This window comes from Aricia agestis, chromosome 4 (genome assembly GCF_905147365.1).
Source record: "Aricia agestis chromosome 4, ilAriAges1.1, whole genome shotgun sequence".
Taxonomy (NCBI): Eukaryota; Metazoa; Arthropoda; class Insecta; order Lepidoptera; family Lycaenidae; genus Aricia; species Aricia agestis.
The window spans coordinates 12,256,444-12,755,886 of record NC_056409.1 but is presented as its reverse complement, the minus strand read 5'-3'; the positions used below and the strand labels follow the sequence as shown (position 1 = coordinate 12,755,886).

At 36.7% G+C, this 499,443-nt stretch overlaps 19 protein-coding genes and 1 long non-coding RNA gene across 32 annotated transcripts; 10 read left to right on the top strand and 10 right to left on the bottom strand.

Annotated features, from left to right (window-relative positions):
- Positions 1 to 6,830: 6,830 nt before the first annotated feature.
- Positions 6,831 to 19,080, bottom strand: LOC121725897 (protein O-mannosyl-transferase 2). The gene is made up of 16 exons (XM_042113065.1): positions 18,913 to 19,080; positions 18,715 to 18,795; positions 18,097 to 18,181; positions 17,184 to 17,288; positions 16,978 to 17,086; positions 15,763 to 15,851; positions 13,398 to 13,586; positions 13,135 to 13,241; positions 12,517 to 12,709; positions 12,072 to 12,272; positions 11,159 to 11,269; positions 10,650 to 10,779; positions 10,350 to 10,498; positions 8,447 to 8,606; positions 7,743 to 7,877; positions 6,831 to 7,090 (listed from the first exon to the last, which is right to left on the bottom strand). Exons 1-16 carry the CDS (start codon positions 18,942 to 18,944, stop codon positions 6,873 to 6,875), a joined length of 2,094 nt encoding a protein of 697 aa, XP_041968999.1. The 5' UTR covers positions 18,945 to 19,080; the 3' UTR covers positions 6,831 to 6,872.
- A 3,943-nt stretch (positions 19,081 to 23,023) lies between these two features.
- On the top strand, positions 23,024 to 34,950 carry LOC121725893. 2 transcript variants are annotated; one of them, XM_042113060.1, is made up of 9 exons: positions 23,024 to 23,551; positions 23,792 to 24,049; positions 24,213 to 24,410; positions 24,504 to 27,285; positions 27,595 to 29,874; positions 29,955 to 30,078; positions 31,980 to 32,158; positions 32,933 to 33,049; positions 33,984 to 34,950. In XM_042113060.1, exons 1-9 carry the CDS (start codon positions 23,375 to 23,377, stop codon positions 34,127 to 34,129), a joined length of 6,261 nt encoding a protein of 2,086 aa, XP_041968994.1. In that variant the 5' UTR covers positions 23,024 to 23,374; the 3' UTR covers positions 34,130 to 34,950. The 2 variants fall into 2 exon arrangements, with proteins under 2 accessions (XP_041968994.1, XP_041968993.1); XM_042113059.1 differs by having other exon boundaries at positions 23,025 to 23,551; positions 24,504 to 29,874.
- A 16,260-nt stretch (positions 34,951 to 51,210) lies between these two features.
- Positions 51,211 to 110,255, top strand: LOC121725906. The gene is made up of 9 exons (XM_042113081.1): positions 51,211 to 51,402; positions 53,183 to 53,249; positions 69,876 to 69,923; positions 83,491 to 83,564; positions 90,899 to 91,104; positions 98,508 to 98,535; positions 101,332 to 101,416; positions 107,465 to 107,641; positions 109,207 to 110,255. Exons 2-9 carry the CDS (start codon positions 53,213 to 53,215, stop codon positions 109,416 to 109,418), a joined length of 867 nt encoding a protein of 288 aa, XP_041969015.1. The 5' UTR covers positions 51,211 to 51,402; positions 53,183 to 53,212; the 3' UTR covers positions 109,419 to 110,255.
- A 4,970-nt stretch (positions 110,256 to 115,225) lies between these two features.
- Positions 115,226 to 144,525, top strand: LOC121725900 (zinc finger C2HC domain-containing protein 1C-like). Of its 4 annotated transcripts, XR_006035459.1 has the most exons (11): positions 115,226 to 115,567; positions 134,211 to 134,396; positions 134,586 to 135,032; positions 135,951 to 136,034; positions 137,569 to 137,795; positions 138,533 to 138,629; positions 139,828 to 139,884; positions 141,295 to 141,465; positions 142,064 to 142,226; positions 143,366 to 143,598; positions 144,144 to 144,525. XR_006035459.1 is itself a non-coding variant. In XM_042113071.1 (10 exons), exons 1-10 carry the CDS (start codon positions 115,517 to 115,519, stop codon positions 143,530 to 143,532), a joined length of 1,650 nt encoding a protein of 549 aa, XP_041969005.1. In that variant the 5' UTR covers positions 115,226 to 115,516; the 3' UTR covers positions 143,533 to 144,088. The 4 variants fall into 4 exon arrangements, 3 of the variants coding, with proteins under 3 accessions (XP_041969005.1, XP_041969007.1, XP_041969006.1); XM_042113071.1 differs by lacking the exon at positions 144,144 to 144,525 and having other exon boundaries at positions 143,366 to 144,088; XM_042113073.1 differs by lacking the exons at positions 139,828 to 139,884; positions 144,144 to 144,525 and having other exon boundaries at positions 143,366 to 144,088.
- Positions 138,067 to 161,462, bottom strand: LOC121725909. Its single transcript, XM_042113085.1, has 4 exons — positions 160,295 to 161,462; positions 149,810 to 149,819; positions 139,270 to 139,275; positions 138,067 to 138,084 (listed from the first exon to the last, which is right to left on the bottom strand). Exon 1 carries the CDS (start codon positions 160,952 to 160,954, stop codon positions 160,316 to 160,318), a length of 639 nt encoding a protein of 212 aa, XP_041969019.1. The 5' UTR covers positions 160,955 to 161,462; the 3' UTR covers positions 138,067 to 138,084; positions 139,270 to 139,275; positions 149,810 to 149,819; positions 160,295 to 160,315.
- Positions 145,445 to 162,020, bottom strand: LOC121725898 (maltase A2). 2 transcript variants are annotated; one of them, XM_042113067.1, is made up of 12 exons: positions 161,686 to 162,020; positions 156,588 to 156,775; positions 155,140 to 155,315; positions 153,635 to 153,838; positions 152,683 to 152,836; positions 152,014 to 152,183; positions 151,127 to 151,299; positions 150,417 to 150,583; positions 149,263 to 149,382; positions 148,355 to 148,476; positions 147,514 to 147,654; positions 145,445 to 145,670 (listed from the first exon to the last, which is right to left on the bottom strand). In XM_042113067.1, the coding sequence occupies exons 1-12, from the start codon at positions 161,786 to 161,788 to the stop codon at positions 145,571 to 145,573; spliced, it is 1,818 nt and encodes a 605-aa protein (XP_041969001.1). In that variant the 5' UTR covers positions 161,789 to 162,020; the 3' UTR covers positions 145,445 to 145,570. The 2 variants fall into 2 exon arrangements, with proteins under 2 accessions (XP_041969001.1, XP_041969002.1); XM_042113068.1 differs by lacking the exon at positions 161,686 to 162,020 and adding an exon at positions 157,123 to 157,186.
- An 8,967-nt stretch (positions 162,021 to 170,987) lies between these two features.
- On the top strand, positions 170,988 to 171,529 carry LOC121725912. The gene is made up of 3 exons (XR_006035460.1): positions 170,988 to 171,052; positions 171,218 to 171,387; positions 171,500 to 171,529. It is a non-coding gene; the product is annotated as an uncharacterized LOC121725912 (long non-coding RNA).
- Positions 171,530 to 172,273: 744 nt separating this feature from the next.
- On the top strand, positions 172,274 to 174,092 carry LOC121725907 (UPF0692 protein CG33108). The gene is made up of 2 exons (XM_042113082.1): positions 172,274 to 172,894; positions 173,725 to 174,092. The coding sequence occupies exons 1-2, from the start codon at positions 172,392 to 172,394 to the stop codon at positions 174,047 to 174,049; spliced, it is 828 nt and encodes a 275-aa protein (XP_041969016.1). The 5' UTR covers positions 172,274 to 172,391; the 3' UTR covers positions 174,050 to 174,092.
- Positions 174,093 to 177,096: 3,004 nt separating this feature from the next.
- On the bottom strand, positions 177,097 to 289,033 carry LOC121725894 (phosphofurin acidic cluster sorting protein 1). Of its 3 annotated transcripts, XM_042113061.1 has the most exons (19): positions 288,656 to 289,033; positions 203,116 to 203,343; positions 200,287 to 200,380; positions 199,234 to 199,393; positions 197,951 to 198,090; positions 195,958 to 196,107; positions 193,735 to 193,854; positions 193,093 to 193,246; positions 191,201 to 191,275; positions 189,388 to 189,506; positions 188,852 to 189,010; positions 188,457 to 188,653; positions 182,567 to 182,703; positions 181,108 to 181,252; positions 180,673 to 180,787; positions 180,220 to 180,375; positions 179,541 to 179,676; positions 179,147 to 179,269; positions 177,097 to 178,833 (listed from the first exon to the last, which is right to left on the bottom strand). In XM_042113061.1, the coding sequence occupies exons 1-19, from the start codon at positions 288,763 to 288,765 to the stop codon at positions 178,709 to 178,711; spliced, it is 2,643 nt and encodes an 880-aa protein (XP_041968995.1). In that variant the 5' UTR covers positions 288,766 to 289,033; the 3' UTR covers positions 177,097 to 178,708. The 3 variants fall into 3 exon arrangements, with proteins under 3 accessions (XP_041968995.1, XP_041968996.1, XP_041968997.1); XM_042113062.1 differs by lacking the exon at positions 191,201 to 191,275; XM_042113063.1 differs by lacking the exon at positions 195,958 to 196,107.
- LOC121726660 (NADH-quinone oxidoreductase subunit B 2-like) lies at positions 205,162 to 216,578 on the top strand. Its single transcript, XM_042114111.1, has 5 exons — positions 205,162 to 205,202; positions 205,314 to 205,494; positions 207,135 to 207,262; positions 208,495 to 208,720; positions 216,440 to 216,578. The coding sequence occupies exons 1-5, from the start codon at positions 205,162 to 205,164 to the stop codon at positions 216,554 to 216,556; spliced, it is 693 nt and encodes a 230-aa protein (XP_041970045.1). The 3' UTR covers positions 216,557 to 216,578.
- An 11,882-nt stretch (positions 289,034 to 300,915) lies between the features above and the next one.
- On the top strand, positions 300,916 to 313,314 carry LOC121725905. The gene is made up of 3 exons (XM_042113080.1): positions 300,916 to 302,039; positions 312,718 to 312,720; positions 313,301 to 313,314. The coding sequence occupies exon 1, from the start codon at positions 300,977 to 300,979 to the stop codon at positions 302,012 to 302,014; it is 1,038 nt and encodes a 345-aa protein (XP_041969014.1). The 5' UTR covers positions 300,916 to 300,976; the 3' UTR covers positions 302,015 to 302,039; positions 312,718 to 312,720; positions 313,301 to 313,314.
- LOC121725908 (probable maleylacetoacetate isomerase 2) lies at positions 302,813 to 305,307 on the bottom strand. 2 transcript variants are annotated; one of them, XM_042113083.1, is made up of 5 exons: positions 304,863 to 305,017; positions 304,340 to 304,517; positions 303,666 to 303,784; positions 303,333 to 303,544; positions 302,813 to 303,117 (listed from the first exon to the last, which is right to left on the bottom strand). In XM_042113083.1, exons 1-5 carry the CDS (start codon positions 304,884 to 304,886, stop codon positions 302,991 to 302,993), a joined length of 660 nt encoding a protein of 219 aa, XP_041969017.1. In that variant the 5' UTR covers positions 304,887 to 305,017; the 3' UTR covers positions 302,813 to 302,990. The 2 variants fall into 2 exon arrangements, with proteins under 2 accessions (XP_041969017.1, XP_041969018.1); XM_042113084.1 differs by lacking the exon at positions 304,863 to 305,017 and adding an exon at positions 305,116 to 305,307 and having other exon boundaries at positions 302,814 to 303,117.
- On the top strand, positions 310,239 to 315,948 carry LOC121726092. Its single transcript, XM_042113319.1, has 3 exons — positions 310,239 to 310,293; positions 310,443 to 312,171; positions 315,859 to 315,948. Exons 2-3 carry the CDS (start codon positions 310,516 to 310,518, stop codon positions 315,946 to 315,948), a joined length of 1,746 nt encoding a protein of 581 aa, XP_041969253.1. The 5' UTR covers positions 310,239 to 310,293; positions 310,443 to 310,515.
- A 9,387-nt stretch (positions 315,949 to 325,335) lies between these two features.
- Positions 325,336 to 344,635, bottom strand: LOC121725899 (uncharacterized protein CG45076-like). 2 transcript variants are annotated; one of them, XM_042113069.1, is made up of 11 exons: positions 344,458 to 344,635; positions 342,397 to 342,480; positions 335,373 to 335,567; positions 334,470 to 334,582; positions 333,533 to 333,672; positions 333,213 to 333,374; positions 331,487 to 331,688; positions 331,290 to 331,335; positions 326,279 to 326,749; positions 326,040 to 326,152; positions 325,336 to 325,868 (listed from the first exon to the last, which is right to left on the bottom strand). In XM_042113069.1, exons 1-11 carry the CDS (start codon positions 344,524 to 344,526, stop codon positions 325,721 to 325,723), a joined length of 1,743 nt encoding a protein of 580 aa, XP_041969003.1. In that variant the 5' UTR covers positions 344,527 to 344,635; the 3' UTR covers positions 325,336 to 325,720. The 2 variants fall into 2 exon arrangements, with proteins under 2 accessions (XP_041969003.1, XP_041969004.1); XM_042113070.1 differs by lacking the exon at positions 342,397 to 342,480 and having other exon boundaries at positions 344,458 to 344,633.
- Positions 344,636 to 347,202: 2,567 nt separating this feature from the next.
- On the bottom strand, positions 347,203 to 362,903 carry LOC121725903 (nucleolysin TIAR). The gene is made up of 4 exons (XM_042113077.1): positions 361,851 to 362,903; positions 360,611 to 360,706; positions 354,344 to 354,431; positions 347,203 to 348,112 (listed from the first exon to the last, which is right to left on the bottom strand). The coding sequence occupies exons 1-4, from the start codon at positions 362,712 to 362,714 to the stop codon at positions 347,985 to 347,987; spliced, it is 1,176 nt and encodes a 391-aa protein (XP_041969011.1). The 5' UTR covers positions 362,715 to 362,903; the 3' UTR covers positions 347,203 to 347,984.
- Positions 362,904 to 365,874: 2,971 nt separating this feature from the next.
- On the top strand, positions 365,875 to 369,498 carry LOC121725904 (zinc transporter 7). The gene is made up of 3 exons (XM_042113079.1): positions 365,875 to 366,323; positions 366,488 to 366,705; positions 368,829 to 369,498. Exons 1-3 carry the CDS (start codon positions 366,134 to 366,136, stop codon positions 369,459 to 369,461), a joined length of 1,041 nt encoding a protein of 346 aa, XP_041969013.1. The 5' UTR covers positions 365,875 to 366,133; the 3' UTR covers positions 369,462 to 369,498.
- Positions 369,499 to 375,041: 5,543 nt separating this feature from the next.
- LOC121725910 (transmembrane emp24 domain-containing protein bai) lies at positions 375,042 to 378,487 on the bottom strand. 2 transcript variants are annotated; one of them, XM_042113086.1, is made up of 6 exons: positions 378,167 to 378,487; positions 377,834 to 377,954; positions 377,651 to 377,721; positions 376,737 to 376,745; positions 375,890 to 376,016; positions 375,042 to 375,702 (listed from the first exon to the last, which is right to left on the bottom strand). In XM_042113086.1, exons 1-6 carry the CDS (start codon positions 378,341 to 378,343, stop codon positions 375,581 to 375,583), a joined length of 627 nt encoding a protein of 208 aa, XP_041969020.1. In that variant the 5' UTR covers positions 378,344 to 378,487; the 3' UTR covers positions 375,042 to 375,580. The 2 variants fall into 2 exon arrangements, with proteins under 2 accessions (XP_041969020.1, XP_041969021.1); XM_042113087.1 differs by lacking the exon at positions 376,737 to 376,745 and having other exon boundaries at positions 378,167 to 378,486.
- Positions 378,488 to 381,549: 3,062 nt separating this feature from the next.
- On the top strand, positions 381,550 to 431,600 carry LOC121725901 (steroid hormone receptor ERR1-like). Of its 3 annotated transcripts, XM_042113076.1 has the most exons (9): positions 381,550 to 381,762; positions 382,489 to 382,561; positions 423,853 to 423,981; positions 426,326 to 426,568; positions 426,850 to 427,068; positions 427,330 to 427,515; positions 428,782 to 428,940; positions 429,537 to 429,709; positions 431,323 to 431,600. In XM_042113076.1, the coding sequence occupies exons 3-9, from the start codon at positions 423,862 to 423,864 to the stop codon at positions 431,483 to 431,485; spliced, it is 1,263 nt and encodes a 420-aa protein (XP_041969010.1). In that variant the 5' UTR covers positions 381,550 to 381,762; positions 382,489 to 382,561; positions 423,853 to 423,861; the 3' UTR covers positions 431,486 to 431,600. The 3 variants fall into 3 exon arrangements, with proteins under 3 accessions (XP_041969010.1, XP_041969009.1, XP_041969008.1); XM_042113075.1 differs by lacking the exons at positions 381,550 to 381,762; positions 382,489 to 382,561 and adding an exon at positions 394,817 to 394,947; XM_042113074.1 differs by lacking the exons at positions 381,550 to 381,762; positions 382,489 to 382,561 and adding an exon at positions 404,797 to 404,868.
- A 4,574-nt stretch (positions 431,601 to 436,174) lies between these two features.
- Positions 436,175 to 449,476, bottom strand: LOC121725896 (probable cleavage and polyadenylation specificity factor subunit 2). The gene is made up of 13 exons (XM_042113064.1): positions 449,139 to 449,476; positions 448,691 to 448,956; positions 448,221 to 448,466; positions 447,879 to 448,066; positions 447,430 to 447,653; positions 447,134 to 447,283; positions 446,622 to 446,820; positions 445,663 to 445,753; positions 444,433 to 444,619; positions 443,484 to 443,574; positions 442,873 to 442,987; positions 439,456 to 439,640; positions 436,175 to 436,340 (listed from the first exon to the last, which is right to left on the bottom strand). Exons 1-13 carry the CDS (start codon positions 449,285 to 449,287, stop codon positions 436,248 to 436,250), a joined length of 2,184 nt encoding a protein of 727 aa, XP_041968998.1. The 5' UTR covers positions 449,288 to 449,476; the 3' UTR covers positions 436,175 to 436,247.
- Positions 449,477 to 459,546: 10,070 nt separating this feature from the next.
- Positions 459,547 to 461,249, bottom strand: LOC121726346. The gene has a single exon (XM_042113665.1). It carries the CDS (start codon positions 461,188 to 461,190, stop codon positions 459,643 to 459,645), a length of 1,548 nt encoding a protein of 515 aa, XP_041969599.1. The 5' UTR covers positions 461,191 to 461,249; the 3' UTR covers positions 459,547 to 459,642.
- Between the last annotated feature and the right edge of the window lie 38,194 nt (positions 461,250 to 499,443).

Below are 499,443 nucleotides of genomic sequence, written 5' to 3'. Positions count from 1 at the left end.
GATTGAAAAGTAGACACACATTTTCGTTTGGAATGATTTTTCAATCGTCGGATATGTTATGACATGAGGTTCTTAAAGGGGTAAATAGTATACACAACACATTATAAAGTTACTTATTTATTACTCAGGTAAAATCTATCTGGTAAATTAGCCTTTACATTGAAAGTAAACGTTGAAAGTAAACAACACACATAGTATAATATTATATTTTATTCTTAAACTAACTGTTGCCCGCGACTTCGTCCGCGTCAGCATAATGTGATAAAAAAAAGAAAATGAAAAAAGAGACAAATTTTCCCCTTCCTTACCCAAATAGTAAAAATGGGATCTTGTTAAATAGTTGATCTGACCAGTTTTCATGAACCTAAAGTTGTAGAAAAAACGCCAATACTATGTATAGAAAATCTTAAGGATAACGAATAACGGGCGTCCAAATTTTTCTGATCAGAAATTTCGGATAATGTGCGGCCGGGCTTAAGGTGATAAATATAAAGGTAAGTAAATGATTTTTATTTTAGTTTTATGTTATTGTAAAATATCTTATATCGATAAGCATATCGATAAATTTGATTCAAGCACTAGCGTATATGTAAAAAATTTTTCTTCAAAATTTGTGTAATATAAGAACAATAGTACCGTTAGTTACGCAAAATATGGAAGTAAAAGGGAGGATTAACAATATTTTATTTGAAATAGAGAACTAAAGACAGAATATTAGCAAAAATAAACACATCGTAGCAATTGGGACATAAAGATTACCTGTGAAATGTATATTTTTCAGGATTATTCTTATGATTGACACTGCAATCCCTTACAGCACAAGTCACCATTTTTAAATATAATAATATTTATTAAAAATAACAAACAAATTGAACAATATATTGGAAATACTGAAAGGGCATAAAAACGATTGACGACTTTTGACGACCTGTCAAATAAAAGTGGTTACAATTTTCATTACACTGCCTCTCTCTTTTCATCTTGTTATATTTCCATAAAGAATTTTCTTCTCTCTCGCACTCTTTGTTGGTCTTTAGCATTATAGGTTTATGATATCTAGTAACGTAACCAAAAAATATCGTTATGAAAATACCGGTAAATATAACGATATTTTCTGGTATCAGGTATGCGGTATGCGTCGTGCACCAAATCTCACTCGCAGCCCAACTTCCGACTTCCGAGCACCAGTTTTTATATGAGTGGGAGAGCCATGCTTCGGCACGAATGGGCCGGCTCGACCGGAGAAATACCACGTTCTCATAGAAAACCGGCGTGAAACAGCGCTTGCGCTGTGTTTTACCGAGTGAGTGAGTTTACCGGAGGCATAATCCCCTCCCCTATTCCCTACCCTCCCCTATTGGTAATAGGCTATTCCCTCTTAAAAGGCCGGAAACGCACCTGCAGCTCTTCTGATGCTGCGAGTGTCCATGGGTGACGGAAGTTGCTTTCCATCAGGTGACCCGTTTGCTCGTTCTCCCCTTATTTTCATTAAAAAAAAACTTTGACTTAACAAGTCAAGATGGTGCTGCAATTTGTTTAGTCACTGAATGCAGAAAATTATGCAAGGTACCTATGTCCGTATTTATTTACTTGTTTTAATTGTGGCGAATGCGGGGGATTGGCAAAATATGGATAATTATTATTTGTATGTCTTAGTATTTATTACTAGAATTCTAAGTTTAATAAATATATATTTTGTAGACTGTAGTTAAAAATATCAACAAATTTAAAAAAGGAAGCACAAAATTATATGATAGTATTTACAAAATATGTAGGTATTATAACACGGAGAATATTTTAAGGAGCGTAGCCCGTCGGATCAGAGGCGCTTTGCACACGATGGGGCGGGGCGGACCGGTCAATTTCACCGCGAACGATAGCACAAAGGGAATCCTACAATATGTATTACCAACGCACACCAAGAGCAAAAAGACCGCTCCGCAGGTCCCCGGCGGGCTCTGGCGGCGCGGCATGTCCGTGGATCACATAAACCAGTTTACATGCAAAAACGCAGACGGCGCGGCGGCGCGAGGCGGCAGCTAGCTCTATTCTCTCTATCTCCACTAGAACGAACGTCCTGAACTGACTGCCTCCACTCGTCGTGTGCTTTGTGTACCACCTCGCCCCGTCGTCTGCAAAACAACAGAGTCCGTCCGGCAGCCAGCGCACGGCGCACGTGCTGACAATACAATAATTTACTATACAAACCATAAATTAGTAATATTTGAACAAAGATACTGATCACTGAACTACTGAGTGTCACCAGACACGTCTAGTAAATATAATTTTGTGCATACTGCATACTAAATTGACTGATTAAATTAAGTACTTATTTTACAAAAGGTAACGTTATCAAAGAACATATATTTACCGTTATGAATCCTATTTACCGTTATAACATTTACCGGTATTAATTCCAATTTTTACCGTTATTTCTAGTATCGGGTAAATTTTCATACCGTTATCTATGCCCTTGAAGCAATAACGTTATGAAAAAATACCGGTATTTGAAGCCCTGAGATGCGAGCGGTATTGCTTCTGAAATCTGTGGTCCACTCCATAGATTAAGTATTATAGTATAGATGTAGTCTTAGCCCGTCATCGCGTGGCCATTTTGTGCTTATTTTCATACAAGTAGTGTGCGTTTATTTTCTTGAATATTTATATTTGTCGATTATTTCGAAGCACATTATAATACAGGAAAGAAAGTCAATTAGTTCATGATATCGATTAACTAAAGTTCAAGTGATGAGAATCCGTAAACACACGTAAAAAGCTATGCAATTTTTATAGCCAAATTATTAATTGATGTGACATTTTTAGCACTAATGCCTTATGTAGTACGAATAAAGGATTATATATATACACCGAAGGCTCTCTCCAGTCTATAGTACCTCAATGGTCCACTCTCTGCGCCACAGATTAAAGGCTCCCACAGACAGACGCGAACATTGAGAGAGCCTTATATCGGTGTAAAAAGCGTGTAATGTTATGTCCTACTTACTAGGACATAACAAAGGAGTCTGTCTGCATATTTCATGTAATAAAAGTGTTAATAAAGGTTTTTAGTGAACATTTAATGCTAGATATTGTGGAGTTTTGTGGTTCCGCTAAATAATAAACCATAAGATTGGTCAAAGAATGCCTCAAACACGTGGATTTAACATTAAATACGTAAGTTTTGAACAACGTTTTTTAGGCTTTTCAATCGGTATTTTTGTAAGCTAAAAAGATTAAGTTTGTTAATCCCTTATTCGTGCTATATAAGGCATTGGTGCTAAAAATGTCACATCAATTAATAATTTGGCTATAAAAATTGCATAGCTTTTTACGTGTGTTTACGGATTCTCATCACTTGAAATATAGTTAATCGATATCATGAACTAATTGACTTTCTTTCCTGTATCATAATGTGCTTCGAAATAATCGACAAATAGAAATATTCAAGAAAACAAACGCACATTACTTGTATGAAAATAAGCACAAAATGGCCACGGGATGACGGGCTAAGACTACATCTATAATAATACTTTATCTATGGACGCGAAATATCGCGTAACGCGCGATATATCGCGCGAATCCTTGCACACAGAGCTGCGATCTCGGCTGCGATTTCTTTTTTTTTATTATGGCACTTCGGCTTAGACATTGACCTCCATTAAACAAGTACTTTGGACTTATATAGGTACCCTTTGAAATGACAGCTATTTTTGTGCCTATTTGAAACGGAATCAGCGCCCCCAATGCGGGGGAAGAGAACTAAATCTGACGTGAAAATGACGTTTGCAAGTCGCCATATTGGCGCTGATAGCCGTAGTGGGAGTACTTGCAAGTTGCAACTAATACTAGTTTCTACAACCAATAGCGATTATGCGGCCATTTGCAAGTTACGTCAGATTTAGTTCTCTTCCCCCGCATTGGGGGCGCTGATTCCGCGTTAAATAGGCACAAAAAACAGTTGGGTATCATAAGTCCAGCGTACCTACTTGTATAATTTTACAAAAACTACATGTAGGCTGCAGCTACGAAAACTGTACAGTAGCTCTACCATGAGTTTAAAGCTACAGGTAGTATTTAACGATACTCGATAACGACTACTTAAATTTTTAGTATGGAAAATTTTACAGCGCCACTAGCGGTCACTTGTGGAACTAAAACCGCCACCATGAGTTTACAATAAATACGTAGGTATCAAATAAAAACTCGCTAGCGACTATAGTTTTAAGCAGTTTCTCATACACAAGGTGGTACCCTACTGATCTCCATTATACACTTGTATAATGGAGGTCAGTGTGGTACCCAATGATATTCTACTTATACAGATATGTTACGTCTATACTATTTTCCGGCTTAAATCTCTTCCCAACAATTTTCAAATTCAAAATTGCAGACATTGACAAATTTGACAGATAAGTAAAACAAAAGATACGAAACACCGTTTACATAAAAGAGACAGTTCTATTTTTAAATGTCGAATCGTATCGCTGTCTCTTTCTTCGCCTGAGCTATGACGAAAATTCGATTTTTTGCAGATTGTTCGAAAAAATAACTGAAAATGTAAATAATCGAGGTATTTATTGCAATCAAGACATGTGGTAAGAGATTCCATGTGTTTCGTTTAATTTCGAGTCATAATTGGTAGATACATTTTTGAAACACGCACGACGTCATTTTCAATTTATTTAGGTAAGACAAGACGCGGCACGTTCGTGACTACGCTCGATGCAGACTAAACAACAGACGGCCCAATTGGGCCGTATTTGAAGCTTCACAACGCGCGCGGTAGTAACATATCTGGTTTGAGTATTTCATCATTGGCGGTACCCAGATGTCTACAAAGGTTATTACGAAAACTGTTACGTAGCGCGTAGTAGTCAACGAAAACTACCCTACACTCTACAGTTATTTACGGAAACTCTCATTTCTAAATGTCGCTACGAAAACTGTTGTAGTTGTCCACGAAAACTGTAAAGTTGTGTTCAAAAACAAAAAAGTGGCATTTTAGATTTCTGTAGATCGCAGTCGCATACTGCAAAGGTCGAAATGGTAATATTATACATAGAAAATCGGCGAAGTGCGAGTCAAAACAGCGCACTAAAGGTTCCGTACCATTAAAGAGCAAAATAGGGCGAAAGTTGAATTTTTTTTATGTGAGCCCCCTTAAAATTTAAATATTAATTTAATTTTCGTTCTTAACATGCAGCCTGAAGACTGACAGACGGACAGACAGCGAAGTCTTAGTAATCGGTTCCCGTTTTTACCCTTTACGGAACTCAGTAAAAATGAAACTAAATTTTATAAACTTTACAAAATATATTTCAGTAATTACATAGAAAATTCATAATTAAAAAAAAAATAGGACGGAATGGCGTAGTAATTGCGTTCAGTCATTTGATTTAACATTAATTAGAAATTAAACCAGGGGTTCCCAAACTGTACACTTTGTGTGTGTGTTCCCAAACTGTGGAAACGCAAGAGGGGCGCCGTGAGTCAATCCTCCATCATTATCCATATAACATAATTATTCCATAACCACAAATATTATAAAATAAAATTATTATAATATTATGATTTATGAATAATACAATACAAAGCAGGCAGATGATTGTCAAAATATTTGTTTATTATTTACTTGCTTAACCTAACTATAATCACTAACGGTGTTTGTATGTATTAGTGATGTAACGAATGTTGGATTTTTCACATTCGCGAATGCGAATGCGATTGCGAATATTTATCTTCAACATTCGCGAATGCGAATGCGAATATTTTAAAATTTAAAAAAAAAGCGCTCGTAAAATGTTCGACAGGTTTGACGTTTCGTGTCGGCCACGTTTAAATTGAACATAGCAGAACCGATATTGCTTATAGTCTGTCAAGAAAGTGAAGAAATTAAAAAGTGGCAACATCGTAGTGTCACCCCTTTTTTCTTAGATTGATTTGAAATTGAATGAATTTAGTCACAGAAAGTTCATTCTAAAAGTTTTATTTTGTTTTGAGGTTAGTTTTATGTTTTATGTTTCTAGTAATTGTTTAGATTTTTAGTAAATAGAAATTATAAACTTTATTTAAAAATGATAGTAAAATAATAATATACTACTAAATGAATGCAAACCTTACATAGTATACCAACAAGGCTGATTAATGTTAGATTTGATAAGATCTCTGAAGTTATTTTTTCATAAATGACTAATGAGGCTTTAATTATGAATGTAGAAGTATGATTTAATAAAAAAAATCTAAGTGTTATCTATTGTATTATTATATTATTTCAAATGCATGCATATAATAATTTCCTTTTTGATTATTAAAACATTCGCTAAATATTCGCATAATTTTTGCGAATGCGAATGCGAATATTGAAAAATACGCGGATATTCGCGAATGCGAATATCCGTTACATCACTAGTATGTATGTATCTTTTTGTAATAGGTCTAGGTAGAGAAGGGCGCCGCGCCGTGACAAAATATTGACTTGTAAGTGCGCCACAGGCTGAAAAAGATTGGGAACCCCTGAGTTAAACAGTAATAGATACATAGCACAGGTCATTAAATACATAGAAATTTCTAAAATTATTTAACGTAACTTCTTACTTTTTACTTAGCGCACGAATTCTTTGTCTTTACGCATTCGTTAAAAGTATGTCTTTGCGCAAGTGAAATGGCGAAAAAGCTTATTAGGCTTTTTTCTCAATTTTAAAATTTTTCATAATTAGCTTTTCAATAAATAGACGAGTAACTAGCAAAATTAACATTATTAAACTATTTAAGATACTTAATTTACTTTATATAATAATTTGTATTGTATATATAAATTCTGATTTTATATACTTACTTTACATAATATGATAATAAATTATTATTAATAATAATTAAAATTCCCAAGTGTCTAACCACTTCAGGCCAGTCATGGTAGAGTTGGGTTCACTGGCTAGCGGCCCGCTCATACCGTACGCGAGAGGCGAGAACAGATAGAAACTATACACACTAGTGGAAATTATAATTCCCATGAAGCAATGGTATACTGTTCTGCCCAGCTCGGGGCTCAGGTAGCTCTGGACACTCTTCAGCAGGTACACGGTCAATATACCTGAAATGTTTAATTCGTTTCAGGAAAAAAGATTAGATAATTTAATCGAATTTACAAAAAAAAAATGAACTAAGAATTTGAAAAAAAATATTGAAATTTATAAGTTGTAAGTAAGTGACTAGTGAGCTGATGATGGATTATGACTAATACACTCTCAATCATATCAGCTACAAAACAAAAAAATTAAAATAAAATTACAGTTACACATGCTCAAAAATAGCATGTTTATTAGCATGCTATAACTCGATACATTTGCTTCTATTAAGAATGCTTATTATAGTGCTCCAGCGAAAAACTGATCGATACTAATTACTACTAGCATGGTGCCTAAACTACGCCCCCCGCGTCGCAGGTAGCATGCTCGAAAATCGCACGCCTGTTGATTTTTGAGCTTGCTCCGAATAAGCATGCTTATTTTGAGCAATGGATGGACACAAATGCTCGTAATCAGCATTTACTCGGTTTAAGCATGCTTTCGTGCTTAAAATAAGCATGTGTAACTGTACCTTAAACGGTTAAGCCGTTTGGCTAAACTTTATTACTCTCTAATCAATAATGTAAAATGATGCCCAAATTTTCATATTGATATATAAAAGTATTGTGATATTTTGCACCACGACACGGATACTATAATATCATCATAGTTACTCACCAGTGAGAATAGTGCTGAATATGAGTGCCGGGAAGTAGTGGTGGAAGTATAGCACACGGCCCATCGCCCAGAAAGGCACGTAGTGCAGCGCCCAGCCCGCCGCCGCCCACGCGCTCGCTCGCAGACTCTCACTATCTGCATAATGCATACATTATTTAATGTATTGTATATGTATTTGAGTAGAAAAAATTTAACTTTACTCTATAACCTACATATCCTGATAGATAAAACTCGTACTTTAATTTTGCCAAATTTTCAGCTAATTTGCTTGAACTAAATGTGGGCTAATCGAAGCTGGAATAAACAATAAAAACCTTTTATATCTTACCAGATCCATGTTAGTTTTTATTGATATTGGTTCTAAATTTTCAACTGATACGTGGGAGAGCCATGCTTCGGCACGAATGGGCCGTCTCGACCGGAGAAATACCACGTTCTCACAGAAAACCGGCGTGAAACAGCGCTTGCGCTGTGTTTCGCCGAGTGAGTGAGTTTACCGGAGGCCCAATCCCCTACCCTATTCCCTTCCCTGTCCTCCCCTATTCCCTCTTAAAAGGCCGGCAACGTACTTGCAGCTCTTCTGATGCTGCGAGTGTCCATGATGGGCGACGGATGTTGCTTTCCATCAGGTGACCCGTTTGCTCGTTTGCCCCCTTATTTCATAAAAAAAAAAACTAGTAAAAAGTCATTGAACTTTCATTTACCATTTTGCAATACTACACCAAAAGCCTTCGCTCGCTTTTCTCTTATTGAATTTATGACGAACACGACAATGAATATGACGAGGAAGAGGAGATTGGTCCACCACACTACTGGATTGCCCAGCAGATAGATTCTGTGAGCACTCCCCGAAAAGAATTGTCCCTGCAAGGAAATGAACAAAATTATATTCAGAATAATTGTGTCTAACCTATGGCTACACGTGGGAGAGCCATGCTTCGGCATGAATGGGCCGGCTCGACCGGAGAAATACCACGTTCTCACAGAAAACCGGCGTGAAACAGCGCTTGCACTGTGTTTCGCCGAGTGAGTGAGTTTACCGGAGGCCCAATCCCCTACCCTTTTCCCTTCCCTACCCTCCCCTATTCCCTGCCCATTCCTACCCTCCCCTATTACCCTATTTCCTCTTAAAAGGCCGGCAACGCACTTGCAGCTCTTCTGATGCTGCGAGTGTCCATGGGCGACGGAAGTTGCTTTCCATCAGGTGACCCGTTTGCTCGTTTGCCCCCTTATTTCATTTTAAAAAAATGGCCTATGGGCTACATAGGTCAGACACAATTTTCATATCTCTCGGCATACGTGAAAGGGGTAGGCGTAGTAAGCGCTTTGGTCTCTTTGGTGGGATAAGGAATGGGCGGGACCGGTGCGCGCACGACGTCCCAATGTTGGTAGATCAGATTTCTGACAGGTCTGCCAATAAAGACCCGTCTCCCAGATGGCCGATTTACCGCCGCGGTCAAACAGTGACATGTGCTAAAACAAAGTTCTAAGTTTGTCTAGTATGACCGCTAGACAAACTTAGAACTTTTACAAAGCCAACGTCTCGCATTAATATTCCTATGTAAGGCATATAGAACGGTCAATACTGAAGCACTTCCTGTCCTTTCGGGTGTTTTGCCTGTAGACTTAGGAATACAGCACCGAGCTGCTTTATATTACAAAAATAAAAAAATTACGACCCCAGATTTCTTAAGCATGAAAGGACAGAAATAAAGTAAATAGATTATTTGAAGCGCTAGACGTTACACTACAAAATCTTATATCCGAGTGGCAGGATCGGTGGGATAACTAAATCAAAAGTCGCCACCTGTACAATTTCTTTCCTTCGGTTCACGACTCGCTATGCATTGGATAGAAATAGATCACTGTGTTGCAAAATTCCTAACTGGTAACGGCAATTTTAAAGCTAAACTTCATGGATTCAAGTTGGTTCCATCTCCTACTCTTTGCGAGAGCTCGACCGAAGGCAGCCCGCAAGAACAAACTGCTCATCACATACTCTGGGAGTGCGATCTCTGGCATGAGGAAAGAACCGATTTTTTAGAAAGCCTCCAATGTGTTTCTAGGGTCGTAAATTATGATATTATGATCTCGTAGGCAGCGCAAAGAATTTCCGTGCTTTCAAACATTTTTGTCATAAATACTATTGAAAACAATCGAACACAAGTTTGCCATTATAAATAAATGTAATTTCTATGAAGTAGGCATATTATAATTAAATTTTTTACTCGTGGTGCTTTTCCCTTTGTTCGGACATTAATTTCATTACAATTTGGCTGTCTCCCGCTTTGCTTGGGAAGGGAAATTGGATATCTCCTACTCCTCCTACCTTTCTTTTGATTAATTTCGTTGCGTGTCCCAAGACAGATTTAGCTTGTCCCTCAGGCATCCCTGAGATCATATTAAAGGGTTTTCGTGGTTGGTTACCACTGTTGATCCTGGCGACATAGAAGTTGCGGTGGTGGGGAATGTGTGGTGGCCGGTGGGCCTTTTGCCCAATTAAAAAAGTAAGTTATTGTACGCGTCGTTTTTTTATATTAATTAAATTCACCATATGAAATTCCACAAAGTGCTTCCGCAAATATTTTCTTCAACTCAGCCACTTACTCTGTAATTGATGGGCCACTGCCACGGTTGCGACGTCACTTCACCCTCTTTCGGTTTGAGGCCGGCGTTACCTTGGAACATCACTGCGTGCGACTCTATAAAGCGCTCTATAAAACCAGACGCGTAAGCCTCGAAACTCACTTTTGGCACTGAAAAAATATAATTACCACCAGGCTACACTTTAAATGTCATCATAATAAATAATTTGATTAATCGAAAATATACCACTACAATATCTTTTACAAAAACACGCAACATTTCAAAGTTTCGATTTCTAAACAGAAAGTGCCAATAACTTACACTGGTCAAAAATATTATCCTCCACATTCCATAGCGCATTTTTGTCTCGCAAATTAGGATTACAAGCAACTTCTTGTTGCTCGTAGCCCCACTTGGGTAGCTGTTTACCTGTGGTAGTCAGCACACATGCCTATAACATGAAAGCCAGTTTTGAGTACCATAATAAATTATACATTAAAAGCCTTAATAATAAAATTATGTGTCTTTCGCAAGAATGTTTTCTCCTTTTGTAACTCCCTTGACAGACAATAACATTTATAAGCATTTTTTTTTTATAAAATAAGCATGAGTAATGCTAAGTACTCACATACGGTTTTGCTCGATAGTTTTACTCCAAATCGTGTAATAATTACTGTTTGGACTACAAAACTAACAGCTCGAAGGCTCGCATCGAGCCGGCTCGATGGAATTAAATATGTTTATCAATTTAGAGTAAAACTATCGAGCAATGGTGAATATTTCTGGCTGCTCAAAATTGGAAAGCCATTCACTAAATACTTTTTACTTACTTGTAAATAATGCATAAACATCAGCCGACTTCGAACAGTTTGTAAGTCGTCACCATCTTTTGATCCCGATATAACAACCTTCCAAACGTCATTCGCGTCACCGATACCTTCCTAAAATAAAATAAAAAATAAAAAACATGTTAACTATGAACTTAAACAAAGTGTTTAAAGTAATGTAATATGTATGTTTCATGCTTGGTTTTTAACTTATATAGTGTTCAAGTTTGAGCTTTCTAGTCCCGGATCAGTAGCTCTACCATGAGTTTAAAGCTATAGTTTTTATCGATACTCGATATCGACTACGTAAATATTTAGTATGGCAAATTTTACAAAGCCTCTAGCGGAACTAAAATCGCCATACTAAATATTTACGTAGTCGGTATCGAGTATCGATAAATACTATAGCTTTAAACTCATGGTAGAGCTACTGTACACAAGAACACTCTTGTGTTTCGAGTTCACACTTGGGCACTTTCTTTACAGTTTACTATCATAATCGAACGGGGTAGATGAGGATGACCAACACGACCAACACGACGGGCGAGAGATATTTCTTTTTTATTTTTACCAGTAATCCGCCGTCTGCGGATTACTGGTCAAAACTTTGCGTCGGTAAGCTCGACGTGTTAAAATTAAACACTCTAATGCTAAGTACTCACATGAGGTTTTGCTCGATAGTTTTACTCCAAATCGAGTAATAATTACTGTGTGGACCGCAAAACTCACAGCTCAAAGAGTCGCATCGAGCCGGCTCGATGGAATGAAGTATATCGATTTAGAATAAAACTATCGAGCAATGCTGAATGTGTGGACGAAATCCCGTGCCGCGGGTTTTGCTCGACGTTATTGCTCGATCGACCAAAACCGTATGTGAGTACTTAGCAATACAACGATATTTGTAAAACAAACGAACCTCCCCGTATCCGGTGACTTGCATGAACTTGTGCGTGAGCGGCGCGCGCTCGCGGTGCGAGTGCAGGTTGCGGCCGGTGGCGGCGTGCGTGAGTCGTACGAGGTCACCGCTGCGCACGCGCACCACGCCCGACACAGACTCGCGGTCGAACGGCTTGATAATCCATCGGTTGTTGTCGTCTTTGTGCGTGTACGTCGTTATCTGCGTGTAAAATACCCTTAAATGTTTTTACGGCATTTTGATGAATATAACAAATGAAGTCATAGATGAAACGTTTTCAATACGATGTTTTTCTTTGATTAGAAACGGGCAATTGAACGGACTAATGGTGATAATATGTATATAGAGCTATAACTCCATATTAAAAAAATATAAACAAAACAAAGCACAAACAATAATATATTATATTATTCATATAATCCTTATCATAAGAAGTATAAATTACCTGTTGTTGTTTAGCGCCGAAACCGGCCGGATACAAGTGTTGATGTGAATGCAAGTAGCCCCCGCCCGTGCGGTGGTTTTTCAGGGTGATTACAGCTCCGTAGGCGACGTATCTCGGGGCGCTAGCGTTGTGCAGACTGTTGCCCTCCAAACGAGCTTGAAAACCGGAGGAATAAAATCCGTCGCCATTACCACTGAAAAAAAACTTGCGTCATTAGTTTAAAAAATAAAATTTAAAAGTGTTTAAATTCTGACCTACTTTTTAGTTTGAATTTGGAACTTCAATCGCTGAACATCCCGTAAGGTTCACGCCTGAATGTGTTTTTATTTGTTTTTATTTTACAGAGGCTTTTAACATTCAGTGTTAATATCAGCCTCATAGGTGAACACAGTATTCCCTACACAAGGGACAGATCCTGATCCAAATAACTATATAATTTTATTGCCTCTGGTGACAACGGCTCCGAAAGTGCACTGTTGATCCGTCTCGCCTTAGAGCCTTGCTCTTAGCTCTGCAGTCCGACCACACTTCAGCAAAACATGATACAGGTCTTCGCCCTTCGGGCTTCTCGCAATATCGCAATTATGAATGTTTTTACAAACATTTTGTAGAACTAACCTTTTGCTTAACACCGTCAGATGAATCCAAAAGAAGAAAATGTATAACAACGACGGCCAAATAATGAGGGTGATTGTTCTTCCGATTAAATGTTTTACTGTTAAGCTCTGTAAATAATATCATAATTACGTTATTAAACATGTACCTACGTAGTATACATAGTTCTTACAAATAGCATTTCATCCTTCCTTGCTTAGCTGTAAATATTGTATGATTCAGTAGCCCAGCTACAGTTAATGCCAACATTACAAAATAGAACTTACGACTGGCTTGCTGAGATCTCCAAGTACATTCCACAGGTCGGCTATTGTTCGCAGACCGACAAACAAAACAACAAACAATCCTACAAACTTCACCGACATTGTGCAAGCGAGTGCCGATCCCAGCCAAAACTGCCAAGCTAGCATTCTGGTACTAAATGGTGCTAAACCATCTTCAGTTAGTGATTTCACCTGGGAAAATAGATATATTTTAAAATAGACACCAACCGCTTGTCAACGTAAAGTGTTCTGTAGTGGACATTTAAGGCTCATTAAAGTTTTCACCAATAATAATAATTTATATCATTTAGCCCTCAACTTCAAGGCAGACTAAGGTAACAAATAGGTGATGGTGAAAAAATTTTTGTCTTATGAGATACATGACCCTAAAAGACCACTAGAGATACATGACCCTAAAAGACCACTAGAGAACCCTTCATGTAACGGAGTAACAGTTATTTTAAAAACTTGTCTGTTTTTAGAGACACAACCAATGATGAAAAACTCAAAGCAGATATTATGTTACTACCGCGCGCGTTGTGAAGATTCAAATACGGCCGAATTGGGCCGTCTGTTATTTAGTCTGCATCGAGCGCAGTCACGAACGCGCCGCGTATTGTCTTACCTAAATAAATTGAAAATGACGTCGTGCGTGTTTCGAAAATGTACCAATTATGACTCGAAAGTAAACAAAACACATGGAATCTCTTACCACATATATTGATTGATATAAATACCTCGATTATTTACATTTTAAATTATTTTTTCGAACAATCTGGAAAAAATCTCATCATAGCTCAGGCGAAGAAAGAGACAGCGATACGATTCGACGTTTAAAAATAGAACTGTCTCTTTTATGTAAATGGTTTTACGTATCTTTTGTTTCACTTATCTGTCAAATTTGTCAATGTTTGCAATTTTGAATTTGAAAATTGTTCGGAAGAGATTTAAGCCGGAAAATAGTATGGACGTAACATATCTGTATAAGTAGAATATCATTGGACACAACTAAAATTGTTATCATGGTATCAGTATGCTCCTTGTTTCTGTCTGTATGGCCCAAATTATATTATTGTGATGTCACACCTTGGTCCCAGCAGAAAATCAGTGCAGCAACCCGCTGCTAATGCTGAGCTGGGGGCTATTATTACTTACAGTTACAATGATTTTGTCCTTGTCTAATACGTTAGGAAAATGGCATGATAGATAATAACAAAACAGTATGTAATAAGTAACTATATGACTGTAATATAAGGCATGCTGCGTGGATCTGTTTATTATTAGGGGTAAAAGGGATATGGTTATGAATATATGTATACTAGATGTCCCGCGCGGCTTCGCCCGCGTTAATTAAGAATTTTACAGAAACCGTACATTTTCCCATAAAAAAATAGCTATACTCCCTTCACGTGGTCTAATCTATATTTCTGTGCCAAATATTGCCATAAAAATTGTTCCAGTAGTTCGTGAGATAAACCCTTTCTAATATTCTCCCCGTTTTTCCCACATTTTCCTGAGTTTCTTTGGTCGTATTAGTCTTATAAGCGTGATAATATATGTATAGCCTTACTCGATAAATGAGCTACCTAACACTAAAATAAGTTTTTAAATCGGATCTGTAGTTCCTGAGATTAGCGCGTTCAAGGAAACATACTCTTCAGGTTTATAATATCAAGTGTAGATTTTTTAAAATTATCGCTTGACAAACTCGAGTCTCGATCTAAAAGACTAGGAAAAGTACCAATAACAATAATCATGGGACGATGCATGGTATAATATGGTAGTGATGATGATCAATGTAATTTGCATAGTAGCATATGCTTTCCTTTCTTAAAACAAAGCCGAAACTCCCAAACTTGTATTTATAAAGAATCAGGAGATCTCTCAGCACCTTCCAAACCACGGTATACCAGGTATACCTCGGTGCAAAATCTTACTTGTCGGTAGCATATGCTTAGAATACTTCTCACGAAACCGAAGTCACCACATGTTTCCCTATAAATTTTGAGGAGTTCCATCGATTACTAATGGATCCTTTATTAGATCACCACTTTTGTGAATATAATAGCAAATTGGGATGATACCCCTATATACCAAAAGAAAAATTTTTAAAATCGGTTAACAAATGGCGGAGTAATCGTCGAACATAAAAAAACGAACATAAGACCTCCCCAATTTTAAAAGTCGGTTAAAATTGTAGCCTATGTGTTATTCTGATGTATAAGCTATATTATTGTAAAGTTTCATTAAAATCCGTTCAGTAGTTTTTGCGTGACAGAGTAACAAACATCCATACATCCAAACAAACTTTCGCCTTTATTATTTTATTTTAATTAATATTAGTAGGATTAGTAGGATTTTTTATTACCTTAAATGCGCCATAAATAGAGCAACTCATAAAGAATAGAAGAATAGGATCCAGCAAAATATACCTATTCAATGTCAAGAATCCAACATCTGAAAATAAAATCATCTGTTAGCGACTACACCACATTCCACTATATATTTAAAAATAATCGGCCAAGTGCGAGTCGAACCCGCGCACGAAGGGTTCCGTAACGTTAAAGAGCAAAAACAGGCCAAAAATTGTGTTTTTTGTATGGGAGCCCCCTTAAATTTTTATTTTATATAAATATTATTATTAAAGTAATTAAAGTATACATACCTATAATTAAGGCCATTGTAAAAAATTCAAGTGCCTACCTGTTGCCATTATTGATATCGAGCACAAAAGGTAAAAAAAATCACGTTTGTTGTATGGAAGCCCCTCATAAATATTAATATTATTTTGTTTTTATTATTTGCTGTTATAGCGGCAACAGATATACAAAAATTTAAGAAGACTAGCTATAGCGGTTCTTGAGATGCAGTCTGGAGACAGACAGACAGACGGACGGACGGACGCACAGACGGACGGACGGACAGACAGACAGATGGACAGACGGATAGACGGACGGACAGACAGATGGACAGACAAAGAAGTCTTATTAACCCATTTACCGCCACCATACCCAATGGGGTCCCGTTTTTAACCTTTGGGTACGGAACCCTAAAAACCAGCAGGAACTGTATATGCAATAGGTAACAGACAGACACACACTTTTCCATTGTATGTACGAGGAGTCATGGTGACGTCATATCAACATTTTTTGGGTGGTGGACACAGAACAGCCCATACACAGCATGATCTTTGTCGGACAAGTAGACAACAATTATTAAATTAAGTAATTTTACCAAACAAATTTCAAAAATTTTACTTGTAAGTATGTACGAAGCATTCGAAAACGCAGCAGCGCCGAAACTTCTCACATAGAAATGTTTGTCGGATTCATCGTAAAAAAGGCACTCATAAAGTTTTAAATTTGTATGTATCAAAAAAATTTTAGTTCCTTGTACTAGGGACTAAGATAGAAATTAAAAATCTGTCAAATACCCTCTAAACTATGTAATATTAATAAAAATATATTCAAAACTCCTTAATACTGTTGCATGCTAGGGTCTGAAGGATTTGGAGAGAAAGACCTGCTGACGCTTTTGAAGTTCGTAACAGTACAAACAGCGCATAAATAAACAAATGACTTACCACATAACAGCAATAAGGTGCCAATAAGAGTGGAGTCCAAACATTTTGTCATTTCCCATATTGTGAGAAAAGTAAGTGGTATTATTAGTGCACCCAGACTGGTACAAAACTAAAATTGTTTAGTTATTAAATCAAATTATTTATATAATTGTACTTATAATAACATATTCTATTTATTACTCAAAAAATATTAAAGAAAGACTAACCATTCTCATCCCTTCGTACCTCGCACCATCATATTTATCACCAGGTTTATCAAAAGCAAAAGTTCCATCATAGCCAGTCAGTTTGCCTGATAAAGCGATAAGCATCTGAAAGAATGTTAAATTTAATAATATTCATAATAATCATTACGAGGGCATAATATTCAAAGGCTTATTATTATATCTTAATCATTGAATTTGTACATTTTTGACAAACACATAATATTATGGATTTTTTTGTATATTCAATTATTATTTAATCAAGTTTCTATTGTAAAACTATAGCATCTGCACCAGTATACAAAATGTAGATCTCTTTATTATAGTAGGGGAGGGGCAGGTGCTAATTGTGTAGTATCTCGAGCGCCATGGAAACCTAGTAGGTTTTTTACATTAGGTAAAACAGATAAAAAAAGAAATAAGGGCATTTTTTATTTTAGCGGTGGGTTCAGAAACTGCAGCCATTTTAAAGTTTTGAATAGAAAATTCTATTCAGAAAATTGCATATTTAGGTAAATTATAAATATATTTTAGACAATAAGGACTAAATCATTACGTTTAGTGCAAAATAAAATATCTGCGAAGCTTAGTTAGGAAAATATGAAGCTTTTTTTTATATTTTAAAATGTCCCTACAGGCTTACCTAACATTTGAATCGTCAGTGCTTTATATGGAAGCTTCTTTGGGGTATAATAAACATCCCCTATCTTAATCTGACAAATTCGATGACATTTCAATGTTCAAAAAAAAAAAATTAACCCACCACGTGAGAAATCTGATTTCTATACGATGATAACTAGTCACATGTCAGAAGCCTATACAAGCTTAATCTGACACGCTCGAGCTTATCCCGGAATCCCCTCTTCCCCCCCCAACTATTAGTAAAATATTTATTATTTAATCATTTTAAACTAACTTTACCAAGTGGAGGATGCACATCAAAGAAAAATGTTCGATTTATGTACCAACTAGCCATTTTACCAAAGTGTGTTTCATCCCAGCTGTAAAAAAAGAGAAACATTTAATGATATTAAAGCTGATCCATCATTTTGGAAATTGATTCTTAGGCAGTTAACGGACCTATGTAGTTGGTCAGCTTATGTCAATTCAACGTTAGCTGTGGTCTGTCCCACAGTCAAAGTATTAAGTAAGGAGTTGGAGTTACAAAGCTCCATGTTCCGGATATAGTTCTTGCTATCTACGAGTGCGCGACACTATACACACATGCATGGCTCGCTCGCTACTGACTGCTCTGTCAGGTACGCACACTAACGAAAATGTCAATATTACAAACAACTACAAATAAAGGCTACGCGCACTCGTAGATTGCAAGAACTACAAATGTAATATATTATTAAATTATTGAATGTATTCGAAAATATAGCTAAAAAATAGCCAACATTGAATCGATTGATTGAATGTATTTGGAAATAACCCACATTTACTCAATTACTGACTATCCAGTTTTAAAAGGAAATAATTGTAGCGAACACAATGTCTAGGTTTTCAGTATATTATAATGGTATTTACTTACCAGACATGATCTGGTTCCAGTACTTTGTAGAATCGGGTCACAAATGTTGCTCCACATATAAGACCAAAAGTAATCCACCAGCTGAAACATTATTTTCCCCAAAACATGAGAGTTATTTATTCACACGTTAATCAAATTTTTACATTTCTAAAATGTTTGTAACACCCAAAAAAAAATAAAAATAAAAAATTATATTACATTTTGCACTCAGAGCCATTGGAAGACTTCATAATTTAGGTATCACTAAAACCGTTAGGCGTTAATATATTTATGCACGTTTGTAGAGAAACATTATCTGTTCTATATATTTTATTGTAACGTATTATTAAAAAAACTAAAATAATATAAAAAAATAAAAACTCAAACAAAACTTTGATTTCAAATTTTCAAGCATTGAGGACACTTGAGGAAAATAATACGCAGTGTTGCAGAAATGACATTTATGAAATCGGTGTTGCTACCAACTAAAAATCGGGAGAAATAGGGAGATTGCTACTAACTAAAAAGCGGGAGAAATAGGGAGATTGCTGCCTAAATAAATCAAATTAAAACACGTGTTAAAGTTATTAATCATTAGCCTATTGTCTAAGCTGCAAGAAGGAGATTTATCTCCTTCTTGCAGTTTTTGTTCCGAACGTACCACTACTAGTGGTTGGAAAATCACTGTCTGGGTCTGAACTAGACATTTGATTTGCGTTAATACAATATGAGAAGTTGCGTATCGGACGAATGATTATTGATTAGAAAATGAAAAATTTAAAATTTGAAACCTGTCGCATTCATATCGACGTATTTCAAAAATATATTCCCCTACAATAATATTCAACTTTAGTGAGTATGAATTACAGCCTAAATTTAATGCCTTGCCCCTTGGGGAATAACCATTAATGTACAGTTGTATTGCCATGTAACATGTTAAATTTGGTGTTACAAACTACAAAATGAGTATAAATTAAGTTTAATGTTCTAAAATTGAGTAAATCGGGAGATTATACCCTAAAATCGTTTTATCGGTATTTGTTTGCCAAAATCGGGAGATCTACCGATAAATCGGTAACTTCTACAACACTGATAATACGGGGCAATAATTTCCACAGATTACTAGTATATTATAACTGTAGATAATTTCAACTGTCAACTGATTTCAACCAAACTTCAACTTTCAAGTTTCAATGTCACAGTTCACAGATTATGTAAGTATATATGCTGTCAGTAATCAGTTGTCAACTTCTAAAATCTGTGGTTGTCAAACATACAGTTCGACCATCGACAAGGCTCGTGGGCCGTGGCAAGAAAAGGAACTAAACCATTGAGATCGGTACATAGATCGGTACGATACTTAATTTGTAAGAATAGTAATATTTCATATTATTATATTGTAGTATAAAAGCTAAACATTTGCATGCCCAGTTGGGCAAATGTGATGATACCATTGTGAAATCTACTAACATCTTCAAGTACTAACTCACATTTTGCAAATAAAGAAATTGAATTGAATTGAATGAGGCATTTTTTTATTTTTTTTATTTGATTGTCAAACAGTTTCCATTTTAGTAACAAGATGGCGTATGGGTAGACAACTATCGGTAATACCAGGCAATACCATCAATAATTGCTACAAAAGTGGGCAAAAGAATGTAAAACTTGATACATTTCAATTTGAAAATGACACGATGATATTCCAATGAATAGGATTATAAAGTTATTATAACGATGTTTTAGTTAAAACTCATGGAAGGAATGGCCCTATTTATTGATATTCACACCAAATGTCACACCAAATGTCACAGGAAAAAACATTTTGGTTTTGACAACATCCTACCTGCACTTTTGCACGATAACGGATATTTAATGGCTAATATTTTACCAATAATGAACATCGAAAACCCAAATAACTCAATTTGGGAAAAAATAATAAAAACCACACCAACAATAAAAAGTAGAAGAAGTTTCAAAGTAACATGGCCGCCAAAACTCTTTCAGTTGTCAGTTTTCAGTTTGACAAAAATGTTTGGGAAAAATAAATACACTATGGGGATTTTTTGTGGTTAGCACTTCTAAAAAACACAACAAACAATTAATGAAACGAACGTGCTTTTCATTCGATTAACATCCTGGCAAATATGCAAGAATTCAGAGCCATTAAAAAAAAGTCTAGCTAGTCTATGACTGATTCTGTCTTGTCTGTGACTGTCTGTCTCTGGCTGGGTTTGTTGTTTGTTTTAGTTTGTTTGGTCGAGTGCGTAAAAGGCCTGACAGACGTACGAACTTAAATCACGCGGGTTTTAAGTTCGTGAACTTACTCGGCTCGCGTCGTTGGTGAGTGGTGACCCGTGACTATAGATGTGAAGCCGGTTGCTAACATTACTAGCCAAGCGGCGAATAACGGCTTTTTTGGCTTATTATCATTATTAGCGATAAATAGCGGCTGGTAACGGCTTGTTACATTTCATTGATATAGATTGATGTTCGTATGTAAATCAGAAGAAAAACCATGAAAATAATTTCATGGTTTTTCTTCTGATTTACATACAGTAGGATAGACATAAACGGTGACATATTTTGAATCTGTGTTAAAGTGTTAATAGTACTATTTAAAATAATATATATTTAAATAAATAGTAAGTAAGTATATTTATTTTTATTATTATTAATATTTTAATTATTTTAATTTTTAAATTATTTTTTAATGAAGTATTTAATTATTTTTAAATTTTTATTACTTTTTTATTTTTAATTTTTTAAATTTTAATTATTTTTATTTTTAATTTTTTAATTATTTTAATTAATTTTACATAAAAAGTATTTTAATTATTATCAATATTAATTAAATAATATATTTAAATAAATAGTGTATTTTAAATAATAATTTAACAATAAAAGCATTGAAAATAGTTTTATTCTTCGATGCTCAAGTCAGGTAACAAGCGGCTGTTTACCCGGTAACAAGCTGCTGTTTATTCGTTTCTAGCGGCTGCTATCGGTTACTACCCGCTTACAAGCCGCTGGTTTACAACTATACCCGTGACACACGAGAATCGCTCACACTGGATTACCATGCCCCCAGGCTCGCGGCTTGCGGCTCACGGCTCTTTGCTGACACACAGGCGATTAAGATCGTCGAGCCATAAATCCACATACTTACTCGCACGTCTGTCACCCCCTTAAAAAATGTCTCTTTGGTCGAGCAAGCGACTCTATGTAATTGTGTATCTGTTTAACTGTCGAGTGATCGAAACTACTAAATCGAATAAAAGTAGTTTCAATTTTATATTCGTTTTTTTTTCTGTAACAAAGCGATTGGGGATTTTTTTTGAAAACGTATCATTTTGGTGAAATATAAAAATCAGTTTGGTGGAAATCGTAAAATTGCATCTGGCAACCCTGGTAAGTACAAAATGGCCACGTGATGACGGGCTAAGGGGGATATTAGACATATATATTGGATCCGAAATCATTGAGTCACAGAGTCAATGATATTGGATAATGTAATATAGACATATGATTCATTTCTTCTTTGATCATAGATTTTTGACATTTGTTGAGAGATTGGATCCAATACGGTCATAGAAATAGGTGTTGCCAGTTATTTAATATAAAAAAGAGTTTTTAATTTCTTGTTCGTTAATATGTTTCAAATAATGTAATGTAATTATTTTTCTAATTATATACTTGGATAATCTTGCTGAAATAACAAAAAACAAGCCATATTAAAAATGACGATGTCTTTTGACAAATCGAATTCTCTGAGATCTAGTAACCCTGACGTCAATACCTGTCAGCGTTAGCGCTTTCCATTGGCTATTGAAACCACATATGAAATAGGATCAATGAAATATGATAATGTAATATGCAGATATGATCAAATGATCATATACAATGAGTTTCTAAAATACTAGAGTAGCAATGTCTTACAAAAGATTCTCAGAAATGCGTAACCACTTTTTTGTTCAAAAGACAATGTCAAGTCATATATTCGTTATGTCATTATGTATGTGAGATATGTCTGCAGGCATCTTCGAAGTGGCAACGCGTTGCTACCGTAAACTTCCAATCTAGTTACGTTAGTAACATAGAATATCATTGATCATATATATTGGATCCTAAATATGATCATAGAAATGATCATATATAAATGATAATGTAATACCCCCCTAAGATTACATCTATACCATAATACTTTATCTATGAACTAAACGCTTGTAGAGACAAATCACAAAACTGACAAATGTCAAAAGTGAATTAATTAAAATGCCCCGACTAAATTGTCAAACACAAGAAAATAATAAATATATATACTAGTAATCTGTGATTATAAAACAGCAAACAGCCACAGACACAGACTGTGATTTAGGTTTTTGTAGTTAAAATATTTTCATTCAATAAGACGCTAATCACTAATGAACACTAGAAATCATGTCCATAAAATTTTGTGATGTTGTGAACTGCTGATCATAAATATTGGAGGAAATAAAAGACAACAAACACAGGTTGTTATTAAATCCTTGGCTGTTGAATCACGAATTACTCGCATCATTCGCGCCTGTGAAATGTGACGTAGTTTTAATACAGCTGCTAATAAAGTGAAACGAACTTGCTTACTGCTCAGTGTTACTCAATAATCTCAGAAATGATCACATCTTGAAAGAACAAAATAAACATGAGTCAATTATTTAATTTATCGTTCCTTATTATTTGCCTTTTACCTTTTTGCTTGGGACAAAGTTCGCTCGAGAAAAAGGAGAAGATTTTAGGAGATTTTGTTCATTTTTTGAATAATTTACCTGATAGCGTATATACATATGATGATGCAGTTGTTATAAAATCTCAAAGTCTGGTATGTATTTTAATGTTTTATACTGTTCTTAATGTGTTACAAAGGTTATCATTTGTGAGACCCTTGTCATTTAATGTAAGTTCTATAATACTATTATCAATGTTATTTACAACAAACATGTATTTAATCCCTCGATCGTAGATTCTTGGAAATCAATTGTTTACGCGGTTGAATTCCACCGCTTGGGAGTTGAAGCATTAATGTAAAAAGACTTACTTATTTATAAGACTTCTTTTTTAGGAGGATGAAAGTAATACCTTTAACATAGAAATAAGGATAAAGGCTACAGATTTACATAATTTGGACAATTCAAGATATCTTAAATGCTTTGCTACTGTAAAAGATTTAGAATCAAGTACAATAGAAGTCCAAAGCCATGAATGTCATTTGGAAGATGTTACACCAACTAGTGCAGTTGAAGCCGTGACCAGCAGAACTAATTACAACACTGAAAATGGACCAGTTAATCTTGAAAATGAAATAGAGCTTAATACAGGGGTACGTAAAAATGTGATTTTTACCTCAGTGACCATAATTGAACAAGAAACATTATACAGCTAAATTTTTTTTGTTTAACTCAAAAAAAAAAAAATTTTTTTCTTTGTCTATATAGAATCTCATTTTTCCAATTGTCTTATCTTTTATTTCATTTCCGGTTTAGACTACATCTGGCGAACAATTTATAGCGGTTCCTAGCCGACAACCTGGCATACTTTGTGTAGGGTGTTCTAGTCATGTAAACCCTGAAGCTCCTGGAGTCAATGATTTGGCCAATCTAGCTCTGAAACACATAGACAGACATGATCCTACTGCTAAGCATTCAATTAATGCCATTATAGATGTGGAGAGACAAGTTCAGGTGAGCTAATTTTCCTAATTATTATATATTTTATAAAAATAACAAAGACTAATATTTTTAGGACCTCGTATCAATATTAATTTATTTTTACAGATTGTAAATGGTGTTAGATATACTTTAACACTGGCTATAGATTATGATAACTGCTCTTTGAGTGACAGTGAAAGTTGCATAGAACAGAAAACCTGTAAAGTTTCTATACTAGAAAAAAGTTGGATAAAAAACCCAGATGGTTCCAAATATAGGGCTTTTATTTCAAATAACTGCACACAAGAGTGGCTTTTTGGAGATAATGGGGAAGTTCTTCTGGATGATGAGCATGACAACAGCGACAAAGACTTACCAGATAACTTTAATAACTCTTCTAATAAACCTACTGCTAATGAGTCAGGAGATGAACTCATAAAACCTATTCATACAACCAACATACAGACACAACCCCATCAAGAAAAACCTTTCACTGATGAAGATCTGAAAAATCTAGAGGAACAAATAATACCAAATAACCAATTTCATCAACTTTTCGAAAACCAAGAAGTAAATAAAGACCAAAATGTACCTCATCATCAGACTACTTATGAAAAATCTAAAACAGTACCAAATATAGCAGAAAATTCTAAAGAAAGTGAATATGTTGATAAGCCTAGTGGTTCTAATAATGGTAATGGTATTACAAGTGAAAGGAAAAAAGCGATTGAGGATTTAATTAATTTTTTTGATTCTGCCAGTTTAGATAATATTGCTGTTTCCAGAATAAGAAGAAGTTACAGTAAAGATCTCAAAGCAGTTTCTACAGCACAAAAAATCCACAAAATAACGAAAAACCTAGAAAATGCAAAATTTGTTTATAGTATGGCACAATTAATGGTGGAATACTTGAATGAGCAAATTTCAGAAAAACATAAGATATTTCTTTTAGATGTACTAACCGCAGAAGAAGAATATGAAATAAAACATCGGTATCTTTATTTAAAGATTCGTGTTGCTATGCCATGTCATTATTTCAAAAGTTGCAAAAAAAAAGAAAACCAAGTGACGTGTAGTGGAGTGATTGTAACTATTAATGGAGAAGCTCCACATGTGCGCAATGCAGTCTGTAATAATAATATAAAGAAAAAAGGTAAAACAAAAGATGTGGTAAATGTATATTCAGATGACCCTGTATTATTAAATATTGTTAAAGATTCTGTAAAAAAAATCGAATCTGAATCATCATCTCTAAATAGTTTAAAGGTAACAGATATAAGCAAAACAGAAATTAAAAAAATTAAAGGAGTAGGGACTGAGATACATATTGTTTTATCTTTGGCTTATACAAATTGTGACAAGCATACTGCATATTCTAGAAGAGGGACTTGTACAATTTTATATAGTAAAGGATCAAAGGTATGTGATGTACACATTCTGAAAGATTTATCTTATGAACAGAAGCAAATGAATTATGATTGCACAGACATACCACTTGATACTAGTTTTTCTAGTTTACATGATGATGACTTGAGTAGCTTGCACGTCAAAGAATTAGCCCACAAATCTTTAAATAAATATTTACAGTCAGTGGGAAATACTCAAACCCATCTGATTTTAAGTATCGAAAAAGCGACCAAGCAGATTGTTGCGGGATTGAAAAGAACAATAGATTTTACAGCCTCGCGCGAAGGCCAACCTACAGACTTAATACGTTGTCACTCTGACATATGGGAACGACCGTGGCTAAATAAAGAAGATATAACCGTAACTTGTAATATAGAACTGGAAGAGTCAAGAGTACGGAGAGGAATCCCGGGTGGTATAAGTGATGATGATCCAAATAGTCCACGCGTTAAAGAATTAGCCCACAAGTCTTTAAATAAATATTTACAATCTGTGGGCAATACTCAAAATCATCTTATTTTAAAAATCGAAAAATCAACCAAGCAGGTTGTTGCGGGTACGAAAAGAACAATAGATTTTACAGCCTCGCCCGAAAGCCAACCAACAGACGTAATACGTTGTCACTCTGACATATGGGAACAACCGTGGCTAAATAAAGAAGATATAACCGTAACTTGCAACATACAACCGGAAGAGTCAAGAGTACGGAGAGGAATCCCGGGTGGTATAAGTGATGATGATCCCAATAGTCCACGCGTTAAAGAATTAGCCCACAAATCTTTAAATAAATATTTACAATCTGTAGGCAATACTCAAAATCATCTTATTTTAAAAATCGAAAAAGCAACCAAGCAGGTTGTTGCGGGTACGAAAAGAACAATAGATTTTACAGCCTCGCCCGAAAGCCAACCAACAGACGTAATACGTTGTCACTCTGACATATGGGAACGACCGTGGCTAAATGAAGAAGATATAACCGTAACTTGTAATATAGAATCTAAAAAGTCAAAAGCACGGATAGGAATCACGGGTGGTGTAAGTGACGATGATCCTAATAGTCCACACGTTAAAGAATTAGCCTACAAGTCTTTATATAAATATTTACTATCAGTAGGCAATACTCAAAATCATGTAATTTTAAAAATCGAAAAAGCAACTAAGCAGGTTGTTGCGGGAGCGAAAAGAACAATAGATTTTACAGCCTCGCCCGAAAGCCAACCAACAGACGTAATACGTTGTCACTCTGACATATGGGAACAACCGTGGCTAAATAAAGAAGATATAACCGTAACTTGCAACATACAACCGGAAGAGTCAAGAGTACGGAGAGGAATCACGGGTGGTGAAAGTGATGATGATCCTAATAGTCCACACGTTAAAGAATTAGCCTACAAGTCTTTAAATAAATATTTACAATCTGTGGGCAATACTCAAAATCATCTTATTTTAAAAATCGAAAAAGCAACCAAGCAGGTTGTTGCGGGTACGAAAAGAACAATAGATTTTACAGCCTCGCCCGAAAGCCAACCAACAGACGTAATACGTTGTCACTCTGACATATGGGAACGACCGTGGCTAAATAAAGAAGATATAACCGTAACTTGCAACATACAACCGGAAGAGTCAAGAGTACGGAGAGGAATCCCGGGTGGTATAAGTGATGATGATCCCAATAGTCCACGCGTTAAAGAATTAGCCCACAAATCTTTAAATAAATATTTACAATCTGTGGGCAATACTCAAAATCATCTTATTTTAAAAATCGAAAAATCAACCAAGCAAGTTGTTGCGGGATTGAAAAGAATAATAGATTTTACAGCCTCGCCCGAAAGCCAACCAACAGACGTAATACGTTGTCACTCTGATATATGGGAACGAGCGTGGCTAAATGAAGAAGATATAACCGTAACTTGTAACATAGAATCTAAAAAGTCAAGAGTACGGAGAGGAATCACGGGTGGTGAAAGTGATGATGATCCTAATAGTCCACACGTTAAAGAATTAGCCTACAAGTCTTTAAATAAATATTTACAATCTGTGGGCAATACTCAAAATCATCTTATTTTAAAAATCGAAAAATCAACCAAGCAGGTTGTTGCGGGATTGAAAAGAATAATAGATTTTACAGCCTCGCCCGAAAGCCAACCAATTGACATTATACGTTGTCACTCTGTCATATGGGAACGAGCGTGGCTAAACGAAGAAGATATAAACGTAACTTGTAGCATACAACCTAAAGAGTCAAGATTACGAAGAGGAATCCCGGGTGGTGTAAATGATGATGATCCTAATAGTCCACACGTTTTTTCGTTCAATGTTTTGCAGAGGAACAAAAGGCAAATTGAGAAAGATGATGACTATATTGACGAGGACACTAAGTACTACTATGCAGATAGAGCTATTCAGTATTTGAATGATAAATCGGATACTCATAATTTACAAAAGCTTATAAGCATTCAAGCATTCCAAACAAGTATTAACATGGGCACCAATACTGTCAGAATGTATATTGAAACTGCTTATACATATTGCTTACGAAACAAAGATGAAAATAACCTCGATGTTTGTGAAGAGTTCGCTGGCATGTATCACAGACTTTGTTATGCCCGATTGTGGCCATCTCCAGACGATGAACTCGTTGTTCAAAGTATTTCAGTTGTTTGCGACGATGAGAAAGAATTTAAAGATGTTACTGGTCTATCGATTGCAGCTCTTATTACAACATCTCTCAAGGAACTCGAGTCATCGCCCGAAGTAAAATACAAAATAGTACATTTAGGTGAACCTCATTTAGTGGCTTCACTTGATTCCCGTGTTCCTATTAAACTAAACTTCATAGCCGCACCTACAAACTGTTCAAAATCTATAAGCGATTATCACGAATATCGTTATAAATGCTTTATTGACGAAAGTAGAACTCCAAAACCTTGCATTTCACGGATCTGGATGTCACCAAATACAAAAAAAATTAAGAAACTAAGTGTAAAGTGTAGTGCTGAGGAGTTGCCGCGTAGAAAGCGCTTTATAGACCTGGAAACTCAACATTTATCAGAAGACGAAAATACTATAAAGAAATTAGTCGAAGATTCTATTAACAAAATAGAGGCGACATCATTAAATAGATATAAACAAAGATTGATACAAATTAACAGCTACAATACCAAAATAACTAGTGCCAAGATAACTACGATCGACTTCGATGTAGGTTTTACATCTTGCTTTAAATATGAATGGGTTGATGATACAACGAAATGTGACTTTTTTATTCATATTCCAAAAAGACATTGCATTTCATATATAACAGAAAGATTATGGGTCGATAACGGTAAACAGATCGACGTCAGTTGCGAAGATGACGATTCCTCGATAAATCCTAAAATTGATTTAGAAGGTAGCGAAAATGCTAAACAAATGGCAAACGAGGCATTAAAACACATAGAAGCTAAATATCCTCATCCAAAAAGGCAAAAAGTGGTAAGAATATATTCGTTAGAAAAGCAGGAAGTGGCGGGCTTACATTATAGAATGAAATTGGAAGTCGGCCCAACTAATTGCTCAGCTTTGAGTGTAACAAACGATTGTAATCTGGTCAATAATTCTGCTACGAACAAATTTTGTCGTGTGAATGTTTGGATACGCCCGTGGACCGAGCATCCCCCCATCATTAGGGTTTCATGTGATGATCAAGACGATGGAAATGGAGAATTGTATCATAATATTCAAGCTCAGCATCTCTTCTCAGAATTCCTTAAAACGTATACACCGAGTTACATCGATGACCACCAAGAAATGGTGAAAAGGTTCGAGATATTCAAAGCAAATGTAAGAAAAATACACGAATTCAATGTTCACGAGCAAGGGACTGCGAGGTATGGCGTTACGAGATTCGCCGATTTAACTTACGTAGAGTTTAAGGAGAAACATTTAGGCTTAAAACCGGGTCTTAAAAATTCAAATAATATTCCAATGAGACAAGCTGACATTCCTCAAATAACCGTGCCCGATTCATTCGATTGGAGGCATTACAACGCTGTTACCGAAGTGAAGAATCAAGGTTCATGCGGCAGCTGTTGGGCATTTAGCGTTACAGGTAAGGTTTTCACACATGCACACTCGATAGTAAGCACTTTTTGAGTATAATATTATTATATTGAATTTTGTTTTTTTAAGGAAACATCGAAGGTCAATGGAAGATTCGTTCTGGTAATCTCGTCTCATTATCCGAACAGGAATTGGTGGATTGTGACAAATTAGACGATGGCTGCAATGGTGGACTCCCTGATAACGCTTATCGGTAGGTAAAAACTTTATAACGCCGTTCGCAGCCGACGCGTGGCATTTGAATGTGATGCATCGCAATTCGCAACATAATAAAAGCTTGACCAGGTACTTAACTGTCAATCACTTTCCGTAATTGACGGCGTCGTGTCGCTGCAGTTTGCAAACGGCTTTAACTAGGCGTATCTAGACTGCCTAGCTAGACTCCTTTGTATTGACGTTTCGTGTCGCGTAGCTCTACGAAAAATAATTGATCCTGAAATATCGTGTGAGAACCTCAACAGCAAAAATATTCACTTATTGTTATACTATAAACCTCTACAGAATATACCGAGGGACCTAGTAAATAGTTTATATAACTTGAGCGATACGTCATCCGTACCAAAGTCAGCTATGATATCATAATATCTAGATAAAGATCAACTGCTGGAAGAAACAAGCATTAGTTTCACTCATAGTAGGTTATTGAATATATCACAGAAACTAAGGAGCTTTCGAATTTTCCAACAGCTAAATCCGTAGTTTTAGTTGTTGGAAAATCCATGCATTTATTTATTGGAAAACAATAGATATACATCTTAAATTGTTAAAGATTGTAAAACACTCGACAATCGATTCCTTAGTACGTTTTACACTATAACTTACAACAATGTTTTAGTCGTAACTCGTAACATTATTGAGCGTCATGTATGCTTGCTTGAGACAATATCTTGAATACTAATCTTAAACCTGTAGCTAAATATGAGTCATTCACTAATGACTACTGTTTTAGGTTCCGTACATTTGGTATCGCAGACTTCTGCGTTGCAATTCGCATTGCGTCTATGCGTTTTGCGTGCTTACTTGTTACGTGCTAATTGCAATTATTGTGTAACGTTTGTAGTAAACAGAAATTACTAATTATAGCCTTATGAAACCATTATTTATATTTTATCGTTTAAAAATGCATCTGTCCTATAAATTACGCATTTAACCTAAATCTAAATAGATTATAGAGTAGGTATAGACCAGTGGTTCCCAACCTGGGGGTAATTACCCCCTTTTAATTAAAATAGCTATCCTAAAGGAGTAATAGAGGTGGTACCTAAAATAGATAAATTGGTAGAAAAAAATTACGCGGGTAACACCGCGGGGCACAGCTAGTACGTCGTAAACCTTAATTTAAGTAATTATTAAATCAACTGAAATATAAAAATAAATCAAAACCCTTTTAATTTCATAAAAATAAACCTTATTGCTGCTGCGGAACCCTTCTTGGGCGAGTCCAACTCGCACTTGGCCGATTTTTTTTCATTCGAATAGTTTTACTATAATATTATTAATTGTTTATTTATAAGTCCATAATATTTTGTTTAATTTTATTATTCTAATAAACTTTATCACATATTGTGTAAAAGTGTTGTGTTTTTAATAAAACTTTATTAGATACAAGTCCAAACAACTTTTGATCAGCTAATTAAGTGTTATGGTCACACATAATATTATTATAACCTCTACTATCTATATCAACGCATAACATTTAATAACAAATTGTTGTCCATCCTTGAACCGTAATTAGCATTTAGCTTATTTCTACTACGTAATAAATCAAAATATATTCACGAATTGGCGCAATTTTATAACTTAAATTAAAAAAAAATGTTTTATAGAAGCAAATTAAAAATTGTTTTATATATTTTTAAGCGATAAAATATAAATTAGGGTAGCATACAGTGTATATTTTATCCATACGTATGGTGTTTGCTTAAATTCTTTATATTATTTTTAACAAAAATGCCTTACAAGTTACAACATTTCAGTTATCATCTCGTCCAATATTAAATAGAGAATTTCTTTTGTCAACATCAACATGCGTATTGTCAATAATTGTGTTTTTTTTTCTAGCACGGGTATTGTTATAATTATTGTTATTTACAGGGCAATAGAGCAGCTGGGCGGGCTGGAGGTCGAGACCGACTACCCGTACGAGGGCGCGGACGACAAGTGCAGCTTCAACAAGACGCTCGCCAGGGTTCAGATCACCGGGGCCGTCAATATCACGTCCAACGAGACTGATATGGCCAAGTGGCTAGTCAAGAACGGCCCGATATCTATCGGTCAGTACTTATGTAGTGTAGGGCTGCCACCTTCGAAATAATATAAAATTCAAGTAGTTAAAATAATTAATGACTTGTATTTTATTTAAATTTAATTTTACTTTTAAGATCTAACGTTAGGCCCAACTCTAAAACACGGGCGGATGCGGGCGCGGGCGAACGCGTCGGAAGACCGCCGTGGGCCACGAATCCGCGAGCGGGCACCCGTCGCGTGCGCCAATCTCATCTAGCGCTGCTAGTATTATTTTGATTTCGATCGTGTACAGTTGTGTCGAGTAGATTACCATGGATTATTTACTAATTTATTATTTGGCAAAAATACGTCAACGGAAACAAAGTCGACTGCGAAAAGCGTGCGCCCGTGCCGTCCGCCGCGCGTGTGACAGTCCGTCGCCCGCGTACGCGCTCTATCGCAAGCGCCTGCGCTGCCCATATTATTTTTCACTATACACACGCGAGCGTGCGCCCGCGCGAGTTTTAGCGTTAGGTCTTAGCGTGCGCCCACACGGGCGGATGCGGGCGCGGGCGCACGCGTCGGAATACCGCCGCGAGCCACGAATCCGCGAGCGGGCACCCGTTGCGTGCGCGCGACGTCCAATAAACGCTCGCCGCGCTAGCCATTGACCAATGACCGCACGGTAAAGTTTCCGAATCCGTATTGATCGGGAATCGTGAGTCGCCTTGCAGAAATATCGAAACCTCGAAATACTATAAGCGATATCAATAACATCTCTGCTAGTACATCAACTGTTATCGTGATTTACTGTGTTGCAGGTATTAACGCGAACGCCATGCAGTTTTACGTGGGTGGCATATCGCACCCGTGGCGCGTGCTGTGCGACCCCACCAACCTCGACCACGGCGTCCTCATTGTTGGATACGGCGCGAAAGGTAATTTCCTCACCTTCTTGAAAATACCTTCTAGCACGACTTTGGCTGACCCTACATTGGGCTCATCTTGGCCGTATCAGCGACGCGTTGCACACACGTGCAGTTCTCTCGCTCACATGCCCGACGAACAAGCACGTCTTATGTGGGGGGACGTCTATTGTAGAATTACTGAAAAAAATGTTTTTTGGCGAGACCGCACTAAGCGACACTACGGCGCTGCGTAGTGACGCGACTCTTTAAGTTCCATAGTATTGACGTTTTGTGCCGCTCCGTTGGTTTTTCGGTAAAAAATTGTAGGGGTGTTAATTAAAGCGGTATCCCATTCATTTGGCACCGATTGTTACAAACTGTTGGCATTAAACTGGTACATCCATTAAAAAGTTAAACTTATTAAAATACTAGATAACGACCGCAACTCCGTTGGGCCAAATTTCGTATATCGCACGGAAACCGCATAATTTTCCGGGATAAAAAGTATCCTACGTCCTTTCCCGGGACTCAAAGTATCTTCATATCACAACAAAATCCGCTCAGCGGTTTGGGCGCGAAGTGGTAACAGAGAGATATTAGTATGGATTTTACTAAAATCATATATACTGCTGTACGGGTCAACGCCCGTACAGCGTGTGTTGCCTTATTACCTACTATGCAACTTAGGTAATAATGCAACTCTGCGTCTTTGATTAATTATTACTTTCGAAAAATGTAATAAAGTTCAGTTCACGTCGCGACATCTCACCGAGTGCATAGCTCGATCTCATATTCCGTTCACGACGATATCTCACCGAGCGCGTGACTCGATCTCATATCCCATTTTAGTTATAGTAATAGATCTATGCAATACAGGAATATTCTTTCTTGATCTCTTGTTTATCTATCCCAACCCCGAACAACTGCTAACACGCAAAATCTCACGAATTGTTTTATTTTTCAGACTATCCGCTGTTCCATAGACACATGCCGTACTGGATAGTGAAGAACTCGTGGGGGCCGAGCTGGGGCGAGCAGGGCTACTACCGCGTCTACCGCGGGGACGGCACCTGCGGCGTCAACAAGATGGCGAGCAGCGCTGTCGTTTGAACGTCTTACGTACCATCGAGGAATTTGATTCCTAGGCAGGTGACGTCATTTGGTCGAATCATGTCAATTCAATATTAGTCATGAGCTGTCAGCTGGGTTAAACATAACGCTGCCAAATTACGTAAGTCCGCCATCTGCCTACGAATCAACTTCTCTGATAGTAGGTACTTTAATGTCCAATTTTCGAAATGACAGGAGTTTGTCTATTCTCTAGCGCTATCGATTAGTTGACGTCAAAAATGTACCAATCGGCAAAGACATTGAATACATAAAGGTACAATTCCGTGCATCGCGATCGATCGCGGCCGCGCGCGGCCTACGACTGTCGTCGGCCATGCGCGTCTGTCGCGGGCCTCGGAAGCGGTGCCATACATTTTTATACACTGACTATTGTCGCGACAGGCCGACGACAGTCGTAGCCCGCGCGCGGTCGTGATCGATCGCGATGCACGGACTTGTACCTTAAACTATTGTCGAAAAACGTCAGAAAAACTGGGTACTACTTGTTGGTTATTACACTTATTACAATCAAAATTCGAATACCGTATCGGTAGATGAGCTTTGCGTTTGTGCAAGTGTACAGTTGCTATTTCGTCTATGATAGGGACTTAAGTGAGGCCATATTGTTTTGTTGAATTGTTGTCACAATGTCGGAGACGTTTTACATGTAATGATCAGCCCCGCGGTTTTTTTGATGGAACGATAGATTTTTTTGTCTTTTCGCGTCAACGATAGTTACGGTACGTCGGATTGTCCCACGCACTTTACTGTTTGCACCGATGCAATGCTCAGCTTGGGCGTCATGGAATTTCAATCAAAATGATATTAAACTGTACCATAACAATAATAATTACGACATTAATTTCCGTGGTCACGGATCACGGTCAGTTTTATTTGTAACGGTAGGTTGTAAAAGCACTAAATAGGTATAAATTTACCATGCAAGTAATCTTACCGTGTCTAAAATCTATATACTTTTAATAAATGCATAACATTGTCACATATTTTGCTACGTTTAATAAGTAATACCTAATCGCTTAATTAAACTACCTAGGTGTAATAATTTCTGAATTTCCAAGTTACTCTTTTATCTTATGAGATTATGTTTAACATTTATAAGGTTCGGTGTTAAGATGAATTTAAAATATATTGGGTATTTGTGATCTAATGCTTGTGTATAGATGTTTATGGAAAAATATTTTTTATATTCGAAATTATTTTGGTGAGAAAGCGAGAAAGCGTTGAACTGAGAGTCACTTTATAATAATATTGTGTTGATTTTTTATAAAACTTCTATGCAAAAGTAGTAGTCACATGCCCAAAGTAGATATCATTTAATCTAACAAAACTATATAATATAAGATTTTATGAATATTATTATAATCACAAACCGATTCCATTTAGGTATAAGAATACTTATGCTACCAGTGAAAATTAATATTATACAATATTTAATTTTATAAACTTTAGTAAGTAAGTATAAAAAAGCTTTCATTTTTTATCGTCATCCAGATATTATATTATCTAATATAATAGAACCATGTGCCTTTCTCAATGTTTTTAGCGTTCATTATAGTGGGGAGTATGCTTAATTTTTTATGGACGTTTCGAAAAGAGTTATCTTTATCAAAATACAATCATCACAAAATATGATAGATTAAGGTCGATATATCGATTTCTAATGTCTTCTAATGCTTCTCTGTATTGTTCCTTTTGTTGAGGCATCGTTAATTTGATAATTTTTGGGAAAATATTTTAAAGGACTGATTTAGTAACATAACTAAAAAGTACTCATCGTATTTGAGGTGAATCTCAGCCAAAGAAATGGGTCGACAAAGGCATTTTAATTACATTTTCTTTATCACTGTAAAATGTTAATACATAGGTATATAATATAATTTATAAGTTTGTAAAATCTGAGATGTAGAATTATAGATATTTTTATATCATTCTGAATTTTATATTGCGTATGGGATTATCATATTATTATGTGATTAAGTAGTCTTATTTTTTTTACTTACCTTATTATCTTTGTTCTATGAAAATAAAATTTATTTTAACCCAAAATATTTCTTATTTAAGTGTGTTCCTAATTTCTACTGCAATATACTATACAAATTATAATTTTTCAATAATTACTTGTAAGTAATAAAAAAACGGCCAAGTGCGAGTCGGACTCGCGCAGGAAGGGTTCCGTACCGATACAGATCAAAAATAGGCTGAAAATTGTGTTTTTTGTATGGGAGCCCCCCTTAAATTTCTATTTTATTTTAATATTACTAGCTATTTGACCGAGCTTTGCTCGGTATCCGATAAAACACGATTAAAATGACATTTTCTAAAAATAATTCCTAGCTAGATCGATTTATCGCCCCCGAAACCCCCCATATACTAAATTTCATGAAAATCGTTGGAGCTGAATCCGAGATTCCATTTATATATATTATATATACAAGAATTGCTCGTTTAAAGATATAAGATCATTAAATACATATAACAAAAGAATGTGTGAAAAATTCAAATGCTATCTCTTGCCATTATAGATAGACAGCGAAAAAGGCCGAAAAAATATCGTTTGTTGTATGGGAGCTCCCCTTAAATATTAATTTTATGTTGTTTTCAGTATTTCTTGTTATAGCGGCAACAGATATGCACAATCGTCAATCTGTGAAAATTTCAGAAGTCTAGCTATAGCGGTTCTTGAGATACAGCCTGGAGACAGACAGACAACGAAGTCTTAGTAATAGGGTCCCGTTTTTACCCTTTGGGTACGGAACACTAAAAACAACAAATGATTAATTCGTAAATATGATGATTTTTAGGGTTCCATAGTCAAAAAGGAACCCTTAGCTATAGTTTCGGTCTGTTCGTCCATCTGTCTGTCCGTCTGTCCGTCCGTCCGTCTGTCTTTCCGCGGTTTTTCTCAGAGACTATAGGACCTACAAAGCTGTAATTTGGCATGAATGCACACATTAATGATGCCGATTGCCGACAAAATACATTCCCTACACATCAAGCGTTACAAGGGATATACGCTATATACGGATAATAAGAAAATAAACGACATAGGCTATTTGTATAAGTACAAAAAATAGTCAAGCAAGAAAACCTACTTTTGACTAGCTGTTAAAAAGAAATGAAGGCCCCTGATATGAGTGATAACGTTATCGTCAAGTGCTGGCGGAAGCATTGCTATGAGAAGCATTCAGACTTGCAAGACGCCTCTTTCTCTCTTAGCACCCATCCCCATATGCCGTATAGTTTTGCTGTTATGACGACTGCCACAACTGTACCCTGGCACAACCGTAGTCCACTACCCAGTCTCCCCTATTTGTGTATTATTTTAAAATGATTTTAAATGTTAACTGTACGGTAACTTTTTAATTGCCAATATTATAAATACACGTCATGTGACATGACTTCAGAAAGGAAGCTATGAAGCACACTACACACAATGGAGTGCAATATAATAAATATTTCAATGATATCACAAACGTGACTTCATACTCTCTGTATTCATGTTATATAACTCAATAGGGTGAGCGGGGTAGTGGTAATTCAATAGACTACCTAGACCAGTCACTCCCAAACTGCTCCAGGTGGACCCCCAGGGTTTCCCAGGGACCTGAGGTCCATTATAGGAGGTCTATTATAGGAGTCTCGACTCTCGACAGGGGTCTAACGTTGGGCGTCCATAAGCGCAAGGAATAATACATAAAAATTTATTTTGTTGCTTAAAGCCAAAATTATCTTCTATCAATATAGATTATAGGCAGATAATAATAATATTATTTTAAGAAGCGACTGTTACTAACAGCTATTTAATCTTAAATCTATATTAAAATATATCTAAGTACTATTAATTTAGCGGCAGCCCCGTCCACCGGCTCCAGCAAAAAATGTAAAGTCCATACCTTAATATCATAAAAATATTATAAAATAATGCTAAAGTGTGTCTGTCTGTCTGTTACCTCTTCACGCCCAAACCGCTGAACCGATTTTGCTGAGGTATGGAGATACTTTTAGTCCCGGGAAAGGACATAGGATACCTTTTATCCTGGAAAAATGTACGGTTCCCGCTCGATAAACGAGTTTTGGCGCAACAGACTTGCGGGCATCATCTAGTGGTCTATAAAACAAAAGAGTTTGGGAACCCATGACCTAGACGGAGAACGGTTCAGCATCTAGGTACAATGCGCCGTACCTAGACTATATCTTTAGGTACGAGGCCGCGAAACTAGGACGTCGATGCACTGAAACGGGGTTAGACTGCATAGTATATTATAGCCATAATGTAAACTAAGTTAGAATGTACCTACTTTTCTACTCTATGAAGTCTTACGTAGGTGGAGCCACATACTTAGGCCCAATTTCGCCAGTCTGGGTTAAAGTCTAGTTATCATTGGCTAGGCTGGCTAGGCTAAATGCCTAGTTATCATTTTACTTCAGTTTTGAGTTTGATTTACCTACTCAGATTGGCGCAAGTGGTACTTAGAAAGTAGTACATTTTTCGTGGTAGAGCCATGCTTCGGCACGAACTCATACGGCTCGACTGGAGAAATACCACGGGCTCACAGAGAAAACCGGCGTGAAACAGCGCTTGCGCTGTGTTTTGCCGAGTGAGTGAGTTTACCGGAGGCCCAATTCCCTACCCTTCCCGCTGCCTTTCAAACTAGGACAAAGCCGGGGAAATTCGGACGGATGACAGAATATATAATTGAATGTAATGTCTAATGACCTACGCCTACAGGAGTAGTTTTAAGGTTTCCGTTCCCCGCTGCCTTTCAAACTAGGACAAATCCGGGGAAATTCGGATGGGTGACAAACATAATTTAATGTAATGTCTAATGACCTACGCCTTAGGGAATGCAATCCCGATCCCGCGGGATCCCGATCTCGCGAGATCTCGTGTAATTTTTCGGGATCAATCCGGACGCATCATACGACGAGATGAGAGATCCCGTTCGAGATTGACGGAATGGGGATTGTCCATTTTTTTTTAAATTTTGCTCATTACAAAAACATTTCGAGGAATAAGGTCAGTGATCGTTTTTCTGTATATAAACGAAAAAAATACCCATTAGTTACTTATATTTTTGAACAAATATGTTTAACCTTTGTTTGACCTTCAATGGCGTTAAATTAGCAATAAATTCGACCAACATTACGTTTCGAACTTTTTTTAAGCTTCTCGTATCAGCTTTCACATAATGAGAACTTGCATTTGACGAAACAGCCATTATAAATAAGATTGAAAGGAAATTTAAAACATATGCAGAGGTCAATTGGCGGCCGATGATGACGTCAGAGCGAAACTTTAAAAATTTATTGAGAAAAAACTAGCCAATGAATTTCAAAATTATTTAATTTATATTCTTAAAATACCCTATTTTAACGAAAAAAAATATAAAAAGTACATGTGATTTTTTTTGGACAATGCCCATTGGGCGGCAGTGGGTGCAAGCGGCGCGTAAAGAGAATACATATTATAATCACTACGAGGCAGTCATATTTTGTTTGTTTAGGTTCGTCATTGTTTTAATTGTGCAGTTGTAGTGATTATTTTTTCTTAAATTACGCATTTTTTATTTTTTATGTGAGTTAAACAAAACGCAATCTGTGAAAATTTCAGATGTCTAGCTATAGCGGTTCTTGAGATACAGCCTGGAGACAGACAGACGGACAGACAGACTTAGTAATATGGTCCCGTTTTACCTTTTGGGTACGGAACCCTAAAAACGTATAAAACCGTATTCGGCGAAGTATAAAGAAACTTTTCTTTCAAATTCCTTTAAACATAATAGCTGAGATGATGTTGTTAGTAGTGTTAAACACGTTATAAATGTCCTGTCATTGACCAATCAAAAATTAGCGGTAGGTACCTACTACGGAACTCTATAATGCGCGTGGCCCGACATGCACTTGGCCGGTTTCCTATTTTTATTAGGGTTCCGTAGTCAATAGTTTCAGTCTGTCCGTCCGTCTGTCTGTCCGTCTATCCGTCTGTCCGTCCGTCCGTCTGTCTGTCTGCGGTAATTTGCTCAGAGAATATAAGGCCTACAAAGCTGTAATTAGGCATTAATGCACATCTTCATGATGCCGACACAATAGTATATTAAATAAATAATAAATTTGACTCCCCTACACGTCAATGCGGGGGTGATTTTTTTCGCGTCCACTCCACCGTGTGCGGTGTCGTTGAATAGGTTTTTTAAAAATATTATCAGTATTCAAAGATCATTTTCTGATTTAGGGATCCATTAGTGAAATATGAAATTTTAAAGTGGAAAAAATCGTTAGAGTCCAGTGTCCCCCTTCTACCAACTAAACGGTTGCTTTTGGAAATGTGAAAAAGTTCACGGGAGTAGGAAATATACTGAATTGAAAAGGAAAACTATCACGGCTAAGAAGACTTCATAAGTTTCTGACTAATAGTCGATCAACTAAAAACAAATGTATTCGGCGAATTATAAAAGAACTTTTCGTTCAAATTTCTTTGAATGGAACTGAGATGATGTTGTTAGTAGTGTAAAACACGTTATAAATGTACATTCATTAACTATACAAAAATTATCAAGAAATAGCGGTACTACGGGACCCTATTTTTTATATAGATGTTACGAGTAGGTATATAGATAAATTAACGTAAGAATTAGTATCCACTATCCATATTGTACTTTCCTCTAGGCTCTATGCACGGGTATAGTTTCCCAATCACGATCAAAGCTTTTCTTACTCTGACAGGGTCATTAGTCTTCTTATTATAAAACTTTTTCGATAAATGATGGGTCCCTTAATATGGTGAGACAAAATGGAGTGGCGGATCGTAAATCAATCGTGGAATGCAAGCGATTCGGTGGCGGGGCGATGCATACCCGGCCCACGTAAACCGGGTCACGGTGCGACCGGGTCACGCGGTCAAAGCGCAGCCCGGTTACCCGGTCGGGAAGACACACCCGCTTTATGTAAGCCATAACAAACTATTACGAGTACAAATCATTAATCATCCTTTGATTATGCTCGATGGGGACACTGATAGGCGGTAGCCGGCGGAGTTAGTCGCTGCGCTGAAAGTCGCGGATTGGAGTTTTGCCAAACACTGGTCGGAGTATCAAAAAAATGTTTTGTTATTGCTATTGTATTGTTTTAATTAACAATGTCTTACTTTTATTTTAGATTAACTAGTAACTGCGTTAAAAACTCTTCGTTAATTTTACTTCTATTAGACCATACTATATAATATTATAGTTAAGTAGTCAGAAAAGGTGAGTTTAGCTAGATATGACTATTGAAGCTGGTATGCTATTGCAACATTTAGCCCGGCCGCACATTATCCCAATTTCTGATCAGAAAAATTCGGACACCCCGCCCGAGGCCGCCCCGCTCATACATTTCGACACGTCAAAATTCTGATAGTATGCGAGGTCTACAACAAAATGTATGATCAGATCAGAGTGCTTTCCGGCGGGCGTCCGAATTTTTTTTGACGAAATTTGACGTGGAAGTGCTATGCTTCGGCAGGATGGGCCTTCTCAACCGGAGAAATACCACGGGCTCACAGAAAATCTGCGTAAAACAGCGCTTGCTCTGTGTTTCATAAAAAAAAATGTGCGGCCGGGCTTATTATAATATCAGCATTATGAATTAGGCTGTAGTTTAAAGTCTGATATCTAAGTTCACCCCTGAAATTCCAGAAACTGCGTAGTTATTAATTAATAGGCACTTAGTACATAGGAATGTTTGAATTTCTAGATACTTTACAATTACATAGTTTAAGCCACAATGGTTCGGGTTATATTAAACTACCAATTCAGGAAAATAGCTTAATTTTACTGTTCTAGCTTTAACGACAAGATATAAATATTACATAAGAAATAAATATTTTAAATGAATAAAGTAAACAAAGAGCGAAGTCAACGGTCGCATAAAGTGTTTAGGAGGGCAGTCAAGTTACAATACCTCACACTATTGGCTGCGCATCAGAGATGTGGAGTCAGCACTCGGATCGGGCGGTTCGGGCCGCCTGCTGTAGCCGGTGTCAACGTCCGGTTACCAGGCAAAGGTTTCTAGGTTATTGGGACGCAAACTAAGTGATTGATTTTTCACGTGATAGATATAATTTATTACTAGATGACTGTAAAATCTCTTGCACCAGCACGTGTTCGCTACGTGTGCGGAAAAGCAATCATGCGAGGTCGGTTTTTGCAGTAGAATCAATTCGGGGAGTACGGAACGGGCTATTTGTTTTTTGAAATGAACTTTTCCGTATCGCTTAATTAAACTGAAACGAATTTTTGAGGTTTGTTAATTGAAAGCGAGCTTTAGGCGTGAAAGCTTTTACGGAACTGACGTGCCCGCGAGTAGTACTCGTAAAAAGATAGACGCGGATTTTGATATAACTGAAAAGCTATATCCACACTGTGCCTTTTTAGAGTCAACAAGGAACCCCTATAGTTTCGGTCTGTCCGTCCGTCTGTCCGTCTGTCTGTCCGTCTGTCTGTCTGTCTGTCTGCCCGCGGTTTTGCTCAGAGACTATAGCACCTACAAAACTGTAATTTGGCATGAATGCACATATTAATGATGCCGACAAAATGGTACATCTATATTTTTTATGACACCTTCCCTACACATCAAGCGGGGATAAATTTTTTTTCGCATCCACCCCATGGTATGGGGTGTCGTTGGATAGGTATTTTAAAAATATTACGAGTATTCATAGACATCATTTTCCGATTTAGGGATCCGTTTGTGAAATATTAAGTTTAAAAGTGAAAAAAATCGTTAGAGTCCAGTGTCCCCTCTTCTACCAGCTAAACGGTTAAAATTTAAAAAATCACGAGAATAGCAAATATGCTGAATTTAAAAGGAAAACTATCACGGCTAAGAAGACTTCATAAGTTATTGAGTAATAGTCGATCAACTTAAAAAAATGTATTCGGCGAAGTATAAAGGAACTTTTCGTTCAAATTCCTTTGAAAGTAACTGAGATGATATTGTTAGTAGTGTAAAGCACGTTATAAATGTACATTCATTGACCATACAAAAATTAAAAAAAAACTAGGGGAACTATTGAACCCTATATTGCGCGTGGCCCGACACGCACTTGGCTGTCTTTTTCTTATTTTGTTCATCAAGGGCATGCGTTATAGCACAGTCAACAGCGCACGTGAGGCATGCCCGCGACGGATGTGCTCTGACCGTATCCAAAACTTTCACTTGGTTCTTTTTTTTCTGGAATTTATTATGACCAAATAGGTCGCACATATTCCACCCAGTAAAATGTTCTCGTCGCACATTTATATTCTATACTAATCTATACTAATATTATAAAGCGGAAGAGTTTGTTTGTTTGTTTGTTTGAACGCGCTAATCTCAGGAACTGCTAAAAAATTCTTTCAGTTTTAGATTTTCAGCCCATTTATCGAGGAAGGGTATATGCTATTTTATCACGCTATGACTAATAAGAGCGAAGAAATAGAGGAAAATATGGAAAAAGCGGGGGAAATTATTTGAAATTATAATATCAGGGGCTTATCTCACGAATTACTGAAGCAATTTTTCTGTTATTTGGCAAAGATAAGAAGTAGACCGCGTGAAGGATCATAGGCCGTACTCGTATTGTTTGTGGAGTAATTTGTCTGTAAAATATCTAATTTACGCGGGCGAAGCCGCGCGGAACGTCTAGTGTTACAATAATCTGACAGACACTGCAACTGAACAAAAATTACAATGTTGGCGTCTTCGTCATCTTCTTTCATTCAACTTTCGTTTTGGCGCATTCAATAATTGAATGTGTCAAAAAACGCAAAGCCAACATTGTCAATTTTGTTCAGTTGCATCGTCTGTCAACATAGAGCGCTTACAGACGAATGCCACGTGTCAGACGACGGCACGTGTCGGCGGCAGTCGACGGCAGTCGGCGGCACGTGTCGGCCGCCGCCAGTAATTTCGGCCAGTAGTAATTTTTTTTACACGTTACCATTTTATTTTACTTTTTAAATAATTTTCGATTATTGAAAAAAAATAGATCCTAATTTCTTCTCGTTTTTCACGAAGCGTGTCTTAAATTAAAACTTTGCCACTATACTTTTCGAATATACTAATTATATGTAAACGCTTTGAAAAATTTTCCGCCATTTTTAACCGACATCCAAAAAGGAGGAAGTTATATGTTCGGCTGTGGATATATATATTTTTATGTATGTTCAACGATTACTCCGCCGTTTGTGAACCGATTTTCACAATTTTTCTTTTGTTCTATACTATAAATGTTGTCTCAAAACCTACATAATATGGTAGGGTGTACGCAACTATTAAATTTCAAGGTGGTCACAATTTGTTTCGGTCGCTTTTTTTGGAAATATTTCACTTCCTATGGGTTTTTTGCTATTTGTATTTATTATAAATGATCAAACGAACTTACCAAGTGAAGTTCGATCATTATTATATGAGTCGCTTCATTCGAAGATATATAATTAACCAGTAGTACCTTTGTATATCTGCTTGGCATACGCGTTTTTTTAAAGATTTATGTAGGTAAGTTGAAAAATTACACGCTCACTCGATCACACGGCGTTCCGACGTGCCTCATTATGTTTAGAGAGAAGTAATGCAAAAATCTTTCTTTCTTTCTTTGGGTACTGCAGCAAACATAGTTTCGTGCAGACTGGGTGGGAGGGAGATTATATCTTCGAATGAAGCGACTCATATAATAATGATCGAACTTCACTTGGTAAGTTCGTTTGATCATTTATTATATTTCTTCGCTTCATTCTTCGATATATAATTAACCAGTAGATTTTCAGAGTAACGAAAGAAAGATTTTTTTTTTTACGAAAAACAATATTTATTATCAATAGTAATCATTATATTCGAGAAAAAATTTAATAATAATAATAGGCAGTAGAAACGAAACGTAAGAAACCTCTATGGTTTGTGATTCAAATGATAACACACTGGGATCATGGTGATTATACATAATATTATAATATAACTGATTCAGCGAAACTTTGTTCGTCGATAAAATGATGGCTAAGGAAAATATCGAAAATATTGTAGTCGCTAGTCCTGCCTGTCGACTGTCGTCTTACTAATCGTGTCCAGTTTCAGTCCCCGTGTCGACGCTCGTGTCGGCGCTCATGTCGATGCTCGTGTCGATGCTCGTATCGACGCTCGTGTCAACGCTGCCCCGCTCTCGCACAGCACCTGCTTTATCCAGCGACTAACCGACTGGGAGTTGGCTGTTCTATGCGGAGCGTTAAACGTTAGCAATAATAACCCGTACTGTACCATTATCCTATTTAATATAATCTTGAATAACCATCGCACGGCGTAATAACTTAAATATAACTTGAAACTTTTTTAATAAAAAGGAATTACATAATTTAATAACATCACCGATCCGATCACGCCCGGGAGTTGATGTCTTTGTAATATGATTTTCGATACCGATATTTAAAACCGTATTTTTTTATTATGCCGAGTTTTATTAGGCAGAAAGTTTTAAGTCAGTGAGTAATGACCCGTATTCAGTAGGTACAGAGTGCCAGAAAAAAAAACCAAATAATTTGTAAGTGGATCGCGGGTACTATACGCCTTAAGTATGTATTTATTATACAAGTATTTTTACCGGAAAGCTTATTTCGAAAGACGCTTCAGTCTTCACACATTCATCTGAGCCAATGTAACCAACCAATAATGTCAACATTGTTCATAAACAATGACAGTGCACAGGCTGTAGAAGATATTATAGCCATTGTCAAATTGTTTGGCTAAGGTTCCGATGGAGCGGACGAAGATCTCTGTAATAAGTCTATTAACTAATAAGATTGAACAGAGTATAAATATCTAAAATCTAATTCAAAGTAAAGTATTTTAGAATAAATTTTAAGGTTACTGCTTTAACTGGTTCCGGCTCTGAGGTCGTCGATAATGTATGCATATAATGTAATGCATATTAATATGATTGAAAGTCGAGAATATTGTGTTCTCGGTTCACCAGGCTAAATGTTTTAACAATTATTCAAGAATAAGTGTGATTCTGTTATCGTATTTATCATTGCATATTTTATTTAGTATTAAATATTTTAATCGCTGAAAACCAGTTGCATTCCGCGGCGGGAGTCAGAAATCAGGATATGAAGGTGTCAAAACACCTATCAGTTGAGTTAGCTCACGAATAGTACACTGATTTAACTGTTCTATATTATTCCGTTTTTAATAGGCATATACTATTACATAATATATCTAATATATAAAATTCTCGTGTCACGGTGTGCGTATTTGAACTCCTCTGAAACGGCTCGACCGATTTTCGTAAATCTTAGCGAGCTAGGGTTGAGAATCAGACAACATCTACTCTTTTATCTTTATAAGTGTATTCATTTGTTGAATAAATAATAGTAAATTATTACAACTCGAAACTGCCGGCGACCATTGTTTGTGCGACGGGATAGCAATCATGGACTTTGCCATGGTGACATACTTATTTAGCCACTTCAATAAAATAATAATAAGTATTATGAGCGAAATACTTTAAATGGCAAAACAACGTTTGCCGGGACAGCTAGTATATATATTTATAATCGTCAAGACTTAAATATTTACAATATACTTGTTGTGGATTTAATACAACCATGGCACTATTTACAATAAAACGTTAACAAAAAAAAAAGGGCGCCTGAGGCTGAAGAATTCTCGCCTAGAACATTGTCAATATTGTTTAAGCGTGGTAAGTCTAGTAGTGATAAAGCCTACGCCTGGTCTAGTTTCCTTCTTTATATTTTTTGTGAAAAAAAAATTTGCGCATCTGATAGTCTGTAGTCTGTACGTTAAGACTTAAGGCTCATAATCAGTAAATTAAAATCTTTCGATCGACTAGTGAGTTACTAGGAAGGAACCAAGAAGTAGGCTCTTAAATCTATTTGATAGATATCCACTTTTGGGTATTGGCTTGAAAGCCTTAAAAGTTAATTTTCCAAATTAACATGTCATTTCGAAATAAACTAACGAAGTGGTTTCAAATTTAAAATAATTCAAAAATTGTAAATTTAAAATATAATACAATATTTTCCGCCGCTTTGTTTGGGGGAAAGAAAATCTTTGAAATAAGGTAACCTTCGGTGAGGGTACACGAAGATATAGTTTTAAATTCTAATAATTTATTCATGTCAAGATGTATAATATATTAAGCTAGTGGTCCCCAACCCTTTTTGCGAGCCGCAATCATTTTTGGTCTTGGTGTCGCGGGTCGCAACAAACATTTTTAGGTTTAAAAAATAACGACTTACAAGTGAAAAAGACTTTCACGTTGACTGTATAATATTTTGCCCGTGGGCGTGAATTTCAAATTCTAATAGGCTACAAATAAAGTCTCGGTGGCCCGCATGCGGCCCGCGGGCCGCGGGTTGCGGGTAGCTGTGTAAAGCCCACAATAATTATAATAGTAATATATAATTATAAAATATCTATAAAAATAGCTGTCAGCACTACTGCTGCGGTGTTGAGCGTTTAGTCGCCTCCATCACTCTTCGAACTCGAAGGAAGTTGATTGTAGCGGTACAGTACTAGCGGCGCCAGCCGACGGTTATCGCCCCCCCCCCTTCCTTTGACGGGTAGCGGGAAGGGTTTTTCAGAGCCCAAAAGGTACCCGATTGATTGGCATGTACTAATTTGTCTCTGAGAACAAATACTGGAATTATCCAGTGAAACAATAATAATCTCGGTCTGATATTGAGACAAGATTTATCGAGTCTGAGTGTTTTAGGTTTGCGTTACAAAGTTATACTGATAATATTGTATTATCTGATAAGTTTGATAATAATTTATATCGAGATAAGCCGGATACTGTTGATAAGTCTGATAATATCGAGACTTTGTCAGGTGAAATCTATAATGATAATAATCGATCGAAATGGAATCGATCTACAATACTTATTATCAGGAATGTTTTATAAGCAGTAGCTTATTTTAATCGTTTTTAGGGTCATTTAAAACAATAATCTGGCGAATCCAAAGAGGGTTCACCTAACGTCAGTATGAGAACCCTGGATCTATCCGGATCTGGACCGGTTCTATCGGTGCAGGTACTCGGGAAAGCTTCGGGTTCATTCGAAACCTGATTGTTCCATACCTATATCTGTCACTTTTAGTAAGGGACTAAATTAAATATTGGGGTAGCTCGTTATAATCGACTTATATGTCGATAAAATATGTTACGAAAAATATTGAGGGTAGTAACTATCTCGTTACGTAGATATTATTAAGTAAGTTTCGTTATACACTCGCGGTGTATCTCGAGTCCCAAAATTGATGCAAGATTTATTTAATAATAAAAATTATATACCGGCAGACATAGTAAATTATAATCGTAGTTCTATATTTAGAACAAAAGGATCGCGCGGGACGCGCATTGGTTGTTAACTGATGAGACTCGCAGTCAATCTAGTTATTAACTCGAAATAGCTGTTCTCTATAAACCGGCAAAGATAATATTAATATTATAATAATAATTATTATGTTTTTCTATTTATAGAACAAAGAGCGCGGAAAAACGCGCGGTAGTTGCTAATTTCTATTTTTAAACATTGTCGGAGACTCGTAGTCAATCCATACATTATGTTGATTTAAAAAATATCAATATATTTTAAATTTAAATAGTAATTAACTAGCAGTTAATCCCCTCAAACCAGCCAACACATTATACTTCTATTTTTAGATAAATCATCGTCAGAGACACGCGGTCAATTCCGATGCATAAGGATTGTGTTTAGAGACTCGCAGTCAATCCACACATTATGGCGGTTTATAAAATAACTCCCTGTTAACCCCCAAACCAGCCAACGTATAGTTCTATTTATAGAACAGATAAAACATCGTCAGCGACTCGCAGTCAATTCCGATGCATATAAATTGTGTTTAGAGACTCGCGGTCAATCCACACATTATGGCGGTTTATAAAATAACTTAATATAATTAAACACTTGCAGTAATTAACTTACAACTATTTCCCTCAATCGGACAAACATAATATAATTCTATTTTTAGAATAGGTAAAACATAGTCAGAGATCCGCAATGAATTCCGATGCATATAAAATAATAATATAGATTGTGTAAAAGGACTCGCGGTCCAAACACACTGTACTTATTGACTCACAGTCGCAGTACATGCCGGTTAATTAAATAATTGCAGTAATCACCTGCAGTTGTTTCCCCCAATCCGGCAAACATATACTTCTATAATTCTATTTATAGAACAAATAAAGCATACATAATATTATAGATTGTGTATTTTAAAGACTCGTAGTCCCATCACATTGTACGTTTATTAACTCGTGGTCGCAGTACAAGCCGGTTAGTATTGAATATAATTCTCGTCTCTCGTCTAGGCCTCGGTAGTGCCTGCCGTTTATTTAAGTATTTAATAGTACTTACATGTATTTTCTTGTTACACGATAAAATAACATTGACTTTAGTTACTTACAAGACTGACTCAATTATCTTAATAATAATAACCAGCTGCGCTTTGGCATGGTTACTAAGTATACGTGTTCGCGTTGCCTCGCGTTAACAAAGAATGAGGCACGTCGGAAGGCCGTGTGATCGAGTGAGCGTGTAATTTTTCAACTTACCTACATAAATCTTTAAAAAAACGCGTATGCCAAGCAGATATACAAAGGTACTACTGGTTAATTATATATCGAAGAATGAAGCGAAGAAATATAATCAATATTGTAGAATACAAAATTCTCAACAACTTTTGTCTAAAAATTTTTCTATACGGTGAACCGTTTTCTTGATAGAGGGCGGAGAGCGCGCGGTCACAGTATCACGCGCCATTCACAATGTGTCCCGACATCGGTGTCCGATCCTTTAATGCCGTGATATATGACATATTTCATCGACAAATTGGCTCTCAAATTTTTTCTCTCTCTCACAGTTGTAAAATGGCAGCCACTTTAGTTTTTCTCGGTCTTTCACACTAATCTGACCAATACTTCTCATGTACTATCAGAGAAGTTGATTCCTAGGCAGATGGCTGATCTTAGTAATTTGGTCGCGTTACGTCAAACCCATCCGACCGATCACAGCTAACATTGAATTGACATAAGCCGACCAACTGACGTAGGTCCGTCAACTGCCTAGGAATCAATTTCCTCGATGGTACAAATATCCCATGAAGATGAAAAAGGTCTTATTTAATAGCTAAACTTATGGAATACGTTTACACAGCAATATGTTATTAATTTCGTGGAATGAAACATAGAAAAACCAAAATTTAAGGAAAAAATGTTGTGTATTTTGTAATTAAGGCTTTTTGTAAAAAATAAAGCGCATTGAACTGGGTATTTTTAGGGTTCCGTAGTCAACAAGGAATTATAAGTAAAAACCACTTTTTTTAATTCAAAGTCCCTACATCAAAATATATTGTGAAACATTTTTAAAATATTTTACTTTTATTTTAAGAACTCTGTTCTTGATCAAAATAAATACATAAATATAATATTATGAAGATAATAATATTATCATATCGCTGGATTAGTATGAAATTTCGGTGGTTAAACTTATCACATCGGTGCACAGAAATAAAAATCGGTGCCGGTTTATCATATCGGTGGAAACCAGACTGAATTTTCTCCTTAGTATTAAATTATACGTTAATGATATTAAATTTGTCAACATTTCGTGTCCTAAAGAATACATAAAAGCTGAAAAATATATAAAATATTATGAATAAAAAAAAGTTCACCGATATAATAAAAATAAGGGCATTTATTGAAATTCGCCGAAATACATCTTTACAAATAAGAGCTGACTGCAAACTTTGTTTTGAAACGTATGTCGTAAACTGATAGTAAGTATGTCGTAATTTGACTGACTATTTTTACCAACTTAAATAGTTGAATGAATTTAGTCCACATTCTTGAACGGTACATATAGTTATGAGGCGTTCCTGCCCTATCCTGACAGTTCTGTCCTCTATCCTCTGAGGACCTAGGTCGTCGATTCCGTCCGACAGGCTCCGAATCAAAGCGAGGTTTCTCGTCCGTTCAGTCATCAGTTGCCAGCGAGCCGCCGCACGGGACGGTCGTTCGGAGAACCCGTCTGCCGTTATCCACACATGTGATAAACTTTTTAACATAAATAGTGCCGATTCAACTGTAATCCGTCGACGTAGTATCATGTTTATAAACTAATTTTTATACGGAACACTGTAATGTCAATTTAAAATGGATGCTAGTGTTTGTAATATGAGAAACTAAGCTAACGCAGGTTAGTAAGTAGGTACACTTTACGTCAATGTGCTTAAGTGCTATGTTTGATTTTATTTTTCTGATAAGTTATTTGAAAGGTTTATTTCTATTTCATTTCATGTAAACCACATAATATAGATTCTGTTACGATAAACAGTGGATACAGGTAAAACATTCCGGCAAAGAAAAAAATTGAGTAGTAATAGTAATTGAAGTCTTACATTATATCGGATGCACAGAGAAACTATTGAAATTAAAAAAAAATGTTTTGGTTGCAAATTTAAGTAAATATAGTTTTTAAAATATAGAAGCTTTGAAGTTTTTGGTTATACAAATAATTTTGGAATAAAAAATTAGATTTAAGTTTTTTTTACTTTTTATACGACTAATTATTTTTTTAATAATTTGAGGTCTAAAAATATTCAAATAATAAATACTTATTACTATCAGCAACCATGGACACTGCTTTTGTCGCTTACATTAATTGTATACAAATATTATTAATTTATTACTTGCGTATCATTATAACAATGTGTTCTATTAGTTATATAATTATAAATAACAAGACTCTCCTAGTGATACCTACCTAAGCCCCGGAAAAAATTGGCAGGAAGGTTTAATTGCAACCAGTATTTCATATCTAGGGGGAAAACTTAAATCATCACAATATAATCATCGATTGTTAATCACAAGAAACACTCGGCTACATTTTAATCATTACTAGAGTAGTTATTTCACGAAGACTGACAGGAAATATATCACTTTATGTCGAAATCTTCACTAAGGAACACCCTAAGTAACCATTTTATGTTCCTGGCCGTAAGAGTTATCCAGGTAAAATTTAATTAAAAAATTAAAAGAAACATTCATACATAGTCATACCGAAACGTAGAACAAAGGTACGGTAAGGTAATTAGTCTAAGAAAATTAGTTTCAAAATCGTCGATCAGACCAAATAATTCATGTAGTTGAAAGTTGGTACAGTTATTCCTAAAGGTGTCCATGAATATACTAAAAGTCCCCGAGGAGGGAAAGGTCTCTTTTTCAAGGTTTTTTCTTGTGACTCTAAAATTATTTATAATATCTCTTTAGTGACTTATACATTAATTATATATATATTTTTACTATAAAATATTACGTCTAAACATTGTTACTGTACGATCATTACTTTAGGAAATACAGAGTATTAAAAGGGTACGCTCACACTGTTTTTCCATACAAACATATTCCCCAATTTACTCCCTGGACAATGAGTCTAGACAATTTAGTTTTTAAACAATATTGGGATCTGTTAAAGCTATGCATCTATGTTCGTTTTTTTTCTAAATTTAGAATTAATAAAAAAATACAACCCTTCGAAAATCGCAAAAAAAAGGGACCTTTCCCCCTCCCCCACCGCCAGCTCGTGTCCCTCCCTCGGGGACTTTTAGTGTATTCATCTGGACACCTTTAGGAACAATTGTACCAACTTTCAAAACTACATGAACTATTTGGTCTGAATTCCTTAATTTTCCCAGGCTAAATATATTATAACCAGAGTTTCGCTGACGTAGCCGCAAGAACCTTACGTGATGATGGATAGTTGAAGTCCCGCGCCCGCCAACATGTCAGCGACAGATAGACAGTCGGAATACAGTCATTATTAATAACATAAAGCGTAGCACGCCCCGCTACGACCCTACGAAAATGCTACGCGCTACGAAAATGCTACGCGCTACGAAAGTCCTACGCGCTCCTCTACGAAACTATCCTTTGAATTGTATACTTTCAAAGACATTCACGAGATGTGTTCTTTTCAGGCCCCCAGCGAGCTCCAATTACTCTACATAATGTTCTCCTTTTGCTGGCGCTACAAAGATGAACACGGTAAGAAAACTCACCCACACAAATATATAAAATCTTTACTCTGTTTCCATTAAATGTTACTGAATCACAGACACGTATAATATAATTAATGCAACCTTATTATATTAAAATAATGACACAACCTACATTCTACAACTTAAGCAAACATAAACAAACTATAAGTTGTTTAGGACATTACATAAATATTACGGCAGTTTAACATCTAACGGTCAGTTCAGACCGCAACGCGACGCGTAGATGCATTTCTAAATTTGTGTGGATTTGACAGATTCGCAAGACGTCTGACGCAATTGAAATCTGTCAAATCCATACACATTTAGAAATGCATCTACGCATCCGCGTCGCGTTGCGGTCTGAATCAACCCTTAAGATGCAAAACCGGTGACCACAGCTCAGATTAAGACGACCGACCATCCCTGGTCTTTCTCGGGCCCTATAATTTTTGACGAGTAGACAGGAGAATATCATTTCAATGATTTAAACAGAAAACGAGCTTAAAATCGCCCTAATCTATGCAAATCACGGCTTTTATAAAAATATTGGAAATCAGTTAGGCTCGGGGCTGGCAATTTAAAATAATAAGCCGTTAAGGGCTGTCGATTGTGACACGGGTCTAAGTAGCCGGGTGTCAGGTTCCACCGCGGAGCGTGACGCCGCTTCCAGTCGCCTATTTATTACGATACACGAGACAAGACAAACTTTCTGTCGATCGAACCGAAATCGGATAGACTTCAGTTTATTAAAACGTAGACATGTGATGAATTGCACCGCTGATGCCCGTTCTAGCTAAAGTAATGACTAATGAGAAATATACCAATGCTGCCGGCAACATGATAAATATTTTGACGTATGATGTACTAGAGCAAATATACTTTACGTTATATTATGTGTCTTAAGGTAATTTTTTACCAATTTTGTATTAGCCGATAAATTTAAAATAAGCTTCAAATCTAAAATATTATTTAAAATATGTTAAAATATCACACATGTATACCGGAACACTGTGTGCATAAAAAACTATAACTTCACACCCGTACTAACACGTATTAACACAAAAGCACTTTATAAAACTAAGAACAAGTGAATCTAGTTTGAGAAAGTGTATTATGCGGCGCGTTCCCCGCGGTGGGTCAGGGGCCCTCAAGCACTCTTCAGCACTCTCCAGCCCCCTCTAGCCCCGTCCAGCCCCCTCTAACCCCTTCCAACACCCTCTAGCCTCATCTACCAGCTCCGAGGTCAAAAGAGACACTGGACGTGACAAAACTTTATTAACTATTTATGAACTTTATTTTTACCAACTTTTCCGCCGCGCGTTGGTGTTTTCTGCGTTCAGTGTGTTTAAATTTCGATAAACATACCTACATAAATACTTATACTTTACATAACTTTTAACGTCCACGGCAATAACAGATTAAATAATTATACACTTTCGTCATCAGGTGCAAGGAAAGTATATAATTATTTAATTGAAGATGAATTTCCACCAAGAAGTGACAGTACATTCAATATCATAATAACAGATTACATTCAAATGGATTTGGTAAGCGGTATATTTTTTCCGTAAAAACTGAATTTTAAACTAAATTTAAGTGGTAACATCTGTATGTAGAGGTGGTTATCGCAGTAAGCGGCCCAAATATTAAATTTATAGGTCACAGCTATAAATGACATTTTATGACTCATCACGGATCACCCTTCAGCAACTTATTGATACAGTAACGGTCCAGTTAAACTTAAAATTAGGAGCTGTAAAAGTAATCACAGGCTGTCACTGTCACTACTTGGAAGAACGAAAAGGACGCCATGTTTGGTACTACTAATTATATATATTCTGTGGCCATGTGAAAGAAGCGCTATTAAGTAACGTTTCAGTATTCTGCCCTAAGTACGAGAGAACGGCGCGCCATTATTTTCGCTTTAACGCCGCCTGCACACCATCAGCTGTCATTATCGAAGATATGATCAATTAGTGAAGTAAATAGCCTAAAGGTTTCCCTTAATACATCTCGGTACGACTATATATAGGATTTTTATATTTAATACTGGAAGTAGTTGGGGTCAGTATATAAGATTTTTATATTTAACTAGCGACCCGCCCCGGCGTCGCACGGGTATAAAATATATAGTTACTGAAAAAATGATTAAAATTGATAGCCTATGATCCTTCACGTGGTCTTCTTCTTATCTGTGCCAAATAACATGAAACATTAGCAGACAATTTTCAATTTACGATATTTTATATTTTTTCAAAATTTTCGTTTAGTCAGTCAGAATTGTTAGATTCCTTTCAATTTGAAAGGGATTTAACAAAAGAGTTGTTAAATTCTTTTCAATTATTTGAAAAAAAAACGGTCAGTTTCTGTGCAACAATGTCACATGACTCCGATAATTTTCTCAGTTTAATTTATAGCTCTCCTTTTTAATGCTGATGGCTTAACGGCACCGTCCTGTCCTTCGTGAGCTCCGGACGATGAGATTTTAATTTCTCTTGTTATATTTTGAATAATAAATTAGGTAGGAAGTAGCTGCCATATTGTTTAATAGCAGATTCAAATGTTTAATGGTGATATAAGAATTAACACGTCTACGACTAAAAATAATACAATTCAAATAGCTTCGTTTCATATCCTACTATATCCTACTATCCTACTAATATTATAAAGGCGAAAGTTTGTTTGGATGTATGGATGTATAGATGTATGGATGTGTGGATGTATGGATGTTTGTTACTCTTTCACGCAAAAACTACTGAACGGATTTTAATGAAACTTTACAATAATACAGCTTATACATCAGAATAACACATAGGCTACAAATTTCACCGACTTTCAAAATGGGGGAGGTGTTATGTTCGTTTTCTTATGTTCAACGATTACTCCGCCGTTTGTTAACCGATTTTCAATTTTTTTCTTTTGGTATGTAGGGTATCATCCCAATTTAGTATTATATTCACAAAAGTGGTGATCTGATGAAGGATCCATAAGTAATCGCGGGAACACCTTAAAATTTATGGGGAAACATTTGGTGACTTCGGTTTCGTGAGAAGTATTCTAAGCATATGCTACAAACAAGTAAGATTTTGCACCAAGGTATAACTGGTATACCGTGGTTCGGAAGGTGCTGAGAGAACTCCTGATTCTTTATAGATACAAGTTTGGGAGTTTCAGCGTTGTTTTAAGAACGGAAAGCATATGCTACTATGAAAATTACATTCATCATCATCATCATCACTACCATAATTTTATACCATGCATCGTCCCATGATTATGAGCCTTTTCATAGTCTTTTAGATCGAGGCTCGAGTTTGTCAAGCGATAATTTAAAAAAATCTATACCTACTTATTATTATAAACCTGAAGAGTATGTTTGCTTGAATGCGCTAATCTCAGGAACTACAGGTCCGATTTAAAAACTTATTTAAGTAAGGCTATAGGCTATATTATATTATATTATCACGCTAAGACTAATACGACCGAAGAAACTCAGGAAAATGTGGTAAAAACGGGAAAAATATTAGAAAGGGTTTATCTCACGAACTACTGGAGCAATTTTATAGCAATATTTGGCACTTATATAGAGTAGACCATGTGAAAGGAGTATTTATAGCTATTTTTATTCGAAAATGTACGGTTTCTGTGAAATTCCTAATTTACGCGGGCGAAGCCGCGCGGGACATCTAGTAATATTATAAAGGTGTAAAAATGTATGGATGTATGGATGTTTGTTACTCTTTCACGCAAAAACTACTAAACGAATTTTAATGAAACTTTACAATAATATAGCTTATACATCAGAATAACATATAAGCTACAATTTTAACCGACTTTCAAACTGGGGGAGGTGTTAGGTTCGTTTTTTTATGTTTAACGATTACTCCGCCGTTTGTTAACCGATTTTCAAAATGTTTCTTTTGGTATATAGGGGTATCATCCCAATTTGGTTTTATATTCACAAAAGTGGTGATCTGATGAAGGATCCATAAGTAATCCAGGGAACTCCTCAAAATATGTGGTTACTTCGGTTTCGTAAATTAGGAACCTTCCGAACCACGGTATATCAATTACCAGGTATATTATGCTAACAACAAGTAAGATTTTGTACCGAGGTATACCTGGTAATTGGTATACCGTGGTTCGGAAGGTTCCTAATTTACACGGGCGAAGCCGCGCGGGACATCTAGTAATATATAATATCTAGTTACGCATACTGCACTTATGCAAAGTTACAGCTATGAGAGTTATTCCTATTGCTCCAATACGATACCGGCCAAAAACCAATAACACATTCCCATATATCGTCATTATTTTATTTATCCGTGCACAAAAACATATCTATACTGTTTATTATTTAATTCTTATGAATTAAATAATAAACATTTATCGCAGCCGCCTTTCGACTTTTCGGGATTTGAGGTTTATTGTTAATATCCTCGTAAAATATATTATTTACGTCCCCGACGTCTCGGAAACAACTCCTATGGAATGATCCCCTCGTAATATTCTACCCGATTCTATAATATTAATGGAATAGATATCTTTATCGATAGTTATTATCTATCGATATCTATTCGAATAACATCATAGAATCGTAGTTAGTTTCAAGTTTAATTAAAACGATAGAGTTGTCTGGATATCGATTCGGAAATTAACATTATTAGAGTATTAAAATATTAACCGGTAATGCAAAAAATAAACTTGAAATGTTGAGTGAAAACTTTGTAAATGACTATTAAAATATGTACCTATTACCTAATAGGTAATAACTTAGATTGGATATCTTGTAATTTTTTTTTTATTCCTCTTAGCACATTGGGGTTTTACAGAGAATAAAAAATGTATTATTTTCACAGTCTCGATTCTGTTTTATTCATTGCTTGTTTCAAACGACGCGGTGCTCACAATTTCTTAAGCTAAAAGGAAATGTTCATGAAGCTGGGAGATAAAGTGATCAACGTGATAAAGAGAGCTAGGGGAGACGGCTCTTATCGATCGAGCTTAGTTTTATGAATGCCTTTCATTCAGCTAAACAACTTTTTCTAAATTTTATTTTTAGGATAATATATTTCGTATTCTTAAGGACGCCTACAAAAATTATACACTCCATGAACTTAATAGAAAACGTTACACGATATATTTAGGCAAATATACAAAAATGTCTCATCTTTTCTACTTTGAATAACATCTAAATTCTAATGTAAGTTAATGTGATAAAAAATCTATCATTTAATTTCAATACCAGAGGAGGTTTAGTTTATGTTAAAATATTCGAGACGTGCTCAGTCCTCGTACGTTTTTAAATTTTTTTGACACAGTTATTAATCCATATAACCTACATAATAACTGATAATTATTGATTTATTGTATTATTTCCAATTATTTATGTTTGTATGTATTTATAATGATTTGTATATATTCTTTAGTATGTATGTATTTGTAATATACTTATATATTGAAAGAAATTACTTTTAGCTCTCTATGTAGTCACCTACCATCTATTACTACTGTTACTATATTATAGTTAATATGTAGGTTGTTTGTTGTAGCGATAAGACCGCCTTTTGTACTTTTTACTCAATAGTTCTAAGTTATGTATGTCATGGTTGTTTTGGTGCAATAAAGGATTTTCATTCATCTTCATTCATTCGAGAATATTATACATTTTTGTTTTGGTAACTAAATATTTTAAACCCAATTCTAATCAAATAATGTCAGATATCACTTTAGGGCTGATTTCACTACAGAAATTGAACGCTTTCAGTGTAAACTTAACTGGTTTAACGTAAGTATAAACGTGTTTGTAACACCAAATTGAATTTATTTTATGTGTGATGGTAAAGATAATTGTATTAATATAATAATAAGTTATATTTCTAGGAAACTACATCTTGAAAACTTACGGTTACCGCAATATCTTTCAAAATAAACTCTGTTATAAGAAAGATGATGCAGGCATGAACGGAGTTAGCCCAGAATTTAATAATAGTATTTTTCTACGTGTCCGTGCTTATACTGGTATGAGTTTATTTTTTGGTTGAATGGAGGTACTATCTAATATATGTATAAAATAGTCGTGTCACAGTGTTTGTGCGCGATCTCCTCCAAAACGGCTCAACCGATTTTAATAACATTTTGTATGTACCATCAAGGAAATTGATTCCTAGGCAGTTAACGGACCTACGTCATTTGGTCGGCGTCAATGTTAGCTGTGATCGGTCAGATAGGTTTGACGTTACGCGAACAAATTACTTAGGTCCGCCATGCCTAGGAATCAACTTCTCTAATAGTACATTCGTTGGGCATGAGGACAACGTTTGCCGGGTCAGCTAGTCGAAGAATAAATAATTCTGATTAGACTAGAATACATATTACTTGGAACTTGTTACTTATTAATTCATAAACATACCCCCCGACTTACAAAAGTATTTCCACACTGGATAAGTATACAAGGTTCCCTTGTCTTTGTCTATCACATTGGAGAAGCCACATGGACAGCGGGCCTTGAATAAGTTACGCTGTGAAAATATAATTTGTAAAGGGGCTGGCAGATAGTCTTTTCTTTTGTGAATGCTTATAACTTGTAGTGTAGCAAATGCACGTATAATATCTTACCCTTATTCAGTTGGAACACTGTAGTCCCAAGTTGTTATCGCGATACAAAAGTTGTATGTACAACTTGTATACCGACGCCGATTAGCGCGACTTCGGAAGAAACGAACTATCTACATGAGACTTCGCTGATACTTTGTTTCTGCCGATACTACTTAGGAAATAACAAAACAAGTTTTCAAAGGAACGTTTGTTAGTCCAGTGTCAGATAAAGAATCTGTTACGTCAAAAGTTACGCAACTTTATATCGAGACAGTATTTTGGGATAGTTTTCGCTTACACAATACAAAATTGTTTTAGCTATTATCAAAACAGCTGTTGTTTTTAGGGTTCCGTACCTCAAAAGGAAAAAACGGAACCCTTATAGGATCACTTTGTTGTCCGTCTGTCCGTCCGTCCGTCTGTCAAGACCCTTTTTCTCAGGAACGCGTGGAGGTATGAAGCTGAAATTTATATCAATTACTCAGGTCTACTGTCCCTTGAAGCTGTGAAAAAATCAAACTTCTAAGCCAACGCAATCAAAAGATACAGCCGTTTATGCCGCAAATTTTCGACACTTGCAAGGGAATCAAAACCTACAGGGTGCTTCCCGTGAACTCAGAATCTTGAAATTTGGTACGAAGCAACGTCTTATAGCATAGATAAAGGAAAAATTACGAAAACCATAAATTTTTAGTTACATCACATAATATATTTTTTTTTAATAATTTTAAACTTACTACCCATTTCCTCATAAACGCGTAGAGGTATTAAATTGAAATTCATACCAAATACTCAGGTCTATAATACCTTTAAGCTGTCGGAACCCTCGGTGCGCGAGTCCGACTCGCACTTGGCCGGTTTTTTTTTGATGTTTTCTAGGTTTGAGCGTAAAAAAATCTAAAATCTTGGTGAGCTTTCTTTATTGTTTGTGTTACGTAGTGAGCTTTAATTTCATTAAATCTTGTTACGGTTCAGCCAGCACAAACTGATAAAGAAATTGCACAAACTTTCATGTTCTCGGCTATAAAATCTGAATTACGAAATCATAAATTTCTCCGTCTCAGTTACCACTAACACTTTACTATGAATTCTTTTCGATCTAGACTGAACATTTAAAATGAAAGGGGTTTTTGTTTTCTTTGTTATGCTCTGTTGTAGTATGTGTCTCGCCTTCCTCTTATAATATAAGGTTGGATAAGTAATTATTAAGTTAGTTAATAAACATCTTTCGCCGCTACAACTCATCTTTTAATTGGTCTCCCAAGCCTGCATTGCATGGCGACGCTGCCAGGTTACAAGTAAAGCAAAACTTTGAGATATTTCACATTTCATTGTTACAACTTACTTATAGTGAAAAAAAGTATAAAAAATATGTGTTAACGTTTATGCTATTTTGCTTTAACCCAATAAGTTTTTTTTTAATTATTGCAATGCAAAGCTATCAGTTAAATTTGTACAAACCTTTTAATGAAATAAACTACAGCTAATCAGCAAAGTGCACTAACTCTTGTGGTCATTTCAGTTACAAAACAAGAAATAACATATTTAATAGACTGTAGATTCCTATTCAGTAATCAGTAATCGGTATAGCTATGAACTGGATTTCTAAAGTGAAAATTCTTTAGCAGCATTGTGTACTTTTTAGGTCGGGTTGTTTATCCTAAACTCGCACAGTTTAGCATGAAATAAGGAAGAGTAGACTACCGGCACGGTGTAAAATGTGCCGGCCGTTACGTTTGCTCATCAGACATTATATTATTTTGATTTATTAAGTATTTAAAACACCATTAAATCTAATTTGTTTTCAAGCAAAACACATAGTTGAATATAAAAATTATAATTAAACACAGATTGTGTTTTATGCAACGTGCCTATACTCAACTTTTTATACCTCAGAAGTTTCGAATAAGATTTGAAGTCTTCTGAGTGTAGTGGGTCCACGGAGCTCCTCTTTTTGAGTCAATACGTATTACCATAAAACCAATATCAGTGGCAACTGTCTGATCCCGACCTGAGGCGCTGCCGTCAGAAAAACATTTTTCTTCTGCTATCTCCTAAATTAAAAAAGTGCTTCTTTGAATTCATTTAGGAAAATTATTAAACTTTTATAATGAAAAATTCATATATAAATGCCTTTATTATTATTGTTAAAAGACTACCCACGTAAGAGTAAGTATTAGCTAATCATACCTAATCAATTCAAGTGAATCACTAAGTCCTTTCCATACGACGTATTTTTCCTCACTGACGACGCGCGTTTCTGATGCGCTCGTCTTCTGCCTGTTTTCATCGTGTTTTGGAAGATATAAAGTTTAAAATGTGTCGGCTTCCTTCCGTTTCCTGAGCGTTCAACTTGCGTTTGTATCGATACAAATGAGCGTAAAAAAACGTCGTGTGTGTCGCCCTAAAATCCCGCAAACGGGAAAAATTACGCAAGATTCGAAGATTCAAGTCACAAATTCGTACGTCTCTTATTTTGGGTTTTCGTTTCGTAGTGTGTTATGCACCGACATACTCGCGGCTGAACTGACGTCGGGTCAAGGTCGTGATGCATTGTTACAAGCTAGTACAAGCCAGCACACAAAATGTGATGCGCGATAACGGAAACTGTTCCGTGTAAGGCCGTCCGTCCACCGCCACCGTCACCGGGACGTCTCCGACAAAAATTCAAATAAAATGCTACTTTATGACCTAGGCTATAGGTTTCATTTTCTACCGATATTAGTTTAGCGATGCTGCTTTGTAGTGGGCGTAGAGAAAAATAGCCAAAGTCATAAAGTGGCCTGTAGTTAAATTTTTGTCGGTGACGTCCCGGTGACGGTGGTGGTATACAAACGGCTTAAATCGATAAGTTCAGGTTAGACAATAGAGCGGGTTCAACTCCATCTTGTGTAAAATGAAATTGTTTCATGCATTTTGCACTATATATGCGTGAAGTCACAGAATACATATTCAAGTAAAGTTGCAAATATTAAATTGATATGCCTTACATCATTAAAGGCCTATTTTACCACTTTCTGATAAAGTGCCGAATAGGCTATTCACAACTTTATGACAGATTCTCCATACTTGATCTGTCAAGTTAATTGGTGGATAGCCTATTCGTCACCTATCAGGAAGTGGTGAAATAGGCCCTTAGTATGCCAAATGTTGCCCGCAACTTTGTTGCGCAGTTTACGTACTGTTTTATGTGATTGACTGTCTGATGACTACTACTGTCTAGTACGTCTACCTTACGTTAGGGTACTTGGACTTCGGCTATGATACTTTGTAAAGAGTGGACACTTCTGTTTTGCTTTTTGTTGAACTCAATAACTCAAGAACATAATAAAGAAATAGATGCAGGAAAACGCAACTAGTTATTTAATAGTAACACATACAACTGAAATATCATCGTTTTTGTTTAAATATTGTATAATATGTATTCAATTGCTATACTGTCTTTATTTTCACAAACATTATATCAACCTTTTATAAAATAAAAAATGTAGTAAGCTCAAAAGCGATGACTTCTCCGATATACGTGCCTGGATTCAGGGTGAAGTCAGCTCAAATCACTTAAATATAATATTAACTATATACGTGAGCCAAAAACTTTGTATCCCTTTTGACGAAAAATGGGGAAACGTAGGTGAATGAAATTTTGCACAGTTATAGTTTATATGGCGAAGGAGTGCATCGAGCTAAAATTATTTTGAAATTATGCTTTTATCATAAATTTTTTAACAAATAAAACATTACACACACTACAACACACACACTTAGGAAAATGACAGATTTTTGAGTGACAAGCCTATACCACAGTATAGCAATATAGGGATATGCATAAACTTATAATATACATAAGTTTATGGGGATATGTCATATTGATACGAGTATACTGTGCCTATACATACGAGTTATACTCTAGGTTGAAGTCTGTTGACAACAAGTTAACAAATTCAAAATGTATTATAGTTTTTTTTATTGAATCATTAGACAATGCACGGCCAGTCTGAGATCAGCTGAGTTCCAGAGACAAGAGTTGAAAAAAATATGATAGTCAATATTTTTTTTACAAAATATAGGTCTAATGTCGTTGAAACTAAGGTCGAATTTCGAACATTGGGCGATCTCTAGCATAAAGTTAATATACCTACCTAGCGGAATAGAGAAACAAAGGCCTGAGCAAGAGAGATGTCACTATCAGCAACACTGCGTGGTAAAAAGAGACGTGTGATACATGACAGCAGCCCTCTTTTTTGACGTCCAGTCGGCACGTGCCGCACGTTGACAATTTTTCTCATAGAATTCATGTTCAATCATGCTTGTGTAAGTGTATACGTGCACATATTTTTCACACAGATGAAAACCAATTTTGGTTACGTTTGACAGCTCGAGATTGTTGCTCTATTCCGCTAGGTATATTAAGTTTATGATCTCTAGTAATATTGAATTTCGGCGAAAGAATTAAATTGTTAAAACGTCGCGCGTCGGATAAACGTGAAATGCATCCTTTTACGTCTGAAACAATTCGTCCGCCGCAATCGATTCCCTAATGGATTACAAGCGGTTACATATCCATTTTCATTTCCACGTATCAACAATTTCAAACAGAAGGGGTTGCGCGTCAAGACTGAAACGTTTTGTGATTTCCGTCTGTGGAAAATGTAAAGCTAGCGAGCACTCGACTGAATATTTGAATGGAATTAATTAGAAGTTGTTTTAAGAGTTCGTTCGTTTTGCCTCATCGGTATATCGTGAGTGTTCTCGGTTCGCTCGGGTACTTATCATAACGTGATTATCTTTTTCTTATAATTCAGATCTCACTCGTAATGAGATTCAAAGCAGATGAGTGGACCGGAATAAATATGAGCTTAAATAAATCACCATGAAGTGAAGCGTCTTAAAAGGTACCGTATTAAACTTCTAATTCTGCAATAAACGTTTTTGTAATAACGTGTACCTAAGTAAATAGGCATGATGACTATTTTTTTTTCTTATCGGTAATTGAAAGACACTTAAAAAATAGAAACATCGTTGAAAGAATGACTCTGATAGCTTAAAAATTCACCAAGATATGACAATTCAAATATCTCATAAAAAAGACGTGCCCGAAACGCTCCATACAAAGTGCTACGATAGTATGACGTCAGTCTTTCGTAGTTTGTACGCATCGGGAGACAACTTTGTTCGACAGGTATATTAAATATTGCGTTTATGAAAGTGGTTTCATAACAAAAGTTGCTTTTAATTCCATAATTTATCGAAAGAAATTTAATTGAAAAAAAAAATCGACTTGAATATCCAACTTTGAAGGAGCATAACAAAAAAAATACAAATGCTATCAAGCTGAAATTTTGGGAACACTTATGTTTTACCGTAATTTCTTTATTTTATTAACAAAATTCGCTAATCTTTGACCTTGTCATCATCCCTATTCTCTCGAAGAAAAGTGAAATCATTTTATGTACAAAATGTTTCGAGTTTCATTAGTTCACCGTGTCGCAAATTGGACACGTCTGGAGTGAGTTTAGAGTTTATAATCAGATATAATCAAGAAATTAGAGCGAGCGTGTATCGCAAACTCGATCAAGGAAACGGGGTGCGAGTCGAGAAAGGAATAAATGTTACCGAGTTAGTTGAAGGCTAAACGCCGTGCGCCGTATTCAATAGGTCCTAACTATGCCCTGAACCGCCTTGAACTCTCACGTTCCACCAGTAAAGGTATTCTCCTGATCGTCATTTGTACGGTTCCGTACCCCGTAGTTACAGCTTGGAATCCTTAAAGTTTGTCTGTCCGCACTATGTTCTTAACTTACCTTATACACGTTTCTAGACAAGAAACTTGGCATTTAAGTAACTGTGGCATTTTCTATCCTCGACAAAAAGCTTTTTTTGGTGATCTGCGAGATATTTTGTTTTACATTAATACTAGCTATTTGACCGAGCTTTGCTTGGTATTCGATAATACCGAGCAAAGCTCATACACGAAACACGAATATAATGACATTTTCTAAAAATGATTCCTAGCTAGATGGATTTATCGCCCCCGAAACCCCCTATATACTAAATTTCATGAAAATTGTTGGAGCCGATTCCGAGATTCCAGTTATATATATTATACAAGAATTGCTCGTTTAAGATATAGGATTTCACTGATAAAATGCCGCCTACCTTCTCAAATGGACTTCCTTGAAAACTTTGTATAAATAACAAAAATCAGGGAACGTTTCATAAGAAACGTTCACTGATTTTTGTCCTGTTTACTGTGTATAGTAAGAATTTACCTATTAAGGTAAGTACTCACTACTCCGAATATTATAGGAACTGCGCGCATTAATAGTCAGACTGCGCATCTACTTATTGACGCGGACGGCATTCTACAATAATATGGCTCCAAAACTTTAAATAGAAAATATTAAAAGCTTTTACAAGAAAAAGAGTCATTTTAATCGACTATCTCTCGGAACATACTACAAAAATATTATTATGACGATATTATACAATAATGCTGCTAAACAGACTATATATTATCGTAGTATCATACTAATTAAACATATAGTCTGTTTAGCAGCAGCTCCTAGGCAATCAGTATATTAGGTTGAGCTGTTGTATTAAAGCTGTTCGCGTGGGCGGGCGTCAAAGGCGCTCATGTGGTCAATCAACATGTAGATGAGTCAGCGCGGCGTGGCCGGCGATCACGTACAAAACGGATTAGGTTTTTGGACACCTGATCAATCACAGTTATTTCCTCCGGGATCATTTCGCCCCCGAATATAGAACAGTGACATTATTAATCTGTGACAGCGCCCCATTTTCCACGTCGACGGCCATTCGACGGCCGATATGTTGCAAAATTATTTAAAAAGCTGCGACTTTGTTGTACTTAAATCGATCAATTCAACAACTTTAAATCACAAAAATTTTCGTAATATGGTATAATATTAAGTAGAATTTTAACTTTTAGACGTGCTAATCCTTTGTTAATAGAAATTGCACCACGCTCTCGCTAATTTGCTGTCTTGTCTTTGTATGAAATGTTGGAAAATTCAATTGACTGATATAATAAAAAATAGCCATTACAATGAGGATTGTCATAAGCGTTGTAGGTAAATATTTTATACGTCAATAAAGATGTTGAAGATTGAGGGTACCTAATTACAATAGCTTCAATACATAACACATATTACATAACGTCGTGATGGTATCTTGTATAGTTTTAGTTTCTGTTAATTTCCTCGTTCTTTAATTAGTTATCTTGTTGCAATGTATGCTATCTTGAGTCTTGTGAGATAATCCATAGTGAATCTAATAAGAACTCAGTTTGAACTTCCTTGATGATGCAACTAATACCGCTGTATCATTAAAACGTATAATTAGATCTTCTTGATTCCGTCTTTATATCAAACTAGATTAACCTATAGATATTATAGCAATAGAGATATTATTGATACCTTTAAATTGTTGAATATTAAAAATACTACTGATCTCTGGGGCATGTCTACAAAAATTATTAAATCGATAATTGACATCATAGCTCCTCATCTGGCAATAATTTTCAATGACTGCATTAAGAGTGGTGTTTTTCCCGACTTAATGAAGCACAGTAAGGTCGTACCTTTATTTAAAGCGGGAATTAAATCAGATCCGACTAATTACCGGCCTATCTCGATTTTACCGACTCTTAGTAAAATATTTGAAAAAATAATTTTACAGCAATTACTGTTACATTTTAATTTAAATAATTTATTACACAATAACCAATACGGTTTTCCTAAGGGTCGATCCACAAGGGATGCTGGTATAGGACTTCTTTGCAGTATTTTTGAGGCTTGGGAAGAGTCGCAGGATGCCTTAGGTGTGTTTTGCGATCTCTCCAAAGCCTTCGATTGTGTTGAGCATGCTACATTGATCAGGAAACTGCGCCACTACGGCATAAAGGACTCTGCTCTCAGCCTTTTGACTTCTTACCTCAAAAATAGGACTCAAAGGGTTGAAGTTAATAGTAAAAGATCCAATGGGACCAAAATAGAATTAGGTGTACCACAGGGATCCATTTTAGGACCATTTCTTTTTCTCATCTACATTAATGACTTACCTTTTGCTGATGACACTTCACTTATTTTTAAAGTGAAGCGACGGCAGTCAAATTACGACGAGGTAAATAGTGCTCTCTCAAAAATAGTACATTGGTTTAATGTTAATAACTTACTTTTAAACTCTAAGAAAACCAAATGTTTAAAATTTACTTTGCCCAATGTTAGGCAAGTTCAAACCAATTTACTATTAAATGATGAGAAAATGAATTTGGTGGACTCCACTATATTCTTAGGCATTACATTAGACAGTAAATTACAGTGGGGTCCTCATATTGCTAATCTTGCAGGTAAGCTCAGTTCTGCAGCATATGCAGTCAGAAAAATTAGGGAAATTTCTGATGAAGACACGGCAAGACTAGTTTATTTTAGTTATTTTCACAGTAGAATGTCTTATGGTATCCTTTTATGGGGAAACGCTGCCGACATCAATACAATTTTTGTGCTGCAGAAGCAAGCTATACGCTCAATTTATAAAATGTCAGCTTTTGAATCTCTGAGAGAAAAGTTTAAAGAAATTGGTATTCTAACTGTTGCTTCTCAATACATTTTGGATAATGTATTGTATGTTGGAAAGAATTTATCTAAATTTAAAACTAAAAGTGATAGTCACGGTAGAAACACTAAAAATAGGCACAAGCTGGAAATACCAGTGATCAGACTTAGCAAAATAAGTAAATCTTTTAAAGGTCAATGTGTACGCCTTTACAATAAAATCCCGGAAAACGTTCAAAATCTATCAATTAATAAATTTAAAAAAGTAATTAAAGAACGTTTGTGTGCCAAAGCCTACTATACGGTCAACGATTTCCTAAACGATAGCACATCTTGGGAGTAGGATGGCTGCTTGCAAGGCTGCTTCTATATTTATTATATGTGACTTACAATTGTGTATTCATATTGTATAGATTAAGTTATTTACATTGTAAATTTTATTTTTTTAAAAGACAAATTTTCCACTTTTTTACTAAAAAGTGGCCCCGTGCGAGTTTCTTACGCCGGTTCTTCTCGCCGGGTTAGTTCCCGAACCGGTGGTAGGCAACATGTAGTTCAACATTCTGAAAATATTTGATTCAAATTTATTCAGAAATAAAACAATTTTTATTTTATTTTTATTTTATTCTTTATATCAAACTAGATGATCCAGCAACCCCGTTGCGCTAAAATTCATTTATCGGTGAACAATTCTCCGGGATAAAAAAATTCGGGACTCAAAGTATCTCCTTAGCAAAATCGGTTCAGGTGTTTGGGCGTGAACAGGTAACAGACAGACAGTCAAAAGATAGGCAGACACACTTTCGCATTTATAATATTATCTAGTATGTGCGACTTACGAGTTACGAGTATACAGTATAACTACGCACATAATATATTAAAATGTGCGTAGTCTAATGTGTTTTTGTTATTATACTCGTATATGAGACATTGCATCGACTTCGTAAGTTCCTGATTCCGTTGTTATTTTCCTGTTTGTTCAGATATGGATGAACAATATTGGTATCGTATTTTATAGTTTATTTGTTGTTTTTAAAGGAACTGTTATCTTATCCAACAAGGACTTCTGTTGTGGGACTTATATTCGGATTCAGAGAGTTCTTCGCTCGTTATTTTCCACCTTTTTGGTAAAAAAATAAATATTTTTCATTTCATTTCATTTCGTTATTCTTGTGTAAAAAAATAATCTCCTAATGTACATATAATTCTACTTTTTATTCTATAATGTAAGCGTCTACTTTGCCTAATATTAGCCAAATTTGCGGAATCGTGGGCTGTGACTAATAAAGGATCTATTCTCACTACATCTAAAACAGCCAGAAAAAACAATTTTTAAGAGAAGGAATAGGAGGAGTAGAGAATTAGTTTCTTATATCGGCTTAATATAGGATTTTTATACGGTTACCACAACGTTTCCTCTAATTGATTTTAAGAATTATGTAATAAATTAATTTCTGTTGTTTCAGAACATACGGGCACACAGGTCAAGGGTGGATACATGCTGCGGTACAAACGTAAGTAATACACCCTTATACTATAGTAGTCACTGGCCATAACCACAGATGTACAAAAGTGCACTTCTAAAAAAGTTACAGAGTGACTAAAATAAACTACATAGAACCGACAGTAAGTAAAGCTGTAAAATTTTATTATAATTATTTTTTAAACAAAAGTTTCCTAATAGTTTCGTTCACCAATTAGTATATGTCACTACAAAGACAGCAAAGTTTTCATTTGAGCCTTTGAGCTGTGGCGTAAGACGTAAATTGTACCACACGTGCCTCTTTCAGAAACTAAACCTCGGCTCACTTGAATACATTATCACTTATGGGACTTCCAAATGCGTAGGGACTTTTCGTAATAAAATTTGCTTTTTTAGCATTATATTACAATATTTAGGAACCCCAGGTGCTTTTAAAGAACCCTTTTATATTTCTATTTAGTCTCGGCATGACTTAACATATTTCGACCTCTCGCTACGATTTTCTCCAGATTTTTTGTAGTTTCATAAAGAAGAGCTTGTCTAATTTGAAATGACGCGCCCCATAACTTCAAAGTTTATATAAATGAAAAATTTTGTGCTATGAATACGACAGTATATATTAAGTCTATGTATGAATACGAGGGAGGGGTACGTCATTTTAAGTCAGACAAGTAGATTTTTTAATTTTTAATACAGTCAGTTACGAGTACGGAAACGTGATAACTGATAAATAATAATCCGTTTCAGGCCGCAAGTTGTGTTCGTTTTATATTTCGATGTTGTTTTCGATAGAGGAAAAAAAACTGAAATTTAGTACAACAAATTCAAGATTTTAATTGATTAAATCAATAATCTTTACAGCCGAAACAATCACAGCGAGTCCGTAGATTTCGAAACAATAGGTGAAACCGTTGCGTTGATTGAGATAATAATATATTATAATATTAACGAACCCGTTGTAGAGGGTCGAGGTTCACGTAAACGTTACGTAAAGTATATATTTCAAGGGTAAGACGTGAGTATTATGATATTATATAATAATCCTTAAAGACGGGCTCATTGTATATCAGTAGGCCGGTCTCGGCTAGTCTGAATATTTTAAAGGTTTTCTTTAGACTATAAAATCCAGTCAACTTCATACTGCGAGGAATAATAAGTATAGTAGGTGAAGTAATATCCATACTTCCACAATTATATTATAACTGCGAAAATGTTTCTGGGCCTGTAGACAAGTGGCAAATCGCTAACGCTAACGCTAGCGCTACAAAATGTATGCGATTTGACATAAGTCATCGCTTCGCTAGCGAATACTAATGTCAAATCCATACATTTTGTAGCGTTAGCGTTAGCGTTTTGCCACTTGTCTACGGGGGCTGTTTTCCGATTACATCACGCTGTAGCCGCTAAACGAGAATGAATTTAAAACAAGTTTAATTCCAATTTCGTCAGAAACAACTCGGAATTTTTAAAATTCACGCGCGATTAAGTAGAAATTTTCTTACTCAACTATTTTGTAAAACTATCCGACACCCCCGACATTACAAACATAAAGAATCAGACTTTCGGGACCTGAACCTGGGGACCTAAACTCAAAGCGTAAAATACTTCTTAAAGGTCAACGGGAGGCTGTGTGATTTTGTAATGAATGATTCAACGACATAAGAAGTCTATGAAATCACCGTATGTCTATAATATTTTGTAACCATTGAAAAATAAAAGTAAAGTGCTTTGTTATTTTAATTTACTATAATATAGTGAAGAAAACAATTTAATTATTCTATTATCTGCAACACAAAAGCGCTCTTGCTTTTCTCTCCACTTATATCGTAGTCAAGTCATTGCCATTGCACAATGTGTACCTATTGTAAAATTTTAAATCCAATATTTTATATTGATTTAACAATGAATCTGAGAATATGAACTAAATACTATTTAAATCGAGAGATGATTACATGTAATATCCAAATGTAGTCATCGGGTAAATCCAATAAACACAAAATCCCCTCCGAAAAGCGTTTATATTATACTTAATATATTACTGTAACTGGTTTTTGATTGTTGTATATAAAGGGTCCTTTTGCCTTACTCGTAAAGCTCTGCCAGTTATCAGCATCCGTCGCTTCGGAGGCTATGATTTAGGGTCGTCGATATAAACGAGATAGACGAATCTAATATATTTTTGTCGTTCAAACAGGATGATTGAGCGGGTGTGTATTTGCCGTCGATGATATTTGCACGTAAAGCCTCTTTCGTATTAATAATGTTAATTAGTCGTTTATTTGCGAGCCTAGACAAATACTACTAAAATTCTAAATATTCTAAAACAAATTGAAAACTGGCCAACGATTTATGGAATCGAAATTGTATGTCGAAACCTACCTAGTTGGCAAACCTACGCCATTTGGCCGGGTTGTGTAAATTCAATGTTATAGTTTGTGCGTTTTAAGATGATATGGGTGACACATTATAATTGGCAATAGTAGGGAAGTTACCTAAGAAAATTAATCGATAATTTAAAAATATCGAATCGCTTCGTAAAGGAATTGCAATCGAAATTATCGATTTCGTACTGACGTTTCAGAGTGGCGCCGGCGATTTAAAATGGCCGCCCTTTTTATCGATTTGATTTCGATTCAACAGTGTCAATCTCTATTGGCATAAGTTCCATTTCATGCATCTGACATTTTTCAAATATTTTCGTAACAATCATTTTCACAGTTAAAATTTATAATTTTATATTAATAAGTTAGCATTTAGCAACTTTTCATTTTTATTCATTGACAATTATAGGAAACATTTGTTTTTGTAGATGGAATATAATTTATTACATTTATATTTTTTTTGTTTTCTTGTAAAAAAAACCCGTAGCAAGGAATATGAGAAGTGTCACCCATATCATCTTAAAACGCACAAACTATAGCTGTGACCTGTCAGCTGGGTATGAGTGGTATGACATAGTGATACTAAATTACGTAACACCGCCATCAGCACGAAATATCGATGCTGGGATTGGAATATAATGTGTACTTGTATTCAATGGGAGTGCTGAGCCGGCTCGGCCTGATCGAGTACAATATTATACGTATTCTATAATCCGTTTGTGTAGTACTTTTGTGCGATTTACTATAACGAGTCTGCGACCGAGCGCCCGTAGTTTTACTAAATAACTTTGCGTTTTCTATTTAGTAAATCTTTATGTTATTTTTATGCCGCATAAAGCAATGTTTTACGTTCGCTACATCAGCAGTAAAAATAACTGAGAATATAAACTTCTTTTTTATACACGCATTCGATTTTGCTGTTGCTTTGTGTTTACAGATTATGTATATTGTACGTACTAACGTATTACTGTCGTTTATTGTGCCAATTTAACTTCGGTTACTAAATACAAAGAGGTTGCCGTATCATCTATTTCCATGTATACCTACCATATGAGTAGACTTTGTCTATGAAACTTAAGTTTTATGGTGCTCCCACACTGCCGTTAGAAAATGTTTGTAAACATTTTCTAACAAAAAACATTTACTAACAAATGTTGTCAATTGTTACAGTTTGTTAGGAACTTTTACATGTAATAAGTGCTCCTACACTAAATAGAAAATGTTTACTAACATTTTATAACATTTAAATCTGGTATCACCGCATTTATGAGCAGTATAGGGTTGGGGATGATACTCTAGTGCGAAGGAGTCACAATAGATCCTCATGGGTCGCAGTGACGTCAGGGCTACAGTGACCTGCCTTCTTTAAAAAAAAAAAAAAAAAAATCACCGCATTTAAAATATGTTACAGCTGCGTAAGAAGGGAGATGTGATGTAAGACATCAGATTACAGATATAGTGTGTACAATTAAAAATTAAAATATTAAATGTTATGTACAGCAAAATTAATAATTTATAATACAGAAATAATAATATATATAATAAACACTAAGATTACTAAGTTATATTAGTTTATATTTAATAAGGGTATTAATATATTACTAGAGATCGCCCAATGGTCGAAATTCGACCTTAGTTTCAACGACATTAGGACTACTACCTATATTTTGTAAAAAAATATTGACTATCATATTTTTTTCAACTCTTGTCTCTGGGACTCAGCTGATCTCAGACTGGCCATGTAAGCATTGTCTAATAGTATCTCAGATTCAATAAAAAAAAATCCATTTTCAATTTGTCACCTTGTTGTCAACAGACTTCAACCATAAATAAAAGAGTATAATTCGTATGTATAGGCTTGTCACTCACAAATCTGTCATTTTTCTTCGTGTGTGTGTTGTAATGTGTGTAATGTTTTATTTGATAAAACAATGTATGATAAAAGCATAATTTCAAAATAATATTAGCTCGATGCACTCCTTCACCATATAAACTATAACTGTGCAAAATTTCATTCACATACGTTTCCCCATTTTTCGTCAAAAGGGATACAAAGTTTTTGGCTCACGTATTAATAGCAGCGTTTTACCCTGAAATAAAACGCTTATTAAATACTTACCTTATTTGAAGCATAATAATTGAGATAGGCACTTCCGTTTCCGCAGATTTTACCTCCTTTTCTTTCCTGAATGTTGGTAGCTCTGTCAACCTTGGCGCCATCATCGAGCAGGTAGAGGGAGAATTCCCGCTCGACTATGATCATTGAGTCGAAATTACACCAGGCAGAAATAAAAAGTTATGCTTCAAATAAGGTAAGTATTTAATAAGCGTTTTATTTCAGGGTAAAACGCTGCTATTAAACACTTGACCGTTATTGAAGCATAATAATTGAGACGTGTTTGTTATCGCCTGGTGATGATGTACGCCAATGTGACAAAATAAAAGTAAGACGCCAATGTGAAAAGAAAATATAACATTATAAAATAAAAATAGTAATTCCTTGTGGGAATACTTCAAAAACTTTATAAATGAATATATAGGTGATATAAGAGTGATGGAATAGAAAATCCAGTGTTCAAACACTTTTTTACACAATTATTACACCAAAAACTGATTGACAAATCAAAAATACAACTTGTTAAAGCTTTGATAAGGACATAATGAAATCAACTAAAGGAACATAAACGTTAAAAAAATATACCACTACAAAATATACCATACATAAACATAAGGTTAAAAATAAAGGTTAAAAAAAAAAACAAAATAATTCCTTAAATCGTTAGAATTAGATGAAAGTACTAGTTTTTTGTACCGATTTTCAATAACGGCCCCAAAAGTATTTCATGAATGGATACATTGTCTATCCAACTTTCAGCCATAGCTGAGCGGACGTTACCTGGTGGTGCAGTTGTCTCAGACAAGTTAGTTTTGATACCGCCAGCTAAAGGCGGCAGATGGTTTTCCTCGCAAACTCGTAAATTAATTGCACATTTAGCTTCGCTAATCGCTACGCCTGCGATGAAAAAAGTGATTACAGCATTGAAGCCAGTAAACAGCAAGGTTGCTTATTACTGGGATTGCTTAAAATCTTCCAGCTAGATTGCCTAGAATCAGAACTGTTCGTTTTAGTTATGACTAAATAAATTAATCACATTAAAGAATTTTAAACCACTGTATTCTTACAGTGTGTAAGATCATGGACACGTCTGCCTGACTAAAACAAAAGCAAAATATCTATATGTCTAGAAAATACAAATAAATTACTTGCGTCAACTGGCGTCAACAGTAACTTCAATAAGTTTTTAATTTATGTTGTACAAGCTTTTTCAATGCAATAGATTTTAACATGTTTTACCAAACCGTAAGAACTTAAAGGGCCAGAAATCTTTGTATCAGACATGGAAGATATTATCTACTTATGTAAGAAAATAGTGTTATAACAGAGCTTAATCTATTAAAAATAGATAAGCTATGAATTTTGCAAGGACTGTGGCCGTCGGCTTGTGAGTATCATAGCATCACATCTGTGAAACTTAAACCAGGATAACCATCTATACCAGGCAACTTTATAAGTTTTGAGAGTAGACGGTCGCCATGATAATAACAATAATTTTATATGGTTATCATCTCAGCCTCAGAAATTTTACAATTTTACGACCACCTGCACATTTATATACTTCCAGGGTCATTTCCTGATCTTTGGAAGAGGGACCCCCGTTGAAATGTCGATTGTGCATTTCTCCAGATCGCGAATCGTATACGGTGCTGCTATTGCACTCGACTTGAGATCTGCCCGCCAAAATACTCGTTCCCAGCGTGAAACCACTAGGAGATAAATTCTTTGAGCCTGATTTAGGTGAGCCAGGACTTTGGGTATTAATTAAACACCTAGGCTAGGGGGTACTCCTGAGAAAAGGCATCCTGATATAAACCTGCTTGAGAGTTACATAATTAGTCAGTACATGAGCTTCAGCGGAAGCAAATAGATCGGTCACACAAGTAAGCCGCATTTTCTGATCTTCTCCGTCCAAGAAGTTAACAGATTTGGGAATGATCCAATAACTCGAAAAATCTGAATGGTTATGTCCATCAGGGCATCTGACCTGGTGCGACCTTCGTCCCAAATATAGGTTATAGCTGTTCGATTGTCGCTCTGCCAAAGAACTGTCGAGCGAGCGAGAATCTGGTGCTGACCTCGGAGAAGCAGAGCGCTAGAAGCTCTTTCTGATTGTAATGCATGAAATTTTCTTATGCTGACCATGTCCCCGTTGAAGAAAGGTGGTCGAGTTGAGCACCCCAAGCTAGGTTCGATGCATCTGTTGCCAAGCAGTGCGATGGTGGGCTCCAATGAATGGAAGTTGATAATGATGACTTTGCAACCACCACCGAAGATCGTCGCTAAACGTAACGCTTGTCTCGGTAGAGAGCAGCGATTCGGAAATGCGGACTTATCCAAGTCTATGATAAGAGACAAGACAGCTCGGTAATGTAGCCTTCGGTACTATGAAACTGGCGAAGTTCAGGAGACCGAGGATGCTCTGCAAGGTCTTTAAATCTACCAGACTCTTTGTCAGGACTCAGGACTGGTAAAATCTTTTGATGAATTTTAGACATTTTCTGGCCTGGAAGTAGCTTTTTGTTTTCAAACGTGTTCCAACGAACACCTAGAAATACCAGGTCTTGTATTGTAAACTTTATTGTAAACTTTAATTACGCCTCAGCGTAAGTAAAGTTTCTGAAGCAAAATCTGGACATGCTTCTGTAGGATGATTTTGTTTTAATAAGCAATAAGATAATCGTCCTAATAAACGATGATACGCAGAACTTGCTCTCTGAGGGTTTGTTTAACCCAATTGGTCAGAGAAGCAGGTGACCGGACAGTAAGCAAGTATTTTGCAGCAACTGTCCCTTGTAGGAGCCGTCAGTGCGATGGAGCGACTGCCAGGTAAAATAAGCTTGTGACAGGTATATTTTGCAAAGCCAATCGTTGGGTTGCAAAACAAAACTGTCATTAGTTGAACATTTATGAGCCCGAATGGCTGAGTCAAAACATAATCGAATAGAGTGGAAAGATTGAAAATAGGACGGCAGGACCCGTTGACCTTAGGGACCAGAAACATTGTCGAAATAAAACTTAGCAAGGGGCTGGCAAATTCTAATACACACTGGAATATCATTTGTCGAATTTGGAGATACATATCCTCCGACTCTGTGGTAGAAAAATTATTTTGGTTTAATTTTGGAATGAACCGAGGTGGTTTCTCCATGAAGGGTATGCGGTACACTTTTAGAATCTTTATAATAATAACCTGGAGCATCTAGGCGCTGCCAACGAGAAACGGCGGTAAAACTTCAAAGTTTGACCCGCTCTGAAATTTTGATTGTCAGTACTTATGTTTTTTGGCATTCCCGAGATCCAAAAGAGATGCGGCACGTTCACGGGTACTTTTACCGTGGAAGTTCCCTCAGTTGTCCAATCGAGCCCCTCTCGAGTGAAAGGAACTTCGCGCATTGCCAGGCATTGACCGTGGTTCAAAATTATTTCTTTGTCCCTGTGGGGAACGATTGTAAGAACAGCCTTGCGCAGGCTGGTGATCATGGGAAATGTGCGAGCTAGCACAACATCCATGAGACATACCCTGCGCGGGTATATAACTCTTAGTCTGCCCCTGCGGGGGTAGGCTGAGCTCTTGAGTGAAAAGAACTTCGTACATTGCTAGGCATTGACCGTGGTTCAAAATTAATTGTTTGTCCCTGCGGGGGACGATTGTAAGAACAGCCTTGCGCAGACTGGTGAGCATGGGAAATGTTCGAGCTAGCACAACATCCATGAGACATACCCTGCGCGGATATATAACTCTTAGCCTGCCCCTGCGGGGGGCGGCGAGTCAAACTGTTGCTCCAGAACCCGCTTGCGCAGCGGCAGCAACATTATTCTGACTATTCGCAACAAAGGTTTTGCGAGCTCCCTCAGTCTTTTCGAGTAGTGACACCAGCAACTGGGAATTAACTTAGATAAAATAATTGCAAGAACTGGGTCGTAAACGAAATTGATAATTGCATTGCATCTCATTTGAAAACCTCAGCTCTATCTCAAAGCTCAGCTCATACCACAAATTAATTGAAGTAACTCTGACGTTGTGATACAAATCCTTAACGGTTTCATTTAACCTTCAGGGGTCAAGCTTGAAGCGTGTGACCATTGTAACAATTTCTTAAGAGCAGATTTCAATGCTCCGCGCTGCATAAGTACGCAATATAATAATGCCGCCTATGATTTGTGCACGTGAAATTGTTTTTTTTTTTAATATTTAACTTATCATTGACCTCTAAATCCACAAAAACTAGTATATGATTATAAGATTCTTGAACTTCAGAATAACGAACTTCTGACCATTCGTTAGTATGTTGAATATTTATTTAATATAGCCAAAACCCCCAAAAGAGAAGTTTTCGTAACGGACGTTTCTTTAAGTTTTGTTTCAATTACAAAAACAAGATTCGGTTATAAAGAATTGCTAACAGTCGTTTCATTTTCATTTGATTTGCTATACAATTCCCGACTGACATTATCGTCGATGCAACTGCATGACCTTGAAAAATAGATCGGTTTTCGTAAAAATAATTAACCTTTTTGTTAAGTTCATTAACCTCTTGAGTTAATTTAGCTAAAGGGTGGTCATAGCGCTGTCTGTATTTACTCCCCCCTTTTTTGTGGCGGCGGCGCCGCCTCGATTTACGTTTGCTGTGTGAAGTAAACTAGATGACCTTGGACGAGAACAAGGCCTTTTTTTTTATTAACCACATTAGTGGGTAGTTTCAAATCTAACGTTAGCTGGTGTCACTACCGAATCATTAACAAATTCAGATTCGTTATTCATTATTATTAGCTACCTTAACCTAGGAAAGAACACAAACACAAGAACTTAACTAGAAAATTAATATTTAAAAATTTAAATGTAGTATTTAAATTTATATTCGTTATAAAAGTAACGATACGAACGATAAAATAGTTATTAATATGAAATGTTCATCTTTTCTTAAGAAAAAATGTATAAAATATAACTTACGTGAATTACCAAAACACTCGAAAAACGGTAAAACACAACACTGAAATTATTTCACTTTTTACTTAAATTATATAACTAGGAGTTATATAATAAGGAGGTATAATACGTAATGACTTCTGAGCACGACTGTGCGGTGCGGAAAACAAAACGCCAATGATCATAGTCGAGCGGGAATTCTCCCTCTCTACCTGCTCGATGATGGCGCCAAGGTTGACAGAGCTACCAACATTCAGGAAAGAAATGGAGGTAAAATCTGCGGAAACGGAAGTGCCTATCTCAATTATTATGCTTCAAATAACAGTCAAGTGTTTAATATATAGATATTGAGATTCATGAAGATAATGCTCAAGCGTTTTTTGAACGAACGTTGATGTTTAAAAAACACAGCTTTTCGGTGTTGTCATAATCAGTTTTTGCGTTACTCAGAAGCAAAAAATATACTTAATTGAATCTGTTATTTCATATCACCAAAGAGAATATAATCACTACGTTTTACATATCACTTTGAACCGACAGACTCAATAACTGACACAGTTCGTGTTCTGTGAGCTGCCTCGGCACGTTTGTGACTCGCGTGTCTCGCGTGTCTCCTACAACACACGAATATTGAAAATTCTAGTTCAATATTTGTCAACACCACAAACTTTTAAAATATCTAAGTGGTTGAATATTCCCCGTTTCACTTTTATAAAACGAATCTAGTTTAAATGGCTTTATCTTAACGTGTTTTTATAGAAAAATGCAATAAATACGCCTAAAATAGGCTCTTTAACCTAAAAAGTATTTTTAATAAAAATGCTCATTCTTAAAGTTCTTAAGGCTAGGTTATTCCAAATTCACGTTTCTAGAATGAGTAATTTTTAAAGAAAGCGTTATTTAAAAAAAACCTGAAAAATATATACATCTTTTAACTAGTGACTTTTATGGTTAGAAACACAATACAGATAATTTTACTCGATAAAAAAAATTCCGAAACAACCTCGATTTTAAAAACATTTTGAGTTTTATAGGACTTACAGGGACTCAATCAAAAAATAATTTGGATAGTTCGATTACTATTAAAATTTTACAGGGAAATGTACGGATACATGTTTAGTTATACTATTTTTTCATCATCATCATATCAGCCTATAGTCGTCCACTGCTGGACATAGGCCTCTCTCAATGAACGCCAAGATGACCGATGTCCTGCTACTCGCATCCAACATGGGCCTGCAACTAAGCGGAGATCGTCGTCCCACCTAGTTGGAGGTCGACCTACACCCCGATTTTTTATCCAAGTAAAAAGGTTTTTTTCTCCTATTTCGCCCCATCATGGACGCGGCGAGCGTCGTAACCGCCACTGTACAAGGCGCGCTGATATGAATGTTATTTTAATGTCATTTACGTCGATATTCGCACTGACAGACATCGACCTGCTCATTTAGGAATAACCTCCCCTTAAAGTTCAACTCTTAAATAAACTCATTAAATTATTATATTAGTGATCGGAAAGTGAAAATACAAAATACATAGGTATCTTATTACTCTTTAAAGTTGTTTTAGCAGTATACGGGACGTACTTAAGCCTTAAACTACCTAAAAATGTGCCATATCGTGGGTTTCAGATTGTACTTGAAGTAATCAACCTAACTGTTACTCCACTACTTGAGACGAGTTTAATATAATCCGTCATCAAAAAGCCATTCCTCTTTACTGAGTTTCTCGGGATCAGGGCTCGTTATTATCCGTGACGTCGGCCATTTTTCCCCGGCTCTGATGACGTCATAGCCCCACGAAAGGCTTATGGAGATAATTCATATTGCTCTGATCCTCGCTTACATATTAAATTCGTTGTGTTACTGCCTCCTTACAGCGCTGTACGCGGTATGGGCAATTTAAATGTACGATCTCCTTATATTAGTCGTAAAAACCAGCCAGACAGATAATTTCCAAATTGTTTTTGTACAGGTATCTCTATATTAATAATCGGCCAAGTGCGAGTTGGAGTACCATTACAGAGCAAAATAAACAGACGAACATAATATAACCTCCTCCTTTTTGGAAGTCGGTTAAATAGGTAAAAATGTTTTTTTATGGGGTTTTTTAATTATTTATTTTATTTAAATTTTATTATAAATTTTTAAAGTATAAATACAACTGAGTATTTTGTCAAGATTTGAAGTGCCTGCCTATAGCTTATATTGATATAGTGCAAAAAAATTACGTTTGTTGTATGGAAGCCCCCCTTAAATATTTAATTTAGTATTTGTTGTTATAGCGGCAATAGATATACACAATCTGTGAAAATTTCAGAAATCTAGCTATAGCGGTTCTTGAGATACAGCCTCGAGACAGACAGGCGGACAGACGAACATCGAAGTCTTAGTAATAGGTTCCCGTTTTTACCCTTTGGGTACGGAACCCTGAAAATGATTATAATCGTGATGACAAACGTTGTGATTTGTTTCAACGTGAATCACAATAGTGACAACAATAATAATTAATTCTTGAAAAAAAAGTCATTGTTGTTAAAAATATTTTTAAACAATAAAAAGTACATAAAGTGTACAAATGTATTTAAGTCTTCTGTAATGTATTCTTTGTTGTGGTCGCTAATGACCCTGATGTTAAAGCGACCTTAAATAAATAAATTAAAAAAAAAAAAAAAAAATTAATGTGTTGCTTGTTATACAACTTTGGTACTTAACAATAAAGTTATACGGCTTTTCAATAAGCGCAGACTAAAGTAATCGTCAAGATTTTACGACTGAAAGTAATGTCGACTGATTAAAATGTTACAAAATAATGAAAAACACAAACAGAAAGGTCATACATATTGAGATGTAAGATTAAAATAAATAATTAGAAGTTTTTTGCGCTGAAAGTGAAGAAGCCTTTCGAGTGCGTTCATGACCGCGCTTATGGCTTCGTAGTCCTTACACAATGATTATAAAAAAACACTATTGTATGGAATGTGATAACTGATAACCCTTTAAATGGTTATTTTAATTTGTTTCATATATTTTTTTATATCATGACGACAACATAAATTTACCATCTGTGGCAACTGTCTAGGTATCACGTTTAAGGCACAACCTGTTGACAGACAGATGGACAGAAATAAGAGTGAGTAATAGCGCCTACAATTCTTACAGCGGCGAAATCTTAGAAATACCTATTAACTTAAAAATAATTTCATTGGCAAAGTAACTCAAAAATAAATGAAGAGCAAAACATCAGTACATGATACCTGACAACATGATGTAAATTATTGTAAAGCGTAGTAGTACTACGCCGTAGCGCGTAGCCGGCTGTAGAGTGTAGACGGCCTACGCAGTACGCACGTCCTTCACCATTTTAGTTTTAACCCATCAATCCTCAAGCGCCAGCCGGCTTCATTTAAAAATATAAAAAAATAAATTGAAAATAGTATAATCATTTGCAATGATAATATCGATCCGATATAAGGGCGTCACCAAGGGGAGGCAGGGGGGCCTTGACATCAAATATAAAGTTCTATACATTGATATTGATAATTAATATTAGAACGGTTCTTATAACAATCTTCATCGAGGCAAAGACTTCCAAAGTGTAGCGCTTCATGCTCTCGACTGTACCAGGCGTTCGTATTTTTTATCCTTCATAATATCGCCCCATTGCCCCCCTTAGTCATAATCCAGCGATGCCCTTGATCTGATATTTACTTCCCAAACACGGCAGGGTTTTAAGGTATTTTGGCAGTCTATACATCTATGTTTATTGAACCCTTCTAATAAAAAATGTTTCACAGCGAACATTTTGTACAATTATTTGTCGTTGCCCGTCAACTACTGTGACTTTTCTCACCTATCAGCCAAAGACAGAAAATATTATATAAGTTAAGCTGGTTTTAGACTACACCATAGTAATATAATAGCATACTATACTTAGTATATAGCTCACAGCACAAGAATATCGCGCACTATACATTGTTATGGACACGTTCACACTACTGTACTATAACATATTATTGGCCTGCTATACGTTATGTATGGTGCGCGATATTCTTGTGCTACATTACTATTTGCTATTATATTATAACGCAGTCTGAAACCAGCTTTAATCTTATTCCTTTATTAGTTAATAATTAGGGTATTGTTTAACTTTATATTATTGGTATCTCCAGGGAAATGCTTATGGAGTTCCTGGTCTGAGGAGTGGGTGGTGCTTTACGACGACTCAACGATGGCGTGGTTTAAGGTGAGTCACTATTAAAATACATTTTGACTTACAGTTAACACTATCATTTTCACTTGAATCAGCTTGAATCAACTTGAATCGCTAAAGTGCCGTCTTTGCGCAAAAGAACCCCTTTATCTATTCACAGTTTGTTTCTTTGTTCGTGTATATCGAATAGATTCCGAGTTTAATTTGGTACATATTATACAATACTAGCGACCCGCCCCGGCGTCGCAGGGCTATTAAATATATAGCCACTGAAAAAATGATTACAATTGATAGCCTATGATCCTTCACGTGGTCTACTTCTTATCTGTGCCAAATTACATAAAAATTGCTCCAGTAGTTCGCGAGATAAGCCCTTTTGAAATAATTTCCCCTGTTTTTTCCACATTCTCCTATTAGTCTTAGCGTGATAAATGCCTTCCTCAATAAATGGGCTATCTAACACTGAAAGAATTTTTCAAATCGGACCAGTAGTTCCTGAGATTAGCGTGTTCAAGTTAGCCCTTCCAAATAATTTTCCCGGTTTTTTACATATTTTCCTCTATTTCTTCGCCCCTGTTAGTCTTAGCGTAATAAAATATAGCCCATAACCTTCCTCGATAAATGGGCTACCAACACTGAAAGAATCACCAAAATCCGTTGCGTAGTTTTAAAGATTAAAGGGAACAAAGGGACATGAGGGAAAAAAAGCGACTTTGTTTTATGATAATGTGTATAGATATAGATAACACTGGGTTTGACATACACTTTTTACTATACTCATTATATAAAAGTGTAAGGTCACAACTCACAATGGGAGTTTTCTGCGTTCGAAATCGCTAGAAAAGTTCACTTGCTTCAATTTGTCTCGATTGATTGTGAGTTGTGACGTGTCACGTGGTAAAGTACATTATAGCACTTAGCGGGTAGTGACTTTAATAGTTCTAACACTTACGAGCTCTCGTAGTGACAATGAGCACAATGGCTCGCAGGAGAGGTTTATGATCGCCGCCCACGACCATTATCTAAGCGCTGCTTCGGTTATTTCATGGCAAAGTTACAACAAAACTATTTTAACACTAGACAATGCCCGCATCTCCGTTGCACCAAAATTGGGTTATCGCGCGAGGACGGTACATTTTTTCGGAATGAAAAGTATCCCATGTCCTTTCTTGGAATTCAAAGTATCTCCACACCAAATTTCAGCAAAATCGTTTAGCGGTTTGGGCGTGAAGAGGTAACGGACAGGCAGACACACTTTCGCATTTATACTAATGTTATTTTGACATAACTTTCTAACGTAAACATTTTATTGTGACGGTTTAATTTTGGATATTCTTTTAATAGCAAAAAATGTTATGTGCCCTTAAATTAACGCACCTCTACTGTGCTTAATGAAGTGTTGAAGATAGCAAGCTGCTTTATTTCATGCTTGTTTTACCATCACATATAACGATGAAAATACAAAAGAAAATATAGTTCGAGTACATAAATAATATTCGTATCTATTAATTGTTGTTCCCGGAATAAAATAGTGACACAATTGGCCCGATCCTCGCGAGCCGTCACCGAGTGGCGACGACGATATTGCCCAAATATCGGAAACACATAAACGATACAAATGAAATAAGCTTCCGCCCAAATTAAATGCATGTACATAATTTATAAAAGTATAGCCCAATATACTTTCACTCGAATAATATGCTTTTTCATCTTTTGCGTTTTCGTATTTTAGTTTTAGAATATGCTTCGTATTGTATCTGTAACAATTTAAAATTACGATCATTCAGTAATAATTCTGAATTAGGAGTTTCCTTAATCATTACCAAACTAAACGTAGCGACCTGTTAAAAGGAAGAATTGAGTGTGTCCTAAATTAAACTGTGTATCTGCAATTTAGCTTGAAATTGTTTTTAGTACATAAATTAAAAAAAAAACGAAATAGTGCAATTAAAGGTGAGAGGTTACAAACATAATAATTTCAAAAGAATTACATTAATTTATTTTGTAACTACGAGTATGTGTATCCTCCTAGTGTTCCTACTAAATCCTCCTCTACCACTTCTATTACATAAAAAACAAAAGTGAAACTTTACAATATATAAAGCGTTATCTATGAAGGTTATTGAGCAGAGAGCCTAGACATGCGGGAAGCGATTATCGTAAACGCCAACGCCAACACCACAAAATGTATGGGATTTGACATTAGTATTCGCTAGCAAATCGATGACTCGCATCGCATACAATTTGTTAGCGTTTACGATAATCGCTTGCCGCTTGTCTAGTAGGGCTGAGCTGTCGCAGTGCGTGCCGCCGCTCCGCCCTCATCTCCGCTCACAAGACCGACTGAACCGTGAAACTTCGATATTGCAATATTACTTCCACCGCGCATCAAACACACTCTATCACTTGTGAACTAGCTTTTGCCGACTTCGTCCCACAAATATATGAGATAGAAAAACAACCTGGGTTAAAGATGAAGCAGACCCGAAGAGTTAAAGCCGGAGAAAATATTATTTTAGAATTTTCCTACTAAAAGCATAAATCTTCAAAATACAAACATCATCTCGGTTAAAACGTGTTTTTGTGCTTTACTGCGTTTTAATGTAAAATTATTATCAAGCACTGTTATTTAAACAGAAAAACCATTGAGTCGAATACAAAATTAATTGGAAATGGACACAAGGCTGACGAGAGCGTGGCAAACGTCGAGTTTAGAAGTGCAGAGCTTTCGCGTACATGCCATTTAACTAAAACTAAAGTGCCGACTGCCGAGCGATCGAAATTGAACTGTAATTGTGGCTTACTGAGAAACTAAAGGAGGAAGGATAGTTTATGTGGCGAATGGGGAAATATTGTCGTAAATCTATGTACCTAGTTAAATAATAAAAAATAATTTTCAATTTTGTTAGTCTCGCTAAAATCGAGAGCGACTAAACCGATACGGCTAATTACTTATTACAGTATTAAATATTCTTGGAAGTCTAGGAAAGGTTTATGTTAGGAGGAAAGTAATAGGAAGTTCACCGTGTCAATCTAGTAATGAAATATTTTTACTTGATGGTGAGCCCCATGAAAACATGAATTTTATTATTTTGCAGATAAAAAAATCACACAGTGGAACATGGAAATATTCTAGATGGGAAAAATCGCAAAATAAACATAAAAAGGTTTTTGAAATCCAATTTTAGGAACTTTTTTATGTTCAAATTGTGCATTAGACCGAGAGACTGTGTTATGCTAAGTACTCACATACGGTTTTGCTCGATCGAGCAATAACGTCGAGCAAAACCCGCGGTCGGGATTTCGTCCACACATTCAGCATTGCTCGATAGTTTTATTCTAAATCGATACATTTAATTCCATCAAGCTGGCTCGATAGTTTTACTCCAAATCGAGTAATAATTACTGTGTGGACCGCAAAACTCACAGCTCGAAGGCTCGCATCTAGCCAGCTTGAAGGCTCGCATCGATCACTCGATCGAGCAAAATCGTATGTGAGTACTTAGCATTAGGGGTTTCAAAAATATTGTTTATTTTACGTTTTTAAATAAAATTTGTTCAGCGCGCGTTAAGGTACCTATTACAATGGGCCTTTCAAAGCGAAGTATCTTTTCTTTTTCTTTCAGCAAACAGAATTTGGCCATCGGTACCTAGGTACCCTGGTTTCAGCTGAAACCAATTCAACCTTTGTCATCCAGCGTGGTGCTTTCAGTCGATAGAATATTGAACTCCTAGCAATATTCAGTCTGTGCGTTTTATAGAACTTTTAAACACTTCTAAGTTCTAATCCCTAATAAGATAAACTTTCGATACACTTTACACATAGTAATTTAGGTAAGGCTCGACGCAGACGGGACAAATTACAAAGGGCATACGTACAATATTATATTTAGTATAATATAGGCATTTATTTTATTTTTGTTTTAGTAAGAAGTAAAAGATTTGGTGATACAAAACGATGAAGGTAGAAGTACCAATTTTTATAGTTAAATTCTAGTCATGTCAATGTCAGTTTCGTTTGAACCAAAAAAGGCTATGTACTATCAGAGAAGTTGATTCCTATGCAAATCGGGGACCTAAGTAGTTTGGTTGCGTTACGTCAAACCCAGCTGACAGATCACAATTAACATTGAATTGACATATTCGACCAAATAACGTTGGTCTGTCAATTGCATAGGAATCAACTTCCTCGATGGTACAATTTAGTACACTATCATCATACTAGCGCATTGTTGTGAAGGATAATTTACAATGAAATTATCTAATGGTACAAAAGATTAATGTTTTTAATTTTTTTGTATTAATATTTACTATACGATAGAATCTCGATGAAAAGAATGAATTACTTAGGAGCTTAATACAACGGGCAGCCTTTTCTATAAAATATAAAAGCCTGTAAAAAGACGGTTGGTTTTGACACGAGGAGGAACGAGGGCATTATACACAACACAAACAAAATATTATTCGACATTCGTATTCAACGTGCCTCGGCCTACAGTCGCACAATGACTGTTTCGGTTGACAATGTACGAATAACGGAGGACGGCCGCGGTGGAGTTACATTATGTAAACGGTTTATCAGTCATCAGTCGTGCGAATACTTAGGGCCTGTTTCACCACTTTCTGATAAAGTGCCGAATAGGCTATTAACAACTTTTTTGACAGATTCTCCATACATGATCTGTCGAGTTAATTGGTGGATAGCCTATTCGTCACTTATCAGGAAGTGGTGAAACAGGCCCTTAGTATTCACTTCCCAAATTTGTACATGTAATAGTATCATTATGATCTATCATAATATTATGTCATATCACTGTGTGATCATATATCACTAATAATATATATCTGCTATAGTAGCTTCAGAAAACTCGACGTACACAAAGCGGGCAGCAAACTTTAAATGTTAAATCGTTCTGAAATAAAAGCTAGCAATTTTTATCCAACAAAAAAGGTATGCTTAATTTTGCTTAAACAACGATTCTTCTGGAATATAACTTGACCTCATTTGAGCAGCAGTCAGCGCCACGCAATTATTTTCTATGAAATTGTTTGATATTTGTTTATTGAGTGAGTATTCTAAATGAATTTATTAGTTTTCCATCGAGTGAGGTTTGAATTGATTTCCAATAACGGTCGATCCGTCTATTCACGACGAACAGTAACGGGCGACGTTTGAGGGGAGTTTGGCAAGATTATTGCGACAAAAGTTATAATAACTTCCAAAGTTGGGGAACAAGTTACAAGGACTCGGCGGTAAATGTATGGTGACAATAACATATAAATGGCGGCTTTTTGTGGATAGTTTATCTAATGGCACATAAAGTTACTAGAATTACATTATAGATCAATAATAGGTACTAACATGATGAAGGACCAAAATGTAGCACCAACACAGATGTAGCACCAAATGCGAACATCAAATTTATATTTTTGTTTCTGAGGGACGACTAAAATATTTCAAAGCGTAAATCAATAAAACTTTCATGTTTCTTATAACTGATACTCATAATCAATTTTATGAAGTCAAGACAAATTCAAGATATTATGCGAATATCTTAAATTTGGTCGATCGATCGAATTAAGTTACTCCTTCACCATATGGTGAAGGAGTGCATCGATCTAATATTATTAACTAAACTAGACATGACGAAGACGAGATAGATAAACTACATGTGTAAAATTTCAAACACCTACGTTTCCGCATTTTCCGTCAAAAGGGATCCAAAGTTTTTCGTTCGCGTATTAATATATAGATATAATTTCTATGTTGTTTCATTTAATACACCTCCTTCTGATACTTAGACCAATCAACAATCTATACAGAATCACTTTGAAGGAGACGCTTATCCTGTTATCTGAAGATATCTTCGCCGTAGATTTTTATTAAGGGTTGAGTTACAAAGAAAACTTGAAGCGTAATTTATAGGTTAAGAGAATAAGTTGTTAAACTTTGCAAATAATAAAGAAAACGCATTTATTTTATATCTGCATCTCGAAACCATTTTATATCACTATCAAGATTATTGTTAGCTAAGTTAAAAGTGACGAATCGTTAGTCGCAATCGCGCATCGTCACATATTATAATAACTAAATAACATGATCTATTTTTTAAGAAAAGAGTGAAGTAATTATTAATTACTGTTATGGTATGCGTAAATCATATAAGGACCCATTAAAGCAACATATCAAAGTTAAATTGCCCCGAGCTAAGTATTCTGAGCTCATGTTTACTGAATCTCCAGATACCCGCAAGTTCCTGTACTTTACCATAATTTCACGCTGATTAGGAAACGACTTAATCCCTACCAAGTTGAAGGTCAAAGCTATATTGGGTGGCGACTGTATCTTTAAACTCGAGGCACGTAGGCTTTATTTAGGCTACAAACGGCTAGTGTCGTCGGCGTAGTCGGAAAGTTTTCCAATTAGTACGGCGCAGGAAGACGCCGCGATAATGAAGCTTTTACGTGCGTCACCGAATTGTTTCGACACGACTTTAAATAAATTGGTGTTTGAGGATAAAATTATTTTCATGTCAATTTTCTAGAGTATAGGACCTTAGGTCTGGCAGGATCTGATGGCAATTTTTGACAGCAGATTAAAAAAAATATCCTTGATCATTGGATAAATTATTTGCATGTTTTTAACACACAGAATCAGTCGCTAAAAGAAAAAAAACGGTCAAAGGTATTGCTAGAGTCAATTTATTTTCTCACTTTTTGCCATCAGATTCTGGTAGACCTATAGCAGCTTTTACGGAGTAAATATTATATAAAGATTAAGAGATAATAACGAGTCGATTGATTGCGGAGATCAAAATGTTTTCGAGATATTTGAAAGTACGCCGTATAGATAATATTTTAATGTAAGCATCCTCCATTGATACGATAATTCTCAGTTAAATAAAAGGATTTAATTTCGCCCGATTAAACTCAGAACACGTGTACAATACACTGGCTTGTTTAATCCGATATAAACGTTTCGCTTTACAACACGATCACGATTAAAATAAAAAGAATTGATTAGTTGAGTTTGGCTTTATGTTTGGTAAATAAATTGATTCTGTTTACGGCACAACTTTCTTATGACTTTCGGAAGTTGTCGTTATTCATATTTTGTCATGTCTATAGCAAAAGGATGTTCCCTAAAGGAGACCTATAATACAAGGAGTCATTCAGACTCCTTGGAGAACGCCTCGCGTTGGCGCGGGATCTTGTTTTTTTTAATTCTTAATTTTAAGTTCTCTCATCTCTGACATAACAATAAATAAAACGCGATCGTTACGTTTTCCAAAACGCGTACAATTGTCGTATTGAAGCCCTTGCGATACCGGAATCCCATGGTATTTTGACCAACACGTGTGTTACAGGACGCATCCGGTAAGTGTATGGCGACGCAGAAGCACCTGGTGAAGGAGTGTCCGGAGATGCTGGCGATCTCGACGTGGACGGTGCAGGTGCCGTGGCGGCCGCGACTGCCGCGCGGGGCGCGCGTCTCGCAGCTCATGGCGCTGGGCTCCCGCCAGAAACCCTCTGACGTCATCTGGATGCTGGCGAAGTCCGATGAGGAAATGAGGTAGCTAATGAGGATGTTTGATATTCTATTTGCCACCAGGTACCGCTTGTAGCCTTAGTGTCTGTCGTGTCAAATAGGCATATTATCGTGACACATGACAGCTTTTTTAACGGGCAAGAGGCCCACCACACATTCCCACCACTGCAACTCCTGTGTCGCCAGGATCAACAGTGGTAACCAACCACGAAAACCCTTTGATATGATCTCAGGGATGCCCGAGGGACAAGCTAAATCTGTCTTGGGACCCGCAACGAAATTAATCAGAAGAAATGTAGGAGGAGTAGGAGATACCAATTTCCCTCCCCAAGCAAAGCGGGAGACAGCCAAATTGTAATGACATTGATGTCCGAACAAAGGGGGAAGCACCACGGGAAAAAAATTTGGTTATACTTAATACAATATGCCTACTTCATAAAAAAAAATAATGACATTTATTTATAATGGCAAACTTGTGTTCGGTTGTTTCCAATAGTATTTATGACATGACAGCTTTATCTATATATATATAAAACTCAAAGGTGACTGACTGACTGATTGACATAGTGATCTATCAACCGGTTATTCTCGCCGGGTTAGTTCCCGAACCGGTGGTTGGCATCTGTGTAGCCCCGACGTTCAGAGAATATTTGAAAAAATGTATTCTGAATAAAAAATTTTGAGTTTGAGTTTCAACGCACAGCCCAAACCACTGGACGGATCGGGCTGAAATTTGGCATGCAGGTAAATGTTATGACGTAGGCATCCGCTAAAAAAGGATTTTGATGAATTCCAACCCCAAAGGGTTCAAATAGGGGATGAAAGTTTGTATATAATAATTAATTTAATAAAGAGGACGAACGGTTGGATAACCGTTCGTCCTCTCACTAATAAAAACACCCCTCTTTGTTGTAGGGCGTTAAAACTTCTACACTATGCTTGAAGATTTTAAAATTACATGGTCCTTGTCTAATGCGGTAGAAAAATATCTTGACAGACAAAGAAACTAAATATTACAGTGTGGATCTTTACATTAGTAAGCGAAATGTTATTGTATTAAATTATGAAAATCAAAAATACAATCTTACATAAATATAAAATGCGAGTATCTTGGTGTGTATTTTCTCATTGTTTGTTTTAATTACATGACCATTGAGAAAATATTGAATTGTTTGGGTACCAGATTAATTTCTCGGGGGTTTTCGCTGAATTTCTTGTTACTTTCCCACCCTACTGGCTATCTTTTGACAAACTTGTGGACATTTAGGGTACGAACCCAACAAATACTGTAATTGAAATATTGTGATTTTTAAGATGCCTAACGCCTAAGTTCGGATTCCGAGAACTGAGTTTCACAAGTTAATTTCGAAACAATCAAAATTATATGTTATGAATGTTTATTTTGTCATGTCGTCATATTTACAATATCATTAAAGTATAATAAGAAATATTATTGAGGCGTCTTTACCGGGACTCTCGGTTTGAAGAGCTTCACTCGAAACATATTCTGAAAGGAAAAATGCCTCGTTATTCGTGTCAAGAAAATGTAACCGGAGTCGGAATAAAACTTACACAAACCTTTACAGTCTCACCGTTCCTTCTGCGTGTAGCTATTGAATTATTTATAGCGTGGCGGCCGTTTTGTTTAATATTTAATAGGCTTGTAAAATGTCGGTTTGCTGGAAACACGCATCGCGTCTGTAAATCCGATGTTTTCGCACTGCGGGTGCTCGCAAAGTATACTTTTAACAAGATCATTAATTTTGCTACATCATCCTCCCGAACAAAAGACACGATAGTTATCCGCTAACGAACGGGGCGAGTCTCTTTAGACTATAGAGCATTCCAGTAGTAATTAATGATAATAAATAAAAAGAAAATTGTACTAAAAATGTATATTTTGTAAAAGAACATTCATCAAAGAAAGGTCTTGTTAAATGTTGTAATATTTAATAACTAGATGACGCCCGCAACTCTGTTACGCCAAAACTCGTTTATCGCGCGGCAACCGTACATTTTTTCGGGATAAAAAGTATCCTATGTCCTTTCTCGGGACTCGAAGTATCTCCATGCCAAATTTCAGCAAAATCGGTTCAGCGGTTTGGGCGTGTAGAGATAAGAGGTAACAGACAGACAGACAGACACACTTCCGCATTTATAATATTAGTATCGAAGTATGGATGTACTCAAATATAAGCCGCAACATTTATTAGTTATATTTCTTCTCAATAACATACCAAGAACTATAAAAGCAGATCAAATAGTCAAAAGATACTTTTGTGTTATAGATTTCCAAGTTATTATTTCGTTCAAGTTATTTACGAGGCGAGAGCCCATGTGTATTGGCTCCATTTCAAGCGAGTTACCAACGGTTCAGTCTCAGCTTTGGGCTCTCGAATGTTTCTTTGTTGTTTTATTTATGAATAGACCCTGTACGAGACTAGACACGCCCGACACCACTTTTTATCTCGCTCGCATAAAATTTTCTATCACAAGTCTCTTTTTATTCGTACATTTAATATTTTATTGCTACAATAAAAGAGATTATTGGGGACACTTATTTTTATGAAAACAAGAATTTGCTGAGATAGATACTGTGTATTTATGTTTATTCTATTTATGACTCGCTCGGATTTAATGAAAATCATATTTACACTAATGAGAGATGCTTATGTAACTAGATGACGCGTATCGTACGAAGAGGTAACAGACAGACAGACAGACACACTTTCGCATTTATAATATTAGTATGGATTGAAGTATGCTCATATTTTCACTATGTCACAGTATTAAATAAACTTGCTTCTGTTGTAACTCAATATTTTTTGTTTTTTTAGCAACCAAAACATTTCAGAATATGGAAACATTCTGTACAATATCAGAAATGAAACAAAAAAGAAAAAACGTAAAAGAGATTACAATAATTCATATGAAGCACCTATTTTATCTTGATTTTTAGTTAGTATATAATTATTATAGCGGTCTTATATCTATTTCAATTGAGCAAAGTGGTTTGTATATTATAATCTAACGTTCCACAAGATTACAAAACCCTTTTTCGCTTACTTGAAAGTCGCTCTTATAGCTAAAACATTTTTATTTGTATTTTACGAGTCCTGACTTCTGGAATTATTTTATATTAAAATTGTTATCGTATAAAAGGCACGCAAAGACATACACATATCATAACAATGTGTGACTGTTTGTTTGTTAGTTACTGCGCTCAAAACACTGAACCGATTTGGATGTCGGAGTTACTCCGAGGTCCGAAAGCGACACAGGGTGTAAAAAAACTAAGTGAAAATACTTTAGGGTGTGTTTGTGTCCCTTACATAGAGTTCGCTGCGAAAGTAGCATCGATAAAAGGAATAAAAAAAATCTTGTATGGGAAAATAACGTTTTTTTTTTTAATGAAATAAACGAATAAATAGGGTAAACGAGCAAACGGGTCACCTGATGGAAAGCAACTTCCGTCGCCCATGGACACTCGCAGCATCAGAAGAGCTGCAGGTGCGTTGCCGGCCTTTTAAGAGGGAATAGGTTAATAGGTAAGGGGAGGGTAGGGATGGGAAGGGAAGGGAATAGGGGAGGGTAGGGAAGGGAATAGGGTAGGGGATTGGGCCTCCGGTAAACTCACTCACTCGGCGAAACACAGCGCAAGCGCTGTTTCACGCCGGTTTTCTGTGAGGACGTGGTATTTCTCCGGTCGAGCCGGCCCATTCGTGCCGAAGCATGGCTCTCCCACGTCAAAGATGCTTGGGTAGTTGTCCAAATCTCAAAATAAAGTTTGCTCTTTCAGCGCAGCTGCCAGCTCCTTTCACAATGAACTGTATACAAGGAACATAATATGTATATACAATTGTATATACATATTATGTTCCTTGTATACAGTTCATTGTATAATTATTGTATAATTATACACCCTATAGCAAAATTCGGAAGTAGAATTTTACCCCGGGCCGCACTACCAAATTTTATGTATACTCGTAGTGCGCACCAAATAAGTCTGCGCACAGTCAAAATCGGATACTAATTTTTTCTATTAGAACTAAAGTATTATCACTTAGTTTTGTAACACCCGGCCCGTATATTATAATCATTTTTATTGCATAAAAAAGTAAATTTTACACTGGGACAAGTCTTTGTGTCTTTTAGGAAATATCTATTAAAAACTAGCTGTCCCGGTGAACTTCGTGTCACTTTAAAACCTTCCCTGGACTTCTACGAATATTTTAAGACTACAATCAGACCAATCGGTTCAGCGGTTTTCGAGTTTTAGCGCGACTAACACATTTGAAAATCCATTTTTATATATAAGATTAATTAAGAATAAGTAAGTATTACAGCAAGTTTAAAATTTTCAAAATTAAAACTTATTTAGTTATTAGGTAAAGGAACTCAATAAACCGAGTGCCCAAGTATCAGGATAAACTAATTAATTAAATAAATAAAGCAATAAAAATTCTTAGAAAAATTGACTTTAGTTATGTACTTAAAATATTGCGTTAAAATGTTATGTAATAAAGCGCCATAGCATCGCGTAGCACCGTAGCGGCGTAGCATCTATTACAACGCAGATAACAATATTAGCCCTAGAAAAATATTTTCTACGTTATTATAAGGCCGCTACGGTGCTACGCGATGCTACGCTGCCCTATTACATAACAATATTTTAACGCAATATACATAACTAAAGTCAAGTTCCTAAGAATTTTCATTACTATTTTACTTTATTTATTAAATTTTAATTAATTACTTTACGATCCCGAGAACGAGATTATTTTGGGCCGATAAAATGTATTTGTATGGCATAGGCTACAAGGTTTATTCTTGCTCTATGCCACTACAAAGCAGCGGCGGGCGGCGGCATGGGTCGCTAGGCCAATGGCGGTAGAAAATGAACTCACGGTCGTCACCAGAGCGCAGTGGTGAATACACGGCCATAGTAAATGTATTTATCGCTAAATCGGCACCGTCATCTCGTTCTCAGTGACGTCCCGGTGACGGCGGCGGTGGAGTTGCGACCAAAGGGCCAGGCCACAACACTGCGTTGCGACGTCGCATTGTATAAATCTACGATGTCGCAGAACGCATCGTGGAAATTTGCGACGTGACAGCGAGATTTCCGATGACATTTTTGCGTTGTGACAACGCATCGCATTTCTGTGCGATGTTGTTTTTGCGATACGACGCCGTAACGCAGTGTTGTGGCCTGGCCCTAAGGGTTAAATCAGACCGCAACGTGACGCTGTGGTGACGCGTAGATGCATTTCTAAAGTATGGAATTGACCTATTTGCAAGACGTCTCACGCAATTGAGTACAAATTTAGAAATGCATTTACGCGTCGCGTTGCGGTCTGATTGACCCGGCTGTTTATTAAATTTAATATTACAGTACCATCACCGCCAAATAACAAGCGGGAGACTGACGTCGACAAATCGCCGTAATGAAATGGCAACCTTCGATAGGCTTAAAGTTTCGCCCTTAGCTACCGAGGCTTTACGCGATACTGTCAGATTATTTACAATGATTGGGTAACGGGATCAGGCGAACACGACACTATTGTTCGGCGAAGTTACGTTCGTTATTAGTTATTACCGACAGCTTCTACCGCGGCTCCAACGAGACAACACTCTCCGTAAATGCTTTGGACTAATAATTAATTTTGCGATTTCCATTCCAACATGTTCTATTTGAGATTATTATTTAATGTGATCACATATTTATCAGCAAGCACGCGCCGTACGCGCAGTATTTTATAATTCGTTGTATGAAATGATGTGAAACCTCGCACATCCGTCCGCACCGTACGCACCGCATTTCGTGAACGGCGCGTACGGAGTGCGATCTGCTATATTAAAGAGTCTGTTTTTGTTGTAAAACTGCGTATCCATTTGAGGCAGACTCAGGGCGAGGCAGCCGTTCGACCCAAGGCCGCACAAGTAGAGACGCTACCTGAGGCAGCGTCTCCACTTCCTCTCCGCTACCTCGGTTTGCTTCAAGTCGAGGCTGCTCGGCCTGAGGCTACTCTAATGGATACGCAACCTAAGCGCAAAAAAAAAATGGAAGTGTATAACACTTGATATTATTTTATTCATTTTGGTATATAATGTAATGTCTTAGAGAACATTATCATTATACTTAATTTATTAAGAAACACCATATTGTAGCGTCGGCCTACGAGTGCTAGTAAGAGTGGTGCACTATAGAATAATCCATTATAGCTTAATTTAAAATGTTCATACTTTAGTCGAGCGTAAGTGAACATTTTCTCAGCCGAGCGAGCGTAAAGTTGGTATATTGTTCAGCTTCAACGTTAAGGGTCCTTAAATCTAAGAGCTTTTAAATCTTAAGAGTGTTTTAACGTAAAAGCGTAGGAATCAAATAGTTAAGTTTTAAACACAGGACTGTGTCACGGTTTACTTTTCCGATGTTTTGATTTTGGACTATATTCCAGCAGCTGTCGTGGTTACTACAGCCATGATACTTCTGTAAAGTAATATGAGCGTCCCTGGAGATACTTATACTTACCGAGTCCACAATTGAAGTAACTTAGAACGCCTTACGAACAAGGATATTTGCACAGCAAATAACTATACAAGAGTTGTCTATCTTCGTTTGTCATTTCACAAACAAATTTCAGACACAGATAAACTGTGGGTCTTTTCCGAAATGACCTGGCCCTCCAATAATTAAATATTAAGCACTGCGTAAATATTTTTACACAAGTGAAATAACTAGGACTTAACACAATACGAGTACACGAAATATTTCTATACAAGGTGTAACAAAACTAAGTGATAATATTTTAGGGGTAGTATGGGTTTTGCATAGTTCACTGTGAAAGAAGCGGCGCTAAAAGAGCAACATTTTTTTTGTGATTTGAACAGAAGCGCTCGAGCGTCATGAATTTTTCCATACAAAAGTAAAAAAAAGTTACTCTTTTAGCGCTGCTACTTTCACAGTGAACTGTGTATAGGGGACCCATTCACATCCTAAAGTATCATCACTTGATTTTGTTACACCATGTATAATAAGTAGCGAACATTTTTGCAATATGGAAGCCTCAGGAGCGCTCTGGAATAATTTTAAAGCCGCTGATGAATGAGGCGGTTTGGAAGCTCTCTGGATGCAATAAATAAGGAAAAACGAATAATTCTAACATCGCTGTCAGTTGCGTCCTCAATTTTTTTTCGAGGGTATATGGGTTTAACCAATCCATACCCTGTATGGGTATGGATTGGTTAAAAACGTTCTCGATCACTATTTAATGATAATCTAGTACGATCTGGGAAATTTATAGTTTAACGCTACTTGCCACTGGGAAATGTATGTCTTTACCACACTATATCAAACTGCTAACATTTTTGTCACTTTCTTGTTCCACAATCTACATTAATTATTATCTTCTTCTATGCTTGCTAAGGGAGTGGATGTCGGCTATATCTAAAACGGTAAGTTATCTTAAATAATTTATTAAAATTATTTATTTATTTATCTCGGACATCGTAGGCCCATTAATTAAAGCTAAAATACATAATTGAAGACGTGAGTGGAAGAATCGAACAAGTAACATTTCGTAACATACGGACAATATCTAATTTTTTCCTCAATTATTTAAATAAAACTTGTAAATTATCTACTTCATAACCTAGCTAATATATCTGGCTACTGGCATAGTTTTTCTATTTCAAATAATTTTTCCAGTCCTAAAGCCTCCATTTAAACAAAAAAACGGAAAGTTTTTTTTTATGTTACTTACCTTATTCCTCCACTCACGTCTTGAATTAATTAATTACTTAAAAACTACAATTAATAAAATACTCTGTTGTTTGTGTGGTACGAGAATGTGCCAAGATTTCGTTGCGTCGTATGTTAATATGATCAATTAATAGTATCTAAAGCCGTAAAATAATTAAAAGACTGCAGTGCTGCCACTTTTCAATTGCAGAACTTCAGACTGAGCTGAAAGTCTTGGCCCCACGCCAATACTTCTTTGGCTTTATAACTCTGACTGAAATCATGGCTTTCCGAAAGTAACACAATCTATACATATAATAAAACTGTAGAAATGACAATTCTGTACATTAAAGATATCCAAAAAATAATAAGCGGGGGCTGTTACTACATCGCTATAGAAGCCAAAACTGTGGTTAGTTTTTTGTCTGTCTGTCTGTCTGTCTGTCTTGTCTGTCTGTATGTATGTTTGTTCCAGCATCACACGAAAACTACTGATCCGATTTGAATGCGGTTTTCGCAGATATATTTGTCTTCTCTCAACTTAACATCTGGTGTACAAAAATTTTTCCCCCCACCTCTCCAAGGGGTCAAAAGAGGGGGTAAGATTTTGTACCAAACTTTTTTCTTTAACACGAAAACTACTGATCCGATTTGAATACGGTTTGCGCAGATATATTTATCTTCTTCCAACTTAACATCTGGTGTATAAATTTTCCCCCCTCACCCCTCTAAGGGGACCAAAGAGGGGGTCAAATTTTGTATCAAACTATTTTCTTCAATGGACTAACTTCATATTATTAACTGTATTTTTCAATTTAACATCTGGTGTATTATGCATAAAATTTTTCCCCCACTCCTTTAAGGGGGCCCAAGAGGAGGTCAGATATTGTATCAAACTTTTTTTAACATGAAAACTACTGATCCGATTTGAATATGGTTTTCGCAGATATATTTGTCTTCTTCCAACTTCATATCTGGTGTATAAAATTTTTCCCCCCCCAACCCTCAAAGGGGATCAAAGAGGGGGCAGATTTTGTATCAAACTTTTTTCTTGAATAAACTTACATCATCATATTAAAAATTTTCCCCTCACCCCTCTAAGGGGACAAGAGAAGGGGCAAGATTTTGTATAAAACTTTTTTCTTTAACACGAAAACTACTGATCCGATTTGAATACGGTTTTTGCATATATATATTATGCCTTATTCAAACTTAGCATCTGCGCCGCCCCAATGAACCCCCCCCCCCCTCCTGGTAATGTTGCCAAGCAAAAATATGTTGCGTCGTTAGTGTTGAGTTAATTCTTATTCCTTAGAAACAAACTAAATTATTAATTAATAGTGAAACATACAGATTTCGAGTGTCATTTGATAAATATGACTTTGCCTGGATATGGACAGACGGACAGGCTGATATTATATCTTTGTAATCGGGTTCCGTTTTTTACCATTTGAGTAAGGGTCCATAAAAAGGAGAGAATTATCCATTTCCGTTATTATACTATGGTAACGCCTACGGGAAACAGCTATCCATACTAATATTATAAATGCGAAAGTGTATTTGTTTGTTTGTTTGTTTGTCTTTTCTTCGCAGCCTAACGAAGCAACCAATTGACTTGATTTTTGGCATCGACTTAGTTGAAAGGATAGAGAGTAACATAGGCTACTTTTGGTCTTGGAAAAACATCATGTTTCTAAAGGAGATTTGCAAGAATATTCGTATTGTACACGATTTTCGAATTCCACGCGAGCGAAGCCGCGGGCAAAAGCTAGTCATATTAAATTATACTACATAGTATTATAGTAGTGTAAATATGAAAACAGTAATTACAAACGAGGAACCCAACTTAAGATTTCAATTTAAATGAACCGTTTTATGTTGGTCTATGATGGTGATCATGAATGCCACCATGACGCCACACACCATGATGCCACATTGAACGCAAGCTGTCTACAACATGCACGATCGATCACGTATAATTAAAAAAGAACATGTAAGGGACATACACGCTCGTATTATAATATTAATATCGTATTTATTGAAGACGTTAGTGGAAGAAGCAGTTATGTCAAGAAATTGCCGTTTTGGCATAAATGGAAATGGAGGCTTACGGGCTGGAAAACGATTTGAAATCAAAGAACCAGATGTATTAGCTAGAAAACAAATTTTACAAGGTTTGTCAAAATTTTAAGGGAAAAAATTAGTAATTGTCCTAATGTTAAAAAATTTTACTTATCTGGTTCTTCCACACACATTTTTAATTGTCCAAATTGGGTCAACGTGGAGATATATAAAAAATGACGACCATAGAAATCGATTCATAGGCCGATAACTACGTAATCTGAACCCAGCCGATAGAGCAAAACTAACATTGACATAGAGAAAATAAATTTTACAAGGTTTGTCAAAATTTTAAGGGAAAAAATGATATAGGTCCGTCATCTACCTGTGCAATTTCTATGATGCTACAAGTAGATATCAAAGTTGATGATGATGATCCTCGGTTCCAGCTTCCGCCGCCCCCCCACATCGAGCTGGTGATCAAGAGGCCGTACCTCAGAACTGCCTTCCAGCGACCGCTTGTTAAAGTACGACGTGAGTATTCTGTTACTTAACCCACCAATCCCCAAGCGGCACCCGGCTGTATAACAATTGAAAATCTATTATGTCTGCGATTCCCACCATCGAGGTAATTCAAACATAACAGTGTTCCTTTCGGTTGACTTCTTTAAGAGATTAGAGAAGAGGTTAAATTACTTATGTAGCAATATTTTCAATAACCTTTATAGTTGTATTGTATTGTACCTATACTTCAAACGGAGAATAGAGGTACAAAACTGCAAATAAAAATTTGTATGAAACTGTGTGCATCGTTATTTTGATTATACCTTTCACTGCAGTATGCGGTAGAAGTGGTAGAACCTACTTAGTTTACAGTAATTTTTTTCCGTAGGTTCAATTCAACAAAATACATCGCTAGAGCTATTAATATTACTTAATGACCTTTTTTTTTATGAAATAAGGGAGCAAACGAGCAAACGGGTCACCTGATGGAAAGCAACTTCCGTCGCCCATGGACACTCGCAGCATCAGAAGAGCTGCAGGTGCGTTGCCGGCCTTTTAAGATGGAATAGGGTAATAGGGGAGTTTGGGGAAGGGAAGGGAATAGGGGAGGGTAGGGAAGGGAATAGGGTAGGGGATTGGGCCTCCGGTAAACTCACTCACTCGGCGAAACACAGCGCAAGCGCTGTTTCACGGCTTTCTGTGAGAACGTGGTATTTCTCCGGTCGAGCCGGCCCATTCGTGCCGAAGCATGGCTCTCCCACGTATAAAAATACTTCCGTATCAACTTACCATTATTATTTATATTACGTACGTATCTTGAACTATCTTCATTAGATAATTCACTCGACATCATTACATAAGAAATCACCTTCCAGGCTATAAATTTTATCGTCGAGATATATATTTTATTAGTCGTCGGATTTACCACCTTGCTGAATAACCTATTAACATTTTCGTGAGTTTCATCACAGTTTCATTAACTTGAATCGCACTTAGATAATTATGACTTATTTATGTTTTGCTTTCATTTTTATAACTTTAGTACTAATAAACATTACGTTTCCAAAATACGCATTAAATCTATGACACAAAATATGATAGATTTATGCGCTTAGTCAGCGGAAACAACTCCTTTTCTTAGTCGTACTTAATACAGACATTTGAATATTATAAGCAAGTAGGATACGAAGAAACTCTTACATAATATTATAATAGATCTAAGTTCTAATATATATGTATGTACTAGGTACATAATATCGAGCAAGTGTAAAGTTGTTATTCTAAAAGCTCCTACATGTACAGACTCCGGGGTAAAACGGATTAGAAACAAATTAAAACTAAACCAACGCCCGCCTCGACCCGACCGCCCCGACCGCCTGCCAACTTGTGATGGAACGTTCTTCCGTCGGGGATATGATCTAATTCAAAGCCTTTGTTTTTTTTATTCATAGTTTTGTTATGATTACTAATGGAGGTTTATTTCATTCATTCAACGGAGTAATTTGATAAAAAAAGACCAAGAGCGAAATATTCTCCCTTCGTAAATGTACGTACCCATTAAAACTCTATTAAAAAAAACGTTTCAGCTGAAAAAAGGAGTATTTAAATATTTAAAACATATTAAAAACGGACTCGAACAGGCAAATGAAACTTTGACGATACAAAGCCGACCCAAACGCTCCCAGAGGGTGTCGGGTCACGAGCTAGGTGTAATGCAAAAACCGTGTCGCCTGAGAGCATCCTAACTAAATATCTATATATACTCTGGGAATTATTTACTCCCAGCATACAGGGTTAAGAAACTCCTCCCGTTTGCTGTGACAATCGTTATTATCTAACGAGTTTATAGTACAATGGAGCGTTAAAATCTGCTTTTTGCCGCCCTTAAAGGCCTACTGTGCAAGAAGTTGGGTTTAATGAACGGGCGTAAGTACTTTAATATACTCGCTTGTGAAATAACCACTCAAGTAAGCCTTTAACCTAACTAAAACGTCGACATAAAAATAGTCAGCTCCACGAAATTCATATATCGCTAGCATTATTTATGAGCACTTCCGTTTAGAGCAGGCAGTAAATCTCACATAATCTGCGTAACATATGTAAATAAATATGATATGTATGTTAGACCTTGAGAATAAACCTATAAGGATCGTTACGATGAATTGTATGTTATTCAGATTTTTAATTAGCTTATGTGCTTATTTAGCGCATATTGCTTACTGTACGGAAGAACTTATTTCCACGACGAGTTACCACTATAGTGGTAACTCGTCGTGGTATATATGTGTCCCTGAACTCCTGACCGATTTCGGCCTCGGCGACTTGACTTCACACTATACTATGTATTGCGGCGACGACGACGAAGGTATTTTATCCTCGCAGAAAACGTACGTGCACACACAGTACACGTTAGGATACCGTTTTCGTAATTGTAAGTGATTTTTGAAGGTGGTTTATTCTTAAGTTGGTCTATTTTTATGTCAAGATCGCGCCTTCTTTTTTCTTCAAATGAGTGGACTTTTTCACTTATAAGTTTCCGCCATTGTGCCCTATTTGATGCCAGTTCTTCCCATCGAGAGTGGTTCACTTCGCAACGCTTCATATGCCTTTTCTGAACATCTTTAAATCTGAGGAATTGTCCACCTGAACAACGTTTGCCTTCCACGAGTTCAGAATAGAGCATGCGTTTCGCATCGGACATCCTGGAAACGTGGCCGCACCAGCGTAGCTGACGTCGCATTAGGTAGGCTTCCATGCCGCAGATGTTAGCACGTCGTAGCACATCGGTGTTCCGGAGACGGTCAGTCCACTTGATGTTTTGTATATCATATAACAATACAGTAAATTACTTCCAACTTGGGATCTATAGTATAATATATTATGTATCTACCACACTAGCTGTGCCCCGAGGTGTTACCTGGGGTTTTTAGTGAAAGCATAAAAAGCGTTTAAAAAGATTTTTTTTAATGAAATAAGGGGGCAAACGAGCAAATAGGTCACCAGTGGAAAGCCACTTCCGTCGCCCATGGACACTCGCACAATCAGAAGAGCTGCAAGTGCGTTGCCGGCCTTTTAAGAGGGAACAGGGTAATAGGGGAGGGTAAGGAAAGGAAGGGAAGGGAATAGAGGAGGGTAAACAAGGGAAGGGAAGGGAATAGGGGAGGGTAGGGAAGGGAATAGGGTAGGGGATTGGGCCTGCGGTAAACTCACTCACTCGGCGAAACATAGCGCAAGCGCTGTTTCACGCCGGTTTCTGTGAGAACGTGGTATTTCTCCGGTCGAGCCGGCCCATTCATGCCGAAGCATGGCTCTCCCACGTATAAATTTTTCGTGGATTCATTTTTATTACCGTCACAATACACTGACCTACTTGTAATCAATAGTTAGATGTTGTCAGTAGCGTAGTCACTTATCACCCGCTTTGGCTCGGAGCTCTAATATGCAAATGCAGTGCCTCCGATAATAACGTGTATGATACACATCGCGCGGCTCGTGTTGGACTATTGTTCCCGCAGATAGTCTGTGTTCTGACGATGAAATCATCATCAAACTCATATCGCATATTTAATGCAACTAATTAAAAACTTAGTTCATTCCTCGTTTGATCAAGTCAGTTTCTTGTCAAACTACAAATTGGTGTTTTTATAAAATGTGAAATGAATGTATGTAACGTCTTCTGTTTAACGTATCTTATATCTTTAAACGAGCAATTCTTGTATATATATATATAAAATTGGAATCTCGGAATCGGCTCCAACGATAGTTAGGAATCATTTTTAGAAAATGTCATTTTATTCGTGTTTTATCGAATACCGCAAATATTAATAGCAAAGCTCGGTCATATAGCTAGTAATACGTTAAACTAAACAGAAATTATGTTACCGTTAATGTGCGTAAACCAGTTAGACTGCAGATTAATAAGGTATTCTGCAGATTATCTGGATCAGTCAGTTAAAGTGCAAAAAGTTTATTCTATTCTCATTAAATTACATAAAACAGGTTCTTGTTTGAATAAAACATGTTATTTAGTTGTAGAGAATTATTTAATATAATTATTTGGAGATAAGCAAAGGAATATTTAATTAAATTTTATGTAAAATGCTACTCCACTAATAAAATATAACAGATCGTATCAACTAGGAAAAAACCAATCAAAACAAAAACGGTCTTAGGTTGACAAGCTTAAGTCACAGAACTTTTACGAAGGAAGAGAATGCAAACTAACTAGGTAAAGTGCAAAAATAATTTCTTTTGTAATTTAAAAATTTCACACTTTAACGGATGGTATCAGGGAATCTGCAGTTTACCTAGGTAATGTGCTCATTAACGTATTTTGCATTCTAACTGTAACATATACATAGTATGATGTATATTCATGTTTGGACTGGACATAATATTCTGTGGACTGGATCAAACAAGAAGCGAAGCTGCATTTAATGTACCACTAAAATAGAAGAGTCGCAGTAATACCGATATTAACTATTATGAGTCTTAAAATATGTTATATCAAATATTTACTCAATACTGTGAAGTTTTAGTCAAAAATGTTATGTAATGTAGTGTTTTATACAGGGCGTAACAAAAATAAGTGATAATACTTTAGGGTGTGTACGTGTTCCTTGTAGAGAGTTCACTGTGAAAGTAGCAGCGCTGAAAGACCACATTTTTTTTTCACCTCGTGACGCTCGGGCCTTTGCCCATACAAAAGTGAAAATAAATTTTCGTCTTTCAGCGCTGCTACTTTCACAGTGAACTCTCTACAAGGAAAACGTACATATTATAACTTATTTTTGTTACACACTGTATATATTTCGATTTTTGTCTTATTACAAAATATGTGTACTTATTACATAGCATTTTTAATTTTAAGCTATTTCATATCTTTTATCGCGGGCTTTGAGCGCGACGACCAAATGAAGAAATTCTGTAACGAAAATTATAAACCTAACACCCCCCACGCCGACCGCCTGTCGCGTGCGACAAATCGTGCATCGTCTAACATCGTCTCAGTTCGGCAGACTTCGGCACGGTGTTTGTGCGTGCAACTAGGCGTATGCAAATTATAATTGCATAAGTTGATAAAACCGCTTTACCGCGGTAGTCCCCAAGTGCCACACGTATTTTTAATTTGAATACGTAGGAGGCGTAAGTTATTGGCATAATATAAGTACGTGCGAAATATAATCATCTGTTTCTGTCATTAAAACAAATTACAGTCGATTTACGTCTCCCGCCGGGGCCATCTCATTCATCTGATTCACGCTAATTGTGTATTATCTTCATAATTTTTCACCATTTTCCCGTAAAATTGGCTTTTATCTTTTATGTAACGTTGGAAATAAATTTACACGACAATTTATTCGCGTAGGTAACGTGGAAATGTATCGTAAAGCAAAGTATTAGGTAGCGAATGGCAATATACTACGTTATCGGACTTTAAGCTGCCACTCAATACAGCTAATCTACCCTAATTTATTACTGACTAAATCCCTATCATTTCAAAACGCGACAATTTAATTAATTCACTTATCCGCTCAAAAATATAAGCCGATCTGTAAACTGATTGAAAACATGACATCAATTTAATTTAGGTATCGTTCATTTTCAATGATCGAAGTTCGAAACAATCACTCGTGCTGTTTTAAATTATTTCTCGACGTGTTGATATAAGTAACATTTAAATTATTGATATAATATCGTAACTAAAACTAAAAATTATAGAAAACAAGGCAACAATAATGGCAGGATCAAACAACGAAACGTTATTTCTTAACGTTTCCTACTACAAAATGGTAATCTCATGAAATGTTTTAGTGAGTACTGACTGGTTTAAACATGAAACGAGGCTATAATCATGTTGAATTAGAAAATATGATATTCTTTATAAGAATAGTGAAATCGGAGCACTAGAGTTAACTGGAAATAAAATGAAGCTTCAAAAAACGACAAAACACTTCGAGAAAAGCTAGACCGCGCGTATTGCCCTTGCGCTTCGCTTGGCTCGTCTTGGCGGGGCACCGTGCCACCAGATAGGTACTACGAAACGCTAAAACGACCCTTCAAATTGTAACATTTCAGCGCCATCGTCGCCCAAGTCGTACGGTCGGAGCCGCAACACGGTGGCGGCGCTGGAGGGGCGCGGGCTGGTGGCCGTCATCAAGCGGCAGGTGCCCCTCGCGGGGAAACTCGTGCACGAGCTGGCCTGGGGACAGGGCTGGGGCTGGGTCACTCTACCCAATGGCGTGTGGAGCGGACGTAAGTGATGCCATTATTATGATTCCACTAATTGATGCCTGCAACTCCGTTGCGCCAAATCAGTTTATCGAGTGGGAACCGTACATTTTCTGAGAAAAAAAGTATTCTGTGTCCTTTCTCAGGACTCAAAGTAGCTCCATACCAAATTTCAGCAAAATTGGTTCAGTGGTTTGGGCGTGAAGAGGTAAGGGACAGACAGACACACTTTTGCATTTATAATATTATATTATAGTATGGACACGGAATACATACTAGTACAAGATATGGATTACAGCGAAAGTTGCTAATGCTTTGATTATCTGTTGTTGTGTAGAAGTTGACAATGTACACAAATTAAATGTTACACAAAATAAAGGCCTGTCTTTACGTAGAGCCATGATATAACCATTGCCACCATTATTGCAAAGATTTCTGGTCTCTATATGCACATTTTACAACTAATGTCAATCTTGGGAAATCATAGACGAATATTATGCCGTCTGGTCCAGTCAAATTAGGCTTAAATTAGGTAGGAACCTCGGAATTCGAGATACCCAGCTGTAAGTCTGTAAATATTTGTATATTGGCACCCTAAATGTTGTCTCAAAACCTACATATGGTAGGGTGTGCGCAACTATCACATTTCAAGGACATGGTTAGGGCATGATTTGCATCCCAGGTGTGGGATTGGGCAATGCGAAACGATTCTCTGCAGCCTATATTCAGGACTTTTGTTTTCCTTAAATTTTGAATTTTCTATGTTTAATTCCACGAAATTCATAACGTATTGCCTGTGTAAGCGTAGTCCATAAGTTTAGCTATTAAATAAGACCTTTTTTATATTCATAGGATATTTACATGAGAAGTATTGGTCAGATTAGTGTGAAAGCAAGGGGAAAAACTAAAATGGCTGCCATTTTACAACCGTGAGAGAGAGAAAAAATTTGAGACCCAATTTATTGACGAAATATACCATACATCACGAAATTAAAAGATTGGATACTGGTGTCGCGACACATTGAATATGGCGCGTTTTCGACCGATGGTGGCACCGATTAACCTGAAGTGTTACTTTGACCGCGCGCTCTCCGCCCTCTTTATCGGAAACGGTTCACCGTATAAAAATTTTTTTTGAACAGAAGTTGTAGAGAATTTTGTATTCTACATTATGGTGATAAATAGAAATAGCAAAAAACCCATAGGAAATGAAATTTAAAATTTTACAAAAAACAGTGGTAAAACCGATTTTTGTGACCTTCTGACCTTGAAATTTAATAGTTGCGCACATCCTACCATAATAAGTAGGTTTTGAGACAACATTTAGGGTGCCAATATACAAATATTTACAGACTCATAGCTGGGTATCTCGAATTCCGAGGTGAACTTACTATACTAATTGGACTAGTCTACATGTTCTTAATTGCTTGTATCGGTCCATCATTGAACGCAGAAAGGCCGCAAAAAGGTCAATATCGAAGAACAAAATATGATGGGCGACTCAGTTTTGCTGACCGTGCGCGTCATTTTAATTTATTATTAATACTGAAAATTAAGTTGATAATATACTGCGGCTAACTTCATTCCAGGCCTCGTCTGGTCGCACGAGGGCGGCGACTTCACGCTGCACGCGATGCCCATCATCCACCACACCAACGTGTACCAGGCGTGCTACATGCTGGACGGTGTCACGCCGTACGAGCTGTCCGCGTACGAGCTCGGCCCCACGGAGTACGACGACAGTGCGACTACCACAGACGACTGGGACGTCGGCGTCGACTGCGGGGACTTCATGATGTAAAGACGGTTAGGGCCTGTGGTTAGTCCGGTTTTAGTAACCTATCTGATGACTAATGACTTGTTTAGATTGTCTGGTGTAAAACTGTCCGAGAAAAGGGCAGGGCATACAAACGAAAAGAACAGAACAAAGGTTTGTGTACGAATAAAATGTTAATTTCTCAGATAGGTTATTAAAACTGTTTGTAATGACTAATGAGTGATAATATTATTTTCATTTCGGAACAAATTGTTTATTAAACACGTTCGGAGTTATTCAATATCTACGTGGTGAAGGTGTTTGAATTATAATAATTAGAAAGAAGATAATATAATATTTCTAATAAAGTGGTGCCAGAGGTCAGAACGAAGAGTCCTACAGGCATAGAAAAAATCATTTCGCCACTGATAAAGAAGAGAGATAATTTATGTGAATTGTTACAATTTGTTTGTCCGTGTAAATGTAAAAGTTGCTCAAAGGTTTGCTCTTGTGCTGGTCACGATGAACGCAAGTGAGGTTAATGTGCCAAATTGAATATGATATGAGCGTCTTATGAATTTTATATTTAAATATGTAAGAACGAGGACTCTGGTTCTTAAAGTTTTCGGTTTATTCGATAGGTGCATGCTCTATAGTCGTAACTGTGTAAACTGTGTTCTAGAAAATTGTGAGTAGACAAAAATAGAATCTCGTATACTATACGGCCTATAACGTTCAATAAATTAGACCTAGAACTCCTAAGCACATAGCCAACCATCCGAACTCATTCCTGAATCCTTGCGTTCTGATATTGTTCGATATAAACGTAGCGACGCGTATATATATTGAAATTTTAAATATATATAAAGTGTATTAAATTTAACAATATTGTAATATACCCGTTTTATATTTTTATAAGTTTTCGTAATGAGATCCTTTTTATTGTTTTAAATTTTGCAAATACGTGTAAGTGTTTAACTTTTTGAAATTTTTACGTCATAAATGCAGGGTAAACGTACTGCTGATATGGGATTCTCGTAATCTACACAATAATGTTCGCACAAAATGGAAAATCAAATATATTTTGTTGTATAAATTAGTCGTAAGAGGAACCATCGCTTTGTCCCCAGTAACACCAATAACGTCGTAACGCCATTTTACGTACGCCGCGGTTAGCGTACACTAGGTGTAAGTTGGATGTTAGTAGCCACTAGCATAGTACCTACTGGTCGGTAGAGTAACCCCCTCGCCCACTGGTTACGTTGAGTTGCGTCCCCCAACATTATGGTACGGGAGCCCTAGAAATTTGTTCTAGGGCTCCCTGACTATTAGTAAAATTATGTTTTTTTTTTTAATTGTACAATGTAATGATTGCCGATATTAATAACAAGATGACGCCCGCAACTCCGTTGCGCCAAAATTAGTTTATCGCGCGAGAACCGTACATTTTTCCGGGATGAAAAGTATCCTATGTCCTTTCCCGGGACTCAAGGTACCTCCATACCAAATTTCAGCAAAATCGGTTCAGCGGTTTGGGCGTGAAAAGGTAACAGACAGACAGACACACTTTCGCATTTATAATATTAGTATGGATTCTCTTTTATTAGAGCTTGGCTTTACACAGGTCCAATAGCTAGCCAGCCACAGTATTACAATATCTTTATATATAAAACTCAAAGGTGACTGACTGACATGGTGATCTATCAACGCACAGCCCAAACCACTGGACGGATCGGGCTGAAATTTTGCATGCAGGTAGATGTTATGACGTAGGCATCCGCTAAGAAAGGATTTTGATAAATTCCAACCCCAAGGGGTTAAAATAGGGGATGAAAGTTTGTATATAATAATGCTTCTTAACGCGAGCGAAGCCGCGGGCAAAAGCTCGTTCCATATAAATTTTGTATCTAATATTGTGGCTTGGCTATTCTAGCCAAATTAAACCTTAATAATATTTTTTTCACACTTTTCCAGTTTAGCTGCTAATAATAATCGTTTAAAACACAACTTCGAAGTAAAAGTGACTCAGGGGTTTTTGATCAATTCAATGTGTCAGTGAGGCGTTAGTTAATTAAATTGATATTATATAGATGCTATAATTCTTCCGACCTACCCAAAGACTGCCTAAAGTTATACCTTATTGTGTTGTGTAATGTCCTAGAGGATGTGAACACCCTTGCCTGCAAAGTTGCATTTTCAAGATGGAATCTTTGTTAAAATATAATTAATCTAGTTTCTGAAATTAATTAGTTGTTGCTTTAAAGTCTAATTAGTAGCAATCTTTACATTAATTTCTTAAATAACCTGTAATGATTAAATTTCTTTATAAATTACACACAGAACACGAGTGACTTTGAATTTATCGAGCTTTCAAATGTTTTTTCTGTATGAATCGAAAAAGTACAGATTTTAATCTTGAAAATGCTAACTGTAGATATGGTAGAATGTGTCTTTATGGATCCATGCAGTCGCGTTAACGTTTTAATGATATTAGTGAGCATAAAGGCTGCGCAAACGAGTGACTTTTTAGCACATAATATGCTAACTGACAAGTAACAGCTGCACCTCAGAGACATTTAATGATAACTTTAATGAGAATTAAACTTCCATTTAATGAAAAGTTTGACAGATAATGTATGGGGCTCATGTCAAAATTTTCATTTAAGGTAAAAGCACTAATGGCAGACGCTTTAAGGAGACATGGAACATTTGAATGTTGTAAAATATATATTTATTAAAATAAAGGATTGATAACTTCTTCCATGTCTTCAGTAACTCTTACAAAATAAAACTATTATGATTATTCACTGACAAATCAATTAAAAAATATATTATTGGTCTTTTTGTAAACTTAGTCATAACAACTAATAGATGACAGAGTCTTTATTTGCCTTTTTTCAAAAGGTTTCATTTACTTCATCATAGTAACTACATGCATATGAAATATTATCCACGTTGTCTCCAGATTCTTCCATGCTAAAACTATCTTTCCTTTTATTTTTATTTTTCATATATTTTTTCCCATCAAATTTATTTTCAGTCTTTAGTCCCCGTGCTTCTCTTGCAAGAGGCTTTTTTCTTCTTTCTTTTCTCAGCTCTCCTTTTTCTTCTTTTTACTGCTAAAAAACTAAAGCAATCTATTTTTAGATCAGACAAGGTCTAATATGTCAATTTTTAGGTACAGTAGTTCTAATTTGTTAGCTTGTTAATAGAATTATATTTTCAGAGAATATTGATGATATTTGCAGTAGAATACACTACAAAATAACTTTAGTATGTATTGCAAAATGTTGATATGAGTTCCACGTCATCTATTAGGTTTTTTACATTTTCAAGAACTAATAGTAGACATCCTTTATATTGTTAGAGAAAATGAATAAAAAAACATAAATAAACATTAATTAGTGTATACAACATGACCATTAATCCAATGAAATCAATAGAAATTACAAAAAATCTAATTCACGCCTTCCTTAACCTATTTGCTAAGAAACTGCCGAGCGCGTGTTGACGTGGTCATATTATTTACGAAAACTGATCCCATTTTAAAATTTTGTTCCCGAAGGCGTCCCTAATATATTTTTTCACGTCAACAGATAGCTTGAGAAGCTTATAAAATTTATAGTGTTGCGAAAAATTAGACTAATTCTTATTCTTATGGTATTTTTGTTGTAAGTGTCATCTATTAGTTCCGAGTCTACCATTAGTGCTTTTACCTTAATTACAGTCAGATACGTAATCAATATTCGTCTCTGAGTGCGGCAGTAAGTCTATTTAGGCTGTCCTAAGTAAAGGGTATCAAAATAAGAGAAACTACTTATTTAGACTTGTAATGACGCGATGTAGTAATGTGCAAATTATAAGAGGACTAAATGCATTTAATTATAATATAAATGTGCGTATTATCCAAATTAAATCACGTATCCTGTAGAATTGTTGACAGCATTTCACCAAATCTATAAAGTCGGAGGACAAAAGTCACTCGTCTGCGCAGGCTCCAACTGATGTCGATTATTAATAATGACGTACATGTTGTAGTGTGTATGTGATGTATGATCAGAACAGGAAAATTCTAAAATCTGTGGATGATAATATATACTGTAACATTGGCACCTGAAAGTGCAAAATTACCTAACGACAATATACGCTGTGTCCATCAAACCTCTATCAACTGTCTTAGGCACGGCACATAGAAATTTTTGCACTCGACATTAAAATTGACAGAGATTTTGTTTAAATATAATTATGGATTTTTAAAAATAGATAAAATGGTCCTGAACTCAAACATTTATGGTAACGACAAGGTGTAACTTAAATTCACTAAGCAAAATTTACGATTTAAGTCATTGATTCAAGTAAGTATTTTTACTTATAAAATTGTATACATTATTTGTATACATGTCCCAAAAAATTGTCGAATGCAAAATTAGCTAGCCCATGCCATAAAATAAACATGAAATATTTTAAATAGGTATATTATAGTCTGACCTTTAATGATTTATAGCTACATTTGTATTTTATTAAATTATTTTTGCAATATGTTTACAAATTGCAAATGAAATGGCCAGAATGTAAAATTGTTTGACGCTGGTTTCGTCAATACGCCAAAAATATTTTTATAATACCACCTTGCAAATTATTTTTAAAACCTTTGCCAAATATTGTATGCGCTGTTCTGTTTTAATTTCTAATATTCTATAAAGATAATATATTACATGAACATGTTAATATTTTTATAATTAAGTATAATAAAATAATAATAAAGTAGAATTTTAAAGCACACATCACACAACTTTTAAACAATTATGAACTCCTTAGTCCTTACATTATTAACGTATTAATCGGTAGTTACTTTTACCTTTCTACTACTATCAGCTGTAGATCTAGTTGCTAGATAGTATAACAATCTGACGAAACTTTCTTGCATTTTTGTTTTTGGATTATAGAACATTTTTAGTGTCGCTAACCAATAATGTTAATCGCTCATTAATTTTAATTTCATTAACAATTTTATTTAAATAATGCGAACTTATATTATTAAAAATTAAACAAAACCTTCCTTGGGATTCAAATTCAATCCAGTACTTACACAAATATTATAAAATACGTTTCTTCTAATATTTTATGGCTTCCTTTAACCTTTTTAAACGAATGTTTGGACTTTGGATATTGATGGAATTATTCTGTTCAAAACTGCCTCACGAAAAATTATACTATAATATATTGTGTGAATGTTTAACAATATTACTTAGTATAAGTATGCGTAGGTGTGCGTAGATAGGTTGTCGTCGTGTGTACGTACGTATGCGTACAGAAAATAGACATGTTCACTTAAATAAAATGAATGTTTGTATGTAACTTTTTTAAAATAAAATCCATTGCAGGATACATGTTGTTTCATTGATGAGGGAGAAAAAGCAAGAGATTATTTTTTGTTTAATTTTTTAAAATCTAGCTTCGTTTGGTAGGTTAAGCGTACCGGCAGACGGCAGTGTATATAGTGGCAGTGGTTTGATGATATTATTCATATAATATCATAATATTCTTTGCCTCCTGGCTCCTAGTAATGCATCTGAAATGACTGTTCTCAGTTTTCCTGTGTCACAACTCACAGCTTTTAAGGTTGCAAGTAGTGAATAGAAAACCGCATGGGACGGTAGGACCTTCTCCACTTATTTTCTCTGCATCATTTCTTCACGCATCAAAAAGAAATCAAAGCCTTTATTAACTGTACACTCCTCCACAACTTTTAGCTTTGTAGTTAAGCACTATAAAGACTAATATGGTGTGAGCCATTTAGGTCTGAGCTTAGTCAGGGCTAAGTAATGCTGCCCCACCACGCCATCTGTCGGTGCACGCGTCAGTCCATGATACCCTCCGCAGCGCCTGACGACCGCGGTCGCTCACTTGTTTAATCGGTACGGCTCGGTCCAAACTTTCGCACGACAGCTCAACTTTTTCAACTCGAGCAGACGTCTTCGAAACATAAAAAAATAAATTGTCAATATTGTCAGTGTGCACAGAAAAATGTTAAATCGATCGTAATTTTTATTTGTTTACATGGGTAATTTATAAAATAATAAAATATAAAAGATTTGTCTTCCATTGAGTGATAGTAAGATAAACGGTGTGATTACATCGATATGGAGAAAACTGGAGGATCCCGGCTGCTGCAAATGCAGGCGACTATGCAGGTAGGTTAACTATTAAACTACCTTAATGTCCTTAAGCCTTAATTTAAGCTTTATCTTTTACCCTAACCAAACAAACCGTATCTTAAATCCTAGCCATAATATTAGTGTCATCTTTTCATATTTTTGCCTTTTTAATTTAAATTCTGAAGGGAAGTAAAGTAGCTTCGCCAGACGCTGCGCAAAATTACTGTAATCGTTGCAAAACTACCGCTATTTACATAGCCTAACTGCACTGTACCTGTTGTTAATTCACAGTTATCCAAACATTCATTGCCCAAATGTTAACATTGCAAAAGTATTGTTCAGCGAGCGGCAACAATTACAGAAATCACGAGCAATGTGCGTCAACAATTTTATTCCGATGTTATGATGATATTGTTGAGCACATCCGCTATACTGATTGTTTTGGTCAGTCCTCGACCACTTGCGAATTTTGTAATACCTTACTGCCTTACCATATATAGGTAACTTCTAAAGTATTTACCAACCTTTTTTGTCTGACATATTCGATATTCCAAATCATATTATGTGCTACGTGCTACGAATAATAAAAACTAAGGAAGATTAGCTTTGTCCACACTGTGCCTTTTTCTGTTCGTTAAGGGCATGCGTTATAGCGCAGTCAACAGCGAACGTGAGGCATGCCCGTGACGCATGCCCTCTGACCGTATCCAAAACTTCAAAAATGACAATATTGGCGTTGGGTTCCTTGACGCATTCAATCATTGAATGAAACTCAATATATTTTTAGGTGTAATCAGTAAACATAGGTACATAATTATTACCATTTACCAGTTGCGAAGCAAAATTCATTCGTACTTATGAGTGCTATCTATTAATATTAAATTTCCAATGTATGACTTTTCCTTGAGCAGAATTTTCCTCATTTTATGCTATTTAAGTAAAATAAATATATACCATAAGTTATTATAATAAAGGGAATAAAGGTTTCACAAGGTTCTTTCCTCGAATCAGCATTGACCAAAATTCTAAAATAAAAAAAATAAAAACCCATAGATTTTGATGTTTTGAATTTGTCTTATAATATGAACCTGTTTTCTTTTTAACCTTTTTTATTCTGCAGGTATTAAAATGATAAAAAAATAGAATCACATCACGATAATGTTCACAGTAGATTTCATGGCTGTATCCTGATAAAAATTAGATCTATGACTTTGTTTTTGTATCACATAACTATAATATTCTGTAGTTCTTTAAAACTAATAAACACCAAATAAATTTTAGTAATGCTTCAAAGCAGCAAAACAATCATTGCTTATCTTTCGTTAAAACTCGTCATAATTTCGAGAAAAATACGCAAACATCAGCGACATTCAAACTTTTTGCAAACCCCACATTGCGAATCGCGATGATTCACTAACGGCCTTTTTAACAAATTCTCTCTCACTCAACGGCTTACGTAACGTCGTCTTCTTCGCACCCGCGGTCTTCCCGAATGCTGGAACGAGACGTGTGTCTCTGCTGCTGTGAACCTTGACCTCGACCGATACGACCGTTACTACACCCAGTCAATGGAACCGTACTTGTTTTACGTCTGTAACGTAAAGTTTCACCGAACTCAATTAGTCCCTCTTTATGCAGCTTTTTCTACAATAATTATTTTTACAAGTAACATAGCTCCCAGCGAATCTTCAATCGCGCACCATGAAACATTTCCTTGGCCCGCTTATAATTTACTTAGAAGAAAACGTAATTCCTATTTAGAAGACGTAAAAGACCAAATGTGTAAGTACCTATGCGTCACACATAAGTACATAACTAGCTATTTGACCAAGCTTTGTTCGGTATTCGATAAAACACGAATAAAATGACATTTTCTAAAAATGATTCCTAGCTAGATCGACTTATCGCTCCCGAAACCCCCTATATACTAAACTTCATGAAAATCGTTGGAGCCGATTCCGAGATTCCAATTATATATTATATAATATATACAAGAATTGCTCGTTTAAAGATATAAGATATGATACATGATACTCTTTAAGTTGGTAGTCGACACCAGTCACCAACGTTTTCAAATTGGTACACAATACAGTAGCAAACAGCACCAATTATTATATTGTCAAGAGTACGTCATTAAATTTAAACAGATGCAATGGGAGATGACAAGTTTTTCTGAAAATAATAACGAGGCTACCTTATGAAGTTATGACCATAATCATCATTAACGTCATAATGATGAGTTAATTAGGTATATGCGGTAATTCTCGCAAGTAAATAAGTACTTTTAAATAAACATTGCCATTTCGATGAGGCTTCACAATGCAGTCTTGATAACACTCGAATATGGTGTTCTCATAAATTAATGCGAAATGCCGCGCCAGGTATTTCGAAAGCGCTCTGATTAAAAACTCAAAACTCGAAGATCTGTTCAAAACAAAGTATCAAGATGACCATCCATCCATATTCCATACTATAATAAATGCGAAAGTGTGTCTGTCTGTCTGTAACCTCTTCACGCCCATATATACCACTGAATCGATTTAGCTGAGGTATAGACATTGGAGATACTTTGAGTCCCGGTATTGGACATGATAGGATACTTTTCATCCCGGACAAATGTAAGGTTCCCGCGCGGTACACAAACTATGGCGCAACAAAGTTTTGGGCACCAACTAGTTTATTAAAAGTCAGTAATTTGAAGGTCTTAATTATTACGAGAATTGGTGTTCTGATGAATGTTCATAAAAATGCGGAGTGGCGCAGTGTTGTACAGCGATCTAATCGCAGAGGGACGTGTGTCATCACTTGTCCTACATTACCTACAGTTAACACGATCAATACGTACTGAAGCTATTTAGGTCACAAGTGTTCAGGCCCAAGTTATAACTTTTATCATGTTGGTGTACAAAAAGCTTTCACTGATAAAGGAGTGCTATCTGCTATACTATCTACTGATAAGGACTCGCTATCTGAGGAAATTCCACAAATACAGAACACACGACTCTTACGGCCACACTCTGAGACATTTAATTAATGATCATTGATCACTCTACTTTAGTAAGTATAATGAAGTTATGAATTATGAATTTATGATAAAAAAATTAATAACATTCCGTCAAACTCTTGTTTAAATTAAATTAAGGGATCATCATAATATTATGTATCAGATTGCGGCTGTTGTAATAAGTAGTGATTACTTATTATAATCAAAGGAAAATCTAAAATTGCCGCACCTATGCAAAAGGCCCTAACCTACAATTCCGCGAAATGTCAGACATTCCCTTCCCCGATTGTCATGTGTGTAACACACTTCAATATTGCGCTTCATGCACTGCGCACACGCATGTGTCACAACGTGTTATTTTGTACTGTGCTGAACTTTTAAGGGTCGAGTCGTGTCGTAATGTGCAAGTATCAAGTATGATTTACACTCAACGACCTCATTTAAGTTATCGCGAGATACACCTTTATGACAATAGAGATAAAAACAAAAATTTTGAAAATCGGTTCACAAACGGCGGAGTAGTGGTCGAACATACAAAAATAAAAAATAAAAAAAAATATCCACAGCCGAATATATAACCTCCTCGTTTTTTGGAAGTCGGTTAAAAATTAATTTAATAAACGTTTTATCAGCTTATTGTATTTTTTTTTATGAAATGGCAATTTTTTTTATGATTTTTTTTATGAAATGGGGCAAACGAGCAAACGGGTCACCTGATGGAAAGCAACTTCCGTTGCCCATGGCCACTCGCAGCATCAGAAGAGCTGCAAGTGCGTTGCCGGCCTGAGGGAATAGGGTAATAGGGGAGGGTAGGGAAGGGAAGGGAATAGGGGAGGGTAGGGAAAGGAATAGGGTAGGGGATTGGGCCTCCGGTAAACTAACTCACTCGGCGAAACACAGCGTAAGCGCTGTTTCACACCGGCTTTCTGTAAGAACATGGTATTTCTCCGGTCGAGCCGGCCCATTCGTGCCGAAGCATGGCTCTCCCACGTATTGTACAAATATTCTTCTATCTCATCAGTTATTAATACTTAATATATTTTCAATATTTGTACGCCCCTCTTAATGATGTTGCTTCTAGTTTAATGTGTGTTACTACATCTTATATTAGGTAAATAGCCCTCGAAAGGCTATGCAAGCTTAGTAAAAAAAAACTTTGTTATGATTGAAAAGTACAAATTGTATTCGATCGTCAATTATACTGTGGCGTCGCGTCGCGTCGCAGTCTATAAATCGACGGGTGCAAAGTAAAAAGAGTCATCTACAAAACAGCAACTTTTCAGGAGAGCGCATAATAGGAAAAAATGCTCCCATTTTGTCAATTTCCGATCAAATTTATTGAAATTTTCATCATTGTTTCATTATTTATTAATGAATCCACATGTATATTTAATTTCTTCTAATTATGTTTAATTTACGAGATATTGTAGTTGTCTGCATCTACATTGCGCTTGAAAATATGACAACTGAGTTAACTACCACTTGGTCGTTTCTACGTGGGAATTAAAAATTATATTTATTAAAGTATTTTTACCGATTACTAGTACGATTATCAGTAACTACGTAAAGTGTAACACTTTATATTATTATTAAAAGTAAGTTATATTATTAAAATATGTAGTTAAACGTTTTACATCTTAAACACACCGAGTTCAGAACATAATTGCGTAGATATCTTTTTCTACGTTGTCGATTCGGTGCAAGGTACACGATTTAGAAGGAAGTTAAAATATGAAATACTAGCTTTTGCTCGCGGCTTCGCTCGCGTGGAATTTGAAAATCGCGTAAATTGCAAATATTCCCGTAAGCTCCCTTAGAAACATGATGTTTTTCCAAGACCAAAAGTAGCCTATGTTACTTTTCATCCTTTCAATTAAGTTTATGCCAAAAAACAATACGATTTGTTTCTTCGTTAGAGCGTGAAGGAAGGACAAACAAACAAATAAATAAATAAACATACTTTCCCATTTATAATATTAGTATGGATATACTTAGGAATCATTCATTTACTTTCGTAAAAATCGTATTTTCTCACAACAAAAATGAAATTCTGTGTCAATACTTTAATTATTTTAAACTAATTTAAAAATTATTCAGTATCATTATCAGTACAGGAACTATGTTGTAAATTATTATAATTTAGGCAGAGGCTTATTAAGTCTTTGTACTTGGCACTTGTAAGCATGATGGGTTCATTATAACATCATAAGCATCGCCGGACGTTTTACACCATCGGAGGGGTGCATACGATTCTTCAGAACACAAAATGAAATTTTATTTCAACGATTTCTCGATTGCTTCTCGTGATCACAGAGATCCCAAAACCGGTCAAAGATAAGTTAATAGAAAAACTTCGCGAGAACTTGCAAATGCCGGGATATGATGTTACGCAGGTTGCAATTTACCATTTCTGGACTGATGTAATTGTTTACCTAAATTTTGTCGTAATTTACGTCTCGTATCAATACACGTGTCTTTATTTCTCAATCGCCTTTTCTTTAGATCAATATTTAACTGACGTCTTTTTCTACCGTTTAACGAGGAAGGCGTAGAACATTCACTTGATGCCTCCACTGCCGAAGAAGCATCAATGGTGTTGTCTATAGAAGATTTAAAGTTTGAGAGGGACAATATACTCGATGGCCTGTTTGAGTTAATAAACTCAAGCAGGTCATAGATTATATGAGATCAAAGTATCTGTTTAATAAAAAAGAATATATAATATTTTGATCTAATACTGATAATGGACGCGGCGGACTTGAAGTGATGAACTGTATTCTGAGGGTGTTGGCGTATTTGTTAATTTGCTGAGATCGACAAATTTTCAAAATCATTTTATATTTCAGACTGAGAGTGAACTGGTGTGACTGGCCTAGAGTATTCAGATCATGGGGACTTATCTTACAAAGTTAACTTATATTCATTTGTCTTCATCGGTGACACATCAAGGTTTTCTATAAGATGTTCAATAATTTCATCGGGCAACACAGTATTTTGCTCGATAAATCTATCACTTATGTTCCGGAAACTTTCAACTTCTTTAAAAAGTCGTTTTGGACTTTCTGAACATGAAAAAACAGTAAAAAATAACAGTAACAAATTAGAAGTCAATTAATATAGCTAACAATAAGAATTAACATAAATAGGTACTCATAAACATAATAAACAATACTAATTTGCAAAAGTAAATTGAGACATCTAAATCACAATCGCAACGTAGAAAAAGCTATATGGCAGATAGCCGCTTATGCCGCATAACATGACCCCCGCGCGTCCCGCGTATAGACGACCAGCGGTAGTTATCCGCATCTACATCGTGCAATTTCACAAAACAAGAGTAGATGTCTTCTTTTACGTGACAAAAGTACCAAAAATAAGGTGATATTTGAATTTTTGTTTTTGGTATGTTGTAGAACATGATATTTTAAGCTAGTTTCTACAAAAAAACGAAAAACTCAAAATTGCAGATGACTTTTTTTACTTTGCACCCGTCGAAATATTGAATGAAATTATACTCTGAATAATTAATCAATTGAATTCACAAAAATACAACAGTTATTTAAAGCTTGCTGCTTTTTGTTTGAAATACCCTCTTAAAAATTAAAGTAACAAGATTCATAGCTTTATAATACAGTTCCGCGGCTCCACCCACGTCACGAGCAAAGTCTAGTTATCACTGTAATCCACGGAAATAGTTAAAATGAGTCTATAGATGATCTTCGTTCCGAGCATAAAATACTACTATGCGGATTTTGATCAAAACCCGTTCAGTAATTTTTGCGTACAGAAAAACAAACATGTTTTTCTCCTTTATATGTGACTAGGTAACTTAGTCACATTATTGTAGACTTATTCGATTCTCTTCCCTTATAAGAATGATTTACCATCTGTTCATTCCTTTCGCGAATTGACATCACGCTCAATATATTTCACTCCTACGCTTCACCTATATCCAGGAACTAACATCAATGTCATCTTGTCACAACATATCAATAGCCTATTTAGCAGACTGCCTATTCTGTGATCTATATTGAGATAAGAGTCAATCAACTAGAGATTTATTTATGACATCTATCATTATACTGTGTTTATGATAGCTATCCATGTCTGAAAAAGTGTTGTCGTGGGTGCGTCCATTAGAATTTTGATTTGGTGAAGTGTGGTTTTTTTGTCAAGGCACCGGAGGTACTAAATCGGAACCGAGAAGGAAAATAGCGCTTAATGTTAAAATTTAGATACTGCAATATTTAAAAACAAAAATTTTTATTAGGTTTGCAAAGAAGGCATAAGTCGTTTACATGTTTTATAAGGGAAGTTTAATAATAATGAAATTATTTTTGAGCAAGTCAACTAAGAATTTTTGAGTGACCTAATTGTGGATCGGTGATGAAAAGAAGATAAAAATTACCTTCTTGTTAACCTTGTTTTCATTAGAAGTGTTGTTCCTAAATCTCTACAATTTTGAAACAACAATATTATGGTAACAAAACAATAACAGCCAGAAACTACACGAGTCCATTTATCAATACAATGAGGAAGATCATAAACAAATTACTAATTATCTATTAGAGTCCATAAACATTTATATTCTAGTAGGTGTGTTGATAGTAGAGCTATTCTCGGGGGCATGCAGGTTTGTATCGGGCCGTCCGCGCTCGTGCCCGGTGCCTCGCAACTACTCGCAAGTCGTAGCTAATTGAGGAATGCAGTAATGGACACTTGAACGAGGAGCTTGCACTGCTCCAATTGAGAATGGAAGTGCAGACTAATATTGCAAAGTGACCGACCTATCTGTGTTTCTGTCTATTTTTCGTCTGTCTGTACTCTGTAATGAACCTTTAGATATATATTATTACTTATATGTATACTATAGTATATGTATACTTTGAGTCTCAAGAAAGGATATAAGACCTTATTAAGAAAAACCGCAACAAATGAACTTCTGCGCTAATAAAAAGGAGGCAATACGTACCTAATATGGAAACTATTATCTGCTGATGTTGAAATTTTTATATAATGTTAATTGCTCATGAGACATTTAAGACACTCTAACATCGATGTGAACATAATACATACTTATATCAAAAGTTTAAAACTTTGTAAGATAAATTATTACTTACAACTTTACAAGTGCTGATGCAAAAGGGCTTATTATATGGACGCTGTTAAGTATTGGTCATAGTAACCCACAAAAAATTACGTATTGAGTTTAAATGCAGTTATGTTCTTTAGATTTAATTAAAAAAATGTGAGTTAGGACACTAATGCTTAACAGCGACCATATTTACTAATAGTACATAATTGATTACATGTTAATGAACTTTCTCATGGCAACTCCCGAGTCGCGAGCGATGCTCTCCCGATAAGGGTAAACGTTACTATTGTGTAGCTTTCCGACCAAATGTTAATTGCTCTTGACGGTACAAAATACTTGGGCATAAAACCTTATCGATTATTATTATTATAAGTACTGTTTATAATCAAAATAATGAGGCACAGAATTCATACTTTATTGAAGTTTTGTGCCTCGATTCGCCGTTTGGACTTTGGACCTTATAACAAATTAAAAAATAATGTCAATAAGCCCAAAGTTAGGTAGCGCGATAAACATCGCGCCTAAGTCTGTCGAAGTGAAACGATGGTAGAAGCTATAGAATATAGATGCACGGCTTTTAACGCCGCACCTAGCTGTGCCGGTCGGAGTGGGGGGTTGTTAGGTTTATATTCGTTACGGAATTTCTTGATTCGGTCGCCGCGCTCAAAGCCCGCGATAAAAGCTATGCAATAGCTTAAAATATAGCTCAAAAGGCCACCGTCAGCTATGAGCTAACCCATTAGTCACAAGTCACTAGGCAATAAACTTTCACCAAGGTGAAGACAGCAAAATGTACTTAAACTTTTTAGTTTGAAGAGCAGCTTTCATTTTTAAGATTTTGACATGCATTCCGAAAAACATGTTAATGCGTTTATGTCTTTTGTTCGCGTATACATCAACAAAATTTGCAATGGGTTTTTAATATTGCAAGTTTTGTGTTGAGGTTTTTAGATGCTTTATTTTTCATGTCCTTGCGATTTATGAAATTGTTGTTATTTTTAGGGTTCCGTAGTCAACAAGGAACCCTTATAGTTTCGGTCTGTCCGTCTGTCCGTCTGTATGTCTGTCCGTCTGTCTGTCTGTCTGTCTGTCTGTCCGTCTGTCCGTCTGTCCGTCTGTCCGTCTGTCCGTCTGTCCATCTGTCCGTCTGTCCATCTGTCCGTCCGTCTGTCCGTCTGTCCGTCCGTCTGTCTGTCTGTCTGTCTGTCTGTCTGTCTGTCTGTCTATCCGCGGTTTTGCTCAGAGACTATAGGACCTATAAAGCTGTAATTTGTCATGAATGCACATTGCACATATTAATGATGCCGACAAAATGATACATGAAATCTTAAAAAAATATTTTCTTGGTACCTTCTCTACACATCGAGCTGTGATGAATTTTTTTTCGCGTCCACCTCGTGTGGGGTGTCGTTGGATAAGTTTTTTAAAAATATTACGAGTATTCATAGATCATTTTCCGATTTAAGGATACGTTTGTGAAATATTAAGTTTTAAAGTGGAAAAACATCGTTAGAGTCTAGTGTCCCCCCTTCTACCAGCTAAGAAGACTTCATAAGTAATTGAGTAATAGTCGATCAACTAAAAAAATATTTTTAGTTGATCGACTAAATTTACTACTAGGAACTTTTCGTTCAAATTACTTTGAAAGTAACTGAGATGATGTTATTAGTAGAGTAAAACACGTTATAAATGTACATTCATTGACCATATAAAAATTTTACAAAACTAGCGGTACTAAGGAACCCTATATTTCGTGTGGCCCGACATGCACTTGGCCGTTTTTTTATATTCTAACGAAAAGTCAAAAAATATGATAAGCAAAGTAAAAATTACGTATTTAAATGTATTAAGTAACCTTAACCTTATTTTGGGAAAACTCAGGATTTAGATTTTGTCACATATTTAATGGCGCTTTAAAACACATATAGAGCAATCAAACAATGCATCATATCCCACGCCACTGAATAATTCAACAAGGACAGCGCCTTATGCCGCCGTCCATAATGGGGCCGGTTCTCAAAATTCATTTACGGAGGTGTCGTAGGCAGGGCGAGCGCTGTGCCCTCGAAAAGATTTGCTTTTGTGAATTCTCCTTTATCCTTATAATTTTTTATGGTGTCTTCGTTTTCTGGGGTAATAGCTCGTTTGACAAAAGCTTTTTAGCTTACGTAAAAATTTGCATAGGCTAAACATTTAAGTAGATCTAGAAAAATTAAATTTTGCACACATGTCCACGTTTTACCCAGACCAACCGCAGCAAAAAACTGGTTATACTACAGAGACAATTTTAAAAGTATTAAACAACTGAACTTAATCATTATGTTTATAAAGCACCAATTGAAACATAAATAAACTCATTAGAGTGCTACTGACCCTGTCACGACTCACGAAACGAAAGTGATCTAATATAATGTCTCCCAATAAGGAGGCAAAATGAGTCAGAGGCTCATGGTACCGTTCAAGTGGTGAGCGCCGAGGTCTACGAACTGTTTATACTGACGAATTTATTACAAAACGATTTACGTATATAAAATTTTAACGAGACTGTGCGCTATTAATTCAATTCATATACTAATATTATTATAAACCTAAAAGTGTGTGTGTCTGTCTATATTTCCTCTTAACTCTCTGTCTACCTCTGAACCGGTTTTGCTAAACCTTATTATAAATATACTTAAGTCCCGTGAAAGGAACTTTTTTTATGAAATAAGGGGGCAAACGAGCAAACGGGTCACCTGATGGAAAGCAACTTCCGTCACCCATGGACACTCGCAGAATCAAAAGAGCTGTAGGTGCGTTACCAACCATTTGAGAGGGAATAGGGTAATAGGGGAGGGTACGGAAGGAAATAGGGGAGGGTAGGGAAGGGAAAAGGGTAGGGGATTGGGCCTCATGTAAACTCACTCACTCGGCGAAACACAGCGCAAGCGCTGTTTCACGCTGGCTTTCTGTGAGCCCGTGGTATATCTCCGGTCGAGCCGGCCCATTCGTGCCGAAGCATGGCTCTCCCACGTCAAAACCTAGAATATATACAGATTATCCCGGAAAAAGTACACGGAGTTAGGGGCGTTATCTAGTATTGAATACCTCAGTCTAAGCTTCTTCTTCACCTAGCTTCCTTTCTATTATAACGAAACGGAGATAGTGAAAGCTGTTGCAGTACCTGCTTCTATAAAGACATGCAATTATCGAAAATGCACTTTCTAAATTTGTGTATGGAGGATGTGCTTAATCGATTAGTTCCTGCTTGGTCACATATGAACTTATTAAGATATTATATAGCTTCATGAAAAACTGTTATATTAACTTTTCTGTGTTTTTGTGATATTGTTCCTAACCTAACGGTGCACCGCGCCTATTGTTCTAAGAAAGTTGCATTAAAATGCAAAGCTGGGAGGGTCAAGTTGAGTCTAGGGTCACGTCACGCGGGGGGTTGACGTGACATTGACGGCACGTCCGGTTGCCAGGCAACCCGTAAACAAACAAAACCTTCCAAGTCCGCAACCCGCGCCGCCGACACTTTCCAATCGCACCTTGTCGACTCCGCGTCGAACTTCCGGAAAAGTTTGTGACTTTGAAATTGTCTAGAAGTTTATTTATTACAACTTGCATAAGATTTGCACATCGATTGTAAATATTAATGTAAACTATTGCGTTGAATTCAAAGAGCAATTAATAGAAACTTAACAAAAGGTCGAGCAAAAAAGAACTAAGTGACTAGAATCCTTGACTAACTGGGAACCATGGACGGGCTCAGCAAGTCGCGGTCTTTCGACCAGGACATCTGGTGGCGGACGGTGGCGACGCGGCCGCGCCCCGTCAGCCTGTCCTCAGACCTCAACTCAGACCACGACCCCTTCGAGATCAGAAACGGCTGGCTCACCCTACAGCATCCTCAGGTGTGTAAATAGGTTTTATTGGAAAAGCTTTAGTAGGAAAGGATTGTGGTAGTAATTCATTATTTACTTGATGACGCCCGCAACTCTATTATTTAGGTATCGCGCAGGAACCGTACATTTTTCCGGTTAAAAAAGTGTTTTATGTCCTTTCCCGGGACTCAAAGTATCTGCATTATGCATACAGAATTTCAGCAAAATCGGTTTTGTGGTTTGGACGTGAAGAAAACAGACAGATAGACAGACTGAAACACTTTCGCATCTGTTGCCGATGGCTTCTTCAGTTCTCGGAATTGTAGCCATAAAAATAAAGAATAAATAACTGTAGGTTGGATGAATGATAGGCCGATGATTGGATACTAACTTTAATTTAATTACCACGATAGAGAATTTATCGATTGGTAAAAAGTAAAAACAGACACTATTTTCGCTAGCCGTCCTTCAACCGAACCTTTTTACTTGATTGCTTTTGCTTGTTTTCGTTAAAATCCGTCGATTATGTAAGTAAAATTTTATTTGCGGAAACCGTCAGAATGTCCGGATATAATTAATTTATCTATACTAATATTATAAATGCGAAAGTATCTCTGTCTGTCTGTCTGTCTGTCTGTCTGTCTCGCTTTCACGCCAAAACTACTGAACCGATTGGAATGAAATTTTGTACACAGTTATTCTAGAGTCTGAGAAAGGACATAGGCTACATTTTGATGTGGGAAAATATCATATTTCCATGAAAATATCGATGAAAATTAATTCGCATTGCGCGTGGCCAGCGCTCATCCCGGGGGTCCTGGGTTCGAGTCCCGCAGGCGGAACAAAAAGTTTTCAATGTTCCTGGGTCTTGGATGTGTATTAAAATAATATTTCAAAAATCTTAAATATATTTTATGTATAATATTATAAAAAATCCAGTAATATATCGATGCAATGAACATTTTAGTTCTAATACGATTCAACAGATGGCGTTTTATTTTTTAACTTCATTGTAACATAGAACTAATCTTACTTATTAGTTATTATGTTTTTGTTTATAGTTTTTAATACGTTAGAATATTATGTTTAATAATATTATCACTTGGTATAATAATAATCAATCTATCTTATCTTATAGAACTCCTACTGCATTTCTAAGGAGTTCGAGTGTACCGTGTTGGCCTATATTCCATCCAGAAAATATATCAATGCAATCAACATTTTAATTCTAATATATGAAAACAGATGGCGTTTTATTTTTTACTTCATTATTGTAACAGAACTAATCATACCTACTTTATTATATATTATTGTTTTTATTCATAACTAGCTGTTGCCCGCGACTTCGTCCGCGTGGACTTTAGTTTATAGCGCGCGGTGTCAACAAAATTTGTGTCAAATTTAAAAACTTTAAAACCCTGGTAAGTGGTACCCCTCTTAGGGCCGCGCTACACCGGAATAGCAGCGCTGAAAGTGCTCGCCTCGCCGCTGCCATTCCGGTGTAGCGCGGCCCTTAATTAATCAAAATACCCAAAAACAGCTGTGCAGTGTGCACATAATCTATACTAATATTATAAATGCGAAAGTATCTCTGTCTGTCTGTCTGTCTGTCAGTCTCGCTTTCACGCCAAACGCCAAAACTACCGAACCGATTGTAATGAAATTTTGTATACAGATAGTCTAAAGCCTGAGAAAGGACATAGGCTACTTTTTTACTGGAAAAAAGGGTTGTAAGGGTCGTAAATTTGTTCAAAAAATTCATAATAGATGGCGCCGTGCGTCTTCTACATCGCGCTGACGCTTGCTCAAAAGTCTTTCTATAAGAGGTGGTATCATCTTTCATCTAGGTTTCGATTTTTTTCGATTGTTGATCTATTCTACGGTAGGTATTAAATAACTCAGTACTTTATCTGTGCAGGCAGTGACGTAACCTTAAGACCAAATTTCACCAACGACTGTTAAAGTTAATGCTCGAATTAGTATCACGTTAGCTGTTTCGTTTTTCATATGAATGAAAGAGAAGACAGGACATTTTAACAAGCTGTTAACACTAATAGACGTTGGTGAAATTGGGGCTAAACCTATCAATGATAAATAGTTTATGGGTAAAGTTTTGTAATTGGGGGGCTAAATAAGCTTTAAAAGTTGGCATAAAATATAAAGTTTAATATAAAAAAATGAAGTACTTATTGTGTGCACACTGCACAGCTGTATTGATTTAAGGGGTACCAGGGTTTTTTTATAAAAGCTTTTGACACCAATTTTGTTGACATCGCGCGCTATAAACTGAAGTCCACGCGGACGAAGTCGCGGGCAACAGCTAGTGTTAAATAAGTAGATAAGTATAATTATCTCAAGTAAAAGTGAAATATGACGAGTGGTGGTACCGGAAGCACTCACACTTACACGTTACATACTTTAATATTATGTGTAATTGTGTAGGTACCTACCTACTTCCACCATGAAAATATTATATTATTCATCAATCATCATATTAAAAATATTCATTATTTCAATACAGTTTATTAACTTTCCTTATTACAGAAGGCCGGTCGTAGACTTTGGACTAAGATATTTTCATTAATTCGTAACACAAAGTTAAAACGAACAAGTTCAAGTACTCGATGCCACGAGACTAGTCAAACATTTCATATGAAGTCTTGTGACTCGTGGTTTGACAATAGAAATCTGCGACTTAGCCGCATTGGCTCTCTCGCTAAGTTTAATATGCATAATAGACGTACTTAAATGCTGAAACAGGAAAAAGGTGTTTCCGCGCGGCTTGCGATTCGCGATCTCAAGTATGGAGAAGTCGACCTCCTTGTGCATTCGCGCTGAGGCTCACAATAACAAACATCGCCTGATTCACCGGCCGTAGGTTGGAACTTGGATTACATCACATGAAGTTCGCACGCGGCCTTATGACTCACTACCATACATGGCGAATACAAACCAGTTTGCAGGACCTTTATATAATCGCTGGCACAAAACACTCGCCCACCCCTCTGATTTTAATCTATAAATAATAACGTGTAAATAGGACAGTCGCAGGTATTAATAATGAGTGTTCGAGCCAATGCTTCTTATTGTAACCAATTTCGTCCATAAAAATATTTTTTATTAGGTCAGATTCTGGTTGGTGGTTACAGCATCGGGTAAAGTTTAAATGCCATTCTCCCTTTTAAAATTAAAGTTATTTTAAAAGGCGGAATAAATTTAGTTTGTTATTATTTTTAGCAATATTCCGCTAAATTTTGCTTTATTTCGCGGAATATTGCTAAAAATAATAACAAACTAAATTTAAACTATGGATTTCCGCAAAGTAACGCCTAATTCCATTAACTATTTAAAGGCGGAATATACAATTAATATCTGCGAAATCTGCATCAGCATTTTTTTAGTAAGTACTGAAAATAATTATTTTCGTCGTAATTACGAATATTTTATTTAACTGCGTAGCGTCAAATCTTACTGCATGAACTATAAATATTGTAATTTTACTGCTTTGATATTATGCACGAGGCTAGGTTCCTATCTTAGTTCTTACTATAATATTACAAGCAGAGCATCTCTAGATATAACAATTTAGTCGAAGCATTCGCGGAACTATGTAAACATAATATAAGACAATACATACATAGCCGTCTGTGTATGTGTGACTCATCGTCTGTCATCGACCTTTATAATCTTGATAGCTAATAGCCAATCCGTATTATATATTTATGTACGGCACTGTCGTCTGTCGATCGAGATAGATATTTACTTTGACTCAACTCTTATTTCTCTAGTCGTACCTCACTAATGCCCAATTTTTTTAGGATTTTATCTATTCAACGGCGTTGTTGTTTGGTTGATATTGTGTTGTCGTTAGTCAATCAAAAGCGCTAGGTACTAGATAGACAAACTTCAGTCAAGAAAACCTAGGGAACTTATATGGCATAATTATATCTATGCTCATTATACTTGACCAGTTTATCTTGTATACAACATTTATAAACAACAACACATACCTACCAATGTCTTGCTAACATCATAACTATTACTTATATTGTGTAAATACGTACTTACAATTTACATATTGGGAAAAATACATAGGTAGAGTGCGATCCATATCGATTTTACGACCAAACCAATATGTGAAGTAAAATAATAAAGTAATCGAACGAAGACATAATTTATGTCCGTGATAGCCTTGCGGTGTTACAGTCTATTCAATATTTATACAAGCTAAACTTATTTTCATTGATCTGACGCCTACACAGCCATTATCGCAAACAATTTTGTCATCGCTACCTTTCGCTACATAAATAGTGCAAGTTTATGTTACTTGTTATATATAATTTGGCATCCATTACACGCTCATGCAAGCGACAGTCAATTCCGTCAATCATGAATTATGTTTGACTGATGGTGACTGATGGACTGACGAATGGTATTAGACGGTCACTCAATTCTCTTCAGTTTTATGTCAGTCAAAGTCAAAATTTTCAAAGGTATACGTTTCTGATTTATTTCCTATTTTGTCAGATGTGACAACACTCACTCAAAATTCGTGACTGATGGTTGCATGAAGCAAAAATCAAAATATCCAGATTTTTGTCAATCAACTTCATGCAACCGTCTGTCACGCTCTTACATGGTAGGTTATCCATCAGTTACAGCCACGACTGTGGTAAAACTGACAGCGAGTATGTAATGGATGCCTAAGGTAGCGAAGCTAGGCATTAAAAAATGTTATTATATAGATTAAATTGCATTTTTATTACTCTGCCAACTAAGTTCGTTCTATAAGTAATTAGACAATTTCTTTTTTATTAATTTATCTTTTTTATTAATTTATCTTTTTTATTATTATTAAGAATTTAAAATAGATACCTGTTAAAAACAAGCGGATATGGCCGCCCTTGCCTGCGTTTGCAGTCTATTAAAATACGAAGTAACGTCCATAAATCTAGCAAAATGTAGAGTCGTCACTAGTCGATATTTTGCTACATCTAAGGACTAAAGTTAATTTTTTATTTAAAAAGAGTAAACAATACCTTATGCAAAATACTTGTTAATGAAGGGTTTAATTAGCAATATGTAGGCAGGATCGCGCTAGGCCGTGAACTCGTGCGTAGGACTATACGGCGCAATCGTGACTCGCATAGCTCGTGTGCGCGAGTCCTTGCCATGCACCCGCTAATTAGGTAAGTACTGCGACACGAGCGAGGAGGATAATCGCAAAGCGATATGATCTTCTAAACCAGTGGATTGAGATTTGAGTCTTCCTTTGCCGGTTTGCAGTATAATGAAAAACCGCCTGAAACTAGTCTTGTTTGTTGGTCGTAGCACCAAACAGAACTACCAAAAAGAATGCGAACTCTTCACGTAAGCCGACAAGTGATAGACAAAATATATCGGCGATTACGAATATTCGCGTCAAATATGCATACTGCAGATACTAACATAGATACGCAACTATAGTACTAACCAGTACATAGCCATAGCAATCATGTTATTCCGTTATTCGTCATAATGTCATAGTAAAGTTTGGCCACGGTATATTTTCTGAATCATAATAAATGATAATATACTCTACATCTTCAACGTGACGTAGAGGTCAGAGGAAGCGGCTGCCAAATTTCGGCCTTCTGGGGCTCAGGGTTGGGCGATGAGTCACGCAATAATGAATGATTCAATATTTTTTGCTAATGTAAATGATAACAATAACCAAGCCTCACTTGCACGCAAAATGACGTAATAATTATGAGAGTAGTAGTACCTAGTAGCATAAAGTGGATTTATGCGATTGGTGCTCAACAATCATCATCGGTTGTCTATGGGCTCTATGGCAACCATTCCGGTCCCTGGGCATATCCTTTATAGGGATTCTGCGAGCGATAGTTACATAAATATTTTTTTAAATGTCCCCAGACACCAGCATAGATGAATATCCACTAGTTGCTCAGTTGTGGCACAAATATTCTCTTTTATTTTGGAGTACCGTCAAAAATTTTGCTTTTCAAAAGGGGTTCGCCACCATAACAGTTTGAAGACAGCTTGTCTATGGAATTGATAGTGGACGTTTGAGAAAGTGGCGAATAACGACAGAAAATAAGTAGTACAACCTAAGCTACCACATGAAGTAAAATCTTCTGATGCATACACTGACCCTTTAGCACTTATTTAATTGTTGTCATTGATCTTGTGAATAGTAAAATAGCTCTAAACGAAGTGAGAAACGTGATTTGACCTTCTAGTCAGTAAGACAATCTGCCGGAAGCGGTGAACCGACTCCAAACAATGCCGATCGTCGATCAATTGAGGAGTGACAGGTTGTAGTTTGTGAAGCAGTGAGCCGTAGCGCGTGCTGCCTCATACTGTAAGTGTGTAGGCGCGCGTCTTAAAGATCACAACATTATACAATACTGTATACTATACCTACCATATTTTATTACTAGTTATGGCATAATCACATTAAAATGTTTTTATTCAGATTTCAGGAAGGATTTCAGAATGAATTTTGTCCTTACGAAATGTTTTTGGACGTCACGTCAACATGATGAGAACCAGCGTAAGAAACTTAACTTTTTGCTGTAATAGGTTCTGTACCCAATCTCTATCTATCTATATCTAATCTCGAAATGTCAGATAAGTAGTTCCAAAAACTGATACTTCGAGATTCACTACTATCAAAGGCGGTAACATCCTCTATATTGCCCATTCCAGGCGCGGTTCCACCAGAAGCAGTTTCAAGAGCGCGAGCAAAAGATAGCGTCGCTGTACGAGGCGCAGCAGGCGCGTGCGCTGGACCGCGTGCGACAGTCGCCCGGCAGCGTCAGCGTCAGTCCGCCAGCACTCGCTGCCGTCGCCACCGCACCCTCCGCCCCCCTCGTCGCGCACCAGCCGGGGAAGGTAATATTATTGCCAGCCAACGCAAATAATTGGATCTACTTAGAACACCTTAAGGATTAGACCCTAGCTAGATTCAGCTTGGCTATACGAGTACTATGTATGTTTCTCCCATTATTTTCACTTTCTTAATATCAAAAGTATTATACAGAACATCAAGTAAAGAACTCAACGATATCGTATATTGTTCAGGTACGTCAAATGTTCGAAGATCGCAGAACGAAAGCGGGAATAGACAAAAGTTACCCGCTCCAGCCAATACACAACACAGCTGAGAGGACACAGAAGAAGGAGTTGTCCAACGGATACAGTAATGAGAGAATACAACAGAAGAAAGAATTATCCAATGGATACAGCAACACAGAGAGGATACAACTGAAAAAAGAGTTGTCCAATGGATTCAGCAATACAGAAAGAATACAACAGAAGAAGGAGTTGTCCAATGGATATGGCACTGAGAGAATGCATCAGAAGAAAGAACTGTCCAATGGATATATCAACACAGAGAGAATGCAACAGAGGAAGGAGTTATCAAATGGATACAGCAGTACCGTTACTAGAACTGCTGAAAGGAAAGTTTCAAAGACGAACTCTGTTACCTCCAATGTTGTTAAGAAGCATAGTGTCAGACAAACGAAGGTAAGAGATGGATTTAAATTTTTTATTTTATTTTTATTTTATTTATTTAGAAAACTTACAGCTCTATTTAACAGGATAACTTACTATTCTAAAAAACTGCAAGCCAATAATAAGTTTCCACTAACACAATATCTAAAGTACTTATGAAATATACTATAAATAGTAATATAATAACCTTTAAGAAATATACTTAACTACTATTATAATTAAATACTACTTTTCTAAGACAAATCTTCTTAAAACTAGCCACCAATGGCATGTATCATTGATAGCTAGTTTTAGAAAACTTATGCTGATTGGAAATAATTAGTGTTAAAGTTGAATTATTTTAAGATAATACTTTAAAACAGTTTCAGATAAATCAAAACAATACCTATATAAGTATGTTTTTTAAGTTGCGACTTTCACCATGCAAGTCTAGGCTAAATAACAAATTAAAATAATACTACATTAAGTATACTAAAAGTTTATAATTAAATTTAATTTTACTTAATAATTTTAAGTAATAGTTTTAACAGTCTAACATTACTGCAATTTATTATAAGCTTTATAACAAATTATAATACCATCACACTATTAAACCGTATATATTTAAATGTTTAAACGAGCAATTATTGTATACATATACATTATACATACACATACATTCACATACACATATATATACGCATATACACATAAATACATACATACATACACACACATATACATACATATTTATATTATATATCATAGGATATATAATATAAATATGTATGTAAATGTGTACTATATGTGTATGTATTATATATCATAGCTTTTGTTTTATGATCAACTTTTCGATATTATAACACTTTGAATACGTCAAGTCAAACTAAATATTTGGACTTGTTTCTAGATTTAGTACATAATAATTACACAAAAAATTGCCTGTTTCAGGTTGGCAGAGTAGACAACATAGTAAACGGCTCAGGCGATGTTAATCACAATCACATGCCAGACATTAAATCTATAAAAAAGACTGTAAGTAATGCTTCCATTGTCCTACATAATGTAAATATTAGGTAGGGGAAAAAGTTTATTCGCATTTTATATAAAAATTCAAAAGGTTTTTTATAAAGCTTATTTACAATTAAGTAACTAAAGTATGTAGGTGCCTTTTTTCTTCGATAACTTTTTGCCATCTTGTTGATAGGGACATGATCCCATTGGTTTAAAAATGTTGGGGCTTCTGATGAAATACTGCGACAAGTGGTTTTGGCAGTCCTCTTGTGTTGTCAACCAGCTGACACTGGTTAAAGAGCTGCTGAGTGGTTAAAGATGTGTGAGGTCTAACGTTATCATGGTGAAAAACCACACCCCTTCTGTTGATTAATTCCGGCCGCTTTCTCTCAACTTCTTGCTTTAATCTCATCAGTTGTTTGCAGTACAGTTCAGAATCGATGGTCCTGCCTGGCGGTAACAGCTCATAATGAATAATGCCCTTCCAATCCAACCACACACACAGCATCACCTTGTTGCGAGTTAGCCTGGGTTTCGCCACAGTCTGTGAAGGCCTGACCGGCCTTTGACCACGATCTTTTTCGCACGTTCTTGTCGTACGTGATCCACTTTTCATCACCAGTTATCAGCTTCTTAAAAAACGGCGACCAGAGCGATGTGCATCTTTGATATCAAAATTTCCGGATTGAAAACGCTTAAACCAAATTTGCGCTACTCTCACAGATACTGCATTAGGTCCATAAACATCACAAATTTTTCGCGGCTTCTTTTGCATTTTTACCTTTTTTGTAATAAAATTTTAAAATGTATCGAATTTTCTTCATTAGAATCACTCATTTGAGCAATAAGGAAAACAAATGAAAATGTCACATTTACCAAATTTGAATTTGGAATTGTCTTAGTGTAAAATTAAAACTTTTAAATGATACCAAAATCAGCCAGATACAATTAGTATTTAGTATAGCCCAAGAGATTTTATGACAAACTTTCATACATTACTATAATGCGAAAAGACTTATTATTATTATTATTTTTTTTTTATTATAAAATTGGGGCCGTCTATAGACTGTTCGTCCATATCCTTTTTTTGTTATTTTATTATTTAGATTTTTCGCACCAAGGATAATTGAAATAATATTATGAATTTTAATTAATTGTGGTCCATCACGCCATGGACACTTTTTTTTTTTTTTTTTTTTTTTATATATATATATAAGTATATGTGTATATGTATATTTAATAGAATAGAGTATAATATGTTATACATATAATAAATAAATATATACATTTATTGTTTTATAAATTGCATAATAATAATATTAATGTTTTGAACGGTGAGGTCCCAGTCGGTGTGGCGGCCAGTATATCCGACATTTTCCGATTTCCTTAGATTTTATGCTGCTCCACCCTTTGCCTTTAGATGTTGTGACATTGGCTTGGTGGAGAGGGGTCACTCAAGCTGGGTGGAGTTTCTAGGTTGAAAAGACTTATTCCCCGACCTATTAAATCAACCTCTTGTGAAATACGCGCTTCATAAAAATCTTTTTAATTACAGTCTCAAAGCAATGGTGAATTGAATAATTCTGAAAGAGCCCAATTGGCGATTGACGAAACTGACAAAGTGGAGAACAATTATTTAATAGAGGACGAGACATTCCCTGAAGCTTTGGCGCCGGCGCCCACGCCGCGAGATGACTCGGCGGAGAAAAGACAACCGGAACCAAAACAACCAGAACCAAAGCAACTGCAAGCAAAACAACCCGAAGCGAGCCCACAGAGAAAGTAAGTCAACCCCACTTTAATATAAGCAACCAACTTACTTTAACTACAACTGTAACTTTAACTATAACTTAACTATAATGCAAAATGTCAAATCTTTGGTTAAAGTCAATAACGGACGCCATATTTAACGATAACCTTAACTAACGCTGTCATCATACAAAAACGCAATTTTTGACAGTTCTCCTTTACCAGCAGCAGCGTCCCCCGCCCACGTTCATTTAAAGCCTTGTCGGACCAACTGTCATCTGTCAAATTCTGTGGTCAAAGTTAAGGTTAAAGTTAAAGTTAGCTTTAACTATAACCATAACTGTAACTATCTATATATTAATACGTAAGCGAAAAACTTTGTATCCCTTTTGACGAAAAATGCGGAAACGTAGGTGAATGAAATTTTGCACAGTTATAGCTTATATGGTGAAGGAGTGCATCGAGCTGAGTCCTTGAGACAAGAGTTGAAAAAAATGTGATAAAGTTAATTTTTTTTACAAAATATAGGTAGTAGTCCTTGAAACTAAGTTCTAATTTCGACCATTGGGCGATCTCTAGTAAGTTATAACCACGCCTCTGGTGGAACCCACCCTTAATCATGTATTTTAGTATAGTCAGGTACAGAAATGGGTCTTTATTCTTAATAATCTGATGCTGTTTTAGTTCAAGATTTAGGAATAGGAGTCTGTCTTATACTCTATACCGAATACCGACCTCTGCAGATTACAGCTATATCTTTATTATTTCAGGAGTCCTCCGCCACGACAGTCAAAAAGTCCAGTAAAGGTGAAACCTCCAGTCCCGTCAGCTCCATCGCCTCGCCCGAGAACAGTCGCTGAGAAAAAGGTGAGTTCACTACTTAAGACATATTTGGTCCTTCACAAATCGCAGGTGCTGTAGACAATCAACAAGGCAGGTCATCTTGGATCTACCTTTTTTTATACTTGCCCAGGGTGAAGATAGAAGATAAGAGTAGGATCAGAATTCAGGATGCGATAAAATCATATATCGCATCCTGCAATCCTTCTCCTTAATCAATCCTTAGTCCGACACATAATATATTATTATGTATTACATTCGAAGACCTCTGTGGCTCAGTTGGTGGGCTGTTGGTAGCTCAAGCCGGGGGTCGCCGGTTTGAATCCCGCCGACGCGACGGAACAAAAAGTTTTTCAAAGTTCCTGGGTTTTTTTTTTATGAAATAAGGGGGCAAACGAGCAAACGGGTCACCTGATGGAAAGCAACTTCCGTCCCCCATGGACACTCGCAGCATCAGAAGAGCTGCAGGTGCGTTGCCGGCCCTTTAAGAGGGAACAGGGTAATAGGGGAGGGTACGGAAGGGAAGGGAATAGGGGAGGTTAGGGAAGGGAATAGGGTAAGGGATTGGGCCTCCGGTAAACTCACTCACTCAGCGAAACAAAGCGCAAGCGCTGTTTCACGCCGGTTTTCTGGGAGAACGTGGTATTTCTCCGGTCGAGCCGGCCCATTCGTGCCGAAGCATGGCTCTCCCACGTATAAAAATTTCCTGGGTCATGGATATGTATTAAATGTGTGTATCATATAATAAAAATCTTAAATATACCTATGTATAGTATAAAAAGTATTAAATATATTTCCGTTGTCTGGTACCCGTAACACAAGTCCTTCAGGTACTTAGCACGGGGACAGACTGACGTGGTGTGAAGCATCCATAAATATTATTACCTATGTGTCAAAGCGACCCAGTCAAGTATGGACAATACGTCATTAAAAAATATGTAATGATGACGTATTGACAATACTTGACTTCAATATACCTATTTACTTATCTACTTACTTATTTTTATCTATTGTATCAATGAAAAGGGTGGAGTACCTTTTGAAAATAGAATAGAAAATCCAGTAAAACGTGATCGTCGAAATGGATTTTGATACTTAGTTGTTGAGTGACAACTGCAAACAACGCGCAACGTCATGCATATTGTTTACAAATTACAACATCCTTTTTATTAAATAGTTGTGTCATAAAATATATTATGTTAAATTGGCAAGTTTAATTTATTAGCCGGTGAGCAGCCGGCCCCGGACTACTGTCACTAGCATGCAGCGGACTACCAAGCCTGTGAGTTTATAGTCATCATCAGGCCAGCAGCCTTACTACATAGTTCATTGTTTTCAGGCTTTTCATGCTTGTCTATTGTCGAAGAAGCGCAAGGCAACGCAAATTCAGTCCTACATAAGCATTTACAAAAGACAATTTACTTATCTACTACTTATTAATTAATTAATACAATAATTATTTTTTATCAAAGCTATTTACATTTTTATAAATGGAGAACAGCCTAAGCCGATTACCAAATTCATAAAGCTAAGTATTTACTTTTAAATATCATCGCCAGACGACAAAAACAAATCTGTTAATATGGACTAGGTACAGTCCTTTCGCAGAATAGAGAAAAATTTGCCCATTGACCTTATATTAGGCTCTATCTGTCTCTTTTAAACGTGCGGCTAGTGGCTACATTGGTATTCAGCTCTTCAGCTTGTGTGCGTGAAAGGGACAAACAGCGATAGGTCAATGGACAAATTTTCCTGTGTCCTACAACTGCACTTTGAAATAATACTTACCTAACATTTAGCTAACATTAAATGCCTACCTACTTTATTATTTAGAAATAAATAAACCTTATGATACCATAGTGATTTGAGATTCCGTAAATTAACTTTTTTAATATTTAGACATAATAATAATATATTATAGTGAGTCACGTGGCAAAGCGCGCCACCCCGGCAAGTGCGCCGTATGCTGGTGGAAAATGTTCAATCAGCAGTATGGAGTAGCTATATGGCGCACTTGCCGGGGTGGCGCGCTTTGCCACTCTCGCTATACTTCATTATTTTTATGTCACGTAAAGTGCCTTTTATAAAAAAAATTGAACTTCTAATTTTTCATATCATTTTTCTATTTTCTGCTCTATGTTTTATTTTATTATATTTTTCAATTTTCAGGTAGTCAAAAAGACTCGAAGCGCGGTAAAACAATATTCTTATGGTGTAGCTTACTGAGCTTGTTCCGACATAGTTTACCAACTCTTGCCTATTTTGTCCAAAATTAATTACTTACTTATTTTTAATTCGCAAGGCCGCAAGCAAAAATCCTAAATTATGTAAGCAACAAAAACTTAACACAACTCTTTTGCAGTTAAGAAACTGTCTAGACGGGCTCGCGAGACCCGAGTTGCCTAACTCACTGACAAAAAACCATAAGCATACTATTTCCTACTCCCTTAACAGATCAATCTGACTCATCAGCTGACTCGATTATAATCAATAATCGTGTCTACGGTGGCATTGTTAACGTTGCTGAATAGTCTCGAGCAGGTACCCAACTACGCACTGACAACAAAATCCCTATGCATATTATCCCCTTACTCCCCTAACAGATGGTGCAATGAAGCTGATACGATTAAAGTCAATTTGATCGTGTCTACGAGGTCTTGACGTTTATATCACATAGTATTTGATATTTCAGAGCGGCTCATCGCTGGGCGCGGCGCGGCGCGGCGGCAGCGCGGACGGCGAGGGCTGCGCCGTGTGCGGCCGGCGCTTCGCCCCCGACCGCCTCGCCAAGCACCAGGAGATCTGCAAGAAGACCAGCACCAAGAAGAGGAAACCGTTCGACGTGCTCAAACATCGCCTCGCTGTAAGATCAATAATATTCAAACCCTTTTAGGGAGATCGCAGATGTCACACTTTTTGTGTGATCGAGTCTGTCTCTATTTATATTGTATTATCTATGAAGTCTGCGGCTTACATACAGTCTACATGGCCGCGCCATGCCGACTTTATGTGCGCCCCAGACTCGATCACACAAAAGGTGTGCCGTCTGCGATCTCCCTTATTAAGATTTACGCAGCTTTTATCAAGGTCTGCTGTCTTTGCCGGCCATGTTAGAAACGTTATGTGAAAGACATAGATAGCAGATCTAAAATAAGTTTCATACTGCGTAAGAAATATATTAGGAACGGGCTAAGACGATAGCTTTTTTCGACGTTTCTTCTAGAACTTTTTTTAATAACAAGTTACTTTAAATATGAAAATCTTTCTTTTCTTTTTCAATTTGCGGCATTCAGGGTACCGATGCCGAGAGTTACAAGGCAAGCAGATATTCCTCAAGCACGTGTGTGAATTGATTGTGTTGAGCACTTTTCTTATGATACCTTTTATATAAGCACCGTTCTTGCGATACGATTACCTTAAAAACCAACATTGTCTCAAGTTAACCATGGTTTATTCCTTAGGGTACCGAGGCTGAGCCGTTCATCCCCAAGCTTCGCAAGAGCACTGCGGCGAGCGCGGCCAAGACGCAGGCGCCGGCGAACAGCAGCTGGCGGCAGAAGCACGAGGAGTTCATACAGGCCATCCGCGCCGCTAAGCAGGTGCAGGCGCATCTTAATGCCGGCGGTCAGTATTCTAATATTATTATACTTACACTTTATTCTTAAGCTAGATCCATATAAAACAAGGTGTAACAAAATAACCGGGTCAGGATGGGAACCTGCCCGGCTTAGCTAGTCCCGGCGCCGAGGGGAACGCTTCAGTTTGCCTAAGCGTTCCCTAACTTTGGTGGAAGTCCGGTCCCTAAGGGTCTATACGGACGGACCGCATTTCAACTGCAATCCAACCACAAATTGCAGTTCAAGTGCAGTTTGAATGCAGTTGATACGACTGCAATACGACTGCAATAGAACTGCGAACCAAACAGGTGCCTTACTCCCGAAACTGATATCGATTTCGGTTTTCGATTTCAACGGTTTTTGACATTTTTTAGACATATTTTAGATGTCTAAAGTGTCAAAAAACCGTTGAAATCGAAAATCGAAATCGATATCAGTTTCGGGAGTAAGGCACCAGTTCACACGACTGCACGCCGACTGCAACTGAACTGCAATCCGACTGCGCGTTTGGTTTGCAGTTCTATTGCAGTCGTGTCAACTGCATTCAAACTGCACTTGAACTGCAATTTGCAGTTGCATTGCAGTTGAAATGCGGTCCGTCTGTGTAGACCCTAAGGTAGACCGGCCGGCCGTGGAGGGAGTCCTGTGTTAGACAGATCCAGGACATCCCTCCGTATACGGCTGAAGGCAAACCGCAGGTAGTTTTAGTGGGTAAGAGTATACCCTACATACCCCCGGGGTTCTTCAGCTAATAACTGAGGCACATCCCCAATCCGGGGCACTCATTATGGGTTTCCCCTGCGCACTAAAAAAAAAAAAAGGTGTTACAAAAGAAAGTGATAATAATTTAGGGTGCTTATATGGTGTTCCTTTTATAGATTTAATTGTGAAAGTAGCAGCGCTGAAAGAGCAATAAATTGTTGTGATTTGTATGTGTGCAAGCACGTGTGTGTAGCGTCATGAATTTTTCCATACAAGTTTAAAACAGTTTCAAAAATCAGCGCTGCTACTTTCACAGTGAACTCCCACACCCTAAAAATTAAAATATTCACATTTTGTTATGTTATATGGCAGACTTGTGTCCGAAATGTCGCGCTGCCTGTTCCAAATAATATTTATCTAAAAATGCCTCTGATCTATAAACAGGTAAACTGAGCGATCTGCCCCCTCCGCCGCCGTCGCAGAACCCCGACTACGTGCAATGCCCGCACTGCAGCCGCCGCTTCAACCAGGGCGCTGCCGAGCGACACATACCCAAGTGCGCCAACTTCCAGTTCAACAAGCCCAAGAAACCGCCAACCAAGCGCAGGTAACCGCCGCCCTAGGGTATATGAAGACAATAAGTGTAGAACCGTGGCCAAATGTTAGACGATTTGTATGTACCATCGAAGAAATTGATTCATAGGCAGTTAACGGACCTATGTCATTTGGTTAAGTTATGTCAATTCAATATAAGTCGTGATCTAACGGCTGGGAATGCGGGCTCCACACTCGCGGCGCGAATTGCGGCCGCGATTCACGGATGCAACGCGCCGTGAACACGACGCGAATGGGCCATATTACACGCATCAATATTATCAAGATTCTGTGATAAAATTGATCTTGTAATAGGCCGAATCGCAGTATCGCAGTAGTACTTGTGACTCGCGTGATACTAGAATCATGATAATATTGATGCGTGTAATACCTGCCAATAAATACGGCCCTATACACTCGCAATTGAGTAAAATGAACATTGAAGTCACTGTGGCTGCTGTTCTGACATTGTGTGCGACAGCGAATAAAGGCGAGTGTGGATGATATTCGCGTTCACGGTCTTCGCGGGCTTTCGCGCCGCGAGTGTGGAACTCTCTTTAGACGTAACGCGACCAAATTACGTAGGTCCGCCATCTGCCTATGAATCAACTTGTCTCATAGTACATTATTTTGTAACTACAAAGAATGGTAAATTAAATGACCTTTGTTTAGGAAGATCTCAGCATTTAAGATCTCTCGGCCTTAAGACGCTTCAAAAATTACGCAACTAAACGTTAGAAGTAGAGGATAGTGGATACAATTAATATATTGTAATAATCCTTACAGAAATGTGTTTCGCGTCTTTGGCAGTTTAGTTAAAAAAATACAAAGTTCAATTTGCCACATATTTCCTAATCCATTTCGGCACTTATTTTTAACACAAATCCCGTTCTTTGACCGCACTAGTTATTACTTTGAAATATCCAGGTACTTTAATTTGCTTGGTTACTCTAGTCGAGATTGCGTGCGTGTTATACGTAAAATTTCTTTTGACCTTCTTTTACAAAACTGAGACCCCAATTTCACCAACAACTGTTAAAGATAATGCTCGAATTAGTATCACGATGCCTCTTTCGTTTCCCTTATGAATGAAAGAGAAGACATGACATTTTAACAAGCTGTTAACACTAACAGACGTTGGTGAAATTGGGGCTAAGTCTTAATTCTTATACTGATTTCACTTACAAATGTTTTAAAAGTCTATTTATTTGTTCAAAATTAACTCTATTCCTAAGTCTAGTACATACTTTAAAACTTATTTTCATTTGATCCAGACTTTAAATTCCTATTTTTACAACTTTCATCCTAAAATCAGAGCAGAGGGAGTTTCGAATTCATTTAAGTATTTTCTTCACCTACTTACAGACGTTTTCTAAAACCTACGATGACTTAGCCTATGCTGATAGCATAGGCTATATATATATATATATATATATATATATATATATATATATATATATATATATATATATATATATATATATATATATATATATATATATATATATATATATATATATATATATATATATATATATATATATATATATATATATATATATATATATATATATATATATATATAATATATATATATATATATATATATATATCTTTGTAATATTTTAACTTTACTACTTAGGTACAAGCAGTGCCACGAAAGTATAAACTAAATAAATTACGACTCCTGTAGACTTATATTAATATTAATTGTGTAGCGCTATACATTGTACGCAGATACCAATTTTATGACAATCATTCAATTTTGTACAACTACTTAAATGCTTTTTGAAAATGTTAACTTTGCAACTTTTTAACTATGTTAACTGAATTTTATAAATAAAATATATAAATAACTGATATTATTATTTCTTGTTTCATTTTCCCTTGGAATCATCTAGAATCATGAATAAATAAATAAAATACTAGTTTAATGCTTCAAACAAATTAATTTATTCTGATAATCATCACACATGAAATGCAAAAAAATCAAACCACAGAATACAATGTGGCGTAAAAGCAAAAACTTGTTGGTGCAGCGTGAGCTCGCTGCTCTTATGTTTCCACCGCAGACTTGTACTTGTAGGAGAACACAACGGAACTCTTCGAGGGCACCAACACGTCGTCTATCGGCACTGTCGTAGTGCTGGTGTAACTGAAAACATACAATGTTTATTTGTAAAAGAAAGATTTTGACTGTATTAGGTTTATGAATCTAATAATGCTCCATTAGTAATTACTTTATTCTAAAGACCGGTTGCAAAGAGCGTAGAGTTTCGTACATTGTCCAGTCGCTAGTTGTCTCTTTTGCCCACGTCCTCGTCAAATTTTTTTTTATTTTTTTTCTAAGATTCATAATTTCGAAAAATAAAACTATCGAGTCAAAATAAGTGAATCGTGTTTTCGGTTAGCCAAATATCAGATAAATATACAATGATTAAGTAAATCTCAATTTCATTTGAGTCAATCGTCTTCCGGAATCGTAATACTTATTAGAAAACCTACGAATAATAAAAACTAAGGAAACGTAACTCCCATACTTCAACCGTTTTAAATTTGGTTCCTTTTCGAACACTAAAATATGACAATTCATATTTTCGTCAAGGTCGTATCCCAGGTAACGTATCATAATATTGCGCGCCGGACGAGAGCCTGCGCGGTTATTGTCATTGTCATAGTTATAAACAAAGCTGTTGATAATAATTGTCAAAAGTGGATAGTATTATGCAGTATACACCAAGCACATCTACTATCATGAAGAAACGAGCACATAATTATTATTTTAAAATCAAACATTTTCGTCTGATACTTAAGACATTGATAATAATTATAACATACAATATGTAATAATTATAAACAAACCTTGTACGACTCGGGCGAATCTAAAACTGTCCGAGCACCTAGAGAAGACGTTTTCAGATTACAAAAATCTATGTGCTAAATTATTACAGAATTGAAATTAAAAACTTACGTAAAATTTGTACTTATAACTCACTATTAATATAATATTTTAATAACAGTTAGCTGTTTTTTATTTTTGTTCATTTACAATATTAAAGGAAATACTTTGTTTTTGTCGATTGAACGTAATTTATTAGTTACATCATGTTCTTTTTTGTTTTGTTGTAAAAAAATCCGTAGCAAGAAATATGAGAATACCCATATCTTATAATGCATTTAGTATAATGTCAGCCAGACCCTAAAATTTCGTTTATGATTAAATTGTTACATCTTGCATAACACTGTCCATGGCGACTTTGTAAAAATTTTGTAATTATATTATTTTTTGATTATTGCACTTTTAGAATAACACGTAAATTTAATAAGACAAACACAAAGATACCAGCTTAATTTTATGCAAATACCCTAGCATCCAACTTAAATAAACCATATTTTTTGGGTCGACAAAAATACAAGAAATTTAAGCATAGTTTTAAACAATTCACTTACAGATGAAAGGTTATTCCTGTATTAAAAGTCGTATCTGTATGACTTCTACACCATTTCACGGGGCATTTAGGCATTTTAACAACAAAAATATTGTAAAAAGCTACGTAAAAAGTAAGTAAACAAACCTATGTAAACAAATTGTAAAATGAGTTTGACAAAATTGTCATGTCAACCTGGTTGAATGTCACTCGAGTGTACATACACGAAAAATGTGTACCGAACACATGCATAAATATGCATGTATTCGGGTCACATTTTGTAGCCTTTTGGTGCACTTTTTTTGACGGAGTTACTCTTCCTTAGTTTTTATTATTCGTAGTAGAAAACCCAGCAAAATTTGACAGCCCGCTCTTAAAAATGCAAATATTTTCTGAATACGAATAATTGGGCAAATAACTTGGGCATGAATATTATATATAATCTGCCAGTGCAAAAGGGACACAGAAAAATGGATTAGTTATAAAATTAGACGTGATCCGCGACCGGACTGAAGTAGGTAAGTCAAGGTCTGCTCGAGACAAAAAGTATCAACTTCTCAAGTTACTTACTTGGTGTTCTGTTTGACGGCGGCGCTCATGTAGTGCACGTTGAGCGCGGGCGGCAGCATGTTGAGCACGGTGAGGTTGGCGCGCGCCGCCGCCGGCCCCGGGTTGTACACGCCAAGGTACGACAGGTGGTTCTCCATCCATCTGTATAACATTTTATTGTGTTTTCAATACATACATGGAAAATAGATGGAGTTAATTTGGAAACCGAACAATCTTCTACAATGGGGATTGTCCATTTTTTTTTAATTTTGCTCATTACAAAAACATTTCGAGGAATAAGGTCAGTGATCGTTTTTCTGTATATAAAAGAAAAAAATACCCATTAGTTAGTTATATTTTTTAACAAATATGTTTAACCTTAGTTTGACCTTCAATGGCGTTAAATTAGCTATAAATTCGACCAACATTATGTTTCGAACTTTTGGTAAGCTTCTCGTATCAGCTTTCACATAATGAGAACTTGCATTTGACGAACCAGCCATTATAAATAAGATTGAAAGGAAATTTAAAACATTACAGAGGTCAATTAGCCGCCGATGATGACGTCAGAGCGAAACTTTAAAAATTTATTGAGAAAAAACTAGCCAATGAATTTCAAAATTATTTAATTTATATTCTTAAAATACCCTATTTTAACGAAAAAAAATATAAAAAGTACATGTGATTTTTTTTGGACAATGCCCATTAGCAAAATTGTAGAAGATTGTTCGGAATAAAGAGAATGTAGGGGTAAGCCGCGTTGTTTCAAACGCAGCCGAAAGATCACGACTTACGTTGAGTTAACATAACCTGAACAAATAACGTAGGCTGCCAATGAATGAATTTCTTCGATGGTGCATACCTGGCGCAAGCAAGCAGCTGTGGCGCGTCGGGCGTGGTCGCGCTGACGGCGGCAACCTCGGACCGCCCGTGCGCGATCACGTTGTCCGCACGCAGCAACGACGCGTGATCGAAGCTCGTGCTCTGTGATGACGTAATATTGTGTCGGTTGGTGCAAACAACTTATGCTTATGGGGTTTGAACATACAACTATAATACAAAATCATTACGTATCAAGGACGATCAAAATCTGGTCATAAACTCGCTAGTACGCTTGACGTACACTACGAATTAGGCTCCCACACAACTGCGAATTCGTGCGAATTCGCATCGCAATGTAATTTTTATAATGAACGAGCTTTTGCCCCCGGTTTCGCTCGCATTAAGAAATATTACTATATACATCACTTTCATCCCCTATTTTAACCCCATGGGGTTCGAATTTATCAAAATCCTTTCTTAGCGGATGCCTACGTCATAACATCTACCTGCATGCAAATTTCAGCCCGATGCGTCCAGTGGTTTGGGCTGTGCTTTGATAGATCACCATGTCAGTCAGTCACCTTTGAGTTTTATATATATAGATTCGCAGTTTTGTGTGGGAGCCATTAAAGTTTGTAAAAAAGAAAATAAGTTTTATCACCAATAAAACTTGGAATCTCAACAGAATCAAAACTTACAACAGAACCGGTGAAACAAACTTTAGAATGCTGTTTATTAACATTTTCTTAACAATCGCTGTGTAGCAACTAGCAACTGTTAAATAGATTATTAATCGTGAGCGGGCACTATTTATTCGATGATGATTCGAGTTCTAACAAAAATGACGGTATGGCGCTTTAGTTTTAGCGGAGAATATTGTGAATGTGTTAATAAAACTTGCTACATGACGGATATTCGGCTTTTAATTAGCTATCACAATGAACTTACGGCGTCTGTGGTATTGTCCCTCACGGGCAGCTGACGCGGCGCTAGCACAGGCGCGGCCGGCAGCACCATCGCGAACACGGCTAGCTCGGAGTCGTCCTCGCTGTCCGCGCCATCAACCAACTGTCACATAAAACTTAGTAATAAGTGCCTGTAGGAGTCTTTCTAGTCACTCACTACTAAGTCTCCGGGTTGCAATAATAAAACAAATAACTGATATTAAACTTGGCCTTTTATTATCCCGAAACTAACACTCGTACATACTGACAAGGCCTCACGCATCCCGACCCGTCTTCTCTATATGTTAGATACATCGCCTTATATCACCTATCGCCTACCAGACACAAAACTGCTGACACTCGCACATTCACACATACCCATGTACATACATGTACATACATACAAGGTGTTATTTGGCATGTTGGGACCATTCCCTACATGCCAAATAAAACGTTGTCCCTGTCGCTGTGTTAAGCTATCGCATAGCTTATATCGCGGGCTTTGAGCGCGGCGACCGAATCAAGAAATTCCGGAACGAAACAAAATCTGACAACCCACTCCGACCAGCGGCATTGCCGCACCTCTGTGCCGATCGGTGCGGCAATGCCAGACGGCACGGTGTTTGGCGTACGACTACGACTTGGCAAATTATAATTGCATAAGTTAATAAAAATGCTATGCAATAGCTTTACCGCGGCAGTCCCCGAGTGCCACACGTTTTGCCACATTTTTAATTATATTAGATTACGACGTTCGATACTGCGTTTAATCAAGCAATAGAGTTCAGCCAGATGGGTAGTTGATTTTTAAAGAAAGTTATTAAGTACTTACTTGAAGTTTAAACGAATTTTAACTATTGATAAAATCTAATTTAAATTGACAAGCAATGAAATTGAATCAATTTATGGTCAATTAATACGTGTTATCCATAAGGTGGGTACTGACCAAAGTTAACTTATTGCAAAGCGAGCATTCGTACTCGCTGTGTGATATAAATGTACCCGTAGTACCCGTACTGACTGCACGAATGCTCACTGTGTACAATTTTACATTACACCTCATAACGTTGGCCAGTAGTCAGTATCCACCTTTAGGGGGTTCTACGATTCAATCCACCGTTAACTTTTAAACGGTCTTGTAAGACGTGTGAAACGTACCTGTATAAGCGGCCAGCGCTTGACGCGTGCGCTGATGTCACTCGCGGCGGTGGGGGCGGCGACGCTGACGGGGCGCGCGCTCGGCGGCCGCAGGTAGCTCGTGTTGCGGTCCAGCAGGTACAGCTCCGTGCGAGTCTCGTCCTCCAATATGGTGAACACTTTCTCGCCTGTAAATTATTATCGCGTGAATACAGAAAATCCATTGAATGAATTGAGTGGGGTTCCACTTACAAGACTTAATTTGGTTAGTCCAAACCACGAGGCGAGTCACTTTCAATATGATGTTTCTACATTACATTTGCGTTTTCCATAATTAATTCATCTAGATCAGCCCTTGTCTACGGCAAGTGGCAAAACGCTTACGCTAACATTAACGCTAGCGCTACAAAATATATGGATTTCACATTAGTATTCGCTAGCGAAGCGATGACTAATGTCAAATCAATACATTTTGTAGCGCTATCGTTAGCGTTAGCGTTAGCGTTTTGCCACTTGTCTACGGGGACTGGGATGGAAAACCTTTTCAAATTAACGCGCTATTTTTATATAGAAATATTTAGCGAGATCGCAGACCACATTTTGCATTTTACTTTCAATTTTTTTATCAGTAACATACTCAAATTTTATGCCAACTGGTGGCACGCGTGCCATTGTTCGCCATTCTTGATGTAGACGATAGATTCTAGAATTCAACATGACAATGAAGTTACCAGCTTGTGCTCTGTGCGCCCAGTGCGCCAGCAGCGCGTCGAGCTCGGGGCGGTCGGCGGTGCGGCGGTGCTGCCAGTACTGGTACTGCGTGTGGTCCGCGCCGCTCGCGCCGCTGTCGCGCACCTCCTCCGCCAGGGACGCGTCCACCAGCAGCGAGCGAGCGTTACGCAACCTAGTATAACAATACGCATTTATGAGTAAGGGCTCCCACACATAACTGCAAATTCGTGCGAATTCGCATCATAATGTTATTACCCAACTGCCAGGAAGGGTTATTTTCATTATGAGTTTTGTCGCACGTATTTGCGATGCGATGCGAATTCGCAGTTTTTGTGGGAGCCCTAAGCCCACAAAAAACGAAGTTACGAACGCATTCTTGTGCTATAAATAATCTAAATTCTAAAGAACAAGACTAATAAGTAAATACCTGATGTTTTGAGAATTAGCACACAATTGCGTTCAAATAATGATGAGTGTTAGCAAATCATCTCACAATAATAAAAGATCACATATTTTTGAAAACTGTTATTTTGTATCAAGTATGGTTTTGTGGTTAATAGCTCGACAAAATAAGAATTACAATAAAGATTTAGGATAGTCGCACAGAATTTACATCTACTTTTTACTTAGTTCTAACAAGATATCGAATCATGCTACAAATTCGAGTCAATATAACTGTTTATTCTCAATATTCATTTGACAGTTTGAGATTGATAGCTTTTAATATTATAAGCTATATAATTAAATTCAATTAAGTTAAAATAGACATTATAGCAAGAATTTAAGCTATCTGTTTCTGAACGAAAAGTTACACTCATGTTGAACAGGAAAATCAAGTAACCTTTAAAAAGTAACTTATAAAAACAAATAAAACAGAAGGCATTACCTAATACCATCAGCGCCAGCGTCCATCCAGGCCTTGATGACGGCGTCGAATTTCTCCACCACTTTAGCATTATGGAAGTTGAGGTCGGGCTGGCTGTCGGCGAACTGGTGCAGGTAGTACTCCCGCCTAGACTCGCTCCACGTCCACGCTGGCTCGTTCATAGTTGATACCTGTGATAGCACATCATATTGAGACTATTCTGTAGCTGACACTGTAGTTAGTTTTGTAGTGGGTGTGTAAACTGTAAAGAATGTATCATCGAGGAAATTGAGTCCTTAGCAGTTGACGGACGTAGGTCTTGTGGTCGGCTTATGTCAATTTAATTTAATTTAGGTTTAACTTAACGCGACCAAATTACTAAGATCCGCCATCTGCCTAGGAATCAATTTCTCTGATAATTACAGTAAAACTATTTACACAAACTATAAACTTATGAAAATATTCAATTTTCAAAATATTTTCCCACGTGCCCCAGTCTATGTTAAAGTTTAATATGGACTTAATATCATGACATCACTTTGTGTATTGATGAAAGAAAAGGCACGATATTTTGAAAGATTCGTAAGTTGTTGAAATGTCAGATTAGCTCAAGTGGTCCATTGGTGCCAATTAAAAAGTACTAGACTAGCTCAAGTGCTTCTTATTGTATTATTCTTTTGAAGTACTTACCCATTCATTAGGCGGTTTCTGTTTAGTGGAATCTGACTCATAATCCTTGCCCTTGGCCCAAGTGAAGGTGTCGTATTCCGCAGAACGGTTCTCGCTCAGTTCGAACCACTTGTGTGTCTTAGGCACATAGTTGGCTACGAGATCCACGATAACCCTAAAATAAAAAAATTTATAAGTACCTTTTAAATGTTTTTAAAAATGGAATAACGTCTGATATGGTGATATTTAAGCATTTTTGTGATCTTTTTAAGTGTTTCAAAGCTAAATCGGGATTTAATGCTTAATTACAATAATCCTGTCATCATAAATAAGTCATAAAGCTTATCTAATGGAGGGGTAAAGTTCTTGGAGATAATGCAATGCTTGAAATTGCTCGAGTGTTATTAGCAAATACTCACATAATTAAATAATACAACTTACATAAATAGCAATTAGAAACTAGGAAGTAAATACTCAATAATATTGACTCTAAAGAATTTACGTAATTATGATCATATTATAGAGATAAATGTTGTGATTTAGTAAATGGATTATGGATTATAGACAATATGAACTATTATAAGAAAATAGTTATACAGTCTAAATAAGATCACGTAGTGACTAAACTTTGGTCTATCATGGCGTAAAAAACCAAAAAATAATAATAATATGTGAAACGTTAACCTTTTAAATCAAAAATGTATGGGATTTGGGTTTTGACATTACGCGTCGCTGAGTGACCGTGGAGCTTGATCCCATACATGATTTCTATCTTCGCTATTTTGAATTTATTACAATTAAGTAATTAATGTTCCACTCTGAGTGCGGCAGTTAGACACATTTAATTATGATTAACCTTCAATTTAATGAAGAGTTTGACAGAAAATTCATGGGGCTTACCGCTTATGTCAAAATTTTCATTTAATTACATTTAACTAATTAATGTTGGTATGGCGGTAAGACCTATACTTACTTGATGCCATGACTTTGCGCTTTGACCAGGAACTCCTTGAACTGTGCGATGCAGCCTGGCTTCTCTTCCAACACCTCATAGGCGTCCTTGCACACGTACGTGAATATACCCGCGATGTTTGCCTCCTTCATCTCGGGCAACTTAGCTTCGATCTCGCTGTAGCTCTCCGCCGATGACATGTCCACGTGGGGTCCCTTCTCGTACCTGAGAAGTTAATTAAAGAGTTTAGAAAGATGGATAACGAGATAAGTATAGTGAAAAGAGTAGACGGATAAATTGCAGAAAACCGATATTAAAAGTTCATATTTTTTTTTTATGAAATAAGGGGGCAAACGAGCAAACGGGTCACCTGATGGAAAGCAACTTCCGTCGCCCATGGACACTCGCAGCATCAGAAGAGCTGCAAGTGCGTTGCCGGCCTTTTAAGAGGGAATAGGGTAATAGGGGAGGGTAGGGAAGGGAAGGGAAGGGAATAGGGTAGGGGATTGGGCCTCCGGTTAACTCACTCACTCGGCGAAACACAGCGCAAGCGCTGTTTCACGCTGGTTTTCTGTGAGAACGTGGTATTTCTCCGGTCGAGCCGGCCCTTTCGTGCCGAAGCATGGCTCTCCCACGTATAAAATACAGATGTGTTTCTGGTACAAATCCCAAAAAAATATATATTTTGTCATTATAAAAGACTATGATTTTAGGTTTACATCTTACAATCTTTTTATATCAAAAAAGGTAGATCTACCTATTTTGATTTAAAAAGAGAACTGGTGGTATTCTTGAATTACACTTTTTGAACGTCGGAAAAAAAACGCCGAAACTACGATGCCTACCACCGGTTCGTTCGTTGCTTTATATTACATAATACATTCATAGTCATTTTTTTAAAACCTTAGGGCGTTCGCTGCGTTAAGGATAATTTGGCTGTAGCGATATCGATTTTTCTCAGCAATGACTAAAGCTAAGAAACTAAAGTTCATTGTTAGTATTCATCATGTATTTGTCTTTAAATTACCAATAATCAATCAAAAAGACCTCTGTAAAAAAAGGGATTCCTATTTTGCCAACAGAGGAGAGTGATTTAAGCTTCCAAAATGTGTACTATCAGAGAAGTTGATTTCTAGGCGGTAGGCCTATAGTCTGTGAAAAAAGTGAAGAAATTAAAAAGTGGCAACATCGTAGTGTCATTCTTTTCAAATCAATCTAAAAAAAAGGGATGACACTACAATGTTGCCACTTTTTAATTTCTTCACTTTTTTGACATCTGCATAGGAATCAACTTCTCTGATGGTACATATATTGGTTCAAGCATACACTTTAATTTGCCCATAGCTTATATGAAATGTTTTTATGGTTTTTAAATTACGCGACAAAAATCTTTTTGTCACTTACGCCCTTTCCATTTTTTGCTATTCCATTGCTTACGCAGCGAACGCCCTTAGAAGTGAACGTTATAATGTTTTATTTAATTTCTATCCAATTTTGCAATGCATCTATTTGAATTATCTACTGACCAAGTCTTAGGAGCGGGCAGGGCGCACTTGGGCGCCTGGACGATGATAGCGATAGCAGCTGCGAGCATGGCCAGCCACAGCACCCAGAACAGCACGAACATGGCCCAGCGGAGCCCCACCCAGAACGGGTCCTCCGCGTACTTCATCAGCTCCTCCTTCGTCAGACCCGTGAATTGCTACAAGATACACATTATAATTGAACTTTTTTCTATGAAAAGTGAATCGGGAGCTAAACCATATTGCATCAAAACAAAATTGCTTTGATGATATTGATATATTTTGCTGACATGTTTATCGTGTTTACTTCTACTAGTGCCTAAATTACTTTAGATTTTAATTATTGAGTAATGACCCAATGAGTAGCGAGGTGTCAACAGATTCGTAGATAATAATGATTAAGAGGCGGGGTGCCATCGAAATTCTCATACATATACGTAATTCCAAAATCATTTTCTCATACGTAAATATTTAACATGTTTGAGTTATTTTTCAGCTTAAAATAGTAATTACGTAGGTTCCTGCACAAAAATTTACTACAAAATATTTAAATACTTACATACTAGAAAGTATTTTTTAGAGTGGCCGTGTGGCTGCAGGTACAGTAGTCAAGTTACAGTTTCTAACTCAATATTATAAAACGCGGGTCCTCCAACTTCCTCATTCACAAGGCACGCAAGTAAAGATTCCAAAAATAAAAAAAAAATTGCAAACCAACAAGATCATTATATTAACTTCAATCCTGGATACTATATTATAAATGCGAAAGTGTGTCTGTCTGTCTGTTAACTCTTCACACTCAAACCGCTGAACCGATTTTGCTGAAATTTGCTATGGAAATACTTTGAGTCCCGGGAAAGGGCATAGGATACTTTTTATCCCGGAAAAATGTACGGTTCCCGCGCGATAACCGAATTGTGGCGCAATGGAGTTGCGGGCGTCATTTAGTTTTAATATAAATAATAGTGAAAAGACGCCTAATCAACTTTCTCGACAGCTCATAAGTCATATCGAAAAGTACGCATCACGTTGCGTCATCCAGTCCGTCGTGCTCTCTTTTGCCTCAACGAGCGGCGGACGGACAGGAAACATTCCATTACCCCATTACCCATTGATAACGACGCTTTTGTACCTCACTAATATACTATTAACTAAACGATCACATTCTTGACTTTGTGATGTTTCTGTAGGTAGGATATCATAGTTGCTAACGAAGATAAAGTAGGTAATCCTTTTGTCGACTCAGGAATCTTTAAAGAAGCCTTAGAACCAGCTAGCTTTTTAGATCTATATTTGACCTAATTGTGCCTTTACTTTAACACCTTGCCTACATTTAAAAAATACAGACAGGAAGCATGGGAGACAAAAAGACAGTTACACTTTTGAACATTTCATAATACTTACTAGAATAGTTATGATGGATGTATATTATACATATTTTGTAAAGTTACCTTCTTGTTAGCGTCGAGCTCAATCTTTGCGTCGCCATTCCTGTGGTCACCGACGACATACTTGGCGTCCGCCATGTCCACTCTTATGATCTTGGCCTCCTCCTCCTTATCCAGAAGTTTCTCCTCGGCCCCGTCAGCAGACACCTTCTCCTTGGACTTGTGGATACTGGCCTTTGATGACCGGAAGTCTAAAAAAAATGTTAAAAAATACTCTAGAATGATTGTTAGACTTTTAAAAAAATTAAAAAAGTTTAGAATGACTGGTTATTTTTTTTTTATTATCGAGCATGTGTAAGATCTACTTGATAAAGCTGAGAGTTAAGACTAACAAATTCCACTTCGACCTGAATCGATAATTGCTTGCATAGATAAAATTATAAACGAAAATGCTGACTATCTTATTGTGAAAATGCACTTTCGACACGTTCATACATAGGAAATATTTAGTTGTTATTCACACTTACAGAGAAAATAAGTTACTGATTTTAAAAATATGCAGTCAGTAAAGCCATGTCAGCATTTTCAACTAACTTACACAAGTAAAGGGTTCAGCTGTCGTGTCCGGTTGGCCGTGTGGTCGGAGATGTACTAACCACTAAGTTGAACCTATGGTTAAAATTGCGTGCCATTGAACTTCGACGAAAAGATTTAAGAGATTGCATGCGAGTTGCGATCGTCAAGTGCAAGCGTAGCAAGGGTACGTATAACATTCGTTCCGTACATTTTAAACATGATTCCATATTTAATATAGATATTCTACCTAATTATATACTATAAATATGTACTAATATATTATACTAACATTATAACGCTGACGTGTTTCAAGTTTCAACGTGCCAATCTCACGAACTATTAGAGCGAATTTTTGTAGACTTAGGGCTAGCATTAAAAAAAATTTTTTTGGGACGTAAGAATATCGATAATGATTAAAAGTTCCTATGAACAGTTTGTGCGTATTATTAAACTGCACTTATGTACATAAGTCAAAACAACTAGGTACTATACTCCACTCGGGCTAACATTTCATTGTCAATCGCGGTTTATATAGAAAATGACAAGTTTTTGACAGGGAGTCAATGACCGCTAGCGACAAGTTAGCCCGAGTGGAGTATAGTACCTTTAATTTTTTATATAACGTAGTGTCTACAATTTACCCAAGCATCTAATATAAAACCACGATAAACAATATCTGACACTTCATTGTCAATCGCGGTTTATATGGAAAATGACAAGTTTTTGACAGGGAGTCAATGACCGCTAGCGACAAGTTAGTCCGAGTGGAGTACAGTACCTTTAATTTTTTATATAACGTAGTGTCTACAATTTACCCAAGCATCTCTAAAGAAGCCCATAAAGATGGCAAGAGGTACATGGTGACCAATAGCGATGGGAGTTGGTCTGCACGAGCCTGACAAACTGCATTCCGATATGCTATGGAAAAAATTATCACAGCCATTCCACGTCGAAAACGACGCCGCGCCAGACACTGATTTCGTACAAAAAGATAAGTTGCAACTTGCGTATACTTCGTGTACAAAGTGTAGTTTGAAACACGGGTGGTAAGATTAAGTTACAATATGTACTTACTTAGTTTTTTTAAGGTTCGTGAGTTTAATTGGACAGATATTATGTGATACCGCACTCTTCAGGGAATCAGGCGACGGCGATTGTATTCAATCAGGCGATATGCTGGCTCGTTTTTGTTCCTATTCTTGTAATACTTAGACATGAAGAAAAAATGCTATATAAAAGGTTTTATGAGTTTATAATTAAGGGTCAAGGGTTAGAACTTAGAATTAACATAGACCCAATTACGTCTGACTAAGCCGAAAGGGAAAGGGTTGCGATTTTGGCTTCTTGAACATAATAGAAAATGTTTGTCCTTACCTTTCAAATTGTAAATTAACTATTTATTTAGCTATGAACGAATTAAAAAAAATTTAACAGCACAGGCAACCCGTTACCCGAATGAAGTAAACCGCTAGATGTGCCGAGCTAAGTCTCTCTTGTGGGAAATATTTCAAACTGAGTACATAATTAAATAAACAAAACGCCTCCAAGCTAATTTAATTATTGTATCATGTATGTAGTGTTTACAATCACTGCATATGTGTCTATAAATAATATCGATACATGCGTGATATAGAATATTATCATAAATGTGGGACTGTCTGTTATCATTAGCAGGAGTCAAGGATGATGAAAAATACTCTCGAGGAGTAAGGAGATTTAGCCTCAGACCCCTTTTTTAACCCATTTACAAAAAGAAGGAGGTTATATTATGTTCGTCTGTTTATTATCATGTCCATTCTTTTTAAATGTATTAAAAATGATAACGCCTAAAATACTTTCATTTAGTTAGCATTCGCACAATTCGAATTGTTCAAAAAGTGCTTGAACACTTCGTTTGATCTATTTTGTGCTATACAGAACCGGCCTAGTGTGTGTTAAAATAGAACTTGCTGGTTTTTTATCCCAGTATTTTCAAATACCTTAACACAGGACTGTTATAGGCTATGGGTAATATAATATAATAACATAAACATCGATATGTGTATCTCAACTTCACATCTCTAGATAAATACATATTGAAAACTAAGGTCTGCTAATAGTTTAACGTCACGATTCATTACCATGTTGATAATACATATAAAACAGTTTATATTTAGTTAGTGTACATACTTTCCATTAATTAACAAAGAAACGTGTTTTCGGAATTTTTAAGAGTGTAGTTACTGATTATAATATGACCACAGAATTGATATATGACTAATGGTTGTCATGTCTTAATTGATGATAATTTTCTTTTGCTTGAATTTCATTTTTCTGGTAATATTTAGTCTAGTGTTTTTTTTTTTCTACTTATTTTGAGTTGGTTTATGATATTATAAGAATTTTACTCAGCAATTGCTCAGTAAAATTCTTATAAGAGTAATTTTATAATAATTATAATGCAAAGCAAATGGAAATAATAACGTAGATTTATTATTTTATCTTGTAGTGGAAGAGTAACAAATGAGTTCTTTCTCGTAAATTAACGCTTTGCGATCAAAGGATTAAAGAGGTTTTGCAGATATGACATAATTTAAAGTAACTGTATTGCAGACAGACAAGGGCACTAGCTGCCAATGAAAAAGATGAAGGTTGGTGATTGCATTTTATCAATCGTTGAGATCAAGCGTTGAGACTTGAGAGCATTAATACTGGACAAGTAGGTAACGCATATTATGTTACAATTTTATTTTAAAAATTTTATAATTTTATAATTCTGAGAATACTAAAATCTTTCTTTAATTATATCTACCTCTTGTTACTTTGTGTAGAAGGCAGATAATAAATTTAAACAATTGGTGAAGGTTACCATTAGCATCTATAAATGAGAGACATATTTCTTTACAAAATCATTTTTATTCCTAAGGTTCTTACTGTATACTATTTTTTTAATTATTTATTTCAAGTTTATGGGAATAAGTCACAAAAGCAGAATTACATCAATGTAGCATCAATCATTAAATTATAAAGATTGGAGTGTGTTTACTGGCATTTTGCTGTAATTATTGTATTATTATGTTACAGGTTTACCTAGTTTTTATATAAGTAATTGTATAAGACATTTTAAATTTTTGAAGTACATTTATCAGATGTACTTCAAAAATTAAAAATTTCTTATACCTACCTAAATAAACACCCAAATTAATATAAACTATTTAGTCAAATTCTTTTGAAGATTAACAATTTGTGTTTGTATGACTTAGTCTACTTAAAAAATGTTCAAATAGTCTGTTTCTTTCTCTTTGTATACTATTAGATTCTTCTACAATATTAATCAGTCTATCTAATTTTTCCTCCACAACTTTTTGACGATCTCTCATTTCTAATGTTACTTTTCTAAATTCAGCGTTCCTTTTCCTCATTAATCTTTTATGAACTTCTTCATTTTGAACTGTACTTGACGATTGTCCTGCTTCAGGGTTATCTTCTATGTTTGATGTGGTGCCAATATTCAGTAAGGCTTTTGTAATTATATCGGTGGTGCCATCTTTTAATTTTTGTTGTATTTCTGGTTGGTATTCACCGTCGACGCTGTATATTTCCTCAAATAACTCAAAGAATGGCCATTTAATCCATGTGGCACCACTTTGAACTTTCTTCTTCAGCAGTCGTATGTATGTAAGTTTCAGATTTCGAAACTTTTTGTCACAACTATCAGGGCATTTACCAATTGCATTTGAAATATCAATCCAAACATTCTTTTTCTTTATCTTAGGATTTCTAAATTTATCTATATTCTGTAAGTACATGGATAGCATGGCCATTGTGCTTTCATGATCCCAGTGATCATCATCAGGGTCTTCAGGGTTTTCCATTGCATTGCTTGGTTAAACAGAAGTTATGACTTAACACCCTTCTTTAATGCTTGCTCTTTAATTATTAGGTACTTATATAAAATCTTTATTCAAGACTTCAAGTGAGTTGATCAATTTATCCAGTACCAGGTATTCTCTTAGTTTGATCATCTTCTTACATTGTAGAGTTTTCACAAAACAGTAGGTAGGTAATAACCAATAAAAATTTATGACGTTTTTAGGTAGGTAGGTAATTAAAATAATGTAAGAAAGACTATTCTTACATCATTCAGCAAAGTAACGACAAAATGGCGCTGTATAAATGCGCTTTACGTCCAATGAAAGCGCTTTAAAAATCCGACCAAAGCAAAAAGGACATTCCATGATGTCAAACGTTTACGCCGTTCGTCAAATCTTTCTCGCTCGCACATATTATAATGTGTGAGGAGGCAAAGGATAGATAATCATGAATTAGCCTGTCAAAAACGCGTTTTACAACTCAGCAGAACCCTATATTTTTTTGTAGTATTTTAAGTAGCAATTTTTATCCTACGAATAACTTTTAATTCACTTATTTCAGAATCCCACTTGGTTAAAAAAATGTTTTCAATATTCAATAAAAACCGTAATACTAGATAAGAATTTGTTTTTACAAATATCTATGGCAAATGTTTAATTGTAGTCTTTATTTATCTTATAAAGTTGTGATTTTTGCAAGTACTGAATTTAATTAAAATGACATAAATAAATACCTGTATCAGACTCCGGTATTGGTTTGTAGCTAGAGACAGTGTGGTCATCTTCTTTGATTTGTCCACCATCAATATTAAGATGGTTTTTCCTGGAATCAGCCATATTATCTAGCTTTATCCTACTTCCGTCGTCTTCAGAATAATAGGTATGCTTCGTCCTTCAGTAATTAAATATTTTACCACTAAACTTTTACAATCAGCTGTTGCGAATGCAATAACCTAAAACCTATTATCACATTCACCTAACTTTTGACAATGAACACAGATTAATTTAAGTAACAACTAGCAAGCTACAATGAACCAAAAAGTGAGGTCGCGGACCAAGTCCCCGGCCCATTGGCTTTTAAAACAGTGTTGCCAGACGGCCAACTCGGTTTCTCCCCAAGTGTTCCCCGAAATCCCCCCAAAATTCTGGATTTCAAGAAAAATCCCCCCACAAATTATAAAAGAAATTTTTTGTTCATTATGAATGGGAATTTCACAAATGGATACGATGAATGTACACTATTTCGGCAATAGCGTCCAATCTTTACAGAATCAGCATCTTCGCGAACTCCTTGATCATTTTTATGGTTCCGTAAGTCGTAACCTAAAAACGGGACCATAGTACTTAGATTTCGCCGTCTGTTCCCAGATTTTTTCCTCCAAAAATCCCCCCAAAAAATTGTTCCCCCCAATTTTCCCCCCATCACCTAAAAAAAACCCCAAATTTGGGGGGATTCCCCCCAATCTGGCATCACTGTTTTAAAAGCCCCGGCCCCGGTACCCCGCACGGCGCTCCCTTCCTATAATCCTAGCAGTGGATAGGCGAATAGTAAAACTGAATGGCTACAATTCAAAATTCAATGACCTATTTTAATTAAAACATCACAGTTATTGGTTCTTAAAACAAAATGAAGCTTAAAACATCACAGTTATTGGTTCTTAAAACAAAATGAAGCTTCGCCATTGGCCACTACTCACTCTAATTAAAAATAGTATTCAGACACGATACAGAGGATCGGGATGGCGGGGCCCGGGGGAGGGGAAAATAATCAATGGACATTTTTTTATTATAATAAATACGAAGACAAAATATCAAATTTGTTTCGAATATAATAATTAATAACATTAATGTTACATTTTTAATTAATAGAGTTAAAACGTTTTATTCGTTTATGGAAGTAAGTACATTGTAGAGCTCCTAGTCCTAGGCAGTATTAAGAGGATACACCAGGGGCTAGAGAAATGAAAAAAAAGTACGTGTAATATCTATAGCTGTCTCCCTTACCTCAAGCCTATACCGCAGAACGCGATAGAGACAACTGCAAAAAAAAATCAACGATTCGTTGTCCCCTGATTCCTTCTCCAAAACTTAACCGATTTAAGTAATTTTTTCATTAAAGATTAAAAAAAGGCTTGAGCTGTGTTCCTATGTTTTGCTTTTTTTTGTATAATCTGGCCAAATCTGTTTTCTGGACGTTTGAACACAACGGAAAATCTGGCCATTTTTTTGGGTTTTTGAACGTTCATATCTTATTTAATAATTAAATTATGAAAAAAAGAAAACATAGGGACATTGTATTAGTGGCCGTAGATATTCAGGAAAAAAATTATAACTCTACTAGCATTATCCAGAGAGGAAACAGGGGACAACGTTTGTATGGAAAAAAGGACGGTGTGGACTCCTCTTAATTAATCAGGGCTTCATAACGTTATCGATTAACAGAAAAAATAACGTTACGTACTATTATAATGGTTAATGGGGCATATTACACCCATCAATATTATCATGATTCTAGTATCACGCGTATCACAAGTATTGAAGCGGCCTATTATACGGTCAATATTATCGCCGTCAGTAGGTAGGTACACAATTGAAATCGCTAGAGGAAGGTCGTCTCGTACAAAATTTTTTTTTATGAGAGAAAAGCAGCATGCAAAACAAGACAGATTATTGTTTATTATTATTATCTATCTAATCTATCTTATATTATTATTAAACATTTTTCAGATTCTATGTAGATGGGTATGTTTTTACAAAAAAATAAACTCCTTGTGCTCATCAGGTTCTAATTGTTATAAGAATTCCTTATCTAATTATTATACGTACTTACGTATATTACCTATCAAAATTATATTAAATCTACGAATTCTGTATACAGCATGACTGGTGAGACATGTGATCAATACTTAGGGATAGTTTCGGTACTCGATACTCATTATAATTATGTAATAAAATTAGGTACTTAATTTTTTACCAAATTTCCCTTCAAATAAATGAATCATGGACACTTAGTAAATTACTATGCTGCCGGCGTGGCGACACGCGCCTCGTGCCTTGTGCTACCCCTCCCGCGCGCGGTGTCCATGCGTTGAGTAAATAATTATTTAACTTTAAGCTACATTTACTCAGTGATCAATTGATATTATTTTTTTTATATAGGTATACTTTTTTTTTCAACTAATATAATAGTTATCTAATGCGTAAAGCTGATTCTCCTGATTGTGAAATGTGTGGAAAGCCAGAAGATGTGCAACACATTTTGATGTGTTGCACATCTTCCGATACACTCATAAAAGAAATGAGTTATTTAACTTAATTAAAGTACCTCTAATGAATATGGGTATATTTATATTGTCTGAACCGGATTCTGATTATGCAAAATTATTGTACACCTTTATTATAAGAAGTTAGTGTTAAGTTGATTTATAAACAAGATGGGATTGACATAGCCACTATGTGTGCTAAAATCCCTCAATAAAAAGAGATTTAAAAAAAAACTAATATAATAGTCAAATATGACGTCCTCGAGTATTGAACATGTCTCACCAGTCATCCTGTATAATTTATGTAAAGGCTAAAAAACATATGCTATATTTGGAAGTGAATACTAAGCACATATTAAATATGAGATCGCATAATCTGTGGAAGCCACGCTCCCCAGTATCGCGTGGATTGCAAGAATTTTTAAAATCTCTGTGATATTATCATGATTTTTTATTGACATGATTCTATTACCCCATCAATATTACCACGAAATCGTGATAATATTGATGCGTGTAATATGCCCCTATGGTAGCCAGTATTAAGCATCCAGATATTGTTATTTTTTTAACGATATCTAGTAAGGGCGAAGCCAAACGAGCGTAATTTGTAAGTTGTGAGTCGCAGAATTTCGGTTCGGCAGAATTCTGCTGCATTCAGTTTTATAAAAAAGTCCTGTTTGATTCACACGAGTGTAATTTTGTGAGTCATGATTTATATGAAAAGATATTTACGCGGCAGAAATTCTGCGACTCACAACTAACAAATTACGCACGTTTGGATTCACCCTAACAAAATTTAAACATAGTTATAAAAATAATGTTATTATCAACGATAAGTATATCGTTATTTTCTGGTATGCGACGTTGCCAGTTCGATGCGACACATTTCGATAATGTTCATACTGGAATTCTGTGGGTAACATTTAGATAATATTATAGGTCTGAAAATAACGTATATGATATTTTTATCGTTTTTTTTCGGTATGCGACGTTGTCAGTTCGACGCGACACCATCCGTTCATGTTCGTAGATGTACGAAATCTTTCATTCGCAGCCCAACTTCCGACTTCCGAGCACCAGAGTTATTTCAAGAGATTTGTGCTTACCTACTTTTTAAGGTTCCGTAGTCAACAAGGAACTTATAGTTTCGGTCTGTTGGTCCATCTGGCTGTCTGTCTGTCCGTCTGTCTGTCCGCGGTTTTGCTCAGAGACTATAGGGCCTATAAAGCCGTAATTAGGCATGAATGCACATTATTAATAATGCCGACAAAATGGTATATAAAATCTTAAAAATATAAATTTTTTGGTACCTTCCCTATTTTACAATTCAAGCCAGGATAAAATTTTTTGCGTCCACCCCACCATTGTCGTTGGATAGATTTTTAGGGTTCTATACCCAAAGGGTAAAAACGGAACCCTAACGACAGACAGACGGGCAGACATCAAAGTCTCAGTAGAGTCTTTGATGTCTGTCCATCCATCTGTCTGTCTGTCTGTCTGTCTGTCTGTCTCCAGACTGTAGGTATCTCAAGAACTGTTAGAGCTAAACTTCTAATATTTTCCCAGATTGTGTATTTCAGTTACCGCTATAACAACAAAATATACTAAAACAAATTAAAGTTCATATTTAAAAATATTAAAATTGTTTAAGTACAGAAATAATCTCTATTAGGCTGTTTGGTGACTTTCGACGTGATGATGCATGGTGTGATGGGTGGTGTGATGGTAGTGATGATGATGATGATGAAAATAATTTACATAGTAGTATAATATGCTTTCGGTTTTTAAAACAACGCCGGAACCCCCAAACTTTTATCTATAAGGAATCAGATTTCTCTTAGTATCTTTGGAACCATAGCATACCTTGGTGCAAAATCTTACTTATTGGTAGCATATGCTTAGGATACTTCTCTTTAAATCAAAATTCTCACATTAACATGGAAATGTAAAAAAATATATCCAATGATTATGGATATTTTTGAAGGACATTTCGTACCGACTAATGTAGCACTTTGAAACATATACCAAATGAAAGGGAAAAATCTCTAGACCATGGCTATGGAGGGTACATTAAGGAGAACTATCTTATATGGGGGATATTTGAAAAAGTGTCCAGCTGTACGCAGTTAACAGTTGAAAAATCCTCTAAGAGTGGCACTAGCTGCAGCAAAGGGTATGGAATGAATGTTGGTGTTGGTGACAAAATATAAATTGAAGTATATTAAAATATAACCTAAAATAGCTGACACCTATCCATCTACACTCCATAACCATGGCCCATGGGAGAAAAAAGTTAACGAGGGTAGAAGGTAATAAAAAAATAAAAATAAAAAATAACCTGCATTATTGATTAAATTTGTAGTGTTGCTGGTAAGGAATAATTTCTCAAAAGTAATCGTATATGGTAAACTTGAGGAAAGTATCGTGTTTTAGTAAATTGTTTAATACTTTAAAGAAATGTATGAGAAAACAATAGAACCTTAAAAATCTAACCTTTCCTGGATTTTATAGTATATAATAACTTTGGAGAAATTATTTTTAATTAGCAATACTAGCGAATAGTGCAATAATACAGACTGTTTTATTTTTTCAAAAAAGAAAAAAAATCATTCTGTATTGTAACATTTACCGTTATTAATATTAACTTTTAGGCTGGCCGCACACAGCCGGAATGTCTCTCTGACTTAATAATCGGAAATTCATAATCTGAATTTCGGCACCTTGCCTCACACTTATCTTGAAAATTGAGATTGATCAGTAGTCTCGTGATTCCCGATACATATAAACGTTTATGGAAGAAGAATCGCATTGATTTTTACTCTATATAATAATAAAAAAGAAATGCAAACGCAAATACTGGGTTTATCCTTTAACCTCTCGAATACCGGGATGTCAAAATTCTATCGAGCCTCCAATACTGAGTTCTGTGTCCCATATACAAGCGGGCGGCTATTGGGCGTTTTTCAACGCTTATTAAAATTTAAGGTTAAATTTTCCGTGTCAGACATCACACCAACCAACAGGTCGCAAGTCGCAACACGTCCAAAGATTAGCCGCTTGCAGTTTCAACTGAAATAATTCATAATCTGATTCAGTATGTGTGTGTCGCTCTATTAAAATGTATGGGAATACGCGCGTTATGAAATCATAATCTTAAATATTCCGATCCGGAATTCAGAACGCTCGTCAGTATCATTCTTACAGATCGATCTGAGAAATTCATAATCTGAAATAATCAAAATGTGTGTGGAGCATACTGATACTATATGGCATTCCGGGCTTTCTGAATTAATAATATGAATTCAGATTAACATTCCGGCTGTGTGAGGCCGGCCTTAAAGTTATTTACTAGTATCGGGTAAATTTTCATACCGTTATTGACAGCTCTTTCTTTGAGTAGCAGTAACGTTACGAAAAAATAACGATATTTAAAGCCCTGATAATGATTGTTCCAAGCACAGAATACAATCATGGTTCCAAGATAGTTTCGCCATTTGCCAGGCAAAATTTGGTCTGTACTCTTCGATCACTAATATACAAGATACAGAAAATCTGTCGCCGAATAAAGTTTAAAAAAGTATACATTTATCTAAAATCAACCTTAATAATAGTTATTAAAGATCTTTTTATTATTTATATATATATAGATTATATATATATATATATATATATATATATATATATATATATATATATATATATATATATATATATATATATATATATATATATATATATATATATATATATATATATATATATATATATATATATATATATATATATATATATATATATATATATATATATATATATATATATACTAGCTGTTGCCCGCGACTTCGTCCGCGTGGACTTCAGTTTATAGCGCGCGATGTCAACAAAATTGGTGTCAAAAGCTTTTATAAAAAAACCCTGGTACCCCTTAAATCAATACAGCTGTGCAGTGTGCACACAATAAGTATTTCATTTTTTTATATTAAACTTTATATTTTATGCCAAATTTTAAAGCTTATTTAGCCCTCCAATTACACAACTTTACCCATAAACTATTTATCATTGATAGATTTAAGGTTACGTCACTGCACAGATAAAGTACTGAGTTATTTAATACCGTAGAATAGATATAACAATCGAAAAAAATCGAAACTTAAATGTAAGATGATACCACGTCTTATAGAAAGACTTTTGAGCAAGCGTCAGCGCGATGTAGAAGACGCACGGCGCCATCTATTATGAATTGTTGGAACTAACTTAATTTGAACAAATTTACGCATTTTCACCCCCTTACAACCCTTTTTTTCAGTAAAAAAGTAGCCTATGTCCTTTCTCAGGCTTTAGACTATCTGTATACAAAATTTCATTACAATCGGTTCGGAAGTTTTGGCGTTTGGCGTGAAAGCGAGACTGACAGACAGACAGACAGACAGAGATACTTTTGGCGTTTGGCGTGAAAGCGAGACTGACAGACAGACAGACAGACAGAGATACTTTCGCATTTATAATATTAGTATAGATTATGTGCACACTGCATAGCTGTTTTTGGGTATTTTGATTAATTAAGGGCCGCGCTACACCGGAAGCACTTACCAGGGTTTTAAAAAGTTTTTAAATTTGACACAAATTTTGTTGACACCGCGCGCTATAAACTAAAGTCCTAGTTATGAATAAAAACAATATGATATAGTAAAGTAGGTATGATTAGTTCTGTTACAATAATAAAGTAAAAATTAAAACGCCATCTGTTTTCATATATTAGAATTAAAATGTCTCCTCGGCATCGTAAATTGTAATTAATCAAAGTGAGAAAATTTCCCGCTCATTTAGCAGTAAAGTGTCACTATCACAAAAAAGAACACATTACTTGGAATGTCACTATCACAAAGGATCACCAAAGTAAAGAAAGTTCTCGCGCACGTAGCCACAAAGATAGATATAACGATAATATAATTTTTTCCGTGCTCTGAAATGCGACAGGATGGAATGACATATCAGTTGGTTGTCAAATCTAATGTCAAATACATATTGAGATTGCGTTCAGAATTTAACTTAAGATTTATAATTTAATTTGTCTTTATTATTATTGATTTATCTTTCGATTTCTATATAGTCTTATTAAAAAAATAATCGGACAGAGTAACAACTTAAGTTAGCTAAAATAAAAAAATAATCGGACAGAGTAACAACTGAAGTTAGCTAAAATTGTGTTTATTTATGTACTATGTATTTTGAGACTATGCAATTTTGTCGCGTTCGCGATTCACTTTCACTTTTGTTGAGTTTCAGAACGCGATATTAGGTCCTCCAACGCGCACGCGAATTTGAACTTTATGCAGCGGTAATAAATTACAAATTGACTCTCCATTTTATTTAGAAAACGTTTGTATGGGAAATAGAAAAATGCTGTTTTGAGGATTTTCCCGGCAATTATTCGAATTTTTCTCACCTTTTAAACCTTCCCTAGACCTCCACGAATAATTCAAGACCAAGATAAGATAAATCCGTTCAGCCGTTCTCGAGTTTTAGCGAGACTAACGAACAGCAATTGATTTTTATATATATACTAGATGTCCCGCGCGGCTTCGCCCGCGTAAATTAGGAATTTTACAGAAATCGTACATTTTCCCATAAAAAATATTTTCCCCGTTTTTCCCGCATTTTCCTGAGTTTCTTCGGTCGTATTAGTCTTAGCGAGATAATATATTATATAATATAGCCTATAGTCTTACTCGATAAATGATCAATCTAACACTGAGATAAGTTTTTAAATCGGACCTGTAGTTCCTGAGATTGACGCGTTCAAGCAACATACTCTTCAATGTTATTATATTAGGTAGGTATAGATTTTTTTTATCTATGGACGCTTCACACCACGTCAGTCTGGCCCCGTGGTAAGTACCTGATGGACTTGTGTTACAGGTACCAGACAACGGAAATATATTTAATACTTTTATACTATACATATATTTAAGATTTTTATTATATGATACACATATTTAATACACATCCATGACCCAGGAACTTTGAAAACTTTTTGTTCCGTCGGCGGGATTTGAACCCGCAACCTCCGGCTTGAGCTACCAACGCGCTCACCACTGAGCCACAGAGGTCGCCAAACTATTTTTAGAAATAAAAAAATTACAAATTGACTCTCCATTTTATTTAGAAAACGTTTGTATGGGAAATAGAAAAATGCTGTTTTGAGGATTTTCCCGGCAATTATTCGAATTTTTCTCACCTTTTAAACCTTCCCTAGACCTCCACGAATAATTCAAGACCAAGATAAGATAAATCCGTTCAGCCGTTCTCGAGTTTTAGCGAGACTAACGAACAGCAATTGATTTTTATATATATAGATACAATATATTGGGATAAAATTAATACTTACCGGAAATATGAAATTCCATCCTTTTTTTGCGTTTTAAACGTATGATTTTTACAATTGTTGAACGAGCACTGGGACATGTTTCTCAGCGGAGCGTTCGAGCACTACTAAATCGAAAGTCCACCAGAATGTTGCGTTTGGTGCTCTTTTAGTGAGGTCGTTTTTTGCCGCGGACTGTGTATCTTGTATATTAGTGATCGAAGTCTGTACTCTGTTATTTTGACAATGGGGAAGATTTCATAGTCAGAGGGCGCCACGCGTATGATCTATTTACATTCTATGGTTCAGAGCGGTTCATACGAAATATTTTTATATAACGTTTACCTGTGCCACGTTTACCTGTCTGATGTTTACCTGTGCAATGTATTGTACCTGGAAATTAAATCGGCTCAAAGAAGAATTAAAGAAGAGGGGTGCTTCCTGTAGTGGAAGAAAGGCAGACCTTGTAGAGAGGTTAGTAAATAAAAGTAAATAAATTACTACAGTACTTTATATTTTCTTGGTGAATGTTTTTACTGATTAACATTAAACTCTTGACCATAATTCTATGAACCTTTATTCACTTCGTTTATTATTGTTTGTGAAAAACAAGTTCTAAGCTATCTTCTGCTTTTGTAGGTTTAAGAAGCGTATGATAGAAATTTTAACTTCACTGATAAATCATGTCCCTCAGAACCAGTACAAACCGAAGTTATGGTCATACCAAAAGACGATTATTATAAAGATATAAACAGCAATACCCCATTGCCACCATTAAATAAACATCAAATACAAGAGTATTTTGGAGAGTGAGTATATTAATTCATTTAATAAACTTTTTGTACCTATAAAAGATCATTTTTCATAATCAGGAAAAAAGTTTGCTGTGTTACTCTACTTACTTAATTTTAATTCTTTCAGATGCAGTCAATCATTAATAAAGGGGAAAAGTTTATACTTATATATACGAGAATAGATACCTTCTTATATTAAGAGCTGTCTCGATAAATGATTTTACATAATATATAAAAGGTTTTTGTAAAGCAGCAATGAAAAAAACTATGAGGTTAATATTAAATTATACAAAAATGGTATATTAGAAGAGACTAATTGTGAATGAACAGCCGGATCTGGAGTTAATTCACATTGCAATCATGTTGCTATTGTGTTGTTTGGTACAGTTGATATGATTGAACATAAAACTGTAGTAGGTATTAGAGGAAGTGTCCACTCAAAAGCTATAGAGTTTTCATCGCCCGAAGAAAAAATATTCTTCCTCACCTCTGAAAGCACAAAATTTACCATACAAAAGAATTAGAAGAAAAGTTTTATAATAATTTTCTGTAAAATGATGTCCACAAAATCGTAAATATGAAGATTGCGATTTCGCCAATTCTGGCCGTTTTATTGCTTTAGCCCACAACCTTTTCCTATTTTTATCTTTTGGGAACAAAAGATAACCATTTTCCTTGCATCCCGGCACTGCACACTTTGTCATTTTTATTAGATTTATTATAAAAACGTCAAAAAGATCTCAAATGTAACGATGCACAGATAGGCATAGCGGATCATAGGAATCGCGACACCTAGCGGAGAAAAATGGCAAAAATCTTCCCCATTCGTTTCCAGCTCCCAATAAATAAATAAAAAAAAATTGACAATTGTTTTTTTTATTTCAAAGAAGTGGAAGCAGGAAGAGTTCGAAGTTCATCTGTGTGTTTTGGTTTTTATTTTTTGTTACTTTAAAATCAAAATATGCATTATATAATGTATTTTAAAGACTATAAATTATAGAACAAAATTATTTTCAATTATGTGTACCACACCACCGGCTCCGCCGCCTCCGCCGCCGCCCCCGCCACTGCCAACTCAGGTTTCTCCTAGTCCAAAACCAATTTCAAGCTCAGGTGATATTACACCACCTTCAACAACATTAGATGTTTGTCAGTGGGCACTATCCGAACCCCAATTGCGGGAAGTATGCTCTAGAAACAATATTTGTTTGGATGTTAAACCATATCTATACAAATACAAAGATTTCAAACCCATTATTCAAGTTGGCCCAACTTGTGGACTTGTGGCTTTATCAATGTTGTTAAATGGTGCCGTCACCTCTGATGAACTATTTAATATTACAAAGATGGAAGGATTCAGTAACAATGGTGAAATGTTTAGTTGCAATAATATGGCTAAGCTTGCAGATAAAGCAATAAGTTTAGCTGAATTTGATAATGTACGATTTCATGTTAAAGAAGGTGGTTTGTTCAGCGAAGATACTGTGATTGACTTATTAAATGGAGCTGCTTTGTTAGTGGCGTATCCTTTTTTAAAATGTTACCTGTCATTGCATCAACAAGTTTTACTAATGAGTAATGTCTAAACTTACGCTAATATTAGCTTTGGTTGTCTTAACTGCCAAAGCCGTAAAGTATGAAAATTATTTAAATATTTATGTAAATATTTTCTGAGACAAAAGATTGCTAGCAAAGGTATTTCTTGTCTGCATTTTATTATAATGTTTTATGCTTTTATTGGTAAAGTTACTGCTCAGTAAACTAAAAGTATAAGTTCTAATTCAATCAGAGTACATCTCATTATGAAAATAAACCTCATAACATATCCATTTATTATGTACATTGAATTTAGTCAACCTCTACAGCACAAGACTCTTAAGACCTGTTTCACCACTTTCTGATAAAGTGCCAGATTGTCCATACTTGATCTGTCAAGTTAATTGGTGGATAGCCTTATCAGGAAGTGCTGAAACAGGCCCTTAGTGTAGGGGTTGTGCGCCTTATTGTTGTAATATCTGTATCATATCTATCTTTTATTTTGTATCATTTTCTTATTATGTATTTACTGAGACAATAAACTATTATTATTATTATATAAATCATAAAAAGAACCTTGTATAATTTTTTCACCATTGGGGACCAAGAATACTTCCATTTCACTTACTTTATTCCCAGCAATCAAACAGCTATAGAGGTATCTAGGCCACTATAGCTTTCCCACGGGCAAACTTGTTAACACTATTGATCAATTCATCAGTGCATCAGCTTATCATCTGTACCTACTTCATTGTGCCTACAACTCTACCCAGTCTTTTTATATCCTAAAATTTAACCTTAACCTTAAAAATACAGCTATGATGCAGATTGTAATCATGCCCCATGTGAAAGAAAGGGTCACACTGCTCATTGGGCATTAATTTGTGGTGTTATAATTGTGTCAGAAGTTTCAGAGGGGGAATACACTTCTGATCCCAATAATGTGTATGTGTTGAGTAGACATGGCAAATCGAAGTACTTGTCTGCTTGGAAGCTGGATGCCCTGGCAAAGAGTAATCAAAATTTGTGGGAGTTTTCTCCTAAAAAGAAAGAGGATGGCATGCTCTATGTATTGCCAGAAGGTGGAATTGGAGGTAAAGATGGATTGAGAGATCAGTTTTTGATATTTTATGGTTTGTAATTTATAAGTGTTGATGTTTTTAAATAAATGTATTTAATGTTCATTTGTGTTTTCATAATTCATTCATTTTTATAACACAAAATAATTTTCAACAAAGAATAATAGAATAAAATATATTTTATAAAGGACAAAATACTGCCACTGCTGTCCAAATAAAACATTGTATTCAATGCAAAAAATTTATTTGTACAATAAATACAAATTATAATTGCAAATGATGTTAAAATAAGAAATCTCAAGAACATATCAAAATAAATTGTATCCTTTGTAATGAGTTAATGACTGAAAATAAGAATAACTAAATGTCCTGTCACCTGTGTCATTGCACCACCATCTATTGAAATCATTGAACATAAAGCTTTGTACTACACATTCATTCAATATAAAATAAATTTAATTAAAATAAACAAAGAATTTATTCATTCATTATATTGAAATAACAATCCATTAAAATGTTACATTGACTGTATATATTGTATTAAATACCTTATATATAATACACATACAAACTACTTTACTGCATTAATCAAATTTCTTATCAAGTCAGCAGTTATGAGATCAAAAAATCATAACTTACTATAGGAATATATTAATGATTAGCTCATCGCAAAAATAATTAGCACTTAAGACTAGTTCACTAATAATAATATTGGAAATTTTACAGACTGCTCAGTGGCAGTAATAAATAATAACACGAGAAGACTGATAATTCTTTTCAGCCTGCAACACTGTTACAACATTTATGACTCTTCACAATGTTGTTGGTTGAGTGTATTTTTGCTGGATACTTTTTATTTAAAGTCGATCTCAATTCTCAAATGAATATAATTTGTTGTATTCTCGGCGTAGTGACGTTGTATGAGTAGCTTAGACTCAATTCACACTGGGGCAGAGTCGAAGTGACGCGTCAAGCTTTCGCCAAAACATATTCATCTCTATTATTTTTATTATATTATTTAAGTACAAATTTCTGCTATGAAAATATGGATGGGTCGATGAACAAATGCGCGGGTCGATGCGAGTTCCCATATATGCGTAGCTGAAATTTTTACTTAAAAATTTGAACAATAGAGATGAACATGTGGTAGGCAAAAAATGGGACGCGTCGCGACGCACCGACTCTGCCCCAGTGTGAGTTGAGACTTGCTATGTACAGTAATTAGTACAAAACACTAAACAGTATTACTACACCTAAGAATACAATAATAAGCGCGCCTATTCGACAAAATTCTACTTATGAGGTTCTCTCAATTTAGTAATTAAACTCATCAACTCAAGTTCAGTTCTGTTTCTACATCAAACTAAATCCGTAATATTAAATATAAATAATAAAAATTAAACAATGATTTATTGAAATTAAATAGAATATAACTCTGAACAACACATCTTTACTATGTTTCTATTTAGCTCATAAAAGAATTTTAATTTTTAATAATGAAAAAAAAAGAAACATGTTATGATGATGATGTTTTTCTTCACTTAAAAATCAGTCGCGGGACTTTAACCACCAAACATCATTGTTTGACATCAACTAATGCCAGCATACAGTTCTACAAGGCTCATTAGACGCGAGTCCAAAATTAGAACTAACCCTGCCATATTAGCTACAGTGTCACTAGAGAGACAGCTGATTCGTACTCATCAGTTTCAAGTATAATTTTGCATTTTTTTTTTATTTCAGTTATAGCTGCTTTCCCGCGTCCACGACGGTTTATAGACTGAGGTTTACCTATTCACTAACGATTGATTGATAAACGTCAAAATATTAACCAATCAATAATGCTGTTGAATACTTAAATAAACTCATGTCAAAACCTCAAAAACTGGGCGTAGCCCATTAAGGTCACCCAAGTGCCAGTCGATTCTTATAGATCTGTATGTAGGCAGTAGATGAAGTTTTTTTTCAATTTACTACAGGCACTGGCCTCACATGAAAGAGTTCCAACCATTTAAATAAGCCGTATTTTTTTTAGTTTTAAACGTAGAACCTATGACACATTTTAATCTAACGACTTTACTACTATAGAATTCCCCATGTTAAACAAAAGGCCACTAAAACTAAAATTTAGTTAGTTCGTTGTTTTTGCTGTGATAACGCAAACCAAAAAATTTCCCTAAGCACACGACATTTAATTATCAAAAATTTAATTTTAGTAGATACTAATTCTAGCATATTTAATTTTAACATTAAGATTATCAAATCATTTTAAAAAAAAAAGGAGGTCTATAATGATGGGGAATATTTGAACAAAATTTTGAGGCCTAAAAAGGCTGTAACAACGAGCTGCCTGCAATTATGATATTACACTATTTATTACATGGTTTGATACTTATCCGTAACTTAGTTTTATGTTACATTTTAAATACAATAACTATTGTCCATTATTGTGACATGTAAAGTTTACATTGCAGTGTCTTCCAAAAATTAAATTCTTAGTGCATTCTACATAAAACCGTAATTGGTCTGTGGGAATTCTAAAAAAAAAATATATTCATTGCTTTTCAAAATTAAGATACAAATCGGCCTGCATAAAATAAAATGTTATTTACCTTATTAAAATATAATATCATTGCTTGAATGCAATAATTAACTATTTATGTTGAAAATAATAATCAGTTCTTTTATTCAGAGTATTGAGTATAAGATAACAGTTTACGCTACAGGGTGAACTGTCGTCAAGACAGTTCACCGTAATATAACCCAAAGTAAATAAGATTTGGCACTTTAAAATGCAACTTAATTTTATAGTAAAATCTGGAAGAGCACCACATGTCTACACCATAATATAATAACTATTGATTATAAGAATTATTATGAGCATAAATTCAAGCCACTATTCTATTTTAAATAACAAATTGTATTACTAAGGATTGTTAAGTCGCTAAGTAAACATTAGCCCATTTTTATTGATAAAAATATTTACTCCACGCGTACGCTAATCCATGTTGCGTTGCCAACGCCATATTAATCAGTTAAAACGTGGAATAAATAATATAATAGGGCCCTAAGCGTGTTTACACACGGCGCCGCAGCGGCAGCGTTTTTCGCCGCCGCGGCGGCGCCGTGTGTAACGGCAAATAGAAACACAAGGATGAGTAATGGAGCGGCACCGCTGCCGCCGCGACGTGTGTGTAAACAGCCTAACAGTTTGAGAGGCCTACCTAATAATAATAATCAGAGTAATAAAAGTTTTCCAATATTTTATTAGCATGATACGCGTCAAAGTATTTTCAAAGTACTGAACAAGGTAGGCAATATTTTGATGTTGACGAGGGCGTTGTTTAAGAGTTGACGACAGTAAAAACTGTGGTACCTATACTTTAATACATTTCTGACAATACTTTAGAAAATAAGTACCATTAGGGAAATTGATTCATAGGCAAATGGCGAGCCTATATTAATTGGTCAGATAATGTCAAGTCAATGTTGATGAATTAAATCTGTCGGTGGGACTCGCCACAACCAGACCGAATTACGTAAGATCGCCAAATGTCAATTGTCTATGAATCGATTTATCTGGTAGTACTTACATAGCATTGCAGTCGAAATTACTCTACGAAAACATATTCAGACTTAAGCCTACTAGTCGTTGAATAATAGACATTGGCTCGGAAACCACGTTATATCATCGAACCGACGTTGTAATACTGTTTGCTACTGACATTTGATACATAAACGTTTATGCTATGATACAAAAAGCTATTGCTTTCACACGAAAATAATCTTGCACATATAAAAAATACAAAACATTAGCAACCGCACCGTTGACTTAAAAAAACCACATTCACGAATCACAGACTAAAAACTCTCACCCACAAACCTACATTGATATGTGCTTACTAGATTTCACAAGATTCAGTTTGCTCTTGCACCGAGTACCGAGTACCGACTACCGACCTCTCTACAGTCCTAAGTCTAACTGATATCGATATAATATGACAAAAAATAGACACAAAAAATACAGGACGCCAGCGTGGAACATAAGAATGTGCTGCATGCGATACTTTTGTAACAAATAGGTATGAGTAGCGAAACTTTACAGTTACCCCACAATCGTTGTCTAACACATAGGTATAAAAAATGATGTTGTAACTAAAATCATTTTTGTTCTATTTTTTATCATAATGTTTATGTTATACAAATGTCACGAACCATAGATATATTGAGTACACAATACACATTTATTTCTAAATACGAATCTAACAACTTCTAATGACTAAGTGATTATTGAGCCTTTATTATGTATATTGGAGTAATGATAATAAATATAATATAAACGCAGGTTTCTAACATTGCGATAATATCGATAAAACAATTTTGTTAAACCACCATCTAAGATAATTTGGAAAAATCCAAAATACATAACAAAAGCCATACATGCCATGGCAGCTAAAGTACAGTAAGTAAAATATCGGGTAAAATATAAATAAGTCGGAAAAGGGAGAAATTATATTTCTCCGTTTGCATCAGCAATTATTACATTCACAGAGCGCCATATTAAATCGCTACTATATCATAATATGGCGGTGATATATTTGGCGCTACCTCGAGCCTCGTAGCGGCGCGCGGCGCTCCTAATACTAGGGTCTAAAAGCCACGAGGACATCAAACGAGCTAATCGCGGAATTCCGTGGAGGGAGCAAAATTCAGCACAAGCTCTAAGTTTCAGGCGGTGCGAGCGGCGCGCCGCACGTGGCGACCGGGAACGTTTTCACGTGCGTCTGCCACTGCGTCGACAGCTGGAAGAACTTCACGCCGTTCCATTCCGTGCCGTCGATGTATACTGTAATATAAAAAAAAAACTTTTTAATTTGAACACTGCAATTTATAGGACATTTTTAATTTATAGGACATTCAAATCAAGGTATTGTTGCGTTACAATTTGTGTGTGAGCGTGCGTATGTACGCTCGGGCATGTAAGCTAACATTTGGGCGTGTCAACGTACGTACTGCGTATACGCTCAAAAGCGTTCGCGTATCTGACGATAATTTGTTTTCGTTTGTGGTCATGTGTGCGGTAATCACTTCTTATATGTCATATTTATAATTTTCGTAGTAAAAAACTCGAGCTCTACTATAATTATCAGGATATTTACCTCTGAGCGGGGAGTTGTGCGAGCCCTTGGCGGAGCAGATGAGCCGCGCGACGCCGTCGACGGTCTGCGCGCGCCCCGGCTCCGTCTCGCCGCTTTTCTCTTTCTTTTTACCCAGCCGCATTACTGTCACACAACATATTATTCAATTATGTTAAAATATGTTTCCCTGTGAATTAATGTAAAAATTAGGAGATGGTAGTAGCTAAAATGTATCTAAATTCTTGGCTGATGAGTGCTCATATTTTGAACAAATTTGAAAAATGTAGTCTTTTTTAAAGTCGGGAAATTTTTGGCATACTAGTATGACACTGGACAGTCCACAAAATAAATATATTTGCATTCCGTTTAATTATAATTTTAGAAAGTTTGTCACCTGCAAAAAGGACATGCTTACTTTTTTGTTTTTTCTCCTTTGTGAGGTAGGTAATGGAGAGATGCGCGTTGTTCCGCGTTATCACGAGAGCTCGGAAGGAGGCCTTCAACGTAACTTTACCCCCGCCCTCCGCTTCCGAGCAGCGAGCAGGTGGGACCTGTTAAATTTTCATGGTTGTATGTTTATTTAACTTAAATCTATATATATAAAACTCAAAGGTGACTGACTGATTGACATAGTGATCTATCAACGCACAGCCCAAACCGCTGGACGGATCGGGCTGAAATTTGGCATGCAGGTAGATGTTATGACGTAGGCATCCGCTAAGAAAGGATTTTGATAAATTCCAACCCCAAGGGGTTCAAATAGGGGATGAAAGTTTGTATATAATAAATAATATTTTCCCAACTGGACCAAAAGGAGGGTTAATTTTTCGAGAGCATGTATTTATTATTTATATAAGTATAATTGTTTGGAACGCTCTGCAGCCTGAATGGCTTGAAGGATTTTAGCTTGAGAGGTGTCACTCTCACAGTAAACGAGAATCCAATTCTCGTTTACTGTGAGAGTGAGAACATAATATGAAAAAAAAGTAAAAAATACACAAAACCGCCGCGCTGCCTTATTTTTTACTTTTCTAAATTGCCGTTTTTTCTTATTTAAGATAACTTTGACTACGACAGTTATAAATGTGACCAACCAGCCAGTAGTCCAGCTGCAGCTCCTGCGGCTCGGCGCGCGGCGGCAGCAGGTCGGGCGCGGGCGTGGCCGGAGGCGAGGGCCGCGCCGGTGGAGACCCGCCCTCTTCCAGCTCCAGCGACGACGGACCGCCTTCTCCGCAACCTACACGCACCTCCTACAGAAAAATATAGAATAACAATGTTAAATTTTACATAATACTGTAACATTGTCTCTACTTATCATACAGGATAGAGTGCAGAGACAAACCAGTCATTAAAAATATATATCCACAGCCGAACATAGAACATCCTCCTATTTGGAAGTCGGTTAAAAAAGGTATTGGTACCTTGCAGGGTTAAATGTGCACGGGCGGAATATTATTTATGACGTTATGGTTTGGGTAGATTTTCATACACCAGCTGTCAGCTGAGCCTATAGATAGTCCCTCAAGGTAGTAAGGTTAAATATTTACCGCAATAAATGGAATGAAAGTTTGACTGGAATCCTCGTCCCCGGACTTATCCCGGTACGCGATCATCGCTTCGCCGATTGGCACATTGTTCACGGGGCCGACGCTGTTCAGATATCTGGGACAAAAGTTATAAAAAAATATTATTACACTAATTAAATAAACAAAAATGTTTGAAAATTAACGTATTTTTTAATGAGAAATATTTTAAAGTTAAATATGATAAATAAATATGAGTTGAAAACTTGTAAAATTTTATATCAGTAGAAATGTGTTATTTTGGTATAGCCACTAAGTTTAAACAGCAGATGCAATCACGTAAAAAATCTTGTATCTATAATATTCAAAAGTACCAACATAATATGTAAGTATTCTCTTCTGAAAGTTGACTCCTTACTAAAAGCAGCGCGTATTTAATAATAATGATGGCGGTGATACCTGGCGATCCTGGAGGACATTTCGGCGACGTCGGCGAGCGGCGATTCGGTGAGCCGCTCGCACAGCCCCGCCCACGACTCCGCCCCGAACAGCGCCGCGTACGCCGCGTCCGAGCCGCACAGGTATCGCGCCACCGTGTGCGGACCTAGTTGTATAATACATCGTGTTAGGGTTAATAATTCAGACCGCAACGTGAAGCGTAGATCATAGATGCATTTCTACATTTGTACTGAAATGACAGATATCAAATCCATACAAATTTAGAAATACATCTACGCGTCGCGTGGCGGTCTGAATTGACCCATCAATAATAGTATTGGATCCGGCCGTAAAATCCTGCAGTACCTCTAATTAAGTTTAATGTTCATGAGATAAATGCATAATTTGTTTGAATATTTTTTTCAGTAAATTTTACACCATTTGAAAGAAAATGACGAGACAAAATAAGGTATAAATGGTTGCCAGCTCTAAGTCGGCCGCAACCTAGGGTTGCCAGCCCGTAAACAGATATAGTTCATCATCAAAATTGAAGCATCAATTTTTTTAATAATTTTGATACAATATTTAAGTTTTATGCATTTGTGCATGAATATCCATGGTTGCCAGTTGCACGATAGCCGCAAACTGGGGTTGCCATCACTTTTGTTTAAGACAAATGTTCAGGCCTACAATTATTATGCTTGGGAGAATTTGAGGACGTCGAGAACCCGCAAGATTGCAATTTTTATTTAACAGGCGTTTTTATTTTTATGCGTAGTGTCCTGTCATTCCTTCTTAGTTCTTATTTTTCCATTGAATACACGCAAGTTTGTATTACGGGCTTTCATTTTACTCAATTAGAGGTACTTGCGGCTACTTTTAACAAGGCAACCCAACATTAATCCATTCTATACGTTCTAAAGATTATTTTAAAATATATTTGATCGAAAAAAACGATTCATGCAGGATTTTACGGTCGGATCTTAGGATATAACGGCCGCACTCACAGACATTTATTTAATTAAACTTCAAATTAATGAAGATTTTGACAGATAATGTGGGGCTTATGTCAAAGTCTTCATTGTGTTACAGTTAAGCACCAGTTAAGTAATTAAATATTCGTCTCTGAGTGCGGCAGTAAATGATCTATAATAATCGACGACAGATTCCTGGGTTTGATGAAGATGTACCGCAGCTTAAAAATTTTAGAAATCAATAATGAGAAGTAACGCATGATTTTAAATACAAAGCCTACAATGCGTGTAACAGCATAATATAATTGGTCAGTTTAGATGCCTCTGATTCTTTGCCGATCTTGTTATTAGAGTAAATGAAGAAAAATATTATGTTACTATTTTTTCTATTGAATTGTAAATCAATGTTTTATTCATTTATTCTGTTACGAGATATTTAAGTCTTCCATTTTATTTTTACTAGGAACAAACGCTACAAAAAGCTACTAAACTGATATAATACCCACCTAATGGCACAATATAGAAGCGTGCGGGGGGCGGGTCGTGCGGGCGACGCGACGCGAGCTCGACGTGCGCTCGCAGCGCCGCCGCCGTCGCCGCCTCCCCGCCGCACACGCAGATACGGAACGGCCGCCTGCCGCCTCTGTACAATTACATGCTCCCTTATCAATAACAATATTTGCTTATTTTAAATATTTACATTTTAGACCTATAGGCTACAATGGTGGATAAAATTACTATCATATGTGGCACAAACACTTATAAAAAGGTATTAAATCGAAAGTAATGAAGAAATATATTTTTAACTACAGGATTAGTGGATGAGCCTTTGGGCTTCAATACGTGATCTGGGAGTAACCCTGGATTCCAAGCTGAATTTTAATGAACATATCGACGGGATTGTAGCTAAAGCTTACAAACAACTGGGAACAATTATTCGTATAGGTCAACCTTTTAAACGCGTAGAAACGTTTAAGCTGTTGAATAATGCTTATGTTCGAAGTGTTCTTGAGTTCGCGAGTGTTGTTTGGAATCCGGATTATGCTTTTAACATCAAACGTATTGAAAGGGTCCAATTAAAATTTTTGAAGACACTAGATTTTAGGTCTGGCTCACGGTCTACTGACCATCTTGAGAGTGCAGCAAGACATAATATTCAACGACTAGCTGTTGCCCGCGACTTCGTCCGCGTTAGCATAGTAGATCACATCCCAAGTATTATTTATTGTACAAAAATATTTGAAATATACAGAATTGACTTTCCTACGATTTTATTATATATATAGATGTTCCGCGCGGCTTCGCTTGGGTAATTTAGGAATTTCACGCAACCATATATTGCAGCAAAAAATAGCCTATGTCCCTTCACGTGGTCTATTCTTCATGTTTGCCAAATAACATAAAAATTGCTCCAGTAGTTCATAAGATAATAAGTAATTTCATATAATTTCCCCCGTTTTTTCAACATTTTCATCTATTTCTTCGCTAATATTAGTCTTAGCGTGATAAAATATAGCCTATATAGCCTTCCTCGACAAATGGGCTATCTAACACTGAAAGAATTTTTTAAATCGGACCAGTAGTTCCTGAGATTAGCGCGTTCAAATAAGCCCTTTCATATAATTTCCCACGTTTTTTCCACATTTTCCTCTTTTTCTTAGTTCCTATTAGTTTTATCGTGATAAAATATAGCCTATAACCTACCTCGATGAATGGGCTATCTAACATTGAAAGAATTTTTTAAATCGGATAAGTAGTTTCTGAGATTAGCGCGTTCAAATAAGCCCTTTCATATAATTTCCCCCGTTTGATCCACATTTTCCTCTATTTCTTTGCTCCTATTAGTCCTACCGTGTTAAAATATAGCCTTTAGCCCACCTCGATGAATGGTCTATCTAACATTGAAAGAATTTTTCAAATCGGATAAGTAGTTCCTGAGATTAGCGCGTTCAAATAAGCCCTTTTAAATAATTTCCCCCCGTTTTTTCCACATTTTCCTCTATTTCTTAGCTCCTATTATACTTAGCGTGATAAAATATAGCCTATAGCCTTCCTCGATAAATGGGCTATCCAACAGTAGAAGAATTTTTCAAATCGGATCAGTAGTTCCTGAGATTAGCGCGTTTAAACAAACACACAAACTCTTTCCAATTATAATATTAGTATAGATTAGACTTAAGGCGTACATATCTAGATAGTGTGTTTCTTTTCAAAATTCTACATAGTTCCATTAATTCCTCAAATCTCTTAAGCAAAATTTATTTAAAAGTCCCGCGACCATCTTCATGTAGTATAGACACGTTTTATGTCCCGCCCTATCATACAAACTATGCGAGAAATACCTTCTTCAGGCGATCATGTTCCTACTACAATAGTAATCTAAATTCTGTTGATATTTTTTCAAATAATTTAAGACAATTCAAAAGAGAATTAAATGAGGTAATATTTGGTTCATGATGTGTAGGTTCTAGGATACATTTTGTATGATTTGTCTGTTTACAAACGGCTTCGGCATTTTATAAACCTATAGCGTTATACAAATTGCCGAAGGCAGATTGTAAATTGTCGTCAATTTATAAAATGTTTTATGACATTAGTAGCGCGGTTTATGATTTGCCGCGGCATTTTTCTCGCGTTAGTTCTTTATTAAACCAAGCGTGGCGCTGCTCATCAAAACAGTAAACATGGCGGAGTGTTGTGAAAGTGCGGGATCAAAACAAATTGAAAACTTAAGTAATTCGAGTGTTAATACGCAGAATATGCAAGAAATGAATAGTTTTAAGGACACTTTTAATACTGAACTAAGTAAATTTTATGAAACGCGCACGGGAGCAGTAAAAACACCGTGGACAAAACAAAAAATTTTGGAGGTTATCCATCATGTTAAAAGTGCTGAGGTGGCCATCAATTCTGGTGTCCGACGGACTGCCGCGGAGTATTATTGGAGTTCGAGGTATGATGTCATGAATATTGGTGGTTCAGATTACCTGATTTTAAAAAAGGAAAATCATGATAGCCCAACTGTTCGCGTCGTACCTTTGGAGGAGTATTATGATATTCTCACAGATATTCATAAAAGTTGTGGGCATGGTGGTCGTATCAAAATTCAATACAAACTAAAAGACAAATTTGTAATTGTAAGAAAAGCAATTGATTTATTTGTGTCACTTTGTCCTGTCTGCCAATCCAAACGCAATATACCAAAAAAAGGTATAGTTACCAAACCTATACTGTCAAAAGATTTTAATGAGAGAGGCCAAGTTGACTTAATAGACTTTCAATCAGCAGCAGATGGTAAATTTAAATGGTTACTCAACTATCAAGACCATGCTACTAAGTTTGTTCATCTTAGACCACTTTCTTCAAAACAAGCGAGTGAGGTTGCACTCGAATTACTTAAAATCTTTTTAGAATTCGGAGCACCATACATTTTACAGAGTGATAACGGTCGAGAGTTCACTGCCAAAATCATTGCGGAAATGATGAAAATGTGGCCTGATTGTAAAATTATACACGGTACTCCTCGTCATCCTCAAACCCAGGGCAGCGTAGAACGTAGCAATCAAGATGTCGAGAATATGCTTCGGGCGTGGATGAGAGATAATAATTCGACCAATTGGTCAATTGGCTGCTTCTTCGTACAATATAGCAAAAATAATTCATTTCACAGAATTCTAGGAAGATCACCATTTCGGGCTCTATTTGGTTGCGAGCCTAAATCCGGCCTACAATCTTCTAATGTTCCCAGTGGTATTTTTAATCATATAAATTCAGAAGAACAACTACAACAGATTTGTAATATGGAGCAAGCAGTCACTGAGAATGGTTTGGAAATGCTTTCGGAACATCAGTTAGAAATGGAACAAATAGTTGAAATCCAGATACCTGAAGTTCATGAGTTACAGCAAGTGAATGATAATCTGAATGCATCTTTACATAAAGATTGTTCCACTATAGTAACGATTACTGAAAATATGAATTCCAGATTACACCCTAGAAAATTCTGACAAAAATCCAACTCTGCTTTTAACAACCACTGCCGACGAAAGTAATGAAACCTCCGATTTCAATTACCTACAAAATGATGCTCCCGAAAATCCGGTACCGATTGCAGCCAAAAAAGTCGTGATATTATCCGAAGAGGTAGTGGTAAATTCAAATAAACATAATTCAACTCAACTTCAGTCAAGTTCTGCCTACAAAACTATTGAATCTAATGAAACATTTGATTTGTGTTGTGTAGTTTGCAAGAAGGGAACTAGTGGAGCACATAGCTGCTATTCCTGTTTGAAAGCAGTTCACGCTATTTGCGGTATATGCGATGATGATGAAGGGTATGGTTCAAAAATTTTATGTTTTGTTTGTAAAAACGAACTTCAAATTCGAAAAGGAAGGGAAGAAGCATTCCAAGGCATGAAACGAGCTGCTGTAAAAATGATTTCTCATACTGCTAAAAAGCTGCCTGCTCTAGATATCGGGAACAGTACTTTTCTAAATGTTCCGAAAATTGACAGAGGACCCATGGATGATCAAAATATAATGGGAAAAATAACTGACATGAGGAATGGGGTTTACCAAGTAGGTACAAGATTTGGTGTGATTAAAAACTGGTTTTCACGACAAGAACTGCAAATATCAAACAACGAATATCTAGCAGAAGTTCCACAGACTGCGATATCGTTAAGAGAAGCAGTTTCTAAGGAGTCTTTGTTTGGTGGACAAGGTTTCCACAAATGTTCCTGTAAACCCGCAAAAACTCAGTGCAACACTAATCGTTGCGCTTGTTTTAAAAAAAATACTTTGTGGTTCTAAATGTCATTCCAGTTTAAGCTGTATCAATAAATAAGGTTTAAATAGATGATAGATATTATATTCAGTTACAAATTAGTAAACTGCGTTGAGCTACTTAGTACCATCGAGGAAATTGATTCCCAGGCAGTTGACAGACCAACGTCATTTGTTTCAATGTTAATTGTGATCTGCCGACTGGGCTTAAGACGTAAAGTGACCAAACTACGTAGGTGCCCCATCTGCCTAGGAATCAACTTCTCTGATAGTACCTTATATGAAAGACTGTTATAGTTAACTGAGTATTCTTCTACCTCACATTTTATCTGAAAGATAGATAATGACCTAAATGTTTCAAGTTTATTTTTCCCCTTACATTTTATGTGAAAATTAGATATTAAGTTAAATGTCTGTTAGACTGCTTTTTTTATTGTTGTTTAATAATTTGTCCAAAGTGCCATTTTAAAACCGAAACGCGTACTAAACGCAATGCGAAGCGTCTCTTCACGTCATGTTGTTACGCTTTGTAGAATATTAACTCTATCTCCGCTAAGCAAAATACAAAATATGTTATGAAAGATTAATGATAATATGTGTGTGACAACGCGCGTATTCGAATTTGACGTGTTGCGTCTCTTTGCGTCGCGCTGAGTGTGTTTGATTCATAGTAGGTTATAAGAATTTTTATTAACCTTGACTTTTCGATTTTGAGTATTTTTACTGGACTGATTTTTAGAAGTAGAGTAGGACCTAAGTCAAAGAAAAAAATATATTATGGCTGATTTAGATTTAAGTTTTTTGTTACCTACCTTTTTCGAATTTTGTTCTTGTTGAATTCAAAATTTTGAAAATTTTTATAAGACTCAATATAAGGTAAGATTAGAATATCTAAGTACAAAGAAAAAATACTCTATAATATATATGATGTTAAAGACAATTACTATAGTTTTATTACTTGTTTTGCTCTTTTAGATTATAAAAAAATATTTAAAGGTACCTAGTTAGACTAACTAGGTATTACCTTAGTTAAAAAATATATGCTGGAAGTCCAAAGTGTGAGAATGAGTCCTAAAACTTATAAAATAAATTACTGGAAATGTAAATTTTTTTTCTTCTTCAAATCATGGTCACCTTAGGACAACTATCACGTTTACATTGACACTGTCGAATACGCTTACAATCTGACTTCGGCAATTTGTATAACGCGTCATGTTTATAAAATGCCGAAGCCGTTTGTAAACAGACAAATTATACAAATGGCCTGCGACATATATATTGTATTAGTTGTATTTTTTGGAGTGTTAATATTTTGTATTGTTGTTATGGTAGTTTAGGTCTAGTTGTAGTTAAAACGTTTATAAATATTTGTTAAAGACTGTTTGTTACCTAAATAAACAAATAAAAAAAAAAATATATTATAAGCTTTTATAGTTTTGAAGTATTTTTCTACGTTTTATAATAACTTTTAAATTATAATTCTACGGACTACACGTGTAAGCACAATTTTTTTTTATTACTCGGTTAGTTCATAATAGTTACTTTATGAAAATGAAATATTATAACTAAACTAAATTAATTAAGTTCAGTAAATGAAATTAGAACACGTACTGTTTAGCAGCGCGCGCCATGAGCGTTTGCAGCAGGGGGCGTGCGTCGGGCACGAGCGGCGCGGGCGCGAGCGCGACGGGCACAGCCAGCGCGGCGAACACGCGCGCGAGCGACGCGGGCGCCACCGCCGCCACCTCCGGCACCGGGCCCTCCTCGCCGAGCGCGCGGGCCACCGCCTCCGCCATCGTACGCCGAGGCTGCACACAACGTACATTTTATAACCATTACATTAACGAAACCCTAATATTAAATATCAAATATATAACTTATCTAATAAGTACACCAGAAAGCTCAATTATTTTAAGCACTACGGGTATCAATTAAGCGATTTTAAAATGAAAATTCAACTACGTCCTAGTATAACAGATAGCTTGAATATGTGTTACAAAACCTACCTCAAGTGTAGTAGGGCTGAGCGCGGGCAGATCGTGCGCAGAGAGCGGGCGGTCGGCGCTGATGACGAGGGAGTTCTTCTTGCGCGCCGCCGCCGCCGCGGGCGTTAGGTTGCCGCCGCTCGTCGCGCTCCGGAACAGCCGCGACCGCTTGTCCTCGTGCTGGACATGTGAAAAAAAGTCTGTAATTACTCATCCACACTGAATATTATAAATGCGAAAGTGGTTCTGTCTTTCTGTCTATTACTTCTTCACGTCCAAACCGTTGAATTGATTTCGCTGAAATTTGGTATGAAGATACTTATAGTCCCGAGAAAGGACTTAGGATACTTTTTATCCCGGCAAAATGTACGGCTCCCGCGCGATAACAACATTTTTGCGCAACGGAGTTGCGAGGATCATCTGGTCTACCATATTATAAAACTCTATGTTTTAGAAAAAAAAAAACTTAGTAGATACTTTAATTGTGACACCATGCTTATGATGCTCGCTAATTTGATTATACATTTTAATCATCTCAATATTGCTAGTCTGGCTACCTTGGTCTCATTGGGCGGCGAGCTAGACACGCTGGCACCGGAAACGGGCGCGTCGAGCGTGGCGTCGCCGTCGCTGTTGCCGTCGCTGCCGCGCTCGTCCGTGCGCACCGCCTCAGACTCTGTACGTACATACCTCTTTACACTACGTACAACATCGGACAACTTAACTTTTTATATATTCTATTCTAGCAATAACAACCGTACTCAGAGACATTTAATTATGATTAACCTTCAATTTAATGAAGATTTTGACAGATAATGTATGGGGCTTTTGTCTAAGTTTTTAATTACGAAACTATACAATCAAGTAATTAATTATCGACTCTGAGTGCGGCAGTAAGTATGAGGTAAACCTAACTTTTTTATAGGATGCATCCATATCGTCAAGCCAAATTACAGAACACAGTAAGTAAGTACATTAAAATTAGCATATTTTGGATTTACTTAGAAGATAAAAAAGGAGTTTACTTAGAAGAGAATATAAAATACATAAAACATATACAATACACAAACTTATCTTATGATTAATTAAATTTTTAAATAAATTTAAATACATACATACTTAAATGTAAAATTATAGTTTGTGCGTTTTAAGATGATATGGGTGACACATTATAATTGACAATAGTAGGGAAGTTACCTAAGAAAATTAATCGATAATTTAAAAATATCGAATCGCTTCGTAAAGGAATTGCAAACGAAATTATCGATTTCGTACTGACGTTTCAGAGTGGCGCCGGCGATTTAAAATGGCAGCACTTTTATCGATTTGATTTCGATTCAACAGTGTCAATCTCTATTGGCATAAGTTCCATTTCATGCATCTGACATTTTTCAAATATTTTCGTAACAATAATTTTCACAGTTAAAATTTATAATTTTATATTAATAAGTTAGCATTTAGCAACTTTTCATTTTTATTCATTTACAATTATAGGAAACATTTGTTTTTGTAGATGATATATAATTTATTACATTTTGATTTTTTTTTGTTTTCTTGTAAAAAAAACCCGTAGCAAGGAATATGAGAAGTGTCACCCATATCATCTTAAAACGCACAAACTATAATTAATGTTTAGTTATTAATATGCTTTTATTAAATTATTCTCTGTTGCAATAATAAAAAAATGAATCTTCTTATTAAGTACTTAATAAATTAATACATTGTTTAAAAATTTTAACATTCATATTAAAATGGTTTTCTTTATAACAGTAAATTTGAAAAGTAAGTATAAGAACAAACACAAAGAAACAAATATAAGCTTTCAAAAGGCATAGAAAGAACAGAAACAATAGTAACAGATACAATAATACAAGAAGACAAGAAATATGAAAAATGTTTGCAAGCCTCGAAAGATAAACAATGTATGCAAGCAAAACAGAAAAAGATCGGACCATCAGCTCAAAAAAGAGCTATTACATTTGCAAATAGGTTGAAGGCTACAATCGAATATAAACGTGTCAGGCTGTTCTCAAAACAATTTCAATAAAAAATGTTGAATTGAGATTTGTGAATTAGCTTTAATGAGTACCTTGGATTAATCCTAATTTATTCATTTTATACTGTACTCATGTATTAACAGAGACATTTATTATCGGCATAGAAAAGCAAACATTATGATGCATTTATACGCAGCTTTTTGACAGGAATTTTATCTATTCAACAGCGTTGTTGATCGGTTTAAGTTTTGGCAGTAGCCAATCAAAAGAGCTAGTAAATATATTCTTATCATAAAACCTGAAAAACTGCATTAGTAGCGTCTTTTTTAACTGATGGTCCGGTACAATCGCACACGTGGGCGTTACGGGTTACCTGCGAGTGAGGGCGGGGCTGGCGCGTCGCGCGCGCGTCGCTCAGCGTCTGCGGTGAGGCTGGCGTGCCGCGTCACTGCGCATGCGACAGGCGTTACGGGCCAAGCGGACGCGCACGTGTTACTTTTTTTAATTTATTCATGACGTCGAGCAGCGGTGGCCAACTTTTATACTAAAGATTGTAGCAATGGTTGGCCACCCCTTGTGTATGAGTTTGACTATGAAAAGTGATTTTATGACTTGTGTATGTCGTGACTCGTGACAATTGAAGTTAATTACTTGAAGTGCTACTTTTATGAATGGTAGTGTAAAAAGTGATTAGAACTTTATGAAAAGGATATTTCAATTAATGTTTTTTATTCAAAAAAGACGATGAAAATCTGAATCTTAAATTAGTAAACATTTTTTGTCATTTAAAAATTTATGATAGTAAAATTCTAAAAATTAATAAAACAGTTTATTTGGAATCAATTTTGTTTATTTAGATTGTGAACATTCATACACTTATCATAGTATTCGTATAATACACACGTGTTCCGTTTGACCCATACATGCAACTAAACTAGGCACACAGCTTATAACAAAATCACAAACATATTCAACATATTATGAGACAATATAGTTTGTCTTTTGACCTCTCAAAATTTACATGTAACATAATTGCAAAACATAATAAAAGCGCTCACAAGATACAAATTATGGAAAGGGTTCCGTAGTTTTGAGTTTAAACTGAAATGTTACATTTTTAAAGCACCTTACTTGTAAGTAAGCACTAAAAAGCAGGAGGCCTACTACGAAACCGTTGTGGGACTCCAACAATCGAATGAGTCACCACGTGACACGTTCTACCCTAACAACGTCATTATTTAACGTTTGTTAAGTAGGACGCGGCATTCCGATTCGTTTGAGTCTCAAAACGATTGCGTTGTACAGTGCTTGGTTCCAAAGACCAAAACTGAATAATATGGATAAAATAGTAGTTTTCGGCGCAGCGCAGACGACACACTATCCGTGACGCACTTTTTAGTCCGTGGAAATAGAACCTATGCAATATGCAGTGACGCACACGACGTGCAGCGAAAATACCTATTTATTTCTATTAAACAATCAATAGAAATAAAGAGGTATTGCATAATATTATGAATATAAAACTATTCAAAACTACGAAACCCTTGCTATAACTACTATTGCGACACTCAATTTGCAAAATTTTACATAATACGTCTATTACTTGTATAGTAATGTATTTCGATTTATTTTTATTCTACCTAATAATTATAATTTACATGATCTAACAACTAGCTACTTTATATGCCTTAGTACTTTATTATGGATGTATATTTTAATTTCAAACAAACATACATACAAGATACCTTTTTTACAAAAATGCACTTTATTTTGGCTAATCTATCTTACAGGAAGGTTTCTACTTTCTAATATTTCAAATCTAGTATACTGTATTTGTCGGATTCTAAATATAAACCACCCTAATGATTCAAATACCAACATTAAAAATGCATAATTTCCGGTCGCGAAGCATTTAGAAAATTGTTCATTGACCTAGCGCTACTTGTCTCTTTTACTCGCGCACAAAATTGTTGTCATCACGCTCCTATCACGTATCCGTGGAAAGGTAAAGCTATCTATTCGTACGCGAGTAAATGAGACAAGAAGCGATAGTTCGATGTACGAATTTCTATATGTTTCGCGATTTACTATACATATACTATACTGTAAAAGTACTTTAGTCTTTAACTTGTTTCCTCATTACTTGTAAAGTATAAGTCCACACATATTTTGGTAAGACAAAAACCAATCCAACCAAATTATGGTAGGCCATTTTGCGTCCTGAGTCAAAGAGTTAGAGTCGCAAGTTGTTTGAGATGAGTTTACCGTTGGAATGTCTATGGTGTTCCTGGTTGGCCAGGCTGCGGGAACTGCTGAAGAAGGGCCGGAGCGAAGGCTTGGGCGTGGAGCCGATGCTGATGGTGTCCATCTGGTCCGGCCCCGAGTCGTCGCCCTCGCCGCACGATAAAGACTCTAGCTCCTGTTGAATTGGGATTATTCTTAAATGTCGTAAAATATTGGGAATTTAAATAATATTAGTTTGGAGGAGATACAAAGTTTTCTTTGCGAAGAACTTCTTAATTAAAAATATATAATATTATAAATTATGTTTCTCAGTATGCGTCTAGATTTTATCTGTAAAGCGGTTAAGGTTTCCATAATTTATATTCTAATATTCGACTCTAAATGTAAAGTAAAGAGAAAAGAAATAATATGAAATCAAGAAGACAGAATAATCATAACATCTAAGGTTCTATTTTCACTCAGTCCCGCTTTTACATTAAGTACTCGTTATCGAACATCAAACGTTTGTTTCGTAATTTTAACCCATCAATCCCCAAGCTGCAGCCGGGTGCCGCATAAAAATTGAAAATCGATTGTGTCTGCGGTACCCACGATGGGGGTGTTAATACAACTCTATTTCCGCGTTACGAATACACAGCTGTAAACTGCTCCTGCTGCACATACCTGGAATAGTTCGTCAATCTGCGCGTTGTGTGTATCCCGCGATGCGCCCCGCTCGCCCATGTCCTCCGGCACTCGGAACCGCCGCAGCAGCGCTGCGAACTTCTGCTTCAGGTTGCGTTGCTGTAACACACATACAACGTACAACAATATGTACCTAACACAACAAACACACACATTGGAACAAAGGGCTCCCACACATAACTGCGAATTCGCATCGCATCGCAATTATCTGCGACAAAACTCATGCGATAAAATGACATTGCGATGCGATGCGAATTCGCAGTTTTGTGTGGGAGCCCATAATTTGAGGAACAGTCACACCGAATTGTTCAACAGCGATGCCGTGCGCGGTGCAACGTATCAATTTTAAGGCGCACCAAGCTCAAAATTAAAATGAGAAATAGAGCTGTAACGTGTACCTTCTCTCTTATGTTCTTGTATGGTGAAAGTATGTAGATTAAAAATAAGAAAATAGATTTTGAATCGCCGCAATTCGCAGCACTGTGTCGTGTAACGTTTCGATGTGAATTGACCCTTGAGTTTTCACTTTACAAAGATTTCAACAACAACAAACACATATTTGTTAGGGTAACACATAAAAGACAAGACCCATTGGCCATTACATCCAAATGATTATTTTTAGTAGAATTTAAAACAAAAAGTGTTAAACTTTGAGGGATCAAAGAAAATCATCATTTTTTTTTAATTAAACGTTACCGGTTACACTGTATACTGTATTATATATTTCCCAATCAGCAAACATATCTGGTCATAAAGATTAAAATAATGAACGTGGAATTTTTAATACCGTATATAATTTATAAAATTAATGAAATTTGATTACAAATCAAGAAGTTTATTACTTATAGGCCATTTCACAAGGCTTTCATAAATCATAAAACTTAAAGTTAATTAACCATTAATATTTAGCGAGGAGCCCCTTAAGTTAGACTTGTGATAATATTTTTAATTTTAATAAGGACAAGCTTTATTTCGAATTTAAACAATTTTTAAACTTGATCTAAAAGACGTATGCGTGAATCATGATTCTAAGCACCCGCTTACAAAATATGGAGCATGCTTAGTTATATTATACAGTATACTATAGCCGCTTACTAATAAAAAGAGCCACGCCATGTACACGGACGTTAAAGTTATAAGTACAATGTTTTCCCATTCTCTACTACGTAAGAAATGTAGCTTGACAGTTTGTCCTTGTATAACTATCCATACTAATATTACAAATGCGAAAATGTGTCTGTCTGTGTCTCTGTTTGTCTGTTACCTCTTTACACCCAAACCGCTGGACCGATTTTGATAGACTTTGGTATAGAGCAGGGGTTCCCAAACTGTGCGCCGCGGCGCCCTGGTGCGCCGTGGAAAGGCAACAGGGCCGCCGTGAGTCGATCCTCCATCATTATCCGAAACCACAAGTATTACAGAATAAAATTATAATATTATTATGAGTTATGCAAAGCAGGCAGATGATTAAATATTTGTTCATTATTATTTACCTGCTTAACCTAACTATAATAATCATTAAAGGTGTTTATTTATGTATATTTTTGTAATAGTTAAGCAAAGGGCGCCGTAACAAAATATTGAACCAGTTACTGCGCCACAGGTTGAAAACGATTGGGAACCCCTGGTGTAGAGAAAGGACATGGGATACTTTTTATCTCAGAAAATGTACGGTTCCCGCGCGATAAACGAATTTCGGCACAACGGAGTTGCGGGCGACATCTATAAGTTATAGAACTGTAAATATAGCGTGGATCTTTTTATTAACAAGGAGTTTAGTAGAGAATCTGACGAGTGTTATTTCCAGACATTACAAATGGCTATTTCGTAGGCTATTTCTAATGAACTACAGACTATAACTACAAGATAAATTATCTACAGGCAAAAAGCGAACACCCCATTATGAGAATAGAAAGATCTATTACTCGACTACGTTACGGTCAAACTAATAGCTGTACTCAATCATTCAAACATTTACTGATTATTATAGTTAAAAATAATGATCGAAGGAAGAAAGTTTTAGATAGATGTTTAATACATCAGAAGGAGAAACTACGAACGCGGTCGAGTATTTATGAACTTACTCCTTCGTGCGGAGCAACTTGGGAATTGTGATGCTACAGAGGAAATCGAAGAGAGCCGATAGACGAATTTGAAATCTATTCTCATAAGCATAGAGTGTAATTACGCGTGCCGGCTCACCGCCAGCTTTCCGCGGCTGCCCTTGCGTTTAGCGGAGGCGGCGGCGTGCTCCAGCTCGCTGTCGCTGTCCCTGTCGTGCGCCTTCGACCTTATATATTTCTGTATCTTTCTCTCTCTCTCCATGAAGCTCATGTCGTGTGAGCGTGACAACTGCATGTATAAAGCTTAGCTGAAGCGTTTGCTTATGAACTATACAAGCTGAGATTATACCACTAGGTATGTTTATATCGCCTACCTAGATTCTGCTTTCATTACAAAAATGTTCAACGCTATTATAGAATTTTTGATATAATATAATAATAACATGAAATCAAATGACACTAAGGATGGTAAAATTCTTTCATGCATATAAAATATTTTATTCAATACAACTCTCATTGTCTGATAAGAATTATATTACATTAAAATATTTATGTAGTGCCTTCTATTACTAATATACAAGATACACAGTCCGCGGCAAAAATCAACCTTACTAAAAGAGCACCAAACGCAACATTCTGGTGGACTTTCGATTTAGTAGTGCTCGAACGCTCCGCTGGGAAACATGTCCCAGTGCTCGTTTAACAATTGTAAAAATCATACGTTTAAAACGCAAAAAAAGGATGGAATTTCATATTTCCGGTAAGTATTAATTTTATCCCAATATATTGTATTATAAATATTGGTATTTCGTTAAAAAATCAACAAAAAACAGTTTTATCATTAAGTTGTAAATAAATCAACACGAGGTATAAACCATCTCAATTGCGAATACTCATACTAAAGGTACTTATCGTAGTTTATCATGCCCACTTGAAATGTTCGGGTTATACACTGTGTTCCTGTTCCATTTGGTGGAGTCGCTAATAATTATTATTTATTTTATTGAGGAATATATATATATTTTAAGGTTTCCTCGAGATCCAGTTAGATGTGGAGATTGGATATCAGTTATAGCACGGCTAAGACGCGAACAATTGTTCAAGCCGACTTTAGCGAGCGTTGTATGTTCTAAGCTTTTATATTCAATGTATACACGTATATTTTAGTTAACTATAAAATTAAACATATTAGAACAACATAATATTACAAGTAAAAATAATTACTCCACACTTTATACATTAAACTTTGGAAAAATTAAAAAATAGAGTATTAAAATTATTACAATCAACAAAAAAATGTTGAACAGTTCGACTCCACTCATACTTCACTACACCTTGTTCCAGCGGCGAAGTGCGGCCGTAAAATTAATGAAGTGCTTTTTTGGAATTGTAATAATTTAAACTTTAAGATTAAACGCGGATACGCGGATGGTTGAATTTAGTTTGAAGCGTGCGTCGTTTGTAAAAATTTATTGCTTTGTAAACACACATTGTACATTGTTTTATAAAAAGATGTTTAATAACTATTATTAAGGTTGATTTTAGATAAATGTATACTTTTTTAAACACTTTTACTCGGCGACAGATTTTCGAGAGGTTTTGTATGGGACTGTGTATCTTGTATATTAGTGATCGAAGTGTAGTGCACATTTTTCTATGGTGGCATTTATAAAAATATGCATTTTGATTAATAATTTTAGCGTCAAGCAAAGCATTATAAATAAGCTCAGTACATAATATTTAGTTACCAAGTAATGAATTAGAACATGCGTCTTCCTATCGTTTTAAGGTTCAACAAATAATTATAATTTTCTTTACGTATAATATTTACTCCACGATTTACTCTATCAATGATAAGGTGTGGTAAAATCAGATACGAATATGTTATGTTTGATAAAATAAGATCTAAGCTGCTTAAAAATGTCATAATTGAAGCCCAAAAAAAACTCTTCACTCGAAAACAGCTCGGTCATTAAAACATTTTTTTTTTCTAGAATGCTAATTAATAATTCATTTTCACACTAAACGTAGACCTCACATGATTAGCAGATCTAATAGCCTCAAGTATGCATAGTTGATTTTACCACACCCTATATTAAAGCATTTTTTTTTATTTCAATTAAAATCCATACTTTAGTATAAGATAGGTCTCCCTTGTTGAACGCCAGCTGTCGGTGCGTGCGACGTCGCGCGGGTGCGCCGTATGTCATCTCATCCGCCTCTTCCACCGAACTGAACTCGCCCTCCTCCTCTTCGTCTGAATAGCCTCTTTCTGTAATAAAAAAATACATGTTGTTGGGCGCTAGCATCTGCGACGGGTATGTAGTACAGCCAGCTACAGGTACTAATTAAATACTTTCGACTCTTTCGAGTTCGACAGCAAAGATAAAATTCAAATATGATTTGATAAAACGCGTATGACATGTCATTGTATTGTATAAAACTCGCAGTATTTGTGAAATACAAACATAATACCGGGACACAAAATGCGGATGGAATGTTCAACGAAACTATGAGAGTTAAAGCTTTCAACTTTTATTCCAATATTGAGTACTGTAGCCGAGTTGCTATGAAAGTTAATACAAGCGGCTGCATAGAACTCGAAATTGAAAAAAAAAACTATTCCCAATTTTCACGATAACATTAAAGTCCAATAAAAACTTACTAAAAACACAACATTGGAGATGAAAAATAGGTGTTTAGGTTGAGAATGTAACTTTAATATAATTAATATAAATAGCCGATGGAGAGGCCTAGCAGTGGAAAACCATCGCCTATTAACTTAACTCTATAAAGAGCTTTAAACTTGAAGAGTGTAAACCAATTTCTATGTTATATCATCTCCAAAACCAAGAAACTGGTCCCTTGAACTACGTTAAGAGTTATAATCTATTTCTGAGACCTTAAAGGTATCATCTAGTGATTTCATTATTGCCACCATGATTGTGAAATTATGGATTGGAGGCCTACTCTGAAACGGTTTATTCATCTTCGAATCCGAAAGCCGACCGAAGTTAACTCCAAACCAAAGTTACATCGGGCTCCCTATTGTCCATCGTAGCCACGTGATAAACTTCGGAGGCATGTGACAAACATCGGTCGGCCCCAGGCCCGATCCTCGAACTTTCGAACGAAAATATGTTGGAGTAGGAAACGGCCCGACCATTTGACCGATACATTGATATTTGGAATTCGGAGTAGACCTCCAGGAGGCCTACTACGAAACCGTTTTGAGACTCAAATAATCGAATAAGAATAAGAATGCCGCGTCCTGCTCTAACAACGTAATTTCTCGTTTGTTAGAGAAGAAGGCGGCATTCTCGTACAATTGTTTGAGTTTCAAAACGGTTTCGTGGTACAGCTCCAGGTTGCGAATCTTCTCTGTGGTAGAAGGTCGTTCTTCCCGATCACGTACCAGTAATGAGCAGCGTGTTATTGTTCTTGGTGTCGTGGTCGACGGGGGTCGAGGCGAGGCCGGTGATGGTGAGCTTGGCGAGCGGCTGGCCCGCCGCAGCGCCCACCTTGCCGCCCACGCTCGTCAGCTCCAACTCCATGTCCATCGAACGCTGGAGTACCTGGATGAAATAAGGAATATGAACTACGGAACGCAATTGAATTCATAGATGTATGACAGCGTAGCATGCCTTACAAAAATTTACTTTCTTTTATTCATTCATTTATTCATTCATTCATTCATACTTTACACGTTTTCCGGACTTATAACATTACATTGTCTATCTGCATATTTAAAGTCTACTCAGCAGCAATAAAACGAGTTTGTACGAGAAAACAATAGTGACTACACGACGAGTTTTACAATTTTAGTTAGAGGCTTCGTAAAACGATTGACGATGATGTCCGGTGGTTAACCTACATTCTATAAAAATTGGAAAACGAGAGAACAAAACCGCATTCATGTCCGCTAATTAATTGCCATAAATTCAGAATATTGCGCTCGATACGACAAAAGGGAAATCGGAACATTGAAACACAAAAGGTTTTGTTCATTGTTCTGTTTCATGATTTACACAATATTTTATAAATAAGAAATTACGGCACGTGGACTGACAACAATACTAATTTTATAAATACAAAAGCATATTTGTCTTCTATACTAAATCGCTGAATATTATTCGTAAGTCCTAAGTACTATCAACTATTATCTATTCTGTGGTACTATCAGAGAAGTTGATTCCTAGGCAGATGAGGGACCTACGTAGTTTGGTCGCGTTACGTCCAACCCAGCCGACGACAGATCACAAATAATTATTAACATTGAATTGACATGATCCGAACAAATGACGTTGGTCTGTCAACTGCCTAGGAATCAATTTCCTCGATGGTACATGAATACTTTGAGTCGACAAGGACATATATTTAAAAAAAAATATTTTACTTTCACCAGCTCATTTAAACGATTTTAAATCGTTTTAAACGAAGGCAATTGTGTGAAAGATAATACAAGTACCTGATCCATCCTAATGACTCCTTCAGCGAGCGTCTTGTAGCCGAGTATCGTGCGGTTCTTGTATTTCTTCCGCCTCTGAAGCATTATTTGTAATCTGAAATAAAAAATTCCGTTATAATACACTTAATGCTCATTGTAAATGTTGTTTTTGATTTGTGACTAGAAAGTATTGTTAAATAAATGCAGTCATCAATAGTCGTCACGTAAATTGTATGTTTATAAAGTGTAAATAATATTTGACAACGGTAGATCTACAAATATTCTAGATAGAAGTAAATTTAAATCTTAATATATATATTTCTTGTGTGCGTGTGTATGTGACTGAACTCCTCCTAAACGACTGGACCAATTTTGATGAAATTTTTTGTGTGTGTTCGTGGAGATTCGAGAATGGTTTAGATTTACAGTTTGGTCTACTGGAAAATGTTTTTTCAATTAATTTCTTATTTATATGGAGTTGTTGATTTTGGAATGTTTTACATTAGATCCGGCGGACGGCGCTATCATCGCATTCAATATTATTCTATTTCAATTTTAGTTTGTCCTGACAGATGGTGCTACGATTAATTTGAAAAAAAATTTGATCAATTCATGTGCTGATTAAAATATTAAATAAATAACACATAGGCTACAATTTTAACCGACTTTCAAAATGGGGGAGGTGTTATGTTCGTTTTCTTATATTCAACGATTACTCCGCCGTTTGTTAACCGATTTTCAAAATTTTTCTTTTGGTATATAGGGTATCATCCCAATTTGGTATTATATTCAGAAAAGTGGTGATCTGATGAAGGATCCATAAGTAATCGAGGGAACTCCTCAAAACTTATAGGGAAACATATGGTGACTTCGGTTTCGTGAGAAGTATTCTAAGCATATGCTACCAACAAGTAAGATTTTGCACCGAGATATACCTGGTATACCGTGGTTCGGAAGGTGCTGAGAGAATTCCTGATTCTTTATAGATACAAGTTTGGGAGTTTCGGCGTTGTTTTAAGAACAGAAAGCATATGCTACTATGCAAATTACATTCCTCATCATCATCATCATCACTACCATATTTTCCATTTCATAGTCTTTTAGATCGAGACTCGAGTTTGTCAAGCGATAATTAAAAAAAATCTATATCTACCTAATATTATAAACCTGAAGAGTATGTTTGTTTGAACGCGTCAATCTCAGAAACTACAGGTCCGATTTAAAAACTTATCTCAGTGTTAGATAGATCATATTTTATCGAGTAAGACTCATCATTTATCGAGAAGGTTATATTATATTATTACTCTAAGACTAATACGACAGAAGAAACTCAGGAAAATGTGGGAAAAACGGGGGAAATATTTTTTATGGGAAAATGTACCTACGGATTCTGTAAAATTTCTAATTTATGCGGGCGAAGCCGCGCGGGACATCTAGTAGCTCCATAATATTTTATGGTCATAAAGTTCCGTGCACCGACGATTAGACTCCGACGAAACAGCGGAAAGTCATAACGTTTATTACAAATTTAAGAGCCACTGCAGTAGGTACAGTTGAATTATAACCACACATAACGTTTATGGCAACGACATAAGAACTACTTTCACAGGAACTTCGAGGAAGAATAACTTTGAATGGGTTATATACATAAAATTTGTTTTATGCCCTCGTCTGGTGTACGGTTAGATTCCCACACATTAAACAATGCTTTATTATTAATTTTACTGACTAAATTACCGGACATCATGTTTATTAATATTTGTACGTACGAAATAGCTACCACGCTTTATGATATTTTATAACGAGTTTGGATTCACAGTTTTAGCTACAAGTACCTAGTTTGGTTTATGCGAATGTAGAGATATGTCTGCCAAATCCATACAATAAAATAGAATAAAAAATAAAACGTTTCGATCCTTTTAAAAGCTTTTTAAAGAGAAATCTCTGACCGCTAGCCAATTTTATATATCTGGCTTTATTTTATTAGAGCTCTCTATTAGATTTTATGGTAGCATAAAAGTTTTTGGCAATGGGTTTCAGTAATAAAATACATACTCTAAGCAGTAAGGGCAATGTTGTTTGTATTACTTTATATTTAGGGTTCGGAACTTACAAAGAATCAACATTATTTTATACGTGGGAGAACCATGCGAATGGGCCGGTTCGACCGGAGAAATACCACGTTCTCACAGAAAACCGGCGTGAAATAGCGCTTGCGCTGTGTTTCGCCGAGTGAGTGAGTTTACCGGAGGCCCGATCCCCTACCCTATTCCCTTCCCTACCCTCCCCTATTCCCTTCTCTTCCCATCCATACCCTCCCCCTACCCCTATTACCCTATTCCCTCTTAAAAGGCCGGCAACGCTCCTGCAGCTCTTCTGATACTGCAAGTGTCCATGGGCGACGGAAGTTGCTTTCCATCAGGTGACCCGTTTGCTCGTTTGCCCCCTTATTTCATAAAAAAATATGTAAATAAAAACACTGTACGAACATCTTGTTTTGTAACTTAAAACTTACTAAGTTATTAACAAGACGGATATTAAATATCGTTAAATAATTAATTAATTCATACTGAGGCATCTTCAATTCATCATGTAGTTAATTAGTGTCCGGTCACAGGTTGGTGAACACTTTCAAAAATCGGCAGCTGCATCTCTAGATGTGGGGTTCCTATAAACCAATTATTGCAATCCGCTCAACTTACCTATGATCCAAACCCTTGCATTTTGAAGGTCATCCAAATCTCTTCCCGCTATGCTAGGGTTATATACAGGCCAGGACTTTTCTCAGAAGAACCAGCTTTTGCCATCTAGTGACTCTCAACTCTTAAGTATACAACATGGCCCACACACCTGTTCCCGTCGCGCTTCACGAAGTGCGGGTACTGCAGCGAGAAGCACAGGTCGAGCTCGACGTCGAGCGGCGGCACGGTGATGTCATTGGAGCGCAGCGTGCGCTTGCTGCTGTGCATGCGCGCCGCCAGCGTCACCGCGCCCGCGCCCGTGCCGCCCGCCGCGCCGCCGCCCGCGTCGCCCAGCGCGCCGCACACCCGCAGACGCGTCACCCGTAAGGTGCATAGCCTGTAACGATACAGAAGGTTACATATTTACTGAAAAGTTTCATACTGTATCATATAATTATAGATTCTTAGTATTTCGTATGATATAATTTAGACGTGGGAGAGCCATGCTTCGGCACGAATGAGCCGGCTCGACCGGAGAAATACCACGTTCTCACAGAAAACCGGCGTGAAACAGCGCTTGCGTTTACTGGAGGCCCAATCCCCTACCCTATTCCCTTCCCATCCCTACCCTCCCCTATTACCCTATTCCCTCTTAAAAGGCCGGCAACGCACCTGCAGCTCTTCTGATGCTGCGAGTGTCCATGGGCGACGGAAGTTGCTTTCCATCAGGTGACCCGTTTGCTCGTTTGCCCCCGTATTTCATACAAAAAAAAAAATAGATTCGAACTGAGAAACTTAGTTTGGGTCGGTTACTTAACTAAAAATTTTACATTGTTTCTTATTATCATCGTTACATCTTGCAACGTAATATACACCAAAACTCCAATAAGTTATACATTCAATTACGAAAAAACTATCTTTTTCTGCGCGACTTTATCTTCCTCATTAATAATTCATGGCAACACCTGAACGTAGCAAACAGCAGTGCACATTTAAAATTCATAATTTTCATAAAACACGGTCCCTTTTGAACCGCCGCGACTTTGCAAATTTCCCCGTCAAGTACAGTTTTAATGAACCCAACAACTAAAGTCAGCGACATAACTAAAAGCTACTGCGACGGTGAATACGGAAAGTTGTTAAGCGAAACATTATTACAAGATATTCAACGACGAGCGACACTTTTGAAATGTGGTTTTTCAAAGCGCGCGCTCATCAAAAATTAGGTTATTGCGTAACGGCTAACGAGATAGTTCTTTCTGTTACTCTGCCGTGCGAAATTAAAATCTGATTAACGAGGGACTAATTTTGTTACTTTGTGTTTCTGTATTTTTATAGTATACTTCAACGTAAACGTACATTTAATGTTTTATTAGCAAGCAAACATAGAAAATATAAATTAAGAGGTCAGAATATTTTCTTTTTTGTCATTGAGAGCTGCCCCGCGTAGAAGCGCTACGGCGTAGTATAAGGCGTAGCATCGTATATTTCTCTATGCGTAGCATCGTCGTAGGCTCAGCGCTACGGAGGTTCTACGCATTTACGCGGAAAGGCAGGTTTGCGGCAGGGTGATATTGTAGGTATAATCTTATCTATAAAATTCTCGTGTCACAATGTTAGGCCGCGTACTCCTCCGAAACGGCTTTACTGATTTTAACCAAATTTTATATGCATATTCAGTGGGTCTGAGAATCGGCTACTGGGTACTTTTTATATTGATAAGTGCATTTGTTGAATAAATAATAGTAAATTGTTACAACTCGAGACTGACGTCGACCATTGTTTGTGCGACGGGATAGCGATGGACGTTGCCATGGTGACATACTTATTTTGTCACTTCAATAAAATACGTAATATGGGCGAAATGATTGATGTTTTTTATAATAAAATACTTATCACTGGGCGAAATTATACTTTAGATGGCAAAACAACGTTTGCCCGGGACAGCTAGTATATTATAATATAATTGCGATAGCATTGCAGGTGAAAATTAAACACTATCTGCTGTGACGGGTTTTTGCATTTTTTTTTACTTTGTTTTAATGAGGTTTTAATATTGAAACCATAGAGGTGAATACAATTTGGTTTGACAGCTGTAAAAGTTGTGATCAATTTAGTTGTGTCAGTGTCAGTAAAGCTAAAAGTCTGAACAACAAAAAATAATTTCTACGCTAAAAATTAAAAATCTAAACATTATAATTATAACTTAAATAGCATGATAACGGCAATAAATAATTATTTTAAGTCATTAAAGAGGTGATTCATCCATGTTTTTAAAACTAATGTGTTTGACTCCTAAATTTAAAATACACATTATTCCTTCTACCTTCTATGTAAAGTACATTATATAAATTATGAATTTTCAAGGATTCAGCTATGTTTGCGGTATGTGACGTCGACGGCGGTGAATAGAAGCGGTAAAGGCGACTGTGCAAAGGAGCAGAGGCCCGCGGGGAACAAGAGAATTCCATATGTGTACCCGCACGAGCAAAAAGCGTACAAAGTGAACGAGACGAGGAGATATTCCCCCTTCCATCATCCGGGACAGGTAAATACAATGAGTAATATGTCAAAATTTAAAAGCTGCATTTGAACAGCAAACTTGGTGTTTTGGTCAGTGACAGTAGCCAATGTAATTCTTCTGTGCCAAATCTATGCCAATATTATTCTTTGAGTCGGAATATATTATTTGAGTCCATAGTACCAACAACAAACATAGTACCAACGAGATAAAAATAAAATCACCTCAAGATTTCGAGTGAAATCTTATTACTGCTGTTTTATTAATCGAAGTTCTTAGTCATAATACAATTTCAAAGAACAAACAGAAGTTAAACTTGAAAATTGTTTGCAAACTTCTCGAGTTGTAAAAGTGTTTTCTGCTTGAGAATTAATTACGACATTTCGAGAATTCGATGTTATCTTTTAATTTCGACCTAAACAACATGCCGAACATTTGGTTTTTATAGCTTGCGACATAATATTATTATCCTACTAGATGACGCCCGCAACTCCGTTGCGCCAAAACTCGTTTATCGCGCTGCAACCGTACATTTTTCCGGGATGAAAAGTATCCTATGTCCTTTCCCGGGACTCAAGGTACCTCCATACCAAATTTCAGCAAAATCGGTTCAGCGGTTTGGGCGTGAAGAGGTAACAGACAGACGGAGAGACAGACAGACACACTTTCGCATTTAGAATATTAGTATGGGAAGTATGGATAATGGATATCATAATCTCAAAAGGGACTTTTCCACTCTCCTTACTGCTTATGCAGACTTTATGAAAAACGTATTAGAAAATATTTCGTAATGTCTTCGATGATAGATCTTCTGAGTCTGATATCCCAACTTCAATACCAGAGGAAACAGCAAATACTTATTATTCAAGTGAGTCAAGTGAGAATCTTTATCAATGAAATATTTTAATAATTAATTAATACTCCCCACACCGGTTTCGGTGACGGTGGCCAGTTTCATTGAAACCAGGCCTGTTACGCAGGAGTAATTTTTAAATTGCCCAAGTGTGTGCGCAGTACACAAGAGCACTCTCTTTTCCTTTCACTCTCATAACCCAGTGGGACGGATGACCGATACGACTGATCAGGTGCAGGACCGACTTTTTACATGCCCATCCGACCCATGGATCATCTTACTTGTCAGACAATCAGGTGATCAGCCTGCATTGTCCTAACTAAACTTGGAAATAACAATATGTTTCCAACGCGGGAATCGAACCCACGACCTCCGCGTCTAGAGCTTAGCTCTAAACCACTGGACCACGGAGGCGTTTATGAAATATTTGCTGAAGCAACTACCCAAGCCCCCTACAAATATATTCATCCCGACAGCACCAGAACGAGGGTTATGTTTTTCAAGACTGTTGCATAACTTTTATGGCGGGCTTTGAGCGTGGCGACCGAATCAAGAAATTCCGTAACGACAATAAACCTAGCACCCCCCACTCCGATCGGTACAGCGGTACTGTCGGTGCGGCGTTGCCGTGCATCGTTTAATGTCGTTTCAGTTCGGCAGACTTCGGCACGGTGATTGTGTGCGTGCGACTAGACGTATGCGAATTATAATTGCATAAGTCGATGAAAAATGCTATGCAATAGCTTTACCGCGGCAGTCTCCGAGTGCCACACGTATTTTTTAATGTTTTATTTTTATAGTGTTCTTATTTCAGACGACGGCCGAATGGGTGGTGGCGCGTTCCGACGACATACTAAACTGGGGGAGAAGCACCTCGCTGTGGCCTCTGACGTTCGGCCTCGCCTGTTGCGCGCTAGAGATGATGCATTACGCCGGACCCAGGTACCGTACAAAGCTAAAACCTAACACTTTAGATAACTTAAGGGACCTATGAGACAGAGACCGGTCACGCGATCAGGCGTTCAAGCGGTCAGTTTTGCCTTCTTTGTGTTGTAGTACGTTATAAAGAGACAAAGAACGCAAAACTGACCGCTTGAATGCTTGACTGTTCTCTGTCCGAAAGGTCCCTAAATGGCTATCTTAATCAACAGGCTATATCTGTAGCAATGATGTCTACGTACTATTTGCAAAGATGAGTAACAATTTTGCTGCTGGAATAATATAGTATTACTAATAATATTAATTGCTAGGTTTGGATGATTTGATACTAATCTAAGAGACTTGAGACATGATATAGAACGACGAGTTATAATGTGTAAAAACACGTCGCAAATATCTTTATTTTCCCAGTAAATTACGAGACACGCCATAGTCCATTAGGAAAATCATATTTCACGCTTCAAGAATTCACTTATATTTGTGGTAACCATAATGTTTATTTACACATTATGTGTACCTACACGTGCTCCGTTCAGCATTGGTGAAGTGGATAATTTATTTAAAATGATGCATATTATTTTAACCGATTTACAAAAAAACTTATATTATTTACTGTCTTACTGACTGACTGACATATCTATATATTAATACGTGAGAGAAAAACTTTGTAACCCTTTTTACGAAAAATGGGGAAACGTAGGTGCATGAAATTTCGCACAGTTATAGTTTATATGGTGAAAGTGCATCGAGCTAATATTATTTTAAAATTATGCTTTTATCATATATATTTTTAACAAATAAAACGTTACACACACTACGACACTACTACTAGGAAAAATGACAGATTTTTGAGTGACGAGCCTATACATACGTATTATACTCTTTTATTTATGGTTGAAGTCTGTTGACAACAAGTTGAAAAATTGAAGATGGATTATTGTTTTTTTTATTTAATTTTAGATACTATTAGACAATGCTTAAACAGCCAGTCTGAGATCAGCTGAGTCCCAGAGACAAGAATTGAAAAAAACTATGAAGTCAATATTTTTTACAAAATATAGGTAGTAGTCCTAATGTCGTTGCAAGTAAGGTCGAATTTCGACCATTGGGCGATCTCTAGTATTTATAATATGGGGCCCTAACATCATAAATATAATCGGAAAAAAACCTTTTTATTGACTAGTTCTAAGAAACAGGCAACACCACTGATACAATTAGATACTTCCACGTTACAGATACGACATGGACCGTTTCGGCATGGTGTTCCGTGGTACCCCGCGGCAGACCGACGTCATAATCGTAGCCGGGACCGTCACTAACAAGATGGCGCCGATGCTGCGTAAGACATACGACCTCATGTCGGAGCCGAGGTTCGTCGTGTCCATGGGCAGCTGCGCCAACGGCGGCGGATACTACCACTACACGTACTCCACTGTTAGGGGCTGCGATAGGATTATACCGGTAAGCGTATGTAGCTCTTGACGTACCTAATACTGCTTCAGTATTAGGTACGTCAAGAGATGATGAGAACCTATAGGTTTTTTTTTTTTTTTTTTTTTTTTTTTTTTTTTTTTTTTTTTTTTCTAAACTCCACAGGCCTATATGGCCCGTGCCCTGATTAAATTTCTTTTCATATTAATATATTTTCTTTTTATGCTATCGTTTTGCGTCGGATTACATTTTCGGTTTACATTATTCGCCCTGAAGGGGCTCTATATGTCGTGACCTCTGGTGTTGTTGAGGGTCTTATTACGTTGGCCACCTGGTTGGTGGCTGCTGTCATCTTCCCGGAAGTCATCTTCTTGACTGGGATGTCCTCGAAGTCTTGATCTTCCGGGGTGATGTCATCTTCTTGATTATTTTTATCTTTGGACCTCAGTTGGAGCCCAGTGGGTAAGTCCGGCATTTTCCACTTTCCTCACGATTTGTCTCCACCCTTTGCCTTTCGGTGTTTTGGCATTGGCTCGGGTGTATAGGGGTCACCAAAGCTGGGTGGAGTTTCTGGGATGTTAAAGGTGTTGGTCCATGCCGGTCCCGCTCGCTGGGTGAGGGGTGTGTTCTTTTGTGTTTGCCACCTGGTGGTGGCTGGTGTCTTCTTCTTGATTGTTCATTGTCATGTCCTCTGCCCCCTGTTGGTGGTGGGGGCGTATTTGTGGGCCACCTGTTGGTGGCTGATGTCGTCTTCTTGATTGTTTATTGTCAGTCCGGTATTTTATCAGTTTTATATGCCATCATGGAGCTTTGACCGAGACCAGTTTTTGATAGTGGAATGGTCCCGGTTCTTAATGGCCATCTTGGCGTTGTACTCCATGATGGCCTTAACAGGTGTTTCCATCACTCCCTTTATGAGTTTGCCCAGCGCGTCATCCGTGTCGTCGGTGTAGTAGACTAGATGTTCCGTGTGACGCGTCAGGGCAACCACCGCGTGTGAAGCACTGTCGTGTAGTTGCAACTTCCTCTTTTGCTGTTTGATGACGTAGACTCTCTTGTAACACAATCCCTGGGCCTCATGTATTGTAAGTACTTTTGAGGCCTCTCCTATACCGTAACCTGACTTCCTCAGAGTTGACTTTTCTAGCTGGGTGTAAGTCAGGTACAGGGTGTTGGTGTCGGTTTTAGGGATCTCCGTCCCGGTCATGGGTGTTATTGCCAGGGACTTGATGATGTTGCTTGAGGAGTAGATGCCCTTGTGTATTTGCTTCAGCGCCATAGCGACGTCTTGCGGGCACCTATGTGTACAGAGGAGATCTTTGGCTACATCTGCGAGGTGATACGGGCGATAGTAATACAGCTCGAAGAGATTATCCCGGTCAATGTAGGGGAGCTGGTTTACGTCCCCTATTAATAGCAGGCTCTCGGCTTTGATGATCTGCGCCGCCAGTATTATGGATCCGAAGTGACTCATAAGTGCTTCATCTACAAGCAGCCTCTTGCGTTCCAGGTCTTCGAGTCCCTTCGGTCCATTTACTAGGAGGGATGCGATTGTGCGCACCCTCCTCGAAGCTTCATGGCCTGCCTTTCCCCGGATTCTCTCCACGAGGTCTTTCTTTGCCTCGATTGTTGTCGTTACAACTACATCCTCTTCGGCGTTGAAGTTTTGGACTATCCACGTCGTTTTCCCGCAACCCGGGACCCCGTTTATCCAAGTTATTGCTGGGATCGTCCATTCGTCGGGGGGCTCTACCTCAGACAGGATCTGGGATGTTTGTAGGATCCTGTCTTCCAGCCATATTTCTGTGCCCCTGGTGGTAACGACGATGGGGTCGCGAGACGGAATGTTATAGACGGGTTGTCCTCTTCTTTTAGTCCGGTCTTCGTCCAGGAGGACTATTCCTGAGGTGGCGCTAAACGCCGCCATATGGGTAGTCATATCCTGTCCCCTAAGGACGGTCGCTGTGTTGTTGTTATAGACCGTTGCATGGGCCTCCTCTAGTTGGATTTGTAGGAGGCCATCTTTGCCTTTTTGGTACGACATCATGATGTCTTCGCATTCCTTGATTCTGATGGTCTTGTTTGCCTCCAGTACGGCTACATATTCCAGGAACGCGTTGATCATATGGTCTTCTTGTCGTACCACTTTCCTTAGGGTTGGACTCTTGACCAGGCCTGCCTGTGCCTTTGTTGGGCATTGTTTTATTGGTGCTTTCTGCGGTGGTTTTGGGGCTTTGGTAAATCTGCTGAGCGCGTTTGCTTGGGTGTCTGGGCTTCGGAATGTGTCTGGTCGTAGGGGCAGCTGTCTCTCGAGACCTTCTTGAGGCTCTCTCCTGAAGTGTTGGCTCTCCTTAGTGACCAGCCGATGGATTTGCTGGTCGACTTTGGCGGCGGATGTTTGTTGTTTGGCCGCGGTGACAATCTCTTTTTGTTTTTCAGCCGCCCTTAATCTCCTTAATTCCTTTTCCTTTTCAGCCCAGATTTCCGCGCTTGATTTCGGCGTCTCAGTAGATGGCCCTGGGAGTGATAGTGCACGTTCTGTGTTTTGTGGTGTTGATGATATTCTCCAGTTTGTCAGCGAGTTTATCTTTTTCCTGATTCTTTGCAGCACATTTTGTCTAGAGTTGGGATCGAGACTCTGCCCCACATCTGAAGGTGTTGTAGATTGTGGTTCTGTTGTTGGGCTTCGCTGTGGTTCCACTGTGGTCAGTCTTGATGTTGTCTCGGGTGGTTTGTTTGGTACTAGGAAGCTTAGATCTTGGGATCTCCCTTCATACACCACGATCTCGTGTTTGTCTGCTGCTCTGACACACCCGAGATAGTCTGCCACCTCTCCTCTATCGAAGTCCACGCTCATGGTGTCCACACTAATTGTCCTTGGGCCGATGGTATTGCCGTTGGCTTCGGCTAGCTTCAACAAGAACGCGCAGGCTCTGGCAAATTGAGTTTCTTCGGTCAATTGAGGTTATTTTTGATGTTAAGGCCTGAATATTGTTGTTTATTATTGGGGCCACCTTGTGAGTTTCCTTGATTTGTCGGTGTGGCTCTGCTGTCTCGAACTCCAGCCATTTCCGAACATCCTGGGTCTCTTTTAGGGTGGCCGCCATGTTCTCCTTAAGGGAGTTGATCTCGGCTGTGAGTTGGGCAATTTGTTTGTTGTGTGCCCTTTCTATGTTAACTAGCTCAATGGCGTGGCGGCTGCGCTCTTTCTCCAGGTTGTATTTGTGCCGTGACCTGGAGTCGGAGAGGGAAAGGACGATTTCGTAGAGGCTTTGCAGGGACTCAATCGCGTCTAGCTTACATTCGCGTTTCATGTTCCCTGCCTTCTCTAGTGCCTCCTTCCCTTTTTGTAGCGTGGTGTTGGCTACCTTTGTGGCCACGTCCATTTCCACTGCAAATCCCCGGGAGCTGGTGAATAGAATGCTCTTCCTGGAGGTGCGACTTTTCCGCGAGAAGTCCGAGCAGACCGACGATTCTGAGAGTTCCGACAGCTCGTCGTCCTCCTCTGCCGAGTTGATAGGGCGGGGTGGTAGCTCGGCTTGCTCCCATTCTTGTATTTTAATCTGCACCTCCTCTTCTGTTGTTTGGGAAGGGCTACCCTGGTCTACTGGGTTTTGTGTGACTTCCTCTGTTGCTGTTGAGGGTTGGGCTGACTTCTGCAGTAGCATCTTGGCCAAGGTCTTCTCCCTTAGTGATCGGCTGAACGTCTTCCCGGTCTTGGCATCTGAGCCACTCGCAGCTGACGTAGCCGTTTTGTAGGAGTTGTTAGATTTTGATGACATCTTGTCTTGTCGGGTAGGGTGACGGGTACGTGAGATGAGCTAGGATGGCTTGGTTGTGTTAACGGGGGTTCCCAGCGGCTGTGGCCCTTTTCCCTTTGTTGTTGTTTTTTCGGGAAAAACTACCGCGGCCAAGTTGTAGAGCTTTTTCCCCCGATTCTAACGAGCCCTTACTCGAGGGTGTAGGATGAAGGGTTCCCGAGATATGGCCGGAGGGGATTTTCACCTTGGGGGGGGGGGGGGGGGGGAGGTTTCGTGGGAGTGACTTTGGGATAATAAAATTTTTATGGAAAAAGTTATTTGGGGTGTGGGTGGTTTTGAGCCGTTACGTGGGTCCCTAGATGAAATTTGGGAAATGTGTTGGGGCCGATTTGTAGGGATTTCTCTCCTGGTTCTAATGAGCCCTCACTCGATGTTGTAGGTGCTCGTGCGGCCGAGTTATGGCTCGAGGGGTAATTTGGGGTGGGGTTGGGGGGGGGGGGGGGGGTGGAGGTTTCGTAGGATTGACTTTGGCGGGGTCTTAGGAAAATTTTTTGAGGTAGGGGTTGGTGGTGATATCTCCTGTTCCCGGGTGAATTTCGGGAATCTGTTGGGGCCAAATCGTAGGTCTCCTTATCCCGATTCAAATAAGCCCTTACTCGAGAGTCTCGGGGTCCGGATGGCTGAGTTATGGGCTGAGGGGTATTTCCGCTGGGGGAGGGGGGGTCGGGGGGGGGGGGGGAGGTTTCGTGGGGGACGTTTGGAGGGGTCTTTGGAAAATGTTCACTAATCAACCCCAGGGGTGGTCAGCTACACTTTTGGGGTAGGGGGTTGTTTTTTGTGGGGGATGAATTTAGGGGTGGGGGTGGGATCCCTGGAAGACTCACCTCACGCTGATGTTGGGGATACCTCACACTAGGTATCTCCCGTGCACCCTTTGAGTACGCTGTCGGTGCTAGTGAGCTGCCTTTGGAGTCCGCTGAGCTGAGCTGATGGTCGCCGAAGGTGTCTTCAGATTTTCGAAGGTGGACCCTCGGATTGCCGGCTGTCTTCAGTTCGGCACGTGTGCTAGGTCAACTCGATGAACTTTGTCTTACACGTGTTTAAACCTCGTGGAAATTGGGAATTTTGGAGCTTATAGCAGCCAAACCCCTTCACGGAGCAGGACAGTTGATAGGTCCCTAGACAGGTCTCAGCGGCGCGAAGACGGGTGTTATTGTGTCTTTTGGGGGACTTACTTGGACCGGAAGTTATTCCTCTTCAAAGTTGGGCTCTTATAACTCCGGAACCAGGCCTCCAATCGCGTGGTCTCCAATTGTGCGTCTGGGCAGTGCACTAATCTTTCACTTTTTACACTTTTAACTATTATCGCACGACTTTTACTATTTTTCCCGATTTTCCGACGCGGAGCGATATGTTGTCGTGTCGACTGCGCGGGGCGTACTCGAACCTATAGGTTAGGTTAGGTTAGGTTAGGTTAGGTTAGGTTAGGTTGGAGGGAGCCTCCCCCCGATGGTTGCACGCCTTGTCGTGGCGGTGGGGCTCTAGTAACCGCGGCTTGGACAACCGCGGTGAAGCGAAGAGGCAACCAGGGCCGGCCGGTGTCGCCGCCTGGCCCGAGGAGGGCGCTCCCAGCGGACTGGAGGAGTCCGCTGCGGATGCGCACCGAGGTGGGGCCGCAGAGGAAGAGGCAAGTAGGTATTACGGTGCGCCGCTTGCCCTATCCTCTGCGGCCGAGGACGGATCGCGGGGGGCAGAGGCATTGTGGTAGGTTGCCGCTTTCCCTACCCCCCTGCGAGCTGGCGGGGCCGTTCCGTTTGAACGGCATTGGTGGGGCCGCAGAGGAAGAGGCAAGTAGGTATTACGGTGCGCCGCTTGCCCTATCCTCTGCGGCCGAGGTGTGGTCGATGGCAGAGCCACAGACCTGATCTGCCACATGGCCTCCAAGTAGCAGACTCGGGGGGCGTCTGCTACAGCCTTGGTGGGGGCCGAGGAGGAGGGCGCATGTGTTGTGCGCCCATCGTGGAGTCTTCGGGCCGCTGGCGGGGTCGCAGATGTGTGTATCGTTCCTGTGGCCCCGTCAATATGCGGCGTGGCGGAAGATGGGGGGGGGGGTTTTAGTGGGTATACCGTGGTCTCATTAGCTACGGGAGTCCCACATAACCACTCGGGTCGCCCCCCTGCGCCTGGGTGGTATGCGTAATGCATTTCCCCCTCCGAAAAAAAAAAAAAAAAAAAAAAAAAAAAAAAAAAAAAAAAAAAAAAAAAGGTTGGAGGGAGCCTACGCCAGCCTGCCATGAGTGCGGCGCTGCGGAGGACACGGCCCAGCACACCCTCGAGGTGTGCGATCGTTGGGCCGTGCAGCGCCATGATCTCATGGGGGTGCTAGGGCGGGACCTCTCGCTCTCGAGCATGGTTCGCTGCATGCTCGAGAGCGATGAGGCCTGGCAGGCGGCGGTCTCTTTCTGCGAAACCGTCCTTTCGCAGAAAGAGGCCGCGGAGCGGAACAGAGAGGATGACCCATCCTCCGTTCCGCTCCGCCGGCGTAGGACGGGAGTGCGGAGGCGTCGTTACGCGAACCTCCAAACTTCCGTCTAATCCGGGGCTCCGGGCAAGGATGGGAACCTGCCCGGCTTAGCTAGTCCCGGCGCCGAGGGGAACGCTTCAGTTTGCCGGAGTGTTCCCTTACTTTGGTGGAAGTCCGGTCTCTTTTGAGGCAGACCGGCCGGTCATGGAGGGAGTCCTGTGTTAGACAGATCCAGGATATCCCTCCGTATATGGCTGAAGGCAAATCGCAGGTGGTTTTAGTGGGTAAGAGTCCCACATACCCCCGGGGTGCTTCAGCTAACTGAGGCACATCCCCAACCCGGGGCACCCATGATGGGTTTCCCCTGCGCACAAAAAAAAAAAAAAAAAAAAAAAGGTTAGGTTAGGTTAAGTTAGGTTAAGTTAACCTATAAGGGCGCTTTTTTAATGAAATAAGGGGGCAAACGAGCAAACGGGTCACCTGATGGAAAGCAACTTCCGTTGCCCATGGACACTCGCAGCATCAGAAGAGCTGCAGGTGCGTTGCCGGCCTTTTAAGAGGGAATAGGGTAATAGGGGAGGGTAGGGATGGGAAGGGAAGGGAAGGGAATAGGGGAGGGTAGGGAAGGGAATAGGGTAGGGGATTGGGCCTCCGGTAAACTCACTCACTCAGCGAAACACAGCGCAAGCGCTGTTTCACGCCGCTTTTCTGTGAGAACGTGGTATTTCTTCGGTCGAGCCGGCCCATTCGTGCCGAAGCATGGCTCTCCCACGTATTCGCTTTCAGACGTGCGCGTTTTCAGCTCGCGTGTTTCCCAAACAGCAGTTGAGATATTTGGTATTCAGAAGATACCTTGACAGATGGAAAAGTAAATACACATTACTTTTTAAACCATTCACCCACATCTTGCCCCCATCGCTTAATATATAATTTACTAGTTGTGAAGAACATGAAACATAGTAAACCAATTATAGCACCTCGTAGTAAGAACTTAGGTGTTAACGTGTGAATACCATCTCCAGCACTCGCCAAAAGCACTTAACACCCAAAAAACGAGTGCAAGTGTTACACGGCACTTCTCTGAAAAAATAATTTTCGAGCCGACTTAACCAGAAGCGAAGATGAACGTTCCACGGGATGTATTATATTTTTTATACAGAAAACTGTGAATCCATACTAACAAGCGTGACAAGGTGACAGACACTTTATAATAAAGTGTCTGTCACCTTGTCTCGCTTAAGCCGCTAAGCCGATTTGGATGAAATTTGGTATAGACATATTATTATGTAGGTAAGTATTGCGACTTTGATTCCTGGGAAACGGCAAGGGATATTTTTATGCCGGTGCCGGTAAAAATGTACGGTTCCCGCACGATTAAACGGTGCAACGAAGTTAGGGCAACATCTAGAACTACAATATTATATTTGACGAAGCTAGCTAGCAATAACTGGACTGGAGTTTCAGGTGGACATATACGTTCCTGGCTGCCCCCCCACGGCTGAGGCTCTTCTGTATGCTATGCTGCAGCTACAGAAGAAGATCAAGCGCATGAGACACTGTATCACTTGGTATAGACATTAGAATAATTCCGCAGCTCAAATAAATTGTGTACGTCAAATTAAATTGTTTTTAATTATTTTATAGTTGTGAGAGCGCGTGAGAGCGAGCATGTGATATATATATATATATATATATATATATATATATATATATATATATATATATATATATATATATATATATATATATATATATATATATATATAATTGGAATCTCGGAATCGGCTCCAACGATTTTCATGAAATTTAGTATAGGGGGTTTCGGGGGCGATAAATCGATCTAGCTAGGAATCATTTTTAGAAAATGTCTTTTTCATCGAATACCGAGCAAAGCTCGGTTAAATAGCTAGTTTGGTTCTTAATTACTGTGTGTAACATACGTAACACAAATGCGACGCGGAGAATTTGGGATTTAATGTGTTACTACTTACTAACGAATTCTTGAGACTGTTCACAAGGAATGTTTGGTGAATGAATTGTTTTCTGTATTCTGATAATTTTGCTTAAACTTACTGCTTTACCAGGAATGTAAAACTACTTGTAATATTTATCTACAGTCTCAACACCTTTACAATTAATATTTAGAGATTACATTTAGTTTCTATAATATACGGTATGAGGAACATCGAATCCCAGTTTGTTCTAGATAATAAAAGGAAAAATAACTATACAAGACTCAGACCGTTTGTCTAAACTCTAAAGTAATGTCTAGACAACTTTTATGAGCACCATTCAGCACAGATCTATTATAGAGATCCAGAGTTTTTACAGTACAGAACATCCGTTTCGGGTTTCATGGTCATAAACCCATATTCAGTTTTACAGGCCAATCCTTTTTTTTATTTCAACGGGTCTGTACATAATAAAGGACCTATCAGACAGAGAGCAGTCGCACGTTCAGGCGTTCTGCGTTCGCATTTTGCGTTCGAGCGGTCAGTCACACAGGAGCAATTCTGACGCGGTCAGAACGCCCCCTGTGTGAGTATCTCTATATATAACGTAACTAGATGTCCCGCGCGGCTTTGCCCGCGTAAATTAGGCATTTTACAGAAACCGTACATTTTCCCATAAAAAATATTTCCCCCGTTTTTCCCACATTTTCCTGAGTTTCTTCGGTCTTAGCGTGATAATATAATATAGCCTATAGTCTTACTCGATAAATGATCTAACACTGAGATAAGTTTTTAAATCAGACCTGTAGTTCCTGAGATTGACGCGTTGAAGCAAACATACTCTTCAGGTTTATAATATTAGTTAGGTATAGATTTTTTTTAATTATCGCTTGACAAACTCGAGTCTCGATCTAAAAGACTATGAAATGGTATAATATGGTAGTGATGGTGATGATGATGAATGTAATTTGCATAGTAGCATATGCTTTCTGTTCTTAAAACAACGCCGAAACTCCCAAACTTGTATCTATAAAGAATCAGGAGTCTCAGCACCTTCCGAACCACGGTATACCAGGTATATCTCGGTGCAAAATCTTACTTGTTAGCATATGCTTAGAATACTTCTCACGAAACCGAAGTCACCGCATGTTTCCCTATAAGTTTTGAGGAGTTCCCTCGATTACTTATGGATCCTTCATCAGATCACCACTCTTGTGAATATAATACCAAATTGGGATGATACCCTATATACAAAAAGAAAATTTTTGAAAATCGGTTAACAAACGGCGGAGTAATCGTTGAATATAAGAAAACGAACATAACACCTCCCCCATTTTGAAAGTCGGTTAAAATTGTAGCCTATGTGTTATTCTGATGTATAAGCTATATTATTGTAAAGTTTCATTAAAATCCGTTTAGTAGTTTTTGCGTGAAAGAGTAACAAACATCCATACATCCACACATCCATACATCCAAACAAACTTTCGCCTTTATAATATTAGTAGGATTAGTAGGAAGTAGGATAGGATACAACACAAAGAACGCAAAACTGACCGCTTGACTGCGTGACTGTCTGATAGGTCCCTAAGCGTGTTCCCATTGATTTTACGACGCGCGTTGGAGGCCCACCCCTAAACCCGTAAAAAGCCTGAAGTATCCCTCTTACGCGCCGTTACGTAGCACAACGTCTGTATAATTTATGACCCAAAAAATTGGAGCAAAGACAATAGGAGTGAAAATGACTATTTCACTAGGTTCCTCTTTTTCTTTCTTTAAATTTAATGAAGATATCCTTAGCAACGTTAATAATTTACCAAAAAAACATAGAAAAAGCTCGGATTATATAGCTAGCAACATCAACTTTAGTTCATTTCAAAAAGGTTACGCAACACAATGATTTTATAACCTGAGAACAACAGCATACGTCTATTTTATGTGACACATTTCTGCCGGCTGCCGCGCTAAACATTACTTTACCAACTACACCAAGTAGTTTTTAATCTCTGCTCCAGTTTAGGAAGTAGGGCGAAAGAAGAATGGATATTAAAGTTGCTCACTCCGGATTTACGGTTGCTAAGCTTTTGTCATATGTAACACAACATGAATATGATAACGGAGCCATCGCCATTTTTAATGGGAATTTCCCCACATCTCGAAAATAACTAACAATGACGAGCATACGTCATTCTCTCTTTCATAATGTGAGCATCAAGTATCAACCCACATCTTTTCATTGTATTAAATGATTTCGACATCTTTTGACTGGCCATATGAAAAGCGAGCGTTGAGGGGTCATAATTTCAAATTTTGCAAGGATATTAAATTATAGATTTTTATTTATTAAAACTAGAGATCGCCCAATGGTCGAAATTCGACCTTAGTTACCATTAGGACCACTACCTATATTTTGTAAAAAAATATTATTAACTTTATCATATTTTTTTCAACTCTTGTCTCTGGGACTCAGCTGATCTCAGACTGACCGTGTAAGCATTGTCTAATAGTAACTATCAGATTCAATAAAAAAAAACTATAATCTATTTTCAATTTGTCACCTTCTTGTCAACAGACTTCAACCATAAATAAAAGAGTATAATTCGTACCTATGTATAGGCTTGTTTCTCAAAAATCTGTCATTTTTCCTAGTGTGTGTGTTGTGTAGTGTGTGTAATGTTTTATTTGTTAAAAAAATGTATGATATAAGCATAATTTCAAAATAATATTAGCTCGATGCACTCCTTCACCATGTAAACTATAACTGTGCAAAATTTAATTCACCTACGTTTCCCCGTTTTTCGTCAAAAGGGATACAAAGTTTTTGGCTCACGTATTAATATATAGATTAGGTTTTTTATATAGATATTCAATTTTAACCGACAAAAGTAACGAAAACGTTTGAAATTTTAGGGGCCTGTTTCACCACTTCCTGATAAGTGTCGGATAGGCTATCCACAACTTAATTTGAGAGATAGAGTATGGAGCATTTGTCAAACAAGTTGTGGATATCCCATCAGGCACCTTATCAGGAAGTGGTGAATCAGGCCCTAAATACAGGCCCTATCCATTTAGGTCGAACTGAATAAATCTTCAAGCAATGTATCAATGTCTCAGAATTGCTACCCAAAGAACCCTACGAGCTCCATTCGGAACAAGGATATAACCCGAGCCATGCGTAGGGAACAATGCGATCGTAAATTTTTATGGGTTTGCTCGGCGGTCGCGCTCGTGGAAGATAGTGGCTCCGCTAATTAAGTCCTCTCGCCTACTTGAGACACGACGAGGGCACGACAGTCACACAACCTGTTGCAATACAATATTCATGTGTATCGTATAGAAATATTCTGTCTTAGGACTGTCATGTCAAAGGAGCGAGAGACTTGCCGCCCACCTACGACAAAACAGTGTTTTGTGTTTCTGAATTGTAATACATAGTGTACAATACCTATGTACATATTATTATGAACCTATGCATTTTCGAAACAAAGACTTCTTATAGAAACTGCCACATGGCGTCAATACTTCCCCGCGCAGATTAATTAATGTTTGTCGGCAGTTTCAAGACAGATATAAAATTGTCGTGTCTTGAGCGAGTGCAAAACCTTACATACGTAAATCGTGGCACTCGTCGATTCACTTACACCGAAACGAACTCACTTTTGCTGCACACTGGTATAAAACAAAAGTAAAATTTTTCATGGTCGGTAGACCAGTTCACATTGTGTACAAAATGGTCAAACCATAGAGCAAGGTATAACGCTTTGTTTGCAGTAATTGATAAATCCATAAATATAAACGTTTGTTAGTCTATTTAATATAATTAATTTACTTATAACTTTAACTAGAAAATTATTTCATCACTCAGTACAGTTTATGTAGATAATATTTGGTCTTTGAATGGTTAAAATTGTTTTTTTTTTTTGGTTTTGAAATTAGGGCGAATTTTTTTATTTAATAATCTTGATTTTTTTGACTACATTTAAAGTTTAAACGCGTTTATTTTACTCATGCTATGAATATTTATCAAAATAAATTATTTCATCACTAAGTACAGTTTATTTAGATAATATTAATTGGTCTTTTAATGATTTTTTTTGTTTTGAAATTATGGCGAAATTAAAATATTACGATAGTGGGCGTCACCAATCTGTGCACTGTGCAGTGTGGAGCCTGCATACAATGACTGCGTCGTCGATGTTAGTGTCGGAGTCTGTGAATTGACCTGGGAAACATTTTGCTGACCGAGTCTTTCCTGGGTAGACTTTTTGCAGCGGTAACCTACATCCACGCGGGCGGAGCGGCAGGCGACCGCTAGTATTAAAATAAAATAAACTAAATAATTCGTTACGTATCGGTGTAATAGGTAGCGACATACATGAAGCATTTAAACAATGGCACTCATTTGCCATTGAAATTTTCTGATTTGAATACAATACAATGTAAGAATTAAATTAACTAATTGGATTTTTATAAATCAAATCAGTTCAATTATTTTATTTACTCAAATCAAATAACATTTCCAATTTTTATTGGAAATGTTAGGTTCAGCGGCTGCCTTTAAAATGTTTAGATGGGATTTTTTATTTTAAATTTTTACATACACATTGGTCTAAAAAAATCCACTTCAATAATAATTTTATAACTGAACTAATTATTAAGGTTAGCTGTATTAAAACAACGATGAGAGAGATTCTCTGTACAAACGGAATCTGCACACAATAGCGCAAGTGGTAAGCAAACTCTGTTGTTGTTTGTTGTTATTGTAATTTGTAGTGCTTTATGTATGAGGCAAGGAAAATTTATAGCATAGAATAAAAACCTTAATCTATACTAAAATTATAAAGCTGAAGATTTTGTTTGTTTAAACGCGCTAATCTCACTGACTGTTAGACCGATTTTTATGTTATTAGGCACAGATATAGAGTAGACAACGGGAAAATAAATAGGCCACTCGTTTGTGGGAAACTGTACGGTTTCAGCGAAAATCCTTATTTATGCGAGGAGTCGCGAGGAACCTCTAGAATCTAGTACAACAATAATAATTCTATGAGAAACGACTATCTATAAATATAACGTACGGTACTCAAAGTCAACGGGACTTCGGCGAAGTTTTCCCACAAGCGATGAGCTCTCTACCGAGTATAGATTTTCAGGATACTGTTATTAAGTATTACTGTGTGAAGCTCGTGTGAAGTATGCACTGGATAGCAGGTTGTTACTCCTATCGGGTAAATCACTGAAACCACAGCTACCTTCAGCCAACGAGCTAGGAAATACCAACTTCGTATGAGGCAATTACATTGTTACGGTGGTCAGCGGCTACCTCTACCGCAATTCGTTTGCCTCCGTACGGGGTGATCAACATAGATTGTGGAGATGAGGTTTTCGAGGATAACGTATATCCGATAACATCATAAAAATTTAAGAATTTTAGGAACCATAACAGGTTTTGTACGAAAATATTCAAAGTTTCACACTTAAGGCAAAAGTTCTATAAATTCTAAGAAAATTGAACTCGTTCGCCGTTGCCTGTTATCAATAATTAACGCCGATAAAATACACAAGTATTTTCACTTTAAGAGTTCATGAGTCATGAGTCATGACACAGAAAATCCTATTATTGGCGTTCCTTGTATTTTCAAACAAAAATGCCAATAATAGGACTGCCAACAATTAGACAGTTAACCTATGAATAATAGTAGCAGTTAAGGCGCTCCCCTTACGGAGATGCCGTTATTTACCGTTTCTAAAGTATTATTAACTCATAATTTGAAAGCTACAAAATTATAATAAAAATACAGCAATAATCTTCAGCATATGAACATTCCTTTCTCCATTATTATTTCCTATTTTTAACCCCCGACAAAAAAAGAGGGGTGTTATAAGTTTGATGTGTCTGTCTGTCGGTCTGTCTGTCTGTCTGTCTGTCTGTCTGTCTGTCTGTCTGTCTGTCTGTCTGTCTGTCTGTGGCATCGTAGCATCCAAACGGGTGGACCGATTTTGATCTAGTTTTTTTTGTTTGAAAGCTGACTTAATTGAGAGTGTTCTTAGCTATAGTTCATCATCATCAGCCTGCTCCGTGCTGAAAAATCGCGGTTCATCTGGTTCGTGAAGGGCCGATTAGCAACTTGCAGTAGTTTGGTGGGCTTTATTGCATTCTAGTTCGTGACATTTATGAATATTTACACATTAATGGAAAGTTGATCTGGTGCTGTAACATCACTTGGTAATTAATAGGATACCCAACTCCTCACCAACTTAGAGCAATGTTTTAGTGTTTGGGCTCATTTTAATTGCGACAACTAGTAAGACGTAAATAACCAATAAATTTTTGCATGCTGCTGCTGCAGCATCACCTGGATTATATAGGAGCCGAGCTCCATATGAACCCAAACCTCATATTGACGGCCTCATCCAAAAAGAACATTCCTAGATGGTATTCATTGGGATATAATATTATGACCCTGTTGATAGGAATTACTCAGCACTATAACCAACACAAGTTTAAAAAGCATGAAATAAAATTAAATTAAAAAATTAAAAAAACCCCCGCCAAACAACTTTAAAAAGTAATGAAATAATATATTTTACTGACTTTAAGTTTAAAATATAATTCCTAAGTGTAAAGTGATATTTTAGTCCATAATTGTTGTCAAGGTGTGTCGGGGGACCGCTTATGTACATGTTTGATTTCACATAACATTATAGTTTATGGGTCAGTTCACAGCAAACCGAATCGAGACAATCAGTGACATGGCGATACAAATGCAAAAGACACTGTTGGCGGTCCCCCGACACACCGTGACAACAATTGTGGACTAAAATATCACTTTACACTTAGGAATTATATTTTAAACTTAAAGTCAGTAAAATATATTATTTCATTACTTTTTAAAGTTGTTTGGCGGGGGTTTTTTTAATTTTTTAATTTAATTTTATAGTTTATTATACTCATGATATCAGCTTCCAAAGTAATAGCAATTTATTTAAATTCAAGCATACTGCATTCAGTATCTCCCTAGTCCCTAGTATTTACAAATTACGTTTATTTGAAACACGCACCAATAGATCGACAATTTCATTAACTATATATTATTTGCTGTTTGAATTTTTTTAGGTCAATTTTGTACTAAGATAAGTAAAAAAAAGTAAGATTTTGGTGCGATCTCGGCAACGCGGCATATGTATGGTCAAAGTCGTTTGCTCAGGGGATGGCCTTAATCCTACGTCATTATAATGCAGCTATCTCAAACTAAAGTCGTGTTGCGCGCTAGACGAATTGTTAGACGGTGTGGCGTCACGCAATGACCTGCGTAAATAGATCGCGTGTTGCGGCATTCGCACTGCCTCCTCTATAAATAGAAAAGTCAGAATTCCAAATGAAGGTCGGATAACAAATGAGAACCTCACCTCAATCAAATTAGGTGACGCCACACATTTCGAGATATAACGTGAAGATTGCCTAATTAGCGCAACTGTCGCTCTTCTATAATTGGCTACTGAATGAATTCATTAGCTAATGCCTTGTGTGGAGAAATTAATTAGGTACAATTTATTCAATTCAATTTAAGTATTTATTTCATTTTCACCATAGTGTTAGCAACAATAGGTCTTTGTTGTAAAAATATACCTTATTTTTTACTTTAGAATTACCTACCTTATTTAAAATTATATATAATATGGGAACCGAGATTATGGACCTAGGCAAAAACGATGTATCTACAGTGGTAAACTATGATATAATTTGGTAGTTACATTTCAAAACGCTAAATTCCTCAGCGCGCAGCGTTTCGAACGCTTTTTTCCAAAAACAATTAGTGAGTCATATCTCTAGAAGTTTAAGCTCCAACAAAAAGAATATCCATCAATTAGGCCCCGCATTCCCTCACTCACGCGGTAATTTGTTCAAAATAGGATTACCAGATGCCTTTGAAAACCTTATACGAGTTGTAAGCATACCACGTTTGTTTACATTATATTCTATTTCGATAGAGTTATTATGGTTTGGGCTTACGTATAAACACCGTTGAAAATTACCATTCCATCACTTAGCTTTGAAAATAATTCATTTCGTGGTGTTATTTTGGGTTGAAACGTTTTTGGATATAAAAGAGTACTTTGTATTAAATTATTTTTTCTTCTATGCCAGAAGAAGAGATATTTTTTAGGTGTATTTACTAGTTTGTAGATTTCATTAGCATGTTCTAGGCCTAGGACCTAAACGGCTGGTTAGATTGAAGCTTGAGAATGTTCGAGTAGATTAGTCTCAGACGTGAGAGCAACACCGGGCACATCCCAGTCATGTTATATTTTAAACGGTTAGGTTATAATACCTCTAATAATAATAATAATACCTCTATGTCACGGGTGACAGAAGCTCCATGCGTCCGATTTTGTTTTTGATCACGTGCGCCAAACATATTGTCACATATCGTATTGTATGGGAGAGGTGAGCATAGTTCATCACAATATTATGTCACTATTGTGTATTGTTGTCGAGGTCGAAAGGTGGCATTCGATGCGTGCGTTGAACTGCTATATTTTCATTATTATGTCCAGAATAAGTATTAAAACACTAAATTACGAAAGAGCAGCTTTATTGAGCTAGGTAGCAAAATACACTGAAGATATTTATGTACCCACTTAGTTCATCTTATTATGTCAATAAGAAAAACAAGAAAGTACCCACATCAAGCAACCTACAAAGTTCATACAAAATATCACATGTGTATTCTACATTCATCATTAACACCTTTTTAACAACACTAGTTTAACAACATTAGTTAATGGAATTCGAAAGCTGTTCACGAGCCGTCCATTTGGAATGGATGCACCGCACGTACCCCGAAAAAGATAGGATTCCATTTTAAATTCACTACACCTATTCTCGGGACGACTTTAGATTGCAAACTGACCATTTTCATAGGCTTGTAAAACTAACACGTGTACCGCAAAATGCTAAGAAGAAAACATAATTAATAATAATCAACGTCAAAACTTCCCAGACGCAATAATTAATTATATTAATATTATTATTTATTTCTAAGAATTCCTAAATTACGTTAGAAAACAATTTAGCTAATTATGAAACAACATGACAATTATTATTAAGTACACAATGTTATCTGAAATTTTTTTTTTATTTAGAAGCTTTGTCAAACATGACGATGTCGCTTCATTGGACTAATCTCTAAATGTAACAAAAAAGATCACTATAAAGAATGATTACTTACATAAAAAAGCTTAGCTATAAATAACGACATTGTAAAATATAATATATTATAACAACATTACTGAGAATATCCCCGTCGTCGTATGCCAACTTCAACTAATTGGTATAGAGCCATGGATAATTCCGACATAGGGTAAGACAAGATCGTATTAATGGTACCAGTGCATTTCAAATCAGATAATACACTCATCAGCTCAAAGCGAAAGTCCTCGTTTCGGTCACACTCCAACAATAAATTAAGTACACAATGTTATCTGAAATTTCATCTCATAAAACACTCAGCATAATAATATTACGGCGAGCTCAATTATCGAAAACCTCGAGGAATTAATCACGGCGAGCGAAACATTTATTTTGGAGTTAATTGTTTATAGTTATGACTTATGACTCGTCATCCTCTGCTGTACAGGATATATTTTAAAGTTTTTAGGGTTCTGTAGCCAAACGGCAAAAAACAGAACCCTTATAGATTCTTCATATCTGTCTGTCTGTCTGGCCGTCCGTATGTCACAGCCACTTTTCTACGAAACTATAAGACCTATAGGTACTATTGAAACTTGGTAAGTAGATGTAGTCTGTGAACATTAAAATTTTGATACAAAAATGGAAAAAATATTAAAAGTTTTAGGTACTTATAGGTACAACTGAAAAAAATTTTTTTTTCATTTAACCTAATAATATGCGAGATCTATAGATAGGTCTTCAAAAATCATATTGAGGTTTCTAGTATCATTTTTTTTCTAACTAGAATAGTTTGCGAGAGAGACTCTACCAAAGTGGTAAAATATGTCCGTCCCCTCCTCTAACTTCTAAAGTATGGGCATGAGAAGTCTAAAAAATATATATAATATGACGTACATTACTATAAAAATTACCAACGAAAATTGGTTTGAACGAGATCTAACAAGTAGTTTTTTTATGAAAATATTTTTTTTTTGATTTCTTAAAAATAAAACTTATTGCTGCTGCTTCCTTTCTGGGCGAGTCCAACTCGCACTTGGCCGATTTTTAGGTAATACCTTTTATGGCTCAAAAACTTAAAAAATCATAACTTACGGCCAGGCAAAATTCTATATTGTCTTTAATCTCTTCAAACTTAAACCGCTGGACCGTTTTCGATGGGGGAAATAAAAATAAAAAAATATATATTCAGAGTTAATTTTCTGAACGTCGAAACTTTGGTGTCTATAGTGCCACCGTACCGGAACTAACCCGGCGGTTTTTCTCGCCGGGTTAGTATAATAGTAAAAGGAGGGGTCCTTTTACTATGTAGGTAACTCGGAGATAGCATAAACCCTAGAAATATGATAGTAGGTACTAGATGTCCGCGCGGCTTCGCCCGCGTTATTTAGGAATTTCCGCAAAAAATTGCCTATGTCCCTTCACGTGATAAGTAGCTCCTGAGATTAGCGTGTTCAAACATACAAACTCTTCCGCTTTATAATATTAGTATATGAAGTATAGATTTATCACAGAAAATTTACAGTTTAACCCCACGATGATCCTGCTCAAAGCTCCGCCGAGCAACATCGAGTAGATATTTCAAATAATATGTAAATTCCAAGACCATAGCTATTGTAGTGGAGTGCTTTCATCGTGCAAGTTATGCTCGTAGCTATTGAAACAGATAGGAGCATTGTATGACAATTTGCTATCGGCAGCGGATAACTGATAAATGATAATAATGATAAGTGATAACACGCCTGGGAATGATACCAGTACCACCTACGGCCTACACCTACGCCTTATTATTTGGAGTCATCCTTTTTGTTTTAAATTTTAATATTCCGATACTTAATATAAAAACCGAATAAGATTGATTGAAGGAGAAAAATGCGAATGTAATAAATTGTTTAATACATCTATAGAAGATAAGAATTAAGTTACAACTTTTCCATCGCGTTTGAAAAGTACAATGTTTCAACTTTTTACGTAGGTAAGTAGCAAAAAAATAATGTACAGATTGTACAGCATGTGTATCTGACTGATAGTACAAATAAAATAATAGGCTTATGACATCATCACTTTCCGTAGCCTATAAGTAATAACGCCTACATTTTGATGACTTTGTGGTAAGCTGTAAAATGTACGAAGATTATTCAAGGTGTATTATTTATGACATAAGAGTAGGCATTTGACGCGTTTACTGGTCTAGCCGGTCATATTTATTCTGTGCCTGACCACCGACAACGCTATAAATTACAATGTTTAACATACATTACATACGTCCGAACGGACATGAGTAGCCATTTTTTCTACGTTTAGAATACTTAATATAAATTTGCTTATATTTTATGGACGCTTTGGTATTGCTATTATGTAATTATAATCAAGCTATTTTATTATATTATGTACTCGTACATTGGCACATTATGATGCCAAATTAAGCTTTTGACAGTCGATGTTTATTACGTAGCTAAGTTCTAAGTTTACGATCATTATAGAAATTAATATTAATTCATTTATGATTTTGGAGACGTGCTGCATGCTTCTCGCTTTGTATCTATTCTATCGTGTTATAACGTGTCTTTATTACAGAATTGGATTTGAATTGGCAACATCTTTTCATTATAGGTATAGTACCTGGATGACCGAGCTTTGCTCGGTATAGCACTCATTGACTTCGTGTTACTTAATAACGCCATCTGCTGGTCGTTAAAATAATTAGTTGCTAACAAAATAGTATTATTATTCGCCAATAGATGACAGGAAGAGTCATATTTTTCAGTTAATCGATTATCGATAAAACACGAATAAAAAGACATTTTCTGAAAATGATTCCTAGCTAGATCGATTTATCGCCCCCGAAACCCCCTATATACTTCCTGACCTTTTCATTAGATTTTGATACACGATAAACTAGTTTCACGCGCGAACTCAATACAAAAGGTACACAAGCGAAGCAATTTAGAAAATCTAAAGGCAATTAAAAGTTGCCGTCGGCGGCGCGCGGCGCGCGGCGGTGCGATAGCGGCTAATGGAGTTGTGAGATTGCGGCCGGTCGATCACACCCTTCAGCGTGACTTTACAACTACGCCAATGGAATTTATCAGCTTCTAATTAAATAACAGTATCGCTTCGTTAATTGAGCCCCGCTTTATGTACAGTCACGTACAGCGAAGGGAGGATTCTGTACACGCCTGATAGCCTGAATGATGGTGTCAAGGCAACATTCTAAGGAAGCAAACTAGGAAAGTCTTAAAATTTTATTACAGTCCCGCTCTATGTACACTCACGGACAGCAGAGCTTGAGGGATTGGGTCAAGGCAACATTTTAAGGAAGCAAACTAGGAAAGACGGACTAGGACAGGAAAAAAAATATATTAATCACGGACAGCTTAGGAATGAGCAAAGCTGAGGGATGGTGGCAAGACAACATTCTGACGAGACAAACTATACGTCTACAAGAATCTGAATGCAAATAATGCAAAAGTGAGAAAATAAATTGACTCTAGCAATACCGGGGTCAGGGCCCCCGTAATATGCAAAAAAAGCATTTTGGCGCCCCTTTAGAAAAATTTTTTGGGTCCTTGGTTTTGGCGCCCCTAGAGGATGGCGCCCGTGTGCATTGCACACATTGCACATACAATGGTAGCGGGGGCCCTGACCGGGTAATAGGAATAAAACATTTTCATCCTTTTTTATTCCTTTAGCGGCTTCTTTGTGTGTGAAATAATATGCAATTTATATAAAAATTTATCCAATGATCAAGGATATTTTTTGAAATCTGCTGTCAAAAATTGCCATCAGATTCTGGTAGACCTATATTTTTTTTTAATGAAATAAGGGGGCAAACGAGCAAACGGGTCACCTGATGGAAAGCAACTTCCGTCGCCCATGGACACTCACAGCATCAGAAGAGCTGCAGGTGCATTGCCGGCCTTTTAAGAGGGAATAGGGTAATAGAGGAGGGTAGGGCAGGGAAGGGAATAGGGGAGGGTAGGGAAGGGAATAGGGGATCGGGCCTCCGGTAAACTCACTCACTCGGCGAAACACAGCGCAAGCGCTGTTTCACGCCGGTTTTCTGTGAGAACGTGGTATTTCTCCGGTCGAGCCGGCCCATTCGTGCCCGAAGCATGGCTCTCCCACGTATACCACATCACCTATAGTAAAGGCTTAAAAAATAAATTATATTAATGAGACTGAGTAGCTTCAAATTTCAATATAAGCGCCGTATTGAAAGCGCCCCCTCGTTGAGACCCGCTGTATGTACAGTCACGAACAGCTTAAGGCGCTCCCCCTACGGAGATGCCGTAATTTACCGTTTTTAGAGCCTTTTGCGCATACTTTCAGTAGGTATCTCCCTAGTATTTACAAATGACTTTTATTTGAAACACACGCCAGTAGATCGACAATTTCAATAACTACATATTCCCCAGAACTTGCTCCTTGTACCATCGCGGAAATTGATTCCTAGGCAGTTGACAGACCAACGTCATTTGGTCGGATCATGTCAATTCAATGTTAATTGTGATCTGTCGGCTGGGTTGACGTAACGCGACCAAACAATGTAGGTCCCCCATCTGCCTAGGAATCAACTTCTCTGATAGTAGTTAGTACAGTGTACAGTTATGAGTACAAACATGAAACACAATTGATTATTTTGTGAATATTTCAAGTGTCTACCCATCGCCGTTACTGAAATCGAGCAAAAAAGGTAAAAAAATCGCGTTTAATGTGTGTGTGTGGGAGCTCCAGTTGACTATTAGGTATAATATTTTTTTGTCGTTATAGCAGCAACATAAATTCATAATTTGTAAAAATTTTAACTGTCTAACTATCTATTGTGGTTCTTGAGATACACCCTAGTGACAGATAGACGGACAGACAGCAGACTTAGTAACAGTCCCGTTTTTACCCTATAGGTACGGAACCCTAAAAAATACCCGCATCATTGCCAAATCCTCCAAACACGCACGGAGACATTCCCCGCATCCAATTATAATATGCGCCAAATCCATTAATTACTCTCAACTATCAAAAGCCAAATACAATATAAATTTTAATTTACAACGATGGTATATCAAATGTGGGGGCTATATTAAAACGTTGTACCCGCAGCGGGGCTAAAATGGTCACATTTAGCAATTCCTCTCAATCAATTCAGCAAATGAATCGTCAAAACTGTGAAACTGACGAATGTCAAATCAGTACAGAAATACAGAAATGAATTGCAAGCAGAGTTGCATTTTGCGATTTTAGAAAAATTAATCATATTATAATTCATATCATGATTCTTCAAAGCGACCATTTTAGCCCCGCAGGACTTGACACTGTAACCGAACAGGCGTGTGAACGCTCATGCTCCGATGACCTGACCTACTCCTGTATTTTAATATATTTTTTTAACATTTTAAAATATTCACCGGCGCGGTGTGCTCGTAGCATGTCGCACGGTTTTTCTATTTCCACTCCAAAAGATTCGAGTACGAACGAGAGTTTCAGATGTTTCAATGTTTTTCAATTAAAATATCGGTTCTCTTAAAACTACCTACAAAATATATTTCAGAATGTTATAGGTCATACGATCCATCATTTTATTCATAAATCAACGCTGTCATATCTATATATTAATACGTGAGCCAAAAACTTTATATCCCTTTTGACGAAAAATGGGGAAACGTAGGTGAATGAAATTTTGCACAGTTATAGTTTATATGGTGAAGGAGTGCATCGAGCTAATATTATTTTGAAAGTATGCTTTTATTATACATTTTTTTAACAAATAAAACATCACACACACTAGGAAAAATGACAGATTTTTGAGTGACAAGCCTACACATACGAATTATACTCTATTATTTATGGTTGAAGTCTGTTGACAACAAGGTGACAAATTGAAAATGGATTATAGTTTTTTTTAATTGAATCTTAGATACTATTAGACAATGCTTACACGGCCAGTCTGATATCAGCTGAATCCCAGAGACAAAGTTGAAAAAAATATGATAATGAGGATAAAGTCAATATTTTTTTACAAAATATAGGTAGTAGTCCTAATGTCGTTGAAACTAAGGTCGAATTTCGACCATTGGGCGATCTCTAGTTATTATTTATATGGAAGAAGCGAAAAGAAATGTATTTCATCAATCATGCTAAGAACAACTTTATTACTATCTAGGATTTTTTCTTACAAAGCAATTTTTTTGTATGATGGTCTGAGTCACTGAAACCTTAAAAGAGCTTTCTCGTCTGAAATAAACAAGACCTTTTGGGTAGGCGGTTAGACATTTCAATATTTTTAATATATTTAAATTTTTATTAAATTAGTATTTTATGTTTAATGGTATGTTTGATAAAATAAAATATTACACACACTACAATGTGCACACTACCAACTGTTTGAATGACAAACCTATATACATACGAATTATACTCTTTTGTTTATGGTTGAAGTATGATCTAATTAAAAATAGATTGTTGTTTTTTAAAATCTGAAATAGTCAATACTTTTAACGGGGAGCCAAAGAAGAAGATAATTAAAAAGGTCGAATTTCGACCATTGGGCGATCTCTAGTATAGATAAATGCGAAAGTGTGTCTGTCTGTTACCTCTTCACGCCCAAACCGCTTAACCGATTTTGCTGAAATTTGGCGTGGAGATACTTTGAGTCCCGGGAAAGGACATAGGATTCCTTTTATCCCGGAAAATGTACGGTTCATGCGCGATAAAAGAATTTTGGCGCAACGGAGTTGCGGGCGTCATCTAGTTCCTTATATTATTAAACTGCAATTTTGGAGCCAATCCAGTGTTTTATACTGTCCAAGCTTCGGCACATTTGGACAGATATGCAAGCCAGAATAATAACGCAAACAATAATGATACCTTTTCGCAAGGAGTAGAGATGAAAATTGCAATAAAGTTGGGACAATATAATGTAACTCTTAATAAGCATCAACAAGATCATTGCCAAGTTCATATCAGCTGTCGCATACAGTGCGAATTACACAACACCGATGTTGTAACGTTGATATTACATTGTGTTGTTATTTACATACCTAAATCGCTTGATAAAAAATATTATTTGTGTAGTTCATATTATCCTTGAAGTACAGTATACCTGTATCAGCAACGCAGGAGATCTAAAAATTTTCTATCTAATGATCTAAAGTTATCTGAATTGACAGAATTATTGACATGTATTCACTTTGATTAGTGCGAGTGCAGGTGATTAGTGCAGATGATCAGTTATTGGGAGACAGTAAATGACTTGCATGAATCAGTCGCTGTCCACATAATATTTTCTCCTAATCTCTAATCATCTGCACTTATCACTTATCAAAGTGAATACAGGCCTTAAGACAATTTAACGTTGATTAATCAAATTAGTGTTTACAACTTCTGGGTCGCGAAGCCTTTTCTGGAAGGTCATCAAGTTCGTAGTACCTGTAAGAACTGCAGTAGTAAGAATAACGGGAACTAATAATGGTAACAAAAACTAATACTTAACACAAATCCATATTTGCGTTCACAATCTCGACGCTCGCATAACGAAGATACTGTTACCTCAAGTAAATAGAGATGATTAGATTGCATTTAAAATAGCTGTGGAGGTAGCGCTTGTATTTTGACTTGTGACTCAGTTCTTCGAACAATATCTGCGTTTGTTTAAGAATGTTAGCCGAGATTAATGGATCGCTTCAAACACTAACAAACGATGCTAATAGAAAAATTACTTTGGTAAAATACCATCCATACTAATATTATCAACGCGAAAGTGTGTCTATCTGCAACCTCTTCTCGCCCAATTCGCTAAAACGTTTTTGTTGAAAGGTATAGAGATGCACTGAGTCCTGGGAAAGGACATAGGGGAAAAATGTAGAGTTCCCGCGCGATAACGATTTTTAGCGCAACGGAGTTGTGGGCATCATCTAGTTTTATAATATTATATAAAAATCGGCCAAGTGCGAGTGGGACTCGCGCACGTGGGTTCCGTAACATGGTACAGCAAAATTAGGCCAAAAATTGTGTTTTTTTGTATGTGTGCCCGCAGTCGTTGTTACAGCGGCTACAGCAATCTGTGAAAATTTCATATTATCGTTCTTGAGTTACAGCCTGGAGACAGACAAATGGACAGACAACGAAGTCTTAGTAATAGGGTCCCGTTTTTACCCTTTGAGTACAGAACCCTAATAATCGAAGTCGATTATATGTAGCTGATGTAAAGATATTTGAAGAAATATTTGTATGCGAGGAAGACAGCCGAGTGCCGACAGGAGCGGATAACCGATCAATAACATTCTGTAATTTACATACAAGTAGCGCAAACAGAGGTATTGGATTTATACATTACCTCGAACCGCCTTGAACGATATCAAACGATAAAGTATTGAAGGAGATAACAATGAGAAAGACTTAAGATGATTAGGAAGCTTATGATCTAAATTATCAAACCTTATCAAATATAAACACTGAAGACAAAATAATAAAGGGTTTACTTTTTAGGAGAATTATCTCTTCATAGCGATCAGTGCAGGGGTAGGCACTATAAGCACAGAATATAATATTATATTAGTAGTACCAACTATAAGCATAATATTGTGATTGGTATGAAAATACCACTGCAACCAGTGGTGAGGTGTTTAAATGAAAATTATAACAGCTTAAATACATTTAACATTCGATAACATAACGATAGCATACAGACTTTCCACGTTGGCACATGTACATGTTGGACCAATACAACGGAGCACGAACATGAATAGACTATAGAGAGGCACATTCGTCGATGATTGCCCACGATCGATATCAATTTTACAATATACTTTTCCTTCTTCGCATTATTTATGGTCTCCCATCATGGTCCAACATTAGGAGTTGCACCCAAATGCGTTTCCATTAGAGTTGCGCACATCTCAAATGGAATGTGTTTTTGGAGAACCAATAGATGCGCTTCATTCGCCGCAAAAACATATTCCTCGCAGTGTAACCGCAGCCTTACCATTGGTGTTCTCCCCACAGCATCCTCTTGAATACACGTGGGATATACGTGGACGTGCAGCCAATAGTCAATGCGAGTAACGAGGCACGTTCTGAATGAATTCGTCTAATATGCATATCCATTCAGCCGTGGCCGCCGTAACACTGCATAAGCATATGCATACAAGAGAAAGTTACTAACTTATTATTATGCCTATGGACAACGTAATTGCTTTATTCACTTTATTATGGTTATAGGCCGATTACGGTGTAATTATCTAGATCTACTATTAACTAGATCATAAGGTAAAATAGCTTTGTCCACACTGTGCCTTTTTCTGTTCGTCAAGGGCATGCGTTATAGCGCTGTCAACAGCGAACGTGAGGTATGCTCGCGACGCATCTGACCGTATCCAAAAAACAAAAATGACGAAAATTGAAGACGAAAGCGCATAGTGTGGACATAGCTATTGGGATTTATTTTAATCGGACTCTCCGTCTATTTGTCATGACTCATGACTTATCAGACTACCCATAGTTGACTGATGGTTCCGTTGCCGTCTAAGAAATTAGAACCCTACAAATACTATATTTTATGCTGCATAAAAACTATGGTAAATATTACATCATGTCCGCAATGCGAAAATGATAACATAATACATAATCAGTTGTCATATTACTCGTAAGGGAATATACCCATACTACGTGACCTCCTTTTTAAGATTTTTTTACCCCTCTCCCCCCCCCTCCCCCTGGTGACCACGCGTAAGTATATGCCAAGACACCTCCCCCCCCCTTCAATTGTTCACGTGGTATTGACAAGAATAATTTTTGGCTATAAATAAATATAATAAATGCCAGTGTCAACTGTCAAGTATTAAATGTCGAGAAAATTTTTTTCGTATGACGTTTCTCTCGGCGAAATTGACTACGTGACAAATGTCTAGACCCCCTCCCTCTTGTTACCGAGCGTAGTATTTTGAAGACCCCCCTCCCCCCCTAAATGGGTCACGTAGTATGGGTATGTTCCCTAAGCTAGGAAGTCAATGTTTGGTATGCCGCATGGGTATCAAAAGTAATCATGGCAACAAAACCGTCATTTATTATGTAATAGATAATTTAACAATTCCATTCAAAATACATAATACCAGGTAGGTAATTCACTGGTAGGTATAATATATTTTCACGATTCAAATTAAAACAAACATGTAACTTTGATCTACAGAATCCATTTATAATGTAGTGCTAACTTTACTAAATTTAACAATAATAGTTTATAATTGAAAAATATTTCTTTTATAAGTATAATTTAATTTGAATATGAGTTTAGTTTCCACAGTCTACTCAAGTCTACTGCGTAAAGCTACGCTACTTCAAAATTCTAAGTTATATTCTGGGGATTATTTCTTCATTTACTGATCCTTTACAAACATAGAGGACTTATGTCCAGTTTCTTTTTGAAAGGAGTTTATTTATTAGCGCTCCATTGGCCAACGTCAAAACAAGAGATAACCAATCAACGACGTTGTTGAATACATAAGCTACTGTAATAAAACCCAAAAACTGGGCATTAATAAATAATTTATGCCTCAGCACTCCAATTATTATGAAAACGGCACTTTGTCCAACTTCGAAATGATAATGCAAAGCCGGAAATTAATTTTCTTTTGTTTACAAAATCGTTCGGTGCTAATTTAGGTCGTGTTATGTTTAACGCAATTTCAAATGCTGTTTTTTCGTTTGATTCCTTTGCCAATTTTAATTTCATCAGGCGTTGATATTCTCGTAGGAAATGTAGATCACAGATCAAAGACAGCTAGTAGAAATATGATGGTTTGCAATCAAATTGTTTTTTTTTTTTTGATAAATGAGATAAGATACACATCTTGATCTTAAATATTAAAATATTTTTTGAACAGGAGTTTATCTATTCAATAGAGTTTTTAGGGTTCCGTAGTCAACAAGGAATACTTATAGTTTCAGTCTGTCCGTCCGTCCGTCTGTCTGTCCGCGGTTATGCTCAGAGACTATAGGACCTACAAAGCGGTAATCCGGCATGAATGCACATATTATGTACTCGTATTAATGATGCCGACAAAATGGTACATAAGATCTTTAAAAAAAATATAAGGTTTTAGGTACCTACTTAATAAAAAAAATCATCCCCGCTTGATGTGTGAATTTTTTCGCGTCCACCCCATAGTGTGGGGTTTATCGAGCCGGAACCGTACATTTTTCCGGGATAAAAAGTATCCTATGTCCTTTCCCGGGACTCGAAGTATCTCCATACGCAATTTCAACAAAATCGGTTTAGCGGTTTGGGCGTGAAGAGTTAACAGACAGACAGACACACGCATTTATAATATTAAGTTAGAATTATGGATACATATCCGACCAATATCAATTATTTAGCGTAGGATTTCACTAGACTATTAGGGCTAGCAACAGCGGTCAAGATCAGGCTGGCACGCTGCCCACTGGTCGTCCAAAATCAATGACAAAATATGTTGATACACTCTTGTAGTAAAATACTATGCAACATATTTTATACTAGACGTTCCGCGCGGCTTCGCCCGCGTAAATTACGTATTTAAAGGAAACCGTACCTTTTCCCGACAAAAATAGCCTATGGTCTTCCTTCACGTGATCCTCTCTATATCTGTGCCAAATAACATAAAAATTACTGCAGTTGTTGGGGAGATAAGCCCTTTCAAATAATTTTTACCGTTTTTTTTTTTCACATTTTCCTGTTTCTTCGCTCCTATTAGTCAGAGTGAGATATATAACCTTCCTCGATAAATAAGCTATCTAACACTCAAAGAATTTTTCAAATCTGACCTAGTAGTTCCTGAGATTAGCGCGTTCAAACAAACGAACTCTACCTAATATTAAAGTATAGATGTTTCATGTTACTTACAGGTTTTTACAATCTTGCGTGAGTCCGACTCGCACTTGGCCAATTTTCAAAATCGCTGTCGCTAATTTTGACTTTTATTTATTTAGAGAACAGTAGTAAACTATTTATTGTGTATTTTTATCTTCACATTGACATTGGCCTTCCACGCGACTGCCGAGGAATGTTGGTTTAAAATTCTGATAAGATAGAACGACTGTTAGTTTTATCAATTACAAAACCGTTGCTTTCCGTTTGGCCCTTGAGGAGATAACATCCAAAATATGTTTTACAGGGCTTTATTCGACAAACATAACAATCCTCCTTTATAAGTTACATGTTTTTAAGTTGTAGGGTAAGATTTCGTACAAACTCGACAGCATGCACAAAATTTGGAAATTAAAAGCTTTACCTAATTTAAAACAATATATAAATAGTTGTGAGCGAAATCAGAACGTATTTGAAGCAACGTTATTTGAAGCTACTTTAAACTTGGGCCATTAACGGTAGAGCGTTTCTATAAGGGTTGATTTGCTCTAAGCAATATCAAACTTATGAGTTATGGCACATATTATTATGCTTCGTCGGGGAACAATAATAGACACGATGTGCCCCGAGAACTTCGAAAACAATCGAAGACATGAGTGGATTCTTGTTTCATTTAGAAATTAACGCTTCCCTGACTTCAAGAAGGGAAGATATTACAACTTGTACCTAAATAAAATTTAGTTACTTATTTTAGATTCTAGAAGCAACTTAGCTATTTTGGTGTTAGTTTGTGTGTCTAAACACACTATGCCGAATTCCCGCGGCGGAAGTTCGGCTTGATTCCGCCTGCAATGAATTTTAAATTACCGATGACACACCATGCCGAAATTCCGTCGCGTTATATTGTGTGCCGTATGCGTTTGATATTGCTGACGTAATCATACGGAATTTCCGCCGAGGAACTTCGGCATAGTGTGTTTAGACACTAATATATAGGGAAGAACGAAAGAAGTATTAGGTTAGAGAGGTAAATAATAGTTGTGCCACCGATACACAGATCACAAGTCACAACCTATGAGGAACGCATTCCTTCGTTGACCGCATTGTAATAAGAATAACTTAGATAAATGATTGGTCTCGCGCGCGCGCTCGACTAGATACCGCGCTGTATAGAAAACACAGATTCCCGAATGCGGCACCTCAATATTGTAGTGTGTGTAAAACAATGCACAAATATTGTTGTGTGCGTAGATAATCGGGTTGCCAGATACGTGACTGGTGCCCAATCAATGGGGAAAAATTTGTTGCTGTGATCTTGTAATTTATTATTACCAGGTACCAGACAACGGAAATATATTTAATATTTTTATACTATACATATATTTAAGATTTTTATTATATCATACACATATTTAATACACATCCAGACCCGGGAACATTGAAAACTTTTTGTTCCGTCGGCGGGATTCGAACCCGCGACCCCCGGCTTGAGCTACCAACGCGCTCACCACTGAGCCACAGAGGTCGTCAAAAAACAATACAAAAACAATGGTAGGAAGTTTAACGAAAGTTAAGAATGAGTCATAAAAAAGCAAATGATAAATTTGTTTTCTCATTTGTTACTGTATTGTGTACTTACATAAAATATAAACTGTATTTAAGATTTTTATTATAATATGATACTCATAATTCATTTTTATTAATACACATTCATGATCCAGGAACTTTGAAAACTTTTTGTTCCGTTGGCGGGATTCGAACCAGCTACCCTAGCTAGAGATTTTAATGCGCTCATCCACTCAGCCACTATGTATATATAAAAAAATAAGATATAATAAATAAATAAATAAAAATCACAATCTCAGAAAAATTTGGGAATTTTTAGTTTATAGTTTATGGTAATTGGCAACACTGAACATCAAGCGGTACTCCGATCCGAATTTTCAGGTTTATATTATTTTTCTGTGTTTATGACGATTTATATAATATTTACTAATGGTATGTGATGCCAGTACCTTTCTTGTTTCTTGTAGTGTTATTATTGCATAGTCTCACTACGCAAACTGGCATTTTGCTACGGACGTAACTTAAAATTTCGAAAATTATCGACACATCTACCTCACCCGAAGCTTGCGGCGCGACTGGCGCGCTTACGCCTTATCAGGCGTATGATTTGTTGCCGCATTTTTCAAGTACTCCGACGGTATCTAGTCGTAGCGCGAGCGCGAGACCAATCATTCATCTAAGAAGAATAAGAATAGAACCAGAACTCAATTCTGCTAATGTAACTTAAAATGAATACTGCGGACCTAAAATGGTCTCATTTTGCAATTCCTCTCAAATCAAATCAGAAAATGAATTGTCAAAACTGTCAAATTGACGAATGTCCACCATTTTACGATTTTAAAAAAAATGAATCATATTATGATTCATAATATTATGATTCTCCAAACCGACCAATTTAGCCCAGGCTTTGATCCAGTCCGGATCCTATCAAACGTCAAAATATTATTCGCAGACGTCATCTAACTTCGACAGTTTTCTCGAGTCATGACCAATCACAAGTCATTTTAGCATTTGTCCTACCATTTTGTAACGTATGGTACAAAACCATATCGAAGCTGTATTCATGTCGCATTAGAATAGCAGAATCGAGGCACTTTCCATAGTCGAGGGTATAAATAGACGAATCATAAACGTGTACTTTCCGCGTACAGTTGTACAATATCTTTAATGACCCACGACGGCCAGTGAACCCGGCGGGTGGTAAATGGATATTGATTCAGTGTCCAACCCCCCCTCCCCCCTCGCCCTTAACACCCAGCCCCCACCCCCGCCTCTCACAATAGTTTACTCCGTAATTAAAACGTCAGTAGCACCATTACCTGGAATTGACCTTTCCAGTACCAGGAGGTAGTAATAATTGAAAAGTGTATTGGTAAATATTCCAGGAAATTTCTAGTAAGTACCTTTGTCAACAACATCATATCGAAGGTTGTACAAGGAGCCTAATAAGCTATTCTAAGGTTCTACTGTATTACGAATATACTTACCAAATTAACCGGTTTCTGAGAATCTTTGACAGAAGTTTTTCTTTCCAAAAGTGTCGATAGGTTAACGTTTTGACGTTAGCAAATCAAAAACGTTCGCGACAACGCCTGTCTAAAACAGTAGGCCTACTACGAAATCGTTTTGAGACTTAAACAATCGGATGAGAATGCCGCGTCCTGCTCTTACAACGTAATTTCTCCTTTGTTAGAGTAGGACGCGGCATTCTCGTAAGATTGTTTGAGTCTCAAAACAGTTTCGTGATACGGCCCCTGAGCATGAAGCATCCTACCTTATCAGTTATCACGTAAAAATAGCGATCAACAATCCACTAGCAATAATCGGGCGAGTAATTGCTGGGTCATGGGTGTCATGAATGTCACAAACAATGGTGTCAGGGTGTCATGTATAAATTGTATAATAGTGATCGATTGCAATCGTATTGTTTTGGCTGATACGTGATAAGAAATTGCGATTTTGGAGCAACTATCGCGCAAGATACGTGATACGGGGGCGGGTTTTATTCGAACTGTAGAAATGGATTTCCAACATTTGAGCATTTGAATAAGTTCGCTCGCAGTAGATCACAAGTAAAACACAATTTGTTATTCTATACTGAACATCCGAGTTGATTGCGAAAACGTAAGGAAATAGCATTTCGCTTAAGTACACGTGTTATCCATAAGTCGTGAAACTTCGGATCTTTCCTTAGCTCAAGTCACAGTTATAAAAACTTAAAACTGTGATTTGGCAAACTGTTTTTGGAATTTGATTTGAAATAAAACAAATAATATTGGACGTAAAAAAGTATATATAATCAATAATCATATACGGCCGAAAAAACCTTTTTGGTAGTTAATTTCAAAATTGAAATATTCTGTAATTCCGGTTGCGATGCTTCCCATTACACCCATAGAACATGATACCCCTTTGGACTCGTGTTACGAGCGCGCAGGGGCAAACTTTTCCGGGAAAAGGTGCGTCACTTCGCCAGCTTTTGAATAGAAGATGTTATTCCGTTCCCATTCCTTTTGTCTCTCTATAATGATCGGAATATCAAATTCAAATTCTTTTAACACACGTAACAGTATACAGAAGAATAAAGCAGACAATATGCGTTAAGTCAAAAACGTATACCAATGAACCAACATTTGAATAGATTATACTTTATAGATTAAAGTAACTCTAATACCCCTTAACCGTAACGAGTAACGACGCATTCCTAAATCCCAACTATTGGGGTAAGTAGGCTTAAAGCGATCCCTATGCTAAAGCCCCCAACTGAACGAGGGTTACTATAAGTGTCCGAAGTGTCCTACAATCGACCGCAGTCCCGACTAGGGCATCGAGACCGGGTTTTCCCGAAACTCGAAAAAAAAAACCGTTTTTGGGCTCACGAAAAAACCCGGGCTTCAAAAATGGAACCCGAGTTTTTCGAGCTTTTCGGGTTTTTAAATTTTTTTTGTTTATTATTAAAGGCTGATTTAAGGTATTTATAACAAACTAACATACAAATTCTTCATCTTTATAACATTAGTATAGATTTAATAATTTCTATTATTCATAATTAAACAAAATATAATATTTTAAAGTAAAAGTTTCGTTTTTAGAGCGTCACAGAGTAACTGTCACAAAAATATTATTTATATTTTAAACATCCTACCACAAAACTATTCAATGTAAAAAAGCCAAGTCTCTTCAAGCAATCGCACCATCCACCCACCGCAAAAAGTTTTAAAATCTCATAGAAGTATAAAACTTTTCAATCAACATTCAGTGACTGACCACAGTTTTCTTTATTTTGTGATCAAAGGCTTACGAAATAAAGAGAACAATGTCAAAAGAAAACAGCTTCCAAGAGTTCTAACTCATCTAAGTCTGCTGAAAGTACCACTGAGGAAATTGATTCCTAGGCAGTTGACAGACCAGCGTCATTTGGTCGGATCATGTCAATTCAATGTTGATTGTGCTCTGTGGGCTAGGTTTGACGTAATACGACCAAACTATATGGCCCTTTTCACATGCATACGGTTGTGACACGGTCGCCGTGCCGTACAAAGTAGAAATGTATGATCTATTTAGACAGCTTTCACATGGCACGGCTTAGTAGCGCATACATTTCTACTTTATACGGCACGGCCACCGTGCCGCAACCGTATGCATTTGAAAAGGGCCTATAGGTCCTCCATCTGCCTAGGAATCAACTTCTCGGATAGTACCTTAGACTTTTGATAGTGGGCAAGTCAGCCACTAGTTGGTAACAAAACGTTTTAACTTGGATCGACCGTTGCTGATAAAATACACCCATCAACAAAGTATCTATGAAAAAATATTTATAAATCTATCAGGAATTTTGAAGCGAGCCCTATTATATCCCACAACCTGATTATTTTTGTGGTACACTTTACCGAAACCCGAAAAAACACGGAAAAACTACCACGCCTATTGATTTGTGTTTTAATATAGTAAAGTTTATTTATATTATGTAGATGTGTTATCATCGGTTACTCAAGGTTTGGTTACTAGTAAAATATAAAAAACTGTTTTTATTACCGTGGCAAAAAACGAAGCGAGCCTCAAAGCTCGGCTTTTAGTTAGTACTAATTGATTTTTACCTAAAAATACATTTTTGTGCCTTGCTATGGTTGGGGCCCAGTCTTCTTTGCAATTTAAAGTCCATTTTATAGTCGTCTAACTTACTAAAAACCTCTTTGTCGTTATAAAAAGCTTTTTGTCGTTATTTGTTATAATATATTTGCAATAGTCATAAGCCATAATCGTATCAGATAACTGTGGACTAGCCCTAAGTTGAAATAATCTAGTTAAATTAACCCAATATTAAGACAATGCAACCAGTAAAATGGATCCAGGAAAGCAGCCCCTAGAAACCGACAAAACCATCCAGAGGAGTTTCCATCAAGTAGGTTCTTATGATGTGAAACCATTTTGTATTCCAACAATACAGTCTAGCAAATGCAGCAGATTGCTTTTCATAAGCTTCGGAGACTGATGATGGTAACACATAATATTTTTTTATTTTTTTTATGAAAGAAGGGGGCAAACGAGCAAACGGGTCACCTGATGGAAAGCAACTTCCGTCGCCCATGGACACTCGCAGCATCAGAAGAGCTGCAGGTGCGTTGCCGGCCTTTTAAGAGGGAATAGGGTAATAGGGGAGGGTAGGGATGGGAAGGGAAAGGAATAGGGGAGGATAGGAAAGGGAATTGGGCCTCCGGTAAACTCACTCACTCAGCGAAACACAGCGCAAGCGCCGGTTTTCTGTGAGAACGTGGTATTTCTCCGGTCGAGCCGGCCCATTCGTGCCGAAGCATGGCTCTCCCACGTATAATAGGACGAATGATCTTTATATAGGCCGTGGATGGCATAATCACTGCGAAATAATTGTTAATACAGTGATTTTAGTGAACCCAAATGAAATACAAGCCGGGGTTGTTATCAGTACCAGCACCAGATACAATTTCTTGTGTGTTGCACCATGAAACCATGGTTTAGCTTCCAAACTCATAATTAGCAACCTTCCGCATTTGCCGAGTGGTTTGGTCTGGTCAAATAAATGGTTATCTGACATAAATTCTGTCACAATAGACTAGAACAAACAACGACAAAATTCTTTGAGGGATTTTCCAGTAAGTTAGAAAATTAACTTAAATTGCAAAGAACAATCGGCTTAGCAAAAAAGCAATTTAAGGTGAAAACTATGGCACAAAAATTTTGTCACAGGTACAAAGTATGCCAAACATCAATTAGGATTAAATAATTATTAATAATTTGACAATCAGCAATGAAAATGTAAAAGATTAAATAAAGATTTGCTGGCATACGTTTTATATTAAAGTTCAATTTACTGTCTTCAAAAATTCGAGATAGATTTTATATATTTCATAAAATGCAAATTACATTTTAATCTAACGCGTAATCTAGGCCCGAAAATCTATATTTTTAAGCTTTGACAAGATCACTAATATAAAAGAGGTTAAAATAGTCGCCTCAATAAAAGTATGATACGGCCGTGTCCGTTTGGCGTTTACCCGAGACTTGGTTAAATAAAATAAAAAATAAAAAATGTTTTATTTCTGAGTAAATCAAATTTTTTTCAGAATGTCTACCTGATGCCTACCACCGGTTCGGGAACTACCCCGGCGAGAAGAACCGGCGTAAGAAACTCGCACGGGTTCCACTTTTTACCAAAAAAGTGAGAGAAAAATTATTCTTTTAAAATAAAGTTTACAATTTTGTAACTTAATATTATATACAATGTCAACATACATAATTGTAAGTCATAATATAATAATGTAGAAGTAGCCTTGCAAGAAGCCATCCTACTCCCAAGATGTGCCATCTTCTATGAAATCATTGACCTTATAATAAGCTTTGGCACACAAACGCTCTTTGACTACTTTTTTAAATTTATTAATGGAAAGATTTTGAACGTTTTCTGGGATTTTATTGTAAAGGCGTATACATTGACCTTTAAAAGATTTACTGACTTTACTAAGTCTGATCACTGGCATGTCCAGCTTGTGCTTATTTCTAGTATTTCTACAGTGAATGTCACTTTTAACTTTAAATTTATTTATATTTTTTCTAACATATATTACATTATCCAAAATGTATTGAGAAGCAACAGTTAGAATACCAATTTCTTTAAATTTATCTCTCAGAGATTCTAAAGCAGACATTTTATAATTGACAGTTGGGCAGTGATGTGACCCGTAACAATGGTATTTAAATAGTATTTAACTGGGTAGGTGCTGGCAATCGCAGAAAATCATATGTAACGTATTTTCGCATTGTTAATATTTGAATTGTAAAAAAACCCGAAAAAACACGAAAAACCCGGGTACCCGGTTTTTCATTTAACAAAAACCCGAAAACCCGGGTTTTGAAATATGGGCCGGGTTTCGATGCCCTAGTCTCGACACATTTGGCGTAGGCGTTACGCCTGCGGCTGATGTCGCCTATCTACAAGAATATTAACTCTCCCGCGGGCACAAAGAACCTTTGGACCAAACTCCTAATTCGATAACACTTGTTTAATATGTAGTTATGTCTTTCTTATCGTCACTATTTAATACTTATGTTTTTCTATCATCACTAATATACATAGTACAAAACAAAGATTACTCTAGATGTCTTTTCCTTTGTAGATATGCTTTGTTCTATAAAACTGCGCAAAGGATTTTGATACAGTTTTTCCTACGTGCGACATATAGTATCTATATTACAGAAATAAATCAAGATAGAACGGCGACGCGCGTGCGTTGCTAAGGAATCGATCTTGTAAATTTTTGCTTCGCATTTAGTTAGAACAAATAACTTACCTACACGTGGAAAGAAATACCTCCTTTTGACCGATTTACTTTCGTACTTCTGTTTTTACAATTAGACACTGCACAATGAAGCATTTTTGCACAACCGCTCCGGTGTAATAAAGTCGAGACGTGCGCGCTGACTAAATGAACGTTCAACAGATCTTGCTCACTTGTGCAAGATTGAAACACGCGTACTCCACCCGCTTAGCCGTTCTATCTTGATTTATTTCTGTGATCTATATACTATAGTAAAACAACGTTTACCGTGTCAGCTAGTATATTATAAGCAGGAAAGCTTTTTTTGCAGAAATTGGCACCGGAACTGTAATATTATCTCAGTGTCTCAAAGGCAAAATATTCCCGCATTTTCTTGCGCGAACTATAGCAAACATCCATCGAGACGAAAAAATACAGCCAATAACTCGATCTCAACGTAAATCACTTAAACACACATCATCCAAATTGCTTTTCACGCTATGTGTTTACTATGGACAATATTGACTCGGCTAACAAAGGCTACACAAAGGGTAAGACGTGTTCTGTATAAGGACGAGCTGCGCACTCGATATCGGTATGCAACACACGAGGAGCCCTTTCCAAGGACACGACGGAACGTGACCAATTAGTCGCATTATACGACTCTACATACTCTATATCGAAGACATGCCCATATAAATATTTGCCCGACAGTACCTGATTTTCATTACATTGTTGTGGATTTTTTTGCCCCATCGGAGAATACTTGCGAATCTTTGCGATTTTATAGTAGGTCCTATTTTTATCCATTATTATTTTATCCATATCTACCTTACATAATATTTAATAACTAATATTAGTTATTACATAATAAATGCGAAAGTGTTTCCGTTAAATCGGTCAACTAATTTTGACGAAATTTGTTGTGGAGATAATAAATTAATATAATAATACTTAATTATATATTATAATAAATAATAATAATAAATATAAGCGCTACGAAGTTGCGACTTATTTAATGTTTTAATAAACATTTGAAATACACAAGTAATCATAATTATTATAATTCTCAAAAAAAAAAACTAATAAAACTAAAATTTTCCATGATGCAGTAGCAAGCAACAGTAATGGTTTCGCTATGCAGATACACCTAATGGAAAAATGCATTAACACCACGCCTTGGGGAAAGCAAAGCCTTGGCAATAGGAATGCTTTTAATAACGAAAACCTTGCGAAACCAAACAACGTGATCTTGAAACTTTGCCAAGGTTACCATGAAGCAATGTTAATAAAATATGTAAATTTTCGAAAGCATTTCTTTACTTTCCTTAGTTAATTTATGAAATTATACCCCTGCATTAAAATTTTTATTTTTCGCTTTTAGAATCAACTTGAAATACAATATTAAGGGCCTGTTTCACCGCTTCCTGATAAGGCTATCCACCACTTAATTTGACAGATGGAGTATGGAAAATCTGTCAAATAACCCTATCGGGCACCTTATCAGGAAGCGGTGAAACAGGCCTTAATTATTTTTAAATGATCATGAACCCCGTGTTTAATTTTCGTAAATATTACATCTGGATTCTGGGATACTAACTGGACAGATTTTGATGAAATTTGGTATAGAGATACTTGAGTCCCGGGAAAGGAAATGGGATAGTTTTAATCCCGGAAAAATGAACGGTTCCCGCGCGATTATCAAGACGTGTCGGCGCAACGGAGGGTGTCATTTAGTTAATATTAAAAATACTAAGGGCCTGTTTCACCACTTCCTGATAAGTGCCGAATAGGCTTTCACAACTTTTTTGACAGAATCTCTATACTTTATCTGTCAAGTAATCAAGTTAAGTGGTCGACAGCCTATTCGGTACTTATCAGGAAGTTGTGAAACAGGCCCTTAGAGTGCATTGAAATTAATTCCCAAGTTTTTATAGATCGTTATTGGAAGCACTTTAAAGACGACCGATAACTCGTAGGTGGCAAAAGCACTAGTTTTGTTTTTTTTTTTTCTTGATATCTTCGTGCAACAAAACTAACGCTCTTCAGTCACGTTCCAGTCGCAATTTAATAGTTGTGAAGGGATCGGTCTCTTAACGACGCACTTGAACCACATTACAGATATCATTCAGTAGTGTAACTGAACCGTGTTCTTAAAATTGACATTAGAAGTGATAACTTCTAAGTTGTAAATTCTAATCTAACATCCAGCGACAAGCATGAAGCAACTGTCGTCATTTTATAAAAACTGAAAGTTTCGGACGCGGACTGAAAATCCATAGTTGTTGGACCTTCTTCTTACTATAATGGGTCATAATATTATGCACGAAAACTTTTAGCTTTTACAAAATGACGAAAGTCAGGCTATCGCTGGCTCTTGGGTTATTGTGAAACTCGTCTCTGTTATTTAGCACAGAGACAAGTTTCAAGTGACGTAGTTTTGCATTGTTCAGAAACTTTAGAGAAGTTATCTAAAATCAATTGAACGTGCGGTACTTCTAGCGTCTAGTATTAAGATGGTCCACACTCTACTGTTTATCATTTATATTGCGTATGAACTGCGACATAGCAATTCAAAACAGGAATCTTCTCGCCTTTCGACCCTCTTTAAAATATGTCGAGACATTCTCAAAATACGTTATACTTTATTTATAGTAAACACAATTCGCAACTTTTGTTGCATAATATAAAATCAAAATCGTGTCATTAAATTAACAAATAGCAAATAGCAACTGCAATACAATGTTATAATCAGAGGTTCTAAACTAAAAATTTCACAAGAATAATAATGATAATCTGATATCGTGACATACCCAAGTACTGTGACCTACATTCAGTTTTTATGATAATAATAATCATTATAATTGGATACTCCATATTTAACAGTCCATCCATACTAATATTATAAATGCAAAAGTATGTCTGTCCTTACCTGTTACCTCTTCACGCCCAAACCGTTGAACTGATTTTGCTGAAATTTGGTATGAAGATTGGAGATACTTTAAGTACCGAGAAAGGACATAGGATACATCTTATCTCTGAAAAATAGTTTCCGCGAGATATTTAAAGAATTTTATCGCAACGAAGTTGCGGGCCCGGGCGTTACTTAGTACTTACTACAGTCTCCCTAATAAATAAAAAGATTCCCTACTGTTTAAACAGTTATTATATCTACACAATGTTTTGTCTTTGTCTGATACGTTAAACCTAGACAAGTACGTTGTATAATTTTAAAGCCTTTATTCAGTGTAACTCTTTTATTAGTAAGTGATATATTATAATGTCTACTTTAGTATAAACCATGAATAACTATGAGTCTTCTTGTATTGGAAAAGTCATACAGACAAGGCGAGAATCGGAAAAGCGAATCTTGAATAACCACAAATGCGTAATAATCTTCGTTAGTAAGAGAGTAACAAAATCACATGCGATACGTAACCCAGCTTGTTAGTATTTTATTATAAGTGGAAGATTCACGCTACGAATCCAAAATCTACTTAGAAAAACAAATCTTGATCGTTGCAATAAAAGTGTCCGGTAAAATAGAGCGATACGACCATTTATAGGTCCCCTCGTGAGTCGTGGAGGAGATAAGCGTCACCGTCCACCGTCCACCCATGAAATACTCCGGCAATGATTCACGAGAGCCGCTCTCGATTGCAATTGAACTATATTTAGCTTACACACTGTACGCATAGTTGAGTCAGGGTTCACGCGCACCTACTTCCAAGTTTCACTGGCATAAAGTTTGTGTTTTATTTACTCAGTAAGTAGTAATCCACTCAAACTCAGATAAATCTTCCTAAAAAATCTTGTGTATTAGTATTTATGCCTCAACTTTTTCCCAAAAGTTTCCCAACTGGAGTAAATATAAAATTAAAAATACATAAGTAAGGAACTTCTAAATGATTATGATAATCCCAAGCTCGGCCAGCAGCTGTTCTTTAACATAATTTTTAATTAATAATTATTGACGAAGCGTATTATTATTATAAGTTATCCTGTAAGCCGTAACGGCTCAGATATCTACACCTGTAATTTTCACGTTGAACTCCAATTAAAACAACCAAACTATCAAACTGTTACGGGAGCACTAAAGTCATTACAAGATGTATTTTGCTCGGCCAACCTGTTTAGAATAAAACAGGTTGGCCGAGCAAAATACATCTTGTTGTTTGGGAGCTAAACAGGTGCGTAACAACTTACACCTGACTCATAAGTGTCCTAACACACTACGCCGAAGTTAAACAACGGAAGTTCCGCGACTGATTTTACGTCCGGAATATACGGCGGATATAACACACCATAAAAGCGGGTTTTCATTATTCCAATCCAGTGATACAATCCAGCGCTAGGTTGCTACTGGAATAATGTAAACTGGTACTGGTAAGCACAGTATTTGGAATGCACTGGTAAGCACTGTATTTGGAATGCGCTTACTTTATATAAAAATTACCGCTTGAACTAAGCCTAATTTGGTCCTAACTCCTACCGACCGAAATTAAGCTGCGACGCAAATAACGCAATTTATAATAATTTCACTATTGCCTATTTGTTGTCATAATTTAAAAAAAATTGCAGCCGTGATCATGACAAACTTCAGTCGCTTTACTTCGGCATACTGTATTCAGAGTTCAGACCACAGATTTTAGAAGTGTTCTGAGGTTTTTTTTTTTTTAATAATTCTCATCCCTCTAACTGTGTCAGGGCTTTTTATTACATAATTTTGTACTTCAGTATTAAAATTTCTTATACATAAAAAGTTCCAATAAATTATTGCTAAATACTAACTAGATACTTACAATTTACAAAATACTATGTCAAAATTAAAACAATAAAAAAAATACGGCGCAACGTTCAACTACCCTAATATCACAGCTTACAATCACAATAGTGTACTAGAATTTCTCTTGTTCACAACACACACTATCCTCTTACAAAAAGAGAGAAACAAATCTCTCTTTTTTCCCCCCAGGATGAGAGGCAGATTCTCACCCGTCATCGATGTGCCCAATTCTTGCTCAATATCATATCTATTTCTAGCAAAAATTGGACACTCGAGTAACAGGTGAGGAACCGTCTCCTCAACTCCTGGCTGACATAGGCACGACGGATGCTCCTTCAACTTGAATCTGTGCAAGTAGAATGCGAATCCGCCGGTGTTCTGAGGTTCAGACACTCAAGGTAAATTTGGAGTTTGGACTATGGAGTAACTACACTGGAGCGAAGCGATCAAACATTATTTCATAAAGGGCTTATTAATAATAATAGTCATAAATTCTTTATTTGCACACACAAAAAAAGAAAAGACATAAAACACATAAAAGAGACAAAAACAAAAGAAATGACAACAAAAAAGAATAAAAATTACAAAATTGTGCAAAAAGGAGGTCTTACTGCTTTAAGCAGTTTCTTCCAGACAAACAGGGCTTATTCCACCTTACTCGTGATTAAATTGATTCAGTAACTAAATTTAGTCAAATGAAATAGCATTTAGAAAGTTAGGATCCTAATTAGCGTACTAAATCGTGGCTTCTCATTGGTGGAATCAGAATCCTAATGAGAACGTCTAAATTTAGTAAGGTGGAATAAGCCATTAGGAGTTTTCAAAAGGTCGTCGCTTGCCGCGCGGATCGGTAAGCTACCTTAAGAAATCATTTGAGAATTAAGTCTTACCACACCAGCCTACCAAGCATACGCCAACGAGATCTTTGATGGTTTCTCTCTTCATCTCTATTCACCCTAGCATGACAAACATTTTTTCTCGCGTAGATCTATCATCGAAATAACACATTTTTATAGAGTTTGGTCGAGATAATATCGAGATTTTGACATTATGAGATGAGTAACTACTCGTCTCATAATGTCAAAATTTAATTATCTCGAGAGTGAGATATCCCGTTGGCGTATGCTAGGTAGGCTGGACGAAAAGTATCGTGTCAGTCCGCTGCAGCCTTGTGCGGTTTCACCTTTATGCTATAAATCTGAAATCGCTTGGCATCAGGAGCAGGTGTATGCGTGTATATGATTATTAATTTAATTGATCGTACTAATTCGTTTATTATTATAATGAACAGCTGTAAACAGTTTACAGTTACTGTATAACGACATAAATCATAATGACCTCAATATACACTGAGCACGAGTGAAGCAGATTTTATCAATTTATCTGAACGTCGGAAATCAACATATAAACCCACTTAATACTTTAATGTTTATGGCATAACTGGGTGAAATTTTCTATTTTTATGACGTTGGGTCTATTTACGGACTAAAAGCGAGTATTTTTTTATTATTTCTATCTACAATCTCTATCTTTTAGAAACGAAACACTTACGATTTCTTATTGCAGTCGATTCGCATTACAGTCAGAAATGAGATTCATATAAATTATGCATTCTGGTTGTAAATCAAAGGCGACCGAAGGGCCATCAGAACAAGCCGTCGCCCCATCAATCAGTCAAGACAAGCTGACGCTACAATAACGAGACCTACACAGTAGACATACTCTATACAGCCATACAAACCATAGCCACCGCCGAAGTAACATTGTAGTATGCAGTATGCTTGAGTAAGTCTACCAACTGCCAACAAAAATATTTTATACTCCGAAGCCGCTCTTTCTTTAATGTGGTTACTATCCTCAATTCATTATTATTGAATACCATGTTTTTCAGGCTATATGGGCAGTAACAGTAATAACTAATAAATAATAACAGACAATAGCTATGTCCACACTGTGCACTTTCATCTTCAATTTTCGTCATCAACTTTCATATTGGCGCATTCAATAATTGAATGCGTCAAGGAACGGAACGCCAATATTGTCATTTTTGAAGTTTTGGATACGGTCAGAGGGCATGCGTCGCGGGCATGCCTCACCTTCGCTGTTGACTGCGCTATAACGCATGCCCTTGACGAACAGATAAAGGCACAGTGTAGACAAAGCTAATAAGGTAACCCTTAAGATGTGCGTCGACGATATTATGCCATCTATCCATTTTTGGCATTTCAATATCACATTGTCGTTACAATTATGCTAAAATAGTGGATGAAATTGTGTTACAGTAAAATGACTGTCACCAGCCACCATACCATAGTCTATACGTCTTGTTGTATTAGGTCCTGGGTGTTGAAGATAACGCCTCTACAAAAATAATATAATCAAAGCATTTTCTAGCACACATAATAACGCTTGTGTACGACAATTATACCATAATCCATAATAGTAGCATCCATTGCATGGCTGTATTCAATTGATCGTAAATAGTTCATATCACAGTACCTACTCGGTAGTTTCAGTGCGATTTACTGATAAAGTTCGCTTCGAATTGCTCTGTCACACGCAACCCCAACAGTGTTTTGTTACGTAAGTGCCTTACAATTTACCTTCAACTATACATTGTTCCGCGGTATCTTTGCAGCACTATGTACCTTCTAACCTTTAGCGACTATAACTTTAACCTTTGAACAAATTAAATCGCCCATTCAAGTTGAAGAAGAAGAAACTTGTCGGTCGGGTCTACTTGGGACTTGGCATTTCCACTTCAGTTTACCGACGTAACCGATATTAGTTTGGAATCCATTATTATTAAAGTTTTGAATACTTGGAAACAGTCTCTGTTGATACCATAAAGTTAATATACCTAGCGGAATAGAGCAACAATCTCGAGCTGTCAAACGAAACAGAAATTGGTTTCATCTGTGTGTAAAAATATATTGTGTACGTATACACTTACACAAGCATGATTGAATATGATTTCTATTAGATTAAATTGTCAACGTGCGGGACGTGCCGACTGGACGTCAAAAAAAGAGTGCTGCTGTCATGTATCACACGTATCTTTTTACCACGCAGTGTTACTGATAGTGACATCTCTCTTGCTCAGGCCTTTGTTTCTCTATTCCGCTAGGTATATTAACTTTATGGTTGATACTTAATACTTGATACACAACCACGTACACAACTATCCAAATCGGTATCCCTAGTATATCTCATTAACTAAAATATAATGAATTCAGTGTTTCAGTAAAGGCTTAATTACCAGCAAAGCGTAAGCTTTCGGACAAAGGGCTACGTCTGAGCCCTGACACACAATAGGGTCAGTCACGGTCCACCGAACCGAACAACAAGACCGATAGCTCAAGGGCACCGCATGTTGCACGTATCGACACACGATCTGCCGATATTATTGCATTAAACAATATTATAATGCGGCAAGCGAATTGAAATTTGATACACATATCATTTATGCACATCTGTTTGAAGTTTTTAGCGTATGCGTATGAATCAATAATTTATCTCAAACCCAAAAAAAACCAAAATATAGAGTCGGGTTTGTTAAAAAACACACTAGAGACGGACTTTTTAGAGCAAACTGTGAAAACATTACGTTTTACACGGTGACACGATTAACAAGTTCAAGGATCTTTTAATGAGGAACATTCGGAACTGCAGATAACTAGCACGGCGGGTAAACGATCTTTGCTAACGGTCTCTTTGATGACTCACTTTTAACAATGAATCAAGATTACTGTGATTTATACGCAACCTTTGAAATGGACGGCTCGCAGTTTAAAGGAGTGAGCACACTGAGACGGACTGTGCCGGGGCTCAGCGTGCCGGGGCTCAGCGCAAAAATCCGCCTCCATACAATTTGTATGGAAGCGGAAATCCGCTGCGCCCCGACACAGTGTGCGATACGCGCATCCGCTTCCATACAAATTGTATGGAGGCGGATTTTGGCGATGAGCCCCGGCACGCTGAGCCCCGGCACGGCCCGTCTCAGTGTGCTCACTCCTTTAATGTTTCGTGCCTTCGTTGCCTGCAGTATTAAAGGCGATGCACAAACCTTACCGTTGGCTTTAAGAATTGATTATGTCCTGAATCTTTATGCGGTTAAACTATTAATTAATCTCTGGTTTTAAGCCAGAAAAGTTTAAGTTAATTCCAGACAAAATAGATTACCTCAAAATAATATCCTATTTACTAACAAAGTTATGATCTTGACTGGATATTGATAAGCAATCAGCGTGTTGACAAAGTTATCTGTATACATTACCAAAAGTACAAAAGACGCGTACTTATCTGAATAACAATCAGCGCCCGATTCGGAACGTACCTGAAACAAAGAATTCATTAATATTTATATCTCTGTACAATATCAGCATTGTTTGGCATAAGTAATAAAACATTCTAATAATCCCAACATATCCGATAAAAAAATATTTACTGAGTTTAATTAAACTAAATATGATAATCTTATGAATAATTCATACGACCTTACTTGTTAAGTTATTAAAAATATATGTGAATAAACACAAAACAAATTGCAACAGCATTTTTTATATACCCATCAATCCCCAAGCGGCCGCGGCAGCCGGCTGTCACATAACAAGTGAAAATCTATTGTGTCTGCGATACCCACGATGGAGATGTTAAAGAGCATAATACTCGTATTAATTTAGACCTGACTTCAACGAAGCCAAAAGGAAGGGTAGTCCGTATTAATTATTTTCTAGTCTGTGTGTGTAGTGTGTACGTATGTGTTATTAGATTTAGTAACGATGCCGCAAACAACATATTATATAGGATATTTCTTCTTCTAGTTACAGTTTTTTTAATATTACTTGTTATCAATACAACCATCTACACGGTACTCCAATACATCCAATGGCATTGTTAGCGAGGCGGGGAACGGAATGTTTAAATTCCAGTTCGATAACCCCAAGTGTAACCTATTATTACAGCTTTTATACATTTCACATGTACGTTAAGATGTCCTAGTTTGAGCAATTTCAAACTCTAATATAATACTGCCGAAATCATAATTTCACTCAGTTCGAAGTTTTATTTTGGGACACTTCCACGAGCCTATCACAAGTTCATTATCGTGTAAATATTTACTCGTTGACTACAAGGATGCGATAATGCATCTACATTCATTTAAAAATCGTTAATAAATTACATATTATCACCAATTTCTCAATTTATATAATAAAAACCACTTAGAGAAAAAAGTAGAGTATCAAAATATAATATGATAGAGCCAGATTCAAAACTCCTTCCTTTATTTATATTAAGAAAAGTAGTAACTGTGCTAAAGGATTGTTTTGTCATTAGACCTTTCCCTCGATCGCGGATTCTTGGAAATCTATGACCGCTTGGGTGTTGATAGGTTAACAGCAGAGTTTTCGCCACTCATTCTAGCATTGGCGACTCACCAAGGATCCGTTTTCAAAACGAAGAAGCATTATCAAATGGAAAAAGCGGAATTATTTGAAGTAATTAAAGTGGGATTATGTATGATTACCCAAAGGCAGTCGACACACGTGACACGACCGGCGCCTACGTCAACACTAGGCCGATTACTAAATTATATTAAGCTTCACACATTTCATAACTACGCGGTAACTTTGCTAAATAGAACAACAGCGAAATAATTATGGCTACGTCTCTAAGTGATTAATATATTCTAATATTGTAAAGGCGAAGGTGTGCCTATCCGTCACCAATTCACACTTCAACAGCTGTACTGATTGATTATTTTGGTATGGTCTAAGGAGGTACTTTCCCGCAAAAATTGACGGTTTGTGTCGAAAATTGCAAGCAAATCTAATGCAGAAGTTAAAATAAATAATCGGCCACGAAGGGTCCCGTACCGTTATAGAGCGAAAAAATTATGTTTTTTGTATGGTAAATTGGAAACCCCCTTAATTATTGATTTTATTTAAATTTTATTATTAAATATAAAAGTACAAACATAATTAAGGATTTTGTGAATATTTAAAGTGCCTATATTCTGTTGCCATTATAGAATACGAGCAAAGAAACCCAAAAAAATCAAGTTTGTTGTATGGGAGCCCCCTTAAATATTAATTTTATTTTGTTTTTAGTATTTGTTGTTATAGCGGCAACAGATAATACACAATGTGTGAAAATTTTTGAAGTCTAGCTGTAGCGGTTCTTGAGATACAGCCTGGAGACAGACAGACAGACGGACATACATCGAATTCTCAGTAATAGGGTCCCGTTTTTTACCCTTTGGGTGCGTATCCCTAAAAACTAGTTTTATAGTTATGTAGGTTTGGCCTTGGCCTTAACACGTACAATAATTTTACCTTAAATTTGAATAAACATAGTATTATTATCAAGCTATTTCATAAACACAATTACGAGCAATTATATTTTGATGACTCCAACGAAACCAATGAATAAACACAATAAAATTTTAACTTCCACGCAGTTGAAGGATGTAGTTATCAGTCAATGACGCTGACGAGTGACGACCTTTACCGTACTAAATGCCTTTTGTACGAAATATTAGGGTACGGGTACTTTCCCTCGTGCCTTCATAGGCACGCAATTGAAAAAAGCAAAACGATTGAAATAGTCGTTGTGTGGATGCTAGATACTTTAGACTTTGGGCCAATACATTTTTTAAGGCTAGATAACTAGGATTTAGCCGAGCAGTGACTGTCGGTAACTTTATATATGCTTGGTAATAGCCTCTATAGGTAGAGAAACTTCATAATAACTTTTTTTTTTTCATTTATTTTGGCAACAAACAGTCATATACAAAAGAAATTCAATATGTTGTAATATTTTTTTACAATAGACCTATAGTGCCGAAACATAATATTTAGTGAATTTTGGAGAGACGCGTATATGATTAAGATTGACTTAAAAGTTAAAACTATAGCTTACACTAAACCAAAGATGCTACTTTTTTTTAATACATGCATGAGTATAGCTAGTCATTGCACCCTGTATGTACACTAAACGTACAAGGTACCATGAATAACTGAAAAATACAAAAAAATAATATATAATACAATTTAGTCGATCGAGTTACATATCTATAAATCATAAAATTTCAGAAGTACAAAACTCAAACTATGTTCAGTCTACGTTTAAGTTCTAATTTTAGGCTATTAAGAGAATTATTGAAAATATCAATATCGTCTAAATTAATTATTTCCGTCCCGATTAATTTCCAGAAAGTTTTCTTAAAGAAGCTTGTTTTGTAATAAGCTTAAAGTACGAAAAAGCCGACCTAATGAAATAGGGTCGTAAAACACAATATTGCAATCTCGGCGTAGCGCGTAGGCACAAACTCCAGCTTTTTAATTAAGTAGACCGTAGAGGGAGCTTTAGGTTTACCGAGGTTTTATTATTATTAATTTGGATGCTCCAAACTTAATTTACGTTAATCTAATGAGTGTTTTTCTGGCCGGTATCAACGTTAACATCTAACGAGCTAATTGCTAATTAACTTCGAGTTAAGTTATTAAAGTAAAATGTGAGATATATTTGGACGCTGTTAAGCATTCATGTACTAACCCACACAAAAATTACGTATTGAGTTATGAATGCAGTTATGTTCTGTAGATGATTTAGAACAAGACTGCATTCAAAATTTAACAACAAAAAAATTGTGGGTTAGGACACTATTGCTTAACAGCGACCATTTATCAGAATTCCATTCTTTATGTTGTATTGTTACTTGTTACGTTTTTATGAGCATTACTAGCTTAGGACCATTCATCAAGGAAGTACGGAATGACGTGTTTTAATTTATTGGTAGTAATGTTTTTGGAACATTGAAACCGTATATCTATTAAGGAAACAGCTGCTATAGCGTTCGTAAAACAAAGAGGTTTTAAGCGCTTGTTGAACCTCTTTTGCATAATATTTACAGGCGTTTAAGAATGCAAACAATCATCTACTTTTTAATGAGATAGGTATTTACCGCAACTTACGTAGCAGCCCGCAATATAATAAATCACTCACAAACTGTAAATTTTCCGGGTTAAAAACTATCCAGTATGTACTTTACAGAACCTAGTAATAATAATATCTATGAACGCTTCACACCACGTCAGTCTGGCCCCGTGCTAAATACCTGAAGCACTTGTGTTACGGGTACCAGACAACGGAAATATATTTAACACTTTATATTATATTTATTACACATCCATGACCCAGGAACATTGAAAACTTTTTGTTCCGTCGGCGGGATTCGAACCCGCGACCCCCGGCATGAGCGTTGCCAACACGCCCAACCACTGAGCCACGGAGGTCGTCAGACCTAGTATATCCATACCTTATTTCACCGAAATCGGTGAAGCTGTTTAAGCGCGACAATCAGGCAGCAACTACTACTTACACAGACTACTTTCATTACTGAGATGGTAATATCCACTTACATACAATACAGTATGAATGAACCTATACTTAAATTTCATTCGGCCGTGTCTTCGCGCTACTTGCAGCTACTTTCACTGTATCATTGAGACAATATAAACGGGGTTGAAGCGGCACGTTTAGTCATAGGCGGGTGGTTCGCTCGGTCGATTGGGCACGGCGCCGCGCCGGTCGGCGAGCGCGCCGGTGAAAGTGCAGCCACTTTAGCGGAGAAACACAGGATGTCGTACCTGAGATGAATTTAAAGCGTGCCCAATCCGAACTGGAGGCTTAACAAACACGCTTTCTTTATCGCTGAATAGAATCGCCGATTAAAAATGTATGGAACAATCAATAAGGAATATTACTCAAAGGTAGAAGCAGATGGCACTACTAGCACATGCAGGAAATAAATAGATATATAATAGGCCTATGGGTCATGGCCCATGACACGCTATACGTTGTGTAAAATCTCGAACATTTTTGACTTCGTTATTGAAATTGGCGAATGCATTTTGACTAGGGGCTCAGGATATTTAACAACAACTGTCACGACTCACGACTCGTGCTGACTCACTATGAGTTAATCAGAAAACGCTTTAAGTGCACCCATCTCTGTACAAAATTATAGATAGCGTAATCGCTAAAAGCAGTAGTACATTCAGAGATGGTTGCACTCAGTTTAAAAACTGTGAATCAAGTATAATAGTGTCCATATTATGTACTAAGTATCAGTAGGAATAATAGTACCTAGGTATGATTTCAAACTTCCCTGTCGAAATAATCGAATGATGAAGTTAAAGAACTCGTCGTAAAGTGACTAACTAAAGATAAGTTCTATAATAAATAGCGAACATAATATATGGCACTAAAATATCGCAAGGTCTAACAAATGACCTGAAAGTTGAAACGTCCAAGGCTAGATACTAGATAGCCGACAGATATGAGCTTCATTAATTAAATCTTGATCAGTTTGAAGCTCTATATTATACTAGACGTTCCACGCGGCTTCGCTCGCCTACCGCGTAAATTAGATATTTTATAGACAAATTAGTCCACAAAAAATAGCCTATGATCCTTTACGTGGTCTACTTCTTATCTGTGCCAAATAACAAAAAAATTGCTCCAGTAGTTCGTGAGGGCTTATCCCTTTCAAATAATTTCCCCCGTTTTTTCCACATTTTCCTCTATTTCTTCGCTCCTATTAGTCTTAGCGTGATAAAACACAGCCTATAGCCTTTCTCGATAAATGGGCTATCGAACACTGAAAGAATTTTTCAAATCGGACAAGTAGTTCCTGAGATTAGCGCGTTCAAACAAACAAACAAACAAACTCTTCCGAATTATTATAATATTAGTATATTAGTATAGATATAGATTTTTCGGGACTTGAATATAAGATAGGTATTCAATATACTCATATATTTTTACAATACAATGTGTTAAATAAAGGCCCAGCCACTGTTTATAAATATGAATCAATTTCTCTGAATACATCAGCTACTTATTCAACCGACAACCAATATTTTCTGCAATACAAAGTTTTCTTGCAGGATATAAAGTTTGCTTGTGTGGTGAATTTCTGGTCTTCTGTTTACGGTCAATCCTAAAAATTGATGAAAGTACCTCACTAGTCACTACTCATAAGTCATAACTACTTACAATTATTGCTGGGATTCTATTTATTTGTATTAAAACGATAAATTTATACCGTTGAATTATGCATTAAATACTGGTGTTAATGTCAAACACTAATTAAAGGTATTATTATAACAATAATTGAGGCCAAATTTTTTTGCAAATTGAGTTTTGAAGACTGAAAAGTTAGGAAGATCTGAAATTGAGATATACTTGGAAAACTTTGGAAAGACTTAGCAGAGGGTAAAAAGTATTTCTTTCATTGTTTTGTGATTTTCACATTATTAATTTATTAACTAAGGTATTTTAATAGAATTGTGAAATACCTAAACGTTGATGAAATCTTAAAATCCCTCATTAACTCATTATTGTAAAGAACCAACTAAAAAACAAGGGGAACTTATTCAGATGTCTTATATATATAAGATACCCAATATTAATGTAGTCTAATATAAAATTGATAGCCTTCGATGTCTATATAAGGGCGAGACGGACAACTGCGCAGTAGTAATCTGATCCGATTATGGCAACACCTACGTCGGATGCAGGCGGCGGAAAATCGATCAGCCCACCACAATGCCTACTGCGAGCCTTCGCTCTCCGAACTGTATCAAAAGCTATAAAGTATAGACGAAGTAAGAGTTACCTATGTAGTACAGTAGCTATTTAGTAATCTGTGGTAAGAACTAAGAGCCATTCTTGCATAAGTTTTTTTTGACAATGTTAGAAAATGGTTTGTGCTTGGGATACCTACTAGTAGCAATAACAGAGAAATGACCGAATGAATTTTAACCGCAGCGTGTATTTGGCATAAGAAAAACTCTACCTGCTTGAGAGTTGAGACTGAATAGAGAGTCAAAGATGTACTTCATTAGCTATGTCCACACTGTGCACTTTCATCTTCAATTTTCGTCATCAACTTTCATATTGGCGCATTCAATAATTGAATGCGTCAAGGAACTCAACGCAAATATTGTCATTTTTGAAGTTTTGGATACGGTCAGAGGGTATGCGTCGCGGGCATGCCTCACGTTCGCTGTTGACTGCGCTATAACGCATGCCCTTGACGAACAGAAAAAGGCACAGTGTGGACAAAGCTAATAAGTACTAAGTACTAACCTCTCTATAATTACTGTTAAATATTGTTGGTTTTGTATTACCGTGAGGGGTTAACTTGAAACACAAAATATAATCTATACATATATATAAAATTGGAGTGTCTGTTTGTAATATTAAAAGAACCGTTTTTAATACATGCATATGATTGCTTATGGGGTGCAGACACCAAAAAAAAATTTTTTACAATTTTTGTCTGTATGTCTGTCTGTCTGTTTGTTCCGGCTAATCTCTGAAATGGCTGGAGCGATTTTGACGGGACTTTTTTGGCACATAGCTGATGTAGTAAGGTATAACTTAGGCTACTTTTTAACCGACTTCCGAAAAGGAGAAGGATATATGTCACCTTTTTTTATATTGGTTCGCGGACAACTTCGTCATTAGTAGACCGATTTCCAAATTTTTTTTTGTTGTATGCGATGTAGCCTGAATTTGGTAACATGATCACAAAACTGGTGATCTGATGATGCAATACATGAGAAATCGACAGGACTCCTTAAAATTTATATGGAAACATATAGTGATTTTACGTTTTTCTTAAGGATTTTAAGCTTAAACTACCAAAAAATAAGTATTTGCGCCGAAGTACACCCTGGTTCCGAAGGTGCTGTACAGAACTCTTGAATCCTTATAGATAAATGTTCGGCAATTTTGGCGTTGTTACAACAACTAAAAGCATATTATTATGTCAATGTGTCAATAATACTAATCATCATATCATTATTATAATTATGCCCTGAATTATCACATTACTTTCAAAAATCTTGCCTTTGATTATATTATTGTTCCACCGTTTGTTGACTGATTTTCAAAACTCTTTTCTTGCTATTAAGTGTTTATGGAGGTACAATAACCCGAAATTGGTACAATGCTTACGAAAGTGGTGATTTGGTACTGAAATTCGTGAGATATAGAGGGAACTCCTGGATATTTTTTGGGACACACATAGACGCGTCAACTATTTCTGTATTCAATCTTCATAATAATTTTTTACTCCGTAGCAGCTAACTTTAGCGCAATTTCTATGTGCAATTTATCGCTTTTATGTAGATCTATATTAAATGAACTAAAAAGTATTAAATAATTCATATTCTGTACTCAGTATTTCTGTTCTCAGTCTTCATTATTTTAAAGCTATGGCGATTAGGTTAGCTACCAGCTAACCTAATCGCCAGTTCTATGACAAAATATAACTGCAACTTACATGACTGGTGCCGACTTCAAATTATGAAGATTGAGAACAGAAATACTGAGTACAGAATATGAATTATTAATTAATATTTTTTTAGTTCATTTAAGAAAATTACTATTGTCTTTACCTTGGAAGTCGGTTTCAATTTTTGTTTTACTTTTATTCGTTATCCTTAAGATTTTCTATACAGTATTGGCGTTTTTATCTACAACTTTAGGTTCATGAAAAGTGACCAGATCAACTACTTAACAAGATCGTCAAGATCCCATTTTTACTATTTGGGTAAGGAAGGAGAAAATTTCTCTCTTTTTCATTTTCTTTTTTTATCACATTTTGCTGACGCGGACGAAGTCGCGGGCAACAGCTAGTAATAATTATAACTTAATTAAGTAAATAAAATTGAAAACGGAAATAACTTATCATTGTATCATGAATCATTATCTGAACTTATAAGTACTACATATTAATAACTTCAGAGGATCTAAACTGAATTTCAATAATATGTTTTATTGTAAATGTATCGACTGTCGAGCAATATAGGCAATATTGATATTAAACTGGAACATATTGAAAGTTTTACTGCCGAGTGCTATCAATATAGCGGTTGGTGCTTGAAAATGTAATATATTTTGATGTCTCTGAAGTATGTAATGAATAATCGTATATTAGAAACGTATTCTGTCATAATAGACTAGCACGAGTCGGCGCATGAGTACCGAAAACTATTCCACCTCAATTTTTTTATGCGATCCTTTTCAAATTGCCCTCCTGATGATATAAATGCATGTTGCCAGGGCGCAACCCGGTGCCATATTGTTTAAACAAACATTGTTTAAACAATTGCAAGGAATTGTTATTTTTCAACCGAAAATTTTTTTTTTTATATTCTTTATTTCAATACCAATAAAAAAGGTCCTATAACCTTTTACGATAAAGTTAATATTTTTAAAGATATGAATTTTTAAAGGTTCGAAAAACCTCAAATTTGGGTACTTTCGACCAATGAAAAATATATTTAAAAAATAATAATGTCAAAGTAATATATTTTTTTAAATTCTATATACAATAGTTAATAATATTGTGTTTTTGTATGGGAGCCCCCCTTAAACAATTACTTTATTTTAATTTTATTATTAATTATTAAAGTACAAATATAATTAAAGATTTTATGAAAATTTCAAGTGCCTAACTGTTACTATTATTGATTACGAGCAAAAAAGGCCAAAAAAATCACGTTTCTTGTATGGGAGCCCCCCTTAAATAATATACTTTATTTTATTTTTAGTATTTGTTGTTATAGCGGCAACAGATATACACAATCTGTGAAAATTCCAGATTCTTTTTCCCTTAATCCCATACAAAAACTCAATTTTTTGTCTACTTTTGCCAAGATAAAAAAAAGATATAAACAATGAAATTTTTTGAAATCTCTATTATCAATATTATTTTTTTTAATATATTTTTCATCGGTTGAAAGTACCCAAATTTGAGGTTTTTTGAACCTTTAAAAATTCATATCTTTAAAAATATTAACTTTATCGTAAAAAGTCATAGGACCTTTTTTATTGGTATTGCAATAAAGAATATAAAAAAAATTGTTCGGTTGAAAAATAACAATTCCTTGCAATTGTTTAAACAATGTTTGTTTAAACAATACGGCACCGGTTTGCGCCCTGGCAACATGCATTTATATCATCAGGAGGGCAATTTAAAAAGGATCGCATAAAAAAATTGAGGTGGAATAGTTTTCGGTACTCATGCGCCGACTTGTCCTAGTCTATAACTCATAACTATCATGTAGGCCTAGGCAAACACTTGCCAAAATTGTGACAATGTGGGAGCAAGGTTTTTTATGAGAAAAAATATTTGACAGTGCCTGCCAAACGTGATACAAAAATAATGTTCCTCTTGGCCACAAAAAACAACGGGTTCTACTCTGTGAGTAGGTACCGGGAAAAAAGAAAACGAAACATCAGCATATATAAATTTTTACCGAGCGGTAGAAAGAGAGGGACATAAAATGTATTCCTCTACTAAGCCGCACCGGCAGTTCACTGTCCTTCCGTCTAACGAATTTTTGATCAAATTACGTGTCCCATCGCGAATTTGTATCCCGCGTAACGCGTAACGCGTTGTATCTCGGGGCTCTGCGAACAACTGAAGCAGAAACACCGTTGGGTCATGGGTGTTTAGTTGGTCCTGACGCGAGTTTAACATTTTTAGGGTTCCGTACCCAAAGGGTAAAAACGGGACCCTATTACTAAGACTTCGTTGTCTGTCCGTCTGTCTGTTTCCAAGCTGTAACTCAAGAACGGTAATAGCTAGAGAGTTGAAATTTTCACAGATTGTGTAGGTATATCTGTTGCCGCTATAACAACAAATACTAAAAACTAAATAAAATTAATATTTTTGGGGGGCTCCAATACAACAAACGTGATTTTTTGGCTTTTTTTTTGCTCTACATCTATAATGGTAATAGGTACTAGATACTTGAGTTTTTCACAAAGTCCTTAGTTATATATTGTGTCCGTAGTTTAATATTTAATAATAATATTAAAATAAAATAAAAAAATTAATTGAATTAATCACATACAAAAAAACACAATTTTTGGCCTAATTTTGCTCTATAAAGACGAGTACGAGTCCGACTCGCACTTGGCCGATTATTTACATTTCAAAAGTACACAATGCCGCTAAAAAGTGTTTACTTCAAAAAGTTCATCTTAAATTATTATGTATATTATCAATTATCATTGTCCGAATAGCCAAAGACTATTTTAAATTACTGTCGGAATTCCGCGATGTGCAGTATTCGCGCTTCCGATGACGTCACCGGTTAAATATTGCGCGCGAGTCGCCTCGGCCGCGGTCAACGATGCATGCTAGTGCTATGCTAGTATAAATTATACAAATTACTAGAAGACCGAACATAACACACCTCTAATGTTGTCTTCTAAAAATAAGGAAAAAAATATTTTAGGTTGTTTTTAGAGTTCCGTAGCCAAATGGCAAAAAACGGAACCGTTATAGATTCGTCATGTCTGTCTGTCTGTCTGTCCGTCCGTATGTCACAGTCACTTTTCTCCAAAACTATAAGAGCTATACTATTGAAACTTAGTAAGTAGATGTACCTAGTCTGTGAACCGCATTAAGATACAAAAATGGGAAAATTATAAAAAAAATTAGGGATCCCCATACCCATAGGTACAACTGAAAGACAAAAAAATTTCATCTAACCTTTGCGTATGGGGTATTTATGGATAGGTCTTCAAAAATCATATTGAGGTTCCTATTATCATTTTTTTCTAACCTGAATAATTTGCGAGAGAGACTCTTCCAAAGTGGTAAAATGTGCCCCCCCCCTCTAACTTCTCTCTTTCTATATCCCTATATATATCTTTCTATAACCCAAAGCGGAGGTTTCATGTTTGGACTCATATTAACGGCCTCATCCAAAAGGACATTCCTAGATGGTATCCATTGGGATATAATATGATGATGTTGATAGGAATTATTCTGCACTATAACCAACACAAGTTTAAAAATCATGAAATAAAATTAAATTAAGAAATTTAAAAAAAACCCCCGCCAAACAACTTAAAAGTAATGAAATAACATACTTTACTGACTTTAAGTTTAAATAATTCCCAAGTGTAAAGTGATATTTTAGTCCATAATTATTGTTGTCAAGGTGTGTCGGGGGACCGCTAATGTAGATGTTTGATTTCACTTATCATTTTAGTTAAGGGTCAGTTTTCAGCGAACCAAATCGAGACAATCAGTAACATGGCGATACAAAATGCAAAAGACACTGTTGGCGGTCCCCCGACACACCGTGACAACAATTATGGACTAAAATATCACTTTACACTTAGGAATTATTTAAACTTAAAGTCAGTAAAATATGTTATTTCATTACTTTTTAAAGTTGTTTGGCAGGGGCTTTTTTTATTTTCTTAATTTAATATATTCTGTGCCTCAGCCTAATCCGGATTAACTTAAAACAACGGGGGAATTTATTAGACCCTAAACCTTCTAAACCGTGAAAGATGTTAATTTTATGCCTTTTATGCCGAAGTTAATTTGTTGTTCCTCAAAATGGGCAAAAAATATGGAGATGGCTTAGCAAATTAATGTAGGTCTACACGTAGAAAAAGTTTATCAATATTTAACAAGTAACAGTTTGAGCATTAAAGAGTTTAAGCAATCTCTTATTTACCTCTTTAATGCTCAAACTGTTCAGCCGATTTTGATAAAAAAAAACAGAAAATGGAGAAAATTTGGGTACCGCGAAAGGGAAATAAAGGGAGGTTTTGAGTGCGGAAAATTTACGCTGAATTCTTGAAGGACGAACGAATTTGTGCGAACAAAGTTACGCGCAACATCTACTTAATTGATAAACAAAAATCCGGTCCTAATAATCGTGCGCGAGTCCGACTCGCACTTAGCCGATTTAATTTAATTTATTTAATGTCGTGACTCGTGACAGGCTGACAGGTGAGAACTGAGATGTAGTAAAACTACTTTTCTGTGTTTTCCGTTTAGTCACCAGTCAATCAGGCTATTTATACTTTACTAGCTGTTGCCCGCGACTTCGTTCGCGTGGACTTTAGTTTATAGTTGTTTCCGTACATCGATTGAATCGTTTACGCGCAAATCAGAAAAGTATATTGTGTGGGAACCGCACATTTTTCTGGGACAAAAACATTCCTTGTGCCAAAATTCAAATTATCTCCAATCTTCATGCCAAATTTCATCAAAATAGATTAAATAGTTTAGGGCTTAGGCGATAAACATAAAAGTTTAAGTATTCCTTGTCCTTTCCCGAGACTCAAAGTATCTCTATACCAAATTCCATCAAAATAGATTGAATAGTTTACGCGCAAATAATAAAAGTTTATTGTGCAGTAAGCGTACATTTTTCCGGGACAAAATGAATCCTATGTTCTTTTTCGGAACTCAAAGTATCATTATACCAAATTTCAGCAAAATGGGTCCAGCCGTTTACGCGTGATGTCGTGACCACGCGAAATATAACGTCCCGCGCGGCTTCGCCCGCGTAAATTAGGTATTTCACGGACAAATTAGTCCACAAAAAATAGCCTATGATCCTTTACGTGGACTACTTCTTATCTATGCCAAATAACAGAAACATTGCTACAGTAGTTCGTGAGATAAGCCCTTTCAAATAATTTCCCCCGTTTTTTCCACACTTTCCTCTATTTCTTCGCTCTTATTAGTCTTAGTGTGATAAAATATAGCCTATAGCTTTCCTCGATAAACGGGCTATTTAACACTGAAAGAAATTTTCAATTTGGACCAGTAGTTCCTGAGATTAGCGCGTTCAAATAAGCCCTTTCAAATAATTTCCCCCGTTTTTTCCACACTTTCCTCTATTTCTTCGCTCTTATTAGTCTTAGCGTGATAAAATATAGTCTATAGCCTTCCTCGATAAATGAGCTATCTAACACTGAAAGAATTTTTCAAATCGGACCAGTAGTTCCTGAGATTAGCGCGTTCAAACAAACAAACAAACAAATTAACAAACTCTTCCCTTTTATAATATTAAGTATAGATAGAAATCGCTACTTAGTGAATATGACCTACATAACATTACGTACAACGAGACATTTTGCTATGTTTCTACTTTGTTTGTTTTAATTAAGTAAAACTTTACTATTCTGAACTAGGCCTAGCTCTGCGTTACGTTCTTATGTTACGTTTTTGTGCAATATTAGGCCCATATTTTATACAGTACGGTATGCTCAGTTTCGCAGTATATGATCAAAGGTTTCGCCTTTCAGATTTAAGAATTCGATTAAAATACTATTATATTGTGATATGTCGCACACCCCAAAATTTGAATTTTATTTCAGGTTTTAGTAAACAAGAGTAAAACTTTAAAACCGACACTTCCGGAAGAGAAACCGCGGTAATAAAAGTAAAAAAAATAAAAAAAACTATAAAAGTGATAATAACATGCCAAGATTTTAAAACTTTTGTTTTATATTTACTTAATGACATAATATGAGAAAAAACTGCATAGTAATTCTACAATTTTCAATAAACAGTATTTTAATCTCACGATAGAGTTGTTTTATTTTCAAAACAATCTTAGGCCCACTTGCGCCAGACTGAGTTAACTCGCTTAACTCTGAGTTAAATTATACTTCGAATTTAAATTCACATCATGTCTTGCACCACCAAGAGTTAGGAGTTAACCTCGTGTTAATTTTTTTAATTTTTAACCCACCGATGTCGGAGGGTTAAATCAACTAACTCTGGGTTAGTAAGTAATATCAAAACTGAGATTTTTCGGTTACGAATTATGTAGTTTGTTGTGTTCAGTAATAGGTATCTACCGGTTTTATTTTGTGTTTAACCATGATAATTGATCAGTGGTTGTTATCTGGTGATGATGAAGAAATTATCGAATACATTAGTTCGGACTCGTATTACAAAAGGATTGTAGAACGGATCGTTCTGTTTAGGGTCCCGTATTTACTCACAAATAGACAAAGATTTCAATCGAAGATTTCGCCTAGAAAATTGCAATATACAAATGATCATAAAAAGTAAGTCCCTACCAATAAGTTTAATAATAATATCATTGGATTAGTGTGTCTTTAGTGAACTCCTTTATAAATAGGTAGACTAGATAAACATTGGACACAAGTGTTTCTTTCCAATTTTTATCATTTTCCGCTTAATTTATTTGCACAAAATATCACAACACGCACGCACAATGCGACATAGAACCACGTGTCATTTCAAATCTGACATAAGGAGATAGCCTTATTTAAAGTACTGTGGAGCGAGAGAGAGCAGTACACTTAAGTTATTAAGCATTCGCTCTATCATATTTGGCTGGATTCAAAAAGAATGAATGAACATGACATAAGCCCGGGTTAGTTGACTCCGGGATAAATTCTTCTGGTGCAATATGTAGTATGAGTTAAAAATTAAAAACGTTAACACTGAGTTATTAAGCCCCGGGTTACTTATTTAACTCAAAGTTTTGGCGCAAGTGGACCTTACAGTAGTATAATTATCACATAAGGTAGTGTGAGATAAATACAACAATAAGAACTTACAACAAGATTGTGTGATAATATCGAGGGCCTGGTGACATAAGCCGGAATTGATTCCGCCGTTACATAAAATCCGCTCATTACATTATTATCACAATACAAATATAAAATACAGTAGCGCAACTAAGCTGCGTCTTTAAAAAAAAGATCGTCCTCTACACTTAAGAGAAGCGCGTAACTCGAGTTCAACTCGAGTTACGTGAATTTTAACTCGGGTGAAATCGAGTTCAGTTTTTTCCGAGTTGGCACATCACTACGCGCGACGCGAGTCGGCTCTCGCGACGTGATGCCTTATTTTGCGGGCCTAAAATTGGCACTTTCAGTGAATCGTAAAATGTTTTGAGAGAACCACAGCAACATCTAACAATTTATCTCTTTGCCATTTCAACAGAATGCCATTGTATACCAATCAGTTAAAATCTATGTTACATTATATCCAAAAGACCGTATAGTCCGTTTTAAGAAATTTGAAATGAAATATAATAATATAAAACATTCAAGGTGCCTATTTTGGACCTGACTCTAAGTAATCTGAAATCACGTTTATGTGATGTGCGCCCGATTCGAACGGCTTAAGATGAAGATGGTATACTGAATATGATTTAAACTGTGTTATTATAATCAATTGCTGCTCAACTCTCAACTTTCATTCGTCCAAAACTTTCATAATATGTCACCGAACAAGATCGAGTTACGAACATTACGTAACTACGAATTAATGCTCATTGGTACGTTGTAGAGATTCTCCACTAGACGTTTAGGAGACACTCTACGTAGCTTTTGTTTTTTTTTTTTTTAAATGAGGCGAAAATCCAACCAGATCACACATATAATTTCTCACCATAAACCGAGTTTTCTCTAGTCTGAACGAGACAAGCTCAACCTTTAAAACTATATCGTCTATTCACATCTTAATTCATTTCATTAGTAATTAGGGGTAATGGGGATTGTCCATTTTTTTTTAATTTTGCTCATTACAAAAACATTTCGAGGAATAAGGTCAGTGGTCGTTTTTCTGTATATAAACGAAAAAAATACCCATTAGTTACTTATATTTTTGAACAAATATGTTTAACCTTTGTTTGACCTTCAATGGCGTTAAATTAGCAATAAATTCGACCAACATTACGTTTCGAACTTTTGGTAAGCTTCTCGTATCAGCTTTCACATAATGAGAACTTGCATTTGACGAACCAGCAATTATAAATAAGATTGAAAGGAAATTTAAAACATACTGCAGAGGTCGATTGGCGGCCGATGATGACGTCAGAGCGAAACTTTAAAAATTTATTGAGAAAAAACTAGCCAATGAATTTCAAAATTATTTAATTTATATTCTTAAAATACCCTATTTTAACGAAAAAAAATATAAAAAGTACATGTGATTTTTTTTGGACAATGCCCATTGTTTACACAAAATTAATTACACCTTGAATTCAATTCCAAAATTTACACTTTAATAAATCTTCGTGGATCTGGACTGTCGTGTCTATGTGAAACTACGTGATCGCAACGTGAGTCAAACAATGACGGCGTGTCTCACGTTCATCTCGCGGAAATCGGTCGTGAATCACTACTTCCTCTGAACGGTGAACGATTTCAATCATAACCTCTTCCGATTTCATTCATATGTTGTGTAGTAAAGTTAGTACAAGTAGACATTCCGTAATATTTAGTATTGTAAATTGTTATTGTAATTTATGTCATGAAGTCAAGTCACTGCAAATAAGGATAAAAATAATTAATACTTTGGTGTAAAAAACTACTTTAGATGCACGTTGAGTGAGCTCAGAATACACTTAAATGGATTCTTAATTGATATTTACACTGAAATAAGTCGTACTTTTATAAAAATAAAAAATGTTGCGAGTAAAATTACCATATTTTACAGTACTCCAAAATTAAAAATGCTCATGAATGACCGTGAATAATGACCGGGTTACAAAAGCTACAGGAATATCACGACGAACTTTGACTAGCACATGTATCTTAAACGCAATGCAATTAGAAAAATGAAAATGCAATATCGTCTACCGTCGTCGCTCTGGAAATACGACCGTTGCCGAAAAATTTCGAAAAATTATCACTTTGGGAGCACTGTACTTCTAGATGACCAATAATAAAAAATCAAATCAAGCCCAAAAGCTCCAATAGTTTTTTCGTGCGCGCAAATCGTGTAGTGTCTGGCCTTCTTATTTTAATATCTATCCAGCTTCCGAGCCTCAACTGCGTAATAAACAGATCAGTTAAAATAACCGACAATTACGCGGCCCCTCGACACAACTGGAACGATACGAGATGACTACACTCGACTGACGTGCAATGATTTTGTTGTTCTAAGTCACGAGACGAGTCAAGAAAACATAATATTATGGGCATACATAATATGAATATAAAACTTGGGAGTAAGACTTGGATACTAAGTACCATCCGCAGGGTGATTTTGTAGTTTGCAACATACAGTAGCACAACAGGCGAAATTTCTGATCGGTCACATAAATTGTATATTTAGCCTATAAAGCGTTGCTGTTGTTGGATACAAAATCATCCTGCCGGTCAAAATAATTATTCGTAGAGGATTTAATGTCATAACGACACGATCGCGTTTAATGGAATATCAGCCGAGTCCACAGTAATATTTGTTACCGGGTTTTTCATGGGTAGGTACTACCAATTATAGCTGACCTAATATATTTTGTACCATAAAGAAACTTATATTATAGCAGGCTACACAAGAATGTCGCCTCATAGAGCACATATTTTACACGCTTCATTGACGTAAACGTCCTCTGCAGAACGTTTTAAAAATTATTACTATAGGCTCGAGTATTAGCGTGCTTGCAATAAGGTCCTTTGGTCATCGACCTGTGTCAATGGATTCTGAGCTGTTCGCTAGCAATTATCAATTATGTACTGAGATAATTACAGCTCTACACTGCAGACAGTAGTAATTTCCGACTTCAGCTCGTTCAAAGATGAATGGTCAGAATGGGCTTTAATTAACACCAGTTGCCAATAAGAACAACAAAACGTACATTTTTCGTATCGCTTAAATGTTTTAGTAATATATTTTATCTTCGTGGCAAAAAACGTGACAGATTTCCAGAAGTGTCCACTTGTTTACCAAGTAAGTCAATTCTTCACCCAACTTCTAATACCGCTAATTTGGGCAAAAAAGGTGATGTGGCGCGAGCGAGCTCTCGAGATAAAAGGCGCATCAAGGGCACTCGTACTGTCGAGTTTGGTGCGACCTTCTCATAATGTTTAGTTTTTATACAGAATAATAGTAACTTAGTCGAAACTACCTCGGGGCTTTGTTAAATTGAAATTGAGGACGTAAGTTGAAGAACCGCATAATATTTTGTATCATACGGACAATTACTCATTTTCCCGCTTATAATTTGAACAAACCTTGTGACTTATCTACTTGATCATCTGGCTTATGTATCTGGCTACACATAAAATACACAGTTTTTTGATTTCAAATAATTTTTCCAACCCTTTAGCCTTCATTTGTTCAAAAAAGGGCAAATTTTTTAATGTTACTTATCTTGTTCTTCCACTTACGTCTTCAACTGTGAAAAAAAGGTTATTTAGAGTTATAATAAATTTAAGGTTAAAAACAGTACTTTTTATATAAAACATTAGGACATACTAGCCATAGATGAAGCAGAGGTGCAGGCACCCGAAAGGTGAGGTATTTCTCAATTATGTTTCATCATCACCATCATATCAGCCTATAGTCGTCCACTGCTGGACATAGGCCTCTCTCAATGAACGCCAAGATGACCGATCTCCTGCTACTCGCATCCAACATGGGCCTGCAACTAAGCGGAGATCGTCGTCCCACCTAGTTGGAGGTCGACCTACACCCCGATTTCCCAGCCTTGGTCTCCATTCCAGAGTAAGTTTACTCCAGCGATCGTCTGTTCTTCGAGCTACGTGACCAGCCCAGTTCCACTTCAGCGTACTGATTCTCTGCACTATGTTGGTGACTTTAGTTCTTTGACGAATTGTTTCATTTCGAAGCTTATCCGCCAAAGAAACTCCGAGCATAGCGCGTTCCATAGCACGCTGAGCGACGGAAAACTTACGAGCTAGTCCTGCCGTAAAAGGCCAGGTTTCCGCCCCGTAGGTCATAACGGGAAGCACGCATTGATCGAAGACTTTCGTCTTCAAGCTCTGCGGGATATGGCTTAGCTTCCTGAATGCTGCCCAACCCAACTGTATCCTCCTATCGGTTTCTCTCTCGAAGTTATGTCTACCTACCTGCAGTATGTGCCCCAAATAGACATATTCCGTTACGACTTCGAGAAAGACACCGTTAACTGCAACCGGTCTCGGGAGAACATGTTCGTTGAACATGACTTTCGTTTTGTCCAAGTTCATCCCGAGACCGATCCGCCGGGAAGATTCATTTAGGTCGTTCAACATTTCCTGCAAGTCCTCCAACGATTCTGCCAATATGACGATATCGTCAGCGAAACGAAGGTGTGAGAGGTACTTGCCATTAACGTTTATGCCACGTCCTTTCCAGTTTAGGGTCTTGAAGGCGTCCTCTAACGCATTTGTGAACAGTTTCGGGGAAATAATATCCCCCTGTCTCACTCCTCGATGCAAATAGATTGGCCTTGTTGTGGCCCCCTGCACTCAGACGGACATAGACGCGGCATTATATAGACCTTTCAAAACTTCGACGTAACGTCAATCGACTTGACATCGTTGCAGGGCTTCCAGAACAGCCCAGGTCTCAACAGAGTCAAAAGCCTTCTCATAGTCCACAAAGGCAAGGCACAATGGCTGCCTGTACTCATGTGACTTTTGTACAACATGCCTTAAGGTGTGAATATGGTCTATGGTGCTAAAGCCTCTGCGAAACCCAGCCAGCTCCGGTGGCTGGCATTCGTCAAGTTTATTGGATAGGCGATTCGTAATGATCCTAGAAAACAACTTATATATGTGACTCAAAAGCGAGATGGGTCTATAATTTTTAAGAAGGGTGTTATCCCCCTTCTTAAAAAAGAGAACTACCTCGCTTTTAAGCCACTCTTCGGGGGAAACTCCCCGTTGAAGGACAAAATTAAAGACTTTACGAAGCTCTCTCAAGACGGGTTCGCCTCCCGCTCTGAGAAGTTCGATCGTAATTCCGTCCCTCCCCGGGACCTTTCCTCCTTTAAGTTGTTTCAGAGCCAATCCGATTTCGCCTATACTGACGTCAGGAAGCTCGCCAGAAAGATGCCGGGTGAGTTTGGCACGCGGATCGTCATCACGAGGATCAGGTTGCGAAGCATGTGAAGCATACAAGCGGCTATAGAAATCCTCGATCTCAGACAGAACCCCCCCTCGTGAGGAAACGATTTGGCCACAGCTATTCTTCACCTTCGTCAGATGACTCCTCCCGAGGTGCCTTACGAAAACTTTAGACCCTCTATTCCGCTCAATCGCTTCCGTGATTTCCAGCGTATTCGAGCGGCGAAGATCTCTACGTATAAGTTTCCGTATTCGCCTCGAGAGAAGTTTTACATCTGACGAACCCGAGTCCGTGTTTTCCCTCCGTTCCCTCATAAGTTTGAGTGTCTCATCCGAAAGTTTGGATTTCCTGCCCGCATGCTTGGGCCTGCAAAACCTTTCACCTTCGACCCGTATGCTCTCCACAATTGCATTTAAAGCCTCGTCAACTTCCATTGTAGCTTCCGAGATGTTAAGAGCGTCGAACCTATTTCTCAGTTGTAACTGAAACTTCTGGGTGTCAGCGACGGATTGTTGGGAGTAGGGTCGGAGAGTAGACCTCAGCATATGGGCTCTTTCGAGTTTGAAGCATACACTCAAGGATCCTCGCAGTAGTCGGTGATCGCTACCGGTATTAAACCTATTGATCACAGAGACATCCCTAAATATATACTTCCGATCCGTAATGATGAAATCTATCTCGTTCCTTACCACAGAGTCAGGGCTTCGCCATGTCCACTTTCTTTAGGGCTTCTTTTTGAAGAAGGAATTCATCAAGAAGAGCCCCTCTTTTTCGAGAAAGTTGACCAGCATTTGCCCCCTGCGGTTTCGAATCCCAACACCGTGCTGTCCCAAGCAAGATTCAACGCTAGCTCGTACTCCTACTTTGGAGTTAAAATCTCCCATGACAACATTGAAGTGGGTCTTAGGGGTGGTATTTAAGACCTTGGAGATGTCTTCGTACATGGTCTCCACTTCATCATCGGAATGTGTCGAGGTTGGTGCGTACACTTGTACTATCTTGAGAGAATACCTACCGGTGAGTCTCAAAACAAGGTACCCTCTCCGACACACTCGAGATGTCGACAACGTTGTCAACGAGAGATTTGTTGACGAGGAATCCCACGCCGCCCCGGGATGTATGATCTCCCTCTCGGAAGTAGAAAAGATGACCCGATGGCAGAGTCATGGTGTCTTCCCCTTGTCTTCGGACCTCGCACAACCCTAATACGTGCCAACGGATTTTTTCCAATTCTACCTCCAGTTCGACTAGGTGGTCTTCGAGTCTAAGCGTTCGTCCGTTGTACGTCGCCAGGTCCAGTTGGTGGTAGCGATCCGTAGCCCGGAGATTCTTAGCACCCCTCGCAGTGCCGTTACCATGGCCGCTACCGTGGCCAGGAATAGTACCGCTACCGGGAACTAGGGGCCATCTTTTTCTGGTGCGTTTCATAAGAGGCATTTGCTCATAATGGCCACGCGGAGCACGCGGATTGGCAATCTGACAGGGGGCCAATGAATCAAACCATCAATGCTGCAGCCCATTGATGACCATGGATTTCTTCACTGACCCTATCGTTGATGGTTTTACCGCCATCCTTCGGTTGACTAACTGCGCTTGATGTTAGATCTATCCCACACTAATTATTGTGAGACAGAACTACCATCAGGCGGGCGGTGGGGTCGTCACATCCCTACGCCTACAATTATGTTTATAATGAGTCAATGCTGCAATTAAAAGGAATATAATCTCTCAATCATGGGATATATGGCCAGCCCAGGCAGGTAGGCAAAGAAAATTGATCTAGATTATGTGGGCAAGAGTTTATTGAACGGGACAGATAACGAGTGACCCGGTTCGCGTTGAGCCAATAACAGCGGTCGATAAACACACTCATTAGTGCTATGCAAAACATCCGGTGCTCATCTGGTATGAATTGGAATGCTCGTTACTAAACACATTAATCACAAAAATCACTTGTAGCAGGTGCGTGAGACCCTCGCTTAATGGGTAGGTATATTGCTATCAGCTGGGCTTTAAAGACTTGCTATACCTAAAGTAGGCGATTAACGAGACAGTTTTACAAAGGCGCTAGGCAGGTACACAAAAATTAATGTAACTACTGACTACTGATGAGTCTGTATCAAGTTTAATTAATTACTATAGTTGATGAACAGAAGATTATGAATTACGAGCTTTTGCCCGCGGCTTCGCTCGCGTTAAGAAGCATTATTATATACAATCTTTCATCCCCTATTTTAACCCCTTGGGGTTGGAATTTATCAAAATCCTTTCTCAGCGGATGCCTACGTTATAACATCTACCTGCATGCCAAATTTCAGCCCAATCCGTCCAGTGGTTTGGGCTGTGCGTTGATAGATCACTATGTCAATCAGTCAGTCACCTTTGAGTTTTATATATGTCGCAGGGAAAAGAAGATATCACGGATATCCCGAAATCCCTAGGGATATCACGAAATCGCGGTAGATACCGAATATTCTTGTTTCTTACGTCTTCTTACTAAACAAATCTAGTGATATGTCATTTCACTAAACTAAATCTAGTGAAATGTCAGAAAAGCGGATACCGCCGAATAAAAATCGAGCTACGCATTTCTCTCGCTCGCTCTAATACCCTATCACTATCTTATAGGGGCGACTAACCCTAAATTGACGATTTTATAATTCATTTTTATACTTGAAAATAAGTCCCGAATTGTGTCATTTTGTAGACATAGATGCTACATTATATTTCCGAGTATCAGACCTAGCAAAAACACGATATCTTAAAATTTTCTCGATCACAAAGACGCGCCCCAAGTCGCAGACAATACGTTTTTAGTGTTAGTGTTAGTTTTTAGTATAATTGTATGTATGTTAGTCTATAAGGTATTTATAATATAGGCCAAGATGCCTGAGTTAAATAAATAAATAAATAAAATATAAAATAAAATTAGAGCGAGCGAGAGAAATGCGTAGCTCGTTTTTTATTCGGCGGTAGCGGTATCCGCTTTTCTGACATTTCACTAGATTTAGTTTAGTGAAATGACATATCACTAGATTTGTTTAGTAAGAAGACGTAAGAAACAAGAATATTCGGTATATACCACGATTTCGTGATATCCCTAGGGATTTCGGGATATCCCTGATACCTTCTTTTCCCTGCGACATATATAAGACAAGATTTTTTTGGAAAGTGACAAGTGCGGAATGTACTTAATAGTGTACATTTTAAGATTGACAGTGCCATTCCATAAACATTCTAAAAATTCATATCTCGGGATATCCCTGATATCTTCTTTTCCCTGCGACATAAATAAGACAAGATTTTTTTGGAAAGTGACAAGTGCGAAATGTACTTAGTAGTGTACATTTTAAGATTGACAGTGCCATTCCATAAACATTCTTAAAATTCATATCTAGATATATGAAGACCTATTAAGACCTATGCTCGCTAGTAAATAATTTAATAAAAACATCAAATCAAATGTTAGTTTTAGTTACACCTATAATGATAGTGCATGTGTTAGATCACTTAATCAATTTGCCAACAAGGCAATGCACTTAGATCAAAACACCGGTGACCTTGCATGGAGCACTAAAATATTCAGTCGTGACCGCGATTTAGAACTGCTGAACTAGATTTGTATGCACTTTACTAATAAGGGATTATTCCAAGGCGGAAGATGCAAATTCAATATTCGCTAACAAAGACTCTCTCGGTGCATATCGTCAAGTTTAATGTTCCTACCGCGAACCGAAAAAGGGTAATGATTAGATGATTGTGTACAATGACGTTACATATATTCAATTCTGTGGTAAAATCGTGTAAATTAAGCTTATCACACACAGAGCAGGTAATGTAAAGATGTATATTATAGCACGATACATCTCGATACATCTCAATACATCTTTGTACAATGACGTTACATATAATATTCAATTCTGTGGTAAAATCATGTAATTTGCGCTAGGGAACTAATATTATGAGCCTATTGTTTTAAAATCTCAGGAATACCCAGTATCCTTCGTTAGTAAGTACTGTTAAATATTATATATCTGGGTAAATACTACCTATCTAGTCTACGTCAGAATTAACTAAGATTTATTGGTTTATTACAGCATGCAGTAGTGAGCCGTAATTTTATTACACGATGTGTAACGCATTAAGCCATTTAAGCCCTCAGAACGACGAAGCCGACCTTGATATGCCCTACCGTGACGAAAGTTACCGAGGGGTCTTTTATGAATTTCTTGGGTAAGAGCGCCTTAGAGTGAATCGATTTCTTAACAATTAAAGTACTTCTAAAAATATAGTGGTAGATTTCAATCTCATAATATAGATTTTACTTTTGATAACGCACTAGAGCCCACTAGGTGTTTAATGATATTATTAGGTTATACGTGATAAACAATAAATTTAAATTGGTCTCTTTAACTACCAGTCTCAAAAATCTTTGGTTACTTAATCAAACAAAACACAAAATTAAACCACTCTTCTTACTAAACAAACCAGCCTTATAAATCTTTCTTACTTAATTAAAAAACCAAAAATTAAACTACTTTTCTTAACAATAATAACCAACCATTAGAAATCTCTCTTACCTAGTCAGAAACTCAGCAGTCAGAACACACAATGAAACTAGAAGATCTTAATGAGTTTTAGAAATATTTGCATAGCTAGGTTATATTATATTGGTCTTCTTAAGGGAGATCGCAGACGACACACTTTTTAGGGTTTCGTATCCAAATGGCAAAAAACGGAACCCTTATAGATTCGTCATGTCTGTCTGTCTGTCTGTCCGTCCGTATGTCACAGCCACTTTTCTCCGAAACTATAAGAGCTATACTATTGAAACTTGGTAAGTAGATGTAATCTGTTTTTCTTCAAAGTTCCTGGGTCATGGATGTGTATTAAATATGTGTATCTTATAATAAAAATCTTAAATATATGTATAGTATAAAAGTATTAAATATATTTTACCGTTGTCTGGTATCAGTAACACAAGTCCATCAGGTACTTACCACGGGGCCAGACTGACGTGGTGTGAAGCGTCCATAGATATTATAATCTGTGAACCGCATAATTAAGATTTTGATACAAAAATGGAAAAAATATTAAAAAATTTAGGGGTCCCCATAGGTACAACTGAAACAAAAAAAAATTTTTCATCTGACCTATGCGTGTGGGCTATCTATAGGTAGGTCTTCAAAAATCTTATTGAGGTTTCTTGTATCATTTTTTTCTAACCTGAATAGTTTGCGAGAGACTCTTCCAAAGTTGTAAAATGTGTGCCCACCTCTAACTTCTAAATTAGGGGCATGATAAGTCTAAAAAAATATATGATGTACATTATTATAAAAACTACCAACGAAAATTGGTTTCAATGAGATCTAACAAGAAGTTTTTTTTATACGTCTTAAATGGTAAACCTTAAATTAACTTTCATTAAATCAACTGCCTTAATAAAAATAAATCAAAAACCTTTTAATTTCATAAAAATAAACCTTATTGCTGCTGCGAAACCCTTCATGGGCGAATTCAACTCGCACTTGGCCGGTTTTTGTGTGATCGAGTCTGCGGCGCCCATACAGTCGGCATGGCTCTGCGATCTCCCTAATACTTAGTTGGTCTAAAAAAATCTTTGTACAAGGTCTGTAACAAAAAAACCGGCCAAGTGCGAGTTGGACTCGCCCATGAAGGGTTGCGCAGCAGCAATAAGGTTTATTTTTATGAAATTAAAAGGTTTTTGATTTATTTTTTTATTTCAGTTGATTGAATGAATTTAATTAATTTAACCTAAGTTTTATAATTTAGGTTAAATTAAGGTTTTATAATTTAATTTTTACCATTTATGAGGTATAAAAAAACTACTTGTTAGGTTAGGTTAGTGTTTCGTTCAAATCAATTTTCGTTGGTAGTTTTTATAGTAATGTACATCATATATATTTTTTAGACTTATCATGCCCCTACTTTAGAAGTTAGAGGGGGGTTTACCACTTTGGAAGAGTCTCTCTCGCAAACTATTTAGGTTAGAAAAAAATGATATTAGAAACCTCAGTATGATTTTTGAAGACCTACCCATAGATAGCCCACACGCATAGGTCAGATGAAAAAATTTTTTTTTGTTTCAGTTATGTGATGTCAAAATTGATTAATTTGAAAAATTATTTCAGTGCTAGATAGCCCATTTATCGAGAAAGGCTATAAGCTATATTTTATCACGCTAAGACTAATAGGAGCGAATAAATAGAGGAAAGTGTGGTAAAAACGGGGGAAATTATTTGAAAGGGCTTATCTCACGAACTACTGGAGCAATGTTTCTGTTATTTGGCACAAATAAGAAGTAGACCACGTGAAGGATCATAGGCTATTTTTTGTGGACTAATTTGTCTGTGAAATATCTTATTTACGCGGGCGAAGCTGCGCGGAACGTTCGACGAACGAACGAACGAACGACATCACGCATAAACGGTTGGACCCATTTTGCTGAAATTTGGTATAAAGATACTTTGAGTGCCGAAAAAGAACATAGGATGCATTTTGTCCCGGAAAAATGTACGGTTACTGCACAATATACTTTTATGACTTGCGCGTAAAGTATTCAATCTATTTTGATGGAATTTGGTATGGAGATACTTTGAGTCTCGGGAAAGGACAAGGAATTCTAATTTTGCCCCGGAAAATGTACGGTTCCCGCACAATAAACTTGTATGATTATCGCCTAAACCAGGGCTTCCCAAACTTATTTGTTCTGTGACGCCCTTGGGACTTTGCCATTTCTTTACGACGCACTATTTGGACATTTATATTGTTATTAGAAAATAATGACCAAATCAAAACACAAGCATAAGCCAGCAAGGCTGGCTAAAGTGAAGGATGCGCTTACTTTTCTGAGCATAGCTTCTGAAACCGGGGATTTAGACTGCCCGGGATGTATGAAAGACGTAATGGGCGAGGCGTTTACTCGATTTGGTTGTGTTGACATGCGACGCCCTTGGGACAATGTTGCGACGCCCCGGGGCGTCGCGACGCACAGTTAGGGAAGCCTTGGCCTAAACTATTTAATCTATTTTGATGAAATTTGGCATGGAGATTGGAGATACTAATTTGAATCAGGGACAAGGGATGTTTTTGTCCCGGAAAAATGTGCGGTTCCCACACAATACACTTTTCTGAATGGCGCGTAAACGATTCAATCGATAAACGGGAACAACTATAAACTAAAGCCCACGCGGACGAAGTCGCGGGCAACAGCTAGGATATTTGGGGGCACGGCAGTGCCCCAGCCAAGCTTTTTAGCAAAGGCACGGCCGTACCGTACTTTTCTCTATTTCACACCCCCTTTATCCTCGATGTTAACAAAGCTAGGGATTTAGAATTTCGGTCACTTACGGCCGTTCCCAATATTTGATATATCTCTGGTTTTGCCATACTAGAGATAGGAATAGCTCAGATTAGACATTAGAGACATATATTTTATGTCAATTGTGAGCTATTCCTATCTCTAGTAGGGCAAAACCAGAGATAGATCAAATATTGGGAACGGCCGTAAGTGCAAGTCAGTGCTATCAGCTGTGCGAGCTGTTTGACGCCATATTTGTTTTAGTGACTACTAGCGCAGCAGTGGGAAAAAATGAAATACGTTCAATTACCTGACTGATTTCATGTCCGCTATCTTCAAAGGGCTATGTTACAAATCGCTAACTATTTGGACGTTGAGTGACGATCGTTTAATCCATGTTTAATCGACGTTCGGCCGATTCATTCAATTTAATGATGTCATTCAATTAATGCGCTAGTCATTCAATCGAATCACAGATTGAACCAGATGACTGCGAGACATACGTTGCTTCTAAAATAATGATTGACTCCTAATAAATTTAACCGCCGTACTTAGAGACATTAATTTATGATTAATTTAATGAAGAGTTTGACAGATAATGTATTAATGATTATGACAAATTTTCAAAAATTAATTACATTTAAGTAATTAATGTTCCAATCTGAGTGCGGCAGTAAGACAGGATTATTTAATCGGCAGCGTAAAAGTTTTGATACAAAAAAACAACTTGTTATTGTTTCAGGTTATCACTATATAGTTATTATTATATGTACTTGAATTAACGTTTAAAAGTTTTTTGTTTTGCCCCTGCAGCCTTATTATACTTTTGTTATAATGCTGGTAAAATCTTATATCTGCCGAAAATATGGCCGAGGATCTTTATAACACGTCATAAAGTAGAGCAGATATATTTTGCTACAATAACAAACTAAATATTTCTGTGTAAACTGCATAACGTCGTAGTTTCTTTTAGTATCTTGATAATAACTAGGGCTCTACAATTTAAAACAAATTCCTAGCAGGCTATTGGAGTTCAAGACTCGTCGTAGGCGATACGATAGCTGTGTACAATCTATCATGTAGCCAATCGCTCGCAGTTATCGATTGATTGAAAACGGCTCCGAGTAGGGCACAGAGGGTCTCTCAACTTCTAATAAAAGTTAACTGCTCTTTACTGTCCGTCTTGTTCAAAGAGACTTCCCCGAGGACTAGCTGACGACAAAGTGAAGTGGACTTTATTATACGGTCTATGATGACGTTCGAGGAGGATTTAAACGTATTTTAGGAGATTTTAGCTGTTACTGTGTACATTCACTGGTAACGAAACGGTAACCAAAATATATCTGAAAATATACAAGAACCATAAGTCAACCAAAATATATCTGAAAAATAGCTGTCCCGGCAAACGTTTCTTTGCCATATAAAGTATTTCGCCCGTATTATTTTATTGAAGTGACTAAATAAGTATGTCACCATGGCAACGTCCATCGCTATCCCGTCGCACAAACAATAGTCGTCATATTTATTCAACAAATGCACTTAACACATAATTATAATAAGTACCCAGTAGCCGATTCTCAGACCCACTGAATATGCATATAAAATTTGGTTACAATCAGTAAAGCCGTTTCGGAGGAGTACGCGGCCTAACATTGTGACACGAGAATTTTATATATAAGAAGAATATAAAAGAACCATATGTCATGTCCTGTTAAATTTAAGGGCCTAACATTTCTTAGGATAAAAATAATTCTTTCACTTTGCTTTAAATAAGGAATGACGTATATTAACGACGATAAAACGTGGATTTGCCGCTTTTAACGAAAAGAGTTTTTAAAATGCTATATTATTTTTAGAGGACCTCTGTGGCTCAGTTTGTGGGCTGTTCGTAGCTCGTCGCGGGTTCGAATCTCGCAGACGAAACAAAAAGTTTTCAAAGTTCCTGGGTCATGGATGTGCAGTCACTGCATTACACGACAGGTTATGCATCAGTCACAATCATGACTGTGGTAAAACTGACAGCAAAACCTACCGTGTAATGTTTGCCTAACACAAGTCCTTCATGTACTTACTACTTAGCACGGGACCAGACTGACGTGGTGTGAAGCGTCCATACATATTATAATAGATAAGATCTATTATAATATGTATGGACGCTTAATCTAATAGAATATAAAAGATAAGATCTTTGTGGGTTGCGGACATAAAAATTTTGGTAATGAATCCTGTGGCTTTATACCTTTAATTATCTCCCATACAAAAACACAATTTTTAGCCTATTTTTGCTCTACTGTGGTACGAAACCCTTCGTGCACGAGTCCATCATGCACTTGGCATATTTTATTATTTAACATAGTTCCTTTGGTCATCCAGTATTGAGCTACAGCCTACAACTGATGAGATGATAGTCTGTTGTCTGTGGGTGTGGGCCAAAGGAAGCTCTTGATTAACAATAAAATGTTCATAACATTCTTTTATCAACGGCTTTTATTTGATGTGACAAATTATTATTCAATTAGGTTTATTATCAAGAGATGTAGTTAATTTTGTTGTGGTATTTATTAAGGCATGATAAAATGTATATTAAATATATAAATTTCTAGGGTCGCAACCCCCTGGGGGTTCGTGAAGCTTCTGTAGAGGGGTCAACAGATTTTCTTACCATAAAAAGGGTTAAAAAACACTGGCATACAAAATATGATAACACAAAGTTTAGTTGAACCATGTGTGTGCAATAGTGCAAATAAATAAGCTATTCTCACACAAAACTAATTCCTAAGTAATATTCACAGCTAACAAACAAATACACAAAACGCTACACAATGAGAAAGGAACTGACCTGTCTATTGTAACTAGTAATCACTAAGTAATATATAAATTTTAGAAAAGAATAATAAATGCAGATGTAAATGAAATAAAATATACATCTATACTAATATTATAGTTGGGAAGAGTTTGTTTGTTTGAATGCGCTAATCTCAGGAACTACTGGTCCAATTTGAAAAATTCTTTTACTGTTGGATAGCCTATTTATCGAGGAAGGCTATATTTTATCACGCTAAGTATAATAAGAGCGAAGAAATAGAGGAAAATGTGGAAAAAACGGGGGAAATTATATGAAAGGGCCTATTTGAACGCGCTAATCTCAGGAACTACTTATATGATTTGAAAAATTATTTTAATGTTAGATAGCCCATTCATCGAGGTAGGTTATAAGCTATATTGTATCACGCTAAAACTAATAGAAACGAAGAAATAGAGAAAAATGTGGAAAAAACGGGGGAAATTATATGAAAGGGCTTATTTGAACGCGCTAATCTCAGGAACTACTGGTCCGATTTAAAAAATTCTTTCAGTGTCAGATAGCCCATTTATCGAGGAAGGCTATATTTTATCACGCTAAGTCTAAAAAGAGCGAAGAAATAGATGAAAATGTGAAAAAAACGGGGGAAATTATATGGAATTGCTTATTATCTTATGAACTACTGGAGAAATTTTTATGTTATTTGGCAAACATGAAGAATAGACTACGTACATTTTGCAGCCAAAAATGGCCTATGTCCCTTACATAGGCCATTTTTGGCTGCAAAATGTACGGTTGCGTGAAATTCCTAAATTACGCAAGCGAAGCCGCGCGGAACATCTAGGTATTATATAATAAAGTCGTAGGAAAGTCAATTCTGTACATTAAATATTTTTGTACAATAAATGATACTAATTGGGATGTGATCTACTACGTTAACGCGGACGAAGTCGCGCGGGCAACAGCTAGTAGTAAATAATAATATTTTCAAGTTTTAAATAACCCATAACATTGAATTATCAATCAATTACACTGGCTTTATCTAAAGTTAACAAAAGATATTCCTTTATTTTGAGCAAATTTCTGTAGATTGTTTCATTTAGTAAATACTATCATTTAGATTTTAGATGTTTAATTATAGTAATTAAAAAGCAAATCATATTATATAAGTACTTAATACATTTTTTAAAAACATAGTCATAAAAGTACAAGTGCAAAAGGACCTTATTATTATTATCAACATTTAGAAAAAAAATAAGTTTTTGATTATAACATTATCTTTGCCTAATTAATATTGACAATTTTCAGAATAAATAAATAAATAAAACTTTATTGTCTCTAATTAAATACAAATTTAGATAGGAACACAAATATTATAATAGCACCAAGGTTTACAAATTAAAGTGCACAACCCCTACACTAAGAACACTTGTGTTGTAGGGGTTGACTAAAATTCTTAAGAGGATACAACAGGGGCTAGAGAAATGAAAAAAAAGTACGTGTAATATCTATAGCTGTCTCCCTTACCTCAAGCCTATACCGCAGAACGCGATAGAGACAACTGCAGAAAATCCAGAAAATCAACGATTCGTTGTCCCCTGATTCCTTCTCCAAAACTTAACCGATTTAAGTACTTTTTTCATTAAAGATTAAAAAAAGGCTTGAGCTGTGTTCCTATGTTTTGCTTTTTTTGTATAATCTAGCCAAATCGGTTTTCTGGACGTTTGAACACAGCGGAAAATCTGGCCATTTTTTGGGTTTTTGAATGTTCATATCTTATTTACTTAATAATTAAATTATGAAAAAAAAGAAAACATAGGGACATTGTATTAGTGGCCATAGATATTCAGGAAAAAAATTATAACTCTACTAGCATTATCCAGGGAGGAAACAGGGGACAACGTTTGTATGGAAAAAAGGGCGGTGTGGAATCCTCTTAAGGGTACATACAAAATAATATAATTAAGTAAGAAATAGATGCTGAGTGTGAGTTGACTTTGTATTATATATACTATATAATATGAAAAATAAATTCTTGTTGGAACCAAACATTTCAAAATTCTAATACCTACCTGTTTGTCATTCCTTTTGGTAAACCTATAAGTGTACCAAGTATAATCACAGTTAGTACAGTAATTTTGAAGCAATTTTAAATCAATACAAACAACCAAATCCTTCACTTTATTACAATATATAGAAGTACAGCTTGAAATAATTGCCTGTTTTATATTGTGTGTTGCCTGAACGATAATAATAGATAAAACAGACAATCAAAAATGAATTAATATACTTACCTTAAATATTTTACAGTCATTTGTATGAAATTTGTATTTTTGTCAAGTTTTTTACACTTAAGTACAAACATTTTTGGAATAACAGGAAAATCTTTGGAAAAATAATAGAAGCTTAATATAAGATCAAGGAATTATACACTTAAGTATTACAGAATTAAAGTAATTAAATATGTAGTATCAAACAGTCACTTGTAAGTTGTAACATTTATAAATATGTATTTTGTTGTTATCATAATGATAACACAAAGATCATTCTGTTCTTTAATCAATGTGAATAAAATACCAGCTACACACTTCTGCAGTGAGTTCTTCAATAAACAATACCACCATAAAGGAAAATTAATATTCCATCTGAACTAATTTGTGCCGCATATCTCAACAAAATCCAATCGGAAACCGATATTGGATTGAATACGTGTACTTTATTGTTTATTATATGCTATTGCTTACCTGGGGATACAGTTAGAAGGAGTCCTGTCTACTTCCCAAGCTGCAAAAAGTTTCATAGGAACTGGTTTCGATGTATTAGTCATCTTCTCGGATTTACTTTTCTCGGTCATTTTATACAAGCACAAATACAACAACTACAGAAAACTTTCACAGCACTGCACCGAAGATAATGCTAACTTACATTGTTATTTTTTTAACACTAAACATAACACTGTGACCATGTTTGCTCTAGAAATATTTTATGTTATATCGACACTTATTTACATTCAATAATTAATACACTTTCTTGTTACGTTATACGATAATCGGCTCACGGTAGGTACGCGATCGTCGGCAACATAATCATAGATGATAGAAGCTGAATCAACGGGCGGCGGCGTTCGATACATTTGACGTATTCATGACATTCATTTGTCACTGTCACAAATGTCAGAGCTAGGTGACGGTATTTTTTTTTAATTATAAATGGCGTACAGCAAAATAAACCATTCCCAGATGGCTGTGTCCTTTTTTAGGGTTCCGTAGTCAACAAGGAACCCTTATAGTTTCGGTCTGTCCGCGGCTTTGCTCAGAGACTATAGGACCTAGTAGCAATAGTGATCGATTGCAATTGTATTATTTTGGCTGATACGTGATACGAAATTGCGATTTTGAAACAATTATCGCGCAATAATTGCTATCGCATTGCTCTCGCAAGATATGTGACACCACGTGACACGGGGCAAACCGGCCCCCGTATATATGTCGCAGGCGGATTGTATAATCTGACTTTATACATTACGGCTAGCTGTTTTAAAAAACAGGGCCGTTTTGTAATGCGGCGATTTATTGATTAGCTGGATTGAATGCGGCTGAATGAAAAATCACCGGAATGTATACGGCGCCATACGTTATTCAAAACGGCTAGCCATTATGTAATAAAGCGAGAGATAAGTCGCCTCTTTGACAGTTTTTAGTTCCGATTCATAATACTCTTGGCGTTACCTGTGACATATCACATAACAACAATGGCGTTGGATCATAAAGTTAATATACCTAGCGGAATAGAGCAGCAATCTCGAGCTGTCAAACTTAACCAAAATTGGTTTTCATCTGTGTGAAAAATATGTGTACTTACGTAATAACTACGTATACACTTACACAAGCATGATTGAACATGAATTCTATGAGATTAAATTGTCAACGTGCGGCACGTGCCGAGTGGACGTCAAAAAAAGAGTGCTGCTGTCATATATCACACGTCTCTTTTTACCACGCAGTGTTACTGCTGATAGTGACGTCTCTCTTGCTCAGGCCTTTGTTTCTCTATTCCGCTGGGTATATTAACTTTATACGTTGGATACAGAAAGTCTGTTGCTAAATTGCGAAGTTTTGAATGAATTAAACAAAGAAATCAGCCAGAACAATAATTTTCTGGTGCAATTAAAGAATTTCTAATAATCTCGATGTAAAACAAAAGTACCGGTACAAGGAAAGTACGATGCGGCTAAACGTGGGCCGCCTTATTGAAGAACGTATCGCAATGACAATCCGGCTAATCGTTAAACCGACCGCCGCATTACGAAACGGCCCTGTTTTTTAAAACAGCTAGCCGTAATGTAAAACGGAGGATTATGCAATCCGCCTGCGGGCTGCGACATACAGTCGTGGTCAACTAATTAGGGAAAGATAAGGCACTAAGCAATATTAACTATTGTAGTGTCCCTTACTTTATAAACATATTAACTGATAGGACTCTAGTTCTTAGTATTCTTAGTTTGTATTTAACCTCATCAAAACACATCAACTAATAAGACTGGGTTGCACCAGAGGCGTGGGTAAAGTTAAAGTTATAGTTAAGGTAAATTTAACTTTAACTTTACCCTTAACTTTGCCGGGAGAAATTGACAGATGACAGCTGATCCAACAAGGTTATATATGCGCGTGGGCTGGGGCGCTGCTGGTAAAGGAGAACTGTCGAAAATTGCGGTTTTTGTATGATGACAGCGTTAGTTCCCTTTTTTCGCCACATGCATTTAAAACCTTGTCGAGCTCTATGGTTAAGTATAGTTAAATATGGCGTCTTGATGGCGTCTATTTTTAACTTTACCCAAAGATTTGACATTTTGCACTGTAGTCAAAGTTAAAGTTAGTTGGTGCAATCCAGTCTAAGGCGGGCGCCAGACATGTGATCAAATACGCAATTTCGCCAAGTGTGGCACTGACGTTTGCCTATTTGTGCAAAGTTATTTGCTGGCATTTTCCTATTTGTGCAAAGTTTGCTCAAACTTTGAAGCGCATGTCTGGCGCCGGCTTAAATATGATACAAAAGATCAGCGTAGCTAGCACGGGGTTTCCCAGTCGATTCTTCGAAAGAAAGTAATGGCGGTTTCTTTCCCATGTCTACATATCTTATTCCCGAGCATGGCACCACCCAACGACTTGAGTTTCAGTGGGCAAAGACAAGAAACTCTTTCCATAGCAACCATTAATTCTGGAAACGCAACAATGTTCAATTTTTACCAATGTGGGTAGCCGTACAAGAAAATAGCAGTAGATCATGGTCAACATGGTCTACAATGCCGTGGCATATTTCAAAAGTCAAAACGCATAACACCACTGAAAGTGTCCCTAGAAAGAAGAGACCAAGAAAAATCACCCCACAAGATGATCACAGAATGATTGTTCTCGCGAAAAGAGACCCCTTTGAGGGTTCCGTTCATATCAAGAGCGAAGTTTTTGGGCCAGAATCGAATGCTGGAGTATCAGCGAGGACTGTCAGAAGGCGGCTAGTGGATGCAAAACTTGTAGGAAGAGTTACACGGAAAGTTCTGTTACTGAAGATAGAATATAAACAAGCTAAATTGGCGTTCGCAAGGAAATATGGACATTGGACTTTTGCTCAATGGAAAAATGTGCTACTTTCTGACGAGACCAAGATACATTTGATTTCATCAGATGGCAGACAATATGTGCCACGGCCAAAAAAGTCTGCCATTAATCCAAAATATATATAAAGAAGCAGGTGATAAAACATGGAGGAAGCAATATTCAAATCTGGGGCTGCTTTTCAGGACATGGAGTAGGGCCTATAAAAAAATTGAAGGAAAACTAGACCAGTTTCAATATAAACAAATATTAGCGTACTCTATGCTAAAGAAGTGTTGGCAGGATTGTGGACGTTCCAACACGATAACGACCCAAAACATATTAAGGCGCAGTCCGTCAAATCGTTCCTAGCGCAGCAGTCAGTGATGGTACTAGATTGACCCGTAAGCAGGCCAGACCTAAGTCCAATCGAACACTTATGGTACGAAGCCAAGAAAAAAGTTGCAACTCGACGTACTGCTACTAAAAATCAGCTTTACAAGCAATTCCAAGCTGTTTGGAATAATATTCCTTTAGAAACTTGCAATAATTTGATTGCATCGATGCCACGCCGATGTCAAATGGTTTTAACCAACAAAGAAAATCATACCGGTTATTAGAATGTCAATTTATCATTTTGTTTTTTGTTAAAATTTTGTTAATTAACAATTTAATACAATAAACATTTAAATATTTCCCAGCATATTTAATTTTGTAGTCAAAATTTGACATGTCCCTAATTAGTTGTCCACGTATTAGTCAATAATGACAAAAATAGCAGTAATGTATTTACCTAAAAAATAGCGATGGCAAGTACCTATTTCCTTTTCTGACCACAAAATAATAAGAGTGCTAGTCAATTTACTTGTTGTCAGTGGTAAAAACTTCAAAGTTCAAAGCTACTTTGAGAAATGGTTTCTCGGCCTTTTGAGAAAGACATGCGTTTTCGTGTATAGCGTCCCTAATTAGTTGGCCACGACTGTATATGTAACACATCTCCCTCTGTTTGCTTTAGCTAAAATTAAGTAAGTAATGAACACAGCTGTTGATCTTAAATTTTATTGAAAAACAAAAATAAAGACAAGATAATCATAATATAATCAGAATGATTGAAATTATATAAATGGCACGTTGTAATATAAATTACGTAGCTTATAAGTAAAATGACTTAGAGAACTGTGTAGGTACTACTAGTTTTCAATACAAAATGACATTTTAGTTAAGAACCAAAATAATATTTAAAATATTTATTAAAAATTGTATTTTTGCATCTTGGATAAAAATAATTAGAACCTTTGCACACTATGATTTTAATATAAAAAGGCAATGATATATTAAATAAAAAACTCAAAGCAGATAGAGTCTGGCCAACGAAAGCTGAACCAAGCGAACCGCGGCAAATTTAAAAATTATTTATATGGTATCACATAATGTAGTAGGAAAAAAAGATTTAGATCATTTTCTGCTGATGCTAGATATTATATTACTCCAATGTGCAAAAAATTATGCACCTATAAAAGAAAAGTCTAACATAAATTATAGCCTGTAGAATTGTTTCGAAACCGGTCGTGTTTTTAGCTAATTTTTAGCTAATTAGTAATAATAATAAATGAATATAGTGGAAAAAGTGCACGTAAAATAATTGTGTTTTATTTGTGTTTTTGTCTAATCGGTATTAACGAGGGAATAGAATATTCGATGGGTAATTAGGTCACAATGGTATGGTGGAAACTTTCCTGTTTCTCATCCGAATCTTCGTGAAGATTTTCAATAAAAATACCATTTATTAAAATAAATAACATGTCTAGTATGAAAAATTAAAAGATCATAAGAGTATAAAATAATAATTATGACCAAGTATCAAGATCATGAAATCGTGCAACCGCAAACCATCGACTGGCAGAATAGTGTTGCCAGTCTAAATAAATGCTTGGTTCAGCTTTCGTTGGCCAGACTCTATGTTACTACCGTGCGCGTTGTGAAGCTTCAAATACGACCCAATTGGGTCGTCTTTTATTTAGTCTGTCTCTTTTATGTAAATGGCATTTCGTATCTTTTGTTTCACATATCTGTCAAATTTGTCAATGTGGTTCGGAAGAGATTTAAACCGGCAAATAGTATGAACGTAACAGATCAGAATATCATTGCTTGGCATAGACTTGGAGTAAGACACACACTACTTTCCATCTGTGCAAAGTTTCATCAAAATCGAACCACTACTTTCGGAGTCTACTTAACGCAAACAAACAAACCTTACACATAATAATTATATTTATAATATAATATGATTGATTTATTATAATTAGTAAATAGTTTTTCCAACTTAGCATAGCTTTTGTGCTGTATCAACAAAACGTTTGTGGCAATTAGTCAATTTGCTTTTTGGCTAGAGGATTGGATATAGCAAAAGAAAATGTACAAAGAATAATAATTCCACAACTTAACTTACATAACAATTAGCATATCTTATGGTATACAATCAGTAAATGAAATGGAATGTCAATGGATATATTGTGTAATAAAGGGTTGTTGAGGAAGTGATTATGAGGAAGAGGAGGAGGAAGAGGAATTTTCACGCGCAAATTTAGAGGATGCGGATGAGGAAGAGGATATTTTTTGAGGAAGAGGATGCGGATGAGGAAGCGGAAGAGGAAGCGGATGAGGAAGAGGATGATAGGAAATTATAAATACTAGCGGACCCAACCCAAAAGTCTTTGTTCTGTCTGTACATAACTAGGTACATACATTACACAAAAATTAATTAAAAGACCAAACTATGAATCTAAGCCATTCTCAAAACACACACTATAAAGAATCATCAAAATCGGTCCAGCAATTAAGGAGGAGTTCAGTAACTAGTCTAAGAAAATTAGTTTCAAAATCGACGATCAGACCGAATAATTCGTGTAGTTTTTTCGTGTTATTTTATTTATTTTTTATTATTTTCAGGAAGAGCTCGGAGACTTTTAGTATATTCATCTGGACACCTTTAGGAACAACTGTACCAACTTTCAAAACTACACGAATTATTCGGTCTGAATTCCTTAATTTTCCCAGGTTAAACATACACAACAACGATAACAAAAAAAAAGAGTGAATTATACAATTCTCTGGCTCTGGCGTGTGCGTTGCCATGATTGGATACGCGATGCGCATGTGCAGTGAAACTCCTCATAAATTCCTCTTAAATTTTGAGGAAGCGATAGCGGAAGAGGATTTTTTTATTTTTATTTATGAGGATGCGGTAACGGTTGAGGAACCCAAAATATTGCGGAACTTCCTCATTATGAGGAAGCGGAAGAGGAATCCTCAGCAACCCTTGTGTATGACGAAAATTCGAAAATTAGTGTATAATATATAATCTACAAAAGGGCATATTATTCTACAATTTACAATGGGCACTGTCCAAAAAAATCACATGTACTTTTTATATTTTTTTTTCGTTAAAATAGGGTATTTTAAGAATATAAATTAAATAATTTTGAAATTCGTTGGCTAGTTTTTTCTCAATAATTTTTTAAAGTTTCGCTCTGACGTCATCATCGGCCGCAATTGACCTCTGTAGTATGTTTTAAATTTCCTTTCAATCTTATTTATAATGGCTGGTTCGTCAAATGCAAGTTCTCATTATGTGAAAGCTGATACTATAGAAGCTTACCAAAAGTTCGAAACGTAATGTTGGTCGAATTTATTGCTAATTTAACGCCATTGAAGGTCAAACAAAGGTTAAACATATTTGTTCAAAAATATAAGTAACTAATGGGTATTTTTTTCGTTTATATACAGAAAAACGATCACTGACCTTATTCCTCGAAATGTTTTTGTAATGAGCAAAATTAAAAAAAAATGGACAATCCCCATTAATAAAAACTGTTTTTTTCTACTTTTAGTTTACCTTGCATTACATATTATTATGACAAATAATTTTGCTTACATATTAAGACTGGGTTGCACCAACTAACTTTAACCTTAACTATAACCGGAAAAATTGACATATGTCGTATGAGAATATGGGGTGTTTGGACGCCATATTTAACTTTAACTTTACCCACGCCTCTGGTGCAACCCAGTCTTAGTGAAGAGTTTTTTATTATTATGTATGTTACGCTCAAAGGCCGACAACGGTCAGTGGGCTAAAAAATAGCTCACAACGCGTTGTGGTCACAGTGAAACAGTCACGACGCGAAATTCGCGTTATGGACTGCTACAAAAATTATATTAAAAATGTTTCCATTTTACAAATTACATCATGGAACTGTATTTTTATAACACGGTCAAATTAACTTGACGCATCGCTGAAATGCAATAACCTGCCCACTTTATAATGTCGTCATCAAACCATGCGTCAAGTTAATGTGACCGTGTTATACTTCTGCTTAATTTACTTCAGTCCATTAACGTGCTACATGTGACTTTCATTTATAAGATAAATATTAATGTTATCTACCGTTACCATACCTAATTTTTAAGTCTCATGTTTATTTGGAAATACTCAAAAGAGTTAAAAAACAAATGAGACTAAAGGTGGTTATTTTGTATACCTTTTCCACTTTATTTAATTAGATATAATGTTACACAGATTGTAAATAATAGCTTAGTTTTATTCCTTCTTTTTGTTTACACTTAGATTTAAGATTTCATATTAGTAATTCCTATTGGAAAATGTTTATCTTGTGTCTCATTTTTATAATATTGCTGTCCCTTTCGCACGGGAATGTAGTGTGTTTCACACAATTGTTATTGCTGTCTCTTTCTTGCATAGTTGCACTCGAACTATTGTTGTCTCTTTTTTACATGGCTTTGTTTTACACATTTTATTGTTTATTTATCTTATAAGAATGTTTGTTTACCATTGTATTAGCTTATAAGAATCCCATTTGATGTCATATTATGTGTAAAATGTTATATTTCAATAAACGGACTGCATTCGTTCGACAACAACCGATAGAACCCCACGGGCTCTAACGGTACAAATTTCATATATAAACACGCACTTTCTCGGTGCATACACATTCACTTCCGACAAGCCAAGCAGATGCATGCGTAAGCCCTGCTCCACCACCACACTCCGCTCCAAGCAGTACCAAGTTCACTCCTGTGTTTCCTTCTCGTCTCCTGCACCTCCTTCTCCAGGAATCTTCCATCCGGCATCCTTCACCCTTCAAGATACAGTCCACTGCTCTGCCACCCGGCGACCACGGCCCCGCCGAGTTTGTCGTGTCGCCAACAACTGGTCCTTCAGAAGCCGGATCACTGCGTCAGCTCGTGAAGAAAGAAGCTCGCCCTGAAGATTGCAGCCAGCCCTGGAGAAGAGAGAAGCTCGCCCTGAAGACGGCAGCCCAGTCCCGGAGAAGAGAGAAGATTGAAGAGAGAAAACACAGGAGAAGAGACGAAGCCCCTGCAGCCAAGGCCAGCGTCTACCTTCTGAAGAAAGAAGAAAGAAACAAGTACGCGCGAGTGTTGGTGGTTGGCTTTGCTTACCTCCACCGATTACTTGGAAGCAATCCTCATTAACGTGCGTGGCCACCTAGCGGTGTTAAACGGCCCCTGCAGAGCGCACGGAAGCATTGTGGACGACCTGACGCCTCCACACACCTACCCAGGTGAACAGTCAGACCCCGCTGGCACGGTACGGTAACGCTCTGGGGCCACAAGTTGGCACGCAACGACGGGTGCGGACATTCCTCCCGCACTCTGATGCACCCGTGAGCGCCCGCGCCCTCTACCGGGAGGTTCCTACCTTCCTATTCCCTGCATTCCTATTCCCGGTTCGGCGTCACCGCGGTAGCAAGCTGACCGGGCTGTTAGTAGTAGGCTTGGTAGGTCGCGTTACGTAAAGACATTAAGTGAAGTGAAAGTGAAAAGTGTTAGTTTTAAGGTTAGGGCCCCTCGTGCGCAATGGAGAACGCGCGTGTGTTGCGCTCGGGCAAGTCCACGCCCTCGCGGGAAGAGACGCCATCGTCAGGGCAGACCACGACCCACGAGACCAACACATGGAGCAGAGGCACCGGCGTTGAAGACACGACGGAGAGCAGCACGCGTACCGACGCTAGGGCCAAACTAAATTCAGTACCCGCACAAATCGACAACGTAGTCGAAAATGTAGGAAGTGCGCCGGGCACTATAGTTAACGTCCCCGGGGACAGAGCAAGCAGCAAATTATCCGCGTTGCAGGCCGAATTAGAGTATCACAACTCCGAACTAGCACGGGCTAGGGCGGCGTCCGCAGCTGCCATGAGTCGGCTGGAAATAGCTAGGATAGAGCTAGGAGAATCCACCGACGCGGACCAGCCACCCAGATCGAATAAAACCCGAGTTGAAGGCTGGATCTCGGAGCAATGTGTTAGGCCGTCAACAAGCGCTCAAAACCCGGGACGAGACCCGCGTCCGACCGAAAACGTCGAACCGCGCGCCGGTAACACGTCGCTTAGCGACATGACATTGCTAGCCAACGCGATAGTTCAAGCGGTCAATTCGAGTAGGTCGGAAGCGATGCCTAAATTCATTCATGAGTTGCCCCATTTCGACGGAACAATTACGGAGTGGATGGCGTTTAAATCCGTTTTTAATGACACCGCGGATATGTTCTCGGACATTCAAAATGTAGCTAGGTTAAGAAAAGCATTAAGAGGCGCGGCCCGCGAAACAGTTAGAGCTTTGCTATACACAGTATCGGACCCGTACGAAATAATAGATACGCTAGAACGGCGATACGGCAGGCCAGAACTACTTATTCTCTCCGAAATCGAAAACATAAAACGTTTACCCCGTATGACGGAAGACGGGCGCAATGTTAGTAGTTTCGCGAGTAAAATATCAAACACGGTAGCGGCCATAAAGTCACTTAACCAGCCACAATATTTGTATTCTCCCGAGTTAGTGGGTCGAATAGTCGACAAGTTAAATATTATTTTAAAATATAAGTGGTACGAGTTCAAATCTGAACGACCCGGAGCACCGGAGCTCGAATTAATGGCTAGATTTTTAAACATTATGGCGGATCAGTGCGGCGCGATGTTCGCGTACGAAACAGCTAGGGAGGAAAGGAGAGGCAAGATGAAACCTCGCGCGGTAAACACGACTCGCACACGGACTCATAGATCGACGCGTTATGATAGCGATAGTTCCTGTGATAGATCAGATTGCGAAGTCACGTACGAGCCGCGTAATACCGTAGCAGCCGCGTTCAAACCCTCAGCTAAAAAGGCCGAACCATTCAGGCCGAAGCATCGCACGCCGCGCCCCGCGACAGAGACGCCACGCTCCGCGACGGAAGCGCCGTCAAACTCGTCCAATAGAAATAATTGTCCCGTATGTTCAGGCTCCCATACGACTATTAATTGTGCAGATTTTATTAAACTTAGCGTATCGGAAAGATGGGACGCAGCTAAAAATAGTAAACTTTGCTTTAGATGTCTAAATAACTCGCACGGGCGAACTTTCAGATGTAAATATATTCCGTGCGGTATAAACGGTTGCGAAGCGTCTCATAATAAGCTATTACACGGCAGCGGCAGTGCAGCGCCGCCCGCAAGCGGCAATGTTAGCTCAATAAATCACGTTCGTGCGTCAAACACCTACCTCAAAGTAGTGCCGGTTGAGATAAGTGGCCCAGTGGGCACCACCGCTACATACGCCTTGCTGGACGAGGGCTCTACATTGACCCTAGTTGAGCGTACGGTAGCGGACAGTGTAGCACCCAGGGGTCGCAGCCAGCTACTTAAGTTGGAAGGGGTAGGCGGTAACCAAATTGACGACCCCGAATCGTGCAACATATCGCTAACAATCCGCGGCGCGTGTAGTCGAAATGTAGAAAAAATGAACGCGAGCACGATTAATAATTTGAATCTTACGCCGCAGTCCGTAAGCAAGGACCTAGTTAGACAGTGCAGCCACCTAGCGGAATTAGAAGACGAACTGTGTTACGAGCAGGCTAAACCTACGATACTTATCGGCCAAGATAACTGGCACTTAATTACGTCTCGACAATTACGTATCGGAAATAAGGGCCAGCCAGTGGCGTCGTTAACTAAATTAGGATGGGTCCTGCACGGGCAGGACGCAAGCTCGCGTAATTTAAATAATATTCAGTTCATAAGTCACGTAAGAACGTCGCAGTCCGAGGATCCCGCGTTAGAATTGATAAGGAATTATTTTAGCATAGAGTCGTTAGGTATAGAGCCGCGTAAACCTAAAGCGGATCCGGACGAGCGCGCGTTAACTGTTTTAAATAGAACTTGCAATAAAATGAACGATTGCGATCGGTATGAGTCAGGCTTATTGTGGAAAACCGACAATGAAGTAATGCCGGACAATAAGAAACAAGCCCTAAGCCGTCTGTACAATCTAGAGAACAAATTAGATAAAAACTTAAACTTAAAAATAGAGTATTCGAAACAAGTAAATAACTTGCTAAGTTCGGGTTACGCAGAACTAGTGAGCACCCCAGCCACATCACCTCGCACCTGGTACTTACCTCATTTTTCAGTGGTTCATCCCCAAAAAGGTAAGGTGCGACTGGTTTTTGACGCTGCGGCTAAATGTGGGGGAAAATGCTTGAATGATGCGCTACTAACCGGGCCCGACTTATTGCAGTCGCTTTTCGGCGTTTTAGTTAGGTTCCGCGAAGGAAAAATAGCAGTAGTAACGGACATCAAAGAGATGTTCTTACAAATAAAAGTGATTGAGTCGGATCGCGACAGCCTTCGTTTTCTGTGGCGAGGCGACGATAGAAACATCCCCCCGCGAGAATACCGTATGACCTCGCTTATTTTTGGGGCGGCCTCATCGCCGTGCGTGGCCATTCATGTTAAAAATAAAAACGCGCAAAACTTTAGTTCAGAGTACCCGAAGGTAGCTAAAGCTGCGGAACGGAACTTTTATATGGACGATTACTTGGACTCATTCGACGACGCGGACGAAGCCAGGCAAGCGGTCAATGCCATGTATAGGATTAACTTAGGCGCTTCGTTCGAGTTACGCGGTTGGGCGTCGAATGTGCCCGAAGTAATAAAAGACGTTTCCGATAAGCGAATTAGCGGCGCGACGACTTTAGGAAAAAGCGATACAGAGAGGACTTTAGGTCTCATTTGGAACCACGCTCGCGACACTCTAGGATTTAACGTGAACCTCAGAAACACGCCATCTAATGTAATTTCAGGGGAAATTTTACCCACCAAGAGGCAAGTCACTAGCGCCGTCATGTCGGTTTTCGACCCGTTAGGATTAGTTTCGCCGGTAACTATGGTAGGTAAGTGCCTCATTCAGGAAATATGGCGTAGTGGCGTAGGTTGGGACGATCCTATAACTAAGGAACACCACATTACGTGGATGTCGTTTATTAATAATTTAAACTTGCTAAGGACTTTCGAAATAGAAAGATACGTACCTGCCCCGCCCTCTGGCAAGGGGGAGTTACACATATTTTGCGATGCTAGCGAAAAAGTTTATTCGGCCGCAGTTTATTTCGTTAGCATGAATAATAACACAAAGACGGCTAGATTAGTTACGGGAAAGGCGAAAGTAGCGCCGTTGAAACCAATTTCGATACCGCGATTAGAGTTGCAAGCCGCGGTTCTTGGTTCCCGCTTAGCAGAATCAGTAAAACGGGAATCTGACTACAAAATTACAAAGTCGTATTACTGGTCGGATTCAAAAACGGTATTAGCTTGGATTAGGTCCGATCCGCGTACTTTCAAGTCGTTTGTCGCGCACCGGCTAGCCGAGATCGAAAGTACAACGACCCCGGCCGACTGGCGATGGGTGCCGAGCGCCGACAACGTCGCGGACGACGCTACCAAGGGCATTCCGGTGAATTTTAGTTCGACACACAGATGGTTTACAGGACCTAGCTTTATTTTAGACGACCCCGCGACATGGCCGTGCGAAAAGCGGACCGCGGCTCCCTTACCCCCTTCAGGGGAGGAGAGAATAATTAAGCAGGTTCACGTCTGTGTAGACCATGTAAATAACGATTACTTGCCTAAAGTTGAAAGGTTTTCGAAGTATAAGCGCCTGGTACGCGCTGCTGCCACCGTCTTGCTCTCGGCTGAGGCATTTAAAGCCAAATTGCTCAAGAGAAAAGTAAATACGGAAATCTCTCCTGATCACATCAGACTAGCAGAATTGCTGCTTATCAAGAGGAGTCAGAACATCTCGTTCGCGGACGATATAAAGACGATAGAGGCTGGGCAACGACCTCCGAAGAGGTCCCCCTTTCACAAACTTGCTGTGAAACTCGACCGCAGCGGGATATTATACCTCGATAGCAGAGTTAAGGAAGAATATAATCTGCCTGTCCTACATGCAAAGGAAGAATTTACCCGACTGTTAGTGCATCACACGCACGCAGTATTTAACCACGGCAATCACCAAACCGTGATGAACGAGCTCCGACAGCGCTACCACATAATTGGACTACGCAGCATCCTTCGCTATATCTCGTCTGATTCTCGTAAGCAGCCAGGAATAAAACGTTTCGGTGCTTGCGCACGAGGGGGAGACTGTAAATAATAGCTTAGTTTTATTCCTTCTTTTTGTTTACACTTAGATTTAAGATTTCATATTAGTAATTCCTATTGGAAAATGTTTATCTTGTGTCTCATTTTTATAATATTGCTGTCCCTTTCGCACGGGAATGTAGTGTGTTTCACACAATTGTTATTGCTGTCTCTTTCTTGCATAGTTGCACTCGAACTATTGTTGTCTCTTTTTTACATGGCTTTGTTTTACACATTTTATTGTTTATTTATCTTATAAGAATGTTTGTTTACCATTGTATTAGCTTATAAGAATCCCATTTGATGTCATATTATGTGTAAAATGTTATATTTCAATAAACGGACTGCATTCGTTCGACAACAACCGATAGAACCCCACGGGCTCTAACGGTACAAATTTCATATATAAACACGCACTTTCTCGGTGCATACACATTCACTTCCGACAAGCCAAGCAGATGCATGCGTAAGCCCTGCTCCACCACCACACTCCGCTCCAAGCAGTACCAAGTTCACTCCTGTGTTTCCTTCTCGTCTCCTGCACCTCCTTCTCCAGGAATCTTCCATCCGGCATCCTTCACCCTTCAAGATACAGTCCACTGCTCTGCCACCAGGCGACCACGGCCCCGCCGAGTTTGTCGTGTCGCCAACACAGATAATAAAAATACTCTTTCTTATTCTTGTCTTATAAATAACTGCTCAAGTTATCACTTATCAGACAAGGACAAAACTATTTACAGCATTTTTATTCATTAATTGTGTAAATATTTTAATTAAATTGAATAATCCTGTGCCTATATGTATATTATGTGACACTTATGGTAAGTACTATCAGTACTATAAAAAAAAACGGAACCTGTTCAACAAAACTTTGAATACTGTTTCAAAACTGTACAACTGACTAAAAATGGAATGGGTGTAGTCAACTTATATTCTTACATCATATCACTTGGAAGATTGGCCCAGAAGTGTCTGGGTCTTTTGTGGGTTCATTTAGCAACTTCGGGTGGACAGTCCGGCTGCGCTGACGGGTGGGCAGCGCGGAACGCCGGGTGGTTCTCGAGCTCGCGGTCAATGCGCAATATTATTGGGAATGGTCGAAGATCAACGTGAAACCTGAAAAAAAAAAACTAAGTTGAAACTGGCAACCCAAAAATTGCTATAGTTACATTGTTAGCTTGATTTAAACATTTCATAGCACACAATAAACTTCGTCTCCTCATACCTTCTAAAAAACTAAGTTGAAACTGGCAACCCAAAAATTGCTATAGTTACATTGTTAGCTTGATTTAAACATTTCATAGCACACAATAAACTTCGTCTCCTCATACCTTCTAGCATTAAAAACTTGCGGCACCAAGCAGCAGTCAGCCAAGGTGATTTCATCACCAACACAGTATTTTCCAGAGCATGCCCCTAAAAGTTTTTCAACGGCTCTAAAACCACGAGTAATCCAGTGTTGAGCCCATTCCTTTTTCTTTTCTTCTCCAACATAAATGAGAACAATTAAATTTTGAAGTGGTTGTATCCCTGAAGAGATAATCTGTAATAATATAATATATGGTTTTAAACTTGTTAATATTTTTTTACTTGTAATATTATTGCGATAAACTACAAAATAATATACAACTATCAAACTTTTTTAATTATTTAAAATATTTTACCTCACATATTTCACGAACTCTTGCTCTTTTTGCACAATCCTGGGGCATAAGTGGTCTTTGTGGTCTTGTTTCCTCTAAATAATGCATTATACTAAGAGATTCCACAAAAGTATGGCCATCTGAAATAAACAGAATTTATTTATTTTTATTTTGAGATTTTTTTTATGGAATTCATAAAATACGGCATAGATATTGAATAAATCTTCCCCTGTAGAAGGAGAGCCTATTTTCTATTTATGGAAAAGTTTCGTTCTTTTAGACATTCTTTATTTTAGACTCCAACTTAAACAGGAAATATAATATCTTGTTTAGTTACTTTAAATTTGCATAATATATTTACATAATATTATTTAATATGAGGCCCTGCCAAAAATGTTGTTTTTAAGGTGTTCCCTCACCATGAGCATATTACATTACATGTGTAATGTAACATTGAAGATTCGAATTTGAGCATTACATTACAATACTATCTCCCTACCTGACGAGCATTTGCGTGTAATGTAACATCAACTAACTATTGGACTGTGAGCATTCCATAGCTAGTTGATGTTACAAGTTGTACCAAGATATTACACACTGTATCATTATAAAGTGTGCATTGTAATGTAACATTACATTACAAGCGAATGCTTGTGGTGAGGGATCACCTTTTATTGATTATACCTATAACTTACCAATAATCAAAGATGGGACTTGCTCCATTGGATTTACCTCCCGGTATTCATTGCAATGTTGTTCCCCTCCACCCTTTATCAAGCTGACAGCTTTAATATCGTAGGGTATTTCCTTTAAGTTGAGTGCAATACGCACTCTCCATGAACACGAGCTTCTCCAGTACGAATACAGCACAGGCTGAGAAATTATAACATATTCACATATTAATAGTTGTATAAAATTACCTTGCTTTAGTTTCATACCTTCTTAGCCATATGGGGTGCATAATAGTAATGTTTTATCACACTCATTCCTAGATATAGGAAATGGGCATTCACAAGCAACAGTAAAATAGAAATACACAAAGGATACTGGTGTCAGGCAATTTAAAATGCTCCCCTTGTTAAACGTGTCTTCCGATCCCATTTATTTTGATTCGTTCTATTTTAGTACTCCCTACTTCTAATTACTAAAGCAACTACAGGTGAAGGTAGCTTCAGTATCATGGATCATAATATGGTCTAATATTTAAAATAAATTTACCTTGTCGATAGCTTTGTCACACATTTTGTAGTTAAAGTATCCTTGCACCGAAATAGTTTTTAATTGGAACTTGACTACTGCGACACAGAAACTGACTAGTGACTAGCTCAGACCAAATAAATTATTTGATCTGAGGTGACTAGGAGGCACTTATTCGAAACCGGTTATAATTTATACAATGTCCTGAACCACTAGTATGCAAATAAGAATATAATATTATGTACCTACCTAGAGTTACAGGAAAAATCATTACCTTTGCCATAGCCGAAATATCTTCGTTATAATATTTCGAATAGTAAGAAATTTTGGCGGCGTTTAACCACTCAGTATGCGCAAAAATCTAAAATTTAAAGCCGGAAAAGTCGGAATTAAATGTGTAAGTCTTACGAAAATGCTTCTGTAAAAATCACCGATTCTTGGGCATTTATTTACAATCGGCTTGAGATAAAATATACAGTTCGACAGACAAGGCTTTAATTGAATGTGTCAATGTCAGTCAAAGTGCGCTGCTGGTAAAGAGGCCCATTCACAGCAGGACTGCACGGCATGCCGCGGCCGTGCAGTCCTGCCATGAATGGGCCCTTTAAAGGAGAACTGTCAAAATTGACGTTTTTGTATGATAGAAGCGTTAGTTCCTTTTCTCGCCACGTTCAATAACAGCCTTGTGACTTGTCAGCGCTTATTTCACTTGTCCTATTTATAGTCCTAGCTAGGATCCTACATAAGAGACTAATTAATTCGCTTCTTATTCCACTTGTCCTAATTTAGTGACTAAATCAGTTGTCATTTTGGTCAGACGTCTTCTTAATGGCTCCAGTTCTATACCTAGTTCTATCAAAGCAACAAAAAATTAGTCTTCTCATGGGCTTAGCTGTTGGCTCAATGAAAATAAAAATAAATAAAAGGCGAAAAAGATGGTTGAAAGAATTTTTGCTCCACGTAAAATTATGAATTATGAACTTTCTGAACTACTTGGAATCAGCAGACGTAAGAAATTACCTACGAATGGATTCCAGATCTTATAACATAATATAAATACAGATTTAGCAGTTCTCACTACAGATAAAAGGTTGAAACCATCTGGCAACACTGATTTAGTCATTCAGGAACCACATTTTTTTCCGATTTAGGATTCTAGCTAGGATCCTAGCTTTCTAAATGTTATTCCACTTGACTAAATTTTTTAGGATCCTAGCTAGGACTTCCTAGCTAGGATAAGTGGAATAAGCGCTAAACTCTACGTAAAGCCACAGAATAGATAATAGTACAAGTACAAAAGTCTCACTGCTTTGATGTTCACAAATGCCACCGATTTATATGCCTACATAAGTATTATTAACAAACGGACCGCACGACATTGAGCTCTCTGGCGCCGCGCGAAGGTCGACTTTATTCCACACCTTGTGTGTGTTGTTGACTATATTCCGAAAATAGGGTTGTCAAAATCAAATAAGTATAAATACCACGCAAGGTATTACATACGGAAACTGTTAGGTAAATGAATACCGAACATATATATATATATATATATATATCAATTTACACAGACACGACACCTGATTTTCTTTTGATGTAGGTAATTAGGTATGGATTATATATTATGTATAATGTAAGTATATACTACCTACCACCTATTTTAAATAAGCATATTTATTATAATTAAGTGTAAAACATTTTTTGTGTATATTTAATAATATTATTATTGTCATAGATTTAGGTACCATGACAGTAGATACATAAATTTGCCTTTTTTTTCATTGTCCCAACAATCGGCTGCAATGCAGTGTTTATTTTTTGATAAATTTTGCCAATTAAAATATGACGCTGCGTAAGAGGCGCGCGCGTCCGCCCCGAGTCAGTTCGCGGCAACCATTGAATCGCCCCGACGTCGGGGAGTCTCGTATGTACTTGCACCTCGGCGGCGGAACGACGAAGTGACACCCCCCTGGTAAAGTATCCCTATTAGGTACCTAGTCTGTGAGATAAAATCTATACTTCTATACTAATATTATAAATGCGAAAGTATCTCTGTCTGTCTGTCTGTCTCGCTTTCACGCCAAAACTACCGAACCGATTGTAATGAAATTTTGTGTACAGATAGTCTAAAGCCTGAGAAAGGACTTAGGCTACTTTTTAGGGAGTAAGGGGGTGAAAATACGAAAATTTGTTCAAATTAAGTTAGTTCCAAAAATTCATACTAGATGGCGCCGTGCGTCTCTTACGTCGCGCTAACACTTGCCCAACATCTTTCTATAAGAGGTGGTATCATCATACATTCGAGTATCGATTTTTTTCGATTGTTATTTCTTTTTTACGTTAATAAGTCAGTACTTTATCTACATTACCTATCTATGTTGAGTGAGGCACAATAACCATTTTTATATTAAAAAATCTTGAAATGTTTTTGGACTACATTTAAATGCCTTTATTTTACTCATGGCATTAATTCTTATCAAAATAAATTATTTCATTACTAAGTACAGTTAATGTAGATAATATTTGGTCATTGAATGATTAAAATTGGACGTTTGGTTTTAATGTTATGGCGAAAATAAAATATTACGATTTCTGCTGCACGTTGCGAATTGGGCGTCGTCAAGGCGCGCCGCGCGGGTGTGCCCCTCCGGAGAGCCAACGTAAATTTTAATTATTATTACCTCGATCATGGGAATCGCAGACACAATAGATTTATAATATAATAGTTACGCGACAGCCGGGTGCCGCTTCATTGATGGGATAATATTATAGTGCTTCATTAATTCATTTCGTTTAGTGTAAACCATTTTTATGTTCTGCTTAACATAAAGATTGAGTAAGAAATAAAGATTGAAAAAAAATAATTAAAAATCAATGTCCACCCGTGCGAAGCCGGGGCGGGCCGCTAGTAAGAAAATAAATTTAAAAGCTAAGCGCTTATTCCATTTCACTAAATTTAGAAGTCCTAGCTAGGATGAAGGATCCTAAATAGGAGACTACTTTGATTATATACTAGAAGACTAATTAGAAGCTCCTTATTCCACTTGTCCTAATTTAGTAACTAGCGCTTATTCCACTTATCCTAGCTAGGAAGTCCTAGCTAGGATCCTAAAAAATTTAGTCAAGTGGAATAACATTTAGAAAGCTAAGATCCTAAAAAAATATATACTGACTAAATCAGTGCTGCCAGCATTCGTAGGTAATTTCTTAAGTCTGCTGGTTCCAAGTAATTCAGAAAGTTCGTAGAGCAAAAATTCTTTCAACCATCTTTTTCGCCTTTTATTTATTTTTATTTTCATTGAGCCAACAGCTAAGCCTATGAGAAGACCAGTTTTTTGTTGCTTTGATAGAACTGGAGCCATTAAGAAGACGTCTGACCAAAATGACAACTGATTTAGTCACTAAATTAGGACAAGTGGAATAAGAAGCTTCTAATTAGTCTCCTATGTAGGATCCTAGCTAGGACTTCTAAATAGGACAAGTGGAATAAGCGCTTACATCAGACTATAAAGCGCTTATTCTAGACTAGACTAGACTAGATTTTTGACAGTTCTCCTTTACCAGCAGCGCACATTGACTGACATAGACACATTCAATTAAAGCCTTGTCGAACTGTATAAATAAAATCGGCAAAGTGCGAGTTGAACTCGCACACGCAGGGTTCCGTACCATTATAGAACAAAAATAGGTAGGAAAAAATGTGTTTTTTTTAATTTATTAAAGTATAAATGTCTAGGCAAATATCAAATCCCAGTATGTCCACCATAAACGAAACTTGGCAAATGAGAGAAATATGTTTTTGGCTATTGATAAAGGTATTTCTTGGAATTTTCAGCAAATGAGGATTTATATAGGAGGTAGTGTGTAAATAAAAAAAAATAGTTTTAATAAGAGATTACGCTTTAAAACCTTGTTAAAGTTTGGACATATCGGTGTTTGCTATATACTGTCGAAATTTATCGGAGTTTGAAAAATATCGCTGTGGACTCACCGGATTTCGAAAAATAGGTACTGGACTAACCTAGCTTTGATAAATCTTATTTTGACATTCCCGTACTGAGGGTTGCTTCATCGTTATATTTTACTAAGCCATAAAATAAAACACATCTTATTACAATATAGTTTCACTTTATTCTCGGCATTTTTCTTTTTAACTTTTGACAAAGACATCTTCTTTGCTCTTTCAGGATTCACCACGCTAATTTGTATAATGCATTCTTCCATTTTACTCACAAAATTCAATAAAATCGACGACAGCGAGGTATATTTCTCTCGAAAATTCTTCAAACTGGGAGCCATCTTGGACGCCATTCTTAGTTGTGATTGGCCGAAGTGGACGTGCTTGAGTTTGATTTCGATTTGTCAATGGATGTACCGTTTGAAATAAATCGTCGATTTTAAATGTTGTTTTTTTACAGTTTTTGGGGACTAACCGTGATTTGGAAAAAAGAAGCATAAAGAAAACTAAATTTCAAATTTAGCGCCATTCATAGTTCAGTTTCGAATATGGGTGTGACTTGTCGGGTTTTGATATTCACCTTTACGTTAGTAACTTACAATATCATTGATTCACCTACACAAATACAATATTTCAGGTGCCTATCTAAGGTAAAAGCACTAATGGCAGACGCTTTAAGGAAACATAAAACATTTGAATGTTATAAAATATATATTTATGAAAATAGAGGATTGAAAACTTTTTCTATGTCTTTAGTAACTCTTACAAAATAAAACTGTTATAATTATTCTCTGATAGATCAATAAAAATATATATTATTGGTCTTTTTGTAAACTTAGTCATAAGTACTAACAGATGACATCACAATAAACGAACATCACTAATATTATAGTAGACACCAATATGAACAGTGTTAGCGACCACCAGCCGCCCACAGGCTCGCCAGTGATGCTACTTCCGGATCCACATTGTTATTTTCTACTTGATTTACTAATTGCTATTATTCGATTATTATTTATTTTATTTGATCATACTTTTAATTAATTATATCGTTACTATAATTGTAGTTATTTTAAAATGCTAGTGATTAAATTACCAATTACGTCACATCCATATCTATACTCATATAATTTAATTAATTGGGAATATAATGTAATTGTTATATTTAGACACATGATAATTTATTGAATTTCATATTTATATAATAATTAAGTTCATTTGAATTTATACTGCTGATTTGTACTTGGTTGTAATTCCGGATGTTATTGTGATATTTTAAATTAACAGTTCGTTATTGTTTTCAGTTGTATAAAATGGCAGGGCTTTCTGTAAACCGACACAGTTGTTACTGAATAATCTTGTAAGGCGGAAGCTCTGCCAGTCTGAATAAATTTATAATAGTGCGACTAAGTGAATTTTATTCCATTCTTCACATCTCAGAAGTGGGATATAGACAAGATGTCGGGACCCTACGCAGCCGGACTTGGAAAAAGGAAACGAGAAAGGTCAGCAAGTGATGAAATTTTTTTTTCTGATGAATCCACGCAAAGCTCTGCACCTATAATAAAAAGGAAAACAACCCGAGTGACTCATGCTGATGCTGAAATTATTCCTAAATTTCGGCCAGAAGATGGCACAGCCAATGTCACCAGCTGGCTACATAAAATTGACCAACTCGGTGATGTCTACGGTTGGGATTCGGTGCAGAGACAATTCGTTATGCAGCTTCGTCTACGAGGTTCAGCCAGACGATGGTACGATGAGCTCGACGATTACAATCTTGACTGGGATGCATGGAAACGAGCTCTAGAGATTGCATTTCCACGTTCAGTTGACTTTGTGGATAAATTAAGCACTATGTTGGCTAGAAATAAGGAGGAGTCTGAAACGATGACCCGTTATTATCACGACAAGCTATCACTGCTACGAAAATGCAACATCAGTGGCGAAGATGCAATTTCTTGCATAATAAGAGGGCTTCCGGTAGAATTGCGTGCTAATGCTAAAGCGTATAAGTGCGAGACACCAGAAATGTTGTATTTTGGATACCTATCCTCTCTAGAAAATTATAAGAGAGATAATATCTCATCTTTAACTTCTCGGAAATCATCGTGGCGGAGGGGTGCCGCGGAAGAAAACTCTACGACTGCTCAACGCTCTGGAGTGAAACGGTGCTACATTTGTCGGCGCATCGGACACGAGTTTCGTGATTGTCGAGCACAACAACGGTGTGACATCTGCCAGCGGAACGGTCACACTTCGGCAAGCTGCTGGCTGGCCGCCACGCCGGGACCATCGCGACAACAGGTGCAGCCGACTCCGGTGAGTTTACTGATGCTTAATTTAAATGACAAGTTCTGGAGCATTTACAAGCGCCTAGCATTTGTTGGTACCTCAAGTTTAGTTGTTTATATTGATACAGGCAGCAAATTAAATGTGTTAAGCTTAAAGAAAGCGAAAGAACTGGAGCTTCAAATATTACCGTCTAATATAGTAATGAAAGGTTTTGGAGGAGCTCATACTCAGTCATTAGGCAGGTCACACATTAAAATATACATAGATAATTTGTACTTGAAAGGAGACGTCGAGGTAACTAACTGTAATATGTGTAATATAGATTTAATAATTGGGCAATCCATGATTAATCAAATAGGTGTTAGTCTTGTTACTACATCAAACTCTGCCAAATTTATAGCGACTTATGAATCGTACGATACACTTCGTGATATTAAATTAAATAGTGATGATTTTGATTCTAAATATAACGTGTTCTTAAAGTGCGATGTAACTGTACCACCTCAGAGTCTAAAATTGTTAAACGTTTTTGTAGATTATGAATCAAATGAAAATGTGTACTTTTTAACAAACTCTGTGTACGTAGAAATAGGTAAAACAAGTTACGCTATACCTGGAGGAGTTATCTGCATCGAAGGATATTTAAAATTCTTTAATTTTGGTGAAGAGCCTGTAAGCTTTTCGGCTCACAGACTTATTGCACGTGCAGTCCCGATAACCACTATATCCAATCAAATAACTCAAAACGTTATGACCGTTGACTTTTCTGCTAAGACTAATAGCACTCATTTAACTGACTTAGGCGAAATAGATGTAGGTGATTTAGAAAAAGAGGATCTTGATAAATTAATTACATTGTTAAATAAATACGACTACCTTTTTGCAAGAGATTCTAAAGATTTAGGTTGTACCGATCTTATGGAAATGCATATTCGGACAACAACTGATAGACCAGTACATTTTAAACCATACAGGCTATCCTATAAAGAAAATCAAATTGTTATGTCTAAGGTGCAGGATCTAATTGACGCGGGCATAGTCCGCGAGTCAATGTCAGAATATGCAAGTCCAGTGGTGTTAGTGAGGAAAAAAGATGGAGACTACAGACTTTGCATAGATTACAGGGCACTAAATTCCCAGACCATTAAAGATCGTTATCCCTTGCCACACATAGATGATCAAGTTGCTAAATTAGCAGGGAAACGCTATTTTACGACCTTGGATTTGGCCCAAGGTTACTACCAAGTAAAAATTGCAGAAGATTCTGTTCATAAAACTGCTTTTGTAACTCCTTCCGGTCAGTATGAGTTTCTTAAAATGCCTTTTGGTTTAGCTAATGCCCCTGCGGTTTTCTCTCGTCTAATAAAACTTTCCCTTAATGATGTCATAAACGATGTAAGTACATATTTAGACGATGTCATGCTTCCAACAGTCAGTGTAGAGGCTGGAATAGCCTTATTAGGTCGCGTTTTAGGACTTTTAGAAAAAGCTAGTTTAAAACTAAATTTAAAAAAATGTTCTTTTCTTAAGACGAGCGTTAATTATTTAGGTCACGAAATCTCGGCTGGTACAATCCGGCCTGGTCAAAATAAAATTAACTGCGTTACAGAATATCCACGACCTAAGAACGTACATGAGATAAGACAGTTTATTGGATTGACTTCTTATTTTCGGAAATTTATTCGTGGTTTCGCCGAAATAGCCTTTCCCTTAACTAAACTCACAAAGAAAGAAGTAGAATGGTGCTGGGGACCTGAACAAGAAAGCGCATTTCAAACATTAAAAATTAGATTAACCGAGAGACCTGTCCTTGCTATTTATGATAGTAAAGCAAATACAGAGTTGCACACCGACGCGAGTAAGTTAGGCTTAGGTGGCATACTAATGCAGTATCAGACAGATGGGTTTATTAAGCCAGTTGCATATTTTAGTAGGGTAACGTCGAAAGAAGAACAATTCTACCATAGTTATGAACTCGAAACTCTGGCCGTGGTAGAATCGTTAAAACGTTTCAGAATTTATTTGACTGGAATACAAGTAAAAGTTGTGACTGATTGTGCCGCTTTACGTACTACATTAGTAAAGAAAGATCTCGTTCCGCGCATAGCTAGATGGTGGCTTACTATTCAGGACTTTGATTTACAAATAGAATACAGACCAGGAGAAAAAATGAAACACGTAGATGCGCTTAGTAGAAACCCTCTTGCAGAATCTATATTTCAAATCGATGAATCCGATTGGTTAGTTACACTTCAGTTGCAAGATGATAATATCCAGCATATATTGAGGCAATTACATGATTGTAGTCCCAATCCTGATTTAAGAAACAACTTTGTCGTCAAAGATAACAAACTGTATAGGAAGACTGTACATGGTGATAGATTCGTAATCCCAAAGCTAGCTAAATATGGGCTTTTACTAAAATACCATGATCAAATAGGGCATCCGGGTTTTGACAGATGTGAAAAAATTATAAAAACTCAATTCTGGTTTCCAAAAATGACTCGTTTTATTAGAAAATATATTAAATCGTGCTTACAGTGTGCCTACGGCAAATCTGAGTACGGTAAAAAACAAGGAGAATTATTCCCGATCGACAAAATAAATATACCTATGCATACTTTACACGCTGACCACTTGGGTCCGTTTGTTAGAACAAGAAAGGGCAATACTTACGTGCTCGTTATTATAGACTCTTTTACAAAATTCGTTTTCGCAAGAGCTGTTAAAAATTGTAGTTCCGTGGAAACAATAAAACATTTAAAAGATATCTTTAATATCTTTGGTCGCCCTCATAGAGTAATTACTGACCAAGGTAAAGCATTCACTAGTCGTTATTTTAAAGAGTTTGCCCAAGAATTTCAGTTTAAGCATATACTTAACGCTATAGCAAGTCCTAGGTCCAATGGTCAGGTAGAACGAATAAATAGAACTATTTTAGATGGACTTAATACAATGTCTGATAGTGAAAACACTTGGGATGATAAACTTACAGATATTGTGTGGGGGATAAATAATACTCCAAATTCTAGTACCACATTCTGCCCATTCAAATTAATGTTCGGTCACGAAAACTCTCGGTTACCAGCTTATCCTTTAGATCAATTAAATGACGAAGCATCTCGAGATGACGGCTTGCTTAGTAGACGGCAGACTGCTAAATTACACATCGATCGAAACATGACAATTATGAAGAAACAGTTCGACAAATCTCGAAAAAAATGTAATAAGTACTCGATAGGACAATTAGTATTATGGAAGGGAGGAGCTACAAAGGATGTACATTCGAAAGTTTCACAAAAATTAAAAAGTCCGTACACCGGTCCGTATAAGATTATTAAAGCAGAACCTAACATTGATCGTTATACAATTTGTAGTGTAAAAGGAATTAAGGGTTATAAGAAGTTTGATGCAGTGGTTCGGGGCGAAGCACTAAGACCTTACAAATCCGTTATTTCTGATGCTGATAGCTCTTCCAGTAGTGACAGAGAAGTAGATAGAGACGATCTAATAGATTTACTCGAAAGTTAAATTGTCTAAGATTGTATATTAATTATTAATTGATAGCTATTATTCAGTGATTAAAATAAATATTTTCAATTGCTGCTGAAATCAAGTTATTAAATCCTGTATTTTAAATATAAAAATTTCGTCTGTGTGACAGTATGAACATTTTTTTTTTTAGTCTGTGTGACAGTAGGCTATTAATTACTAGAATTTCCGTCTGAGCCAGGTTACATTGTGATTCCTAGGTCTGTGTGACTAGTCTGTGACTGATGTCTATGTGACTGATGTCTATGTGACTGATGTCTATGTGACTGATGTCTATGTGACTGATGTCTATGTGACTGATGTCTATGTGACTGATGTCTATGTGACTGATGTCTATGTGACTGATGTCTATGTGACTGATGTCTATGTGACTGATGTCTATGTGACTGATGTCTATGTGACTGATGTCTATGTGACTGATGTCTATGTGACTGATGTCTATGTGACTGATGTCTATGTGACTGATGTCTATGTGACTGATGTCTATGTGACTGATGTCTATGTGACTGATGTCTATGTGACTGATGTCTATGTGACTGATGTCTATGTGACTGATGTCTATGTGACTGATGTCTATGTGACTGATGTCTATGTGACTGATGTCTATGTGACTGATGTCTATGTGACTGATGTCTATGTGACTGATGTCTATGTGACTGATGTTATGTGACTGATGTTATGTGACTGATGTTATGTGACTGATGTTATGTGACTGATGTTATGTGACTGATGTTATGTGACTGATGTTATGTGACTGATGTTATGTGACTGATGTTATGTGACTGATGTTATGTGACTGATGTTATGTGACTGATGTTATGTGACCGATGTTTATGTGACCGATGTTTATGTGACCGATGTCTATGTGACCGATGTCTATGTGACCGATGTCTATGTGACCGATGTCTATGTGACCGATGTCTATGTGACCGATGTCTATGCGAACGATGTCTATGCGAACGATGTCTATGTGACCGATGTCTATGTGACCGATGTCTATGTGGCCGATGTCTATGTGACCCCTGTCTATGATGATCGCTGTCTATGTGACCCCTCTCTATGTGACTACTAGATGATGAAAACCTTTCAATGGGTGTTCCAAATTTCCAATAAACATAATGTCTGTGTGACTTGGTTGTGAAACTACATAATATAATTCTTCACTATACTCATTAGAATAGATATACTGTGCAGTCTTTCCTTTTTTTTTTTCAGGTAACTAATGGAGGAGAGAGCCGTGGGACACGGCTGCAGCAGGATGGCCGAATGTTAGCGACCACCAGCCGCCCACAGGCTCGCCAGTGATGCTACTTCCGGATCCACATTGTTATTTTCTACTTGATTTACTAATTGCTATTATTCGATTATTATTTATTTTATTTGATCATACTTTTAATTAATTATATCGTTACTATAATTGTAGTTATTTTAAAATGCTAGTGATTAAATTACCAATTACGTCACATCCATATCTATACTCATATAATTTAATTAATTGGGAATATAATGTAATTGTTATATTTAGACACATGATAATTTATTGAATTTCATATTTATATAATAATTAAGTTCATTTGAATTTATACTGCTGATTTGTACTTGGTTGTAATTCCGGATGTTATTGTGATATTTTAAATTAACAGTTCGTTATTGTTTTCAGTTGTATAAAATGGCAGGGCTTTCTGTAAACCGACACAGTTGTTACTGAATAATCTTGTAAGGCGGAAGCTCTGCCAGTCTGAATAAATTTATAATAGTGCGACTAAGTGAATTTTATTCCATTCTTCACAACAGCTAATAGTTGACATAGAACATTACATTACATTTTACATTTTTCCTATTATTAGGTCTTTATTTGCCGTTTTTTTTTAAGATTTCACTTACTTAATCATAGTAACTACATGCATATGAAATATTATCCACGTTGTCTCCAGATTCTATCCATTCTACTTCCATGCTGAAACTATCTTTCCTCTTCTTTTTATTTTTCATATTTTTTTCCTAGTAAATTTATTTTCAGTCTTTAGTCTCCATGCTTCTCTTGTCTCTTCTTTTTTTTCTTTCTTTTCTCAGCTCTTCTTTTACTGCTAAAAAACTAAAGCAATCGATTTTTAGATCAGTACAAGGTCTAATATGTCCATTTTTAGGTACAGTATTTCTAATTTGTTAGTTTGTTAATAGAATTATATTTTCAGAGAATAGTGGTGATATTTGCAGTAGAATAAACTGCAAAATAACTTTAGTATGTATTGCAAAACTAAAAGATGAGATCCATGTCATCTATTAGCTTTTTATTACATTTTTGAAGAACTAATAGTAGACATCCTTTATATTGTTAGGGAAAATGGAAAAAAATTATAAATAAACATTAATTAGTGTATAAACCAGTTGGCTGCGACATATTATGTCGCAGCCGACTGGTTTAAAAAATGTTCTCTTACGAAAATTATAAAACAAAACTGCGTTGAAAAAAGTTTTAACATTTATTCCTCCAGTGATTTTCAGCGGAGTAATACATATTTTAAACGACAAGAGCCATTGTGTGTCAACAAAATCATAGAAGCGAAAATCTGTGACGGGGATATAAAAGGCGCGTCCAATCTCCTATTTTCATCGGATGTGCGGGCTACAAATTCCCCAGACACCTTGACTGCCTTAAAAGAAAAACATCCGTATACCTCTGTAGCTCCTAATCTCCCTACACCGACCGGTTCTGGTATAGTTGCTGAAAGCAAAATGGTGCTGTCTGCCATAATGTCTTTTAGGAACGGTTCGGCAGGTGGCTTGGACGGGATTTCACCGCAACATCTCAAAGATCTAATCTGTAGTTCCACTGCTGATGCTGGTAAAACACTTCTGAGCGACCTGACGGATCTCGTAAAGCTAATGCTTTCAGGGCAAGTGAACTCGGAAGTTTTAAATGTACTATACCAATGATATTCTATGGTATTTTAGAAACTCATTGTACTATACGGTGCTAATCTCTGTGCTCTAAAGAAAAAAGATGGCGGAATTCGTCCAATTGCTGTGGGTAGCACTTTTCGTAGAATAGTCGCTAAAATCTGCTATAAAAGTATTCACCCCAAATTGATTAAGGAATTCAAACCGATTCAATTAGGTTTCAGTTGCAAAGGCGGTTGTGAAGCTGCTGTCCACAGCCTCAGGGGGTTTATACATAACTGTGACGATACTGTAGTTCTCAAAGTTCTATTGGTTCCTCACCGATCTGAAGTTATCTGCAGGTTGGCATCACTGACTACATATGGGTTGTGTTTCCAAAAAATATCAGTGTACTGTCAAGTGTGACATAAATCAAAATATCTTAAACCTAAGCGATCATTGGCCTAAGCGATTAGACCAGTATACTGGTAATAGTTTAGGAACACGCTGACATAATAAAAACTTGTCAAACTGAAACTTGACAACTGAAAGAGTTTTGGCGGGCATGTCACTTTCAAACTTCTTCTACTTTTTATTGTTGGTGTAGTTTTTATTATTTTTTCCCAAATTGTGTTGTTTGGGTTCTTGATATTCATTATTGGTGAAATATTAGCCATTTAATATCCGTTATCTTGCACAAGTGCAGGTAAGATGTGGTCAAAACCAAAATGTATTATTCCTGTGACATTTGGTTTGAATATCGGTAAATGGGGCTATTTCTTCCGTGAATTTTAGCTAAAACATCGTTAAAATAACTTTATTATCCTATTCATTGGAATATTATTGCGTCTTTTTCAAATTGAAATGTATCAAGTTTTACATTCTTTTGCCCAGTTTTGTAGCAATTATTGATGGTATTCCCTGGTATTACCGATAGTTGTCTACCCATACGCCATCTAGTTACTAAAATGGAAACTGTTTGACAATCAAATTAAAAAAAATAGGAAAATCCCTCATTTTTCGGATTTTAGGTTAAGGTTTTTGCAAAATACAAATCTAAATTAATTTCCAGCAGACAATACCTACAGCCTAATAATATTATAATAATAATTAAGCATTATTATATCGACCAGTAATTGGCATTATTCTACAGTTGCAATCTTTATCATGGGAAAAGAAAAGAGAAAAGGTGTAAAAGCGAATGTCTTTAAAGTTGCAGGAGCTAAAAGTTTAAAAAAGACTAAAGCAAAGGCTGTGAATTTAGGTTTAAAAAATGTAAGTACTTAGCATAATTAATTTTTGTGTGTTACCGTGGTGTTACCTATGTAACTATGTACTGGGTTTACGATAATTCTCGCATGGGGCGGATTTTTTACAAGAGTGATCAGGATGCTTACATACCTAAACGTGGAGCAGAGAGAGTTGCGGGGTGAGAGGGGAGGCACTTAATCTCAGTTCACTCACTCATATTTTGTTTTCAATTTTCAATCATGGAAAAACCAGACACAATAGCTTATCTTTTGTTATTGGACGCCGCATGTGGCCGCTTGGGAGTTGGAGCATTAAAAATCATGAATTTGAAGTCTAGAATTTTCCTAATCTGCTCCCAACCTATCAATAATAAATTATAGTTATGGGTAAAGTTGTGTAATTGGGGGGCTAAATAAGTTTTAAAATTTGGCATTTAAAATAAAGTTTAATAATAGAATAATGAAATATTATGTGCACATTGCACAGCTGTTTTTGGGTATTTTGATTTAAGCGGTAGTAGGGTTTTAAAAATCTTTTAAATTTGACAACAATTTTGTTTGACAATTTTGATGACACCGCGCGCTATAAACTGAAGTCCATGCGGACGAAGTCGCGGCCAACAGCAATGATTAAAAGCCCAGTAGCAATACCTCAGCATATCATGTTTTGTTTGCAGATAAAGCAGAAAGTTATGGATATCGATAAACAATTTATACAAATGCAAAAAGATCCAAAACAAACAGTGCAGAATCAGAATCAGAAAATTGAGGGGCCAAAAAAGAAAGAGACAAGAAATGTAACAAAGGAAGAAGTAAATTCAGCATCAGCTCAAATTGATAAAATGGATTTATAGTTATTACAGGAAGATATATTAAATTTTAGTTTTTGAAGATATTTAAATGTAAGTTTAGTTTTTTTTTGTTTATTTATTAAACTTTCACTAAAAAAAATGTTTTTTTTAATACTAGTATGTATTTCTCTACTGGACGTTCCCCCAACCCAGATAACGGTCACCGTGGGGGAATATGACCGTCTCCCTTCAGCATCTACTTAAATCTAAACCCAATCAAAGCAAAAGAACATCTACTTCAAACAACTCTACAATCTAAGTTAAAACAACGCAAGAAAAGAAATAATACTCATATCGCAACCCTAAATGTACTAATACTATGAACCGATGCGAAACTACTTGAACTAGAAACTACTACAAAATATAAAGTGGGATATAACATAGGGCCTATATGGAGTAGGTTTCGTAATAAGGAAAAAACTCAAAAAGAACCTATTAGAATTCACTGGTATCTCGGAAAGAATCGCGATTCTAACAATCCATTTAGAAGGGTTCAAAGATCACTGGACCATCGTGCAAATATATGCGCCAACGGAAGCATCGGACGAATCAGTCAAAGATTCGTTCGATCGCGAACTATCAGAGGTCTTACGGGAAAAACCTAATTGTGATGATGACTATTTTTTTCCTTATTGGTAATTGAAAGACCCTTAAAAATAGAAACATCGCTGAAAGAATGACTAGTCTAAGCGATAAGTTGAGAATGGCGAAATATAGAGAAAAGGGTCATAAAAATATGTGCGACAGCTCATTAGATTCGGGAAGACGTCTAGAAAAATGTATCGGAAGCGTGTATTAGCACACAAAAAATTGCAAAAGTTATAAGCAAATTAGGTTGCAAAAAAAAAGGTAAGTATTATGTTTTTTGTTAAAAACTCCGAAACTATTAACATTTAAAGAAAAGGAAATTTCCATAAAAAAATCTCAACTCCCGGAATTCTATCTCTAATATTTATAATTTTAACGTTAGTAAGCCTCCGCGGTTTACCACTTACCAGGGTTTTAAAAACTTTTTAAAACCCTGGTAAGTGGTACCCCTCTTAGGGCCGCGCTCCACCGGAATGGCAGCGCTGAAAGTGCTCGCCTCGCCGCTGCCATTCCGGTGTAGCGCGGCCCTTAATTAATCAAAATACCCAAAAACAGCTTTGCAGTGTGCACATAATCTTTACTAATATTATAAATGCGAAAGTATCTCTGTCTGTCTGTCTGTCTGTCTGTCAGTCTCGCTTTCACGCCAAACGCCAAAACTACCGAACCGATTGTAATGAAATTTTGTATACAGATAGTCCAAAGCCTGAGAAAGGACATAGGCTACTTTTTTTACTGGAAAAAAGGGTTGTAAGGGGGTGAAAATGCGTAAATTTGTTCAAATTAAGTTAGTTTCAACAATTCATAATAGATGGCGCCGTGCGTCTTCTACATCGCGCTGACGCTTGCTCAAAAGTCTTCCTATAAGACGTGGTATCATCTTACATTTAAGTTTCGATTTTTTTCGATTGTTATATCTATTCTACGGTATTAAATAACTCAGTACTTTATCTGTGCAGTGACGACTGACGATACTTAAATCTATCAATGATAAATAGTTTATGGGTAAAGTTGTGTAATTGGAGGGCTAAATAAGTTTGGCATAAAATATAAAGTTTAATATAAAAAAATGAAATACTTATTGTGTGCACACTGCACAGCTGTATTGATTTAAGGGGTACCAGGGTTTTTTTATAAAAGCTTTTGACACCAATTTTGTTGACATCGCGCGCTATAATCTGAAGTCCACGCGGACGAAGTCGCGGGCAACAGCTAGTACACCATAAGTTTTTGAAATTTTTAAATTAATATTTAATACCTTTAAAAAATAATCAGTGTGACGTGCTCGGTTTTGAAGCCACGCGCGCTACCTAAAAATGCCGCGTGGAGGCTTACTTTCAGCGTTAAATTAAAATTATAAATAATAGAGATAGAATTCCGGGAGTTGGGATTTTTAGATACATTTTTCTAGACCTCTTCTCGAATCTAATGAGCTATCGCACGTATTTTTATGACCCTTATCTCTATATTTCGCCATTCTCAACTTATCGCTTAGACTAGACTCTGATAGCTTAAAAATTCACCAAGATAATATGATAATTCAAGCATCTCATAAAATAGACCTGCCGGAAACGCTCCATACAAAGTGCTACGAAAGTATGACGTCACTCTTTCGTTGTTTGTACGCATCGGGAGAGAACTTTGTTCGATAGGTATATACAATTTTGCGTTTATGAAAGTGGTTTCATAACAAATGTTGCTTTTAATTGCATAAGTTATATAATGCTATACAAATATTAAGAAATTTAATTGAAAAAAAAATTCGACTTGAATATCCAACTTTGAAGGCGCATAACAAAAAAATACAAATGCTATCAAGCTGAAATTTTCGGGACACTTATTTTTTACCGTGATTTCTTTATTTTATTAACGAAATTCGCTAATCTTTGACCTTGTCATCATCCCTATTGTGATGGGTGATTTTAATGGCAAAATAGGAAAACAACAAGAGGGTGAAGAACGCAACTTAGGACTGTACGTAATAGGGACAAGGAGCAAAAATGGCAGAAGAGACTTAAATATGGCACAAGAAAATTATCGCACAATACTTAACAGTCTCTTCAAGAAAAAACTGTCAAGAAAGTGGACGTGGAGATCGCCTGACGGCCAGCACTGCAACGAGATTGATCTGATAACGAGCAACCAACCCAAAGTATTCAAGTACATCGCGGTTATTAACCAGCTTAATTTTTATACCAACCACAGAATGGTAAGGGCGAGTCTCTATGCAAATGAACCAAAAAAATCATGCCACTACTAGCACACCAAAACGAAAACGATCTGCAAATTATGATTGAAGACCTTGCCAGCAAAAGCAGAGCAGTGGGATTGACAATGAATCAAACCAAGACTAAATAAGACCTATCTCGGCGGAGGGCAATACGATAGACTTGTCAAGTGGGAGAGCCATGCTTCGGCACGAATGGGCCGGCTCGACCGGAGAAATACCTCGTTCTCACAGAAAACCGGCGTGAAACAGCGCTTGCGCTGTGTTTCGCCGAGTGAGTGAGTTTACCGGAGGCCCAAACCCCTACCCTATTCCCACCTCCCCTATTACCCTATTCCCTCTTAAAAGGCCGGCAACGCACCTGCAGCTGTTCTGATGCTGCGAGTGTCCATGGGCGACGGAAGTTGCTTTCCATCAGGTGACCCGTTTGCTCGTTTGCCCCCTTATTTCATAAAAAATAAGTCTTATATATACCTGGGGCAGCTTATAAGTTATAGCGTTCCAAGACCAAAATATGGAACTTGAAATTGATAGAAGGATTGCAAATTCGTGGAAACGTTACTGGTCTCTTAAGAGGATACACCAGGGGCGAGAGAAATTGAAAATAGGTATTTGAAAATGTATTGCTGTCTCACCAATCTCAAGTCTCCCACCGTAGAGTGCGATACAGACAACACGACAAAAGTTCTAATAAAAGAACAGAAAATCTTCGATTCGTTGTTCGCTGATTCCTTCTCCTGAAAACTTAACGGATTTAAGTACTTTTTTCATTAAGAATTAAAGCAAGGCTTGAGCTGTGTTCCTGTTTTTTTTTTTTTTTGTATATTTTAGCCAGTTTTGTTTTCTGGGTGTTTGAACACAGAGGAAAATCTGGCAATTTTTTGGGTTTATGGACGTTTTTGTCTTTTATAATAATAAAATTATGAAAAAAAAGAAAACAGGGACAAGCTAATAGTGACCATAGATATTCAGGAAAAAAATCATAACTCTACCGACATTATCCAGGGAGGAAACAGGGGACAGCGTTTGTATGGAAAAATGGCGGTGTGGACTCCTCTTAAGGACATAATGAAAAATAAAGACTTCTCTGTGGCAATCAAAAGAAAATATTCAACAGTTGCATTCTGCCGATTCTAACTTATGGAAGTCAAACCCAAATATGTATCCAAGATACAATACAAAAAGAAAAAGAGGACGACCACTTAAAAGATGGTCAGATGAAATCAGGGCTTCTGCTGGCCCTTTGTGGCTTCGTCTGGCTGCGCTGACGACCTGGCAATTATGGTGGTGGAAAAGTGCGCATCGGTGGTCGCTGGGTTGATGCAGTCAGCACTAAGAGTCGTCGAGGATTGGTGCCAAAGGGTCAAGCTAAAAGTAAACGCTGATAAGACGGTCTTGATTCCTTTCACCAAAAAGAGGAAGTTGAATGGACCCCCCAACACTCTTCGGGAAAACTATTAAGTTTGCGGGTGATGTCAAATATCTAGGAGTAATCCTAGACAAAGGACTCACTAGGAATAAGCACATCGAGTATATTACGAAAAAGACTAGATGTGCTCTGGGTTCGACCTGTTGGAAGCTTGTCAGCTCCAAATGGGGTATTCGGTCGAAGGCAATGCTATGGCTATATACAGCAGCAGTGAGACCAATTACCACATATGGCTGCGTAGTGTGGCATAAAAAGGCTGAACAAGTAAACTGTAATAAAAGTCTAAACAGCGTACAGAGACTGACATGTCTAATAATCACGGGTGCACTCTCGTCAACACCCACCGCTTCCCTCGAGGCCCTGATCAACTTAACTCCGCTTCCTCTGCTTGTTCAGATGGAGGCCAAAAAGGTGGCTCTCAGGGCCAGGACGGCGGGCAGGTCGAATTGGGCCTCCACCCCATTTCGACAGCTGGAACAGTCTCTCAGTGAATCACCTGTCATACCATCAGATGCTATGACCAAGGTGTATAGCTTTTCGAAGCAATACCAGGTTTTTATACCTTCCAGGGAGGACTGGGATAGAAAAATCCAAGGCAAATACGCCTGTTTGGGGGAGTTTGCGACCGTGTTTCAGGCTGAAGTCTTCGCTATCCTCGGTTGTTCACTAGAAAGCCTGGAGATGGCCCTAGTTAATAAAAACGTTTTTATCGATCGATCGACGATAGTCAAGCTGCACTTAAAGCACTGACTGCCGCAGAAGTCACGTCCAAATTAGTTCTGGAATGCATTGAGACGTTAAACATGCTGGGAAGGAACAACAACATCCGCCTAGTATGGGTCCCGGGCCACAGTAACGTCCCCGGCAATGAAACCGCTGTCGAACTGGCTAGGCTTGGGTTGGGGCCGAGAGTCTCATATATGGTCCAGAACCAGTCTGTGGTATAACTCCCAGTAACACAAAGCAAGTGCTCAAGGAATGGGGTCACAGACTATGCAGGAAGCAATGGGCTGAGACCCCTGGCCTTGAACACTCCAAGGCCTTCCCGGCTTCAACAAGAAACTATCAGAATTAGTGCTCACCTTGGGTAGGAACCAATTAAGAATCCTTACCAGAAGCCTAACCGGGCACTGCAAGCTCAACAAACACCTAAACAGTGGGTATTTGTAGCATAACGACTTGCAGATTCTGTGAGGAGGAGGATGAAACACTTATTCACCTTCTCCTCGACTGTCCTCTACTACAGAGCCAGGCACTTTGGTCGCCACGAATACTCTTCCACAGAGGGAATTCGCGGCAGCAACCCCAAACATGTCGTTCAATTTATGAGCAGTATTGGGTTGGGGAGGATTCTCTAGTGCGAAGGAGTCACAATAGATCCTCATGGGTCGCAGTGACGTCAGGGCTATAGCGAGTAGCGACCTGACTTCCTTAAAAAAAACCTTAGGGTATTTAGGAAACAATTACTATTGTTAATGTCTTTTATTGTTAAATTATACAAAATATAACTTTACAAAACAGATTCTTAAACATTAAGAAAACAAAATTGTTAACAATTCATTATTCACAACAACGCTAAAATGCTATTCTCATTTTAGACGTAAATTTATATTTACGTAAATGAAATATAACAATAGAGTAAAAAAATCATTTTTTTATAAGTCCGGGTATTATCACTAATACAATATCATGCATCCCCTAATATATATATTTACTAGCATGAATATTGAATAGGTTTAATATGCCCGTCAACAAATGCATATCTAGTTCAAATTGTTATTAACACAGGAATACATTAACAAATAGAATTTTACAACATCAATATTCGAGCAATAATTAGGGAAAGTTAAATTTATTCTTCGTCTGTTAAATCTGGTTCAGCTCTTTCGTCTTCACTTTCTTCAACAACCTCAGCTTCATTCCTTGGTTCTTCATTGGGAATTGCTTCTGGACTCTCAGGTTCTTCAATAAGGGGTTCAGCGCTATCCCCTTGTACATCACTGAAACAAGTTTTTTTAGTTAGAAGCTTTTACTTACATAGTAGTTATGTATATTTTTGATTTTATGTACTTGGTTGCAAATAAAGTTTGATATTGATATTGAATTATATTGGACCAAAAAAAGATTACAATAATTATGTAATTAGGGATGAGGATTGTGATTTGGGATACCTTGAATCAGTTTCTGCAACATTGTCACCAGCTGAGGCACTGTGGGACAGTTCTTCTAAGCGAGCAGCAGCTAATTCAGATTCCTGTCTTGCAATTTCAGCTAGCTCTGCAGCCTGGTGAAAAATAGGAATTTTTATCAACCGTGGGCCGTGGCTTAATTCCCTTTTTTGTCATTTTCAAAAGATACATAATTACATGAAAAATTTATGCTCTTTTCGAGAAATTATTATTCTTATTACCTGGCGCGCAAGTTCAGCTTCTCTTTCCTCTTGTGCTTGTCTTTCCAACTCCTCGAGTTTTGCTAATTCCTCTTGTCTCATTTGTTCTGCTAGCCTCTCTTCTTCAATTCTAGCCTCTTCTGTTAATTTTGCTTCCTCAGCTAGTCTAGCTTCTTCCTCTAATCTTGCTTCTTCTGCTAACCTCGCTTCTTCGGCCAGCTTGGCTTCTTCTGCTAATCTAGCTTCTTCCGCTAACCTGGATTCTTCAGCTATCCTAGCCTCTTCCGCTAATCTCGCCTCTTCGGCTAATTTAGCTTCTTCAGCCAATCTGGCTTCCTCGGCTAACCTAGCTTCTTCGGCTAGTTTGGCTTCTTCGGCTAACCTTGCTTCCTCCTCAGCTGCTCTTGCTTCTTCTTCAGCTTGCCTTTTTGCTTCTTCTGCTTGGCGAGCTTCTTCTTCAGCGCGTTTTTTTTCAGCAAGTTCTCTTTCAGCCTAAAAGCATAATATGATGATAACATTTTAATGTGATTCTTTACACATACTTAGTCAGTCACTACATGGTATAAAACAAAGTCGCTTTTTTTACCTATGTCCCTTTGTTCCCTTTAATCTTTAAAACTACGCAACCGATTTTGATGCGGTTTTCTTTAATAGATAGTGTGATTAAAGAGGAAGGTTTATAAGTATAATGAAATTCATTAAATAGTGGAGAAATACTGTTATTTATGGGGTCTAATGTGATGTCATAAATAATTTCATTTTTTTCCGCTTACATTGCAAACGCAGGCTGAATCCTACGAGATTTATCAAAATAATGTACTAAGTATTGTACACTATGAAAAGGTCTACAGAAAACTTCGCGATGGTATGTCTATCTCGTACCTATGAATATCCCACAATAACATATTTTAAAAGTTTTTTTATTATTTATTTTATTTTATTATTTAACTTGCTCTGTATGTATGTAAGTATGTATGTTACGGTGGAATTTTGGAACTCAATTTTGAAGTAGATATATTTAACCGATTGGGCTGAAATTTTGCATACACGTTTAGTTTGGATGACCATGCACGATGTGGTATGTGACATCACTCTAAATCCAATATGGCCGACCATCCATGATGGCGAAATAGTTATTTTCTATGCAGTCCTACAATATGGATATTAAATGAAAGGGCTTTTTGAGAGTAACTCGAAAACGAATGTAATGTCATTCTACATCCAAAATGGCGGTGCATCCAAGATAGGGGAATAGTTATTTTTAATGTACTACTGCAATATGGGTATCAAATAAAAGAGCTCATTGAGAGTATCATGAAAACGAATGTACAGTCATTCTACATCCAATATGGCAGCTCATCCAAGACACGGGAATACATAGTTATTTTTAATGCACTTCTGCAATATGAATATCAAATGAAAGGGCTCATTGAGAGTAACTCGGAAACGAATGTAATGTCGTTCTACATACAAAATGGACGCTCATCCAAGATAGTGGAATAGTTAGTCTTAAAGCACTTCTTCAATAATATGGGTATCAAATAAAACGTAAAAAAAAAAACACATTTCAAGGAGAAATTTATTTTCGTCTTTTAAGAGTGTTTTTAAAATACATAAATTAAATGAAATTGAATTTAGGTCAAGTAGCCTATTATAGTAAAACTAGCGACCCGCCCCGGCTTCGCACGGGTACAAAATATATTATAGCCTATGTCACTTACTGAAAAAATTGTTTAAAATCGATTCAGTATAATCATTACTACCCGTGGCCCGCATTGGTCGGTACCGGTAACTTCAAATAATGTCTAATTTTCGAAAAGATTTTAACCATTATGGCATTAATCCTTATTCAATTAAATACTTTAAATACATTATTGATTTATTATAGGTCTATATGGCCCTTCACAGCATATATGATTTAAATGAATATTTTCAAAGATATTACTGATTTAAAAATTGCGGGACGTAGCTTTTGCGGCGGTACCTATATTATTATTATATGTGTATACAGGCCTCCACTAGGATTATATGATATATTTGAAAAGGACATGGAGATTTTATTAACAAAAATAAGTGCATTTAACAAACACATTTTACTTTGTGGTGATTTTAATATAAATATTTTAGACAATAATTCAACCACTGTTAGATTCACTTCTTTGTTAAGATCATATAATTTGACAAATTTGTTTTATGAACCCACAAGGATCAGTGGCAACTCTGCTACATGCATTGATAATATTTTTACCAATATAGACCCCTTAAAGAAAGAAGTCTTAAACATACTAAGCTCTGATCACTGTGGACAACGAGCTATTTTCCCCATGAACAAGAATTTCAAAAAAGTATAAAACAAAAGTACTTGTATTCCAATTAATGATAAACGTATTGAGAAGTTTAGGGGTGAAATTATATCTAAGATTGGAAATTCAGAATATCATAGTAGTCCAGATATGACATTTGGTAATATTTTCAAATTAATTAAAAACAATTTTGATAATACCTTCACCTCTAAGACAGTTGGAAAAAACAATAAGAGTAAATTTAGTGAATGGGCTACACCAGGTATTATGAAAAGCAGATTAAAACTGTATGACCTTTATAATGAAAGAACTATAAATCAAAGTGAACACTTTATAAACTATGTAAGATTATATTCAAAAATATTTAAGCAAGTCTGCAGGGCTGCCAAATCTATTCACATTAGAAATAAAATTAAGAATTCAAAAAATAAAGTAAAGACAACGTGGCAAATAATAGCAAGTGAAACTGGAAGAGTCGCCAGTCACAACTCAGATTTTAAATTAAATATAGATAACAAAAATATAACTTCCGACAGTGATGTTGCGACTGCTTTTGAGAAATTTTTCGCTGACATTCCAGTTTCAATTACAAGTAACCTAAAGGACTCTCCTGATGATGCTATATTGTTACTTAAAGAAAATGTAAATAAATGTGATATCGACTTCAGATTTAAAGAAGTAGGTCCTGAAGACATTATAAAAACTTTCAATTTACTAAATATTAAGAACACTACTGACTTGTGGGGCCTATCAATGAAAGTTATTAAATCTATAATCGATGTTATCGCGTCCTACTTAGCGACTATATTTAATGATTGTATAAAAAGTGGCGTATTTCCTGATCTAATGAAACACAGTAAAGTTTTACCTCTTTTTAAATCTGGTAGTAAGTTGGACCCGTCTAATTTCCGACCTATATCTATTTTACCGAGATAATACTTTGATTGTGTGCAACACAAATCATTGGTCAGGAAACTCTGTCACTATGGCATAAAAGGCACAGCACTCGCCCTCCTAAAATCGTACTTGTCAAATAGAACTCAGAGGGTTGAGATAAATGGTAAAAAATCTGCTGGTGCAAAAATTGAAATGGGGGTCCCACAGGGGTCTATATTAGGACCCTTCCTGTTTCTTATTTATATAAATGACTTGCCATTCTTAATTAAAGATAAACATGGGATAGTATTATTTGCTGATGATACATCTTTTACATTCAATATCAAACGGCTTAATGCGTGTTATGACGAAGTAAATAATGCTCTCTCAAAGATTGCACATTGGTTTAGCGTTAATAATCTTTTACTTAATAGTAAAAAAACGAAATGTATTAAATTCAAATTGCCCAATGTAAGGCAAACGGAAACCAATGTGCTTTTAAATGGTGATGCTATGGAGCTAGTGGATACAGCTGTATTTTTAGGTATTACACTAGACTCCAAGCTTCAGTGGGGCCCTCATATTGCTGGGTTGGCCGACAGACTCAGTTCAGCAGCATATGCAGTAAGTAAGATTGATGAAATAACAGCACGTCTAGTGTATTTTAGTTACTTTCATAGTATTATGTCCTACGGCATTTTGCTGTGGGGCAATGCTGCAGATATAAATACAATTTTTGTGCTGCAGAAGCGAGCTGTGCGCGCAATCTACAAGTTGGCCCGTAATACTTCACTTAGAGAAAAATTTAAGGAAACTGGAATCTTAACTGTTGCTTCTCAATATGTCCTATCAAATGTATTATATGTTAAAAAGAATATATCAATTCACGAAAAAATGTGATACCCATGGGAGAAATACTCGTAATAAACATAAGCTTGAAATTCCGGTGACTAGACTTACTAAAGTCAAAAATTCTTTTAAAGGTCAATGTATACGCCTTTATAATAAGATCCCAGAAATCGTTCAAAATCTTTCAATTAATAGATTTAAAAAAGTTGTTAAAGAACGTTTGTGTACCAAAACGTACTATAAAATTACTGATTTCATGAATGATAGTACACCATGGGAATAAGGTCGCCCCCTGCAGAGCTGTTTCTATATAATATTATGTATAATAATTGTACACTCGTTGTATTTTATTTAGTCACACTGTTATTTTATAATATATTTTTTGTAATTTTCCATCTTTTTAGAAAAAGATGGCCCCGTGCGAGTTTCTTACGCCGGTTCTTCTCGTCGGGTTAGTTCCCGAACCGGTGGTAGGCATCTGTGTAGCCCCGACGTTCAGAGAATATTTGAAAAAAAATATTCTGAATAAAAAAGTTTGAGTTTGAGTTTATGCCACTATTTGTAAAGTTTCATTAAAATCCGTTCAGTAGGTTTTGTGTGAAAGGGTAACAAACATCCATACATCCAAACAAACTTTCGCCTTTATAATATTAGTAGGATTAGTAGGAAGGAAGTAGGATTAGTAGGATAAATAAAGTCGATTTGAAAATATGATTTTATATTTTTTAATTTCTGATGTGACTCGCACGTTTAGCACATAAAAAATGTTCTATAAAGAAAGTATAAAATAAGTACAAGAAATATGACGTCACATTATGGCGGACAGTGTTTTCGGCGCCATTTAAAAGGCATATTTTTCAATCAACATTTTTATGGGTTTCTACTGTTTAAAATATGAAAATATTAGTTTTTTGGTGAAAATAAATGATTAGGAAGCGATTAGCATGAAGAAAAAAAGTAGGTCAAGTAGCCTATTTTCTATTCAATCAAAATTGATTATTTACCTGTAATTTACGCTCAGCTTCTCGTTTTGCTTCCTCTTTGAGTGCCCTACGACGTAGAGAAAGAACATTTTATTTTCTAGTAAGTATTTTTTTTTATTATAAAAGACAAATAGGTAGTACAGTTGACACAGTAACAGACAGTTTGGTAAAAATTTTAAGGATCGTAGTACCTACTTATTTTACTTTCAAACACTTACTTTTCTTCAGCAGCACGCGCTTCTTCTTGTCTCTTGCGTTTGATTTCGGCTAAGTCAGCTGCCGGTGCCAATACAGGCTCCGCAGTAGTAGCTCTGAATCTTTGTTCACGCTCAGCTCTCGTCGCTTTTAACTCCAAATCGGGATCTTCCATCGTCTTGGGGGCCTGGAACTTGCGGCTCGGTCTCCAGGGTAGGAGTTTCACTGCATCCCAAGCGAGTCAAACAGTCGGATGGACCAGTAATTATTGATGAAATGATTTTCGCTGGCTTCAGCAGTTAACTGCACAAGCTAGTCGATTTATAAGTGCTCTGATGTGAAAAGCGTAGCCAGCCAATTTAATGTTGGTCATGAATGTTGTTAGCCAATTTAGCTCGGCTTACTTGTTTGATTGCATGCTTAGTGCATATTTTTAATGATACACCAGAGGGATACAAAAATCCTGTATGTAAGGATGATGCCTTTTTGTCTAGATGTCTATGTGATTTTGAACAATATCGGATTAAGTAATATTGTGAAATTTATAAAACTGTATCCAAAATATGAAATTTACATACTTAATTAAAATATAAATATTATGTCTAAAAAGAAAACATACTAGATGTTCCTATCGTGTAAAGAAATATTTACATAAAATGTGTTAAAATTCAATAACCAAAAGCCAAGCGTTAGAAAGCCCGGAAATTTTAAGCGTGATAGGATAATATCTAACATGCATACTAAGTAAAACAAAAATGTGGAAAAAATATATTTTATTGTTAAACAAAATCAGTCCTGTTAAGTGAGTCGTCTCGATCAGTGATCACAAATTCGACTTAATAGTAAGTTTTACGATCATTAAAAAAACATGTCTCGCTCGTTCTTTGTAAATGATTAACAAAATAGGATTTAGTGTAAAATTTATAAAAATAATCAATTTCGGTTAGTCGGATGTTATACCGAGATCAAGGATGCGAAGGTAGATGCGGCGCGGGCGCAGATCGTGTTATACTTGCGCCCGCGCCGCGTCTCAGAGCAGCGGAGGACAAGGGAGAGAGCGGTGCTACGCGCACTGCGCCGCTGACGGCTCTTCTGGCGCTTTGCCTGCTGCAAGAGACACCACACCCAGTGTTAGAAAGTCCTTTTAATATTTCCTTTTATTTAGTTTTATTCACAACTAATATGAAGCTGTAAAGCGTAATTTATTTATTAGCGCACTAATGAGATCTCGTAACCGATCAAGTATGTGGGCTACTATTAAAATACTTCAATTAAAACCAAAAAATCTAACCAGTTACTAGTGACGTGCATGAGAAACTTTACAATTTTTCGCAAATGATTTTGCTGGTTAAATTATAGAGCAAAGATAAACCTAATTCTTGGTATATAAAACAAAATTAATAGTAGTATAGTTGGCAATTTGGATCACTGGATATAAGTGAAAGTAAACTAAACTTATACCAACCCTGCAATCAAAAGGAATTGGTGAAAAAAGCTTGCAAAATTAAAAAAAAATTAAGTATTTTTTGAATACAAAAGAATGTGAAAAGTAAACTAATAATATAATATATCTTGATGGCTTCTACACTCAAAGACCTTCTTTACCATGTATTACAGATTATTCATTCATAATTTATTGATGAATGGTTTTAAGGTTACGAGATTTCTCACCGCACGAGATTTAATTAATTTAATTCAAAAATCTGCGAAGGAGAAGCCAATGCTAGCAATGCGTCAATGATAAGATACCTGTGGCTTTTTCGCCAGCTAAACCGGCAGCAGCGAGCCTATTTTTCGCGTAAAACGATAGAAGGTTGACGTCGTCCCTGATGCTTAATTCCTTGTACAGAGGTCTGCGGTTGGAGAAGGCCTTTTTACCGGAATAGTGCACGCACGCTAGGTTGCCGCGTCCTAAAGAGCAACAGCTTGAGGTTACCATGGGGACACACTAGGATACAATTGTTAGAAAACCCAAAGGAGACCACTCGGGTTTAAGGTACCACTTCAAAAGTTATAGTATTATAATATATTGTATTATCTCTGTAAAAAAAATTGACAAATTTTCGTACCTGTGAACCTCTCTCGGGCTGGGGCACTGTAGAAGGCCATTTGGCGAATATGGTCCGCGACACTGCCCAAAGGCACCAGAAGTTTCGCAATGTAAGCATCGTTGCTGAAGCGGTAAGGTACTGGTTCTCCATAGGAGTATCTGAAAGTTATTGTTAGTTTCTAGTTTAGACTAAAACTTGATTAAAACAAAATGAGCTTATATAAAAATTGCAAAAAAATGTGTTTTATTGCAAAAAGAAGTCCAAAAATCGGTAATTGATATCGATATGTAGCATATTATGTGGTGAACGTGGCTCGTGTATGACTAGCATCAGCTCTCGGCAGTTCTCATTAGTAACATGTAAATAAATCAGATATCAAAACAAACCGCAACAACCTTAAGATTTGTAGCCGACAAACATTGGCTGGCATTTAGTGCGAGCTATAATTAAATGTTTGGTCACAAGTTGTACGTCAGACGCATGGATACATTTGGCCGGGAAATGAACACCCACACTGGAAATAAGAACCAATCAAAGAACAGACGCTATACGCCCTTTCAATGAGTACATTTCTTCTTTTACACCAGATCGCTTTACGCTAACTAGCCTCGCATTGCCAAATTATGAACGGAACCGTCATCAATGTCAGTGCCGCTACGTCTGATAAACGCATCAATGGGTTGACTATTTTTAAAGCGTTGTACATCAGCGTGTGCCAAGAAAAACTTGACCTGTAATTGCGCAGGTGGGTTGTCATTGTTCCTGACATTCATCTTGATGCACCGTTAAAATATATTAGAGCTAATGATTTGTACCGAGGCCGTAATCAAATACTTGAAGATCATAAAACGCAAAGGCTACGATGGTTAAATCCATTGCGAAGAATTAATAAGCTGATGATAATAATGATTCAAATTAAATCGTGAACATGAATAATGAGCCATCTAACACTTACGAGTAAATAGTGTCGAGGGGAGCAACGGTCTTGGCACGAGGCACGACCGAGCGAGCCCGCTGCAGCAGCGACGCGGTGTCCGCGCGGATACGACGAGTCTCATCCTCGAATGCCTGAAACATTGTACCATTTAAATGCTAGGAGCTTCAAAATTGTAATAATTATTTCATATTACTTACAGTCAGACAATTAGTTGTCTACGTTTCTATACCCATTCAATCAAAAGCATATATCAGTAATCGTCAAAAGCCTTTTGCCAACAAACTGGTCCGGTTGCGTAGTTTTACCTAGCTTGTATATTCGTACATTGATCTACCCTTTACTCGCAAACGAAAATTTTGCAATCACGCTATGTGGGAACCTTGTTACCACAGAGTGTGATCCAGCAATACACAAGACAATTAGCGCAGGTCATTCACAAATGCCGCCACAAGATTGGACTCAGGTTTTTAAAACTAAATTCATTGATATTCGAAATGTTTCACTTTCCCAGTCTATTTATAGTGTCATAATATGTTATAACAATCCACTGCAATGAGTGTAATGTAAACTCAAGCAAAGCTAAGAATTTCACACTAACAAATGAGCATCTGGCGTCTTGCCAGACAGTATTACATTTGGAAAACATGGAGTAACAAGCTTTTCTTATAGTCTTGTAAATTACTAAGACGTTGGTATTGACGTCTTTAAAATTACAGGAAAATTAAGAGAAAAAAAATGTGTTCGATTAATGCAAAATGCTGCTGAGCGCTGACGTATCAAATCTGCTGTTGGTGATACCATGGACTGGTGTTTAGACGGAAAACAGCATACTTAATACTTTCAGCTTTGCCATCGATATAGTATAGGCGCTAATATGTGCTAAAAGCAAGGTGAAGGACCCATAACCTCTTAATTTCTTACCCTAGTGGCTTCGGACTTGTAGTAGTCGTCGAGACCGGAGACGGCGAGTGTGGGGCGGTGGCGGTAGGCGATGCGGTCCAGCTCCCTCAGCACGACGGACGGTCGCACGCGCACGCGTACCACGTGGTGCGGCACTTCGGGGTAGGTGGCGAGTCGGGTCACAGTGCGAGTCGTTGGCCGGTATATTAACTCAGCCTACAATCAAACAAACTCGATATTCTATTGAACCTAAAAGGGGCAGTAACTCTAGAAGCGATGGAAGGCTCTCCCTGTTTTCCAATTGCGCATAATGCGACTCAGTGCCGATGCATGCTAATTTTAAGTTAACGTGAAATTATTGGTTTGAGAGTCCTTCGCACAAGCGAAGCGTTGCTGTAGTTGAAACATTCAACGTTGATCAGTAGGTAGGTACTAGGTATGCCACATCATGCGCTCAAGTGCTGTAATTAGAAAACAGAAACAGACTTTTAATACTTGTTGTTGCTAGCCTCGTATCTTACTGGTCACTCTTGTAATTAATTTTGACCATGATCTTATAGGTACATCCGTAGGTACATACTCAGTATCTATTTAAATCAAACTGTTAATATATTCTAGAATCTATGTGTCAGTGCCGTAAATAGCCTTTTTTGCGCCCTGTGCGAGCTTATATAACTGCACGCTTGTTGTTTAACTGACTTCCAAAGTGGAGAAAGTTATATGCTAGGCTGTGGATATTTTTTTCTACATTGGAAAACATCTCTGGGGTGCAGCGGGAAGTACTTATCGGGAGAAATTCGAAAGAATAAGAGTCTGCCTGGTCTGGCCATTCTTGCGCCCCCAAGGAGTTTACGCCCTGTGCCTGGGCACCGGTGGCACCGCCCTATTTACGGCACTGCTATGTGTTCAGTAAATTTTTGTAGTTCCTTTTGTATTTCTGTATCATGCTAGTTGTTAGTTGGACGGTCGACGACTACTTTACTAGGCTTAAATTAAGATTAAGTACGAAAATTCGCATTACCTTTAGAGCTCGAGCATCATGCCATGCGAAGATAAGCACAGAATTTCTCCAAAACTTGTGAACATTGAACAGTCTTTATAAATCTCATGAGGCTTCTTAGTTTTTGATGAGAACTTTTGATTACCCGTCTACTTGATTTCATGTTGCACCTACTTAGCAACATTGTGAATTTGTCTAAATACATTATTAAGTATGTAGGTACATACTTATTTATGTAATAGTAAATATACTTAATAATATTATATTAATTGCTTATGTCCTCCAAATATGCTCCCAAAAGCTACCTACCAAACGTAATGAATTAGGTAATTCATTACGTTTGGTAGGTAGCTTTTAGGTTTTTTCATCCTTTTCCTATTAAAGATCTCTAGCTAAATCAAAAAATTTGCAGGTGAGATATTAACAATATTTAAATTGGCTCTAAACGTTGTAGAGAAAATGATTCAAAATAAAAGACCACGGTCAGATATTACAGTCCAGTGAGTCACGGTTTATACGCCGAATGAGAGTAAAATTAGATGAAAACACATACGCAGCCAACAGCCCGGGTTATATTATTATTATGATCGACCTGAGCCTGGAGCCGTTCGAAATTTGCAGTTTCTTAGAGTTTAGAATGCAGTATTTGCATTTTTTGTAGTAGGTAAGTACATAGTTACTTACTTTTATTTTTCTTAATTAAAATTTTGTCTTAAACCTTGAATAATATCTTTACTGTTCTAAATTAATTATTATAATCGGATACATTTGTTTTGCCATGTGTATTTTCATTTCATTAATGAGTTTGTAATTACTACGTGAAAATTATTTAATGACGCGTAGCCCGGCACTCACAAACACGTAAAATTAGGATTTTTGTTTAGTTCTCGCAACACCCAGATGTTTTCCGTGGCCTTTGGTCAGCAGCCAAATCTAATTCCCTTGATTCTCGACGTTCGCCATTGTTTTTATTACGTTCAAGGATGTCCGGTTACAATTTAACTCCCAACTTATGAAAAACAGTGAAATCTAAAAGTAACAAAATCGAAAACACTGAGTGCTTCTTCTAAGTACTAACTGCCGCACTCAGAGACGAATATATTACTTAGCTGTAATCTACACTACTATTATAAATAGGAAAGATTTGATTGTTTGTTTGTCTTGAATAGGATCCGAAACTACTGGACCGATTTGAAAGATTCTTTTACCATTGGAATCCTACATTAATTCTGCTGAGCTAGACTAAATTTTATTTTGGCAAAAAATAGGGTTCCGTAAGATTTTTGGGATTTTCGGACGCAAGGTGTAAAAAATCAACCAGAAATGTTACTTTTTTCGCGTACGCTGCCTAAACTATAAAAGATAGAACCATAAAATGTTTTAAGTAATTGTAGATCTTTTAAATATCTACAAAAAAGTCCGCGACACACTATACCTATCTATGTTGAGTGAGGCACAATAACCATTTTTTTATTAAAAAATCTTGAAATGTTTTTGGACTACTTTTAAATGCCTTTATTTTACTCATGGCATTAATTCTTATTAAAATAAATTATTTCATTACTAAGTACAGTTAATGTAGATAATATTTGGTCTTTGAATGATTAAAATTGGACGTTTGGTTTTAATGTTATGGCGAAATTAAAATATTACGATTTCTGCTGCACGTTGCGAATTGGGCGTCGTCAAGGCGCGCCGCACGGGTGTGCTCGCCCGGAGAGTCCACGTAAATATTAATTATTATTACCTCGATCATGGGAATCGCAGACACAATAGATTTAGAATATAATAGTTATGCGACAGCCGGATGCCGCTTCATTGATGGGATAATATTATAGCGCTTCATTAATTCATTACGTTTAGTGTAAACCATTTTTATGTTCTGCTCATAAAGATTGACTAAGAAATAAAGATTGAAAAAAAAAATATTTAAAAATCAATGTCCACCCGTGCGAAGCCGGGGCGGGCCGCTAGTTAAAATATAACTATATTATAAGAATTTTGACATTTAAAGCCCCATAATCCATATTCTTATATACTAATAATAAAATTCTCGTGTCACAATGTTATTTACCGTACTCCTCCGAAACGGCTTTACTGATTTTTACCAAATTTTATATGCATATCCAGTAGGTCTGAGAATCGGCTACTGGGTACTTTTTATATTGATAAGTGCATTTGTTGAATAAATAATAGTAAATTATTACAACTCGAAACTGACGGCGACCATCGTTTGTGCGACGGGATAGCGATGGATGATGGCTGATGCCATGGTGCCATACTTATTTAATCACTTCAATAAAAATTAAATAATGTGGGCGAAATACTTTATATGGCAAAACAACGTTTGCCGGGACAGCTAGTAATACAATATTATTGTCTGCCAAGTGCCAAACTCTTCATTAAGAGGATACACCAGGGGCGAGAGAAATTGAAAATAGGTATTTGAAAATGTATTGCTGTCTCACCAATCTCAAGTCTCCCACCGCAGAGCGCGATAGAGACAACACGACAAAAGTTCTAATAAAAGAACCGAAAATCTTCGATTCGTTGTCCGCTGGTTCCTTCTCCAAAACTTAACCGATTTAAGTAATTTTTTCATTAAGAATTAAAGCAAGCTTGAGCTGTGTTCCTATGTTTTATTTGTTTTGTATATTCTAGCCAGTTTTGTTTTCTGGGTGTTTGAACACAGAGGAAAATCTGGCCATTTTTTTGGGTTTTTGGACGCTCTTATCTTTTTTAATAATTAAATTATGAAAAAAAAAGAAAACATAGGGACATGCTAATAGTGGCCATAGATATTCAGGAAAAAAATCATAACTCTACCGGCATTATCCAGGGAGGAAACAGGGGACAGCGTTTGTATGGAAAAACGGCGGTGTGGAATCCTCTTAAATTGAAGATTAAAATGTCTCTGAGTGCAGCAATAAAGTATCTAGATAAGTATTTTAGGTTAAAATTCTTTTACTTCGAAATTCGACCTTAGATCCTGGTCGTGTAACCATTAAGTTTCAATAAAAAAACTATACGTACCTACTTAGTCAATTATTTGATAACATACTTCAACCATAACCTTAACATTCTTTTAATTGAATTAAAGAATACTTACTTGTAGTTGTACTTATGTAAATATAAGATTTGAATTCATAACTGTTTAGTACCTAGTACCTACTGTGTAATTAATGTGAAGGAGAAATTGCTTGGCGAATCATAAGTCCGTGCTTGGCACACTGCCATAGTGAACATTCCCACTGGATAAATCGGCATTTAAAATTAGGCATAAAAATTAAAATTCATACTACAAAGTACAATGTGACGTGACTACTAAGCACGTATGTAAGTATAACATCACATTTTCATACAAGCATAACTAGTTAGTTATATTCTAGTATACTTAGGGCCTGTTTCACTACTTTCTGATAAAGTGTCGAATAGGCTATTCACAGCTTTTTTGACAGATTCCATACTTCATCTGTCAAGTTAATTGGTGGATAGCCTATTCGGCACTTATCAGGAAGTGGTGAAACAGGCCCTTAGTCTAAATTCTAAAAAAATGCCGTCTATTGTTTAATTACCGCGAAGTAACAGAGGCAACTTTGGAACAGTAAAAGGTGTGAATTACTAGAGGTGATGATTGTGTGACACGAGTATAATTTTTGTATGGTCTTAATTCTTATGAATTTACATTTATAACGTGTTTTACACTACTAACAACATCATGTCAGTTACGTTCATAGAAATTCGATCGAAAATTAGTTCCTCTTTAGGGTTCCGTAGTCAACAAGGAACCCTTATAGTTTCGATCTGTCCGTCCATCTGCCTGTCCGCGGTTTTGCTCAAAGACCTACCATAAAAAATATTTTTTAAGATTTTATGTAGACCGTGCTATTTTGTCGGCATCATTAATGCCAAATTACAGCTTTTTTAGGTCCTATCTATATAGCCGTAGGTAACTACCAGAGACCAGACATACTAGTAGGTACCTTCCCTACACATCAAGCGGGGATGAATTTTTTAAATAGCTTTTTTTAAAATAATATTATAAGTTTTCATAGATCATTTTCCGATTTAGGGATCCATTTGTGAAATATTAAGTTTTAAAGTGGAAAAAATCGTTGAGTCTAGTGTCCCCCCTTTCTATCAGCTAAACGGTTGCTGCTGGAAATGTGAAAAAATTCACGGGAGTAGGTAATATGCTGAATTTAAAAGGAAAACTATCACGGTTAAGAAGACTTCATAAGTTATTGAGTAATAGTCGATCAACTAAAAAAAATGTATTCGGCGAAGTATAAAGGAATTTTTCGTTCAAATTCCTTAAAAGTAACTGAGATGATGTTGTTATAGTAGTGTAAAACACGTTATAAATGTACGTTCATTGACCAAACAAAATTTTTCAAAAACTAGCGGTACTACGAAACCCTATATTGCGCGTGGCCCGACACGCACTTGGCCGGTTTTTTATAATAAGTATATGTAAGTATATTAAAAATAAAAAAACAAAAAGTCAGTATTTACTTAAATATTGACTTTTTTAGCTTGGTTTAGCTGCACAATATAAGTCGGGACTGTTCAGATCGTTTTGTAATTCAATACAGTCATTATTAATTATTGTCTTGATAATTTTATAAATTTTTGTGTCATCTGCATAGAGATGGTGATGAGTGATGACTGATGAGAATTCCTGAAACATTTTCGAATATCATTTACGAGGATGAAAAGAATAGGTCCCAGAATAGACCCCTGTGGAATCAGGAATGCCCGATCTGTTCACTAGAGACGTAGATTGAAATCCCTTTAGCGCGACTGCCTGACTACGATTAGATACATAAGACTCCACCCATCTCAGTAGATCGCCGTGAACACCGAGCTTCAAAAGTTTTTTGATGAGAACTAAATGGTTGATTTTATCAAATGCCTTTGAGAAATCGGTGTGCGCGGCGTCTACTTGGTATCCTGCATCCATGGCGTTAAGTATACAATCTGTTTATGATACTAAAATATTAGTAGTAACCCCACGTGACTTACGAAAACCATGCTGTTCGTCAGAAAGAGCATGATTTATTTGTGTACATAATGTGGAAGTAATTATCTTTTCCATAATTTTCCCAAAAACACAAAGTTTCGATATATGTCTGTATTGTTTTATGTCTTGTTTATCGCCACCTTTTGGGATAGGAGTCACTAAAGCCTTTTTCCAGATACTTGGAAAACACCCTTCCGAGATTGACTTACGATTTAGTGATCGAAGCTTACGATAAAATATTATAGTAAATGATGGTAAGGGGTATTGAAAATTCCCTATCGTAGATAATTATTATCTATTATTCACGTATGCTGTCTGCAGACAAGTGATATTTCATAGTGGACACTCCATTTTCATTTATTTGTTGTTTATTTTACAGATGAGAATGTACAAAATGAAGAACGGAACTTGTTTTGGCCCACATGCGGCAGGCGTGTATGTGTCACACCGGTAGTAGATGCAATGTAATGCTGTGCGCCAAGCTATGCATTTGATGATTGATTTCATGCGGTGTCGGCCAAATTATTTTTCTACGTCTCCATCAACGAATAAAAGAACACTTTATGTTGTTCTGTCTGGTAATGGGTTTGGTGCCAAAGAGACTCCGAAGATGAAGCGCGTAGCGCATGTTTCCATCCTCAATTTAAAGTAACTTACTCTTTCTTGAAAACTTATCCTGTACTGCAAGTAAAGGAGGAATCGATAAGTGCAAATGAAGAGAACTTGCCAATATTGTTCACGAACCTAACCAAACCAGATGGAGTCATATAAATAACATTCATTGATGATGTTGGATTTAGAGGTGAAGATTGCCATGGATGTCATGACTCATGATACATTATTATGACACGTTTATGACTTTAAAACACATAGGCACGAGTCTGAGCATTCGTCAAAGGGGTGTGTGGCATATTAGCTAATGCGCTGGTGATAAACCGTGTCGCTTGCAAGCGGTGCGCTCGAGTATTTACATCGGATGCTGCGCTGCAGTCGGCAGTGATCACTCACGGCTGTACACTCACCTGAGACAGCTTGGGTATGTACGTCACGTACGGGATATGGTAATACGGTACATAGGACGAAAGGTAGTACACCGACGTCAGGGGCTGTACCACCGTCGGCAGCGACAATGGAAACAGGGATCACGTTTAGTTTATATGTACACAAGTAGGTTTACTATGTTTTCATAGGATTACAAGATACAACTCGCGTAGTCTCATTGTTAAGTTGAAATATTTGTAAAAATTGTACAGCTTTTTTGTAGTGATTTGACTTGCTGTTCAAAGTAATAGAAAGTTACTCTTAGGTATATAACTGTCTGGTAAAAAGTTAGGTGCTAAATGCTAATGTAGCTTCTCTACATGTTTTAGGTACTTATGTATTTAAGTAAATATTTGGATTTATCCCGTTACAATTTATAAATCTAGAAAAACTATGCTTTTCTCAAAATACATAGAAAATAGAAATAATAGAAAAGCAACTTTATAAAAAATACGTCTACTAGAGAGTCTGACTAGTAGATAATAAGTAGATATCATAAGAAAGAACTATTAACAACAGAACAAACAACAAAGTCTCAGAGAGGGTAGGTACAACCAACATATTCTCACACATCAGTTAGCGAGTATGATATCGAGCTCATCATCGATATTTATAGGAATTCGGAAGAATAAAAAATATATTAAAAATGCAAGCTTTATTAATCTAAATAATATTCATTTAATAAATATTAAGTTTTACTAAATTTCACATAAAAAATTAAAAACAGATACACCTCCACTTATGTTTTAAATAAAGTAGAGTGATCACATTGCGTTAGCGAATACTGATTAGGTCGGTGAAGCTAGGCTAGGTTAGACTCGGGAGAGGAGGGGGTCGGGAGGTCGGGAGCCGGGGCGCTACACGCGGTAAGAGTAGTGGCGGTAGGTGGTTCCGTAGGGCAGGCGGCCGCTAGTAGTCGAGGAGTAGGAGTACCCGCCCGGGCCGCCGATGCTGCTGCTGCGGTCGCTCGTGTACGAGTAGCCGCCGGGCCCGCTGGCCGAACGCCGCTCTGTCGTGTTGCTGTACGAGCTGCGCTGCGGCAGCCCGCTGCCGTTCGAGCGCTCCGAAGTGCTCGAGTATGAGTATGAGTACTGTTCCTCGGCGCGGCGCGGCAGCGGGTCCCGGTCCACCACCACGTAGTGACGCGGCGTCTGCAACAACCGCGCCCTTAGCACCGCGTCCGCGCACCTCGCACCGACCCGACCGACCCGACTAGCGAAAGCGACACACGACTATGACGCGACGGTGTTCAGTATGTGGCGTAATTGCTGTAGAAGACGTGGCGGTGGGGAGCGTGCTGCGGGCGCCCGTGTGCCTGAGCCAGGACCACGTCCATGTGATCGCGCGGTGTACCGAGAGGGTCCGCCTCGAAGGCGCGCTCGTGTTGTCCCACGGACGCCAGCACCCGCGCCCGAGTCTGGTCGCGCGGCGAGACGTAAGGCGCCAGCGGCGCCAACTTGGCCTCCGCTTTCGGTAGGATGTTCTGCCGCGTCACAGGATCCAGGATGGACGCTCGGGTGCCCGGCCTGCTGCGCCGGCCGAAAGCCGTTATGGGATCGGGCACGAGACTCGGTCGCGGCACAAACGGCACCTTCTCCCAATCGCCCGCCCGCTGCAAGCGGAGAAGTCGCCGTTAGTCGGGCGGACGACTCCAGCCGCGGCTATATTTGGCGCGCCCGGTAGCTCCGCTTTACGATTCTCGTCTCAAAACGATATGACCCACTTGCGGATTGCCGCAAAATTCAAAAGTGATTAAATCTACCGTACTAGCTGCCTATCGTCGCCTACTCTACAACTTACAAAGCAATGTTGTTTACAAGCACTACGATATTCGATTACCTGCCTAGGTTATGCACTTCAAAAATAATTTGATAAAAAATAACTTAAAAACACTAAAGTTGTCACTGTACTGTACGACCACCGTATACGTTATGCGAGAAACATTAAAAAACGAGGGTCGAATTGGTGCGAGGTCCGGCTCCCGGGAGTAGTTTGGAGCGAGGTGCACGCTCATTAGGTGTTAGATAAGGCAATCCACTCACCGACACGCTGTAGTTGGAGCGGACGGAGTACGGCCGGCGCGTCGTGTAAAAATCACTTTCGTAAACCATGGTTGCTATTCGTTATAGTTCGGCTGTAACTCGCGGCGAATGATCCTCGACTGCGGAGCGCTCGGTAGTCGCTCGCCGAAGCCGCGCCACGCTTGCGACCTTATTTTTAGATCACTGTCATTGCAATTTTCACGTCACTCGAGCTTGGCTTTAGTAAAGTCTCCCGAGACGCCTCCGCATTGCAAGTCTGAAGTCATCAAATGGGTTAAGGATATCCATACATCATGCGGCATACGAGACCGCGGGATAAAGTTGGTATGCATTTAATATTATGCTGAGTCATGAGATTCTTACGAAATTCTTACGGAATGCGTCTTAAAATAACCTAGTCCGAGTATAATACACAAGAACGTTATTTTTCTAGTTTCTACATTCATGAATTTATGAATCTTTAACTATAACAATAGAACCAATTTGAGTCATTGAAATAGAATTAACTACCTATGCTTCGGGCATCGTGTCGCTTTAAGCGAGTGAGTGAAGCGATATCTCAAATCAGGGGCCGTACCACGAAACCGTTTTGAGACTCAAAAAATCGTATGAGAATACTGCGTCCTACTTTAAACTCTAAAGGAGAAATTACATTGTTAGACGGGACGCGGCATTTTCAGCCGATTGTTTGAATCTCAAAACGGTTTCGTAGTAGGCCTACCGTATTCTGTAGGCCAAGATGGTGAGTTGTGATGACCAGCGGTAACGCACTTTTACTTCTTTGAAGTTCCACTCAGGAATGTTTCTGGACGCGTCAAATATTAAAAGGTACAAAATATATTCCTCTCTCCATACATACTATTAGGAGAGTGAAGGATTTATTATTAAGAGAATAGGAATGGTTAGAATAAAAAAACTTGAAGAATTGTTATCCAGCCTCGTTACACCTACCGAGTAGGTCAAATTGACCGACAGCACTGTCTCGCCACTCGGTACTCGGTAGGTAGAGGAGGCGGAGATCAGGAGTTCTACTCCCAAGTTGAAAGTTCAATGTTTCGGCCGAATGATCGGGCCGTTTACTACTCCGACATACAGCTCCAGTAAGCGTGTTTACACACGCGCCGCAGCGGCAGCGGCACCGCACCACCGCCACCGCGGCGGCTCCGCTGCATACTCATCCTTGTATTTCTATGGGCCTTTTTCACACGGCGACGGCAGCAACATATACGAGATTATAGTGACTAGTCGGACCCAAGATCGCGCCGCAGAACCTGTGGTGGACACACCGTAGGTTCTGCGGCGGCGAAAAACGCTGCCGCTGCGGCGCCGTGTGTAAACACGCTAACACATTAGTATTGCAGATTGCTATACTACCAACGACAGTCTTAACACGTAAGTTAGGTGTTTAAGCCTTTCGCAGGCTTTTATGGTTTTTGAAGCTGCTGCTTAAAACAGTATTACAGGGATTTTGTGTAATAGAATAGCTGTGATGTTTAGCTAGCAGGTTTCACCGTTGCAATAATACAATACTCAGAAGTATTAATAAACTTAAACTATTTATTCATTTCTTTTACAAAATGACCTTAAGAATTTACAATATTTATTCCAGCTGTATCGCTCAGACGATCACAGTAACCGACGATCAGTGTTGGACCCAGAAATAAACACAATGAAATTGAGTATATAATATTATTATAATAATAATCGATCGGCAAATCAAACACCCGGTATCCCAGACCCACTGCTTTATTGACTCACCAGTGTTTTCAATACAATAAATCATAACAATTCAAGGTCAAACAAAAACAACATGTGCCGAACTTAATCATAAATATAACGGTCTGGCGCGAGGCGCCGCGCGCTGCTCGTGGCCAATAAATATAACTTATGCGACGAGCGCGGGCGACGCCGCTCTCATATAATTATAACTTTTTTTAAAAATTTATAATTTATTTCGTTTTGTCCTATCTATTAACACCGATGAGCTCTAGACTGACAGCATAACAATATTGTACAGCTACTGCTTCTTAATTGCGACGTGCGACTGCAACGTAAAGGTGTCCAGCTTCAATATGAATATGATGCACTCGACTGCATCATATTAATATTATAGCTCCTGATTAATCAGAATCACGGGGTAAATCAAACAAAATATATATGGGCATTCCGTAAATATAAATAATGTATCCCCAGTCTCATTAGCACTATTAGTTATGCGGTCAGTGGAGAGCTCACAGGCTTAGATCGACTGGCCGGCGCCCGGCGGTGTACACTCCGACTATGCGACTTGCGTTTTCCTCGCCAATTGTTATCTTCTCTATTTCCACATCCGGGGCCCAACGTCCAAAGCTTGCACTGTCTGGTCACTCCCTAGCAGCACAGTTCTATACAAAACTTTGTGTACATTTTTGACAAATATGCCAAGTCATTCCGAAATTTTTGTCTAATTCCGACGATATGATATAATGCTACATGCCTTTGGTACGAGACTCCTATTGAAATACAGTATTATATATACAAAGTATATAAAGTCTATACATGATACTTCCGTTGACAATGGAAACATTTAATTGCGTAAGTAGTTTAATAAATCAATGTCAAGCGCAAAAGTATCTGAAGAAGCTTCAACATTTTGAAGTTGTGAAAGTAAAGGTCTTTGGTCTTTTGGTGGTTTACAATAGTGATTTATTTATAAGATAAAATATAAGTTAAAACTTATATTTTATATAAGTTAAAATTTTAAGTTAAAAACTTATATTAAGCTAAGGTAATGCAGCTTACATAAACAATAATTTAAGCACCCAATTTTAGTGTAAACACGAATAGTTAAGGAAATGGTCTACTTTTATTAAAAAAAAGTCGGAATGGCTAAGTAAAGATCATATAAAAAGTTCTATAATTTAAAATAAAATCAAGGGGGCAGAAAAATACAACCTCAAAAACTATGAATTCCACATTGTTGCACCATCAAATTGAGAAGTAATAGATAACTAACCCAAGTTTAAACTTCTGATAATCTATTTCGATGTATGTAGAAATTAGTGTGTCTCGTCCAGCGCACAAAGGCAGTAGCATTGATATAACCCGTGCGACAAACAATGCCGTATACCAACATGCAATCAACCATTACTATACGAATGCATAAGTAACCCAACGATAGAGACAAAGTGAACTCTGGTCTCTGGTGCATCTGTCTCTGTCGTTCGGTGATGTCACACGTGGATATAGTCAAGACCGCACTAAGCGACACTACGCGGCACGACGGGACACGTCACGGCCAAATATTATTTATATGGAATCGTAGTAGCGAAGCGGCGTAAAACGTCAGTTCTATGGAACGTGAAGTGTTGCGTCGCTTCGCTGCAACGTTGTGTCGCTTTAGTGCGGTCTCGCCTTAATGGGCGGCAGCAGTGTCACGCGGTTACTGCACGGCTCGTCGCGCGGGCCCCGGCGGCAGGGTTGCCAGCCATAGGATGCGGTCCGTGGTGACGTACGGTCGGCAACACTGGGCCGTGCGGAGTGCGGCGCTACTGCGAGGGGTACTGCGCGGACGGCATGGCGGACGCGTACATGACCGGCTGCGGCCCCCCGCCGCCCCACGAGCCCGCGACCCCCGCCCCCGCGCCGCCACCCGGCATGCTCATGCGATATCCCGCTGGAAAACATAACATGACATTCAGTGATTTACACACAATCAATATTATTATAATAATGTGTGTAAATTGTAATTATAATATTCAAGTTTCACAAGCACATAAGTCATTGTTTAAATTATTTGTGAATATTATTTGCACACTAACGTCCAACTAGGAACTTAAATGTGATAAGTACCTTAGATCAGTAGTGCTAGCACGGCGAAAAGTAGAAATGCGAAAGTATAGACAAACTGTGGACATAAACTTAAGGTGCCGTTCCGATCTTTACCGCGGCTAATCGCGACCGACAAAAATTCAATTAAAATGCCACTTTATAACAGACTATAGTATATGTCATAAAGTAAGATGTTATTTGAATTTTTAGGACTATATTCTGTTATAAAGTGGCATTTGAATTGAATTTTTCGGAACGAAAAAATATTGGAACGGCACCTTAAGTTTATCTCCACAGTTTGTGACTATAGTCTGTCATAAAGTGGCATTTTAATTACATTTTTCGGAACGAAAAAAGTTTGGAACGACACCTTAAGTTTATCTCCACCGTATCTCCACAGTTTGTCTATACTTTCGCCTTTCCACTGGTTACCATGCTAGGGCTACAGGGGTTCCCAATCTTTTTCACCCTGCGGTGCAGTTACTCTACCTAGCTATTAGAAAAAGATACATAAATAAATACATTTAATGATTATAGTTAGGTTAAGCAGGTAAATAGTAAGTAATAAACAAATATATTTTAATCATCTACCTGCTTTACATAATTAATATATAATTTAATTTTATAATATTTGTGGTTTCGGATAATGATGGTGGATGACTCACGGCGCCCCTCTTGCCTTTCCACGGCGCACCAGGGCGCCGCGGCGCACAGTTTGGGAACCCCTGCCTTAGATGATAATTTGGATACAAATTATATCCTTTACAGAAATATAATTGATTCAATTCATCGTAAGTGTTAGTTCCAGGAAGTAAAGTTGTAAGTTTCTGTAATATGAGTAGTTAAATTACACTGTACACTTGTGTTTACTTGTTTACTCAAATATAGTTCTTTTAACTCTTTTATTGACGTAAGATTTTGTTTATTTTGCATTTTGTTTTAGTTGTGTTTCACTTCTACATTTTCTTTTTATTGACTAACATTTTTATGAAATGTTTAATTAGACTTTAACTTTTTTTTTAATGTGATTTATAATTTTCATAGTTTAGTTAAGGCTCTATTGGCTCAAATCACACCGAAATGGCAGCGCAGCGGTGACCATTTTCAGTGTCATATGATTTTGAACTTTATCTTCATTAGTCATTACAGACTGCCCACGCGCCGCCGCACAGTGGATCGAATCGACAATTTCGGGGACATAGGGACCAATTTTTGTTTTTAAAATTTTTTTTTGTGCCAATGGATAGAGCTAATTAATCTTAACAAATGTTATTCTTTGCAATTTTTCTTAGGGTTATTATTTAAGTAGAAAAAAACATATTTTTAAATTTCTTGTATGGAAAAAAATATATAATCCCAAATTTTTGTCAAGTCCTGATAGATCCCGCGCTCAAACCTTTTTTTTATATATTTTGGCTACATTGCTAGTATTATGTACCATAAATGTGTGCCTAAAGTTGCCACTCTGCCAGAAATAGCCGAAGAAAATTACAAAAGATTTAATTAGTAACTAATGACTTCTTAAAATTCCTTAAACTATTCTAGGCATATTTCATGCAAAATAATTATTATGCTAGTAAAACAATACTTATAATTACTTAAAATTAGAAAAAAAAAACTAGAAATATCGATTCCCCATATGACCCTCAATTCTTTCGACCTGAAGAATCTACATAACCTGGAAGAACAATTAATTCTACAGAACCCTGTCCAACTAAATCAAATATCTTCTTCACTGTGCCATACAACGTTGCCCCTATACACGTTAGTATTTGGTATAGTTACAATTTCCCTTATTCTTATCATCCGACGTCGCCGCTTGCGTCGACAAAAGGACAGTGGTCTAAACGAGGGTGTCACTCCAACCAGCCAAGCTGATCAACCAGTCTACGCAGTTCCTGTAAAGAATCAAGAATCTCTGCCAGCAACTTTCTCGCTCAAAGTCCTCAAATAGTTGCTTCTCTGGGGGTGGAGGAATTACGCACGGACCCCTAAAGGAGAATGCTGATGCAGCCGCACGTGCCCGGTCAACGCCATCGCCTTCGAGGTAACACATCAGCAGTTTCAGCATAACCGCGTTTTCGTAATTATTCATGTTCTATCAAAAATTGCCATTCCATTCCGGTCTAGGATCGATCGCGGAACAATTATTGTAAATGAAATATAAGTTAGTTTAATAAATTTCTTAGATAATTTCTGGTTTTTTTTGGAAGCCCGGGCTGCCGAATTCGTAATTAATTTGAATTGTGTATTTTCTAACAATCGCTTACCTAATGATAATGAATCGAACAACATTCAAAATAAAGAGCTTAAGTAATTGCATAAGGGCTTATACCCTCATTAGCCAATCATTAATAGGTGTGGAAAATTATAAAAGGATCGTAATTGATATTTCAAAATTAGTTATTGTTTAAACGTGCTACTACATACATCGTATTTTCACAGTGTTTAATTTTCTTTATTTTGGTATAATGGACGGTCTTGTGAATAATATAGATTTATTTATGGTATTAAGAGACCAATTGAAAAGTTTGTCAGATAGTAAAAAACTATTTGATTTTCTACAATCGAAAATAAATGTGACTGAAGAGAATAGTGCCGTGCTTAGAAAGTTAGAAATATATGTGCCAGATGGGAAAAATGCAACCGAACATTAGCTAAATTTATTTAAAAAAATGGCGATTGGTTAGAATCGTCAATAAATTGGCCCCAAGAAATCAATTTTGATGTTATCAATACTGAACCAATAGAACTCGAGGTTTATGATAATACTGAGAATCTACCACCAGCACTTTCTACTTCAGACGCTTCCACATCTACGTTTACTCCGAGGAAACCTTTTGAAGATTTATGTGATCGACAAAAACGGAGACGTTTAGATGAAATAAATAAAAATCTTTCATTTTCTCCGGAAGAAATGTCTGCCATATCAACAAGGAGTTTAAAAAATAGTGGAAACGAAGATATTTCAAAAATAATGAACCATTTACTCAATCATCCAGAAGATTTAAATAAAGTCAAGGCATGCTTAAACAACGATAAGGTTAAGAGTGATACGTATTCACCTGATAAGGCACTAGCTTTATTAGTTTCGCTAAAGTTATCAAAGTGGCAATATATAAACTTAAGAGAGTCTGCGAGTGAAAATGGTTCAGAGTTATATCCATCGTACTACAAATTGCAACAAGCTAAATTGAATTGTTATCCAGATAAAAAAGATTTATGTATTACTGAGGACGGGGCTTCAATTAAACTGCAAGCTTTACTCAACTTGACTGTATCAAGACTTTTGGATGCAATATACATGGATTTGGACGCAACAATAAATTTAGAGCTTGTAAGTAAATGGGGTTTTGACGGAGCTTCTGGTCAAAGTGTGTACAAGCAAAAAGTAAACAAAGAATTTGAAGACTCCAGTATTTTTATGGCCAGTCTAGTACCAGTTAGGCTACAACAATCCGATGGAACTATTGTTTGGGAAAACGAAAGACCATCGTCCACGTTTTACTGTCGTCCATTAATGTTTCAATTTACGAAAGAAACCCAGTCCACTGTTATGTCAATTAAAAACAGAATAACAGAAGAAATAAAAGCGCTTCAGCCATCAAAACTGAATCAAATTGAAGTGTCTCACCAGTTACTTTTGACGATGATTGACGGAAAGATAACGTCATATTTATCAGAGACGTCGACAGCCGTTTGCGATATTTGCAAAGCAAAGCCATCGGAAATGAACAATATTGAACTGCTTGACCAAAAACACAAGAATGAAGAAATTCACCAGTACGGACTATCATCTTTACACTGCTGGATAAGGTGTATGGAGTGCCTTCTTTACATAGGTAACAATAATTATTCTTATTTATCATACCTTAGCTATTAATTACTTTACAGCCGCAAGTCATTGTTCTTTTACAAAATATTCATTTTCAATATTAATAATGTCCCATTTTTCTTATGCAGCCTATCGTATGGATTTTAAAAAATGGAGTGGCAGGGGCGAAGATCAACAAAAAATTAAGCTTAGAAAGTTCGAAATTCAGCGAGCATTTAGAGAAGATTGCGGATTACTAATAGACCAGGTGAAACAAGGAGAGGGAACAACTAATGATGGCAATACTGCCCGAAGATTTTTCAGGGACGCAGACACTGCAGCCCGTATTACTGGTATAAGCAAGGAATTAATAGAAAGGTTACATGTAATACTCCAGACTGTAGCATCTGGAGAGTGCGTCAACCATTCTAAATTCTCCTTATTCTGTAGAGCGACTGCAGAACTCTACATAAATTTATATCCCTGGTATTATATGCCTTCTAGTTTACATAAGCTGCTTATACATGGCGCTGATATTATCCAGCATTTTGCTACCATACCTATCGGCAATCTGTCAGAAGAAGCAGCAGAAGCTCGTAACAAAGATTTCCGGAAATTCAGAGAGAGTTATTCCAGAAAATTAAGTAGAAAAGCCACAAATGAGGATATTTTACATAATCTTTTAATATCATCAGATCCAAATATCACAAGTTTTAGACCAAGACTATCAAAGCATAACAAAATAGCTCTCTCTTCACGGGCTAAAGAGCTTCTGTTAAATTTGCCGACAGAATCTGAGATAGAGTTCATTGACGTTAATGAATTACAGGATTATCATTCTGATAGTGAGTAAGCTTTTTGAGTTTTGTAAATTAAATGCAATATTTATTTAGAAATAATTTTATTACTTTTATTATAGTATGTATGGTATCGTAATTTTTATGTATACTCACTATTTTTTATTTTTCAATTTTATTATTAATAGGGAATATGTATGTAACGCTTAAATGGAGAAAATATTATTATTTGTAATCTTTATTGTTAAAAAACCATATTAATGTTATTTTTTTATGTTTTTTTCGATACTTAATAATAAAATTTAAGTATCAAAAATTGGATTTTTTTTAAATTCCTTCGCAAATTTTTAAAACACTACGCTATTAGCAAAACAAAACGAGATAGTATTATATTCCATGCCACACTAATAATAGCTAATGAGGGTATAATTAAAAGCCCTTATGCAAGGCTACTTAAGCTATTTATTTTGAATGTTGTTCTGTTCATTGTCATTAAGCGATTGTTAGAAAATACACAATACAAAAGATTATTTACTATTGTCAAACGGATTAGTTACTTGAAGTTAATGACCGATCACAATATTTACATGGAATCGATTTTTCTTTTTTTTTTCTAATTTTAAGTAATTATAAGTATTGTTTTACTAGCATAATAATTATTTTGCATGAAATATGCCTAGAATAGTTTAAGGAATTTTAAGAAGTCATTAGTTACTAATTAAATCTTTTGTAATTTTCTTCGGCTATTTCTGGCAGAGTGGCAACTTTAGGCACACATTTATGGTACATAATACTAGCAATGTAGCCAAAATATATAAAAAAAAAGGTTTGAGCGCGGGATCTATCAGGACTTGACAAAAATTTGGGATTATATATTTTTTTCCATACAAGAAATTTAAAAATATGTTTTTTTCTACTTAAATAATAACCCTAAGAAAAAATTGCAAAGAATAACATTTGTTAAGATTAATTAGCTCTATCCATTGGCACAAAAAAAATTTTGAAAAACAAAAATTGGTCCTATGTCCCCGAAATTGTCGATTCGATCCACTGTGCGCCGCCGCGTTGGAGTCGTCAGAGTACTCGGCGGCTGTCGCGGGCGGCCGCGAGACTTTCCAAGTTCCTCAAGCGATACTATGTATTACAATAATGAAGATAAAGTTTAAAATCATATGCCACTGAAAATGCTCGCCGCTGCGCTGCCATTTCGGTGTGATTTGAGCCTAACAATCAAATAGTTCTGAATAACTCTAACCTTGCAAGTAGATAAGAAAACAAATAGGATGCTTGTCAAGGTGCATGCTTGAATATTATCTATTCTAATTTTAATCATGTATAAAAACATTAATGAAGAAGATAATTTCTAATATTTTTCTTACTCTAGTGATATTTTGTTTATAGCTTGCCAGTAATAAATAGTTTTTAACAAATAGATAGTTCTAGTAGTAGCAAGTCAAATTCTTACCAGCTGCGGCAGCCTGAGGGTTGCTGTAGGCGGTAGCATATTGCTGATAATAACCCGGTGCCATATATCCTTGCAGTGCAGGATAGCCCTGAAAAATACCACAATTATGTAGTTATAATTTGCTATTTTTACTTAAAGGATTCAGAACTCAAGCTTGCATCCACTTTTGTGTTTACAGAACTAGTTTTTACAAAACACTATTACACTAACCCATAGGAACACAAAGTTTTGGGAACAAAAAGTAGCCTAATCGTTTAACTGTCGACAGACGAATGTTAAACAAATATATTATATTCTATCAGATTTTAGAACATGACACTCACACTGACACTAATTTATTTGTATCTCTATTTTATTGTTTACGTTGTAAGAAGTGTAACAAGGAGAGAAACAAATGAGAATATAAGCTGGCTCATATTGTTTATTTGTATTAGCCCCGCGTTCACTTGACGTTAAAAACCATTAAAACGCTCAAAATAGGAGGCATTTTGAGCGTTTTGATCGTTTTAACGTCAAGGCACGCGCCGACAAACTGTGCGCGTACCTTTAATCTTTAAAACTATGCAACGGATTTTTTTGATTTCGAATTTTGATGATTCTTTCAGTGTCGGATAGCTTACTTATCGAGAATGGCTATAGGCTATATTTTATCACGCTAAGACACTAATAGGAGCGAAGAAATAGAGGAAAATGTGGAAAAAACGGGGAAAATTATTTGAAAGGGCTAACTTGAACGCGCTAATCATGCGCTAATCTCAGGAACTGGTGGTCCGATTTGAAAAATTCTTTCAGTGTTAGAAAGCCCATTTATTGAGGAAGGCTATAGGCTATATTTTATAACGCTAAGACTAATAGGAGAATGTGAAAAAAACGGGGGAAATTATTTGAAAGGGCTTATCTCGCGAACTACTGGAGCAATTTTTATGTTATTTGGCACAGATAAGAAGTAGACCACGTGAAGGATCATATGCTAGCGATTTTAATAATTTTTTCAGTGGCTAAATTTTATACCCGTGCGACGGCGGGGCGGGTCGCTAGTTATTCTACAAATAATACTATTAATAATAGAAACATAATTTGAAATGGCAATTAAATATCATTAACACTAGCTGTCCCGGTGAACTTCGTGTCACCTTAAGAGCCCATATGACCCTAACTTGACTACATACTTTAACCTAGATCTCAAAATCTGTAAGGTCTAGAAAACTGATTTTTTTACACAAGTAACTTCAGTTCATAAAGATTAAATGCTCAAGACGAAAACACGATTACTCAAAAAATGCTCGATAGTTTCTTTTTTACAAAAAACCTTATTTTAGGCACATTTTTGCTTGGATCTTCGAAGTTTGCTGTCTTTTCTTTAATATTTTTTAATATCTAAAAAGGTATTGATAAAACCTAAATTTGCTCAAAACACTTTTTTCATAATCATTATAGTTCGTCTTTTATTCAAGTAAAACTAACTCGGCGATGATTCCGCCCCGTCCTTTTTTACCTGGCATATGAAAGACGGGCGTGAGTGTGAAGAGAGAAGGACGATGTTTGATTTTTAGAGTCAGGTGAGCTCTTAAAACCTTCCCTGGACTTCTACGAATATTTTAAGACTAAAATCAGCCCAATCCGTTCAGGCGTTTGCGAGTTTTATCCATTTTTATATATAATAAGCTGTCCCGGTGAACTTCGTGTCACTTTAAAACCTTCCCTGGACTTCTACGAATATTTTAAGACTAAAATCAGCCCAATGGCATCAGCCGTATTCGAGTTTTAGCGCGACTAACACATTTGAAATTCCATTTTTATATATAAGAAGATAATGATCACTAGCTGTTTGACCGAGCTTTGCTCGGTATTCAATAAAACACAAATAGAATGACATTTTCTAAAAATGATTCCTAGCTATATCGATTTATCGCCCCTGAAACCCCCTATATAAAGATATAAGATTAGGCTAGTTGGATTACATCCAGATAGTAATAATATGTAATATGTATAATATATCTGGGGGCACGAGAGTGCCCCAGCCAAGCTTTTTAGCAAAGGCGCGCCGGCGCCGTACCATACTTTTCTCAAAGCGGTTCGTGGCTATTTCACACCCCCTTTACCTTCGATGTTAACAAAGCTAGGGATTTAGAATTTCGGTCACTAGGAGCAAGTATTAAAATTCTTAGCTTAATCTCCAAATTACATGAAATTTCGATAAATAGTTTAATAGTTACGAATGGTCAAAGTCACTACATTTTGTCACTCACTGACTGACAGATCATCAAAATTATAAGGTACTTCTAGCAGACTTAGAACCTTGAAATTTCGTACCCGAATAGGTCTTTATTTATTTGGAAATAAAAATCGCCATTTGTGTCCTTTGGACTAATATGGCGATATTTACTTCTAAATATCTTGGAAACGTGACACTTTAGGATACCATGTTATATAACATTTTTTGTTTGTAAAAGTGGGTGCTTTCACAAAAGTAGGGCAACTTTTGAGGGTATTTTGTCCTCATCATATTTTATTTGTTATCAAATTCCCTGTTAGTGTACATGATAGGTGATCAATTAATTGTGTCTTATCTAAAAGGGCCAGTCACTTTATGCTTTATTTTAGGAATTTTTTAGAGTTTTGCTAATTTAGGCATCTAGGGACTGACAACTTTAAACCCCTAATGCGCGAGTCTGACTCGCACTTAGCCGATTTAGAATTTCGGTCACTAGGAGCAAGTATTAAAACTAGCTTAACCTCCAAATTACATGAAATTTCGATAAATAGTTTAATAGTTACGAATGGTCAAAGTCACTACATTTTGTCACTCACTGACTGACAGATCATCAAAATTATAAGGTACTTCTAGCAGACTTAGAACCTTGAAATTTGGTACCCGAATAGGTCTTTATTTATTTGGAAATAAAAATCGCCATTTGTGTCCTTTGGACTAATATGGCGATATTTACTTCTAAATATCTCGGAAACGTGACACTTTAGGATACCATGTTATATAACATTTTTTGTTTGTATAAGTTGGTGCTTTCACAAAAATAGGGCAACTTTTGAGGGTATTTTGTCCTCATCATATTTTATTTGTTATCAAATTCCCTGTTAGTGTACATGATAGGTGATCAATTAATTGTGTCTTATCTAAAAGGGCCAGTCACTTTATGCTTTATTTTAGGAAATTTTTAGAGTTTTGCTAATTTAGGCATCTAGGGACTGACAACTTTAAACCCCTAATGCGCGAGTCTGACTCGCACTTAGCCGATTTTATATTATTTTAGGACTACTGGGTCGAAACTTCTTATATGATATATAAAGAGAGGAACTGTATCACCAAAGTATATATTTTTCAACATTTGGGCCAGACCAAAGCTGATTGAAATTTGACTGCTCTTGATGAGTTTTAGATTTTTATATATTTTCAATAATTGTTTTTCTTAAGTCTATTATATTTCTTCAGTCGAGAAAGCTTAAACAATATATGTATTTCGTTATTATCCTGATGTTTTCATACTAAACGTCAGTCCGAGCGCCTTCAGAAGCTAGGGCCTGATGGTCTAGGGACTGATAATTTGGCATAAAATTGAACTTAAAATTCTGTTGCAAATAACATTATGAAGTCTTATATGATATTGCGAGCAATGCTGACGTATTACTTATAAATATTGATTAATTCATAAGAATTTAATATCAATAAACCACAAAATTACTTATCTAGGGATTGAACAAGTGACTGGAATTACCACGTGGTGGCCCACGAACTTTCATTTTTGCACTGATTTTTAAAGTGACCGCCGCAAAGCGAGTGTTGTCAGAGAATAACTTTATGTAATACTCTAAAATTCACCAATAATATTTAACGTACATTCTAATAATGTCGCGAAATTTTAAAATTCGTAAGTGGCTAGGGCCTGGCGGAAAAAGTTGAGGACACTAAACTCATTCGAGAAAAAATAATTATTATTTACTTTTACTACAAAATACTCACATAATTAGCTGCGAGTACTTAACATTTTAAAAAATATTAATAAAAATAAGTAAAAACATAGTACTTTTTTAAATATGAATTCCTAAACACAAAATTTCGGAGAACGGACACGCCTAGGGCCTGACATTTGGGACATATAAAACAGATTTTAAATATACAGGGTGTAACAAAAATAAGTGATAATACTTTAGGGTGTGTATGTGTTCCTTGTAAAGAGTTCACTGTGAAAGTAGCAGCGCTAAAAGACCAAAAATTTTTTTCACTTTTGTATGGGGAAACTCGTGACGCTCGGGCCCTTGCCTATACAAAAGTGAAAAAAAAAATTCGTCTTTCAGCGCTGCTACTTTCACAGTAAACTCTCTACAAGGAACACGTTCACACCCTAAAATATTATCACTTATTTTTGTTACACACTGTACATATAATATAATGTTATTTTTAACATAATTTGGGGGATAAATTAAACACATTGTAAACTATTATTTAGCAATTGTGGTATTAAATAATTAGTATTGATTTTAACTGAAATGTGCTTCGGAAACGAAGTTTCCTTATTTTTGTGAAACCACCCAAGTGTACTCTATCCAAAAATACCACTTTTATCACACGGAAATTTTGAAAAAAAAATCAAGATGGCCTATGCCACAAAGGTTCGTACCCCTTTAATCAGTACTGCTGTAGCGGTATACACTCCTTACTCGCTCGATATATGGGAGTTTTAAGTTATCACATAAAATAAGGCTTGCTCCTTTCCTGCGAGGAATGTCAAGATGCTTTACATCAGTGCTACTATGTATTCAACGGTAATGCTAAAAATTATCACCTTCAAGTATTAAAGCTTTAAAAATCAATTATAATATTATATGAATATAATAATCAACTCAGAACTGAGAAGTATTTACGTTACATTGTCCACCTATAGAACTAACGAAGCGAAGAGATAGAGAATGGGTGCCAAGCTAAGTACAGAAAAGTTCTAATATGGCCTGAAAAGAAAAGAAAAAGAACCTTCAAAAAAGAAATGAAATCCCACCAAAACATAAAATGTAAAAGTAGCCAAGCAAAAAATTGCATAGCTATTCAATACTTCTGTTGTAAAGAGTTTTCAGATCACATGCAAGCCAAGCCTTCAACTTATTTTGTAATTTAAATCAATATACAGTAACTGTGTCAATGGATTTCTTTATTTTATAATTATTATAGTGGTTTGGCAATGAGCACTAGAGAAATAGTCAGCGACTAATTGGATTTATTGGGTACCATTGGCCACATGCGTTGTTACATGCTAAAACACTTTACGCTTGCCGTCTGTGTAAGTATGAACTCCTTCAAATATGCAGTTTTATATTTGTTTCTCTTGTGCTCATTGCTAAGCCACTATAATAATTATAAAATAAAGAAATCTATTGACACAGTTACTGCATATTGATTGAAATCTATTGACACAGTTACTGTATATTGATTAAAATTACAAAATAAGTTGAAGGCTTGGCTTGTGATCTGAAAACGTTTTACGACAGAAGTTTTGAATAGCTATGCAATATTTTGCTTGGCTTCTTTTACAATTTATGTTTTGGTGGGATTATTATTTTGAAGAAACAGGCCAAAAACAAACTCTTTATAAACTAACACTAACAGCCTCAGCATTGAATAGCGCCCCAATATATTTGAAAGTTATAAAGTTATAAAGGGGTATATTTAAAATTATTATTCCCACAGGGCATTTTAGACTTTTAATTTACTAACAATAATTATTATCATGAACAAATTACTGTCTTATTGTCAAAGGAACCAAATTAAGAAGATTTTAATTATCCATGTTAAAACACTCTTGAAACAGGTTTTTGGATAAGTGTTCGCTTGGAGCGAAACCCAGATACAGAGGTATTGCTTCTGAAATTAACCTGGTTAATTCCTCACAGAAAGTAACTAGTGCAGTGATATCTTCTATCTCTTTCTAGTACACCATCTAATAGCCAATATGCCATTTGTTTTGAATGTGTGGACACGTGTGTGTGAGTGGGCGAATATAATCGCGAATGGTTCTAACCGCTATTTTGAGCAGAAGCAGTTTCATTTTGCTCTTTGAAAAATTTGAAAACCAGGAATAATTTTGATCCGTTCAGAACACAATCGAAATGAAAACGCTCTTTTGGAAATGTATGGGCTTTTCATAGCACAACCAATTTGTGGGGTGTATCAAATGAGGCAGCAAAATTTAATAGGCCTAAAAGTTGCATGTCCATCATAAAAATATTGTAAAATAGTAGTATGATTTTTTTAATATTTACCTGAGCATACCAGTAGCCCATGCCTTGTTGATATCCATATGGATATTGTGTTTGCGCTCCCATTGACGGAGGAGGTGCTGGCGGATTGTTTGTGCTCTGAAAATATTGCGACAATTGTAAGAATAACTTTCACAATAAATACATAATTCAACAGTTGCATAAAATATGAATGAAGCTATAAGTATCAGAGAAGTTGATTCCTAGGCAGATGGCGGACCTAAGTAATTTATTCGCGGTCAAACCCATCTGACCGATCACAGCTACATTCAATTGACATAAGACAACCACATGACATAGGTCCATCAACTGCCTAGGAATCAATTTCCTCAATGGTACCATCGAGGAAGTTGATTCCTATGCAATTGACAGACCAACAATATTTGGTCGAATATGTCAATTCATTGTTTTATATTATTTGCATAGGAATCAACTTCTCTGATAGTACATACGGTCCAGTCATGTTTGCCTGCACAGATAAACCAGTCAGGCCAGCTTGAATTAAGGAGTATAGTACACCTACACAGTTATGCAACATAAATACTACACTATACAGGCAAGTCAGTCTTTAAAACCATTAGGCATATGGCTAGCATAAGGCAGATGAGTTTCATTAGTTGAGACTTGAGTAAGAAATCAACACTTAATACAATAGTATATTTTAAGGTACAAGTTGGAAGCCGGCTACATGAAGTTGCAGCAGACAATGTGTCATTGCGACACTACCGGTTTCAATGTATTTCTATGATATGCGCAATACCCTGCGCAGCTAGCGACACTTATTCATAGAAATACATAACATCTAATCACAATCACAAACCATCTAATGCAAAATCAGATAAAAACTTTTAATAGAATAAAGAGGAAAGCACCCCTGCCTGCCGTGCAGGCCTGCAACATCATTCACTATCCTGCATTAGCCGGTGGACTGCAATGCAGGATAATGAATGGCCCATTCATTTTAAGTATAGTAATATAAAGTAGTCAAAGGGCTAGATTCATTCAAGATAAATTAAAATTACATAACCTCTAACTAAATGGGCTGAACCAGGCAGATTGCAAGAAAATAAAAGAGCCTTAAAAAAAACATAGAAACCAGTAGTGTCGCGACTACAAATCCTCTGCTGCAGCTTCATGTCATTGGCTTCAAACTTGTACCTTTAGGCTTCAACTTCAAAATAGTGTTTTTGACAATATAATATAGCTTCATGTTTTGTTTATTTCTGAAAATTATAAAACTAACCTGGTTTTCGGATCCACCATTTTCTTTCCCCCAGAAACATTTGACTGTATGACCACTAATATCTGTGTTGTGTGTGGCCTCTATAGCATGTGCTGCTGCTTCTTTTGTAGTAAACCTAATGAAAGCATATCCTTTATCCCTGAAAACTCTTATGTCCTGGATCTGGCCAAATTGAGAAAAAGTGTTTTGCATTAAGTCCTCTGTAATTATATTGCTTGTGAAACCACCACAGTAAACTGTCGTGTTTGTCGGCGAACTCTGGTTGTAGACCTCGTCAAAAGTCGGCTGTTTTGCCCTTTTGGTGCTCGGCGCACCTTCGTTTGCTCCTTTCGCAGGGGGTTTCCGTGTAGACCAATTTGTACGTATAGATCTAGAGCCCAACCATTGTCCATTCATTGCTGTGATTGCAGCTTCAGCGTCAGCCTTTTTTACGAATGATACGAATGCGTATCCTTTAGATTTGAGCGTTTGAGGGTCACGTACTATTCTACAGTTTGATATCTCACCGAAAGGAGCGAAAGCTTCTCTCAGTATATGAGTTTCAATCTCTGGTGATAAATCACCAACAAATATGTGGTGATGGTTACTTGTATCCGTCTTGGGCTGATTACCAGGACTTGTAGCCCAGTTAACCTTCATTTCCTTGTCAAGAAATACTCGCTTGTTCATGGCGGCCAGGGCCGTAGCCGCGGCCGTGTGATTTGTAAACTCCAAAAAAGCATATGGATCGTTGCCTGGTTCACGTATAATTTTACAACCTTTGACTTCACCTATCTGCCCGAACAATGCACATAGAAATTCTTCAGTAACACTCGCGTCTAAATTACCGACGTAGAGAGTTTTCGGATGGCTTTCGTCACCCATATTAGCTTCTAATGTAATCTAGCTCTTACTTATTTACGACTACGAACACTAACAACAAAAATACTCGTTAACTAGCGTGTTATTTCATCACATAAACCATTTGATGACGGATAAAAGAAAGAAAAATGTCGCAAACTGCGCCTAGAACTTCTCGAAAGACGTTGCTGTTGACTCGTGAAACGTTCACTATTCGGAAACAAACGCACCTATAGACTAATTTCCGGTTTTAAAAATTCAAAAATGTTGGAGGGAAATAGATTTTGAAAATAAAAAGTTATTTCTGGCACGAATATAAATTTGAAAATATTTTTATTGGTGAACTGTAAGATAACAAATTCTTATAAACATATTTGTTCATCATAATTTGAACATAAAATAATACTTTTTGATATTTTTTGCATCATACAACTCTTTTTCTTGTAACCCAGTCGTAAATGCATAGACTATAGAATTTGATTATTCCGGAAATATGTGTCTTTTTTTTGACGTGTGAATCACTGTGGTTTTTTAAAGTAAGAAATAATAAAAGCAATGACTTTTTATGTACCTAGTTACCTACATAAAATAAGTGGCCAAGAGGCATTTTCCTATATTTTAAATTTGATTGTCAAACAGTTTCCATTTTAGTAACTAGATGGCGTATGGGTAGACAACTATCGGTAATAACTAATACCAGGGAAAACCATCAATAATTGCTACAAAACTGGGCAAAAAAAGAATGTAAAACTTGATACATTTCAATTTGAAAAAGACGCAATAATATTCCAATTCATTATTTATATTTTTTTATCTTAGCAAAAGTAGACAAAAAATTGTGTTTTTTGTATGGGAGCCCCCCTCAAACAATTACTTTATTTTAATTTTATTATTAAGTTAATACTTTAAGTTAATAATTTAAGTACACATATAATTAAGGATTTTGTGAAAATTTCAAGTGCCTAACTGTTACCATTACTGATTACGAGCAAAAAAGGCCAAAAAATCACGTTTCTTGTAATCTCGCCTCCCTTAAATATTAACTTTATTTTATTTTTAGTATTTGTTGTTATAGCGGCAACAGATATACGTGACAATCTGTGAAAATTTCAGTAGTCTAGCTATAGCGGTTCTTGAGTTACAGCCTGGAGACAGACATGCAGACATCGAAGTCTCATGAATAGGGTCCCGTTTTCACCCTTTGGGTATGGTCATGTGGGTCAAGTGTGCGCAGCGTGTAAGTGTGCGCATTGTAAATATCTCGAAAAATATACGACGCTAAGGAACGGCAACCCCCCTCTTCAATAACCCACAGGACGCCCTACGAAGTCCTCGTGTCCCAAAGGCTGCGCACGCGCCATTTTGGACTAACAGATAAATGAAGATTTTTGCTCAAATTTTTACGATATTTTGTAATTTTTAATGCGTAATCTTTTGAAGTCATGTATTTTTTTTCTAAATAAGCTTTATGCTATCGAGTGCAACATAATATCAAGTTTGTTATTTGCCAGTGTTTAGGATATTATGATGATGCAGGAATTAACGATATTCGTATAACCGTTGACAGTTGTCTGTTCCTATGCTTTGGGTTAAGTGTGCGCAGAAGCCTTGTCCCTTATGTGGCGAACAGTATTCTGAAGTCTGAACCACCGACTGAAGATTGGATTGAATGAAGCTTTTGTGGAGTCTGGTGGCAAAACAGTCCACGAGCTTCGCACACGACGTTTTTTTTGTATTAAGTACCTACATGCATACATGCATGACGAAGTAACAAAATATTTCTATGTGAAAATTGTTCTAATAATATTTTGATATAAGATGATTTTGTTGATTACTTTAAATAACTATGAGTAGTCACTAGTCACAAATAAAAATTATAAAAGAATATTCTTTAAGTTCTAAAATACATATATATATTTTGTTGATGCGTACACTTACCCAAAGTGCTGCGTACACATACCCCGATACTGGGGTAAAAGTGCGCAAATGGAAGGGTTATTGTTTTCTAAAGTTTCTTAAAATATAAGCCACTGAAAAATACAATACTGTTGTGTTTAAGTTGGTCACAAATAAACAGGCTTACAAATTAACGCAGTTTTGTTTCATTGTACTAATAATATTTAAGTTTTTTAAAGCATCAAATTTAAATGCGCACACTTGACCCACAAGACTCTGTGTGTGTGTGTGTACGGAACCCTAAAAATGACGTTTTTGTATGGTAGAAGCAATGAATAAGGAAACAGTATAAAAGTCTATAAAAGTCAATGGATAGAAGCGCTAGTTCCTTTTCTCGCCACGTTCATAAACAGCCTTGTCGAGCTGGCCTCTCTGGCCATGGCCCATGAGTGACATGCAAATCTGACTTCTGAGTGACAAATCAAAGTGACCGGGACGAATCCAATGAATAAGGAAACAGATGGAAGCGACATAACTACAAAAAAGTGTGGCCGGCGCCATATTGCCAAGAACTAAGTGATGGGACACTCGGTTGATATTTGTCGAGGATATCGATAAGTAAGATGTTATAAGTGAGCTATTAAGGTTAAAATCTTTTAAATAAATGATCAGATTCTTCACCTTATATTTTTTAAATTCGATAAAAAAGTACATCACTAAACGTCAAATCTACTAATTTCTATGTTGGTTAAATAATATCGAAAATCAAGCCATGTTATGTTAATATTCTATCACAAATCTTATTTATTGTCTAATTATTAACTAAATTAGCACATACGAAGTCAAGCCATCGGTAAAATAACAAAAATTTTAGTAAAAATATAAACGTACCGATCCAAGGACAAACTTTTTTAAATTTCTTCACTTTTTTGACGGACTATAAATTAATTAAAACAAAAGCAAATTGGTCGAAAAATTTGACCGATATATCGATATTTTTTTCGCGATATATCGAGACCGATATTGATATTTTTTCAAATATCGATATATCGATATTTTCTTTCAATTTCGACATCCCTATAATACGACACTTTGACAGTTTACGTACCTCGGAGAACCGGAACATAAAATGGCGGACCAGCCACAGTATTTTGATTTGATAGAGACCATTATGCCGCGTCCACTTATAAGTCAATGGACGAATCTACAAATATATACTAGTAATCTGTGGGGACGAATTAAAAATAAAATCAAAGTGACGTTTCTATCACTGTAATCCGATTTTATAACTACACAAAATTTAAAATTAATTACTAAACAATTTTACATTTTCAGACAAACGTAACAATATGCTAATGCTATATTGATTTCACACATGATTTTGCCCTTGTTATATTACTTTTGTTACATAAAGTGCTTATCTACTTGAGGTTATAAACCGCTTGCGGAGTACACGTATGCAGTCATATTTCGTGAAGAATTCGTGTTTTATTAGATTATTTGTTTGAAATGACACAAAGTGCATAAAATCAAGACTCCAAGATATCATGCTCCCGCTTATACAAAAGGATACGCGGCCATCGCGCGGGCCCCTATCAGGAGTGCGTGAAAAGTTACAAAATTGGTTTCGTTTAATATTATCGGACAAGAATTCTCGAAATTTGTTCCTTTTCCTCTTATTAAATTTATCTTTTGCATTTGTTGAATTATTTTATGGTGTGTGGACGAACAGTTTAGGTAAGTACTTATGTTTTACCAATATGTGCTCTTACTTTAATTCTGAAATTTGCTTCAATTTGTTTGAAACTTTAGCATATAAATAAATTTGACATAATTCCTTCATATAGTTTTAATTTATCACATCTAGAGATATTGAAGTATTGTTATTTTTCTTGTTTCAGGTCTTATATCTGATGCATTCCATATGTTCTTTGATTGCACTGGGCTGGTAGCTGGTCTAGCAGCATCTCTGGTATCAAAATGGCGTGCAAATGAAAGATTTTCATATGGATATGCAAGAGCAGAAGTATTAGCAGGCTTTGTTAATGGTCTGTTTCTGCTGTTCATAGCTTTCTTTATAATGAGTGAAGCTGTAGAAAGAGCTATAGAACCACCGGAGGTAAACTTGCTTTTATTTTTTCAATCACATTCAGAAATCTAATGAACTTATTCTAATTGCAAGTTATTAAACTGTAGTTTATAAAGATATTAGCTTATGAAAAATTATCACTACTTTTCATGTAAGTATCTCATCTAACATCGTAGTACCTCCATCATGGGTATTGCAGACACAATATATTTTCAATTTTTGAAAATATATTGTGTCTGCCATATTTTTTAAGGCTTTGAGGCTTATGCCGGTACTCGACATAGGCGAACGCGTTGGCCAACGCGTTGGCAGACGCGTCGGCCCAATGTGTAGAACGGGCGTTCGCGCGTTGGCCGTAGGTATTTAGACGTTGGCCGACGCGTCTGCGAGCTTGCTGTGCGGGTCGGGAATGTCGGCAAAGATCAAAGGACATTTGTCGCAAGCTTCGTGCTTCATCCACACATAGGCCGCGCGATCAGTTCGCCCGGAGTTATAGTTATGATAATTATAATAATATGTAATAATTTTTATATGTAATAATTTAATAAATAATAAGTAGGTAATAAAATAATTACTTATATTATTTTAATATTATAAAATATTATGTAAAAGTGAGTTTATTTCTTTGTTTGTTAAGTTTTCTCGCCTTTTATTTATTTATTTCGAGAATACCCTTTAAAAACTTTTTCTTGTCCACATTTACAAAGTAATTATATGCTGTGAATAAATATACAGCTACAGCTGTTAGCGACTTAACATTCATTTTGAATCCGTCCGCACATTGGCGCGATCCAAAGCATACTGAGCGACCTTCCTATGTGTGGATTACTCACAAACGCCGTTGCAAGCGCACTGCCAACGCGTCTGCGAACGCGTTGGCCAACGCGTTCGCCTATGTCGAGAGCCGCCATTATAAGTCTAGTCTATATAAGGGAGTAATTTGTGTTAAAATCTTACATTGGATTATTGTATTTCTGCAATGCAATTTAACCGGTCAAGCCCCCTAAACTCACCAGTGAGTGAGACACAATATAATAATGTCAATAGATTTCCAAGAATCCACGATCAAAGGATTCATTTGCTTATAATATATTTTATCAACAATAATTTTTTAATGCCCAAGATTAGATTAAAAAAAAATCAATAAACTTAACTGAGATCAAATGGTGATGTAACTGATAAAGCATGTTAGAAACATTTAAGCAATAGATAAAATGTTCCAACATAATATTTTGTAATGTTACAAGGATTGTGTAAAATATAAGTAAGAAATATAAACAAAATATTTTTGGATTAATCAGAAATAGTTTTTTGCTTTAACTATCAAATATGAAAAAGTGGTTTACATAATAGTTATAGGCATAATAGGCACAAAAATGTATAAGATTTAAAAAAAATGCCCTAGAAAGCATGCAACCCGCAACTCTAGAAATTGTGTTATTGAGCAGTGAAGGCCAATGTCCTATTGTATTTTTTGTTTGTTTTGCTTGCAAAATAATTACCTTTAAAGTGTATTATATATTTTCAATACCCTAGACCAGGGGCTCCCAATCTTTTTCAGCCTGCAGTGCAGTTAAACGAAACATATTTTGTCACGGCGCAGCACTACCTACCTAGCTACTCTACCTAGCTATTTGAAAAAAATACATAAATAAATACATTTTAATGATTATAGTTAAGTTAAGCAGTTAAATAATAATAAATAAATATTTATATTCGTCTGACCAGCTTTATATAATTAATATTTAATATTATAATTAAATTTTGTAATATTTGTGGTTTCGGATAATGATGGAGGATCAACTCACGGTGCCTCTCTTGCCTTTTCACGGCGCACCAGGGCGCCGCGGCGAACAGTTTGGGAACCCCTGCCCTAGACATTTATTGTAACACTAATATTTAAGCAACATTAGTAACAGAACCATTATTGTTTGAAATATTTCTACATAATAACTTTTCTTCACACAAGCTCCGAGTATTACTACTATACCAATACCGATAACAATACTTATGCACTCATGACGAATCTAGATTATATGTCCCCCATAAATTTAGAAGAGTGGGTATATTTTTAAAGTGTAGCATCCGCTTTCTTTCATCCGCGACTGTGCCTGCTATATGGAATAAAATAATATCATTAACATTATTTTTAGGTCAAACACGAACGTTTGCTGCTCGTCTCGATTCTCGGATTTTTGGTAAACATGGTTGGGATATACGCGTTCCACCATGGGCACGGGCACGGACACGGCGGCCACGGGCACTCGCACGGCGGCCACGGCCACTCGCACAACCACGACCACGGCCACTCTCACGGCGACATCGAGGCGCCCACCGGCGCTGGCTCTGCTATCATGCGGGGAGTCTTCCTCCACGTGCTCGCCGACACCCTCGGCTCCGTCGGCGTCATAATTTCCGCCATACTGATGAGAATGTTCGGTTGGATGCGGGCAGACCCCATCTGCTCGATGGCGATCGCGCTGCTGATCGCCGCTAGTGTTATACCTTTAGTGCGGGACTCCGCCGGTGTGCTAATGCAAAGGACTCCGACGTCTTTAGAACGCGCTTTGCCTAATCTGTTCACTCGTGTGGTGGGGTTAGCAGGAGTCCATGCTGTACAAGAGCCTCACTTCTGGACTCTCTGTAGTGACGTTCATGTTGGTGCTATGAAACTCGAGGTGGCTAGGGAAGTCGATCCCAGATATGTTACCGAGCAAGCCGCGAGAATCTTCCGAGAGGCGGGAGTGAAACATCTCACTGTTCAATTAGACTATTCTCCTCTTTGATCGTAAACAACGACTGTGTTGTAAATAATTGAAATAGTGAAAGTAATTTTGTATATAAGCAAGTATTTATCAAATTAAATGCTGAACAGTCCAAACTGATATCTATTACAAATTTGAGCGTGTGCATGGGCGTAGCCAGGATTCTATCAGGGGGGCATAGGTCTTGAATGCGGGAGGCATTCAATCAATCCACGTTTCGAGATAGATACCTTAGTATGAAACCGCCATAGACGACGCGCACCTGGCCGCAATGCGACCTGCGGCCACACCATACTTTTGATGGCCGCCGCGGCCTGGCCTGCGCCCGGGCTTTGGTATGAAACTCGTGAGCATTAGCGACCCCCCCCCCCCCCCCCCCTGCCCGTACCTCGCTACGCCCATGAGCGTGTGTGTCTGTCTGTCACCTCTTCATGGTAAAAACGCTAAACCAATTTTTGATAGGTATGGAGATACTTTGCGTCCTGGTAAATGTGCAGTTGCGGGCAACAACTAGTATCAATTAATGTAAAAATGAGGTAGCCAATGTTCGGAACTTCAAGCTCTATTGGCAAGACTATGGTATTCGAGTTAACCAAATTAATATTATGCTGTGTTATGTTTAACCTTAAAATTTTTACTTGGGTCACAAATTTGAAATTTCTTAGCATGTATCATCGAGGAAATTGATTCCTAGGCAGTTGACGGACCTACGTCGTTTGGTCGGCTTATGTCAATTCAATGTTAGCTGTGATCGGTCGAAAGGGTTTGACTTAAAGCAACCAAATTACATAGGTCCGCCATCTGCATAAGAATCAACTTCCCTGATAGTACAAAATATAAGACGACAGACTTTTTGTGCGATCGAGTCTGCGGCGCCCATACAGTCGGCATGGATGGCCGCGCCATGCCGACTATATGTACTGTATGTACATATCCCTAGAACAAAAGTTTTTTGAAACTGGAAAAGTTACCAGAGCTATTCAAAATACCTAACACTGTTCTTCCCATCAGGACCCGATCTAGCCATTTAGCCGCTCCAGGCAAAGATCATTTTCGCCGCCCATAACATATACAGGAAACATATTTGTTGGGGGAAAATGGGAGGAATATTTAAGTAAAATACTCAAATATTTCCACTAGCAAACTTAAGGTAGGTTAGCTGGTAAAATTCTCAAACTTAAGTGGTGAATGGCTGGAGTCAATTCCGCCGCCCCTCATTTTTGCCGCACTGGGCAAATGCCCGGCTCGCCCCCCCCCCCCCCCCCCCCCTTAGATCGGGCCCTGCTTCCCATCCCCGCAGCTGAAAATGAATAGGATAATTGTATACATAGTATATAAAGCGTACTTTAAGTAACAACCAAGAATTATTACTGCACAAACTATCATCCTGATTAGGTTTTTTTTAAATATCTGTATGAACTTTGACCATTCCAAAATAAGAATAATAATTATGAGAAGTAAATGCAACTTATAATAATAGAAAAGTATTTAAGTGAGATTTTAATTAGGGCTTATTATTACTTGTAATCCCCAGTAATCCAGATGTATATACAAGAAACCCCCCCCCCCCCCTGCCGGTGATCACGTAATTGTTCCCACATGATCTCACAGACAAAATGTCATAGCATTTCAGATTAAAATTCGATTAGGTACCAAGTTTAGCTGAATTTGATCTCAATTTGAGTGTGTTGAAGGTGCAATGCTACGTCTACATTTTTCTAAAATCAGTTAGTTCCATTGGACGATGTTTCTACATAGTAGTATAAAACAAAGTCGCTTTCCCTGTCTCTATGTCCCTTTGTTCTCTTAAATCTTTCAAACTACGCAACGGATTTTGATGCGTTTTTTAATAGATAGAGCAGGGGTTCCCAAATTGTGCGCCGCGGCTCGCTGGTGCGCCGTGGAAAGGCAAGAGGGGCGCCGCCGTGAGTCGATCCTTCGTCATTATCCGAAACCAACAACAAATATTATAAATTTAAATTATTATAATATTAATGATGTAAAGCAGGTACAATAATATGATTAAATACATTTTGTTTAATACTATTTACCTGCTTAACCCAACTATAATCATTAAAGGTATTTATTTATGTATCTTTATTCTTTTTAATAGCTAGGTCAGAGCTAGGTAGAGTAGGGTGCCCGCGCCGTGACAAAATATTTTACGTGTAACTGCACTGCACCGCAGGCTGAAAAAGATTGGGAACCCCTGAGATAGAGTGATTAAAGAGGAAGGTTATGTATATTAACATTCAATAGTGGAGAAATACTGTTATTTTTGAGGTTTCTAATGTGATGTTGTAAATAATTACCCAAATTTTTATATGGAGCCTGGCCGACCTACCTTCCGCCATTGTGTTTTTCCGCGTTCACGAATATGCAATAAGCTGCCAAAGTTTAAAACTTTGGCAGCTCTGAATATCTTCGAAATGTGACACTTTACGTGGTTTTGTCCAAGATAATTTTTTGTTTGTATTGATGTTAGCTATTCATTTTTGAAAAAAATATTCGTGAACGCGAAAAAACACAATAGCGGTACGGTAGATCTGCCAAAATCTTCGTAGGTACTCCTTTCCGCTTACATTGCAAACGTATTGTACACAATGAAAAGGTATACAGAAAACTTCGCGATGGTATATATGTCTATCTCTTTATGGATATCCCACAATAACAGTTTTTTGTCATTTACTTTTTACGACAAATAATGGCTAATTTTCGAAGCGATTTTAACCAATACAGCATTAATCCTTATTCAATTAAATATTTTAAATACATTGTTAATTTAGTACGGTACTTATAGAGTATAGACCTTTACAACAAATGATTTAAATGAATATTTTCGAAGGTGTTACTGATCTAAATATGTATTACGGGCCGTAGCGTTTGCGGCGGTACCGACTACAGAGTACCGACCAATGCGGGCCACGGGCAGTAATGAATATAAATTATACTTTAAATCGAAACTACTGGATCTCGATTTTAATCATTTCAGTGGCACATGGCTATATATTTTGTACCCGTGCAAAGCCGGTGTCGCTAGTGTTGTGTAAAACAGCAAGTGCCGTTAGAAAAAATGGCCTTATATTAGCAATTTGTAAATCAATATTTATTATTTTCCTATTTGATTGTATGATGACTGTTGGTATTTTTTTTATTAATTTATGTGGTTTAATACTTTTGTCCAACAAGGTTAGTGTTCAACACTACATTTACCCCGCGTTCCAGATGACGTTAGAAACGCTCACGCTCAAGACCGTAGTTTTTCCCGTTCCATTAGCATGTGAGCGTCAGCGATACAAACCCAAGTGGAACGGATTATTAATCGTTTTGAGCGTTTTGAGAAAAGTTTAAAAAAAGAACTATAATTTTTTTTTTATACATAGGTACAATGAACCGAACTTGGATATTATGATCCTTTTCTTCAAGTCGTAAATAAAAGTAATTTTATTGTTTATAGTTACATTTATTTTACAAATAAAATACATAATATTATATTTGTTTGGTTTCTAGTATTACATTTTTTTACTTAAGTAATCATATTTTAATATAGTTAAACTTTTATTATATTTGAGTTTTCACATTGAATCATATTTTAATAACAAATCCACATACTTTGAATATTGACTATAATTGTCACAATATACATATAAACGTTAGGTAACAATACCGCATAATGTTTAGTCAAGTAGGAATAAATCAACAGGTATAGGAGAGATGAAAATTAGTATTAATTATTATAATATTTTATAAGAAATCATTTGACCTTTCATTTAAAACCATTTATTTTCCAATAAAAATATTTTATTAAATGTTATTTAATTTATTTAAGTACTATAAATATTATTTGTAATGAAATAACATAAAGTTATTTTGTCTCGACTCTCTCCTGAAAACTTTCCGAACATGGCTTTAGCGATATAGTTACGTTAAAATTAAAAAAAAAAAAACTAGAACGCCCACTTTGACCCATCTTCGTCGAGGGTCGTTTTGAGCGAAAATGTTGACGTCATGAGTGACGTCATAGCCGCGATCAAAACGACCCCGGTCGCCAAAGGGAACGGCAGAAGGGGACGTTTTGAGCGTTTTGGTCAAAATTAACGTCATCTGGAACGCAGCCTTACATGTATAAAATAGTTTATAATATTATGTATTACATCCGTTAATTTAATTTTTTACCAAGTTGGCATTTTATTGGCATTTACAATAAAGTAAATACCCAAAAAGTTTTTGAATTTTTATATTTACTTTTAAAACCTGAGCCTAGGCTATAGCTACAACAAATGATTATCAAAAACAATTAAGAGGATACACCAGGAGCTAGAGAAATGAAAAAAAAGTACGTGTTATATCTATAGCTGTCTCCCTTACCTCAAGCCTATACCGCAGAACGCGATAGAGACAACTGCAGAAAATCAACGATTCGATGTCCCCTGATTCCTTCTCCAAAACTTAACCGATTTAAGTAGTTTTTTCATTAAAGATTAAAAAAAGGATTGAGCTGTGTTCCTGTTTTGCTTTTTTTTGTATAATCTAGCCAAATCTGTTTTCTGGACGTTTGAACACAGCGGAAAATCTGGCCATTTTTTTGGGTTTTTGAACGTTCATATCTTATTTAATAATTAAATTATGAAAAAAAAAAGAAAACATAGGGACATTGTATTAGTGGCCGTAGATATTCAGAAAAAAAATTATAACTCTACTAGCATTATCCAGGGAGGAAACAGGGGACAATGTTTGTATGGAAAAAAGGGCGGTGTGGACTCCTCTTAATTAGATTATTAAAATATTAGATAGTAATCTGGAACATAATAGGTATAGTGAATATTCTATGAACTATTTTAATTTGACTTTGTGACATCTTAGGTAAAATTCTATCTAAAATCTAAATCTATACTTCCGTATTTGAAAAATTATAAATGTAATAATTATAAATGCGAAAGTGGGTCTGTCTGTCTGTTACCTATTCACGCCGTCGCCCAAACCGCTGAACTGATTTTGCTAGGTATGGAGATACTTTGAGTCCCGGGAAAGGACACAGGATATTTTGAATCCCAGAAAAATGTACGATTCCTGCGCAATAAACGAATTTTGGCGCAACAGAGTTGCGGGCGTCATCAGAGTTATATAATAAATCTAAATTAGCAAGTAGCAACCCACTGCTAAGCATCGTACCAACTACCAACTCTCGACGTCCGTCTCTGGCCACGCCCAAAAGTCTGCGTTGCGGTGTCGTATCACAAAAAATAACCATTGAACAGCAATGTAAATTCTTGCGATGCAACGCCGCTAGGCAGTGTTGTGGCCTGACCCAAAACCTCAAACAAACCTGCGGAGTCTGCTCATAGATTTCAATTTGAATTTGAAAACTTGGCGCGCTCTATGCTAGGTGCGGTGCAGCGTGTGTGTATGCGGGGGTCATGAATGTTATCGAATCCGAGTCAAATTACGCATTATCCATTGTGTCACCACTCACCAGTGAAAGGACCTGCCCCTTTATCGGTCGTAGTCGTTGAGATTGGAAGGTTACCATAACTTTAAATAATCTAAGTAATCTAAAGTTATTTGCTGTCAAACGAGTGTCGAATAAAATTAAAAATAAGATACATACCATAGGATTTTATATTTTTTTGTAATCTTAGACAGTGTTTCGATCATATACACACAACAAAAATAATAATCCAAATCTTTTAAGTAAACAAATCTGCTTTATTTTATAGTGGCATAGCCACAAAATTACTAGCACATAGTCACACAAGCTTAAGAAAAAGTGGTTCTTGCCTCTTGGAACATGCAAAACATTTCAGGGTTGGTATAAATCACAATCACAAGATGCAGAAATATTCATCACTCAGCATTCTAGATAATAATATGTAGTTCAGTACTTGATTTAGAAATTAGATTCTTATAGTTGGACCTGCTCTTGATTACTTCCAAAACATCAATTTATTTATAATTATTGTTGTGATTTTTTAGCATTTTTATTTCTATACAGGCTTTATAATATTAATTTTACAATTATATTTATACAATTAATACCTTTAGATCAGCTTGCAATATTTCTGGAAATAAACTTTGTTCAAAATGCATTTTTATAACTTACATGATCAGTGTGACTATATTTTAAATTAATTAACAAAATGTTATTCTATCAGTTTTTTAGCTTTGAAATATCTACGAAGATATAACACTTGCCACGTCGCCAACCCTAGGAGACATACCATAGAGAATATGCTGAAAAACAAAACGCGATTGTTTGTAGACTCTGAAACAAACGAAAACATTTAAATTAAAATGATGTACTTACTTTATACAAACAATGTAATTTGTTACTTCAGTCACATACTGTTACTTATTATAGTATTAGGCACTTCTCTACATATGTCTATGCTAAAAGTTACTTTTGTTTTTGTTTTACTTTTATGAGACGAAAGAAAGAATAGGAAACTTACCATTTGTATCTCTCATCTCCTCTTCCCTCTTTCTCATCATGGTGAAATCTTGGACAATAGCTTCTGATAAATCCTCTAATCTCTTCAGTTCTAGCTCCATGGGCTTAAGCTTGGCTGCTTCCCCAATCTGTATGAAATGTAAATTTAAATATATTAAGACCATAGTGATTGTTAACTTCATTCATTTTATTTCAACAAGTTTGAAATCTAAGGGCAACCGTTAACAATAATGGATTTAGATTTGAAATATCAATAAATGTTCTGGTGTTTTGCAAAAGTTTTTTTTTATTTAATGTTATATAGAAGAAAGTGCGTAAATATAATAAAAAACAATTTTATTTGTTGCCATCTATTTAGATTCACAATATAAGTCTTATAACAAGTATTATCTATGCCACATTGCCATTATTACCACACCATGCATTTGCTATATCAGTTTCAATGATATGAGTCTTACAAAATATACAAACAACATCCCTTTTTAAAACAATAATTACACATCAGAAAGCTTTTAAACTTTGAAAAATGTGTCTTTATTATTGAAAATAATTACTTAGGTATTTTCTCAGATCATTAAATTTACTTCCAACCTGAATTATATTACAAAATTATTTTTAATACTAGGTTACCTAACTTTTCATGAACATAATGTGGAATGAATTATTATGGAACACCTATTTTTAATTTAAAAAATATATTTTTTAATCATAATCATACTTTTTGTGACTGACAATAATAAAACAGCACACAACATGCTTCTGTTAATCATTTATATTATTTATTATGATATAATTAATGTTAGAACACAGCAACAAGAGTAAAACATATTTAAGGCACTCAATATTACCCAAGAGTTCTAGTTGTTTGATGATTAGAAGTCCCACCGATAAAATAAAAATGTATAATTACTTAGAATTTTGCTTACAAAGTAATATTAAAATATCAAGTTACATTACATTATCAGTACCTGAGATAACCTTGAAAAATGTAATAATTTTGAATAATATTAAATTGCTATACTCCACTCGGGCTAACTTGTCGCTAGCGGTCTCTTTGACTCCCTGTCAAAAACTTGTCATTTTCCATATGAACCGCGATTGACAATAAAGTGTCAGATATTGTTTATCGTGGTTTTATATGAAAAATGTTTGACAGGGAGTCAAAGACCTAGCTAGCGACATTTTGCTGTACATATTTGCTTGTTCTGGTTTTTTCTGTTTCACTATTACTATATCTTGTATTTGCATGGTCGCATGAAGTCATCACCCGTGCCCACTGCATGCCAATCAGTTTTCGTTATAAGTTATAACTGTTCACATTTTTCGCCTCAACTCTGACGCTGGTAACTCCTAAATGGGGAGGCTTACGCCAAAAGAAGAAGAAGAAGTTAGCCCGAGTGGAGTATAGAGTAACGTGGGTATCATACTTGCTACTTCCAGAATATTCATTTATGAATTTTAGTTTTAAAATTACATATTTTTATGCCGCGGCCGCACATGCATCTATAGTACGAAGCTTTGTGCTATGAGAGGATACACGCAGATCGTCCAATATACCATTTTATAAGGTATCATTTTAAGCATGAAGCACTACGCAGGTGCAGCCCGGGCATTACACATATTAAGTTTTGCAATACTATTCAATTCAATTATAGTATATTAATAAACTTTTTAGTAAATATCCCGCAGCTAACTGATTAAATAGAACAGTAGTATAGATTGATTTCAAGACTAGAGTAAACAGTTTCTTATAATTACTTACACCTTCATAATTTTTAGCCTCTATTCCAATTTTGATGTCTAATGTGACATCCTGGGCAACTCCTCTCCTCTCTGAAAGAATTACATTTAGTAGTAATTAACAGTCTTTAACAACAATAAGAATGGAAATGTACGTTTTCAATTTTAATTAAACAATAAGTATAATATTTATTTTGTTGTTTACCTTGTGGAACTTTAGATATAAAACATACTTCAAATGTGTCGTATGTTTCAGTAACAAAAGTAAATTTCCCTTTGCTTATATCATCTTTTTGTGCTAAAATGTGTCCTTTGGAATCACGCACCTGAAAATAAAGATAAATATAAGAAAAACATGATACAAGTAACATTAATCCAAGCAGTCCTGTTATGTTTCATACATTTTTGTTATTATTTTTAATTTCCTAAACTAAAGGACATCATTCTATAGTATAAAGATACAAATAAATGTGTTACATTTTGATAACAAACTTTGCAGCAGTAGCAGTACATAGAGACTAATGAATTGGATACTCACAATGTAGTCCATTCTTTGGCCGGCAGCTTCTGTTATTTCATATTCTCCGGCAACTAGTACGTTGGCATGTAATTCTTCTTTGAGGCATTTCTGAGTGTTCGGTGCCAAACTCCACATTATCGCACTACACCCATGCCAGAATACACTTATAATCAAAACGAGATAGTAAACCTCCATTTCTAAGTTGAATATATTAATGTACTTTCAAAAAATAGATAAATTCATAACGCACAAATAAACATAATTCAACTATTTTGTGTCAAAAATACCGATGAGTTGGCTTGAAAAAGGAAATCGTCGGCGTTCGGAACGAAACTCGAAGTCGAAATCGTAGATTATAGAGTATCCATAGACACAGTGACAGGTTTGAGGTACTATAGAGTATAGACTGGAGAGAGCCTTATATCGGTGTATAAGCGTCGAAAGCGTTTAATGTTATGTCCTACTTACTAGGACATAACATGGAGTTGGTCTGCAAATTTCATGTAATAAATGTGTTAATAAAGGTTGCTAGTGAACATTTAAGGCGAGGATAAACCCCAATTTGTTATTCCGTGACTCCCGGTTTACCTAGTTCCAATATAATAACGAAGTGTTAAAAAATATGAGATATAAAGCACAATATTTAAAATACCTTAAACCATAAACATTTTAATAAAACGTAGTACTTTGGCTGTAATCAATTTACAAACTCACCTCCGATAAAAATCTATTTCATCGAAATATAAGTATTAACTAGGATAATTATACATTTTATTTGAATAAATTGTTAGTAAATCTATATTAAAATGCCTATAACCGAACAATTTTGTTTCTTGATGTTTATTTCCAAAGATATTTAAAAAAAACATGAAAAATAGAGAAGATCCGCCAGAGAACCTACAGTTTTATGCTAAGCTAAAATGAATCTTATTGCGATGCATATACGCTTGGTCTTTGGTTGTGTGCAAGGTTATCGTTTTGGATTGAGATTAATCCCCGCCTTAATGCTAGATATTGTTGAGTTTTGTGGTTCCGCTAAATAATAAACCATAAGAATGGTCAAAGAATGCCTCAAACACATGGATTTAACATTAAATACGTAAGTTTTGAACAACGTTTTTTGGGTTTTCCAATCGGTATTTTTGTAAGCTAAATAGATAATTTATAAGTTTATTAATCCCTTATTCGTGCTATGTAAGGCATTAGTGCTAAAAATGTCACATCAATTAATAATTTGGCTATAAAAATTACATAGCTTTTTACGTGTGTTTACGGATTCTCATCACTTGAACTATAGTTACCTAATCGATATCATGAACTAATTGACTTTCTTTCCTGTATCATAATGTGCTTCGAAATAATCGACAAATAGAAATATTCAAGAAAATAAACGCACACTACTTGTATGAAAATAAGCACAAAATGGCCACGCGATGACGGGCTAAGACTACATCTATACTATAATATTGTATCTATGGGTTAAGCACTTATTCCACCTTACTAAATTTAGACGTCTAAATGATTCAGTAACTAAATTTAGTCAAGTGAAATAGCACTTAGAAAGTTAGGATCCTAATTAGTGTACTAAATCGGAAAAAGTGTGGCGACTGACTAAATCATTTAGCATCCTAGTTAAGAAGCCATTTGGCATTTAGAAAGGTGGAATAAGGCAGGGCTTCATAACGTTATCGAATACCCGAAAAAATATCGTTACGTACCGGTATTTTCATAATGGTAGCCAGATAACGGTATTTTTTTTATCGATATCTAGTAACTTATCCAAAAAATATCGTTATAAAAATACCGGTAAATATAACGATATTAGTAGATAGATCTAGTATCAGGTATGCGGTATGCGTCGTGCACCAAATCTCACTCGCAGCCCAACTTCCGACTTCCAAGCACCAGTTTTTATATACGTGGGAGAGCCATGCTTCGGCAGAGCCATGGGCCAGCTCAACCGGAGAAATACCACGTTCTCACTGAGAACCGGCGTGAAACAGCGCTTGCGCTGTGTTTCGCCGAGTGAGTGAGTTTACCGGAGGCATATTCCCCTCCCCTATTCCCTTTCCTTCTCTTCCCTACCCTCCCCTTTTACCCTATTCCCTCTTAAAAGGCCGGCAACGCACCTCCAGCTCTTCTGATGCTGCGAGTGTCCATGGGCGACGGAAGTTGCTTTCCATGAGGTGACCCGTTTGCTCGTTCGCCCCCTTATTTTCATAAAAAATAAAAACTGACTTAACAAGTCAAGATGGTGCTGTAATTTGTTTAGTCGATCATCAATGAATGCAGAAAATTATGCAAGGTACCTTTGTCCGTATTTATTTACTTGTTTTAATTGTGGCAAATGCGGGGGATTGGCAAAATATGGATAATGATTTGTATGTCTCAGTATTTAATACTAGAATTCTAAGCTTAATGCAATAATATATTATATATGGACGCTGTTAAGCATTCGTGTACTAACCTACAAAAAAATTACGTATTGAGTTATGAATGCAGTTATGTTCCTTAGATGATTTAGAACAAGACTGCATTAAAAATTTAGCAACAAAAAAAATTGTGGGTTAAGACACTAATGCTTAACAGTGACCATATATAAATCGGTATATTTTTTAATCCGTCCCGCTCGGTACAGGCAAAGGGAGCGTTGCCCATACAGCCATGATACAAAACCAAAGACCATAGATGATAGAACCGGAAATGCACCTTATTTCTACTGGGCGTGTTCCGAAACTTTAACAATATACTAAGCAGGGTACTTAACGAAATTTGGTTTGCTAAGGAAACGTCAAATAATAGGGCCGTATTATTGCTCAGATTTAAAAACACGCTAGGTATATCATTTTTGACATTTACAAATATGCAACTTGTCAAAACTCGGAGCTTTTGGAAGAATGTGAAAGAGTGATGTTGTGTTTTTATATTATTTTCCTAAAATTGTGTTATCTGGGTTTTTAATGTGTAATATTGGTAGGATATTAACCATTAAATATTCGTTATCGTGCACAAGTGTGGGAAAGTGATGTAATAACCAGAAACGTGCTCTTTTGTGTTCCCACCAAAACTCCATCAAAAGTTTCAGTAAAGCGTCCTACCACTTTACTGAATCGACCGACTTGACTTCTTGACTGTATTGACTTTATACTTAGACTTTGACTAGACTTTAGACCTGACTGACCTGACGATAATATAGAAAAAATTGTATAAAGAATATTGTTTTCCCGCCATAATATTATTCTCGACACTGGCCATGGTTATAGCCGAAGTGCCATTATATAAAAAAAAAAATGTCAAAAGTCAAATGATAAATGTCAAATTTCTAACCTAAAATTCAGTAATAAAATAAAATAAATTTATTTCTTTTATTCTGGAACTAATTAGAATAAAATATACTTTTTATAAAATATTTGCTGAATCGAGAGTTTATTTAATAAAACTATGACCTGCATTCCTACTACTTAAATTGGCACCAATTAACTGACAAGCAATAATTATTGGAAAATATTAGCTAAATACTAAACTGCGTTTTAATTTCTTTTGTAAACAACATCAGAATAGAATACATAACAAAATATATTACAATAAGCTTCATTGTCTGTAACATTACGGAGGTATGTTTCATTCCTTGGTTTTTACTCAAATTTTTAAGTACTTATTTACATAATAGTTTATTGTACTTCATTGCAAATTGCAACTAATAGTAAAAAACTATAGTCACATTTTATAATACTATATAAAATAGAAGTTGTCTAGTTATTTAAACTTTGTAGTGCTATGACAAACTGATGGTGTTAACTTATTTTCTAGAAATAATATTTAATTATTGAGTCCAGGATGGTGTGCATATATATTATTAAGATATCCTTGAAATCTTATGGTGTAGAATATTAGGTTGCAGCATACATAATCTAACAAAAATAAGTGATAATACCTTAGGGTGGGTATAAGTAACTAATTAATCAAGCCCCATACGGTCACCGGTGACCGAGACACAATAGAAATTCAATTGTGTCTCGTTTTTCCACAATCGACGGGTTAATTCATGATATGGGGCATTTCTTAAAAAAGCATAGAAGACAACTATTAACACTTTCATACACCCTGTATTTTATGAATAAATTATTTGCACTCTGCATTTATTTAAATTTTTCAAATTTACTTAGTTTTTTTGTTAACTCAATACCAAATGCAATCTTTGGATAATATGATTTAAAAATATTTTTCTTTTTTTTTTTGGTTTATAATAAGAAAAGAGAGAAGTGGAAGGCCTTTGCCCAGCTGTAGGACAAGATTGACTACTAATAAAAAAACTAATCAAATAATTTATGTGTTTTCAGGATGCGCTTTATAATGATAACAGTAACAATGACATCAAAGTTATATCAAGCAAGAATATTTGTCTGACCCAAGGTAAGTTATAGTATATATATTATGTTAACTAAAGACATGAGTGGTTGAACCAGGAAACTAACAATTCACGACAAGAGCAAGTACTAATTTTTTTCCTTATAATTTGAACAAACCTTTTAATTTACCTTCTTCATCATCTGGCTTATTAACCGGATGAAAAAAATTTGTATTCTATAGATATTTATCTAGCTAAACAATATACATAGAAGTTTTTTGATTGCGAATCATTTTCCCAGATTAGGTCTGAGAAAATGGAGGCCTATTTTTGCAATAAATGTCAATTTTCAAATTGTTACTTACCCACTTCATCAACTCATGTCTTCAACTTTTACCTAAGATGAGACTGAAAATATCATTTTTCCTTTCATAAACACAAAGCATTCGCGAGATGGCCAAAAAAGGCCTAATTTATCCGTCTGGATTTCCCCGAATTTGTCCTAGTTAGAAGGGCGTCCGGGGTGTCCCGCTGAGTTTTTTAAAAGTGTCTGGGTGAAATCCGGTCACTTTTGTTGAGAAAAATTTAACTTTTTAGTAATGCTGCAATAAACGAAAAATAAAAACTCGCTAAGCATACATGACACGGTTTCTTGCACCAACTTTATTTTTATAAATTGTTGTTGGAAAATCAAAAATTGGCAAGACGTTATCGTAAATAGTAATTTACAAACTGTGGTTATTTCTCCGGACACCTCTTAAACAGTAGTTTAGGAGGTGTCTGTCTAGGATTTTGGCCAAATGTCCAAGAATTTTGTTGTGCCTGACCGGCGAAGGCAATTTAGGTGATGGCAGCCCAAATAATAAGTACTTAACATAAAATGTTTTATTTATGTTACAATTTTGTTTGCATAATTATGCTGTTTTTGATTTGTCAATTATGTTATTCAAATATTCACTCTTGTATTTAAAATCCAAACAGATACTTTTTTCCTTCTTTTTAATTACTATAAAATATGTTGCCAGCGTCTTGGTTTCAATGAAATTAATTTATTATATGATACTGTATACAGGGAGCCATTAAACCTTCCGGCCAAATTTCGATACATTGATCCTTGTTAAAAAAAAGTGACCGTTCTGCAAAGATTTTAAGTGGGATACAATTATGGTGAATAAAGACTTTTGTAGTGTATTTTTGTATTTGTAAAAAATTATGATGCGTTTCTATTCTAGTTTTGTTTATTTCTTCCGCTAGGCTTTCTTTTAATACTCTCATCTCTTTTGAGTGGACTCTTTCTTCTCTCACGAGTTCTATGGGGTTTCTCCTTTTTTCCTGTTCTAGCTTAAACTTATGTCTGGATCTGGAGTCAGAGAGCGCAAGGCAAGTTTCATATAAAGTTTGTAAACCCTCGAGTGCTATAGCCTTGCACTTTCTTTTCATGTTTCGAGCTTCCTCTATAGCTGTTTTAGTTCTGTGAAACGAGACCCCGTTTGCTAGTTTAGGGGCCTCGTCCATGGCCACTCCTGCCCCTTTTCTGTGATGTGTGGGAAGCATGCTTTGTCTACCTCAGTTTGACATTCGTGAGCCTGTTGATTCTTCTTCGGTGTTGATAGTGCTCACCGGTAAGTCTCCTTCCGATAGGGCAGGGTCCAGTTTCATAAGTTTTGAGGATGGGCTCTTGAAGTCCTCTAATGTTTCAGAGTCCTTTCCTCAATGTATCATAGAGGCTGCGGCTTGTCTGATTTGTGCTTCTAGTATTCTATCCCTGAGGCCTCTTTTGGATTTTGTAGAAACCGTAGGACTTTTTGTTCCTTGTTGTTTTGACATCTTATAGTGATGTTCTTTTTAACCGACTTGCAAAAAACGAGGAGGTTATATATATTTTATATATATATTTTAATTTCAGGTTTCTATTTGCAGGTGATGTTGCTGTTTGTAATAGTTATTTTTGCTCTTTTCCAGGTTTTTAGCTCTCTAGTTCCCGAGATGCCAAATGCGGCGGCTTCTAACAGGTAAGTTCTTAGCTTTCTTTTGTTTCAGGTGCTGCAGCTGTTCCAGACGTTCAAGACTTTAGTATATGGAGTCCTCAACTTTGCCCGACGTCTGCACCCGAAAACTGCAGCCTTCTACGACGTTTCTGAGCTTCAGGGCGAGTTTCTAGGTTTTTCAGGGGTTAACCCCCTTTCCAGGGGTTAGGTTTTCACGTGTCTGGATAGAGCTTTTTCCGCCGTTATCAGGGTTGAAAACCTAGACTAGGTACGACTCTAGAAGGTATGCGAGCTGAGATATCGGGGTTTTAAAATTTTTAAGATGGCGGCCTAATTTAGATCTGAAAATTAGATTCCTTCACTGCTTTCCCGCCCTTTGGAGTAATTGGATAGAGTTTGGGCTCAAATTCAAGGAGGGGGTGGCCGAGGTGTTGCCTTTGCTGTTAAAAGAAACCCCGATCCTCTAAGCCTATTGGGTGCGGAGTTATGACCACTTTTTTGAGACGTTTGACAGTTGCCGAGCTGTCAATGTCAAAGTTTGAGAGCTTATTACTCGGCAACACTTTGTCATAGATGGGATGGGATCTTGGGTTTGTTCTTCTTGGATTTTTCCCCCCTATTCAGTCCTGACCTCAAATTTGCGAAAAAAGTTTTGGAAATTTTTTGTGACATTTCCGGGTTTTCCGAGTTCTGACCCCCCGAGATGTGTAGCGGTCTTATGTGCTGCTTGGAGTCGAAAACCGCGTCCTTCTCTGATTACTTGTTTCGGAGTTATAGGCCTCTTAAGTCTAAACTTTTACATTTAATGGCGGACGAAACATCAAAGTTGATCTTTTTCGGCCTGTAACTCCGTCAGTTTTTATTTGTCCGGATCGCGGTTTCCGTCTAGGCCCTAGGGGGAGTAACTACACCTGATCTAGAAGGTGGGGGGTGAATTTGGGGGGTTGCAAATCGCTCATTTTTTCCTTTTTTTATCACTCTGCCGGGTTCTTCTCGTCAAGCCCTGTGTAGTGGTGTGTGACCAGTGACGGATTAAGACTACTTGATGCCCTAACCAATCCATACCTGTCCGTATCTCAACTAGTATCGGTCTTTGAACCTTTAGGTACTCTTCTGGTGCCCTCTCAGACGTGATGCCCTAGGCAGTTGCTTATTTGATTAAGGGCTAATCCGTCACTGGGTGTGTCGCACGCCTCTCTCCGAGATAGACGGACACTTCTGCATAGTATGGATTACTAAATGAAACCAAACCTGACCACTTTTTTTACATACTTACTCCAAGGAATTGTTACAAGATTTCTCATTGATGATAGGCATGTGCACGGCATATGCGCGGCAGTATTTTATCTAATGCAAGAAGTTGTGAACGTTATACTACATTACACAACACTGTATCTCTGTTCTCACATTATGCTGACTTATCACTCCTACTCAACTGAAGACATGGCAACCTTAATGCCGTCCATTACCACCTTGAGACGGCAAAGCCGGCTTTGCTCTTTTTAACCGAGACGCAGATATCATCTCCGAGTGACACATCATACCTTTGCCACCCAGGGTATTATCTCGAGCACTCCTTTCTACCCAAAGCGTGTGGAGTGTGTGTGTATATCAGAGATGATATCAGCTCTCGCCGCCTCAGCAATCTTGAGGTCATGGACCTATCAAACTTATGGCTCCGCATAGATTGCGACGACCACCCTCGCGTCTATGCGTGCCTATATAGGTCCCATAGTGGTGACCCCGAGACGGACCGACTCTTGGAGCACCTGCAAGCTGCTTCAGATTTTGTGCAGCAGCAGATCCCATCCGCAGAGATCATAATACTTGGCGACTTTAATGCCCACCACGCCGACTGGCTCAATTCCAGTAAAACTGATCATGCGGAGAGATCTGTCTGCAACTTTGCCCTTGCGAACGACTTGACACAACTGGTTACTACGCCTACGCGAATCCCAGATGTGGATGGTCAGAATCCTTCCTTGTTGGACCTCCTACTGACTTCAAATCCTGACGGCTACCAAATATCCGTTACCGCACCACTTGGTTCATCGGATCATTGCCTTGTTAGAAGTTCTGTGCCACTTACGACGGTGTTAAGACAGCGCGCTGTTAAATACCGTCGTGTGTGGCACTACAAGTCAGCAGACTGGGATGGGATGCGGTCGTTTTTTGCATCCTATCCTTGGGGGCACGTGTGCTTCTCGCCGGATGATCCCGACAACACTGCCAACTCTGTTGCCGATGTGGTGATGCAGGGGATTGAACTTTTCATTCCGACCTCTGTAGTGCCAACTGGCGGCAGATTTCGTCCTTGGTTTGGTTCATCCCCCAAAAAAGCTTCTCGCCGGAAGCAGGAGGCTTACCAATCCTGGGCCAACGCAGTGTCTGCTCGGGATTTAAATACCAGCACATATAAAAAGGAGTACAACCTTGCCTCTAGGTCCCTCAAGAAAGAGATTACTCGGGCAAAGCAACAGCACGTCAATAGAATTGGCAAGAGACTTGAGTGCCTCCCCTCGGGAACCCGTGCATTGTGGTCTCTGGCCAAAGCTATTGAAGGAAATTTCTGCAAGCCAATCCTACCATCCCTACACGTAGGAAATGGATCGTTGGCCCAGGATGAAAAGGACAAACCCGATCTTCTGGGCAAGCTCTTTGCGTCAAACTCGACCCTGGATAACGGGGGGCAGAAACCGCCGACCATACCGCGATGCACGAGCATCATGTCGGATATTCGGTTTCATCAGGGCTCAGTGCGAAAAGCCCTCTGTTCCCTTGATATCCAAAAGTCGAGTGGGCCTGACGGAATCCCGCCTATTGTGTTGAAAAAGTGTGCTCCAGAGTTGGCTCCGGTCTTGACGCGTCTTTTTCGGCTCTCATATTCCACTGGCATCGTCCCGGCTTCCTGGAAGACAGCCTTGGTGCACCCGATCCCCAAAAACGGTGACCGCTCAAATCCTTCCAACTCTTCTCGAAGATAATGGAATCCATTATCAATAGCCAGCTTCTTCGATACTTGGACGGCCAGGGATTGCTAAGCGACAAACAATACGGGTTCCGTAAGGGTCACTCGGCTGGTGATCTCTTGGCATACCTGACTCACCGTTGGGCTCAGGCAATTGAGTCGAAGGAAGAGGCATTGACTGTTAGTTTGGACATTGCGAAGGCCTTTGATCGGGTTTGGCATAAAGCGCTGCTATCAAAGCTTCCATCATACGGGCTGCCCGAGAAATGATGTAAGTGGGTCACTAGTTTCTTAGCAGACAGAAGCATAAAGGTTGTAGTTGACGGCGAATTCTCGGAAACTCAGTCTGTTAATGCAGGGCTGTGTGCTATCGCCTACTCTATTCATACTGCATATCTATGACATGCTACAAACCAACGGCATTCATTGCTATGCGGATGATAGTACAGGTGATGCTGTATATACCGGCTCCCCTAATATTTCTTGGCAAAATGTCATTGAGAGTCGAAACGAACTTGTGTCTAAGGTGGAGAATTCATTAGAGAAGGTCTCTGAATGGGGTAGACGTAACTTAGTCCAATTCAACCCCACCAAGACACAAGTCTGCGCGTTCACCACTAAAAAGTCACCAATGGTCGTTTATCCTCGTTTCGAGGGCACATCTTTAACCATCTCCCCTAGCATTGAGATACTTGGCGTCAACATATCGAGCGAAGTCCAGTTCCGATATCATCTTGAGGGTAAGGCCAAATTAGCCTCGGAAGAAGCTTGGCGTTCTTAACAGAGCGAGACAGTACTTCAGTCTGGACCAACGCCTACAACTCTACGCGCAGGTTCGGCCTCATATGGAATATTGTTCTCATCTCTGGGCAGGGGCGCCAAAATACCAACTGCTCCCTCTGGATCGTATCCAACGAAGGGCTGCTCGAATTGTTGACTGCCATAGTGTTTCAAACAGCTTGGACCCCCTGGAATTACGCCGAGATGTAGCTTCACTCTGCATCCTCTATCGGTTGTATCACGGGGAGTGCTCTGAGGAATTGTTCGGAATCATACCACCTGCAACTTTTCGCTATCGTCCCACGCGAAAAACATACCATCCTCATCGCCTTGATGAGTGGCAGTCTTCCACAGTGCGTTTTTCGCGTAACTTTCTGCCGCGCACTGTAAAACTCTGGAATGAACTGTCACCAGCAGTATTTCCGGACCGATACGACCTGCAAACCTTCAAGAAAAGAGCGTATTCCCTCTTAAAAGGCCTGCAACGCACCTGCAGCTCTTCTGATGTTGCGAGTGTCCATGGGCGACGGTAGTTGCTTACTATCAGGTGACCCGTTTGCTCGTTTGCCCCCTTATTTAATAAAAAAAATGGCAAGAAATATAAGCAGCAATATTGATTGACGAGCTTTTGCCCGCGGCTTCGCTCGCGTTAAGAAGTATTATTATATACAAACTTTCATCCCCAATTTTAACCTTTGGGGTTGGAATTTATCAAAATCCTTTCTTAGCGGATGCCTACGTCATAACATCTACCTGCATGCAAAATTTCAGCCCGATCCGTCTCGGTCAAAACACGAATAAAATGACATACCATTGGCACCACACAAGTTACAAGGTCCAGAGTGATGTGTAAAGTTTGATAAGATTTAGAAAATCATTTTTTGCAGGCGCCGAAAATATATCATAAATACTAACAAAATCAAAGCTCTTCATAATAAGAGTAGGTACAATAAACAACACTTTCAGAATTTAAATACTTTTTCCGATGAGAAGATGAATTTTTCAACCCTTACAGACCAACCCATCATCATCATCATTTCTTTGTCGCCATTACATGCTGTATTTCACCTGTCATTGGAAGTCATTTAACCTATAAGTTACTATTGTTTGTATTTTATTAAATGTGTGAGATGATATTCTGTTGGTGAATCGAAATAAATAAATAAATAAATAAACCCCTTTTAGGCCATTCCCCTTTGTAAATGTGTATCTCGAACAAAACCACTATACCAGTGTTTTTTAAATTTCTGGTGCTTCTTCTGGTCGCCAGAGGCTGAGAGGACTATTTCAGTAAAAAAAAGTAATAAAGATTAAAAACAAAGAAGGAACAAAAGAACCTTAAAACTTTTTTATTAGGTTTATTAGGTCGCAAAATACTTTTTAATACCACACATAAAAAAAAAACGGTTGAAAAACACTGCATTATACCATGGAGTAGTTATATTATATAATCCATGCTTCGGCTGGGCATGTGAAAAGTGCGCCTGAATTCTGGTCTGTCTTGGGTCCCTCTGGGTTAGGAGAGTAGGGAACCGCGGAGCAGAACAGACAGGGCCGTCTCAAGCCCATGTGGCGCCCGTGTGCAAATATTATCCTAGCGCCCCTTGCAAGCGCGCGGTCAAAATCAAATGAGTACCAGTGACGGTCCCAGTCAAACTTTCAGTTGGTGCGAAAACCAAGCGGCGCCCTTCTAAATAAAAAATAGAAGGGCGTCACTTTTGGTTCAGCCAATCGGCAAACGGCCAAGCATGAGTCGGACTCGCGCACGAAGGGTTAAAGCAAAGATAGGCAAAAAACTATTAATCTGAGAATTTCAAATCTCTAGCATAGAGATTATAATGAATGCCATCTAAGACCTGTCTATGACCAGAATAAATATGAGGTGAGCCCATATTAAAGTTAATATTCCGCTAGGTATATTAACTTTATGGGTGAGCCGTAAGCCCGTCAACTACCAAAAAGTTAATACTTTTAACTTTTTTGAAGACCAGACCACTAGTCACAGTCGAAAAGACGTAGGCCATGTTTTTCTATGCAAATTGAAATGCAGTGCTTGGGTTTGGTCCTTGATTCTGAATGAATTTTTAATAACCCTCATTTTCGTCGATTGGCATTAAAACTAAAGAAGATGGCAATGGCCCTGAATTGCCTTCTGCCAAAATCTGTGGTTTATGGCCCACCTGCAGATGGCTTTATACAGGGGTTCTGCAGTCCTGTTTGGGCGGAACACATAAGCGCCCGGAATAGACAGCAGCTCAGAAGCCCGAAGCATGCGTTAGCGCTGCGGATACTACGCTGCTATCGAACCGTTAGCTGGCGAAGCAGCGTTGGCGCTGACAAAGTCCCCTTCGTGGGGTTTGGAGGCTCGCGTGTTGTCGGAGGGTGTATCAACACACAGCCGAGTTTAAAAAGCGAGGAGAGCGGGTGCTACCAGACCTGGCAACCTGATGGTGCCACCAGGCGCATGTCATTACAATACGCACCTGGCAAGACCAGATGGCGTCCCCAAATTCCGGCCGCCGAACTGTGAAAGCGATCCTTCGATCGATTCAAGGGGCGCCCGTACCTTCGGCCATTACCTGGACCATATGGACAGGAGGAAACCGTCGCCTAGGTGCTACCACAGCCTGAGAAAGACGATGCAGCGCAGCATACGCTCATTGAATGCTCTGCTTGGGCTGAGCAACGGGCTGAGTTTTGCGCCGTCCTTGGATTGGACCTTACTACTTATTAGGAGGTAGTAGCTTATATCCTCTGCGAAACTTATGTCGTAAACGGAGGCTGCATAGTAAGCGGAAAGCAAATTAATACGCAGATCCTATGAGAAGGAGGCACGGAGGGCGTAGGCTGCACGGCGCCCGGTGCGACTGCTAGAGCGCCGTCAAGTGTACATTTGTTTGTAATCTTGTGGTTTAGCGGCAAAAACGTGCTTACAAGGACGCATATTATATATAGATCCAGTCTGACGTAAGCCGCGCGGCTCTCATTTTGGCGCCCATCTTGAGGAACAATATAATCTTCATTTATGTATTTTAAGGTTCATTAATTCACGTTGAAAAATAAAGCTTATCCCCCTTACTAATAAACGCTGTATAAGCTTTGAATAGTTATACAGTGTTTTGTCTTCTTCAATCCAATTAAAAATGTCACTTGTGTGACAGGAACAAAACACTGTGTAACTTTTCAAAGCTTATACAACGTTTATTAGTAAGGGCTACCCCCTTTGTATAATTTATATTGCATTATTATTTTTAACAAAAAATTAAAACCGACTTCCAAGGTAAAAACAATAACAATATGAACTAAAAAGTATTAAATATCTCTTACTCTATAATCGTGCCTTTTTCAGAATTCGTCTAAATCTCAACTATTTCTGTACATACTACATACGATAAAATTAGCTGGTACCGACTTCAAATAATGAATATTTGAAGTCGGTACCAGCTAATTTTATCGTGAGTTCAGTCAATGTCAGAATATCTGAAGCTTTTAGGACTGGTACCGACTTCAAAGTAATGAAGACTGTAGTATGTACAGAAATAGTTGAGATTTAGACGAATTCTGAAAAAGGCACGATTATAGAGTAAGAGTTATTTAATACTTTTTAGTTCATATTTTTTTTACTACTACTACATTATTGTTTTTACCTTGGAAGTCGGTTTTAACTTTTTGTTAAAAATAATAATTTCACTCTTTTTAGTTATTTATGCGTAAATAACCACTACGAATGTTAACTATTCACATTATGTTACTGTAAGCGAAATTGTGGTAAATGCTTGAAGTTATCTAAGCAATGCTGCAATTTAAAAACTTTTATCTTTAAAGGTTCAAGAGTTCTGTTCAGTGCCTTTGGACCAAGAGACACCTTTGTATGAACTTTCTCTTATTCGTAACATATGTTTAAGTTACTAGAAACAACATTTAAATAGACTATGAGTCTTTTGATAAATTTCAAGGATTTCCCTCGATTGCTCATAGATCCCATCATCAGCTCACCACTTTCGTAATTATTATACAAAATCAAGATTATGCCCTATACAACAACACAAGAATTTTGAAAATCGGTCCACAAACAGCGAAATAATCATCAAAAACATCTGCTTCGATGCAAAATATCACGAAAAGCATCAATAATTGGGTCATAATGTGATGACCCATGCCATAGTTATGATTTTGATGATGATGATCAAATAAATTTATGTGTTGGCTTATGCTTTCAGTTGTTTAAACAACGCCGAAATCCCCGAACCTGTATCTATAAGGATTCAAAAGTTCTGTTGGGTACCTTCGGATCCAGGGTATAACCTGATGCGAAATCTTACTTTTTGGTAGGATTTACCTCGAATGCTTCAGAAAAAATTGAAATCACTATATGTTTCCATACAAATTTCAATGAGTCTCCTCGATTCCTCCAGGATCCCATCATCAGATCACCACTTTTGTGAACATGGTACCAAATTCGAGTTAAACCCTATACAACACAAAAATCATTTTGAAAATCGTATCACAAACGGCTGAGTTATCGTTGAACATACAAAAAAAAAGATACATACAGCCGAACACGTATAACCTCCTTCTTTTTGGAAGTCGGTAAAAAGCAGAGCCGCTCGTGGTGCGCCTTGCTTTGCTGTAATACGACAAATGCTACACAAAATGTATGCAAACTGGAGTTCTTTTTATGTTGGTCATTAAAAAATAAAAAGTGGCGGCCGGCCAACGCGGGCACGCGCCCAGTGGTGCTCCCTTGCGAGCGGCGCTCGGCGCACACCCTGCACCTAGGGGAAAGACGCCCCTGCGTATAAAGGGGCCAATGTCACCGAGATATTGCCTTAACGTCAGTGGCCTCAGTTCTTCATAGTTTTCAGTGCCAGAGATCCGATTACGGAGAAGTTCAATGTATTGTCTGTCCACAGTCCAGCTCAACTTCGGAAAACGCCGAAAATCTTGTCCTTAACTTCTGTGCCGAAACTCTTAAGCAAAGCGTGCCCACTGTAACTTTATATAGGGCTTAACTGCAAAAATTCTATAGATTTTACCCGTGAGGTTAAGCCATTTTCGTACATTCCATTTTCCAATGATCATAAGGTGAAAAGTTCTCCAAAAGAAAGATTAGAGCTTCTTATTGATAGATAATAATAATTTAGAATGTATTTTTATTTTGAAATATGTTTATATTTCTATATTTTTTTTTTACTTTAGGTGCGAATTTAATATAGCATAATATCAAAAATAATTCGGGCATTTTTCAATATACTTACCGTACATTGCAAGTTGAAACATATTGAATTAAATGAAAAAAAAATAGAGGCAGAGTACACGCTGCGCGGCGGGCGCCGCGCGCCGGCCGGTCCCCGGCCGCCGCTGTTGCTGGTACAGCGCGCGCGCACTGCTGCAGCCTGCAGCGGCGGCACAGAATATATATTAGTAGTACCACTACTCTGTGGTAGTACCAGCGGCGGGCGTTGCGAGCGCTCAACAATCTGTCTTCTTTACAATAATAATGTAAAGACAGATTGTTGAGCGCTCGCAATATAAGGCATCCATTACACTCTCATGCAAGCGACAGTCAATTCCGTCAATCATGAATTATTTTTGACTGATGGTGACTGATAGACTTACGAATGGTATTAGACGGTCACTCAATTCTCTTCAGTTTTATGTCAGTCAAAGCCAAAATTTTCAAAGGGTATACCTTTGAAAATTTTGGCTTTCTAATTTTTTTCCTATTTTGTCAGATGTGACAACACTCACTCAAAATTCGTGACTGATGGTTGCATGAAGCAAAAATCAAGATATCCAGATTTTCGTCAATCAACTTTATGCAACCGTCTGTCATGCTCTTACAAGGTAGGTTATCCATCAGTTACAGCCATTACTGTGGTAAAACTGACAGCAAAACCTATCGTGTAATGGATGCCTTATGTTGATCTGTTCTCGTGTTCACTGACTGAATTTACTAGAGCCGCATTTTGCTTTTTGTCATAATTATATTTATATTTAATTATACATATATTGTTTGATGTTTTAAGTTTTTGGTTGTTATATTAGTACTTATTAAGTTTTTTAAGTTCCTAGATAATAGATATAATATGTGTTCAATAAAAAAAAAACTCTACATGTAGAGTCTGTCCTAGTAGTCTAGCAAACTCATAAAGTAATTAAAACAATCGCCTTTAATATAAAGATCCACTTATAAACTCGAGTTAAGCGCCAGCGAGAGTGTTAAATCATAAATAATCAAGCGATGTAAATACAGGCACAAGTGCGTGATGTAATAATATTATACAATGAAAACGAGAGTTGCATCGACGTCGCGCGAAAATGTTCTCTATGCAGTCAGTTCCATTCAGCTGTGGCGGCCGTGACAGTGCGCGGCGGCGGGCGACGGCGGGTGACGGCGGGTGGCGGCGCGGGGGCGGGGTATCGCAAAACTGGGTCGCTCGCGATGTACTGTCAAGTTCAAGGCCACGCCGAAGGGGAGGGGGCTTCCGATCGTCCCTAGATGGCGTTGTTATATTCGAAAATTTCACGAGGGGGGGCCGGGGGACGTGCGGGGAGTAAGCGGGAGCGAATTTTTCGGTGCAACATACGACACGACGCTGCACTCGTGTGTCGAACGTCGCGACGCGTAGAACGCTTTCGTTGTACGGATCGCCGAATATCGAGTTGTAACAAATAATAGGTCATAATGGACTGGATGGAGATGGAGGATGTGGTACGTACTTTTTAGATTTTTTGACCTCAATTTTTTAAAAATTCGAAGGCATTAAAAATTCAAAATTACCGGTGTTTATAACATGACCTACGGTAACGTTGGACATGTTAGACGCGCCGTAGTTTATTCTTTTGAAATTTAAATTCACAGCGTATAAAAAAAAAACAGTGCATGAATTATGAATTGTTATAAGAACTGGTTTCTAAATCATCAACGTTTATATATTTAGTTAATCAAATAAAATATACCGTATTGTGATTAAAAAATCTAGACTCAAATCTCTCATCTAGCGGGCGGGGGTTTATAAGTGGTTAACAATCGTCCCCAATTCTTTAGACCAAAAATTGGCATCGTTTTATTCCTGTGCGCTATTCTGTCTGTAGCTTTGCGGAAGTTTATTTAAATAGCCTTCAGTGTTTGTAAAAAAGTGAATAAAAATGCAGGTCTGTTAGATATTTGTTCTGTTGTGAGTTTGATATTAAAGTTGTGGTGTATATGTTGAATTAGGCAGTGTTTAGGCGTCACACGTGCGAAACGCACAAGACGTTCCTGACCTACCTCAACGCGTTATCGATCGGCGGCCGCCGTCTAACGCTAAATGCCTATTGCCTAACGTTTTTTGTCCATCCAGTGTTTTTCTAGTTTCTTCGTAGACTTTTTCCGTTATATTCGCTTCGAATATTAGTATTGCTTTAAACGGATTTTCTACATTGTTTACACCGAGTGTATAAATATGTTTAATTGCATTGTTCAAGGCTGTCGTTGTGGGTTTAATAAAATTTTATCTTTTATATTTTTATTTCGTATACAATACGAGAAAATCGTAGTATTTAATTTATTTCATTTACCGTTAATTAGCATTTCTTGATCACGAAGACATTCAAGATTTGTCAACAAATTTAGTTAAAACTATGGTCAGTTTAGCACTCTACTCGCATAGATCGAGTCATCCTAATATTGGACCTGGGAGTATGAAAAATCCGGCTATAACTTACTTCATGTTTTAAAGTTTTCCTTGTAATAATTTTTAAAATAAATTCTCCATATTATTTTATTCCTCACTGTATTGCATTTGCCGAATTTAATTGTGCAAGTGCATAATTGAGAATGATCTAATAGGTTTATTGCAGGATGTAATTACTTATTGGTATTTATGTCATTCTTGTTAGTAACCGCATTGTGGAAATTTTGATATAATTTTAAGCTATTATCTATTTTAATTTTTTCTCTCATTCCATGAGCATCAGTTACTGAATTTCCGCCGTTTGCATTAAAAAAATCCCCACGACTCATAAAATATCCTATCAGGTACCAAGCGCACCGAAATACAGCAAAGTTTACTTTTCAGTATCTAATCTGGTCGTATGCATGTGGTGATAATATTATATAGGTCGGCCTTGACTGCATCTTTATCTCCCACACACGCATATTCATTTTAATATCCTTTATAATATTATTCAAGATTTGTTCTTCGTTTATAATGTTTTCTACTATCATCAACATGATTCCATTTCACAAATTGTTTCGCTTCTAGTTTCGATGTTTTCAAAATATGTTCTCTACTTTGATTTGTCCCTAAGTTCTTTTATTCTTTGCTTTCTTAAACAAACAAAATATAAGTTCAGGTTGTCAATTAATACGTTTTCTATTTTGTAATACATAGTACTGAACTACTGACCTGATGGAGTTCGGTTAAATCTAGGGCTATAATTGTTGCCAGGCAGTAACTGTTTGGTGGCCAACTTATATACAGTTCCCTATTTATTCCGTTTTATGAATTTATATGTTTCCAATATCAACTAAAATAATGACTGTATTACGACTTCATTACGATTTCAACAACTTTACTATTTTCTTGCGAACTGATAGAAATCTATATTCAATGTTATAATATTTTATTATTATTATTTTTAGTGATCAGTGATCACGATTTATTTTATTATTCTATGATTATTAACTGAAGTTGGAAAAATGGTAGGTACTCGTACTTACCTACTATCTTTCCAACTTAAGTTATCCTGCAGGTTTTGTATGCCCTCAATAGTAATGTGAAAGATTTTAGAGATTTCTTTTGTCAATTTGTCACTTTGTTTATTCTACCGTAGAAAGAAACTATTTCTATGGTGGTCATGCTAAGCAGGATTGACAGTCTATAAACAGACTGTCAATCCTGCAAGGATTGGCTGTCTATATACTGCCATAGAGGAATAAATATACTGCTTAGGTTTTGATATTGATTATTGATGTGTGTATTATAAACGCACTAGCGATATTTGTGTCAATTAGGTCATGTAGCATTTTATGGTCATGGTCAGTATGCTTAGATAAGTATAAATTGCTTGTTAGTCTTCCGCGTTTGTTTCTATTTTATGTATATCTTGCACTATACTGTGTTGCTTAATATTATTAGGAATAGGTACTATTCTTTACTGTTCTAGCCAAATGTACTTTCAAAGTTATTCAATATTCCATTTTTAATGAAATCGCTACTGGATATTGTTATGTTTGATGAAGACACTGCCTAGATTTCCTGATTTTAGGTTCAGGTTATCAACAGGTTCTTAATGTTGCTAATTCAGATTTGGGTTTATTCTGTCTAGACATTTTACGAAATCAAAATGTACCTACGTTTCCTGATTGCTCGATTTGCTTGAGGTTTGCATCGATTGAATTCGATTAAAATTAGTGTCAATAACAATAATGTGTCATTTGAAAATGTAAACTCGACGATGAATGATTTAGAGCTCAAGACTCGAACTCAGACAAATCCGGATAATTTGGTTACCATAATATAGGCGTCCATTACACGGTAGGTTTTGTTGTCAGTTTTACCACAGTCACGGCTTTGACTGATGGATAACCTACCGTGTAAGAGCGTGACTGACGGTTGCATGAAGTTGATTGACGAAAATCTGGTTATTTTGATTTTTGCTTCATGCAACCATCAGTCACGAATTTTGAGTGAGTTTTGTCACATCTGACAAAATAATTCGAAAAAAATTAGAAATGTATAATGGATGTACCGTATAATGGATGCCTTAGACAAACCCGGATAATTTGGTTACCAAAATATACTAATTTGGACTTTTGATTCCTATTTTACAGTGCCACTTGCGTTAATTCTTCTATTGGCTGTTCCGATCGATTAGTTAACTTAGTACATATCTTTTGAGTTTTGACCTATAGATAACTAACAAGTATACCTACTACAAAGTAACAGTATTATCAATTATTATATTTGCAATTTAATAATATAAAATGTAGTTATTGTAATAAATAATAATGTGTCGAAGAAATTATATTACTATTATCAATTATGATATAACTAGATGACGCCCGCAACTCCGTTGCGCCAAAATTCGTTTATCGTGCGGGAACCGTACATTTTTCCGGGACAAAAGTATCCCCTATGTCCTTTCCCGGGACTCAAAGTATCTCAATGCCAAATTTCAGAAAATTCGCTTCAGCGGTTTGGGCGTGAAGAGGACAGAGAGACAGACAGACAGACAGACACACTTTCGCATTTATAATATTAGTATGGATGTTTTTTTTACGATTCTTGAAAGCAAAAGCTTACAAAATATTAATTTTAACTATATAGTAACTAATGACGGTTCAAAATCATAAAAGTTCTAGGTACAGTTTTTGTTGCGTGATATTAGCAGCTCACGTAATACTGTACACATCGACGGCTGACTCACACTTTGATAATATTCACAACGGGCAACCAAATAAATTAAATCTAAAAAGAACACAAGTATCCTTCAGTAAAGATGTAATTACATGGTTCATGCAACTATTATGTTCTCGGAACGCTTGGAAACCATTAATGTTTGGATATTGTGGATATAAATCAAGGTCTGCTAGTCGCAGTTTAGCTCGCACCGGTTGATAAAAAATGGCGGGCCGCGATACCAGACCCAAATTATACAGTAATTATAGTCAGATCACAACCGTGTACCACTAGGTCCACTAGACTGTGAAGCAATCACGACTATATTGAATCTATTGTTGTCCAACGGTAGTTTTTAGGGTTCCGTAGCCAAATGGCAAAAAACGGAACCCTTATAGATTCGTCATGTCTGTCTGTCTGTCTGTCCGTATGTCACAGCCGCTTTTCTCCGAAACTATAAGAGCTATACTATTGAAACTTGGTAAGTAGATGTAATATGTGCACCGCAATCAGATTTTGATACAAAAATGGAAAAAATATTAAAAATTTTAGGGGTCCGCATAGGTACAATTGAAACAAAAAAAATTTTTTTTCATCTAACCTATGGGTGTGGAGTATCTATGAATAGGTCTTCAAAAATCATAATATTGAGGTTTCTATATATCATTTTTTTCTAACCTGAATAGTTTGCGAGAGAGACTCTTCCAAAGTGGTAAAATGTGTGTCCCCCCCTCTAACTTCTAAAGTAGGGGCATGATAGTTAAAAAAATATGTGATGTGAAGAGTCCAACTCGCACTTGGCCGGTTTTTTTATAAATATTTTGATGAATAATATTTTAGACTAGCTGTTGCCCGCGACTTCGTCCGCGTCAACATAGTATAATAACAAAGATGGATAGTCCGCTAACAAATATGAAAATAGTAAAATATAATATATAATGTAAAAAATATAACCTCCTCCTTTTTGGAAGTCGGTTAAGAAGTAGCCTAAGTTACACCTTACTACATCAGCTATCTACCAAAAAAAGTCCAGGCAAAATAGCTCCAGCCGTTTCAGAGATTAGCCGGAACAAACAGACAGACAGACAAACAGACATACAGACAAAATTTTTAAAAAATGTTGTTTTGGTGTATGTATCGTATATAGATTCATATGCATGTAGTAAAAAACGGTTCTTTCAATATTACAAACAGACACTCCAATTTTATTTATATGTTTTATGTTTTATATGTATAGATGTATAGATGTATAAATGTATAGATGAGAGAAAAGTTTTCGACAGTAGGTAAGTAATTAATAGCTTAATAAATAGATTAAACTTCCTTGCATCACAAAGACCTTGGCGAAAGAGGACCGATGCCTTAGGGCTTAGACCTAGACCGATTGCTTCACAGGCATTAAATTATTTCGAAATAGATTGGTCCGTAGACGTAACGTAGAATCTAGATGTACTAGGTATCATAAGTGTTTGTATCATTGGAAATGTGTAGCTGAGACAGCGATAGCTTCGCCGAATTTGTAATTGACAGTGGATGAGGGGAGGTGGGAGTGCGGGAGATTTGGCAGTTGGCCTTGACAATGAACCGGCGGCGCACACAGACGCGGCTCACACATACAATCACAACTCACACGCACACGCTCGCACAGCCTATAGAAGACCTCTCCCACACAATTAATGTTGACGTAGGGTTGGGTTGTGCGTGTATTTTAGGAACGCTAACGCTAGTCTGGAATAAATTATTCTTTGTCAGGCCTACATTATTGTCTTTCTAAATTCTATCTCTTAAATTAACAGACATGAAACGTGAATTTAACAGACGATCGAAAAGTATGGTGTACCTCAAGGATCCGTGAATGGCTCTCTCGTTTTTAATTTAACTCATGTTTTTTCATTATCTTTTATCGGGGAAGTTTTAAATAATACAATTTGTCAACGCGAATACATTGATGTAGGTAATGTTTCCAGTAAATATAATAAAAGTTAGGGGCTATACTTACATTATGGTAAGTAAATGTATTTATCGGTTACATAACAGTTATTTTTAGAGTTGCTAATATTTAACAAGACCCCAATTTGTAGTGCAGAAATGTTGCTCAATATATACTTGGAAATATCGTAGGCGGGCATTTAATAGACTTCTAGGCACAAAAAGAACTCAAACTGTAGGTATATACATTGTATAAGAATTAAGAATAGACTTGAACGAAATTAATAACAAGTCTTACCTACTTACCGAATATTTTTATTTCAATATTACCTAACTGTCTTGTTTCGTTACGTTACGATATAATATTTTGTATAATATTTCGATCTATTTTTTTCGGTTCAAAATCTGATAAAACAAAAAAAAAAAAACGAAGATTTCCTCGTATCGTACATAAACTCTAAATCAGTTTTAATTAGGGAGTTAAACTTTTAATTACATTTTTAAACTTTTTGAAACATTTGCATCTTAAGAGGGTACCCACGCTAGCACTGTTTTTCTATACAAACGTATTCCCCAATTTACTCCCTAGACGATGCGTCTAGACAAAATATGATTTTTTATGCAATATTGGGATCTGTTAAAGCTATATATATAGCTATATAGGTATACGTTCGATTTTTTCTAAATTTACTAATAAATAAAAAAAATATGACCTTAAAAATTGCAAAAATGAATGCCCCGTACCCCGCCACTCCACCGATCATAAAACAAATTTAAAAGATCTTATAAGATAAAATAAAAACGTAGCAGGCATATAGGTACTCACTCTTCCTGAAGATATTAAAAAAAATAAGATAGGCTCTATTTTGATGGAGGAATCAGAGGACTACGTTACCTCGATTTACTTTATCTGTCTTTACGTGGGTCACACTGAAAGTGTTTAGAACTAGCTAGTTAGAAACATTACTAATGAAAACTTTTTTTTAATTACAATTTTAGAACTCTTTGGTAACATAATCTGGTATATTACATTTATTTGTCATTTGTTTTGGTGAATTGGCGGCAAATCTAAAACTCTTGTTACACGTGAAAATGAACTTAACGCGAGAAAAATTTCAGTGAATGATTTTTTATGACTTTCGTTGTGGGCTTACTCAATAACAAAGCTTTGATAGGCTGCTATTACCATTTCATAATGAAGCCCCATCTCGTGTCACTATTTACAATTGGTTTAACGAGTTTAAACGTGGACGTAGCAATCTCACTGATGATCCGCGTGAGGGACGTCCTTTAACAGCGACTACTGAAGTTAACATTAGTGCTGTGCGACGCATGATAGAGGGAGATAAAAGAGTGACCTACCAGCAGATACGGGCAAGCCTAGGCATGCGAGTCAAGTTCAACAAATATTACATGAACATTTAGGCGTCAGGAAGCTTTGTACCAGATGCATTCCCCATACTTTAATCTACGACCAGAAACGCCTTCGCATGGACTGGTGTCGCCAAATGTTAGATAAGTTCAACGGCGGTGACTCAAATGCTGTATTTGACAACCTCACTGGTGATGAAAGCTGGATATATTGCTTCGAACCCGAAACCAAAAGACAATCAGCTCAAGGGGTGTTTCCTTTCGAGGTTTGGCCAACTAAGGTAAAGAAAGGAAGAAGTCAAGGCAAAAAGATGATTGCCTCATTATTTGGTCGGAAATGTAATTTTGCGACGGTTGTGCTAGAAGATGAAAGTATCTCAATCGCTGTGTGCCTGTCGTCTTGGAAATATTTCGACAGCAGCGCCCTCGAAGCAGGACACTCCTTCACCACAACAATGCTTCAGCGCACTCCGCGAGACGGACTGTTGAATATTTGACTATGGCACGTGTTGAGATATTGAGTCATACGCCATATAGTTCTGACCTGGCGCCCTGCGGCTTTAATTTATTCCCAAGAAATAAAGATAAAATTCGAGGTACTCGCTTTACGAGCCCTGAAGATGAGATGAAAGCGTACGAAAATGCCACAGAAGAGGCATAAGGAAGACTGGGCCCATTGCTTTTTTCGGTGATTCCATCGAATGTGACGATGTGCAGAGAGGAACGGAGATTACTTCTAAAAACAATAAAAGTATTGGCAACTTTCTACATTAAGCCGTTTTTCATTTTCTAAACATTTTCAGTGTCACCTAGGTATCACAATGCACGTGCCGGCGCAGGGTGAAGCGTGATGGCAATAGTTTCTTCGTTTAAGGATGTATATAACATTTATAAATTCATAGATTCTGACCTAAATTCGAAATATATATAGTAGAATAAAACATCCTGCATCGATTGATACAAAAAAATCAATACCTTACCGACAAGTTACGTGAAATAATTCATTTTAATGTTTCCATTTATCATACGTAATGTTTGCTGGAAGTGTTAAAATTTTTGAGAAATCGTCAGAATTGGGAACTTTGTATCAAAGATAAACAGCTAAAAAAACTGCTTATTAATTTTTTTGTACGATTTGCGATTTTTTAAGCCCAAAAAAAGTGGGTTCACCGGTAATTCTGAGGAAATATTTCAAATTGAAATTTATGAAAATTATCCTTCGAAGGGTGCGACAAGACTTTATATGAACTTGAGCGGGGGCGCTGCTGGTAAAGAAGAACTGACAAATATGTCGTTTTTGTATGTGCCAGCGTTAGTTCCTTTTTTCGTCACCTGCATTTCAAGCTTTGCCGAGCTTTCTTGGCCGCCATTTGCGGTAGTCAAATTACAACAAATTTTTTTTCAATAAAAATTAAATATCGAATAGTTCCTTAAAAATCTATTATAAAAAATCATTATAATTCATAATAAGTGTCTGGGTGTCCAATTTTGTACATATATAGTACTTTCATAATTTAATTGGATGTAGTACGGAATTTGACCTTATATACATTATACATCCTTAAATTCTACTGCACCCGCGTTCCCTCTTATAAGCGTTTAGATTTTTTCTCTACATTCGCACACTTTACCTTAATGAAAAACTTCGGCTTGCGTCAGGTTTTATCACAATGTGATAACGTGCTCGATGCCAAAATATAGGCGGGAGAACTGACTGTGCCTGTTATAAAAATTGGAGCTCGACACAAATGAGGATTTATTCCAACTACCGCCTACACCTCTACCCCTCTATCTTATAAACAAATCGGTTTCAAGAAATAACCGTAATTACTAGGCGACGCAGGTCCCGCCAAGTCGTCGCCGCAAATATTTAGGTAAATCTATACTAATAATATTATGTATTATAAAGCTGAAGAGTTCGTTTGTTTCTTTGACCGCGCTAATCTCAGGAACTACTGGTCCGATTTAAAAAATTCTTTCAGTGTTTGATAGCCCATTTATCGAGGAAGGCTATATAGTATACATAATATATATTATCATTTATCACGCTAAGACCAATAGGAGCAAATATACAGAAGAAAATGTGAAAAAAAGTGGGAATATATTTTAAAGATGCTTATCTCACGAACTACTGGAGCAATTTTATGTTATTTGGCACATATATAGAATAGACCACGTGTGACGTGAGACATATAGGCTATTTATTTGCGGGAAATGTACGGTTTTCGTGAAATTCCTAATTTACGCTGGCGAAGCCGCACCGAACGTCTATTATAGTAAATATTTTGAAAGCGTTTACACCATGTTCTTAGTTACTGAATTTTGCTACTTAGAAAACTTACCGAGTGTTTTCATAAGTAATAACTTGCTCACATTTGAGTGTAAGAGCAATGATTTGTACATTTGATGCATCATTTTTGCCTTTTGCATAAAATTATAATGTTCATAAAACGGGAATATAATATTATAATATTATGTTATAGTTTTTTAATGTTAACATTATCCGTCCCGCGCACCATTTACGTTCGGCCAATGACAGCGAGCGTCGTTTGGCACCGCTTCAGAGAGTGCATCGAGGTGCATTCATTCGTCGCGTTGCATTGAGAAGGTACCGAGCGTAGGGCGATCATTCGTCGAGTTGCAGCGAGAAGTACCGAGTGTAGGGCCGCCATTCGCCGCGGCGTCGGGGAAGGGACCAATGTGAAGTGCGCGCACGTGCGCTCGTGGGAGGCGCCGCAGGGTGGGGGTACGCACCGTGCGTACGCGCAGTGCGTAGTCGACGCGTCGCGCCGTTGACTCCTTAAACAAATAACCTTTATTCCATTGCACTGAAAGCGTTGGAGCGGTCAACGCGCTCGGAAAATTATATGGGAAACTCTTTGCTGTGTAAAATGTGTTTTTGCAATATGAAAATGTTTTTCGCCCGTTTGTGTCAGTGCTCTTTCTCTGTAAGTAGACGTTGAGTTACGCGACGATTTTATAATATTTTATATTACCTTTTTAAGGACTTACGCATAAACGTATTGTACATGCTGTTTAAAGTATTGTTTAAACTCTTGATATAAATAGAGCATTTTGATTGCATATCGTTTATCAATCTTAGGTAGATTGATAGTTGATGATTTCGTAAGGCCTTTAAGCCGTATCAATGTTCTAATTAACTTGTCCTTTCTGCAGCGGCGTTCGTAACGTAGTTATATTCGCTAGGATAACTAATGATATTTCCAGTTACATAACCTCTTAGCCAATTAACTGAAAACTAAGTGCGATCAAACTTTTTTGTATAAAAAAGTTATTTTACTGATGAACTTTTAATGATATGCCTTGCCATATTATCATTAAAAGTTTTTCAGGATTAATTTAAAAAATAAACCAATGTCTGACTAACGAGGCCAAGAATCGATGTTGATTAAGTTGTACCTCAAAATATAATTTATTGCATCTACCTAATTGTTAGTAAAGTACCCTATACTTACTCGAGTTAATAATATATTTTTAATATAGGATTAGGTTTCGTCACATAACTGATGATAGTACTCTACAAAAATATGTATATTGTCTATTTGTATTTGATAATAAGGTCTCTTGCATGACAACTTTTTTTTCTTTTGTCTGCATAATTCAGGCTACATGTTTTGTTTATATTATTTTTGTAATCCTATAGACGCGTCAACAGCAACTTTATGTTTGAAGTTGACAAAATAAGTGAACATAAAATATAATTTACTATATATTAACTCCCGCAACTTCTTTGCGCCAAAATTTGTTAATCGCGCCGAAACCGTACATTTCCCTGGATAAAAACTATCCTATGTCCTTTATCGGGACTCAAGGTATATCCATGCCAAATTTCAGCAAAATTGGTTCAGCGGTTTAAGCGCGAAGAGGTAACAGACAGACAAAATCAAAATCAAAAATATTTATTTCCAAATAGGTTAACAAAGTTAACACTTTTAAAACGTCGTGTCTACATGAGGCCTACCACCGGTTCGGGAACAGACAGACAGACAGACAGACGGACAGACACACTTTCGCATTTATAATATTAGTATGGATTTAATTTTGTCGACGTTGATACTCGAAATCTGGGAATTTCTCAAGTGGAAATTTATTCCACCTAAATGTCGAGGTTGAAGCCAACGAACTGCATTTCACGTTTTTTTGTAATTTGCCATTTTTTGTGTTAATTTTATGAGTATCGTCGGTTTAATGATAAGTGATAACCAATCAAGGCGATATTTACCTGTGGCAACAGGTAAAATGGCAGGTGCTATAAATATTCAAATATTTTGTCGTAAATCACATTTTAATTCATTTTAAATGCCCTATGATATTATCTTCGTGTTTTTCTATTTTACCTAATGCCTTGTATGCTTATTGCATACACTAAAATGTATTTAACAAAATAAGAAAATCTTTTACCATAACACACAGATTGATATGCTTAATAGGAAATCCCGCGATTTTTTTTCTATGGTTTGCTAAAAAAATAATTAGGTCATCTAGAAAAATAAAAAAATTCATGAATTTAACTATTTACAGTAATTATTACTAAAACAACATAAGCAGTAAGCACTGCATTTGATTCCATTGATAACGTGTTTATTATGTGTAACCCTTCTGCTTCCCTTTTCGTAGCACCGCGTAGCACCTCTACGAATAGTTTCGTACCTCTACGAAATCAAGTGTTGCTTGAGAAATTACTATCTATTGATATTTAATGTTGTATTAAACGATATTTAACATTATTTAGCAATTTATTTAACTGTAATAATCAAAATATTTAACTTCAATTGGTTTGAAAATTCGTAGAGGTGCTACGGTTAATATAACTTTTCCTAAAAATAATTTTACTAAGTTTCTGTTTACGATAAATTATAATTACATCGTGGTAGTAAAATTTAGATTGATGTAGATTCTACATTAATCTAAATTTTACTAGGTACTACGATGTAATTATAATTCGAAACTGGGTCAAGTTCGAAAAGTATCTACCTAGATTGAGTTGCAATTATTGTGTTGAGGCCTAAATGTAAAGAATACCAACCACTTGTTAGAGCATGCAATTATTTAATGTACACCAAAACCCAGCATAATATAAGTTTCAGCTTTTAGCTTATATTATAACACTTATGCCCGTTTTCACTAACCGCCTTAAGGCGGGGATTAATCTCAATCCAAAACGATAACCTTGCACATAACCAAAGACCAAGCGTATACGCATCGCAATAAGATTCATTTTAGCTTAGCATAAAACTGTAGTTACTCGGGCGGATCTTCTCTATTTTTCATGTTTTTTTTAAATATTGGAAATAAACATTAAGAATTGTTCGGTTAAGGACATTTAAATATAGATTTACTAACAATTTATTCAAATAAAATGTATAATTATCCTAGTTAATACTTATATTTCGATGAAATAGATTTTTATCGGAGGTGAGTTTGTAAATTAATTACAGCCAAAGTATTACGTTTTATTAAAATGTTTATGGTTTAAGGTATTTTAAAAATTGTGCTTTATATCTCATATTTTTAACACTTCGTTATTATATTGGAACTAGGTAAACCGGGAGTCACGGAATAACAAATTGGGGTTTATCCTCGCCTTAAGGGCGCATTTTCATTAGTCGTTAACTCGTACGGTATACAGCATACGGGACCCTATGGCGCATACAGTATGTTGGTCATGGTGTGCCTTTCAGAAATCTCCCGCACCCCGCGTGCGGGCCCTATCGACCAGTGAAAATGCGCCATAACGGTAAGAGTATCCCCTAGCGGCCTTTTAGGTTCATGTATTTCTTAACACAGACACGTTTTTGAAAACCCTTATGTTTTGCCAATATTCTTACTTCTTAGGGTCTAAGGACGTAGCTGACACAAACAGTAATTATATCTTGATAGATAGGTACACTAAAGGGCCGCTAGGGGACACTCAGCGTTAGGAGATGGTTGGAGGATTGGAAAACGGACATTACACTGTTGTATTGATTTTTTACGCAACGAAACCTACTCTACAAAATATTTTTGTATGAAATTTTTTCCTAAACCTCGTCAATATCAAAATAAAATAAACGTAGGTTTAATTAATCGTATTCACCGAATACATTTTTATTCAATTTCTATTTTTAAACATATTGATGTAATACCTAATTTTTTTCAGACATAAGTACTTATATTACAAATACTAGACGTTGCGGGTGGCTTGGTCTTTTTTTTTATCTTACCAAATAACATAAAAATTGCTCCAGTAGTTCGTGAGATATTAAGCCCTTTCAAATAATTTTTCCCCGTTTTTTTCCACATTTTCCTCTGTTTCTTCGCTCCTTTTTGTCCTAACTTGATAATATATTATAGCCTATTAGCCTTTCTCGATGAATGAGCTATCTAACACTAAAATATTTTTTCAAATCGGACCAGTGGTTCCTGAGATTAGCGCGTTCAAACAAACAAACAAACTCTTCAGCTTTATAATATTAGTATATATTGTGTTTGAACTGAAGACCTATAGATAACTTTCCACGAGGTACCTAATTAAAATACAACCTCAAAATCTTGACGCCAGCTCTACATTACACGGTTGTTTTATGTTGACGTCAAACACTAAAAGTACATACTTACCTCGTCCGCTTCTGTGTCAACGTGTTAATAGTTTAGTCATCGTTAAAATTAATATCATTAATTTACCCAACGGCTACGAATAGTGAAACAAACGGTTTTATTATTCGTAGCTCAACGGTTATTTTTATGCGTTGTCTACTGTTGAATTTTATACAATACCTAACAAAGTAGGTTAGCTACCTACTTAGCTACTATTGCTACCAGTTGATACAGTTGTTGCTATCACAATTAACATAAAACTACTGTCCTAGAGTTTTACCTCCTAAAATTGTTACGAGTTTTGCATTTTCCTATTACATAATACGGTAAAGTACTCAGCGTGCAATTTTCACGACATAAGCACCGAGCAATTAGCATAAAAAATGTATAATAGCTTCGGAAATTTCGCTTTCGTTACCAAAAAAAGTAGAGTCGCCAAACCTAGTGCGGCGCGCCAGCGGTGGCGTAGGTCGGGCGTAGTGTCGATGGCCGCGCAATGTCACCCGGGCGACACCCCCCCCCCCCCACCGCCCCTCCGCCTCCCTGCACCCCCCTCCGCCCCCCCAAACGTCTGCGTGAATCAACAACAACCCACCAAACCATTTCCTTACGATTACGTCGGTATCTTTGATTTCGAACATACGTGGGCTCTAAAGTTTAAAGTCGGGAGATTTTTTAAGTCAGCGTAACTGATGATTTGATAAGAAATCACTTTTTATACATAGTTAGGTTAGGTTATGATAATTTCAGGTCAATATTACTACTAGTAAATAGTAAATACGTTCGTAGATAAAGTTAATTGCTCTAGTGACTGGAGTATAGCTCCTCTATTATTCCTTTTTTTTCAGATAAATAGGAAGCACATAATTTTTTCACACTATTGAAAACACAAATAGAATACTTTTTTTTTTATGAAATAAGGGGGCAAACGAGCAAACGGGTCACCTGATGGAAAGCAACTTCCGTCGCCCATGGACACTCGCAGCATCAGAAGAGCTGCAAGTGCGTTGCCGGCCTTTTAAGAGGGAATAGGGTAATAGGGGAGGGAATAGGGTAATAGGGGAGGGTAGGGAAGGGAAGGGAATAGTTGAGGGTAGGGAAGGGAATAGGGTAGGGGTTAGGGGATTGGGCCTCCGGTTAACTCACTCACTCGGCGAAACACAGCGCAAGCGCTGTTTCACGCCGGTTTTCTGTGAGAACGTGGTATTTCTCCGGTCGAGCCGGCCCATTCGTGCCGAAGCATGACTCTCCCACGTATATATACTTGCCTGAAAAATGTCTAAACTATGATTTTCATTGATTTTTAATGATGATTTTTAAATCTTAGAAGGCTCCGACAACTTTGTAACATTTGAGGTAGGTCTTATATAAGGTCACGCGATTTCAGCTGATGTATTTTGGTCGTTTCTGTGCGATATTAGGTATTGTCGGTCGTTAACCTTCTGCTATCTGCATTATTTAACTCGGCTCAATGTCGAAACAAAGTCGAATCGCTCGAGTTCAGAGACCGGCTCGAGGCGCGCACACTACAGGCCTGCCTCTATCTAATTTTTATCACCTGTAATCATGCGGCGAATGAAAAATAACACTGTGAAATATATATTTTTTGTTGTGTTGTGTTTATAGAGATACGTTTAAAGGACCCTTGTAGCCATGATTGTGTTAAAGGATGTTGATTGTAGAGTCACTTCTGCTCTTTTAATAAGTTATAGTTTACATCCGTCACAATACAAACATTATATGTTTTTTCTTGTCTATTTTCATGATATTTATGAAACAAAATAATATAGCTTTATTTGTTTCATTAGTTTTGAACTCTGTCTAGTAGTTTAAATGTAGGTAAACATTACCTTTATCACGCAGATAACATTGTGAAGAAACGTAATAATTTTGTATGTAAATATCCTAGACATAAAGTATTGTCATATGGTGACACTTGGTGTCATAATATTTTACTTTACAAAATAAATAGTAACTAGCTGTTTGACCGAGCCTTGCTCGGTATTCGATAAAACACGAATAATATGACATTTTCTAAAAATGATTCCTAGCTAGATCGATTTATCGCCCCCGAAACCCCCTATATACTAAATTTCATGAAAATCGTTGGGGCCGATTCCGAGATTCCAATTATATATTTATATACAAGAATTGCTCGTTTAAAGATATAAGATAAAAAAAACCTGGAATGGGATATAAACGTAGGATAAAAACCCTGGGTTTTTAAGTATGCCCATCCTTATATTTTATCAATGATACTTATGGGTAAAATAACCGGTGTCATATTATATTTGTATGGACATGTGTATACACATACATGTCCGCTTATCGAACACAACGTGTCTAACGTTATGTCTGTAGCTCTACCATGAGTTTAAAGCTATAGTATTTTTCGATACTCGATACCGACTACCGTAAATTTTTAGTATGGCAAATTTTACAGCGCCTAGAGGTTACTTGCGGAACTAAAATCGCCATACTAAATATTTACGGTAGTCGGTATCGAGTATCGATAAATACTATAGCTTTAAACTCATGGTAGAGCTAGGTGTTAGATACCGTATACCGTCGCAGTCGGTCTGTAGGCTGCCGCGGCGACCTCGTTCGCGCGGAAACGCCTCGGTCAAGGCCACAGTCTAGACGCACCCCCCCCCCCCCCCCCCCCCGCCCCGCCCCACCCCAAACCCGTAGCGGGGGTGCCAGCCGAATTCGCCTGGGCAGAGCTAAAACCTGACCTATCGTTGCTATTATATTATGCTCATGTTGTCTTGCAATTTAAATACTCTTATTTGCATTTGGATTTTGGACGTTGAGCGCTAGTGTTAGCGAGTAATTATTATTGGATTTTTGGTTGAATCTCGAATTTAGAAGTAGATATTATAAGAAATAAATATTTAAATATTGCGGCAAACTCTACATTTTTGGAAATGGACTACCGCGCGTGTTGTTGAATTGTAGAGTTTGCTACGAGATAAATCTATTGCTTCGAGTGCTACGAAAGAAGTTGTAGGAGATATGTAGTAGTTTCAAAAATATAATCCAAGTTCAAACTCTATAAATACAATTAAACAAAATGTAACAAACGGCAATACCCTATCCATACTAATATTATAAATGCGAAGGTGTGTCTGTCTGTCTGTTACCTCTTCACGCTCAAACCGCTTGCCCGATTTTTCTAAAATTTAGTATGAAGATACTTTGAGTCCCGGGAAAGAACGTGGGATCCCGGAAAAATGTACGGTTCCCGTGCAATAAACGCATTTTGTCGCAACGGATTTGCGGGCGTCATCTAGTAAGAGAATAAAATATAATATATATTACTAGCTGTTGCCCGCGACTTCGTCCGCGTGGACTTCAGTTTATAGCGCGCGATGTCAACAAAATTGGTGTCAAAAGCTTTTATAAAAAAAACCCTGGTACCCCTTAAATCAAAACAGCTGTGCAGTGTGCACGTAATATTTCATTTTTTAAAATTAAACTTTATATTTTATGCCAAATTTTAAAGCTTATTTAGCCCCCCAATTACACAACTTTACCCATAAACTATTTATCATTGATAGGTTTAAGGTTACGTCACTGTATCACTGTATATAATATAAAGTACTGACTTATTAAATTAAATAACGTAATAAAAGAAATAACAATCGAAAAAAATCAAAACTCGAATGTATGATGATACCACCTCTTATAGAAAGATGTTGGGCAAGCGTTAGCGCGATGTAAGAGACGCACGGCGCCATCTAGTATGAATTTTTGGAACTAACTTAATTTGAACAAATTTTCGTATTTTCACCCCCTTACAACCCTTTTTTCCAGTAAAAAAGTAGCCTATGTCCTTTCTCAGGCTTTAGACTATCTGTATACAAAATTTCATTACAATCGGTTCGGTAGTTTTGGCGTGAAAGCGAGACAGACAGACAGACAGACAGACAGACAGAGATACTTTCGCATTTATAATATTAGTATAGATTTACTTAAGAGCCCATATGACCCTAACTTGACTACATACTTTAACCTAGATCTCAAAATCTGTAAGGTCTAGAAAACTGCACAAGTAACTTCAGTTCACAAAGATTAAATGCTCAAGACGAAAACACGATTACTCAAAAAATGCTCGATAGTTTCTTTTTTTACAAAAAACCTTGTTTTAGACACATTTTTGCTTGGATCTTCGAAGTTTGCTGTCTTTTCTTTAATATTTTTTAATATCTAAAAAGGTATTGATAAAACCTAAATTTGCTCAAAACACTTTTTTCATAATCATTATAGTTCGTCTTTTATTCAAGTAAAACTAACTCGGCGATGATTCCGCGCCGTCCTTTTTCACCTGGCATATGAAAGACGGGCGTGAGTGTGAAGAGAGAAGGACGATGTTTGATTTTTAGAGTCAGTAGAGCTCTTCACCTGTAATGCAATATTGTACCTTATTTTTGCATTTACAAGGGATTCTGATTCTAATATTATTTTCGTCAATCCGATACTCTGTAGATTCATGATAATTTGATTCATGTTTTATAAAGTGCAGAAGTCTTATAATACATTAAATTATAGAGCTAAGTTGATTACCTTCAAGTTTATTAGCGCTATGTAATTTGTTACATACAAAATGCAGTAGACTCTAATTATATACCTAAACTAGCTGTTGCCAGCGACTTCGTCCGCGTTAACATAGTTATACGTAATAACAAAGATGGATAGTTTTCTCCTTTTTGTGGTTCCTTATACAAAGGGTAAAAACGGGACCCTATTTAAGCAAACGTCAAACGCAAACGTCAATAAACTTTCATGTTTATAATTTAAGAAATGACGGAATTTCACCCCCTTGGGGGTAGAATTACCAGAAACGCATAAATACGTATCCATTCATTTTTAAGCAGTAGCACAAAAATAAAGTTTCATGTTTCTAACTCAAGAAATGACGGACTTTCATTCAAAGTTTCAACCCCAATTTCACCCCCTTGGGGGTAGAATTTCCAAAAACGCTTAAATACGTGTCCATTAATTTTTAATCAGTAACTCAAAAATAAATTTTCATGTTTCTAACTTAAGAAATGACGGACTTTCATTCTAACTTACAACCCCTATTTCACCCCCTTCGGGGTAAAATTTTCACAATTCCTTCCTTAGTGGGTGTCTACTTAATAAAACAACCCTACTCACCAAATTTCGTTGCTGTAACTTTAACAGTTTTTGCTCAGCGATGATGAATCAGTCAGTCAGTCAGTCAGTCAGGACATGTAATTTTATAAGTATAGATCAATAGGTTTTTCATACTAACTTTCAACCCTTATTCCACCCCTTTAGGGGTAGGTTTTTCGGAAATCCTTAAATATGTATCTTTTTGTTTTTAATCAGTAGCCCAATAATAAAGCTTCATGTTTCTAACTCAAGAAATAACGGACTTTCATTCACACTTTCAACCCCAATTTCAGCCCCTTGGGGTAGAATTTCCAGAAACGCTTAAACACGTATCCATTAATATTTAATCATTAGCCTAAAAATAAAGTTTCATGTTTCCTACTCAAGAAATAACGGACTTTCATTCACACTTTCAACCCCTATTTCAACCCCTTGGGGGTAGAATTTCCAGAAACGCTTAAACACGTATCCATTAATATTTAATCATTAGCCTAAAAATAAAGTTTCATGTTTCTAACTCAAGAAATAACGGACTTTCATTCACACTTTCATTCTCACTTTCAACCCCAATTTCACCCCCTTGGGGGTAGAATTTCCAAAAACGCTCAAATACGTATTCATTCATTTTTAATCCGTAACTCAAAAATAAAGTTTCATGTTCCTAACTTAAGAAATGACGGACTTTCATTCAGACTTTCAACCCCTATTTCACCCCCTTCGGGGTAAAATTTTCAAAATTCCTTCCTTAGTGGGTGTCTACTTAATAAAACAACCCTACCTACCAAATTTCTGTACTGACTGTAACTTTAACAGTTTTTGCTCAGCGATGATGAATCAGTCAGTCAGTCAGTCAGGACATGTAATTTTATAAGTATAGATATACCACTGTCTGCTCCGTGTCTAGTTCGCTAATAAGATTAAATTAACGATGCTATGGCCTTCCTTATGTTTCTTACTTATTCAAAACTTGCAAATATTAGGTTCATTTAAAGTTTATTTTATCGTTCACTATGTCATAACTCATAATAATTCATCTAATATGAAAAGGTGGTCTTTTTTTTCCATGAAATTTTGTTTTGGAGTAGAAAAAACGATCTAGCTTGGTCTTATCCTAGAGAAACTGCGAAGTTTTTAGTACTTAAACTTATCCTTTATATTTCTTTCGTGTTTTTAATAAAACTCCGAGCATAGCTCGCTCTCCCAGGTCGTAATATCCATGGAATAGTAGAAGGGCTGTCAGGGCTCCTTAAAACCGCTAATTTTAGCAGGTGTTTAAAATATTGACAGCTGCTTATCGTGGGTATCGCAGACACAATAGATTTTTAATTGCTATGCAGCAGCCGGCTGCCGCTAGGGATTGATGGGTTAATTAAACGTCACCATTTCCTTCCTTTTCCATTCCACGAGAAACTATGTTAGTAAATATTCCGGCGTTTATCCATAAAGTCATTAGTCGTTAGTATATCATAATAACATGATTTCGTATATCCAAAGTTCTTTGTTCCTTATATCGGCTGTACTGCATGCGCTTCTGCACGTTTTCCACTATTGCGCTTTAAATTATCACTTATTATAACGTATATAAGCAAACAAATTTTAAAAGTGTACGTACATCACCTACCTACACCTTATTCCTTATTATCCGTCTGCAATCATCGCATTTCAATGAAGGTATCACCCGTACACCGCATTCCATAATTGCCTCCCGCAATCATCATATTTTTATGGAGATGCTACAAAATGACAAACACCACTTTTCAATCCATGGTTCTATAGAAGAAAAGCCCGTCAATTCAGGTAGTGCCAGCTACTTCAGTTAGTGCATATTTCGATATCCGCAAAACAATTAGTACGTCATCTCGAATTAGATTGTATATGCAGCGCTTGTGCCGAACATCCAAGGCCGCATTAGCTATTCGCCTGCCGCCGCGCCGGTCTCCGACGATGATTTCATGGTCACATTCTTATAGTGCAGTATCTAAGTTCCGTACAAAATGAAGAAATTCTGATAGATCGATTTCGGTAGTTCGGACAGTTTCGATAACGATTCGGTTTTAGTAGGGAAGAACGAAAGTTCTGTAAGCGATTTGGTTTCGGTAGGAAATAAGGAAATTCTAATAGCGATTCCGGTTTTATACAAAATAAGGAAAATTCAGATGGCGATTTAGGTCTTTTTTTTTTGCAATGGTTGAGGTTCAATGCCCGTTTCCTTAACCCTAAAGTTACCTAAGTGTGTGACAATATTTCATCAACTATCTCTTAAAACAAAACATAATATGGATATCACAACCTTTGATGCATGTATTTCATATAATATTTTGGCACACATATTATTATTCATACTGTGTTGGCTATACCAAACATCAGCTACATCATCAATCTTAAAACAAAAACCTACTCGGTACGACTTCCAAATAATGTATTGAAAATATTCACTGAATGTATTGAATATAATATTAGTTTTTCCGTTTTGTTGATAATCATCTTAGAAAAAGCAAAATTATTTACAGTTAATAAAATGTTATACTTTTTAAAAATAATGTATCTGCTTATTTCCTCAACTCAAAATAACGTTTGTGTAATTTATATCATATCGATTGGGTCATTTCGTTTGGGAATGGGGTTAAGAAACAAAATTTAAAATAAAAATATATTATCGAACGAAAGAGGTTATCTCTGGAGAACTGCGTATTTGAGCGAAATGTAACGTTAGCATGAATAATGTTAATACCGTATGGAAAAATACGGCATAGACGGTAGACCTATAACGACGTTGCGGTAGGTCCGGGCATAGGAAGTCGCGACGCGGGCTACGAATTGACGTAGAGATAATGTGATTCTTTCCATTCTTTTGATAATGTAATCAGGTATATTACGTGGCTATTAGAATCACACAGCTAGAATATTAAGAATATTGTCATAACCCAGAAAGATAGGTGAATATTGCAAAATTACATATTTCGTGCATGTGTGCTCCGTTTGGGCATGTGTGCTGTTGATGGCGTCTACGCTAGTAGACGTCACATATTAACATGCTATTGTTATAGTTTTCCGTTTCCAATAGTCACGAAAATTGTGTAATGAGTTTACCTAGGAGTTATGCATTTTATGATCGCATTATATAAATAGGAAAATCTTTTGTGATAAGCTCGTGCTACGCAATTCAAAATTTTCCACGATTAGAAAGTGTTTTTATCAAGAAAAGATTTTTTTTGCAGAAACACTGAAGTTCTTAATAGTTTTTATTTATTATTAATTAAAATATTACTTTAGTAGGTCAGTAGATACCGACTTTTTAACGCCAGATATGAGATCAAGCTGTTTCCCTTACAGCTTTTGAAACTAACCAAGCATATTTTGTGTTCTTCAGTATTGCCAAAAATTCTGCACATTCGTAATTGCCGAATTGCCTAGATCCACTCCGACGTCATTAAGTTATAAATAGCGTAGTCTGTATGTACTGAATACATTCGATTTCTAAACGCCAGACCTTGAAATCGATATAAATCGGGTAAGAATTTGGGCGTGCGGCGCAAAATAGACATTCATAATAACAAGCGCGCCGGGTCATCGCTCGTTCGCCCCTGGACTCACCTTGCCTCGTAGATAATTCGCGAGCCGCCTGCCGCCTCTACCGCGCGCCCAACCTCGGCCGTGTTGGGATAGGCTTCGCCGTACGCCTATGTCGCTGTGTGCCGCCCTCCGCGCCCCCCACCCGCCCCGAGCCCGCCTGCGCCGCCTAAAATGTCAAGACTTCTTGATCTTGACTCATGAATACGATATGAAAGCCATATTAGATTATGAATTGTTGGACATTTATTGGGACTTTAGAGAGTTGGATTAAGATATAATTTGTTATTGCTTATTATTTTTGTCGTTATATACATCGGCCTTCACAAATCATAAATTTTATCATTTGCAGGCAAATAGCAGGTGTAGGTCACAGATACATTGAACTGCATACGATTAGGTAGACAACCCAAAAAATAAGTGCTTACGTAAAGATTCTGAAACGAGCGAAGGTCTTCTCTTATTAATAAATTTTATAACTTCATTAAAATCAACACCTAATCTTTAAGCCGTGTAATTTTTAATTGATATCCGATCTTATTGGCGCTGACGGAACGATTATGCCACCCAGCGAGTGCTGGTGTCGATTTTTAGCATCTTGAACCGTACCTACCTCAATATCAGTGAAGCGTGGCTATTTCTATTGGTGATGTTCACGTGTCTCGACTCGTGACACCGCTTATCAGCGACTTCAGAGTCAGAGAGTTTGGTGGAATATCTGCGAGAAGACGATATTTGGACCTTACCTGGTACCTACTGACCTATCCGTCGTCGTTGAATTGCCCGTAGAAGAGTTTATGAAATGACCAGACATCTGCTAATACCTACCTTAAATGCGCATTTACCCAAAAAAATTATAATTTGACGCTCAAAATACTTTTATAAACCAAAAGGAATAAAGCATGAAATTGTTCGCCACGAAAATTATTAGCACGTACGCGGTATTATTAAAAGAAAACACGTTTTGTAGACCAAAATTCGAGTAGTATTCGTCATGATACCTATATTTGTTTATCTGCAACCCGACAATGTCATTGGGGCGATGAACTGGCATCCTTGAAACTCGCTGCAAATAGATAATAATTTTTATCGTTCGTCAGCTAATCTTACCTACTTTCGGTTTTTATATGATGCATTTTGATAATTTAAAACATTTTGTGTGGCGCTGAGAATCTAGCTTCGACTATGAATAGATGGATGACGTCACGCGCTGAAATACTGCAAGATTTATTGAGACGCGCCGTGGTTAATGATTAGGTGTAATAAAAACCTCCACATGATGTAACTTTTGAGGTTTTATAATGAAACTCCATGTTATGGCGGCTCTCGACATAGGCGAACGCGTTGGCCAACGCGTCTGCAGACGCGTTGGCCCAATGTGTAGAACGGGCGTTCGCGCGTTGGCCGTAGGTATTTAGACGTTGGCCAACGCGCGAACGCCCGTTCTACACATTGGGCCAACGCGTCTGCAGACGCGTTGGCCAACGCGTTCGCCTATGTCGAGAGCCGCCATTAGCTTATTATTTTTGACTATTCAATAATGACTTTCAATTTAAATGTTCTTTCCCGAATTCCGAGCTTCTTTTTAGGGTTCCGTACCCAAGGGGTAAAAACGGGACCCTATTACTAAGACTTCCTTGTCTGTCCGTCTGTCTGTCTGTCTCCAGGCTGTAACTCAAGAACCGCTATAGCGTACATACAGTTATGAAATTTTGACAGATTGTGTATTTCTATTGCCGCTATAACAACAAATACTAGAAAGTAGAAACAAAATAAAATTAATATTTAAGGGGGTTCCCATACAACAAACGTGATTTTTTTCACCTGTTTTGCTCGATGTCAATAATGGCAACAGGTAGCTTGAAATTTTCACAAAGTCCTTAATTAAAATAAAAAATTTTAAGGGGGACTCTACAAAAAACACAATTTTTGCTTCATAACGGTACGGAAACTTTGTGCGCGAGTCTGACTCGTACTTTTTAAAAATATTTTGGGTGCATTTTGCAACTGTAGCATGGATATTAATACAACTTAACTTAATAATACTACTAAAAGCGCTGAAAATTTTAGAATAATAAGAGTGGGTTGCTGCACCAGAGGCGTGGTTAAAGTTAAAGTTATGGTTATAGTTAAGGCTTAAAACTTTAACTTAAACCTTAACTTTGACCACAGAATTTGACAGATGACAGCTGGTCCGACAAGGCTTGAAATTAACGTGGGCGGGGGCGCTGCTGGCAAAGGAGACCTGTCAAAAATTTTTCTTTGTATGATGACAGCGTTAGTTCCTTTTTTCGCCACGTTCATTCTAAGCCTTGTCGAGCTCAAGGTTATGGTTAAATATGGCGTCCATTTTCGACTTTAACCGTGACTTTAACCAAAGATTTGACATTTTGCATTGTAGTTAAAGTTACAGTTATAGTTAAAGTAAGTTGGTGCAACCCACTCGTAAGGTTTTACTAAATGTAACAGTGCTACGAACTCTGCGTAGCGATTAACGTTAGGTTTATAAAGGTACGACAGCACGTGGATTATGCGACCAGCAACTGTGATGTAACGGTTAGGGCCGTTATGTGACTTTATCATTGTGCTCCATTTTGTTTTAGTTTGTTCGACCTTTAAGCATTAACACTGTGAAACACACAAAGGTGTTTCAGAAGTTATAGCATATATGCCTTAAGTTACTTTTTAGTTCGTTTTAAAGTTAATGCAACTCTTAGATTTTACATAATACTAATAATAGTATTATGTAAAATAATTATCGCAAGTTACAAATAATTGTAACTTGCGATATTACCGGTAATTATAATCTATATATTAATACGTGAGAGAAAAACTATGTAACCCTTTTTACGAAAAATGGGGAAACGTAGGTGCATGAAATTTTGCACAGTTATAGTTTATATGGTGAAGGAGTGCATCGAGCTAATATTATTTTAAAATTATGCTTTTATCATAGATTATATTTTTAACAAATAAAACGTTACACACACTACGACACTACTACTAGGAAAAATGACAGATTTTTGAGTGACAAGCCTATACATACGAATTATACTCTTTTATTTATGGTTGAAGTCTGTTGACAACAAGTTGACAAATTGAAAACGGATTATTGTTTTTTTTTTATTTAATTTTAGATACTATTAGACAATGCTTATACGGCCAGTCTGAGATGAGCTGAGTCCCAGAGACAAGAATTGAAAAAAACTATGATGAAGTCAATAATATTTTTTACAAAATGTAGGTAGTAATCCTAATGTCGTTGCATGTAAGGTCGAATTTCGACCATTGGGCGATCTCTAGTAGGTAATAAATAGGCATACGGTTTAGTGCTGCTATTGCGTTTATTATTATGGACTTTCGATATTTTGCGTTTTATAAGATAGATTCTGAGTGAGTTAAGAAAATAATTTTAATGCAACAAGTCCAGACTCCGGAGCATTATGCAAATACAAAATTTATAATGCATAGAGCTATCTCTACCTGATATTATATTATTGTTTTAAACATCACAACATGGAAAATATAGAGTCCACAATAATTTACATTTTAACTCCATATAAACTGTATATAAAAGAAAATAATATTATAACAGTTTCGAACCAGAGTTAGAAGAGTTATATAGCAATAATAGTATAATTGTAAAATAATAATTACCTACCCTCAAATGTTGTTAACCAAATATGATAGCGTTTATCGTATTGATTGATGTTAAAGAATTTTGAATGCACTTACAGATAACGCTGTGTCAAAATCAAAAACCTCCAATATCTCTACCACAGTAAGATCTCTACAATTTCTTTTTGTTAATGCAATCAATTTTCTGCCAAAACATTTACAGAACTTACCGCGCAGTATCCCACTAAAATATCGTACTTTTTCGGAATAAAATTAGCCTATACGTTAATTCAGAGCGTCGTCCTATCAAAATTCGTTCAATATCGTACCCTACTAGTGATACTACAATCGTACTACTACTTAGAAGTTAGTTCAGCAATGTATATGTACACCTTAATCCTCCTCACGAACGTTTATATTAGCTACGTAGCTAAGTCAGGTTTTTGATTTAGGTGCAGAATTGAAATTTGGCTTGGAGAAGTAGGCTGTCAATACAATATACGGAAACATAAAACTTGACTTTACAAGAGATATCTGAATTCTGATACTTATCGACTAAGAGCTGACGACCATATCGGTCATGTGGCTTCAGCTGTATTAGCTCTCCGTTAGCTACTTCCCTGAACAACCTTTTCTGATAATCTGCGTGCTGGCAGGCCGTGGGCGGTGGGTGTGGGTGTAGTGGGGTGGGAAAAAAAATTGAAAAAAATGTAGCTGTTCAGCGACTTTAATTTTTTTTCCAAACAGTTGCTCTGTACTTCCTGTGCACCCAAAAAAAAAAAGATTGGGTGGTGGGAAGGGGTTGCCACTTGCCAGCGTTAATTTAAAGTAGGCAAATTATTATTATTTTATGTGGGTTCAGCTGTGTTGCCAGCTCTCCGTCGATTATCGTTGACGGTGTGAGTAATAGGTACTCATTTCTGATTGGCCTGGCCATCTGGCATCTAGAAAATATTTTTGGTGGGAAATTCCAACCGACAGATTTTGTCGCGAAATCGTCATTGGATGGATATTTTATTATGTTTCCCCTACGACTAACAAAAATGTTCATGTATATTTCCTAGCTTGGGCCGTATTCAGACGGAATTAATGATTACTTAACTTTAATTAAAAGTAGATTTTGACATAAACTCTATAATAATATAATTTCTATCAAACTCTAAAATCTTAATTAAGTACAGGTAAGAAATTATTATTAAATGTTTCCCTTCTTCAATTTATGTATAAAATGCGTGACGAGACAAACATTCACATGTTACCGTTATGTAGATTTAAATGTTATTATTTAAATCTATATTGATATAACATTACATAATATATTGATATTATGTAATGTTCAAAATGCGTGATTCAGCCCGCTGCACGCTGACACTTACAAAACATGTACAATTCGACAAGGCTGTTTATGGACGTGGCGAGAAAAGGAACTAACGCTTCTACCACACAAAAACGTCATTTTTGACAGTTCTCCTTTACCAGCAGCGCCCATTGACATCATTGACATATTCATAATATAAAGCCTTGTCGAACTGTATATATACATATTACAGATACAGTACAATCGTACGTATCCATACTATAGCCATCCGAAAGTACCCGGCTGTCTGTTACCTTTTCAGTGTTCACGCTTAAACCCGTGAACCGATTTATTGGTATGACCCGCGTTTTTGGTTTCCGAAAAAAAAAACTAATTTCGACGCAACAGTCGCGGGCAACTTCTAGTCAATATAGTTGTTTAGGAAGAGATTACAATTTCAACAGCTTCCTGAAACAATTCAATTAATCTGGTTAATTTTAGTATTAAAATAATCTTACCACTTGGAGGGTTTTAACGGTAAAAAAAACATTGCGGAAGAACACTACTTAACTATAGGGGCGTCTGATTGTGTGTCGGACTAAATAACTATAAAATAGTTACAAATTATATTGTATTAAAATGTAGTTTGCAGTTTTGAATATTATGATCTAGGCTAATATTTTCATCGTTTCAACCTGTACATTAGCGCTCTATTTTATAGACCATGAAGTAACTAGTCTAGTATTTTTAGCGATGCGATGCCAAGGCCATATGTTGTTATAACAAAAATACTTATATTTATGTTACAGTTTTGTGAAAAAACTCAAAATCACACATAATAAATTATTGTAATTTGTATGTTATATTTAAAGGCCCCTCTCCACGTTGGACCATATTAATGATTAGTGATTACGATTTACGAAGCTATAACATGCACAATCTGGATCATTATATTATGCCAATTGCCAATATAGAGAGGCTGCATTATACGATTTTTCTTAGCGGGCACCGAGACGATTAATTTTATTGTGCAAAATCACGTATTTTGCAATATTTTTTGATCGCCTAGGGTTAATATTGAACGTATCTTTAAATCTTATTGTCAAATAAGTTTTTCAATAAATATTGTGCGTGATATTGCGTCATAAAATTGATCGTCTACGGGCCCGCTAGTACAATCGAAATTAATTAATCGATATTTTATCGAAAGCTTATAATATGTAGTTTGATTAGAATTAGAGTTGGAATTTAGGGTTTGTTTCTGGTTCTCCAGGGAACTTTATTGTTTTAGTGTCGCATGTGGTCCCCCGCTGCGAGATAAAAGAAGCAGACCCCTAGACAACAATTCCACTCAATTTCACCTCAACGAACCAATAGCCGATGAGCTAAGTGCCCTAAACCTAATAGGGCGCTAAAAAGCTTAGATGCGGGTCTAAACGGGGTAGAAACGGTGTTGCCTGTTCTGCGTTTATACATCGAAATATTTTAGATTTCAAAACCGTATATAATAAATGTGGTTGTTGTTTTGTTTGAAATTAAATTTTATGTACTGATCTTATCCACAACCGTAGACGCTGATAGTATAGCAGATAGATAGTGATATATTCTTTTAATCGCTATTTCAATGTTTGAAACAATCCAATATTATCAATTTGAGTTTGATAATATCCCAAATAAGAAGTTTAAAGTTAATAATTTATGTTTGTTAAAGGTGCAGATTATGTCTGCGGTAAGCGAGGGGTCGCAGCCGCTGTTGCGGCGCGTAAAGCAGGAGGCTGAGACCCCCACCTCCTACTCCTCGCCCGACCTCCACCGACCCATGCCGATGATGCAGCCCTGCGTAAGTATACGTACCATCGAAGAGATTCATAGGCAGTTGACGGACCTACGTCATTTGGTCGGATTAAGTCATCTTAGGGCTCCCGCACACGGGCCACCGGCCACAACCACAAAACGCCGCTACTGGCAATTTTCCTGTAGTTTTCATACATTTTGTATGGACTCTCACTCGCCGCACACATTTGACGCCGGTGACCGCCACACGCTACAACGATTCACTTTACGACCAATAGACTAGCTTAAACCTTCGATCACTAATATACAAGATACACAGTCCGCGGCAAAAAACGACCTCACTAAAAGAGCACCAAACGCAACATTCTGGTGGACTTTCGATTTAGTAGTGCTCGAACGCTCCCCTGGGAAACATGCCCCAGTGCTCATTCAACAATTGTAAAAATCATACTTAAAACGCAAAAACAGGATGGAATTTTATATTTCCGGTAAGTATTAATTTTATCCTAATATATTTCATACAAATTATATCGTAAATATTGGTATTTTGTTAAGAAATCAACAAAAAACAGTTTTAAAATTAAGTTGTAAATAAATCAACACGAGGTATAAACCATCTCAATTGCGAATACTCATACTAAAGGTACTTATCTTAGTTTATTATGCCCCCTTGAAATGTTCGGGTTACACACTGTGTTTAATAAATAAATAAATAAAATATCTTTTTATTCAAAATGGGTATCATGATACACTTTTTGAAAGTCGAACGAAGAAACTACGTTGCCTACCACCGGTTCGGGAACTACCCTGTTTCTGTTCCATTTGGTGGAGTCGCTATTAATTATTATTTATTTTATTGAGGAATATTTTTTTTTAGGTTTCCTCGAGATCCAGTTAGATGTGGAGATTGGATATCAGTTATAGCACGGCAAATATGCGAAGAATTTTTCAAGCCGACTTTAGCCAGCGTTGTATGTTCTAAGCATTTATATTCAATGTATACACGTATATTTTAGTTAATTATAAAATTAAACATATTAGAACAACATAATATTACAAGTAAAATATAATTACTCCACACTTTATACATTAAACTTCGGAAAAATAAAAAATGGACTATTAAAATTATTACAATCAACAAAAAAATGTTGAGCAGTTCGACTCCACTCATACTTCACTTCGCCCTGTTCCAGCGGCGAAGTGCGGCCGTAAAATTGATGTGCTTTTTTGGCACTGTAATAATTTAAACTTTAAACATATACGCGGATGGTTTAGTTTGAAGCGTGCGTCGTTCGTAAAAATTTATTGCTTTGTAAACACGCATGTACATTGTTTTATAAAAAGATCTTTAATAACTATAATTAATATTGATATTAGATAAATGTATACTATTTAAACTCTATTACTCGGCGACAAATTTTCGAGAGGTTTTCTATGGGACTGTGTATCTTGTATATTAGTGATCGAAGCTTAAAACGGCGTTTGTGGCTGTCGTGTGTGGTCCGTCTGCGGCGACACTTTAATGTAATGCTGGCTTCTCACGGCGCGTAATATCACGAGCCGCGCCGCGCTAGCTCGAGCTACGTGCCGCGTAAAGGGGGTGGCTCGAGGTGGCTCGGGCTGGCACGAGCAGGCGCGTCCGATTCAATTAAAGTCGGTATAAGACGTCATCTATCGGCTGGGTTTGATATAACGGCATCAAAATAAGTAGGGCACGCCATCTGCCTGTGAATCATCATGCCTTCTCTGATAGTACAGTTAGAGTAAGAGCTAGGAGCAGCCAGACACTCGCCATGGGGCATGTACAAACATTCAGCTTTTAAAGGTAAGAAACTAAGAACGAGCGGCGACTATGGAACTTGGGTCTGGCTGCCCCTGGCTCTTGGGCCACGTATTTTAACTTAGTGTAACTTGCCGTTAGCAAAAGTCTCTCAGAGACAGAGAAAACTCGGAACTCTTTGTCGTCGACATAAGGTACTGGCAGATAGAGGAAAAGTGTGACTTTGAATTCCGCAATCTCCCTTATAACACGAATCGAAACGATCCATAAATGAATTGGTATTAACTGGTTTTTATGGTGTTTGGTTCTATATTTTGCTTTTTAATACTTTTTATGAAACCAGTTCATACCACTTCGATTGCACATTTAAAAATATATGTTATAATTCATATTTAAAAAAGACCGTAGACCGTAGGGCATAGTAGCTGACTGAGTGTCAGTCATTAATGAGAATCACAAACAACACTTTTTTCTTTTACTCATTCAGCTACAACGTTAATGTACAACTCAAAATTAGGTTTACTCAAAATTAGGTAGGCCTTTTAAGGCCTACCTAATTTTGAGTAAACCTAATAAAATAAAAACGCTAATTAATTTCATCATAATCCAGCTGGACTTGGAGCCCAAAGAGGAGATGAAGTACACGGTGTCCCCGGGCGAGGCGAGCCTGGTGGGCAACGCGAGCCCCGAGCAGCAGCACTGCTCCTCCACCACGGTCGCAGCGGCCACCGGCAACAGGGAGGACGACGCCCAGCGCCGCCTGTGCCTCGTCTGCGGCGACGTGTCCTCGGGGTTCCACTACGGAGTCGCCAGCTGTGAGGCCTGCAAGGCCTTCTTCAAGCGCACCATACAGGTGTGTTTGGTGGAGATTATTGTTATTAATATTAAAGAAACCCACACTATATTACCTTTAAATATATTCACGCTAAAGCGATGATTATGGTATGATAGTTTGTAGTCCAGAAATGTATTCCTGCTCGATACACGAATTTTGGGGCAACGAGTTGCGGACAATGCCATGTTAATGACAAACTTAACTAAACAGCACCAAGTAAATGACAGCGTAGTTATGTAGTATGTAAATCCTCTATATTAACTTGTTGAATGCAATAACTAAATCAAATTTCCAAGCAGGGCAACATCGAGTACACTTGCCCGGCGGCGAACGAGTGCGAGATCAACAAGCGGCGGCGGAAGGCGTGCCAGGCGTGCCGCTTCCGCAAGTGTCTGCGCATGGGCATGCTGCGGGAGGGCGTGCGCCTCGACCGCGTGCGCGGCGGCCGGCAGAAGTACCGCCGGGCGCCCGACGCGCCCCAGCCCACGCAGCCCAGACCGCACATTGATGATATCAAGGTGCGTACATACGTGTATAGGAACGTGCATGTATAGAGGGCAGTATGTCAGGCGCGCCGCTTCCGCAAGTGTGCACGTGGGCATGCTTTATCATGCCGCAACGTATGCTACAGTATTATCATAGACGCCTCAGGTGTTTGTAGAACTTTGCTGTTCACGGCTTGCTACTCTGTGGCCATTCACAATTCGAATAAATACAGCGACTTGTTCCGATTTGTATCACTGTTGGCCCTTAACTTACCTATCCTATATGTATTTCAGGTATTAGAAGCGCTAGCGTCGTACGAGCCAGAGATGCTGACGTGCGGGACGCCGCCGGCAGGTGTGACAGACCCGTCGGCGCGGACGCTCGCGCTGCTAGCCGATCTGTACGACAGAGAGCTGGTGGGAGTCATCGGCTGGGCCAAACAGATACCCGGCTTCACGGATTTGGCGCTTAATGATCAGGTGAATGTTAACAGTATACAGTCTAATCGCGTTAAGGCCCTGTATTCCCAGAAACGGACGATTTTCAAGATTTAAAAGTGACAGGAGACATAAAGATATAGTAATTTAAATTCTGAAAAAAATAATATATTGTGTTAGTTAAGGATCTAACACAGTAAAAATTTATATTCCATTACACAATATCATGAACTTCACTCGATAGAAAAAAATCCCAAAGTTTCCTCTTAACGAAATTGCCATACTATGTCCAAATTATTTGGAATTTTCAGATATGTTTTGTACTGAATTAAAGACAAAGAATATATTTGGGGCCTTTCGCTTTTTTTACTCGATTTAATTGATGTATAAAATAACGACGATCAAAAAACTATAAAATTGCAGGCGCAAAGTGTGTGACTGAAAGCGTACCAGCCGATCCTTCCAATGACACAATTTTTTTTTTTCAGCATTTAAATAACTATATTTTTATGTCTCCTGTCACTTTTAAATCTTGAAAATCGTCTGTTTCTGGGAATACAGGGCCTTAAATAGGTACTAGATTATGCCAAAATGTCTTGTTATTGTTTCATTTTCATATTTACAAATTCTTAAGCATTAGGAAAAAATACATGAAATAAATTGGCTATTTAACACGGACATGAAAATATTGTTATCGCGCTGCGTTGTCTCGATCTATAGCTACGGGTCAGTTAACTAAAGTTGGCACGATCAACACATTTACACATAGCGCTTGTGTAGTGTCCGTGAATAAGCGCGCGGCGTGACGTCGTACTGCATACGCATCATGAAAAGTCGGCAGACTTTTCATGATGTCTCTCTCGCGCACGGTCTATCTTATGAGCGTGAAGGGGACACTTGTTTTTCTTTTGCTACTGTTTATAAATACAGCGTGATGTTACAAGTCAGTCACGTGTGATCGGCGCGCGGTGTGTGTGATTATTTACCTATTTGGAAGTTAGAATAAAATTTCTTCGGAAAGAATTGGTTCCGGCAAAACTTTAACGGGACAATCTTGTGAAATAGTGTACAATGTTTTTATTTTTCTACAACGCACCCATTTTACTAAAAACTAAGTCTAGTCTACCTACAAAATAATTTATTTTTAAACATACTGTATAGTGAAATTGCATAAGTGTGAGTACTGTGGAAGTGCCAGCTTTAGTTAACTGTCCTATACATAAAAGGCCAATGCGTGATTCGCGACCGGCATGTTAGTACTAAATGAAGCAGATATGTATGATATAAATAAATACTTTTTTTAACCAGATGCGGCTGCTGCAAAGCACGTGGGCGGAGATGCTGAGCCTGATGGTGGCGTACCGCAGCATGTCGGCGACGGGCGCGCTGCGGCTGCGGTTCGCCGCCGACCTTGCGCTCGACGAGCAGCAGGCGAGGGACATCGGCGCCCACGACCTGTTCCTACAGGTGAAGTGATGATCGTTGCGACGACAGTAGTCAAGTAGATACGGGGATTGCAAATTTTTGAAATTTAAACTATACTAGTCACCGAACTCTAAGTTTTTACATACTGCTTGCTTCTTTAAGCAAGCAGTATGTAATGGGCCCTTTGGCCCATTCACTATCCTGCATTGCAGTCCGCCGGCTTATGCAGGATAGTGAATGGGTCCTTTTGGATGGTTGCACAGTGAGTGCATACTTTTCACGTGTTGTGAAGTTATTGTAATCTTGCTGTAGATTAAACAGAGTGGAGTTAAAAAATTTGATTTTTTACTCTATTACTTTACATCTGCTCTGGGTGTGTAACTTTTTGCCGCGAACTGTAAAACTCTGGAACGAACTGTCACCAGCAGTATTTCCGGACCAATGCGACCTACAAACCTTCAAGAAGAGAGCGTATTCCCTCTTAAAAGGTCGGCAACGCACCTGCAGCACTTCTAATGTTGCGAGTGTCCATTGGCGATGGTAGTTGCATTACATCAGGTGGTTACCCTTTGCTTGTTTGCCCCCTTGTTTTATAAAAGAAAATGAATATAGCTTACGATAGTTGTGGTATTATGTAGATGGCGGGCGTGGTCCGGCGGCTGGAGCGGGCGTCGGCGCTGCGCGAGGAGTGCTTCCTGCTGAAGGCGCTGGCTCTCGCCAACTCGGAGGCGCGGCTGGACGAGCACGCCGCGTTGCGCCGCTTCCGCGACCACATACTCGCCGCGCTCAACGACGCCGTGGCTGCACTTAGGTATGTACCATCGAAGAAATTTGTTCATAGGCACTTGAAGGACCTTCGTCAATTCATCGGATTATGTCAATTCAATATAAGCTGCGATCTGTCGGATAGGTTTAACATAACGCGACTGATTTACGTAGGTCCGCTATCTGCCTGTGAATCAACTTCTACATTGTACAGCTGTCGCTTCTATTTACTTATTTTGATGCTAACATGGGCAATATCCAATGGACCACATACTTGCCGCGCTCAACGACGCTGTCCCCGCACTTAGGTACACGCTTACATCTGTCGCTAGAGTCACCTAATTTGCTTACTTCCATGTTAGCATGGACAGGTCAAAACCTTGCTTGTACATATCAAACCGCGACCGTAATATTATGCTCGCCGCGCTCAACGAGATTGTGGCCGCGCTTAGATACATTCATGTTTACAACTGTCGCTTACACCGTTATACAAACCTTTATTTTTTACTACCAGGATTGTCGATTATATCTGCACTTTACGTACGCGACGTTTGTATTGTGCGCATGGGCGTACCCAGGTTCTGGGCCAGGGGGGGGGCAAATCAGGTTTTTAATAAGCTAGGTGTTCATAAAGAATAAAAAATTAATAATTTTTAGTTGTAAAAATATTGTATTGCAAACAAATGGCAAAAATTCGTTTTATTATTTTTATTTTTATAGATGAAAGTACTAGATAATATACTTAGTAGGGACGTCAACATGATCCAGGGGGGGGCAGCTGCCCCCCCCCGCCCCCCCCCCCCCCCCCCCCGGTACGCCCATGATTGTGCGTACGTATTACATAGTTATGAACTGCACAGTGTCCATACAGTATGTGTCTAAACACACTAGGCCGAAATTACGCGGCCGATGTTCGGCATGATAACGCTTGCAATGCGCTACGCATACATTATAACGCGACGTAATTTCGGCATGGTGTGTCATCAGCAATTTAAAATACATTGCAGGCGTAATTATGCCAAACATCGGCCGCATGTTTTCGGCGTAGTGTGTTTAGACACTATGATCGAAGTTGTAAATGCTACAATAATTATTTTTATTACTAAGCATTTTTTTAATTATTTTTTTAAATGTATATTAACAAATAAATAATAATATTATATTACAAGGTTCAAACACTTACGGATTTTGTCGCGGAGCACTTTTATTAATCCCGACGTTTCGGCTACTTTACAGCGGCCGTGGTCACGGGTGGACTGAGGTGACAGGCGTCCAATTTATTGAAGTTCTTCAACTACCCGAAGATTCATCAATTTTTGTTTGCGTTCCGATCTACGCAGAACGAACTTACAGTGTCATGAAGCCGAGGTTTCCTAGATTTATTTACTAGATCGGTTTCATGACACTGTAAGTTCGTTATGCGTAGATCGGAACGCAAACAAAAATTGATGAATCTTCGGGTAGTTGAAGAACTTCAATAAATTGGACGCCTGTCACCTCAGTCCACCCGTGACCACGGCCGCTGTAAAGTAGCCGAAACGTCGGGATTAATAAAAGTGCTGCGCGACAAAATCCGTAAGTGTTTGAACCTTGTAATATAATGAGTGATACTCGCGTAAACCTAAGAAATCATTAAATAATAATATGTTTCGTTCCCAGGCCGTACAACGCGAACGCGGCACTGCAACAGCTGCTGCTAGTGCTGCCGGCGCTGCGGCACGCGGACGTAGCGGTGCGCCGCTTCTGGTCGGGCGTGCACCGCGACCGCCGCGCCCCCATGAACAAGCTCTTCGTCGAGATGTTAGAGGCCTGCATGCGGTAGACACACATTACGCGATGCGATATCGTAAGCGATATACAGATGTGATTAGAGAGATAAAATGACCGCATTGAGTGTTTCATTTTAGATGCAAAACGGCCGCATGGCAAATGAAATAAGAAATATTAATAGTATCAGTTTCCTATGAATGACATTCTTCATAAACGTCGTAAGTCATTGTTAGAAGTTACTGTGAAGGATTTCTTTAAAACATTTTGCGACTCACTCAAAATTACTATTTTGGAACTGCTGGGATAGGTTTTAGTATGAAACATCAACTAACAAGAATATTGGACATGATACTGCAGAAGCGCACGTACGCAATTTCCGGTTTATCGCATCGCATAATGTGAACGCTCTTGGCGGCCGCGCACTAGCTGTACCTACGTAGAGCGGGGCCGCGACTGGAACCGCGATGAGAACCATAAAACGCGTTTTGCCGACTACTTGACTATTGCCAGAGGGAAAATTAATTTATTACATAATAACGATTAGCGAAAAAATGTGTATACAAATTTCATCCATCGTCCTTTTCATAAGATCGTACTTAATTTAAAATACGATCTTATGAAAAGGACGATGGATGAAATTTGTATACACATTTTTTCATCTACCCTCTGGCTTTATGCGTTTTAAGGCAGCGCGTTTTTAGGTTCGCGTGTTGGACGTAGGAAAATAAGTGGTGGGCACTAAGGTGTGTACGAGAGTGATTCGTTTGCCATATTATACGAGCATTTAGTATTGTACATAACTAATGTGTGTAATCGTGTACATATTATATTTGAGTCGATGAGTCTGTTGATGGCTGTGAAGGCGACCTCGGAAAGTCGAAGTTCTTTTGAGGTTGAAACGTCGCGCCCCCGCGCAATGTACAAAACGGATTTAGTACAAAACTTGTTACTATTTTTGTATAATATTAAGTAATTATAGCTTATGTACGGATGAGGTTATGAGATTATGATTGAGGATTAAATCCATTGTTATGTTTTTATATCGATTTGAATATTGTTAAGTGCGTTTATTTTTTATGACTATTCAACATTTTGAAGCACAGCAATTTGTGAAGCCCGACCATAACTGGTATTAGGTATTTAATACCATTATCTGAGCGCCGGATGGGTACAATTAAATCTTACTTGGTCTCTCTGTTGAATTAATCACATTATTTTGTAACAAAAATGCACTTTTGTAGAGTACAAGACAAGTAATTTTTTTTTCATCCCTAGTGCACTGTTTTATATTTTAATAGATTATAAAAATTATTTTCTTTATACTTAGTAATTATCTGGTTTCAGTAGATACTATTTTTCTATTTAGTGTTAAAGTATATAATGCTTAGTGACTGATTAGCAAAGAATTTTTCTAAAACCATATGAATGTTCCCACTTTCGGTCTAAAATTTTATAATCCATTTCAGTTTAATTTTTAACTGCAAAAATTACCTCAAAAATTTAAGGACCAAAATATATAAAAATAGATTTGAGATGAATATAGATTGAACTTTGATGTAATACACTTTTGAAAATTTATAGAAAGTTAAATTATTACTATTCACATTTCACCCTTCTTAACTGAAAAACCATTAGGTAATTTATTTTATTGTTAACCATCTAAGTTCTATACTTTTTACATTTTCATCGATGATTTTCCACAATTTTACCTTTCTTTAAGATTACTAAATTGGTTTTTCAAATTGTATAGGTACTTAGTGGATATTAACATAATCTATAGTGACATTTCTAAGCAAAATAATGTATTGAATATTTATTTGGCTTGCCTTGTTAGTCGTCGTCGAAACTTGAAACTTTTTTTATTCAAAATATGTCTTGTTTTAAATACAACCAAAATATTGAAGAAAACTGTGGTATGTACTATGTATTAGGAATTTATAAAGGCGTAGAACGCTACAGACAATAAATATATCACACAAAATATATTATATTGTACAGTGATTATAATAATATTATTATATGGTTTGGAGAAACTATTAAGGATATTTGAGAATATATTTTGTTACCTAAAAAGTAATAATTGCCTTAGTGGAACATCACATTAATGGGCATTTGTGTTTGATAGACACATCACTCATACACAAAGATTTTTTTGTAAGACATTACTATAATTTATAAAGCATAAGCATTAGATCATACGCCTAAAATATCTTTGAATGTTTTTTCAAACCCTATATTATTAGCACAAAAATCTGCATTGAATATTATTATACAGCTAGCGGGTACCACAACGTATCTTTAATAAGTATCGCAGTTCTGCTAATGTCTGTATATATTATGATAGACTTTATGAAATAAAATGGATCAGTATAATATCATGAATACCTCAATTTGTTACCAGTGTATTGTCTGCGGGGGCCCTTAATACGTATAGTGTATTTTTATATGAAAACATTTACACAGAAAATTTGTAAAGTTAACAATGCCTATATTATCTTTATTTATTTCATAGGTCGTCTAATACTTGTTTGTATTTTATGCACTGCCAAACATAGCATAGTGAAAAACAGTATTTTACGATACCATAATGTCTAATTTGCGGAAGCCGAAATGTATTGACTCTTAAAAATTTACTGAAATATGCACAACAGTACAAAATGGCATATCTTTGTACACGCATTTTAACTCACAAAATATATTTACTAAATCAATAAAACGTATTAAACTAAATAGTGTCTGGGGCCCTTTTAGACGCACAAATCAGTGATCAGTCATATCTTATTTCGTACGATCGGTAAAGTCAATAATGATCTGATTTTCGTTATAATCTGATTTAGTTTAGCTCTTTCGGTTATAAGGGGTCTGTAAATAAAGTAGAATATGAACTTATATAAAATTTTAAAATGGCTTAGCCATTGAGGGTAATATTAAAATTTTTTGATCGGTTTGAGATTTTACTGATCGTGGTAGAAACGGTAGGCCACTTGTTATAATGACTTATCTGATTATGATGCTCATATGAAAGGATAATATCATATTGCAAATGAATATCTAGCTTATTTGAAACATAGGGCAGTAGATAATATTTTTATACTAGATAATTTAACATAACAATTTACTGTAACTTCTAAAGTTACATATTTGTATGTACAATTAAATATTTGGACATATTTGGATATATTTGGATTTGAATGTGGGTATCATAATTTGATATTAGAACTAATTATGGACATGTTATATGTGAGAGTTTACAGTTTTCTGTATTATATTTCCAGTGATTTATTGCTCCTGTTGTAGTTATTCTTATGTTAAGAATATTGAAGTTAATAGTTTTCAGTGGGTTTGTGGTGTGGGAGTGTAAGTGCCAAAGTGGGCCGCAGCGTTTGTCGAGACTATTGATGAGAACAGAGGATAATAATTAATAGTTTCGATGAATACTTGTAATTGTTTATTTTCTTATATGGTCCAAGCTATAAGGCAAGTTAACAAACTTCATATGAAAAAAATATGTTGTGCCTTGCCTGGTTTGAACCAATCACGATTTTTAATACTTATTAGGTTTTCCACAATCCTGCATTAGCACTTACTATTTACAATAATTTCCTAAAGTAATAACGTTATTTTATTTAGTAATTTAACTTAACAAGGCCCACTTGTATCGTGTAATGATTTCATTGTTTATTTGTTATTATTATTATTATGTGAGTTGGTCCTGGAGATGTGAAATAAATTATGTCAAAAATGATCGATTCTCATTTATTTATTAATACAGTAGGTAGTATAAGTAATAGTAGTCATATCGCTAATCCGGCCCCTGGCAAGTCCGGCGCCTTACCTTAGTTTTAGGAAAATGATTTGTAGTCTGATAAAACGTGGATAAAACATTATCAATTTGATTTGTAATGACGTGTAAAAATCTAGACAGTTCTCTATAATCCGACAAATTCGGTAATCCGACACGGCCCTGCAAATTTTTGTCGGATTAACTACTGTCGGGTCTACTGTATAATTAAAGTCATTAGTAACTGCCATAGAAAATGTTTTCGTTTCTTATTTTGTATATTGTATTCAATAATGTAATGGCGTTTCTTCAGAGTTCTAATTAATGGGCCATATTATGGCGAATCAACAGTATGGTGATGTATGAGCTTTGGCCAGTGTAGTGGGTTATAAATATATATATTTCGGAACTTCTGATCGGTCTTACCAGTTACCTATGTCTGTCATATTTGAAGACGAAAGTAGATAAAGTAAGTAACAATTTGAAAATTGCCTTTTTTTCATAAATAGAGGCTTTAGGACCGGGAAAATTATTTGAAATCAAAGAAGATATGTGGATTTTATATTTATAGCCAGATATATTAGCCAGATGATGAAGTAGGTAAGTTCTGGTCTGTTCAAATTATACGGGGAAAATGAGTAATTGTCCTTACTCCTTAATCCTTATATTACAAAATGTTAGTTACTCCCTTGATACACTTAAATGTCTTAATTTTCTGTTGCCCGCGACTTCGTCCGCGTCCACGTCAACATTTTTTTCGTAAAAAATATATTTTTAAATAAAGAGTATCAATTCAAGAGTACAAACGTACAAAGTTTCATGATGATTCGTCAAGTAACTTTTGCGTGAAAGCGTAACAAACATCCAAGCTTTCACATTTATAATATTAACAAGGATGAGAAAGAAGCAATAATTGAAGATACTAAACGCGGAATCGCGGAAATCGGTACAAATAAAATGTTTTAAGAATAACATTATTTATTTTATTTATATTACAGTAGTCACTAGTCAGTCACGAGTTACGAGAATATAACTAAACAATAGCGAACTGGTCGTAGAGAAGCTCTCGTACTTTATAATACTCCTCCGATAGAATGCCTTCCAACGCCACTTTGCCGTTATCCAACTGCAACGAATATATCAATTTTAGGTCACACATAATAATAACCCGTGCTAATATTAGCACGCTGATACGGGTTATTTTTTTATGCTAAGTACTCACATACGGTTTTGCTCGATCGAGCAATAACGTTGAGCAAAACCCGCGGCTCGGGATTTCGTCCACACATTCAGAATTGCTCGATAGTTTTATTCTAAATCGATATATTTAATTCCATGGAGCCGGCCCGATGCGAGCCTTCGAGCAGCTCGATGCGACCCTTCGAGCTGTGAGTTTTGCGGTCCACACAGTAATAATAATTATTGCTCGATTTAAAATGTAAAACTATCGAGCAACATCGCATGTGAGTACTTAGCATTAGATTGTAACAAAGTAGAATTCAGTATAATATTATCCCTTATAAAGGTCTTAATCACAGACATAGATCAAGATAGATACCACATGTGTATGTATGTACTTCGCGTGCCTTTTCGCGTTCCCAAACGACGAGCAATGCTCGTCTTTCGAAAGTCTTTTCTTTAGTCTGCTATCGGAATCGGACGTTAATCGGAATTTTAAAAATACCTCAATGCTTAAAAGTGCCGTGTTGAGCTGTAGAAATTAAAATAGAAACGGTAGCTAACATAATGGACACGTTTCTTATCATCGGTACGTCACAGTTGGTAGTAAAAAAGTGGCACGCTCGTTTCCATACAAATGGAGCGACATGCGGTATCTACAGAGTAGACAGAATGATAGAGTATGCCGACTTAGAACTGATGTTGAAATTTTTAAATTTGACGTAATATGACGAAAATCGTCGCTAGGGTTGTTAACATGTTACCTACGAATTAAAAAATATGACATATTCGATGGACGTGTTCCTCTTTGGTCGTATTGTTGTTTGTGTTTTGGCACATGCGATTAAAATTGTCAGGATCCAATTTTGAAATCTTTATTTTTAATATTTAAAAATAAATTATATCAGCCAGCGCGAGGCACATTCCGTTCATAATCCTAGTGAAACCCGACGAATTTGACAGATATTGAAACCTGTCCGTTTCTTTGCAGTCGAAGTACTGGTAGTTATGTCTATTGTGGTATCTATCTTGATCTATGTCTGGCTACGAATAATAAAAACTAAGGAAACGTAACTCCCATACTTCAACCGTTTTTAAATTTGGCTCCTTTTCGAACACTAAAATATGACAATTCAGATTTTCGTCAAGGTCGTATCCCAGGTAACGTATCATAATATTGCGCGCCGGACGACAGCCTGCGCGGTTATTGTCATTGCCATAGTTATGAAACAAAGCTGTTGATAATAATTGTCAAAAGTGGATAGTATTATGCAGTATACACCAAGCACATCTACTATCATGAAGAAACGAGCACATAATTATTATTTTAAAATCAAACATTTTCCTCTGATACTTAAGACATTGATAATATTATAACATACAATATGTAATAATTATGAACTCGGGCGAATCTAAAACTGTCCGAGCACCTAGAGAAGACGTTTTCAGATTACAAAAATCTATGTGCGAAATTATTACAGAATTGAAATTAAAAACTTACGTAAAATTTGTACTTATAACTCACAATTAATATAATATTTTAATAACAGTTAGCTGTTTTTTATTTTTATTCATTTACAATATTAAAGGAAATACTTTGTTTTTGTCGATTGAACGTAATTTATTAGTTACATCATGTTCTTTTTTGGTTTGTTGTAAAAAAATCCGTAGCAAGAAATATGAGAATACCCATATTATCTTATAATGCATTTAGTATAATGTCAGCCAGACCCTAAAATTTCGTTTATGATTAAATTGTTACATCTTGCATAACACTGTCCATGGCGACTTTGTAAAAATTTTGTAATTATATTATTTTTTGATTATTGCACTTTTAGAATAACATGTAAATTTAATAAGACAAACACAAAGAGACCAGCTTAATTTTATGCAAATACCCTAGCATCCAACTTAAATAAACCATCTTTTTTGGGTCGACAAAAATACAAGAAATTTAAGCATAGTTTTAAACAATTCACTTACAGATGAAAGGTTATTCCTGTATTAAAAGTCGTATCTGTATGACTTCTACACCACTTCACAGGGCATTTAGGCATTTTAACAACAAAAATATTGTAAAAAGCTACGTAAAAAGTAAGTAAACAAAGCTATGTAAACAAATTGTAAAATGAGTTTGACAAAATTGTCATGTCAACCTGGTTGAATGTCACTCGAGTGTACATACACGAAAAATGTGTATCGAACACATGCATAAATATGCATGTATTCGGGTCACATTTTGTAGCCTTTTGGTGCACTTTTTTGACGGAGTTACTCTTCCTTAGTTTTTATTTTTCGTAGATGTCTGGTATCTGCATGCCAGTAAAGTCGTAGTCAAAACATAAAAATTATTAATAAATTTTATCTTAGTTTCATTTGCGGTATATTCAGTAATAGAAGTTTTGACGCATTCTAATAGTTTATCCACATAAAACTAATGACATATTTCGCATAAAAATCGCATAAGGGTATGTTCACTTATTATTATTATTTTTATTTATTCAGAAAACTAACAGCTAAACTACTACTTCAGTGAAGATACAAATTACAATTATAAAAACAGAGCCAATTATTACAAAGTTTTCACAAATAAGAGTAAAGTAAAGCAAGTAATGTAAAATAAAAATAAAATCGTGTTGTTCACGTGTGTGTTCACCTTTTCTACCGGTTAAATTATGTACACACACGTGGCTCAATGCTGGCCACGCTACGCATGCTGTGCACGGGATACACGGAACGGAAGCGTGTACATAGTATTCAAAACTGTGCTGCGCTTCAGTTGTACATAGTCGTGGCAGTGGGCATAGCGTGTGCTGCAGTGGAAACGTTGACCCACGTAGTCAAACTAATAAATCCGTGCGCCGCGGTGGAATGGCGGCTTTAATCAGGCCCTAGTCCCTACACATGCTAACGCGGATTTGGGGGGTGAAATATAAACGCGCGCTGAGCGCTTGTCATCTGAACATGAAGACTTTGCAACATAAGAATTAAGAAGTTTGGCAAAGTACACCCCCGGTGTCAGTGCCAAAAGCCAAAAAAAAAAACAAGAAGTTTGAACTCACCCGTCGTATCGCAATAGTACCGTTACAGCACTCTAAAGCCCCGCCCACGAACTCCGCGGCCAGGCCGACGCGAGCGAGCGACGCGCGCAACTCGGAGAGACGCACCGTGTTGATGAACGACGCGGCGTGCGGCGCGCCCGCAGAGCACGGCTCAAGCGACATCATCTCGTCGTCGACGCCGGACTCTGAAGAATGTTGTTATAGCTCATTAGCTGAATAATTGAAGTTGATATCTAGACTACACTAGATATTACTTGGCCAAGTATCAGAACTCAACTCTCGTTGTATTAAAATTAGATTTTTAGTTTGGATACTACGATGAAAGAAATTACATATTATATTATACAGTGTGTAACAAAACTAAGTGATAATACTTTAGGGTGTGAATGGGTTTCCTATACATAGTTCGTTGAGAAAGTAACAGCGCTGACAAAGCATTTTTTTATTTTTCTTCATAGCGAAGTAGAGTTAGTTCAGCCATGTAAATGAAATTAATTATTTAAAGAAATAAGAACCCAATTTAATTCTATATTTACTTCTAAGACGGTTAAAACTATTAACAAAAAAAGTGATTTTATTAAATGGGCTACTAAAGGAATAAAAATAAGCAGAAATAGGCTCTATGAATTATATGATTAAAAATCTGTAAATAACAATGAAACATTTAAAATATACGTTAAAAATTATTCTAAATTTTTTAAGAAAGTATGTAATGCTGCTAAATCTCTTTATTTAAAAAATAAAATCAAGAATTCGAAAAATAAAATAAAAGCAACATGGAAAGTTATAGCTGGTGAGATTGGAAACGTCACCTGTCGTAACTCGGATTTTGAACTTTATTTTGAAAATAAAAAAAATACTAGTGACGTAAAAGTTGCGGCGGTTTTTGAAAATTTTTTTGCTGACATTCCGGTCTCAACAACAAAAAATTTAAATTCTTCGCCTGCAGAGGCTAAAAAATTACTCAGAGAGTATGTAAAGGAATGTGATGTCAATTTTAAGTTTAGAGAAATTGATTATAACGACATTATTAACACCTTTAAATTATTGACCATCAAAAATACTACTGACCTTTGGGGTCTGTCTACTAAGATTATTAAATCAATAATTGACATCGTAGCTCCTTATCTGGCCAATATTTTTAATAACTGTATAAAGAATGGTGTTTTTCCTGATTTAATGAAGCATAGCAAGGTGGTACCTTTATTCAAAGCTGGAATTAAATCTGATCCGGCAAATTATAGGCCGATATCTATTTTACCGACTTTTAGTAAAATATTTGAAAAAATAATTTTAAAACAATTGTTAGTACATTTTAACTCTAATAACTTATTGCATAATAATCAATACGGTTTTACTACGGATCGTTCCACTACGGATGCTGGTATAGGTCTTCTTTGTAGTATATTTGAAGCTTGGGAGGAGTCGCGAGATGCATTAGGTGTATTTTGCGACCTCTCCAAGGCATTTGATTGTGTTGATCATGCTACATTGATCAGGAAATTGCACCACTATGGCGTAAGGGACTCGGCACTCAACCTTTTGACATCTTATTTGAGGAACAGGACTCAAAGGGTTGAAGTCAATAGTAAAAGGTCCACTGGGACCAAAATAGAATTAGGTGTCCCACAGGGATCCATTTTGGGTCCGTTTCTTTTTCTCATCTATATAAATGACTTACCTTATCTAGTTAAGGGCAATAATAACGAGATAGTACTTTTTGCTGATGACACTTCATTTATTTTTAAGGTGAAGCGACAACAGTCGAATTATGACGAGGTAAATTGTGCTCTCTCAAAAATAGTAAATTGGTTTAATGTAAATAACTTACTTTTAAATTCTAATAAAACGAAATGTTTAAGATTTACCTTGCCAAATGTTAAGCAAGTGCAAAACAATTTGCTATTAAATGATGAGAAAATGAATCTCGTTGACAATATTTTTGGGAGTAACACTAGATTACAAATTGCAGTGGGGTCCTCATATTGTCAAACTGGCTGATAAGCTCAGTTCCGCAGCATATGCAGTCAGAAAAATTAGAGAAATTTGTGATGAAGACGCGGCGAAATTAGTTTATTATAGTTATTTTCATAGTAGAATGTCTTACGGTATTCTATTATAAGGCAGTGCTGCTGATATTAACACAATATTTGTGCTGCAGAAGCGAGCTATACGATCCATTTATAAAATGTCATCCTTTGAGTCTCTCAGAGAAAAGTTTAAAGAAATAAGAATGTTAACTGTAATCTCTCAATACATTTTGGACAATGTGCTATACGCGAAAAAAAATGTAAATAATTTTAAAATGAAAAAAGACATTCACTGCAGGAACACTAGGAATAAGCACAAGCTAGATATACCAATAACCAGGCTGAGCAAAGTAAACAAATCTTTCAAAGGTCAATGTATACGCCTATACAATAAAAACCCAGAAAACGTCCAAAATCTTTCAATTAATAAATTTAAAAAAGTTGTTAAAGAACGTTTGTGTGCTAAGGCTTATTATAAGGTAACTGATTTTATCAATGACAGCACACCGTGGGAAAAATAAGCTGACAAACCATAGGCCGCTTCTATAATATAATTAATGGCACTACATTTTTACATACTTAGTGTAATTTAGCTTAAGCTATTATTGTTATTTTCCACCTTTTTGGTAAAAGGTGGCCCCGTGCGAGTTTCTTACGCCGGTTCTTCTCGGCGGGGTAGTTCCCGAACCGGTGGTAGGCCTCATGTAGACACGTCGACATTCTATAAGTGTTAACTTTGTTAACCTACTTAGAAATAAATATTTTTTATTTCATTTTTCATTTCATTTCATTAATTATACATAGTCGGATTTTTTTGCACCAATGTTTAGGGGTGACCCACCTAAACATTTGTGCAAAAAATCGGTTAACATAGACGTAGGAGCTTAAATATTAATTTCTGAAAAAATCATTAGGTTCGTGGGAAATTTATTGATCATAGCATTTACAACTTTCTTTCTACAATTATTTGCGCTAAATTCGATAATGATTGATACTTACAGGTGAAATTATACTTTAGACTTGTTTTTTGCAGTTGTTTCCGTAAATATTGATTTTACAATGAATATTTACTTTTCCAGTAGATTATATGTATAATAGGTATATGGGGAACATATACACACCCTAAAGTATAGTAAATTACATTAGATACACACAAGACGATTAAAAAAAACTTTAGTTTTGGTTTCTCCATAGGTTGGAAACGATGACAGAGTGTCCATAGATTTTGCTATACAATTTTGCTTTTAATCAGGTTTTCAAAGAGACAAGATTTCAAACACATGAAACACATTTTACTAAGTATACATTTTTAGTATAAGTTAAGCAGAAATATTACTGGAATGGTATACTAGTGGTTATTTAATCAAGAAGAAAATTGTAAGTGTACCTTCAGCATTGTCCCTGGAGCGCGGCGCGGCGACGACGGCGGACAGCCAGGCGAGCTCAGCGCCGCCCGCCGACTTCCACACCAGGCTGCTCATCACACCGTCTGTTAGCTTCACCTGCAAATACATTTCAAAATTAAAAACTAGTATTAAATTAAAAAATATATAGTATATTAGTGTCTAAACACACCATGCCGAAGTTACGCGGCTGAAGTTCGGCATGATTACGTCAGCAATGTCAAACGCATACAATACAACGCGACGTAATTTTGGCATGGTGTGTCATCGGTAATTTAAAATACATTGCAGGCGTATCATGCCGAACTTTGGCCGCGTTTTTTCGGCCGCTTGTTGACATGCTGTTGGGCTTAGTGTTTAGACACTAAGCCCAACAGCATGTCTACTATATAATTTATATTAAGTATAATTTTTTAATAAAAATTTCAACTTTTTAGTTTTCGATGTCAATTTGTAAGACATAATAATCGGGTACGGAAACACATCCCGATTTCAATGCAACTTACATGACATCAGTATTCTGATAACATAAGTCGTATGTGGGTAATTACCTATTTTAAATTTAAAAAGCAATTAATGTTAAAATAATACTGACTTGGTAAATATGAGACTCCGTAGTGGCGTCGACGATCTCTCCACGATTCGGCATAAACACCTTCTCTATTCCTTCGCTTTCACAATGTTTACTGTAATAAAATTTATCAAAAAAATATTATTATTGTTTAAACGTTAAATAAAGTAGCACTAAAACCTGATCATAATACACTTCTCTTCTAAATATTTATTGTCATTTTTTAAATAAAATAAAATATAATTTTACCAGATAAAGGCAGCATTTATTATTGTGTCTATAGACAGCAATAAATGCTGCCTTTATCTGGTACCATCAGATAAATTGATTCACAGTCAGATGGCCGACTTATGTGTGTGGTTATGTCAAATCAAAATTATTCGGCTATGCTAGACTACGTAGGTTTGCAATTTATGAATTAATTTCTCTGATAGCACTATTGAAATGTAAATATCGTAAGACGACAAAAAACAAAGACAAAAAAGAAAATTTAGAAATGCATCTACGCGTCGCGTTGCGGTCTGAATTGACCCTAAAAGCCATCCTCCACACGGCGCGTTGCGTCGACGCAGCGCTGCCGTTGCGTTGTTTTACATACAAATAAAATAACCAAGGTGTTCACACGGCACGCTGCATCGTCGCAACGCACAATTGACGGATAGCAGCCCCCGAGACGAAGCCGGAGGGGGTGTTGACGTTAAGACTGCTTCGTAATAACGCTGCGATGACTCACCGGCAGTGTGACCGGCTATGCGTCAAAATATTGGCGTTGCGACGACGCAACGCAACGCAAGGCACTGTGTAAACTGGCTCTAACAGTTAACGCCCTTGAGCGCAGCTCTAGCGGCGGGCAGCGCTCGCAGCGCCATTAACGCGCGGTCGCACCGCCCCTCCAGCTCCACCGCCACGATGCTCGCTCAAACCACGATAAAGCGATGATCACAACTCTGCTGAAAGCCCCCGATTAACGCACCTAAGCGCAGCTCTAGCACCGGGCAGCGCTCGCAGCGCCACTAACGCGCGGGGCTTGGCGTGCGAGACCACACGTAGGAGGGACTCGCCGTCGCACCGCCCCTCCAGCTCCACCGCGACGATTGCCGCCCGCACCGCGATGGGGCGCACGCTCGATATACACTTCGTGGGGATCTCCATTGGCACCTCTGGAATTTATGTATAATGTATATGTTTAACATAAAAAGAAGATTAAAAAAAGACTCACAAGGGTTTATTTTATTTAGTAATCTAATTTTATTTTATAAAGTTTTTTTTTAATGAAATAAAGAGGCAAACGAGCAAACGGGTCACCTGATGTCTCGCAGCACCAGAAGAGCCGCAGGTGCGCTGCCGGCTCTTCAAGAGGGAATAGGGTAATAGGGGAGGGTAGGGAAGGAAAAAGAGTAGGGGATTGGGCCTCCGGTAAACTCACCCACTCGGCGAAACACAGCGTAAGCGCTGTTCCACGCCGGTTTTCTGTGAGCCCGAGCCGGTTTTCTCCGGTCGAGCCGGCCCATTATTATACTTATAAACCTTCCTCTTGAATCAGTCTATCTATTAAAGAAAACCGCATCAAAATCCGTTGCGTGGTTTTAAGGATTAAAGGGAACAAAGGGACATGAGGGAAAAAAAGCGACTTTGTTTCATATGTAGTGACAAGTTACATGAAATAATTCATTTTAAAATTTCGGAAGTTGTCGGAAGTATTACAATTTTTGAGAATTCGTCAGAATTGGGAACTTTGTATCAAAGATAAACAGCTAAAAAACTGCCTATCAATTTCTTTGTACGATTTGCGATTTTTTAAGCCAAAAAAAAAAAAGTGGGTTCACCAGTAATTCTGTGGAAATATTTCAAATTGAAATTTATGAAATTTATCCTTTGAAGGGTGCGACAAGACTTTATATGAACTTGAGCGGGGGCGCTGCTGGTAAAGAACTGTCAAATATGTCGTTTTTGTATGTGGCAGCGTTAGTTCCATTTTTCGACACCTTCACTTGCTGATCTTTCTTGGCCGCCATTTGCGGTAGTCAAATTACAACAAAACTTTTTTCAATAATAATTATATATCGAATAGTTCTTTAAAAATCTATTATAGAAATAATTATAATTAATATTATGTGTCTGGGTGTCCAATTTTTTGCGTATTTCTTTCATAATTTAATTGGATGTAGTACGGAATTTGACCTTATATACATCCTTAACCAACCTTCAATCTCCTGTTTTGGCGGGGGCGCGGGAAGGACGTCTCTGATTTCTCCGTCCGCATCGACTATTTCTGCCAACCGGTAGTCTTCTGGCTGAAATATTGAATTATTACATATTATTAGTTGTTATATTCAATTGTTGCATAATATTATTTTTACACGATAACTAGCTGTCCCGGCAAAAAAGCAGGAAAACAGGGAAAATCATTTTATGGCAATACAACGCCATAAAATAATTTTCCCTATTTTTCTGCTTTTCTCTTTAAGTTATTTCTGATTATTTTTTTCTATAGAGCCCGAGACCTTTCCAACGAATGCAAAACCCTGGAAATCAGTTCCTGCGTCCAGAACGCAGGAACTGATTTCCAGGGTTTTGCATTCTTTCATTTCAGTTATAGCGTCAGGAAGGAAAACCCGACTTATTTTTATACAGTGTGTAACAAAAATAAGTGATAATACTTTAGGGTGTGTACGTGTTCCTTGTTGAGAGTTTACTGTGAAAGTAGCAGCGCTGAAAGACGAAAAAAATTTTTCACTTTTGTATGGGCAAGGGTCTGAGCGTCACGAGTTTCCCCATACAAAAGTGAAAAAAAATTTTGGCCTTTCAGTGCTGCTACTTTAACAGTGAACTCTCTACAAGGAACACGTACACACCCTAAAGTATTATCAATTATTTTTGTTACACCTGTATATTAGATGAATAGCTCATGGATCGTGAGCTACTGCGGGTAAATTGAATCACGATTGCTTTTAAGGCTTCGCTGTTTATCAATAGGCAACATTCACAGATTATGATTTTTGTTGCTACTTTAAAAACAAATATGTATGTAAGTACTAAAAGCAAAAACAATTTTGTTAGTTTTTTACGGTACCTTCACGCGGAAGTCTCCACTTGGCAGTTGTTTTATTATTTAACTTTTAATTGAAGTACTTACTATCTAAAAAAACATTTGAGATTAACCTTAATATGCTCTCCGTAGTCATCATACCGCGGCCTCTCCTCATGACAGGGGTACATGGCGTAATGTCGCTTGTTGGACTTGAAGCAGCCGGCGGGCGCGGCGCCGCCCCGAGCCGGGATGTCGTGTCGTCCCGTCACCACTAACATCTCCAGCTCGCCGTCTGACTCCGAGTCCGACGATATTCCCGTCTCCATCTCCCTGGAATGAGCGTTTTACTTCATGCGATATTGACGTCCGATATGTATTATATATTATTCAATAAGCATATAAAGGCTGTTGTTGTTTTTACATGAAGGCGCGATATAATTCACAACATGGTATTCCTGATTGTATAACATCATAAAGGAAAATTTTGAAAAAGTCATAATATAAAAACCTAAAAACAAGACAATACTCTTGTATGATCATCGTGATAATCAAAATTATCATGATGAATTTTGGATACGTTTTGTTCATAGCTTTTATTTACCTAATAATAGCTACATTACAGTGTAATATAATTGTCACTTACTTTATAGAATCTTTGATTTTGTTCCGCTGCTGTTGTAAGAACTCCTCCAACTCTGCACCTTCAAGTCGTATGCGTTTCCGGATCATCATCTCAATGTTCCGGTCACCGCCTTTGTCATACAAATCCCGAGCCAATGTACCAGGTGAGGTCCTGAAATTATATTGAATGGAAATTCAGTAAATAATAACTACTTATTATATTACTTGATCAAAAATGTCATATTATTCAAATTGTTTTTGATCTTGGATTAAATTTTGCTAAACTTGTTATGGCTATAAAATTGTAAGAATTCTTACTTTGACGTAATTACAATAGAGTTTTGTGGGTTTGGAGCCCACTGGATGAAGAGATCTCTAGCGTATCCTGTCTCCAAGTCTGGGAATGATGCCAGCACAACCTTGGGGCCTGGGGTTCTGGTCACCTCGGCAACTGAGTGGCAGAGTTGAAGATGCCTCAGGGCAAATGGGTTACTCCGAGCACCTTCAAAAGCTCGGGTCAATTTGTCACTCATCCATTCTATCTGGAAAATGATTTTGTTATTAAAATAGGATATGATAATATGGATACAGGGCATTGAATCATAGGATTAAAGACAACATTATTTGTTTTGAATTAACTAAAATTTAAAAACTTATAGAATATAGGTCTATATATTTAACCCGAGACACAATAGAATTTCTATTGTGTCTCGGTCACTGGTGACCGTATGGGGCTTGATGAATTAAATTAGATTAACCAATATTACCTGTGACTTTGCAAATTCAACCACATTATAGCTGACATTGGAAAGCAGTAGGAGTGAATATGCTATGAGTCCAGAGTCCTTGTTCCTCCACAGCTGGTCCAACATGTGAGCTAGCTCCAGCACACGTCCAGCCGTATCTGTACATACCAGCACTGAGCCACCTCCCCGAAGAGTGGTCAATATTGTGGCTGTAAACATTATTGTAAAGTTAAAATAGTAATTGTATGAAACACTTCATAATATTATAAATTGCCTTGCCTACTGATAGAACAATTTAATAATAAAATATTTTCTACTACCATTGTAACAAAACACAGACCACAATGAGTATGCTACACTTACTCATGAGTTTTTCATCTCGCAATCTTCTTCTTGGTTGCACATAATCTGCGTTCATAGCTCCAAGCAGTAGCAGAGATGGTCTCATGATTTTCTCTATCTCACAGCCATTAAGATGCCTCTCCTTCTTATGGTTAAAGTCTGGTGCATAGACAATATCTTCTTCTCCTGGCGCTGCTATCCTCCAAATTGTGCCTCCAAGAAGATGACCAGCAGGTATAGGAGTTATCCGAAGACCCAAACCTTTTCCTAAAATAATAAAAGAAAAGCTCTTGCTTTATAATGTTTCACCAATGTAAAGAAATAAAATAAGCACACTTACTTAGATAAAATAAACAAATATAGTATGTGCAGTGGGACAAATGATGGTACCTAAATTTAACCAGAGCATAATACCTTATTTTTTTGCTAACAAGAATAGAATGCTCTGAAACTTAGGTGCCCCATCTTGCCCCACCATCTCTATAGCATACCTTTCATATCCACACTCTGGTTGTATTTTAACTGTGTGATTCTATCAAAAGCAGTGTCCACATCATCAAGGGTGAACAAGTCGAACTCTTCCACATTTTTGTGAGATTGATACAAGTCATACATAAACATCTGACCCATTTTGTATACAGGCAGCGTGGCATATATAGGACAGTTGAGTCCCAATTGCCCAACAGCGTACGGTAACGCGCCGAGATGGAGAGGGTCAGAATGTGATAATAATACTGCATCTATACTGTTTACGTGTCTGAAATGAATATTGTAAACTCATCTATATATTTTTTGTTACTGTAGATGTTATTATTGATATTGAACAAAATTTTTAATGCTTAGTAATCAAAGGCCTCTACATCTGTTGTAGATGATATTTTATAAAGGTTCGTTAACGAGGAACATAATATTCAACAATTTCTAACCTACAACACTTACCTTTTCAGTTCCTTGATAATGTCAATATCAAACTTCTCATCCCAGCCACAATCTAACAAGAACTTAAATTCATCTATCTGTAAAACGTAGCATGGTGGAGACTCATCACCAGCTCCAGAAAGGCAGTGTAACTTTACAATTGAAGTCATTGTGGGGGTTACTTGTGTACAACCGTATTTTTTTACATTAAAACATAATATATTACAGTAACCTTTGGGAAATTAGCACTGAGTAGTATTAAAACACACATGAAGTTAAAATTAGAGTTATTTAATTTACAATTCTTGAGTTTTCCTTCGCATTAGATTTACGAAACCGCCGTTTGTACAGCAAACTTTGCAGCAAACTATGAGCAAACAAGTTTGACATTTATTTTGACAACTGGCGTTGACACTCCTTTTTTTTAATATGGCGTTAGACCGGTATTTAAAAAAAAAACTACTTTTTGTCCTTACACACGTGATAATTAAAGATGTATATAACATTTATAAATTCAAAGATTCTGACCTAAACTCGAAATATATAGTAGAATAAAAAATCCTGCATCGATTGATACCAAAAAATCAATACCTTCCCGACAAGTTACGTGAAATAATTCATTTTAAAAATTCCATTTATCATATGTAATGTTTGCCGGAAGTGATACATTTTTTGAGAATTCGTCAGAATTGGGAACTTTGTATCAAAGATAAACACCTAAAGAACTGCTTCTTTGTACGATTTGCGATTTTTTAAGCCCAAAAAAAAGTGGGTTCACCGGTAATTCTGAGGAAATACTTCAAATTGAAATTTATGAAAATTATCGGTTCGATATCGAAGGGTGCAACAAGACTTTATATGAACTTGGCCGGGGGCGCTGCTGGTAAAGAAGAACTGTCAAATATGTCGTTTTTGTATGTGGCAGCGTTAGTTCCTTTTTTCGCCACCTGCATTTAAAGCTTTGCCGAGCTTTCTTGGCCGCCATTTGCGGTAGTCAAATTACCACAAATTTTTTTTCAATAATAATTAAATATCGACTAGTTCTTTAAAAATCAATTACAAAAAATCATTATATTTCATTATAAGTGTCTGGGTGTCAAATTTTTTACATATTTAGTACTTTCATAATTTAATTGGATGTAGTACGGAATTTAACCGTATATATGTCGCAGCCGACTGGTTTAAATAGCCGTGCAATGAAACAGCTAGCCCTTTGACTGAACAATGCCATTCAATCACACGGCTATACGTCGTTTAGCCGACTTGTTGGCTACAACGTCCAACACTACAGCTAGACGACGCTTAGCCAACTGGTTTGTTTTTGTTTTGGCGGGGGGCTGCGCAGCCCCCCGAGCCCCCCTTTTATTTGACGGCGGTCGCCGGCTGCTGCTGCAGCACGCTCGCTGCGCTCGCTCGGCTAACTCTGCGTTGTGGTCTAAGTTCTAACCTAACCTAACCAACTTTTGGACCTTCTGGATTGTGTTTGTTTTTGTTTTGACGGGGGGCTGTGCCCCCTGAACCCCCCTTTCGGGGGAGGCTGCGTCCATCTATTTCATAATCCCGTAATTTCTCCTCGAATATTTGTTGAAATTTTAATTCACTCTTATGTGCCTCCACAATTTTTGTCTCTTTAATAACACTTGTAACTTTTATTAACTACTTTCTTTCCGAAAAACAACCACAAACACCAATAAACACTTGCTAGTTGACGCCATATTGTAAATAAAACGCACCTAGCGCCGCAGCGGTGCGCGCTGAACTACTTCAATTAGACGGCGGCTTTTGAATCAACTATAGTGTTGAACGTTTTGAGCGACTAAAATATTCAATATAAAAGCTAGCCGTGTGATTGAATGGCGTTGTTCAGTCAAAGGGCATACATACTTAAATTTGAGAGTTTTTAGAATAATTTTTCAAACAACTCCTCGAAGGTCGTGGGCTCGATTTCCGCGTTGATCAATGAAGATAATGATCGCTGGATGTAGATGATGTTCGGAGGTACGGTACGTAAAAAGTTGTTTCTGCGCCTGAGCTGTCAACAGTCCAACAACAGCTGCAGTCTATTGGACTTCTAAAGAGCTCGCCAAGGCCTTAAAACATAAACGTGGCGAAAAAAGGAACTAACACTGCCATCATACAAAAACGTAATTGCACGGCCATAACCGAGTTAAATTCTAAGTAGGTAAGTAGGTAGTTAAATATTGTATGCGGCATGTCAATTTACTTGAATTCCTTGTTTTATTGTTATTTAACTCTGGCTGTGTTCTGTCCCTTTCACATGTTTAATAAAGTTATTTTTATTTATTTATTTAATTTTTTAACAGTTCTCCTTTACCAGCAGCGCCCCGTTCACGTTCGTTTATAAGCCGTATTCCTTTCACTTTTCAACTACGCATGCGCGCACACTGCATGACAGACATAGATCAAGATAGATACCGCATGTGTACGTACTTCGCGTGCCATATCGCGTTCCCAAACGACGAGCAATGCTCGTCTTTCGAAAGTCTTTTCTTTAGCCTGCTATCGGAATCTGACGTCAATCGGAATTTAAAAAATGCCTAAAAGTGCCATATTGAGCTGTAGAAATTCAAATAGAAACATTGGCCTAGATAATGAACACGTTTCTTATCATCAGTACGTCACAGTAGGTACTAGGTAGTAAAAAAGTGGCACGCTCGTTTTCATACAAATGGAGCGAAATGCGGTATCTATCTTGTTCTATAGCTATGTCCACACTGTGCAATTTCATCTTCAATTTTCGTCATCAATTACTACTGGCGCATTCAATATTGAATGCGTCAAGGAACGCAACGCCAATATTGTCATTTTTGAAGTTTTGGATACGATCAGAGGGCATGCGTTGCGGGCATGCCTCACGTTCGCTGTTGACTACGCTATAACGCATGCCCTTGACGAACAGAAAAAGGCACAGTGTTTTTCTGTTCGTCAACCATTCATTGAAACCAGAGTGCTCTTGTGTATTGCACACACACTTGGGCACTATAAAACTATTCCTGCGTAACGTGCTCTTGTGTACCGTGGCCGTTTCACTATTACCACAACGCGTTGTGCGCCATTTTTTCGCTCACTGAGCGTTTTCGGTCTTTGAGGGTAACATATAGCTCGTTTCGTATTGCTCGTTTAAAGAAATAAGATAAGATAGATTTATTTTTTAGTAGCAACAAGCAACATACCTACTGATTGTCAATGCATGGAAATGCGACTTGATTGACTGAGATCAAAGCTTAACTTGGTTCCCTATATTATTCGAACAATATCTATACTAATACTATAATCTATAATATAATAAATGATCAAACGAACTTACCAAGTGAAGTTCGATCATTATTATATGAGTCGCTTCATTCGAAGATATATTATAATTAACCAGTAGTACTTTGTATATCTGCTTGGCATACGCGTTTTTTTAAAGATTTATGTAGGTAAGTTGAAAAATTACACGCTCGCCCGATCACATGGCGTTCCAGCGTGCCTCATTATGTTTAGAGAGAAGTAATGCAAAAATCTTTCTTTCTTTCTTTGGGTACTGCAGCAAACATAGTTTCGTGCAGACTGGGTGGGAGGGAGATTATATCTTCGAATGAAGCGACTCATATAATAATGATCGAACTTCACTTGGTAAGTTCGTTTGATCATTTATTATATTTCTTCGCTTCATTCTTCGATATATAATTAACCAGTAGATTTTCAGAGTAACGAAAGAAAGATTTTTTTTTTTTACAAAATACAATTTATTATATTATGTACTGGACACTGGTACGTTATGAATTGAATAGTAATCATTATATTCGAGAAAGAATTTAACGTTATGGCCATAAATAAAAATAATAGTCAGTAAAAACAAGACTTAAGAGACCTCTATGGTTTGTGATTCAAATGATAACATACTGGGATGGAAACTTTGTTCGTCGATAAAATTATGGCTAAGGAAAATAGCGAAAGTATTGGAGTCGCTAGTCCTGCCTGTCGACTGTCGTCTTACTAATCGTGTCGAGTCGCAGTCTCCGTGTCGACGCTCGTATCGACGCCGCGCCGCTCTCGCACAGCACCTGCTTTATCCAGCGGCTAACCGACTGGGAGGTGGCTGTTCTATGCAGAGCGTTAAACGTTAGCAATAATAACCCGTACTGTAGCATTATCCTATTTAATATAATCTTGAATAACCATCGCACGGCGTAGTAATTTAAATATAATTTTTTTTTTTAATAAAAAAGAATTACTTATATAATTTAATAACATCACCGATCCGATCACGCCCGGGAGTTGATGTCATTGTAATATTAATGTCGCTATTTAAAACCGTAATTTTTATTTTGCCGAGATTTATTAGGCAGAAAGTTTTAAGTCAATGACCAGTATTCAGTAGGTACAGAGTGCAAGAAAAAGCAAATAATTTATAAGTGGATCCCGGGTACTATACTACTCAGGTATGGGCTAGGATTTTTATTACCGGAAAGCTTCTTTTGAAAGACGCTTCACACATTCATCTGTGACCAACCAATAATGTCAACATTGTTCATAAACAATGACAGTGCACAGTGATGGCTGTAGAAGATATTGTATTACAGCCATTGTCAAATTCTTTGGCTAAGGTTCCGATGGAGCGGACGAAGATCGCTTCAAGAGTAATCAAGAGTCCACTGCTTTAACTGGGTCCGGCTCTGTGGTCGTCGATAATGTGATTATTGCATATTAATATTATGATTGAAAGTTCAGAATATTGTGTTCTCAGTCCACCTGCAGGCTGAATATTTTAACAATTAGATGTTATTCAAGAATAAGTGTGATTCTGTTATCGTATTTATCATTGCATATTTTATTTAGTATTAAAAATTTTAATCGCTGAAAAACCAGTTGCATTCCGCGGTGGGAGTCAGGAATCAGGATATGAAGGTGTCAAAACACCTATCAGTTGAGCTAGCTCACGAATAGTACACTGATTTAACTGTTCTATATTATTCCGTTTTAATAGTCATATATTATATTATAATATATCTAATATATAAAATTCTCCTGTCATGGTGTGCGTGGTTGAACCCTTTTGAAACGGCTCGACCGATTTTCGTGAATCTTAGCGAGCATATCGGCTAGGGTTGAGAATCGGACAACATCCACTCTTTATATTATTGGTAAGTAATAGTAAATTGTTACAACTCGAGACTGACGGCGACCATTGTTTGTGTGACGAGATAGCAATCATGGACTTTGCCATGGTGGCATAGGTACTTATTTAGTCACTTCAATAAAATAATAATATGGGCGAAATACTTACTTAATATGGCAAAACAACATTTGCCGGGACAGCTAGTTATATTATAATAATATATATTATAGACGTTAAGGCTTAAATATTTACCTATTTGTTGTGGATTTAATACACCCATTGCACTATTAACAATCAAACGTAAACAAAAAAAGGGGCGCCTAACGCTGAAGAATTATCGCCTAGAACACTTGTTAAAGCGTGGTAAGTCTAGTAGTGATAAAGCATACGCTTGGTTTGGTTTTCCTTTTTTATATTTTTTGTCAAAAACAAAATATTAGCACATCTGATAATCTGTACGTCAAGACTTAAGGCTCTTAATCCGTAAATTCGAAAAATCTTTCGATGGATTAGTGAGTTAATAGGAACCAAGAAGTAGGGTTTTAAATCTATTTTTGCTAGATATCCACTTTTGGGTATTGGCTTTAAAGCCGTACGGTAATTTTCCAAATTAATATGTAATTTCGAAATAAACTTACGAAGTGGTTTCAAATTTAAAATAATTCAGAAATAGTTTAAAATATAATACAATATTTTCCGCCGCTTTGTTTGGGGAAAAGAAAAGCTTTGAAATAAGGTAACCTTCGGTGGGGGTACACGAAGATATAGTTTTCATATTCTAATAATTTATTGATGCCATGATGTATAATATATTAAGCTAGTGGTCCCCAATCTGTTTTTGTTTTTGGAACGAAGTTCCCTAATTATTTTTTTTTCTCATGCGGGCCGCAAACATAAAAGGTTTTGGTGTCGCGGGCCGCAACAAATATTTTTAAGTTTAAAAATAACGTTTTTCAAAATTAACGATTTACAAGTGAAAGACTTTCACGTTGACTTTGATTTTGCCGGTGGGCGTGAATTTCAAAATGGTTTAACATCACGCGGGCTACAAATAAAATCCCGGCGCCGCGGCCCGCATGCAGCCCGCGGGCTGCGGGTTGGGGATAGTTGTATTAAGCCCACAATAATCATAATAGTAACATCTGTAAAACATATATATAAAAATATCTGTCAGCACTACTGCTGCGGTGTTGAGCGTTTAGTCGACTCAACGCTCTTCGAACTCGAAGGTTCTGTAGCGGTACAGTACTAGCGGCGCCAGCCGACGGTTACCAGCTCTCCCCCCCCCCCCCCCTTCGGGTAACGGGAAGGGTTTGCCAGAGCCCAAAAGATACCCGATTGATGGGATGTTCTAGTATGTCTCTGAGAACAAATACTGGAATTATCCAGCGAAACCATAATAATCTCGGTCTGATATTGAGACAAGACTTATCGAGTCTGAGTGTTATAGGTTTCCGTTACGAAGTCATACGAAGTTGTCTTGTCTGATAATATATTATCATATAAGTCTGATAATAATTAAATAATTAATAACCAGATAAGTCAGATACTGTTGATAAGTCTGATAATATCGAGACTTTGTCAGGTGAAATCTATTTAATGATAATATTAATAATCGATCGAAATTGAATCCATCTGCAACACTTATTATCAGGAATATTTTATAAGCAGTAGCTTATCTTAATTGTTTTTGGGGTCATTTAAAAACCATAATCTGTCGAATCCAACGAGGGTTCACCTAATGTCAGTAGGAGCCCTGGATCTATCCGGATCTGGTCCGGTTCTATCGGTGTCGGTACTCCGAATCCACTGGTTTAGGAGTGGGAAAGCTTCGGGTTCATTCATAACCTGATCGACCCGTATATCGGTCACTTTTAGTTATATTTCCCCGATTGATTGCTTAGTGACCTCAAAAAAAATAAATATTGGGGTAGCTTAATTGCTTGTTATAATCGACTTATTTGTCGATAAAATATGTTACAAAAAATATTGAGGGTAGTAACTATCACGTTACGTAGATATTAAGTAAGTTTCGTTATACACTCGCGGTGTATCCCGAGTATTCCCGAGTTCCAACATTGGTGCAAAACTTATTTAGTAATAATAATTATATACCGGCAGACATAATAAATTATAATCGTAGTTCTATATTTAGAATAAAAGGATCGCGCGGGACGCGCATTGTTTGTTAATTTATGAGACTCGCAGTCAATCTAGTTATTAGCTCAAAATAGCTGTTCTCTATAAAACGGCAAAGATATGTAGTTCTATTTATAAAACTAAGAGCGCGAGAAAACGCGCGGTAGTTGCTAATTTTTATTTTTAAACATTGTCGGAGACTCGTAGTCAATCCATACATTATGTTGATTTAAAAATATCAATATATTTTAAATTTAAATAGTAATTAACTCTCAGTTAACCCTCGTAAACCAGCCAACATATTATACTTCTATTTTTAGATAAAACATCGTCAGAGACCCGCAGTCAATTCCGATGCATAAGGATTGTGCTTAGAGACTCGCGGTCAATCCACACATTATGGCGGTTTATAAAACAACTCGCTGTTAATCCCCAAACCGGCCAACGCATAGTTCTATTTATAGAACAGATAAAACATCGTCAGAGACTCGCAGTCAATTCCAATGCATATAAATTGTGTTTAGAGACCCGCAGTCAATCCACACATTATGGCAGTTTATAAAATAACTTAATATAATTAAACACTTGCAGTAATTTACTTGCAGTTATTTACCCCAATCGGGCAAACATATAGTTCTGTTTATAGAATAGGTAAAACATCGTCAGAGATCCGCAATCAATTCCGATGCATATAGAATATAGTTTGTGTAAAAGAACTCGCGGTCCAAACACACTGTACTTATTGAGTCACAGTTGCAGTACATACCGGTTAATAAAATGATTGCAGAAATCACCTGTAGCTATTTCCCCCCATCCAGAAAACATATAGTTCTATAATTCTATTTATAGAACAGATAAAGCATACATAATATTATAGATTGTGATAAAGACTCGCAGTCCAAACACATTGTACGTTTAATTGACTCGCGGTCGTAGTACAAGCCGGCTAGTATTGAATATAATTGGCTCGTCTAGGCCTCGGTAGTGCCTGCCGTTTATTTAAGTATTTAATAGTACTTACATGTATTTTCTTGTTACATGATAAAATAACACTGACTTTAGTTACTTACAACACTGACTCAATCATCTTAATAATAATAACCAATTTTCTTCTGAGCGCTGTCCTTTAGCATGGTTACTTAGTAAACGTGTTCGCGTTGCCTCGCGTTAACAAAGAATGAGGCACGCTGGAACGCCATGTGATCGGGCGAGCGTGTAATTTTTCAACTTACCTACATAAATCTTTAAAAAAACGCGTATGCCAAGCAGATATACAAAGGTACTACTGGTTAATTATATATCGAAGAATGAAGCGAAGAAATATAATCTATACTTAATATTATATAATATTATAATTGGGAAGAGTTTGTTTGTTTGTTTGTTTGAACGCGCTAATCTCAGGAAGTACTGGTCCGATTTGAATATTTTTTTACTGTTGGATAGCTCATGTGTCGAGGAAGGCTATAGGCTATATTTTATCACGCTAAGTATAATAGGAGCGAAGAAATAGATGAAAATGTGGAAAAAACGGGGGAAATTATATGGAATTGCTTATCATCTTATGAACTACTAGAGCAATGTTTATGTTATTTGGCAAACATGAAGAATAGACCACGTGAAGGGACATAGGCTATTTTTTGCTGCAAAATGTACGGTTGCGTGAAATTCCTAAATTATGCAAGCGAAGCCGAGCGAAACATCTATCTAAGTATATATAATAAAATCGTAGGAAAGTCAATTCTGTATATTGAATATTTTTGTACAATAAATAATACTTGGGATGCTAACGCGGACGAAGTCGCGGGCAACAGCTAGTGTTATTATATAATGATATTATACAGGAATCCAATGTGCCGCTGAAAGGCCTATAGTTAACCGTTGAATTAAACACCAAATGAACAATCAGCACTCATGAATTTGATTGCCTCAATTGTGCCAAACATAATAATGGCTTTGAAATAGCCCAAGTGCTAAAAATAAAGATCGACATTACACGTCCATTATAAAATGTATAAATCATCCTGAGAGGAGATTAATAAGTTTGCTGCATGAGGCAAAATAAAATTACTTTAAATATTTTTTTTTTTTACTCATATAAAACCTAAGTATTCTTTAATAAATCTTAGTTACTACTTATTTGCTTAAAATATTATAATAACGTGTGTCTTACCAATTATAGTTTATAGATCAGTGGTATTCAACTTTTTTATATACGGGCCACAAACATGTTTTGGTCTTTACTATTATTATATGCCGCGGGCCGAAACCAAAATTTTTTAGGGTTTAAAAATAAAATTCTTCAAAATTAACGATTTATAAGTAAAAAAAAAAAATCACGAATTTCTACTGTTTTGCCTGTGCAGCTTGAGATTGTAAGCTGGATTTGAAGTAGCTAACTAGCGATTACCATACGGTAAATACGCGCACAAACTCTTTTATCAGCTCCTGTGAAATACATGCTCGCTAAACAGTAGCATACATTACGATAGAATTAATCAGCTACTAACGGGTCGGTAGAAGACATGTTTATGCGCGTAATATGCGTAGTGCGTACCTATATCGAACACGGAGAGGTAATGTAAGGCACATAGTATTAAATCTTTAATTAAATTCCAACATAATTGGATTCTGCATTGTCGTAGATTTGGTAATAATAACATACCGCGACGTGAATTGATTTCGAATTTGTGATTACTGATTAGTATAAACTTTACCTTATTGCTATTATAAGGGCTATGAATATGCCGGATATTAAGTAGTACTAGATTTTTATTAGTCTATGCTTAAAGCGCTTTGTCCAGTTACTTGTAATATTATCATATATAATATAATATAAGGCAACGCACCTGCAGCTCTTCTAATGCTGCAAGTGTCCATGGACGACAGAAGTTGCTTTCCATCAGGTGACCCGTTTGCTCGTTTGCTCCCTGTTTCGTATTGAAACTGGATTTAGTTAATTTGATCCTATTTTGAGGATACTGAATAAAATGCAATTTAGATAAACTTTGTATATTCGTTTTGTAACAAAGGAACAGCATTACAGTGCAAAAAAGAATGGACGATACTAGAATATATCGACTACCGCCTACCAATTAACAAAAACAAAAATAATAAAACGCCTATAGAAATTACATAGCAACAACATGATTTGATGAAACAAAAAACCTAAATTAACATTAAAAGATTTAGGCGCTGCAACATCCTGGCCCCCGTTGAAAGCTCCTTCTTTCAACCGTTGGTGTCTTCATCTTGCTCTTTCCTTCAACCGTTGGTGTCTTCATCTTGCAATGGACAAAGGCGAACTAGAGGCCTTCTTACAATACCCCGTGTAGTGGCGATATCTGCAACTCGCGATATTCCGTCGACACCCGGGAATAAGCGTGTGACTCTGCCAAGCCTCCAAACTAAGGGAGGTACGAAATCTTCATGTATCAATACAAGATCACCAACTTTCAAGCTGACATGATTTTCCTTCCATTTTCGGCGCTGCTGCATTTCGGATATATACTCCTTTTGCCATCTTGTCCAAAAATGTTGACGAAGTTTTTCTACTCTGGCATATCGCTGAAGATGACTTTCATTGCAGTCAGTCAGATTTGGGGTCGGCATGGATGTCAACTGTCTTCCAATTAAGAAGTGCCCTGGGGAAAGGAAAAGAAGGTCATTGGGTGAGGAGGACAAGGGACATAGCGGTCGACTGTTTAGAATCGCCTCCACTTGCACAAACAAAGTATACAATTCTTCAAAAGTTAAATGACTATTTCCTAGTATTCTAACTATGTGATGCTTGGCAGATTTAACGCCAGCTTCCCATATTCCACCAAAGTGAGGAGCATAGCACGGTGAGAAAATGAATTTAATACCGTCCTGAGATGCAGAATCAGAAATAGAATCGGAATTTTGTTTTAGAAATATACTTAACTCTTTAGCAGCAGCAACGAAATTGCGGCCATTATCACAAAATATCTCTGCTGGCCTTCCGCGTCGCGCTACGAATCTTCGTAACGTCATCATAAAGGCATTTTTGGACAAATCACTAACGATTTCTAAATGAATACATTTAAATCTCATGCACACAAAAATACACATATAACATTTAATCAATTTTGCGCCACGTCCTTTGCGATTAAGAATATAAAAAGGTCCAGCAAAATCCAGTCCTACGGAAATGAAAGGATAGTCAGGATTGAGTCGCTCTGGGGGCAGATTCCCCATTTTTGGTTGCAGCGTTTTACCTTGCGCACGTCGACACCGAACACATCGACGCACTACCTGACGAGCCAATCGACGGCCATTGATTGGCCACACCGACTGCCGTACTGACGCTAAAAGCAACTGTGGCCCAGCATGAAAATTCTGCAAATGCTGATATTCAAATATTAATTTGGTCAAGTAATGAGACGCGTCAAGCACTATAGGGTGCTTGTTTTCGAAAGTATATTGCGAGGACTCTATTCTGCCTCCCACTCTAATTAAGTTATTTTGATCAATAAATGGAGATAAACACAGCAACTTAGAATTATGTTTCAATGGACTATTCATTTTTAATAATTTAAATTCAGTAAAAAATAATTCCTTTTGAGCAATACAGCATAAGCCATTAAACGAATCATTTAATTCATCTACAGATAAACTGCCTATTCTCCTTTGAGAAGGATTTTTTAAATTGTAAATAAAGCGCTTTACATAAGCGAATGTTCGTTGTATTTTAGTTAATTTAGAATACCGATCAAAATTAATTATTGGCTCGGATACAGCTAATGGAACAGATTTAATTTCGATTATATTTTCGTATGGTACTTGAGGCATAGTGGGCCATCCAAACTCTTCACATTTTAGAAAGTTTGGGCCAGACCACCATATTTCAAGATCGCAAATTTGGGCTGAATTGACAGATCTAGAGATTTTATCAGCTGGATTCATATCTGTAGGCACATATCGCCATGAAGCAGGATCCGTCAACTCTAATAATTCTCCTACACGATTTGCAACAAACGTTTTGAGTTTCATTATGTCTCCACGAAGCCAACTAAGCACAACGGTGGAGTCACACCAAAATACAGTTCGAGAGGGTTTGTATCTAATAGAATCAGTCACACTTTTAGCAAGCCTAGCACCAAGGAGAGCCGCGCAAAGCTCCAAACGAGGAATAGTAACGGGTTTTAAAGGGCATACCTTCGATTTAGCGCACAAGAGTTTTACTGTTACATCCCCGTTAGTATTAATACTACGCATAAATATACAGGCTCCATATGCACGTTGAGAGGCGTCACTAAAGACGTGCATTTCGATGGATTTCACATCATCAGAAGTAAGAACTTTTCTAGGCACTTGAAGGGCTGAAAGGGCAGTTAAATTATTAGAAAACTCTAACCAAGACTCCTTTATCTCTTTGGGTACAGGTTCGTCCCAATCAAGTTTCAATTGCCACAACTTTTGCAAAATTAATTTAGGTTGAATAGTGCATGGACTCAGTAAGCCCAGCGGATCAAAAATAGTAAATGAATTGGACATAATAAGTCTTTTAGTAATACATGCATTTTGAGATGGTAATTTAAAAGGAAAATGGAGATAATCATTTAAAGGATTCCATCCTAATCCTAATGTACTCGTAGATTCACTTAAATACAATGACTCAGAGCAACCTGAAATTTTATTTAATAATTTCGGTGCATTTGTTTTAAATTTTCTTAAATTAAAACAGCCAGATTTTAGAGTATCTTTAACGCGATTTAAAATAAGCTCTAATTGTTGTTCGTTATCACTTCCAGTAATTAGGTCATCCACGTAAAAATCATGCTGTATTATTGTTTTAATTAATTGATCATCACATTCCTCCCCCACCTGCCACAAGCACCTTGTGCTTAAGTAACTCGCACTTGCAGTGCCGTAAGTAAGAGTACAAAGCTGCAAGGTTCTCAAAGGCATTGACTCTTCCTCTCTCCACAATATGAGCTGCAAATTTTTATGCATATTATTAGAAATATTTACCTGTCGATAAAATTTATCAATATCTCCTGTTAGTAAATACCGATATTGGCGAGCCCTTATTAGAATGGAGAAAAGTGAATCCTGCACATGTGGTCCCTTATGTAATAAATCATTTAAAGAATAGCCTGAGGAGGTGGGTTCTGAGCCATTAAAAACGACACGTAGCTTCGTGGACTCACTACATTCTTTAAAAACAGCGTGATGACAAAGAAAATAAGAAGGATTAGGCTTATCGATTTTTATTTCAGTTAAGTGTCCTAAGTCTGCATATTCACGAATGAATTCTACATATTTTGTTTTTAGTGTCGGATTTTTTCTAAACCGCTTTTCGAGATTAAAAAATCTATTTCGAGCTAAGTTGTACGAATCTCCCAAACAGTCAGGGGAATCTTTTAGAGGCAATTCAACACAAAATCTACCTGATTCTAGCCGAGACGTGTGAGAGGCAAAGTGCTGTTCACAGACTTGATCATTTTGATTTAGAAATCTTTTTTGTGGTACATCTTCAGGAGACCAAAATTTAGTTAGCATTTCTTCAATACTATTGAAAGAATCTTTAAATATAGTAGCGTGATTACAGTGAACACGATTATATTGTTTAGTTTTGTCTTTTATATTTAATATAGGACCAGCAATTAGCCAGCCAAATTTTGATAGTCTGAGCTTTGGCTTGTTGGGGCCCAAAGAGCGTTGATCACACTCCAAAACATCCCAGAAAATATCGGCGCCTAACAAAATATCAATTGGCCCAGGTTGACCAAATTTTGGATCAGCAAGTCGTACCGTCTCCGGTATCTGTAATTCGCGTATGTCTATAGGAGATTTTGGCAATTCTCCAGTTAACTCGTCAAGAACGAAACACGACAAAGTAACACTATACGAAGTGTGAATAGACCTTAATTGAGCGACACAGTTTTCCATTACTTTATTTATTAAATTATTACCTATGCCTATAACATTAATAGATTCAATAGGATTAGAATTTAGACCCAGCCTCGTCTGCAATGATTTAGTGATGAACGAAGACTGGCTACCACAGTCTAGAAGAGCACGAACCGTCTCAGATTTATTTGTATACGGATTTTTGACCTCAATTAGCGCAGTTGATAAAACAACTTGACTTATGCCTTGTTTAGAAAAATTTGTGACGGTTTGTGGTTCCTCCGTTTTATGCAACAGTGAGTTATGCCTCTGTTTACATTCCTTGCAAGGGCCCATTCGGCATTCACTTGAAGGGTGCCCCTGTCTGAGGCAATTCAAACATAATTTGTATTTAGTTACATAAGCCATTCGCTCTTTTACATTTTTTGATTTGAATATTGGGCAATCATATATTTTATGATCGGAGTCACAAATTATACACAGATACGTATTTGAACTATGATTAGTAGTACATGTTTGTGATAATTTCGCCTTTGGAGTAGAAACCGCAAAAGATTTTGTATGGTAGTTACCACGATGTTGTAAGTTGCTGAGCGAAGGTGTCGTCGAGTTATTTTTGTTTGATTTATTTTGAAGTGCATTATCATGCTGTTTACTATTTCGGTTCAATGACTCGAGGACATCTGCCCGTGCAGTTAAGAATTTATTAAAAATTTTTAATGTAGGTACGTCATCTAGACCATTTCTTAGTTCTTCCCACTTCATAAGAGTTTGAGCATCCAATTTCGAAGATAACATAAAAATAATAATAACATCCCATTGACCGGTAGGTTGTCCTAAATTCGATAATGCCCGTAAATTTTTTGTCACGTGATCGACTAAAAAACGTAAAGATTTCTCTGTCTCGCGAGCAATAGGCTGAATATTAAATAACGAGTTTAAGTGGTGATTTATTAGTAATCTTTTGTTATCGTAACGCTCACATAATAAGCCCCACGCAGTAACATAATTATCAGATGATACCTCCAAATTAGAAATTATCCTGGCTGCCTCGCCCTCCAGGTAAGATATTAAATAATGATATTTTTGAATTGCAGAGATACGCTCATTATTATGCACTAATGAAACAAAAGAATCACGAAAATCCAACCACCGAAAGTAGGCTCCATCAAACCTAGCAATTTGTATTTGTGGCAATTTCACTCCGAGCTCCTGTTGTTCATGAACGATATTTTGTGCTACAGATTCTCTCCTACTAATTTCCAGTTTTTGATTGTGCTTATCCAATAAATCTCGAGAAAGTGCAACCAGACTAATCATATCGGACTCAATACTATCTCTTTCATCGATTTCGGCATCTAAATTTTGAGAATTTAAGATTTCTATCTCAGTCTGTACCTCCTCAAACCTAGAAGACAGTATCTCAAATTTACTCAATTTAAGTGTTAATTTTACAATCTCCAGCGGTGAAAAAGTTTCATCATCTTTATCAACAAAAGATTCTAAGTATCCTTTGAATTTAGTAATTTGCCCTTTTATGGACGCTCGCCTTGCTATAAGCGACTTTAAATCTACAGACATTGTGATAAATATTTACTTATCACAACAAAAACCTTTAATGCAAAACAATATTCCTTAATTAATGATTCTGTATCACACGAACAAGAAGTTATAAGTTAATTAGTTAAATATGAAAAAAATGTTTATGCTCACGCTCCTCATTTTGACGGAATTTACAGTACTTCCGGAAGCCGACGACTTGCAGGCGCATGCACAGCTGATCACGGTGTCAAGGTCGACCGGCGATAAGCCGTACACACGCTGAATGCACTGAATAGATGCACTGCCAGCACACCTGAAACAGTTCGGCCAACAACTGTTAATATATGCTATTATACATATAAAGGAGTTTGTTTTATAAGCTAAACCAATAATAGTAGATACCTAACTCGATAATTTTAGTTAAGCTATTTTATACACAATATGTTAGCCTTTATTATAAATGATTAGATACTAATTAATAACATCAAATAACAACAAAAAACAAGAATTCATCTAAACTTTACACAAGAATTACTTAATCTAAACTTGTGCACTTTTGTGACAATATTATAATATTCTTGGTTATTTACTACGTTTTTAAACTATTAAGGCTATTTATTTCAATAAACGATGAGTGTGAAAGTGGATATTTAGTTGGATAAATGTATAAATTAAGGATTTTTGTCTTTCTTAGTTTTATAAGGTTATGATTAGGGAAATAGGAAGGGCACTTAACTTGCGTAGAATCTTCTCAAAAATGCTGCTCACAACTCAGTCGCCGTGGCTTGGTTGTCTTTCTTGAAAGAAGTCTCGTTATAATCCTGAGTAAGCCTGAATTTCTTCGTTTTGTACTTCCAAATTCCAACCCACGCCTCTTTTGAATTTTCGATATTGCAGGTTCTTCTTATTTATAACACGGTCGCCAATTTGTTTCGTATTGAAACTGGATTTAGTTAATTTGATCCTATTTTGAGGATACTGAATAAAATGCAATTTAGATAAACTTTGTATATTCGTTTTGTAACAAAGGAACAGCATTACAGTGCAAAAAAGAATGGACGATACTAGAATATATCGACTACCGCCTACCAATTAACAAAAACAAAAATAATAAAACGCCTATAGAAATTACATAGCAACAACATGATTTGATGAAACAAAAAAACCTAAATTAACATTAAAAGATTTAGGCGCTGCAACACTCCCTTATTTCATTTAAAAAAAAGTACCAAAAATTACTTTCCTATGTAAAAATAATGTTGCCTACGTATTGTCGTATAAAACTTATTCTAATTGATAGTAGCTAGTTAATTCGTGTATATCGCTCGCTTGTATTGGATGTTCGAAGACTCCTATGCAGATAGTAGTTCACATGGTTAACTTTATAGCTTACTTGTACGATCGTACATAGTGCACAAACCGAATTAACCAATATTGACGACGTCGACAGCACAGAACAGGCGCTAGGCGTGCAGCCGAGCGCCGAATATGGAAGTGTGGATGCGGCATAGATATTAAATAATATATTTTTTACTTATCCCCTTGACAGCGGCTGTCAATATATATTTTACTAGCTGTTGCCCGCGACTTCGTCCGCGTGGACTTTAGTTTATAGCGCGCGGTGTCAACAAAATTTGTGTCAAATTTAAAAACTTTTTAAAACCCTGGTAACTGGTACCCCTCTTAGGGCCGCGCTACACCGGAATGGCAGCGCTGAAAGTGCTCGTCTCGCCGCACACAAGGCCTTTTGTAAGATTTAGGTGGACAAAAATATTTTATTCATTTAAATACGCAGTAACATACGTATTTATGTTTATTTATACATAATAACAAAAAATAAATACCAAAAACAAAATAAAATTAATATTTAACGGGGGCTCCCATACAACAAACGATATTATTTTAACCTTTTTTGCTCGTAATCAATAATGCCAACAGCCAGGCACTTGAAATGTTCATAAAGGCCTTAGTTATATGTGTACTTTAATAATTAATAATAATATTTAAATAAAATAAAAAATTGAGGGGGGCTGCCATACAAAAACACAATTTTTGGCCTATTTTTCCTCTATAACGGTACGAAACTCTCAGTGCGCGAGTCCGACACGCACTTGGCTGATTTTTAAAATTAATAAAATAAGCAATGTGAGAATAAAAGAAACAACCATTAAAATGTCAATTTTATTAACTAAATAACTCACAAAATACAGAGATTCGGTTTCAGGTAAATCTTGTTAATGACATAGTCAATCGATGATGATTGTGCTAATGCTAGATATCCTTTGGTTTGAAGGTGCAAAAATAACTCTCTTCGGGTGATTAATGTTTAATTTCGTTGCCCTTCCCCCGAAATTCCTGTTAAAAAAAGTTATATAAAAAAAACTTGCAAGTATTTGCAGCTAATTTATCTTATATTCGATAGCCCACATGTTTCTCCAAATATGGAAAGTAAAATTATTCTTTAGCGTTCTTTACCAAAGACTATGTGGGACTGTATGGCAAAAAGTATCCATTTTTTAGCGATTCAATTGTAACTAAGGATTATGATTTATTAAATTATTATTTTTTTGTTACTTACAACTATAATCAAAAGTACTTACCACAAGCTTGATTATCCACATTGAAATTATTAAATAATTCGGTTCCAACCACAAAATATTTCACTTCTAAAAGCACAGAAAACACAACCGCTCAGAATAGTCGTAAGAAACAACTAACTCAACAAGTTTCTACCTCCTATTGTATTATTTACCCGGCGTGTGGTGACCGTTTTTTTTGTCTATTGTGTAGTCAAAAGGTAAATGAAGTGTTTGGCAAAGAAAAAATAGCTTAATTTACATATACCTAAAATTCTTTTTGTCCAGCTAGATACCTCAAAAGGCCCTGTGTGCGCCGCTGCCATTCCGGTGTAGCGCGGCCCTTAATTTATCAAAATACCCAAAAACAGCTGTGCAGTGTGCACATAATCTATACTAATATTATAAATGCGAAAGTATCTCTGTCTGTCAGTCTCGCTTTCACGCCAAACGCCAAAACTACCGAACCGATTGTAATGAAATTTTGTATACAGATAGTCTAAAGCCTGAGAAAGGACATAGGCCACTTTTTTACTGAAAAAAAGGGTTGTAAGGGGGTGAAAATACTTACTTAATACTTTATCTGTGCAGTGACGTAACGTACCTATCAATGATAAATAGTTTATGGGTAAAGTTGTGTAATTGGGGCCTAAATAAGCTTTAAAATTTGGCATAAAATATAAAGTTTAATATAAAAAAAATTAAATACTTATTGTGTGCACACTGGACAGCTGTATTGATTTAAGGGGTACCAGGGTTTTTTTATAAAAGCATTTGACACAAATTTTGTTGACACCGCGCGCTATAAACTAAAGTCCACGCGGACGAAGTCGCGGGCAACAGCTAGTTATGAATAAAAACAATAATATATAATAAAGTAAGTATGATTAGTTCTGTTACAATAATGAAGTAAAAAATAAAACGCCATCTGTTTTTATATATTAGAATTAAAATGTTGATTGCATTGATATATTTTCTGGATGGAATATAGGCCAACACGGTACACTCGAACTCCTTAGAAATGCAGTAGGAGTTCTATAAGATAAGATAGATTGATTATTATTATACTAAGTGATAATATTATTAAACATAATATTCTAACGTATTAAAAACTATAAACAAAAACATAATAACTAATAAGTATGATTAGTTCTATGTTACAATGAAGTAAAAAATAAAACGCCATCTGTTGAATCGTATTAGAACTAAAATGTTCATTGCATCGATATATTTCTGGATTTTTTATAATATTATACATAAAATATATTTAAGATTTTTGAAATATTATTTTAATACACATCCAAGACCCAGGAACATTGAAAACTTTTTGTTCCGCCTGCGGGACTCGAACCCAGGACCCCCGGGATGAGCGCTGGCCACGCGCAATGCGAATTAATTTTCATCGATATTTTCATGGAAATAAGATATTTTCCCACATCAAAATGTAGCCTATGTCCTTTCTCAGACTCTAGAATAACTGTGTACAAAATTTCATTGCAATCGGTTCAGTAGTTTTGGCGTGAAAGCGAGACAGACAGACAGACAGACAGATATACTTTCGCATTTATAATATTAGTATAGATTGCTATCTGTCGAAACCAATATTGGTCTCACCCGCAGACGGGGGTATTTTTTTTTAGAATTTGGTTCTAGTTAGATTTCCCAGATTCTAATTGGAATGATGTTAATTTAAATTAACAATCATAAAGTATATTAAGTTGTAAAATGTTTTTCTGTTTGATATTAAGACACATAAATTTTAGCCGGTAAGCCGAATAAAATAAAATTCAGTATCAAATGTTTTCAGTTTCAATGTGCTTGTAGTTTTTATTGCGGAAAAAATCCGGCAACATCTAGTTTTGTATATTTCCTAAAGAATAACGAAAGCGGTAAATTTGCCACGATGAATGTAGCTCACAGCCTCACATCCTTCCTTATTATCTACTTTAAATGTATGTCATTCAACATAATGGTCTGGTAATTGAGGCCTACCCAACTATCAGCCTATTCTATATACAAATAAACAAAATAATGATACCACGAAAAAGTTGTGGTGGTATCTTTCCGAAACACTTTAAAAATGTATCTACACTCTACAGTTTTTATTTTCAGGCAAAAAAAAATCATGGCGCAAATATGCAACAACTGGACACAATAGCTTACTTAGAAGGTTTTTTTTGAGGAAGGAAAGAAGATTTACCAGACTGCATTAGAAGAAGAATAATAATTATTCGAGTGAATTTACGAATATTTTTTTTTAGTAAACAGATAAACTAGCGTCAAAAATTCCAATAAATAAGACATTAATCGGATACTAAACATATCTTTCGTATGTCTATGTAACGTACCATAGAGTAGAACTTATAAAACTTTAGTGCTGCGTGTTTGTCATAACTTATCCCGGGAGTTCAGGGCCCAACGACTTGTGTTTATGTTCCGATGCACTCTATAACAGTTAACAATGTACGAGATTGCCGACGATTTCATTACGTGATAAGTATTTCACGATCCATTTACATATTATATTAAGAGGATACACTAGGGGCGAGAGAAATTCAAAATAGGTATTTTGAAAATGTATTGCTGTCTCACCAATCTCAAGTCTTCCACCGCAGAGCGCGATAGAGACAACACGACAAAAGTTCTAATAAAATAAAAGAAAATCATCGATTCGTTGTCCTCTGATTCCTTCTCCAAAACTTAACCGATTTAAGTACTTTTTTCATTAACAATTAAAGCAAGGCTTGAGCTGTGTTCCTATGTTTTACTTTTTTGGTATATTCCAGCCAGTTTTGTTTTATGGGTGTTTGAACACAGAGAAAAATGTGGCCATTTTTTTGGGTTTTTGAACGAAAGAAAGAAAACATAGGGACATTGTATTAGTGGCCGTAGATATTCAGGAAAAAAATTATAACTCTATCGGTATTATCCAGGGAGGAAACAGCGGACAACGTTTGTATGGAAAAACGGCGGTGTGGATCGCTCTTAACTACCTACATAGGTTCAAATATAGTTTCTGTTTTACATTAAGTATGTTTAGGTGTTTGTTCTTATTTTTAAATATTTTTTTCTTTACGTAATTAATATGTTGTTAGCATCATGTTTTGTAGGAGCAGGAAAATAAACGGCTATATTATTATATAATAAATATTTTAAAAAAGTAAAGCATGTCTTCACGTATGTTTTGCTCAAACAAAAAGCCATCAACAGATGAATATGTAGAGTCAAAGTATACGAAATGTATGACATCGTATATTTCATGTCAGAACGCTATAATAATTATTATTTTAAACTTTACACGTATGTCATATCCCTGGATGAATAAATTCAAAAACAAAAGAGAAGAGGTGCCATATATTTTAGCGGAATATTGGGCTAACACTCAGATACGTGGAGTGGAGGCGAATGCATCGCACCGGTGATGCCACCTTCAACATTTTCCCAATAAATTTTCCAAAACTCATTTTTTTTTAAAAATTTGTTTGTTGAATACCAGAAACTCGATATTATGTAACTGTTTCAATGATAATAACGTCATATTTAAACTATAGGGCGAAAATTTTAACAGTATCTGATGTTTATTTAGTTTTGCTCTAAGATTGTAAATAGTTTGTAACTGCTTATAAAATGTAACGGTTGAAAAATTTTATTAAATAATTTAGGCGCGTTTATGTACTTACATAAATAATAATATAAAATGTGCGTTGAATACCCTCCAAAGTACTATTTTTACCGACTTCCAAAAAGGAGGAGGTTATACGTTCGGCTGTATGTATCTTTTTTTTTTATGTATGTTCAACGATAACTCAGCCATTTGTGATCCGATTTTCAAAATTCTTTTTGTGTTGTATAGGGTTTAACTCGAATTTGGTACTATGTTCACAAAAGTGGTGATCTGATGATGGGATCCTGGAGGAATCGAGGGGACTCCTTGAAATTTGTATGGAAACATATAGTGATTTAAATTTTTTCTGAAGCATTCGAGGTAAATGCTACCAAAAAGTAAGATTTCGTACCAGGTTATACCCTGGATCCGAAGGTACCTAACAGAACTTTTGAATCCTTATAGATACAGGTTCGGGGATTTCGGCGTTGCTTAAACAACTGAAAACATAAGCCAACACATCAATTTATTTGATCATCATAATCAAAATCATAATTATGCCATGGGTCATCACATTATGATCCAATTATTGATGCTTTTCGTGATATTTTGCATCAAAGCAGACGTTTTTGATGATTATTTTGCTGTTTGTGGACCGATTTTCAAAATTCTTGTGTTGTTGTATAGGATATAATCTTGATTTTGTATAATAATTACGAAAGTGGAGAGCTGATCTATGGGATATGGGAAGATGGGATCTATGAGCAATCGAGGGAAATCCTTGAAATTTATCAAAAGACTCATAGTGGTTAAAATGTTGTTTCTAGTAACTTAAACGTATGTTACGAATAAAAGAAAGTTCATATGAAGGTGTCTCTTGGTCCAAGGGCACTGAACAGAACTCCTGAACCTTTAAAGATAAAAGTTTTTAAATTGCAGCGTCGCTTAGATAACTGCAAGCATTTACCACAATTTCGCTTACAGTAACATAATGTGAATAGTTAACATTCGTAGTGTTTATTTACGCATAAAGCCTTATCTTGTAGATAACTAAAAAGAGTGAAATTGTTATTTTTAACAAAAAATTAAAACCGACTTGAAAAGGTAAAAACAATAATAATATGAACTAAAACGTATTAAATAACTCTTACTCTATAATAGTGCCTTTTTCAGAATTCGTCTAAATCTCAACTATTTCTGTACATACTACAGTCTTCATTACTTTGAAGTCGGTACCAGTCCCAAAAGCTTCAGATATTCTGACATTGACTGAACTCACGATAAAATTAGCTGGTACCGACTTCAAATAATAAAGACTGCAGTATGTACAGAAATAGTTGAGATTTAGACGAATTCTGAAAAAGGCACTATTATAGAGTAAGAGTTATTTAACACGTTTTAGTTCATATTATTATTGTTTTTACCTTGGAAGTCGGTTTTAATTTTTTGTTAATCTAGGTTGTGCATCAAAAATCACACGAAAGTGCTAAAAGATAATAATAATCGGCCAAGTGCGAGTCGGACTCGCGCACGAAGGGTTCCGTACCGTTATAGAGCAAAAATAGGCCAAAAATTGTGTTTTTTGTATGGGAGTATGGCAACACTCCGGCAGCGCGTTCGCAATCAAGGTAATATTGCTGGAAGCGCCAGGTGCGTCCCGCGACGGCGGACCACGAATTTATAACGGCAACACTGACAAGTTGATTTACGCGCGGGAAACATTTGCGAAATGCGATCCAATACCGAATATATTGTAAGTACATAAACTCGCGAATGGGTTTCATTACTTAACATGTTTTGTTCAATGTGATTATTTAATTAAAAATATAGGCTCAAAAATTCGGTCTCTTGCGTTGCAGTGGTAAGAACAGATCATTAAATGAACGAGGACACGTCGTTTCCCGCTGAGTCGCAGTGTGTTTGTATCACAGATTACTAGTATATATTTGGTTTGTATCGATACAAACGCGTGTTCAAAGCGCGTTACAATAGCGTTCAACTGGCGTCTGTATCGATACAAACGCGCGTTTCATTTGCGTCAAAAAACGTGTGATATGTGGCGAAACGCGATGAAAACGCGCAGATGACGCGCGCATCAGAAACGCGCGTCGACAGCGCGCAAATAAAAACGTCGTGTGGAAGGGCCCTTAGACCATTAAATTAACGTAATTGTACAGAAAGTGTTTGTCTTTTAAGTTCATTCATAAAGGCAGTGTGATCAGCGTTGCAAACACCATCGTTGTTAGCAAACGAAAAGTACACCTTGAAGGAAACCAAAATCATGCTCTCTGATAGCAGCCGTCAACAGAAGTTAAAACTTTATAAAAAACTAAAACTTTCACTATATTACCTCAGTTTTCGTGGATGGTACCAAGTAATCAACAGCTAGGAAATAGTGGTACAATTTGAACCGCGGATTGATGCATCGCGGCGGGAGAAGTTTTGTCAGGCGGGCACAGGGCGGGCAGCGCTCCCATGACGAATTGATTCATTATTCTGGTTCTCGATACAAACGTGAACATTCATCATTTAAGCCGTTTTTGTGGATCGAGTTGACTGCGCGGATGACTATGTGAGATATTCTGATATGGGTTTAATGGCGTACGAGGTTTTATATCGAGAAAGGTATTTTAATATTATTTCTAGTAATGGGCATGTTCGTGTATCAAGATGGTATCTTCTTCCATATGATTTTAAATGTGATTATTTTATTTAAGTCGTTATAAGTGGTAAAAATGTAATTTTTAATGTATGGTCTTCATATATATTTATAATTGGAATCTCGGAATCGGCTCCAACGATTTTCATGAAATTTAGTATATAGGGGGTTTCGGGGGCGATAAATCGATCTAGCTAGGAATGATTTTTAGAAAATGACTTTTTATTCGTGTTTTATCGATAAACTGAAAAATAGGACTCTTCCTGACATCTATTGGCGAATAATAATACTATTTTGTGAGCAACTAGTTGCTTTAACGACACAACAACAGCTAAAGCTATTCCAGCAGATGGCGTTGTTAAGTAACACGAAGTCAATAAGTGTTTGCTATACCGAGCAAAGCTCGGTCATCCAGGTACTGTTTTACTTATATAAAAAATCGATACAATATTCAGGTAAACCAGAAAGGTTTAAGGATCGTGTTTGAATTACACCCAAGTACTCACGTAGCACGGTAGCACTCCGCCGTAAATATACGGGTCATAAAACAAATTAATCCTTTGGAAGTTAAAAAATACGCGCATTTAGCTTAATAACATTTATGGCAACACTTCTCGAGTTTTCTCCCTTCATTATCCCCAAGAGCGTTGAACGTAATAAAAGCGGAATCCTAAAAAAGGTCTTTCATTAAATCGTCTCGTTACCAAGGTGTATTGTGATATAACGGTAAATTACATCAATTATATGCTTAGCGGCCTAAAATTACATACTATGTATGGTATGTATGTTATGTACTATCAGAGAATTTGATTCCTAGGCCGTTGGGGGACCTACGTAGTTTGGTCGCGTTACGTCAAATCCAGCCGACAGATCACAATTAACATTGAATTGACATGATCCGACCAAATGACGTTGGTCTCTCAACTGCCTAGGAATCAATTTTCTCGATTGTACATACAGGTAAATATGTATACCGTGAGCTTTTACCACTTTCTGTACACAGACAGGTCGCATCATCAGTGGGCAATTACTCTGATTTTGCTATTTAATCTTACTTCGATGAAGTTTCGATGCAGTCTCTTATGTAACGAAAACCTGTCAATGACAAACCAACGTGGACGAAAATCTACAATATTATTCGTTGACACGTGTAAACATACAATTTCATAGTTTAATAAAATCCGGGCTGGGGTAAAGCAGTATTATTGGTAGATTAAAATGGTCGAATTGTGGTACAGACTTGTTACAAGACTCAATGCAGTCGTGTAGGTCAAACGTCCCACTGGGTATAGCGACTTAAGAAAGAGATGCTTTCTGCGCCTGGTTCTAAAGCCAGCCACCGTTCCGAAGGCTAATATGTAAAGCTATTACAATTATGCTAATATTAAGCTATGACTTATGCTTTAATTATAGGATGTTTATTTTCGAATATCCTTGCCAGTTATTTCCTCCATATTCGTCAGTTAAATCGAATCATAATGTATACGGTAATGCTCTTTTAATGCACAAAAATCCTGCGACGCAGTGTGAAAGGAGTTGAGTTTTTATTTGAAAGGTTTAGGTGATTCATCATCTTCGAGGAGTAAAATGATTGATGTACCAAACTAGATGAGACATCGGTAAGTTAAAACTTATAGACGGTCCCATTGTTGCCCCCACAGAGTGGAGATTCTAAAGAAAAAATGACGTATATTATGCTTTTATAAGGTTTATAAAAACTGTAGGATTACTTACTAGATATACCTTTTTTGTGTCTATATTTTGAAAAGACGATGACAAGGTACTATTCAAATTAGAATAGCTGTTTCAAAAAGTCAACACAAGAAGCGTGACACGAGTTTAATTATATAGGTTTTATATTTAAGTAGGTGAGGAGAAATAGCTTAGAAATAAATAGAGATACCTTTTTCCGATATAGTTATATTATTTTTAGTGATTCAGAATAACTAAAAATAATATAACTAAGTATATTCTTTTTAGTTATTTCGTAGAATTTTGGAAACACCGTAATCTACGTCAGTACTACAACTCCGTGCGTTTCAAGTCATTTCTGATAAGTCTAGGGCTAAAATAGTCGCTTTGAAGAATCATGATATGAATCATAATAATATGATTCATTTTTCTAAAATCGCAAAATGCAACTCTGCTTGCAATTCATTTCTGTATTTTTGTACTGATTTGGCAGTTTGACAGTTTTGACAATTCATTTGCTGAATTGATTGAGAGGAAAGCAAAATGTGACCATTTTAGCCCCGCTAATTATATTGTTACGTGCTAGGGTTCGAAGGATTTGGAGAGATAGACCTGCTGACTTTCTTGAAGACTTTATTCACAAACACTAGGTCACACAACGCACTAGGTCCGAAACACTAAGCACTATCACTGTCCTAGGTCGTAGCCAAGTCGTAGGTTTCACTGGTTGACTCACTATTGGTCACTTGTTTTCACTTCGAAGTCGCCTTGATGATAGCTCCTATCGAACTGACTTACCGGCACGTCTGCCTGCGACTATTTATATGGGGCGAGGCGAGTTATGGACTGTACGAGAACATTCCTTTCCCGAATGTACAAGATTGGCGTAAACAAGTGTGGAAAATTTCTAGAAGCCTAACGCCATCTAGTATCGAATAGCGGATTTACGTTGTCTGCGTTTCTTCAATAAGTTGCGCTGGTTTGACGCTAGATGGCTTTACGTGTCCGTATCCGTAACACTACTCCCCTCTTAGAGATGCTCGTCCCGAGCATCGTTGTTACTGCCATGGTAACGCGCCACGCTATTCCTACGACTCCTGGTCTGTGGTCCCTTTACATCAGCGCAAGTATAGTGCATTTGCGGCACCAATCCTGCACATCATCTCGCCAATGCAACCAGAAGAATAGTTCTCGCACATTTCTTAACGTTCTCTTGACACCTGAATGACCCCCTGAGACGCCCTCATGTATTTCACGGAGAACATCTGGTACTCTCGTCCTTGGGACAATTGTCTGATATTAGAACTCTCTGCCGTTAGCCTTCTCCCATTTCCGGTAGAGTATTCCATTTTGAAGTATCAAACTGTCCCATTGCACGCCTTAGTGACAGCGCCAGTGAGTGCAACCTCACTCCAGATTGGTTTTACGTCACCCCGTTTCTTCCATGTGATGATGTGTATTAATATAGTAGACGTTTCGGATTTGTAGCGCTACTCGGCAACCCTTTCTTTGTGTAAGTCGAAAGAGAACGTACAAGAACTTAAGGTGGCAGCACATAGTCAAGTTCAGGTCAAGTAAATAATACGAGTAGGATAAAGGTTTCGGATTAGGAGCACCAGTTCGCAGCACCTTTGTTGCGCATAATTTAATATGGACCTACGTTATTTGGTCGAATCATGTCAGTCAGGCTGGGTTTAACACAACGTGTCCAAATTACATTGATCCGCCATCTGCCTATGAATCAACTTCTCTAATATCATACTCTTGATACTATAGTCATCGCGACCATATCAATAGGATAAGCCATTGTCGGAGCATTTAAAATATATATCTCTTAAATTCACAAATGAATTGATAAACAATTTCATTGGGTTTCGATTGTTCTGAGCGATTTTAATATTTTCAAAAGCTTGTGTGGTTTCACGAATTATTTCCGCGCTCTGATTTGATTGAATCGATATTGCGTGCGTTTTGTTTCTTCATTCTTTATTCTCTACTAAAAGCGAACGGCGTGTGTCACAATTTTTCTCGAACAACGAAAATTATTTTAAAACGTAACAATCGAACAATATGAATCGGTATTTTTATGTCGTAAGTGCTTTTAAGTATCGAGAGTTTTTTTCATTAATTTTTTGCAGCCCCTTCGCTTGGGACTTGATACACTACGATTATTATCAACGTCTGGCCTGTGGGCCATATATTATGCGTCTGTGATTACTGATTAGTGATTACTGATTACCACGTCGAAAGTGCAGATAGTCCCAAATGTGTGTCCCAAATATGGTGACAATCTTGGTTACCTATTAACAAGGCTCAGGGTGGATTACAGTAACTTACTTTAACTATAACTTTAACCATAACAAAATGTCAAATGAACTGTCAAATCCCTAGTAAAAGTCCATAATGGACGCCATGTTTGACTATAACCTTAACTATAACTACGCCTCTGGTGTAACCCACCCTTAACAAAGGACTTTAAATAAACAAAGGTCATTTTCAAATACATGTATGTGTCCTCAAGTACATGATATAGAGTAAAACATTTTGATTACGCTTTTTGGACGTAATGAGAAAATTATATACGGAGCACTCAGTAATTTAGAGAAAACTACATTTAGAGAGAGTTCATTATGTACCGTACCTCTGCTCTGTACTCGTTTGTGTCGCTTTGTCCGACGTTACGTAACCACCTACTTTGTTCATGACCTTATATTTAAATGTGAATAACATTACCAAAACACCTTGCTCTATATTTTCAGAGATATACATATTTTAATTACTTAATTACTGATCAATGAATACAAATATTATAACAAAATATTTGAGCGGTTTTCATAAAAACTATACCTCTGGCCTGGCCTATCCATACAAATTAAAAATTAATAAAATACACGATTTTCTTTTTACCTTATAATATTATATTTACGTTTTTGTTTCTCTCAATATAAAGGAGGAACGAAAAAAAAAAAAGTTTTAATGTTTTTGTATTGGTTTTCCGGGAAAAACTAACAGGTTGTGGAGAATAAATATTTGAATGTTTTCGTATTAAATGGCCTTAAGGACGCCAACGAGGCAGATTAATAGTCAAAGTAATTAGGAGCGAATTTAAATATGCTTTGGAAGTTAAATAAGAAAGGGGAAAAATCTACAAGTAATAAAAAGTTAGCTGATGAACTTGTTCCAACTTATTTAAAAGTTTTTTTACCCTCCGGTTACATTATTATCTGGTATCTATTTAGATTTTTTGCCCTAAAACTACTGTTAATGCAAAAGAAAAGTCATCTACAACCAAAATCATAAACAGAATCAAATCGTTATACCTTTGCTTCATGAAATACCTTTTAATCAGTTAATCCTTGGCGGTTAAAGGGTTAAAAAGTTTTGTAAAACTACTATTACAAATTGCAATATAAATAATATAGAGTAGTATAAAGTATCTTCATGTAAAACTAATCGAATCATGGACGTGACGTAAAGAATAATGACGTGAATATAATTTTAAATAGCAAAATTATCCAGTAATAGCATTTGATATTTATATTCACGCCTAGGCTACTGTGTAACATTTATATTGTACCATTACTAACCCTTGCATTATGCAAAACACAATCATAAAAATTCTTAAATAAAAACTGAAATAAAAATGATTTCCTAAGCGTTTATGAAAATGGTTGTGAAATTGTGTTTTTAAATCAGGAAAGGAAGTTTTTCGTATTAACCACGGCGGTCCCGAAGTTTTAATTAAGAACGCCTCAGTGGAGGCCCATTAATCCAATGCTCTGCCGGAAAATTAAAAAGGACAAGCGACAAAAGTACAAATTAATAAGAATCACCTAAAGGACTAAGGTTGTGATTAACTTTCACCATAACGTCTCCCTAAATCTTCGCGAATTTTCTATTTTCTGAAATCTTGTTCTACTTGTAATTTTTCGGCGGAACTTTTTTACGTCGATATTTTTCTTTGTCGCTATGCTCGGATATTATACAGGGTGTAACAAAAATAATTGATAATACTCTAGGGTGTGTACGTGATCCTTGTAGAGAGTTCACTGTGAAAGTAGCAGCGCTGAAAGACCAAATTTTTTTTTTACTTTTGTATGGGGAAACTCGTGACGCTCGGGTTCTTGCCCATACAAAAGTGAAAAAAAATCGTCTTTCAGCGCTGCCACTTTCACAATGAACTCTCTACAAGGACTTATTTTTGTTACACACTGTATAAGAGTACTAGATGTTCCGCGCGGCTTCGCCCGCGTACTTTTAGGAATGTCACGAAAACCGTACATTTTTCCGCAAAAAAAGAAACCTATGTCCTTTCACATGGTCTATTTTTCATGTGTGCCAAATAATATAAAAATTGCTCCAGTACGTTCATAAGCCCTTTCAAATAATTTCCCCCGTTTTTTCCACACTTTCCTCTATTTCTTCGCTCCTATTAGTCGTAACGCAATAAAATATAGCCAATAAGCCTGTCTCGATAAATGGGCTATCTAACACTGAAAGAATTTTTCAAATCGGACCAGTAGTTCCTGAGATTAGCGCATTCAAACAAACAAACAAACTCTTCCCAATTATAATATTAGTATAGATTTTTACGTTACTAAACTAAAATAAAGTTTGGTGGTAGAAGTTGGGTTCTTGGGAGTTAAGTACCAAATTAAGGTACGTACACTTATACATGGCAATATTTTTCAAAATAAGTATACCACATCTATTTGTGACTGATGTCTTACCTACGTGCCTATTTTGGAAGCCTCATATTATTATATTTTATCTGCCCATATTTACAATTCGATATTTATTAATTGTCGATGTCCTATGGCTCATGTCCTTTCATGGGCCTTATTAAGCCTTACACCTGTAACGTTGGCTTAGTTTACAACCTATAACAAACAAAGTTGTCAATTAAATGAAAATGCCTGGCTTTGTTTAAGTACACAAAATAAACGAAAAATTAAAAAAGTTAATCTTCGGCTTTGAGCCGGGCTTAGCGTGCGAGCACTTATTTGCAATGTCCTAAAATTCGTGTTAATATTTTAGCGCAACTGTATCGCGCAATTAGACTCGGCTCGTTACACAGAGATCAGAACCTAATGAGCCACGTATATGTTTTAGTGCACACGCTGGATCAAAAATTATAATTCAGTGCTCCACCCTCGAGGGACCCTCTTTCGGCGGGAACGCGGTCGCGCGCGGGCTCACCTTACACTGGCGCGCAGTTATGATGACAGTGGTACGACTCTTGACATGCTACAATAAACTCGTTCCGAGGTTTACGCGATTTAAAAGTTATTTAAAAATCGCGCTTACTGCTGTCGCGTTAAGTTTGAAATTGTGTAAGGACGTAACGCAATACACGTGCTTAATGCCTCGATGCTCGACTGAACGCTTGAAGATATTTGAATTTAAAATGTAAGCGCTACATTTTATTTCTTCCCAAATGAAATAGCGAGATTATATATTTGACAATATATTTTTATGGCTGGCTACATTAGGTCGGTAACGAGTTGATAAAAGGCGGATATGAATTTTGGTCCCTACCGCAGATGTATTATTATAATACTGTAACTTTTTAAGTAACAACAGAGACAGAAACATTGAGGAAATAAAATCGTTGGTACAATTATCCTTAGGCGCAGCCTAAAATTTTTAAAGCTATGCAAATTAAAGGATTGTGCTATATTCATAAACTTTATAGTAAATGTACGATATTCAAATGGCTCCCGAAACTAACCAAAGAAGTGGGGGTGAAGCGGAGCAATTAGGGAGATTTGGGCGAATTTGCAATTCAATGTATCCGATCTGATTTACCCTATGCCGCCATCGAAGAAAGTTATAGCTTTTAAGTTTTAATTCGTTCCGTCGATCGGCGAAATGGCCGTTTTAAATTCGGAGATTTTAATTAATTGTCACATTTTAGAACCGTTTTATTTACCGTAGATTTACCGGATACCTACATAAACGTATAGCAACGTTATGGCTCTGGCTTTATGTAACATAAAAAAATGTTTTCTTTTGTGTCATTTTCGGTACCAAATACTTATTTTATGTCCGAATCATGTAATATATTTGTTAATCATGTAGTATTGATTGCCACCAATAATTATTAATAACAGTAATCCTTTAAAAAGAGAGCTTAAAAGCTCCCTCTTAAAAGGCCGGCAATTACTCTTCTGATGTTGCGGGTGTCAATGGGCGACGATAGTTGCTTTTCACCAGGTACCGGTTTGCTCGTTTGCCTCCTAATTCTATACATAAAAACGGTTCTTCATTTGTTCCGTTTTCGTATATTCACAAAGGTTCTAAGGGCGCTATCTCAACAAAAACGACTTTCCCTTTTTTCAAATAAACTACCGATTTTCATATTCAAGTCCGATGATGTATCGTTCACTCGAGGGCCCTACGTTACGCGATCATCGACTTTGCTTTGTGACAAATGCCACATATATTTCATAAGGAGAAATCAAATAGGACATCTTAGGAGAGGAGGACGTTCGGAAATATTGATCCCATCTCTTGAAACTACTTCCATGTGTGATATTTTGTTGCTTATTAGTGTTTTTTTGATATGGAAACTACCTATATTTTAAAACCCATAATTTTGATAATAAATGCATTTCTTAGCAAGAAATATAAAAAAATATATATAACGGTATTTCTTATGTTACATAGATTGTAAGATCTTGACATTTTTAAAACACAAGATCCAAAAACCTATAATACAAGATCCTTGACTATAATAAAAATGGTAAATATAGGGTAAATAATATCAAGATTATAATTAATCATCGCACTTTTGAATACAACCGCATTTCAAAAAGTCTTCTCGAGACAAAATACCGATTCAATTCCAGAGTGGGTTTTTGTTTAGGAATATTATATCATTCAAGTTTTCTCTTTGTAAGCCCTTCCCTTTATAGCATAAGAGGGTATAATGTGAATCGAAAAGAAATAAATAATGTGAAATGAAAAGTAATAAATACAACATGGTATAAAAAAGCCTTCACATAATTTTTTGTCCGTGTCCTTAATAACCATTAATTTATTTTACGTATGTAACGGATATACTCAAAATACTCATTTTCTAATCGTAACTTGATTTCTGGAGTTTTTAAGAACGGAAATTTATTGTTTATTTCTCAGACATGCAAGAAAATTATTGGTAACATCTGAGAGTTGGTACTCCGTACTCCGTAGTCCGTACTCGTATATTATACGGATGTAGTGAGGAGAAACTTTTTAGGGCGGGACTTAACGCTAGAGATGCGCCTTTAATCCACAGTTTAGAGATCCTCGGAGGATGAAGGACATAAAAAGATTAACATAATCCCTGATACGTCACTCCCGGACGGAATCGTTACGGTACAAGCGGCAAACAATTTAGGGCATTTAACGAGGCGGCTCGAAACGTCGTAGTAACAAAGAGAAAAGGAATTCCTAACTCGTAAGCACTCCCTTTGATGTTTCCACTCTTTGTATCGCGGTAATGGAGTCACGCGCCGGCTTAAATGTCTCGATTTCTTCCAAACTCGATCTTGTTAGGTATCGAGTGATATCGATTCTGGATTACGTATCGTTTTGGTGCGCACGTGTTATGGTGCCTTTAAATAGTTATTTTACAGGGTATGCTCCTAGTTGATGGGAATCGCCCCGTTCGTCAACCTCCGTCGCTTCCTGAACGAAGAAGCCCTTCCACCCAATTTTTTTTTCTCAAACAATTCTCCGGAAGTGTTATAAATATTATGCCCGAATGTAAACTCATATTCAGTAAAAATACCCAATAGATGTAAAAAAAGGAGATTAAATACAAAGTGTTGGATTAACTTTATTCAAAATTTTCATCTTAAAACAGTATCTCTCATCATAATTTGTGGGGTTAGAAAATAAGATAAAAGGGTCGTCGCTCATTTTTGTTTTCCTTTCCTAAGTTATTTTTATCTGTTCGAGGAGGTCAACTGTCTTCGCAACGCTGGAAACGAAGAAAAATTCCGTATTTCAGATACGTTCTACGAATACTAAAATAAAAAGAAATATACCCATATCAAATTTGAATAAAGAGGCATCGCTTTTGATTACAAAATCACAAGCAAATTGTGACGGGAGTGTGAACGGTGTAAACGGGAAACGCGGGGTCCACTATTTGATGTAAAGATGAAATACTGAGGGTCCGGGGCTCCGGGATCCTTTCGTTGACAAATATATCGCATAAATCTCTAAACAAATAAACGAATATTTTTGACAGACCAATTCGTACGTAACAAAGGCTCCGAGGCTCCAAAGATTTTTTTATTTACGAATAATGTCTACGCATCAAACAATAGTTCTACGAAACATAAAAGGACGCACAGTGTGATAAAAACCTCGATTTTGTTTCACCGCGCTTTTCTTTCAAAATACTATAGTTGATAGCTATATAAACATTAGAGTAAAACTCCGAGATCGATATTCTTTGTAGGTATTTTTTTAAAGAGTGTCAAAGTTGGCGTTTTTCCGGGTCAAAAATTTGCATAAAAATTAATTAAAAAAAACTAATCAAGTAACATTAATTTTGTATATACCAATTGAAAAAGCACTTAATACTTTACTTTTTCTCCGAATTTGGTTAACCTACTGTGATCAAGTAGGGAGATATTTATTTATTTAGTAATTTTAGTTTTTTATTTTAAATTTCGCGATTAGATCGAATTAGAAAAAGTTTTAAGCATGAAACGATAGTGTGAGTAATCCTTTATCAATGTTATCAAAAATCACACTCTAATAACCTCTGTGTCAGAAGTAATATCCAATTCAATTTTTTTTTATAAAAATTCGGATTTTTTTATACCTAGGGTTGTCACTAAAGGTCTCTTGTTTGATTTATCCGGTTGATACGCAAATTCGCAATCGATATCCTATACAAAAAATATCAGGATCACGTTTAGGTAGGTCTAATAATAAAAAATCTAAAAAGTGAAAAAATATGACGTAAATTAATGATTTTATATGCTCAAACAGTATCTAATCAGTAATCACCTTCTGATGTAGTCGGGGAAAATAAAATATCAACTTTAGTGACAACCCTAGGTATAAAAAATCCGAATTTTTATAAAAAAAAAATTGAATTGGATATTACTTCTGATACAGAGGTTATTAGAGTGTGATTTTTGATAACATTGATAAAGGATTACTCACACTATCATTTCATGCTTAAAACTTTTTCTAATTCGATCTAATCGCGAAATAAAAAATAAAAAACTAAAATTACTAAATAAATAAATATCTGCCCACTTGATCACAGTAGGTTAACCAAATTCGGAGAAAAAGTCAAGTATTAAGTGCTTGTTTAATTGGTATAAACAAAATTAATGTTACTAGATTAGTTTTTTTTTTATTAATTTTTATGCAAATTTTTTACCCAGAAAAACGCCAACTTTGACACTCTTTAAAAAAATAACTACAAAGAATATCGATCTCGGAGTTTTACTCTAATGTTTATATAGCTATCAACTATAGTATTTTGAAAGAAAAACGTTGTGAAACAAAATCGAGGTTTTTATCACACTGTGGGACGTTACGAAAGGTATTTAAGGGATATAAAGGTAACGAGATAGTAGTTTCTGTGTAGTTAATAAACAAGATTTAACGACCTCTGTGGCTCAATGGTTGAGAGTGTGTGGCAGCTCAAGCCGGGGGCGCGGGTTCAAATCCCGCCGACGGACTAAAGAGTTTTTAATGTTCCTGGGTCATGAATGTGTACATTAAATATGTGTATGATAAGTATAATAAAAATCTTAAAATATATATGTATGGTATAAAATTATTAAATATATTTCCGTTGTCTGGTACTCGTAACACAAGTCCTTCAGGTACTTAGCACGGGGCTAGACTGACGTGGTGTGAAGCGTCCATATATATTATTATTACAAAATCATCGAAAGTTTTAAGGGTTAATTTATAATAGCGTAGAGTCGAAGCGAAGCGAAGCGAATTCCCAATAACTGAACACAGAAAATTCAACCTTAACTCCAGAGCGTAACGCATACATTACTTCTGCGAGGCCAATCAGCGTTAGTCAGGCGCATCGACGCGAATTCGCGCGGATGCGCGCGCCTTAATTAAATAAGTAATAAAGTGCGTTAACGCTTTGGATTTAAGGTTGAATTCGTTATGTTCAGTTTTAAAAATCGCTTCGATGCGCTTCGACTCTGCGGTAGTATAAATTGACCCTAACAGTAGACGATTTAACTCTCCTATTCAACTAGCTTTAGCATGGGAGAGAAATGTAGAGCGCCTTTATCATTACGGAACCATTATTTTTCTAAAAGAACGCAATGGATTTTACAGATATTTGCGTATGGAACTCGGCAAATTTCGTAAAAAAGGAAATTGCGTATACAAAATTGATAGGATCTCCCCCGTACAGGGTAAACTTGTATCGGCGGTGTTTTTCACAATTCTATTAAAATACTTTCGAGTTAATAACATAACTGGTCGGATCGTAGCGGGGCGAATGCAATTTCGTTTCCTAAGTTTAATTTCCGTGCTACTGTTAGCAAATGAGTCTGCATTCCGGTTGGCTGAGGTAGATTCCGAAAAGGTTTAATGTATTCATACGTGGGTGGAAAAACATGAGGTTAAATTATGAAATATTGCAATCATTATTTCATAATTTATATCTTCTGTCAACCAAAAACCTTTAATTTGTAATTTATTATTAACAAGTAAAGGTAAATGAAAAATAAGCCGGTGGTTATATCCAGCAGGTAAATGTACCATTTACCTGCTGGATAGAACCAAGTTTTTACGCAATCCCTTGGAAACACTTTTTATTAAACTACAAAAATAATATTTTCCTCGTTGGGAGGTTTTGAACACGTGTCATGCAGGAAAGAGATAGGGCGATGAACAAAGAGATATAATGATAAAGAAAGAGATGATTTTATGACATACAAAAACGGAACCCTTGCAGATTATACGTGGAAGAGCCATGCTTCGGCACGAATGGGCCGGTTCGACCGGAGAAATACCACGTCCTCACAGAAAACCGGCGTGAAACAGCGCTTGCGCTGTGTTTCGCCGAGTGAGTGAGTTTACCAGAGGCCCAATCCCCTACCCTACGTCCTTCCCATCCCATCCTTTCCCTCTCCTATCACTCTATTCCCTCTTAAAAGGCCGGCAACGCACCTGCAGCACTTCTGATGCTGCGAGTGTCCATGGGCGACGGAATTTGCTTTCCATCAGGTGACCCGTTTGCTCGTTTGCCCCCTTTTTTTTAAAAAAAGATTCGTCATATCTGTCTGTCTGTTTGTCCTCTGTAGGTCACAGTTATTTTGCTACGAGACTACAGTTTAACCTATAAAACTTGGCAAGTAATTCAATCAAATCAAGTATAAAGTTATTAGCTTTATAATACTCGTAGTACGGAACCCTTCTTGTGAGAATCCGACTCGCATTTGGCTGTTTTTTTATGTTCCATATGTATAAAAAGATAATCGTCACGGTACTCGTAGATTAAAATATTTTTTTCAATGTAAAACAATTTTTGCCGTTGATTGTAAATCATACTATATTTTATATTAATATTAATCAGATTCGAAATAGAACTCATGATATTAAATAGGGACTGTTATTATTTCTTTTTAAAATTTGTTTATCGGTACTGGAACCTAGCGTTTAACCCATTTTCACCGGTTCCCATTTTGAGTGCCAGCGCCGGCAGCCGAATGGTTTTATATCTCGGCTGCCGGCAGTATACATATATACCGCCGATTCCAATTACTGATATTTTTGGTAGTCGGCGCCGGCAGTCCCTATTAAATATAATCATTACCTATTATACATTTTTTTGTGACATAACTAAAAGCATCAGTCCCTATTAAATATAATCATTACCTATTATACATTTTTTTGTGACATAACTAAAAGCTTTATTTATGGTTGAAGTCTGTTGACAACAAGTTGACAAATTGAAAATGGATTATTATTTTTTTATTTAATTTTAGATACTATTAGACAATGATTAAACGGCCAGTCTGAGATCAGCTGAGCCCAAGAGACAAGAATTGAAAAAACTATGATGAAGTCAATATTTTTTACAAAATATAGGTAGTAGTCCTAATGTCGTTGCAAGTAAGGTCGAATTTCGACCATTGGGCGATCTCTAGTCTTAGTAAAAACTAGATAAAATGTACTCACTACTGCTAATACATGAGTCCATCCATCCATTAGTCCATTCAAATAACGAGAAGTATTCACAAAGCTTAAATCCATACATCCTCAATATGTCGTTGGAATTCGTGTGTCGTAATGGGAACTTTTTTGCCTTTTTTGTGTGCATAAAAGAGTTCATTATCGGTAGTCAAGGCACAGCCTAAATTACTGTATCTGGAGGCTTCGTATTCCTGTTGTGTGCGAAAAAATTAATGTACCTTAATGTCAAGTAATTTCTTACTGCCTTACATTTCCTGGAGTTATTTTAAACATTTTTGTAGCTGAAAAGCGCCTTGTAAGTAAGTATTTCGTTACAATTTGTTTTCCACGCAGAAATCTATCCAATCCAACTGGATCAAGTATCTCCATACAAAATTTTTAAAGTTAAGCCCGAGCTAATAGACAGACATACTTTCACATATTTTATGATAAGATGACGCCCGCAACTCCGTTGCTCCAAAATTTGATTGTCACGCATGAATCGTACATTTTTTCGGGATGAAAAGTATTCTATGTCCTTTCCCGAGACTCAAAGTACACCATACTAACTACTACACCATTTGCACCAGCACACAAATCGGTTCAGCGGTTTGGGCGTTAAGGGGTAACAGACAGACAGACACACTTTCGTATTTATATAATTAGTATGGATTTTAGTATAGATCTCTCTCGCATCCCTTAAGCTTACTTAATTTAATTAATCTGTCAATAAAATAACTTATTTACTGCATTTTATGAGTACATATGCACTTTTTCTGTAATATTATTACGGATATATCATTATTAAAAAAAATGGCATGTAATATAGAGTCATGTGTAGTGTCTGTCTGATTGATGCAGAGTTCATCGCCGCCGCCGACAGCCGATCCATCAAACAGCCGACGTCTCATTAATATTCCACACTAGAGCGTCTTATGTGTAAGCATTGTATTGACTTCTTGTGAATAAATTTCCAACTGATATACGTCGCACTCGCTCATCATAGATCGTTAGGAATACGGAGAATATTCTGCTAAATACGCCAGAGAAATAGATGAAAGGGCTGGAAGGGTTACAAGGGTGTACTAAAACTAATTGAGTATTGTGTTCCTTATATAGAGTTCATTGTGAAGGTAGCAGAGCCGAAAGAGCAATTTTTATGTGATTTGTATGAATAAGCGACAGAGCGTCATGAATTTTCCTATACAAAATTAAAATAATTTACTATTCCAGCGCTTGAATATAGAATTCGTTGAGATTTAGTCGAATTTTGAAAAAGGCACTAATGAAGAAAAATAATTAAGTCATACTTTTTAGGTCATTTTAAAAATATCATTTTTTCGCTGGAAGTCGGGTTCAATTTTTTGTTAAAAATAATTATTTTATAATATTAGTGTTGTTATACATCACGCCCCGTTTCGTCTTGTTTTGATGTGACCCAGCCCTAAAATACAGGTGGATGTCTTGATTTTATAACACAATACTTAACAAACAACTCAATAATAGTTCTACAAATGAATATAGAGTTCATTGTGAAGGTAGCAGAGCCGAAAGAGCAATTTTTATGTGATTTGTATGAATAAGCGACAGAGCGTCATGAATTTTCCCATACAAAATTAAAATAATTTACTATTCCAGCGCTGCTACTACTACTATTATACAGGGGATTCATACATACCCTTACACTTTGTTTTCTTACATCCTGTATAGTATAATGTAAAATATAATTAAGGGTATTGGGAGACTTCCATATTTGCTTCATGCTTGAGTATCTTATATGAATCTTTAAATTGTGTCACAAGCACTACAGAATTTAAAATAAAAAAATAAAAATGTTTACAACTGATGCGAATGTTTTATTTTTTTTTAAGAATTTACTACTGAATATATTATGTAGTAAGTAAAAGAAACAAGTAAAGTAGTTGTGAAATTGTCAAACTCACTAGGCGAAAATAACATTTTCTTCGTTCATTTCGGTATGTTTAATTTCGAGCTCTGCTGCATTAGCGAAATGTAATTAGTAAAAAACTTTAAGTTATATTGGTGTTATAAAACTTAGATTGCCGCTCCCGAGCGTATAAAACTACGAGTTTAATATAATTACACCCAAGCGTAGCATTTAACAGTTTCTTTAAATACCAGCACCCGTAGCATGGCTACAGTAGAAATACGAAAGTATAGACAAACAGCGGAGATAAACTGAAGATGCCGCTCCGATCTTTATCACGGCTAGCCGCGATCGACAAAAATTTAATTAAAATGCCACTTACGTCTTAAAGTAGGATTTTATTTGAATTTTTAGGACTATAGTCTGTATCATAAAGTGGCATTATATTTGATTTTTTGTCGATCGCCGCGGTAAAGGTCAGAGCGGCAAGTTTATCTCCGCTGTTTGCTATACTTTCGTATTTCTACTATAGCCATTCTACGTGCTACGCCGTAGAGGGTCTACGATATAATAAAACTTGTAGCACTGCTACGGAGCGTAGCCGAGCTACGAGAGTTACGCGCCGTAGCTAAAATACAAGATGTTACATTTTGAAATACTAAAATAATGGCCGGCTTACATTATTCCAATCCAGTGATCCCATCCAGCACTGGATTGTTACACTGGATTGGAATAATATAAACCCGCTATTATAGAGTGAACATTGTTATATTGTTATTACTTGTTATTTTGGAATCCAAAAAAAGAAATATTCAAATAACTATTCACGTTATCCCTTTATGATTTGTTATTAGATTTTGCTTGCGGCTTTACTTGCGTGAAATAGTAGGATTCGCACATTAGCTTTGTTTTTAATACAAACTGAACTGGAAGCTGAAATATAAGCTGATCCCGTCCAACTTCCCGTTCGAAACCTCAGCAACCTCAACAACCATTTTCGCCCAAATCAGTCCAGCCGTTTTCTAACACGACTTTTTTTTTAATGAAATAAGGGGGCAAACGAGCAAACGGGTCACCTGATGGAAAACAACTTCCGTAACCTATGGACACTCGCAGCATCAGAAGAGCTGCAGGCGCGTTGCCGGCCTTCTAAGAGGGAATATGGTAATAGGGGAGGGTAGGGAAGGGAAGGGAAGGCAATAGGGGAGGGTAGGGAAGGGAAAGGGTAGGGGATTGGGCCTCCGGTGAACTCACTCACTCGGCGAAACACAGCGCTTGCGCTGTTTTACGCCGGTTTTCTGTGAGAACGTGGTACTTCTCCGGTCGAGCCGGCCCATTCGTGCCGCAGCATGGCTTTCCCACGCATGAACTCCCACGTATAAACGTGTAAACTTTCTTTTACATGCGGGCAAACGATTTAATATTCTGAGATATTTTGCTGCAAACTGCAAAAAAACATTTCGAAAGCATTAAAAAATTAAAGTAATTTCACACGTATACCGCATGTAGTCGACATTTTATCCACACGTTAGACGGCGTGAGACGTGACCGAAATAACAGCCGCGGCCAACTTCGGTTAAACGTAATTTCAACATTAAAAACAAAATTATGTCCGTCAACTAATTTGCGTCGGAATTGTTGAACGTCAGCCCACTCGCGTTTGTAATAACGCGCTTTAAATGTGCCACTTTATTAATGGGAGCGAAAATTAATTATTAAGCAATTAAGGAAAACAAATTACTCAGTTGTGTATCGTTTTAATTTGGCGCGTTTGTCACTTAGGTTTTTACCAACGTTTTTGTTACACACTTACAAAATTACTAAGATACCAATCTCAGTGATTTTTGTAGTCGAAACTTCTTTAAGTATAGGTCTCTTTTGTTTGGAGCAAGTTTGGTGCGCTTTTTTGGAACGGGTAAAAACATATTTTTACCGGTCCCAAAAAACGCACCAAGGGGTAAAAGTATGCAGTTTGGCGGGCTAATAGGATAAAATTTTGTTTGGTTTTTCAATAAAGATTTTTTATTATTCTCCTGCTAGGACACGTGATCGAAAACCACCGCCCGGTGTGGAGTAGGAGGGGATGTTTTAGTAAATTTATGAACCTAGATAGATGCTGTTCGAGTATGCTGGATCTAGGTTCTTCTTCAATTGCCAACGCCACGCCACCGATATACAGCCTCCTTAAATGTGTTCAGGTTTTCGATATTATTATATTGTAGTGATTATAGCTATTAAACTATAATACTAACAAAAGTACTTAAGATAAACAGTGCAGAGACGAGCCTGAGCTGCGTAAATATTATTCGAAGACCTTACAAACGAAGCTCTTAAGTAATTAACACTTAGCTGGAGGAGCTGTTTACTCCAAGTTTTTGCTTCTATGCTCTTGATGATGTTTTAATTACAAAGCACTTTGTTCCTACATTTTTAAACACTAAAATTATAGTATTTTCCCTTGCATAGAGAGTCATCGATTTAGGGACTTCCATTATACTAATCGTATGTACAGTGTACACAATATCTTATATATTTAAACGAGCAATTCTTGTATATATATATTTATAATTGGAATCTCGGAATCGGCTCCAACGATTTTCATGAAATTCAGTATATAGGGGGTTTCGGGGGCCATAAATCGATCTAGCTAGGAATCACTTTTAGAAAATGTCATTTTATTCGTGTTTTATCGAATACCGAGCAAAGCTCGGTCAAATAGCAAGTGTTACATTAAAGCGAGACGAAACGAAGCGCAACATGGCAATTTAGCCGTACAAATTTAAAATTAGTAATCGCTTGATATTTTTAACTGACTTCCAAAAAGGAGGAGGTTATAATATGTTCGTCTGTTTATATTTTTTTTTGTATGTTCAACCATAACTTCGCCGTTTGTGGACCGATTTTAATGATTCTTTTGTTGTTGTTCAGGGTTGAATCCGAGTTTGGTACCATGTTCACAAAAGTGGTGATCTGATGATGAAATCCATGAGGAATCGAGGGGACTCCTCAAGGAGTTCGGCTGAGTTCTATGTCAAGTATCTCAGTTCTGGGCTGGTACCGACTTCAAAATAATGAAAATTGAATATAGAATTCGTTGAGATTTAGTCGAATTTAAAAAAAGGCACTAATGAAGAAAAAGAATTACTTAAGTCATACTTTTTAGGTCATTTTAAAAATATCATTTTTTCGTTGGAAGTCGGGTTCAATTTTTTGTTAAAAAATAATTATTTTATAATATTAGTGTTGTTATACATCACGCCCCGTTTCATCTTGTTTTGATGTGACCCAGCCCTAAAATACAGGTGGATGTCTTGATTTTATAACACAATACTTAACAAACAACTCAATAATAGTTCTACAAATGAAATTCAAACATTAATCAATTTGAACTACATTCGTCTCCATAGTTAATACCGAGACGAAACAAGAAGGAAATGACAAATTAAATATTAAAATGCCTCGTGATTGCGACTCCACGTCTTTTGTGTGATTCTATTTTCATTCCCAAGGCCTAGTAAGGACAAATTGTAAATCAAATTACGTACAATCAACAAAATCGTGTTCAGTTTCTATTACGTCCAGTTCACTCTTTGTAACGAGTCTGCTAACTTTCATTCAGTTTAGTAAACATTCGATCCTTAATAGAAAATCAACATCTCGGAGATAATTTTGGAGGCTATCCACCAGTTTGCTGAGCAATTATAAAATTAAACGTTTTTATTGTTGGCTTAACAGAGATAATTGTTGACTATAATTCGTGATGTAACTATTCGTGATGTTGCGAATATGCAGTCGTGTGTGGTTACAACGCTCTGAAAATACTGTATAAATCATCCACGATGGATGCAAATGCCTTTTTTAGGGTTCTGTACCCAAAGGGTAAAAACGGGACCCTATTACTAAGACTTTGTTGTCTGTCCGACTGTCTGTCTCCAGGCTGTAACTCGAGAATGATAATAGCTAGAAATATATTATAGTCACTGAAAAAATGATTAAAATCGATTCAGCAGTTTTGACTTGTATTCATTATTAACTACCCGTGACTCGCATTGGTCGGTCCCTCCGCAAAAGCTACTTCCCGCATTTTTAAAATCTGTAATATCTTCGAAAATATTCATTTAAATCATAATTATGCTGTAAAGGGCCATATAGATCTACATTAAATCAACAGTGTCTTTAAGTTATTTAATTGGATAAGAAATAAGAATTAATGCTGTATTTATTAAAATTGCTTCGAAAATTAGGCATTATTTGTCGTAAAAAGAAAATGACAAAAAATGTTATTGTGGGATATCCATATGAGATAGACATTAGACATATAATACCATCGCGGAGTTTTCTGTAGACCTTTTCAATGTGTACAATACTTGGTACATTATTTTGATAAATCTCGTAGGCGTTTGCAATGTAAGCGGAAAAATGTAATTATTTACGACATCACATTAGAAACCCCAAAAATAGCAGTATTTCTCCACTATTAACGCTCTTCTTTAGGAAATTAGTAAAAAATGCAATAGTAACATAGTACTGTAAGTGGAAACAATTATATAACAGCATAATTAAGGAAACAGGATTAACAGGAAAGATGTTGTTAATTTAATCAAATAATTATATATCACTCTATCTATAAAAGAAAAACGCATCAAAATCCGTTACGTAATTTTAAAGATTAAAGGGAACAAAGGGACATGAGGGAAAAAAGCGACTTTGTATATCTATAGGTATCAGTGGCGAAGGGCAAATATTTTCGGAAGGGAAGCCGGAGTAAAAAAATCTACTTACCAAAACGCTCAGCACTGATGTTCAACAAATGTTCGAGTTTCAAGTTTGATAATGATGCCTTTGAAAAATGCCTTCTGAGTTAAGTTGTATGCGTGACGACAGACGGCACATACGGTCATTCAAAACTAAGTTTGGAAAACGAAGTTTCCTTCGACAGCAAATAATCTGTCAGACAACAGTCTCAGCTGTACGAGTCACAAATCACAATTAACAAATCACAATACAAATTAATTTAAATTCGCGACACTGCACTCTTTTTAACGCTTTAAAACAAATAACATTCAAAACAACACAAGTTGTTTACAAACACTCATCCGCCATTTGACTCATAACAATTTTACTTCATGACTCATCTTTCTCGCTCGCACTTGTGCGTTGCTAATTAACCTTTCTCCGTAATAACTCGCCGAGTATCGGCTTATTTCCGAGTATATTGGCGCGTGGTAGAACGAGACAGAACATGACGATCAGTTCACAGGAATGAAAAGGACAGATGCTTACTATGAAATATCTTTGTATGAAGAAATAACCCGCTAATTTATTGGCTTCTATCGGAGATGGCCTGCACGTTGCATTGCCTATATAAATTTGTAGGCGATTAATTATTAATTCAAACTATTTCAAGTGAGAGAAAAATTTATTGCATCTAAAATTTTGTAGGCGTTTAGTGAATTCAAAGTTTTTTAAGTATGTAAAATATTTATTAGATAAAAATGTATTTAGCCCATAGATTCGATTTTCCAAAAGGGAAGCCGACGGGAATCGGGTTATATGGACTCTTCGCCACTGATAGGTATACATATTATAAAACAAAGTCGTTTTTTTCAAAAGGAACCAAATTCAAAACGGTTGAAGTATGGGAGTTACGTTTCCTTAGTTTTTATTATTCGTAGGAAAATATATTTGTCTTTATGAGAATCAATAAGGAGTTTTTCTGTGTAAAAGAAACGTCGTATAACGATATTATAATTATACTTTGTAATTAATAAATTAATTCTTCGAACTGTATCAAAAAAATGATAAAAAATTGTTGTTTCAATAACATAATCAATGCCCAAAGCCAATGCCCATCCGACTCATGAATTATAATTTATACCTTTCTTGTAAGGCAATCAGATAATAATCAGCCAGTGCTGTCCTCGTCAAATTTGAAACCACATTTTATATTATGTTTGTTTCAGTTCTACAGTCGAGAGCCAAGTTCGAAATTACTGAACTTAGGTGTTTTTATAAGCCTTTTATATTAAATACTTATAAAATAAAAGAAGCTGAAAAAAATTAATGTTATAAAAATAATAATTTATAACCAGCAACCAATAATTTGTAAACGTTTGAAAATGTACAAAATATAAAATAAAATTTTACACAAAGACCGACAATTTAAAAGAAAATATAGAACGAAATTCAAGAAATACCTCGTTTTTGCTGGTTCATGATAAAAACTTAAGGAAAAAATGGCACAAGAAAATGTTTTTGTAAAGTTTTTATTTTGCAAAATCGAAGGCGGCCGCTAAAAGCCCCTCAATATTACGCGGCACGTACAGTAAAAATATAACAGGCCTGTTTATTCTTTACTCGACCGCTCTTTGGTCGCACGACACGACTATACGACACAGATACGATATAATTTTATAGTATTCATTTACTTTGATACTGTTGTATTAAAACTTAAAGAAAAAAGTGTGACATAGGTATTAGGCTAGTTACAATTCCAATGCTTACCCTTAAGAGGAGTCCACACCGCCGTTTTTCCATACAAACGCTGTCCCCTGTTTCCTCCCTGGATAATGCCGGTAGAGTTATGATTTTTTTCCTGAATATCTATGGCCACTATTCGCATGTTACGGACATGTTAGGGGTTCTTTTTTTTCATAATTTTATTATTAAAAAAGATAAGAACGTCCAAAAACCCAAAAAAATGGCAAGATTTTACTCTGTGTTCAAACACCCAGGAAACAAAACTGGCTAAAATATACAAAAAACATAAAACATAGGAACACAGATCAAGCCTTGTTTTAATTCTTAATGAAAAAAGTACTTAAATCGGTTAAGTTTTGGAGAAGGAATCAGCGGACAACGAATCGAAGATTTTTTGTTCTTTTATTAGAACTTTTGTCGTGTTGTCTCTATCGCGCTCTGCGGTGGGAGACTTGAGATTGGTGAGACAGCAATACATTTTTAAATACCTATTTTCAATTTCTCTCGCCCCTGGTGAATCCTCTTAAAATATACAATTTATCAATGTCTTTTGTAGTTAACGGTACTTACATGTACACAAAAATCTACTCTGAAATATAAAATAAAATGAAAAGAAGAAAATCCGTGATGATTATAAAATGAGGCAAAGATTGGAGCACACGTTAACGATATTCGGGGTTAACACAGATGTCGTTACTTCCGCAGTTTAACCTCGCAGGAATTTTACAACCAGAATGCCAAATAAATAACAAATCGGACAGATTTATGGCCGCTTAAAGCAAATTACGAGCGCAATTATGCGTAAACACGAAAATTAAAAGTTGTCGGCTTTTGCCCTGCTTAATTATTGTGAAGGTGCGCGAGTGTTAAATAGCTGTGACAAACAAAACTCTTTGTTAAAAAATTAAAAGTATTATTTTTGAAACGTACTTTCCTTATCGCGCGTTGCGCCTTGGGCTAGACTGAAAAAGTTGTAACGACACTTTTTTATTGGTACCTGCATGGTAGGGGCAGAGGGCGTTGATAGTATTCCTGTGCGTCAACTAGATGGCATTTTTTGAGCATAAACAGCGACGCGATATTCGATATTTTTTTATGTATATGTGTACAGGTTTTCTGAACATAAGAAATAACTTCGTTCCATTACAGTACGCAAAAATTCTAAAACATTTCTTCAAATCTTTTACACGTACGCGTCATTCTGATAAGTAAGGACAGAGACAGAAGTTAAATAGTAAAAAAAAAGCTCACTTGCAACAGGGTACCTTTAATCAGGCTAGATTAAATGTACTCTGTTTTCAATATCATGCATTTTTTCCTTTTTTCAAAGAAATTGAGAGATAATCAAATACTATTTAACACAGGGATATTATCAAATATTATTTTAACAATTAAAATTTGCATCAGACAATGTAAAATTAATAAACGATTGGCATTACACCATTTAAAGTTTACATTAAGCCATTTAAAATTAAATGAAATATAGGCTACCTGAGCTTCTGTGTTTCCATGAGCAAATTAAACATGCTAAGAAACGTTCATAGATTCCTGGCAAATATCTCCAGTTTGGCTTCACAATAGTGTGGAAATGGAGATACAATGGCCGTACCTGAACACCCCTTTCTTCGGTACTGCAGGAGTTTTGTTTGACGACCTTCCTTTCCCGGTCGCCAATGCTTGAATCAGGTACGGCATACTCCCTCTACGATTGTACAAGGGTTCCCAGCTCATATTTTTGTAACAATTATTTATTCAATGTAACTTCATACTTTTTTTTCCTCATCCCCCTAACTGTGTCAGGGCTTGTTGCTATCTTCTATTAAAATCTTCTATCTATTGAAATTACTTATAAGTACACAAAAACTTCCAATAAATTGCTAAATACTAAACTTCAGCTTAAAACCTTACAATCACAATAGTTTACTAGAATTTCTCTTGTTCGCAACACACACTATCCTCTTACAAAAAGAGAGGAACAAATCTCTCTTTTTACCTCCCAGGATGGCAGGTAGATTCTCACCCGAATCATCGATGTGCCCAATTCTTGCTCAATATCATATCTATTTCTAGCAAAAATTGGACACTCGAGTAACAGGTGAGGAACCGTCTCCTCAACTCCTGGCTGACATAGGCACGACGGATCCTCCTTCAACTTGAATCTGTGCAAGTAGAAGGCGAATCTACCGTGTCCAGTCAGAATCTGTGTGGCGTGGTGTGTGATGTCTATCTTTTCGACTATTTTGTATGTAGTAGTAGCGTTTGGGAAAAAGAGTTTCGTGACTCCAGCCGTCCTTCTTACCTCGTATCTCCTGTCCCATTCCTCAATCGTATCCTCTCTCAAAATACGCTTGACGATTGAAACAGGACACAGGTCGTAGTCAGGTTTCCTTCTCAATCTCAGCACGGCCTTCTTGGCTAATTCGTCAACCCTCTCATTCCCTCTCAACCCTACGTGCGTCTTAAACCAAAACAGGGAGATTTCCCGCCTCTGCAATGCAGCTTTTCGGAGGGCCGCCCTTGTTTGCACTGCCAGGGGATGAGGGGAACTAAGGGTGATAGCCTGGAGAGCCGATCTGTGTCAGAAGTGAAACTTATACAAAATCTTCTCCTTACTCCGTGACGGTATCGCCATGACGCGACCTTGAAATTTTACTCTCAACGCGCCTAAAGAAGTTTCATTTCAAAAATTGGTTCTAGGGAACCTGTACTATATAATATATTCAAGCAAAAAAATAAAGTTATAGAATACTAGCTGTCCCGGCAAACGTTTCTTTGCCATAATATTTATAAAGTATTTCGCCCGTATTATTTTATTGAAGGGACTAAATAAGTATGTCACCATGGTAACGTCCATCGCTATTCCGTCGCACAAACAATGGTCGCCGTTAGTCTCGAGTTGTAATAATTTACTATTATTTATTCAACAAATGCACTCATCATCAATATAAAAAGTATCCAGTAGCCGATTCTCAGACCCACTGAATATGCATATAAAATTTGGTTACAATCAGTAAAGCCGTTTCGGAGGAGTACGCGGCCTAACATTGTGACACGAGAATTTTATATATAAGATTAGATTTACTAATCCTTTTCTTCGAAATAATAAGTTTTTTACAGTGGAGGATGACAAAATATTACAATTAATTAATTTGAAAATTAAGTACCTCTTGACCTTATTTATGTATTGTGTATATAACGAAGCAGGTACCGTGCGTTTAATTTATTAAACAAGGTTGCGAAGTTAAGGTTGATAATATTGACTTATTTAAGCGGAACACAATATTCCCTCACGCAAATTGCCAAAGAGGCAAAGGGTTCGTCTGTAATTAAAAATTAATTATTAATTTATGCAGGCTTATAAGCGCTGTCAGGGCTATGAGTTAGTTGTGAAATTAGATAGAGTGGGACTCTGCAATATCGCCCATAATATTCATACAGTATTCATTATTCACTTTCGAATTAACTACAACTTTTCAGGTCAAATGTCATCTCAAAATTTAAATCTGCTTTTATGTTTGACAAATTGTGCACTCATGATATTTTACAAAAACTGGAGTGGTGATGAATCCGACTGTTGTGACCT

What these genes read in the sequence shown, in the direction of transcription:
- LOC121725897 (XM_042113065.1), bottom strand. Translation starts at nt 18,944, where the DNA reads ATGAAGTCTTCCAATGGCTCTGAGTGCAAAAT. An exon ending in TGCATCCTCCACTTGGTAAA is followed by an intron (nt 17,289 to 18,096) that starts GTTAGTTTAAAA and finishes ACATTCTTTCAG; the next exon opens with ATGCTTATCGCTTTATCAGG. An exon ending in TCGGCGCTAAACAACAACAG is followed by an intron (nt 12,273 to 12,516) that starts GTAATTTATACT and finishes TTTTACACGCAG; the next exon opens with ATAACGACGTACACGCACAA.
- LOC121725893 (XM_042113059.1), top strand. Translation starts at nt 23,375, where the DNA reads ATGAGTCAATTATTTAATTTATCGTTCCTTATTATTTGCCTTTTACCT. An exon ending in GAACGGCCCGATATCTATCG is followed by an intron (nt 32,159 to 32,932) that starts GTCAGTACTTAT and finishes ACTGTGTTGCAG; the next exon opens with GTATTAACGCGAACGCCATG. An exon ending in TGTTGGATACGGCGCGAAAG is followed by an intron (nt 33,050 to 33,983) that starts GTAATTTCCTCA and finishes TTTATTTTTCAG; the next exon opens with ACTATCCGCTGTTCCATAGA.
- LOC121725906 (XM_042113081.1), top strand. Translation starts at nt 53,213, where the DNA reads ATGTTCTCCTTTTGCTGGCGCTACAAAGATGAACACG. An exon ending in GCGCTACAAAGATGAACACG is followed by an intron (nt 53,250 to 69,875) that starts GTAAGAAAACTC and finishes CTGTTGTTTCAG; the next exon opens with AACATACGGGCACACAGGTC. An exon ending in CAACGATGGCGTGGTTTAAG is followed by an intron (nt 83,565 to 90,898) that starts GTGAGTCACTAT and finishes CGTGTGTTACAG; the next exon opens with GACGCATCCGGTAAGTGTAT.
- LOC121725900 (XM_042113071.1), top strand. Translation starts at nt 115,517, where the DNA reads ATGGAGAAAACTGGAGGATCCCGGCTGCTGCAAATGCAGGCGACTATG. An exon ending in AAATGCAGGCGACTATGCAG is followed by an intron (nt 115,568 to 134,210) that starts GTAGGTTAACTA and finishes TGCCCATTCCAG; the next exon opens with GCGCGGTTCCACCAGAAGCA. An exon ending in TGCAGCGGACTACCAAGCCT is followed by an intron (nt 139,885 to 141,294) that starts GTGAGTTTATAG and finishes TTGATATTTCAG; the next exon opens with AGCGGCTCATCGCTGGGCGC.
- LOC121725909 (XM_042113085.1), bottom strand. Translation starts at nt 160,954, where the DNA reads ATGGAAAACCCTGAAGACCCTGATGATGATCACTGGGATCATGAAAGC.
- LOC121725898 (XM_042113067.1), bottom strand. Translation starts at nt 161,788, where the DNA reads ATGGCTGATTCCAGGAAAAACCATCTTAATATTGATGGTGGACAAATC. An exon ending in AGCTCGACGCTAACAAGAAG is followed by an intron (nt 155,316 to 156,587) that starts GTAACTTTACAA and finishes TGTATCTTGTAG; the next exon opens with CAATTCACGGGTCTGACGAA. An exon ending in CAGCTGCTTGCTTGCGCCAG is followed by an intron (nt 147,655 to 148,354) that starts GTATGCACCATC and finishes AATGTTATACAG; the next exon opens with ATGGATGGAGAACCACCTGT.
- LOC121725907 (XM_042113082.1), top strand. Translation starts at nt 172,392, where the DNA reads ATGTGTACCACACCACCGGCTCCGCCGCCTCCGCCGCCGCCCCCGCCA. An exon ending in GGAGCTGCTTTGTTAGTGGC is followed by an intron (nt 172,895 to 173,724) that starts GTATCCTTTTTT and finishes TTAAAAATACAG; the next exon opens with CTATGATGCAGATTGTAATC.
- LOC121726660 (XM_042114111.1), top strand. Translation starts at nt 205,162, where the DNA reads ATGATAACGGCAATAAATAATTATTTTAAGTCATTAAAGAG. An exon ending in ATGCATTACGCCGGACCCAG is followed by an intron (nt 207,263 to 208,494) that starts GTACCGTACAAA and finishes TCCACGTTACAG; the next exon opens with ATACGACATGGACCGTTTCG. An exon ending in GCTGCGATAGGATTATACCG is followed by an intron (nt 208,721 to 216,439) that starts GTAAGCGTATGT and finishes CTGGAGTTTCAG; the next exon opens with GTGGACATATACGTTCCTGG.
- LOC121725894 (XM_042113061.1), bottom strand. Translation starts at nt 288,765, where the DNA reads ATGACCGAGAAAAGTAAATCCGAGAAGATGACTAATACATCGAAACCA. An exon ending in GTGAAGCGCGACGGGAACAG is followed by an intron (nt 200,381 to 203,115) that starts GTGTGTGGGCCA and finishes TTTTTATTTCAG; the next exon opens with ATTACAAATAATGCTTCAGA. An exon ending in GAGTCATTAGGATGGATCAG is followed by an intron (nt 199,394 to 200,286) that starts GTACTTGTATTA and finishes TATTTCATCCAG; the next exon opens with GTACTCCAGCGTTCGATGGA.
- LOC121725905 (XM_042113080.1), top strand. Translation starts at nt 300,977, where the DNA reads ATGAATAATAACACAAAGACGGCTAGATTAGTTACGGGAAAGGCGAAA.
- LOC121725908 (XM_042113083.1), bottom strand. Translation starts at nt 304,886, where the DNA reads ATGTGTGACAAAGCTATCGACAAG. An exon ending in GAGTTCGTGAAATATGTGAG is followed by an intron (nt 303,545 to 303,665) that starts GTAAAATATTTT and finishes ATATTATTACAG; the next exon opens with ATTATCTCTTCAGGGATACA. An exon ending in CAAGTTTTTAATGCTAGAAG is followed by an intron (nt 303,118 to 303,332) that starts GTATGAGGAGAC and finishes TTTTTTTTTCAG; the next exon opens with GTTTCACGTTGATCTTCGAC.
- LOC121726092 (XM_042113319.1), top strand. Translation starts at nt 310,516, where the DNA reads ATGCAGCTTCGTCTACGAGGTTCAGCCAGACGATGGTACGATGAGCTC. An exon ending in ATGCAAGTCCAGTGGTGTTA is followed by an intron (nt 312,172 to 315,858) that starts GTGAGGAAAAAA and finishes TTTTTTTTTCAG; the next exon opens with GTAACTAATGGAGGAGAGAG.
- LOC121725899 (XM_042113069.1), bottom strand. Translation starts at nt 344,526, where the DNA reads ATGGTTTACGAAAGTGATTTTTACACGACGCGCCGGCCGTACTCCGTC. An exon ending in GCGCGTGCTGCTGAAGAAAA is followed by an intron (nt 331,336 to 331,486) that starts GTAAGTGTTTGA and finishes TCTACGTCGTAG; the next exon opens with GGCACTCAAAGAGGAAGCAA. An exon ending in GTTGCAGAAACTGATTCAAG is followed by an intron (nt 325,869 to 326,039) that starts GTATCCCAAATC and finishes AACTTGTTTCAG; the next exon opens with TGATGTACAAGGGGATAGCG.
- LOC121725903 (XM_042113077.1), bottom strand. Translation starts at nt 362,714, where the DNA reads ATGGGTGACGAAAGCCATCCGAAAACTCTCTACGTCGGTAATTTAGAC. An exon ending in ATGGTGGATCCGAAAACCAG is followed by an intron (nt 360,707 to 361,850) that starts GTTAGTTTTATA and finishes CAATATTTTCAG; the next exon opens with AGCACAAACAATCCGCCAGC. An exon ending in TGGGCTACTGGTATGCTCAG is followed by an intron (nt 354,432 to 360,610) that starts GTAAATATTAAA and finishes GGTATTTTTCAG; the next exon opens with GGCTATCCTGCACTGCAAGG.
- LOC121725904 (XM_042113079.1), top strand. Translation starts at nt 366,134, where the DNA reads ATGCTCCCGCTTATACAAAAGGATACGCGGCCATCGCGCGGGCCCCTA. An exon ending in TGTGTGGACGAACAGTTTAG is followed by an intron (nt 366,324 to 366,487) that starts GTAAGTACTTAT and finishes TTCTTGTTTCAG; the next exon opens with GTCTTATATCTGATGCATTC. An exon ending in GAGCTATAGAACCACCGGAG is followed by an intron (nt 366,706 to 368,828) that starts GTAAACTTGCTT and finishes CATTATTTTTAG; the next exon opens with GTCAAACACGAACGTTTGCT.
- LOC121725910 (XM_042113086.1), bottom strand. Translation starts at nt 378,343, where the DNA reads ATGGAGGTTTACTATCTCGTTTTGATTATAAGTGTATTCTGGCATGGG. An exon ending in TATATCTAAAGTTCCACAAG is followed by an intron (nt 377,722 to 377,833) that starts GTAAACAACAAA and finishes TAATTCTTTCAG; the next exon opens with AGAGGAGAGGAGTTGCCCAG. An exon ending in GGAGATGAGAGATACAAATG is followed by an intron (nt 375,703 to 375,889) that starts GTAAGTTTCCTA and finishes CGTTTGTTTCAG; the next exon opens with AGTCTACAAACAATCGCGTT.
- LOC121725901 (XM_042113074.1), top strand. Translation starts at nt 404,812, where the DNA reads ATGTGTTTTTGCAATATGAAAATGTTTTTCGCCCGTTTGTGTCAGTGC. An exon ending in TGTGTCAGTGCTCTTTCTCT is followed by an intron (nt 404,869 to 423,852) that starts GTAAGTAGACGT and finishes TGTTTGTTAAAG; the next exon opens with GTGCAGATTATGTCTGCGGT. An exon ending in CCCACGACCTGTTCCTACAG is followed by an intron (nt 428,941 to 429,536) that starts GTGAAGTGATGA and finishes GGTATTATGTAG; the next exon opens with ATGGCGGGCGTGGTCCGGCG.
- LOC121725896 (XM_042113064.1), bottom strand. Translation starts at nt 449,287, where the DNA reads ATGACTTCAATTGTAAAGTTACACTGCCTTTCTGGAGCTGGTGATGAG. An exon ending in GCGAGATGAAAAACTCATGA is followed by an intron (nt 448,067 to 448,220) that starts GTAAGTGTAGCA and finishes TAATGTTTACAG; the next exon opens with CCACAATATTGACCACTCTT. An exon ending in ACTACGGAGAGCATATTAAG is followed by an intron (nt 445,754 to 446,621) that starts GTTAATCTCAAA and finishes TCAATATTTCAG; the next exon opens with CCAGAAGACTACCGGTTGGC.
- LOC121726346 (XM_042113665.1), bottom strand. Translation starts at nt 461,190, where the DNA reads ATGCCTCAAGTACCATACGAAAATATAATCGAAATTAAATCTGTTCCA.